This window comes from Muntiacus reevesi, chromosome 5, assembly GCF_963930625.1.
Source record: "Muntiacus reevesi chromosome 5, mMunRee1.1, whole genome shotgun sequence".
Classification (NCBI taxonomy): Eukaryota; Metazoa; Chordata; class Mammalia; order Artiodactyla; family Cervidae; genus Muntiacus; species Muntiacus reevesi.
The window spans coordinates 115,177,694-115,728,824 of record NC_089253.1 but is presented as its reverse complement, the minus strand read 5'-3'; the positions used below and the strand labels follow the sequence as shown (position 1 = coordinate 115,728,824).

The 551,131-nt window shown below is 41.8% G+C and overlaps 5 protein-coding genes, 3 non-coding genes and 4 pseudogenes across 21 annotated transcripts; 7 read left to right on the top strand and 5 right to left on the bottom strand.

Moving 5' to 3' along the window:
• Positions 1-13,969: 13,969 nt before the first annotated feature.
• SPATA45 (spermatogenesis associated 45) lies at positions 13,970-16,472 on the bottom strand. Its single transcript, XM_065936387.1, has 2 exons — positions 16,199-16,472; positions 13,970-13,989 (listed from the first exon to the last, which is right to left on the bottom strand). Exons 1-2 carry the CDS (start codon positions 16,470-16,472, stop codon positions 13,970-13,972), a joined length of 294 nt encoding a protein of 97 aa, XP_065792459.1.
• Positions 16,473-48,372: 31,900 nt separating this feature from the next.
• Positions 48,373-79,101, top strand: FLVCR1 (FLVCR choline and heme transporter 1). The gene is made up of 10 exons (XM_065936240.1): positions 48,373-49,156; positions 57,251-57,395; positions 63,160-63,300; positions 68,448-68,515; positions 69,188-69,291; positions 70,907-71,017; positions 71,673-71,778; positions 72,001-72,112; positions 76,109-76,176; positions 76,351-79,101. The coding sequence occupies exons 1-10, from the start codon at positions 48,416-48,418 to the stop codon at positions 76,423-76,425; spliced, it is 1,671 nt and encodes a 556-aa protein (XP_065792312.1). The 5' UTR covers positions 48,373-48,415; the 3' UTR covers positions 76,426-79,101.
• Positions 79,102-88,798: 9,697 nt separating this feature from the next.
• Positions 88,799-91,940, top strand: LOC136169419 (large ribosomal subunit protein eL29 pseudogene; annotated as a pseudogene).
• A 19,402-nt stretch (positions 91,941-111,342) lies between these two features.
• VASH2 (vasohibin 2) lies at positions 111,343-151,361 on the top strand. Of its 3 annotated transcripts, none has more exons than XM_065936237.1 (8): positions 111,343-111,472; positions 112,114-112,552; positions 120,762-120,850; positions 124,062-124,118; positions 124,857-124,931; positions 132,345-132,726; positions 135,465-135,580; positions 148,322-151,361. In XM_065936237.1, the coding sequence occupies exons 2-8, from the start codon at positions 112,277-112,279 to the stop codon at positions 148,389-148,391; spliced, it is 1,065 nt and encodes a 354-aa protein (XP_065792309.1). In that variant the 5' UTR covers positions 111,343-111,472; positions 112,114-112,276; the 3' UTR covers positions 148,392-151,361. The 3 variants fall into 3 exon arrangements, with proteins under 3 accessions (XP_065792309.1, XP_065792311.1, XP_065792310.1); XM_065936238.1 differs by lacking the exon at positions 111,343-111,472 and adding an exon at positions 111,706-111,930; XM_065936239.1 differs by lacking the exons at positions 124,062-124,118; positions 124,857-124,931.
• A 256-nt stretch (positions 151,362-151,617) lies between these two features.
• On the bottom strand, positions 151,618-170,045 carry ANGEL2 (angel homolog 2). Of its 10 annotated transcripts, none has more exons than XM_065936226.1 (9): positions 169,855-170,045; positions 167,326-167,651; positions 162,014-162,270; positions 161,158-161,227; positions 159,348-159,769; positions 158,340-158,466; positions 157,893-157,950; positions 155,642-155,805; positions 151,618-154,015 (listed from the first exon to the last, which is right to left on the bottom strand). In XM_065936226.1, the coding sequence occupies exons 1-9, from the start codon at positions 170,040-170,042 to the stop codon at positions 153,864-153,866; spliced, it is 1,764 nt and encodes a 587-aa protein (XP_065792298.1). In that variant the 5' UTR covers positions 170,043-170,045; the 3' UTR covers positions 151,618-153,863. The 10 variants fall into 10 exon arrangements, with proteins under 10 accessions (XP_065792298.1, XP_065792299.1, XP_065792301.1 ...); XM_065936227.1 differs by having other exon boundaries at positions 169,814-169,989; XM_065936229.1 differs by lacking the exon at positions 169,855-170,045 and adding an exon at positions 169,642-169,717.
• A 6,036-nt stretch (positions 170,046-176,081) lies between these two features.
• Positions 176,082-176,190, top strand: LOC136170060 (U6 spliceosomal RNA). The gene has a single exon (XR_010663518.1). It is a non-coding gene; the product is annotated as a U6 spliceosomal RNA (small nuclear RNA).
• A 9,983-nt stretch (positions 176,191-186,173) lies between these two features.
• Positions 186,174-186,290, top strand: LOC136170188 (U4 spliceosomal RNA; annotated as a pseudogene).
• An 8,054-nt stretch (positions 186,291-194,344) lies between these two features.
• Positions 194,345-389,733, top strand: RPS6KC1 (ribosomal protein S6 kinase C1). 3 transcript variants are annotated; one of them, XM_065936223.1, is made up of 15 exons: positions 194,345-194,564; positions 211,372-211,407; positions 217,586-217,706; positions 244,594-244,709; positions 255,655-255,748; positions 268,234-268,596; positions 304,645-304,760; positions 317,942-318,034; positions 343,883-343,930; positions 345,144-345,276; positions 357,778-359,358; positions 359,630-359,719; positions 377,282-377,364; positions 378,432-378,527; positions 388,811-389,733. In XM_065936223.1, the coding sequence occupies exons 1-15, from the start codon at positions 194,460-194,462 to the stop codon at positions 388,919-388,921; spliced, it is 3,186 nt and encodes a 1,061-aa protein (XP_065792295.1). In that variant the 5' UTR covers positions 194,345-194,459; the 3' UTR covers positions 388,922-389,733. The 3 variants fall into 3 exon arrangements, with proteins under 3 accessions (XP_065792295.1, XP_065792297.1, XP_065792296.1); XM_065936225.1 differs by lacking the exon at positions 268,234-268,596; XM_065936224.1 differs by lacking the exon at positions 317,942-318,034.
• On the bottom strand, positions 217,933-219,006 carry LOC136168713 (NADH dehydrogenase [ubiquinone] flavoprotein 2, mitochondrial-like; annotated as a pseudogene).
• LOC136168712 (CDGSH iron-sulfur domain-containing protein 1 pseudogene) lies at positions 250,399-251,141 on the bottom strand (annotated as a pseudogene).
• On the bottom strand, positions 328,836-328,908 carry TRNAG-CCC (transfer RNA glycine (anticodon CCC)). Its single transcript has one exon. It is a non-coding gene; the product is annotated as a tRNA-Gly (tRNA).
• A 28,229-nt stretch (positions 389,734-417,962) lies between the features above and the next one.
• On the top strand, positions 417,963-418,069 carry LOC136170025 (U6 spliceosomal RNA). Its single transcript, XR_010663485.1, has one exon. It is a non-coding gene; the product is annotated as a U6 spliceosomal RNA (small nuclear RNA).
• The last annotated feature ends 133,062 nt before the right edge of the window (positions 418,070-551,131 follow it).

The following is a 551,131-nucleotide window of genomic DNA, read 5'->3' as shown; positions in this document are numbered from 1 at the left end:
ACCAGAAGACTAGTAGAAAAGATAGTCTACAACTAAAGATATAAAGAAGGAGCACAATGAGACAGGTAGGAAGCGCGGAGACAGTATAGTCAAGAGCCATACACCGAGGTGGGCAATTCACAAACGAGATGATTACAACTGCAGAGGTTCTTCTCAAGGGATAAGGGGTCAGAGCCCTACATCAAGCCCCCCAGGCCCGGGGTTCCTCCACCAAGAAGACGAGCTCCCAAAGTGTTTGGTTTTGAAGGCCAGGGTGGCTTCCTTTCTGGAAACCCAAGGGTCTGTGGATAATAGAGACTTCACTTTTATTTTTTTATTTTTTTTGAGACTTCACTTTTAAAGGGTGCACACACAATCTCACACACCAGGACCCAGGGCAGAAGCAGTGGCTTGAAGGGAGCCTGGGTCAGACCTCTGCTGACCTTGAAGAGCCTCCCAGAGAGGCAGGAGGCAACTGGAGCCCACTCTGGGGACATGGGAACTGGCAGCAGCAGGTTTTAGAGAGCTGCTTCTACCTGGTGGACAGTGGTACCGGCGAGTGCCAGTTTGGAATCCTCCTTCAAGTTCATTAACACCAGAACCTGGTCCTGCCAACCAGTCCGTCCGCCCCAGTACCAGGACACCTCAGCCCTGAGAACCAGCTCGGGGGAGACACAGCCCCACCCGTCAGAAGGCCTGCTGTCTTAAGACCCCTTGAACCCACAGTGACCCTGGGACCCAGCCCTGCCCACCAAGACACCAACGCCAGCCTCATCCACCGGTGGACAAGCACCAGTCTCACGATCACCTGGGCTGAAGCCCAGCCCCGTCCATCAGCAAGCCATCTTAGCAACCTTGAGGCCCCCAGGGCCCTGAAGCCAGAGGTCCCGGGACACAGCTCCTCTCAGCAGTGGGCCAGCACTAGACCCAGGACCTGGCTTCACTCACCAGCAGGCAGACACCAGGCCCAGGACCCCCGCAGCCCCATAACCTGCCATGTCAGGACCCAGCCCACACCGGCAGGCCGACACCAGCTCAGAGACACCTTGGGACCCCTCAGTCAGCCGCTCCAAGATTTAGTCCTACTCACCAGCGGGTCAGCACCAGCTTTGGGACACCCTGGAACCCACATGCAGCCATGTGGGTGGGTGGAAGCAGCCCCACCCACCAGCAGGCTGACACTAGATCAGGGAACCCCAGCCCCACCACCAGCAATCCCAGAACCTGGCTCCACTGACCAGTGATCCTGAGACCCCCCAGGACTCTGCAGCGAGCCCCTCACAGCCTGGTCCTGCTCACTAACACCTAGCAGCCTCTACACAAGGCAGGCTGGCAGCCGACCAGACCTGGGGCCAGCCACACCTTACCGTAGCTTCCACAGTACTCAACTTCCCACAACAGAAGGACCCACACAGTCCACAGAGGGGGCACCCCTAAAGCACACAGCTCTGGTGACCAGAAGGGATTGAGCAGCAGCTATGAAAGGCGAATTTTCCAAAGTTAGGAAATGTAACCAATATACTGAATACACAGGAGGGGAAAAAAAAAAAAAACACAGCAAATTAGGCAAAAGGAGGTAACAGAGGAATATGTTCCAAAAGAGCAAGATGAAACCCCAAGAGAGCCAAGTGAATTGGAGACGGGTCATCTACCTGATGAAAAGTTCAAGGTAATGATCATAAGGATGTTCAAAGAACTCAGGAGAGGATTGTAGGAACAGAAAGAGAGATTCTAGGTTTTTAACAAAGAGTTAGAAAATGTAACAAAGAATCAAACAGAGATGAAGAATACAATAACTGAGATGAAAATGCATTAGAAGGAATCAAAAGTAGATTAAACGATATGGAGGAATGAATCCATGAGCTAGAAGACAGAATGGAAATCACTGACACTGACCAGAAAAACAAATAAAAAGAAATGAGGACAGTTTAAGAGACCACTGGGACAACATTCACATTCCAGGGGTCCCAGAATGAAAAGAGAGAGAGTAAAGATCATATTTGAAGACATAATAGTGAAAATCTTCCCTAACTTCAGAAAGGAAACATACAGCCAGGTCCAGGAAGCACAGAGGCTCAAACAAGATCAACCCAAATAGGACCACACGAAGACACACTGTAAATAAAACGACAAAAATTAAAAATAAAATATTAAAAGCAGCAAGGAAAAATCTACAAGCTACATACTACAGGAGAATTCCCATAAAGATATCAGCTGACTTTTTACCAGAAACTTTTGACCCCTGGTTTGGGACGATCCCCTGGAGAAGGGAATGGCTACCCACTCCAGTATTCTCGCCTGGAGAATGCCATGGACAGAGGAGCCTGGTGGGCTGCAGTCCATGGGGTTGCGAAGAATCAGACATGACTGAGTAACTAACACGTCTGGAGGCCAGAAGGGAGTGGCATGATATATTCAAAAGAATGAAAGGAAAAATCCTATAACCAAAAAGACTCTACCTGGCAAGTGTTTCATTCAGATTTGATAGATCAAAAGTTTTACAGACAAGTGAAAGCTGAAAAAGAGTTCAGAAACAGCAAACCAGCTTTACAAGAAACGCTAAAGGGACTTCTCTAAGCGAAAAAGAAAAGGCCACAACTAGGAACATGATAGTTACAAGAGGAAAAAGCTCATTGGTAAAGGCAAGCATGCAGTAACAGTGGTATATCAACCACGTATAAAGGAAGATTAGAAGACAGAAATACTAAAATTATCTATATACACAACAGTTAAGGGATACGCAAAACAAAAAGATATAAAATATGATGTCAAAAACAGTAAACACTGGGGGAGTGGTGTTACAATTCTGGATTGTTAAAATGAACTTGAACTTAAGAAATCCACAAATTACAACAATCACATTGAAAGATTGCTATATATAAACCTCATCATCACCACAAACCAAAAATCTATAATAGACACACACCAAAAAAGAGAAAGACAGGCATATAATAAAAAAAGAAGAAGATATTAAGGAAAGAGAAAGGAATCCAAACATAACAATAAAGGTAGTCATCAAGTCACAAGGGAAGAAAGACTGCATAATTTCACTCTTATGTGGAATCTTAAAAAAAAGAAAAAATCAACAGACATAGTAAAACAGAAATAGTTCTAGATACAGAGAACAAACAGGTGGTTGCCAGAAGGGGGTTGAGGGAAGAAGAAAAACAAATTTGAGAGATTAAGAGGTACAACTTCCAATTGCAAAATAAGTGAGTCACGGGTATGAGATGTACAGTGTGGGGAATATAGTCAGTAACTGCAATATCTTTGTATTGTGGCGTATCATAACTAGGCATCATGGTGATCATTTTGAAATGTATAGATGTCACTGTGTGTAATAGGAAACAAAATACTGTTGGAGGTCAATTATACTTTAAAAACAAACAAACTCATAAAAAGAAATTGTATTTGTGCCTGAAGGTTGGTGTGGGGGAAGGCCGAAGTGAAGGTACAAAGTTCCAGTTGTAAGACAGCTAAGTACTAGGGATGTAATGTATAACATGATAAATTTAATTAACACTATTGTGTGTTATACATATGTTAGTCTTTTAGTAAATCCTAAAAGTTCTCATCACAAGAAAAAATATTTTTCTATTTAATTTGTGTCTATGAAATGATGGATGTTCACTGAACTTACTGTGATAATCTTTTCACGATGTACGTAGCTCATTATGCTGTAAGCTTCAACTTAGTGCTATATGTCAGTGGTATCTCAATAAAGCTGGAAGAAATAAATAAACAAGAGGAATGGAGGCAGTAAGTCCAACTGATGGCAGTTGAGAAGTCAATATTTTATCTTTCAATCTACTCTTTGAAATGGATATTGAATATTAAATACCTCTTCATTGGTTTGATTTTTTTAAATATGCTTATTCTCCTCCTAACCTATAAATGCATTAACTGCTACGCAAATATTTTTTAATGTTAAATCTTTTGAAAAATAGGAGTGAACTCTCTTGGTCTGGAAAGGCAAGTCTTTGCTTTATCCAGGAGCTGTTCCCCAGCTGAAAGGTAAAGAGAGCTTTTGCCCTCTATGTATATGGTGACCTGCCATACTGGAGGAAGCATTTCTTATTCCAGCTGTCATCTTTTTTTATTCTAGTAAGAAACAGATGGAATAGTATCATTCTTTAAATAAGAAAAACATCAATCCTTTTCTTTCATTCTGATGCAGCCAAGAGTTCCCATTATCACTCTGGAGTTCAGTCTCCCTCCTGCTCACTACTTGTCTGTCTTAGTCCTCCTCCTTATTGTTGCTATTGCATGTTTTCTTCCCCTCTCTCAGATCCCTCTTCTAAACTAAACATAAAGAAGAATCCTGTTTTTGCATGGTTGAGCTACAGTCATACTTCAAAGTTTAATTCCTGCTTTGCCCTTTCTTGTCCTTTCCATGCTTTTGATTGAAGACTTCAAAGCAGCTTATTGTGAACTGACATTTCATTTACAAGATCTGAGTAACTTAAAAAGGGTTTCCAGAGACTGGTTCTATGCTTTTTAGAGTCTAGCTTTTCATGAATATGCAAATCTCACTGTCTTTTTTATTTTATTTATTTATTTAAATTTTTGACCACGCCGTATGTCTTGCAGGATCTCAGGTCGCCATCAGGGACTGAACCCGAGCCAAGGCAGTGAAAGCCCAGAATCCTAACCACGAGCCACCAGGGAACTCTCTCACTGTCCTTTTAAAATTATGAGCAAGTTTGTGCTAAGAAAGTCAGTCAAAAATATAGTATGGGAAAAGACTAGATAATCAGGGATTATCAACAAGTTTAAACATGGAATGACTTCCACTCCAGCTCTTTTTTTCATACATCACAAGAAAAACATCCTAATACTTCTTATCCCCCTTCCTGTTTAGTCTCTAAGCTGCCTCCAACTCTTCTGTGACCCGATGGACTGTAGCCTGCCAGGCTCCTCTGTCCATGGGATTTCCCAGGCAAGAATACTGGAGTGGGCTGCCATTTCCTTCTCCAGGGGATTTTCCCTGCTGAGAGGTCTAACCCATGTCTCCTGCATTGACAGGTGGATTCTTTACCACTGAGCCAGCTGAGAAGTCCCCTTATCCCCCTTATCTTTGCCTAATTCCAAAACAAGCATATCTTTAAAAAAAAAAAAAGATGACTTCTTTGGTGAGCATCTCAATTCAAGTAATCAATGAATAACCTGAGTGGTATTTATGCCTTGGGTGTTAAAAACGGTGTAAATTACTTCTCATTTCCCAGTTCAGTTACTTAATGTATTAGAGAATCATGCATAGCATATGAGGACAGTAAGTGTTAGAAGTCCAGTATCTTCAGTACAGGAATTTTCTGTGGATTACTTCTAAAGTCCAAGTAATTTAAATAAACTGTGTAAATCCTTGCAGCTAATGTGACACTTGTAGAATTACAATCCCCTGACTTCCATTTTAGCACTTTCTTTCAAGTATCGCAAAGCCTCTCAATCTGATGATCTCTGTTGCCTTGCACATGCGTGCGTGCTCAGTCACTTCAGTCGTGTCCAACTCTTGGCGACCCCATGGACTGTGGTCCACCAGGCTCCTCTGAACATGGGATTCTCCAGGCAAGAGTACTGGAGTGGGTTGCCATTCCCTTCTCCAGGGGTTCTTCTCGACCCAGGGATCAAGCCCACGTCTGCTGCATCTCCTGCATTGGCAGGTAGGGGTTCTTGAGTTTAGCCGTTATTATATATATATTTTTTGTATCCACCTTCTAATTTGCTTTTTTCATAGACACTAGTAAAATAGTTGTTTATAATGAGAGTTCTGTAAAAACTTACCAATTTAGAAGTTTCTCCAGTTTCAAGGATCCACTGTCTAGCCACTGATGAGTCGCATGTTAGCAACTCAAAGCATAAAATTCAAGATGTGTCCCCACAAGAGAGTACAAAGGATGCAGCCTTCACAAGAGCCAGAAAGTTTACTCGTCAAAATAGTTTAAGTAAAGACCTTCATTGTATTTGTCCAGTCACTCAGTCATTTCTGACTCTTTGTGACCCCATTACGTAGACAGGCACAACAAAGGTTGAGATGACAAAGCCCCTTATGGTCAGGGGCCATTTGTGACAAATTTGCTGGCACAGCCAAATGAAACAGCTGCTCAGAATCCCAGGCTATTTGACTGGCTGCCAAATGTATATCATATGTATATATTCTGAATGGCAGAGATCAAACTCTCAAAACACAATAAAAATGCCTAAAATCAGGTAGAAAAATTTACATTTCAAAGGACCAGGGAGAGAAACGCAAGTTTCTCCTGGAAGGCCTTTTGTTTCTTTAAGGTCAAAATTCTGAAAATGTGTTTTATCCAATTGGCTTTCTCTAACCAGCTTTGGACAGAGTCCATTTTCAGGGTGAGATTTCCTTTAATTCTCAATTAAGCAATAACTTGTAAGTATAAATTCTGTATGTATATAAATCACAGTAGTAGTAGTAGTGTTAGTCGTTCAGTCATATCCGACTCTACGACCCCATGGACTGTAGCCTGCCAGGCCCCTTTGTCCACAGGATTCTCCAGGCAAGAAAACTGGAGTGGCCTGCCATTCCCTTCTACAGAGGATCTTCCTGACCCAGGGATTGAACCCAGGTCTCCTGCACTTGCAGGCAGATTCTGGGAAGACCCTATATTAACCGGCAGTTCAGTTCAGTCGCTCAGTCTGTCCAACTCTTTGCGACCCCACGGACTGCAGCACTCCAGGCCTCCCTGTCCATTGCCAGCTCCCGGATTTTACTTAAACTCATGTCCATTGAGTCAGTGACGCCATCCAACCATCTTATCCTCTGTTGTCCCCTTCTCCTCCTGCCTTCAATCTTTCCCAGCATCAGGGTCTTTTCAAATGAGTCAGTTCTTTGCATCAGGTGGCCAAAGTATTGGAGTTTCAGCTTCAGCATCAGTCCTTCCAATGAATAGTCAGGACTGATCTCCTTTAGGATTGACTGGTTTGATCTCCCTGCAGCCCAAGGGACTCTCAAGAGTCTTCTCCAACACCACAGTTTAAAAGCATCAATTCTTCGGTGGTCAGCTTTCTTTATAGTCCAGCTCTCACATCCATATGACTACTGGAAAAACCATAGCTTTGACTAGACGGACCTTGGTTGACAAACCGTACTGGGGTATTATTAACAGTTTGGAGGTTGGCAATCTGTCGCTCCTTTTTCTGTTATTTTGAAAGTTGTTTCCTATTCAGATATCAGTTTGCCAAGCTAAAACTGCTAATGACAATTTTATAGTGAACCAATGTGCTGTTGCGAGGTTAACGTCTCTAGGTGTCACTCTAGAGTCATCTCCGCTCTCTTGTTTCTCAGTTCCTCGCTCTGGCAGTCTAAAACCACTGTGGTTGCTTGGATCACTGAGTGACCAGCTCTCATATGTAATCCCTGGATGAGGAAGTTTCCCCACTCCCTTTTTTTTTTCCCACACCGCTCGGCTTGTGGTATCTTAGTTCTCCGATGGGGGATTGAACCCACGCCTTTGGCAGTAAAAGGGCCAAGTCCTAACCAGCGAATGATCGGGGAATTCCCACATTTTTTAAGTTAAGTGAGTAAGCTTCCTATGGGATCACTACATAGTATATGAGGATTTACCTCCACCAGTCTTGCAAGTTTCTCAGTTGCCTGAGGAAGCCATTGCTGGCTGCAAGGAGATGTGTCCTTCTTTGGAGCTGAAAGCTCTCATGTGATATTTTCACTTTTATTCTGACAAATTCTATTAAAGGAGCCAATTCAAGGAAGAATGACAGGCCAGTTTCTTACCAAATCACTCAGCCAAATGAGTTTTGGCTTTTACTCAATGAGTAAAATTGCCCCAGTATTTTTCAACAGAAGTAACTAAGGTATCTTTTTGAAACTAAGTTCAAGGAAATCATGTGGATTTTGTCTTTTCATGTTTTTTTTTTCTTCTTTTATTGATGTGGTGTGTCATATGTTAAAACATTCTTGTGACCCTGGAATTAATCCAACTTTATCATGGTATGTGGTCTTCTCTATTTATTGTTGGACTCAGTTTATTAGTATTTTGTTTAGGATTTTTACATCTCTATCAAAGATATTGCCTGTAATTTTCTTCTACTGTAGTGTCTTTGTTTGGTTTTCCCTCAGGGTTGACCTAAGGGCAGATGTAATGTGACAAATTGATGGCTGCAACATTCTTTGTTTACTGTTATGGCAGGAAACATCTTTTCATTAACAAAGGAAGGAGGGTGAGGAAGGGAAGACTTCCAGAAGATGGTATTTATTAATTGATGGGCTGCGTGGCATGCGAGAACTTAGTTCCTTGATCAAGCATCAAGCCCGTGCCCACTGCAGTGGAGGTGCAGAGTCTTACCCGCTGGACCATCAGGGAAGTCACGGGAGGAGGGAGCATTTAAACTACAGCAGTTCCCCCGTATCTACAGGGACAATTTCCCAGGCCCCAGTGGATACTGAAGCTGAGGATAGCATAGAACCTCATGTATACAATCTTCCCTGTACATATCAGGGGAGCAAAATTTGTCACCCCAAAATGTCTCTTTGGCACACAAGTTAGGGGAAACACACTAACTGAAACCGCCCACCCTGGCCAGGCACCGTATAACCATTTGTGTGAGTGATTTCTACAACAGGAGGCCCTGGGAAGGAACATGGAACCACAAGGCGCCACCAACCAGAAGAGTTCGGGAAAGGTCAAAAGGAGATGCCACGTGACCTTCCACCTCCCAGAATCCTCCTCGCTGGCCTCCATCTTGGCTGAGCAATGCATGCGCCGCCAGGAAGGACCCCGAGTCAGAAGGACTGGCCAGAGACAACCTGGAAGCTAACCCCATCACCATAAACCCTGAGACTGCGAGCCACGTGGCAGAGCGGTTCTCCTGGGCTCCCTCACCCTCCTGCTCTCCGCCCAGGGGGCCCTTCCCAAAAAAGTCTCTTGCTTTGTCAGCACGTGTCTCCTCGGACAATTCATTTCTGAGTGTTAGACAAGAGCCCCTTTTCCAGCCCTGAAAGGGGTCCCCCCTTCCTGCAACACATGGATTAATTCAAACTGAAAATAATGAATTTCCAGAGGACTCAACAAGACCATGTGTCCTACCTGCCTAGAAGAATTTAGATAGAGGACTTTTTCTCTTCATGTGAATTGCCTTCCTCCCAGTTGAAGTCCCAAACCACTACCCCCAATATCCTCCTCAGTCTTTAGCTGGAGATGGTTTTCAACGTAAGGGCTTCAGCCATTCTGGAAAGTTACTGAAGTTTCCTGGGTCTCTCTGATGTATACACGTTATTAAACTTTATTTGATTTTCTCCTGCTAATCTATCTCATGTCAGTTCTTAGGCCAGCCAGAAAAGCCTAGAAGGGCTTTTAAAGTTTAATGCCTAGAAGGGCTTTTAAGGTTTAAAGCCTAGAAGGGCTGAAAAAGTTTAATTTATAAATTAGGCACAGTAAGAGATTAACAATAGCTAATAATAAAATAGAACAATTATAACAGTATATTATAATAAAAGTTATGTGAATGTGGACTCTCTCAAAATGTCTTATTGAACAAATTTAATACGTTTTCAACTTATCATGTACTGTGGCTGTAACTTTTGCAGTTCAAGGTGCGACAGCAAAGGCAGCACAAATTTTTTTTCCTTTTTCACAATTTCACACATAGAAGTTTCAATCTTACTGTAGATCTTAGCAACCCCAGCAAAGGATTTTTTTCTTTTCCTTATTAAGTCTAGAACTTTTACCTTTTCATTTAACGGAAGCACTTCTTGTGCTCTGGGGCCATTATCAAATAAGGGTTACTTAAACACTGTGATACTGAGATAGTTGGTCTGTTAATCAAGTCAGCTACCAGGAGACTACTGGGCAGCATACGCTGGACAAAGGGACGATGATTCACGTCCCAGGCAGGATGGAGCAAGACAGCGTGAGGGAGAAGGAAATGGCAACCCACTCCAGCGTTCTTGCCTGGAGAATCCCAGGGACGGCGGAGCCTGGTGGGCTACCGTCTATGGAGTCGCAAAGAGAAAAAGAAAAAAAAAAAAAAAGACAGCGTGAGATGTCATCATGCTATTCAGAGCAGTGCAAAATTTTAAATTTATTATTAATTGCTTATTTCTGGAATTTTCTTTTTTTTTTCATTTATTTTTTTTTAGTTGGAGGCTAATTACTTCAGAACATTGCAGTGGGTTTTGTCATACATTGACATGAATCAGCCATGGAGTTACATGTATTCCCCATCCCGATCCTCCCTCCCACCTCCCTCTCCACCCGATTCCTCTGGGTCTTCCCAGTGCACCAGGCCCGAGCACTTGTCTCACGCATCCCACCTGATGGGATCTTGGAATTTTCTATTTAATATTTTCAGGCTATGGTTGATCACAAGTAACTGAAACTATGAATAGTGAAACTGTGGGTTGGGGTGGGGGGACTACTGTAAAGTTAAAGCTGGCCAAGTGAACAGAATAAGGTGGAAGGTGGGTGGTGACAGAATAAGGCAGAAAACCACAAGTAGTTGGGGAGGAAGTAGTGGGGACTGAAATGAGGTTAGAAAAGTCAAGTATATTGTACACAACCAGACATCATTTACTATTTGTTTATCTCCTATGATTCATCTTCAGTTCAGTTCAGTTCAGTCGCTCAGTCGTGTCCGACTCTTTGCGACCCCATGGACTGCAGCACACCAGATTTCCTTGTCCATCACCAACTCCCGGAGCTTGCTCAAACTCATGTCCATCAAGTCGGTGATGTCATCCAACCATCTCATCCTCTGTCATCCCCCTTCAATCTTTCACAGCATCAGGGTCTTTTAAAATGAGTCAGTTCTTCGCATCGGATGGCCAAAGTATTGGAGTTTCAGCTTCAGCATCAGTCCTCCCAATGAATATTCAGGACTGATTTCATTTAGGATTTACTGGTTTGATCCTCCTTGCAGTCCAAGGGACTCTCAAGAGTCTTCTCCAGCACCACAGTTCAAAAGCATCAATTCTTCAGTTCTCAGTTTTATGGTCCAACTCTCACATCTACACATGACTACTGGAAAAATCTTAGGTTGAACCAAGAAAAGATTGGCGCTGTATCTGTAGCCTTTACTTGGGCTGCCAGGTGTTGGGAGATCATTCTCCATACACAGGTCTCTCACATTTCTGCAGTTCTGTGCCAGAGGGACCAAAAGCTTTTGTTCCAGGCTATCTCTTCAAGGGTATTTATATTATCACGGGTCTTGGTAGATAGAGATAATGTCCCCACCGAATCAAAGCGGGGGTTTATTTCCTGTCCAGTATAATAAAGAGAATGTCTTCCAGCAGGCAAAGACTGGCTCTCTTGACCTTAGTGGTCTTTAGCCGTGAGGCAGAATCTCTGTGTGTGTGACATCTATCTAAACAGCTCCATAGTGTCCTGCGGATTTTAGAAAAGGGAAGATGGAGGGGAGGGCAAGAGGAATCAGCAGGTATGTGAGGTTTGTGCTACTTGCTGAGCTCCAAATAACAAGTCCTTTGCCTCAGAACTAGGAGTCTTACGTGATCTGTCAATGCCCATGAAACTGGCAGGCTAACCCTTCACAGCTCCTGACACTACTAGGTGTTTGCCTTCTTAAAAAGCAAAAGCTTAGGTTTGGGTCTGTTTTTTTTTTTTTTTTACATGCCCTCAGATCTGATGGATCTTATTCATACTATGCCCTGGTGCAGTGTTAGCTGAGGTAGGGTTGTAGGCCAGTTGCCTGGTTCATCCCCCTTCAATATTAAAATCCTTTGGCTTATGAATCTGAGCTTTCTATGGAGGCAAAGAGCAGCCAAATAAAAGGTGAATATTTCATTGATATAAAGATAAATGCCAAGAAACAGCTGTGGTCCAGGCCAGGCAGTGCTCAGCTTGCCATATGAAATAGGCTCTTAATAGAAATTGAATAGCAATTAACTCAAACTACTATACGGAGCATAAGCCAGGATAAAATTTGAAAATTAGTCTGCTATCCAATCATCAGTGAAAGATAGACCACCCTAGCCAAATAGGATTTGACCATGAGATGATTTAAGCAATGCCCACTTGGGGTGGGCAATGATACACAGACCACCTGTCTCCTGAGAAACATGTATGCAGTTAAATCCAGACAAGGAACAACTGACTGGTTCAAAATTAGGAAAGGAGTACCACAAGGCTGTATATTGTTGCCCTCCTTATTTAACCTATGTGCAGAGTGCATCATGCGAAATGCTAGGTTGGATGAATCAAAAAACGAAATGAAGATTGCTGAGAGAAATATCAAGAACCTCAGATATATACCACTCTAATGGCAGAAAGTGAAAAGAAACTAAAGAGCCTCTTGATGAGGGCCAAAGAAGAGAACGAAAAAGCTGGCTTAAATCTCAACATTCAAAAAACTAAGATCATGGCATCTGGTCCCCTCACTTCATGGAAAAATAGAAGGGGAAAAAGCAGAAGCAGTGACAAATTTTATTTTCTTGGGCTCCAAAATCACTGCAGACAGTGACTTGCAGCCATGAAATTAAGAGACACTTGCTCCTTAGGGGGAAAGCTATGATAAACCTAGGCAGCATATTAAAAAGCAGAGGCATCACTTTGCTGACAAAAATCTGTATAGGTCAAGCTATGGTTTTCCAGGAGTCATGTACAGATGTGAGAGTTGGACCATAAAGAAAGCTGAGTGCCAAAGAATTGATGCTTTTTAACTGTGGTGCTGGAGGAGACTCTTGTGAGTCCCTTGGAGTCAAACCTAAAGGAAATTAACACTGAATATTCATTGGAAGGACTGATGCTAAAGCTGAAGCTCCAATACTTTGGCCATCTGATGAGAAGAGATGACTCACTGGAAAAGATCCTGATGATGGGAAAGATTAAGGGCAGGAGGAGAAGGGGTTGACAGAGACTGAGATGGTTGGATAACATCACCAACTCAGTGGACCTGAATCTGAGAAAACTCCAGGAGATAGTAAAGGACAGGGAAGCCTGGAGTGCTACAGTCCATGGGGTTGAAGAGTCAGACATGACCTAGCAGCAACTGAACAACAACAGCAATGATATACAACAGAAGCCTCTATATGAATCTTCTATTACCTTCTCAAGTATGTACTTATTCAAATTATCAAAATCATTGCTCTAACAGAGCAAGGTAATATAAGTAACCAATAGAAGCAAATGTTAACTTCGGGAAACTTTAGCCTTCAACTTGATTGGTGTGGTTGGTCAACACATTCCACTGATTTGCAGAAACAATATAAACTTTGGGTGTGGGAAGAAGGATAAATTAGGGGCTGGAATTAATATATATATACTACTATTTATACTATGTATAAATATAAATAGATAACCAACAAGGGCCTTCTGTATAACACAGGGAACTATACTCAATATTACATAATAACCTGTAAAGGTAAAGAATCTTAGAAAAGTATATATATATATATATATATATATATATACACATATATATATATGTATGTTTTATGCATATGTTTGAATTGCTATGCAGTACGTCTGAAACTTACATAATATTATAAATTAACCATGTTGTTTGTTGTTTAGTCACTAAGTCATGTCCCACATTTTCTCGGTCCCATGGACTGTAACGTGCCAGACCCTCCTCTGTCCAGGGGATTTCCCAGACAAGAATATTGGAGTGAGTTGCCATTTCCTTCTAAATTAAAAAATACAAAACAAAACCTTTTTTTAAAAAGAATAAAAGTAAAATACTTGTAACTCTAAAAAAAATAATATAAACTATTTGAACATTTTAAATTAGTAAAGAGAAGATCACTGTGAAATGAACATTTAGGTCATCCATCTCTGAAAGTATATTTAATAACTCAAATCCTCTCTTCAAAACATTTAAGTCTAAATGATGGAAGGCAGTGAAGATGTAATACATTTTGTGTGGCTCAATGGTTTCTTGATGATCTAATGAATAGTTTTCTTTGGCTTCTCTTATAATTAATATTTGTAAATAATTTAGATGGATATTGAAGAAGGATCAAAGAGATTGTGTTTCTATGTGTCTTCGTAGATGGACTTTATCCAAATATGGCATTATCTGAAAAATAAAAGAATAAGTATCTATTACATGTCTTATAATACATTTCATAGTTCCAAAATAACCCTGAAGGCAGAGGAGAAGTACTGTTTCATGCTGCTGCTGCTGCTAAGTCACTTCAATCGTGTCTGACTCTGTGTGACCCCATAGACGTCAGCCCACCAGGCTCCCCCGTTTCTGGGATTCTCCAGGCAAGAACACTGGAGTGGGCTGCCATTTCCTTCTCTGATGAGTGAAAGTGAAAAGTGAAAGTAAGTCGCTTAGTCAGGTCCGACTCTTAGCGACCCCATGGACTGCAGCCCAGCAGGCTCCTCCATCCACAGGATTTTCCAGGCAAGAGTACTGGAGTGGGGTGCCGTTGCCACTGTTTCATAGATGCAAGGAATAAGGCTTAGAGACACTAAAGGACTAAAAGCATGAGACCACTCAATCACAGAAGCAGAACTTGGACCCAAGTGCAATGGGCTGAATGTTTGTGCTTCTCCAAATTCTTATGCTGAAACTCTAATCCCAGTGGGATGGTATTTGGAGGTGGGGCCTTTGGGAGGTAATTAAGTCATGAGAGTGGAGTCCTCATGAAAGGGATTCTTGCCCTTACAGGAAGAGCCCAAAAAATTAGCCAGCTGTTTCTATTGTGTAACAAAACAGCAAGAAAACAGCTCTCTGAAAACTAGGAAAAGGGAACTCCAAGAACCCAATCATGCTGGCACCCTGACTCAGACTTCCAGTCACCAGAACTATGAGAAATAAAGTTAGTTTTTTTAAGCCACTCAGTCTATAGTAACTTGTTAGAGCAGGCCAAACTGAGTAAGACACCAAGTCTTCCATTTTTAAGGCATGGTTAAGTAAGACTCTCCCTCTTTTGACTGACATATCTCCAAATAGAAAATTAAAGGGAGAGCTTCAAAATATCTGTGAGTCTGTTTCTGTTCATTTGAGTTTTATTTTAGATTCCACGTATAAATGATATTGTATGGTATCTGTCTTTCTTTTTCTGACTTACTTCACTTAGTGTAGTAATCTCTATGTCCACCCATGTTGCTGCAAATGGCATTATTTCTTCTTTTTTGTGATTGAGACTGTGCGGGTTCTCTTAGAATTGTGGTGGTTCAGTCACTAAGTCGTGTCTGACTCTTGAGATGCCATGGACTGTAGCTCGCAAACTGCCTCTGTTAATGGGATTTCCCTGGCAAGAATACAAGAGTGGGTTGCCATTTCCTTCTCCAACGGATCTTCCTGACGCGGGGGAAAGAACCCTGGTCTCCTGCATTGCAGGCGGATTCTTTACCAACTGAGCTACCAGGGAAGTGGAATACTTCCTCCTTGTAAAAGAGTTATTTTTTGAGCAAAATTAACATATGACTGTTACAGATCAACTTTAAAACACAATGGAGAATCAATCTCAGGTTTCCAGGCCACACTGCATCACCCTCTCTGCCCTGTTTATGAACCGCAGTCAGTCAGGTGTATAGTCACAGCCTTGACATCAAAGAAGTTAAATTTCCAATATGACAATTATTTTGTTTGTGATCTAACTTAATCATTTGTTGGTTATGTTTAACATAATTAGACTCTTTTTATTTTTTTCAAAATAAATGGAAAAAATAACATCAGTTGCTTGTCTTGACTTAGAAACAAGTATTTAAAAGTATTTACCAGCAGTTCTTCTTCCTCCCCCACTGCAAAATAATACCACCAACACCACACGCCACCTCACCCCAAACTTCCTCCACATTTTATTATTGTGTCTCAGGTTTTTTTGTTTGATGTTTGTCATCAAAATAATTTCCACTGTATCTCAATTTTGCATATGACATTTTTGCAGACGTAACAGAAAGTGATGAACAAAGAGGCCTCTAGACCCTTCTCAAAATGTGGTTCTTAGGCAATCAGGCTCAGTATCACCTCTGCCTGCCTGAAAATGCATACTCCAGTACCCAAACTAGAGCCTATTGAATGAGCCAGTGTGGAGATGATCCCTCAAATCCCGTAAACACGAGGAAACGAGGATCTCTGGTCTATAGTAGATCTTACTAGCCTAGTTTACGTCAACTAGCCTAGTATACTGATGCTTTTAACTTCAAACAGATTGACTTTTAACTATCCCAGAGCAATATGTATGAACCCCTTTCAATCCTAGAAATAATTCCTAAGTTTACTTAGAGATCCCTCCTGTCAACTGGGTAGGAATCCTACTGCAGCGTCTTACTTTTTGGTGGAAAGTGCCTTTTCTCCTTGTGAACGAAGAGATTCAGTTTGACCCAAGAGCTCCTGTCACTGTCGGGAACAGTTTCTTTGACCTGGTCATGAGTAAGGGACTTGTAGGCACCGTGGAAATGCCTCTTTTGAACTCTCAATAAGCTGACTTGATTGCTTCTTTCCACCAGGCAGTTGGATTCTCGCCTTTCGTTTATGTCTTCCAGGAGACGTTTGTCTATTTTAAGTTTTTTAATTATTTCACTCTTTCTGTTTACAGATGCCATTATGCTGACAAACTAATCATCAAGTGATTCTTGCTGTCCTGCAAACAAATGCAGAAAAAAAAAAAAAAAAACTATCAATTGCTTGCTTGACCTCAAACCCAGTATTTACAATCAGGTATTCACCAGCACCTCCAGTTACTTTATCAAGTGATTACCTCATGTTAGGTATTTCCCCTCCTGCAGATACCACCACCACTGTGCCCCTCCCGCAACCTCCCTGCATCTCTTACTATTGCTTTCTAAGGTCTTGATATTTCCTGAGGAGAAAGAAAAGACCAAAGAGGATACAGTGAGAGAATATATTTTGGTTTTTAAAGCGATACTATGCATTGATTTTTGCTTTTAGGAACTTTCATTGCTTATTCTGATTATAAAGATAATATGAATTTATTACAGGAGATGAAGAAAACACAGCAAAGTAAAAGGTAGAAAAGCTAAAATCACTTGTAATCCAGAAACAGGCAAATTCACATTTTGGATGTTTCTTTACTAATAAATATCCAAAGATATTTCATTATAAAAAGTACAAGGGGTTCCCTGGCTGTCTAGTGGTCAGAACTCTGAGAGTCCACTGGCGAGGCTGCGTTGGATCCCTACTCAGGGAACTAAGATCCCTCAGGCTTAGCGCTACAGCCAAAAATTAAAAAAACAAATACAGAAGAAGACATCAAACTGATTATACTAAAACACAAATTTTAAACATATGTTTTTAACTATTTAGGAAGATTTTGCTTGTTAGGCCTGTAAATTTGTCTTTTCAAGAATTTGAAGTACTTAAAAATCAGATATGCTAAATTTACAAAGGAAATTTAAAATATTTAAAGGATTTGTATTAACTAAGTTTGTAAATATACTACTCGAGGTGTTTAGTCTTTTCAACTTGGGTTAACTGAATATTAATTTCAGAAAAAAAATAAGAATGATCATTCACACAAAAATAAACTCAATTTAGGGAATTTTCTGGCAATCCAGAGGTTAGCACTTCATGTTTTTACAGCCAGGGGCAGTGGTCTTTCAGTCTCTTGTTGGAGGACTAAGATGTCACAAGCCATGTGGCATAGCCAAATTAAAAAAAAAATCTACAATTTATAAATAGAATACAACTCATGTTGAAATTAACACTTTCATTTTAGAAAATCAATATTATCAGCCCCAAAGTCCTACCAACCCAAATGTCCATCAACAGCTGAGTGGATAAATAAATCATGGTATATCCACACAATGGATACTATGCAGTTATTAAGGAAAAAAAAAGATAGTCCTATTGATACACATAATAACATGGCTGACCCTCAGAATAATTGCGTTGAGTGAAGAAAAGTCAGACAGACCCAAAAAAGTGGTATTATATGATTCTACTCATAAAATTCTATGAAATGTGAACTATTCTATAGTGACCGAAAGCAGAGAAGTCGTTGTCTGGAAGCGAGGAGGGTTAAGAACAATGGCGGCAGGCAAGATTGTAAAGTAATAGAAAGTATGAGTAAGCTTTTAGTGGTGATGAATATGTTTGTTATCTGGATTGTGGTGATGGTTTCATGTTTTTGCATATATCAAAGCTAATCAAATTGTATATAGATCATCCTTGATTTAGGGTGGGGTTTCAATCTGATAAACCCATTGTTCATTGAAAATATATTAAGTTGAAGATGCATTTCACACACCTAACCTACTAAACATGACAGCTCACCCTCCCCCACTTTAATGTGGTAAGAACATGTACATTGGCTTTCAGTTGGGCAAAATCATCTAGCACTTATTACAAAACTTATTTTATAATAAAGTGCTGATTATCAACTGTAGTTAGTTGAACATTATACTGAAAGTGAAAAACAGAATGGTTGTAATCGTAGCAGTCATTTTCACTTTTGATCACATGGCTGGCCGGGAGCTGGGAGTATTGTCCCACGAGTCACTAGCCTGGGAAAAGATCAAAGTTCAAAATCTGAAGTATTTGAAATATGGTTTCTACTGAATACATATTGCTTTTGCACCATCATAAAGTTGAAAAATTGCACATCAAATCATTGTAAGTTAGGGACCGTCTGCACTTTACACATACAGTTTATTGTATGTCAATTATTACACAATAAAGCTGTGGAATAAAATTGGGATCAACACTGAGAACATTGCATAAAGCAAGTGGTTAATAAATACTTGTTGAATGAATAAAAAGTATATTATTTATCAGATAATTTCTATTCACTTAACATTGTGAAAATTTTTCATGTTACTATATGTGTCTTTCGTAATAAAAAAGGTACTCTCTGATGACAGTAGTCTATCATATGTATGTATAATAATTGATTAGTCCCTTTACTGTTAGACTTTTAGATCATTTACCCTTTAACCCTTTCAAGTGCCAAAAATTTTGCAAACATACACTGTTTTAGGAAACCCACAAGACATCAGTTTTCCATTCCTAAATACACAAGAGAATAAGAGGTATAACTTCAGAGTTCTCTGGGCTAACAAATAAATCTTACAAGAAAAAAGTCACTTGAAGAAAATAGTTGCTCAGAATAAAAGGAAATGCTTTAATGGAGAATAAAATCCCTGACTTTTTTTCCTCCCTCTGTCCAGAGCCTTGAGGAAGACACAGATATTCTGAACAATCGTAAAGAATTGTCTCAGGAAGTTATTGCCACGATAATGATGCAAAACTCAGAGGCATGCAACAATCAACATTTATTCTCCTGCTCAGTAGTGGGTTGTTTCGATTCAGGCGAATTTGGTTGGGACTGTCTCCCAGCTGAGGGCTGAGCTCCCACGATTTTAGGACTAAGAGAATCAAGTAAAGCTATTTTTCTCTAATCCAATATCTCAGATGGGATCTAACTCTCCTATACTCATTTCATTTCTGGGAATTTTAAGAACATAAACTCTTTTTCAAGAATATGAGAAGAAAAGCTTTTTCACCAAACAGCAATTGTATTGCATCACCTCTGGCATGTACAGCCTTTCTACTTTCTCTTTCTCTTTCCTGTCTCCCTTGGAAAATCCTTCATTTCAGGCATCATATTATTTACAATTATACAGAGTTGGAGCTCAGTATAATGTAGAAGCTCAATAAAAAGCAGTTGACTTTCCTAAAAGTATAAATCCAGTAATGTTAGCTCACAAATATAAAAGATGTACAACCCACCAAGAAATGATCCCTTGATTTTCAAGTAAGCAATTCTTTAGGCAAGATGTCAGTTGCAGAAGTGAACAGAGAAGAGAGAAGATACATTTTCAACAATGGATCTAGCAAGTTTAAACTGAAGGAAGATAAAACATTTTATGCACTCAATTAACACTAAATAATTAAATTGCCCTCAATCTTGCTAACTGTTTCGATCACCCATTAATTATCCAAAGTAGTAAAAACAAGATGTGAATGAAATAAATCTACAAATAGCTCCCATATCTCATTTTTATCATTAATTTCAAGTTACTTTTACTAGAGATACTAATTTGATGGAAATTAAACTCCTTGAATTCTGTCTCCTTTACCACTTTTACTGTTTATCATCCTCTCTGCAGGATGTTAAAATGAAAAACAAGTGGGGACATGACTAAAGGAAGTAGAAAACAAGGTCATTGTCTCATGTACTTTTGAGCTAATTTATATTTTGTTAAAAGTTCATTATATAAATTTGCTGCAAATGAAATGTAGATGTCTTAGTCACAAATTCACTAAGAAGATCACAGAATTCAAACTTTTTTACTAACAGACTAATTTATTTGATATCACTGTGCATCTTCACCCTAGTGCGTTTTATTTTATTATTTTTAAACTAATTTTTATTGGAGTACAGTTTCTTTATAGCGTGTTAGTTTCTACTGTCCGGCAAAATGAACCAGCCACACACATACATCTCTCCCCTCCCCTTTGGACTTCCTTGCCATCCAGGTCACTACAGTGCATTAGGAAACAGTCAATCAAGTCCAGGAAGCACTAGTCCCATACAGGCTAAACCCAAGGAGAAGCACGCCGAGACACATATTAATCAAACTAACAAAAATTAAATACAAAGAAAAATGATGAAAAGCAGCCTGGGAAAATAAAACTCATTACAGATCACACGAACACAGGAGCCAGCTAAAATTAGACATAGCAAGAGTCTAATGGTAAGAGCATAGAATCTGAAGTCAAAAAGATTTGACTCCTGTTCAAGCTATGCTAATTGTGTGGCCTCAGTTAACTTACCTTCTCTGGGCTTCAGTTACCTTATATGTTTAATGGAAATAATATCCAAATCACAGAGAACTATAAGGATTAAATGAGCTAATACATTATCAAGAACTTAATAAAACCAAAACTCAATAAATGGTAACTTTAAAATATTTATTAGTCACTGTGAAAACATTTTTGTTCAATTGGATAAATAAATAGTATTTTTGTCCCCTCAGTTATTAATCCGTTTAGTTGCTATGTGATCAGGTTCAGCTACATAAGTTGTGGTGGCCATAGCAAAACGAAAAGGCAGGGGCCCTTGTTGAAAAACCCCTGAGAATTTTAAGATGGTGGCAGAAGAGAATTCAACCAAGTGGGCTCCTTCTTAGGGGTGGGGGCTTGCGTGACAGTAGAGAGGTGTCATATGTCTATGAAACTGGCTACATGAGTGACGTAGGAAAAGTCAATTTCTATGCTTCAATCACCTAGTTTTAGTATCTTAAATGGAGATGAGCAATGTGCCTAACCTACGACTTTTTAAAGGCATGTAATTTTAAGCATGCATACACAGTCAGTCACTTCAGTCGCTCAGTCGTGTTGACTCTTTGTGACTCCATGAACTGCAGCATGCCAGGCTTCCCTGTCCATCACCAACTCCCGGGGCTTATTCACACTCACGTCCATCGAGTCGGTGATGCTATCCAACCATCTCATCCTCTGTTGTCCCCTTCTCCTCCTGTCTTAATCTTTCCCAGCATCAGGGTCTTTTCAAATGAGTCACTTCGTCATATCAGGTGGCCAAGTATTGGAGTTTCAGCTTCAACATCAGTCCTTCCAATGAATAGTCAGGACTGATCTCCTTTAGGATGGACTGGTTGGATCTCCTTGCAGTTCAAGGCACTCTCAAGAGTCTTCTCCAACACCACACTTCAAAAGCATCAATTCTTTGGCGCTCAGCTTTCTTTATGGTCCAACTCTCACATCCATACATGACTACTGGAAAAACCATAGCTTTGACTAGATGGACCTTTGTTGGCAAAGTAATGTCTCTGCTTTTTAATATGCTGTCTGTTTGGTTTGTCAAGCTATGGTTTGTCATAGTTTTTCTTCCAAGGAAAAAGCATCATTTAATTTCATGTCTGCAGTCACCATCTGCAGTGATTTTGGAGCCCAAGAAAATAAAGTCTCTCACTGTTTCCATTGTTTCCCCATCTATTTGCCATGAAGTGGTGAGACCAGATGCCGTGATCTTAGTTTTCTGAATGTTGAGTTTTAAGCCAACTTTTTCACGCTCCTCTTTCATTTTCATCAATCTTTAGTTCTTCTTCACTTTCTGTCATAAGGGTGGTATCATCAGCATATCTGAGGTTATTGATATTTCTCCCAGCAATCTTGATTCCAGTTTATGCTTCATCCAGCCCAGCATTTCACATGATGTACTCTGCATATAAGTTAAATAAGCACGGTGACAGTATACAGCCTTGACGTACTCCTTTCCCAATTTGGAACCAGTCTGTTGTTCCATGTTCAGTTCTAACTATTGCTTCTTGATCTGCATACAGATTTCTCAGGAGGCAGGTCAGGTGGTCTGGTATATCCATCTCCTTAAGAATTTTCCACAGTTTGTTGTGATCCACACAGTCAAAGGCTTTGGCATATTCAATAAAGCAGAAGTAGATGTTTTTCTGGAACTCTTGCTTTTTTGATGATCCAGCGGATGTTGGGAATTTGATCTCTGGTTCCTCTGCCTTTTCTGGATCCATCTTGAACATCTGGAAGTTCACAGTTCATGAACTGTTGAAGCCTGGCTTGGAGAATTTTGATCATTACTTTGCCAGCATGTGAGATAAGTGCAACTGTACAGTAGTTTGAATGTTCTTTGGCTTTGCCTTTCTTTGGGATTGGAATGAAAACTGACCTTTTCCAGTCCTGTGGCCACTGCTGAGTTTTCCAAATTTGCTGGCATATTGAGTGCAGCACTTTCACAGTGTCATCTTTTAGAATTTGATATAGCTCAACTGGAATTCTATCACCTCCACTAGCTTTGTTTGTAGTGATGCTTCCTAAGGCCCACATGACTTCATATTTCAGGATGTCTGGCTCTAGGTGAGTGATCACACCATCGTGATTTTATGCATCATGAAGATCTTTTTTGTATAGTTCTTCTGTGTATTCTTGCCACCTCTTCTTAGTATCTTCTGCTTCTGTTAGGTCCATACCATTTCTGTCCTTTATTTTGCCCATCTTTGCATGAAATGTTCCCTTGGTATCTCTAATTTTCTCGAAGAAATCTCTAGTCTTTCCCATTCTACTGTTTTCCTCTGTTTCTTTGCATTGATCACCAAGGAAGGCTTCCTTATCTCTCCTTGCTATTCTTTGGAACTCTGCATTCAAAAGGGTATCTCTTTCCTTTTCTCCTTTGCCTTTAGGTTCTTTTTCTCAGCTATTTGTAAGGCCTCCTCAGACAACCATTTTACCTTTTTCTTGGGGATGGTCTTGATCACTGCTTCCTGTACAATGTCACAAACCTCTGTCCATAATTCTTCAGGCTCTCTATCAGCTCTAATCCCTTGAATCTGTTTGTCACTTTCACTGTATAATATTACACTTTCACTGTAAAAGGTTTACAGTGGGTTTAGGTCATACCCAAATCATGCATATACAGTGGATCCTCTGTAGGTCCCACTCTAGGAACCCTCCAGGTCCCACTCATGGACTCCGTATTTGAAAATCTACCTACTCACTAAAATTTGCTATCCGATAATCAATACTGTAGCGCTTTCACAGTCACCCCCAAACATGCACATAGCAGTGAAAAACCTGGGTCTCCTTGTGTGCACACCACCAGCTAAGGTAGAGCAAGGCTCTCTCTCTGCCTTCTTGTTTCAGCTCTCATATCACAAGGGTGTCGTTGTCCTCATCTTTTTAGGGTCAAATGTGGTGTTTCTCGCATTTTTGTGCTTGGCATTGGTTTCACTGTTTAAAATGCTCATCAGGTTTCATGCTAATGTACCGTCTGGTGTTCCTAGATGGCAAGAAGGCTGTGATGTGCCTTAAGTGTGTTAGATCAACCTTGTTTAAGAATGAGTTATAGTGCTGTCAACTGTGAGATCAACATGAATCAACAACATATTTTGTGTCTCTAAATTGAAACACTCTTTAAAAAAACTGTACATTAATTGGTTGACAAAATTGCTGTGACCAGAGGCTCTGGTCACAAAGCCACTGTATTTCCTCTAAGAGTCATGGCTCAGTATTTGCTAATTCAATGTTCAGGGCACTTTATAGAATATAATTACCAAAATACCAAGAATCAAATATGTATATATTGAAAGCATATTACTATTTCTACAGGTATATTGGGCTTTCCAGGTGGCTCAGTGGTAAAGAATCTGCCTGCCTATACAGAAGATGTGGGTTCAATCCCTGAGTCAGGAAGATCCCCTAGAGAAGGAAATGGTAACCCACTCCAGTATTCTTGCCTGGAAAATCCCATGGACAGAGGAGCCACGGGGTTGCATGGGGTCATGTGTGATTTAGCGACTAAACAACAACAGGCATATTATTATAAATTACCTTCAACATACAGCAACTCAGAGCCTATTGGAAGTCCACTGGTGTGGCTCAGTCCACTGATATGTTACCCTGGCAATGGAATATTATGATTTGTGCCATTCTGGCTTTGTTCAGGTCATAGAATCCTGGTTAAGAGAAGTTTTAAAGTCAGAGAGACCATTTAGTTATCAGCCCTATGTCCCTGAATAAATTACTTAATCTCTCTTAATATCAGTTTCTCCACCTGTAAAATAAGATAAAGATATCTATGTCATGAAGCTGTGTTTATGTGTATGTGGTCGAAAGAGAGAAGAGTTGTAATTGTTAAAAAAAAAAAAAAAAAACACAAAATACAGACCTTACACGACATCACTTGTGCTAAAGCCCATGATGCCAAACCTAGATTTAATCTCTAATGTAATTGCAGTTTCTACCCCTATCAGAAATGCAATTAAAAATCAACTCGTCTGGAATTTTCAATAAAGTGAACTGCCATGGGGGTGCTGTCCATCCCCCAGAGGAGGAAAAGATAACCCTTGCTTTTCTCTCCCCTCATTCTCCTGATCTAAAGCAATCTTTTTTTTTTTCCTTTTGCTAATAGCTCCCTTTCCCACCTTCCTTCCTATGAAAGCCTTCTATTTTATACAGCCCCCCTAGTGCCCTTCTAGTTGCTAGATGGACTGCTTCTCAGTTTGTGAATTGCCTAATAAAGCCAATTTCATCTTCAAATTTGCTTGGCTAAGTTTTGTTTTTTAACAGAGTTAAATGAGATATGCATATGAAGCTCTTTTCAATGTGCTCAGCATCAACTTACTACATGCACTGACATTTCTTGAGCACCTTCTCTGGGTCTCCTGCTGATCTGTGCAGAGGGCAAGTAGGTACCTGCCCCCAAGGAGCTTATAGTCCAACGGTTTGTGGTAAGTACTTAGTAAATTGTTGCTATTTTTTTTATTGATTTTATTAAAACTTCATGTTTCACTTGGGTAATTATTTTATTTGTATGCTTTTTCTCAGAAGAGGACGTCTCCAGCTTCTAAAAAAAAAAACAAAAAAAAAAAAAGAAAACTTCAGAAATACAAAAAAAATTTTTTTTTGTTTTTTTTAATTGACGTATAGTTGATTCTCAATATTGTGCCAATCTCTGCTGTAAGCAAAGTGACTCAGTTATATGCACACATTCTTTTTTGTATTCTTTTCCATTACAGGGTATTGAATATAATTCCTGTGCTACACATTAAGACCTTGTTGTTTACCCATTTGAAAGATAGTAGTATCTACCAACTCCACACTCCCAGTCCATCCCTGTCCCCCAACCCAATCCCTTTGGCAACCACAAGTCTGATCTCTATGAGTCTGTTGCTGTTTTGTAAATAGGTTCATTTGTGCCATGCTGTAGAGTCCACATATAAGTGATATCATATGGTATTTATCTTTCTCTTTCTGACTTTCTTCACTTAGTATGATAATCTCTAGTTGCATTCATGTTGCTGCAAATGGCATCATTTGTTCTTTTTTATGGCCCAGTATATTCCCTTGTACATATGTACCACAACTTCTTTATCCATTCATCTGTCAGTGGACATTTAAGATCGCTCCATGTTTTGGTTATTATGAGTAGAGCCACTAAGAACATCTTTTTGAATTAGTTTTGTCCAGGTATATTCCTAGGAGTGGGGATTGCTGGATCACATGGTAACTCTATTTTTAGTCTTCTGAGGAAGCTCCACACTGTTTTCCACAGCGGCAGCACCAAGCGTGTAGGAGGGTTCCCCTTCCTCCACAACCTTTCCAACATTTGTTATTTGCAGGTCAAAAGCCATTATTTCTTCACCTGTTCACAGAAATTAGTGATAGAAGAAAGATGGGTGTTGAAGAAACCAGTTCACAATGCCAGAGAAGTTAATTCCTTAAAGAATTATATCAAGGGTCAGCAAAAGAAACTAAATCACCTAACTCTAAAGAGACTAGAGTACAAAAATCATTAAGATCAACACAGGACATTTGCTAAAGATAAGAAAGTGTTTTTGTTTTTTTCATTTTTTTAAAACAAAGCTCCCAGATATGCACAAGACTTGTCAAGAGATCTCACCAGTTGGGCACAATCCTGGTACCTGAGGACAGGGGCTATATTCAAATCCTCCCTTCTCAGAGTGCAACCTGGAGGAAGATTTCTACGTCTTTGAACTTCAGCTTCCTCAGCTGTTAAGTGGGGTGGATGTCAGTATTATGAGGATTAAACAACAGATGAAAGGACTTACAAACTATAAAGTACAATCCAAACATTTTGAGTCCTTCTAAAATGTAAAATAGATTAGATTTTTAATTCATAAAGTTATGTATGCTGTGTCCAAGAGTAACATTCTATCTACAACACGGTTATTTGTAACATAGGAAACCCAACTGGGGACTTCCTTAATGGTAGAGTGGATAGGAATCCCCCCGCCAATGCAGGGGACATGGGTTCCATCCCAGGTCTGGGAAGATTACACATGCCCCAGGGCATCTAAAGCCCGTATGGGTAACTTCTGAAGCCCACATGCCCTAGAGTCTGTGCTCCCGCAACATGAGAAGCCACCACAATGAGAAGCCCGTGCACCACAGCAAAAAATAGCAACCCCCCACCCCTCCTCCCTGGCTCATCTCAACTAGAGAAACCCTGCGCATATCGACGAGGACCCAGCACAACCAAAAAGTTAAAAAAAAAAAACCAGAAAGAAACCCAACTGAAATAATTTTTTTTCTGTCTGTACCACATGACATGTGGATTCTTAGTTCCCCAGCCAGGGATCGAACTTGCATCCCCTGCATTGGAAGGCAGTCCCTTAACCACTGGATCACCAGGGAAGTCCCTGGAATAATTCTTAAGCCAACACATTTTCCTTGCTCAAAGATTACTCTTCCAGCATGTTTCAGGCTATATTCTAGAGTATCCCATTTTTATTTTCTTAGACTTGCTAGGGTTGGCTGCCCTCTTTAAACGGTCAAACTAAATAAACTTGGAAGGAAATAATCAAGAAAAACAGTGTTTATTTGAGATCAAAGAATTGCAATTTGGGACACACAGTTTCAGGTAGCAACCTAAACAGTATCCCATGGGGAGTAAGAGTCAATGACTTTTAAAGGTAAAGGGGGGAGGTTTGTATTAGTGATTTTTCCCTCTAATTATTTCCTGAGGCTATTGCCAGAGGGAGGTAAAAGTCCTTTACCGTGATGTTTCTGGTCCTCTTGCAGAGTCCTTTGAGTATGTGTGGTTTGACTCAGTTCATGGTGTGACTGGGTAAGAATGTACATAAGATCCACCTCCTTAATGGCCTCTTGGCTCCATTTAAAAACCCCTTGAAACTCTGTTACACTGTTGGTGGGAATGCAAACTAGCACAGCCACTCTAGAGAACAGTGTGGAGATTCCTTAAAAAAACTGGAAATAGAACTGCCATATGACCCAGCAATCCCACTCCTGGGCATATACACACTGAGGAAACCACATCTGAAAGAGACATGTGTACCCCAATGTTCATCGCAGCACTGTTTATAATAGCCAGGACATGGAAGCAACCTAGATGCCCATCAGCAGACAAATGGTTAAGAAAGCTGTGGTACATATACACAATGGAATATTATTCAGCCATTAAAAAGAATACATTTGAATCAGTCCTAATGAGTTGGATGAAACTGGAGCCTATTATACAGAGTGAAGTAAGCCAGAAAGAAAAACACCAATACAGGATACTAACACATATATATGGAATTTAAAAAGATGGTAATGATAACCCTATATGCAAGACAGAAAAAGAGACACAGATGTATATAACAGACTTTTGGAGTCTGTGGGAGAAGGTGAGGGTGGGATGATCTGAGAGAATAGCATTGAAACATGTATATTATTAATTCTGAAACAGATCACCAGTCCAGGTTGGATGCATGAGACAAGTGCTCGGGGTTGGTGCACTGGGAAGACCCAGAGGGATGGGGTGGGGAGGGAGGTGGGAGGGGGGTTCAGGATGGGGAGCACATGTAAATCCATGGCTGATTCATGTCAATGCATGGCAAAAACCACTACAATATTGTAATTAGCCTCCAACTAATATAAATAAATGAAAAAAAAAAAAAAAAAAACCCTTGACATAAGTAAATGCATTTTATTTCACATTTCATATTTTCCCCTTTTGATCCAGATTTGCCTCTGAAAGCATCACTGACTTCTAGACCTGCTTTGCCTCACATTCTGGGATGGACCTCTCCCAAAAATTAGATCCCATCCGAGGGGGAATTTTTAATTTCTGCTGGCTATTTCAGGGAATCAGTGTCATAAGGGTTAGGCCACATCTGACCAACAGGGAAGCATTCAGGAAAAGGCTTGGGCAGTTTCAGCATCCAGAAATTTCACTGTTACCTGAATGTTCAAGTGAATAAGCCTTCAGTTCAGTTCAGAAGCTCAGTTGTGTCCGACTCTTTGCAACACCATGGACTGCAGCATGCCAGGCCTCCCTGTCCATCACCAACTCCCCGAGATTGCTCAAACGCATGACCACTGAGTCAGTGATGCCATCCAACCATCTCATCCTCTATCATCCCCTTCTCCTCCTCCCTCAATATTTCCCAGCATCAGGGTCTTTTCCAATGAGTCAGTTCTTCACATCAGGTGGCCAAAATATTGGAACTTCAGCGTCAGTTCTTCCAATGGTTGATTTCCTTTAGGATGGACTGGTTGGATCTCCTTGCAGTCCAAGGGACTCTCCAGAGTCTTCTTCAACACCACACTTCAAAAGCATCAATTCTTTGGTTCTCAGCTTTCTTTATGGTCCAACTCTTACATCTATACATGACTACTGGAAAAACTATAGCTTTGACTAGATGGACCTTTGTCGGCAAAGTAATGTCTCTGCTTTTTAATATGCTGTCTAGGTTGGTCATAACTTTTCTTCCAAGGAGCAAGTGTCTTTTAATTTCAGGGCTGCAGTCACCATCTGCAGTGACTTTGGAGCCCAAGAATAAATAAATAAATAAAGTCTGTCACTGATTTCATTGTTTCCCCATCTATTTGCCATGAAGTGATGGGACCAGATGCCATAAACCTTACTATCACTTCAATCCACTGAGAGACCACAGTCTTTGTGTTTATAGAAGCTTTGGAGCAGGTCTGAGTAAGGAGCAGCATAAGTCTAACTACAAACACACATAGCAAAATTCTAATAATCATAAATAATATTTGAAGTCCTGATCTTATCTCAGTGTCCAGAGCTGAAGACAGCCAGCTGAAAATGTGGATAGGGAGCAGAGAAGCTTTGTGTTATTTTTCTAAAGTTTCTGGTGAATCTGAAGTAGAACTTGAAAGTTTCTGCGTGTTTGTGTATGTGTTAAATAGTTATTTATTTGGCTGCACCAGGTCTTAGGGGTGGCCCTTGGGATCTTTACTTGAGGCATGCGAACTCTTAGTTGCAGCTGTGGGACCTAATTCCCTGACCAGGGATAGAACCTGGGCCTCCTAGGTTCTATCATGCTCCTTGGGAGCATGGAGTCTTAGTCACTAGACCACTAGGGAAGCCCCGAAATTCACTGCAAGTGTTAATCTAGGCGCAGCAGGAGGTGTTGGCTAGGGCATTCTATCAACGGCTGCCACATGCTGCAAGGAGATAATGAAGCCCTATTTGATTATCTAATACAACCCTCACTGGGGAATCCAGGGATTCCCATTGTTGTTAAGCTAAGCCTCAAGTGGTAGATTTTGTTAATTTAGCCATGGTGCAACAGGTCAGTATGGACTGCACCAGTTCAAGGAACAAATCCTTTCACATGGTAATCAATGGACAGTATGTGAGGGTGTAAAAAGCGGGCAGCCGAGTCTCATCTCGACCAATGAGATTTTGGCTGGATTTCTTTCTCTAACACGAACTTGAAGTTAAGTGAAATGCTATGGTATAAAAAAAAGCATTATCCTGTCACATACCAGCTGTGTAAACATTCATAAGCCCAGGGTTCTCCTTTGTAATCACATACAAAGGTGGACCCCGAAGGAGTAACATAGTCTCCGGTCAGGAGTGTGATTATTCACGTTTCCATTGACAGGTTATGAACTTAGGGATACGTTCTAGCCATGGATCATGTAGCCATTACAGCCAACAACCATCTGGCCCTAGTGCAGCAAAATGTTTAACACAGACTTGAGAGGTTACATTTCTTACAAATTTTGGTCAGCCATTTGCTTCTCGACAGAGGTAAAAGAGAAAAGAAGATCCAAGCAGGTGAAATGTTAGAGGAATAGGACTTGGAGAAATGTTTTGTAACAGTGTCAAACAGAAACAGTAGAGACCATGATCTTATCGTTTTACCCTGTAGACAACTTTAAGGGCTAAGTACTTAAAATCTAGCAGACCATTGGGAACTAAGGAGAAATTGGTGATCAGGTGTAACCAGGCTTCCCTGGTGGCTCGGACGGTGAAAATCTACCTGCAAAGCAAGAGACCCGAGTTCAACTCCTGTGTTGGGAAGATCCCCTGGAGAAGAGAATGGCAACCCACTCCAGCATTCTTGCCTGGAGAATTCCATGGACAGAGGAGCCTGGTGGGAAGCAGTCCATTGTGTTGGAAAGGGTTGGACATGACTAAGTGACTAACACACATAAGTAGACTGTCCTTAAATCTGGAAGACTGAGGTCATGGAAATATATCCCACCCTCAGAGAGAAGTCCTCCAGCCTCTATAGTTTGAGAATAGATCACTAGAAGAATATCTCCCCATTTGCCAGAAAAATGCCCTCAAGGAAGGTAAAAAATTCAGCTAACATTAAACAAATTCCAACAAAATGCTGACTGGTCACCATCTTGGACATAATAAAGTCACTAAGTGATATTCTGACACCATCAGCCAATTGAACAGGCCTTCTTTAGCAAGGATATTGAAGTAGTGTCATTAAACTCAGTAAATTTATCAGTAGAGTAGAGCAACCCCATTAAGAAAAGGGTCAGTAATGAGGTTAGAGTAGTGTGTATGTCCCTGGAGAAGGAAATGGCAACCCACTCCAGTATTCTTGCCTGGAGAATTCCATGAACAGTGGAGCCTGGTGGACTGTATATAGCCCATGGCATCACAGAGTCAGACACGACTGAGGGACTAACTTTTCACTTTAGTGTGAATATATATACCAGCCTGGTTCTGAATATTGGGAAAGCTGTGAGCATCAGACGTTATCTGCTTCGCTTTCTAGTTAGTTTTCATTTTATTTCTCCAGTCACTTCACAAGTCCAGTTGGGCATTGGACCTTTTTAAGTTGAGAAACATGGGAATTCCCAGTGGTTAGGACTCCATGCTTCCAATTCCAGGGCCCAGGTTCAATACCTGGTTGGTGAACTGAGATTCCCACAAGGTGTGTGGTGTAGCCAGAAAAAAATAGAAACATGAATCCAAAAATTAACACCTTCCAGCGTTGTAGGACAAGAATTAGTTAACAGTGCCTGTTATGGTTCTTTTCATCTGAGATGTAAAGAATCTTTTTGAAAAAAAAATTGTTTTTAATTAAAAAAAAGAAAAAAAACCTTTTTGAAGATTTTCCAGTAGACAAAACCACCTGCTTATAGAATGTGCATGTGACGTGTGTTGACTCATCTCCCAGGAGCACCCTGTGGAAAGATTGTGCTACGAGGCTATGTTTCTTTTAATCTAAGGCTCTGATTAGTCCATTGCAGTAATGAAGCATGTCTCCTTTAATTAGTTTAATATATCGAGAGCAGAAAGAGACAAACGCCTAGGTCTGCTGGTAATGACTTCGAGTGGTGACAGACTGCTTCCCAAAGGAAGTGTAGATTAGACCAAACCCCACAGACTTGCTTCATAATATGGCCAGTGGAATGTATTCCCTGGTCACCATGCAGTTCTGAGGAAACACCCCATGTGGGTGTAACCTTTTCTCTTTTTTAAAAAAATGTTTATTTATTCATTTATTTTTGGTTGCCCTGGGTCTTTGTTGCTACACTTGGGCTTTCTGCAGTTTCAGAAAGCAAAGCAGGGGCTAGCTGTGAATGGGCTTCTCATGGCGGCGGCTTCTCTTGTGGAGCACGGGCTCTGGGTGTGCGGACTTCGGTCGTTATGGTGCACCAGGTTCATTGCTCCGAGGCAGCGGAATCTTCCCAGACCAGGGATCGAACCCATGTTCTCTACATAGACAGGTGGATTCTTATCCACTGTACCACTGGAGAAGTGCCTAACCTTTTCTTACAATATTTCTACAATATTGAAAAAACAATATTTCTTCAATCCAATGAGGAAACATACATATCATGACAAGCACAAATTTATAGACTTGGGAAGAAGACAATGGAATTAAATCCATGTGCCATATCTTAAAAGACCCTTTGTGGTGGTGTGGTGTAGTTGCTAAGTAGTGTTCGACTCTTGCCACCCCACGGACCACCAGGCTCCTCTGTCCATGGGATTTTCCCAGGCAAGAATATTGGAGTGGTTGCCATTTCCTACTCCAGAGGATCTTCCAGACCCAGGATCAAAACCCATGAACCTACATCTCCTGAATCTGCATTCAGGCAGATTCTTTACCCCTGAGCCACTGGGGAAGAAATCAAAACATCCAGGGACAGTTTGGACAGTTTTCCCTGTTTTTGTTTTTAAAGGGTGTACAGCACAAGCTAATTTTGCCTCCTTGAAGGCCTTAAAAATATTTCCTGGGATTTCCCTGGTGATGCAGTAGATAAGAATCTGCCTGCCAATGCTGCAGGGGACACAATTTCAATCTTTTGGTCCGGAAAGATCCCATATGCCGCAGAGCAATTAAGCCTGGGTATCACAACTAAAGAGCCTGTACTCTAGAGCCCGAGAGCTGCAACTACTGAAGCCCACGTGCCTAGAAGCCTGTGCTCTGCAACAAGAGAAGCCACTGCAGTGAGAAGCCCTGCCACTGCAACAAAGAGTAGCCCCTGCTTGCCAAAATTAGAGAAAGTCCACGCAGAAAGCACCAAAGACATGGCGCAACCAACAGTAAATAAATAAAATAAGTAATTAATCAAAAAAACTTTCCCAACAGCATTGTCTCATTTATCATAGCCCAGTGAGTCATCTGATGACTCACTGCCATCAGGACCTGGACTCTGCCAAGACAGGTCTTCTTCCGGGGCCATACCAGAGATTAGTCAACGGGCTAAAAATACAGCTATCATCAGCCCAATAAAACCTTTGTGCACTGTCTTCAGCTGGCCTTCTTTGAATCACTTCCATTAGATCCTCTTTGAGAATGTAGACAAAACTTAATAAAACCTTTCAGGTTGGATGGCTCATAAGGTGGCTGTTCTTGCAGCCTGATCAACCAGATTATTTCCTTTGGTTTCATCTGAGTTTAATTTGAATGTCCAGGCACCTTCATGATGAGCAGGACAGATGGAAGTTGGGTTGATTTCAACAATTCATTCACCCAATTTTCATTATTAATCTGGTTTCCTGGAATCTTTGTTTCCAAAGTGCCAAGGTTAGAAACTACCACAAAGTGACTGTCTGTACAGATATTCACAGTTTTACCTTCTTTTTGGGTGTGCAAGCTCAGTTAGAGCTTGGAGCCCTGCTTGCTGGGCTGAAGTAGCAGTGGTCAGTGGAGTTTCTTCAGTTACTTCAAAGGAGGAAGTGATTGCATGCAATGTTTTCCCTTTGCCATTGTTCATATAAGAAACATCAGTAAACTTAAACTTAAGTAAACTTAAATTTCAGCCTTAGCTAGGTATTTCTTGTAAGTCAGCTCCAGGGCCAGATAGTGATGAGGAGTCTGGTCAGTAGGTAAAAGGGAAAGGTTTGTAGGGTTAAGGTTGTTGCCCTGGGTAAGGGTTTTGTGAGAAGTTAGTAACAGCATTTCATGTGAGGTAATATGGCTTACAGAAAGGCATTGAGTGTGATAAGAACTGAGCAAAGTTTCTATTGCTCGGGGAACATAGGCGATGAGTGGACAGCCCATAACCTTTTCCTGAGTTGATTTTGTAGAGCTGCTTTTGGAAATAGCTCTTAGGCACGGGGGAAGACCTCTGGCTATAGGGTCTAATTATTGACAGCAATGACCAAGGACTCAGTGTTGACCTCTGTGCCTTTTTGTAAACACTCCTAAGGCATTCTCCTCCCTTCCCTACACAAAGGAGGGGAAAGGGAAGCTGGTAACTAGGAAGGCCTAGAACAGATACTCTGAAGACTTCCCTGGTGGTACAGTGATTAGAATCTGCCTGCCAATTCAGGGGACATGGGTTCGATCCCTGGTACGGGAAGATTCCACATATGTCAGAGCAATTAAGCCCATGCACTACAACTACTGAACCTGCTCTCTAGAGCCCGAGAGCCGCAACTACTAGAGCCCGCATGCTCTAGGGCCCTCGAGCCACAGCTAATGAGCCCCTGTAACCCAACTACTGAGCCCAAAGGCTGCAACCACTGAAGCCTTTGAGCCTAAAATCTGTGCCCTGCAACAAGAAAAGCCACCGAAAAGGGAAGCCTGTGCACCGCAAAGAAGAGTGGCCCCTGCTTACTGCAACTGGAGAAAGTCCAGAACAACCAAAAATAAAGTAAATAAATAAATAAATTTTAAATATAAAGCAGGTGGTTTGAGAAGTCTGATTTTCAGGATCTGAAGAGTCATACAGGTGTTTTCTTCCCAATTTAAAGGATCTAGTCCTTCAGCTTTGAGCAACATATAAAGAGAGTGGGCTATTAAGAAGAATCAGGTATCCAGTTCCCATCGTATCCAGCCAGACTCCAGAATCCTTGATGTTGTCTTTTGGTCTGTGGCTACTGGAAATTTAAGACACTGAATCCTATTAGGGTCTAAAAGGAGTCCTTAATCTGAGATCAGGTATCCTAGGTATTTGACCGGCATTTGAACAACTTGTAATTTCTCTTTAGAAACCTAATGAATATAGTTGCTAATGGCTTGAGGAGACTGACGTCGTTTTGCTTACTTGTTTCCTTAGAAAAGGAACAGAGAAGATGCTTATCAACATGTTGTAACATCGAGATAGACCCTTGTGGAAAAAATAACATCTACTAAATCTCTGTCCAGGATCTGTGAAAAGTAGGAAGGCTTTCAGTCTAGCTAGGTGTATTGTTGTTCTTCCCTCATGAAAGCAAATAAAAATTGACTTTCAGAATCCACAGAGATGCTGCAAAAGCCACCACAGAGGTCTGGTGCAGGGACTGTGGGGCCTTGTGTCTCATATTCCTTTGTGATTGGTTTGAAGTGAAAGTTGCTCAGTCATGTACAACTCTTTGCAACCCCATGGACTATACAGTCCATGGAACTCTCCAGGCCAGAATACTGGAGGGGGAAGCCTTTCCCTTCTCCAGGTGATCTTCCCAACCCAGGGATCAAACCCAGGCCTCCTGCATTGCAGGTGGGTTCTTTACCAGCTGAGCCACGAGGGAAATTCCTGCCCAGGCTGCATGGATACTGATTAATGCTTGGAAGAAGTTTACCAGGATCAATTTGAATTTGAATTGGGGGAACTGGATGAATCCACGCAATGTCCGTTGTGAATTTTGCCCAGCATTTCTCAGGGACTTCTTTGAGGAGTGTTAACTTTCTGTTCTTTCAAGCTCGTCCTAAGGGCAGAAACTGCTAATAATAGAACTGAGGAGCTGGAATGCGAGGAGTTGTCCAGGGAACTGAATCAATCTTTAGAATAATTTCCCATTTTAAGAAAAAGAGATGACAGTGTGATATTGTTGCAGCAAAAAGGAATAAAAAAAAAAGAGAAATGAGGCTTTTTTCTTTCCCTTTCCTGAGAACAAAGAAGATAAAGAGAATAGTGAGCAGGCCTGAACCCTCCTATTTTTTTTTTTTTTTACTTTAACTGCTCCTAACTCTGCATGTCTATAACTAAATTTGCTTTTCTGCCCTCTAACTCTGCAGGATCTACACTTTGCACCTACTTCCTTTTGACTCTAGGCTAACTACATCCTGTATCTGTGTTTACCCTTACAACACCCTTTGCTTTGTAGTTACATATCAAAAAGGCCACAGAACTACTGAACTGCCAGACTCATCACTGGATTACTGATGCCAGTCTGTGACTGTCTTTGTAAAGGGCAAGAGGAAGAAATCAAGATCTGAACACTTTTGTTACTCATCATCAACTCCTGACTGCGAGCCCTCGTCTTATATAAGCCCCCAGACTCCTTGTGGAGGCAGGAGAGGGGGAGGAATAGTTCTTAAGGCACGAGCCTACTGTGTTTCCCCTCTCCGCCAACTGAGAAATAAAGCCACCTTTCTATTTCCTCCAAACTCTGTTTCTGCACTTTTTATTCAGCTTCACTGAGCAGAAAAAGCCAAGATTTTGGCCAGCAACAAAGAAAAAAGTTTTCTTTCTGGGAAGCTGACAGGAGCAGAACTGACCAGAGGTAAGGAATGATTGTCCTGAAGGGAGCCCAGTTGGAAAAGGGAGGGAGGGGACTTGTAAACTATGGAGGGTTTTCGGGATATTCTCACTGTTTGAATTATCTCAGTGCAGGGAGGAAACGGTTGTTTGAGTGGTGGTGTTGAGCACAGAAAGTGTGGCTCCAGTGTCAGTGAAGACAAGGAGGAGCTCACTTCCAATCGTTAAGTGAATTGTCACTCTGTTCTTAGAGCAAGCACAGTTGATAAGAAGAACTAAAGGTTTAACTTGGGAGGATTGTTTAAAGTGTTTTAGTTTAAGGCAATCCTTTTTCCAATGGCCAGGCTTCTTATTCAAATGGCAGACATTTTTAGAGTTTGAAGGCTTTGATTTAGTTTGTTGAAGCCTCTGGGAGGAGTCTGATAGCTGTTGAACCAGTAAATTTATGATTTTAGTGGTCTTTAGCTTATTTGAATTGTGAACGAAAAAAGTGAAAATGTTAGTTGCTTAGTCATGTCCTACTCTTTGAGACCCCATGGAGCCCACCAGGCTCCTCTGTCTATGGAATTCTCCAGGCAAGAATACTGGAGTGTGTAGCCATTTCCTTCTCCAGGGGCTCTTCCTGACCCAAGAATACAATTTTAGTCTCCTGCATTGCAGGCAGAGTCCAATAGGTTTGCCAAATTAACCAAATCAGGAGTTGCCATGGTTTTTCAATTAAGTTAGGCTTATTTTGCCCAAATTGAGATCTTCACCTGGGCCATTTAGGAACATGGAGTTAAAAGACTCCATTATCTAAAAGGAGTCCAGGGTTTTCCTTAGAAACAATTTCAAGTCTGTTGTAATATCATGCACAGGTTTGTTAGTCCTTGAGTGCATGCTGTGATTTTATTCCAATCAACAGGTTTTAGGAAGGCCTGAGAAATAGCTTCATATAAAATTCTGCTATTTCTTGGGCTTTAGGGCTATCGAGTGGCAGGATACATTGCAGATCCTCTAAAAGAGGATTCCAGCCAGCTTTAGCCATGACCCCCCAACAAAACTGATAAAGATCAGGAAACAAAGGCTCATAGATTTGAATGACAATGTTAAATTCCTTTGTAAAATGGTGAGGGCCCACAGTTACCTCGGAAAGCTCTTTGACTATAGCTAGCAAACTCTTAGTCCAAAGTATATAACGTACATTTTAAAAGGTGCCCTCATTACTGGGTTTCAATTTAAATGTAAGGGGTTTTCTATTTATTTTTCAGCCGCGCTACACAGCTTGTGGGATCTTAGTTCTCTGCCCAGGGATGCAACCCATGCCCCCTGCAGTGGAAGTGGGGAGTCCTAACCACTGGACTGCCAGGGAATTCCCTAAAGGTTGAGTTTGAATTGGTTGAATGAAGGAGATTGGGGGTGGAGCCTGAAGAAGGGGGCCTCGAGGTTTGGGGGTAAAATGGGAGTTCAGCAGGAGAAGAAGAAAAGGAGGGAGATGGGGGTAGATGTGGAGGACAGACTTGAGGAGCAGGAACGAGTGACAGAATTATAACTCTTTTGTAATTGAGAAACCTTTTCAGAAAGTTTAGAATTTGTATCTTGGAAGGAAGTTGTTTCGCTGTATCCCACTGTTCACTGAACCCAGGGTAGGCAAGGCACGAGCGGGGAAGCTGGAAGAAAACTCAAGGAGCTGCAGACATTTATTCTCTTCTGACTGGTAGATCAGTCATAGCGGCAGAACGCTGTATTCTCGCCGCTTGTGGTTGACCCAGCAGACGCAGCCATAATGCACCCTCAAGGGCGTCTCAGGTGGAGCTTATATAAGCACGCAGAACAGACGCGGCCCCGGGCCAAGCGGGGTCACCGTGGCACGCATGCGCAGTGCTACAATGCGCTCAGCCATTACATAATCATTACTTACCAAACGTGTGGCGAGAGCGAGAGGCTGTGGGGTGAGAGCCTGACCGCCGCCATCTTGGCTAGCTTGGTCTTTCCCTACAGATTGGATTTCCCTACAGATTGGGATTTCCCTGGTAGCTCAGTTGGTAGAGAAATCGCCTGCAGTGCAGGAGACCCCGGTTTGATTCCTGGGTCGGGAAGACCCCGTGGAGAAGGGATAGGCGACCCACTCCAGTATTCTGGCCTGAAGAACTCCATGGACTCTATAGCCCACAGGGCCGCAAAGAGTCAGACTCGACTGAGGGACTCTCACTTCACAGAATTGATTGGGGAATCAGAGAATTGCAGTTAAGGTCGCATAGATTCTGGTAGCAACCCAAACAGTGTCCTGCTGGGAAGTAAAAGTCAGGAGCTCTTAAAGGCAAAGAAAGAAGGTTCGTATTACCAAGAATTTTAAGTGGAATTGGAGGCAGAAGCTAGGCTAAACAGGTTTGGGTGCAAAGGCTAACACTAGCGGGAGGGGAAAGCTCATCCCGTGTCTGTGACAGGTTTCAGGTGTTCTTGCAGTGGTTTGGCCCAGTTCAAAAGGTCATAGTTCCATCCTTGTGTAAGGTTCACCTTGTTAATGGCCTCCAGGCTCCATTTTAAAACACCTTGCTATCAGTGAATTCATTTGCTTTCCCATTAGAAATGGAACATTTCCTGCCGTATCAGTAAACAAGGATGTCACAGTCCTCAGCAACTGCAGTCCTCCACAGTGAGCTAGTCATCCCCAAAGGAACTCAGGAAGGAGAGTAATACCTGCCATCTAGCAGCCATTAGGCTGCAGCCATTCCCTACAGTGAGCCCCGAGGAACTCAGAATGTGAAAAACACTAGATACTGGCCCCAAATAGCTGAGGTGCATGTCAAAGGAATGGTTTCAATGAGCCCAGACTCTTGCATTCCCATACGCAGAAATGCGCTAAATTCCTTAACCTGGGTTATCTGGTTTTCTTTAATTTACAAAAAAACTTCTGATTTCAGACCACCTGTCCTTTGTTGCAAAACATCTATATAACCTGGCTCTCCCGCAACACACACACACCTCCCTCCCCCATCTTCCTGCCTACCCCCCCTTCCCCACCACTGCCTTCTCAGAGTCACTCTCTCAGGATCACTGAAGATGCTACCTCTAAAAATTTCCGCCAAATAAAACATAACTTTCAGGTTGTGGTATTTTTTCAGTTGACACACATTTCACAAAACCTTACCAAGGTTATTGCCACTCTAAGGTTATAGGATACAATACTAGGGATGTGGCCAACTATGTAAAATTAAACTGTTTTAGTTACATTTCAGAAGGGGAGAGGACATGATTTTTCTTTTAGGACATGATTTATCATGTAATACTGATCAAATTTTAAAATTGAGGTTCATATGACCCCCTTCTTGGTTTTGATTAACTTGCAGGAGCAGCTCACAGAACTCAGGCACACAGTCTACTTACTATCTACTGGTTTATTGCAAAAAAATAAGCTAAAGGATACAGATGAACATCAAGATGTAATAGATGCATAGGGCAGGGTATGTGGGGAAGGATGTGGATTTTCCATGCTTTCTCAGGAGCACCACTCTTCCACACCTTCAGGTGTTTGCCTGGTGTTAAAGAAACTCTCCTAATCCAGTACTTTTGGGATTTTGTATGGAGGCTCCAAAATCACTGCAGATGGTGATTGCAGTCATGAAATTAAAAGATGCTTACTCCTTGGAAGGAAAGTTATGATCAACCTAGATAGCATATTAAAAAGCAGAGACATTACTTTGTCAGCAAAGGCTAAGGTTTTCCAGTGGTCATGTATGGATGTGAGAGTTGGACTATAAAGAAGGCTGAGCATTGAAGAATGGATGCTTTTGAACTGTGGTGTTGGAGAAGACTCTTGAGAGTCCCTTGGACTGCAAGGAGATCCAACCAGTCCATCCTAAAGGAGATAAGTCCTGGGTGTTCATTGGAAGGACTGAAACTCCAATACTTTGGCCACCTGATGCGAAGAACTAACTCATTGGAAAAGACCCTGATGCTGGGAAAGATTGAGGGCAGGAGAAGGGGACGACAGATGATAACATGGTTGAATGGCATCACCGACTCAATGGACATGGGTTTGGGTGGATTCCGGGAGCTGGTGATGGACAGGGAGGCCTGGCATGCTGCGGTTCATGGGGTGGCAAAGAGTCGGACACGACTGAGTGACTGAACTGAACTGAACTGATGGAGGCTTTCTCATATAGGCATGATTGATCATTCATTTCATTTCTATCCCCTCTCTCCTGTCTGGAGAATAGGAGGTGAGGCTGAAAATTCCAAGCTTCTTATCATGGCTTGGTCTTTCTGGTGACCAGTCCTGCGAGGGGCCCACCAAGAGTTGCCTCATTAGAAGCGACTAGTGACACTGCTGTTACCCAGGAAATTCCAAGGGATTTATCAACTCTGTGTTAGGAACCAGGGACAAGGACCAAATATTAAAACAAAGATGCTCCTAGTGCTCTTACCACTTAGGAAATTATAAGAATTTTAGGAGATCTGTTTCAAGAACAGTGTGTGCAGCAGGGTGGTGACAGAGACTGATATGTATTTTATGATCCCACAGCTATAAAACAGTTTCTTTGCAAGCAGTATTTTACTGTTTAAGGAAATTTGTTTTAACCAAAAGTTTCGGACTTACTAAGTTTGTAAGTCGTGTTTAAAATGCTTAAATGATCTGTCTTGTTAGACTTTTAGCATTGGTGCATGGGTAGATGTAGCATTTGCTACTTTCATTGTGTGAGTACTCCCATTATGGTCAATTTCAAGCTACCTACATGATGTTACTGAAGCTGAGGTAGAAATCTGATATTAGCCGGAGAAGGCAATGGCATCCCACTCCAGTACTCTTGCCTGGAAAATCCCATGGATGGAAGAGCCTAGTAGGCTGCAGTCCATGGGGTCGCTAAGAGTTGGACACGACTGAGTGACTTCATTTTCACTTTTCACTTTCATGCATTGGAGAAGGAAATGGCAACCCACTCCAGTGTTCTTGCCTGGAGAATCCCAGGGACGGGGGAGCCTGGAGCTGTCTATGGGGTCACACAGAGTCAGACACGACTGAAGTGACTTAGCAGCAGCAGCAACCACTTTTTGTTTTTCTGAGCACAAAATCCTCCCTCACCATTAAAAAAACAAACAAAATAAATTCAAATGAATACAGCTGGAGTAGGGGAGCAGTCAGAGATAAATGTGTGAACGGAAAACTTTAAATTTGTTGTTCTGAATCTCACCATCTTTAAAACCAACATGCCAACTAGAAATCTGATAAATTCATTTAGGTAAACGAAATAGGAACAAGAGTGTAACATGGACAATTTACTGTGATTTGACATTGGTTATACTTAAATCACTCAATAGCCAAATTTTAAGCGAGATAGGAAAGGCAGGACCAAATTTAGCAAATCTGTGGGAGGTTTTAGGGCAGGATGTTCTTCCCACTGCAGCACTGAATTCCTAGCACACCTACACAAAAAGGTACACGTAGTTTCCATCATCTTCCAATGCCACTACAATGGTATGCATTAATTACTTGGCTGATGCTCTCAAGAGCATCAGCAATGTCAAGGAGACCCAAATGCTAAATTCTTATCAGGCACTGCTTCAAAGTCATTGCCTGGTTTTTAACTGATGCTGAAGTGTGGTTACATTGATCAATTTTAAGTCATTAATGATCACAGAGCTGGGAAAATTGTGAACCTTATGGGTGGTTAAACAAATGTGGAATGATCAGTCCTAGATTTGGTGTGCAACTCGAAGATCTAGAAATATGGCAGAATAATCTGCTCTATCCTGTCTGTTTGGTATCATTGTACACTAAGTCCCCTACATACAAACAAGTTCCATTTCTAGAGCACGTTCATAGGTCTGATTGGTTTATAAGTCAAACAAATTAGCCTAAGTACCCAGCTAACACAGTCAGCTATATAGCACTGTACTGTAACAGATTTATAATACTTTTCATACCAATAATGCATAAAAACAAACACAAAAAATAAAGAAAACATTTTTAATCTTATGGGACAGTACTTGAAAAACACAGTAGTACAGTTAGCATTCAGGGGCTGGCACTGAGCAAGAAGAGTTTCTGACTGGAGGAGGGAGTGGAGATAGGAGATGGTAAAATTGCAGGATTATCAGCAGTAGGAGGTGGAGGGCAAGCTGCAATTTCATTCATGGCTGATGCCTCTTTGAAAGTTCACAGCTTGATGTTTCATATGTAGGGGACCTCCAGTACTGATGGACTCAACTGGTACCATGGATGAAGAAAAAAGATGAAAACACACAGAAGGGAAAACCCTAGGATTCTTTTTCTAGGAAGGTAGCGTATACATACAGATAAATCACTTCAATGGGGCAGGGCGGGGTACATTTCAATGCTGGAAAGTACATCTGGGAGGATTCTAACTTCCAGCTTTCTCCACCTCTCTATTCCCAACTTAACCTTTCCACAGAGTAGAACAGCGTTGCCTTGGCTGCTCAGGGAAACACGTGGTAACAGTGGTTCCAACGAAAACAATGCTGCTGATATCTACCCCCACTCCATGACACGTGGATTTGACATCTAGTGACTTTGTTCTGGTTTGTAACATACCCTCTTAGTCTTCAGGAAACCTTTGCTCAGGAACAGCCACATCACCCTTAATAGTATCTTGGACCTTGGCTCCTGGGTATCATTCAGATCTCACATCGCTGAACTATTATGTATTCAGATCTGTCTCAGACTTGGCATTCCACATCCATAAAGTGGCTTAATCTCCTCTTGACTCCCAACTGAGTGATGGTCTCAGTACTGTCCTCTCTGGCAGAGATGAAGGTTCATGTCATGTTATATATCCAAACATGTGATACTGTATAAAGTATGATTCATACCTAAACTGGTTAATAAGTACCTACCACTGAAGCCTCAAGAGAGAGGAGGCAAGGGTTAAGAGATTAGAATGATAATACAGAGAGATACACTACTAAGTTTTCTCCTTTTTGTACTTCGTTTGTTACTTTCTGGAACTTTGTTGAAAGAACATATGAATTTTGTCAAATCCTTTCATAGGAAATATCTTACTTTTCATAAATCAAAGAAATTTAAAGTCAGAAGAAATCTTAAATCTCACATAGCTCACTTTTCCCTGGAGTTTGGAAATTCTATCCACGACATACCTAGTCCAACACAGATTGCCCCTAACTCTTGTCTAGATATGTCACATGTTGTCTAGATATGTCAACTCTTGACTAGGCATGTCAACTGTTGACTCCCTCCTATGAGGTAAGTGTAATTAGTATATGCCACTGCGTGCTACCCTTTAGGGACATCCTCAGATCATCTTCCAGGGAGGAGGTCTACCACTATAAATTCGGTCTAAAGATCCTGTTATACAGAGTGAAGTAGGTCAGAAAGAGAAAACAAATATTGTATATTAACACATATATATGGAATCTAGAAAAATGGTACTGATGAACCAGTACCAATGATAACTGATGAATATTTGCAGGCAGACATAGAGAACGGACTTGTGGACACAGAAGGGGAAGGAGAGGGTGGGACTAATTGAAAGAATAGCGCTGAAACATATGTATTACCATATGTAAAATAGCTAGCCAGTGGGAAGTTGCTGTCTAACATAAGGAGCTCAAAACAGTGCTCTGTAACAACCTAGAGGGGTAAGATGGCATGGGGCGGGAGGGCAGGTGGGAGGTTCAAGAAGGAGGGCAGATTCACAGCCATAAGTGTGAGTTGTGGCAAAAATTGTTGTGTGGCAGAAACCAATACAACATTGTAAAGCAATTATCCTCCAAGTATAAAAACAATAATAATTTCAAAAAAAGAATTCACCTTCTAATACAAGGGGTATGGGTTTGACCCCTGATTGGGGCGCTAAGATCCCACATGCCTCACCACCAAAAAACAAAATGTAATATTGTAACTAATTCAATAAAGACTTTAAAAATGGCCCACGTTAAAAAAAAAAAAAAAGACAAGATGGGATCAAATCTAAGAACACATCAGAATGAGCTATGACTTTGAGGAGACATGAGTTGATAATAATGGCTCTGGACAACATTTTACTGAGTATTACTATATATCAGGGGTCAAGACAAATTTAAGTTCTTTATATTTATTAGCCATTTATTTCTCACAACAATCTTATGAAGAATATTGTCCCCCCTTTCCCTGTGGAAACTGAGGCACAGAGTAACTAATCCAGTCATGCAACTAGTAAGTCAAACAGCTAGGGTTTGAGTCCAGTTCGTTTGGCTCTGGAGCCTGGGCCCTCAAGTGTGTGCCCGTGTTAAGTCGCTTCAGTCGTGTCCCATTCTTTGCGATTCTATGGGCTGTAGCCCACAAGGCTCCTCTGTCCATGGGATTCTCCAGGCAAGAATACTGGAGTAGGTTGCCATGCCCTCCTCCAGGGGATCCTCCTAACCCAGGGATCAAACCCACGTCTCTCACATCTCCTGCATTGGCAGGCAGGTTCTTTACCCCTAGCACCACCTGGAAAACCTATAGTAGACTATCTCAATAACTGTAACTAAGAATACCTAAATCATGTGCCAGGTGTTCTTTCCTCACTTAATGCTCATATTAACAGTCTTATAAGGCATGTACTATTATAGATCAGCTCAGTAACTTGCCCAAGTTCACACAGTGATGTGAATACTGAAGTTGGAATTCAACTCCAAGTAGCCAGGCTTGAGGTCTGATACTCTTCTTTACTATTCTAAATCCTCTTGCTGCTATGCTCCATGATGATGACAGGGTCAGATACAGAACTTCGTTAAGTGCAGGGAAGGCAAAAGATAAGGTGGCCAAGAATAAGACAGGCTCGAGCTGGTGATAGTGTGGAAGGCAATTTTTTATTTTGCTGGCCAGGCTGCATGGCACAGAGAATCTTAGTTCCCCAGCCAGGGATCAAACCTGTTCTCCCTGCAGTGGAACCGTGGTGTCTTAACCACTGGATTGCCAGGGAATTCCACCATGGAGGGAAAATAGGTACCATGCTAACTGGTGTCCAGGACACCCAGAGGACTCCCAATCCCATTCCTTCTTGCTAAGGACCATAGAAAATACAAGTTATTTTAAAACAGATGGAGCCTCAACAATCAGAGAGAAGCGCCTCCCTGCAGGGCATTCTGGAAGCTGCCTCTGTGCTGAAAGGAGAGTTATCTTTCCAATCTGGCAGAAGACAATCTCCAACCTTCACTGGATAATGGGGAAATAGAGCCTTCACTGGATAATGGAGAAATGGGGCCCTAATGTACTTTGCTACTTTTTTATTTCAAGAAGGGGGTGAGAAGTTTGTAGATACCTGACTGTTTACCGTGAACATGTGGATTGGAGATAGTAATGGGGCAAGTAAAGAAAGGTGCATTTAAAATTCTACCCATTGGTTGAGATCATTTTGAAATGTATAGAAATATGGGAAAAGGAAAACACTATATTGTGCACCTGGAATTAACATGTTGTAGGTCATTACACTTCAAAAAAAAAGATCTAAAATTAAATTCTATACACCAGATTCACTTTCTGAACAATTGTTTTTTTGTTTTTTTGGTGAACTATGTAGAAGGTTTCCTAGTACATGAAGGTATGTAAAAAGCCTCAGAATAATGAATAGTAAGTTGTGCTGAATATTATGCAAAGCAATTAGTTCGTTTCTCAAAAATCAATAAAATAGACTTTTTAACAGAATGAAGTCCTTTGGATTTAGTTATTCCTTTGTTCACTCAGGGACATCACTAAGTTAACTAAAATAGTATCTAAATCAAAGTTTAGAAAATCATATTTGTAGAAGAAATTTGCAAGTTTTTTTTAAAAAAGAAATAGATTCAAAAAAAAAAAAAGAAATAGATTCACTTACAAAGTAAGTAATTATTTAAAATATACAAAGCTTGTTAGTTGCAGTCGTTCAGTACATATTTATTGAAAACCTACTGGTAGGTACTGGTCCAAGTTCTCAGTAAGCAGCAACAGCATCAATGTAACAAACTTTCAGCCCTGCCTTCAAGGAACTTACATTTTAGTGGGGAAGGAGGAAATAACCAAAAAAAGAAAAGAAATGTAAAATAAAGGACATTTTAGAGTGTGCTAAGCATTAAGGAGAAAAATAAAGCAGGGGAGGCAGTTAGGGTGGAGTGTGCAATTTACGTAGGATGACTAAGGAAGACATTAAAATTCCTTAAGGTTTAGGATTATGTAGTTTTCACCTTCACTGAGAAGTATCTGAGAATAGATTTATATGCTACCAAAATAATGATGTTAAGAAGCAATAAAAAGAAAGTGTGTCAGGTTTTAGCATTCTTGGTAGTAACACTTTTTAATATTAAATCCATTGTGAAATACCCCTAGTTTCAATTTCACTTTAATAATGAATACATATCTAGAAAAATGGTCCATAGACAGCTAGTGGGAAGCTGGTGTATCCACAGGGAGCTCAGCTAGGTGCTCTGTGATGACCTAGAGGCCTGTGATGGGGAGCTGCCCTTAGGCTCAAAACAGAGGGGATATATACATACATATTGCTGCAGTCCATGGGGTCCCAAAGGGTCAGACACAACTGAGTGACTGAACAACAACAAACAGGTGATTCACATTGTTGTATGGCATAAATAAACAAAACATTGTAAAGCAATCACACTCCAATTAAAACAAATAAATAAACAATGTGAAAGTGAAAGTCGTTCAGTCCACTCCGACTCTTTCTGATCCCATGGACTGTAGCGGGCTAAGCTCCTCTGTCCATGGAATTCTCCAGGCAAGAATACTGGAGTTGATAGCCATTCCCTTTTTCAGGGTCTCTTCCTGACCCAAGGATCAACTCCAGCTCTCCCTCATCCCAGGCAGATTCTTTACCAGGGAAGCCACTTGGAGTCTTTTCTTTTTTTCTTCAAATTTAGTTTCCCAAAAAGTAGCAGGGCTGAGATTTTCTGTTGTCCAAAAAGACTTACAAGGACACGTGCGCTCTTTAGAGCAGGGAATATGTCTTTCTATTTTTTTATTCCCCAGAGCCCATGATGGTGTGGGGAACATTCCTTTCAAAGCAAGTTTGGTGCCTGGAAGCCAAAGAATGAGTTCAGTTAACTACTAACTCCAAGTGTTGGTGCAAGGGAGACCGTTAAGCAACTGGGCCTGCTCAGACACAACACATCCCCAGGAAATTCCAATTTCACAAGGGCAGATTTCTGAAGAAATCTCTTTACTCGGAACAGAATGCTTTCTTGCGTTTTTCCAATGCCGAGATACTACGAATTCGTGAAGCCTGGCCCAGTCTGCCCTCCAGGCAGGGTCTGATATCGACAGACAGCTGCGCTGGGCTAAGGAGGCCAAGTTCGTCCTCTGCCAGTATCAGACTTGGCGCTAGGGGAGTCCCTCTAAGCGGAGAGACTGATGGCCGCCTCTTTGTCTCTGCCCTGTCTCCTACCCCCTCGCTCCCCTCCCAAGTTACTCGATCCAAGGGTCGCCTCTCGCCCGTCCGTCTGCCCATTCCCGAGTCTGAGAACTTCTGCCCACGGCATCCTTCACGGGAGCGATCACCCAGCCGCGCGACCTCCAGCGTGGCCTTCCTCCTCCGCCACCCGGCAAAATCTGCCCCGCCCTGCCCCTCCGGACGCGTCCCGATTGGCTCTCGCGGGCGAGGGCGCCCGCTGATTGGCCCGCGAGCCGTCACCTCGCGGTGACGCTACGTTCGCCTACCCGGCCTGGCACCCGGGGGGACGCACGCCCGGGCCGCGAGTGGGGACCGGGACCTCACCTGCGGACTCAGGCGGCGCGGCTTTCGGTTCACACCCAGGCTCCCCGGGCTGGGGAGACCGTCGCAGGAGCGCCGGGCCGAGGGGTAGGAGTTTTGGGGGGTGGGGTGCAAGGAGGGCCTCGGGGCGCCGTCTGGGGGAGGGGTGCAGGGCTGGGAGGAGAGCGGGGACGCCCGGCGGCTCCGGGGAGCCCAGGGACATGGCGCGGCCGGACGATGAGGAGGGGACCGCGGTGGCGAACGGACACCCGCCCGCGAACGGATACCTCCCGGTCCCGGGGGACACGCCGGCCGGAAAGGTGAGCGCGGAGACGCAGAACGGGCCCACGGCCGGCTGCCTGGCCTTGAGCGGGGTTTCTCGGGACAGCCCCAAGACCGCCGCCTCGGGAACCCCGGACGGGCCGAAGACTCCGCTGGCCCCGGAGGAGGAGACCCAGGCCCGGCTGCTGCCCAAGGACCCGGGCGAGGAGACCCCGGGGGGCGAGGGCACCCTGGTGCCCCGGATCGCGCTCTCCCCGAGGCGCTTTGTGGTGCTCCTGATTTTCAGCGCCTACTCCCTGGTGAACGCCTTCCAGTGGATCCAGTACAGCATCATCAGCAACGTCTTCGAGGGCTTCTACAACGTCTCCTCGCTGCACATCGACTGGCTGTCCATGGTGTACATGCTGGCCTACGTGCCCCTCATCTTCCCGGCCACCTGGCTGCTGGATACCAGAGGCCTGCGGCTCACCGCCCTGCTGGGCTCCGGCCTCAACTGCCTGGGCGCCTGGATCAAGTGCGGCAGCGTGCAGCAGCATCTCTTCTGGGTCTCCATGCTGGGCCAGTGCCTGTGCTCCGTGGCCCAGGTGTTCATCCTCGGCTTGCCCTCCCACATCGCTTCAGTGTGGTTTGGGCCCAAGGAAGTGTCCACAGCTTGCGCCACCGCCGTGCTAGGGAATCAGGTAAGGACTGGGTGGGTGATAGGTGAAAATCGAATCCTTAAGGACCAGATAAAACAGTTTAGGCCGCGGGGTCTAGGTATATGGATGAACCTTTAGGAGGCATTCTATAAAGGAAGGAGAGGAGATAAGTAGTCATAAAATAGAAAGCAGTCTTGGATGAAAGAGGGGGTTTGGTTTATTTGTGGAAACAGAGCTTTCAAAACCAGTTTAAAATGACTACCTTGTTATCTCTGAGAATTACCTATAAAGTAATTAATGGTATATGCCCATAAATGCGTAACACTTATGAGTGCAGCAGTGAATGAGACTAAGGTAGGTATTATTTTTGTCACCAGTGTGTTCTTTGCAAAAGGAAGGTGTTGGAGGTAAGAATTTTGTTCTTAGTTTGAGTGGTCAGTGTGAACAACTTCTGTTTAATTTTATGTATTAGCAGTCGGTGGAGCGCCTGGTACATAGCAGACATTTATAAATGATTGCCAAATATTCTAATGATAAAGACCTCACAGCATTACTGTGTCCAGTTACCAACTTTTGATGGTGAGAAAATGCAAGATAAATCACAGATCATGGAATTCATTGTAAAAAGGTGGCTTATTTTGCCAAGTCTCCATTAAGGTATTTCGTAGACTTTACCAACACCATAGGTTCAAATTCCATTAGCATTTCAGTAGCATTATTAGGTAAAATATGTGTATGTGTGTTTGTGTGCCCACGCGCATGTGTGTTATTTGCAAAATGGTCCTTTTAATGTAACTTAAATTTTGCATATGGAGTCCTATGATGGTTTATGTAAATTATATTGAGTGTTCATTCAGCTTGAGAAGAATCAAGTTAAAAAGCTATAACAAAAACGCCACCTCTCTCTATGCATATATCACTACATGTAGCTATGTAACCCACTCCAGTACTCTTGCCTGGAGCATTCCAGAGGAGCCTGGTGGGCTACAGTCCAATGGTTGCACAGAGTCCCACATGACTCAAGTGACTAAGCAGTAGCAGTAGCAGCTGTGTAACAAAGGAATGTTACTCTCTTGCTTCTGGTCTAACACTTGTTTCAAGATCACAGTAAAATCTATTTAAAATCGTGTAAAGAGGAACCTCCACATGTGGGCCTACTGCTTTTGTTTATTTCCTTTAAAAGTACAGAAGAAGGGATAGTTTGAAATGTAGTTGTATATTGAAAATAACTTGTGACATATTTTAGTTGGTTGCTTCTGCATGTTTGGATAGGAACTGTTTCTTTAAAATATTTCTCATTTACAAAATTATACTCAAGATTAATGCTTCATTGAGCATGATAGAAATATCAACTCCTTGCCTCTGGATTATCTATTCCATGAATAGTAAATAGAAACGTTTTCTATTTACTATTATAGGTTGATTTCCCTCTGACACTTAGCGTCATTCTGGTCCTTCCTCCTACATTCTCCCTAAGCGTTCTCATCCTTTCTTGTCTCTAGTAGCTGTGGAGTTGCTCACGACCCCCCGCTATGCATCTTTAGCCGACCAGAGATTGCCCCAGCAGTGAAAGCATGGAGTCATAACACTGGACCATCAGGGAATTCCCAAGAGAACCTTATTTATTTATTTGGCTAGTCTTAGCTCTGACGTGTGGGATCTAGTTCCCTGACCAGGGATGGAACCTGCACCCTGTGTGTTGGAAGCTTGGAATCAACCACTGGGCCACCAGGGACTTTGTAAAACATAGATCAGATCATGTCATAACTGTGCTTTGAACTCTCGAGTGATTTTTCATAGTAATTAAAATAAAATCTAAATTCTTTACTCTGACAAAACTTTACTAATATGTTTTTGGTTGCTTAAACAACACTAAGCTTGCATTTTGCATAAGGGCCTTTGCAAAAACATTCTTTCTGCCTGGAAGGTTCTTCGCCATAGGATCACATTGTTACAACTTTATTATCACTCCGCTCTCAGTTTAAATTCATTTTAAATATCATTCAGTGGCATTTCATGAGGATCCCATTTAAAGTTGCCCAGTCAATCTGTTATTACACCATTGTTCTTTAATCCTGTGTGTAGTGCTTATCACTGTCTGATATATTCATAAAAGTGTTAGTCACTAAGTCATGTCCGACTCTTTGTGACCCCATGAACTGTAGCCCACCAGGCTCCTCTGTCCATGGAATTCTCCAGGCGAGAATACTGAAGTGAGTTGCCATTTCCTTCTCCATGGTATCTTCCTGACCCAGGGATCAAACCCAGATCTCCCACATTGCAGGCAGATTCTTTACCATCTGTGCCATAGTAATTGTTAATAATTATTAATCTCCCATCCCCACCATTAGATGCTCGATTTCATTAAGTAGGCACATAGTCTGAATGTACAGCATTTACTATAGTGCCTGGCACATTGTAGTTTCTCCCAAAGAATGTATTCAATAAATTAATGAGCTTCAGACTCATATAGATACTGGTCAGCCAGATATTAACACTTGACTCTCCCACATGACCCCACCAATCAAAATTTGCCTTGTCTTCTAGCTCATTGCTCTCCATTTCTACGGCCGCATCTTAGCCTTGGCCACCTGCAGCTGTCACCTAGAGCTTTGATAACTGATTTGCCTATCTGCAGCTCTTGCTTTCTTCCCTCTAATTCTCCACATTCATCCAGTGTGGTCTTGCTAATGTGCAAATCTGTCCTGGGCACTTGCTTGCCCCACCTGCATTGTCTTCCATTGCCCTTAGGGGAAAAAAGTCAAACTCTCTTAGGGTGACAAAGTCAGACTTCCTGTTCTGCCTTCTGCCTGTTGCTCAGCATCACCTGTCTGCAGCCCCTGTTCCTCACATACAAATGCTTCCTCTGCTCTGAGGGAAATTGTGCACTACTTTGAGTTTCTCAGGGCTTCCCTGGTGGCTGAGACAGTAAAGAATTTGCCTGCAGTGCAGGAGACCTGGGTTTGATCAGTTTCACATAAGGTCATGCTCTCTGTTTTCTGTGAACATGATGTCCTTGACTGGGAACATTTCTTGTTCACTTGGCTAACTCTTAACTTCTTATCTGGATCTTTGCCCCTTCAGAAATTTTTCCGGAACCCCAAGTCTATATAAGATGCTCCTCCAAAGTACTGTCTTGACTAAGGTGCCCATATGTTCCAGCTGGCCTGGAATAGTTCAGGTGCATACCTGTTGTCCAGCACAACTGCTCATGGAGTCCCCTTCACTCCGACTAGTATTCTTGCTTGGATGATCAATTACACGATCCTGACAGTCTTGACAGCCTCTCCTTCTCATCACAGTTCTGCACTTACCACACTCGTAATTACACATTTAATTGTCTCTACCCAGCTTTTTATAGGGAGAAAGTGAAATATTTGGTAAATGTTACTGTCTCTGCCTCAGCCTCCTTTTTAAAACCTATCTTGGCCTTTCTCACCTTCAAAGAATAGGATCTCTTGCTCCGTTGAAGCTCCTTTAATATTTTGGTTTTATTTCTCTTGCTGTGATTATCATAGTCAGACCAATTTTATTTTACTGAGGTGAAATTCACATGAAATTAATCATTTTTAAGTGTACATCTGTGTGGCATTTAATCCATTCACAGTGTTGTACAGCCATCACCTCTAGTTCCCAAACATTTTCATCTGCCCTCAAAGAAGACCCAATTCCACTAAGCAATCACTCCTCATTTTCCCCCTCTCTCTAGCCCCTCACAACCACTCATCTGCTTTTTCTCTATGGATTTCCGTAGTCTAATACTGCATATAAATAAAATCATACAGTATGTGACCTTTTGTGTCTGGCTTCTTTTAGCATGTTTTCAAAGTTCACCCATACTACAGCATCTCTCGGTATTTCACTCTCTAAATAATATTTCATTGGATAATATACCATGTTTTGTTTATTCATTGATGGATAGTTTGATTGTTTCCACCTTTTGGCTATTGCAAATAGGACTGCTTTGGATATTCATGTGCAATATTCAATACCTGTTTTCAGTTTGGGGGGTATATACCTAAGAGAGGAATTACTGGGTTATATAGTAATTCTATGTTTAACTTTTTAAGGAACTGCCAAGTTGTTTTCCTTGGTAACCGTGCTGTCTGCAATCTTATTAACATTGTACAAGAGTTCCAGTTTCTTCACATCATAACAACATTCATTATTTTCTGGGTTTTTAAAAAAATTATAGCCATTCTTGAGATTAATCCTTTGTCTGTTGCTTCATTTGCTATTATTTTCTCCCATTCTGAAGGCTGTCTTTTCACCTTGCTTATAGTTTCCTTCGTTGTGCAAAAGCTTTTAAGTTTAATTAGGTCCCATTTGTTTATTTTTGCTTTTATTTCCAATATTCTGGGAGGTGGGTCATAGAGGATCCTGCTGTGATTTATGTCAGAGAGTGTTTTGCCTATGTTCTCCTCTAGGAGTTTTATAGTTTCTGGTCTCACATTTAGATTTTTAATCCATTTTGAGTTTATTTTTGTATATGGTGTTAGAAAGTGTTCTAGTTTCATTCTTTTACAAGTGGTTGACCAGTTTTCCCAGCACCACTTGTTAAAGAGGTTGTCTTTTTTCCATTGTATATCCTTGCCTCCTTTGTTGAAGATACGGTGTCCATAGGTACGTGGATTTATCTCTGGACTTTCTATTTTGTTCCATTGATCTATATTTCTGTCTTTGTGCCAGTACCATACTGTCTTGATGACTGTGGCTTTGTAGTAGAGCATGAAGTCAGGCAGGTTGATTCCTCCAGTCCCACTCTTCTTTCTCAAGATTGCTTTGGCTATTTGAGGTTTTTTTGTATTTCCATACAAACTATGAAATTATTTGTTCTAGTTCTGTGAAAAATACCGTTGGTAGCTTGATAGGGATTGCATTGAATCTATAGATTGCTTTGGGTAGAATAGCCATTTTGACAATATTGATTCTTCCAATCCATGAACACGGTATGTTTCTCCATTTATTTGTGTCCTCTTTGAACACGCTTCTGAATAACCAACAAATCATAGAAGAAATCAAAAAAGAAATCAAAATATGCCTAGAAATGAATGAAAATGAAAACACAACAACCTAAAACCTATGGGACACTGTAAAAGCAGTGCTAAGGGGAAGGTTCATAGCAATACCAACTTACTTCAAGAAACAAGAAAAAAGTCAAATAAATAACCTAACTCTACACCTAAAGCAACTAGAGAAGGAAGAAATGAAGAACCCGAGGGTTAGTAGAAGGAAAGAAATCTTAAAAATTAGGGCAGAAATAGATGCAAAAGAGACCATAGCAAAAATCAACAAAGCTAAAATCTGGTGTTTTGAAAAGGTAAATAAAATTGACAAACCATTAGCCAGATTCATCAAGAAACAAAGAGAAAAGAACCAGATCAACAAAATTAGAAATGAAAATGGAGAGATCACAACAGACAACACTGAAATACAAAGGATCTTAAGAGACTACTACCAGCAGCTATATGCCAATAAAATGAACAACTTGGAAGAAATGGACAAATTCTTAGAAAAGTATAACTTTCTAAAACTGAACCAGGAAGAAATAGATCTTAACAGACCCATCACAAGCATGGAAATCGAAACTGTAATCAGAAATCTTCCAGCAAACAAAAGCCCAGAACCAGATGGCTTCACAGCTGAATTCTACCAAAAATTTAGAGAAGAGCTAACACCTATCTTACTCAAACTCTTCCAGAAAATTGCAGAAGAAGACAAACTTCCAAACTCATTCTATGAGGCCACCATCACCCTAATACCAAAACCAGACAAAGATGCCACAAAAAAAAGAAAACTACAGGCCAATGTCACTGATGAACATAGATGCAAAAATCCTTAACAAAATTCTAGCAAACAGAATCCAACAACATATTAAAAAGATCATACATCATGACCAAGTGGGCTTTATCCCAGGAATACAAGGATTCTTTAATATCCACAAATCAATCAATGTAATATACCATGTTAACAAATTGAAAGATAAAAACCATATGATTATCTCAATAGATGCAGAAAAAGCCTTTGACAAAATTCAACATCCATTTATGATAAAAACTCTCCAGAAAGCAGGAATAGAAGGAACATACCTCAACATAATAAAAGCTATATATGACAAACCCACAGCAAACATTATCCTCAATGGTGAAAAATTGAAAGCATTGCCCTTAAAGTCAGGAACAAAACAAGGGTGCCCACTCTCACCACTGCTATTCAACATAGTTTTGGAAGTGTTGGCCACAGCAATCAGAGCAGAAAAAGAAATAAAAGGAATCCAGATAGGAAAAGAAGAAGTAAAACTCTCACTGTTTGCAGACAACATGATCCTCTACATAGAAAACCCTAAAGGCTCTACCAGAAAATTACTAGAGCTAATCAGTGAATACAGTAATGTTGCAGGATATAAAATTAACACACAGAAATCCCTTGCATTCCTATACACTAACAATGAGAAAACAGAAAGAGAAATTAAGGAAACAATATCATTCACCATTGCAACAAAAAGAATAAAATACTTAGGAGTATATCTACCTAAAGAAACGAAAGAAACAACCAAAAATATACAAGCAACTCCTGCAGCTCAATTCAAGAAAAATCAATGACCCAATCAAAAAATGGGCCAAAGAACTGAACAGACATTTCTCCAAAGAAGACATACACTTGGCTAACAAACACATGAAAAGATGCTCAACATCACTCATTATCAGAGAAATGCAAATCAAAACCACAATGAGGTACCATTACACACCAGTCAGGATGGCCGCTATCCAGAAGTCTACAAGCAATAAATGATGGAGAGGGTGTAGAGAAAAGGGAACCCTCTTTCACTGTTGGTGGGAATGCAAACTAGTACAGCCACTATGGAGAACAGAACTGGAAACAGAATGCCATATGACCCAGCAATCCCACTCCTGGGCATACACACCAAGGAAACCAGATCTGAAAGAGACATGTGTACCCCAATGTTCATCACAGCACTGTTTATAATAGCCAGGACATGGAAGCAACCTAGATGCCCATCAGCAGATAAATGGATAAGGAAGTTATGGTACATATACACAATGGAATATTACTCAGCCATTAAAAAGAATTCATTTGAATCAGTTCTAATGAGATGGATGAAACAGGAGCCCATTATACAGAGTGAAGTAAGACAGAAAGATAAAGACCAATACAGTATACTAACGCACATATATGGAATTTTTAAAAAATGGTAATGATAACCCTATATGCAAAACAGAAAAAGAGACACAGATGTACAGAACAGACTTTGGGACTCTGTGGGAAAAGGCGAGGGTGGGATGTTCTGAGAGAATAGCATTGAAACAAGTATACTATCAAGGGTGAAACAGATCACCAGTCCAGGTTGGATGCATGAGACAAGTGCTCAGGCCTGGTGCGCTGGGAAGACCCAGAGGGATGGGATGGGGAAGGAGGTAGGAGGGGGGATCGGGATGGGGAACACATGGAAATCCATGGCTGATTCATGTCAATGTATGGCAAAACCACTACAATATTGTAATTAGCCTCCAACTAATAAAAATAAATGAAAAAAATAAATTATAGCCATTCTAGTGGATATAGTTTTGATTTGCATTTCCCCAATAACTAATAATATTGAGCATTTTTTCCTGTGCTTGTTGGGCATGTGTATATCTTCTTTGGAGAAAAGTCTGTTCAGGTCCTTTGCCCATTTTTGAATTGGGATGTTTGTCTTTTTTGTTGTTGAGTTGTAAGAGTTCTCTATATGTTCTGCATAGTAGAGAATTATCAAATATATGCTTTACAGATATTTTTTCCCGTTCTGTAGCTTGTCTTTTCTCAGCATTTTGTGTGTGTGTGCATGTGTATTTTTATTCTCTTTTCTGATTTAAGTAGCCAAAGGGTAAGGAGTGTATCTTACACAACTTTATAGCAGCTTCATTTGAGTGATTGCAGCTTAGTAAATGTTTATTGAATAGGGAAGACATTTGTCAGCAATTTTCCTTTAATAGTAGAATGGTAAAAACACATAAGAACATGGTTCTTTAGAGCTTATGAAAGCACCTTACACACACTTGGGGGGTTTTTTTATGTTGTATTAATTACCTTTTTCTCTTATAATAAGAAGAATTAACAGAACTGTTCCTTTTACAGCTTGGAACTGCAGTTGGCTTTTTGCTGCCACCAGTTTTAGTGCCCAACACACAGAATGACACGCAACTGCTATCTTGTAATATCAGCACCATGTTTTATGGAACATCAGCTGTCGCCACACTTTTATTTATTTTAACAGTAATTGGTAAGTGAGTTACTTTCCCTAAATCTTAACTAGATAAGTGCATGACAAACATAGGAAAATAAAAATAACCAACCCTGAAAACTTGTCCTGATAATATCTCAAGTGCTATTTGCCTCTTTCATTCTTGCTGTTCACTTTCTTGATTAGATCATGAATGCTGCAGCCCTAGGGATATGCTGTGGTCCATTACATCTGTCTTAATATTGTACAGGGTTGGAAGACTAATTCATCTCATTTATCTCCCTACTAATTTTTCTCTCCTGATAACTGTTGGTTTCAAGCATCTTACCTGCCTCCTCTTTGCATATCCGTCTACACATTCTGCATCTTAGACGCTAACCTCGCCAGGAATAAGTTCTTGTCATGCTTTGCAATGATGCAAATAGGCTGTCACCTTCCTTTGAATGATAAATCCTTCCAGGAATCCCCAATTTAACAATTAACTGGATCTGACAATGTTGGCCAGAGAATGATCGTGGGCAGCAGCAAGCCGCTCAGCAGAATTTCAAACTGTGGCAACTGTCTGCTTGTTAGGCCGCTCCAGCAGAGCTCTGCTGTTACCACTCGTCCCCGAGTCCTCCCGTCCGGGCCTGTCTCTTGAAGCAGTCAGTCAGGATCAGCTGCAAGCAGCCATCATCAGTTTGGAAGACGGTTTGGGAAGGTCTGCTATTTAAAGTTTGTTTTTCATGGGAAATAGTTTTGATTTCAGGGGAAAGAGTAGGTGAGGCTTACTTAAAGTAATGCAGCTGCTAGCGTGACTTTTGGGCACTCAGTATATCTTAAATGGATTTGAAGAAGAGAGGAACCATAAAGATGAATGGCTATCTTTTAATCATTAAAATTTATAGTTAAATTTCATTACAGCTGGAGTTTTAAATTTTATGTATTAATTTTTACCATGGTTATTATAGTAATGAAAAATATAAATTTTATGATCACCAGTTTAAAAAATCCTCAGTTTTCAGAGAAAATTTATGTTTTGATAGAGATCGCCTTTAGAGATGAACTGCTGGACCCAGGGAGAGGGAACTCAGGCCACATATTTAATTTCCCTTAAAATAATGAAGAAAATATTCTCTTGGTAGCATTTAAAGTATTCTGACGTGTCCAGGCCACCTATGGTTGGTTTTTATGTTCCAGTTAGGAAGTAGCATGTTTGCTGTGTGCTGACTACTGAAAAAGGACAAATTATGCCTTGTAGTCTTTTGGCAGTGTAACAAAATTTTAAAAGAAATCTTTATTTTTTAAAAAACAAACAAACAAACAAAAAAAACAACAAATACCTCTATCTACTTTTCTGGTATCCATATTTGATTTGCTGGATGAAGTATGAAATATAGTTTATATACATTTTGCATAAATGGATCTTCCATTAGCAATAGGAATTATTAAAATATAAAATCCTCTTTCCTTTGATTGCTGTGTATCTTTGCATAAATTCTGGTTTTCCTTTTTTATTGCCTCAATTGCTTATCTCTTTGGAAGAAGTGAGAGTAATAGATTGTATATAAGATATCTCTAGATATAAAATCATATATATGACACATATGTATTTAAACATATATATATATGAGATGCTTCAAAAGCAAGATTTTTATTTGTCAAAGGAGTAGGACAAAAAATAATAATAGGTGTGACCATTGGCATATCACCCTGTGTTATTTAAGAAATTGAAAGAGAGCTATTCATGTATATAATTACTTATTTATATACTTATGGCTTATGAATAGACAGTGGAAGTGGAAATGGGAGGGAAGAATGAAAAAAAATGGAATGGAAATGAAATAGGAATAAAAAGCTTGTTGTCAAGTTTTGTTTGGTGACCTGTAATCTTAAGATACTAAGCATAGTATATAAAAGCAAGATAATATACAGTTGTGTTATGCAAGTCTAGTTTAAAATTGTGACATTTAAATGTAAAATGTACCTGTTTTCCTTATAACTAAATAATTCCTCTTGAGGAGAATCTGGTTTACTTTAAAAACCCACTTTCAAAAATAAATAAATAAATAAATAAAAATAAAAACCCACTTTCTTAAAATTCCTCAATTATTGTGGCAATCCTACTTCCTTCTAAGTTCTACCCATAAATACTTTGGAAACCCAACCAAATCTTATAAAATAATTTAATTTTGCTGATACTTTTCAGCAATGTGACATATACCAAATTGGTATTGAGCATTCTTGCTAAAATACTAACTTGAGGATTCATGCCATGTAATCCTATTACCTTCTGTAAGTGTAATCCATCTAGCATTTCTAAGAATTAACCCCAACCTTCCACTGAATTTCATACTAATATTCCATTTTTATTGGGAGAACACTATTATAGTCTCTAACATTTGATTTATATGCCCTAAATATGTTTAAAAGCATACTACATGGTATATTTCATTTAATCTTCACAACCCTATAAGGGCAGTACTGTATTATCATTTCTATTTTATAGATGAGGAAACTGGGACACAGAATTTAAGTAAATTTAACTTACCCATGGTCACAGTTAATAAATGCTAAAGACAAAAATTTGCGCCTAGGCAGTCTAATTCCATTAATAAAATGTTACTTATACAAACATATCATTTTAATTTTTACTTAGTCTGATTTTTTGTTTCAATTCAGATTCCTTTTGGGTAAGTGGTAATGCTATTGTATTTGAAAGTTGTTCTTATGCAGATCAGTAAACTGTATCACTTAAGTATGTCAGTTAAAATCCTTATCATCCTGATTCACTGAAATGAGTAGATGACAGAAATCAAAAGTTAACGGCAGTAAAAAAATTTAATATTAAAATTTTAAAATATATGAGTATATAGCATATATACATAATTTTACTTTTTGATTCTTATATTCAAAATATTTATATATTGGTTGCTATTATAAACTTCTAATAGAAATACATTTTATGTAGTCTGTAAGAATTTAAAGTCCTGAGAAAAGTCTCTGATTTTATTTTATTTTAAAAAATTATTTATTTATTTATGGCCACACTGCATGGCATGTGGTATCTTAGTTCCCTGACTAGGGATAGAACCATTGCTCCCTGCGGTGGATGTGCCGATTCCTAACCACTGGACTGCCAGGGAGTTCGCTGAAAATTCTGATTTTTAAAAATAAATATTCCTCAAAAGGACAATGCTCAATAATTACAAAATTCTTTTACATCATTTATATCATATAATCCTCATACCAGCTTGTTGTTATTATCTCCGTTTTGTGGATGAGAAAGCTATATAGCTGAGAAGCAGGAATTGATTTCTTCAGAGTCATATAGTAAGTTGAGGCAGAGCCAGGATTAAAACCTGTGTTTGTCTTATAATAAGTTAATATGTGTAGTGTCTGCTTGAATCACACAGGTACAAATAATGAAATCAAAAGATAATATTATAATCTGATTTTAAAAAATAGAAGTGGTCCTAAATACAGTAGGTTTGTTACTTATTCATCACAGGAGAAAACGTTTGAATGTGTTGCCCAAAAACCCTTTGGCTACTTTCCATGCCTATTGCCAAGGGTGGAGAGTATCAGTTTTATTAGTTAATTATTTTATTTGCACAACTTTTTGGTGGGGAGAAGGTAGAAGTCTGTTTTTCAAAGGAGAAAGAAAAAGGCATATTTTATCTTTTGAAAGGAATAATGCAGCATAAAAAGGGTGATAGATCAATGGTTTTTTGATTCTCCTTTTTCTTCATAGACTGAAGCCTGACTTTACTATATTGCGTAGCTTGTAGATAAAGGCTTGATTTTGTCCCGGAGAGCAGCTAACTTCCTGAAACTAAGAGATAATCCTTGTGTTGAGAAAACAAGTCTAATGGAATTATAGACTACCAGAACTTGTTTTCATCTTGCATTTGAGGTCAAATCTGAGCCATTTAGACTTATTTTACCATAGTAAATAAAAAATCTTAAGAGACTTAAGACTCACTGAACACCCATGACTACATCTTAAGCATGGTTTTTACATTCTGCAATGTTGTTTTAAACCGTGTGAGTTCTGTTTTACCAATATTAATAAAAAGAGATATCTCCTCTGCATCTTAACTAGGATGCAGAGTCTTCCAGGAGAGGACAACAGACGTCCTCAGCAGTGCAAGGAGCAGATAGGGTGAGAGGAAGAGGAGGCTTTGCAGCTACTTCAACGTTTTATGTCTACCAGCCCTCCAGTGTAAGGGTGTTAAAAAGTAAATACGTATGAGTTATGTCTCCTCTTGAATTAGTTGTAAGACCTATAATAATAGAAGTCTTTTAGCTTGGTATTTTCTTTGTATCATAATTAACCCATGGTTAGATGAGCAAAGAACTGTGATTTTTCAGTTTTTTAGCAGCAAGTAGAATTAGAGAATTAAAATACTGTGTACAAGTTTAAGAATAGTTTCTTTCTCTTGCAGTAATTTTCAGACCTGGCTGGGTGTTGAGTTTTGCATTTAATACAGATGCTAAGGTTCTGTTCTAGACATTCTGATTGATTGAGCCTTCGGTAGACTCTCAAAATCTGTATTTTTTAAAAATTTCTATGTGATTACAATCGACACTCAGGTCCATCAGATCTAGCCCACTGTCAAACTACAAAGCAGGCCTTCTTTGTTGGAAGAAAGAAATAGCCACTGTTTAAAGAGAAAGAGGAAGTTCTAATATTTTAGAAAATATTACTTTATTATTAATCCATCAGTGACATCTAAGATGAAAAAGTTCTAGAGGTCTGTTGTATAACATTATGCCTATAGTTAACAATATTTATTATACACTTAAAAGTTTGCTAAGAGGACAGATTTCAAGTTAAATTTTCTTGTATCAGTAAAAAAATAGCAGTGGCAAGTAACGTTGGTTGAAATCGAGACATGATTATGTGAAAACTATGTAACCATGTTGATGCCTGCCAACATCATTGAGTGCCAACATCAGACCATTTTAGATTCAGTGAAATACAACATTTCCCATCTATTTTAATTTAAAACTTTGAGTCAATACCAAAACTAGATTTTAATTCCTGGAGTACCAGTCTTAGCAGATCAGCTCTTCTAGCAAAAAGTCTTGATTCCCAGCTAGCAAAACCCTACAGAAATCTCTCCTTTGCCATCTGTTGCAGGAAGTTGGTAGATCCTCCCTTGCTCAGCAAAAGGGCAGTCTCTAAATGTCTGGCTGAGAAGGTTGTGTGATCAAACTGCATAGAAATGAGCAGTACTAGAACTTAAGATCTCAGAAACCATGTATCATACTTTTATTTCTCTCAGCTCTACCCCTGGATTTTCCATATGCAGCCAACGTGGGTCAGCAAGCAAGACCTAGCTCTGCTCCATTGAATCCTCTTGGACCCTTTCAGTTCTATAAATAGTAAACTTTATATCAGGTTTCAGAAGAAAAGAGGTACTAACTCAAGCCAGTCATCTAAAAGCTCAGTAAGATATTGGCTTACTCATACCTAACCTTATCTCTAATTACAAATTGAACCAAATTTAGAAATAGAATACTTAACATAATAAAAATTAATCTTGCTTAACTAAAACTGGAATAATCCCTGGGCAAAGTTTAACATAGTATTATGGATGGTTTTGTAGTTCAGTTTTGTGAATTGGCCAAATCTGAGTTTTAGTCAGTCTCAGAGGGTTGAGATGATAATACCAAACTATTCTTCACTTAGAAATTAGTGAAAATGAACAGCCTTACCACAAAAGATTTTTTAGTACCTCTTTAAACTTAAACTAAATTTAGTCTGCTCACTAAGGAAGACACGTATATTGAATTATCTTTTCATGTATGTTTCCAGCATTCAAAGAAAAACCGCAATATCCTCCAAGCCAGGCTCAAGCAGTTCTCCAAGACAGTCCACCTGGAGAGTACTCTTATGTGAAATCAATAAGGAACCTATTTAAAAACATTCCTTTTGTCCTTTTATTGATCAGTTATGGTAAGTGGTTTTCTTTTATTTTTGTTCATGTCTGTGTAAACCTTTGAGCATTGCAGATTCTTTTCCTTTAGTGGTTTGAGTTTTAATTAATGAGATAATGAAATAGGTTTATTAACTCTATAATTATAGCATAGTCATAAACTTAAATTTTGAACTAAAAGCAAAAACTTCAGAATGGGCTTTTTTACATGTTTTTAAAACAATAAAAACAAGTTATAGCTATTAAAGACAGAAGCACTTTCTTCTTTAATGAGTTCTCCCAGGGTATTTTTAGGTCCTTTATGAATTACAGTTCTGACCGCCATAAGGAAAATGTCATCAATAATTCCTTTCTTTGACCTTATGCAAACTGTCATCTAACTGGAGTATTCTATCAAAATTTCATCCTTCTAGATCTTTCAGCATAGCAGGCAGATATTCCTCCTAACACTGTAGCTTTGACTGTAGGCACCAACACATTTGTTCTAACTGTTTATTCTTTATTTCTTATATTAACACTGTTTGTAACCAGTACCCCCTATTTCTGTCTTACTTGCCTTCAGATGTCACTGTGTTTGTCTTTATATTTTCAGGTGTGGGGAGGGGGTGCACTAGAGGAAAATTCACCCCATAGCCGAGGAAGAAGCATTTGATAGAATACAGTACCCATTGGTTAAAGACTCTTAGCCATCTGTGAGAAAAATAAACTTTCTGAGCCTGACAGAGTTTATCTGCAAAAACCCTGTAGCAAACATCTTTCCAAAGACAGAAGCTCAGAAGCATTACCCTTGAGAATCAATAAGAAGTATCCCTTAGAACAAGGGTGCTTATTGTCACCACTTCTGCTCAGCAACCAACTGAAATTCCTGACTGGCCCACTAATACAGGAAAAATTAAAAGTACATGAATTGGAAAGAAAAAAGATGCTTTATTCACAGATAACATGACTATATATATCAGAGGTCAGCAAACTGTCTTATGAGCCAAATCTGGCCACTGCCTGTTTTTATAAATAACATTTTATTTACTCACATATTTTCTACTATGGCTGCTTTCGAACTACAAGAGCAGCACCAAGTAGGCACATCAGAGACCATGCAGCCTGCAAAGCTGAAAGTATTTACTGTCTCCTGTTACAGAAAATGCTTGCTAACCCCATGGTCTACAAAATAATGCAAGAGAACCTACATTCTCTGTTAGAACTAATAATATTAAATACATAACAATGTGAAAATATCAACTGCATTCCTATAGAAAGATACTTCTTATAATAGCAGCCAGAAGTGTAAGGTGCCTGGGAACAAATCTACTAAAAAGAACTTCATGTAGATCAACTATGCAAGTACTATGCTTAGTTGCTCGGTCATGTCCGACTCTTCGCGACCCCGTGGACTGCAGTCCACCAGGCTCCTCCATCCATGGGATTCTGTAGGCAAGAATACTGGAGTGGGTTGCCATGCCCTCCTCCAGAGGGTCTTCCCAGCCCAGGGATGGAGCCTGAGTTTTCTACGTCTCCTGCATTGGCAGGGGGGTTCTTTACCAGGGAGCCCCCAGATCAGCTATGCTTAAACTTAAAAGAAGAACTTTATACATTATAAAACACTGAAAGATGTAAGAGAAGACCTAAATTAAGTGGAGGGATATACCATGTTTATGGAGGACTCAGCATTGTAATAATGCCAGTTAACCTTACAGGACCACTGTATTAACAAATGCCAGTTGTAGATTTGGGTTGATGGAAAGGTCAGACACATACAGAGGCTCTGGAAACTGAGCAGAATTTACTTGTAGAAGGAATTAGAAAGGATGAGTTGAGAAACACTGTAGAGAGTTCAACAATATTCCCTAGAACAGCTGGAGAAGCTTGTTGACTTGATGTTCATCGCCAAAGGGGTCTTAATGTCTAAATGAGTAAGGGTCATATCCCGCCTTTTAGAAGTGTACTTGTCTGCTCCATCCATGCCTAGTATTATTATGTAGAAAAGATTGGGGCAGACTTGCACATAGGATAGTTTGGCTAGGTACCACACTCCTAGGACAGGTTTTCAGTGTCCAAAACTCAAGAAACCAGAAAGACTGAGAAGCCGTTTTTTGTTTTGTTTTTTTTGGCATTAGGGCTATTTGGAGAAACTTGTCATCACTTATATCCCAACTGTAGCTACTTGCTATCTGAAACTCAGACAAGTATCTCACTTTAGATTCAGGTAGCAATGCTCATTGCTACTGTAATTCTTTGTCCAGACTCTGGCTGTCCTCACTGAGTCTGGAGTAGGAGTGAGACCACCACAGGGTACCTTCATGTAGAGGACGCTCAAGCCTCAGCACAGGCCTCTCTTGTTTTCCTTGGCCTCCTCAGCCTAAGCTGACCGGGTCTCTGCATTCCTGAACCCAATGGGAAGTGAGTGACAAAGGCTCGCTACCCAGGGGGTTTTGATAAGATCTCTGGCCATAGGCCTCATCTAGCAATCTCCAACTTAAAACAGGGTTTATAATGGAACTTGGCTAATTGTAAGATTCCTGTGAAAGAAGTAAGGGCCAAGAGCAACAAAGATAGTTTTGATAAAGAACAAGGTGAGGAATTAATTCTCAGATATCAAGGTTTCTAGAGCAGTGGTAATGAGATGCCATGCATTAGTAAGGGATAGACAGTTAGACAGTCACAAAGAGTTGGACACGACTGAGCGCCTGAACTGAACTGAGACAGTTAGATCACTGGAACACAATAAAGAACCCAGGGCCCTACCCCTGTGTATCAGTCAGCAAAAGCTAGGTTAGCAATGAAACCCCACCAAAAAAAAAAAATGGCCTAACACAGCAAATGGCACAGCATGCCAGTGCTGCAGTCCACTGTGAACAGACCGCAAGTCACTCGGAGATCCAGGCTGATATCTCAAAACATGCTTCCGTGATTACTAAGAAAAGGAGAACTAGCACTTGGGCTCACTTTTGTAGTCATATGGCCTTGCCACTAAGTGCCTACGTAGAGAAAAACTAGAATATTTGCAAACAGCAGAAGATCCCCTGGAGAAGGAAAGGGCAACCCACTCCAGCATTCTTGCCTGGGAAATCCCACGGACAGAGGAGCCTGGCAGGCTATACGGGGTCACAAAAGGGTCAGACACAGCCTAGCGACTGAACAACAACAAGGTGATGACTAGAACATTATGCATATATGAAAACTTGGTGTTTGTAGAAGAGAAACTACATGGTAACTTATCTTGGGAGAATCGATTATCCATAAAGGAGAAGTAATGTGAAGTTAGAACATGAATTGTGGATTAGAGACCAAAGGGTAAAAATCAGAACTTGAATGTTTTTTTGGTTTTTGGTTTTTGGCCGTGAAGCCTGGCAGGTGGGATCTAAGTTTCCTGACCAGGGAGCAAACGCACTCCTGCAGTCAAAGTGCAGAGTCTTAAACCCAGGGAAGTCACCCGAACTTTAACGTTTTAGAAGCAAATATAGGAAACCGTCTTTAGTATTCTTAAAAGAATTTTCTAAGACAAAAGAAAAAAAGCCCCTAAATTTAAAAATTGATAAATATGATTAAAGTAATGATATTTTCTAGAAAGACATGACATAAACCATGAGAAAATGTCTGCAATGCATGTAACCAACAAAGGCTTTGCACCTACAATATAAAAGTGACTCCTGCTAATCACTAAGAAAAGAGCAAACCATCCAGGGAAATCAGAGGCATTTATATGTTTGTGTTTGTGTGTTGCTCATGTATGATGCTCAACCTTACTAGGAATTGAGGAAATGCAAATCAAAACCAGAGTGAGATACAATATCGCACACATTTAAATTGGCAAAAAAAATTTTTTTTAAATCTGATGAAGACAAATTTATCAAGAATGTAGAAAGGAACTCTGTTGGTAGTATAAACTGGTACAACCATTTTGAAGAGCGATTTGACTATATCCAGAAAGTAGAAGCTTTACTTCTAGATTTTTGCGTGGAGAAACCCTTATATATATAAGAACAAATGCAACATTTATTGCAATATTGTTTTAAATAGTGAAAAACTGGGACTTCCCTGGTGGTCCAGTGGTTAAGATGCTGTGCTTTGAATGCAGGGGTCATGGGTTCAAACCCTGGTCAAGGAACTGAAATCCCACATGCCACATGGCCAAATAAATAAAAATTTTTTTTAAAAAAGTGAAAAACTGGAAAAAGCCTTAAAGTATCTATTGACTTAGGACAAGAGATAGTTAAATTGAAGTATATTTGCACAGTGGACTATTATACACCACAGAAAACTGATGAGATAGAACTAAAAGTATCAACATGGATAAATCTCAAAACCACGATATTGAGTGATATGAGCAAATTGCAGATGGAGACAGTGCCATATTATTCATATAAAATTTAAATACAGGCAGACTAATTCTGTTGTTTATTGATACACATATGTTGTAATATCTGCAGTGATAAATATGAAGGTCAGGTTAGGGATTACCTCTGAGGAAGAATAGGATTCAGGAAGATCTGAAAAAATGAATCTGAAGCAAAGATAGCAAAATGTTAATGTTTGTCAAAGAGTGATGAGTAAGGGTGTTTGTTAAATTATTCTCTCTACTATTTTGTATGCTTGAACTATTTAATAATAGAAAAATAATCAGCTTAAATTTCAGCTCAGTTAAGAGACTTAGACCTAAAGTGATACAACATATGTGAAGAAACTCCATGATTCAAACCTAGTCACATGCTTCCTGTAGCCTGCTGTTTTTAACTTTCCCTTTTAAAGCATACTTTAATTGACGTTGTCTTCCTAATTCCTTGTACGTCTTTGATGCAGGGGCGAGATGGCTGCAACACGGGTTCTGTCTTAACGCTTTAGCGTTCAACTAGCCTAGGTGCTCAGGAAGCAATCAGTTGCTTGATTGCTCTTATACAGTGTCATGCATGGGACTGTGATTTCTGGCCTGTATGTCTGAATCTAAATAATAGTAAATGATGTAATGACAGAATTCTACAATCGTAATCTCTGCTAAGTTTGGATGTTAACATTGATCAGTCTGCCTCTTGAAAGGGAATAGCGAGAGGTCTCAATTTTCTCTGTCAACTGTCTAAGAAGACATTGTATTTTCACAAGTGTCACAGAGCGCTCCATATCACTTTGTAAACTGGTACATGGCACATTGATAGTTTTCTCTTTATTATTGTAGGTATCATGACTGGAGCATTTTATTCAGTCTCAACATTATTAAATCAAATGATACTGACACATTATGAGGTAAGCTTCTGCCAATATTGTGTTTGCATGCCTGGCCAAGAACTTTTCTTCAGCAATATAATTCCTATGAGCATGATCATAAGACTAAAGATGTATGACCTTGTTGCTATAAAAGATTTATACTTGTTTCGATTGAAATTATGTTTAATCCAATTTATAAAACAACATAGAAAGCAGAAGTCATTATTGTTTTGACAATACCTCTGTCTTTTTCTTTATTCTTTTTTAAAGGAATAGTGTGACTGGTTATATGAGACAAGACCAAAAATATGTAAAAGAAACCAACACAAATATAAAAAAGTAAATATCAAGCCCTGATCTCTCTTTCCTTTTGAAAAGAGAAAGCAGTTATATGTTAAAGCTATCAGATTAACTTTCTTTTCAGACACCTATGAATTGCTTAAGAATTCTAACAAAAATCATTATCCTTCTAACCATGGAGGATCAAGAAAAATTACCTTTTTGATTTCTCCCATATGTCAGGTTTTGTTTCATTTTTTTTGCTTTAATGTAGAATGTCCATTCACCCTAATACACGTACTGAATTCTTCATGTTATATTGTATGCTTAATTGTATCTGCTTATTTCCATTGACATGAGAAGGTATGGGAATGTGAAGGATCTTTTTGAATTTGAGGAGTTTAATCAACTTCTTTTGAAAAAAATTTTAAGGGTGAAGAGGTGAATGCTGGAAGGATTGGGCTAACACTAGTATTAGCTGGAATGGTGGGATCTATTCTTTGTGGCTTATGGCTGGATTATACCAAAACATACAAGTAAGTGAAAGCAGGCAAATGTATGGTGTACAACCTAAGGTATTTTGGTTTTAAAGGAACCTTTACTTTTCATTCTAAGAAATTTAAAAAGTATTATTATCATTGAAAGACTTGCATTCTAGACACTCTTAGGTTCCCTTCACTTCTGAATGTTTCAGTGGTCTCTGTATGATCTTACTGGTCATATTTATTTCAACTTTGAGAACTTGGATACCTTATGAACTCTCCTCTCCTCTAATAGTACTCATGTATACCACTCCAGAATAGTTCAGTTCTATTCTAAAAGGAGCCCTTTCTGAGAAACATTTGACTTTTGATAGAGACTTTATATTGCTATTTTCCATGTTGTGAGCTTAAAAAGTTTTTTCCTATCAAAAAATTATTAGTGAGCATAAGGCATTTTGATAAGAAGTTTTTGGCTAAAATGCCCTAAAACTGTAGTAACACTTGACTATAATACTGTAATAGGTAATATGAAGATTCTATATTAATTGTGTACTATATGGAACCAGAAAAATGCTAATACAAAAGAAAAAGTGAGTAATACCAACTGGGAGACTGAGAAATGCGCTTTCCGAGACAGCATCTTTTGCACTGGGCCTTAAAAGAACAGCTATATCTAAAAAAAAAAGTAGAAGAATAGCTGCATTTCTTAACAGACAGAAATTTCTCATATGTTTGGGAGAAATGAATGAGTGGAACTGTGAATGAATGAAGTAATGGAACTGTGTCCTCTACACCTTTCAAGGCCTAAGATATATTTGATATCATTATCTAAGCCCTTTCAAAGTACCTCTGATCTTAAAATTCTCCAAATAGTTCTCACATGATTTAAAACAGCACTTACTCGGGCTTCATTGTAATGTAATGGTAGCTTAGAATGAAACCCATTAAATTTGTAGATGAAGAGAGTATGTGTAAAGGATTTATATTTATCAATAGTCTTTGGTCCATTTTATAATTAGGAAACGGATTGGCATACAGATGTTCTTTCTTGCCCTGACTTTCTTCTCAGGATAACTGCCGTTCATTCACCAAGCTCTTGTTACATGCATCACTCTTAGCTAAGAATCGTGGGAAGCAATATTTGATCCCTGTCTTTAGGACCTTTGCAGTCTAATTGGGAAAAATTAAGGTGTTCATGCATGTAAAGTTCAATAATCATAAAACAGACTAAAATAGAAGTCAAGTGTCAATCATGTACATAGACAATGATTAGGGAGTTTGGAAAATAGGAAAATCTTGTAAGCTACAGTGGTTAGGAAAAGTATTGTGGAAGAGGCAGAATTGGATCTGAATCTTGAAATACAGATAGGGAACCATCCGTATCCCATTTGTTGCCATAAAAATGACTTTTATCCTTATGGCTATTCCTTTGTCTGAGCTTTGGGTATGAGGTGACTTTTGTTGTCGGCTGCAAACTGAAACTTTTGAAACTTCAATTTAATCTTTCAAGTCCGTGCCTGGTGGAACCATTTTCCATAGATAAGACGGGGTGAGTCTTGAAATCTGAAGAATTTATTACCATATGGACAGAACAGAATTAGCCACATGGTTTTTAATGTGCCTAAGAAAATCAGACAGAACATTAACAATTCTGTTGTTTTTGTTTTAGACACACTACTCTGACCGTTTACATTCTGTCTTTTGTTGGAATGGTTATCTTTACTTTCACACTGAACCTTGGACACATTATCATCGTGTTTGTCACTGGAGGGTTGCTTGGGTAAGCACTGGACGTGTTAAAAGGAATGGTAGCGTGTTGTTAGCATTCTGAAGTATTACTGCTGTGGCTTTTCATTTTTTAAAGTTTATCCAGAAGCCCTTTAATTTTTTAAACTTTAAAAAAGATCTGTCTTGTGCACATAAATGTATAATTCTTTGTGTGTTAGCCGCTCAGTCATGTCTGACTCTTTGAGACCCCATGGACTATAGTCTGCCAGGCTCCCCTGTCCTTGGGATTCTCCAGGCAAGAATACTGGAGTGGGTTGCCATTTCCTTCTCCATAATTTTTTAGAACTATAAAAAATAATTCAAGATTGTTTTTTGCTATGCTGTAGGTGAAAAATGGATAAGCCTTACTTAATCCAAAGTCTCTTTACTTGGCTAGAAAGATAACTGACATAGAAAACTAGGAGTATATTTTTCTCTGGAAAAAAAATTAGAAATTGTTTTGCTTCCTAGTACATGGTTTTGCTTCACAGTTCTCCTGTCCTCAGGTTAATTGGTGAATCATAATAGTGCCTTCCTTTCACACACCAACCTCAAAACTTTCACTTATTTGATAATTTTAACAAGTCTGAGAAGTAAAGCAGTTGCATCAACAGGTGATATTGTTCTTCCAATGATTTCTTCTGTGATTTTGAATTTATTTTCTATAGTTTCTTCATGACTGGTTACCTCCCCTTGGGTTTCGAATTTGCTGTTGAAATCACTTACCCTGAGTCTGAAGGGACTTCATCCGGTCTTCTCAATGCTGCCGCACAGGTAAACCTCTGATTTCTCTTAAATCTGAGACCATTAGTTTACCAAATATTCTAATGGATAATGAATTTGACTGTAGCTTTTGTTTTTAAAAATTCCACCTTTCAATGCATGTTTCTAGAAGCCAAATCATATGAATAAAATAGTTAAGAAAAGTTCTGGGGGAAATACGGTATTTGTTTTTAAAATCCATCTTAATAAAATATTTCTCTTATTTTATTTTAGATATTTGGAATCTTATTCACATTGGCTCAAGGAAAGCTTACATCAGCGTATGGTCCTAGAACAGGGAACATTTTCCTCTGTGTTTGGATGTTTGTAGGCATCATTTTAACAGGTAAATCAGGGTGTATGCCTGCCCGAAGCACTGTGTCACATTGTCTTTGTAGATTTAATTTTCGTTTCTGTGGCTTCTGAAGACTTGGCAGAACTCAAGGGAAGAAAAATGAAATAAAAGGCAGGATGTTGTTTCCCTTCAGGAATGCGAATCTATGGATTCATTTTTGAGGTTTCAAATTCAATACAATTACCATGCCTGGAAAACAAAACCGTTGTACAAGTGTTAGTAAAGACCTGGAATGGACAGGACTGGCCTCAGGCTCCGATTCTGCTGCCCGTTGGCTGTGTGACCTGAGACAAGTTACCCAGCCTCTCTCGTTGTCCTTTTCTTGCTTATATTAATAGGATGTTAAAAGCTTGCCTTTAGGGCTCGCTGTGAGGACTAACTGCGATGGTTGATGAAAAGCTCCCGACAGGGTCTGGCTCCTAGGACCTGTCTGAGCATGCAGGCTGTTCCTGTAGCCCAGCCTCCCTGGGCTCAGCCCCACCTGCCCACACGTGCTTCCCTGGGTTCCACCCCTGGCTGGGGAACTAAGATTTGACAAGCCAAGGGGCATGGCCAGAAGAAACAGAAGCAAGACTTATATCCAGTAGCGCTTCCAGGCCCGTGTTAGCTTCTAGTGTGATTTTACTTTGTTCGTTTCTTTCTGCATTGCTTGTCTACGTGAGAGACAGAAGCCATGGAGACTCTGAGAGGGATTGTTTTTTCTTTTTTTAATCTGCTATAACTTAATTCAAGGATGGAATCTTAACAGGAAGGTGTGAATCAAGGCTTCTTTCTATTATTTGTTGAACACCTGGGCATCCTTTTTGAAACCCCCAGTATGAGCTCTTAGCAGTGATAAGCACTTACTTTGGAAATATATAGCCACTTAATGTCACTTTCATTTATTCATTGCACTCAAAGGGACTGAGTGCACTGTTTCCTCAAGGAAAAAATCCTTACCAAGGAAGCGTTTCCCCCCATTCTCTTCAGTTAGTAAAAGGAAACATGTAAAACAATGTTTTGTAACTGAAAGTATGTAACGTAGTAAACAAACTACCTTGACTGCTGATCTGTCATAAGTGATTCCTTATTGATTCTCAGTTTCTGGGAAAGTAACACATAGGTATCAAATAGAGTGTTATTGTTGCACCAAAAAAGGGAACAGTTTTGTGTTCTCTATTCACTTTATCTTATAGTAAGATTCATAAATGTTAATTCAAACAGGTCAAGTACAGAAAATTAAGTGTAAAAAAAAATCTTTAAAATCAGCTTTACATTGACAGTTTTACCATTTAAAAATGCTAATTAATGGCTCTCATGTGTTGAGTGTTTTACTGGAGAGAGTACGATGGATTTGTATCCAATAGTCATTTGTATAGACAAAGGAAAGTGGACTGAGAGATTCCTGAGGTGTGCTGAAGGTGATACCTTTTCTTTTTTACATTTTTTTCTGGGAATTGTTGGCAGGTCTTATTTTGACAGAGGAATTACCATTTAAATGCAGTGCATTCTGTTTTCCAGTGTTGACTATTCTCTGTGAAAGCAGTACGCTTCACATACATAATATATATCCACTCCTTAGCCCATTTATGCACATTGAAAAAAAATGTTTCTAAACATGTCCTAGTGTTCCTCGGTTCTTTGATTAATATTAATGGTAGAAAGATACGCAATTTCCCCCTGTAAAAAAAAAATGAGTAGCATCTTTGATTTAGTGGACTTCTAGAACAGTGTCAGGCAGACCAATCGATGTCAGTCACTGGTGCAGTTTAGAGAGTGATTGATTGATTGATTGATTTTTGGCTGTGCCAATTCTTCATTGCCATGCACAGGCTTTCTCTAGTTGGAGCAAACCGGGGGCAGCTCTCTGTTGGTGTGCTAGTTTCTCGTTGTGGTGGCTTCTCTCATTGCAGAGCATGGGCTTGAGGGCACGCGGGCTTCAGTAGTTGCAGCACGTGGCTCAGTGGTTGCATCTCACGGGCTCAGAGCACAAGCTCGGTAGTTGTGGTGTGTGGGCTTAGTTGCTCTCCCACATGTGAGATCTTCCCAAATCAGGGGCGGAATCCATGTTTCCTGCACTGACAGGCGGATTCTTACCCACTGGACCACCAGGGAAACCCGAGTGATGTTTTAATATCAAGCTGCTTGTAATTGGGAGCTTGTTACATCACCAGTTTCTTTAAAATCATTTAAATGCAGTCAGAAAGACCATTTTACATATATCCAAGTATCTTTGCATAAATATCTGAATTTCTAAAATGTTGCTATCAGTAACAGAATTCTAAGGGGTAGTGTGAATTTCTAAAGAAGCAGTAGTCTAACTTTTAAGACTGATTTTACTTTTACCTTTCAACTTTGCTTTATGACCAATTAGATTATTTAACTACCCTCCAATCTGTACCTTTTCTTATTTTACACTCTCTGTGTAGTCTGTGGCTTTAACTATCACATTAACACTAGTAATTTTCAAATCTGTACCTCCAGATCCTGATCTCTTTTATATTTCAGACCAATATGTCTAATCATATATTTATCCTTGAACTTGAATGTCCCACAAGATTTTATGCTCAGCCTGTCCAGAACAGAACTTAACTATCTTCCCACCACACCTGTCCTTTTTGTATTTTCGGTTTCAGTAACTAGGACCAAAGACAGTGAAAGTGTGGGTCACTCTGTCACGTCTGATTCTTTGTGACCCCATGGACTGTAGCCGATACCAGGCTCCTCTGTCCATGGAATTCTCCAGACAAGAATACTAGAGCGGGTTGCCATCCCCTTCTCCAGGGGATCTTTCTGACCCAAGGATCGAACCTGGGTTTCTAGCCTTTGCAGACAGTTTCTTTACAGTCTGAGCTACCAGGAAGCCACCATCCATTCAATTGCCCAAGCAAGTCTCCCACTTCCCCCTCCCCAACCCCCATTTTTCATATCCTTTCAAACCACAGAGTCTTACTGGTTCGATTCTAAAGTATCTCTGAATTCTGTCACTGTATCACCATTTCTCCCATATTTAGGCCTTACCATCTCCAGCAGGATGAAGGGCTCTTGACCGGCTTTGCCGCCTCTAGCCTTGCTGCAGATCACACCCCGCACACCCAGCTGCCAGAGTGAGCTCCCTCACACACGGCCCGAGCGTGTTCTCCCCACTCACTCCCAGCGTCCTGCCCCCCCAGCCTCCTCTCTGGCCGTCTCCGTCTCCCTCTAGTACTTGATGCTCCACCCATCGCAGACCACCACGGGCTCCGAGAATACACTCTACTCTTCCTGTCCTGATCTCTCGGCATGTACTGGTTTCCGCCTGCCTGGAATGCCTTCCCCTCCCCTCTCCTCTGCTTGACAAATTCCCACTCATTTTCTCAAGTTTCAGTTCAAACACGCCTCCTCTTTAGGTAAGCTTTGCCTTATTTCCTTCGGCTGACACAGACATTTTTCCCCATGCTTCCACGATATCCTGTCCGTGCCTACGTTACTGGAGTTGCTATACAATGTTAAAATTGTTTGCACGTCAGTGTTTCCCATAGATTGTGGTTGTTTAGTCACTCCGTTGTGTCTGACTCATTTGCAACCCCATGGATTGTCGCCCACCAGCCTCCTCTGTCCATGGGATTTCCCAGGCAAGAACACTGGAATGGGTGCCATTCCCTTCTCCAGGGGATCTTCCCGACCCAGGGATCAAACCCATGTCTCCTGACTACAAACAGACTCTTTACCATCTGAGCCCCCAGAGAAGCCCTTCCCTAGATTAGAGGGTCCTTTAGGGAAAGAATTGCTCTTTTCATCTTTGTGTCTTGGTTCTTGGCATCCTGTATTTGTTCACTAATGAATGACTTGCTAATTAAGTTAATGACTTAGGTAGTGTTCTTTTTTCAGGCTACAAGAATGTTATGGAATATTATGGTATTATAGTGTGCTGCATTTGACAATATAAAAAAAGATTTTGCACTGCTTAGAAGAAAGTATGTTTATACATACTCTGTGGTAACTTCATTGATCCCTCTCTGTTTGCAGCATTAATCAAGTCCGATCTGAAAAGACACAATATAAACAAAGGAATTACAAATGGTGATGTTAAAGCTGTAAGTAGTGAATATTTTTATGATAATACTATTGAGAAATGTGTGCATAGAATAAGTGTAAACCCATCTATGTAGTCAGCTTGTTTTTTAATTCCTGAGTCAACTGTGGATCTGTCATAATGACATATGCCAGATATATAATGTAAATTTTTTATCTTCTTATTCTTTCTACAGGTACCAGTTGATAGCCCCACAGATCAAGAATCAAAAACTATCCTGATGTCCAAACAGTCAGAGTCAGCAATTTGACGTGAAGGAAAAGTTAACATCATGTGATAACTGAGTAGTAAAGCCTGGTTTATAGGTTATGGAGAATGGACACTTACTTGAAAATTATTATGTGACTCCTAAATGCAGTTACTGTTTTTATTTAATTGTTAATTTAAAGTACTTTTGCTGACATCATTTTAACATAGAAAATAGAAGCTTAGGAGGCTTTCTAAAATGATAATATGGAGGTCCACACCCTTCAAATTGCATAGGAGTACATGGAATTTGTTTATATAAATATGCTATCTAAAAAAAAAAATATGCTATCTAGTGGAACCAAGTGAACAGTATATTCCTGATTATCTCCCTTTCCATCCTTGATAGCTCATTTGGTAAAGAATCCGCCTGCAATGCGGGAGACCTGGGCTTGGTCCCTGGGTTGGGGAGATCCCCTGGAGAAGGGATAGGCTACCCACTCCAGTATCCTTGGGCTTCCCTATGGCCCAGCTGGTAAAGAATCCGCCTGCAATGCGGGAGACCTGGGTTTGATCCCTGGGTTGGGAAGATCCCCTGGAGAAGGGAAAGGCTACCCACTCCAGTACTCTGGCCTGGAGAATTCCATGGACCATCCATGGAGTCGCCAAGAGTCAGACACGACTGAGCGACTTTCACTTCACTTCACTTGGCGTTGTTCATACCAACTGTCTAAGCCCCTCAGTGTGAAAACAGTATACCAGTACGATCCTTTTAACCCACCAAATGACAGTGTTGGGATGAGACTCTCAGATGACCTCTGTGATTTTCCCCATTTCTTGCCATTCTCATTAGAAACTGCTTTGTAACAGGTACTGTCTGTGGTCAACTGTCAGTGTGTAGACGGAACTCATAACTTTGGTCTTAGGCTTATGTTCTCATTAAGCAAAGAAGCCCAGACACAGACTCATCGCCCTAAGTTCGTCTCTGTGCTGCCTTCCCAGTCATTGTAAGAAAGCTAACACTATATTTATTATATTTTTTCACTCCAACTTGAAATTGAGTAGTTTTGTATGCATCATCTTTTTTACTCCCCCGCCCCTTCAGTATATAACTTTCTTGTAAAAACATTTCACCCTGTGTTTCCCGGACTTTCTCATGGTTTCTTGTATCACACCTTATACTTTGGCCTTGACGATTCCTGAGATAAGGAAATCTCTAATAACTTCAGGGAGACCGGGTGTTCCCAGTTAGGGAGACCTCTTGAAACGCTGTCTGTGGTGATTCTGCAACATCGTTTCTGCAGACCACTCTCCTCCTCCGAGCCCTGTGCCCACGTGTGGCGCCCTCAATGCGCTGGGCCCGGGGACTCCTTTCTTCACCACGGAATGCGCACAGGCTCCGTCCGACCTGCTGGAACAGCCTGCTGTTTTCTGTGCTCAGGGTAAGGAAAACAGGACCAAATGTGTTTCCACAGTGCCTACCACCGCGCCTCATTTACAGTGAGAATCTCAGCGTTGTTCACATCCTGGCTCTCTAAGCTGATAGGGAACATCTTTAGAGTAATGACATTGAAACAGCCATAATGTTTATGTTATGTCCACATAAACACAAAAAGCCAATCAGGTATTCCCTTGAATACCCTTGAAGTGAATTAGCAGTTCTGATTTGGGCGCACTATGTGCATTGCTTAATATTAAAATTATAGCAGTCTCCATAACCAAACGACTGTGAATTATGTGGAATTTTACCCTGGAGAACGTGTTACCAGAAGAACTTAGCTGGGAATCAGGAACTTCAGGTCTGTGTCCTGGTGGATCTGTTTCTAGCTTCCCTGTAAATCTCCAGGCAGCATTTTCCTCATCTCTATATAATGAATGTAAAATCTGATCTCAAAGATCATTTTTTGATTCTTAAATGCACTCATCAGGGGATAGACCAAATCATTGTACCACAGGAACTTAAATCTAGCTGGAGGAAAATTCCCTGGACAATTGAATAAACAACTGTGGTTGGTACCTTGTAGATACGGGGAATTTAAAGTCTGTTTTCAGCCTTTTTGTTCAGTTGGTGTTAGCTCAGGCAGATGATGCTGTATCATTAACTTACTTAGTCACATCACAGATTTTATGGCCAAAAATATATTTTAAGGTCCCTCCTTTAAATGATTGTTTTTATTTTTAAACTTTCAATGTTGTTTGAAATAATCATGTCCTTGTCAAGTTCCTGAGGTTTTGAACAAATTACAGATAAAAGTTGGAATATTTTATCCCTGAAAAGCATATATACATATATGTCATGTGTATTTGTCCTAGTTGATTAGAAAAAGAATGAAATATTATGTGGCAGAACACAAAATGAATTGATAAGTTTTTTGTATTTTTAGTTAAATTTGTAATGTGTCAAACAAGAATATCATATAATTCTATGTTGGATCTTTGAAAAATGGAGTTGGGTAACTCACTTGTGTACATTTTAGTTGAGTGATTTGAGAAAGAAACTGGATGTTTTCAAAGTATTTTGAAATGTTGCAAATATAGCTTTTGCCTTTTGTGAATGTTGGAGAAATATCTTTAAAAATGTGTTTTAAAAATATGTGTAAACTTCTGGAGTATTGCCAGAAGAATCCCTGTCTGTCTTAAGTCATTTTTTATGTTCTAATTTCTGCTCTTTGTACTATTTAGCTATATGCTTGTTCTTCAGTATTTCAGACCTCAGATAAATTTATTTTTTTAATGTTAATTTTGTATGGCTTTTTTTTTTTTTAAGTTCTGATACTTCAGTACACTTGGGGAATAGAAAAACGGTTATAAGATTTCAGAATGGGCCAAGAGAGAAGTGGTTTGTGGATTACCAGGTAACAAATCTCACCAGGGCCAGGGTCAGGGTCAGGGCCGGGGCCAGGTCAGGGTCAGGGCCAGGGCCAGGTCAGGGTCAGGGTCAGGGCCAGGTCAGGGCCAGGGCCAGGGTCAGGGTCAGGGCCGGGGCCAGGGGTCAGGGCCAGGGCCGGGTCAGGGCCAGGTCAGGGTCAGGGTCAGGGCCAGGTCAGGGTCAGGGCCAGGGCCGGGTCAGGGCCAGGGTCAGGGTCAGGGTCAGGGCCAGGGCCGGATCAGGGTCAGGGTCAGGGTCAGGGCCGGGGCTAGGGCCAGGTCAGGGCCAGGGCCAGGGTCAGGGCCGGGGCCAGGGTCAGGGCCAGGTCAGGGCCAGGGTTAGGGCCAGGTCAGGGCCAGGTCAGGGTCAGGGCCAGGGCCAGGGGTCAGGGCCAGGGCCGGGTCAGGGCCAGGGCCAGGGTCAGGGCCAGGTCAGGGCCAGGGTTAGGGCCAGGTCAGGGCCAGCTCAGAGTCAGGGCCAGGTCAGGGTCAGGGCCAGGGTCAGGGCCAGGGTCAGGGCCAGGTCAGGGCCGGGGACCGGGGTCGGGGCCGGGGCCGGGTCAGGGTCAGGGCCAGGGGTCAGGGCCAGGGCCAGGGCCAGGGTCAGGGCTGGGGCTAGGGGTCAGGACCGGGGCTAGGGGTCAGGGCCAGGTCAGGGCCAGGGCCAGCTCAGGGTCAGGGCCAGGTCAGGGTCAGGGCCAGGGTCAGGGCCAGGTCAGGCCTAGGGCCAGGGCCAGGGTCAGAGCTGAGCCACAAAGGAGCCAGGGCTCAGTCTCTCCCCTTGCTTCGGTGTCTGCCTCTCACTGGCCAGCCTGGCGGCCCCGCCGTGAACCATCATGAACACTCCACCTAAGCTCCAGACTGTTCTCTGCCTTTTTTTCTCCTGCTAGCATGTGCCTGTGTGAGACCTTATAGCCTAGAATATGTGTCACTGTTCTTAAAGGCCTTGTTGCTTAATAAAAACAATTTACAGGTTTCTTCATTGAAAATACATGTTCATGCTTCATAACATTAAATGAGATCATAGATGAAAAGCATTTAGAATTAAGGTTGATACAGTCAACACTCAAAAAGTTGGGTATTATTTTAATCCATTAATGACTGGTAACTAGCAGCAATTGCTACTTACTTGTATTTAGATTTGAAGAGAGGCATTCAGGTGACTTATATCAAAAGAATACCAGTGAGGGAAATATGAGGTCCTGTGGAGGACCTACAGAGAAGATAGTTGGGGAGCAGGGCAGCGGAGGCTGTTCTATTGAAATCAGACCAGGCCCGGGGGCTGCCCACTCCAAATCCTCCCAAAGCTAGTCTTGTGTCCTAATAAATAGGTTACTATCTGTTAAGGAAATTGTAATGAAAACTAGAAGCCAGGTAAAAGATTAGTCTACAGCAGAGACTCCCAAAGTTTTTTTTTTTTTTTTTTTTAAATTGTTTGGCTGTGATGGGTCTTAGATGAGGCATGTGGGATCTAGTTCCCTGACCAGGGCTCGAACCTGAGTCCCCTGCGTTGGGAGTGTAGCGACTTGGCTGCTGGACCACCGGGGAAGTCCCTCCCTAAGGTTTTGATCTCAGGATTCTTACACACTTAAAAATCCTTGAGGATCCCAAAGAACTTCTCTTTTATGAGTTATATGTCAATATGAATTATATTAGAAACAAAACCAAAACTGTTCATTTAAAAATAACTATATCTTGACATAAATTTCATTATTATGAAAAATAACCTTTCTAAAACAAAGGTAGTGAGACAAGTGACCCTTTAATGTTTAAAGAGTACAAAACTCTCCAATGTCTAGTGTCATAGAAGATAGCTGGATTCTTAGATTCTTCATTCAAACTAAAGATTCCCTATTTTGACATGTTTGAAGAAAAGTCTTGCACATATATGGACGGGGAAAAGTATTTCACTAGTCTTTTCAGATAATTGTGGCTATTCCTAGCATTTTACTAGCTTTTTCAGATAATTGTGGGTATTCCTAGCATTTTACTAGCCTTTTCAGATAATTGTGGATACTGCTTAATACTATACCAAAATCTGAATTGGTAGTGTCTTAAAGGTTAGCTACTGTGAAATCTGAAACCAGAGTTCCTACTTTGTTATGTTAAAACCTAATGTTCTCTCTTGTTCTATAAAAATATTTCATAGTATTATGCACTTGGAAAATAGGATTTCACTGAAGTATGCAGCTTTTGCAAATATTGGTATATTTCATCATATGATGCCAGACAAATCACTTCTGATCTCATTAGAAATAGCCTTTCAAGTACCGGGAAGCAGTCAGGCCCATATGCATATTCTAAGTCTTGTTGTGGCAGACGCAGGATTTCAAAAACGCTGATTTTATTTTGAAAACTTGGTTCTCGTCACTGGGTAAAAAATTCCGCCAGTTGTTTCTTGAAGCGACTCACTTTGTGGTCCCTTGAGAAAATACCCACCAGTGCCCACGCCTGGGTAACTGTGATTCATGTCAGTCATTATCTCAAGCGAAAACGATGGTCTACGAAAAGCAGGCTGTAGATCAGCTTGTGACTCAAAGAATTGTACGTGGGCTTTTCCTCCAAACAACCCTCATACTTTGGTGCGTGGCAGAGTGTGTTATGCATACATGCCACGTCATCACAAAATATTAAAAAGTCACATGCCCGAGGACTGGGATACAATAGCTGTTATTCCTTCATCGAGGACATTCTTAGGTAAAATGAACTTTTTTAGAAACTGCAAAGGCCTGGTAGTGAAAAATCTAGTGGCCACCAGTGGTATAGTTTGATGTCACAGCCCTTTTTGGGCTAAGATGCCAGCAGTTATTTACATCACCACATTTGCAAATGTCACCCAGTAAAAAAATGTAAACAACTTCTTTGTATTATTGTAAGAGTTTTGACATGGATTCCCTGTAAAGAGGCTTGGGGACTCTCAAGTCTCTTTCTGCCAATCACACTTGGAGAATCACTGTTCTAGACAAGAGACTGGCTTTCGATCAATGATTGACAGAAAAAAAAAGAAGAGTGGACATGTGGATATGGGGGGAGTGTGGGATGAACCGGGAGGTTGGAACTGACATATATACACTACCATGTGTAAAACAGATAGTGGGGAGCTGCTGCATAATGCCGGCAGCTCATTCTGGTGCTGTGTGATGACCTGGAAGGGTGGGATGGGGGCGGGGGGAGGTCCCAGGGGGAGGGCATGTATGTATACATGTTGCTGATCCACTCTGTTTGACAGCAGGAGCTAACACAACATTGTAAAGCAGTTATTTGTTGTTGTTTAATTGCTCGGTCCTATCCAACTCGTTTGAGACCCCATGGACTGTGGCCCACCAGGCTCCTCTGTCCATGGGATTCTCCAGGCAAGAATACTGGAGTGGGTTGTCATTTCCTTCTGCAGGGGATCTTCCTGACCCAGGGATCAAACCCACAGCTCCTGCATTGGCAGCTGGATTCTTTACCACTGAGTGACCAGGGAAGCCCAAAGCAATTATACTTCCCAACAACAACAACAAAAAAAAACAGGGCAGAAAGTAAGAGGGGGTCAAGGATCAAAGGTCTCTAATGAGTAGACAGGAGAAAAACCCGTGAGAAAGAAAAGGCAGAACTGGGGATTTATATCAGTCGTCCTATAGTAAGTAGACTTCAGCATCTCAGTCCTTTTCCTCGCTATCTATTTGGCTTCATCGAGTCTGCGTTTTGGCATGCTGGTCCTCCGCTGCAGCATCCGGCCTCTCTAGTTGTGAACTCAGTAATTGTGACATGCAGGCTTAGTTTCCCCACAGCACGTGGGATCTTAGTTCCCAGACCAGGAATCAGATCCGTGTCACCTGCATTGCCCAGCAGATTCTTAACTACCAGGGAAATTGTTAGGCCCTTTCTTAGATCCTGTTGAGAAACACCAAAGTTACATTTAGATTTTCAGTAAAACGAAAGACTTCCATTCAGAAAAAAGTACCATTCTCATTTTCCACTGCAGGCAAAGGTACACAGGTAAGGGGCACATTTCTGAAATCAGATCTCCTATAACCTGCCTGCCCAACCTCAGCTTCTGGGACCAAGATGCCTGTCCCCACCCACTCTTTGCAGGTGGAACCAGTCATTCATTCTTGAGGGTGACCATCACCCTGAAGTAACTCGGAGTGGCCTTGACACCGTCCTGAGCGTGGAAGACGCTTCTATGACTTCTCACAGGAGATACAATACCTTTGGGTCCGTAAAGAGAGATAAAGTTTCAAGGTGCACTGACCTTGTCTTAAATCTGTACTGAGGTCTATGGATGTCCTGTGAGCAGGTTTGAATCAGAAGAAAGAGGACATGGGTCTAGAGACCCTAAAGCCTTGAGAAAAGAAGGGAATGGGGTTCAGGAGAGAGGGGGAAATGACTCATAAGGTAAAGCATATGAACTTCACGTCCCATTGAGACAAATGACAGGTCGAGCCTCTGTCTAGTCCTGTCCCATGTATTTATTTGCACTTTTCCCTTCATTGCTATTGTTTTAAGTCCATGATGAAACTGTCACTGGAAAGAGAACTGCCCCAAACCAGGAGACACTTGATTTCCGGTCGCAGCCTCGAGGTTTTGGTTGACACATGCTGCTTGAGCAGACGTCTCTTCGTCAGGAAAACATCTAATTCCTCCAGGGACTGAAATGGCCCCAACCCCATGAGATTAGTGGACAGAGTACATTTTCATAAAGCTTCATAACACGTAAGAGTAAAACTGACATGAGTGACAATGATCTCTTTTTCAGTCAAAAGCCCAATCCTTCAAAACATTAGTTCAGTCGCTCAGTTGTGTCCGACTCTGCGACGCCATGGGCTGCAGCATGCCAGGCTTCCCTGTCCATCACCAAACATATTTGACCCTTCAAACATATTTTGACCCAAAACCAAGAGAGGTGACCTCCAGATCGTCAGCTGGAGTGGGATTTATGGATGGACAAAGCTTCCCCATTACATAACCAGCAGCTCAGTATTAGAGGAGTCCCTGAGGACAGTACACCTGGGCATAGATTCATCACCTCCATACCTAGGCAGTGCTTGCTGCTATTATGCATGACACTTTTTTTGTATAGTTAGATCATATTTTAAAATCTTTATCTTTTTGGCTGCAATGGGTCCTCATTGCTGCACTAGCTTTCTCTGGTTGCATAGAGTAGGGGCTACTCTTCATTGTGGTGCGCAGGCTTCTCATTGAAGTAACTTCTCTTGTTACTTCACGGGCTCCAGGTTCCTGGGCTTGAGTAGTTGGAGCATACAGACTTAGCTGCTCCGAGGCCTGTGGGATCTCCCCAGACAGGGATCGAATCTGTGTTCCCTGCATTGGCAGGTAGATTCTTAACCACTGCACTACCAGGGATGTCTAGACTGTATTACCAATGTGCATTATTTTATTGCCTCTGCAGTACTGTGAGTCCTTTGAAAGCACCCATCATGGTACGTTGGGTTAAAAGACGAGCAGCCTTTGGGAGCCTAAAGTCAGGTATGATGAAACCCAACTGCCGATAGTCTTAAGGCAGTAATAGAAACCCTCTGAATTTCTGTTTCTTCCTTTACAAGATGGGATAATATTTCCTTGTTTGTAGGTTTGTGGTGAGGATTAAATTTATGTAGAAAGTCGCTTCTAAACAAATGAGACCCATTATTATTCTCATTGACAGTATAAATAGGGACTTATTATAGATAACACTTGAGAAGCAATTGACTGGGAGAACTGAAGTTTAATTGTTTGAATTTCATGTTATTCATAGCAGCTGCCAGTAAAATTATTAATATCCAGAGGATTTAGATATTAATACTTCTGTGTGCAAGTGGGTGCAGTCCTGGACACTGTGACTGCAACATGAAACTGATGAATTCCAGAGAGATATAGAGCTGAGCAAACACGATAGAAGTCAACGTACTTTGGCGCCAAAGAACAAAACTGAGACGCTCTTGTGGGCAGGAAAAAAAATGGTTTCTATGTGTATTGCACAACCCACAACAAAGGAAATTAAATCACAAACTAGGAAGGAAGCTACTGACAAGTCCACTGCCCGTCCACAACTCTTCATTTCTCCTTGTTCCCTTTCAACTCACATGCATGAGTAATCGTCCATAGACATAAGGCAATTTGTATACTCAACATAATATCATAAGCACTTCGCATATTACTACATGGCCTTTGTAACCATTTTATTTTTTTCCCAGTTTTATTGAGAGATAATTGACATATAACATCATATTTAAGGTGAACAACATGATTTGATTTCTATATTGTTAAATGATTACCACAATAAGTTTAGTTAACATATATCACCTCACACAGTTACATTTTTTTTCTTGTGATGAGACCTTATAAGATCTACTCTCTTAGCAACTTTCAAATAACCATTATTTTAAATCATTGTGTAATATTCCAATGAGGCTGATACACTATAATTTACCGAATAGTTCCTTACTCGTGGCCATTCATTTGTTCACTTAGTCAGCATTTACAGAGCATTTACAGTTGTGTCAGAGTTTACACCAGGAACTGGAAATGTAAAGCAGTGTCCCGCCCTCAAAATGCTCAAAGACAGGAAAAATCATCAGGGTCCACAACACTTGATCTAGACCATCCATGTACAATTGACAACAGACCCCCAAGGAGGCGGCATCCCTCCGTGGTGCTCTCAGCTCTTACCATGGGAGGCACACAAGGGTTCCCCTCCTTTGGAATGGAGGAGGATTGTCATACTTGCCTTTGAGGCCCCGATTTCATTGTTTTAGGCCCCAGGGCCTCTGCGCCCAGCCCAGCACTCCCTCACCCTCACCTTCTGGATTGTCAAAACCCTCTCCACTCCCTCCATCTCAGTTAGACAGGAAGCCCTGAAGTGTAATCCTGGGTTATATTTGCATTTTAAATGCATAAGGCTCAAACAGTCTCCGTTGTCTGAGAAGACAGACTAGGCGAGGCTTTGCTCCCTGTGTCCCTGAAGTCACTTTGCTTTAGGCTCGTGTCTCTTTTACCTCCGAGTAAATCTATCTTTTCCTTAACGCTGAGAGCCTGGCTGCCAGACCCGCACCCGGCACAGGGCAAGGAGAGCCAGTTCTACCCCAGACTGGGGAGAGCACGCCCTCTACTGGTCATCTCATAAACTGCCTCAGTTCAGTTCCGCTCAGTCGCTCAGTATCCGACTCTGGGATTTCATGGACTGCAGTATGCCAGGCCTCCCTGTCCATCACGCACTCCCAGAGTTTACTGAAACTCCTGTCCATTGAGTCGGTGATGCCATTCAACCATCTCATCCTCTGTCGTCCCCTTCTCCTCCCGCCTTCAATCTTTCCCAGCATCAGGGTCTTTTCAAATGAGTCCGGTTTTTGCATCAGGTGGCCCAAGTATTGGAGTTTCAGTTTCAGCATCAGTTCTTCTAAGGAATATTCAGGACTGGTTTCCTGTAGGATGGACAGAGTGGATCTCCTTGCAGTCAAGGGACTCTCAAGAGTCTCCTCCAACAGCACCGTTCAGAAGCATCAATTCTTTGGCGCTCAGCTTTCTTTATAGTTCAACTCTCACATCCATACATGACCACGGGAAAAACCATAGCCTTGACTAGACGGACCTTTGTTGGCAAAGTAATATCTTTGCTTTTTAAGATGCTGTCTAGGTTGTACTGTTTCAGACTCACTGCCAAAATTTCACTGGGCAAGGCAGTGTGTGTTTGTGGGGTGGGACATAGGATGTGCTGGTTTATTTCAGCCATATCCAAGCCAGCAAGAGCTACTTAACCCAAACACACACACACACACACGCACACGCACACGCACACACATGAGTGTCTGTCCCGCCACGCAGGGCAACAGCAGTCTCTCACCTGTCTAGTGATGCTTCCAAGCCAAACAATGGGAGTGGTAGTGAATGTCCTGACTCCTCTTAACCGCCCGGGACAACTTCTGTAAAATGGAGCCCAGCTCAGCGATTCTGCCCTGGAGGCTGCTCCCGTGCCCCTGGGGGTCCTCGGGCCACGCTGTCCCAGACTCAGCCCGCTGTCCCAACAGTGGGCTTCCCTCCGCTGACCGCTCACAGCTGGGCAGTGGACTCTCCACTCCTGCTGACCAAATATCAAGAAGCAGTGGCCTGTGCGGAACGAAACTCTTTTTTTATGTTGGGCAAAAGGATTTGCACGCACCTAGTCTCTAAACCGGGTTACCAGAGGACTCGTGAAAACACGCTCTCCACGTTGGGATAAACGCTTGTCTGCACCTGGAAGACGAGCCTCCTTCAACAGGGGACTTTCCTCGGCGTTTCTCCTGGTCAGGTGCTTCTCAGGTAGGCTCCCAAACCCTTTTCCCCTGCCGGCATACCCAGAAAAGGGTCCTCTTTGTACAACACCCTGGGGCAGAGGGTGGGGCTGCTCTGAAGGCCCCAGGAACTGCCCCCCACACCAGGGCTCACTCTCCTGGCAGGCCCCATCCAGACGCTCAGCATCCCGGCCTGCCTCAGAATCCCCTGGAGTGGGGGGCCTTGTTAACCCCAGCGTGCTGTGCCCCACCCCCGAGGTTCTGATTCTGCAGGTGGGAGGTGGGGCCTGAGGACTGGTGTCCCGCACAAGCGCCCAGGTGGCGCACAGCAGCAGGTCTGCGGCCCACACTTCCAGAGATCCCGCCCTACAGAAGCTGCCTCTCATCTTGCTTCCCTAGGTGGCCTGAGCACACTGTGCCTCTTTAGGGGGTCTCCCCAGGCTCAGCCTCCCCCACAACAACCCTGTACCGGCTCCCCTAGCTTGCCCCAGAAACCCTTCCTCGAGCCTCACTGGAAACAGTACCTGGTTGTTTCTTTCATGATCCAGAGGGGAGGCTTCTGTCTTTTCCCTGTGAAGAGGAACAAGGTAGAGATTGGGTTTCTTAACCGTCTGGACGGCTCTGAGCCGGGCAGGTGCATTTGTGGCTATGGAGAGGAGGCACGCAGATGGCACCACTGGCCCGTCTCCAGCCTGCGAGGGACACACGGCATCGGGCACCTGTGCAGAAACAGCCCGAGCACCCATGGGAGACACGGGGCAGCCCAGGCTGGTCCCTGGAGAGAGTCAGCTGTCGCTCTTCCCTATCAGATGTTTATCTTCCTCCCTTCCCCTTGCTTTTGGACCACTTCAGAGAACAGGGTGGCTCTGAGATGGGGGCAGCAGACTTTGCTTCTAGGAAAGGAGGGTTGGAAAAACCAGTCTCTAGGAAAGCAGCTTTCTCCTCGGTGAAGATGGCATTAACATACATCTGGTTCGCGCAGTATCCTGATCACCATGAATCGAGGACGGCAAACAACACGCTTACATGTTTTGGAGAAAAGGTAGCAAAGGAGAGAAGAGACTGTCCCAGAGACTGGGCCCAAAATCCAGCACTTTCAACAGGCCAAACTCCTGGGCTTGATGCTAAGGCCTCCTGAGCAAGTAAAGGAGGGAAAAAGGGACTTCCCTGGCGGTCCAGGGGTTAAGACTCCATGCTTCCACAGCAGGCAAGCACGATGCGACCATAAAATTAAAAAAAAAAAAAATTAAAGGAGGGAAAGAGATGTTCGTGGTCTCACTTCTTACGTTCTGGGAGTCACCTAGTGATCCCGGCATGGCCACGCTGGGTCAGACTCACACAAGACAACCACTTCCCAGAATTACGTATTCACTTCTCGAACTATCAAATATGGGCTCACCAACCCTTCCTCTGCCTGTTTATGTTTTCTCTGTTTTATTCATAAGGACAATGAATTGTATGATTAGGACTTTCATTTTTTTCTTCTTCTTTAAATGACCTCTTAAGATCTTCTCTGGGATTCTGTCTCACAGGTTAATTATGGGGTTTATTCATTTATTCATTCAACAAACATTAAACAGTAATTTCGGGCCAGGGTTGCAGAGCCACGTGAGACCTGCTGCCAGGTCTGGCAGTCTGGTGAGGACAGACATATGGAGGATTTAAATGGTGAGAAAGTGCTGAGGAGGGGATCTGAGCCGAGTGCTGAGCACACGAGCGAGGATGAACTCTGTGGGTGGGGCTGGGGAAGGCTCTGAGCGGAGCTGCGTCTGGCAGGAGCATCTCCAGGCCCCTGCGGGACCTCCCCCGAGTTTTCTGTCTTCTCCAAACAAGAGCTTAGCAAAAGCTGCTCTGGGCAAAAGCTCTGCCCTTAGCACACGCATTTGAAACCCTACCTCCCCAGTGCTGTTTTTATTCTCTAGTTTCCTTCCGCACTAGCTCAGCTGACTTTCCCAAAAGGAATATGTGGCTGGTATATTTGGTGTGTTCCTGTCACTTCATCGCCTCCTAGGAACAAGTGAGCACTTTAAAATTGAGAAAGATTCTCCTGAATTTGAAGGGTTTATAGGAACTCTAGCTGGGCAGGGGACCGGATCCCATGAAACACCCTTTCCAAAACTCAAATTCAGTTTGTACAACAATAACCAGGGATGCTTGCAATGAAAAACAAAACAAAACCGAATGAAAAAAACCTCATGGGTTGTTCCAGCCCACTCCCAGAAATTGATTCTTTAGACCCAGGATGCTGCCATGGAATTTTTCACAAGCAACTGGCCATCTTTGCCTCTGTAGGTTCTTACCACTTATTTGGAGGACTACTTGGGCTGCTGCTAAATGAAGAGATTCCTCCAGAAAACAAGGTTCGAGGGGGTGGGGAGGGGGGCTTGGAGGATCCAGTGAAGCCTCTGGCTTAAGAAGGAGCCAGAGAACCACTTGGGGCATCGTCCACAGCTGGGAAAAAGCTCACTGAAGGCCTCACTGCAGAAGGGTCCACAGGAACATCACTGATCCATCAGCAAGCATGCCGGTCAGGCTCCCGACTGAAGGGCTAAGGTCCTTCTAGAGGAGGAGACAATAACATACCCCATCTGCTGAGAGCATTACAGTTCCCAAAGGGCTTCATTGCATGATCTCATCTGACCATCATAGTCGCCACATGTGAGAGGCAAGTTTTGATTCCTGTAACCCTGGCAGCAACACAAAATGCTGGGAGAGACTTCAGCATCACCCTGGCCGGCTCCCCGTTCCCCAGTCCACCCCCAACAAGCCTACCATCTAAGCAAAATGGTGTATGCGTGCTTGTTGACAATATCCCAGCATCTCCTTTTAGGGCCCCAAGTGCCTCCTATAATAAACTCTGAAGCCTCACTGATCACAGCCATTTTGCAGAGGGGTAAACTCAGGCTCAGCCTTGCCAAAAGTTGCGTAGCTAGAAAAAAATGGAGCTGGGACTAGGACAGATTCGCAAGGCAGGCCTCTCCCTTGCCTCATATGAACTGCCTCCTTGGGGAAAGGAGGGTCAGAAAACCCAAGCAGGGAGAAGCAGGCACAACCCCAGCCTCAGGCTCTGACCTGAGGGATGACCCAGAGGGAGGCACATCCCTAAGGTGTCGGCGTGGATGGCCAGCCTGGCGGGCATCATGGGCTGGCTTTCGTAGCCCCGGCACCAATCTGCTGCAGGCACTCCTGCCTCTAACACCCACGGTCTCGGGCATCGGGCCCCCTGCAAACTCTCACTAGTGTGCTTAAGGCAGCCCCCTTTCTATGTAGACTCCACCCTCTGAGACTTGTAGCAAGGATCTGGGTCAGTGACGGAAGTCAGACATAGAGAGGTGGACACTCTGGGCTGCTAATTATGACAATGATCGTAAGCTAAACTTCTTGTTCTGTTCAGTCGCTCAATCGTGTCTGACTTTTTGCAACCGCATGGACTGCAGCACGTGAAGTTCCTCTGTCCTTCACCATCTCCCAGAGCTTGCTCAAACTCACGTCCATTGAGTAGGTGATGCTGTTTAACCATCTCATCCTCCGCTGTCCTCTTCTCCTTTGGCCTTCGGTCTTTTCCAGTATCAGGGTCTTTTCCATTAAATCAACTCTGCATCAGGTGGCCAAAGTATTGGAGCATCAGCTTCAGCAACAGTCCTTCCAATGATTAGTCAGGGTTGACTTCCTCAAGGAGAAAATCAATCACATTGGTGATTCCCAAACCTGGAGATCTGGGGATCTTTTGGCATAAAGTTGAATAAGTCATGCCTACTTGCTCCTGTGTCAGATACCTGGAGGGAGCTGAAAGTTCATATATGTTAGGCTCTTTGATAACACCTATATGTTGAATAAAGTTTGAAGTTTAAACCCACCCATGCTTCTCCTGTGTTTATCTTAGTGATGGTTGTGTAGTTTAGGGTCTGCAGCAGAAAATGTATCTTAAAAAGCTACCTTGGCCTTTTCTCATCTGGTCCCAGGCGCTTCAGGATCTGCAGGCCCCAATGCAAACGTGGCCAAGTCCAAGAACCACACCACGTACAAACAGTCCCCCAAATGGCACAGAAACAGCATCAAGAAATCAAGGATATGAGTCTCTTAAGGTGGTGGACCCCAAGTTCCTGAGGATCATGCACTTTGCCAAGAGATACAACAAGAAGGGCCGGAAGAAGACGCCAACAATGCCAAGGCCACAAGTGCAGGTGCTGAGGCTATCAAGGCCCTCGCGAAGCCCAAGGAAGTCAAGCCCAAGGAAGTCAAGCCCAAGATCCCAATGGGCGGCAGCCACAAGCTCAGCCAACTTGCCTACACTGCTCACCCCAAGCTCAGGAAACGTGCCTGTGCGCGCATCATCAAGGGTCTCAGGCTCCGCTGGCCAAAGTCCCAGGCCAAGTCTTCAACCAAGGCCAAGGCACGTGCAGCTGCGGCTCTGGCTCCCAAGGGTGCTGAGGCCCACACCAAAGCTCTGGAGTAGAGACCTTCATCTGCCAGTGTGAAGACAGAAGGACCGATGTGACCCCTGGGCTGCAGTCTGCATAGGGCTGGTGTCCTCCTGTGCTATCTGAGCAAACAAATCTGCAACAGGATCTGTCAAAAACAAAACACTTACCTTGCTTTCCAGTGACCTGCAGCGTGAGGTGTCTGTGGTCCACCCGATGGACCCAGGAGACAGCGGGGCATCTGGGCACAACATCAACCATCCCAGGCTCGGCTCAGGTCCACTTGGCTGGCCACCTGCACGTGGGGCTCGAGGGGCCCCATCCGTCCCTTCCCTGGCAGAGTTGAGCTACTGCTCTTCCTTCTGTTTCACACCCCCCCCCCCCACCTCGGACTCTGCTCTGCAAACCATTGCTGGGGTTGGGTGGGGTTGATGGCAGCCCTGGGAGGGTGGAGACGGGCACCTTCTGGATGTAGCTTTGCCCTGGGATGGAGAGGCTCTCCCTCTGACCTGGGAACACAGGCCCGTGTCCCTGGTTTTGGAGTTGGCTGGAGCAGCCTCCCTTGTCAGCGCTGCTGTTGAGCCCCCAAAGAAGATGCTGGGGGCTGAGAGCAGGGCAGCTAGGCCAGGATGCTCGCTTGCTGTGGGATTCCCATGGGTTTCTGGGTTTGAGAACTGCCTGGCATGATAGGCAGCCCAGAAGGGCTCTGCAGTGGGGAGGTGGGCAGCAGGCAGAGACGGACAGAGCGCACAGCCTTCGGTGTCAGCTCTCACTAGCTGACTGCCTGGAGGCAGGTTACTCAGCTCTCTGAGCCGTCATGCTGGGAATTCAGTGTCGGTGGGTTAAATGAGGCGGAGATGGCGGGCTCCCCATACAGCTCAGGACGCCCAGCCGAAGCTGGTTCCCATGCCCTTCCCCTTCTCTTAGAGTCTGCGTCTCCAGCGCACAGTCAGGGCAAGCCGGATGTCAGGACCAAAGGGACAGCCTTCCTGGCAAGCTGGCCTCCTCCCCAGGACCCCCCGCAGCTGCCAGCTCCTTCCTTAAAAAACAGAACCAGTGCCCTGGAGCACGGGCAGGGGCAAAGGAAACAGCGAGAGGTCTTTGTCTCTGGACATTCGCTCCTGGCTGAGCTCAGGCGGCAGCCCCATCTCTGCAGTGCTGGTCACACAGGCTGCAGGAGGCTGAGGGGTTATCTCTTGTCTTCTCTCCCCAAGCTCCTGGCTGAGGTCCAGGGAGGGCCAAACCAGGTGAGCAGCCTTGCTCAGAAGGTCTGGATAGAGCTGTGTGCTCGCCCAGGGACGAGGCGGCTCTGCTTCTCCTGGAACCCCCTAAACATGACAGCAGCTTTTGGACCCTGGCCCCTGATGGGTCATCGTCTGAACACTGAGGCCTCTTCCAGCCCACTCTGCCAGGTCCCCATGAAATGTAAACACAGGTGGGCTTGCCCTTCTGGAAACAGACTTTGGGTTTGGCTCTGGGCTGGACTCTAGGTCTTTAAAACTGTCCATGAAGCAGCCTTGGGTGAACAGCCTGCGTGGCCTGTGGACTCCCCAGTGTTTTCCATTACTGTTTCCTCACTGATGGATTATATGAGCTGTCCTGAGAGCTTCCCTGGAGGCTCAGATGGTAAGGCGTCTGCCTACAATGCGGCAGACCCGGGTTCAATTCCTGGGTTGGGAAGATCTCCTGGAGAAGGAAATGGCAACCACTCTAGTACTCTTGCCTGGAAAATCCCTTGGATGGAGGAGCCTGGTAGGCTATAGTCCATGGGGTCGCAAAGACACGACTTCACTTTCACTTTCACTGCCTCCTCAGTCCAGTCTGTCCCCCTTGTTGTTCACTCTGTGGCCACTGGGTGGCAGAGTGAGGCACCGTCCTATTGGCGCCCTCCAGCTGGGGCTCCATCACTTCATGGCAAACAGATGATGGGGAAACAATGGAAACAGTGACAGACTTTATTTCCTTGGGCTCCAAAATCACTGTAGATGGTGACTGCAGCCAGGAAATTAAAAGACACTTGCTCCTTGGAAGAAAAGCTATGACCAACCCAGACAGCATATTAAAAAGCAGAGACGTTACTTTACCAACAAAGGTCTGTATAGTCTAAGCTATCATTTTTCCAGTAGTCATGTATGGATGTGAGAGTTGGACCACAAAGAAAGCTGAGCACTGAAGAATTCATAACTTTTGAACTGTGGTGTTTAAGAAGAGTCTTGAGTGTCCCTTGGACTGCAAGATCAAACCAGTCAATCCTAAAGGAAATCAGTCCTGAATAATCATTGGAAGGACTGATGCTGAAGCTGAAGCTCCAATACTTTGGCCACCTGATGTGAAGAACTGACTCATTTGAAAAGACCCTGATGCTGGGAGGGATTGAGAGCAGGAGGAGAAGGGGATGACAGAGGATGAGATGGTTGGATGGCATCACCGACTCAATGGACATGAGTTTGAGTAAACTCCAGGAGTTGGTGATAGACAGGGGGGCCTGATGTGCTGCGGTCCATGGGGTTGCAAAGAGTCGGACACTACTGAGCAACTGAACTGAACTGATCGGGGGCTCCATGGATACAGCCCAGATTCTCAGGCTTGAAGTATCACTCAAGGACTTGTTCAACTACTTTTGTCCTGCCTCTTACTGTGTGAATCTGGCAGGTTACTAAGCTCTCTGAGCCAATTTTCTGATTCAGCAGTCCGAGGTGGGGCTGAGAGTTTGTATTTCTATCAAGTTTCCAGGTGATATGGCAGCTGCTGTTCAGGGGACAGTGTCAGGGGCTAAAAGTCCCTCCCTTGCTCCTGGGAGTCCAGTGGCCTGGGATCAAACGCTCTGATCTCGTAAAAAGTGGGTAGAGGTGACCATGCACAGCCCTCTTTCAGGAAGGCTCTGGTGCTGGCATTTCCCGCCCCATCCCCGTCCCAACATCCTTTATCACCATCCCTAGAGCGTATCTCCACTGAAGCACTCAATGGTCAAACAGTCAACCTGTCTGTAACCACAGAAGCCCAACACCGAGTGGACGCCATTGAAGAGAGAACAGAGATTGGAGAAGATGACAGAGGACAGAAACAGCCGCGCACATGCGCACTGGCCCCAGGGCGACGCCAGACGGGACAACGCCCACCTGTACTGGGGTTTGAGCCGGGAGGCAATCCAAGAGGGCCCCTCCTGCCCTTCTTCACTGCACCTTTCCCAGGCTCCTTGTGGCATGTGACAGGGTTCTGGCTCAAGGCACCCCAGGGCTTTGACAACCCCATGGCACACAAGCTGAGACAGACAGAGAGAGAAATGGACAGAGGAACACAGAGCAAGGGAGAGAGAATATAACTTGGGAGCTTTGGATCAGGGCGGGAATGGCATCACTTCCACCGACATTCCACTGGTAAGAACCCAGTCGCATGCCACAAGGAGCATGCAGAAGGTGCTGTGAACAAGGGCAGAAAGCGGCTCTAGGATTTTCTCCCATCTCAAAAGTGCAAGTGTTAGTCGCTCAGTCATGTCCCATGGACTCTTTGAGACCCCCCATGAACTGTAGCCCACCAGGCTCCCCTGTCCATGGAATTCTCCAGGCAGGAATACTGGAGTGGGTTGCCATTTCCTTCTCCAGGGAAACTTCCTGATCCAGGGATTTAACCCAGGTCTCCTGCATTGCAAGCAGATTCTTTACCATCTGAGCCACCAAGGAAGCCCCAGTCCTTCATGGCTGCATGGAGCAGAGCAGCCCCTTCCCCACACCCATTAGGACTTTATGAGAGAACAATGAACTCCCACTGAATTAATCTGCTGAAATCTCAGACTCGATCTATCTACCTGCAATAGAATGCAGCATTCCCCAACCAATGTATCAGACACAAATGGGAAGGAAGAAAGACAGTAGACGCCTCTACAACATACAGCCCTGCCGGTCACTCCATTAGTCTGATCAGAACAAGCTCATTTAACATCTCGGGCTCTAGCACGGTAACAATTACCACCTGTGGAGTGTGCACATGGGCCACAATGCTTTCCCTTCAGGAATTCATTTTATTCCCTATAAGAATGTGAGCGGTGGTACAACTGTAATCCCTGTTTTGAAGATGCAGATCTGAGGTGGGCGGCCAGCACGCCATTAAGTACTGTACCCAAGGTCATGCAGTGATCACCTCTGGTAAGAGGCAGCGGCAAGATCTGACTCCAGGCTCCCTGTCTGTAGCCCACATGCTCTAAACTGCACCAAACCCTCCCGAAAGACTCAAGGCCCAGTCCTTGGCTGTGGGGAGCTTAAACTGAGCTGGGAAGACATCATGGTGTATACTTGAGAGTGTGGATTTCAGGTGAAGGAAAAGAATTTGTCTAACCCTAAAATGGCTTGCTAAATGCAAATGTGATGACCCCACAGTTGAAGGAGCAGGTTGGGAGTAAGGGAAGATGGGATTAACGCAACAGGAACAGATCCCTGGTAACCTTTGGAGTTTGACGAAACAGTGTATCAGTTTGGAGAACCCCGTATGAATCTACAAATTCCCCAACTTCCCTTCCCCTCCTGCTCTCCACACCATCCCGAATCCTCCTCTTCAGCTTCTCGATTTCAGGTCTTTCCCAAGAGCTTAACCCAGAAGTGGGTCTGTCTCCTTCACTGTTGTATCCCTAGCCCCTAGAACGGGGCTAGGCCTACAGTAGGTGCTCAGTATTTGTGGGATAAATTGATGGGGAGAAATATAGCTGGCAGGGGCTTGGCAGCAAGAGTTTCTTCACTTGGAGCCTCAAATCTTTGAAAGCTATGGGCCGTGGAATCTCAAGAGGCCATCTGGTCCATGCCTTGCTCCGCTGGGGACTGTCTGCCAATCATCCCGTCTCTTCTTTCCTTAAAGACCTAATACATGACAGCAGGGCTGACAGAGGCTTTGAGAGACCACATAGTCCAGGTGATCTCCGCTGGGATCTGTACAGTATTCCAGTTTATGGTATACCAGTGCCTGGACCTGCTCTTGGAAAGATTCTCATTTGATTGGTCTGGGCTGTTGCCCAGGTATCAGAATTTTTAGTAGCTCCCTAGGTGCTCCTCATGTGCTGCTGAAGCTTAGAACTAGACAACTAACACAATCCCTTTGTTTTATAGACCAAGTCTCAGAGAAGAGAAGGGGCATGCCCAGGATTACTCAGCCAATTCTTGAAGGGATGAGCCCCAAGTCCAGTGAGCATGCTTCTCTACTCCAAAGGCCTCCCCATCATCTCTTCTGAAAATGCATTTTTTGATCTCCTGGTTTTTGTGGCTGAAAGTGATTCCTAAGGTTAGAACCTTTGAACCTTTCCTTGATCTTCCGAGTGGATTCAGCTTTAACCCAGAGTTTCAATCCACTCCAAAAGCAGTATCACCCAGGTCCTCCTTCTTGCTCTGGATGGTCCTCCCTTTATGACCACATGCAAGTTCTTCAGCGTCTTGGGGAGGTCTCCCCGCACGCCTGGGGAGCGTCTCTGCTCCACAAGCCTTCCCTGCTCAGTTCCGTTCTGGGTTTCTTTCCTCCACTCAGTTGCCTTTAATGCACTTATTCTTCTCCAGGCTAAAGTCCTCCCCGAGCACCCCCTGCACACTGTGCTGTCCCGGGCAGGAAAGATCTGACAGACAGTGGGCTTTGCCTCCTATTGCATTTCTCCTCCTTGATGACTCCCCTCTGGCTCTGCAAAGGGAAAGCTGGCCCCAGAAAACTGCCTCTGTCCTCCTCCCAGCTGGCACACAGCTAACTTGATTCATGCCCTTGGAACACACATAATCGGATCTCATTTGTTAAAAAAAATAAAACAAAACCAAAAAAAAAAAAAAAAACCCCAGCAGTGCAAAACACACACTGATAAAGACTTTGGCGAAAGATGATACAAAGTAGATCGACTGTTCCTTAACCAGGAGCTCAGTAAACACCCTCTTCCTGGGAGAGCCTCCCAGAAGGTATTTTGGGCAGCCCAGAGAGTTTTTAACCCTCATTAGCTCCAACTAAAAATGGACCCACTGGAATTTCTACAGGCAGCTATTAAGCAGGAGTAGAACTCGCAGGGCATTATTACCAACACGGTTACTAATTATGCCTCCCAAGCCAGGGGGGTGGGGGCGGGGGACAGAGGATGCTGTTGGGTTCCTGCCTTCCAGGGGGTGAAATCACTGCTCTCTCATCCTTGACAATTTCTCCATCTCCCAACCAGGCCTCTGGGCTGTCTAGGTCACCCTCTGGTGAACTTGGCTGATAATTTCTCTTTCAAGAATGTTACAGCCAACCTGGGAAGACCCAGAGGGATGGGATGGGGAGGGTGGTGGGAGGGGGGATTAGGAAGGGGAACACATGTGAATCCATGGCTGATTCATGTCAATGTATGGCAAAAACCACTACAATACTGTAAAGCAATTAGCCTCCAACTAATAAAAATAAATGAAAAAAAAAAAAAAGAATGTTACAGCCAACCAATCCATCCGTGCCCCGCAGGTAAGGAGCTCACACACTCATCATTGAGATGTCTGATGATGTTCAGCAAGTGCTAAGCTCAGCAGGGGCTCCACACACAGCTAACTCCTCCTCTGCCAGTTGCTTCCTCCTGCCTGGTCTTATTTAATCCTTCCACAACTCCTGCGAGGTGGCTGTCGTTGGATCAATTTTCAGAAGAGCAAACGAGTTCAAGGTTACGTGGCTCGGCTGAGTCTGCACAGTATTCTTTGCACGGACTGTACTTGGAAACCCTTCTTGATCATGATATGGTGATCGTTTTCCTGAAGGCAGGGGACTTAGAGACGCCACAGGAACATCTCAAAAGGCAGAGAACCATGTCCAAGGAGAGAGGAAGGAAGAGAAGAGAGGGTTAAAAAAAAATCACCTACTCCAGAGGGGACACTATATATCAGACATGGCCCGTAGACATGTTTTAATTGGCCTACACACTCTTTTATGATGAAATTTGTTGCCAATGTTTGAAAAGCCAGAACACTTCCCCCAAAGATCCAGACTTCCAAGTTTGTCTCTTTTACTTTTTTTGGCGTGTCAGGCCTTAGTTGCAGCATGCTGGATCTAGTTTCCTGATCAGGGATTGAACCCAGGACCCCTGTGTGGGCAGGCAGATTCTTAACCACTGGACTAACAGGGAAGTCCCCCAGGCTTGTCCTGAAAAACTGTAATCACTTGGCCAACCATTGGTGGAGGCAGACTAGGGCTTCCTTCCTCTTTACACAGGACAGCACTCTCCAGCGTGCCACCGTGCCCACTCGGCCAGTATCACCCATTTCTGTTCCTTGCCTGACACGTTGACAATTGCGTTTATGGCCCCTGATCTATTTCCATCGACCCCCTCCCTGTAAGAAAAACAGGACCTGGTGAGGTGACAAGATCAAAGGCACACGGGGTGACCTAAGACCACTTAGCTTCCCTATGCTGCAGTTTCCTCACCTGTAAGATGGACATATTGATGGTGTTTGCCTTAACTTGGGCTGATAGAACAACATACCACAGTCTGGATGGCTGAAGCAAAAGACATTTATTTGCTCAGAGCTCTGGAGGGCAGGAAGTCCATGATCCAGGTGCCAGTAAATTTAGTCTTCCTGGCTTAAGGCGGTCACCTTTTTGCGATGTCCTCACATGGCCTTTCCTCAGTACGTACACTGCAGGGAAGGACAAGCTATATGGTGCCTCTTCTTGTGAGGATACTGACCCTATCAGGTCAGGGCCCCACACTACGATCTCACTTAACCTTAATCCTTTCTGTAGGGACTCCATCTCCAAATATGGCCACATAGTTAGGGCTTCAGCGTACAAATTTGAGGGGGGACACAAATCAGTCCTCAACATTCAAAACACTAAGATCATGGCTCAGCGACAGATTTTATTTTCTCAGGCTCCAAAATCACTGCAGACAGTGATTGCAGCTACGAAATTAAAAGATGCTTGCTCCTTGGAAGGAAAGCTATGACAAACCTAGACAGTAGGTTAAAAAGCAGAGACATCATTTTGCTGACCAAAGCCCCTATAGTCAAAGCTATGGTTTTTCCAGTAGTCATGTATGGATGTGAGAGTTGGACTATAAAGAAAGCTGAGCGCCGAAGAACTGATGTTTTTCAACTGTGGTGTTGGAGAAGACTTTTGAGAGTCCCTTGAACTGCAATAAGATCAAACCAATCAATCCTAAAAGAAATCAATCCTCAATATATGTTGGAAGGACTGATGCTGAAGCTGAAGCTCCAATACACTGGGCAACTGATTCAAAGAGCCAACTCACTGGAAAAGATCCTGATGCTGGGAAAAACCGAAGGCAAAAGGAGAAGGGGATGACAGAGGATGAGATGGTTGGATGGCATCATTGATTCAATGGACATGAATTTGAGCAAACTCCGGGAGAGAGTGAAGCACAGGGAGGCCTGGCATGCTGCAGTCCACGGGGTGGCAAAGAGTCGGACGTGATTGAGCGGCTGAACAACAACAACAGTTCAGTCCACATTGGTGCCCGTTTCCTAGGGCTGCTGTGTGAAGCTGGACTGAGTCCATGAGGGAAAAGCACTCAGCGTCTGGCGCATCATATGTTCTCAGTAAATGTCAGCAATAACATGTGACAATAACAGTGAGGGCGTAGGCTTCCTCTCTAGCTTTTTGTAGCACTTCCTCTGCCAAGAGAGATGCTTGTCACGGTCTCTCAACTGCTCCCCAGACAACGCTTGTCTTTCATAAGGTCGAAGAAGGTATTAGCATTGAGGAAGGAAGACGTGTTGGCACGTGTCTGATGCTGACTTTCCTTAGGTTGGACATTCAGGGAGCCTCCAGGAGGCTCCTCCGTCATCTCCTCTGGGAAAGCTGAACCCCCCCGCGGTGTAACTGGGCTCACACTCCCTCTTCAGTACCCCTGGGCAGACAGTCAGCTTCTGAATGTGCTTAGCTCGTGGCCCAGATACACAAATGCCTGGTTTTCCTTCTTGTGTTAAGTCCTTGTCCCATCTTTCCTGTCTTTCCTTTTCATCTCTGGGTGTGGCAGATTCCCTGGAAGGCACTGGGCCTGCGTCCGGGCCCTGGAGATCCAGGTGTACTAGTCAACTCGGTTTGCTCCACAGTCCACTCTCTGCTCTGCGCTGTGCCGGAGGCTATCCTCGTGGACTGGGCTCCCGTCTCCTGCCCTCACCTGCTCATTCAGGCCTCAGGCTGGTAACAGCTTCTGGGTTCTGCACCATCCTTGATGGTCCCCTTCATCTCCCCTCTGCGTCTTTCAACAGGCCCTTCAAAAAATATCTTTCACTTAAACCTGTTCGAGAGCCCACCTGTCTTCTGCTTGATCCCTGACTCATATAGAAGGAACCTTATCTGTACAAAGATTTTCAGGGCACAGTAGAGAGGTCTGAACCCAGAAAAACTGCTCAGTGGTGGGGTGGTGGGTCAGGCACTCATTCTGCTCAGGGATGATTGTCCCGCTCCAATTTCCGTGACTATTCTACATACACACCCTGTGGCATTCACCAAACACCTGAGCTGGCTACCTGCCTCAGACGGGAATGCTGCAGGCAGCGAAGATTGGCAGATGGAGTACCCTTTGTATCACCTGGGTTCCTGGACCTTCAGAAACACCCCAGGGTAGGTCCTGTGCGACCAGGTCATGCGTCTCCATAGCAACTGCCTTAGGTCTCATTCATCAGCCGGGGCAGGCCTGGGTCACCGCACTTCCATATTCATTTGGGAAACAGGTGCTATCTTGTTAAATTGCTTCTTTCTGTCTTCCGATAGTGCCCGAGAGCCAAAAGGGGAGCTTCCTGACATAACCCCAGCTGTCCCAAGGCATCTGAGCAGTGACTCCTCTCTGCCTGAATCTCAGGCAACGCCCAAAAGCCAAATTCAAGTATTTGCAAGATGGCTGCTGCTAGAGACTGAATTTTATTTACCTATCTATTTATATACTTACTTATGGCTGTACTGGGTCTTCATTGCAGTACACAGGCTTCTCATTGTGGTGGCTTCTTGTTGTGGCTCCAAGTTCTAGAACACGGGCTTAGTAGTTGTGGCATGCAGGCTTAGCTGCTGCGTGGCATGTGGTATCTTCCCGGACTAGGGATCGAGCCCATGCTGCCTTCACTTGCAAGCGGATTCCTCACCACTGAACCACCAAAGAAGTCCCGAGAGACTCAATTTTTGTGTCCGTCCAAAATTCATATGTCAAATCCTTAATTCCCAGTGCAATGGTATTAGGAGAGGAGATGGGACCCTGGGCAGTGATTAGGTCATAAGGGTGGAGTCCTCACGAATGGGATTAGTGTCCTTGTAAAAGAGGCCCTGCAGAGCTCGCGTGTCCCCTCCACCGGCGAGGACACGCTGAGAAGCTGGCTGTGCAGGCACCAGGAAGTGGGTCCTCACCAGTGTCTAGAATCTGCCAGCACCTTGAACTTGCACTTCCCAGCCTCTGGGACTGTGAGAAATCAATGTGTGCTGTTTATGAGTCATGCAGTCCATGGTCTTTTTGTGTAGGGGTGGGCACAGAGTCTGACTGCACCGTCAGGAGTGACAAGAGGTTTCTTCTCTGAAGGCTGCCATTGTCATTTCACAGCAGGTGATCCTCTTCCTCTCCGGGAAAAATAGTAGCTGAGCTCCAAGAAAGTCTTAAATTTCTGCTCCCTCTAGCCAAATGTCCTCAGAGCACCCCAGCACCCCAAACCTGGCAGGAAGAGCCGTTGTCCAGGGCCCGCAGCTGCCAGAGGATCAGTCAGGCCGCAGTGCGGTCGCTCCCTGGTGCCTCCCTGGGCTGAGTCACTTTGCTCTCATTTCTCCTCTGTGCTCCCCCTTCTCTGGTGATCCTTCTCCAGGGCATTGGTTAGAAAAACTAATGACCCTGAAATTCAAGGGACTTCTCTAGGAGGCAAAGGTTTGAAACATCACGACAGTAAAACATTTTGATCATAAGAACATCTGGGTCTTGACTGTGATGACCATTTAAATCCACATTCTTCTTGCTATTAAAAAAAAAAAGAATAGAAGAGTTGAATTAAGAGAATCTAGGTATAATTTCTAGTTCTAACACTTATTAACTGTATCATCTTATGCAAGTTACCTAACCTTCTAAACCTCCGTTACTTCCTTTGAAAGATGGGAATAATAATACCTGCCTTACAGACTTAGTGTAATAGATGGTTATTATGTTTTCAGGAGTTAGTCAGTCTCCCTGCTCACCTTTCAAAAACTTTTTACTCGGAAATAATTTTGAACTCACAGAAAAGTGGCAGGAAGAAGAATAGTGCAAAAATTGTCCACATACTCTTTACCATTAACATTTCACTTTAAATCTTTTATTATTTTCTCCTACACATGCACCCAGAGTGAGGTTTCTTGAACCACCTGAGAGCAAGTTACACATTTAATAGCCCTTTCCCCTGTATACCTCAATGTATATTTTCTTTTTAAAATAAATTATTTATTTCTTTGCTTATTTATTTTTATTTAAACATTTTTTGCTCGCACTCGGCCTTCGTTGCTGCTCTCAGGCTTCCTCCAGCTGCCGTGAGCAGGGTCGACTCCCCGTCACTGAGCCTGGGCTTCTCACTGTGGTGGCCTCTCCCCTTGTGGAGCACAGGCTTTAGGCACACAGGCTTCAGTAGTTTCGGCTCACAGGGTTACTTGCTCTGTGGCACGTGGAATCTTCCTGGACCAGGGATCGAACCCACGTCCCCTGCACTGGCAGGTGGATTTTTATCCACTGTACCACCAGGGAAGTCTCCTAAGTACATTTTCTAAGAAAATAAACCAGGATATTCTCTCACATCACTATAGTACAATTACTAACTTCCATAAAGCTGACAAAGACACAAGACTTTTATCTAATTGAACATCTAGATTCCAGCTTTGTCAACTGACCAGCTAACGTCATCTACACCGTTTTTTCCCTCTTAGGTCAGGATCTAGTTTATGATCAGATATCACATTTAGCCATCATGATTTTTTAGTTTAACTTTTGGTTTTTTTTTTTGGCCTTGCCACGGGGCTTGTGGGATGACCACCAGAGAAGACTTTCCTCAATCTGGAACATTTCCACAGATTTTCTTTGTCTTTTATTATATTGACAGTTTAAAAATACAGCTTTTTTAATGGAATTTTCCTTATTTTGGATTGGTATGATGTTTGATGTTTCTTCATAATTAGATTCATGTTAAGGATGCTAGTCAGACTGTTGTATAGGGGATGTTGTGTTCTCTGAATATCACATTTGGAGACATGTGATATACATCTGCCCATAATTGGTGATAATAACTTTGACCACCTGGTTGAGGTGCTGCGTTACTCCACTGAATAGTTACCACTTTCCCTTGAAACTTATGAGCAATCTGAAGTAAGACACTTAAGATGATGCAGATATCCTGCTTCTCACTGAAATGTCCCCCCAGCATGCATTTATGACTCTGGCCTGAAAAAAATCTACCATGAGGATTGCAAAGTGATGATTTTCTAACTCTGGTATTCCGTTCACATTTACATTCTACTGTAAACAAGATTCTTCCCTTCTACACCACTTATTTGTGTATTTATTTATAATCAATATAGACTTGTGGATTTCTACTTTTCCACCAGCTGTCTATCTGGTCATCCTGGGGAGGGCTGCGGTCCTGCAGGCTCAGCATCGGTCTTTGCTGTTGGCCGGCTGAGCTTCCTCAACAATGGCAATAGCCGTGCACCAGATCTGGTTTCAATTTAGAAATGAGATAAGGGTCTATGATTTTTCACTATGGGACTGAAGTTGGCCTCTGCTCATAGCTTTCTGTTCTTTCTAATTATACAAATGAAGTAATACTTTAATCGGCTGCTCACCTAGCACCCCTGGTAGGGTGACCATGGGTATCAGTTTGACTGGGATGGTTCTAGTGTACACTTATTTCCCCCATGTAATCATTACTAGCACCCTTTTCACTCTTGAAAGTGGCTCAATTTAGACAATATGTGTGTGTGTACATGCTAAGTCACTTCAGTCGCGTCCAACTCTCTGCGACCCCATGGACTGTAGCCCGTTAGGGTCCTCTGTCCATGGGATTCTCCAGGCAAGAATATTGGAGTGGGCTGCCATGCTTTCCTCCAGGGGATCTTCCCAACCCAGGAATGGAACCATGTCTCTTATGTCTCCTGCATTGGTAGGTGGGTTCTTTACCACTAGTGCCATCTGGAAAGCCCAATTTAGACAAAAAATTCCATGAATATCCTCCCTTTAGGAACACCATGACTTATTATCCAAACACCAGGGGTTCCTGCAGATAAAGTCACCCTGGTCTTCCCTCCTCCTTGCTGTCCATCATGGGAAGTATTCCACCTTGTCCTTTATGATCATGTACTCCTATCTGGGCTTTGCAGCTCTGTGATTTTTATCATCTCCACTAAAATCATGAAGCTCAGTTCCACAACAGCTTCCCCCATACATCAACCTTAAACTACAAGGACAGTCATTGTGTCACGCTAAAAAAAAAAATCTTCCTTACTAGTACACTCTTTATTGCTTTAGTGAAGAGTGTGTCCTCTGGGCTGGCCCAGGGAACTAGTCAGGTGGCGGATTCTTGAGCCATAAATAATAAACGCTTCTAATTGTCCCTCCTTCCTGAATCTTCAGAACCCTTCCTCAACACTGCACATGGAAGTCTGGCTTCTCCACTTTGCTTACTGTAGGCCATTTTTGAGACGAGGCTTCAAAGAGCCATCCCAGAAAACTCTCCAGACAAGCTCCAAGCATCCTTGCTAAAATATTAAATCTCGAGTTCTGTGTGAATATCCCCAAATTAGTGAATTCTCCCAATTGAGCTTCCTGCTTCACCCCCACCCCCAAATAGAACATCTTCAAGATCCACTCCCACACACATTTCTACAGTTCCTGCCAGTACACGTTAGCCAAGTCCCACAAGATCTTTGGCAGGTATGCTCTTTCTCCCTGGAACAGGACTTCTTCTTCCAAGTGTGGGCTGTGTGACAGCCTGACTCTGGGTTTTGGCAGAGGCAGTAAGTGGCGGGGCCAGGTCTTGAGAAGAAGCCATGAAGAAAGGAACCTTCTTTGGGCAGGAACATTCAGGAGATTTGAAGGGTCAAGAAACTTATCCACCCCTATCCCAGGTCTCAGGGTCCCAGTCTTTCCCTATCAGGGCTCTGCTTTGATGTGGATGCCTATCAAGGCCATGCATTTAGTCTTTTTTGCAGTTCTGCTACCCTTGTGATCAAACTGGTCCATCCTAAAGGAAATCTACCCTGAATATTCATTGGAAGGGCTCATGCTGAAACTGAAGCTCCAATACTTTGGCCACCTGATGCCAAGAGCTGACTCATTGGAAAAGACCCTGGATGCTGGGAAAGATTGAAGGCAATAGGAGGAGAGGGTGACACAGGATGAGATGGTTAGAGAGCATCACCTACTCAATAGACATGTGTTTGAGCAATCTCCGAGAGATAGTGAAGGACAGAGGGGCCTGGTGTGTTGCAGTCCATGGAGCTGCAAAGAGTTGGACATGACTCAGTGACTAAACAGCCACAGCTACTTGCACTCCCAATGTTTCTCTCTCCATCCAATTCACCTCAATTAAATAAGTGAAAGCTGTGATGCTATTGCATATCAAAGCTACTGCTACCTCTCTTGTCACCAAAAAGACTCTACTGATTTCATAGAGCTAGGAAACACAACCCCAAAATCCATCCTGAGGACTTGCTTTCTAGAACCAGTTGTAAAACCAGTTGTGTTAGCTCTATTTCTCTAGAAAACAGGATCTGAAGGCAGAGATGAAATCTGATTGAGAAGGCAGCAAGAGTGAGTGAAAAGGGAAATGAAGAGGGCTAGGAAGAGAAGCAGTGCAAGATGGTATGTTATCTTGCAGGTAACTGCTTCACCACCCTTTGCAGAGTCCCGGCAGGTGCTTCAGGAAGTATGTCTGCTCAGCCATGTGGGATGTCTCCAGACAGACTGTGTTAGAAAATCATGACTCAGAACAGTCCATAGGAGGCAGGAAGGAAAGATAATTTATTTGCCCAGCTCCCTCTCATCTCCTCTTTCTACTGGTCAAATGTCCCTCGTGCGGGCGGCATGCTCGGTCGCTTCGGTTCTTTCCGACTCTTTGCGACTCCATGTACTATAGCCCCAGGCTACTCTGTCCATGGGGATCCTGCAGGTAAGAACACTGGAGTGGGTTGCAATTTCCTTCTCCAGGGGAATCTTCCCAACCAAGGGATCGAACTGTGTCTCTTATGTCTCCTGCATTGGCAGGCAGGTTCTTTACCACTAGCGCCATCTGGGAAGCCCCAAAATGTTCCCTAGAGGGAATTAATTCCCCTAGATTCCCCATGGAGGGCTATTTAAAAGCCACATCCTGCAGTGTGACATTTCATCTGATGCAGAAGTAGTAGAAGGGTCAGAGACGCCAGACACGCGGTCAGTCAGCCTGGCTGTAAGGCAGCAGCCAAGAAGGACCTGACTGGGCAAGCGACTGTCGGTCCCAGATGGCTGGACTGCACAGACTCGGCTGGCTGTGAAGGGAGCTGTGGAGGCAGGAAGAAAGGCAACATCTAGCAGTGTGATTAGGCTCATAAGATGCATCTCAAACATCCATCAAGAGGCTACTAATATCAACAGATGGTGGAGCTAGACATATCATCCTCAGGTTAGGAATTTGTCTTATTTATCTTTGAGACGATAGCAACTGGCACTTGAATAAGAAGATACCATTTGAACTCAGTTTGTATGGCTCCAAACCTTCCTACTATACGTCTCTGCTATGCCCGTTGTTATGCTGGTGAACAAATGTGACCATGCTCTCAGAGGTTGAGCAGCTGGTCATCAGGTGTCCCTGTTCAAGTTGCAAGTTGGCCTTGCCTCACTGTGTGCATATGTGGCTATGTCACTCTTGCTAACCACCTGAGCCCTGGCTGCCAAAAGGGAAAAGGAGGTGATAAATTAGGCATTTGGGATTAACATATATATAGTACTATATAAGGGCTTCCCTGGTAGCTCAGCTAGTAAAGAATCCGCCTGCAATGCAGGAGACCCTGGTTTGATTCCTGGGTCAGAAAGATCCCCTGGAGCAGGGATAAGCTACCCACTCCAGTATTCTTAGGTTTCCTTGATGGCTCAGACAGTAAAGAATCCCCCTGCAATCGATCCCTAGGTTGGGAAGATCCCCTGGAGGAGGGCATAGCAACCCACTCCAATATTCTTACCTGTAAAATTCCATGGGCAGAGGAGGCTGGTGGGCTACAGTCCACAGGGTTGCAAAGAGTCAGACACGACTGAGTGACTAAACATAGCGCAGTACTATATATAAAAAAGATAACCAACAAGGACCTACTGTATAGCATAAGGAACTATATTCAATGTTTTGTAACAATCTAAAAGGCAAAAGAATCTGAGAAAGAATACATATATTATAAATACGAGAATATATATTATATATAAAAGAATATGTATATATAGCTGAATCACTTTTATGTACACCTGAAACTAACACAATATTGTAAATCAACTATACTTCAATTAAAAAATTAAAAACAAACAAAAAAACACCCCTAAAACCCATAATCTGTCTGGCCTGGGTTCACTTGAGTGTTATGTAACACAAAATACACAAAGAAATGGAGAACAGAGTTGACTGGTTCACACAATGAGTACAATTCTTAGACACAGAAGGATTCTGAACAAAAGGGCCCTTCTGACTTCCAGTCCTTTCAGTGGGACAGCGCAGCTCACATCAGAAGCTGTCTTACCACCTCTTTGGAAAATTAACCAAATCTTAGAGCTGTCTTCTTAGACCGTTTCACTTGACTCCCCACTGCACCCCATCCCCTGGGATGGAGGATGGATAGTTGGAATACTGGAGATGAAAAACAAAAGCGTTTCCTTCACCTGTGAGGGAGTCCTGAGGCGCCTAGGCCAGGAAGATGAGCGGTGACCCTTCTCTGGTCCCCAGGATCTTGAGCCGGGTGAAGCAGGATCCAGGCCCCGGGTTGGCTTGGATTTGGCCTGAGTGGGGACACTGGAAATTGATGCCAAGGACGCTGACACTTGCCAGACACTCTGTGATGTTCACTGACGGGTCTGATCACTTGAGCTTAGGGAGCTCCCTTTTCTCCTGAGGGCTTGTGAGGCCATATTCTCTGCTCTACATACAGATCTACATCCTGAAACCCGAGTCTCCTGGACTTGAAACCCCGGGGGAAGCGAGGAGAAAGAGACGGATCTGAGACACGAGTGATAAAAGGGAGGAAGGCTGTTTGAGGTGAGAATACAGCTCATTCCTCTGAGGCATGCTTTCTCCTAATCAGGAAGTGAAAACCGAGGCAATTATGTATTGAGAGGATAACTCTCTTTCCAGTCCCTATTTTTTCCAGGTGTGCTTGTAGTTGAATTACTCAGATAATTTCCTGAATGTTGTTAACAGGTCCATTTCCTCTGTCTATCGGGACCTAAGCTAGTCTCACTGTGGAATGTGTGACGTTCTGGGCCTGGGCTCTGTCGGTGAAGCTGCAGGACTGGTCAGGAATCCAGGTCTCTACCTCAGCTTTCTTCTGAGCCTGGAGCTACACTCCAGCACCCACCCCTCACCACACCCTCCTCTGAAAGGGAAGTTCCAGTTCTCCATGAGCAACTAACCCACAGCATCCAGAAACAGATCGGTCATCAGTGGTCTTTGATGATTGCATTTTTTTCCTCTTCATTACAAAAAAAAATTATCTATTTTAATTGAAGGATAATTGCTTTACAGTACTGTGTTGGATTCTGCCTTATGTCAACATGAATCAGCTGTAAGTATACATATCCCCTTCCCCTTGAACCTCCTTTCCACCTCCCACCCCATCCCACCCCTCTAGGTTGTCACAGAGACCCGGTTTGAGTTCCCCGAGTCATACAGTAAATTCACACTGTCTATCTATTTTACATAAGGTAGTGTATATGTTTCCATGCTACTCTCTCCATTTCCCTCCCCACCCATAAGTCTATTCTTTATGCTTGCGGATGACTCAGACGGTAAAGCATCTGCTTGCAATATGACCTGGGTTCAATCCCTGGGTCAGGAAGATGCCCTGGAGAAGGAAATGGCAACCCACTCCGGTACTCTTGCCTGGAGAATCCCATGGACACGGGAGCCTGGTGTGCTGCAGTCCATAGAGTCGGACTGAGCGACTTCACTCACTTTAACCTAGCATTGCTGTCACAGCTGCTTTAACCCCTCAAAGCTGGCAGGCTGGAGTTTAAAGAGAAAGGCTATTACAGCCAGGCTCCTAAGTCTCCATAAGAGAGAAGTTAGAGGATCACAGAATCCTAGAGCCAGAACAGACCTTGGAGAGTGAGCAATCTGCTCTTCTCTTTCCAGAAAGAGGCCAAGGCGCAGAACAGGTGAATGACTTGTCCTGGGTCACACAGCTCAGCCAAGTGATAAACCTGGTCTTAGGGCTAGCCCTCAGGTCAGGACTTTGGTGCTCTTCCCCTCTCACCTCACTCTTCTCTTGAAAAAGATGTCTTTAAGACAAAGGTCTTTCCCTGAAGAGTGTGGGAGCATCTCCACTTCACCCTGGCTCTGAAGCATCTCTCCCGCCTCTCCTAACTCAGTAGCTGTGACAACAGTACCAACCTTGATGACCTCTCTGTTGCACATCAACTTGGGTGTAAAAGGACTTTATTAGTCTCACTGGACTCGTGTCTCACAAGGACTGATGCTGAAGCTGAAGCTCCAGTACTCTGACCACCTGATGTGAAGAGCTGACTCATTGGAAAAGGCCCTGATGCTGGGAAAGATTGAGGGAGGAGGAGAAGGGGACGACGGAGGATGAGATGGTTGGATGGCATCACCCCCTCAATGGACATGGAGTTTGAGTAGACTCCTGGAGTTGGTGATGGACATGAGGCCTGGCGTGCTGCCGTCCATGGGGTCACAGAGAGTCGGACACGACTGAGCGACTGAACAACAATAATGTCAGAGGGTCTCTGGCTGTGTCACCTAGTGAGTTTTGGGGAACTTGTAACATATATATATAAGCATTGTTCCATCATGCTAACAGCCCTGCCTGAACCACCCATCACTGCTTAGTAGCGGCAGGTGAGTGTGTCCGGTGTTTCTCAGGGAATGTCTTACCACAAGCCCTCGTCTATCTTGGGGTCACTCCTTGGGGGGCTTTACTCTCAGGGTCACTCCTTGGGTGACTTGACCTCTCCTCTGCTTCCCACAGTGGCAACCCCCGCACGAGTTTCCTTGGGGAAACTCGGGCCCTAAGTCCCAGGGACCTGCGCTTCCGCCCCCGCGGGGGTCCCAGGACACGGCCGCGATCGCATTTCGCGCGGCCGCCGGGGCCCCCTCCTCCCCTTCGCTCCCGCCCAGGAACCTGGGCAGCCAATCAGAGCGCGCCGGAGCCCCGGGTTGTGAGAGTCCCGCGCTCGGGCCCCGCCCCTCTTTGTTGCGGCGGCCAATGGACGCAGTCAGAACATCGGCGGCTGCCCGGGTGACTCGGTTATCTGTCACAGAATAACATTCGAGAATGGGACATGGAATGAGACGACGGCCGCAGCAGCCCCAAGCCCAGGCCCAGAAGCAGCCCCCGCCTTCCCCGCCGCCCGGGGCGGCTCCGCAGCCACGAGGCCGACGGGCCGGAGGTAAGGTTCCGGAGCTGCGGGGCGCCCCTTCCCGCGCCCCGCCTGCAGCCAGTCCACACCCCGCCCCCCCGCCCGGGGTGCCCGGCGCTGGAACTCGGGGAAGGAGGCGGGTGGGGCCACTGCCCCTGGAGCCGGGGGCCGGCGGCCGCCCCTCGCGCGCCCGGCTTCGGGAGGCTTCCTGGAAGAAACGCGGCGGTCTTTGCAAGCTGAGGCTACCGCTTGCGCCCTCGCGGCAGCCCCGGGCGCTCACGTGCCGGCACGTTCTGGCTCGGCTCTCGGCCACATCTGGCGACCCAGGAACGTGCGGAGCCTTGCGGGGACCCCCGGTTCCTTCCCGCGGCGTGTCTTTATTCTTCTCCCTTCCCCATCCACTCCGCAGCCTCCACGCTTCTTGTATTTCCCTCCCGTGGTTTAGGTGGGTGTGAAGCTTTGTGGCAATATCCAAGTCGCCTTGCTAGGTAATTGCAGGGCTGGAAGCTGGTGTGCAATTCCCTGGTTGGGGGTGGACTCTGACCGCGCGCAGTGCGGAGCGCACAGTGAAGTGGGGACCCAGCAAAGCCACACTGCCTTGGCCACGGCCCTCTCCGTGGTCCCTCTGGATATCCACTTACCCGTGGTGTGTGCTGTCTCACTGATTTCAGGTACTGCCCGTAAGCAGAGCTCCGGCCGCCGCTCCCCCTTGGTGCGTCCTGCCGCAGCGAGAGGCATGGAGAAGGCCGCCCCCGCCGGACGCTGATACCCGCGCTGCGCCCGCGAGCACACGCCCCCTGCGCAGCCCTCCGCGTCCCCTGCCCCGGCCCCATCATGACCGGCTCCGCGGCCGACACTCACCGCCGCCCCCACCCCAAAGGCGCCAAAGGCACCCGGTCCCGGAGCAGCCACGCGCGGCCCGTGAGCCTCGCTACCAGCGGGGGCTCGGAGGAGGAGGACAAAGACGGCGGGGTGCTGTTTCACGTTAACAAGAGCGGCTTCCCCATTGACAGCCACACCTGGGAGCGCATGTGGCTGCACGTGGCCAAAGTGCACCCCAAGGGGGGAGAGATGGTGGGCGCCATCAGGAACGCCACCTTCTTGGCAAAGGTTAGTAGATCCGAAGGAGGGGGTGGGCTGGGCAGAGATGGGACCATTTTACCTGCACGTAGCGAATAGAGGCAATTTCCATTTTCCTGGTCCTGCTGCAAACTCCCTTCTCCGCCTAATTCTTCCTGCCAGCTCCCACCCCCTTTGCTTAATGGAGATGTTTGTCTTGGATGTCTTAGCAATGGGAGAGAGAAAGGAAGAGGGCTTACTGTCCTGGGACTGTGTGGTCGACTTGTGCCAAGGTTTCTTTGAATCTGGAGCCAAATTCTGTTATTTATTTACCCTGTGTACATCCTTCTTCAGCGAAAACTGAAGCCCCCAGTTAGCATCAGTGATGCCAAGAATGCATAGACTCCCTCTTCACCCTCTTTGGAGCCTCTTGGTCCTCCTCTGTGGTCCCCTCGAAAATGATTTATTAGACTGGGAATGAATTTACAACCAACCGGTCAGACTTCTCATCGTGAATCATTCTTAGACTTTTTGCCAATTTTTTTTTTAAATGACAATGACTTTCACCTCTGAAACTCGCAAAAGGGTCACCCGTCTCTTTCCCCAGCTCATCTGGGCTCTGAGAAAAGAGAAAAAAAGTTTTAACCATGACTTAAAAGGGACTTTCCAGTACACAGGATGAATGAATCTCACAGGATAGAGAAAGAGACTCAGGAGTGAAACTCCTTCTACCTTGGAGAGAAGCCAGTGAGCCAACTGAGTTTGGTGGCCAAGGATAATGTTGTTAAAATGGAGGGACATGTGCAGGGGTCTCTATGTGAAACAGAATGCAAACTGGAGGAGGAATGCTCCAGAGCCTGGGGGCTGTAGCATGGCAGATGGTTTCCCGTGCACCCTGGGGATTCTGGTATGGCTGAGAAGATTCCTGGGCAGGTCTAGGAATGCCAGACCCGAGACCTGGAAAGCCATCTGGTCAAGTCCCCAACCTGGAGCATCTGGTGACCTGAGCCTCTGAGCCTGCAGGCCAGAAAGCTGTGTGTGCCCTTGGGGAACGTGGCAGAGCCTGTAAGCTTCCTGTGGCAGTTGGTTACAGTGTTTTATTATCCTGCTGGTCAAGGAGATCTTTCATTTTGCCCAAAGAGAATCTTGCCTGCTTTCGTGTCAGCTGTAATTACCCTTGCTGAGTCCTTCTGGAGGACTCAGAGCCTGAAAACAACTCTGGTACCGATGTACAGTTCTGACTTCAGAGTTGGTCCTTACTTAAGTGAGGCTTTCTCATTTAGCACCCTCAGCACCCACCCTGCTTCTAACTGTGACTTCATCCTTCTCCCGACATTGTGGATGGGGACCCCCTTTCTCTCTAGGAATCAGAGAATGTCAGCCTTGGTAGAGATTCATCCCTGCCTCTCAGCAAAAACCCTCCCTTTTTTTTGAAGGCCTCCTGGGAATGGAGGGCTCGCTACCACACAAGGCAGTTTCCAGGCCTGGCCAGATTTTGCTTACTGGGGAGCTCTTCTTAAACTGAACACAAGTCCGTCCCCACCCCCGCCCCCACCCTCGGGTCTGTGTCATCGACAGTTCTTCTGCTCAAGTAGCCAAGGGCAGCACACACGGACTTCTGTGCTGCTCACAGCTCCCTCGAGCATTGTGAGATGGTTCTCTTAAAGTGAGGGAAGGACTTAGGTGTAAAAAATCAAGCTACTGAATCCTAGTCCTGGTTGTGCTACCTCTAGCTTCGTGACCTAGATCACTCATTTAAAAATCTCCCGCCTTCATTTTCTCATCTATAAAATGGGAGTCGATCAGGTAGGTTGTAAAGTTCTTTGCAACTCTCAAATCCTGTGGGGTTATGACCCGTTAGTTTTCAGGTTCCCTGAAAAACAGGTGACCTGTGCGACACCAGAGGGGCGCTGGACTATTCTGAATCTTCCTTTAATCTTCTTTGTCCACAGGTCGTTCTTCATCTTTTTTTTAATGTATCATAGTTCCCAGATCAACTCACTCTGCTTGTCCTCTTTCTAGGACAGCTGCTACTTTGTCATCAGTCCGTCCTGGAAAGCAGGCACAATATGAAACAAAATATTCTGAATGTTGTTTGAGCAGCTTAGAACATACACCACTACTTCCGGAGACCTGTACTTTGATACTTCCATTATTGTGGCTGAATTTTGGGTTCTTAAAAAAGAGTGTTCTTTCTTTTCTTTCTTTCTTTTTTTTTTTTTTAATATAGTGGCCATATCATATTGTACTTTCACAGTAACGCTAAGGTCACATGAGAGCTTCTGCCAAGCCAAGACAACCCTAGCCTGAACATGGGCGTCGGCTTTCTGAGCCTAAATAACAAACTTCACTTTTGCCTCCTATGTTGTATCATGATGCTTGCTTCTCCATCCTCAGCCCCACTGCAGCATCCCTTCTTTCCTGGTTCTGACATCCCCCAAACTCTGACCCTGCACAGGCCCTGGGATGGGAACAGCTCTTTTCTTTTCAAAAAATTTCTATTGGCATAGAGTTGCTTGACAGTGTTGTGTTGTAAATCAGCTACATGTATACATATATCCCCTTTTCAGATTTCCTTCCAATTTAGGTCACCACAGAGCATTGAGCTGAGGGAATAGCTTCGAAAACTCCCGCTTCCAGGAACCTCTGATTCAAAGGCTGTACCTGCTCTCAGCTCAGCAGAGTTTTTCCTCTGGGGCCAAGTCCTTTCCTCTTTTAATCAAATTAGTGTCTTGCTGAGGAATTTGTACAGAAGCAGGGGGTAGGGGGAGTGGTGGTAGAAAAGTTGGAGAGTTTCAGAGAGATTAACCTTTTGGTGGGCTTCCCAGTTGGCTCAGCAGTAAATAACCCGCCTGCCAATGCAGGAGATGTGGGTTTGATCCCTGAGTTGGGAAGATCCCCTGGGGAAGGAAATGGCAACTTACTCCAGTATTCTTGCCTGGGAAATCCCTTGACAGAGGAGCCTGGCAGGCTACAGTCCACGGGGTTGCAAAAGAGTCAGACACGACTTAGTGACTAAACAACAACAACAAACCATTTTTTTGGACAATTGAATATGGATTAAGAAACAAAAGAAGTGACCAGGGTAAAGTATCAAAGACCTAAAAGGACTGAATGACACTTCCTTTGACACAGGCATTCTGTTAGTAAATTCTGTCCAGAGATCCAGCTGCCCCCACTGGGGAAGGGGGACAGATGTCACCTGCTCTGCGATCCTCCTTCTAAATGTGTGACCTCAGGCCTCTGCCCTGCTGGTTACCGGGTCTGAAGTTCCCACTGACTAGGTGAAAGCCAGGGTTTTTTAGGGATAGTGCAAGAAAGAAGCGCGAGTTAGTTGGCTGATAATCAAGGTTGGGAAGGAGAGGCAGAGAAGATGGCTGGCTCAGAAAAAACAGCTGAGCCAACTAGGAGACAGCACCTCCTGCTTCTTGACTGCCTGGGGCTCGACTCTCCTGGGGCAGACAAGCAGATGGATTCAGCGGGAAGCATCAAGCCGTTTCTTGCAGACGCCACGTTTTTGTAACTCATCCTCACATTGATCCCAAATTGGGACATAATTCACATTTAGTGGACTCTGCTTGGCCTGAGTGAAGAAGTGTGAGGGCTGTGGAGCCAGGCTTTATTGCAGTCAGGGCTCCACTCCTGCCGCCTGCTGGCACACACGGGCAGCTCACTTTCTCCCCTGTCCGTTCCAAAGCATCAGTCCCCCCTTCCTGCTCAGCCTGAGGATGTGACCCCTGACCTTCGTACCAGGTTACCATCAGCAGATTTCTGGGACCCAGCCTGGGCTCAGCAGTGAAGTTCTGTGCTCCCCTCCAGCTTGCCAGAGAAGATTCTTCTGCCTGGAACCTGCACAGTGTATGGTACATTTCCAGGGCAGGATGGCAAAAGGCTGTGCTTTCTTGTCAAAGACTCCTGGTGCCCGGGGCTCTCGCTGCCTCCCTGGCCCCTTTCCTGGCTGCCTGTTCTCTCCACATGGTGATGTATGGGGATGACACGCACAGTGGTGTCTGTCCACATCCTTGCTCCTTGCCTGCTTATGACGGGTCATTGCGTTTGGCAAGGATGGAGTGAGAGAGAGCCTGTCCGCCAAAGCTGGCCTGTGGTCTGTTTCCCTTTTCTTCTTGAACAACCGTCTTCCTGTCCACTCCCCTTCCCCCACCCCCTGACCATAGGCAGGCACAGTGCCTGTGGTGGTTAGGAGCTCGTGGAAGGGGTAGTTTAGATTTGTACCATCTAGATTCAGCCTTCAGCTGGGATGTGGCTTGAGAAAGTTGGATGCAATTGGCAGGAGGGACTTGATGAGGACAGGAGAAATCTAGATTGAAGTCTCGGGTGAATCGGGGCAGGAAAATGACAGGCGAGACTCTGAGGACCCCAGTCAGGGAGGAGGAGAAAAAGGAGTGTTCCCTGGGCTTTCCATGAAAAGGCTGTACCAGTTAATTTTCCCATCATGCCATAGGAGAACATCCTACCAGGACTGGGTATCCACACTTCAGGATCTCTATTGGAGAGGCAACAAATGATACTCTGCAGTGGCTTTAATTTGCAGTTCTTAAGTTGTACATTGGAAAAAAATATTTATTCACTCTTTGCATTCCTCCTTTTGTGAACTGTCTTTTCATGGTCATTTAAAAAATTGTGGGAAAACATATAATTTACCATTTTAAATGTATAGTTCATGTTGTACTTATAATTAAGTACATGAATTACATGTACTTACATGTAAATTCACATGTACTTACAATTAACTTCATGAATGAAGGATATTAACTCATGTTATTCACATTGTAAGTAGGTTCACACTGTCGTGCAACCGTTACCACGTTCCATCTACAGAAGTTTTTCTTCTTCCTCAACTAAAACTTTGTACCCATTAAACACTGAGTTCTCCTTTTTCCCTCCCTCAGCCCCTGGCAACCACACTTCTATTACTGTTTGTCTCTATGAATTTGACAGCTACAGGAACCTCACATAAGAGAGATCATCCAGTGTTTGTCCTTTTGTGGCTGGGTTATTTCACTTAGCATCGTGTCTGTAAGGTTCTGGCTTATCTAGCAAGTGTCAGAAGGCCCCTTCTTCTTAAGGCTGGATAGTAATGCATGACCAGTGTACTACATTTTGTTCATCCATTATCTGTTTGATGGACACTTGGGTGTCCATCTGGGTCATTTTCTTTTTTTGAAAATACAAACGTGCCTGTTTTTATTGTAAGCTTTCCTATATTACCTTCATGACTGTATCCTTTAGAGAGACTATTTTTAAAAATTTTTTTTATTGAAGGGTAATTGTTTACAGAATCTCTTTCTTTTTAAAAACATTCATTTATTTATTTAGGCTGCGCCAGGCATTAACTCTGGCGTGTGGGATCTTCAGTCTTCTGTTGGGGCATGCTGGCTCTAGCTGTGGCATGTGAAATCTAGTTCCCTGACCAGGGATGGAACCTGGGCCCCCTGCCTTGGGAGCACAGACTCTTAGCCACTGGACCCCCAGGGAAGTCCCTGGGGCCATTTTCTTTTTATGAAAGCCTAGAGAGTTTTCTTAACCTCTTCGTGTGAACTCTTCATGAATTAAGGACGTAACGCATGGCCACCATGTATCCACAGGGGGATGTGGACGTTTTCATTCTCTTCCTTCAGGCTGAGAAGGCATCCCTGTGATGCTCCTGAGTTAAGCCTCCAGGGGCTCAAACTCTGCTGATTCTGTTTTCCAGTTCCTGAAAAGTGGACACCATTCAGACTCCTCACCCTGGCCCCCCCCCCCCGACCCCGTCTAGACCCCTGAAAACACACCGTTGATGAATAATGATAGCACAGCTAACACTTAAAGAGCCCCGTGCGCCGAGCCCCAAGTTGCCTGCTTTATACATTAGGTCATATAATCCTCACCGCCAGCCTGGAAGGTCTGAAGTAAGTGGTATTCTTTCTTATTTTATCAAGAAGGACCTGGAGGCTTAGAGAGGTGGGGGCAGCTTGCCCAGGGTCCACGGCACTTAGGTGAGAAAGCAGGGGCTCGTAATTACCCCGCACGGAGCCTGCCTGGTTTGCAGCCGTCGGCCTGTGGGGCGTGGGCAGCCGGAGGCTGACCCAGCCCGAGCCCCCCGCCAGCTGTCCCAGACGGCAGGGTGGGCTGGAGCCAGATGACCTCATCCCCTCGGCGGGCCCCAGCTGGGGTTTGGGGAATGTGGCCGCGGCTCCTGCACTCGCTCTCAGCCGGGGCTGAGGTAAGCGGGCAGCTGTTTTGAAAAGCCCTTGGGCGCCACTGGGCTTGCTATTCTGAGGACCAGCTGCCCCCCGACTCCCACCCCCGGCATCCGGCCCTTGCGGGCTCCGTCGGGTTGGGGGAGTTGAAATGGCTTGGTGGTCGGCCCCGAAAGCTGAGTCAGAACCAAGTGGCTCTGGCTTCCTCAGGGCTTTGGCCAAGGGACGTCCCTCTGGGGATCCCTCAGGTGGTTGGCCGCAGTCTTTTCTGCTAACTAGGTACCAGCCCCGCTCTTCCGTGTCGACGGGTGCCCGTGGCTTCGTGAGCGGTGCCTGACCCACCTCCCGCCTTGTACCCGGCCCAGAGCTCGGCACACGGGAGGCGCAAAAGAAATGGCTGTCTGCTGCTTCCTCACTTCTGTGTGAAAGCTCTGGCACTTTCTTACACAGAATTACGGGTGTGGGTAGATCCGTGGATGTTAGTGCGAAAGAAAAACAGGGACACGCTTCCCCGTGTTTGCTAGGGCAGAAACACAAGGACACGCTCCGTATTTTGACCCCCGGGGCTTGTGGGGAGGGCCATGTAAACAAATGTTCAGATGGGAACATTTTGCTCCCAAAATGACGCTCCGTGACGGGAATGTGATTTGAGTCGATGTGTCGTAAGCAAATGTTTGCAGGACAGCTGTGTGAGCGTGTGCACTCCAGTCTCACATTTTCTTTTTCTCTCAAACACACACACACACACACACACACTGCACCTTGGCTGTGAAATAGGATGTGTGGCTAGCTCCTTCTTAAATAAAAGCAGCAGAAGGTGCAGAAGTTTGCAGAACCTCCCGCTTCAGGCCCAGAGGCCCTGCGCCCTCCAGCTTGGCTGTAGACCCGAGCCTGCAGAGCCGGGGGCAGAACCGGGGCCCTTGATGGCCCGAGTTTGGCTCCGCTGCCCACAGGCTGTCCAGCTCTGCCCCCGAGTCTCTTCACCAGTGCCTTGCCCTTCTATCAGCTGAGCGCTCCGTCCCCAGGGTCTCCCTTTCCCTCTTTTCTTCGAGAGTGGGACTAGCCTGACCTGCGGCCCCTTCTGCTCCTCCCTAAGTGATGCGGGCCTCCTCTCCCTCCTGCCCGAGCCGCCAGCCCACAGGGTCTGGGGGGCCCTGTCCCAGCATCCCCCCACCAGAGAGGCCGAGGTTAGAAGGGAAGTAAAGCAGAAACCGCCGCCTTCCTTCCCAGGAGTGACTGGATTAGAAGCACTTCCTCATTTTCGCTCTCGGCCTGGTCAGGGGTGGCTCAGAGCTGAGTGCCGTCTCGGCTCTAAATTCCTAAGAGGCACTTGCCTCCCCCTTCCCCGTCCTGGGAGCTAGTGTTGACCTAGCGGCAGATTAGGAAGTGCAGGGGAGACTGGCCGCCGGGAGAGGTCCAAAGGTAAGACGGCTCCTGAGTTGGAAGAGGTGCCCTTCCCTGGGAAGAGTGGAGACAAGAGGGGAGTCTTCACGAATCCGCTCGGGGCTGGACTCGGGGAAGGGGTGCCTCGGGCATTGCAGGGGCTGGTGTCGAGGAGAAATGCTAGGCGTAGTGCCGCGTTGCCTTCCTTTGGGGCACCGTTCATCTTGTATTCAGAGGTGCCCTGGAGAAGAACACAGGTTACCCCAGCCTCGCAGCCAGGGTGTAGTCGTGCAGTAAAAGTGAGGATTAATGGAGCAGCTTGGAACATCCCGGCCTGGGAGGGGAGGGTGGGACACTATAGGATGTGGTCCTTGGCCTCAAGAAGCGTGGAGGCTCCCGTGGGGAGGAAGGCTGTGTTCACACAACACGCAGAGAACCGTAGGGAGTCACTGCGACCCAGGGTGGGGTGTGTGCCAAGGGAACACAGGATGTCGGCAGGGGGCTGACTGGTCTAGGGAGACCCTATCCTGGAGGCACCAGGTGAATGGGTGCCCAGGGCGGGGTGGCCAGCTGCGCTTGGGAACAGCTCTGCGGTGGTCCTGACCCTTGGTCCACCCCGAGGCACTGGGCCCCACAGCATCTCCTTGATACGACCATCTCTCTTTACTTCTCTGCAGCCTTCGATACCCCAGGTTCCAAACTACAGGCTGTCGATGACGATCCCGGACTGGCTCCAGGCGATCCAGAACTACATGAAGACACTACAGTATCCTTCCGACCGGGGTCAGAGGAGGAGACCCAGCCAAGGGGATGGGCGTGGTGATCGCAAGTCTGATGGCCTGTCTGTTCGCAGATGGTCAGCAAATGCGGGGTGAAGTCGATGAGGCCGGGGACGGAGGAACGCCGTGATGTGAGAGTCTCTGAGTGACCCTGGGGGGCCATCGTTGCAGTGATCAGACCCCCTCCCTTTAAGCAGCCGGCAAAGGGGCGGCCAGGCAGTGGCGGGCAGGGCACGCCCCTGCTCCTCCTGTCTCTTCCTCCCTCTCAGTCATCCTTGGCTCCTTCCAGCTCTCTTCCTCTGCCAGCTTCCTCTTCTCTCTTCCCTTCTAGTCTTCTGTTTCCTTGTCTTGGCTCTCACTTTTTGGCCTGATCCTGACCATGCCTCACCTACCAGAAGCCCGTCCGGTGCCTCCTTTCACACCTGGTGCTCTTGGTCCACTTTGCATGAGTGAGTGTGGCTCTGGCTGGGGACCCTCTCCACTTTGCGTGAGTTTGAAGAAGAGCCAAGGAACCTTGTGGTTCCCGGCTGGGTGCGGACCAGCCAGCCGTGGCTCTCTTTTCTCCTCTGATCTAAGGAGTTGTCTGCAGTCGGGATTAGATCAGTTCTGAGCACCCGCATGAGCTATGTTGTAAGAATCCAGGGGGCAGGGTCAGATGGTCCCCCCGCCACGGCTGGTGCTTTATCTGGGATAGGATCAGGCAGGAGCCGGGCTGTGAGCGATGTAAGTGAGCAGGAGGGGCTGTCTGCCCAAGTGAGTCAGGGAGCATCTTGGCTCAGCCAGCGTCTGGCTCCCTGCCGCCATCCTGGCCCCCAGCACGTGGTCCATGAGGTCAGGCCTCTGCTGACCTCTGTCCTTCCTCCCTAAAGACAGAGAGCTTAGCAGAGAGGATTTCACGGGGCACTGCACACGTGTCCTATCTGCCCCGGAAGAGGCCTCCCCTCTCTGCTACGGGGAGGAAGATTCCCTGTGGACTTGTGTGTTTTCCCTGAAGAGAAGGGTGCTGGCAGATGAGAACTGCCTCTTGTTTGGGTGATCTCTCTCAGTTCCTTCACAGACGATGAATTCCCTGCGTGGCATTTTCCCAGTAAAAGTAATTCGTAAAGTATTCATAAAGTAATATTAGGGATAGAAGGTAGCACCAGCCTCCAAGGGTCAGGCTGACAGCCCTAGCCTAGGGAAGGCCGTCTGATTCGGTGCTGATCGCCGAAGTGGGAACTCGCGTGTGGAGCTCCCGGTGACCCAGAAACATAAACTCTTGCCAGAGTCAACCTGGACCCCCAAGAGCTGAGCCTTTCTGGATGTGACTGACTCCTCACAGAACATTCCAGAAGGTGATGGAAATTAGAACTTAAAATTGCCCGCCCCACTTCTACTTGGGACTTCCCTGACAGGTAAAGAATCTGCCTGCAATGCAGGAGACACAGGACACACGGATTTTATCCCTGAGTCAGAAAGGTCCCTCAGAGGAGGAAATGGCAACCCACTCCAGTATTCTTGCCTGGGAAATCCCATGGACAGAGGAGTCTGGCAGGCTGCAGTCCATGGGGTCGCAAAGAGTCGGACACGACTGAGCGACTAACACTAAATATACCAGGAATCTCACTGCTTGAATGAAATCTTTGGTAAAGTGAAAAACCACTTCACAATGAGACTGTGGAGTCCTTTATTTTCCTCTTACCTCCAGGGTTTAGTACGTTGTATTTTTAAAAGCTGAGCAGGCCTGTGTTTTTACGGGTTAGTCTTAAGGCTCATGCTGGTAATTTCCCAACGGTTGAGCCTCTTAAAATCATCCCCTGGCCACCCCCCAAGAACCTCCAAGCCATCAGTCCCAGATGGGGTGACTCTAAATAACATCTGGGGTCAACACCTGGCCTGAAGTCAGAATCGCCAGGGTGGAGCCCAGAATCTGCTTATCACAGACTCCCCAGGTGGTTGTTAAACACGCTCATGTCCTCGGGGCCAAACGTGTCTTTGCCAAGACAGGAATCCCAGCTCTTCTTGGGAGGGTGTGCAATGCCCTGAGGTGGTCATTGCCTCCCTCTGCAGCTGCCTGTACATTGTAGGGGCACGCGTCCAACCTCATACTCCTCTCCTGGGCTACAGGCTCAGGCTTCATTAGCACCTCCCCAATACACACTTTTTCGTAGGATTTTGTTTGAGGCAGAAAAGAGAAACAGAAAGCAACTTTTCTTTAGGTTCAGAAAAAATCAAGATCCAGCGTCAAGAGAGCCTGCTATCAGAGAATCTCCGGTCCCCTTCGGAATGAGCTGACGTGGACTTGCGGGTCTCTGAAACCTTGTGGGCCACCAGCTCAACCCCAGGTTGTGGGTCATGGGGTCAGCCTCCTCAGATTTAATAATCAATGTCAAGTGTCAGTCAGACATGACATGGAAGGGATGTCTCCCCAGTAAACTCTGCGGCAGTCCGTATGCTCTCGAGAAACTGCTGCCGTCCACCTGCCCTCCATCCCTCCATCTCTCTGTCCATCAACCTACCCTTCTGTCTGCAGCCAGCCAGCCAACCTTTCATTCATCCATCCACCTGTCCTCTCTTATTTTTTTTAATGTTTATTTTATGGTTTATTTGGCCGTACCTGGTCTTAGTTTTGGCGTATGGGATCTTTAGTTGTGGCATGTGGGATCTAGTTCCCTATCGAGGGATAGAATCCAGGCTCCCTGAATTGGGAGCATGGAGTCTGAGCCACTGAATCGCCAGGGAAGTCCCATATAACCACTGTTCTGTCAACCCCATTCTCCCTCCCTTTCTTGCATCCACCCTCTTATCCATCCATCCGTCCACCCAGCCATTCACTTATCCCTCATATTTAGTAATATTTGCTAACCGGAATATGTTGGACTTGTGCCAAGCTTTAGGGTGATACAAAGATGATAGATAAACAGTCCCAGCTCTCAAAGAAATTATAGTTTAGTAGGTGAATTAAGACATGTAGTCAACAAAATACAGAGCATATTGAAATGAGCTATTCTGAAGGTCTGGGGTGCTTTGGGGCCTAAGTTAAAAGATTTCCAGGGCAGGTCAGTGAGGAGGAAGACGCTGTTGGTGATATTCCGGCTACCGGACACCTGGACAGCCCCGACTCCCTCATCCCTTCGAGAAATGAAACATAGCTTCCTCTGCTGGATTACTGGGGCCTTTGGAGTTTTCTGTCACTTTCTCTTTACATACTTCACACAGATACAATCATACAGGGACCCAGTTCTTTGAAATTAGGAAGATGAGACCGCTGAGTGGGTAAGTGGTGCATGGTCTATGGACCAGGAGACTGCTTCTGTCTGAGAGCAGTCATCTTTCTCTCCCACTCTTGGTCCTTTATCCCAGTGCTGTGGTCCCTAAGGGGTGAGGGTGGGGCTGCTCCAGGACCAGGGTGGCGGTGAGACTGCGGTCTGGGCCACTCTGAACAGCCAAGCTCAGCGGTGGAGACTAACTCAGGGATGGAGGGGGAGTATGAAATTTGTTTTATGTGGCCTTTTTCACTTGCTCCCTTGTAACATCCCTTGTCCTGGGTTAGTGGGAGGGTACTGTGGATTAGGGATGCTAACCTCACAAAGGGTTTCCCAGGTGGCGCTGGTGGTAAAGAACCCGCCTACCAATGCAGGAGACCCGGGTTCGATCCCTGGTTTGGGAAGATCCCCTGAAAGAGGGCTTGGCAGCCCACTCCAGTATTCTCGCCATGGACAGAGAGAGGAGCCTGGTGGGTTATAGTCTATGGGATCGCAAAGAGTCGGACATGACTGCAGCGACATAGCGTGCATGCGTGCAACCTCCCAAAGCTACCTTCTTGGAGAGAGGAGTGGAGAATTAGGGATTTTAGTTCTGCCAAGTGCTTTGCCAGCCTCCTGCAAGGCAAGTTCTCCCCTTTTCCTCTGTACTCCTGCATGCTGGGCCTAGCGTGGAGACTTGTGGGTTGACGCACAGACCGACTGCATAATTAAAGGAGCCTGAGATCCTTCCTTGTGCTCTACCCTACAGGTTAATGGAAACAGCGAAAGAAATGACTCGGGAGTCCCTGCCTATCAAATGCCTTGAAGCTGTCATCCTGGGCATGTATCCTTTAAGGGATATGAGTTTAAATGTGCTCTGCAGATGGTAGCATCACTCTGGAGCTGGTTGTGCCTGTCGTATCCTAGGTCCTCAGAGATGACGCTCGTCATCTGCGTGGAGGAAATTGTCAAGCTCCCCTGGTGCTTCTCGTGAACTTTCACCATCTGGACTTGAACCAAATCAGAGCTCGGCTGCTCGGCCATCTTCAGTGTAACCCGTGAGCTGAAACCTGCTTTGAGGCCAGCTCCCAGGCCAGACGCGTTAGTCGCGAGGAGGTCTAGCTTCGGGGGGACTAGCGAGAGCGTGTGTGTCATTATTTTTTGCATTAACCTGGCATTGCAACAGTAAGGACACTCCCATGGGATTATTCAAACCCATCTGCAGGAAGAATTCTCAAAGTGGACTGTGGAGAGGCAGTCCACCGTGTGGCGTAGTGTCTGGACCCTACAGGATGTAAGGCTGAAAGCAGGGTCTGGACTCTTCACACTTTGCATTCCATTTTCCACTAGGCGCCTGGATCCTCAGCCTGAGGGGAAATACGGTCCAGGATAACCGTGATGACCCTTGACTTCTTAGTGGTGGCGGCAGTAGAATGTGATCTGGTAGAAAAGCAGAGAAACTCCCCGTCCCGGGACGGACGGCTCGAGTAAACCAGCCAAGGGAACACAGCCAGACATGAGCTCAAGAGGTGGTCCCAGGTTAGGACAGGTAGGTCCTTGAGTGCCGTGCTGAGAAGGGTGACTTTTTCCAAAGACAGCAAGCAGCCTTGCCGAAACCTCTGGACCAGAGACGGGACATGATGAGCGTGCACTCCAGGGCGGACAGAAGGGCAGCCGGGGACGGTGAGACTGCATCTTTGAAGCCAGTGAGGAGCCGTTCCCTGAGGGGGGTGGCGGTGCTTGAACCATGGTCTTGGCCATGGGGATGGCTTTGAGGGGACAGTTTCAGAAGATCTCAGGGACCGAGGATTAGCTGGCACTGATGCAGAAGGAGGTCCATGAGTACTACAGGTTTCTGGATCAGTCAACCATCTGTGGAAGATGGGCTGAAGGAAGGCGAGAGACTCAGGTGCAGACCTGAACTCAAGACAGTAGCCATGAAGGTCGAGGAGGGGAGGTGGACATGTCTTCAGCCCCACGCGGGGACTCATGCGGAGCTGGAGGAGAGAGGCCATGCCTCTGCATTTCTGGTGTGGCAAATTGAGTGATTGGGTAGTAATGCCACTGTCCACGGGGAGGACTTATGAGGAAGGTCAGAGTTACGGGGAGGAGAGTTCAGATTTGGACGTGTCGAATTTGAGGTGCCTGTGGGGTGTCGAGTCGTGTATTAGACTGCGGAGCTCAGGAGGAGGGTCCTCGCTGGAAATAGAAACTTGCGGGTGGTGGGCGTTTTAGGGGTGGTCGTGGTTTCAGGGATGACATCCCAGGGTCTTCTGCTCTAGTTGGACACAAGGAACCTGTGACAGAGATTGAGGAGGGCAGTTAAGACAAGTGGAAGGAAAACCAGGAGAGAGAGGAGACAGACGTCAGCGGGAGGCTTCAGACTAGGGACGCTGGGCTGGGCCTGGGCCATTTTCCTGGCCCTCTGGACATCTTCACGGGGAAGGGAACTTTGCCCCTCTCGTCTGCTGACTGCTGTATGGCCGGATCTGAAACACGATTGTCCACAGGTGCCCAGGCTCGTGCCTGAAGAATGGGAACTTGAACCTCGTGGAGGCCCTTGCCCACCCTTCAAAGGCATACCTCCCCGCTGCTCCCCACCCGGGAGATGGACACGTCTGGGAGCCCAGCAGGAAGGCAGGGGTATGTGTGGGGGACAGCAGATGGCTCCAGGCCCCACCCTTTGGAGGCAGGAGTCCACACAGCTGTTGGGCAGAGCCTCCTGTAAGTTTAATGGGTGAACAGTTGTCAGGGATTTGCTGGCGGTGGGTGAAGGAGCCCCTCGCCGTGGGCACCAGCTGCCTCCAGACCCTGTGCTGGTGGGGGTCGCGGGGCCCCTGGACGGAGGTCGTCTGGCGTCACACGGCAGTCCTGTACGAAGTAGTCTTGTTGCCATGCAATTGCATCAGTCCAAGTGGAAATTAGCTTAGGTTCCTGGAGTTGCTTAAAACCCTTGGGGTTGGGGTGCTGGACCGGTTCGGAGGCCAGCCTGCTCTGGCTCTCTTTTGTTCTTACCATTGTGTCATTTCGGGGAAGTGGAGGGAGGGTGGAGAAATACTGCCGAACTCAGGGAAATTTGACTCCTGCGTAGACAAGACACAGAGCTGGATTCTAAAAGTGACGGCCTCTTTGTCTTTGCTCTGTCAGCATCCCTGTGACCTGCTTTCCTCCCAGGCACAGCCAAGGGTGAACTCAGGTCGTCCGTCTGCCTCCTACGGGTCCTTCCGCAGGTCCTGGGGGACAAGGGGTGCGCTGGTGACTCTCAAACAGGTTGACTCAGCTGCTTCTTGCAGCCCTGTGTCCATCAGCTTGTCTTTGTTTCTCGTGTTTGATGTGAGCACGGAGTTCAGGATTCATTCGTGAAGGGCCACTTCTTTTGATCTTGGTTTTGTGATCGTGCTGGAGAGAGAGAGACTTGGGGGTCATGGCACTTCTTTGTGGGAGCCCCATTGGCCCTACTAGGGTTTAATCCTGGAGCTTAAGTGCTAGGATTTCTCCAGTAACAGCTGTATTATCAGAGGCAGGGTGGGCATCGCCCCAGCAGGCTGGGTGCTGGGCCGAACCTCCCTGGACTGCGGGCACTGCTGCTTTCTTTTCCCAAGAAAAGCTCCGGCTGCTTCTCGGTCCTCATCCACACTTCCCAGCCCCCTCCCTCTGGGTTCACAGAGAATCCAGGTCCCACTGATTGCCGGAATGATGGAGCCAATCTGAGTGATTGGTGACTTGTCACAGGATGGGCTAGTGGTCCCTCCGGTCACTCCCCACCTTCTCTTCTCCCCTTGACTGACTCTTCTTGTCCTGTAGGACTCCTGGTGTGGTCACACCGAGGCCCCTTTTCTGCTCTCCCTGAGGTTGCTGGATTCCTCTCTCTCAGCACGGATCACAGTGGGGTGGGTTTTTTTAGTTTTACTGAGATAAAATTGACTTACAGCACTGTGTAAGTTTAAGATGTACACTGTAATGACTTGACATATATATTGCAAATGCAGGGTTTCTAAGAATTGTGGTGATGCATTCATAACTTGTTCAGTTCATTCGCTCAGTCATGTCCGACTCTTTGCAACCTCGTGGACTGCAGCAGGCCAGGCTTCCCTGTCCATCACCAACACCTGGAGCTTGCTCAAGCTCATGTTAATTGAGTCGATGATGCCATCCAACCATCTCATCCTCTCAACCATGTTATCCCCTTCTCCTCCTGCCCTCAGTCTTCCCCAGCATCCTCTAATGTGTCAACGCTTCTCATCAGGTGGCCACAGTATTGGAGCTTCAGCTTCAGCATCAGTCCTTCCAGTGAATATTCAGGACTGATTTCCTTTAGGATGGACTGGCTTACATTTACCATTTTTAACTGTACAGTGCAGTAGCATGGAGGACATTCACGCTGTTGTACGGCCATCACCACTGTCTGTCTCCAGTGCCTCCTCTTCCCAACTGAAATGCTAAGCTCATTAAACAGGGTCCCCAGCCCTGGACAACCACCATCCTACTTTATGTCTCTGTTACGAGTTCAACTCCTCCAGATACCTCTTGAAGTTGAATCATACAGTGTTTGTCCTTTTCTGACTGGCTTATTTCACATACATTAATTTCCTCAAGTTTCTTTCCTATTGTAGCATATATATGCTAGAATTTCCTTCCTTTTTAAGGCTGAACTATTCCATTGTATGTGTATACCGCACATTGTTTATCCATTCATCGCTTGAATAGACCCTTTGATTTTCTCCACTTTTTGGCTCTCGTGAAGAATGCTGCTATGACATTGGTGTGCACGTATCTGTAGAGTCCTTGCTTTTGGTTCTCTTGGGTGTGTACCCAAAGTACGGTTGCGGTGTCATATGGTAATTCTGTGTTTAATTTGCTTGAGGAACTGCCATTCTGATGGGATTGTGTCCTTCCCTCCCCCCTCCTCTGGCCACACCCTGTAGCATGGGGATCTTCCCCAGCTGGGAATCAAACCCTTGCCCCTGGAAGGAGAAGCATGGAGTCTTAGCCACTTCACCAGCAGGGAAGCCCACTGTTGTGTCCATGTTGAGTCTGTCTCTCTATCACACTTTCAGGGAAGAGCTGTGTACTTCATCTTTGACTCCACAGCCCTGCCTCGCAGTCTGTCTGGCGTAGGAAGTCGTGTTTGTTACGCTGACTTAACTGAGGAGTGCCCTTGTTCCAGCCCCAGAGAACTCGCCCCAGAAAGCAGGGAAGAATTTATGTAAGAGGACCCAGAAGGATGTGATATCGCTCCCTTACTGCCAGCTAACCTCACATGATAAAGTGAAGAGAAAGCAGGGAACCATTTTTATAGAGAGGAGCCATCTGTGATTAAATTGAGGTCAGACGACAAGACTTCTTCCTTTTAAGGGTACCTGGATTAGCCTTATACCCTGTGCAGTCCTTTTTTAAAAAAAATTATTTTTATTTGAAAAATTTTAATGTAATTTTAAAGGTTGCTTTTCATCTACAGTTATTGCAAAATACTGGCTCCATTCCCGGTGTTGTACAATACATTCTTGAGCCGGTCTTACACCCAACAGTTTGTTCCTCCCCGCTTCACATCCCTATGTTGCCCCTTCCCCGTACTGGTACCTACTAATTTCTTCTCTATATCCGTGAGTCTTGCTTCTTTTTTGTTGTGTTTACTAATATGTTGTGGTTTTTGGATTCCCCAGCTAAGCGATATCCAGTGTTTGTCTTTCTCTGTTGAGTGCAGTCCTTTTAAGCATAAGGAGATGTATCCTCACAACGTAAGGGTCATCCTTTCAGCAAGCATTAACCAGACACTTCTGTGTGCTGGGCCTGTGGGATGCCCAGGATGCAGAGTACAACTCCTGCCCTTGTAAGATACAAACACATCCACCAATGCTGGGCGAATAAACATCAAGTGCTCGGGGAGCTCTTGCAGGGGATGCGGAGACTTCACCCACCCTGAGGAAGGTCAGGGACAGTGTCAGCCGGGAGGTGAGGCTCCTCCAGTCAGGGTTTGGCCTGTGTGAAAACGAAAAAGTCCATAGCATCCTTACCACTCATGATTCTTAGGAGACTCCAAAGAATCTCTGCCAGGTTTAAATCCCTTGTGCTATAAGGCTGACCTGCAAGAAGCCATTATATTATGGCTTAGTTATAAAGTTATAACGTTATAATTTTATAACTAATAAAAGTTATAACCCCTATAATGAAAAGTTATACTAAAATAGGGACATGCAGTCTTACACAGTGGGTTTAGTAGTTTATTTTTGAAAGTTTCGTGGGTCACTTTGGTCTCATAGCTTTGTAACGTGTTTGTTGTTGTTCAGTCACTAAGTCGTGTCTGACTCTGCGACTCCATGGACTGTAGCCCACCAGGCTCTTCTGTCCTCCACTGTCTCCCAGAGTTTGCTCAAGTTCATGTCCGTTGAGCCGGTGCTACTATAATCATCTCATCCTCTGCTCCCGCCTTCTCCTTTTGCCTTTAATCTTTCCCAGCATCAGAGTCTTCTCCAGTGAGTCAGATGTAATCTAAAGGTCATTTAAATTTTTCAGTTATATTTGACTTCATTTTCTGGGGGAATACATGTGCTGAGGGCAGTGGGCATAGACCTGTGGCTTCGTTATGGTCTCAGGGTGTATCCTGCAAAAATGTCATAGGTTGGGAATTCCCTGGCGGTCCAGGGGTTAGGACTCTGTGCTTTTGCTGCCAAGCATGCAGGTTCAGTTCCTGGTTGGGGAACTAAGATCCTGCAAGCTGTGCAGCCACAAGAATAAATCATCACGGATCAGCTGTAGGTCAGTGTGTGGGGGAGATGAGACAGTACAGGGGATGGTGAGCAGGGGCTGAATCATGGCAGACTTTGTGGAGGGATTTGGACTAAGTCCTGGAGAAGGTGAGAGACACTGAGAACTTCAGCAGAAGAATGATATGTGCCTCATTTTGGCTTCAATAGATCTTCCTGGCCACCGTGTAGAAAGTGAATTGGAGCAGAGATAAGAAATGGTGAAGACAAGTTCCCAGAAAGTAGAGAACCATACCCCCTTACCAACTATTATTACTTACCATGCACAAGCCAGCTTCCTAAGTGGCACCAGTGTAAAGAACCTGCCTGCCAATGCAGGTAGATGTAACAGACACGGGTTTGATCCCTCGGTTGGGAAGACACCCTGGAGGAGGGCATGGCAACCCACTCCAGTTTTCTTGTCTGGAGAATCCCATGGATGGGGAGCCAGGCAGGCTACAGTCCGTGGGGTGGCAAAGAGTCAGACATGATTGAAGCGACTTAGCGTGCACTCATACACCAAGCCACCATGTTAAGAGCCTGGCTTGTTACTTATTTTAGCAAAAGCCTGGTAACACCAGCAGTTTTCAACAGAGTGTATCTGAATTTCTAGTGTCTCTCTTCAGAAGGGCTGGATCGGTGAGTCACCGTAGCCACACCAGGACTGTCTAGAGACTTGGAGATAAACTTGAGGATGTGGTGCCTCTTGTCCATCGTTGCAGTGTTTGGAGTCTGTGGGGCAGTTACTTGAAGCTGTAGGCTGTGGAGTTGCTGAGCCCAAACTGAGTTAATAGAGATTGGATGGCTCGATCCCAGTAGCCAGTCCGGGGAGAGAGCTGAGCTGTGTCACCTGGTGATTTGGGGACTGAGGGGAGCCCGGGGTTCGGATGCTGCAGGCAGCTCTCTTGACAGTGGGTACTGCAGCTGGTACCCAAGGCTGCTGGCACGGGTGGGCCAGGGCCAGTGAGAGGAGCAGACAATGTCCAGGTGTGACGAATCCTAATACCGTCCCGGCGCTTCCTTTTCCATCAGTTGGTCTGTGTCTTTTCCATCGCCACTGCCTTACTTTGATTCTGGTCATCATTTCTCTCCGCACCTTGCAGAGGCCTTCAATTTCTGGTCTGCTCCACATACCCAAGTCAGAATTAATGACTGAGAACATCATGCCAGTGACATAAACCAACTTTTAATAGCTCGTCATCCCCTGTAGAGCACCAGGTAAAGAAAAAGTACCTTGTGATTGTTGTGTTTGTATTTATTTAATTACTAAAGAAGAAAGGAAATCTCCGCTCTTTGTCCCATATAAATTTGGTTTGGTGTGCACCAGATGCAGGTATCTCAAAGATAGCGAGTGAATTCCTATAAGAGGATTGATCTGGAAAGATGAGCTCTGGGTCTGCTCAGAGGCAGAGGAGTGGATCCCCTGACCGTGTGATCCACGTCCCTTTCCTGGGAGTCCAAGTTCTGGTATCTTCAAGGCCTCCTTTCTCTTCCTTGACTCAGATTGTCTTAAGATACTTAACAAATGGACAGCCTTCCATCGAGCGATTCCCCATCAGCTTTAAAACCTACTTCTCAGGAAACTACTTTCACCACGTTGTGCTGGGGATTTACTGCAATGGCCACTATGGCTCGCTGGGCATGAGCCGAAGGGCTGAGCTGATGGACAAGCCGTTGACCTTTCGGACTCTGAGTGACCTCATCTTTGACTTTGAAGACTCCTACAAGAAGTATCTTCACACAGTCAAGAAGGTCAAGATTGGACTCTATGTCCCCCACGAGCCTCACAGCTTCCAGCCCATCGAGTGGAAGCAGCTGGTCCTCAATGTCTCAAAAATGTTGAGGGCTGACATAAGGAAGGAGCTGGAGAAATACGCCAGGGACATGAGGATGAAGGTAGGTGCAAGGGAGGCAGATGAGGGATGCAAGACCGTTCTTTCATTTCCCTCTCTCTCTCTCTCTCTAGACACGTGCCCCGTGTTTCTGAGATGGTCAAAAGTTTCTCAAGGTTATCTTGCTTAATAGCCACCCTTTTAAATAATTTTGGGGACTTCCATGACAGTCCAGTGGTTAAGACTCCAAGCTTCCACTGCAGAGAGCACGAGTTCAGTTCCTGGTCAGGGAACTAAAATTCCACATGCCACATGGTGTGGCCAAAATAGAATAATAATTAAAAATTCATAAAGGATTTTGTAAGGTGAGTGCAGAGAAAAAGAGAGTGAGTCAGGCAAGAAAAGGAAATTTATTAGAGGGAAAAGAGAGGGTGACTGACTCTTAAGGAGAACCAGCATTCTCCCTTTCTGATGGAGCCCTTCTTATACCCCATTCTCTGAAAAATTCTCTGAAGGGATGGTCACATAGCCGGAGGTCTGGAATCTGGTGGTCTTGCAGCTTTGAGAAGATAGGCACCCGTGAGATAACAGGATGCCATTTCGGCAATTTAGTCAGTCTCACAGATCGCTGTGATTTATCCTTTGTTTGCGAGGTCAACATAAAGAGCTATCTTATCAATGAGACCCCATGTGGACCCTATCAGATTTGATTTTTGACATGGACAATTTAAGTTTCTTTGCATTTACTACTTTAAAAACCAGAGCTAAAGTCCATGTGGGTTTTGTAGCTGAATCAAAGTCTTGGCCTGTAGTTCCTTGAGTTCTGTGAGTTAATCTAAACTGTTAATCACTGTGTACTAAGGCTCCAGTTTTTGTTCTGTTTTGTCCTAGTAATAAGAGTGGGCAATCATCTCAGTTTCTGTGAGACCTAGGGCTTTCCAAAGACATGAAACTTTCAGCATTTAAAACCAAGACAAGGACTTCCCTAGTGGTCCAGCGGCTAAGAATCTGCCTGCCAGTGCAAGAGACATGGGTTCGATCCCTGGTCTGGGAAGATTCCACCTGCCACGGGGCAGCTAAGTCTGCCCCACAGCTACTGAGCCCGAGTTCTAGAGCCCGGGAGCCCCCGCTGCTGAAACCTGGGTGCCCCAGAGCCGGCGCTCTGCAACAAGAGAAGCCACCCCACGGAGTGGGCCGTGCACCGCAGCTCAGGGATCGGACCCGGGTCTCCTGCTTTGGAGGCAGACGCTTTAACCTCTGAGCCACCAGGGAAGCCCGCACTGCAGTCAGAGGGTAGCAGCGTCCCTGCTTGCTGCAACTCGAGAAAGCTGGAACGCAGCAAAAATAAATAAATAATGAAATTTTTTTTTTTTTTTAAGTTAAAAAAGAAAAAGCCAAGAAAGTCTGAGGCAAACCAGGATGAGTGGGTCACCCTGCTGTATAATTTATCAGATTATACCGAGTCATGTTTTATCTCTGGCTGGCTTTGTGAGTTGCAAAGCCCTTGGGCATAAAATTCTGACCTGGTGTCACAGTAACAAACAGAGGAGCACACGTCCTGCTGTAGGTTTTATAAACGACACTCGTCAGCCCTTCTTCCATCCACCGCGTCACTGGCGAGGGGACAGGATACCTGCTTGTCCTTGCGCCTCCAGGGCTCGTGGAGTCACTGAGGGCTGTGTCTACACCGAGGCCCCTGGGAGAAAGGGATTATGCAGAATTCATGCTTGGTTGTGTTTAGCATCTGGAGACTCGTCATCTTCACTTGGTAGCACTTGGAATGGAGATTTATTTTTTCTAGCCGCACCATGAGCATGTGGGATCTTAGTTCCCTGACCAGGGATCGAACCTGGGCCCCCTGCAGTGGAAGTGTGGGGTCCTAACCACTGGAGACCGCCTGGGAATTCCCTGGGGATTCCTGATCCTTTGAACCCACTGTGTGCAGGCGTGTGGGCTTCCCGGGTGGTACTAGCGACTAAGAACCTGCCTGCCAATGCATTAGATGTCAGAGATGCAGAGAAGAGGGTTCCATCCCTGAAGGAGGGCATGGCAACCCACTCCAGTATTCTTGCCTGGAGAATCCCATGGACAGAGGAGCCTGGTGGGCTACAGTCCATAGGGTTGCAAAGAGTCAGACATGACTGAAGCTACTTAGCACACATGCATATGTGCGTGTATGTGGGCTGGAAGGATCCAGGGAAGAACAAACTGGCTTCTGGGGCAACATGGATGGGACTTTGTCTTCACAAGAGGGGGATTTACTGAGCAACCAAACAGCCCCAGGATGCTGAGGCATTGGGCTGTCTGTGATGGGGAACGGGCACAGGATCATCCTGTCATCCTCTGGGCAGTGGCCCGTCTGCTTCTTGTGGTGACCTTCTGACACCAGGTCAGAATTTTATGCCCAAGGGCTTTGCAACTCACAAAGCAAACCAGAGATAAAACGTGACTCCGTATAATCTGATAAATTGTACAGCAAGGTGACCCACTCATCCTGGTTTGCCTGAGACTTTCTTGGCTTTTCTTTTTCTTTTTTTTTTTACATTTTTTATAGTTTCATTATTTATTTCTTTATTTTTGGTCATGCTGGGTCTTTGTTGCTGCCCTCCAGCTTTCTCTAGTTGCAGCAAGGTGCCTCATGAGAGAGGCCCCTGGGTGGTGCAGACCTCCTCCAGGAAGTCTTCCAGCCCAGGGCCTTGGGCAGCTGGGATGACGAGTGGGCGGGGCTGGGATGCTGGGCTTTAGGAAGGCACAGAGGGTCCCTGGGGGAGCCAGCGTGGTGACTCCTCCTATCTCCTCCAGATCCTGAAGCCTGCAAGTGCCCACTCTCCAACCCAAGTGAGAAGCCGGGGGAAATCCCTGTCACCCCGCAGGAGGCAGGCAAGCCCCCCGCGACGGCTCGGCAGGCGAGACAAGTCGTGAGTAGTATCCCTCCCCCCCCCCGCCACGCCCCAGCTCAAGGCCCAGAGCATACACTCGTGGGGTTGTCCTGGCTTGGCATTCGAACTAAACGGTGATCTCCAAGAGATGGGCCTCTCGCACGGGGGACATCTCTGATGGAAAGGGGTCCCCCATGCATGTCACCCCCAGTGCTGTCACCCTCCTGACGGTCAGATGGAGACACGGCTGGAGGGATAAGCCCCAGACGCTGCGAGATGGAGAAGAGCCTGGAAGGAGCCCTGGCCTTAGGAAGCCGGGGTCTGGAGCCAGCTCGGCTGCTTACGGAGCTGTGGGGCCTTAGACATGTCATGCAGCCTTTCTGGACTCACATTCTCTCACCCCAAAAATGAGACCGTTACAAGGGATGAACTTGCCTGTTAATAGAACCTTAGCCCTCCGTGCCCAGTAGAAAGTGCGATCGCCCTCCGTGGATGGTGGCGTCAGAAACAGCGCTCGGCCTCCCCTCTTTCCTTGGCTGGCTGTACCCTCCTCTGTTTTATCCTCGAAGCTGGTGACTCCTCGCCTGCTTCTTAGATCAAAGTGATCCACTTAAGAAATGATAGACTGGAGGTGCTGAGGCTGCCCAAAGTAGCCAGTGATATTCCCCTGGCAAATACGTGGGCCTTAAGTACGCTGGGGCAGAAATACTGCCTTGATGAATACCAGCAGCCTGCTGTGTCTGTCACATGGGTTCTCACCATGGGGGGCCCCAGGGGTGCCGGGCATAGAGGGGCCCCAGCGTGTCTGCCCGTTCGCCTTGCAGCCCGGGCAAATGCTTGGGGGCGTCTTAGTTTCCTTATGCGTCAAAGGGGATCAGAATGCTTTTCCTGCCCATCTCACAAGGTACTGTAAGCTCAGGTTGGAAGGTGTGATAAGAGCGATTTGTGGATGGTGAACTGTGTTACACCGCATGTTGTTACTGTCACGGCATTCGTGTAGCGGGAGGAGAGTTTTAGTTTTCCTTTTCAGGGGAAGGAACCATGGCCCAAAAGATCTTGTGCTGTGTCAGTGACAGAACTGGGGCTGGAACCCAGGCCTCTTCACCCTGGGGAAGGGGGTGGGGGAGGAGAGCGTTGCTTCGGTCTGGGGAAGAACAGGACAGGATGGAGTATTGTCATTTCCAGGGCAGTTTTCCTGTTCATCTCTGTGCCGCCTCCCACTGCCAGTCCCAGGCTTCTGCACCAACAGCCAGGAAGGTCTTGGGACTGGAGCCCAGGATTTGAAAGGAGAGGGCTGAGTGCTCCTATAACTGAAGGTCAGAGTGGTTTTTTTTTTTTTTTTTTAATTTTAATTGGAGGATAATTGCTTTACAGTATCGTGTTGGCTACTGCCATACAACAACGTGAATCAGCCATAAGTATGTATGTCCCCTTCTTCTTGCGCCTTCCCCCTCCCACCCCACCCCACCCCTCTGGGTCATCGCAGAGTAGGACATGTTGAAGTCCCTGTATTATACAGTAACTCCGATGGTTTCAACATAGGCTTGTCCTTTTAGAGAGCAGGATGGCTTTAGACCTGTCATACACGGCCTCTGACCCTATTCCTGCCCCTCATGCTGGGCAGCACCCTTGATCCTGACCCTCCCCCTGTCTGTCCTCTCTGATTCAAACATCCATTCATTACTGTCACTGAACAAAGCAGCCGTTGTCTCAGAGGACTATAGACCTGGAAGCCCTTCCCAGAGGGTCACAGGACAGAGTGTAAGGGGCCCTACCCAAAATGGGAATCTATCTGGTGGCCCCTGGAGTGGGGGAAGGGTAGCCTTTAATCTGCATGGTTATCCTGACTGCCCGTGGAGGCCTGGAGGCCTGAGTCCTCTCCTGAGGAGCTCTCAACTCTTCAGCATAAAGTCTTGCTCTCCCCTCAAGACTCTGGCATCCAGAGCCCAGGAAAGCCTAGGCATTCTATCTGATTGGATTTGTGCACAGGATGGCAGTCGTTGGGTTTTAAGGCAATTCCTGTTAGGGTCATTTTACTTGGATCCACGGGAGCTTTGCAGTCCAAGGCAGATTACGTTTTTAACTGCAAAGAGTTACCGTGATTGCCCAGGGATGGTAAAGCCCATACGATCTTAGAAGCTGGTTGTAGAGACAAAAGTTGGAATGACAAGTGGCTGGTGATGGTCGTGGTGTTGGTGCTGGTTTGAGTGGAGAAAGAAGGGAATTTGAATTTGGACCATGGGATTTGAGATGCTTCTTAGGCATGGAGGAGGGGAGTGGGGGGAATGTCATAGAAGTTGCTGAAATGGCAGATGTGCAGTTCAAAGCTGTTGGGGAATAGAGATCCTGCCTCTAGAGCCATCTACTTGGAAGGGACAGTTGAAACAACAGCTGGATCAGTTTGCCAGGAAAGAAAGGAGAAAGAGGAAAAGAAGTGATGTCAGAGTCCTGAGTGTGTGAGCAGAAGACCCAGCATAGGAGATGGGGAAGAAATAGAGAGTGGGAGAAAGGGTCAGCGTGAAGGCATCCACCTGTGCGCACCGAGGACAGCGCGGAAGGACTTAGGGGCGATGTGGAGGTGGAAGTTGACACTGTATATCACGTGGCTCTGATGCTGCTGGGAGGGAGGCCGAGGCATCTGGTGGGAGTGGGGAAGCGGCTTATCAGTACAGGGTAAAAAATGAGCACACGGGGCCCGGCTGAGGAGAGATGGAAGGATTGTATAACCCTGTTCGCAAGGGCTTCCCTGGTGGCTCAGGTGATAAAGAATCTGCTTGCAATGCAGGAGAGCCGGGTTCTATCCTTGGGTCGGGAAGATCCCCTGGAGAAGGGAATGACTACCTCACTCCCAGGATCCTTGCCTGGAGAATTCCATGGACAGGCTCCTCTGTCCATGGGATCACAAAGACTCGGACATGAGTGAGCGGTTTTCACTTTAACGCTTGAGCTCTAGGAGGCGGGCTTGTTAACACAGATTGCTGGGCCCCTCCCCCAGCGGTTCTGATGCAGCAGATCTGGGCGGGGGCCTGAGAAGGTGCCCTTCTAACAAGTCCAGGGTGATGCTGGTGCTGCTGGTCTAGGGATGCCACCTGGAGAGCCAGCGTCTGGTCAATCATTGTGGGAGAACCAGGTTAGGGCTTGACCTTAAAAAAATAACAGAACGTCAAGTCTCGAAGGTCCTGGGTCTGCTGAGAGGGGCAGATGAGGCCATCGAGCGTGGATCAGGGGCTCAGCCCTGCCTAGTCCTGCCTGGGCCCCTGGGTAATGAGGTTGCTGTTGTGAAGTCAGAGGGTGTGGCCCTGGCGTGGCCCTGTGATTGGGCCCCACTGAAGTCACCCTGGGAGGAACCCGACGGGTCCTTCTCCCGGGGGCCAGATAGAGAAGTCCTGACCTCAGTCATCGCCCAGGCCATGCCCCTGCCCTAATCTCCGACTACTTTGTCACGCAGCCAAGGCAAGCGAGCACGCTGGCGCCTGAAGCGGACAGCTGTTAGATTGCCACGGATGCGAGCACACAGCCACCCTCCAGCGTCAGGACTCCCTGCCCTCCCGGGGCGTGGGAGTGGGCCTGGGGACGGGGAGGAAGACTGGGGAGAGGGCAGTAGTCACCGAGAGGTCAGGAGGGAAGACCTTCGGGGAGGCGCGGTTCAAGGCCATCACCCCTCTTCATTCCCTGAACTGGTCCCGGCTCCAGCCGGGCAGGCCCGAGGACCACAGAGGGTGACAGCTCTTGGTTCAGTGGAAATGCAGACTTTTCCAAAATGATGAAGAGGGGCTGCAACAAGCCCCCGAATCCCATGAGACGCATGACCCGATCCTTCTCCTTGGCTGAGCCCTGACTCCCAGGGGTCTTCATAGACTCCTCCCAAGGGTCAGAATTCGGGGAGAGGGGTTTCCGGCCCACAGCTAGGACCAGGCGGCCTGGGCTGCTTGACCAGCCAGGGAGCCCAGGTGGCTTGTGGGTTTCTGTAGACACTCTGATGTGAGCAAGTCCAGTAAGATCATGGTTATTCTTGGTGGAAGCTCCCGCTGCTGCTTTTCTCTGCTCGCAGCGATTGGAGGCCAGGAGAGGAATCTGGGGGGCAAGTATCTTGGCTAGAGCTTCACAGTGGATGGAGGCATTACAAGGGCTTCCCAGGTAGCGCTAGTGGTAAAGAGCCTGCTTGCCAACACAGGAGATTTAAGAGAGGGACGCAGGTTCGATCTTTATGTTGGGAAGATCTCCTGGAGGAGGGCATGGCAGCCCTCTCCAGTATTCTTGCCAGGAGAATCCTACGGACAGAGGAACCTGGTGGGCTACCACCATCCATGGAGCCTCAAAGAGTCAGACACAACTGAAGCGACTTAGCACGCATCCACGGAGATGTTACAAGGATGACAGCGTCTCTTCCACGGTTCCTCCTTAACCCTGACTTCCGGATTGCAGGGCAGGATGAGGGATGACAGGGGCCCCCATGCAAGAAGAGAGGGAAGAGGGATGCAGGAGATGAGAGTAACATGAAGGCTGCGGGAGGTGGGGACCACGAGACGCGCCAAGCACCAAGCTCCTCCCTCCCTCTCCAGATCCCAGCTTCCACCACTGCAACAGACTGGGACCCAGGACGGCCTGGTTCCTAGAGGTGTGTCTGGAGAAAAGCAGCTTCCCAGGCTCTACCCATGGCCTTCCCCAAGCAGGCTTTTCTCCAGGTATTCTGGCTTTTGGGCGAGGAAACGAGAAAGTAACAAATATGGTTATGATCCAGTAACTCGATCAAACTCCGGGCCTCTTCGTGTGCAGCATGATCAGGACCAGGAAGGGTTTGGTGACTGTTACTGAGTTGTTATTTCAGCACCACTTAATGCCAAGTCATTTCTAAATGTGGCGGGTGCTGCTGTGAAGCTGGGGAGTGGCCCCAAGAGGGGAGAGTTACCATAACAGGCAAGAGGCTCTTCAGCTGTGGGGTCCCAGCCCTGTCTGTGCGTGTGGATAATTTTAGTGGTTTTGTGTCCCCCGCCCCCTCCTCCTTGCAGCTGGGGCTCCTTCCAGCCCTGCATTCCTCGCCATTTTTGCACTTGTCTGAATAATCCTTCTCGAAAGGAGCATCAGTGTCACTGGGTTGACAGGACAGTCAGCTGAGAGGGAGGGCAAATGGCGGTGACTCCGTTAGTGTCAGCTGAGACAGCATTCCTTCCAAGAGAGAAACAGGGACTCCCACTCCCACCCCTCCGCCCCCCAGTCCTTCCGCCTCCTCTCTGCTCCTCTGGGAGTGTCTAAAGAACCTTTGGAGAAGACTCTTGAGAGTGCCTTGGACTGCAAGGAGATCCAACCAGTCCATCCTCAAGGAGATCAGTCCTGGGTGTTCATTGGAAGGACTGATGCTGAAGCTGAAACTCCAATACTTTAGCCACGTCATGTGAAGAGTTGACTTATTGGAAAAGACCCTGATGCTGGGAGGGATTGGGGGCAGGAGGAGAAGGGGATGACAGAGGATGAGATGGCTGGATGGCATCACCAACTCGATGGGCATGAGTTTGAGTAAACTCCGGGAGTTGGTGATGGACAGGGGGGCCTGGTGTGCTGCGATTCATGGGGTTGCAAAGAGTCGGACACGACTGAGCGACTGAACTGAACTAAACTGAACTAAAAGAACCTTCCACACAGAACAGTCAGGTTGTTTGCTGTGGTTCTTAAACAGAGAGAGAGCGCTTGCTATGTAGGTGAAAAAGGCCTCCGGTGAACTTAAAACCAGCTCCTTGAGGACAGTGGGCCTCAGTCTCACTGAGATTCTCAACAGGGGCCAGGGCGCCCCCTGGGGGAGAAAGGTTAGAAGTGCAGCGGAAAGGGAGAGTTTTTTAATGATGCTGCCCAAAAGTGCCTGGGGGCCCGGAGGGTGAATGTCATGCCAAGCTCAGGACCATTCCCGCCCCCCAGTAAAGAACCAGTCCACCTAAAATGCCCCCACTGAGAACCCCGAATGCTCCCTGGAGTCCTTTCCATCTCTGACAGTCCCCAGGTCTTGGTTTCCTTGTCCATGGGCTGAACCCGAGAGAGTGGTGGTGAGTGGACAGTGGTTTTCTGGCTGGGCTGCCTGTGTTCCCATGAAGGCAGCTCCTGCCAATCTGAGTGACCCCGAGAACATTCTTCTGAACTGGAGCAAGCTCCCTTAGGGCCCATGGGAACATCTTTATCTTCTCTCCCCGTCAGGCTTCTTTCCTCCCTCTGTCTGGTGCCCTCTCTTCTTTGCTGCTCATGCCTTTTTCTTCCTTTCGTCCTCCTCTTTGATTTCCCTTCTTTGTCATCCATCTCGAGGGTGGTCCGCGGCTCTGCTGGGCTCTGCTTGCCCCATGGAGACCCTCAGGGTCACAGAGGTTACTCAGCCCAGTGAGAGCTCTCCTTTCACTGCTGGGCCACAGCCGGATGAAGGAATTCCTGCCTCGTTCTGTCACCAGGCTCATGAAGGTGCCTCCAGGCAACGGGGCTGAGCGAGGCCCTAAGTCATTTCTAAGTGAAGTCATAATGAAGTCAGAAGTGGTTTGGGTCCTTGGTCTGATCACATTGAAGCTATTTTGAATGGGCCCCAAGAAGTCATTCTCTTTAGATTCCAAGTGAGGAAATCTCCCCGGGCAGGGGTGGGTGGGTGGGGTGGTGGTTGGAAAGGGGAAAATTCCCTTCACATGAATGTAGAGGAGACACAGGAAGCGAGAACTTGAAGGTTATGGAGGGAGAAGTCAAACCTCTCGGATGAAGTGGGGTTTCTTCAACCCAGGCGCCCAGAGAAGGCAGTTTCCAACTCAGAGGCCCGCCCTGCTTCATCCCCTGGGGGATTTCATGTGGTCCAGGGTGTCCAGAGATGCTTCAAGAAACCAAGATGAAGTGATGGGCCTTATTGAGAAAGACTGCCTCTGGCAGAGTGAGCCAGGAGCCTCCAGAGCTGACGATTTACGATAGTCACGCAGGGCTGGGGTTCCTCAGGGACTCTCTGCCCCAGAAAGGAGAGGTGACGTCAGAGCCGGGAAGCCATGCCTGGGAATCTCAGTGGCCTTGGCTCCTGGTCTCCGGCCAGAGCCTCCTGCCTGGGGAGGGCTTGAAAGAAAGGCCAGGGGGCTGGAGCTCTCTCCAGAGCCGTATCCCTCGTGGCTCGGGCCTGTCTGGTCACAAGCAGCCTCAGCTGTCTGCCCGCTCAGCTGCCAGCAGTGATGCCTGTGGTCCTGGGAAGGGAGGAATGTCAGAAGTGGGGGGGCTTTGAATGAGGGTGGCAGGTGGGAGGGAGCCCCCTCAGTGTTCCTCCCCGAGGCGTATCGAGTCTGGCCTGGCCTGACTCCTGCCCAACTAGACAGGAGAGGAGGGCCTTGGGTCTCCCTGAACTTGTGAATGCTGGGCTGATGCCACCCCTGATTTAATCTCTTCCACCCTCTTAATGTGGAGGAGAAAATGGCAGCCCAGTCCAGTCCTCTTGCCTGGAAAATGGTGTGGACAGAGAAAGCTGGCCGGCTGCAGTCCACGGGGTCACAGAAGAGCTGGACACAACTGAGCACACAGAGACACACGCACCCTTAACACCGAGGACTGAAAGGTTTAACGTTGCACCGTCGCGATACATCGCTTTCTAGAATCCAGAGACCACGGAGAGTCCAGCTAAGCTGGTCCTTGTGGGTGTGCAGTGTGTGAGGGTGTCACCTGTGAACACGGGCGTGTGCGCGCGTGTGAGGGGTGTGACCTCAAGGGAGGCAGGAGCAAAAAGCCTGGGCAGCCTGCCTGGTGGCCCGCGCATCCCTGTCAGGCAGCCAGCCCTGAACCCAGCTTAGCTGGGCCGCGTCCCTGAAGTATCTCACACTCGCCCGGGAGAAGGAAGGGATACATTTCCATTAGAAGAAGGGGAATGGCTTTTTGCTTCACTGACCGGCCGTTTGTCTTGGTGACCCCACGATCTGCAAGGTGCTTGGCACAAAGTCTAAGTGTGTTGATTTCTCAGTGTCCGGCTCTGCCACCCCATGGACTGTAGCCTGCCAGGCTCCTCTGTCCGTGGGATTCTCCAGGCAAGAATATGGAGCGGAATGGGTTGCCATTCCCTGCTCCAGGGATCTTCCTGACCCAGGGATCGAACCTGGGTCTCCTGCATTGCAGGCAGATTCTTTACCGTCTGAGCCACCAGGGAAACCCAAGGGTGGCTTAGTAAATTCTCGTGAATGAGGAAGTGGTACCCAAGTTCCAGGAGCCCTGCTGGCTGACTGCCCTTCAGGCCCTCTGACCCATCCTGTCGAGTGACGGCTTGGGGGCTAGGGGTGTGAGGAGAGGAGATGCCCCAGACACAGCCCTTGTCCCAGGGAGAGGGAGGGACCTGGGTGGTTTAGGCGGGACCCTCTAGGCTTTTCCTCCACTTACGGCCTCTCTCCTGAAGCCCAGTCTCACACAGACACACCAGCTCTTTCAGCCCCAGGTTGGGCTGTCACCCCGCTCACATCCCCAACATGCTCCATCACTTTGTGATTCCGAGGCTGCTTGTGGCTTCCCTGATGCCGCCGTCCAGTGTAGCCAAGCGCTTTTTGGCCCTGAGGCTGCCCCAGGTGGGGCACATAGGAGATGGTTCACTGTCCCCGAACCGTCTAGATGCAGTTAGCCCATACTAGGGTATGTGGTGAATATCAGTGGCACGTCCCACAAAATGCTTTCTCTATGGAACCACAGAGAGGAGGTCCTCTCCCGACCCCCTCCCGCTCTGCAGAGAGCCGCTGCGCTGGCTCCCGGGATGCAGGCCTGAGGGTGGACCTGGGACCAGGCCGTCAGGCAGTCAGCCTGGTTCACGCTTAGATACAGTGACATTGACATGACGCTGGGACAGTCCATTTCTGTGCGGAGAGAAGTGCCCCCTCCTTCCTTCCACAAAGTGCACCCAAGGAAAGCTGAAGCCCCCACCCCACGTCCCCTAAAATAGAAGGCGTCTGAGAGCCTTTCAGAGGGAAAGGCCTCCTTGTTTGGACTAGGGAAGGATTTGGAGAAATACATTGTTCTAAAATAATAACCCTGGATCTGATGTGCAAGGTTCTGGGCAAGTGCAGACCCAGCTGAATCATCATCCTGGGGCTTGTGTTTCTTAAAAATAACCCCCCTTGCAATATTCTAATTATAGCTGGGGGAGCACTCGGAAGGGCCTCGCCACAATAGCTCCCCCAGCCCTGGCCCTGAGACGAGCTGGCGAGGACTGAGCCGTTGTTTCTGGCTGGGCTCCCAGGCGGGTGGCATGCTGCGATAACCCACTTCTGCCCTTCGCCAGGCCAGGAAATCCAGCCAGTGTTGCCATGAGAGAGAAGGGTTTCACCTTGCAGACAGTTCGCCAGGAATCTCAGTTTAACTCATTTTCTGCCAGTGTTGTCGTTCAGTCAGTCGTGTCCGACTCTTTGGGACCCCATGGACTGCGGCACGCCAGGCTTCCCTGTCCTTCACTGTTTCCCAGAGCTTGCTCAAAGTCATGTCCATTGAGCGGGTGATGCCATCCATCCATCTCATCCTCTGTCGTCCCCTTCTCCTCCCGCCTTCAGTCTTTCCCAGCATCAGGGTCTTTTTCCAATGAGTCAGTTCTTCGCATCAGGTGGCCAAAGTATTGGAGCTTCAGCTTCAGCATCAGCCCTTCCAATGAATATTCAGGGTTGATTTCCTTTAGGATGGACTGGTTTGATCTCCTTAGAATCCAAGAGTCTTCTCCAGCACCACAGTTATGCCAATGGTAGCCTTTTTTCCTCCTCCCCTGTGTTCAGGGCCGTCGTGGGAGGCAGGAGGGTGGGATACAGAGGAAGGAGACGACTTAGTCCCTTTCTGTTGGAAGGCCCCACGCTGTCTGTTGTCGCAGAACCAAATTCAGCTGTACAAGTAGGCATGTTCCCCAAGTGACCTTCAAAGATAAGGTAAACCTCTCCTATATACAGAAAAAAAAATCTTCCAGTTAATTCTTAGAATGTTTGTTCATGATGGCTTGCATTCTGGCTTAGGACTTAGTTAAAATAAAAATATCCCATCACAAACCTATCATAATGAAATCCTATCAGCCGTTTAGTAGGAACTAGACCAGCTTCCCTGGTGGCTCAGTACTAAAAAATCTTCCTGCAATGTAGGAAATGAGAGTTCGATCCCTGGGTGGGGAAGCTCCCCTGGAGAAGGAAACTGCAGCCCACTCCAGTGTTCTTGCCTGGAGAATCCCTGGGACAGAGGAGCCCGGCAGACTACAGCCCATGGGGTCGTAAAGAGTAGGCCATGACTTAGCGATTAAAAACAGCAAAGGAACTAGACCAGAGTTTATTGAGAGGTACAGAATATTCAGCAGTGGGGATCTGCAGATGAATTTACTTGATCTGTGCTCTAAAGTTGTTTGCAGACTCTGAGGCAGACTCAAGAATTATGAACCTTTGGGATTCTTTAACCTAGTGGACCCCAACCTTTTTGGCACCAGGGAAACTTCATGGAAGACAGCTTTTCCGTGGACCAGCGTGAGGTGGGGATGGTTCAGGCAGTAATGCTAGTGGCGGGGAGCAGCCGCTGGCTCCCTGCTGTGTGGCCTGGTGCCTAACAGGAGTTGGGGACCCCCTCCAACGATGAGATGGCAGAGGATGTGGAGCAAGGAGCGGTGCATTGTGGGGAGATTTCGTCAGAAAATCCTTCACGGGGAAGTGGCATCGGGGTTGGTCCTTGAAGGGATGAGAAGAGACATGCGGGAGGCAATCCAGAAGCCAAGATGCAGAGACAAGAGTGGCCTGACGTCTTCCTCAGATGCTTGGGAGGATGCTCTGTGTGGGGAGCAGGAGACCGAGGGTCAATGTCATTGCATCTTGATCAAGGTCATCCACTTTTGATTCTGGAGGAAAATTCTTGTCTTGCTAACCACGTGACTTTGAGCACGTTTCCAAACTTTCAGGGCCTCTCTTTCTTCCTCTGTCAAATGGATGGTAACAGTATCAGCGCCGGAAGGCCATGGTGGGAATGAATTCGTGTAAGCCCCTTAGAACAATGCTTGGCACAGAGTAAGCTATTTATAGTGGTGGTTTCTCAGCAACTGGGGGCTTGGAGGAACTGGCGGAATAGTTAAGGAAAGGTTTAGAAAAAAAGAGGCCAAAGGGCCCCAAGGCAAAGTGCATCTGTTTTCAAGGATGCTGAGAGCAGAACGTGGTAAAGATAAAGGGAGAAGTTTCAGGAACATAGAAACTTGAATAAAAGGTGAAAATGCTCTTCCTTGCGGCTGAGAGGCTTCAAGAGGAAGCCAGGAGAGTGGCCAAGAAGTGGCAGAGCAGGTGGCGTCCGAGTGGCTCGTGCTTGTGGCCCGTCGCTGCAGGGACCCCAGGGGAGCCCTTGTTAGGGGTCAGCGGGAGGGGCTTGTTCGTTCCTTGACCTTCCTTGTCACCTGTCGTGCCATGGACTTTCCAGCAGGCGCTGTTGGTCGCAGAAACGGGGGAGAGAGAAGAGGCGAGTGTGGGTTTATCCCAGCCCCTGAGAAACATTAGGGAGCTGGGGTCTTACTGGCCTTCGTCTCACATATGAAGGGCAGCACCTTCAGAGTTTCAGGAGGAGGAGAGGTGTGACTTGGTATTGAGGAAAATGCCAGGACAGGAAGAAAGCTTGTGCAAGAAAGGCTCGGAAAAGTGAGGCGAGCTGATTGATAAATGCTGCGAGGACCGTGGAGCAAGGGTTCTTGTTAAAGCACGAGGAACTGCTTAACCTTTGGAGGCAGTGGGAGATCTCAGAGCCGCCATGGCTCAGGGCCCACGTAGTGTGCGAGATCCCAGGGGAGAAGACAGACTCTCAGAGATGGTTTTCTGGACTTCATTTTAGATGTGGCTGCTTCTCTGAAAGGATTCTGGAGCACTTGCTCGAACTTGTTCTTAGTCCGTATACTAATTACTCAATACCGTTACTAGTATCATGTCTGAATTAGCTGCTAACTAGTGAGTTAATGGCTTCCCTGATGACTCAGATGGTAAAAAATCTGCCTGCAATGCAGGAGACCCAGGTTCAATCCCTGAGTTGAGAAGATCCCCTGGAGCAGGGAATGGCTACCCACTCATTTTAAAAATGGGAAAAAAAAATTGTGAGATAAATCCTGAGAATGCTTAGGCATGATCTTATGTCGGGAAGTCTCCTAGGAAGTAGTTTTAATGAAGACAGGTGATGAGCTGCTAAAGGAATTCTTTCCCCAGCTTGAAGTACTTTCTTGTATGACTCCCGTGAATGCTTGAGTGTAGTGTCATATTGCAAAGTACATGAGAAAATGTATTACATTTAGGGAAGAGAGGCGATTTGCCTTGGAATGATTTTCCACATGGACATGCTTTTTCAGATGAATTCTGAAAGTTTCATCCTAAGTTTATACCTTCAAGCCTGAAATAGAGACGGACAATGTCTAGGAGAACCTGAGTCACCCCAGACATCTGGGAGGCGCTGAGGATGCCAAGGTTTCTAGGAGCATTTGGTCCAGGTGCTTAGTTCTGTTGTAGTCGAACTTTAGACCCTTGCAAGGGTTACAGATACGTGTCAGAGGTTACAGTGTGACCAAATTCAGGCTTGAAGTTAAACAAACTCATGCAGCAACCTGTACCTTTCATTTTGAACTCTACATTGAAAACCTGTTAAAAGGCTCCTTAAAACCTATACAGCTGGACTTCAGAACAAGAAGTAGAGTTGGGAGCCAAGGCTGGTGGGTGGTGGGGTGCGCGGTGGGGTGTGCTGTGGAAATACCCAAAGGGTCGAGGGCCCTGACAACAACGCTAAATGATCTTTCTGTATCCCCTCCCCTCTCCCCCCACCATCTTTCACCCGCAGGCCTGCGCTGCCTGAGAAGGTGGCTGACGTCAGCACTCTGAACGAAGTGGGCTATCAGATCCGGATTTAGGCCGGCCCTGCCGCAGCAGCAGGGCTTCCATGGTGCTTTTCTCTGCCTTTACCCAGCATCTTCAGGAGGAACTGCAGCTATTTATTGAGAACTGCTGAATTTTATTCTTATGGATTCACTTGGAGGTAGACTCTGAGTGGCTGGTAACGACAAAAAAATTCATGAAGGGACAACCATGAAAAGGCTGTGATAGACCCCACTGGGGTTGGACTGTCCCCCTCACTCCAGATAGAAAGGGTAAGACCATAACTGTAGTTTTTTATATTTTCCCATTTACCTACTTTCTTTTACTTGCTTTGAACATTATGCCTCACTAGTAGTCCATGTTCATAAAGCCCTCCCCCCCTCCCACTTTTGATACAGTAAGGTAACTCAATCAGTATTAATGTCTTTTTCAGCAATAACAGAGGCAAAGATTGGTGGGTTTTTTTTTTAAGCAGTCAATATTACCTCAGCATCTTGACATCAGATATGCAAACATAATGGTGGGTTGTTTTTTTTTAATTCTATTTGTATTATTTCCCCAGTATTTCCCATGGGGATCTCCACGAGGTTTGGAATTTTTTTCCTGGTGCACACGTGATGAGATTTTAGGTATTATATGCAAGTGTTTTACTTAAAGAGCACTGAAATTCTTCTGGCAATACGGGAAATCATTTTCAGGATCTTGGAGTTACTACTTTCTTAATCTTTCTTACAGCATTCACTGACAGCAGCTTTTGTTCTTTCAAAACAAAACAGAAAAGCAAGTTCAGAAGCTAGCCTGTGTTCTGTCACTAACATTTAAACTTTGCAGACTCCAGTGAAAAGCACATGAGGTCATGTACTGTTACACACATTTAGCAGTATTGCGATTACCTCTGACAATACCACACTCAGACAGAGACCAAGAGAGAATCAGTAGGTCTTGAGAACTAGGTAACCTTTCTGTTCACATTTCACCTGAGTTTTAAGCTCTGAGTCAGGCCTTTGTTCTGCAGGACTCACTGTTGTTAGGTATGTGTTCCGATGTCTTATATTAAGACCAAATATGGCATGATGTGATTATTTCCCAGTACCATTTTTAGGTACCACTTCATGATATTTAGGAACTGGTATTGGAAAATGCAGTGATTTGGAGAAGCAGAATCTTTGTTTTTTAAATGGAAAAGACTTCGGGTACAGTGTTATTACACCTTACAGCGTGATGTTCTCCTGATGTTCTCTGAGGAGCACGGTATGAGTATCTGGCCTGCATATGGCAGTTACAGTGTAACTTCTGCTGCAGATCACACAGAGTAACTCACACACCAAGTCTGTGTGTTATCAAGAGTACAGCTTCTCCTTCACTTGTTTGATCTTAGCAACCATGCCAACTCAGGAGACCAAAAAGCATATTTAAGTGAAGTCTGCTAGTCAACAAAAATGTTATTTCAGTCTTGGGGCCTCCCCCTCTGGCTTTCTTTACCTGAAGGTGGAATTTTTGGGAGGGGAGTAAAAAAATCTGCTCATTCAGATTCTTTACCCCTGAGGCAACAAGGGAAGGAAAAAGACCATCCTTCAGCCATGTGCAACTGGGCTCACTATACCGTAAGAATCAGTGTTATTAATGGAAAGTACTTTCCTTGAAAAAAGAAGTCGAATGCCCTTTACGTGAAAAAGGACCAAGTAAGTCCAATCTACATCTCAGTTAGATTGAACCAGTTAAACACATTCAGGACTTAACCACTTTTAAGAATAGTACTATCAGTAGAATTGAAAATGAGTCATTTTAATCTTCTCGAGACAAACCCATTTGCAGCCTCCTGGCCACATGTATTTAGATGTTTGGAGTAGTCCGTGAATCATTTCATTTTCATTCTGAAATACGGACTTGACTCTAGATGCATGTTTACCAATCTGAAAGTTTATTATATCCAATAAGTAGACTACATATAATACTGCAGTCATCCTAAGGGCTTGGAATAGGATTTTCCAAGTATTAAGTACAGTCCAATCTAAAATATGGAATGTCAACAATTGCATATCCTTGTCCCCCACAGAAGGGGAAAGGAATTAGGAATACCACCACTTTCTAATATGCTGATATCTAAGCCTTAAAACTGCCAACTGGCTTCAAGATTCAATCAGTAACCTGATTTCTTCCACACCCACTTCTTGATTTTAAGACTTATTTCCCCAAAGCAAGAGTTAGTCACAGAAACATGAAAATAAGTTAAAATGTTCTTAGTTGTTACTCTATTTTTACTGCCTATGGAATACGTTAATTTCTAAAGGACACAAGAAAAGTACCAAACTTACATTCTAGTGAATTGATAATACGGTAAAGGAAAAAAAAAATGACATGATTTATCTTTTACCCCACAGAATTGATTTTAAATCTGGTTATAATTCAAAAGATAAAATCCATGAAATGATTTGAAATCTAGTTTTTAAAAAAAGTTAATGCAAGAGAAATTTTATGCTTAAGCCATTGTGATAATACTTGCAAAGTTTAAATGAATGACAGGACTCTTGATTCTAGACTACATGTTGTGCTGTTTTGAGTACTTTTATTTCAGAAAGTGCTATTTAGTATTTTCTATACACTCTGAAATCATGAGCATTTCACTTTTTCTAAGTCAATTATTTCATAAGGATTTTATTAATAGATATTGGTAAATAGAACTTTGGAGATCTTAATTACGTATTCTTACTATACCCGAAGCTTTTGTAAGCTCTAGTTTTATGTACAACCTTGTACAGTTTTTTTGACATACAATTCAGAATCTTGTTTATTCTCTTGGACTTTGTTCTGGCCAATACATTTTTTTTAGATCTCTTAAGAAAAACTGTGATTGTTTTAGTGGGTATTTTTCTAAGTAAATGAAAACTTTTAATGGTATTTTAGAGAATGCCAGATAAGTGCATGTTTCAATTTAATGTTTTTCTCATCACTTGTATGTTTATACACAGCATGGGACTTTCAATAAAATCATCCTGGAAACTCAAGGATTGTTTTCCTTCTAAAAATATAAATGGTGTGATTTTTTTTTTATTCCTCTTATTATATACTTGTTCTAGTAAATTAATTTATCACTCTCACCCTTGTCTTCTTCCACAATTTTCAGATTCTGTATTAAATTTATCACTCTATTTTGGTGTATCTTAATTCACTTATTGGCTTCCTTATATTTTGGCATCACCCAAGGCAACAAGTGAATTACACAGCTTATTTCATCTACCACAAAACCTTCAGGCACAAATGTACTAGCACAATAATTTATTAGGTAACTTACATGGACAAAGTGCAAATGACTTGACAAAGTGAATGTTTTTCCAACCCTTTGAACTCTGGATCTCTTAGTGTTTTTAGGAAAGCAAAGGGTTAAGAGCAGACAAGTCGCTAAATTCCAGAAAAGACAATTTCAAACACACCTACTGATATCAAAAGCTATAGTAAAACCAAAATTTCATTATTGCAATTCTGCAATATATCCCTTTCCATTTAAAACCTGGATAGCACAGCAGGTGAGATGGGGAGATTTGGTTTCAGCAATTAACCAAATTTAATTGCTTTTGGCAGGTAAATACAAGGCTCCAACAGTTATTAACTCTTCTGATCAAACAAAGTAAAGACACGTGGACAGTTAATTTTAGTGGAGCTTTAAAAGCCTGTGAGAAAGTTACAAAGGATTCCTTGGCCTACAGTACACATACTACTACTTCATTCTATAAGCTAAAGTTGAAAGCAATTTTATGGGATTAACTCAAAGTGAAGTACGTGAAAAGGGCCTAAAATCACAATATATTAATCAGGATACAAAAAAATAAGTTTTCAGAGGTTTTCAGGGATGTTTGTTTATCAAGAATACCTATATATAAAGTTAGTTGTTAACAAATTCATACAACACAACATACTTATCCATGAATCTTCATTTTTCTTTCCCTAATACTAAAAGGGATAAAAATACTATCTGCTGTTATCATTTGCTGATGACAATATCTGCTAATCAGAACATGTAATACTTTGAAAACTGTTACTACAAAATGTGGAAAATCCTAGAACTATACGGTTAATACTGTTAAGTTAAAAAAAAAAGTGATACAATAAACAGAAGTATTTCTATAACACTATAACTTTTACTAGACAAATCCTTATAACCCACATACTTTTTGGGGGTATTTATCTGGTTTATTTATTTTTTAATAATTGTAAATACTTCAGTAGAAAAAGTCCGAGCCTACAAAGTAACTACTGCTGCTAATTTAAAATGAAGCATTCTATTCAGAAAACCCACTGTAAAAAACTTTTATAATTCAGAATAATTCAATATAAAATTACTTAGTAAAAATGTACATAGTTCTTTGATCCCAATTCTAGAAAAGAGTAAATTTTCACTTAGGTTTTAAAATGTGTGATTCAAACACTCATTAAGAGCCAACTGCAGGATTTTTCAGACCCACTCTTAACCACTTTATAAAAAAGACCAGCACCATCTCACACTGCTGAATCATGATAACAAAAGAGACAGAAACCTAAAACATTATAGAAACGACAACAGTTGAACCACAACAAAACAGTTAATATCAACTATTAAAGAGTCTTAGGTCTCCAAGTTAATATCTCCCCTCTAGAGTTCTGCTGGCTTCCTCTTATTTCTGAGGCAAATAAAAAGAATCTTATAGCTGCCACTTTGTTCCAAATACAAGTTTCCTAATAAATTTCTACAGGATTGGTTTAGTAAAGTAAAACCTTTCCTTCAATCCAGAATCTTTTCTTGAAACTAAATTAAAAAAAAAAAAATTACTAGGGAAACCCAAGGCATGACCCCAGAATGACTCTTAGGCGTCCATACAGTCCACTACAGGATGGAGGGTGGGCTTGTCCAAAACACCTCATCACACGAGTTACGGTGACCTACATTTTCCCAATAAAATGCAGGCACATTACATGGCTCAGGATGGTAATAAAATGGATTAAGCAATTTGTACAGTTCTAGAAAGTACTATCAAGCCCCATCAAAGACAAACTAAAATGGTTAGACACTTGTGAACAACCCAATGATTTCTGAGATGAATGAGTTAGGACTCAACAGACATGATCCTTGTGATGAAATCAGGCCTTCTGCAAGAGAATGAGTTGCGGTTTGCAAGAACTCAAAGATATTTTGGATCCACTTTAAAGCTTGCTAAAAACACGAAATTCTTTCCTAAGAGACTAAAGAAGTTGCGCCGTATTTAAAAATCACTGTCAATTTTACTGGGATTTAGAATAAATATTTACAACTTTTTTTGCAATCAACAGCATTTAGATCTCACTTGTCAGGAAAATATTTTTTCATTATTAAAAAAAAAGTGTAAACTTGTTTCTTCTGTTACCTGTTTCAAACATTTAACATAAACCTCTTCAGAAATTTCATAGCGTAAAAATAAATAAACATGCAAACTCTTAAGAACTCTTTGGGGGAAAAAAAACCAAACGGGAACGCAAAGTATATATGTAATCAAAAGTCAGAGCTCAAGTCTGAATTTAGCCAATAAAGGCAGATGATCCGAAGAGTTATTTTCATTTGGAAGTCCATTAACAGTCCATAAGTCTTCTTCTGTAAGAAGTGACAGTCTGGCTAGAAGTTTCAAGCCACCAACCAAAGTAACTTCAGCTCCTACATTAAAAAAGCACATACACATTTAGTGAAACAACAGGTTGTAAATTGACCAAGGAAGTCTTTAAAAGAAAAAAATGATATGTAACTTGACACTGCCCTGGAAGTCTAACATGAAACAGTTTAAAATAAAATATGGTTAGTTTTTTATTGAGTTATAACCTAATTATAACTCTCAAACAAACAGCAGTCTCAGATACTTGTTTTCCTACTTCAAATTTTTTTTTTTCAATTTCAAGTTCTACAAATCATCTTTAGAAGAAAATATCAATGTAACACATAAGAATGTTAAGAGTAATTTGAGATTGACAACTACCTAAGAAATTCACCCATCAACTTTTCTGTAATTGTATAAAACTGAAAGACTAAGCCACATCTAAGTAGAACATTTATTAAGTGACTGTAGAATAAATTAGTATAACTTGGTCCCAGAGACTCAGTACCCACAGAAGTGGAGTAAAAGACAGGCTCTTAATGTTAACATGGGAGATGCTGGTCCATGGCACCCTGCCGCCGCCTAGTGGATATATGTAGTATGACAACTACCAGAACTAGCCTACAGCTGCAAAGCAGCAAGGTGAGGAGTTGGCCATCTCCTGAGTGTTACTAGTAAGGTTACTTTTGGAAAGAGAGAAAAAAACAGAAGGGAAAATTGGGAAAGAAAAGTAGCACTGAAAAAAAGGAAAAGGAAGAGAAAAAAGAGGAAAATCAGAAAAGACAAAATAGCTGCCCACATTTAGGATTTTCAGTTTTCTGAATACTTTTCTGACTCCCAGTTCCCTGCTGTAAAGAATCTCTAAAGAATCTGCCTGCAATGCAGGAGACCCGGGTTCAATCCCTGGGTTAGGAAGATCCCCTGGAAAAGGGAACAACAACCGACTCCAGTATTCTTGCCTGGAGATTCCCATGGACAGAAAAGCCTGATGGACTAATTCATGGGGTTGTTAAAAAGTCAGACATGACTAAGCAACTCATCACTTTCACTACTTTAAACCTCTCTTCTCCATGTTAAATCCTCTAACCAATATTAATACCTTGTTTTCAATAAATCATACAAGGAAAAGTGTTTATCACCTTTGCTTTTTAAAAACACACTTTTCAGACTTAGCTCTTTCCAGAAAGAACCAATATTCCAGGGTCAGCATGACAAAACTGTCAGCTTTGGTAGTTCAAGCAAGGCCCTACAATGAAGGCAGCATACCTTAGTAAAATTTAAGTACAAAACTGTATGATACTGCTGTCGCAAGAAAAACAATAAACTTGTGGTGAGTAAAAACCGAAAGGCAATATAAAAGATCTAAAAAGCAACTCAGAAGCTGACTGGGATTGGAGGCTAGAGCTGAGGATGTAATTCACGGGGAATAATTTGCTTTGAGGTATTTCACTGCCTCCACCTTTTGCAGGTGATAGACTGATTTACTCAGATACATTACCAATCTGCCAAATACATTACCAATTTTAAAATATTTTTAATTTCTAAATCGAGAACTTAAAAAAATAAATAAATAAATAAATAAATAAATAAATCGAGAACTTTATCCAGATGTTTGGCTTTCTCAGCTTCAGCCCTGAAGTTTTTAGTTACTGTGTTCTCAAGCAGAATTTAAGATTACACGCATTCTTTACCTGGCTGCTCTGCAACACGTTCCTTTTCAGCAGAATAGAAAATATAATCCACAGTTATGGCACTTCGGGAATGACAGGTGGTCACTTCTGGGATTCCAGTGTCAGGAAAATAATGTGAATAAACAGATGACAAGCTGAAATGGTGCTGTAAATTTGAAGATAACCTAAATTGAAGGAAAAAAAAAAGTATTTAGCATCCATCAAGTTTTTCATGATTTTTAGAATTCCTCCTACTTAAAGCACTTTTTCACTTAAATTTCCAGACAAAACCAGACATTAGGACAATATTTATTTAAACAAACCATAGCACAATTTCACATTTCTTTATTCATGCAGTGATATCCAAAAGTCATTAATAGGGCTATACTAAGTGGGGTGGGGGAGCTCAATAATTAACATACCAATGTGATTATTAAAATTAATTATAACACATTTGAGAGCCTCCACTTACTAATGAACACATATTCCAAAATAATTTGTAAGTTTGCTGCTTCTAAAATAGAAAACTAAAGTGGCCTTTAGGAATATTATTTAGAACTGACAGACTTTTGATGTCAGAGAGGCCATATCTTTCCATGGTTATCCTTGCTATGGTATGTGAGATAATTTTGTACTGCATTTTAAAACAGCTTCTATATAATGGCTTACAATTACCCCATTTTTTAAATACACATGATGTTACAGGCAAAAGGTTTAAAAATCATCTCCCATTAATACATCATGAATTTTAAGGATATTTTATTTCATGAAACAAAACAAAATTTAAAAGACATTATTTTGTTCATCTAACACACATTTATCAAACATCTCGTAAGTTCCAGGCACTATCTCTTAAGTGCTAAGGATATACAGAGAAAGGTGTCGCCCTTCGTTTAAAGAGCTCATAGGTCAATAAGCACAGGTAATTGCTTCAAATCATTCTACTGCCAAGTTTTAGAAACTTTTTATATCTAAGGACTTATAGTTACAATATTACTAAATGTAAATAGGTCTACTGCAAACTGTTCTTACTACTAACATTTTAGTTTACAGATACAAGTATGCATATAAAGACACTCACTGTATTTTAAAGATATAAGTACTTTTTCTTATACTCTATTGTGTTATAAAAAGATTTCAGAATTACTCAAAACTAAGTATTTGCTAGCAAGAGTAGCCTTTTTAATAATCTCACTCAAGGAAGTTTCTATTGTGAAAGGTTTAAAATTTTTAATTAAATTTTTTTAATTAAAAAAAATTGCTCCTTTCTTACTAGTTCTTATATATGAGATATTTTCCCCAAACGAGATATACAAAATATAATAAGACTAAGAAGGCAGATAAAAAGAATGAGAGGTGATTCTGAAATTTAAGTGTTAAAACAAAAGTCAAAGCTATAGAAGAATCATACTATGAAATAAACAAGACTCCTAAGACACAAATGATAGTTTCCATCCTGTTGTATTAAATATATGTTTTTCAACCACAGCCCTAAGCATCCATGATTCTTTAATAAAAACAAACCCAGGCATCTTTACCTGGCTACCTATGATGACCTTTCCCTGTAGTTTAAGAGATGAGTTTAGGTAATTATCTTTTCTACAGCCATATTCTTTTTTTGGGGATCAATTCTCCTATAATTTTTTTTTTTTTTTAAGATTTATTTTTGAGATCCAGTAAGCAGTTAAAGGAGGCTAAGGATCGTCTTGAAATCTCAAAGATATTTTTCTGTGTTCTTCACCTTTGTTTTTGTTTTAAATACTTATTTATTTATTAGTTGCAACTCATAGGATCTTTAGTTGTGGCATGTGGGATCTAGCTCCCTGACAGGGATTGAACCTGGGCCCCTTGGCTTTGGGAGCATGGAGTCCCAGCCACTGACCCACCAGGGAAGTCCCGTCACCTTTGTTTTAAGTAATAGCAATGTCAGCGGGTTCAGGTCAACGGACAAATTGTTTCTATAAACAACAATGCTTAAGTGCTTACTGTATGTTAAACCCTGAGTTTTACATGCTTTGTCTCATCTAGTTCTCATAACAACCCAATTTATAAAGAAACAATCTTTTAAAAATGTTCAATTTCTTGCTTAAAATCACACAGCTAACGAGCAGCAAAGTCAGGGTTAGAACTCAGGTCTCTTTGTCTAAGAGCCAGCGTTCTTCACCAGCACAAAGTATCATCAGCTTTATTTTTTAACCAAGTGATTTTTGGGAAATGATTTCTTTACTCAACTAGAGTCAGCACATATCTACTGCTGCTTTCCAGAACTCACTTTTCCGCTGTCACCAGGACCTCTGTCTTGTCTGGCTCTGTCTGTGTCAGATCACCGTCTGGAAGAACAAAGAGAAGCTTGGTAATACTATCAGTGTATTGTTTTGTTCTACTTTGCCTTAGAGTACTTTTACTCTAGGAACAAAGTTAAGGCATATCTTGTTTAGACAGATGCCTAGTTAAATGGTTCATCCCAGAATCTGTATTATGACGTTCTCCAGAATTAGCAAAAATAAAACACAAACATGTCCAAAGCAACATGCAAAAGTAATTTTGGAAGTTGATTTTCAAAAGGTAATCAGAGTTCTTAAAAAAAAAAAGTGAACAACTATGCTTTTATATATGAATATTCATCTCTGAGATGTTCTCTCTTTAAAATTTTAGTTGCATGCCTTCAAAGGGAACACTATTATCAAGAAGACTGCCGAAATGGATTGCAAACACTTACCTGGCTTTTCTACTTTTGGTAACTGCTGTACCTCATACACACAGTTCTGTGAGATACCTAGGTTTGGGGGCCAAATTGGAATAGATAAAATTCTTTGTCCCCGTGAAGACTGTTCCTGGCCAGATACCTAAACAAAATTTCAACAGGTATCTTAGGTGGATAGATTTTAAATTATGTACTGAAAAGTTTATTTCTTAAATGAAAGGAAATCCAAGAATGGTAAATATTATCCTTTATTCATTATATCATTTGTGCTTGTGAAATTTTGCTCAAATACAGTTCAGAAAACATTATTACTTACATAAAAATGGTAATTTTTCCTATGCATGTTTTTCTTGAATTTGGAAATCTAAATCATCTATAGCTTTGGACTAATACTTCTCCTATTTTTACTACCTGCATTATAGTTCCTGGTATATAAAACACTAAGAAAGATCAACTCATAAAATTTTAAGCTGTCATCCAAAACTCGGTGGTAAGGGCTTACTCTGGGTAAATGTACTGAAGAGGAAAGGATCTGAACTAAGCAGAGAACAAGAACAATAAAAATAAAAACATGGGATAAATTATACTCAGCTAAACAACTGAAATATTTATCCTTATGTAAAGGAAAATTTATATAATAAGCAAATATTAAATTACTGTTTTTCTAACTCTTTTGCCCACATCTGGCATTCAAAACACTATTCTGCAACTGTGAGTAGTTCCTTATTTATGAAGTACTCCTGTCTGTCAATCCTTTTATTTTCCTTCTTCACCCCCATTCTGAATTTTCTGTTGGCTCCTACTTCCTCCAAGCAGAATGCTGTCACAAATAGATGGAAAAGTGAATTCAATCCAGTGAATATAATTACTTATGAGTAGCTACGGATCATCACTGCAGCTTGGTAAACTGACTCATCTGAGGTTTTCAAACAGCTCTGGGATGACCTTACAAGGTAAAGCTCTGTCCTCACTTTACGATGAAGAGACTTACACCCACCTCCTAATAAGGAGGAGTGCACTTACCTTTCCTATGGCAAGTCCTTCGTAATTCAATTTTCCTTCCTTAATAAAACTATAGAGTGGAGAACCGGGAACAGAATTGAAGTCCCCACACATAACAATGGGGCAGAGGCTGCCATCTTTCTGACGGGCAACACTGGAAATCTCTGCCAGCAGCATTGCCAGCTGGGTCAGTTTAATGTCACCTCGCCTGGGGTTGTACAACAGATGCGTGTTAGCCACACAGATGGCGGGGGAGGCGGCGCCCGGGATCTTGGGCTGCAAGAGCAGCACCAATCCAATGTTGTCTCTGTCCAGGAGAGGAACGTCGCGCCGGTAGAACTCCACGGGGTTCACTGACAAGAGTGAGAACTTGGAATGTTTGAAGCAGATGGCGCAGCCGTCAGGCTTCCTTCCTGTCCGCATCTTGTATTCACAGTGATAACCTGTAAGAAAGAAAACAAGTTTGAACACAGATGACTGTTTTTTCATATATATATGAAAGTAACAGTACTATGTTTTGCCACACTTGCAAAAAATAATATATATGGTAAAACAAAATTCTAATTTTTGGACAATGTTTGTGAGTGAAGTCACTCAGCCGTGTCTGACTCTTTGCAACCCCATGGACTGTAGCCTGCCAGGCTCCTCTGTCCATGGGATTTTCCAGGCAAGAATGCCGGAGTGGGTTGCCATTTCCGTCTCCAGGAGATCTTCCCAACTCAGGGATCAAATCTGGGTATGCCACACGGCAGGCAGACGCTTTACCCTCTGAGCACCAGGGAAGCCGGGACAAGGTTTACAGAAGTGTATTTTTAAAAAAATTAGTAATGTAGGATGTTAAAAAGTGTTGGAATAAAAAAAGTCTACGATTGAGTCAAACATTTTTTTACCAGCAGACTGCAGTGTGACATGCGTGTATGTTATCACAGTCCCATTTCCATCCTGACAGAAATCAGAGTCAAGGCAAAGACAGTGACCTTATAGTCATCGCTGCCCTCTCGCCGACCCCAGATCTCTCACCTTTTTGCCTCTAACTCTTCCCTGCGTTTTCCACTCCACACACAGCAGCTTCTCTTGCCTCAAGGCACTCCAACCTTCTCGGAGCCTTCTCCACTACCTGGAGTACTCCAGGCACCACTGTTCCTTCACCTCCTTTAAGTCTTTACCCAAAAGTTGCTTCCTCGGATCGTTTTGTAAAACTGAAAGCTGACCCATTTCCCCTTTCCTGTGCTTTCCCCAGAAAACTCTCATTACCTGAGGTACTGTTTACTTGTCTGTTCAGTTTATTCTTGGCCTTTCTCCACTAGGACGTATGCTCCACGAGGATAGAAACCTGTTACCTGTTTTGCTCACTGCTCTATCCCCACTGCCTTCAACAGTGCATGGTATACAGAAGACACTCAAAAAAATACATGCTGAATGAATGAACGCAACGTAGGCAGCATTTCTCAAAGAGATGACCTGTTTCTAAGGTATTCATTCAATTAGGCACTGTGGACACGGGTGTCATAAAATGATGAACTAGATACAGTGCTCCCTGATCTCATGGAACTCAGAATCAATCTTAGGAGTCTGGTAGAAGGCAAAGAGACTCCTGGAAAGGCAGCTATGAAGAGATTCTTGCACATCCTTCCATTTGAATTAAAATACGTATCAACACAAAAGTTCCCATTTGAAATACTTCAATCTTTTCTTGACCTCTTGAAATGGGTATTAAGCGGTTTTTCAAAGTTAAAATTTTTAGTCCAAATATACCTCACACCTTTGTTATCAAGCTATGCTTTAACAACCCATTAAGTAAATCTGGCTAAAATAAAAGTTACATTTGTACCCAATGATTCCAAACTTGGCCTGATCTCGGTTCCATAATGATCTTCTTGAACTTCTTGCAAACAAAGTACCTTAGAAGAAAAAATGGCTTGAATTAAAACAAAAAAAATACAAATATGAACTTTCTGGTGCTTTTGTTTTTAAAATTCTAAAAACCTGATGAAAGCTGAAATAGTTTTTTCTTGTATAAATCTATCAAATTAATGTCTCCAAATTTGATCAGTCCCCAAAACCGTGACCTTTACTCACAAGAATCCCTCTTATTATCCAAAGCTGATATTTCCCAAAGGAAATATTTATAATTTATATGCTGGAATATTTTTCCTGAATTTACAAGTTCATTCATATTAGATCCTTCTAGTCGTTTCTTAAGAGGTAATTTTTTGAATGCCATCATCTAAATTAATTTCTGCATGAATTATTAAAATTTTCAATCAAAGGAAGTATTTACTGAACACTTAATCTGGTAGCAGCTCTTCTCAAAATTGATACTTAAAAAAATTTTTGGATCTTTTCTGAAAAGTTATATAATCATTTATATCAACAACCATTAGCAAGTTATTCCTCCAAAGTTATAATACCCTACTCAAAGCTGTTCCATCATCTTATCTATTAAAAAAACATTTTTTTTTTGGCCATACTGTGGCTTGTGGGATCGTAGTTCCCCGACCGGAAACGGAACTCGAGCCTCGGGCAGTGTTAAGCACAGAGTCCTAGCCACTGGACTGCTAGGGAATTCACCTATAACTATACAGGCCTTCCCTCTGACTTCAGAAACAAAAGGGGTAAAAAACCATTTAGTTCAGAAATGAATCCAACTTTTCCTTAGGTGAATAATTCTGATATTTTACACTTACATCTGCATCAAAGTGTTTAATTTCTTTCAGAATATTGGGAAACCTAAAACTCCAGTGTAACACTGGCCGCCGGCAGTGTTTATAAAGGTGTGAATTGTCTTCCAGCAAATCTTGTGACAGTATATTATAAGACATCACTGAAAAGTCAAACTTGCTCTCACTGTCTTCACATATGGGGTCAACATTTTCGTCTCCTAGGATCTTCGTGTTTTCTTTATTATGGTTACATATATATTCCCAATGCCGCTGTATTGTGCCTGTTAAAATATATTAGACAAAATACAAAGAATAAAAAAAAGATCATATCTTTTCCTGCACATTAAGTATTTTTTGCCTTTTAAAAATTCTTATAAGCAATGAACAGAATGTTTTCCCCTAGGAAATGGTACTGTAGCACCTCATGACTAGAAAAGGTCATCAAATTATTTACGAAGACCACAAAATGATACACTGCCTGATCCGAGAGGCACAAGACATGTTTAAGAGGGCTCAGCAAGTCATTCTGGAGGCTCTGAGTGTGGGTTAACAAAGCAAAGACTATACAGGGGTCATGATTTCTCACCTTCCCATGGTCATGACATGGACTTGCCACAGACATGCTCGGCAACTTCAGAGCCAGGACAATATCCTTGTATGGCACAGCTGGTCTTTCAACAAGATAATTTCATATTGTATTTTATCACCTACTAGTATGACGGGATCATCAAATGCTTAACTATGTTCCTGAGACAATTCATCTGAGAAATCTGGTTTAGACGTGAATGAAGGGTATATAATGACAGTAAATGGAAGCAGTATTTACTGGAAGAATGCTAACGAAATAAACAAAAGAAATATTTTTAATGCACGCCAAAGCAAAAGTTAAATGTAACATAGCTATACAATGCTAGTAAATGATAACTCCTGATTGACAAACCTAGCATGCAACAATCAGGAATGTGTGACAGTTTATATTCCGCAAAGACACCATGTACACTGAAAAAGTATTGAGAACAAGATGAAATGGCAAGAGATTCTGAAATTATAAGCAGTCTTTGATTTAGACAAGACTACTTAAAAAAAATACATATATACACACATATATATGTATCTATAGATATATAAACACAGTACCATATATATGTATAAATACTCATACACAACACACATACTCCTTCAATCTTCCTCTCCCCACCAATAAAGAGGATACTCTTACTCTCATGAAAGCTATGAAGACAAATGTGGAACTTCTTAGAGAATCTATAAGCTCAGAAGGGAAAAACAAGAAATGGGATGAACTTGGGAAACAAAAGTATTTGAAGATGGACTTTCAAGCACAATTAGATGATATGAGAAAATCTCAGCCCTAGTATATCTCCCTTTTCCTGCAAGGCTTTCATTTCACTGATTTAGAATTCCTAAGTTTCTCCAATTAAAAATTAAATAAAAAATAAATTGAGGAAGAGTATTCTAAACATAGTAGGAAAAGACTACAAGGAAATATACCACTATTTTTAAGAGTAATTATCTCTGCTAGGAAGGACTGTGAAAGATTTTTCCAAATCTTCTGCAATTATGATATATTTACAGAATATCGACATACTCTAGTGGGGAGGGGGAACTAGCTGCAGGCAGTCAAAAGGTACAAACTTTCAGTTATAAGATAAATAAGTACTAGGGATGTGATGTACAACATGGTAAATTTAATCAACACTGTAGTATGTTCTATATGATGGTTGTTAGAGTAAATTCTAAAAGCTCACATTACATACAAAATATTTCTTTCCCTTTTCTGTTATATCTCTTTGGGATGATGGAGGTTCACAAAACTTATTGTGGTAATCCTTCCATGATGTATGTAAAGGTAAATCATTATGCTGTTCACCTTAAACTTAGACCATGCTAGTAATGTCAGTTATATCTCAAAAAAGGTGAGAGGAAAAAAAGTATCAGTACACTCTAGAAATGTCAATGAAGTAAAAATTTTAAGTGACTTTAATCAGATTTCTTCACTCAAAATCTAAAAGCTGCTATCTGCTGCACTGAAGGAATAGAATTCTGATCAGAGGCCAGAAGAGTAAGGTAATTTTTATGAATAGCGAGGTCTGAGTGGAACAGGGGAGTTGGAATTATGATACCATAAAGGTACTAGAAGCCTGAGGAGAAAGGTAAAAAATGATGAAGGAAAGAAAACCAAATTAATAAAAGCATTCAACTATCATATAATTTAGCCCAGTGCTTGTCTTATGCCCAGGAAAGAGAAGGAAACTATCCTTTATCCTTCACTGAATATGGAGAATCCTGCTCCTAAAGGCCTTTCTTTTTTTGGGCTCCAAAATCACTGCAGATGGTGATTGCAACCATGAAATTAAAAGACGCTTACTCCTTGGAAAGAAAGTTATGACCAACCTAGACAGCATATTATAAAGCAGAGACATTACTGTGTCAACAAAGGTTTGTCTAGTCAAAGCTATGGTTTTTCCAGTAGTCATGTATGGATGTGAGAGTTGGACTATAAAGAAAGCTGAGCACAGAAGAATTGATGCTTTTGAACTATGGTGTTGGAGAAGACTCTTGAGAGTCCCTTGGACTCTAAGGAGATCCAACCAGTCCATCCTAAAGGAGATCAGTCCTGGGTGTTCATTGGAAGGACTGATGTTGAAGCTAAAACTCTAATACTTTGGCCTCCTGATGCAAAGAGCTGACTCATTTGAAAAGACCCTGATGCTGGGAAAGATTGAGGGCAGGAGGAGAAGGGGATGACAGAGGATGAGATGGTTGGATGGCATCACCGACTCAATGCACATGAGTTTGGGTGAACTCTGGGAGTTGGCGATGGACAGGGAAGCCTAGTGTGCTGCGGTTCATGGGGTCTCAAAGAGTCGGACACGACCGAGTGGCTGAAATGAACTGAACCGAACCCCTAAAGGCCAGAACTAAAGCTACTTATATTGACTCTGCACAGCTACTCTGAGATTTATAACATAGTTGCTATGAGAAAAACAGAATTGATTCTTAAGAACTGATTATTGAGAACACAATTCCCTCGTAAATTGGGGACTGTCTACGGTTCTAGCCACAAATCATTAAATCTTCTGTAGAGGAGATGGAGAGGGTTCCAGTCATCCAACAAAATGTTAGCTATCACTGCAAACTTACAGCACTACGCTGGGGGCAGTGCCGCATTAAATTCATTCATGCTTTCTTATAAAATATGTATATGTAAAGGCATATAAAAGCATAAGATTTGTATAGTCCTGGCAATTAAGAGTTTAAACCAACTCTTTTGGCAATTCCATTTTTTTAAATAACCAAGACCACAAGACGATCAAATCAATACAGTAGCTTTCAGACTTCTACAGTCTGTATAACCCTTTGACATTATTTTTCATGTCCTGACCACCAACCCCTGGTAGGCTGGGACTGGGGCTGGGATGATGGGGTGAACACATTTTATTCTGACCACATTTGCTTTGAATAAACATACAGAAATTTGTTTGAATGCTAGGGTTCCATGGAAGACAACTTGAAAACTACTGAGAGTGGACAGTCTTTGGCTTTCACAGACTTCACAACATAAATTCACACTACAAAAGTTTATATACCTTCCATGTCAGGAGGAACAAGGTGGTCACAGCAGAGAAGACAGATGAGTCAAAAAAAGCAAGCAATTAGGCCTGATTGGGTTTCTAGGGTGCCTAATTAAAAGGTCATAATTGGGTCACACAAATCCTTCAAATACCACTTTAAAGTGACAGGCAAGTTAGCAATGCTGTTCTCTTGATTGAAAAGTAGTATTAGTGAAATATCAGAAGTCACAAATATGGCTTAACGAAGAGCATTTTCCTTATTCACAAAACCTAGGAAGAACGGACATATAGAGAGTCAGGTTGCAATCAAAGTTTATCGGTCTGTAAATGTAATTCCCCATCCATTAAAGGGAAAACAACACCACCAGGATTTTCTGAGTACCTACTATGAAGCCAACAATGTGTTAGGCACTTTGAATATGTCTCACTTCATCCTCCACAGGCTTTCAAAGCAGGTATTATTTTACACTAGGAAACCAAGGAGAAGAGAGGTTCAGTAACCTGTCCAAACTCACACTGTTAGTGGTGGAGTAGAGTGAGAGCAGGAGCGTTTCCTAAGCCCATGTCTGGGGTCACTACGCCACCTCTCCACCTGAGAGCCCACCAGATTTACAAAAGGCTAAACAGAAGAGAAGCACGTTAACCTGACGAACAATGACTACGTGAACGAGCAGCCATCTCATGTCCTCACACAGCCTTAGATGATGGGTTGTTCTTAGGAACCTAATTTTAATGATTCAAATATACCTTTTAATCATTCAAACAAATACCTGTTTGCAAACACATTGGTGGTTAAGCGCTATACAAACAGATTTCCACTTCTTCTGAGTAATTAGACTTTCTACTTAAATGTGTAGAAGTCTACTTAGAAGAGCTCTAACTAATCTAGATCTGACTCCCAGGTAAGACTAGCTCTCAACGCCTTCCCTTGGCAAACTTATGTCTGCTCCCTGCAAATTCACACCCACACAGCCTATTTTCAAGTATCTTCAGAGGAATGATCTTCATTGACAACTGCAGCTCAATAAGTATGACAATTCCAATACTATGACTACTCATGTATACTTTTGGAGGGGGGCAGGGCTGGCAGCTCAGAGTCTGGTGAATTGTTGAGAGTAAAAAGAACAGGAGAAAAACAGAAATAACCAAGATAGCTAGAAAAAACTGTCTCAAAGTTGAATAAGATGTGCTTAAAAGATAAACTTCCCAAAGACTCTTGATTATGTCTAAAGATCCAACATGAGAAATATAAATTTAATAAGCTAAAATGTGATTCTGTAAGAAAATATTTTTCACTTATGATTGTTTCTATTTAAGGAAATTCTTTTGTCTTATATAATGCTAACATTAAAAATGAAAACATGATGTTTTTTAATAGATCTGTGGAATCCCAAGAATACATGTATCAATTTCTAAGAAATCTAAGAACCTTTGTTTCAAAAACAGTGAATTTTAAAATTATTCTTAATGTTTCCATCTGGTTCTCCATTGTTTTCCAACTTTATATGAAGAGTGACTTTTATTTTTACTGCCAGAAATACACAATTAGTTGAAGATTTTTTTTTTTTAAAGACTTAATTAAAAAAAATAATTTCCGTCTCCCTAACAGAAAAGTACTGGTTAAAAATAAACATCAAACACTTCTAAAACCTGCAGGAGGTTTTCTTAAGAATTAAATATGAAAAGTTTCAATTACTCTATGGCTTATGTCTATTTCTGCACCAAGATAAATGTCACCTTTACCTTGGTGTTTTCTTCGTTTTGATGAAGGCTCATCTCCCTCAGAGTTCATGATGTAACTAGAGAGATGAATCAAAGAAGTCTGGCTCAGGCTGTCAGGTCTCCAGTTCCAGTACTGAAACGGAGCTCTAGACTCAAACAAACAAGGTGGTCGCCAATTTAGGGAGAAATGCCTACTACTGAAGTATGGGTAAGGAGCACGAGAATAATGTCCAGGCCACCTCATACAACTAGAAATATGTCTGTTCCAGCAACACTTTTGCAGATTCTCCCACGGTGTAGTCCAGTCTCTGCCCAGACTCTTCTGGTGGTGGGGTAACATGGGGTATCTAAAAGAAATAAATACACTCCTTGAGGTACCACTTTTTGTTCAGCTATATACCACACAGAATCTAAATCTGCTTCCTCAAGGGAAGGTAATGTCTAATATTTAAAATCTGACTTCTCAATCTGAAGGATTTCACTGCTAGTGGCAATACCTCAAAACACTCCCTAAACAACTATGAATGGTATTCTAAATACTTAACAGAGAATCCACCAGCCTCCCCAAATACCAGATAAACTTCCAAAAGTCCACACAATTCAACTGAGAGATAAGCCAATCACCAAACCGTATTGAGTAGCTTTCTAGCATCTAATGAAACCTAATGGACAAATAAAACCCACAGCACACATAATACTTAAATATAGAACACATAAGCTGACTATAATAAAAGTGAATCTCTCTAACCTGAGTTTGGAGTAAAAATATGTTTCTGAACAACTTTTTTATACCAAGGTTTTATTTTCCAAACATCTTTATAGCTAAGAAAACAAAAGCCTATCACTACTTCATGAAACTACCTACCTCTCCTGCTAATCAGTACATAATTTATTTTTCCATGCTACTTTTTTCTCTTTAAAGCTTGCTCCTCCTTGAGGGAAATGAAAAAGAATTACTTACTAGAAATTCACCAACACTCCAAACCCTACAGCACCAATTATCTGATACCAATTATATGATAGGCTCTCTAGTGAAAAATGTCTCCAAAATAGTGTTATCATTATTTTGAATAGATACATTGCTCTCAGGCTCTCTTATGAAACAATGCAACTTAAGCACTAAAACACTATCTGGCAAATAGCTACAATCCTGAGAAACATGCCTCCTGTCCTCCAGAATTCATTAAAGCTATATTTCCAAGTCAATGTCAATAATCTCCACTTTCATCACCGAAGGAATTTTGTTTAAATTGTATATACTGTTATTTGACTTTTATATGTCATATTTGTTTCAACAGCATTTACATTTGTATTACTATGTAAATTTATTGAGCAGTTTACCCTTTCTCAAACTGCTCTCTAACGTCAACATAATTGTAAACTTTTAAAGGCATGACATGGGTAAGTCTATCCTGTTTTGTGACAAGTCTGAAAGCCATAGAGATTTGGAGAAAAGCCATACACCTTCTATCCCAATAAGCTACCGTATTCTAACATAATACTTGTACTACAAAACTTATTCACTGTATTTGTAGTTACTTATGCAGACTTATTTTCTCTTAAGTTGATGGGCTCCTGTGGGGCCAGAGCACCCTAATTCGTTTTAATCTGGGTCTCTTCCCAAGTGCCTAGCACAGTGCGTGGCACACAGCTGGTACTCAGGAAACGCTGCCTACGGAACAGGAAAGTCCCCAAACTACAGGAGTCAAAACCTGATCCCCGTAACTTACGTATAAACTAAGAGGGTGCAGTGTTTCCCACGTGTGATAATACACCACTCAGTTTCATATGGTACACAATTAAGTAATATCTAAGCATTTATTTTAAAGTGTATTAGAAAAAAAATCAGTATATCAAAGCCAGCAACTCGTGGATACTACTTAGAAAGGTGCTAATGTAGGCAGCACCTCTTGAAGTGCTTTTTATTCAAAGATAAGTCAATTCCACAAGTAAATTATCCGGTAATATCGATGTGGAACCAGAATTTGGCAATCACCGTAAAAGGTTGGGATCCCAGGGTCGGGGAGGGGAAAAGTTTGCCGGGCATCCACACACCAAGAGAGCATCCCCTGGGCGTGTGCACACGGCGCGCCTCCCTCGGGGTCAGGCCGCCCCCGACCCACGGCGGACGGTGGCCTCGCTAACTGACCCGCGGCTCCCCGCCCGGGGCTCTGCGGGGCTGGGGGAGGAGGCCGGAGACCCGGAGGCTCGGGCTGGGTTACGGGAAGTGGGCCGGGGCTCCGAGGCCAGCCCGGCCCGGGGAAGCACGAGCCCGGCCCTCGGCCGACGCGTTCGGCGCCTCGGGCCCGCTCTGCGCGGGCCGCGCGCCGGGATTACCTATCCCTCAGGGTCTCCAGAGGTCTGTCCCGGCGGCACCGCGGCCCGGACCCTCTTCCTCTTCCAACCCCGACACCCCAGCCCGCCCCGCCCCGGTTCCCCCGGGTCGCCCGCTCCCGCCCCCGGGCCGCCCGCCCCTCCCTCTTCCCTCCCGCCACCCAGCCCTACTGACCGGCCTCTCCCCACCACACAGCGGCCGTAGCCCCTCCTCACACAGCGCCACGCTTCCATCTTTCCACTCCGCGGCCTTCCAGTTCCCGGCTCCCGGTCACAACGTCCACCTCTACGGCCGATTTGGCGGCGTCAAGCACCAGGGGCTCCCCATCACTAGACGCGGGGCCTCGCGGCCCGACTGCAAAGCATGCCGGGAAGTTCGATCTTGCCCGCCGCCAAGTCCCCATCTTGCGCTGCAAAAGTCACTGAATTGTCTCGGCGCCAAATTGTGTTCAAGAAGCATGCGCAGAGCGCGTGAAGCCGGCGCAGCCATTTCTGAGTGGGGCGAAACAGCCGACTTGGGTCTTAAAGAGACAGGAAATTAACTAAGAGCTGAACAGCTTGATTAAAGATCAAGGGAGTGTTCACTGCAGTTGGGTTTCCCAGGTGGCGCTAATGGTAAAGAAACACAGCCCACCCCTGCCAAGGCCGGAGACTGAAGAGACGTCGGTTAGATCCCTGGGTGGGGAGGATCCCCTGGAGGAGGGCATGGCAACCCACTCCAGTATTCTTGCCTGGAGAATCCCAGGGACAGAGGAGCCTGGCGGGCTGCAGTCAATAGGGTCTCACAGAGTCGGACACGACTGAAGAGGCTTAGCAAGCAAGCACTGCAGTTACTGTTAAAAAGGGAAGGAAAAAAAGTGCATTTGTATCCGCTCAAGGTAGGGAAAAACTAATCTGGGTTCCCACAGAATTGTGGTACCACAGACTTTTTCAGTTAATTTTTAGGGACCACGTCTGCAGAGCTCACTTTTAAATGCCCAGCTCTGTTCAGTGCAGATTGCAAGTGCAGTGCCCTGCTTTTGCTCCTGGCTCTTCAGGACTGGCAGTTGGGTTTTTTGTGGTCTCTGTTTTGTTTTTTATAATTAGCCCCAACTGTGCTGTGCTTAGTCGCTTAGTGGTGTGGGACTCTGCGACCCCATGGCCTGCAGCCCGCCAGGTTCCTCCGTCAATGGGATTCTCCAGGCAAGAATACTGGAGTGGGTTGCTGTGCCCTCCGCAAGGGAATCTTCGCCACCCAGGGATTGAACCCAGGTCTCCCGCATTGCGGGCGGGTTCTTTACCAGCTGAGCCACCAGGGAAGCCCGTGAATACTGGAGTGGGTAGCCCATCCCTTCTCCAGGGGATCTTTCCAACCCAGTAATGGAACCGGGGTCTCCTGCATTGCAGGCGGATTCTTCATCAGCCCAACTTTGCATGCACACAACTGTTTTTAGTCCTTTATAGTTTGTTTGTATTTTGTTGTTCAAAGAGATGTTTACCAGGTGCAAGCATTGCAGCCAAGGGTCTCAGGTCTCAGGTTCCAGACTGTGTCAAAGTTACTGCCAACACTGAATTAAGGACTACTGAACCCTTGTTCCTAAGGGAAATACAGAGTTAGATTCCCCGGAACCACTGATCACAACGTTAGTCACTAAAGCAATATATAACCTTGTTTTATATATTGATTTATATTTGTTTAAAGACACTTTATTTACTATATATTTTTGATTCAGTAACATTGAATTCATGACCAATAGCACTGTAATTCATACCAAAGTGAAGCATAAAAACAAACGTGTTTTCTCCATAAGGCACATTACAGACTCTAGGAACAACAGACAGCGTTTCAGCACTACCTTTGGAGGTCATTTTAAACAGCAAAATAAAAAAAAAAAAAGAAAAGCACAAGAGTTATTTTTGGAACTTGGCACTAACTAGGCTGTGAAGAGGACACTTGTTTATGGTGTGAAAGCTGAAAAAGAAGGCAGCACTTTGCTTTTTTAGACCTCACCTGGGGACATTCATGATGGGAAACCAGATTTTTCACCCCTCTGTACATGTCCATGAATGAGGACAAAAGCACTGCATATATTGATTTTGGAGGTACAGAGCTATTTTAGCCAGTAGGAAAATTCACAAATACATAATCCATGAATAATGATGATCAAATACATTTCCATTTTATACTGTCCTACTTTTAACTGTAGTCTCAATTTGGCAGCTGATTAACTTTACTGACTGATAGTTTCTTGTATGTGTTATCTCCATAATGAGGTTGTAAGTGCCTTGTGAGCAAGGGCCATGACTCATTATTTTCAAAATATACCCTACCTGGTGCTATGATAATTACACAATAGGTTGTGGATAGAATTTTTTTGAATGAATGGTTAATAGTGGACCAGAAATAAAGGTTTACAAATTAACAGAACCTTTTCTCTCGAATATACTCTGTAACCTCTGGTTTGTGATTTGTAAGGAGGAATGTAGCACTTTAAAATAAGCAACATCCCCAGGGACTCCTCTGGAGATATTCTTCCACAGGAAAATAAATCAGCCAGTGTTGTTGTTTAGTCTCACAATCGCATCCTACTCTTTGGGACCCCAAGTTCCTCGGTCCATGGGATTTCCCAGGCAAGACTACGGGAGTAGGTTGCCATTTCCTCCTCCAGGGGATCCTTCCAATCCAGGGATCAAACCCGAGCCTCCTGCATTGGCAAGTGAACCAGTAGGTCTCACAAGAAAAGAAAAGAAGCAACAGAGATTAATGAATATCCTTTCAATGGGGCTGAAATTTGGAGGATTATCTGATCCTAAAAGATAGTCATGTTTACCTTGGATTAAACTATTTTAGAATTTTGTAGATATTAACTTGTAGAGAACTGATGGTAATGCAAATAATTGTTGCCTGTGAAGATGTGAACAAATTCTATCCAATGGAGGGAAAACTCTCCTCTGTAGATAAACCAGTTTTGCATCCATTTGTAAATTCAATATTTACATTGTAAATTGTAATTGTAATATTCCTGTTCTGTAAAATGTTTACTTTTTGGATTCTTCTTGAACAAATTGTAACATATCTTTGGTTCCCTTATTAATAAGTTAAATAAAATCATTTTATATTGGGACCTGGGACCTTTTGCTGCAGTGCTTGTATGTGGGCAAACAAAAGATAAAGAAACTCTAAGGGACTAAAAATAACTGCGTGCATGGCTACTTGGGACAAATTATGAACAAAAGACACAAAAAGACCAAAACCCCCAGCAAAATAAGGGTGCTGGGAGCGAACGCAGGGTACTGTGCATACACTCTGCATAGAGAACTACCAAGGGGGTGGACAGACCAACTAAGCCACTCCCCTGACCCAACCCCTGGACCCATCCCTGTTCTGTGCTTAGTTGCCCAGTCCTGTCCAACTCTTTGCAAGCCCATGGACTGCAGCCCAGCAGGCTTCTCTGTCCTTGGGGATTCTCCAAGCAGGAATACTGGAGTGGGTTGCCATGCCCTCTGCCAGGGTATCTTCCCAATCCAAGGATCGAACCCAGGTCTCCCGCATTGGAGGCAAATTCTTTACCATTTGAGCCACCAGGGAAGCCCATCCCTACTCTTACCCCATAGAAGGAACCAACTAACCCCGCCTCAAGGAGTGAGCAAGGGAAACAGTTGCTTGTTCTTGCTCCCTCCTGCTGCAGCAAGATTCCCAGTAAACCCTTGCTTGAATTTCTTGTGTGACTTTTTATCAATTTCTATTGATTAGGGAGGCCAAGAACCCTGACAGGTAACAATATGATTTTATATTTTGTGTGTATGTGTGTGAATTATCCTTTCAAGAGTCTGCTGTTCCCACTGAGATGCCCAATGAATTCATCTGATGAGCAGATGAACTTCACCATCAGAGAAGTACACCTCATAGATAGCTAAATCCAGGTATTTCTTTTCTTCTTCCCTGAGGTGAATCTGAAACACAATAGAATTCTTCAGGTCCTCTGTTTTCCTCACAGAAATATTCTCCATCAGTTTTTTACAGTTTTTATGTGATCAGTAAATTATTCCCCTCTTGTGGCAGCAAGGATCAAGAATTTGGTTGTATGGTGGGCTCTGTAAAAAGATTAATGATTTATAGAGATCTATTATCTGTTGTGGAGAAGGCAATGGCAACCCACTCCAGTACTCTTGCCTGGAAAATCCCATGGATGGAGGAGCCTGGTGGGCTGCAGTCCATGGAGTGGCAAAGAGTTGGACACAACTGAGCGACTTCACTTTCACTTTCCACTTTCATGCATTGGAGAAGGAAGTGGCAACCCACTCCAGTGTTCTTGCCTGGAGAATCCCAGGTACGGGAGCCTGGTGGGCTGCCGTCTATGGCGTTGCACAGAGTCGGACACGACTGAAGCGACTTAGCAGCAGCAGCAGCCTTATCTGTTGAGTGACAGAGAGAAAATGTGGTTTCTTAGTTATGTTTTTCTTTTTGTCTATTTTGAGCTCAAGGATTCTGCATCTGGGCTTCCTTGGTGGCCCAGTGGTTGAGAATCCACCTGCCAATGCAGGGACACAGGACAAAGATTCGATCCCTGATCTAGAAAGTTCTCACGTGCTGAGGGCCAACTGCATCCGTGCACCACAACCACTGGGCCCACGCTCTAAAGCCTGAGAGCCACGGCTGCCGGGGCCCGAGTGCCTGGGGCCTGCGCTCCCGCACAAGAGAAGCCACTGCAGTGAGAAGCTAGTGCATCACAGCCACGGCGTAGCCCCCATTCTCTGCAACTGGAGAAAGGCCAAGTGCAGCAAAGAAGACCCAGCACACCCAGAAGTAAATAAATATATCTTTTTAAAAAAAATTCTCTCTCTGCTGGGTAGAATAGCTCTTTAATATCTAAACTTAGTGAGGTTCTACATTTCACACTTCTGTGTTTACTCTTCACCCGTAGCTGAAACTGTAGAATTTAAGTCATAAACTCTCCATATGCCTATATGTCTATGTGTCTGTTATTTCTAAAGACCTTTATCTCGCGTTATGTGAGTGTGAGATGTTTTGCATCTGGATAGGACTAATAAATTAAATTATAAAGTTTATTAAAGGAACTCTGTTCTGAATTGTTTATAAAGATAAAGAGGTACATAAATTTTCACTTCCCCAAATTATCTGAAAACAAAGAAATAGACATATGTGGGTTGTTTTTTTTTTCCGCTGCATTGAGAGGCTTGCAGGATCTTAGTTCCCCCAACTGGGACCTGGGACCCTTTGCTGCGATGCTGTGAAACTTGCACTTGGCCACATGCCTCCCAGAGTAACAAAATACAAGCTATGTGGGACTACAAATAACTGTGTGCATGCCTAGTTGGGGCAAATTCTAGACCAAAAGATACAAAGACAAACAAACAAAAAAACCCAACTGCCATTTCTCAAGAGCCAAGAGCAAAAAACCGGGTGTTAGGAAAAAAAGCAGGGTACTGGGCATGCCCCCTACACAAACACCACAAATCCATGGGCAAACTACCTGAACCACCCTTCAGTCCAACCCCTGGACACACACACCCCAGGCCTCCCTCCCTGGGGAGCAAGCAAAGAAAACTGTAACTTATTTTCCCTCCCTCCTGCAGCCCCAGTAAAGCCTTGCCTGGCCTCTAGGCAATTTCTATTGTCTGGGGAAGGCCAAGATCATTAGCTGAGACCTGACCAGTGATCCAACCCTTGCCTCCTGCAGTGGAAGCTTGAAGTCCTAACCACCAGACTGCTAGGAACTTCCCAACATAGTTTAAATGTGATATACTTAAGAGAAATATATATTTTTCTTGAAAAAATTAACTCAGAAATGTTTTAAGAATCCAAGTTCAAATAATTAAGATCAGTCTCTAAGTGAAGAAGTCATTGCATTTTTGAAGTAGTTTAATGGTAATAAGAAATGGGTGGGGTGAGACACTGATTGATATCTCAAAATGCATCTCATCATAATTGTATAGATAGCCAGGGGCTGAGGCAGTGAAGAAAGGTCAGGGACACCTCAACATTCAAGTTAAGAACCGCCTGCCAATGAAGGAGACATGAGTGACACAGGTTCAATCCCTGAGCTGGGGAGATCCCCTAAAAGAGGGCAACCCACTCAGTATTCTTGTCTGGAGAATCCCATGGACAGAGGAGCCTGGCAGGCTACAGTCCACAGGGTCTAAAAGAGTCAGACAGGACTGAAGCAACTTAGCACGTGGCCCATGACACTAAAGGGAAACCAAATATTTCAGACAAGTGCATATGGAGATTCATCTGCTACTAAGGGGACTGCTTAAAAGATCAGGAACTTGAATCAACTGGGCCAAGGTGTGGAGAGGTAATATGGCAATAAGTGTGTTAAACGTCTCCCAGAGGCTCTGATATTTGAAAGAAAAGTGCTTCAGAGCCCACATTTCTACAATACGAGGGCTCTCAAGAATTCTGTGCCCCCTGGAAAGAACTATTCTTTAAAGACAGGTGGGTGTTCTCGCTTCGGCAGCACATATACTAAAATTGGAATGATACATGGAAGATTAGCATGGCCCCTGTGCAAGGATGACACGCAAATTCATGAAGCATTCCATATTTTTATGGAAGCAACCTAGATGCCCATCAGCAGACAAATGGATAAGGAAGCTGTGGTACATATACACCATGAAATATTACTCAGCCATTAAAAAGAATGCATTTGAATCAGTTCTAATGAGATGGATGAAACTGGAGACCATTATACAGAGGGAAGTAAGCCAGAAAGATAAACAGCAATACAGTATACTAACACATATATATGGAATTTAAAAGATGGTAACGATAACCCTATATGCAAAACAGAAAAAGAGACACAGAGGTACAGAACAGACTTTTAGACTCTGTGAGAGAAGGCTAGGGTGGGATGTTCTGAGAGAACAGCATTGAAACAAGTATACTACCAACGGTGAAACAGATCACCAGCCCAGGTTGGATGCATGAGACAAGTGCTCAGGGCTGATGCACTGGGAAGACCCAGAGGGATGGGATGGGGAGGGAGGTGGGAGGGGGGGATCGGGATGGGGAGCACATGTAAATCCATGGCTGATTCATGTCAATGTATGGCAAAAACCACTACAATACTGTAAGGTAATTAGCCTCCAACTAATAAAAATAAATGGAAAAAAAAATTCACAATTGGCTACAAAAAATAAAATAAAGACGGATGGGTGAGGTTTTGCTTGTTTATTTATTTGTTTTTCTTGTATGGAGTTTATTTATTGATTTATTTTTGTCCATGCAGCACCACTTGTGGGATCTTAGTTCCCTGACCTAGGATTGAACCTGCATCCCTCCACAGTGAAAGCACAGAATCCATTTGGCCAGGGAATTCCCTGGATGGGTGAGTTTTTGAGTTTCTGTGTTTACTCTTGATCCATGGAAGTTGTTCCTGCTGCCAAAGGCTAAAGGAGGTAAGACTGCCTCTCTCTTCCACGGAACTGGCAGGGCTGATAATGGAGCAGGAAGGAGGGTGGAGAGGTACAGTGGCATGAAGGCAGAGACTGACTCTCCTGAAAAAGTCACTAGTGGAGGTGCTTAGCTGTGTGACACAGGTACAGAGAAATTCGCTGGGGAGTTTAGGGTTCTCCAGCTAGACACAGAGATGACTAGAGCTTTGGAAATGTGGTCAGAGATAAAATAACGCTCAAAATATGAATTTTGTAATGCTATTTGCAGCAACATGAATCAAACTAGAGACTGTCATACTCAGTGAAGTAGGTCAGACGGAGGAAGAAATACCATGTGATATTGCTTATATGTGAAATCTTAAAAACCGGTACAAATGAACTTGTTTACAAAACAGAAATGGAGTCACAGAAGTAAAGTAAGTTCATAGTTACCAGGAGGGAAGAGGGAAGAGGGATAAACTGGAAGATTGGGATTGATATATGCACGTTTCTATATATAAACTAGACAACTAAAAAGGACCTACTCTATAGCATAGGAAACTCCACTCAGTACTCCATAATGACCTGTATGGGAAAAGAATATGAAAAAGAGTGGACATATATATGTATAACTGATTCGCTTTGTATGTAGCAGAAACTAACACATTGTAAATCAACTATACTCCGATGAAAATTTTTTTAAAAAATATTTATTTTGAACAATAGCAAAAGACTTAGAAAGGTCTGAAAATTGTTTTCCAATACCTGAACAGAGGCTGACCATTTCAGCTGTCTAGTCTGAAATGTCCATACTGGATTAGCATACAAGTAGGGCTAGGATTATGATAGAAGAAAAATCTAGAATAGACTGGAAGAGAAACATTACATGTCTGGAAAAGGTCTTCAAGAATTTCCAGAGGACAGGAGGAATCTGAAATTAATACCATATTGGTCAAGGGGTGCAAACTTTCAATTATAAAATGAAAAAGTTCTGAGACCTAAAGTACACAGCATAGTGACTATAGTTAATGAAAATGATTACCTGAAATTTGCTAAGATAAGTAGATAAGTATTCTTACCATATGCACACAAAATGGTAATTAAGTGAAGAGATGGATAGGATATGTTAATTACCTAGTGATAGTCATTTCAAAATGTTTATATACATCAAAACATGTTTTATACCTTAATATATGTCAGGAAGCATTTAACAGGAGGCTTCCTGTGTGCTGTTTTGGATCTGGTATGAATCCTCTGTTCCTTATTAATTCCTGAATATTCAGGAATTAAGAGGAGAGGCAAGTCTCTCCTGGGACTGAGGAATCCAGACATTTCCTTCGTTGGTTTTTCAACATGGTGATAAGCACCCTCTTCCTTCTTATGAACCATATGGTAAAAGTGATTGTTTACAACTCTCTCTCTTTAATATGGATCGACTTATGTTTTATAAGTCTGGAATTTTAATCTTTATCTTTGCTGAAAATAACTACCTTGTAAGACAGTATATATGCCCACACCATGTTGATTAAAACACCTTTGTTCCATCAGAGCTTGGGTCCCTGTGTCTGTCTTTCTTTCTTTCTCTATTTCTCTCTTTCTCTCTCTCTCTCTCTTTCTCTCTATCTCTATTTCTGGCTGATTCCCTGGAACACGAAAGCTGGCTGCGTAACCCAAGGAATATTAGCCTCTTTCTTTCTTTCACTTTCTCATCGTCGACTCTGGACCACCAGGGTCTGGTCCATTCAAGGACCAACAAATATATCCAGTTTTTATTTGTCAATTATACCTCAGTAATAGGTGGCGTCAAGGAAGAAGTTAACGACATAACAAGAGCAGAGTATTTGGTAAGTTCCAATTTAAATAATTTTCCAGATATTATTATTGTTATATCTCTACACCAGTTGGACTCCAGTGACATTTGCAGTTAAGATTCATTCACTCTTTCATTTATTCATTTATTCCAATACCCAGCTTAAGAAATAATGTATTAAAAATGTAGTTGAAACCTCTTGGCACTTCATCCACAACTCCTTCATCTCCCCAGATGTAACTCCTGTCCTGATTTTCATGCTTTTCATTCCCATATATGCTGTTATAGTTTTCTATGTATGTAAATATTCCAAACATTATGTAATGTTTTATAAAACATATTAAAACTATATATAAATGGCATACTCTGTATCATTATGCAACTTGCTTTTTAATCTCAACATAATATTTTAGAATTTACCCATATTTATACCTCTATTTCTGATTCATTTATTTTTCAATACTGTACAGTATTCCAAATACAAGTCACAGTTTATTATTCTTTTATTCTACCGGTACACATTTATGTTGTTTACCATTTTTGCTATCATGACTAATGCCACAATTACTAATAAATGTTCTTGTATGTCTCCCTGTTTGCATCTATGATGTTTCTTTATGTGTTCCTGGGGTAGAATTGTTCTGATGATAGGAAACATAAAATAGTTCCATCTTTACTACATATTGCCAAATTGCTCTCCAGAGTGGTTGAACTTTCCTTTGGGGTGTGTAAAAATTTCATTGCTCCAAACACTAATCTCATTTGAATTCCTCACAAAATTTCTAATAAGAACTTTGTTATCTCTATCATTTTCATGATTAAGACAAGAACTTTAGCAAACTTTAATTTTTCATTAAACATTGCTGCCCATATTTCTTGAAGAAGGAAATGACAACTCACTCCAGTATTCTTGCCTGAAAAATCCCATGGATGGAAGAGCCTGGCAGGCTACATACCATGGGGTTGCAAAGAGTCGGACATGACTGAGTGACTTCACTTAACTTCATACTTCTTGAATTTTTGTGCCCTCAACATTAACTTTTTAATAGTACATTCACTAACATATTGATAACAACTGCTTTACTCTTTGTCGTTGTTGAAAACAAAACTCAACTGAGGAAATTTGAAGATATGATTGGCTTTGTTCAATGATTCATGAATCCGGCAGCACCCTATCAAACAGAGAGAAGCCCCAAAGAACTGTGCAAAATCGAAGGCTTTTGAGGCAGAAAGGGGTGAGATAAAGTAGTTTCTAGAAAATAATGGGTTGTTTCAGGGAAGGTCACCTTCCTTTGGTGGACATAAGCATCCTATTGAGTAGACTACCTTGCCAGTGCTGACCAGGTAATTTCAGACTGACTGGTTTAAAATTGCACTCCTGGAAGAGGCTGAAACTGCAATTAGGTTAGGAATTCAGTCTTGATTTGGTGCTACAGGGCTTAGCAAAATGAGTCCATCTGGGGTTTGTTGTTTGTTTTTTAAAACATTGTTTCTCCTTTTTGCAAATGTCTGTAGGTGATACAATCTTTTCTTTTTAGTGTCACTGATAATATCTTCATTCTGGTTTCTCTGTGAGTGATACTTTAGGGTTTGGTATAGTTATCAGTACTAAGATGTGTCTTATTTGCCTCTATTTCCCTCCAAGGAATCCCAGACCATAATTAGATCTTGTATTGCTGGCTTTAGGCTTGTCTAGTTATGCTGTTAAGAAACACTGCACACCCATGGCTGATTCATGTCAATGTATGGCAAAAACCACTACAATGTTGTAAAGTAATTAGCTTCCAATTAAAATAAATAAATAAATTAAAAATAATAAGAAAGAAACACTGCAGGTCCAGCCTGTGAGCTAGTGGACTAGGTCCTGGGTATGAAACTGTCACCTTTCTCCACTTGGGTCATGGCTCTGGAAGCAGTCGTTGCTGTACTTTTCAACCATTTTTTTCATAGGTGAAGAAGCCTGCAGTTTCTGCAGTGAGACTGAATTCATTTCTTTCCTTTCATGGAAGGACTTTAGGTCCATGTGAATGAGCAGGAGCAAAATTCTGAGATGGAGGATCCAGCAGGCCTCAACTTTGGTATTTTTGAGCCTCAGAGAGGTTTAAATTGGTTCCGAGCATGGTAGTTTATTTGTTTGCTTTTTGGTTTTGCTTTGTGTTTTAATTTCTCTTTTTATATTTTATCTCTCATTGCTATGTATTGGAGCAGAGAATATTTCAATGTAAGAACTTACAAGGTGTCTTAGCTGGAAGTCCAAATATGTTGTACCATGTAATATCCAGAAGCAATTTCTTTTTAAGTTCAAAGTATATGTCTCAAGAATCATGAGGACATTGAGATTCAGTGTAGACAGGAAATGGGAAGACTTGTGAGCGTCAAATAGACCTGCAATTTAACAGACATGACACTTCCAGATGTGGTATGTGGCAAATGTATCTCCTCTTTGGTTATAGTTAGCTCATCTCTAAAAGGCAATAAAGATACTTATGAAATATTGTGATGATTAAATAAAGTGATAGCTGTGAAGTATCTGTTATGAGACATAGACAGAAATGTTGATTTTGCATCAACTTTGTGTGCAAAAAAACTTGAACATAACCTTGATTAAATAAACTACATACACTAAGTAGATAATACACATATAACAGAGCTTTATGCAGACATTTTGGGAAACAGTACAAAATAATTAAACACAGAAAATTAAAATGTTATATAATCAAATGTTAAGTAATATAGTATAGATTCAATACATGAGGTATCCACCTAATAATCTCAGGTTTCTTAGCCAAGGATAGATATGCTAATATATGTAATAACCTATTTGAATTGTTGATTGATATAAATGTCTGTTCTTCAAGAAACTTTGTATCTTTTGTTAACAAAACCCTCCAATTCCTGAAGTTGCATAGTCATATACATATGTACAAAACATTTGTATATGAGTATGGGGTATAAATGGAGAAGGCAATGGCACCCCACTCCAGTACTCTTGCCTGGAAAATCCCATGGACGGAGGAGCCTGGTGGGCTGCAGTCCATGGGGTTGCTAAGAGTCAGACACAACTGAAGCGACTTAGCAGCAGCAGTAGCATGGGGTATAAAAATTGTTTTTGCCCTTTTGCACTTATAAAGCAGGATTTGGCAATATGTAGATTGCAAGAAAAAGCTAAAAAAATAAAGATGAAAATTCAAATTTGAAATGTCTCTCGACTCCCACACATGTACTTATACTTCACTCTCAAGTCCAATTTTTGGAAAATGTTTCTGTACAGCCTACCAACTCTCCCAATAAAAATATCTCAGGTTGTCATGGTGACATAATTCTCTCCCCTGCAGAATTTTATTGTCTGGTGCAGTGGTTTCCTAACTCTTTATGGTCATGAAGTCTTACCTTTACTTTTTTCATGCTCTTTCTTATTTTTCCAGCATAAATTGCATCTGAGCCTGCTAGAGTGGTGGCAAATTAAAGGTTTGATTTGGAGCAGGACAGATTTGATGAATGGTCTCACAATAGTGGGACTTCCTTGATAGCTCAGCTGGTAAAGAATCTGCCTGCAATGCAGGAGACCCTGGTTTGATTGCCTTGGTCAGGAAGATCCGCTGGAGCAGAGATAGGCTAACCACTCCAGTGTTCTTGGGCTTCCTTTGTGTTTCAGCTGGTAAAGAATCCGCCTGCAATGCAGGAGATCTGGGTTTGATCCCTGGGTTGGGAAGATCCCCCGAAGAAGGGAAAGGCTACCCACTCCAGTATTCTGGCCTAGAATTCCATGTCCCTGGGGTCACAAAGAGTCGGACACAACTGAGTGACTTTCACTTCACTTCATTTCACTTCACTCACAGTAGCCAATAGTCACTAAATTGGTCTGGAAAGCTGATGGAAGTCTTCATGAGTATATGTTCTGCAGTCTTCCTTGATGAACACTTTATAGCATTCAGCCCTTGCTAGAATCTCTCATTTCTTTCCTCACCTGTAAATGGACTGATCAAATTAAGAACTCTCTGAAACAAAGCAGTTACAGAAGACAGATGATTACCCCTCTGTTTCCCATAAGGCTATGGTAGTAAAATGTCTGAGGTGGGAATGAAATAGGAGGGAAGGGAGCAGGGCCACAATCTTTAAAAGAATGACACGGTCATAGGATTTGACAGAAACTGATTAGAACCAACTAGGTCCAAAATGGCAAGAGATTTGACTTCCAGTAGACCGTGAGCCTCATTAGTTGTAGTACATTAGCATATTAAGTGATACGCCCATGAGCTCCAGGACAGTTCTGAGGCCAACCATAAAAGGTCATAAAGTGAACAGTGGCCAAATTCCTGGAAATCTCTGTTCTTTCCCCAAAATAGTTGGAATAATCCTCCCATTCATTAGCCTATGAAACTACCCAGCCCATAAAAACTAACCCTGCCAGATTTGGGGGCCTCTCACCTTCTGAGATGGCCCACACTCTGTGGAGTATGTTCCTCTCTAAATAAAACCACTTTTTCCTATCACTTTGTCCCTAAATCCTTTTGCCATGAAGCAAGAACCTTAATTCACTGGGAACATTTTAATGTTCAGGCTTTTAAAGCAGAGGTACAACGATAGAGATTTGGCAGTCAGGATATAAAATTTAGTTTAGCTCTTCTCTGCTCTCTACCCCCAAAGTCTTTCTTATTCCCATCTCTCAGTCCTAGGATGGGGACTTTGCAGATTTGTGGGTCTCAACCATGTAGACACTTGTGGATGTCACAGAATAGAGCTCAACTGTGACAAGTGGTCTTGCTGCCTGGGTTGGTCTATCTTCAGGCTCCTGTGGTTATCTTTCTGGGGAGCTAGGAAAGAGTAAGGGCGGATCTCAGCAGAGGTTCTTTAGATACAGAGGAGAATGATGGAACAGCAGAGGAGAGCATGAGGAAGCTGACTGCAAGAAAGAGCAGAAATGCTCTTCATGGTTGTCTAATTCCCATTCGAGGACAGAAACTGTGTCTTTTGTTTGTCTAAATAATGTGGTATTTTATAGTATTTTACCAAGTATTTTGACTTTGTCATGCCAAAACTAAACATTTAGTTGAAAGCTGTATGTGTCTTTCATGAAGGCTAACGTCAAGGTGTAAGGTAATATATCACTTTATTCTCTTTAATTAATCTTTAGTTCATAAATAGTTATCTAAACCTGGGAAGTTTAGGATCCTGGAGGTCAAAAAATTTTAAGGGAATCTTTGGATTATTACAATATTTTAAAATATTGAATAGAAATTGAAGTGAAGTCTGTAACAAGGTAGCAAAGCTTTGCCAAAACCAGTTTCTTGCTTTTGACTGGTACTATGTGAGTTTAATTTGAGTATATATATTTTTTATTTCATTCTGGTCAGAAGCTCAGAATAGTCAGTTATTTTGGGCAAAAAGATAAATAGTTATAACAGTATATTTAATTGGATTGGCAGGAAAAAAGTCTTTAGAACCTTGGGGTTAATGTAGTTAGCAAACAACTCTTCCCCTCTAGCCACTGCAACACTTACCTGGGGTACAAATACAAAGCAAGAACAGCCCCTGCTTTTAAGGTGATCACAGCATAATGGGATGAAAACATCTCAGCCCTAAATTAGCCCACACAATATATCACTGCCCTGTGACAGGAGCATAGTACAGATGAAGAATAGAGAGGTGATAGCAAAGAAGAAGAAATACCTACTATTCCTTGAAAGAGAAGGTTGGGCTGTGAAAGATGACTTCAGAGAGACATTAGTTCTTGAGTGAGCTGATTTCTGAAGGCTGGTTGGAGGTGGTGGGAATTTCTAAAGAAACAGATGGTCTGAAGATCTGGAGGTGTAATATTGCAAATGATTTGACTGAAACCCAGAAAAATGAAATGAGGTGAGCAAGGACCAGACGTAATGGGTCCCAAAAATCTCTGACAGAGAAATCATGATAATAAGACCCACTGAAGAATTTACAGAAGAGTGACCTAATGCCACAACTTTTAAAATGATTTTAATAGGAATATGAAAGGTGGATTGGAAGTGTCTACGGAGACCAGGGGACTTTTATTTGCCTAAAAATTTAAAAAGCTTACTGATTGGGGGAGTTCCCTGGAGGTCCATTGGTTAAGACTTCGCCTTCTACTGCAGGAGGCGCAGGTTCAGTCCCTGTGGGAACTAAGATCCCACATGATGCCCAGCACAGCCAAAAAGAAATAAGTGTATTGACTGGGGTATAAAGTATACACAGTAAAGTAAATAATCATAAATGTTTAGTTTGATAAATGTTTTCATATATATACACTTGTGTATGCATGCTCATTTGTATCCAACTCCTTGTGACCCAAATGGACTGTAGCCCACCAGGCTCCTCTGTCCATGGGATTTTCCTGGCGAGAATACTAGAGTATTCCTCCAGGGGATCTTCCTGACCCAGGGATCGAACTTGCAGGTTGAACTTCCGTCTCCTGCATCTCCTGCATTGGCAGGTGGATTCTTTACCACTGGACCACCTGGGGAGCCCTTATGTAACTATTAACAAGATCATGGCCCTTCCCAGCAGCCCAGAGGAGCTTATAGTGTTCTCCTCATGTGCCCGCCACCCCCATCCTCCATGGAGAGCCACCATTTGACTTCTATCACTACAGATTGGCTGTAATTGTTTTTGAACTTTATATAAATGGAGTCATAGAGTATTTACTCATTTCTGGCAACTAGGCTGAACATTATGTGCATTAACATCAGAATCACTTCTTTTGATCCATGAGCAGGAGTTAATTAAAAAAAAAAAATTTAGTATACGGTGTTAGGTAGGGATCCAAATTCATTCTCTTGCATGTGGATATCTAGTTTTTCCAGCACCTCTTGTTGAAAAGACTGTCTGTTACCTCTCCCCACCCTCTTCCACCCTCCTCAGCCATTGAATGATCTTAAGATCCTTGCTGAAAATCACTTGACTATAAATAAAATATAAATAAAAAATTCAGATTTATTTCTGAATTCTCAATCCATGCCATTTATTTACATGTTTATCCTTATACCACTACCACATTGCCTTGATTACTGTAGCTTTGTGGTAAAATTTGAAATCAGGAAGTGAATCTTTTTTTTTTTTTCAAGATTATATTGGCCATTCAGAGTCCCTTGCATTTCCAAATGAATTTTAGGATCAGCTTGACCATTTCTGAAAAAGAAAAAAAAAAAAGTTGGAATTTTAATAAGGATTCATTGGATCAGTAGATAAATTTGGGGAGTATTGCCATCTTAACCATATTTGAAGCCATGAATGGGGATGACTTTCTATTTATTAATGTATACTTTAATTTCTCTCAACAATGTTTTTAGAGTTTTCAGTGTACAATTCATATTTCTTTTATAAATTTATTCCCAGCTTTGCGCAGTGGCAGTATCATAGCCAATGAGGTTTATCCGAGGCGCGATTATTGCTAATTGAAAAAAAAATTTATTCCCAAATATTTTATTATTTTTGATGGTATGGTATTATAAATGGAATTATTTTCTTAATTTATTTCAGACTGTTCATTGCTAATGTACATAAATAAAATTGATTTTTGTGTCCTGATCTTATTTCCTCCCGTTTAATGGAGATTGTTTATTAGTTCTAATAGTTTTATTGCATGTATGTGTGTTTAGAACTTTTTATATGTGAGGTCATGTCACCCGCAAATGAAGAGTTTTATTCCTGCCTTTCTCTTCTGTGCTTTTTATTTTTTTCTTGTTTAGTTGCCTTGGCTCGAGCTTCTGCACAATGCTGAATAGATGTGGAAAGAGTGTACACTTTTGTCTTGTTGCTAATCTTAGGGAAAAAACTTTTAGTCTTTCACCATGAGTATGATGTTAATTGTGAGTTTTTCCTCAGTGCTCTTTATCAGGCTGAGGAAACTCCCTTTTATTCTTTCTTTGCTTTGTGTTTAGCATGAAAGGGTGTTCAATATTGTCAAATGCTTTTTTTTTTGTGTGTGTGTGTTTAGTGATACTGTCCAGTGTTTTCCCCCTTTATTTCATTAATATGGTATATTACACTGATTTATTTTCATATGTTGAACCAACCTTGTATTTTTGGGATAAAACCTATGTGGTCATGTTATTTAATTTTTAAATATACTCTGGGATTCTATTTGCTAATATTTAGTTGAGGACTTGTTGGTTGTTTTTATTTTTGGCTGCAGTGGGTCTTTGCTGCTGTGAGTAGCCTTGCCCTGGCTGCAGCAATCCGGGGCTACTCTTCCTTGCAACGTGAGTGTGTCTGATTTCAGCGGCTTCTCTTGTTACAGAGCATGGGCTCTAGGCGCTCAGGCCTCAGTAGTTGTGGCGCTTGGGCTTAGTTGCTCCGTGGCATGTGGGATCTTCCCAGACCAGGAATTGAACCCATTTCCCCCACATTGGCAGGTAGATTCTTAACTGCTGGACCCCCAGTTGAATATGTTTACATATATTCATAAGGGATATTTGCAATTTTCTTCTTTGGGGACGGCTCCATCTGCCTTTAGCATGCAGGTAATACTGGCTTCATAAGATGAGTTACTGTTTTCTCATTTACTATTTTTTGGGAAGCGTTTCAAAAAGATTCATGTTAATTTTTCTTTAAATGTTTGGTAGAATTCACCAGTGAAGGCATCTGATCCCAGACTTTTTATTTGTTCAAGTTTTAAAATTACTGATTCAGTTTTTTTTACTCATTATGGGTCTATTAAGATTTCCTCTTTCTTCTTGAACCAGTTTTGGTTAAGCAGTTTGGACATTTTTTGTTTGTTGTGTGTTTTTTTCTTAGCTCTTTGAACATAGCTTCCTCATGAACTTGGTTTTCATTGCCCTTGGTTTTCATGCCCTTTCCTCTACCCTCTCTTGATACTGCTCAATATCAGGAGAAAAAATCAGGAGAGATGAGAACATGAATGATTTCCTTTACTCTCTTCTCTTCCTGGCTATTTCCTGTCTCTCTTTCAAAATTCACCATAGTTTCCCCAGTATCAGAAAACCTTAGCTAATCTTCCAAACAGAATTAGTTGTGCTCTGTAGCACTCCATATATGCACCTGTGATAGTATTTATTTTAATAACAATATACTTTAAATGTTCTTTGCTTTTTCTTCCTAGATGGTTCTTGAGATCAGGGACTTTGTAACTGCAGTGCCTAGTTAGCATGATGACTGTCATATACTAGGTGGTGATTTCAAGTTGAATAAACAAATGATGGATTTAGGCATGCATAATGTTAGTTGCTCAGTCATGTCTGACTCTTTGCGATCCCATGGACTGTATCCCACCAGGCTCCTCTGTCCATGGGATTCTCCAGGCAAGAATACTGAAGTGGACTGCCATTCCCTTCTCCAGAGGATCTTCCTGACCCAGGGATCGAACCCGGGTCTCCTGTGTTGCAGGCAGATTCTTTACCGCTTGAGCTACAGGGAAGACCTTGCATACATAGACTGAGAAGAAGGAGCCAGTGACAAGGAAGAGATTAAAAGTACAGAAAGTAGAGTTGGGATGTCACTGATGGAACAAGGTCTTTAGGTCTGCCAATGAGGATGGATATCAGTACACAGGAAGAGTGATTAGTCCTGGAAAATGAGGTAGGGATATGTCTAGGTCTCAGATTGAAACAGAAATGTGTGAAGATGAAGGGATTGGTACTAAGTACTTTTACCCTCTCTGTAAAGAAGGAGGGGCCAACAGATAAAAAGGCAAGGTGAAGAGGAATAGAGTGTTGAGGAGAACTGCAGCCATTTGGTATGAATGTTGTGGGGAATGAGAAAATCTTGATGAAGGAAGGTAGAGGAATTATCAAGCTGTGGATAGTGACGAATTTAAATAGGAACTCTATCTTCGTAGTAGACACAGGCTCCAGCTTTAGAGTATGAATGGATGAATTTTAAAATTGAAATAGGTTGTGTCAAATAAAAAACATGCACCGTGTGAGAACAATGAATTTCAGTTTTATTCAGGGGCCGCTTTGAGAACAACCGCCCAAGAGATAGGCTCTCAGATAGCTGAGAAACTGCTTCAAAGAGGAAAGGCAGGAGACAGGTTTTATATGATTCTTTTTTTTTTTTTTTTTTTGCTGGGAAAAACATGAAGTAGTGAAACATTACTGCTAGTCACAGAAAAGCCATCACAGTTAATGATTTTAATGCTTTTCCATTTATGGAAGATATAAGAATCTATTGTGGTGATCCAAGGGTGAAAGAGCAGATAAAACCAAGGAGGGTCTTGGAATGCAGGAACAGAAAAACCAGACCTTTATTGTCCTTCCATCCCCCATGCTGTAACTATTAATGGAACAATATAAACTGTCCCCCCCTCCTATCCCATAGGGAGATGGTATTTGCCCTACTCTTTCCCCACCCAGTATACATGCCTCATCCAATCAGCAAATGACCGCAAGACCCCCATCCCACTGCTTGTACCCTGGGTATAAAAGTGGACTAAGGACCCCCATTCAATGTCGGTTCTTCCTTGAGCTGGCTCGCTGTTCTAACAGCGTCTCCCACTCTAATTTAAACTTTACTTTCCCTCTCATTCGGCCCCCTGTCTGGAAATTCTTTTCCACCACACACCTGGACTACGACATTATTGGTGACCCATACGGGAACCTTGGGGTCTCTTCCCCACCTCCTCGCCTCTCTTTTTCATAGGGACCCTCTGCGAACAGGCAAGTGCTGTGGAAGCAACTGAGGAACTCCGGCCAGGGCTCCCCTCTGGTGTGTTCCAAAGGCCCCACTGCACACTGCGCCCCAGTAGCTGCTGCCCGAATGAGTGAGAGTTTCTCCTTTGTCTTCTTTCCAGCTGAGGACTAGGCCAACGCGATATTGTGTGGGCATGGGTCAGGCACGTGAAAACCATTAGGGCGCCTGCCACATTGATAAGGGGGACACAGAACAGATCAGGCCACAAGGGCCTCCGCCCCCAGCAAGACAGCTTCCATGCACCGAGTCAGGCACATCGTGGTTGAGGCAAAACAGAGACCATTGTCCCCGGCCACCGCCTCCCTGATAGGATTGTAAGGCGGATTCCTCAGCGTTCTTCCCTGTCACCCTCACTTCTTTCCCTTTTGGTCCGGATTGACTTACAGGAGCCTAGATGTTGCTTTCATGGCCCTCAGTCAGAATCCCGACTTGAGGGGCTCAGGCTGCATGTGTCTTTCTGTTGCCTCCCTATCTCCTGCCCCCTCTGTCTCTCTCCATCAGATTTCCTAGACAACCGCTACTCGACCTTTCATATCCACACGATCTCTAGGAAAGGATTCTGAGGTTCCCTTTTGTCCAGATCTTTCTCCTATATTCAAAAGCCTGAAGAATCAAAAACTCTCCCAACATTCTAAAGAACCCCCTTCTAACTACGCTTATCTCTCAGGCGGCTGCTGCTGAGTCGCTTCAGTCGTGTCCGACTCTGCGATCCCATAGACGGCAGCCCACCAGGCTCCCCCGTCCCTGGGATTCTCCAGGCAAGGACACTGCAGTGGGTTGCCATTGCCTTCTCCTCTCTCAGGTGGAAAGGGAACCAGATTTCCCCCACTCCAGAACATCCTAAAGAATTCCCTTCTAACTACTCCTGTTTCTCAGGGTGGAGAAGGACCACGCTTCCCCACTCCTGCAAATTCCCTTAGCCCTTCAGATTCTTCTGATGGGACAAAGACCTCACTTCTCACCAAAGGGACAATCCAAGATTTTCGTCAGCTGATCTGCCCCTGATATCAGAGTCAATTTGAGCACTAGTTGGTCTATATTTTAGCTATAAAACTATGACCCCAGAAAGGAAAGATGACTTTTTGACAAAGGATGGCCATGATTTTCTTTAGACTCTGGAGAAAACTGGTTAAAATGATTTTTTTTTCCTTGGAAACTGCAAAACCAGTTCTTTTTGCATATGCAGTTAAAAACAACTAGCTTGTTAAAAGTCTTGCCTAGGGAAAAGCTTGAGGTTAATCCTTTCATGTCCTTGAAATACATAGCCCATTTGCCTGAGACCTCAGCCTTGGGCAAATTGGAACTTCAAGCAAAAAAAAAAAAAAGGGGGGGAAGGGTCGAAGAGACATTTTAAATCTCAAGAAGCAAACTATTAGATCTCTGACTGTCTGTCTGTCTGGATTTATGTATGTCCCAGTGTGTGTCTTTTTTTTTGTTTGTTTCTTTTTTTAATATTGCTGAAGCTGTAAATGAGTTCTAATTTAATTGGCCTAAAGAAAAGTAAGCGCTTACAAATCAGACAATTTCTAAATACAAGAGAAATTAACCTAAATGAATTTCAGATTCATGTGAACTGGGAAATGATATTAAATATCTAATATTAATGTTTGTTTGCTAATCTAACATAGACATGTCTAAGAATCATTAACATTAGGCATATTTTCATTGTGCCTAGGTTTATTATAAGTTAAATATTGTTATATATATATTTTTTTGTTATAGTGTTATATCTGTTACAAGTTTGTCAGCAAGGAAAGTACCTCAAGTGAAGAAACTTCAAAAAAAAAAGTAATGAGATAGGAGCTTTTAGATAAACTATTAAGAATCATTATACTTTAGAAATGTCTCTCTAAAACAGTCCCTCTAGATTTTTGTAACCTGAATTTCTAGGGCTATGCTAAACTAAGTGACTGATTTATTGAATAGCTAGATCATTTCCAAATAAAATGAGATTCTGAAACATTCATTACTGAACACTAATTTCCTCTTATAGAGAAACTAGAGATTTTGGACTATTAATGAATAATGTTTGATGCCATCCTGAGATGTTCTCTAGAATTTTTTTAGAAATTGTCACTGGTATTTACGTTCACCAATGTAGAATGCTGATGTAAAGGTCAGTTCTTGGTTGCTTAAGGAAAGTACGATGTGTGTTTTCAGTAAAGAAGGTATGAGGAATGAAATTACATTTTATGAAGGGAAAAGGAAGTAAGTCTGACTTACAGGTGGCTGTTTCAGGATGGGAACAAAATAATGGGTACAGAAAGTGTTAAGAAGTTTTGATGGAAAGTGCACTCCAAGGGAAGAGTTTTGTGCATAAATACAAGTTTTCTTGAGATGTTGAACTGCCTTTGATAACCGATTGTAAGTTTCTTTACCTCTGAAGTGATCTATGTTTACCTTTGAAATCTTTGTTACTTTGGCTAAGTGAATATACAATTTCACAGTGACTTATATGATCCTATCTGACTGACATATGACCTTACTAATAACTGCTAGCTATAGGTATATTATTTTCTATGTCACTTGTTTCAGACGATTGTTTCTTATGTTACCAAATGTGGGACTGAGCCTGTGATAAAATGCTGATATGCAGTTCCATGTGAGATCAATGATTGTAATAATGTAACTCTAGATATGGGAAGAAGCAACAAGAGGGAAATTCCTCCTGAACCAAGAGGCTAGTAAGACAGACATGGTCCAGAGACTTTTGCTACTCGCAAGGCCTGGTCCATTAACAGCACACTGAGGGGCCTGTCAATGGAATCTTCATTAGACCTGGGAATGAGCCTTCCCAGCACCACGGGACACAATGGCCATGAAATGCCCCCAAAGCGTGGTCAAATATGTGGCTATGAAGGGACCCTGCTGACTGGAAGTTGGCACTTGCCAGCTGCCTCTACAAGGATTACATCATGACCACTGCAAGCTGCTGACCTTCAACATCCCCTGAAAGGAGTTCAGGGTGGAGATCAGAAATAAGGCACTCTGTGCTTGGGAAAAACCCAGAAGAACTGGCCTTCAGACGGTCTGATGTTTTCAGGTGAAGATTTTATGAGCCCAAATTCTTGCATCTTCTCATACCTAGAGAAGCACTAATGTCACGAACCAGTGTCTAGTCCTGATTGTCCTGGCTAGCTCTTCAGCAGCTTTTCTACTTCTAGTACTCTCTGGGTCACGTACCTTTAACTTTCTCATTAAGTTTGTTTCTTCTAGAATACAATAAATCTCCAAGTGGTAGTATGATAAGAATGTTCCCTGGCCAATACCCAGACAGTGCTGAAACAAGCTGCCTTATCACTTCATGGACTTTCCTCTCCCTCCGTAAATGCACCCTGACAGAGAGCAGGCGAAGGGAACCCAGAGCCCCACTACACCTCTGTACAGTCTGGAGAAGCCAGAGCGATCATCGCCCCTTTTCCTTTGAGACTGGGTTCCCAAGTGCCTGAGAAGTGAAATAGGTAGATAGTTAGACATGAGCAGGGTATCAAAAGAGGCCAAAGAATCGGCCCTAAAAATAGTGGGAGGACTGTGGTGACCCAAGGACGAAAGACCAGATAAAACCAAGGAGGGTCTTGAAATGCAGGAACAGAAAAACCAGACCCTTATCATCCTTCCCTCCCCCATGGAACAGTATATATTATATACTATATACTGTGTACATTATATGCATACTATTTATTAATGGAACAGTATAACCTATCTCCCCTCCTATCCCATAGAGAGAAGGTATTTGTCCTACTCTTTCCCCATCCAGTATACGTGCCTCATCCAATCAGCAAATGACTGGAAGACCCCTATCCCACTGCTTGTACCCTGGGTATAAAAGTGGACTAAGGACCCCCATTCAACCTCGGTTTTCCCTTGAGTAGGCCCGCTATTCTAACAGCATCTCCCACTCTAATAAACTTTACTTTCCCTCTCACTCTGTCTCATGCCTGGAAACTCCTTTCCAACCCATGCCCAGACATCTATGAAATTTTCCCTTAGATATGCAACTTAACTATCTAAGGGTTAGTATACTCAAAGCAGGGAATGCATATTAACTTCCCCTAGTTTGAATTCCCCTCAGGCTGTACTCTCAGTGAGCACACTGCAGTGGGTTGAAGTTTAATCCTTATAAAACTCTTAAGACAGGCAACTTTTTTTTTTTTTTTTTTTTTTTAATTTTGGGGGGCTTGCTGTGGCTCAGCTAGTTAAGAATCTGCCTGCAAAGTAGGAGACCTGGGTTCGATCCCTGGGTTGGGAAGGGAAAGCCTACCCACTCCAGTATTCTGGCCTGGAGAATTCCATGGACTGTACAGTTCTTGAGGTCACAAAGTCAGGACACTGAGTGACTTTCACTTTGTGGTTCCCCTGGTGATTCAGATGGTAAAGCGTCTTCCTGCATTGCGGGAGAGCTGGGTTCAATCCCTGGGTTGGGAAGATCACCTGGAGAAGGAAATGGCTACCCACTTCAGTGGTCTTGCCTGGAAAATCCCATGGACAGAGGAACCTGGTAGGTTACAGTCCATGGGGTCGCGAAGAGTCGGACACGAGTGAGCGACTTCACTTTCGCTTTGTGGTGGTATAAACACAGGTGCACAGATGAACTGAGTTTGTCTTGAAAGAAGAGTTCAGGGGTTGTGGGTATTTAAACCAATGGGCCGCCAATAAGAAAGGAAAGAAGATACTAGGCTGGGGTATCCCTCCATCTCGTCGCTGGCGGTGCCATTGCCTGATCCTCGCTCACTTGCCAGGCTCAGGCCGGGATGGCGGTCTGGGTCTAACGTGGAGTCTCCCTCCAAGGACTGGAGCCCGGGTCTGACCCGGAAGCTTTTCCGCGACCCCGGAAGCAGAGCCCAGGGGCGGAGGCGCCGCCGATGAGCCACCGCCTCCTCGCCGCCTGGCCGCTACTTCAGAGAACCGCGGCGGCGCCGGGTTGCACTGATGATCCCCGGCAGGCGGCGGCGACAGAGGCGGCGGGAGGATGACCTCTCCCCGCGAGCGGGGTGCCGATCTGGCCCGATTCTACACTGTCACGGAGCCCCAGCGACACCCGAGGGGCTACACGGTGTATAAGGTCACCGCCCGGGTGAGTGCAGTTGCCGGGCGGGGGTCGGAGTCTGATCAGGGACGAGAGACAGGCGTGGACCCTGGTGTGGGGATGCCGGATGCCAGGTTGCGCCTAGTGCCGGGACAGGCGCCCGAGGTGGGGACTTGAAGAAGGATGCGGTAGGGGCAGAGCGTGGCGAGTCCCGGACCGCGCTGGAAATGGTCTCAATGGTGTCCCCATTCCAGGGTGGGGCAGACGTTGATGATTTTTAATAGATGACTCAGCCCCATCCCACTTGGACTTTCTCATCCGAGGCTGAAATATGCAGAAGCTGTTTTGCTTGTCTCCTAGGGATAATGCAGGTTTAAAAAAAAAAAGTATTAAATTGATGTACTATTTGACTTACGTAATAGAGGGTATTTCTTCCCTTCCTTCTGGGTTGCACAGAGGCAGATAAACGCTTGGGAAGTATGTCAGTGGCAGGGCCACCATCCTAGGACCTCTGTAACTGCTTGTGTCTTTTCGCCTCTGAATTTTTCGTGGTTTTTCGTAGGAGACATGAGAAATTCTGCTAAGGGTGTCTTGTGTGAGTTGTCTTGAGAGCACATTTGAAAGTTGTGAGGCTCCTTTACATCGACTGATTGATACAGTTTTTAGTACCCACTTTGTTCATGTTTCATTGCTCTTTCGTTGAGTTTTAGAGTTTGCGTCTTCCTCCTTGAAATAAGAGTAATAAAATTAAATATGAATATTAAATACAAATTAGTATTAAAATTACATATATGTATGTAATGCATTATATGTAGTATGAATGTATGTGTGTATTAGGCATATGTACACATCACCCAGTTAAATCCTAATTTTAATGAAGGGGAAACTATGGTTAAAGAATGTTGTAGCTGGCCCAACTTCACATTGCAAGGAAGTAGCACATCTGGGGTATGAGGTCAATTCTGTTTAACTCCAAGTTGTAAAAAAAAATGTTTAAGAATTAACTTCATCATTGATTGTTAAAAAAGAGAGGTACAGAGAGTAGTAATATTACAGTATACGTTTGGGGGATATAGTACTCTTGGGTGATAGATCAGGAAGTGGGCCTTGAAAAGAACCTTAAAGGTTAAATAGATTTAGATCTGCAGAGTTTGGAGCATGGGAATGGGATGTGCTTTTTGGAATTGGTGCACAATTCAGACAAGTGTAAAAGGATAGGATGGGCAAATTTGTGCAAATGTAGTAAGACCAGGCCTGGTTATTGCAGAGGGTTTTACCAAGAATACAGAGAAAATTGTTACTCTCTGTTTGCAAGTAAAGTTGTTATATAGGTGGAGTGTTAGTTTCAGCTTAAGAAAAAATTTCAAGATTAAGGGTGTTCTTACTATAGCCCCCTTGAAAGCTTCTTTTGGCCCTTCAGAAACCTAGACTTGGTTTCCTGAGATAGTTTGTGAAATTAGAACAATTTTCAACATACTTAATGCCCTAACTCTAATGTTCCCCCTCAGAGCACCCTGTTCCTCTCCTATTATAACACTTATCACGGTTATAATATATTGTATTAATCTGTTTGCTTGTCTGTGTCTCTCAGATTTAGAGCAGGTCACTATCATTGGCATTTGTTTCCTTTTGTATCTCCCAAGGCTTTGTGGGGCACAGAGTGCCTAAAAATTATTGTTTTCCTCTGTGTTTTAGGTAGCACATTTACTAAATGTTTAGTTTCAGGTACTATGATCTCTGAGGGTTACAAGGCAGAATAAAGTGTGGACCTTCTTTTCAAGGATACTTATAGTTTACTGTACTTGAAGTAGAGTGCAAGGTAGAAGGTGTTAAATGCCATAAAAGACTACAGAAAAGAGCCGTGGGGTTTCAGAATACAGAGTTTCTAGCTCAAGGGATCAGGGAACATGTACCAATTAAGATAGGTGGTGAGAGATGGGAAGAATCTAAATGGGTGGGATAAGTGGAAAGGGCATTGCAGGTAGAAGGGGTGTGTGAATGTGTGTAGAACTTGAAAGAAACTGAATGTGATTATTACTTGTAGTCTTACTTTACAAAAGGAATGGTTAATCTAATTGAGATCTTAAATATCTTTTTTAAAGCTGTAAACTAACATATGACAACATCAATTAGAAGATAACGTAGCACATTGCCTGTTCTAACCAGATCTGTGTAATATGTGTATTAGTTATCTCTGTGGTTATTTAACTAGAAATTGCTTACACTGTCTTTTTTTTTCTCCTTGTAAATATTTATGTCCTCATTTATTGCTTATGGTACAGATTTTATTTTCTGATTTTAAAGATTGAGGATTAATAAAGAGATATACCTAAAAAATAACTGCTTAATAGTATAAAATATAAGTAAAATATTTGTTATTTTTTGAAAGTTAAAGAGAAAGACATCTTACCTCAGGAGAATTTATCAGGTAAGTAGTGCTCCCCTGAGAGAACTTTGTGATATAAAAGTGTCCTGTTTATGTTCCCTATTACTGACTGACTTATATCATTAAGGAACAATCTCTATATTCTTGATTCTTGCAAGGTTCTTTATTTAAGAATAGAATTAGAATCATGGGAATTACCGTTGCTAAGTTTTGGGTAGCATAAGAGCTGTTTCATATTCTTAAATCTCCTTTATACTTTTTTTCCCCCCCCAGTTCTCTGGAAGCTGGCAGGCTTAGATAACCTTATGGCCAGTTACAAGCTTGCTAACGGATTTCCTAGTTAAATCCTGTGTTGCTTATTAATTTTCATCTTGAATAAGTACTTCTGTTCAGCATTAGAAAATTCTTTTGTAGATTTCCATTGATTCTTTAGTTAAAGGAGATGCAGATGTAAAAGAACCATTCACATAGTGTTTTTGGTTGTTTCATCATGCTAAGTTTACAAAATTTGGATAAGGTAATATAGATTTCTTAACAGTATTAAGTAAATAGTAATTCTTGCCTGTATTCTTTCATGAATATGCAAAGAAAATCTTACGTTTCTATTTTTGAAAGACAGTGCTGCCTTATGACTTTGTTTCTATTGAGGCGTAGTTTGTATGCAGTCAGATTCACGACTTTAAGTGTGCAGTTGGACGAGTTTTGACACGTGTCTGTATTGTGTAACCACCGCCACCACAGCCGTCACTGCAGGAGTTCCCTCATGCTCCTTTGCAGTCAGCCCCCCTCCCCACCCCTGTCCCTCGGCAGCCGCGGGTCAGCTTTCTGTGGTTGTCCTGCGCTTTTGTGTGGAGGAGGGATCTGACTCCTTTAACTCAGCATGGGTATTTGAGATTCATCTTTACTGTGTATTTTTATTCTCCTTTGTTGCTGACCAGTATCCCCCCGTGGGCTTCCCTGGTTGCTCAGTGGTGAAGAATCCACCTGCAGTGCAGGAGAGCAGGAGACGTGGATTTGATCCCTGGGTCGGGAAGATCCTTTAGAGGAGGGCATGACACCCCACTCCAGTATTCTTGCCTGGAGAATCCCATGGGCAGAGAAGCCGGACAGGCTATAGTCCGCAGGGTCGCAAAGAGTTGGACATGACTGAAGTGAGTGAGCACGCACGCACCGTGTATGATTATACTAGGTTCATCCATCCACATTTGGCTTGATGGATATTTCAGTTGTTTCCAGTTTTTGGCTATTATTAGTACAGCTACTATGAAAATTTATATACAAGTGTCAATGAATATGGGCTTTTATTTCTCTTGATAGCACACAGCCTTTTTATACCTTTATACTAAGATGACATCTGATAGTCCTCTTTCTTTCTCAAAATTATGTTGGTTATTCTAGATTGTTTGCATTTTTAGAAAAACTTTCGAATCAGCTTGTTAAACTGCAAACATGCCTACTCAGATTTTGATTGGAATTACATGAAAAATATGGGGCTTTCCTGGTGGCTGGTGGCTCAGTTGTAAAGAATTCATTTGCAGTGCAAGAGCCAAAGGATGTGCAGGTTTGATCCCTGAGTCAGGAAGAGGAGGGCTTAGCAACCCACTCCAGTATTCTTGCTTGGAGAATCCCGTGGACACAGGAGCCTGGAGGACTACAGTCCATAAGGTTCCAAAGAGTTGGACATAACTGAAGCGACTGAGCACGCATGCAGGCACGTTGAGAATGTACATCAGTTTAAATAATATTAAATCTTCTAATCCATGAACACAAATCTTCCATTTATTTAGCTCTTTAATTAGAGTGATATTTTCCAGTTTTTGGTGTGCAGGTCTTGCACATAATTTGGGTTTGTTTTCAAACTATCAGAACACATAAGTATTTTACATAGTTAGCATTTGCTGAGTTTTAATAGCGCACATTTCTGTGGTGCTCAGAGTAAGTCAAGCGCTATTCTAAGCACATTATATAAATTAGCACATTTTTCATGGCAGTGCATTGAGTAGGTGCAGCTATTCTCACGTGAGGAAATTGAAGCATCTCCATGGTAAATAACTTGCCTGGGGTCACACGACAAATGGTAGAGTTTAGATTTGAACCCTGGTAGTCTACCAGTCAAAGTGCTTATTAATCCCAGTGCTGTGCTGAGTTCCTAAACACACTTTAATATTAGAGGCTGTGGGTATACTGTAGTTTACAAAAGTGATAGATGCAAATATACTACAGTGATTAGGATGTTGTGAACAAAGGGGAACAGAAAATGAATAGAAGTACTCGACTTGAATCTGAAAATTGCCTCTTCCAAAGCTTCAAATTCAAGCACTGTTTGTATTGCTTGGAGGGAACCTGCTCTCAATTCCTGACCACATTGTTGTATGGGATGCTTGTGCTTGGAAAGATAATTACCTGTAGTTTCCTAAGTATGCTGGTACACTCAGTTTTTCGTGTGTGTGTGCCACGGGCATGCGTGTGTGCTCTGCCGTATCTGACTCTGCGATCCTGTGGGCTGTAACCAACCAGGCTCCTCTGTCCATGGGATTTTCCAGGCAAGAATATTGGAGTGGGTTGCCATTTCCTCCTCCAGGTCTTCCCAACCCAGAGATCGAACACGCATCTGCGTCTCCTGCCTCTCCTGCATTGGCAGGCAAATTCTTTATCACTGGGAAGCATGCTTCCTTGCCTCTCTGTTAGATGTGGTTTTCTCAGTCTGGAATGTGCTTCCATTTTGTCTTGGCAATCGCTGCTGTCTCAAGTGACCTCTCCTGCCCTGTGTTCTACAGGAAGCCTTTCTTAAATGGAGAACTCTGTATTGTATTAGGTTGGTGCAAAAGTAATTATGGTTTGCATTGTTGAACTTTGCTGTTTGATATTGGAATACATTCTTAAATAAATGTGGTTATGTGATACATCATTTTAATGCCCTTTTCTTGCTTTATGTTTTCTTGTTAATGACTTAGTGAAAGTGAAGTTAGTCGCTCAGTCGTGTTCAGCTCTTTGTGAACAGACCACCAGGCTCCTCTGCCCATGAGATTTTCCAGGCAAGTTTACTGGAGTGGATTGCCATTCCTTTCTCCAGGGGATCTTTCTGACCCAGGGATCGAACCCAGGTCTTCTGCATTGCAGGCAGATTCTTTACTGTCTGAGCTTTCTGTTTATTTTATATTGATTTTAGACTAGGGAAATGATGTTAGACAAAAAGCACATTCTAATGATTTTCTCATTTGAGTTCAAAATGGGTTGTAAAGCAGCAGAGACAACTCACAAGATCAACAACACATTTGGCCCAGGAATTGCTAATGAACATACAGTGCAGTGGTGGTTCAAGAAATTTTGCAAAGGAGATGAGAGCTTGGAAGACAAGGAGCATAGTGCCTGACCATCGGAAGTTGACAATGACCAATTGAGAGCAATCCTCAAAGCTGATCCTCTTACGACTACACAAGAAGTTGCTGAACAACTCAGCGTTGACCATTCTGTGGTGGTTTGGCGTTTTAAGCAAATTGCAAAGGTGAAAAACTCAATAAGTGGGTGCCTCATGAGCTGACCAAAAATTTAAAAATATAGTCATTTTGAAGTGTTGTCTTTGCTTAGTCTATGAAATAACAATTAACGATTTCTCAATCGGATTGTGACGTGCATTGAAAAGTGGATTTTATATGACAGCTGGTGATGACCATCTCAGGGGTTGGACCGAGGAGAAGCTCCAAAACACTTCCCAAAGCCAAACTTGCACCAGAAAAAGGGTCATGGTCATTGATTGGTGGTCTGCTGCCATTCTGATCCACTACAGCTTTCTGAATCCTGGCCAAACCATTACATCTGAGAAGTATGCTCAGCAAATCAATGAGATGTACCAAAAACTGCAGCGCCTGCTACTGGCATTAGTCAACAGGATGGGCCCAGTTCGATGACCAACTGCATGTTGCACAATCAGCATTTCAAAAGTTGAATGATTTGAGCTACAAAGGTTTGCCTCATCCTCCGTGTTCACCTGACTGCTCGCCAAATGACTACGACTTCTTCAAACATCTTGACAACTTTTTTTTTTCCATTTATTTTTATTAGTTGGAGGCTAATTACTTTACAGTATTGTAGTGGTTTTTGCCATACATTGACATGAATCAGCCATGGATTTACACGTGTTCCCCATCCTGAACCCCCCTCCTACCTCCTTCCCCATCCCATCCCTCTGGGTCTTCCCAGTGCACCAGCCCTGAGCACTTGTCTCATGCATCCAGCCTGGGCTGGTGATCTGTTTCACCCTTGATAATATACATGTTTCAATGCTGTTCTCTCAGAACATCCCACTCTCGCCTTCTCCCACAGAGTCCAAAAGTCTGTTCTGTACATCTGTGTCTCTTTTTCTGTTTTGCATATAGGGTTATCATTACCATCTTTTTAAATTCCATATATATGCGTTAATATACTGTATTGGTGTTTATCTTTCTGGCTTACTTCACTCTGTATAATGGGCTCCAGTTTCATCCATCTCATTAGAACTGATTCAAATGAATTCTTTTTAATGGCTGAGTAATATTCCATTGTGTATATGTACCATAGCTTCCTTATCCATTCGTCTTGACAACTTTTCACAGGGAAAATGCTTTTGCAACCAGCAGGAGGCAGAAAATGCTTTCCAAGAGTTCATAGAATCTCAAAGCACAGATTTTTATGCTAAGGGAATAAACTTATTTCTCATTGGCAGAAATGTGTTGATTATAATGGTTCCTATTTTGATTAACAAAGATGTGTTTGAGCCTAGTTATAATGATTTAAGATTCACTGTCAGAAACTGCAGTTACTTTTTCACCAATCTAATATATCCCTCCATTAAAGCCTTTACGTTATTGTACTTGTTTGCTTCTTCTGAGGGCAAACTGTCTTTTTAACGTATTTTTGGTGCCTAACACAGAGCCTGGATATAGTAGGGACTTGAGAGTAGGCTGGAAAGAGGCAGTGTTTTCCTCTCTGTTATCTTTTAAATTAGCATACAGTATAATTGATATTTTGTTGTGTGATTTTATGAATCTTTACACATGAATGGATTCACATATCCTCTGTCATAGTCAGGAAGCAGAACAGTTCCCATCAGCCTCAAAAACTCCCTCTGCTTTGGCTGTTTTACACTCTTCTCCCACCTCTTAGTCCCTGGCAGCTGCTGTTCTGCTCATTGCCTCTCTGCTTCTGTCCTTTTGAGGGCCTTTTATGAAGAGGATCATAGAGTATTTAACCTGTTGAGATCATCTGTTGCCCAGCTTTTTCAGTGGATTTGCTTTCTTACTGTTGAGTTTTGATAGTTCTTTTTGAATGTAAGTTTTTTGTTGGATATGTAGTTTGGAAGTGTTTCCTCCCAGTATGTAGCTTATCTTTTCATTCTCTTAACAGTGTCATTCACAAAGTAAAAAATTTTAATTCTGGTGAAGTCTAGGTTATCATGTTTTTCTTTTATGGAGGAAAAATGGGCTTTTAGTGCTGTATCTAATAAAATCTCTCTGTTGACACCAGGTTTTAAAAAATGTAAACCATTCCTGTTTTCATCTTGTTTATTGACAACTTATATGCTCAAATATTAACATTTTAATGTTAAAGATTTTTACATTAACTTTTTTTGGGTTTCACCTCAGGGTTTGCAGATATCAGTTCCCTGACCAGGGATTGAACCTGCACCCCCCTGCATTCAAAATGTGGAGTCCTAGCCACTAGACCTCCAGGAAATCAGTACATTAACTTTAACATTAAGAATTTTTATTTTCTTTGAATTTTGATTGGAAAATAGTTGTTTCCCTGGTGTCTCAGTGGTAAAAAATTCACCTGCCAATGCAGGAGATTGAACCCAGGTTCTATCCCTGGATTGGGAAGATCCCCTGTAGAAGATAATGGCAACTCACTCCAGTATTCTTGTCTGGGAAATCCCATGGACAGAGGAGCCTGGTGGACTACAGTCCATGGGGTAGCAAAAGAGTTGGATACAACTTCACAACTAAAAAGCAGCAATAGTATTGTAATAATTGGTAGAATTTGAAGTGAGAAAGGCAACTTTAGCAAAACATTTATTGAGTATACCAAGGTAACTTGCTGCTATAATTTTTTTTTAAGATTTTTTTTTGGGATGTGGACCAGTTTTTAGTCTTTATTGAGTTTGTTATATTTTTGCTTCTGTTTTATGTTTTGGTCTTTTGTCTGTGAAGCATTCGGTGTCTTAGCTCCCGGGCCCAGGGATCGCACTTGCATCCCCTGTGTTGGAAGGCAAAGTCTTAACCGCTAGACTGCCTAGGAAGTCCCTATGTTAACTAATGTTACGGATTTTTATTTTCCTTGAACTTTGATTGGAAAATAGTTCACCTTAGAGTAGTGCTATAATAATTGGAAGAATTTGAAGTGAGAAAAGTAACTTTAGCAAGCATTTATTGAGTATACGAAAGTAACTTGCTGTTAGTTTCTTTATTCTCCTATAGATTTGGGGATTTTAATAATGTAGAAAATATTTCTTACTTTCAACATATTACTGTCATAAGCAATTACTAGAAAGCTGAATGTCTAAAATTTTCCCCACTGACTTATATATCTTAATGGGAGTTCTCTCTTTTCAGAGTACTAAAAAAAATATTATAAAATATCCAATTATAGTTTGTGCAGGTGCTGTCTCTTGGGTCCTGACTACCTGGCTGGCAAGTGATTAACCAACCCAGGTATCCTTGCCAATCGGTGGCACCTGCAGCTCTGCAGGGAAATAGGGAGAGGAGCTGAGATGAAGGTGATGGAGGGGGAGGGGGCTTGAGATCGGTAAGGGGATGCTTGTCTGTGTGAGCTGGGCGCTTTGAGGTCGCTGTTCTTCTTGCCAGAGGGGCTGTGTGTGTGTGTGTGTGTATAAAATGCAGTTTAAAGATGTCAGTATGTTTATATGAATGTGGATTTTATGAACGTCAAATGTCTGAAAGTTAGGATTGCATGCATTACACTGATGGATGTTCCATTTGGTTTGCCTAATCACCACAATGGGAAATGTTCAGTATAGTGTAGTCTTACATTTTTATATACCTTATTTTTTTCTCTTCTACATTTGGAAAGTCGTATCTTTGAGAAATAAAATGCGTGGGGCATGTCTCTGTTTGTCATTGAGTTTGATTATTTGTGTCGTGACGGTTTTTTAAAAAACATGTTACTTTTGTTAATATTTTATCCTCTTACCTCTGCTTCTGCCCTGAACTAGCAGCTGAATACTGATAGTGAAGTGGCCATCAGAAGGCCCCTGGTTATTATAAATTGCTCATAAAAGTAGCTTTTTAAAATTTATGTTTAAATTTGTGATATAAATCATGATTATATGATTATAAATCATGATTATATGATTATAAATCATATTATGGTTTCTGCTTGTTTCCAAAAGGACTTATTTTTTGATAATTTTTGGTAGGAACTATAATGGTTAGATTGAATAAATTTTGTAGTTTTGTTTTCCAGTTCAGTTCAGTTGCTCAGTCGTGTCTGACTCTTTGCGACCCCATGAATCGCAGCACGCCAGGCCTCCCTGTCCATCACAAACTCCTGGAGTTTACTCAAACTCATGCCCATCGAGTCGGTGATGCCATCCAGCCATCTCATCCTCTGTCATCCCCTTCTCCTCCTGCCCCCAATCCCTCCCAGCATCAGGGTGTTTTCCAATGAGTCAACTCTTCGCACGAGGTGACCAAAGTATTGGAGTTTCAGCATCAGCATCAGTCCTTCCAGTGAACACCCAGGACTGATCTCCTTCAGGATGGACTGGTTGGATCTCCTTGCAGTCCAAGGGGCTCTCAAGAGTCTTCTCCCACACCATAGTTCAGAAGCATCAATTTTTCGGCACTCAGCTTTCTTCACAGTCCAACTCTCACATCCATACATGACCACTGGAAAAACCATAGCCTTGACTAGATGGACCTTTGTTGGCAAAGTAATGTCTCTGCTTTTTAATATGCTATCTAGGTTGGTCATAACTTTCCTTCCAAGGAGTAAGCGTCTTTTAATTTCATGACTGCGGTCACCATCTGCCCAGTAGCTATCTCTTAATCTTATGAAGAAGACAATTCTTTTGTGTATTTGAGTTAAGAGATTGATTTCAAATCATTATTATGATAATTTGATAAGAATGGTTTTGACTTTGTCTATTAAGGAAACTATTCACTAAGTCGTGTCCAACTCTTGTGACCCATGGACTGTAGCCCAAAAGGCTCCTCTGCCCCTAGGAGTTTCCAGGCAAGAATACTGGAGTGGGTTGCCATTTCCTTCTCTGGGGATATCTTCCCAACCCAGGGATTGAACTGGAGTCTTCTTCACTTTAGGCAGATTCTTTACCAGCTGAGCTAACAGGAAAGCTCCCTAAGGAAACTAGGTAATAACTTGGTAAGAAGTAGATAAAAGAAGTTATCACTGGGAAGAATTTAGAGGACCTAAGGACAGTATGATTTGTTGTTTATTATAGGCCTTATCTAAGCCAAGTGGCAGCATTCCTTCTTTTTTTTTTTTTTTCAAAGATAGGCAAGAGAGCTCATTTTAAGTTTGCTTTTCGTAGGTTTATCACAGAACTGGCAAGAAAGCTGTTTACAGCTGCTGATAGAGCCAGTATTCAAACTCTCTTCTTCGTTCCTTCTGATCTGCTAAAGTGCTTCTGTTTTTTTGGTTTACTCGCATTTGTTTGTAAAGGACAAAATTGGTTTGCCTAACTGGCATTAGGATTGTTACTTGGATACATTGGAAAAGACCCTGATGCTGGGAAAGATTGAAGGCGGGAGGAGAAGGGGACGACAGAGGATGAGGTGGTTGGATAGCATCATGGCTTCGATGGACATGAGTTTGAGTTAGCTCTGGGCGTTGATGATGGACAGGGAAGCCTGGCATGTTGCAGTCCACGGGGTCGCAAAGAGTCAGACACGACCGAATGACTGAACTAAACTGGCATTAGGGCTATTATTTGGAATTTCAATCTCTAGGAGGGTCAATTTAGTTAGGTTCTGGCAAGAGCACTTTGTTTAGAACCAGAGAGTTGTGAGACTTGGACCTGTGTGTTACTGATGAATACGATTAATACTAAACGCTAATATGTTCTTCTGGGTCTTGGTTATCTCATCTTACCAGGCAAGATTGTTGTGTTGATTGAATGTAATGAAATGTTTAATATCTTAGCATAGTAAGAGATGGTTAACCTTTACTGTGAACCCTTGTTTCCCTAAATTCAGAACTTGCTGTTGGCATTAACTGAGGCAAATGGACTAAAAATGTTGCAGTAGCATTTCCCAGTTGTGTTCCAAATTTTATCAGTAGTAGGTGTTGCATAAATAGTTGGGTGGATAAATGACTTTGGGAAATACTATTTGTTTTCCTTTCAGAAATTTACTACGCTATAATAATGCTGAGAAGCCTTGAGAGGCCTTGAGGCCTTGAGAAATTCTGCTGTAAGAAAAAAAGAATTTTTTTTAAACTAAACTGAATTGATCATTAAGCCCTTTAAAATTGGTGATTTTAAAGAATATCTGTGTTCCATGCAACACAGTTTATCAAGCACTGCTTTAGATAATAATTTTCAAGATGACTTGGTGATAGAATTCTCTATAGCAAAAGGCTCTTCATGATATGTATAGTACTTACTGAGCTGGCGATTGTCTATGCTTGCCATGGAAATTTATGAACTTTAAATGAAAAGAATCACTGCTTTGAATTCCAACTTTTGTGGAATTTTATAACAAAATATTGAAATTCACCTAGAAAAAAATTACTTGAATGCTAGCAATCTACATCAGGGTGAATTTACAGTATTTTTAAAAATATTATTTAGTTGCTTATTTTTTGTCGCACTGGGTCTTTGTTGTTGTAAGCGGGCTTTCTCCAGCTGTGGTGAGCGGGGGCTCCTCTGTTGCAGTGCACAGGTTTCTCGTTGCGATAGCTTCTCTTTTTTTGGAGCACAAGCTCTAGGCGTGCGGGCTTTAGTAGCTGCAGCATGCTCGCTCAGCAGTTGAGGCTGTTGGGCTCTAGAGCACTCGGCTAGTACTGTGGTGCATGGGCTTAGTTGCTCCATGGTATGTGGAATCTTCTGGGACAAGGGATCGAACCCATGTTCCTGGCATTGGCAGGCAGATTCTTATCACTGTACCACCAGGTAAGTCCCTGAATTTATAGTACTTTTGTTTTGGAATTGACTACTTATTAAGATAATTGCTAACATAATGTTAAAAGTTATAGAAATCTGGATCTGAGGTTTCAATTTTGTTCATTTTCAGTATGATCATATTTTTTTCACTCAGATTTCTTATATTTTTATTTATTTTTTTGGTCAGTTTTGTAGTCCTGCTGAAGAGAATTACGTAGTTAGAAAGAGTTACTATTAAAGGACCTGTGGGCTCAACTCATGTTATTCTATAAGGGGGCTTCCCTCATAACTAAGTGAGTAAAGAATCTGCCTGCAATGCAGGAGACCTGGGTTTGATTTCTGGGACAGGAAGATTCTCTGGAGAAGGGAATGGTAACCCACTCGAGTATTCTCGCTTGGAGAATCCCATGAACAGCGAAGACTGGCAGACTATATAGTACATGGGATCTTAAGCAACTAAACCACCACCACTTATCTTATTCCAACTCATTGTGTTGTTTGGTTTTCACTTCAGAAGACACGTTATTAACTCATTTAATAGAGTTTGCACACATGGGAATACTGAATCCTTATAGTGGGGTACCAAGTGGTTGAACTCGGTAATGTATTTAGCAAGTGATTATATTTTTATAATGTTATGTAGGAATCAGACCCAGTGTATTCACTGCTATGCTACTCTGCTTATCAACAGAGTAGACACTGATATTTGTTGAATGAGTAAGAATAAATAAAACCTAATGGTGAAGGGTGTTGTGGAGTTAAGTAAAGTTAATTCCTGAAAATACTGCAGGTAAATTGAGGGATGCAGTAGAGCAGGATCTAATACCTGATGATTGAAGGGTGGAGCTGATGTAATAATAATAGAAATAAAGTGCACAGTAAGTGTAATGCTTTTAAGTCATCCCCAGACCCCACCCCCTTCTGTAGAAAAATTGTCTTTAACAAAACCAGTCCTTGGTGCCAAAAAGGTTGGGGACCTTTGCAGTAGACTACAGTGGAAAGACAACTGAATCAAGAATCAGAAAATCCGAGTTCTAATTCCAAATGTGAAGGTAAATAGCCATGTGACATTATACAAGTGTCTGGACCTTGTTTTCTTGTGGGATAAAAGGGGGATGCATAATAACCACTTCCTCATATTTCATAGGTTGTTGAGGAAATAAAATGAAAGATTGATATAAAGTGCTGTGCAAATGTAACTGTACGAAGTCAAGGTTGTTTTTCCCTCCCAGTTGCCTAGTACAGTGCCTTGAGCAGTATTAACACAGATACAGACTTTCTTAATACTAAAAAGTAGGCTGAGAAGCAGAGTTAGGATTGATTCTTGGAGTGCTTACAGAGTGTTGAGGGTAGAAGGAGGAAGAAAAACCTACAAAAGAGAAGCAAAAGAACCAACGAGAAAAAAGAATCAGGCAAGTATAGCTCTCTCCTTACTGGACATGCTATTCACTAAGCTTTTTTTATGCTGTTTGGGAAAAGGATGGTTAATGCTCAGGAAGTAACTTTTGACCTGATTTTCTCAACTCTGCCTGAGTGTGGGAAGTATGTGGGGATGAGGAGAAGTTCTATTTGAGAGCTTAAAATTAAAGATCTCCAGTTAGGTAGTTTGAGTACTTGTTTTGCTTTTCTATAATAACTATGAGTGACTTACCATGAAAACATTGAAGGTGAAGCCATTCTTAACCTGTTGCTTAGCAACTACAGTCTGCCCCCAGACTGTAAGCTCTGGGAGGTGTGAAGGCAGGGATATTCTTTTGCTTGCCATCATAGCCACATAGCAGAAATCTGTGAGCCAACGAAGAGTGTGGATGAGGAGTCATAATCAGATTGGTTCTTTCTTTTTTTAAAATTTTTATTTATTTATTTGGCTGCCCCAGGCCTTAGTTGAGACATGTGGGTCTTTTAGTTGCGGCATGTGGGATCTCGTTCCCTTGACCAGGGATCCGACTTGGGCCCCTTGCACTGGGTGTGAGGAGTCTTAGCCACTGGGCCACAAGGGAAGTCCCGGATCGGTCATTTCTTTCCTTTTCGGCTGTGCTGGGTCTTCGCTGCTGCGTGGGCTTTTCTCTAGTTTAGAGAGCAGGGTCTGCTCTCTAGTTGCGGTGCACAGGCTTCTCGTGGCGGCGGCTTCTGTTGTGGAGCATGGGCTCCAGAGTGTGGGCTCCGTGGTTGGGGCGCGTGGGCTTATTTGCTCTGTGGCACGTGGACCTTCTCGGATCAGCGACTGAACCCGTGTCTCCTGCGTTGGCAGGTGGATTCTTCACCACTGAGCCACCAGGGAAGCCCCAGATTGGCTATTTCTGATGAAATTGCTTTTAAATTGTGGTTGTTGTTAGGGAATGGCTAATATATTTTTGGTGATGCAGTACACATATATTTGGTTTCCAGGAACAGCTTACCTGAGGAAAATCTAAAATGTGATACTTCTACTACATACACCAAGCAGGAAAATAATTTCTTTTGTCCCAAAAAGATGATCTGCATGTATTAAAGTGTTATTTAAAATAGTAAGGTACATAAATCTTATTGCCAGTGATCATATGTTGATTTATTTTTGGTGGGTGGATATTAATGGGTTGATTATCTAACTTCTCTTCTGCACACTTTATAAAAATATGTTCTTATATTTTTAGGAGGCAAATTTATATTTATAGGAGGCAAAATTAAATCATTTAATTATGTGAAACATCATGCTTTTGGAAAGGTGGATGTTTTTTAGGGGGTGGAGTTTGAAAGTAATAGTTAAAATCCAGTTTTTGAACAATACATTGTTGTTAGATACCTGTTCTAACCTTACTGTAAATCTCTGTTGTTTAATATGGTAGCCATTAGCCATATGTGGCTCCTTTTAGCGTGCTGTGGTTCATGGGATTGCAAAGAGTCGAACATGGCTGAGCAACTGAACTGAACTGAGCTGAACCGAAATGAAATAAAATTAAAAATTTAGTTCTTCAGTTGCCGTAGCCATATTTCCATCGCTCAGGAGCCACGTGTGCGTGTGGCCAGGGGCTACGGTGTTAAACAGTGGCAATAGGGGATATTTCCTTCCATCGTCAGAGAAAGTACTGTTGGCCAGCATTCTTCTCAATGAAAATGGCTAAGAGATTTCAGCAAATTTTATATACTGAAAGTTGGGAGTAGAGTGGCAAGAAATTGGAAACCTTTTCTTTTGGAATTGTCGTGTGGGATCTTTCAAGGTACTTAAATTCTCTAGTAAGAGAAAGATAACTTAAATCATGGAGTTCTGGTGTCTCCATATTCGCTGTCTACTACAGCCAGGCCGGACAGAGAGTCTTATCCTCATCTATAGAGGCCATCACGCCTGTGAGGGAGGAGCTGTGGTTTGAACCCAGATTTGTGTGACTGCAGTATCGTTTGGTTTTGCTTTGGGCCTTGGGAGTAGTGTTGATCATAATCTCCAGTTATAGTATTGTTACCTGTCATCAAAGACTTTTCTTCCTCTCATCCGCAGGCACCATTTTAATATGTTTAATGTTTTTTTTGTTTGTTTCTGCAGAATCCATATTGTAGCGTCAGCTTTATGACTTTTATATTTGCATAGAGGGGATTATGTATCTAATATGAGATTTTCCCCACTCTGCAATGCGTTTGATGATTTGAGCACACAGCCTGCTTTTTGTACACTTTGTGAGGAATTCTTTGTAAATGGTGTTAGACTTTTTGGCTTTTGTCATTAGAGAAGTCTGAAAGAATCCAACCCCCACCCTCCCTGCTCAGGCAATAATGATAGGATTATTTGTCAGTGAGGGATGTGTATACTTTTTTTATAATAGGTTACTTTTGTTTCACCATTAGGAGGCCAGAGATTACTTCTAACAGATATTGGTGTATCTGAGCATTGTGGCTGTTTTTTTTTTTTTTTTTTTTTTAATATGAAATCTTTATTGAGCTAATTGCAGATTTATATATGGGTGTAAGAAATAATACAGAAAAAATGAAAAATAAAAAAGAAGAAATAATACAGAACTATCCCTTTGTATACTTTGCTGAGGTGCAGCTGCCTTTTTATGCTTCTGAGTTATATGTAGACTGGAAAGGGAGATAGATAAGCTGTTAGAGTTATGTCGAGTAAGAGTAAAAGGATGAAGCATCCTTTTGTGAATGTAATAGTACATGAATATTAGCATGTGGACTTTATTTTAGTTGCCCTTTTGTTTCAATTTTTTAGTATGTGTTTCAAATAGTGAAGTTATTTAACTGAGTTCTGTGAAAATGATATGATATTTCTTTAAGCAAATTGAATTTTTCATACAAATGCTGTTGAAAGTAATCATGCAAGTGTAAAATAGTTTTGATAATAATTAGATATTTCTGTGTTTTCTTTGTTTTAGGTTGTTTCACGAAGAAATCCAGAGGATGTCCAGGAGGTAACATGTTTATCCATATGAAAATTTCATTTTATGCATTTTGACAAAAATTTAATTAAATGCTTCATTGAGGAAGCAGTTATTTGTATGTCAGTCATTGTATGTTTGGAAATTGTCTTCAGTTCACTGAACAGTAACTGAAATATCTTATTTCAGGCCTATTGAGTACATGTTAAGTTTCAGTAGGTGTTAAGTTATATAAAGGAAATTATAGTTCCATTTAATAACATGATAACTTTTCTGATAATTGCCACTCATAAGATTTCAGTACTAGTTAAGGGCCCCTATTGATTTGAAAATTATGATGCCTGTATGGTAAAGAAAAAAAATAAAAAAGAGAGTATTTGGTAACCTGTATTAATTTTAAAGAGCATAATAAATTATGGGTTTCTCTGTACTTCCATTTTTTTATCGGCATATAGTTGTTTTAGTGTTGTGTTAGTCTCTGCTGTACAGCATGAATCAGCCATGCAGATGCATATATCCCTTCCCTCTTGAACCTCCTTCTCTACTTCCATTTTTATATTGAGTTGGCATGTTGACATCTTGGGAAATTGCTCCTTTTTAGAATTTTGTAGTTAGTTCTTTTGCAGACTAATTCCCTTTTTAAAAAATGATACCAGCTTGTTATAGTTTTGCTTAGAACTGTAGAATTCTCTGTTTGTAATTACTTTGTCCTTGTTGTATACCTTTAGGAATCCTAACTGAGGAGTTTACTTGTTTTAACATTTTAAAGTTTACTTTCATTTTGGTCCTTGCTTATTTACAGTAGGACTAGAAGGATATATATAGTCTCTCTCTATATTTTTTTCTTTCTACTAAAGTGTTTAAAACAGATGTTGTAATTTGTTAAGTCTTTATTCTGCAAGGTTTTTTTTTTTCTAATTGCATTTTAATGTCTTCAGGTGGGCTTTATATCTATTTAACCACAAGCCCCTCTTCCTTCTTACTAAACATACCTGACTTGATTCATAAATTTAAATTGATTGGTTCTGGTTGGTTTGAACATGTTTTGATGATATTTTAACTTTTATGTATTACTGTTTCTTGCTATATCTAATCTGATACTTGTTTTTGTCCTGTTGTTAAAAAGAGTTTAAAAAAATTTGATAAAAGACACATTTTAAAACGATTCCATACTGTTTTCCTTAGGGGTTTTAAGATACCTCACTTCCTGCCCCTCTGATAGCCAGGAAGAAAATATTGTTATTTTGGAAGAAAAGGCTAAGTCTATATTTATATATATCTATATCATTTCAAAATGGCATTGAAAATAACTTGTACCTTAGATAATAAGAAAGTACTCTTTCTATTTAAGTGTCAGTTCATTAGTATGAACTATTCCTTAGAATTCTGTTAATTCTGTTGAATTAATAGTCAGTACAAAAAAAAAAGTAGTCTATACCAGGCTATTCTGCTTCTGAAAACTTAAATCTCTGTTAGAATTGAAAATGGGTTGTTTCCTTTGAATACATTGTCTGATTTCTGTGCTGTAGTTTGTAGCTTGATGTTCCCCTTTTCCAGGGAGAATCCTGAGCCAACCTATCCATGAACATACTCTCTGCCATTTCCTTAATCCTTTTTTGGGGAAAACTCTTTTATAATAACAACTGTTGGTGAACCATTCATCAGAAACTCTTGTAAGTGTGCTTTAGTTAGATGATTGCATGGTCCTTTGTTAAAAATGGTATAAAATCTTAAAAAGAATGTCTTCTGTCTAGCTGACTTCTTGAAGGATAGAATAACCTTAAAGTTATAACAACATTTTTTAGCTTTCCATGTATTGTTTCATTTAAACATTGAAATTCTTACTTAGGAAAGGAATTTACTACATACAATTTGTTTCCATTTCCTTTCTTTTCACTTTCTTTCTCTGTTAACTGATTCACTTAGAATTTACTTATGCTTCACCAGGGCTATTGAAGATCAGTAGATATACTGTTTATCTAATCAAATATAGGACTAATAATATGCTATCCTTAGAAGATTGGGGAGATTTAGCTCTTTTTCTCACTCATATGCAGACACCTTGGCACATGCTACCAGATAGTTATGTTTTCTTCCTAAGTAGGCCAAAATACTTGCATAGTGTAAATAATTTAAAATTATCCAGGATGGTTTTTCTTTTTATCTTTTAAAAATTTCCTCTAAATTTTCATTTATGAAGAGCAGCATGGGTCACTCTGAAGGGGGGACAGCAACAGTTAATGTGACCTCTTGTTCAGTAGGTTCTCTAGAGCGCGCACACTTGTAGAACGTAAAGAATGAGATAGAGATGTGCCCTCCCCTCCCCACCTTTAAAAAAAGAAGTAACCTATAGCTCTGTGTCTCTATATTTCACTGGGGAAATCTGGGAAAGGAGAACCAAAACTTTCTGTGTATCGTTATCAGAAGTCTCTCACTATTAAGTCATTTCATAAATAACACAGTTTTAGAAAAACTATTTGAGCACATTCGGAAATGTGTCAAGGGAAAGAAAAGTCTCTTCAAAAGGGGAGGAAAGAAAATTCATAAGCAGATAGTATGGTGGTGACATTGTAGGAAAATTTGATCCAGCAAGTTTTAAATATTATATGAGAGTAAAAAGGAGAAAGTTACTTGAGTGGTTTTGTAAAAGGCCTAAAGTTTTTTTGGTATTAAGAGAAATTATCTATATAGAAAGCATTCATTTTATGTAAAAAATATCTAAGGAAATATTTTTAATGAAAATTAAGGGAGGTGGGAGGGGGGATCGGGATGGGGAATATGTGTAACTCTATGACTGATTCATATCAATGTATGACAAAACCCACTGAAATGTTGTGAAGTAATTAATAATAAATAAATAATAAAATAAATAATAAAAAAAATACATTTGAAGATGCAAAAATAAATAAATAAATAAATAAAAAGAAAATTAAGCTTTTCTTTGCAGTCTGTTATGATTGTCACTGAATTTTTAATTGAGGAATATTTAATTAAGAAATTTTATGGAGAGGTAGCTTTAATGAAAAGGATATTTCTACAGAGTTGATTCAATAGAGTAATAAGTGTTATTATAACTTTTTTTTCCTAATAGGAAATAATTGATTATTAGAGAAAATATTATTTTTGCATGTATCTTTTGGCACTTTGTATAGTCCAGTTATAGACATCGATACTTGCTGATATAGTGGAGGTGTGCTTTTGTTCACTTTTCCATTTTGAAGATTTTTAGAAATGTCCAAGCTTAACAGGAGTAAGAAGAAAAGGAGGCAGTGACCTGTGACATTTTGGAGATGCTTTGGTTTCCTGCATTTTTTGAGGGTTTTTATTTGCTCTGGGGTATTTTACTTCTATAGTTAGAATATGTGAGTGAATATGTGAATGAATAAATTAGGACATAATGAAGAAACACAGATTTCCTAATTTTTGCTCTGAAAGACTATCTGCTGGTTTATATGCCATGGTATTATCATTATTGTGATTAAGTTATTAACTTTTGCCCCTTAAGTTACCCTGACTTTATTTGACAATGACCCTAACTGGAATACAAATTTTATCTACAGATTTAATTGTTTCCATGAACTGTGGTCTTTTGAATAGCTCTCATGTCTAATTTATAATAGCTTTAAGGATTGTGCTTCCTTTATGTAAGATTTTTGTCAGAAGTCCACTACCCGTTTCGCCCTTAAGCCCTTGGCAGATGTGGTACCACCATAATTTGATGTATTTTAAAAATATGAAATAGCATTATGTTCCCAGGACCAGAATTATGTTAATGCATCAAGATTAGAAAATGCAGGGAAGCAAAATATGAAAATTAAAAAATCACTTGTAACCTCAGTGTCCTGAGGCCTTTTACTTTTCAAGTGTTGGTCTGACTCTCTCAGTTCCTCTGACTCTGTCTTCTGCTGGAACCGTCGATACTCTACTGTCTGCATTTGTCTTGTTCATTTCCATTTCACATGAAACCTCTTCTTCCAGATGTCTTGTCTCATGGCACAGCTGAGCTTCTTCAGTACTGACTTTGTCCTTGGTTCCCTCTTTACTTCTGGCTGACCCCCATCTTTCAGCCGTCTAGACTTCTCATCTTGTAGCAAATACTGAGAAATCTTTTCTGAGTTATTTCCGCGACTCTTCTGATGACTCCCCAGCTACTACATCTTGTTGAGTAGTTCTTGCTCTTGAACTCCTGACCTGTCTATTGGATATCTTCAATTAGACTTAGCTTCACATGCTCCTAGATAAAATATATCTAAAATTGAGCTTCATTCTTATCTCATCACAGCTTTTTCTCCTTGGCTCTTCACCTTCGGGAATATAGCACGACCATTTATCCAGTTGTAAAAGCCAAAATTTTAGTAATTATATTTGGCCTTTCACTCTCCTTTTAAAATACTTCATTCCTGATGATTTCTCTCTCCCTCTCTTTTTGTTTTTTTCTGGGCATTCCTTCCCTTCATTGTGCCCACCTAAGTCAACACTGTGTGGGTGCTCCTTCCATAATACCCTTGGGCTGCCCTTTTCAGCATTTATTATGCATAATAAATATATCTATCTTGTGATATAGTTACTGTGTTGACTTATTCTTCTTAATTTGACAGAGAACTCTTTAAAGGAGGGACTGTGTTTCTTATTTCTTCGTCCTTTGTGCCAGCACTGTGCCTAGCATAAAGTATGCTCATGAAAATGTTTGCTTTGTTGACTATTTTCGTTGTTGAGTAAATGAATAAAAAGGGCTTCCCAGGTGGCTCAGTGGTAAAGAATCTGCCTGCCAGTGCAGGAGACGCAGGAGATGTGGGTTTGATCCCTGGGTTGGGAAGATCCCCTGGAGGAGGAAATGGTAACTTACTCCAGTATTCTTGCCTGAAAAACTCCATGGGCTGAGGAGCCTGGCAGGCTACAGTCCAGGGGGTCACAGAGGGCTGGACACAACTGAGTGACTGAGCACACACACGTGCAAATGAATAAAAGGAAAGATCAGGAGCAAGCAGTTTGTTTAAATTAATTCATATTGTCTGACTAGTCTCCTAGGGTTAAAAGCAAGTCTCTTATTTTAAAAGCAGCACATTTAGTGATCATAATAGAGTTTTTGATAGCCTGACAATTTTGTAAATAATTTCTTATATGACATTTAGTAATCATAATGGAATTTTTCATAGCATGACAGAATTTTGCAAAGAATTTCTTATGTGACGTTTAGTAATCATAATAGAATTTTTCATAGCATGACAGAATTTTGCAAAGAATTTCTTATATGCAGTAAGTGGAGTTTTTGACAGGTCTCTTAAATCATACTTGGTTACCTATTTGGCCTAATGTTTGCTTATTAGTATTACACTATTGAGTTTGTTAGAAGTTAGATAATTAGATTTTTCAGAAGTAAAGGCCCCAGTATACTAGGTAATGGAATTTAAAACTCAGTTTTACCCTATAGAGACTGAGGTCTGGATCAGTGTTAAGACCATGTGTTAAATTCTTTTTCTTTATTAAGTGTTTTTTTTTCTTTTAATTTAAATAAATTTAGACAATAATTTAAACGAATGAAGGTAACTTACTTTTATGTGTTATATAATCTAAATGATTGTTATTTTGTTTTTTGAAATATCCTAATTTTAGTGGTATTCTGATCAGGATTTACCTTGCCTCCAGAAATCTTATTACTGTCTTAACTGAGATTTTATGAAATGCAAAAGTTTAGGTTAATTACTTGCTACAAAGCTATTTCTTCTTTAGTATTTTTCAGATTATTTATCCTTTAAAGCAAGTGCTGAGTATGTTCTTTATGTTTAAATTTGTTTAAATTATTTTGTGTTTGTAAACATGCTGTTTTTGAGATGAATATATATTTTGACATCTAACTCATTTCCAGGGCAACTGTAACTAATGTTTGAAGAGGTTAAGTGACATCTTGTGTAGTGTAGACCTTTTTTGTACTAGCTTGACTATTTTTCTAATATGAAGAAAAGAGTGCTTTCTTAAAATGAAATTTAGAAACCAAAACAGTTGGGAGGAGAATTGCTGCTTTATATTTTTAAAGCAAATATTATTAGTTGATTTCAGACAGGACTGTATTGGTTAGAACATTTTTGTTTGCCTTTGCATGACAGTTTTGAGCACTTTAATGAAAATTTTTTTTCTTGTTCCAATATATGAACCTAAATGGTTTGACTATGAGATACACATTTAATTTTCTTCTCTCTTTTCTTCTCTCTAGATAATCGTATGGAAAAGATATAGTGACTTTAAGAAACTGCACAAAGAACTATGGCAAATTCACAAAAACTTATTTCGACATTCAGAATTGTTTCCTCCATTTGCTAAAGGAATAGTGTTTGGTAAGTGATTATTTTGAAATTGTGATTTTGAAAAGTGATGACTAGCTAATTATGTATATACATTGAACACTAAAACACTGCATCATGAAGTCAGAAGATAATTCTGACTTATTAAGATAATTCCTATTATGCTGTAAGCTCTTGAAGTTGTTTTCTCATGTTTTTTTTTTAAGCTAGGAGATTCATATTTTATTTCTTCAGTGACATATTTACAGTTGAACATAAATTAAAGGCCTGCTTGCACACCAAAACCAAGTGTCTTAGGTGGTTCAGTCAAAGAGGTGAGACCTCTGACTGACTCACAGGAGAAGCATCCACTCCTTGACCCAGGTTTTGGGATTTTGCCAGCGTTGAGTTCCTCAATAATTTCTTCAGTATTCTTAGGTGTCAGATTCTTGTAGTAGCTGTCATTTATTTGAACCATTGGTGCATTTACACATTCCACTTCTAAGCATTCCACTTCTGTAAGAGTAAAAAGTTGTTCAGGTGTAGCCTCTCCAACCTTTATTCCAGGTGTTTTTCTGAATGGCTTCAGTTGTGCTGTCCAAGTTTCAAAGCATGCAAGGCATAGTAGTGCAGGCTTGAATATGATACTTAACAACTGGCTTTGTACTGTACATTGTATAAAAAGTTGCGGCTTCATGTGCTTTCATTGAAGATAATTGCAGAACTTCCTGTAACTTTTTTCCTGTAGAGATGGGCAGCCATTCATTCTGTCTGGGCTAAATCAAGGGGTGGAAGCACAGCTACTGCCTTATGTTCTGCTGGGTAGTTTTTTTTTTTTTACAGTTGCTTCTGTCCTCCTAGAGTTTTCCAGTATGAAATTAAATGGAGTATCTGGGTTATTCTCAAGAGTATCTCTGTGCACAAATAAGGCTCCCCCAGCTCCATTTTGCACAGCTGTCTTATGCAGATTCCGTCTACATCTTCCCCTCTGGGTGGGGAGGCTCACCTTGCAGGCTCAAATGCCACAGAGAGGAACATGGCAGGCCAGACTTCAGTCCTTTTGGGTCACTTGTTTTTTCATGTTCTTGCTGTGGTTATGTTAACTCAGAGTGCATTTGCTCTTCCCTTTCATGAAAAAAACAGCACCAGAACAACAGCTCAAACTCTAACCAATGAAACAAATGGAAAAACCCTGTAGGGACGTAAGGTGACATTGAATTATTCCTGCACAGCTGTCCCTCAGTGTCTCTGGGGGACTAGTTCCAGTACCCCCTTTGGGTAGCAGAGTCTGTGGATGCTCAAGTCCCTTGTCTGGTGTAGTGCAGTCGACCTTCGGTATCTGCAGGTTCCTCATCTATGGATTCAACCAACTGTGGATCAGCACCTCATATAAGTAAAAGCATATAGTCTTTGTCCTTTTGTGGCTGGCTTATTTCACTTGCATCATTTCTCAAGATTTATCCACGTGGTAGCATGTATCAGAATTTCCTTCTTATGTCTGAATATAGTCCATCAGGTGTATGTACACCATTTTGTTTGTTTTTTTCATCCTTTAGAAGGGGATGACAGAGGATGAGATGGTTGGATGGCATCACCAACTCAGTGGACATGGATTTGGGTGGACACTGGGAGTTGGTGATGGACAGGGAGGCTTGGTGTGCTGCGGTTCATGGGGTCGCAAAGAGTCGGACACGACTGAACAACTGAACTGAACTGAAGTGAACACTTGGGTTGCTTTTACCTTTTGGCTGTTAAAAATAATGCTGCTGTACTGGACTTCACTGGTGGTCCAGGTTTAAGACTGCCTTCCAGTGCAGGTTACAGATTTGATCCCTGGTCGGGATGCCTTGCAGCCAAAAGACCAAAACATAGAACAAAAATAGTATGGTAAAGTCTAGAACAGAAACATGAAACATAATAAAGAGGAAACTGAGAAAAACATCACAAAACCCAGCAAACTGGGGCTTCTTTGGTGGCTCAGTGGTAAAGAATCTGCCTGACAATGCAGGACACTCAAGTTCGATCCCTTACCCAGGAAGATCCCACATGCCAGAGAAACTTAGCTGGATTTTTCCACAGCTAAACAAAGCTCACCTGTGACCTGAACACTACACGTCTAGCACTTAGAAAACAGCTTTGAAAAAGTGTCCAGACAAAACCTATCTCACAGTTATACACAGCAGCTTTACTTGTAACAGCTAAAAAAAAAAAAAAAAAAGAAGAAAAAACGGTAGAAACACAAAAAAATATGGAGCAACCAGAAAATGATAAACAAATGGCAATACTAAGTCTTTGAATGTCAGTAATCACCCCAGAAGTAAATAGATTGAATACACTCAAAAGAAACAGAATGACCAGATGGATTAAAAACTATTTGTTGCTTCTAGGATACTCAGCTAAACTCTAAAGACAAATAAAAGCTCATTGTGAAGGGATGAAAGGTGATACTCCAGGCAGTTGTCAGCCAGAAGAAAGCATGTGTAGTCATACTTATATTAGACAAAAATAGGCTTAAAGCCAAAAACATTACAGGAGGCAAAAATGGATGTTATATAGTGGTAAAGGGGACAGTCCATTAAGAAGACTTGACTCATTAATACACATATATACATCTGACATAGTACCAAAATATATAAAACAATTATTAGCAGTCCTAAAGGGAGAGATTGACAGCAACCCAATAATAGTAGGGGACTTGAACATCCCACTTACATCAATGGATAGATCTAGACAGAAAGTCAACAAGGAAACATTGACTTTAAATGAAACATTAGACCATTCTTACAGGTGTATGCAGAATATTCTATTCAAAAGCAACAGAATACACATTTTTCTCAAGTGTGCATGAATTGTTTTCAAGGATAGAGTCTATGTTGTTGGGATCCAAGTTAAGTCTCTTTAAGAAAATTGGCCAGGAGCTTCCCTGGTAGTCTAGTGGTTAAGAATCCGTCTTCTAATGCAGGGGATGTGAGTTCAGTTTCTGGTTGGTGAACTAAGAGGCCACGTGCCGTGGGACAGTTAACCCCGGCACCACAAGCAGAGAGCCTGCATGTTGCAACTGCTGCACTGCAGTGAAAAGATCCCACAGGCTGCACTAAGACCTGACACAGGCAAACAATTTTTTTTTTTTAAAGATCAAACTATAGGAAGAAAGCTGGAAAGTTAAGTATGTGGAGACTGAACAACTATTGGTCAATGAAGAAATCAAAAGAGAAAAAATGCATGAAGACAAATGAAAATGGAAATACAACATACCAAAATCCATGGAATGCGGCAAAAGCACAGAAGTATGTAGCAGTATAGGCCTTCTTTAAGTGACTAGAAAATCTCTAGTAATCTAACCTTAAACTAAAGGAACTAGAAAAAGGAACAAATGAAGTATATAGTCAGTTGAAGGAAGGGCATAAAAGTCAGAGTGGAAGTAAATGAAATAAAGATTTAAAAGACAGTAGAAAAGATCAGTGAAACTAAGAGCTGGTTCTTTGAAAAGGAAAACAAAATTGACAGACCTTACGCTAGACTCACTAAGAAAAAAGAGAAGGCTCAAATAAAATCAGAAATGAAAGAGGTGAAGTTACAATGAATACTACAGAAATACAAAGGATTAGAAGAGACTACTATGAATGAATATACCACCAATTTGGGCTGTCTATAAGAACTGAATAAATTCTAAGAATCATTCAACCTTTCAAGTCTGAAACATGAAGAAGTATAAAATCTGAATAGATTGATCACTGGTAAAGAGATTGAGACTAATGAAAAAAAGCAGCCTCCCCAAAACATAAGTCCAGGACCCCATGACTTCAGCAGTGAATTCTGTGAAACTTTCAAAGAAGATTTAATACCTGTTCTTCTGAAGCCCTTCCAAACAATTGAGATGGGAGTGCTTCTTAACACGTTTTACAAGGCCATCATTACCTTGATACGAAAACCAGGTGAAGATAACATGCAGAAAATAAAATTACAGGCCAATATCTCTGATGAGCATAGATGCAAAAGTCTTCAACAAAATATTAAGCAAATTGAATACAATACACTAAAAGGATCATAACGATGAAGTGGCATTCATTCCAGGGATACAAGGATGATTCAGTATCTGCAAATCTATTAATGTTCTACACCACATTAATAAAATGGAAGATAAAAATCATATGATTATTTCAATAGATGCAGAAGAAACATTTGACAGATTTTACACTGTTTATAATAGCCAGGACATGGAAGCAACCTAGATGCCCATCAGCAGATGAATGGATAAGGAAGCTGTGGTACATATACACCATGGAATATTACTCAGCCGTTAAAAAGAATTCATTTGAATCAGTTCTAATGAGATGGATGAAACTGGAGCCCATTATACAGAGTAAAGTAAGCCAGAAAGATAAAGAACATTACAGTATACTAACACATATATATGGAATTTAGAAAGATGGTAACGATAACCCTATATGCAGCAAAACAGAAAAAGAGACACAGAAGTACAGAACAGAATTTTGAACTCTGTGGGAGAAGGTGAGGGTGGGATGTTTCGAAAGAACAGCATGTATATTATCTATGGCGAAACAGATCACCAGCCCAGGTGGGATGCATGAGTCAAGTGCTCGGGCCTGGTGGGCTGGGAAGACCCAGAGGAATCGGGTGGAGAGGGAGGTGGGAGGGGGGATCAGGATGGGGAATACGTGTAACTCTATGGCTGATTCATATCAATGTATGACAAAACCCACTGGGGGAAAAAAAAAAAAAAAGTCTAAAAAAAAACAAAAACAAAATCAGTATCATACTGTAAAAAAAAAAAAAAAACAAAAACCAGCATCTATTTGTGATAAACTTTGAATAAAATAAAATTATTATAGAAGGAACATACCTAAACATGATAAGGCCATATATGACAAACTGATAGCTAACATCATACTGACCGGTGAAAAACTGAAAGCTGTGCTTTTATCAGTGAGATCAGGATGCCCACTCTTATTCAACATGGTATTGGAAGTCCTAGCCAGACCTCTCAGGCAAGAAAAAGAAAAGACGTCTAAATTGGAGAGGAAGAAGTAAAACTGTCACTATTTGCAGATGATGTGATTTTATATATAGAAAGCTCTATAAACATTTCACCAAAAATCTATTAGAAATAATAAATGAATATAGTGAAGTTACAGGATATGAAATCAAAATACAAAACTGTTGCATTTGTATACCCTAATAAGAACTAGCAGAAAGAGAAATTAAAACAATCCCATTTACAATCACAGCAAAAAGAATAAGGTACTCTGGAATAAACTTAACCATGGAGGTGGAGACTTGTACTCTGAAAACTGTAAAGCATTGTTGAAGGAAATTGAAGAAAACACAAAGCAATGGAAAGATATCCCATGTTCATGGATTGGAAGAATTAACATTGTTAAAATACCTATATTACCTAAAGCTATCTACAGATTCAATCCCTGTCAAAATCCCAACAACAGATTTCATAGAAATTGAACAAAAATCATAAAATTTGTATGGAATCACAAAAGATCTGGAATACCTGAAGTAATCCTGAGGAAAATGAACAAACCTGGAGGTATCACACTCCCTAATTTCAAATTATACTGAAAAGCTCCCTGGAGGAGGAAATGGCAACCCACTCCAGTATTCTTACTTGGAGAATCCCATGGACAGAGGAGCCTGGTGGGCTACAGTCCATTGGGTCACAAAGAGTCAGATACAACTGAAGTGACTTAGCATGCATGCACAAAGCTGTACTCATCAAAATAGCATGTTATTGGCAGAAAACAGACATAGAGATCAATGGAGCAGAATTGAGAGCCCAGAAATAAACCCACACATATATATGGATAGCTAAGAATATACCATGGAGAAAGAAAGTCTCTCCATTAGTGTCGGGAAAACTGAACAACTGTGTGCAAAAGAATAAACTGGAACGCTGTCTTACGCCATGCACAAAAATTAACTCAAAATGTATAAAGGATATGACTATGAGATCTGAAAGCATAAAGTCCCTAGAAGAAAACAGGCTGTACACTCTTTGATATTAGTCTTAGCAGTAATGTTTTTGGGTATGTCTCCTCAGGCAAAGGAAATAAAAGCCGAGGCAAGTGGGATGACATCAAACTAAACGCATCAGCACAGCAAATGAAACCACTCACAAAGTGAAGACGGCTTACTGAGTGGGAGAGGCACTTGCAAATTATACCTGTTAAGGGCTAATGTTTGGAATATATGAAGAACTCCTGTAATTCAACACCAAAAAACCAAACAGCCTGATTGAAAAATGGGCAGAGAGTCTGAATAAATCTTAAAGAGTACATACAGATGTTCAACAGGCACATGAAAGACATTCAACATCACTCTTAGGGAAATGCAAATCAGAGTCACAGTTAGATATTCCCTCATGCTTTTGAACTGTGGTGTTGGAGAAGACTCTTGGGAGTCCCTTGGACTGCAAAGAGATCCAACCAGTCCATCCTAGGGGAGATCAGTCCTGGGTGTTCATTGGAAGGACTGATGCTGAAGCTGAAACTCCAATACTTTGGCCACCTCATGCGAAGAGTTGACTCATTGGAAAACACCCTGATGCTGGGAGGGATTGGGGGCAGGAGGAGAAGGGGACGACAGAGGATGAGATGGTTGGATGGCATCACCAACCCGATGGACATGAGTTTGAGTAAACTCCGGGAGTTGGTGATGGACAGGGAGGCCTGGTGTGCTGCGATTCATGGGGTCGCAAAGAATTGAACACGACTGAGCGACTGAACTGAACTGAACATGCTCCTTAGAATGCTGATTATCAGAAGTGTTGGACAGGACGTGAAGAGAAAGGAACCCTCATACACTGGGAGTGGGAATGTAAATTAGTGCAGCCACTATGGAAAACAGTATGGAGATTCCTCAGAAAATGAATAGAAATACCATGTGATCCCTTTATTTCACTTCTGGGTATTCTGAAGAATGTGAAAACAGTAATTTGAAAAGATGTATGCCTTATGGCAGAAAGTGAAGATGAACTAAAAAGCCTCTTGATGAAAGTGAAAGAGGAGAGTGAAAATGTTGGCTTAAAGCTTAACATTCAGAAAACTAAGATCATGGCATCTGGTCCCATCACCTCATGGTAAATAGATGGGGAGACAGTGGAAACAGTGTCAGACTTTAATTTTTTGGGCTCCAAAATCAGTGCAGATGGTGATTGCAGCCATGAAATTAAAAGACGCTTACTCCTTGGAAGGAAAGTTATTACCAACCTAGATAGCATATTAAAAAGCAGAGACATTACTTTGCCAACAAAAGTCCATTTGGTCAAGGCTATGGTTTTTCCAGTGGTGATGTGTGGATGTGAGAGTTGAACTGTGAAGAAAGCTGAGCATCGAAAAATTGATGGCTTTTGAACTGTGGTGTTGGAGAAGACTCTTGAGAGTCCCTTGGACTGCAAGGAGATCCAACCAGTCCGTCCTAAAGGAGATCAGTCCTGGGTGTTGATTGGAAGGACTGATGCTGAAGCTGAAACTCCAATACTTTGGCCACCTCATGCGAAGAGCTGACTCATTGGAAAAAACCCTAATACTGGGACGGATTTGGGGCAGGAGGAGAAGGGGATGACAGAGGATGAGATGGTTGGGTGGCATCACCGACCCTATGGACATGGGTTTGAGTGAACTCCAGGAGTTGGTGATGGGCAGGGAGGCCTTGCGTGCTGCGATTCATGGGGTCGCAAAGAGTCGGACACGACTGAGTGACTGAACTGACTGACTGACTGATGCAGATCTATGTTTATTGCAACATTATTTATAATATGTAACCTAAGGAAGCAGTCTAAATACCACTGATGGATGGATAAAGATGTTTATATATATATATATGTGTGTGTGTATATATATATATGCAATGAAATACTACTAAGTCGTAAGAAACAGTGAAATCTTGCCGTCTACAACAACATGAATGGACCTAGAGGGTATTATGTTAAGTGAAATAAGTCAAATGGACAAAGACAAATACCGTATGATTTCACTGATGTGAAATCTAAGCGAAATGAAACAGAACAAAAACAGACACGTAGATACAGATCGGTAGTTATCAGGGGGAAGAGTAGTGGGGATAGGGCAAAATGGTTAAAGGGGGTCAAATGCATGGTGATGGATGAAAACTAGACTTTGATTGTGAGGATGCTGTGGTGTATACAAAAATAGAATTATAATGTTATACATGAGAAACTTGTTATAAACCAATGTTCAAATGGTTATATCCCTCCAAAAAAAAAAAAAAAGCACTATAATTTTCTGCTCTGTGCATCTTCTTCCCAATTTTGCTTCCTGAGAAAACTGGCTTTTATCTTTTTTACTTTTTATTTCTTGAGCATGTATTCTGTATCTATAATAGTAAATTTATACAGTTTTTTCCCTTTGGTATAACAGTTTATGACGTGTCTATTTACTTTTTACTCTGGTAGGTAAGAATTGGACTTACCCGTCCCCCTGTATTATTGCATAATATTTTTGGTTCTTCTGTTGACCACGTCTCTATTTCTTTGTTCCATAACTGTGGACAATACCATTTGTCTCTGTAAGATGAATCTAAGAGTGTATTTGTCCTCTCTTACCTCAATAGCTCCTTTTACCACTTAGCTTTTGAAACTTTTATGCTTATTTTAACTTTCTCAAAGGTGGTAATATTTACATTTTGTTCAGTAATCATAATTAAGATTCCATGCTTAATCTGTAGAATGATTTTCAAATCTGAACTTTTTAATCAACTTCATCTGTAATATTAGTATCATTATGACTGTAAATATTGTTCATTAAACAGGTAACAATTATATTTTGTTAAGTTTAATTGTGATGACTACTGTGACAGTGTAGGTTTTTTAAAACTTTTTATTTTGTATTGCAGTTTAATTGATTAGCAACGTTGTGATAGTTTCAGGTAAACAGCAGTGGGGCTCAGCTTACATATACATGTTATGACAGTATAGTTTTAATGGAATCCTTTTTCCTTATACTACATCAGTAAATCAAATTCACACTCTGCGCTAGTTTGCTAAATATTTGGACCATGCCTTTTGTGATAGACCATCTCCAAGATGGCCATATGTAATCCTTCTCTCCTGCTGGTTACACATTTGTGTATTCTATTCCCAGGGATTCGTCTGTGTGACCATCAGTGTAAAGAAAAGTGGCAATGTGTCATTTCTGAGGTTAGGTTATAAAAGCTGTATCTTCTCTCTTGGGGGTATTCTCTCTCTCTTTCTCTCTCTCATTACTTGCTCTGAAGATTACCAGCTTTCATACTGTAAGGACACACACAGCCTACGATGAGGCCCACACTGAAAGAAACAGAGGCCACGATCAACACCCAGCAGCCATCTGAAACCTGGTGCGATCATGTGGATGAATTTAGGTGCAGATTTCTCCTGTCCCAGTAGACCTTTGAGATGACTGCAGCGCTGGCTGACAGCTTGGCTGCAGCCTCATGAGAGACACAGAGCTGGAACCATCCTGCCTAGCCTCTTTGGATTCCTGAGCATCAGAGGCTGTGTGAGATAGTAATGTTTGTTATTGTAAGCTACTAAGTTTTGGGATAATTTTTTACACTGCAATAAGTACTTAATTTTTTTTTTTGTTTTTTTAACCTGGAAGTTGGAGTGCTGTTATCACAAAACCCAAACATGTGGACAGTGGCTTTGGAATGAGCCATGGGCTTTGAGGCGACTGTGAGGGCCTACAGTGTCTTGAGGAAGCTGTGTATAGAAGCCGCATGGTCTTTGATAAGACTGCAGGTGAAGGTTTGCAGGAAAATGAGGTAAATGTTACTGGAAGTTAGAGGAAGGGAGTGGGTCCTTCTTACGTAGTTGTAGGATGTTTAGCAACTTGGTTGCGGACGGTGGTGTGGAAAGTAGGAAAGGTACCAAAGGAAGAGGGTAGTGCTGCTAGGGAGATTTCCAGCCGGAGTGTTTAATAAGTTTGGTGTGGTTTCTTCTTGCTTCTTTGAGTAAAACGTGAGAGAGAAATTAGAGGAAGGATTGTTTTTGTGACGGCTTAAAACAATAGAGCTTTATTATTTTTTTTATAGTTTGGAGGCCTGAAGTCTGAAATAAATATCGTTGGGCAGAAAGCAAGGTGTTAGCAGAGCCTAGAGCTTCTAGGGAAGAATACATTCCTTGCCTCTTTCCGTTTTTGGTGACTGGGTGTATTCCTTGACTTGTGCCAGCATCACTTCAGTCTTCAAGGCCCTCATCTTCAAACCTCTGTCTACTTCAACACCCTACTGCCTTCTCTGTGTGAAATCTCTCTCTGCCCCTCTCTTATAAGACGTCTGTGATGGCAATAGTGCCCATCCTGATAATCCAGGGTAATCTCTGCCTCTCAAGGTCCTTAATCACATCTGCACACACTCTTCGAATAAAGTATCATTTACAAGTTCCAGGAATTAGGACCTGGTATCTTTGGGGCCATTTATGAGACTATTACTTATATTTGAGTTCCTCCTTTCCTCTATCTCTCCATCCCTGTCTTCCTTTCTTTCTTTCAAAACTTTTAAGATCGTGAATATATTCAGCTCTTTTACAAAATTGCCCTTAGATTTAACATCCATAGATTCTTGCACAAACCAGTGTTTACATCATGGCTTCGTAATAATGATTCTTCAGTTCCAGCACTGCTTCCACCTTAGTGATTATCCTCCCTTATCTCTTTGTTTGTGTGTCTTTGTAACTGTTCTTTTTACCTGAATCTGCGTTCTCTATCTGTATATCTGCATGTTTGTGTATTGTGTCTATTTGTGTATTTACCCACCTATCCATTATTTATTTGGACTCATATACCTAATTTTTACTCCCTAATAGTTTAGAATTCAGAATTCATTAAGCCTCCCTGGTAGCTCAGATGATTAAGAGTCTGTCTGCAATGCAGGAGATCTGGGTTCTATCCCTGGGTCGGGAAGATCCCCTGGAGAAGCGCTCCAGTGTTCTTGCCTGGAAAATCCCGTGGACAGAGGAACCTGGAAGGCTACAGTCCATGGGGTCACAGAGAGTTGGACACAGCTGAGCGACTTTTACTTCTGCACTTTCTTTCAGGGAACTAGATGCCCAAATTGTCCTAGCTTTGACCGGTAGGGCCCCTTTTACTTTGGCTTCTCTGTCCTTGAAACTTTTCCCCATCAAATGTTTTAGTTGTTGTTTTTTTAAAGCACTTATTACTTTTAAGCATAGCAAGACATTCAGTGCTCATCTGTGAGTTTATATGCTGCAGCCTTGGAATCAGCCATCTCTTCACAGAGCCCTGGTTGCCTTTTGTGGGGAGTGTTTTTAGAAACTATGTTAGTTATCAATTTTTTGCATAAAATAAGCTCCAAATCCACCTTTTTTTTTCTGTCATTGGACCTACTTTTCCAGCTGGCATGTATAAACTTAGTCCGTGGAGGTGTTGGAGGGCCGCTGTGGGAGATGTCCTTCTGTTCCTGCGTGTTCTGTGTTGCCCCTGCGTGGACGTGTGTGGGCTTCCCAGTGCTCCTCACCCTCTAGCAGGCTTTGTTGCTGGTTCCGGTCTGGGGCTCCCCTCCTTCCACGTGTGGCCTGCTGACACCACAGCAGCGTTTCCTGTTTGGCAGTCCCAGCCTGCAGTTCCTTGCCCAGTGCCTTTGGCCCTCCTACTCTGGAGCAAGTGGCTGGGGCAGCCCAGCTTACTCTGTCGCCCAGTCTGCTGCGGCCACACTGTCTCCAGGAGCCCCGAATCCAGCCTTGGGGAGCAGGCCCCCGAACTAGGACTGCCTTCGGTTCTTTCCTTCCATCCTAGGATATCCCTTACACGTCTCTTTTCTCTCTTATTCCTTCTTAGTAGTTAATCCTGTGTAAATAGTTAATGATTCTTTATAAGACTCTCCCTCTTCAAACTGCTTTGTGGATTCCGCTTTTTGGCTGGACTCTGGCTGCCGCAGGATCCTCTATCTGGCCAGTAGATAAGCTCACCATCTGGGCGGTAGACAGGCTCCTGCAGCCTGTTTCAAGGCTCTTTCAGCTGCTGTAGTTGGGAAACGGTGCGTTTATGTACATACATATTACAGTGCATACATTGTACACACTTCCATTCATATACAAATCTGCACATATACATATACACACACCTACATGTGCTTATTTCAGAGTTGTTTATGATAGCTTTTGCCAAACAAATTTTTATATGTTCAGTTTTATTCCTGAATGCTCCTCCACTAACCTCCGTGCCAAGATTTTATGGTTTTGGTCCTGATGAGAAAGGTCGTCCCATACCTACATTTGCTTGTAAGATGATTTTTATAGCTTAAAAAATTCTTTTTAATATTGGTGTGGAATTTACATTTGAATGGATATCAGATGATACTCCATTTTACCTTTCTTTCAGATGGTTAGATATCTGTTGTCAGATCACTTGTTAAATAATTTGTGTTTTTCCTAATGAAATCTTTGTTATACTTTTTTAAACATTTCCATTAATTAAGGGTTTTTTCTTTTGTGGCATTTATTTGTCTATTCTTAGGTTAATTCTTGTTTCTATACCATATTGATTTTTGTATAATGGCTGTATAGAGTATGTTCTGATGCTACCTGTATTTCTCATCAGCATTGGGGAGATGCTGCCTTGCAAGGTCATCTTGGAATTCCAGGGGCTCTTACATTGGTTCTTCTTGGTTCTAGGAAGCCATGCCAATTATCCATTATCCATTTATTGCCTCTTAGCTTCAGGTCCATTTCTTTTTTTTTTTTTTAATTGGCCTCACTGTGCGGCTTGTGGGATTTAGTTCCCCCATTTTAGTTCCACTGGACCTCCAGGCAATTCCCTTCAGGTCCTTCTTTCATATCCCGTTCCACATTAATAGGCTGGACTCCTTAAGTGTTTCCCTTTACAGTGAGTATTGCAGTTAAGCCTCACTTAACTGCATGCTCAACTGGAGGGGACACTGGAGGGGCGCTCTGGGAGGGTCGGGTCTTTTCCCCCCCTTTGCAGTCTGCTGTGGATTGTGTTTGCTGCGCTGTTGCCAGAAGCACCTGCCTCAGTCATACACCTGGAGCCCAGGCTCCTGATGAGCTTGTGGCCGCAGTTAGCCAGCCGATGGCCGTCTAGCTAGGCACTCCCTGGTCCCTCAGGCCTGCTGGAGAGTGGGCTTCACGCTGTCTCACTGTGTGTACCTGCCCCTCAGCTGCAGCCCGCTAGCACCCTGTACCCCTCCGACAGGACACTAGACCTCAGGCCTCGTTGCCCTGCAGGCGAGCAGATTCTTGATGCTCCCCCCTTCTGCATGCCAGTCTGACAGCCACGGCCTGCCTTTCTTACCTCAGAAGGTCATTTCTTGCGGCCTTCCTGACCCTGACACTGTGTTCCCCAGGCCTTGCACGACCTTGCTTTATTCGTGGGCTCCCAGCACTGTGACTCTCTTGTTGCCCACCTGCCAGCCCTGTCCCTTCTGAAGTCTGGAGGGGGTCTCTCCTGGCGACTGTGGACCAGTCCGGGGAGCCCAGCAAATGTCTCCCAATCCAGTGTCTATAAGCATACCTTTTCCAAGAGGATCTGAGATCGAGCCGTTGGGAGGGCTTCCCCCTTCCGAGTTTTTTCTTTCTTGGTTTCCCCGGGGCATTCGTTAAGATTCTCTTTTCACTTTAGAGTTTCTGTTTTTTCATTGTCATGGTTAATAATTCTTTATATTAAATTTTTCCTGTTCCAGTCACTTTGTGATTTTGATCTGTTGACTGAACCCTGCTGTCTGTCTTTGATTTTAGAAGAATTCTGGGTAATCTGATGTTAGCCTGTCTCCGTGGGCTCAGAGTTCTCGTGGCACAGGGATTTCTTCATTCTGATTTGATTGCAGGATCACGGTACTCCTGAGCTTGACACCTGCTTCCTCAGGATGTTCAGCAGGTTTTCACAACTCCTTGAGATTTGGGCGCAAGATGCAGAGAATCTTATATAGTATAGCAGCATCAGTGACATTTATGCCAGAATAAAGAGGTCATTGAAAGCTTCTTGCTACAATTCTTTAATTTTAATAAATGCTAAATATTAACAACTTATGATATATGCTGACATTTCAAAATATAAGTAGTAGCAAGAAGTATCTTGGATGCATAATTAGAAAGATAAAAAAACAATTGAGGGAAGTAGGCAACTGGTCAGTAGCCGTAGAACCATTAATTCTGATGGTTCCATTTATTCATTACGTTCTTGTACTCAGCGTTCGGGGATCCACGAACTCTGGTTATCGTAGGCTGTTAACCTCTGAGTTCTTGCTTTTGGTCTTTGAGTCTATACTTCCACATTTCTCTTGCTTTCTGTTCATAGTTACTATCCAAACTCTATGGTTCCTTCCCTTTTTTCATGACACCTGTCCTGTTTAAGGTTGTCAAGTTGTACCTGGTTACATGCGGTGAATGTTAAGACTCTATTACTAGAGTCTTCTCTGATTAATTTCAGCTTAACCCTTAATTATCTGGGGTTTTATGAGCACATTTAATTCAAGAAACATTTTAGAAATGGGTACTGTGTATACAGTGATTCAACCTCTGCCTTCTCAGAAATTTAGAGTCTCATAGTTGAAGCAAGCATCCTGATCCAGAAGTGCTTTCGGATGTGGCTTTCATCTGGTCAAGTTTTTAAGTCTTGTGCTTCTCTACTTTTATTATGAAGGTGCAAGTAATGTAAAAAATCGAATAATCTGAGGAGTTTTGAGAATCACACTTTTAGAGCCACACCAACAAATTTTTGTTTTTGTATTCTAAAAGAAAAGAAACTTCTCTCGTATTGTACCTGTCTTTTCCTCCGCCTTTCCTGAGCTGTGTTATTTAGAGACTGCTTTGTTCTTATTTACAGATGTATCTTCAGCATGTAGCACCTTGCCTAACCATATATATACTTGAAAAATACAGAAAGAATTAATGAGTTAAGGTTTAAGAGCTGGACTAGTTACAGACAATGTTACCATTAAAAGTCAGTCTCATGGTAGAAATTTAAAAGTTTGATTATAATATGGGGAAATAGATACAGGAAGAGTAGAAATTTGCATAGTTTGGGGAGGACAATTTGGAATATACCTTTTCCTGTTTTTTGGTAAATTTTACTACACATCTATTCTCTTGTCTACAGGGAGATAATTATTGATTATTAGATGTTTTGGCTTCAGAATTCTCCTTTACACTCTTAAAAATTAATGAAGCTTGAAAAACTATTGTTTATGTGGTTGTAGCTATTAATATTTATCACACTAGAAATTTAAAAATATTTTTGTACTTAGTTAAAAATAAAAATGTAACGTGAGTTTTTATGAAAAATGATTTTTCCAAAAAAATTAGAGTAGTATTAGTTTGCTTATATGAATCTTCAATACCTGGATTAAAAGAAAAATACCTAATTCTCATATCTACTTCTGGATCCAATCTGTGGTGAAATGTGATGAAGTATATGCTGGAATCAAGATTGCTGGGAGAAATATCAATAACCTCAGATATGCAGAAGACACCACCATTATGGCAGAAAGTGAAGAAGAACTAAAGAGCATCTTGATGCAAGTGAAAGAGGAGAGTGAAAAAGTTCACTTAAAGCTCAACATTTAGAAAACTCAGATCATGGCATCTGGTCCCATCACTTCATGGCAGATAGATGGGGAAACAGTGGCTGACTTTATTTTTTTTGGGCTCCAGAATCACTGCAGATGGTGATTGCAGCAGTAAAATTAAGACACTTACTCCTTGGAAGGAAAGTTATGACCAACCTAGACAGCATATTAAAAAGCAGAGACATTCCTTTGCCAACAAAGGTCCGTCTAGTGAAGGCTACCTCATGCGAAGAGTTGACCCTAATGCTGGGAAGGATTGGGGGCAGGAGGAGAAGGGGACAACAGGATGAGACGGCTGGATGGCATCATCGACTCAATGGACATGGGTTTGGGTAGACTCTGGGAGTTGGTGATGGACAGGGAGGCCTGGCGTGCTGCAATTCATGGGGTTGCAAAGGTCGGACATGACTGAGCGACTGAATTGAACTGAACTGGTCTGAGTCAAGGCTCTGGATTTTCCAGTGGTCATGTATGGATGTGAGAGTTGGATTATAAAGAGAGCTGAGCACAGAAGAATTGATGCTTTTGAACTGTTGTGTTGGAGAAGCTCTTGAGAGTACCTTGGACTGCAAGGAGATCTAACCAGTCCATCCTAAAGGAGATCAGTCCTGGGTGTTCATTGGAAGGACTGATGTTGAAGCTGAAGCTCCCATACTTTGGCCACCTGATGCGAAGAACTGACTCATTGGAAAAGACCCTGATACTGGGAAAGATTGAGGGCAAGAGGAGAAGGGGACGACAGAGGATGAGATGGTTGGATGGCATCACCGACTCTATGGACATGGGTTTGGGTGGACTCCGGGAGTTGGTGATGGACAGGGAGTCCTGGTGTGCTGTGGTTCATGGGGTCAGAAAGAGTCAGACACGACTGAGTGACTGAACTGAACTGACTGATAGGAAGAAAATTTAGGGTCACACAGATGATGTTGAAAAAGGGAGGAGTATTTTAACAGCTTTTCAGTTGGTTGAAGATACTCTTCTTTTATCGAAGCTTGATAGTGGTAAATTCCTTCTTTTTTGTTATTGAAGTATAGCTGATTTACAATATTATGTTAGTTTAGGTGTACAACATGGTGATTTGATATTTTTATAGATTATACTGTATTTGAAGTTATTATAAAATGTTGGCTGTATTTTTTTTCATTTATTTTTATTAGTTGGAGGCTAGTTACTTTACAGTATTGTAGTGGTTTTTGTCATACATTGACATGAATCAGCCATGAATTTACACGTATTCCCCATCCCGATCCCCCCTCCCACCTTCTTCTCCACCCGATTCCTCTGGGTCTTCCCAGTGCACCAGGCCCGAGCACTTGTCTCATGCATCCAGCCTGGCCTGGTGATCTGTTTCACCCTAGATAGTGTACATGTTTCGATGCTGTTCTCTCAGATCATCCCACCCTCGCCTTCTCCCACAGAGTCCAAAATTCTGTTCTGTACATCTGTGTCTCTTTTTCTGTTTTGCATATAGGGTTATCGTTACCATCTTTCTAAATTCCATATATATGTGTTAGTGGCTGTATTTTTTGTGCTGTGCATTGCATCCTGGTGTCATATTTATTTCATGCCTTGTAGTTGGTACCTCTTAATCCTCTACCACTATATTGTCCCTCCCCTCGCCCTTTTCTCTGTTGGTAACCACTAGTTTGTTCTTTATATCTGTGAATCTGTTTCTGTTTTGTTATACTCATTTGTTTATTTTTTAGATTCTACAAATAAGTGAAAATATACAATATTTGTCTTCCTCTGTCTGACTAATTTCAGTAAGCATGATACCTTTCAGGTCCATCTGTGTTGTTACATATGGGAAAATTTTATTCTTTTCTATGGCTGGGTAGACAGCAGTAATTTCTTTTTTTTTTTTTTTTTTTTATTTATTTATTTATTTTTTATTTTTTTTTTTATTTATTTTTTTTTTTTAGCAGTAATTTCTTAAAGGCTTAGTTACATTATGGAATCTGACAATCAATGAACCTTTGGTCCTTTGTTATATTAAGATCCATTCGTCTGTCTTAGATTTGAATGTATGTTTTACTTATGTGTGAGCTTGTGACATGCATTGATCATTTGACAAGTATTGGTTCCCAGAGTTATGCAGATTTTGCAGATGTTGTCCATTTTCATCATATAGTATCCAAAAATGTTAACTATCATCACAGATGTCTAAAGGAAATTTTTAAAAGTATTAGGAAGCTGTCAAGCTTATAGTGAATTGACAGCTTGTATTTCTTCACTGAAAATGATGCCATTGGTTGTTTTCTTTGAAGTGTTAGGCTCACTTTGTTTACTTTTGAGAAAATATCTGTTAGATACCTAAATTGTAGTAGTTATATATTTTTTTTACCCACAGACTTAAAAAAAAAATGGTCTCAAGGATTGAGTTTTAATAAAGTTAATTTTTTTTCCATTTATTTTTATTAGTTGGAGACTTATTACTTTACAATACTGTAGTGGTTTTTGCCATACATTGATATGAATCAGCCATGGATTTACATGTGTTCCCCATCCTGAACCCCCCTCCCACCTCCCTCCCCATCCCATCCCTCTGGCTCGTCCCAGTGCACCAGCCCTGAGCACTTGTCTCATGCATCCAAACTGGACTGGCGATCTGTTTCACACTTGATAATATACATGTTTTGATGCTGTTCTCTCAGGTCATCTCACCCTTATCTTCTCTCATAGAGTCCAAAAGTCTGTTCTATACATCTGTGTCTCTTTTTCTGTCTTGCATATAGGGTTATTGTTACTATCTTTCTAAATTCCATATATATGCGTTAGTATACTGTATTGGTCTTTATCTTTCTAGCTTACTTCACTCTGTATAATGGGCTCCAGTTTTATCCATCTCATTAGAACTGATTCAAATGTATTCTTTTTAATGACTGAGTAATATTCCATTGTGTATATGTACCACAGCTTTCTTATCCATTCATCTGCTGATGGGCATCTAGGTTGCTTCCATGTCCTGGCTATTATGAACAGTTCTGTGATGAACATTGGGGTATACGTGTTTCTTTCCTCGGTGTGTATGCCCAGGAGTGGGATTGCTGGGTCATATGGCAGTTCTATTTCCAGTTTTTTAAGGAATCTCCACAGTGTTCTCCATAGTGGCTGTACTAGTTTGTATTCCCACCAACAGTATAAGAGGGTTCCCTTTTCTCCACACCCTCTCCAGCATTTATTGCTTGTAGACTTTTGGATAGCAGCCATCCTGACTGGTGTGTAATGGTACCTCATTGTGGTTTTGATTTGCATTTCTCTGATAATGAGTGATGTTGAGCATCATTTCATGTGTTTGTTAGCCATCTGTATGTCTTCTTTGGAGAAATGTCTGTTTAGATCTTTGGCCCATTTTTTGATTGGGTCATTGATTTTTCTGATATTGAGCTGCAGGAGTTGCTTGTATATTTTTGAGATTAATCCTTTGTCTGTTTCTTCATTTGCTATTATTTTCTCCCATTCTGAGGGCTGTCCTTTCACCTTGCTTATAGTTTCCTTTGTTGTGCAAAATCTTTTAAGTTTCATTAGGTCCCATTTGTTTATTTTTGCTTTTATTTCCAATATTCTGGGAGGTGGGTCATAGAGGATCCTGCTGTGGTTTATGTCGGAGAGTGTTTTGCTTATGTTCTCCTCTAGGAGATTTATAGTTTCTGGTCTAACGTTTAGATTTTTAATCCATTTTGAGTTTATTTTTGGTATGGTGTTAGAAAGTGTTCTGGTTTCATTCTTTTACAAGTGGTTGACCAGTTTTCCCAGCACCACTTGTTAAAGAGGTTGTCTTTTTTCCATTGTATATCCTTGCCTCCTTTGTCGAAGATAAGGTGTCCATAGGTATGTGGATTTATCTCTGGGCTTTCTATTTTGTTCCATTGATCTATATTTCTGTCTTTGTGCCAATGACTGGAATTATTTCAATTTTTTTGAATTTACTAAGGCTAGATTTATGGCTCAGGGTGTGATCTATTCTGGAGAAGGTTCCGTGTGCACTTGAGAAAAAGGTGAAATTGATTGTTTTGGGGTGAAGTGTCCTATAGATATCAATTAGGTCTAGCTGGTCCATTGTGTCATTTAAAGTTTGTGTTTCCTTGTTACTTTTCTGTGTAGTTGATCTATCCGTAGGTGTGAGTGGGGTGTTAAAGTCTCCCACTATTATTGTGTTATTGTTAATTTCCCCTATCATACTCGTTAGCATAATAAAGTTAATTTTTTTGCTTCATCATGGACATTCTTATGGAAAACTGGCATTAAAAAAATTTAATGTGAGTGGTGTAAGGAATATGATTATTACTAATAAGTAAAGTTTGGTGCCATTGTCTTGGTTCATGCCAAGAGGTCAGCAGTTTTACTGCCATTGCTTTTAGATTATTAGTGCAGATGTCCACATGGTAAAAAACGCAGCTGCTGTCTTGGTATTATTATGAAAATGGTTTTGACGTTATTGATTCTTTGAAGGCCCTTGGGGGACCCCCAGCAGTCTGTGGACTACACTTTGGGAATACATAACACATATCTGAACACATACATCTATATACAGATGAGTGTCCTTGCAGCATTTTTTCCCCTTTATTTATTGGAGTATGATTGCTTTAGGTAGCTTCTACTGTTCAGCGATGTGAGGCAGCCATTTGTATACACATGCCCCCTCCTTGGTCTCCCTCCTCCCCACCCCCGGCCCCCCTCTAGGTCATCACAGGGTGCTGAGCTGACCCCTGTACTGTACATGAGCTTCCCACTAGCTCTCTGGCTTACCATGGCTGAGTGTATGTGTCAGTGCTACTCTCAGTTCGTCCCTCCCTGTTCTTCAATAGAGAAAACTGAGTGTTCTCACTATATGATTGTATGGATGTGCCATAATTTAGCCAATTATAGGACTCTGCAGCTATTTGTGATACACTGGTATGAAAAGATGTCCAAGATTTATTTTTAAGATACAGAAAACAAATGTTGCATAGCAGTATGTTTAGTCAGATCCCATCTGTATTTAAATAGACATACATATTTGTGTGAAGATGTACCTAATCTATGCAACCTGTGGTGTTGTGGGTAGAGGGATATTTTTGCTCTCTACCTTACACCTTCTGGACTGTGGAATCAATTGCGCCCAAGAAGCTTGTGATCTTGTGCAAATTAAATGATAAGCTTGTCACTGGGTACAAGGGAATGGCTTCTGGATTGGTTGAGATGCTTAGCTATTATTGTCTGTTGCTTGTGGGTTATTTTCAACTTTTCTCCACATCCTTATATTATTAAAGTGAGAAAGTTTCTTATTAATTTTAGTAAGTAAGCAATTTATCTCTTTCAGTAACTGGTGCAGCCCATTTGTAATACTTATAGTTGCAGTGAACCCTGCAGGCAGCAGCTGTGGCTGTGTAGAGGGAAGTTTTGGTTAATCATCTATCTTTTTAGCTATTCTCACATTTTTAGCACATGAGCCTCAGCTGCAGAAGAGTCCTGTTTGTGATTTACAGAACCATCAGATCTGTAGTTACTATTCGAGTGTTTCAGTGAAAAGAACATGCCTTTTGGAATCAGATTTAGGCCCAAATCTTCTCCCCGCTGTTTACTAGTGGTGTGATCTTGTACAGAGTAGTATCTGAGCCTGTGTTGTTACTGAGGAGTTAGGGATTATATGAGGATCATACTGGTAGTCTGAGTAGCTCAGTGCTTGACGCACGTCAGCTCTCTTAGCTCTCATCTGTCGCTGGTCTGCCGTTCCCCTAACGCACCTCACTCTCCTTGTCGCCTTCGTCAGTGTTGCCTGGCTCCACCGAGAAGCTTCTTCTGGTTAGCCTTTCAGGGCTCTCGTTGTCTCTTCTTCTAGGAAGTTCTCTGTTTTCTTTGGGGATAGTTGTTTTCCCCTCCTGGCTCTACATCTCACCACTCTGACACTTAACTGATTTTATTTTTCTCCAGTTTTTCTAACTTGCAAAATTTACGGAAAAGTCTAAAGGATAATATAGTGAACAGTTATATATCTTTGGCTCAAGTTCACTGATGAACATTTTGCCACATTTTCCTGTGTCTGTGTGTATCATTTTTTTCCTGAACCACTTGAGAATACATTGCAGATTTTGTGACATTTCATCCCTCCTTCCATATTTCCCCTATTACTCAAGAAATTTAACACTGATATAATACCATTGTCAAATATTGAAGTTAATATTCAGATTTCTCTAATTATTTAATTTTTTTTTTTTTTTTTGCATCCAGGATCATGTCTATAGGTTCGTTTCTTTAGACTATTCCTTATGCATTTTTTTTGTCTTTTCATGACTTTGACATTTAAAAAATTATTATTTTGCTTTTGTTTTAAAAAATAACTTTATTTATTGGCTGTGCTGGATCTTTGTTCTGACATTTTTAAAGAGTATTAGTTTGTAGATTTCACAATCTTGATCTTGAGAAAACAATCACAGAGATCATACAAAGCTGTTTTTTGTTTGTCTTGTTACATCTCTCCTCACATTGTGATTTCCTGTGAGAATGGGAAAGGCAGCTCCTGACAGATGTAAGAACTGGCCGACACTCCATATCTGTTCGACCTCGGTGTTTCTTATTAGAGTTGGCCTGGCGTTCACAGCTAGGCTGTGTTGTTCCCCTGTTGAATATAAGCAGTTTCACAGAATAGGAACATTAGACAAGGGCACTCTGTGTCTTTGGATCAAGACCACTCTGTAATCATGTCTGAACACAGACTAAAACATGAACATTGTCAAGTCACAAAAATGATCAAGGTTCACTTCATCCTGGCTACCATGATGACGACAGATTTTTTTTTTTTTTATAAATCACAGCCTTAGCCTCTCTTCATTCTTCTTGGCTCATAATAAGATTTATTAAAACCATAGAATCATAGAAGTATATAGAATTAACAGAATCTTAGAATTGCTCCCACTTCCTGATAGGGCAAACAAAGCCCCACTTCTTTGAATCTTTCCCCAGCACCCAACACAAACTCTAATTCTGTAAGTCCTTTCTAACACCCTCTGAGTGAAATGCCCCAGGATTCCCCAGAGTATATATTCTTCTTAGTTGTAAGGAGTCTTAAATCTAACTTCTTTAACTAGAGGTATGTTCTTGGTGCTGTTGACTAGAGGGAATTCACACCTAAGAACTTGGCCTCTCTCTTCTTTTTTGTCTGGTGAATGAGTTTTTAATACAGTTAGGAATTAGCACCAAGATTCTCTGGCTAGTTTCTTACTGGTCAAGGATAACCTTTAGGTTTGTTTAACTGGTTTTTGGTTACTGACAGTTGCATTTTAAAAAAGCTGTAAATACTGCGTTCATGAGTTGTTCTTCATAATTTAAAAAAAAATAGAGAAGATTTCAAAGACAGCTTAGAAATCAAAGAGAGAGACTATTTTCAGTGCTTTACCAGCTTTGTGAGAAGGTTTTGGTTTAATTTTCCTTCTGCCACTTTTAATAGCAAACCATTGTGGAGTAATTTGGAGGTGGTAGAGTGACTTAAAGATAATATATACACATCCACACACAAATAATATAGTACATAATACTGAATAATAAACCTCAGGAAAAATTTGTTTTACATTTTCTATCATAAATTACCTATAATTTTTCTACTTTTCACAAGAAAATAAAATTTCCATTCCTGTTAATGGAAGTTTAAAGGCTGTAAGAGAAGCACCTGTTTATAATTTCTCATTGTTGTTGACTTTCAAGGGAGGTTTTGATGATATTAAAAGATTAACAGTTTGAGAGTAGCCCCTAGGGTGTTGTCCCCCATTAGAATTACTGTTGAATCTTGCTACTTTTAAATTTAATTGTCAAATTAGGTGGCTTTGTTACATGTATTAGAGCCAGTAGTCATTGCATTAAAATTTATCTGCTTCTCTTTGTCTTTGCTACCAATACTGTTTTTTATTTTTGTTTTTCTGAAATATCTTAGGAACAAAGAAGTGAACGTGTTCTTTCATCATTTGTTCTGATGATAGGGTTCAGTGTAATTGAACCTTTTAATGCATTAGCCTTTAATTTTGGTTGTACTCTGAAAAATGTTCTAATTCATCTCTGCTTGTCCAAGTTTAGTGGAATAGAAATGCATAGATCAATAGAAATAGAACAAAAACACACCTTTGACATGTTTATTCTACTTAGAAGTTGATATACTCACAACTTAAGCATTTAAATCTAGTTTAATAGGGAGGTGAGGTGAGTCATTGATCACACTAGGATTAAAGCTGCCAAATTTTTATGTATTTGTTTCAACTAGTAAACTAGCATTTTTTAGGATGTCATCAAATATGAGGAAGTTTTTCATTTATATTTCTCAACAAATTGTTAGTTCATTTAAAGGTAGTATCAGGTGGTCTTGTAGGTTGAAACATAATATAATGTGTGCCTTTTCTGGATTTCTGTTCTAAGATTACAGATGCTCACACAATTACTATTACTAAATTTATAAGTACTACAGTTTGCTTTTTTGTTTAAAGGATAAATATGCTGGACAATAATCATAAGCACCGATGAATACTCAAATTCTTATTTAGGCAAAAGAAGGGATAATGGACATTTTTAGCTGTCATTTTAACCTGTTTGGCCAATGTTTTTTTTCCCCCACGATTGAATTAGGTTGTTTTCAGGCCAGAGAATTTGTGCTACATGTTATAGCTCTCAGAAGTTTGTTTCCAGATAATATTATTGATAGGTAAGGTAGCAGTGTCACTTTAGACATCTTTTTGTCATTGGAAGAATTTAATGTAGTTGTTGAGTGTGACCTGGAAACTAGTAGATTTAGCATAATGAATAATATTAGTTTTGGTCTCTCGTGGCATATGCTCTGGATGTCGCCTCAGGCAAGGTGGCCCCAGACTGATCAGGAATCCAAGCTCCTTCCTGCCTTGTTCTGTCTTGTTTTTAACCTCCCACATCCTGGTCCTTCCTGGAAGGGGAAAAGGAAATAGAAGAAAGAGGAGAATGGGGAGAAGGAGGATGTATAGTAGTTATTTCTTAAGGAGATTTCTGGTAAGCTGCAAAATGAAATTTCATTTATATATTATTGGCCAGAATTTAGTCCACATGTAACCTCAAGGCAAGCTGGAAATTATAGTCTATTTCCCCCCCCCCCCCGGCTTCTCAGGTAGCTCAGTGGTCAAGAATGGGCTTACCAGTGCCGGAGACATAGGAGACGTGGGTTTAATCCCTGTGTTGGGAGGATCCCCTGGAGAAGGAAATGGCAACGCACTCTAGTATTCTTGTCTGGAAAATTCCGTGGACAGAGTTTCTAAGTTTTTATTATTTACTCATACAGTCAACAAAAGTATATTAGCCTGTTCTATATACTGGACATTATGATACTACTTGAAGATTTAAGGAAACCATGATTGGTTTATTAAGAGCTTACTATGTGCTTGATGAGGAGGGCGTGGAAACCCACTTCAGTGTTCTTGCCTAGAGAAACCCATGCACAGAGGAACCTGGTGGGCTACAGTCCACGGGGTCACAAAGAGTTGGACACGACTGAGTGACTGCGCAGGCATGCATGTGCTTGATATGGAACTATTCATTTTGAGTGCATTGTTCATTTTCTCCATTTTGTAAATTAGGACGTCATCAGCCTAAATTTTGTAACTACCAAATGAGAGCACAAGTAGTTTGAACCCAGGTCTATCTCTCAAACCATTTCTTTCAGTTGTTATGAAGTAGACGTTTCATTAGACTTGAGACACATTGAGCTGAGGCATTTAATTGTTCAGTTTCAAATTCTTGCCTTGGGTAGTATAACTAGGAGTCTTTCTCTTTTTTTTAAGGTTGACTAGCGTTTTTGTGATCATACTACCTTGCTTATTTATACTTCATAGATTTGTAAAAACCTGTTCATCTTCTATGTAACTATTTCTATTGTTACATATATATATAATCATTTCTATTGTTATATATACACCCATTGTTGTTGTTATATATATATACATTTCTATTCTATTTCTGTTTAAAAACCTGTTCACTTTCTGTTAACCATTTTAAGGTGATGTCATGATTAAAATCAACAAGCTTGAACCTCAGTTATTTTCCACAAAGCCTAGTTATTATCTTAAGCTTGTCAGCTGGGATACAGTGTGATCCTACATGTAAGTGCTGGTTTTAAAGTATGTGGGATTAGGAGTGTGTGATGTTTCTTATCTTATAGCATCTTTTTTTTCTTTTTGTAATTCTGTGCTCTCACAATAGAGTTGAGCATTTTGAAACAAATTTCCCTATAAACAAGGGAGAGTGGAGATTTGGCACAAATTTAGTTAGCATACCAAAATTTAATCATTAATTGTGTTTCTGAGTGAGTGGAAAACAGATGTGATATTTTAAAAGTTGCTAAAAAACAAATTTCCTTACTTTATCGTTATATTAAGTGCTTAGTAAGCTGCTGGAAGAAGTGTGGCAGTGTAAAAGTGACCTCTTTTCTCTCTGTACTCTCAGATGTACAGTATTTAATGCTTTGACTAAAGCAACTGTGGGCTCTGTTTTAATCCTCCCTTTTGCGGCTCTGTGATAACTGCAAAGAAGTTGATTTATTTCCAGTAAGTTGTGGATCTCTTTATGCCTCTGTTTTCATTAACATTTTGCAAAGCCACTCAAGTATGGGATGTGTTACTCTTTTGATTTTGTAGTTTTTTAAACCTAAACTGCAATCAGTATGATACATGGTGTGTGACAAATGCCAACCGGTAATCTTATCTGAGAGTAGTACAAAATGCTCATATTTGAAAATGTCTTATCAGCATTCAAATTGTATATATCATTAAAACAACTTCTATGAAAACCACCTTTCGATCACCTTGTAAACCAGAGCTCACTGCGCCGCGCGGGTTCTCTGTTTTCTCACAAGCATGCTTTATGTACGCTGACAGCATCGCACATGGAAATTGGCTCGAAAGCTTTTTGCTTCAAGCTGAGGTGTTTGACCCCACTGCCATACAGATGTTCTCATAATTTCCTCTCTTCGACTCCCTTTATAAATCAAAAAAGACTGGGAAAGGGAAAATTATATGAGTAATTGCAGTATTAAATTACTGTAGAAAACTATTTGAGTTCTTTATAATTCTCTTTTCAACTTTAGTTTCAAATTGCCAGCTTCTTAAATGGTAAGTTTTTTGTATTGACAGTCTTTAGATTATGACAGTGCTGTTTATTGACTAGTTGACACCTCGGCCTCCTGTTTTATCAGAAACGTTACTTTCTTCCCTGGTGGGAGCACGAGTGATTGCAGTTATGGAGACTAAATTTGACTTCAGAAGACTGCATGATGAGCACAGCAGATAGGCAGTGTGGGCCTGCTGCTGCTTTCTCATTGTGACCCTCAACTGTTGTAAACCAGCTTTGATCTCTCTTTCCTTCAGTGTTGACTCTTATTTAATTCCAGGACGATTCGATGAAACTGTTATTGAAGAGAGGAGACAGTGTGCTGAAGATCTGCTGCAGTTCTCTGCCAACATCCCTGCTCTTTATAACAGTAAACAGCTTGAAGATTTTTTCAAGGTTTGGTGTTCTTTCTGGAATATTTTGTGTCTTATTAAATGTCTTTATTTTCTAGTTTGTAGTAAAGCAAGATTTAAGGTTTTTTTTTCTTCCCCGAACAAAATGTCATTTACTTTTGAATTTCATTATTCAGTAAAATAACTAGAAGTTAATAGTAAATAACAGCGTCTGGCATGTCTTCTGTTTCTCTTGTGGAGATGTGTACAGTTTATGATTCACAGATTTAAGAAAATTGTTGCAGAGGGCTTAGAGATTATCTAATTCATCATAATTGAAATACATTAAAACATTTAAATATCATGAAGCTCTCGTAGTTATCTTCACTTTTTGAGGTGACTTTCAGTAATAGACTTCTTTGGGGGACAGAAACCACTGTAAGTCCATATTAAATTTAATAAGACTAATTTGTGTAAAGATAGAACAAAAATAGTCCATGTACAACTTAAAGAGGTAGTCTAGTACAAATTGTATTACCAGAGATCTTTGGATATTAGTGTTTTAAGTTTCTTGACATGAGATGCCGTCATTCTGAGTTCATTATCATTTTTACTAATAATATTCTAGTTTATTATGTATTGAATTTGTGCTAGTTGTTGGTTAATATCAATGTCTTTATTCGGTATTAATGTCTTAATTTTTCTATTATATTTAGCTTTCGAGACTAAAGCTAGATGATTGTGCCATAATTATTTTTTCCCTCCTTTAACTAAAAATCTATTCAATTGTATAAATGTAATTTCTTAGAACATGTAGCCAACAAGGTATATGAGGATCTTACAAAAGAATATTATCTACAAAAGGAATTTATTTTTTATGGCCTATTTTAGTTTGCTGAAGGAAGTTGATCTTTTGAAAGACATTACAAACCTGTGGTTTAGAAATAATAGTAGAAAAGTTTGTGGTAATAAGATTCTTCCTGATTGACTTTGTTGCCTTATTTTTCATTACTCTGCAAACTGGGCTGAGATGATGAATTGGCTTCTGCTTATGACCTAATGCAGATATTTAGGATAAAAGACCAAATCAAATTGATACAGTATTATCTGTTTGCTAAATACAACTGTTTCTGTATGGCAGGGAATCTATGCTTATAGAAAAAGACTGCATTATTAAGTAAGAAGAATATTGCTTTATAGAAGTTATGAAAGTCAGTCTTGCAAATTAACACATACCAGGGGCTAAAAAAAGAATATAGAGATCAGATTGTAGATTTTGAATAACTTAAATAAAAGCTGTTCATTCTGTTTCTTTTGGATCTGGGAATTCCTCATTGTAACCGTTGCTGAAAGACACTTATTTTTGGTTTATGTGAAATGAGAAACAAAAGAAGAGGAAGAAAAAATTGGGCAGTTTAAGAAAAGTCAAGCTAGTCTTGGAAAATATCTTGGAAATAGCCTAAGCAGTGTGTTTGGTGGGAGAGGTTTAATATGATTTATATTGATTTAAATATATTTAAATATGATTTAATATGATTTAATATCATAGCAGCGATGCTTAGTTTCTTAATGTAGAGATAAGTAAATATGGTCTTTGAAGGTTATTTAACTCCCAAGTAAGCAGCAAAGCAAAACTCACCATGTTATCCTGTTTATCTCACACAACAGTTTTTTTTTCATATATGTACATATTTTTAAATTATAGCTGATTTATAAGATTATATAAGTTTCAGGTGTACAGTATAGTGATTCACAGTTTTAAAGGTTGTACCTATTAATAGTTCCTGTAAAATATTGGCTGTATTCCCTGCGCTGTACTGTATATCCCGGTAGCTCTTAATCCCCTACTCCTATTTTGCTCTTCACCTTTTCCCTCTTCCCAAATATAACCACTAATTTCTCTGTGAGTCTGTTTCCTTTTTTTGTTTTATTCATTAGTTTGTTTTTTAGATTCCACATACAAGTGTTATCAAATAGCATTTGTCTTTCTCTGACTTCTTTCACTAAACATGACACCCTCTGAGTCCATGCATTGTTGTTGCAGATGGCAAAATTTCATTATTGGAGAATGTAAAATGGTAAAAATCACTTTGGAAAACAGTTTGGCAGTTTCTTAAAAACATAAGCTTCTGTTGATCTGTGTGCCTGTTCTTTTACTAATACCATACTATCTTGATTACTGTAGCTTTATAATAAGTTCTGAAATGAAAAATTGTAAGTTATCCCACTTTATTTGTATTTTTTATGAGTTATTACAGCAGTTTTGATTCTTTTGAATTTTCATAAAATGTTTAACATCAGTTTGTCCATGTGAGCACAGAATTCTGATGAAATTTTGATTGGAATTGTATTAGGTATACAATTCAATGTGGGGAGAATTGTTATCTTACTGTTATAATCTGTGAACATGAAATAACTCACCATTTATTTAGGTATTCTTTATCTCAGCACTGTTTGTGATTTTCCTGTATAAGGTACTTCTTTTGCCAAATTTAATACAAAATATTTTATTCTTTTGATGCTATTATGAATGGAATTTTTCTTTCATTTAGCATTGTGCTTTAAAGGTTATATATATTTATATTTATATAGCCATGTTATAGCTGGTATCCATTAATTCCTTAATTTATTTTTAAATACTAATTATAATTTTCCTTTGTGTGGATCCATAGATATACCACATTTTGTTTATCTGTTCATCAAGTTGATGCACATATGGGTTGTTGTCTCCTTTGACTACTATGAATGATGCTGTTATGAATATTGGCATATAAGTTTTTGCGTGGACATTTTTTGTTTCTCTTAGGTATATACTTAGGAGTGGAATTGATGTGGGAAGATTTTAAATTCTAATTCAGTTTATTTTCTTATATAGGTTTATTCTAATTTTCTTTTTGCTTGACACTTGATAACTTGACAGCTTGTTAACTTGTCTTTTACTAGGAGTTTTCATCTGAATTCTGTAATTTGTTCATACTGTTTACTTACAATGTTTCTAACTCCTATAGGAATGGTAGTGATATCCCCTCTTTCATCCATGATTTTGGTAATTTGTGTCTATTTTTTCTTGACCCATCTACCTAACAGTTTGGTATTTTTGTTGATCTTTTCAAAGGATTGACTTGGTTTCATTGAGTTTTTTTTTCCCCCTGTATTTTTCTATTTCGTTTCACTGATTTCTGTTCTAAACTATATTTCCTTCCTTTTGCATGCTTTAAATTTACTTTTTTTTTTATCTGATTCCTTAATTCCTTAAATTGGAAGCTTTAGTTATTGATTTGAGATGGTTTTTCTTGTTTAACATAGGCATTTACAGCCATAAATTTCCCTCAGCACTGTTTGAGCCTCATCTCATAAGTTTTTGTTTTATTTTCACTTTTATTCAGTCTAAAGTATTTTGTGATTCCTTTTATGATTTTTCTGTTGACCCATTGGTTATTTGGAGAAATGTTCTTTAATTTCCAAACATTTGTGGATATCTTAAAGTTTTGTCTGTTACTGATTTCTAATTTTGTTTTCTTGTGGTTATGACCAGAAGATATGCATTGTATGATTTCAGTCCTTTTAAATTTATTGAGACAAGATTTATTTCCTAGCTTGTGCTCTACGCTGGAGAATGTTACATGTTGACATGTTCTTTTGTCAGGTGGAGTTATATTTATTAATTCAGGTGGAGTAAATATTAATTCAAGTTAGTTGATAGTATTGTCTTCAATGTCCTTGCTGATTTTCTGTCTAGTTGTTCTAGCAATTATTGAGATTGAGGTATTGAAGCCTCTAATTATTATTGTTGAATTTTCTATTTTTCTCTTCAGTTATGTTGATTTTTACTTCATTTCGGGTTTTTTTTGGCGTGTGCATGTATGTTTAGAATTGTTCTATCTACCTGATGAAATGATTTACTTAATCTTATGAAATGTCCCTCTTTCTAGTAATGTTTATTGTCTTAAAGTCTGTTTTGTGTGATTTTAATATAGGCAGTCTAGGTTTCTTACAATCTGCTCGTACTTTTCTTTTAATTTTGCTTTCAAGCTGTTTGTACAATTGAATCTAAGGAGTATTCTTACACACACTATATATAGTTTGATCCTATTTTTTTTAATCTAGTCTGAAAACTGCTGTTGTTGGTGTGGTATTTAGTCTTTTTGTATTCAGTTATTGAGAAGACTGATTTTTTGTCTGTCATTTGCTATTTTTTATATGTCATACATATTTTTTGGTTTTTCATTTCTACTTTATGCCCCCTTTTGTATTAGATAGGTATTGTTTATTGTGCCACTTAAATTCTTTTTTTTTAATGTGTCTGCTCATATTAAAAAAAATTATTTATTTGGTTGCACCAAGTCTTAGTTGTGGTACACAGGCTCAGTACTTACGAGGCATGGGCTTAGTTGCTCTGCCACCTGTGGGATCTTAGGTCCCCCCTCCAGGTTTTGAACCCAGGTCCCCTGCGTTGCAGAGCAGGTTCTTAACCACTGGCTACCAGTGAAGTCCCTTATGTATGTGCTTTTAAAAGTTGTTTCTTACTGTTTGCTCTAGGGATTAATGTATGCATTTTAATTTATGACAATTTACTTGAGAAGAATACCAAATTCTAGTAAAATAGAGCTTTATGGTACAAACTTGGTCTATCTACTCCTTTTTTATTATTATCATCGTAGACAGCGTATTAAAAAAACGGAGACATTGCTTTGCCGACAAAGGTCCATCTAGTCAAAGCTCTGGTTTTTCCAGTAGTCACGTATGGATGTGAGAGTTGAACTATAAAGGAAGTTGAGCGCTGAAGAATTGATGCTTTTGAACTGTGGTGTTGGAGAAGACTCTTGAGAGTCCCTTGGACTGCAAGGAGATCCAACCAGTCCTTCCTAAAGGAAATCAGTCCTGAATATTCATTGGAAGGACTGATGCTGAAGCTGAAACTCCCAATACTTTGGCCACCTGATGCAAAGAACTGACTCATTGGAAAAGACTCCAATGCTGGGAAAGATTGAAGGCGGGAGGAGAAGGGGACGACAGTGGATAAGACGGTTGAATGGCATCACCAACTCAATGCACATGAGTTTGAGCAAGCTCTGGGAGTTGGTGATGGACAGACAGGGCAGCCTGGCATGCTGCAGCCCATGGGGTGGCAAAGAGTCGGACTGAGTGACTGAACTAAACTGTTACCTCATATATAAACAGAACAATACAGTGTTACCAGTGTCTTTTTAAAAAGTTAAGGGAGGAAAAATAAGACCACATGTATATGTAGTCTTTTTATTTGCCCTGTTTCTTTCTTTCATTTTTTTTGATGTTCTTTATTTGTTTAGGTGAATTGGAATTACCATATGTTATTCTTTTCTTTCAGCTTGGAGGACTGTAGTTTTCTTTTGTGTGTGTAAGGCAGATTTGCTAGTAATAGAGTCTCTAGTCCTTATCTGGAAATGTTTTTATTTGCCCATCTTTTTTTTTTAAGAATAATTCAATATGTTAGCTTTGACAAACAACTACATAATAATGTCAGTTTTAGATGTAAAGAAATGGATCCTTGCAGGACCAAAATAACCCCCAGGCCGTGAGGTTGGTTTTTACTTTTTCCTTTTTTTTTTGGTTTCAACAATTGTGCACCACAGTGGTTCAGCATACAAGGCGGATGTGGTGAATATGAGAGCTGTATTTTGCAGTATACCACATCTAGAACTCAGAGGAGCTGAATTAGACAGAGGTGGTAGTCATTCTAGTTAAAGAGTCAGGAAACATCTGGACAAGTTGGTCTACAGCATCAAAAGTATCCATATAGTTGTTTTTTTCTTAATGATCAGAGGCCCCATATTGTCTGCAGTTTCTTCATTGTGTTTTGTGTCAGATCCATGACAGAGTGGGAACTATTTTGGACCTTCAGCAACGTCGTCAGTACACAGCTTTATCTGCCAAATCTTCCATGTCCAAAGCATATACTACCTTGGGGTTGTCTTTCCGGATGAGAGGGTTTGCCCTAGATTTGTTGCGATGACTTTAAAATTTTCTGTAAGCTAGGTAACAGGTGCAGCTGTCCCAGCATCAGTGGGCGCTGCTGTAGCCCATTCGACTTGTATGCTGGACGTCGTGCTGCTGGCACCGTCCCTTGCAAGGGTGTGCCTTTACCCATCATTTTTAAAGAGCAGTCTGGCAGGCTGCAGTTCATGGGCTCGCAAGAGCCGGACACGATGGAACGCTATCTTTCTTTTTTGTTGAACATAGAGAATTATCAATTGACATGTTTCTTTTTTAAAAAATTCATTTATTTTACTTTGACTATGCTGGGTCCTCGCTGCTTCGCGCGGGCTTCCTCTGCTTGCCGTGAGCAGAGGCCTGTCTTCCCTGTGGTGTGTGGGCTTCTCACCGCGGTGGCTTCCCTTGCTGCGGGCCACAGGCCTGGGTGTGCACAGGCTTCAGTGGCTGCAGTCCGCGGGCTCAGTGGTTGCGGCTCGAGGGCTCTGGCGTGGTGTGGTGCACAGGCGTAGTTGCTCCGCGGCATGTGGAATCTTCGAACCCATGTGGCCGGGTTTTGTGAGATTTTTATGTGGGATTTAAGTCACATAACGTAAAATTCACCATCGGCAGGTGGATTCTTATCTACTCTGCCACCAGGAAGTCCCACGGTGTTTCTTTTAGCACTTTGAACGTATCATTCCTCTGCCTTTTGTCCTTTATTGTTTTTTTATGTGAAGTCAGCTGTTAATTATACTATGGCGCCACTCTATACGTCTTTTCCTAGTCTTTCAGAATTTAGCTTTTGTCTTTCAGTTGTGTGCCTAGGTGTTGATCTCTTTCTGTTAATTTTATTTTGGGTTTATCTTCTTATATTTGTAGACTAGTTTTTTAAAATCAAATTTGGGAAGTTTTCTGCCCTCATCTTCTCAAATATTTTTTAGCCCTTTTCCCCCTCTCCTGTCTGGTATTACCATTATATATAAATTGGTATGTTTGATATTGTCCTGCAGCTCTCCCTGATTCTCTTTATTATAATGTTCATTTTTTCCCATGATCTTCATATTGGATAGTTTATATTGATCTTCAAGCTCATTGATTATTTGTCTTTCTCAGATCTATTGTTGAACTTCTCTAGTAAATTTAAAATTTTGTTATTAAACTTTTCAGCTCCAGGATTTTCATCTGGTACTTTTTAAAAAAATTGAGATCAAGTCACATAATGTAAAATTCACCATTTAAGGTATACAGTTCAGTGTTTTTTTTAGTATATTCGCATGGTTAGGCAACCAATATTACTACCTAATTCCAGAACATTTTTATCACCCCATAAAGAAACCTTTGAGGCTTCCCAGGGGACTCAGTGGTAAAGAGTCTGCCTGCTTATGCAGGAGATGCAGGAAATGCAGGTTCGATCCCTGTGTCAGGAAGATCCCCTGGAGGAGGAAATGGCAGCCCACTCCTGTATTCTTGCCTGGAAATTCCTATGGATAGAGAGAGGAGCCTGGTGGGCTACAGCCCATGGGGAAGCAGAGTCAGACGTTCCTGAGCGACTGAACACACGAAGAAACTTTATACCCATTAGCATTCACCCTTCCTACACCATTTGCCCCAACCTGTAGAAAACACTAATCTGCTTTCTGTCTTGATGGATTTACCTATTCTGGACATGAATGGAATCATCCAATATATGGTCTTTTGCATCTGACTTGTTTCACATAGCTTAATGCTTTCAAGGTTCATTTGTATTGTATGTAGCATGTATCAGTACTTAAATCCATTTTATGGTTGAATAATATTCTATTAAGTGGATATAAATATATCACATTTTGTGTATTCACTCTTCATCACACTTTTCTGTTTCATTGAATGTCTTGTAATTTTGTTGTTGAAAACTGAAAAGTTTGGATAATATAGCAAATCTGTGTTCTGATTTGTTTCCCCTGAGGGTTCTTGCTGTAGTTTTATCAGTGTGTTTAGTAACATGTCTGTACTAAACCTGTGGAGTCTGTTTGATGTACAGTGTGTGACTGCTAATATTTCTGCTCAACATAATATCTTTATGTATTTTTGTACCTGGCTTGGTATTGGTTAGCCCTGTGTAAGCACAGCTTGGGTCAGCCAGTGGTTGTTCTTTGCTTGTACACTTTGTTTCATTCTATTTCTCCCTTAATGGTGGTGATTCTTTGTGTGTTTTAAAGGTTCAGGCAGGTTTTAAGTTTGCTCTGGCTTTTGTTTTCCTCTGGGATCTCCTGCATTTCCTCTGTGCATGTGTACCCTCTCATGGTTTGCCAGGGATTTGCAGATAGCGTGATCCCTCTCTGGTTTTTCCTTCATGTTTAGGTGGAGAGTTTATTAAGAACCCTTATAGCTCGGCCATTTTCTGGATCTTCCTGCTAAATGTCCGGCCAGTGTGCTGGTCTTTTGCTAACTGCGACTTTGTGCTGCTACTGAGTCACTGTTCTTGCATGTTTGGCACTGAGATTACTGCTATTGCTGATCACAATGTTTGGAGTGGACCTCTTTCTCTGCTTAAGTCTCAATCATGCTGGCCTCTTCTGCAAGTGAATCTGCTAGTTTTTAAAGTTTGTCTTCCCTTGTATGATTACCATGGAAACCCAGATGGGATGGAAGATGGAAACAACCCCAGGCAAGAATGCCCCAAATTCCCACAGTTCTTACCTGTGGTTCTGTAGTTTTCCATGAGTAGCCACTTATTCATTTGTTCTGTGTTTTTTGGTCACTTTCCAGAGCTCTGGAATGGTTGTTTTGACCGTTTTCTCTAGTTTTGTCATTGCCTTCTGGGGGGAGAGCATTTGCTAACTTCCCACCATATTTGGATATTCCAGCACATCTGAACTCCCCTCCCCCTGCCTCCAAATTGACTCTTCATTAATCAAAACCTTTGAGATGCTGTATAATAAGAGTTTCTTTTTATTGCATATTCAGAAACACTAAAAGGTTAATATTTTTGAACTGAAGATTTAAAATAGAATTGTGGCATATTTTCCTACTCCTTGAGTTCCTCTAGAACAGTGTTTATTATTGTTTCATTAAAGATTTATTCTTTATTATCTTTTTTTTATTAAATTGTTTATTAAATTAGGTAAGTAAAATTTCCCTAGGATTTTGAGCTAAAACATTTTTTGTATTCTTTAGTATTTTTTTATAAGAAGATTTTATATCAGCTAGTAATACTAACAAATAATAATTTATTGAGTACTTACATTATTTTAAACACTTTATATGCATGAAATCTTTTAGTCCTGAGAAATCCTTGAGTTAGTTATATACACCTTATTTCCATTTTATAGGTAGGTAACTTAAAGTCACCTACCTGGTAGTAGAAGAGGTAGTTAATAGTTGAAAAGCACTTTCTATTATGTGAGATTATAGGTAAAATTAACATTGTCTATTAAAATGCTCAAAAATACTTTTAGATTTCCATAGGATTTAGTTTGGATGTTGTTTAAAGGATGGCTTAGTGTAGATTAGATACTCTACTTTTTGGAGAAAAAGTCAATTGTAGTCTGTTATTTGAATACATATAATAAAGTGATAGAAATTAAAACATTTTCAGTGTTTCAGTTCACTTAAAACTCAAGGAAGTGAAATTTGATAATTTGAGAGGGACCATTTCACATTTCTCTTCCTTTAGCTGGCAGGGAGACTTGATGAGGTAAAGATGTGGTTGAGAGTGGGGGGAGGGATACCTGTGCCGACAGAGAGAGGCTTGTATTTCTCTGGGGCTTTGCTATCCTGGTAATAGCGTTTGGGGGTGTAGAACTGTTGGTGGAAGGTAGGGGGAAGGTGTTAAAGCGCTGAAGAGTTGCTATTTCAGTTGTTGGTTGGTGAGTTGCTCAGTTGTGTCCGACTGACTCTTGTGCGACCCCGTGGACTGTAGCCCTCCAGGCTCTCTGTCCGTGGTGTTTCCCGGGCAAGAGCACTGGAGAGGGTTGCCATTTCCTCCTCCAGGGCATCTTCCCCGTCCAGGGATCACACCCGGGTCTCCTGTATTGCAGGCGGATTCTTACCACTGAGCCACTAGGGAAGCCCGTTATTTTAGTTCTTTAAGGGTTATAAGCCTTTAGAGTGTCCAGTCCATAAAGCCACGGCACAGAATCACACCACACCACTTGCCTCACAGAGCAGTCTCTAGTTGCACCAAAGTAAGAGAAAATAATCTTTTTAGGCATGAATTTGGAAACGTCAATGTAGAATCAAAATGATGGTCACACGGATAAATCAGTTTTATGTTTACTAAAAATGTTTCCTTAGGGAGTTCCCCAATGGTCCAGTGGCTAAGACTCTAAGCTCCTAATGCACGGAGCCTGGGTTCAATCCCTGGTCGGGAACTAGATCCCGCATGTCACATCTAAGACCTGATGCAGCCAAATGAATGAATAAATATTAAAAGAAAATGTTTCCTTAATAAGCATCTTAAATTAATTTCATTTTGTGCATTGTATTCAAATGATTCTCAAATATACTTTTTGGATCATTTGAGGTACTGTGTGGTATGTTGTATTTTTTAACTTGGTAAAATTAAATGACTTCCTAATGGAGTCCATCATTTATCACTAAGAAAGACTAGTGACTCTAAAGATACTGAATAATGTTCCCCACTTTAGTTGGTGGACTTTTTCTTTTTCTGCATTTTAAAAAGATGAGCACTTTTGATTGATTTCAGATAACATGCTTTTGTAAAAAGTCCACATTATTATAAACATTATAAAATTCCTGTTGAATTAAAAAAGTTTTAGAGCAGCATAGGTTTACAGAAAAATTAGGCAGAAAGTATAGAGTTTTCCCATATATTCACCTTTCTCCCTCACAGTTTCCCTGTTGTTAGCATCTTGCCTTGGTGTGGTACATTTGTTACATTTGATAAACCAATATGGCTATTCCTTTTGATTTTTTAAAAGCAGTTGTCATCTAGTTTAATAGATGAACATTTTTGTAATTCTTATAAATACTTGCGGTAACTATCATTCATTCATTGCTGATTTTTAAAAAATAGTCATATTGACCATGAAACACAGTTACTCTGATCTTTTTAGGGTGGGATAATCAATGATGGCTCTGAATTGATCGGTCCCGTTGAAGCTTATCCAGATTCCCTCACTGATAGCTTTCCTGAGTGCAGCACAGAAGGTAAGAGATTTTTATATTTAATTTTTTTTCATTTCAGTGGTTTTGGTTGCTGCAGACTGTAAATCATATCTACATAGCCCAAATCAGATGGATATAGGAGTTTAAGAGTATTGTACTAATTCTAAGGTACTTTTTTCTTCACATCTTAACATCATTGATATTGAGTACATGCTATTGGGTTGATGATATATTAATTGACAGCTTTTTTCTTCCTTTTTTTTTTTTTTTTTTGTTTTGCTTTTTTCTTTCTTAGTGATATATAAAATAATGATTTGTCCTACAATTAATGGCTTCTTAGATTTGTTGAAATGTGGTATAGTAAGTGTTCAGAATTTGTATTGTTTAGTATGAGAATGCCTTCCTAAAATTTATTTAGCTGGATCTGACTTTCAGACAGTTAATTTCAAAAAGGGCTTTAAAAATTTAATCATGTACCAGGAAAAATAAATCTAAGTCAGTTTTAGTATTTTTGATATTCTTTATAATAACATGAGTCTAAACCAAAGCAATTTTTGTACTTTTAATCACTTTAATTCAAGAATGCTTTATCTCTTGCTTTTATTCCTCTATTAAGCCATTCTTGAATTTTTAATGAAGATTTAAAAAATTTCCTTAGCTACTTTTCTTCCAGAAAATATTTTAGAGTTAAAAGAGAGGGGACAGGGCTGGGAAGAGTCTTTAAAAATAGATAAATTAGATTAGCTTGAAGTCGCTTAGGTTTGGTTTATATTAAAGAAAAATCATACACTAGAGAATATTTATTGATCTGTTTCATGAGTAAGAATTTATGGTAGAGGAGGGTGGTTTACGATTGACATGAGAGGTGGTCATGATCTCACTGTAGTGATGTTTTTGTTGGAATGTGTACTGATGTCATACATTGACATGCTAACATAGATCTGTTGCAGTAAATTCTCATCATGTTTTGGTAGGAGCATCAATGGGATTTTGTGGGTTGATGCACTTAAAATTTATTTTTCTTTTGGTGAAGAAAATCTATACTAAGAAGTAATTAAAATTTCTTATTTTTCATGGTATCTCCCATTGACTTAAAAGCACAGTCCATTAACTTATACCCAATGTTCTGTGTAATGTATGGACGATCATAGGCTGGGGTCTCCTTTGGGTCCTCAGTATCTTCAACACCATCCTGAATCAGCTAAGATCATAGAAAAACGATATTGATAGTCATTTTACTTTACAGTCCATCAGGTGTTTCGGGGGAAAAATACATCTATTTTCCATGGCTTGTTTTGATCTGAGATCCTTGCTAGACTTTGGGAAAATCTAACCACTTCTTGGGATCCCAAGGTGACTATTTTTAGAACAAGTTTCCTTGGAGGATTACTTTTCTGGGATAACCTGATCTGGCCGCTGCCTCAGAGATACCCTCCCTCTTTTGAGAAAGAGGGAGGAAACATTTTCTGCTTGTAAAATTTGCAGATTTGGTGATGTACAAGAGAGGACAAGTAGGAGACTTAGGAAGATTTGTGGGAGAGTATTCAGTGAGGAGTACAGTTCTGAAAATTATGGAATCTTTTTTTCTCTTTGATTTTTGATTTAGGAATTGAAGGGTATGTGACTTGAGGATGACTCTATTCTTTGATATGCTTGATGAGTCTTTATTACCTAGGTAGGAGTCCAGCCATGGTGGGAGAAGGGTGTCTCAGGAGCCTATTTTAGTAGAAGGTAATCAAGAATAGGAGTGGTGCAGAGGTCTTCTGTCCTTTGCTTAAGTTTAGGAGAGAAGGGGAAGAGTTACTATTAGAATGACTTTTCTTGGGATGGTGTTCTAAAATGTGGACGACTGTTCAGAATAGAAAGGTATTCATGTTAAAGGAGGTATAACCTAAGGTGGGTTATAACCTTAAACTTATAGGATAGGGTGAGTTTGTAATTTATTGTCCCAACTGAGACACTTCTGAGAATTAAAGAAGACGCTGTTGTACTTATTGTTCTCTCAGACCAGGACTGCTTTCTGGGTGAATGGGCTACCCTACCTACAGTAGAGGGAGGGTGTATTTGTTTCAAAGTTTATCTTTTAACATTTCAAAATGATGAGTTTTCCTTGGAAGCAATTATCATTTTAGGAATATGCTTTTATGGGAGAAACTGGGGGCAACATTTCTGTTAAAAACACAGAAAAAGACTTAATGATACTTAAAAGTAATACTGAAATTTTATTCTTTCAGGGCATAATTTAGTTTTCTAACTACATTATGACCTCTGAAACACCCTGGGATCCATGAAGAATGAAAAACAGGGAACTGGGAAAGCTGTTAATGTTTATGTTTTTCACCCCCTCCCTTTAAAAACCTCTATGCCTGCCTCATTGATCCTGCCCAAAGATAGCTTGTTGACACATACAGGTTCGAGGATCAGACATCTTGCAAGTTCGCTGGTATTTGAGAGGAAAAGTGACTTTTGGATATCATGAGATTGCCTGGCATCCTGGGCAAGCGCCAGATTTACTTTCACACCAAGAGGTCTGCCAGTCGCAGAGACAACCAAGAGAGAGGGCCTCTCGCAGGAAAGGGGCAGGAAGCTCGCAGCCAGCCGAGCCCCGCAGGCCTGCGGGCAAGCGGAGGTTGTCGAGGGACTGGAGGCACGTGCTGGCGAGGCGGACTTAGAGCCCGAACGCGAGGAGGTGGTACACTGCATAACAGCTCCTCCGAGTGGAGTGTTTTAAGTGGTGTTTTGAAGGTGGATTCATTTTTCATACTTGTCATTTAATTTGCCAGTGGAATGAGCCAGCGGGGCGAATCTTAATATGAGTAGTCTGCTGTGCCAAGGCCCTTCAGTTAGAGTTAGAATGACACATGGCAAGTACATCACCTCTCAGAGAACAGATGCAGAGGCTAAGTGATCATTATTTTTATTAGTAACACAAAATGGAATCAAGAAGTCTTTACCTTGAAAGAAAGTTTTCTAAGGAAGCATAAGGAGTTGGATTAGAGGATTTTTTAAAAAACTTTCAGTATTTTATATAGTATAGTGTGATAAAGGAAACCCGTTTAAGGTTTTAGAAAACCCAACAATTTGGTTATTAACTGCTTGGTGTATTTTTATCTAATATGAAATTAAAAATTATAAAATTTTTCAGTAGGTTTTTAGCTGAAATGTTCACATTGTTTTATATTTTTAAAATGAAGTGCTGGTTTGCTCTTTATCTCTTTTGTTCAGTGAAATTAAATTATATATTTTCTCAAATATGAAAGAAGATTTAATTGATTGTTACCGTCTTACTTCCTTTTTTAAATTCCATCTTTTTGTTGAATTAAACAGCCATAAAGTTCCTGTGACGTTTGAGGGGACCTGGTCAAAGTGGTGCATGGGAATTGGACTTCTTGGCATGTTTCTGTCATCTGTTGGCCTTTTGGAAGGATATAGGTTGCTTTACTGCCATGCTGGCCTTAATATTGGAGCCTTTGATGTTTGTGTAAGCTCATCTGGTAAACTGTGTCATTTCCTCTTCGCAGTACATTACTTGACTTCTTTTGCAGTTTTGGGAGGGACATATTCCAGGTGTATGCAGCAAGTAAGAAAAAGTAATTAGATGATCATAACCACAGATACAAATTGAGAGATCAGCTTCTTATATGTAGCATATCTTAAGAGTAAATATTCTTAAATGTTTGCTAAAGTAGTCAAATTTACCTTTTTTTTTTTCTTTTTGCCTGTAAATTGTGGAGTGAGAGCTCTCTTAAGTGCTTATTGTAGCAATTGTAGACACAGGAAAGGATCTATTGAGTAAGCTGTCTTGAATTAGCTATTTTAAAGTAAATGAGATGTACATTTTAAGAATAGAATCTACTGCTGATCCATGTAAGGGACCTTTTCAAAATCACGTTCAAGTCAAAATTTGTGTATTTATTTGGTGTCAGGGTAATAATTCTTTTCATTATATAGAAAAACACAAAGATGACAAAATGAAGATTTTAAAATCAAAGTAGAATTTATAGCAAATGGCCACCAGGTGGCACCACAGGAACGCCCTATCTGGCTCCTGGGCTGATCCTGGGTGCTCCTGTATCACTTCCGAGCGTGCATATTCAGTTTGAAGTTCCTTTTCTCTCGAGTGCTTATCTGCTTAACTTTTATCCACTGTCCATTATTAGTTGAATTTTCTTTGTGGGGAAGTTTAAAATAGATAGAAAAAGAATAAGTTGTTATTATTAAGATAAGCAGAAATGAGAATGTGTCATTGTGTGCATATAAAACAGTTGACACAAATTACAAAAATTGACCCTTAACAATTCTGCGACTATTGAGGATAACATTGTATATTAAGAGTTTAGGAGTCTGATGGGGCAAATAAAAATTTCACGATATGTTGTGGGAATAGATTTTAGGGTAGAAGGAATACTGGAAATGATATAGATAAATACCTTACTTTATAGTTAAAAATTGGGATTTCAGAAGAGTTAAGCCAGGTGCCTAAGGCAGTCAGAGCACTCCAGATATTAAACAGCAATCTCAGACCTGTATTCTGAAATGAGATTTAATTTGGTATAGAAAGCTCGATATCAACTGCTTGTGTGCTGGTCACAGATTTGATTTGCAGAGTAGATTATGGAGCAGCATAAAAAGTTCATTAAGTAAAAATGGAAGCCAACTCATAGATCTTTGTTGTTCATGATAAGTTAACAGTACTAGGGTTGTAATTGTGATTGATGTGTTGTTTCCTGTGCTTATTCTTTTTTTTTTTTTAACCAAATATGCAGTAGATATTCTGATGTTCTTTTTATAAAATTTCAAGGGTGAAGCAAGACATGTATCAAGAACGTTATAAAAATATGAAATGTCAGAGGAATGGCTCTTTATAGTAACAAATAGCTATTATTGAGTGACGAGTTGGTAATCAAATAGAGGAATCTTAACTAACATCAACTTTTGGGTTTAGGTAGTCACTTAAAATCATATTTATAAAGGCTTGTTTCTTAATGGAGATTGATACGTATGTCTTCTCCCTTAGGGTGACTTTTGTTCTGCTAGCTAGATATCTTGCTTTGTGTGTGAAGCTTGAGTCATCGCTACTAGTAAAAGTAGAAATTCCCTTTCATTGACTATGGCAATATTTGAACCTCAGGGCTCAGTGAAAGCTATCAGCTAATAATAATGAGGCCATGTATTTTAGGCATAGTCAGCCATGAGAGACCACCTGTTGTTCTAAAGGAAACTGATCTCTTTTTGCAGAAGGTCTTCAAATACAGATTTCTGATAGCTTATAGTATAAAGATTTATTCTGTGGCAACTCAACCTTTTCCCCTGGTGTCTGTCTTTCAGAGATGGTGTCCTAGACAGATTACACTATACTGCCCTACTCTGAGCAGTTCAAAGCACAGAAGGTGAGGGTAGGTAGGTGAACTGGGACGCTGCACAAACCCCTCACGTCTGTAGCTGCTTTTAAGCAGTCACCTGGGGTCCTCTAATAGCCCTGAGACTTGAATCTCTGTGATATGAACCTGGAGGCTGAACACTTTCACAGAACCTTTGACTCCCCCCCATCCCCATTCTTTCCAAAAAAGGCTTAGGTTTTTGACTTGATGGTGTTGGTAAAGGATGCACCTTTTACTCCTCTGATGGCCCAGAGGGCCCCTTTAAACATGGATTGACTTCAGGTTGGTTTAACTTTTGACAAATAGCCTCTGTATTGTCAGCTATTGCCCTGCATTATCCACAATGTTCTTCTTACTCACTTTAACTGAGAACCTCTTTCTTGCTTGTAGCTCTTTTTATCTTACTTGTTAACTTTCTGGGTTTCAGGGAGCTAGTGTCCATTATGTGTAGCTTTATAAAAAACAGACTGAATGACAAGACTGTGGTTTCAAGGAGTTGAGCAAGCACTGTATTAAGTAGATATGTTAAAGATACAAAGTGAATAAAATAGGTGGTGAGTATTTGCATTTTCCTCTCTGTATCTTTGTACCCGTTGTTGAGGTAGTGATGGGGAATGTTCTTCTTGAGCTGGTTTGGGAATTCTTCAATGAAAAGAAGGGGAGTTAGCAATTGCTTCAGTATGGAAGAGAAGCATCAGATAATACTAGGTTAGTTGCAGTGTATAGTTGAGGAAATATGATAGTGCTAGGCTTTTCAGGTATATTAGGGTATATCTTAAGAGGAGAATGAAAGGAAGAAAATCAGTAAGGAAGACGTGTCAGGGATTAGTCTGCTTTGTACAGATCTGTTTTTATAGTCATCTCTGTCTTCTCTCAAGTTAGAAATTTCTTGGCACTGGCTGCTGGATGATTCACATAGGTCTACGTTTTATAAATGATGTCTATAACATGTCTTGATTTGCAAACAAATCCCCAGCCTTAGCTCTTGCTGCATCTTCTTTGATGTCCTTCACATGCCTAGCCTTAAGGACTTGTCATTCACATACAGCAAACATGATGCGTCACCTGTACTTCCAGCGTACAGAGAAAAGCACTGTTAATGTTTCCTGTCGTTTTCTCACCTTTTCCCTGTTTGTGTTTTTGAGTTTTATTTTTTATGTATTTTTAGTTGGAGGATAATTGCTTTACAGTGTTGTGTTGGTTTCTGCTGTAGAGCGGCGAGAATCAGCTCGAAGTGTGCATATCCCCCCCGCCGAGCCTCCCTCCCACCCCTCCAGGTCAGCGCCGAGCGCCGCGCTGAGCGCCCTGGCTAGACACCTGCTTCCACCAGGCTGTCTGCTTTACAGACTGCAGTGTACGTGTATGTCCACGCCGTTCTCTCCGTTTGTCCCCTCTTCTCTTTACCCCGTGTGTCTACAGGTCCATTCTGTACATCTGCAAATAGCTTCATCAGTACTATTTTTCTAGATTCCATATATACGCATTAATATATGATATTTGTTTTTCTCCTTCTCACTTACTTCACAATGTACGACAGGCTCTAGGTTCATACACCTCACTGCAACTGACTCAAATTCGTTCCTTTTTATGGCTAATTAATACTCCATTGTATATATGTGCCGCAGCTTCTTTATTCATTCATCTTTCAGTGAACAGCTAGGTTTCTTCAATGTCCTAGCTACTGTAAATAGAGCTGCTATGAACATTGGTGTTTGTTTGTGTTTTTAAACTAGTATTATAGTATATATATTACTTTGCAGTTTGTTGTTTTTGATTAATAAAGCATGAATGCTTTAGCATTAAATATTCTCCTATAACAATTTTTGTGCTTCATCCAGCCTGGCATTTCGCATGATATACTCTGCATATAAGTTAAATAAGCAGAGTGACAATGTGCAACCTTAATGTATTCCTTTCCCTGTTTGGAATCAGTCTGTGAAATGTCCATGCAAAATGCCAGACTGGACGAAGCACAAGCTGGCATCAAGATTGCTGGGAGAAATATCAGTAACCTCAGATACGCAGATGACACCCGCCTTATGGCAGAAAACAAAGAAGAACTAAAGACCCTCTTGATGAAAGTGAAAGAGGAGAGTGAGAAAGTTGGCTTAAAACTCAGCATTCAGAAAACTAAGATCATGGCACCCGGTTCCATCACTTCATGGCAAATAGATGGGGAAACAGTGGAAACAGTGACAAACTTTATTTTTGGGGACTCCAGAATCACTGCAGATGGTGACTGCAACCATGAAATTAACAGACTCTTTATTCCTTGGAAGAAAAAGTATGACCAACCTAGACAGCATTTTAAAAAGCAGAGACATTACTTTGCCAACAAAGGTCCATCTAGGCGAAGCTATGGTTTTTCCAGTGGTCATGTATGGATGTGAGAGTTGGGCTGTAAAGAAAGCTGAGCGCCGAAGAATTGATGCACTTGAACTCTGGTGTTGAAGACTCTTGAGAGTCCCTTGGACTGCAAGGAGATCCAACTAGTCCATCCTAAAGGAAATCAGTCCTGAATATTCACTGGAAAGACTGATACTGAAGCTGAAACGCCAGTACTTTGGCCACCTGATGCAAAGAGCTGACTCATTTAGAAAGACGCTGATGCTGGGAAAGATCGAAGGTGGGAGGAGACGGGGATGACAGAGGATGAGATGGTTGGATGGCATCACCGACTCGATGGACATGAGTTTGAGTAAACTCCGGGAGTTGGTGATGGACAGGGAGGCCTGCGTGCTGCAGTCCTTGGGGTTGCAAAAAGTCAGATATGACTGAGCGACTGGACTGAACTGATAAAAGTTTTTAATAGCTCCATAATGTTTTATCATAGGATATACCATATTCTCCTATTGTTAGGAATTTGTTATTTCAATTGCACTACTTTTTGTGATGAATATTCTTACATGTAGTTCTTTTATTTCCTTCATCTCTGATTGTTTCTGGTATATATTGCTAAATTTCTGGGCTAAAGATATAAGCATTTTTTCATCTGACATATATTTTAAAATTGTCCTCCATAAACCAGAAGAAGTAATTTTGTTTCCTTTTACTTCTGTTGCTTAGGCTAAAAAATTTTCTCTTCCTAACCTGCTAGTTCTTATTTGTTTGCTTATTTTGAAACATTTCTCATTTAGAATTAGGTAGAATTTGAAAAGGGAACAATTTGTATAGAACATTTATATATTACTTTATTTTACTATCTGACTTTTCCCTAGGTGTTTTTATGATGTTCCTTTTCTAATCTAGTTTCATGTAATCATGATTTGTTTGCTAATAAGGTTGGAAGAGTAAGAGGAAATATGACTATGTGACTAGGTTTTTATGGTCAAAAGCCAAGAAACTGAGTACACATAACTTTACCCTCTTGCCCTTTGGTATTATTGTTCTTGTTAGAAAGGAAAATCAAGCAAAGCATGAAACAGTATGATGTGATAGATGATATAGAGGTTATAGTGACAAGACATCAGAGAGCAGACAAAAGATCTGTAACAACATTTCCTTTCGTTTGTGATTAGCTGTATAAACCACAGCATTTTTTTCTTTGTCTGTTTATTAATTTCGGAGGACCAGTTTATACAATGATAACCATTTAAGGAAGTAAATTTGTATTGAATATAGAAAATATTTAAAATTATTTTAAAAAATCTTGGAAAGTTTATATATTTCTCAGAGCAATGTGTAAACAATTTTCTAGGTGGCTATAAAGAGATTTTGATTCTAAGTGCTGTCTATACAGTTGAAATGTGGCAAATTGAAGAGATTTCTACTAGGTCCAATGAATTTCATCTGGTATTGTGGCTTTAATGCAGTCTCTTGCTTTCAGGTAACGAAATTAGTATTTTATGGGCATTGCAAGGATTTGTGGGGGGAAAAAAAAGCCAAACCCTGAAAACAGGATATATTGACAGAGTGCCAAAATAGTGTCTAAAGTTGATTTGAAATTAGAGCTTAGCTGCCAGTAAATGTTTTTATCCCAACTTAACTTTATTCGGTATGAAGTAAGCAATTTGATAAGATGGTTGGATGGCATCACCGACTCAATGGACATGAGTCTGAGTAAACTCTGGGAGTTGGTGATGGACAGGGAGGCCTGGTGTGCTGCAGTCCATGGGGTCGCAAAGAGTCGGACACGACTGAGCGACTGAACTGAACTGAAGCAATTTGAGTCTATGATAGGGGTTGACAAACTGTGGCCCATGGGCCAAGTCTGGCCAGCCACCTGTTTTTATATGACCTGCCCTATAAGCTAAGAATGGTCTTTGCATTTTTAGATGGTTGACAGAATTCCAAAGTATATTATTTTGTGGCATGTGCACATTGTACGGCGTTCAGAGTTCAGCCTCCACGTGAGAAGCTTCGCTGGAGCACAGGCGGGCTTGCACGTGTGGGTGTTGTCTGTGGCTGCTTTCCTGCTACAGCAGCAGTGTTGATCAGTTGTGACTGAGATTGTAAGGCCCACAAAGCCTGAAATATTCACCCTGTGGCCCTCAGAAAAAAAGTTTCTTGACCCTTGATCTGGAATTGTACACTCAAATCCACCTTTAATTTTGACTTAGTGTATGATGCTGAGGCGATCATTTTCTTCTTTACGTTGGGCAAAAAGTTTGAGTTATAGAAAAACTGGGATGAACTCTTTGGTCAACGCAATATTTTCCTTCCTGAGAAACCTGGCAGTCAGTATGTATTCAGTGAAGATGCAGATCTCATATGGAAAGGAAAGGAAAGTGAAGTCGCTCAGTCGTGTCCGACTCTGTGCAACCCCATGGACTGTAGCCCACCGGGCTCCTCCGTCCATGGGATTCTCCAGGCAAGAGTACTGGAGTGGGGTGCCATTTCCTTCTCCAGAGGATCTTACCAACCCAGGGATTGAGCCTAGGTCTCCCGTATTGCAGGCGGACGCTTTACCATCTGAGCCACCAGGGAAGCCTATATGCAGATCTCATAGTTGTTCCCAAACCTAAGTTTTGCGTAATCCTGTTGTGAATCTTATTTAATGATACAAGTCAGTGGCTTTTAAAGTATAGTTTTCAGATCTCTGGGTGTTCATTCCTGAGATCTTTTCAGGGGCTCTCCAAGGCAGAAACTATTTTTTGTAGTAATCTAGGAAGTAATTTGCTGTTTCCACTCTGCTGACGGTTGTACTGATGATCCAGAAGCAGTGGTGGGTAAAACTGCTCTACTTGAGCGTGAATCAAGACACTGGTATGAGACTGGAACGGTATTTGTTGCACATACTTGCAGTAATACCAACGCTTATTGTACCTAGGAGGTCCTTGATAAAGCCGTAAAAACTGTTAATTTTACTGCATCTCAACCCATGGATGTATGTCTTTTATATGCTATTATGTGCGATGAAATGAAAGTGAAAAAACACTTTCCATACTGAACTGCCCTGGTTGTCCTGACGGAAAGCGCCTTTGCAGCTATTTGAACCATAAACTAGCTACTTTTTTCCTGGGACCCCGTTTTTGCTTGAAAGAATGACTGACAGACAACTCATTGTTCAGACTTGAGTATTTAACAATTATTTTTTTAAATGAATAAAGGAAGCTTGCACTTCAAGGAAAGCAGTTAACAGTATTTGTTGCCAAATAGTGATGATATTCTCGTTCTCAACACCAAAATAGAATTTTGGAGAACCTGTTTCAGCCACTTTGAGCCTAACAGTTTCACAATATGTAAACAATTTTCTGATGAGGTCAGTGGTGATGAATAGCAAATGTGATTTTCTTGGAGATATTGTAATGATGAAATTTATCACCATTTGGAGGCTTTGTATAACTCAGGAAACTAACATTTTCAAATGACCAGAGTGTGATGTTACAGACTCAAACAGGATAAAAGATCTGTATGAGTTTGTAAACTCAGTATTAAACTAACCTTTAAGAAACTACTACTTGTTAAGTTTTGTTGTAGTATCAAAAAAACAATAGCTATAGTTATTTGAAAAGGCTGTAAAAAAAAAAAAAAAAAAAGAAAAGGCTGTTAAAATACTCACCCCATTTTCAGTTACTTACCAGTGTGACATTTTCTTCAACTCTTTTAACCAGAATGACATCTAACAGATTGAGTGCAGAATTAGACATGAGAATCTGGCCATCTTCTGTTAACAAGATTTGCAAATATGTAAAACAATGGTACTTCTTAATTATTTTATAAAAGTTATGTTAACATCTAATGGGCTTTAAGTGTTTAAAAATTCAGTCTATTTTTAAAATACCAAGATCGGTAAATATTTACAGATGTAATCCATATAAACAAAAGCTCTTTGAGGTCCTTAATAATTTTTAAGAATGTAAAAGTAGAGCAGGTTTAGTAACTGTTATTGTAGTTCAAGCTCATGTATCATGAAGTCAGTTATATGAAATGGAAGAAGTAATTTTCATTGAGTAAATGTTCAATAGCATCCACTATTCATTTTCTGTCAGAAAACTAAGATGTAAATACTGACCAAAGCTTTCTCCAAAAGTTTGTGGAAGAGGCTGAAACATAAATTTCAAAATACCAATATTAAAAAAAAAGCTCCATGGCATACATTTTCCAGATATGGATGGTTACTTAAAAGCACATCTGTGAGGATACATTATATTATGTGTAGTCAAATTATTATTATGTAATTGCTATAAAATTTATAATTTAATCTTAGCCTGTTATATGCGTTAGCTCTTTTTCTCATTTATAGCCCCACATAATAAGTTTATTATTAAGTAACTTGTGGTTGGTCACACAGTACGTTTTAAGAGCTGGGATTCAGGCATTTCTCTTTTCTATTCTAAAGCTCTTATTCTTTTGCTTTTATCATAATTCTGTTGTTCACAGAAGCTGTGTATATAAGCATCAACTTTCTGTAAATACAAGATCCTGTGGTAAAGGCTCCTTGTAACAACAGGGCTAAATAAAGACTTGTCTTCAGTTTCAGTTTGATGGTTAAGGCAAGGAGATTGTCTTCCAGAACTGTAGGGAGATAGTGCAAAAATGAATGAAATAAGCTGAAACAAATTGCTAGACACTGACTTCCATCAGTAAATTTCAATCTTCCTGGTTGACATGGGTAGTATGAAAAAATGTTTAGTCAGTATGATTTGTATTCTTTTGGCTGATTCTCAATTTAATATCTGTTCACTATTGTGATCATATTTCTAGGTTTCTCCAGTGACAGTGATCTGGTATCTCTTACTGTTGATGTGGATTCTCTTGCTGAGTTGGATGATGGAATGGCTTCCAATCAAAATTCTCCCATCAGGACTTTTGGTCCCAATCTTTCTTCAGATTCTTCAGCACTAGGAGCTGTTTTTTCTGACAGTGAACAGAACAAAACAGAAGAAGAACGGGAAAGTCGTAGCCTTTTTCCTGGCAGTTTAAAATCCAAGCTTGGCAAGAGAGATTATTTGGAGAAAGCAGGAGAATTAATAAAGCTGGCTTTAAAAAAGGAAGAAGAAGATGACTATGAAGCTGCCTCTGATTTTTATAGGAAGGGAGTTGATTTGCTCCTGGAAGGTGTTCAAGGTACAATTTTATCTGTATTATTATATTTTGGCATGTTCTTATGTTGGTATTTGGGAGAAAATACACACACATACACAGACCTACATACATACATATATTGCAATTTCTTATGTATAATCCTGTGTAAAAACAAGACTGAAAAAAAGAAATTACTGGAAGTTAAATTACCTAAATATGGTAATTTAACTTTTAATTACATGGTGGAAGACAATATACTTAAGTCTCTGCTTTGATCAATTAATCGACACAAACAGAATTTTAAAAAAGCAAGCTTCTAGGTCCCTTGTTTGAATAATAATATATATTTTTTTCCTGCCATGTTCACCTGATTCTGTCAGGAGTATTCCCAGAGATTCTTTAGTACATTTGCTCTTGATGGCCTGAAGAGGCAAGATGAAATGGGCTTTTAAACTGAGAATGTAAAGGGTTCTTGGACTTGCTTACTATTCTATTTTTGTTAGTTGTGATAAATTCAATTAACGGGGATGATATGGGACATGGAGAGCTGAATGCTGCTAAATGTCTGTAAGTAGAACTTAGCCTGTTATTTATCTTTAAGCATCAGTTTTTCATCACTTGCCTTTCCCTTAGGGAAGCAGATTGAAGCATACTGCAATTCATAATCTGACATCCTGGATACAATAGTCAAAGGTTAATAGGACCTTCTTCCAGTGGTTTTCTTTCAGGAAAATCATCGTCGTTGTTGTTGTTCTGTGGTCTTCGACTTGTCAGTACTGTTTAGATTATCACAGTCTCTTGGATTACTAACAGTTTTTTTTTTTTTAACTGTAGCGCTTCCACCCTCACTATGCTCGGTGTCCTGTAGTCAGAAGCCTCGAGTATAAACTTTCCGTCTTCCAGTATGAGTGGTGTAAAAATGGATACTTGGCCATAAGGGGTGGAAGAAGGAGTGTGTGCAGTGGCATCCTAACAGCTTCTTAACTAGGACTTTGGTGAATTTTCTTGGTTTTAGCTTTCACACTCACTTCCACAGCTATCTAAAACAACCAGTCCCTGAAATTTTGGAGAGTTTTACGTTGCTCTGTAAGTAAGGCAGCTTCCTTGAGTTGACCAAACAGTGACCACTCATTCATCTACGCTTTTAGCTTCTAAAATTTTGTTGCTGCTGTTTTCTTTCTTTTTGTTCTTGAAGGGTTTTGCCTTAAAAATAATTTCTTTTACTGCCACATTAATGGAACTTCAGGAGGGAACATCTCTTATGATTTGATTGATATATCATTTTGATATGAATTTTTCTTTTCAGGTAGTTTCATTGTCTTTTGGGTTTTTTTGTCTGCTAGTGGAACATTCCAATCTTGATGACTTACTCATTTTCCTTCTTTGTCTTAATTCTTATCTGGTGTTAGGAGTTTAAAATGGGAATGAGTTGCAAACGATTAGATCTAATGTTACTCCCTTTTCTTTCTATGTAATTTTGTGCTAAAACACAACATTGACATATATAAAACATATCAGTGAGTTACTTCTCTGTCTAAAAGTTATTAGTATTTAACCTTAGAACACTTCATAATGTTACCACTTGATGGCACCAGAAAAATAAAAATCTTTTCTTCAAAATGAAAATTATGGATGCATATCAGCAAATAACAAAAAATAATATTGTTTCATTAGTTATTTGTGATTATGGTGGTAAGTTATTTCTCCACTGCAACTTGATACCAAACCTATTAGACCTCTGTCTTAAGGAATGTTACAGTTTAAACATACTTTTCCTATTTAGCTTAACACATTTCTGAAACCGTAATCTCTATTTCTGCCTGGATTAGTTTTTGAGGATAATATTCTATCAAGTCTAAAAAGTTGTAATCAACTAATTGCTTTTAGCCTTCTATTGTTTATCCATAATGTGATCAATTTTATTCATACAAACCATGGTGACTATAGTCACAATTCTAACTTTTAACCAAAATGTATAATAATGTCTGTTTCAGGCACATGGTTATACATTTAACCATGTTTAAATGTAATGTTAGGGCAGTGTTTCTAGTCTGTGGATTCTGTTTAGAAATATACCAGTCACCACACATGGACATTATTTTTGAAAAATGTTTTCCCCAGTTTTACTGAGGTATAATTGACATATGACATCATAATGATTTGATATATGTATATATTGTGAAATGATTACTGCAGTAAGTTTAGTTAACATACATCACTTCACATAGTTATAATTTTTTTGTCTGGTAATAAAAACTTTAAAGATATTACTGCAGTAAGTTTAGTTAACATACATCACTTCACATAGTTATAATTTTTTTATCTGGTAATAAAAACTTTAAAGATTATTCTCTTAGCAGCTTTCAAACATACAATATAGTATTGTTAACTGTAGTCACCATATTGTATGTTGTTATTGTTCAGTCGCTAAGTCGTGTCTGAATTTTTGTGATCCCATGGGCTGTAGTCCTCTAGGCTCCTCCGTCCATGGGACTTCCCAGGCAAGAATACTGGAGTGGGTTGCCATTCTCTTCTTCAGGGGATCTTCCTGACCCAGGGATTGAACCGGAGTCTCTGACATTGGCAGGCAGGTTTTTTTTTTTTAACCACTGACCCACCTGGGAAGCCCATATTGTATGTTTCATCCCCTGAATTTATTAATCTTATAAATGAAAGCTTGTATTTTTTGACCACCTTCACCCCTTGCCTCTGGGAACCACCAGTCTGTTCTCTGTTTCTTTGAGTTCAGTTCTGTTTAGATTCCACATACAAGTGAGATCATATGGTACTTGCCTTTCTCTGACTTAATTTCACTTAGCATAGTGCCCTGAAGAATTTATTTTTTATGGTTGAATAATATTCCACTGTATATTATTCTACTGCATTTATTCACTATATATCATAAAATACATTTTTATGGTTGTATAATATTCCACCACACTTTATCACTTCATCTGTTGATGGACTCTTGGGTTGATTTGTATCTTTGCTGTTGTGAATAATTCTGCAGTGAACATGGACATGTAAATATATCTTTGAGATAATGATTTGTTTCCTTTGGATATATACCTGAAAATGGAATTGCTCAATCATATGGTAGTTCTATTTTTAATTTTTCCTCCATACCACTTTCCGTAGGGGCTGCACCAATTTACGTTCCTCCCAACAGTGTATGAGGGTTCCCTTTTTTTTCACATGCCTGTCAGCATTTGTTGTTTATTGTCTTTCTGATGATAGGATAGCCATTCTGACAGCTGTGAGGTGATACCTTATTGTGGTTTTGATTTGGGTTTCCCTTGTGATGAGTGATGTTAAGTACCTTTTCATATACCTTTTAAACATTTATGTGTCCAGTTTGGGAAAATGTCTGTTCACTTCTTCTGCCCATTTTTTAATCTGGTTGATTTTTTCCTTTTGAGTTATGACAGTTCTGTATGTATTTTGGATATTGACTTTTAAAAAATTTTATAGCTACACTGCATGCTGCCACTTCATTGCTGTGCCTGGGCTTTCTGTGGTTGGGGCGAGTGGTGACTACTCTCTCCTTGTGGTGCATGAGCTTCTCATTGCAGTGGCTTCTTTAGTGGCAGAGCATGGGCTTCAGTAGTTGCCGCTTACAGGCTCTAGAGCATGGGCTCAGTAGTTGTGGTTCATGGGCTTTGTTGACCTGTGGCATGTGGGATCTTTCTAAACAGGGTCCAAACCTGTGTGCCCTGCATTGTCAGGCAGATTCTTAACCACTGGACCACCAGGGAAGCCCCTGGATATTATCTTCTTATCAGGTATATAATTTGCAAGTATTTCTACCATTGGTATATTGCCTTTTGATTTTTTTAAATTTATTTTTTTAATTGAAAGATAATTGCTTTACAGAATTTTGTTGTTTTCTGTCAAACCTCAACACGAATCAGCCACAGGTGTACATATAGAGCCTCCCTCCCATCTTCCTCCCCATCCCACCTCTCTAGGTTGATACACAGCCCCTGTTTGAGTTTCCTGAGACATACAGCAAATTCCTGTTGGCTATCTATTTTACATACAGTAATGTAAGTTTCCATGTTACTCTCAAGATACATCTCACCCTCTCTTCCCCTCTCCCCATGTCCATAAGTCTATTCTCTTTGTCTGTTTCTCCATTGCTGCCTACAAATAAATTCTTCAGTACCATTTTTCTAGGTTCTGTGTACATGCGTTAGTATATGCTATTTATCTTTCTGACTTACTTCACTCTGTATAACAGGTTTTAGGTTCATCTACCTCATTAGCACGGACTCAAATGCATTCATTTTTATGACTGAGTGGTATTCCATTGTGTATATGTGCCGCAGCCTCTTTATCCAGTCATCTGTTGATGAACATCTAGGTTGCTTCCATGTTCTAGCTATTGTAAATAGTGCTGCAAAGAACAGTGGGATACATGTGTCTTTTTCAGTTTTGGTTTCTTCAGGGTAGATGCCTAGGAGTAGGATTGCTGGGTCATATGGTAGTTTTATTCCTAGTTTTTTAAGGAATCTCCATACCGTCTTCCGTAGTGGCTGTATAAACTTACATTCCCACCAACAGTGCAAGAGCATTCCCTTTTCTCCACACCCTCTCCAGCATTTATTGTTTGTAGACTTTTTGATGATGCCCATTCTGACCGGTGTGAGGTGATATCTCATTGTATTTTTGATTTGCATTTCTCTAATAATGAGAGATGTTGAGCATCTTTTCATGTGTTTGTTAGCCATCTGTATGTCTTCTTTGGATAAATGTGTGTTTAGGTCTTTCCCCCACTTTTGGATTGGGTTGTTTGTTTTTCTGGTATTGAGTTGTATGAGCTGCTTGTATATTTTGGAAATTAATCCTTTGTCCATTGTTTCATTTGCTATTATTTTCTCCCATTCTGAAGGTTGTCTTTGCACCTTGCTTAGAGTTTCCTTTGCTGTGCAAAAGCTTTTAAGTTTAATCAGGTCCTACTTGTTTATTTTTTTTTTAATTTCCATTACTCTAGGAGGTGGGTCATAGAAGATCTTGCTTTGATTTATGTCATCGAGTGTTCTGCCTATGTTTTCCTCTAAGAGTTTTATAGTTCCTGGTCTTACATTTAGGTCTTTAATCCATTTTGAGTTTATCTTTGTGTGTGGTGTTAGGAAGTGTTCTAATTTCATTCTTTTGCATGTAGCTGTCCAGTTTTCCCAGCACCATGTATTAAAGAGGCTGTCTTTACCCCATTGAATATTCTTGCCTCCTTTGTCAAAAATAAGGTACCCATAGGTGCATGGGTTTATTTCTAGGCTTTTCTATCTTGTTCCGTTGGTCTGTATTTCTGTTTTTGTGCCGGTACCATACTGTCTTGATGACTGTAGCTTTGTGGTATAATCTGAAGTCAGGAAGGTTGATTCCTGTAGCTCCATTCTTCTTTTTCAAGAGTGCTGTGGCTGTTTGGGGTCTTCTGTGTTTCCATATGATTTGTGAAGTTTTTTGTCCTAGTTCTGTGAAAAATGCCATTGGTAATTTGATAGGGATTGCATTGAATCTGTAGATTGCATTTGGTAGTATACTCATTTTCACAAAATTGATTCTTCCTATCCAGGAACATGGAATATCTCCCCATCTGTTTATATCATCTTTGATTTCTTTCATCAATGTCTTATAATTTTCTGTGTACAGTTCTTTTGTCTCCTCAGGTAAGTTTATTCCTAGATATTTTATTCTTTTTGTTGCAACAGTGAATGGGATTGATTCCTTAATTTCTCTTTCTGATTTTTCACTGTTAGTATATAGAAATGCAAGTGATTTCTGTGTATTGATTTTGTATCCTGTGACTTTACTATATTCACTGATGAGCTCTAGTAATTTTCTGTTAATATCTTTAGGGTTTTCTATGTACAGGATCATGTCATCTGCAAACACTAAGAGCTTTACTTCTTCTTTTCCTATCTGGATTCCTTTTACTTCTTTTTCTTCTCTAATTGCTGTAACTAGGACTGCCAAAACTATGTTGAATAATCATGGTAAAAGTGGTGACCCTTGTCTTGTTCCTGATTTTAGGGGGAATGCTTTCAGTTTTTCACCATTGAGAATAATGTTTGCTGTAGGCTTATCATATATGGCCTTTACTATGTTGAGATAGGTTCCCTCTGACCATTTTTTGTAGAGTTTTAATCATATATGGGTCCTGAACTTCGTCAAAGGCTTTTTTTGCATCTATTGAGACTATCATATGGTTTTATCTTTCAATTTGTTGATATGGTGTATCACATTGATTGATTTGCATATATTGAAGAATCTTTGCATCCCTGGAAAAAACGCAACTTGATCATGGTGTATGAGCTTTTGATGTGTTGCTGAATGCTGTTTGCTAAAATTTTGTTGAAGATTTTTGCATCTGTGTTCATCAGTGATATTGGCCTATAGTTTTCTGTTTTTGTGTTGTCTTTGTCTGGTTTTGGTATCAGGGTGGTGGTAGCCTTGTAGAATGAGTTTGGAAGTGTTCTTCTCTGTGCAGTTTTTTGGAAGAGTTTTAGAAGGATAGACATTAGCTCTTCTCTAAATGTTTGATAGAGTTCTCCTGTGAAGCCATCTGGTCCTGGGCTTGCCTTTTGATTTTTTAAAAAAATTCTTAGAACTTTTTATTTTGTATTGGGTATAGCTGATTAACAATGTTGCGATAGTTTCGGGGTGGTTAGCGGAAGGACTCAGCCCTTCATATTTATGTAGCCCTTCTCCCCCAAACTCATCTCCCATTCAGGCTGCTACATAAATAACACTGAGCAGAGTTCCATGTGCTACACAATAGGTCCTTGTTAGTTATCCATTTTAAGTAAAGCAGTGTATACATGTCAATCCCGAACCCAATTGTCCTTTCCCCTCTTGGTTTCCCTTTTGATTTTGTTGATGGTTTCCTTTGCTCTGCAGAAGAAGCTTTTTAGTTTGAGGTAGTCCCATTTATTTATTTTTGCTTTTGTTGCCTTTTCTTTCAGTTTCAAGTCCAAAAATTTATTACCAAGACTTATGACGTGGAACTTAACCTCTATGTTTTCCTCTAGGAATTTCACGGTCTCAAGTCTTACATTCAAGTTTGTAATCCATTTGAGTTGATTTTTGTGCATGGTGTAAGATAGGGGTCCAGTTTTAGTCTTTTGCAAGTGACTGCCCAGTTTTCCCAGCACCACTTATTGTGCATATTCTTTTCCTATTGAATATTCTTAGCACCTTTGTTGAAAATTAGTTAACCATGCATGCATGGTTTTATTTCTGGTCTGTTTGGTTCCATTGATGTTTGTATCTTTTTAGTGCAAATACTGTACTATTTTGATTACTATATAGCTTTATAATATAGTTTGAAATTAAGAAATGTGAGACCTCCAGCTTTTTTCTTCTTTCTTAAGATTACTTTGCCTATTTGGTCTTCTGAGGTTCTGTATAAATTTTAGAATTGTTTTTTCTGCTTTTTGAAATTTTGATAGAGAGTGCTTTGAATCATGGATCACTTTGAGGGATATGGACATTTTAACAATATTAATTCTCCCACTTCATGAGTATGGAATATCTTTCGTCATTCTCTGCAGTTTCTTTTGTCAGTTATTTGTCAGTTTTGGTATACTTATGTTTCACCTCCACAGTTAAATTTATTCCTAGGTATTTTATTTTTTAATGCAGTTTTAAGTGGGGTTGCTCTCTTAATTTCTCTTTCTAGTACTTTGTTGCTAGTGTGTAGAAACACACTGATTTTTGTGTATTGGTTTTATATCTTGCACTTTTACTGAATTTGTTTATTAGCTTAACAGTTTTGCGGGGGGAATCTAGGATTTTCTATATCTAGCATCATGTCATTTTAAAAAGAGACAGTTTTACGTCTTCATTTTGATTTGGATGCTCCCCCCCCCCCCCCACTTTTTTTCTTGCCTGATTACTCTGGCTAGGACTTCCAGTACTGTGTTGAATAAAGTGGCAAAAGTAGGCATCCTTGTTTTGTTCCTGATCTTAGAGGAAAAGCTTTCAGCTTATTACTGTTGGTTGAAGTTGAGTATAAAGACTTTGTTCTTTTATTTGTGGGGAAACTGGAGGTGCTAGCTTGTGAACTAACTTAACATTTAGAAGAAGAGATGTTTTCTTGGAGAAAAACTGTTATTGAGACATCATTATAACTAATTATACCTATGAGTCATTTTAGTTTAACTCCTGCTCTGGGAATTGTTACCTGTGACTTTAGATTGGATTGGCATGCTTTAAAATAAAATAACTATTTCTGGATATCTGATAATCCAGAGAAATAATCTTTCAGAGCTAAATAAGAGTGCTTTATACAGGGGTTGTTATGAGTTGACAAATTTTGTTATTTTGCATATAAACTATTCAGCTTAACTGACTAAGCTTTCTAAAGGAATTTGTCTAGGTTGTTTGTAGATGTTATAAAGATGGCTTGATGTTTTTCTTACTTAACTGGTGTTTGCACAGCTGAGACTAGATGCAAAACACAGTAGCAGCAGTTCTTTGCCCATCCAGCAGAGAAAAAGCATACACTGAGTGGTAACTTTGAACTCTCCTTTTGAATCCAGCAGTTATTTCCTTAGTCTGGAAATGGCTCTTGAAATTAGGGTCCCTCTACTCTTCTAAGTCCTCAGGTTTTTCTGGATTTAAGAGAGAAAATCCAAAAAGTCAAGATGGAATCAAATCGACTCTTTGAAGAGAATGTTTCAGAGTTTCTCATTTCTGTCTATTACCTTTCATTTCTGCCTTATTTATGTTTTTCTGCAAGTGACTGATTTGATTAATCTGTATTCTAAGTGTGGGTCTATTGGAATAATTGTGATAATGTGGAGTGGCAAATGGATGACATAAAGGTATTCATGAAATATTTAAATAATAATAATTTGTTATTGATTACATATCTATCACTGTACAATGGGTTTTTCTTAATGTTATTTTTAATCCTCACAGCAAACCTATATACTGAGCTATGGCTGGTCATACTGGGCTTTTTCTAAGGACACCAAAATTTAGAGGGTGCAAACATTCAATATAATGATTCTAAAAGCTTGGCACCTAGTTAGCAAGAATAATTATTTAAAAGAGGAAGCTACCAGATGGTGAGCATTGTTAGTAACACCCATCTGTGGGCTACATTATGAATTACAGAATTGATTTGAGAGCTGGTTTTGTTCAGTTTGTTCTAGGTGCCAACATTGCTGGTTTATTGTGTTTGTAAGGTGGTTACTGGAATCCCCATTTTACAGATGGAGAAAACTAGTTCAGTCGCCAAGTCGCGTCCGACTCTTCTTGACCCCACGGACAGCAGCACGCCAGGCTTCCCTGTCGCTTGCCATCTCCCTGAGCTTGTCCAATTTCATGTCCGTTGAATCAGTGATGCCATCCAGCCGTCTCATCCTCTGTCGTCCTCTTCTTCTGCCTTCAATCTTCGCCAGCATCAGAGTCTTTTTCAGTGAGTCAGCTTTTTTGCATTGGGTGGCCAAAGAATTGGAGCTTCAGCTTCAGCATCAGTCCTTCTGAAAAGTATTCTGGGTTGATTTCCTTCAAGATTGACTAGTTTGATCTCCCTGTTTTCCAAGGGACTCTCAAGAGTCTTCTCTAGTACCGCGATTTGAAAGCATCAGTTGTTTGGCACTCTGCCTTCTTTACTATCTAACTCTCACATCCATACATGACTACTGGGAAAACCATAGCTTTGACCATACGGACCTTTATCGGCAAAGTGATGTCTTTGCTTTTTAGCACACTGTCGAGGTTTGTTACAGCTTTCTTGCCAAGAAGCAGTCAGTCGTCTTCTAACTTCATGGCTGCAGTCACCACCTGCAGTGATTTTAGAGACCAAGCGGAGTTCTGTTACTGCGTCCACCTTTCCCCTTCTATTTGCCATGAAGTGATGGAACTGTCTACCATGATCTTATTAATTTTTTCAATATTGAGTTTTAAGTCGGCTTTTTCACTCTCCTCCTTCACCCTCATCAAGAGTCTCTTTAGTTCCTCTTCTCTTTCAGCCATTAGAATGGTATCATCTGCATATCTGAGGTTGTTGATGTTTCTCCTGGCAGTCTTGATTCCAGCCAGCATTTCGCATGATATGCTCTGCGTATAAGTTAAATAAACAGGGTGACAATATACAGCCCTGTTGTACTCATTTCTCAATCCTGAACCAGTCAAAACTAAGGCTTATATAAAATATTAGCAACACAGACCAGTAAGTTTCATCCAGGATTTAAATCTAGGTCCTTTTGAGTTCAAATCTTGCCTTTTTTTCCACTCTGCCGTGCTACTTCTCACATATGTCTCTCCTAATAGATTAACTTTTTAAAATGGAGACATATATCTTCCTCACAATCAAATATTTTTAAACTTTGAGTAATTTTTCTTTTTCATTCTACCCATTTATTTCTTTGCTCATTCAGCCATCTAGTCATTCAGTTGACCGTTAAACAAGCTTTTACTACTTGTATGTACCAGGTATTGTGATAGTGACTATATCGTGGTTTCTTATAAAAATATAAAATTGAATGATAGCCTTTCAAAATGATATCTCCTCTACTTTCTCCCCATTCCTTTTTTTCCTTCCTCTTCCCCTCTTCTTCTCTCCCCTCTCTTTCCAATTTCTTTTTAAGTCTCCTGTATGCATTATGAATATCAGTATGAAAAGAGTCCTTGGAAGAAAAGTTATGACCAACCTAGACAGCATATTAAAAAGCAGAGACATTACTTTGCCAACAAAGGTCCATCTAGTCAAGGCTGTGGTTTTTCCAGTAGTCATGTATGGATGTGAGAGTTGGACTATAAAAAAAGCTGAGCACCGAAGAATGGATGCTTTTGAAGTGTGGTGTTGGAGAAGACTCTTGAGAGTCCCTTGAACTGCAAGGAGATCCAACCAGTCCATCCTAAAGGAAATCAGTCCTGAATATTCATTGGAAGGACTGATGCTGAAGCTGAAACTCCCAATACTTTGGCCACCTGATGCGAAGAGCTGACTCATTTGAAAAGACCCTGATGCTGGGAAAGATTGAAGGCAGGAGGAGAACGGGACAACAGAGGATGAGATGGTTGGATGACATCACTGACTCAATGGACATGAGTTTGAGTAAACTCTGGGATTTGGTGATAGTCAGGGAGGCCTGGTGTGCTGTAGTCCATGGGGTGGCAAAGAGTCGGACATGACTGAATGAATGAACTGATAAAGAGAGTTTCTTGATGTTGTTGGTGTTTTTTTTTTTTTTGTCAAACTTGCTGATATTTTTGACCTGTGAGACTACTTCTGATGCTATTACTCAGCTGAAAGATGCAAACAGTCTTCTGCAGTTTTCCTCCTGGTAAATGGTATAATAAGCAGTACCAAACCATTTTTCATGGTTTACCCGTCCCCTGGGTTTATGTGTGCTAGACTCTCAGGGATGTCCAGACATATTTCAAAAGCTGAACTAGTGTAGAGGTACTACATCATTTTGGGTCTCTTACTGGGTCTTGATTGTTTTTCTTCCCCTTCCTACAGTGAGGAATGGAAATTCTGGAGAAATCATAAATCTACATATATGTCTAGGTTTCCTTTCAGTCACTTGGACTAGCTCAGAATTACAGGGTCGGTTCTAGAACATGTGTAGGCTCTGTGAATGTGGCTAGTCTCTCTGCAGTCATAATTATTTGTATTCTCATGCTTTATAAAACAGTTTTGACCATTGATTTATTTCTTTGAATGAGTTACTCAAATATGAGGAAGCTCAAAGGATAACTTTGTTTGCTTTAGAATGGATGAGTATATGAGAAAGGTAGCAGTAAGTCTATGTTTGATGAAAGGAAGCAAGTCACATGATTTCTTATTGCTGAATTCCAGAAGTGAAAATATGTAGCTTTAAACTTTGTTTGACTGTTTATGGTGTTAACTCTGATGATCTTACGAAAATATTATTTGGCCCACTTTTTCTCTAAGGGATTGCCCAGTTCAGTACAAAGCATATTTATAAGACTAACAAGACAAAAACCTGTATTTTAAGAAAAATGTTTTTTTTTATTTGGCCTCATCAAGTCTTAGTTGAGGCATGTGGGAATTTTCCTTGCAGTGCATAACCTCTCTAGTTGCAACGCGCAGGCTCCAGAATGTGGGGGTGTCAGTAGTTGTGACACGCAGGTTTAGTTGCTCTGCAGCATGTGGGAATTTTAGTTCCTTGACCAGGGATTGAGCCTGCGTCCCCTGCATTGCAAGGTGGATTCTTTGATACTGGACCACCAAGGAAATCCCCAAACTTTTATTTTTATACATAATAGTGGCATGATTGTCTAGCTATCTAATACATTGGCTCCTAGCTTTTTTGATTTATGATCTTCTTTGAGAATTTTGTCCATTGTCAGTGTTGTTTCTACTGTGGGGTCTCCTTATAACTGTATGAATTTGAAAATCACCTTAAAAAACTGAAGTATAATTGACATATTTTATTTTCAAAGTTTATTTTTATTATTTTAGAAATCATGTTTTCTATTTCCACAAAAAAAAAAGCTGTTGAAGTTTTACTAGGCATTGAATTAAATCTAAATAAATTTGGGCAATATTGCCATCTTAGCAACATTAAGTCTTTCAATCTGTGAACATAGATGTCAAATTTATTTGTATCTTCTTTCTTTCAGTAATATTTTGTGATTTGCATCAAATGAGTCTTTTGCCTCCTTGGTTAAATAGGTTCCTAGATATTTATACTTTTCAATGCTATCATAAATAGAATTGTTTCATTAATTTTCTTGGCAGATTGTTGATTTCTGGTGTATTAAGACACAACTGACTTTTCTGTGTTTATCTTGTATCTGACAACTTGCCAAATTCATCTGTTAGCTCTAGGTAGGTGTTTGTGGATTCCTTGGGATTTCTATATATAGTGTTATTTTATCTGTGAATAGATGTAGTTTTATGTATTCTTTTGCAGTTTGGTTGCCTTTTATTTCTTATCTAATGCTTTGGCTAGAACTTCCTGTATAGGGTTCAGTAGCATTGGGAAAGGAGGCATCCTTGTCCTGTTCCAAATCATAGGGGGAGAGCTTTGTCATTTACTGTTGACTATGATGTTAGTTATTAGTTTTTCATAGGTGTCTTTTATAATGTTGAAGAAGTTCCCATTTGTTTCTAGTTTTCTGGGTGGTTTTGTCAAGAAAGAGAGTTAGATTCTGTTATGCTGAATTACTACAAATTTACAACACAAATTTATTATTTTGTGGTTCTGTAGGTTAGAAATCTGCCATGAATCTTACTGGCTAAAATCAACATTTGAGCAGGACTGTATTCCCTTCCAGAGACTCTAGTGTTTCCTTGCCTTTTCCAGCTTCTAGAGGCCACCGGCATGTCTTCTACCTGAAAAGCCAGCAGTATCTGCAAGTTGTTTAGTCAAGTAAAGTAATATATTCACAGGTTTCTTTGTTAGGGTGCAGACTTCTGTTTTTTTTCCATTTATTTTTATTTGTTGGAAGCTAATTACTTTACAATATTGTAGTGGTTTTTGCCATACACTGACATGAATCAGCCATGGAATTACATGTGTTCCCCATCCCGATCCCCCCTCCCGCCTCCTTCTCCATCCCATCCCTCTGGGTCTTCCCAGTGCACCAGCCCTGAGCACCCATCTCATGCATCCAACCTGGGCTGGTGATCTGTTTCACCCTTGATAGTATACTTGTTTCACTGCTGTTCTCTCTGAACATCCCACTCTCGCCTTCTCCCACAGAGTCTAAAAGTCTGTTCTGTATATCTGTGTCTCTTTTTCTGTTTTGCATATAGGGTTATCGTTACCATCTTTTTAAATTCCATATATATATGTTAGTATACTGTAATGTTCTTTATCTTTCTGGCTTACTTCACTCTGTATGATGGGCTCCAGTTTCATCCATCTCATTAGAACTGATTAAATAAATTCTTTTTAATGGATGAGTAATATTCCATTGTGTATATGTACCACAGCTTTCTTATCCATTTGTCTGCTGATGGGCATCTAGGTTGCTTCCATGTCCTGGCTATTATAAACAGTGCTGCGATGAACATTGGGGTGCACATGTCTCTTTCAGTTCTGGTTTCCTTGGTGTGTATGCCTAGGAGTGGTATTGCTGGGTCATATGGCAGTTCTCTTTCCAGTTTTTTAAGAAATCTCCACACTGTTCTCCATAGTGGCTATACTAGTTTGCATTCCCACCAACAGTGTAAGAGGGTTCCCTTTTCTCCACACCCTCTCCAGCATTTATTGCTTGTAGACTTTTGGATAGCAGCCATTCTGACTGGTGTGTAATGGTACCTCATTGAGGTTTTGATTTGCATTTCTCTGATAATGAGTGATGTTGAGCATCTTTTCATGTGTTTGTTAGCCATCTGTATATCTTCTTTGGAGAAATGTCTGTTTAGATCTTTGGCCCATTTTTTTATTGGGTCATTGATTTTTCTTGAATTGAGTTGCAGGAGTTGCTTGTATATTTTTGAGATTAATCCTTTGTCTGTTTCCTCATTTGCTGTTATTTTCTCCCATTCTGAAGGCTGTCTTTTCACCTTGCTTATAGTTTCCTTTGTTGTGCAAAAGCTTTTAAGTTTCATTAGGTCCCATTTGTTTATTTTTGCTTTTATTTCCAATATTCTGGGAGGTGGGTCATAGAGGATCCTGCTGTGATTTATGTCAGAGAGTGTTTTGCCTATGTTCTCCTCTAGGAGATTTATAGTTTCTGGTCTAACGTTTAGATTTTTAATCCATTTTGAGTTTATTTTTGTGTATGGTGTTAGAAAGTGTTCTAGTTTCATTCTTTTACAAGTGGTTGACCAGTTTTCCCAGCACCACTTGTTAAAGAGGTTGTCTTTTTTCCATTGTATATTCTTGCCTCCTTTGTCGAAGATAAGGTGTCCGTAGGTACGTGATTTATCTCTGGGCTTTCTATTTTGTTCCATTGATCTATATTTCTGTCTTTGTGCCAGTACCATACTGTCTTGATGACTGTGGCTTTGTAGTAGAGCCTGAAGTCAGGCAGGTTGATTCCTCCAGTTCCATTCTTCTTTCTCAAGATTGCTTTGACTATTCGAGGTTTTTTGTATTTCCACACAAATTGTGAAATTATTTGTTCTAGTTCTGTGAAGAAATTATTTGTTCTAGTTCTGTGGTAGCTTGATAGGGATTGCATGGGTGCAAACTTCTTAGGGGTCTATTAGTCTACCTGCTGCACTTGTGAATTACTTCTAAGTAATATATTTCTACGGCTTCCATGGTGGCTCAGATGGTAAAGAATCTGCCTGCAATGCAGGAGACCTGGTTGAATCCCTTGGTTGGGAAGATCAGGTGTACTATTTAATATCCTAGCAATTGAGATTTTTTTCTGATTATATTTTTGCTTCTGATTTCTAGCCTAATTCCATGGTGTCCAGGCAACTTTGAATGATTTTAACTTTCTGAAAATTATTGAGACTTTCTTTATGGCCAGGTCACCCTGTTTAATCATTTTAACACAGGGACTTGAAATGGGGATGCTTGATACATTAGGTTATTTGAAGGTTTCATGACACTTGCTTTAACATGGCTATATTTATGTTTGTAGGATATTTTCCACATTTTAGTAGTCTCTGTGTAATTTTTGATAATCAGTCATTATGGACTAGTCATAGGAACTTATAATTGAATTTTGAACTATATGAGGTATTGTTAAGTTATTCTCTGATTAATGAAAGCATACCTACTTTATTGGCTGTGGGTGAAAAGTTCACAAATAAAGTAAAATCTTGATATAAAATAGTTATCATGAATACACCTAGATTAATTTAACATTTTCTGGTTTTGTCTCTAGTAAATTTTTCTTCTTGAAATCTATTTCAGTAGATGTTAGTATAGTTATCTACCTCTCTTATGATTACTTTTTGTATGATACATTTTTCCATTCTTTTTCTTTCGACCTATATTTGTCTGAATCAAAGTGTGTCTCCTGTAGACAGGATGTAGTTAGATCTTTTTAAAAAAAAAATAGGTCTTAGGATCTCTCCTTTTTGATTGGCATGTTTAATCCATATTCATTTAATGTATTTAATAATATAATTAGATTTATGTCTGCTATCTTACTATTTGTTTTCTATATGTCTCATTTCTTTTTGTTTTTACTGCCTTCTCTGTGGCAAGTAGATATATTTGTAGACTATCTTTATTATCTTTTTTTTTCTCCTAGACTATATCATTTTGACTTTGATTTGACTGATTTTCCATAATGGTTTTTAAAATTATTTATTTAATTGAAGGATAATTGCTTTACAGAATTTTGTTGGTTTCTGCCAAACATCAGCATGAATCAGTTATAGGTGTACATATGTGTCCCCTCATTCTTGAACCTCCCTCCCATCTCCCTCCGCATCCTACCCCTCTAGGTTGTTGTCTAGCCCTTGTTTGATTTCCCTGAGTCATATAGCAGATTCCCATTGGCTATCTATTTTACATATGGTAATGTTAGTTTCCATGTTACTCTCTCCATACATCCCACCCTCTCCTTCCTCCCCCCATAATGGTTTTTCTGAAGATTAAAGTAAAAGCCTTTTAACTTAAAACATTTCTACTTCAGAGTAAAACTACCTTAATTCTAGTGATATAGAGAAAGTTTGCTTCAGTATAGCTTCCTTCCCTTCCTTTTGCTGGTTTTCTCATATGTATTATCTTTATATAAACCCTACAATGCAGTTTTACAGTTATTGATTAAATTTGCTTGTCTTTGAAACCAGTTTGGAGAAGAAATGAGAAGGAATATACTTATGCTATCTTTTTAAAATTTTTCCCAAGGCAAGTCTATTAGCAACAGGTTCTCTCAATGTTTATGTTGGAATGTTTATTTTGTCTTTATTTTTGTTTTTTAATTTTGGCTGCGCTGGGTCGTCATGGCACACACAGCTTGTCCAGTTGCGGCACGCAGGGGATTTTCTAGTTGCAGGATGTGGGCCTCTCTGCTGGGGCGCAGGGCTCCAGAGCACTTGGATTCAGTAGTTGCAGGGTGCAGACTTCTCTAGCCACGGTGTGTGGGCTCAGCTGCCCCATGGCTCATGGGATCCTCATTCCCTGCCCGGGCATTGAATGCACATGTCCCACCCTGGAAGGTGGACTCCCAGCCACCAGACCACCAGGGAGGTCTCTGTTTTCTCTTTGTTGTTGAAAGATGGTTCCCCTAGATATTGGATTCTTGTTTGACAGGCTTTTATTCCCTTTTTCAGCATGTTGAATATGCTATATCACTGCCTTTTGGTTTTTCTTTTTCTGATAATATATCACTTAAATTTTGTTGAGATCCCCTAGTATGTGATAAGCAATGTTTATCTTTTGCTACTTTTAAGATTTTCTGTTTTGGCTTTTGACAGTTTGACTTTTATATATTTGAGTGTGAGACTGTAAAGTTTATCCTTGTTGGTATTTGTTGTATCCATAATATTTGTTGGTCTTGTTAGATATGAGTCCCTTCAGAGACGGGCTTCCCAACAGGCGCTAGTGGTAAAGAATTCGCCTGCCAGTGCAGGTTAGACATAAGAGACGTTGGTTCGATCCCTGGGTCAGGAAGATCCCCTGGAGAAGGGCATGGCAACCCACTCCGGTATTCTTGCCTGGAGAATAGCATGACCCGGGGAGCCTGGCAGGCTGCAGTCCATAGAGTCACAAGGAGTCGGACACGACTGAAGTGATTTAGCATATACGCGTGCCCTTCAGAGAGAGTTTTTACTGACTGCTTTCTATTCTGGTTATGGGCCATACCTTTCTTGTTTCTTTGCATGTCTCGTGTTTTTTTTGTTGAAAAGTTGGCATTTTAGATAACAGAGCAACTCTTAAGATTCTACCTCCTCCCTTCCATTTACCTAGGGTTGTTTGTTGTTTGTGGTCAGTCGGTGATTTTGTAGAGATTATGCTTAAACCGCTTCTGCCATTCGCTGAGACGGTGTGTGGGCTGGGGCTTTAAATTGCAGGTGGTTTGTAAGTCTTCCCTGGGTTTACTTTCTGTTTTTGCAGGTCTCCTGTTCACCAAGAGTGAGTGGGTAGTTGTGACCCTCTGCGACCTCTTCTGTGCATGTGTATAACTTTCAAGATCCCTGGGACTATGTGGGAGTTTATCAAAGCACGCTATGACTTACCTGGTTTCTCAGATTTCTCTGTTAAATTTTTGTCCTGCCCATTGTCACTGTTTGCTGTTGATTGTAATAGCCTGGAGCTTTCTCCAGTGAATGTCAGACTAGCCCCTCCAGCATCAGGAAGACTGTTGATCCCCACATCCCTTATCAACATTTGGTTAGGGACGGGTAGGAGTAGCTGCGTGTTAAAACACCCTTGCTTCTCTGTCGCAGTTCAGTACTTTTTCTTACATACGTATTTCTTAATTTTCTGTTTGTCTGTGGTCAGTTTCCAGAGTTGTGATTTTTTTTGATAATTTTGACCAGTTTTGTCTGGGAAGATGTTTTCTCCAGTTCCTCTCTCTCATAATCTGGAAGTCCTACTTTCCATCGTTACTTTTCTAACAATTTTGTATTTTTTTTTCCCCTGCTCTGCTCTTGCTTGATTCTAATTTATTCTTTCTCTACCAATAGCCTGAGTGAGCTTTTAAAAATAGTCTAAGCATGTCACTTTCTTGCATGAAACTCATTGCTTTGAGGATGAAATCCAAAGATATCATGGCCTCCAAGGCTGTGAATGATGTGGCTTCTGCCTGCCTCTCCAGGCTCATCTTGAACCACTCCTCTTCACTTCCTCTTCTTCAGCCACAGGGCCTTCCTTCACCTCCTGACAGGCACCAAGGTCTTTTCTGTGTTAATGCCTTCCTGTCAGCTGTGCTGTGTTTGAGTGTCTTCCTCATTCGATACCTCCTTGTTCATCAGGTCTGTTTCAATGACAGTTCTTCAAGGAAGCCTTTCCTTACCTCTGTTTAGACCAGAATAGATTCCTTGAACCTTGTGGTCATTGTACACTGCTTTGTTTCAAGTGCTTATATTTAGAATGAAATAATTCTTTATCTAATTATTTATTGAATTAATGTCTCTTTGTTTACTTATAAATGTCCTTGAATGCAAGGAATTTTCTTATTCATTATTGTATCTTCTAGCATAGTGGCTTTTCCGTAGAAAATTCCCTATAAATATTTTTAAATAAGAGTGCTTCTGTAGATACATATAAGTGGGCACTTGACCAAGGGGAAGGAGAAGGCTTATAGGAAAGGCTTCTGGAAGAGGTGATACTTAAGTGAAATCTTAAAGTATATATAGTAAATAGCCAGTATGCATTAAGGTAGCTTGTGAAAGTGTCAGGTAGGTTTAAAATGACCCCTGCCTGTCCTATTAGTACTCCACACAGATATCAGTGTATTTCCTGAAAGGTTGACAATGTGTAGAATTCAGCCATTTGAAATAACATTAATTATATGCATTATTACATTTATGTTTGTTGCTACATAAATAGAACTCAGTATTGAGAATCTCTGCTAATCTGACCCTAAGTTTGATTTCTAGCTTCAACAAATATACTTCTGTCTTGGTACCTTTCCAGGTCTTGGTCATATGTTTCCTATCCCACGCGTCCCTGGAACTAGGACTCTGTTCTGTTTTGATTAGACTCAACTCTAAATTGTTGGTTAAGAATCTGTCTGCCATGCAGGAGACCCCAGTTTGATTCCTGGGCCGGAAAGATCCTCTGGAGAAGGGATAGGTTACCTGCTCCAGTATTCTTGGGCTTACCTTGTGGCTCAGCTGGTAAAGAATCCACCTGCAGTGTGGGAGAGCTGAGTTCGATCCCTGGGTTGGGGAGATCCCCTGGAGAAAGGAAAGGCTACCCGCTCCAATATTCTGGCCTGGGGAATTCCACGGACTACAGTCCAGGGGGTCACAAAGAGTTAGACATGACTGCGTGACTTTCACTTTCACTAATCTGTCCAGAATTAGTGTTTGACCTAAAATGCATGCTTGGCATCAGGCACACTGTCATTTGATTTACTCTAATATTTTCCTCATGTTCTTTTTGAGAACAAGGTAAGGGTAGACAAACACTTTTACCGTGTTCCAGAAGACACCTATAGCATATCACGGTAGCTGATAGTCAGGGGAAGAATGGAATAACTCTGTTTAAATATATTTGTGTTAAAATTAAGAGTTATGTAAGTTTGGACCCAGAAGGGCTAATTCTTACATTATCTCTCAAAATTTTGGTTGTGAAAATAAGTAGAAAAACCTTGTGTACTAGGCGTTCTTTATTACCACAGTTTTTTTTTTTTTTTAATACTGTGGTTTTAGTCATAGATGTTTTAAAAATTACCTTTCTTACTTTAAAAGAAAGCGTATGTATTTATTTACGGCTGTGCTGGGTCTCGATCGCCGTGTGCTGGCTTTCTCTCGTTGCGGCAAGCAGGAGCTGCTCTTTCGTCGCAGCGCACCTCATTGAGGTGGCTTCTCGTTGCAGAGTGTGGGCTTCAGGAGTTGCAGGTTCAGTAGTTAGGGTGTACGGGCTTAGTTATTTTGTGGCATGTGGGATCTTCCTGGACCAGGAATTGAACCCCCGTTCCCTGCATCGTCAGGTGGATTCCCAGACACTGGATCACCAGGGAAATCCCCAAAACTACCTTTTTTAAGAAGAGAAGGAACCCCAGAAAAATCTTATATTATTGTGCTTCTTCCTTATTTTAGATTTTGTTTCCTCTGGAAACAGAATTTCACAGATCACATACCTTGGGCCTAGAAGAATGTCCATTTAAGGATTATTGTTAACAATATTGTTAATGTAAAATAATAGTAATGATAATTAAGATGATCTTTCACATAGTTAGAACTCAAGCAGGATAAGTTGATTCTGAAGCAGTATATTTTGGGCAGGATTTGATTCTTCATTTGTTGGTCTCATGTCGAAGATATGTGTATTTGGTGGTCTAGATGGAATGAATATTATCCATTCAGAAAACAATGCACCTTCTAAATCTCTGATGTTCAGAAGGCTTAGCATGCTGTAGTCGGTTGGCAAAAAGTGCTGCATTCTCCTGTGGTTACAACTGAAGGAAGAAAGTCCTGTTGAATCATCTGTGGGCATATTATTTCTTGAATCGTTGGCTGTTTTGGTAATGACTTTCATGTTTAGAATTTCATGTCTTAATGACAAAAATGTTTACTGGAAATTATAGCTTGGAAAAGAGAGCCACTTTACTGCTTCTGCAAAAAGCTAGGTAAAGCATCGATGTAGGGTAAAGTAGCTGAGGAGTTTTATATTCAGATTGTATGAAGAGTAAACAGAGCATCTAAAATAACCACTTGCACATTGCAACAAACACATCATCATTTGCTTAAAAAAGAGTTATAATTACAGTTGACGAAGCATGGACACCATAAAAAATGCATTAGTTTGGCTTGACACATTAATTACCTGTTTTTGCAGATGTTTTTATGTATTGTTGTGTGAACAGTTTACAAAATAATTGCAGGAAAGTCACATGGAAAATAAACTAAGTGGGTGGTTTCTCGTCTAAATATTTTCATTCATGTGAAGCTGTGAGGCACAGCTGCTCTACAGCAGAAGCAGTGAGATAGATGAGGATTCTCGAAGGGGTGTTTTATTTTACTAGATGGTCTCTGTCATCAGTATCACCACATTTTTATATCTTTAGCAACACAATTTAAAAACATTAAAATGAGAGGGTTTAAAAACATTAAAATGAGAGGGTTGGTTTAATCCCCGCGATTATTGGGAGAAAAAAAAGGAAAAAAACCTTGATTCTGATCAACAGAATTGTAGATATCTATGAGTATTTTGAAATAAACCAAACAAAACTAAAATACTCCAGGTGAAAAACTCCTGCTACTATTTTAATTCTGGCAGGTTGTTAGGCACTTGGGCAAAGGAGTTAATTATCATTTTGTTATTATTTGAATTACATTCTTTTATATAACTTAGAGCTTCAGCTGTATCTTAAACATTGAGCTGTTAATTAATTTCATGAAAGTTCAGCTTATTTATTCCCTTTTAGGGAGTATTAAAAATGTAACTCTACTTTTTCTCAGAAGATTATATTGTGTTTCTATTTGTGGTCTCAAAGTGTGTTTATTTGAAAAATAACCAGATCACTGTGCAGACATATCGTACTTCTATAAACTGTTAAATACATTTTCCAAAATTGTCAAACTATAGAGAGTTCATAGACTTCACAGTGATTTATTATTACTTAGAATATCTGTGTTGTATTTTCCTCACTGATAGTTATAATGTAAAATTAGACTGAATACAGATTCTCTCTGTAGTTCAGTCATACCCCTTCTATGCTATATTCCTTTATATTCTTTTTATATACACAGATGATAAAGACAATTATTATACACATTTCTGAAATGCATTTTATGTGACTATTATGAAAGGCAGTAAGTTATAATTGGATCATCTCTAGGCGGGAAGGTATTGTTATCAGACCGTGTACTATTGGTGTAAAATCTTTCACTTACTTTTGCATTCATTTGTTTAACAAAATTTTGTTGATAGTCTTCTCTACGTAATGTTCAGTGATAACACTGAAATGACTATAAACACTGAGGTGACTTTCTGGAACGTAATATATGGTTAGTAACTGGTAGACGTATTTCCTGCTGAAAGGGGTAGGAGGGGCAGGAATAGGTGATATGGAGAACTTTTTCACTTTGATGGCTTACTTGAAGAAAGCCAGTTGCTAGGAGGATTTTCATTGTTATCTTGAAATGGGCTTCACATGTGATATATTCTGAGAGTATTGCTTGACACATACTTTGAACTGTTTAAATGTGGCGATATGTATATCCTTACCATAGATCAGTCTGAAGAAAGATGGGATGGCGTCTGTTCTGATTCTAGTATGCACTAAGTAAATTTAATTTTTAAGGTGAAAGTGAAAGTGTGTCATGTCCAACTCTGCAATAGCAAGGACTGCAGCCCTCCAGGTACCTCTGTCCATGGGATTCTCCAGGCAAGAATACTGGAGTGGGTTGCCATTCCTTTCTCCAGGAGATCTTCCTGACTCAGGGATAGAACCTGGGCCTCCTGCATTACATGCAGATTCTTTACCGCCTGAGCCACCAATGGGATGCATTAAAAGAGTCTGTGAAGCTTCTAGAATTGAGAAGAATTTACAGATTATAGTTAATATTTCTGTTTATCATTTTATATCATCTAAGGAAAAAAATGTGATTCCATATCATGACATCAAGAAAACAGTTGTTGAGCTGAGTTTCCATAGATTTGCTACTTCTTTTAAGATGTTTCCTGTAGGCAGTCAAGAAATGAATAAAAGCTTTTGTATGACTTGGGGGACTTTCCATATCTGTGTGGCAGATAAAAAAACTCTTAAGTTTATGTGGAGTTTGATTTCCAAATTTTTTCCTATCTTATTTTTATTCCATCTTTTAAGAGAAAGTTTTAATTCCTTGGTTTTAATTCTTTATTCCCTTTTCCTTCAATATATCTATAGCTCCTTTTAATCTTTTTATCTTAACCTTTTAGAAGTCTTTTAATTAGAACATAATCGGTAGGAGATTATCATCATCCAGAACATTTAGGGGGTTGTTTATTTACTTATTTTCTTACTTAGAAGAGTTTATTGTCAGAAAGAGAATGTCCAGGTAGTTTTCTTTTGAAGGAATTGAGTGGTTGGTCTTTTGGATTCTCACCTTTAAAATAAAAATAAGGATTATTTTGAGCAAGGTCTCTTTTCTTTGGGGTCAAAAGTTTTTTTTTTTTTTTTTTCTTTTATATTTTGACTCTGCCAGTTCTTTGTTGTGGTACATGGGCTTAGTTGCCCCATGGCATGTGGGGATCTTAGTTCCCTGACCAGGGATTGAACTCATGTTCCCTGCATGGGAAGGCACATTCTTAGCCACTGGACCACTAGGGAAGTCCCAAAAGGGTTTATTATACATGTTATCTCACTGGTCCTAACTGGGAAATTCCACATCTATTGGTTAAGATTCCAGTCCTTGGAAAGGTTGAAATTACAGTTAGATTTGGTATTAAGTCTTGGTTTGGTGACATGGGTTTAGCACAAGTGACTCCATTCTGGACCTGTTGTTTCTTTTTCTTTTTTTTTAAACAATTCTTCCCTTTTGATCAAACCCTTAGCTAAACTGAGATATGTGATCAAAGTTTAAGGTTCAATATAATGTACCAGGGAGATTATTATGATTATAATAATCAAAAGCAAGATAATTCCCAGTATTTGGAGTGACTGTTGGAGTCGTGGTCCCCAGGATCCAAATTAATCAAGACCAAATAAATCAAAGAACAACCCTCCTGAAGGAGCCCCCTTTTTAACCAAGTGGCTTGCTCAGTGATCTTATGTAATTGTTTCAGCTTCCACTGAAGTGTTAATCTAGGTCCAGCAGGTTGTGTTGGCCACAGCACCTCCCCCGCTCAGCTAAAAGATAATTAAGGGCTATTCTATTTTGAGAAACAATTCTGGGTGAAGAGTCGGAGGATTTTTGGGGGACAGCTGTTGTTTTGTTTTGGTAGCAGATTCTTGAATATCTTTAAGAACTGAGGAGAATTTTAAAATCACATTCTCACTTACATTTACTCCTCACCAGGGAGGCATGGTGTTGCCAAAGGAGGTGAATTCTGAGTCATGAACACCTCCTGGGAGGTCTTTTCTAACTTTCCGATGTAAATCCATGGGAGTCAGCCAGTGAGGTGACTAGTTCATTTGTGGAAAGTTAGGGGTACTGTTAGATAACCAAGGAGGCATCGCATAGTTGTATGCCAGCCATCTAGGCATTCGTGGGCCCAAGGGGAATTATAGCCAAACACAGACAGACCCTATCGGGGCACAGACCGTTGCTGAAAGTGATGCTGCTAACGGGTCATTCACAGGGATCGCTGTTTTTAGTGTTCAGGCCAGGGGTCAACTAGGATTTTAGTGCATACAGAAAGAAAATCTTTTCATATGAAATAAAGATGCACACACCTCACAAAGATGGGTGCTGCCGGTGAGATCTCCTAGTGAGTGGGGGCAGATTCATCTAGATAATCATGGGAATGTTGGGGTGCAAATGACCTAAAATTCTGCAGGTGATCGTGTCTAGCTGTAAGTATTGTAATTGGAGAAAGATAAAAACAGAACTTGATGTTCTGACCACAAGAGTTGAAGTTGGTGAGAAACCTCTAGGTTGAGGGAGTGGTGCTGATCATAGTTTCCATTGGCATCGGGAATGGAAGAGGAATTGGTCACAGGGAGGACCAGGAGACCTCTAGCGTTGGTAGAGTAGAATCTCTGGTGACAAACCCAGCAGGCTGACGTGTCACCCTACTTAGGACTGGACTGAGAGATACAGAAATGTCTTTCCAATTGCAGAGTAAGGGAAAGAAAGAGAAGAATAAAGGGTTTCATGTTTTGTCTTGATCGACATCATGGGCAGAAGCGATCTACCCTGATGTCAGCTACTGCTCTCCCTTGGCAGGTTGAGTCAGAGGTCCCTCGTGCATCTCCAGGACCAGATGTCAGGGGGAGCCATCTTCAGCTGTGCGACACATATCCATGGCTCAAGTGCCTGAAGTCTGACTGCTATCTGGGCAGGGAAGAGGACCTGGTTATTACAGTCCCTTCCAAGAAGATTCAAGCAGTCTTTGTTTTTGGCAATTTTTAATTAGAAGGGTCAGAGAAAATTAGAAATGTTCATTTGGAGAGTTGTAGCCAGATATTTGAGGAAACTAGAAGAATTTAGGATCAGTTCCTAGGTGTATCACAAAACCTCAAAAACAGTTGATAGGGTTAAACTCTAAAATAGACAAAAGGCCAGGCGTAATTTTTCTCCGTACAGTTATCTCCACTTCTCTTTTTTAAGGATAATTAGAGTAAAACTAATTAGTGTGCATTAGACTGGCCTGATTATTTACACAAATGCAGCAAGAATAATGATTGATTGTGTAAGTTCTTTTTAAGACTGCTTTGGTGGAAATTTTCATAAGGGATCTCAGATTGAACTCTTAAAATCCTTTGAGACTAGGAAGCCAATCTAAGAATCATCACTAGATTTTCCTTGCAGTACCTACAGTCTGAGTGAACTCCTTTCTTCAAGGTTGCTGGGCCTGCCAGGAAGTGTAACCTTCCATACTCATCTGCTAAGGCTGATGGTAACCGTATAAAATAAGGCACTAGGCCAGTTTTTCCAGGCTGTCTGGTCATATCTGGGTCTGTACACATTACTCTCAAATATGACATTCTATTTAAAGCCTTTGTGATATAGCCAGTGTTTCCAGTTGTGTTCTGGTATAATGAGAACAGATTCTTATTGAACTTATGCAAATAGTGAAATTTATTACAAAGAAAAGAATACCAAGAGTTTCTGAATTTTGGTGAGATCAAGTAAGGAGAAAAAGTAAATGTTTCACTTTAGTTCACAAATGTTTATTACCAAATTGCTGAAAGTTTTTAAGAGAAAAGAGAATTTCCTTAAACCTGGAAGACAAAACACAAAAGAATCAGCAATGTTTTAAACAAAAAAACTCGTAAAAAATTATACTCTTCTTTATCAGTTCATTCAATCCTATGCAGTTTTTGATCTTCATCTTTTGTTAGCAGTTTTATGAATCTAGTTTTTCCTTAGAGTTTTATAAATTCTTACCTAGTTGGTATTATGATCTGAAAGTTACCATAAACTTGTATCCTAGAGTATCTGTCAGTGCTTTTTAGAAATTTATCTGATGAAAGAACACTTTTTAGGAACGCTTTAGGAAAAACCTCAGAGTAAAGCCATAACTGTCTGTAAATGTCAAAAGACTTAAAATGCCATGGTTAAAGATCTTATTAGAATTCATTACAGCGTAGTTGACAAGGAAATTTGGTTATTTCTATGATACATAGCACTCTAAGACAATAACTAGAATTATGACTGATAACATTATCAGTTATTATTGTTGCTATTATAAATAAAATATCACTATGTGTATTATAATGTTTTCTCACATTACCAGATAGTAACATATATCAGATTTCTAGAAACTTCATATAATTTAAAAAGCACCTATATACCTATATAAATACAGCATAAAGAAAGTTTAGTATTTTTATTTCTCAATGCTTCTTCATATGTAATTTAACATATCAAATAAGTTTAATTAGTTTAACATCTATCTTTTTATGATAAGAGAGAACGAATCTTTTGCAGTATGCTCGGGGCCCTCTAAAATAAAATCTCAAAGTTAGTTTGAGGTCAAAAAGACTTCTTTTAGAATTTGATTTTTGGGAAGTTTGTCAAAAATATTAAAAGGTTTAAAAACACTTGGTCACATAGGGTCATAGGACACTGAGAAACAATACTTATGTAATTAACCAAAGTGGCAAAGACTTTATAGGCAAATATAGATTACATAGTTCTAAATGATAATTAGCTCTTTTAATATTGAGAGGACTAGGTTTAAGAAGTCAAAAATCTGATATAGACAACAGGTACATAGGTGCTTATTTTGACAAAGCCTAAGATCTTTGTGTCCCCACCTCCTCCCTGGCAGATTGTTGAAAAGGTAAAGAAAAACCTTTTATAATCTCTGATTGTCAAAAGCAGACCAATAGTCTAAGAAAGCTTTGTCCCTTTCAACAGGGAGAAAGTCAAATTATAATTTTATACCAGCTTACTTTTGATATTAAAACTTAATCATACTCATTCCAATCTTAGCCAGTCCTGATAACACATACAATTCCTTTTCCTTATTATTTCTAGTAGTTTTAATTATCAGTGTTAGAATTTTTAACCCTTAGAAACCTTGTTTTTAAACTTGTTTCTAGTGAAAACTGGGAAGTAAGCAATTATGAACTATCTTTCACATTAGCATTCTGTGGATTGGCAGATAAATAGTTTTAAAATTTTCAAAATGTGCTTTCTTATAGTTTCTCAGTGTGACAAAAACATGCTTATTAAGAGGACAAAATGCCTTTAATTTCTCTATAAAAAACCCCCAAATTAAATAAACTTGTGTTCGGTAATTAATATTTCGGTGCTCTACCTTGTTTGGAAATGATCTAGATATTTAATGATTATCATTTAACTTAATGGAATTTCAGGTTACCTTAAAGATTTGGAAACACGATTAGAAAGTTCACCTAAAAACTTTATCCTCCTTACATCTATTTCATTTACTTGTTTTTAACAATTATGCTTAGACTGCTCACAAAAGCTTCATGAGACATTAGACAATGTCAATGTTCATTCTAAGCCATTTTTCTTGCTGACAAAATTTGTATTAGATAACATGAACTTATTTGATCTTTAGTGAACCTGGGTTGAATGAAAGGTGTATACTTTGATTATTTTTAATATCAATAACTTTAAAGACATGTCTGTTTTAATTAAATCAACAAACTTAAAACAATCTTATTTACTAAATGTTATCTCAGATCATGTGAATCTCAAAAGCATTGTGGTTGATTTTTCTTATTTTTTAAAGAATTTTATGGATACATGATTTATGTAAGTATTTAATTTTTTGTAGGCCAATTAAATAGAGCTCTTCTATAAATTCATTTTGGCTGAATTTCTATCCAGAAGTAGAAAATATATAACACAAGTATAGGCACATGTGAACGTATAGACAGGCACGAACGGGACTGCATAGCTTCTCTACACTTAAGATTTCTCAATTGCTCAAGGTCCAAATGACCTACCCCCAGGTCCCCCCTCCTGTGTTTTTTTTTTTACTGATAAGAATTACCTCTCTGATGTACATTAATATTTACATCCCAAAGGCATAAGAAAAAAAATGCAAGTTATAAGACTTTTAAGGTAAATAAGGGAGGTTATGGGACTGGAAAAAGGAATAGGTGAATTTTGGACTGCCTTGAGCTGCATTTCTAGTCTTGCAGTGATTTGTAGGATAAGGACAGTGAATTGAAGTGGCTCAGTCGTGTCTGACGCTTTGTGACCCCATGGACTGTAGCCCACTAGGCTCCTCTGTCCATGGGATTTTCCAGGCAAGAATACTGAAGTAGGTTGCCATTTCCTTCTCCAGGGGATCTTCCCAGCCCAAGGATCGAACCCGAGTCTTCCGCATTGCAGGCAGATGCTTTAACCATCTGACTCTCAATTACTCAAGGAATTGGGTGGTTACTTAAATGGCATCATTGGTTGATCCACCCATAAGTCCTTTTAAGGGCTTTAGAAGGTTTTTCTTTGCTGCTGGGTACATCATTTTAGTTTAGGGGTGAAGGCCTTTAAAAGTTCTTAACAGGTTCTGTGTATCAGCTTCCAGTTTGGCCAACTTTTGACCACAGAACTGCTTAAAATTTTTTAAATAAAATCTTACCAGTTTTCAGCTTGAATAAACAGTAGATATTTCTGATAGTATTGAACAGCCCTTTGGACTTAAGAGGCATCCCCTAATGGGGTGAAAACATATTTTTCTCTTTATTGGGTACTACAGACAGAGATCCAGGAGAATTATAGTAATTCTTACCCTAGCTAACTTCTGCCAGTTTTTTCCCAAGATCCTGTCTGCAGGTTCTAAGTGGGGTTTAAGTGGAAAGAATGTATCTCTGATGTTTACCAGAATTTGTCAAGGTTTTTAAATTAATTTTTGATTTTAGCTTCCCTTTGGTTGTTTAAGGGAATGATGTAGTAGTTTAGCAGAAAATCCTCAGGGGTCTTTACAGGGTCCTTCGTTCAGAGCTATATGGGGGTACCTTTAAGGCCATTAACCTGATAGACTTTTGCTTATGGTGCTGTAGTCTCTTCAGAGTAGAAAGGCAATTTAAACGAGGACTGCTAGAATGAGTACTAGATAAAGGGAGATAGAAGGGGCAGTAGGAGTTGTGTCTGTCTTATAATCCTTTGTTTTAGGTAACTCTTGTGTTTTTAATTTTTTATTAGTTTTTTGTAGTGAAACTTTAAAGTTCTTTTTGGCATTTTGAAGCCTTTGGAAGCGTCTGCATACCAATTAAAATATGTATCTCCTTCTGTTTGTAATTTAATTGAGTTGCTCTTAAGTGTGCATCTCAAGTGAATGATCTTGTCTAAATGCAAAGTTCCCCATAATGGCCATCATAATTCTAGGTGGTTTTTAGTAAGATTTTTGCCACTTTTGTAGATTTCCAGGATTATGGTTGTTAGACATAAAATCAGCAGGTATGTCAGAAGGGTTTGCTTAACCCTGGATTTTAAAGATTCCATTATTATTTTTATTATTTTAGCTAAGCCTTTGGATCTCTTGGAGCCAAACAGATACCTAAGAGGGGTATGTCATAGCATTGGGGATTTTGTAGTGTTTCACAGTCTGCCTCTGTGCATGGAAATTTTCTTAAGGTTAGCAGGTGACTGAGTGTCAGTATCCCATTCTGTGACCAGCTTATCCTAATTCGGGAGAGGTGTTCTAACAGATCTTAAATTCTTGATCCTTAACCATCAGTGTTGAGGCTGTTTTGAATTCTGGGATATTACTAGCATTTAGCCTTTATCTATATAAAATATGACCAAAAAAAAAAAAAATGTAGCTTAAGGTAATTAAGTTCCAGCCAAGAAGAGGTCCTTTGTGTACCACACCAATGCCCCAATATGGAACCTTGGACTGGGGAAAGGATCAACCTAGCAGATCTCAATAAATGAGGGCGGTGGACTGGGGGTCCCACATAAATAGGGAACTGCACATTACCATGAACAGTTCCTAAGTGAATCTTGGGACAGAGTTAAGGGTTGAGAGTTCTGCTCAAAAACCTGGAAATTACAATCCATTATAAAGTGAGGGATTTGAGTTCCAGGCAAAAGTGTCCATCAGCTCAAGCTGTCTTGCTCTGTAAAGGAAAGTCAATCAGATGTGGAGCTTGATGCAGAGAGAAAGGGGCAAGAAAGACAGCAACCGCAAAAAGCGCTCCACAGGTACCGAACCTGTCTGTCTTGTCCTGGAATGCCATCAGAAGTTTGTTCACTTTGGATCCCAACACTGACTCCCTATCTATTAAAAGAATCCAGCTGAGTAAGTTTGAAGATCCAGTTGGCGTTATTAGTAGATTCACGGACCAGGCAGCCTCCCGTCCAGCAAGCAGAAAAGAGCTCCAGGGAACAGGAAAGGAAAGGTTGTTAAAGCCAGAGAGGGGATGGGACAAGGAAGTCGTAAACAGAAAAGAACTGTTTGAGCAAGGCACCTTCCTTTGGGAGACAAAAATATTTATTGGCCAGTTACCCCCTGGTGCTGCCCGGGAAATTCCAGACTGACTGGTTAAGATTCCAGTCCTGGGGAAGTTTGAAACTAGTTAGGTTAGGTATTAAGTCTTGGTTTGGTGACATGGGCTTAGCTCAGGTGGTTCCATTTTGGGCTGCTTGTTTCTTTTTTTGAGGACAGAGACACTGCGAAACAACATTGAAAGCAATTATAATCTAGGCAGTGCCTGGGCATGCAGGTTGCTGTGACTGTTGCTTTTACTCTTCTCTGTTGACTCTGAACTTCTAGGGTTCACATAACGTTGAGTTTAGAAAAAACATTAACAGAAGGTTGGTTAAATGCAAATGGGGAGCAGATTCCCTTTCTTGACCAGGTTTGTGTTATTCATGGAAAGGCTGATGGCTCCATATTTGTGAATCGTGTGTAGAACCATAAATTACAGTTCTTCTCAAGGTTGCCTTTTGTTGTCAGAACACTTAGCATAAGTCAGAAATGGTAGGCTTTCCCTGAAAAGAACAAAAAAACCCATTAAATATAATAAATCAGCACTTAAAAAAAAAACAACTCTCACCACCAAGGCCATCTCAAATAGGCATATTCTTTTACATGACTGAAGTTGTTTTAAAAAAAAGAATCACTAACAAACAAAAACTTATTGCAGCAAACCCAGGTTGATTTGGATGTTCTTTCTTATCTGATAAATTTGAATGAAAACCAGGCACCCTTGACCAAGAGTAATGTGGCATAGAGCCTGTTGGGTAGTGTGGAGTAGAGGAGTAGAGATCAGAATATAAGACGTGATTAAGTACAGTCTTATATGGGAATTAAATTCTGTGCATGTGAAGACGATCAAGTATGATCACAATGCTCTTGAGAATCCCCTAAAATTTCCCATAAAGTACAAATGTAGACACACTGACTTTCCAGAAGTCTAACGTGGGGCTTCCCGGGTGGCTCGGTGGTGGGGAATCCGCCTGCCAGCGGGAGACACATGTTTGATCCCACATGCGGCGGAGCTGCCAAGCCTGTCACATCTGCTGAGCCTGTGCACGAGCGCCTGTGCTCCTCAACGGGAGAAGCCACCCAAAGAGAAGCCCATGCGGTACAGCTGGAGGGTGGCCCCTGCTCCCTGCGGCAGTGAGGACCCAGCACAGCCAACAATAAACACATAAAATTATTTTTTAAAAAAGTTCAACATGGTCAGTTCTTCCTTTAGCATTGCTTTTCTTTTGTTGAATCACTGATGAGGCATTAGCTATATTCTTTATAACAGAACTGGAAGAATCAACTTTTCTAGTTCTTGAAACTGATTTTCATTATTTCTGTGAATAAAAATGCCCTTTAAAAAAAAAAAACAGATAAAAGAGTGGCCTTTGTTTTCCAAAGAAATCTTTGGGTAAGAAGGATGTTTGAGAGCCCAGTTTTTCTCCTAGAGGCCCATTCTCTTTTACATAGTGTGAAATATAGATACCTCTTCATAGCTGTGATTTTACCGTGTGCTGTCTGATTTCTTCAGGCTCTTTCCTTCTCTCTGATTCAGGCTCCTACCTCAACTCCTTACGTTTATTTTCTCATCTTTGTTCCCATACTTGCTTGTATTGTACTTGCCCCGTGCTCTGTATTTTTCTTGTTCTACTCAGTAATAGTAGAATAATCTAATTCAAATTCGATAATGTGAAGTGTGGTAGCCTAAGACCTGGTTTAGGTTTAGGTTAAGTTAACTTTGTGACCGAAAAAGGCATTTCACATCTCCAAGCCTCCATTTCCTTCGTTATGAATAGAAGGTAATACAGTAAAGGAATTTGTTGTGTTCAAGGAGTGGCCAGATGGTGATGGCCTCTTGGGTAAATAAGAATTTCACAATTCTATTATCTGTAGTTGGTGCCTTCTGGAAAAACTTCTCTGAGGAACCTGAGAGTTGGTGCACTGAGAAATGCAGGATAGGCAGGCCAGTGCTTCTGAAATCATCAGTGACAACTTAAAAAAATACTTATTTGGCTGAACAGGGTCTTGGTTGCAGCCCGCAGGGGCTTTGATCTGAATTCACTGTGGCATGTGGGATCTTTTTTGTTGCAACCTGCAAATTATTTGTTGTGGCATTTGGGATCTAGTTCCCCAACCAGAGATCGATCTTGTGCCCCCTGTAATGGGAGCTTGGAGTCTTATCCACTGAACCACCAGGGAAGTCCCTCAATAACAACTTTGAAATTTCTCCTCATTTCTATTCAGCTACACTCTCTTTTTTTACAAGTTCTATAATCACCCTGATTCTATCCTCTCTCTTGATTTGAGGTAAAGAAATATGAGTTTACTCAATATATACAAAACATCTTTTATTGGACACCAGAACTTTTTGACCTAACGGTTGTTAAAGAAATAGTGGAAGCAGCTTTTCTGTTTTGGCTGCAAAAACACAGTAGAAATTCTTGTTCTGAATGATCAACAGAAATGTAGAGAACTTACTGAAGGTATTGGTTTATTTCTAGGTGGCATGTTAACTATGTTTCCATTTTTTAAAGCTATTCATAGATATATTACTGAAGAAATAATAGTCACATGACCTAGTATGGGGTTAGTAGTAAAATTCCAGGTAGCCTGGTCTCCCCGAAAAATAATCATAAGTTTTGTGTGTGTCTTAAAAGGAAGATTAAGAAATTAAGAAGGTAAAAGTCAAAAGTTTTGATTAAGTAAAATCTGTTTAAAGTCACATTTATAAATAATGTGATTAGTTGGACTTACTCTGGAAATCGATAGATTGATCTTTTCTTCCTGGGACTCACAAACCTCAGCACGTATCCTGCAGCAGCGATCTGCAAGAGGTGGTTTTCATCCTTGGCTGCTGCTGTTGATCATCAGTGCTTGTGACCTACTTTTAAGGGGCTGATAAGGAAGGAGTCCTAGTATGTATATTTAAAGTTACATTTAAAAAGCCTTCCAATATTTCCATCACTTCATTGTTGTTTCCATGGAAGCGGAACCACTATCAGCAGCAGGAGTCCATTTCAACTGCTAGTTTCCGGTTCTTTTTTCTCTGTTACTATGGTGACTGCCTAGAAAGCGACAGAAATACCAAAAGTTTAAAAAGCAGCAATTTGATTACAAAATAGGGTTTTACCTCTGGCTTTAAATAGGTGTTTTATAGTCTTGACATTTTTGAATTTCAGATTACTTTGTGAGACAAATTAATTTTTTTTTCTTTTGAAAAAGTAATATTTTGAAGTTTTATTAGAGGTTAATTACACTGAAGGTTTCCTAGGTGGCACAGTGGTAAAGAATCCTCCTGCCCATGCAGGAGACACAAGAGGTTCAATCCCCAGGTCGGGAAGATCCCCCTGGAGGAGGAAATGGCAAACCACTCCAGTATTCTTGCCTGGGAAATCCCATGGACAGAGGAGCCTGGTGGGCCAAAGTCCATGGGGTCACGAAGAGTTGGACATGATTGAGAAACCATAAAGGAGAGAAGAGGAATTGTAAGGTAAAGGCTGTGAAAGGAAAGATATTTAAACAAAATTGCAATCCCAGCTTTATTGCAGTTTTTCTTTGAGGTCTGTGTTCATTCAGGGTTCTTTGGTTTACATGTGATACAATCCACTACCTTAGGATTGGAGGTCCAACTCAAATCAGAGGCCCCAGTCACAGTAGAGTTTCTTTTTTTGTCTCTCATATTTACGTCTGTCAAGTTCCTTCTTGTCGTTTTTTTTTTCCCCTTTGACAGAAACCATGGCTGTTGGCAGTCCCACTCATCTTATTTCCAGCACCAGTTACGCAGAAGACTGGCCCAGTTTGTGTTGGGTCAGCTTCTCCCTTCTCCAGCTGTGGCCAGGAGGGTGGGGTTCTGATTGACTCCGCTGTAACAGGAAGGCTCACCCTTGGCTAGCAAGTAGTGATTGGAGGGGCTGAGATCTGAAATAAGGTAGAAGCTCTCATTCAAACCATGTTAAGGGCTGGAGAACACAAGCTGGAATCAATCTGAGGAAGAGGTTCAGAGTTGAAATGACTTATCGGACACATGACTAATGAGAAGCAGGGCCAGAATTCAGATAACCAGGGTTTCTGGGATGTAATCTGGAGTACTTTCCACTGTGTGATATTACATTTTGGTTAACAGCTTCATTCAGAAGGTGCATAAGGTGAATTATAAAAACAGTACTGTGTATTATTAAGTGCTTTGTTAAAAATGTCATGCACAGTATTGAATAGTATTTATGAAAGGAACCTTAGACATCATATAGTACAGTGGTGTCAAACTTTTTAACTTTGAGCCCTAGAATCCTTTCTTCAGATGAAATGTTATAGTCGGGTATATAAAATGGATAAAAGTGTTGGATCATCCTGCTCTGGAGAGGAGATCCAGGAGTGGACCGCCTTCTCTTTGAGATCCTGAGTTCATTAGAAGCCGCTTTGAATACCCTTCCCTTAGGGAAACTAAGAGCCAGACAGGGTAGTGACCCTATTTCAATTTCAGATAATTATATGTTATAAGAAATGAAGTTACATTCTTGTGTTCAGTTGTAAGGTGGGTGACAATTTGTTATTAATGAATTAACCATGACACTTGCAAATATTCGAGTTGCCCTGAATGCTTTTATTCTCCAGTTTGGTGGTACTTCCACAGCATCTCACATCCATGTCACAGCTCTTACTAAACATCTCTTCCATTTGGTGCTATTTGTTGGGCTGGACAACTGTGTACTGTCTGGACTAGCCTAATCTTTTGTCCACAGAGTTTTTTATATCACATTCTTTATATATTGATTCCTCTTATACAATACATCAAGTTCTCTGTGTATATTTAAGTATGGGATTTTCAGAATGTAGATAAATGCAACTCATCTGGGTAATATTTAGACCTTTGCTGATATTAGTAACTTTGATGTCTGTTCCAATTTTGATCTCTCTCGTCTTTTCAATTAGAAATGTGAACAGGTGGTAAATTGGGTAAAAGGAAGTTAATCTTCAGTTTGCGTGAAAGAAAGGTTGCTTTTCACATGTCCTGGCTTCTGTTTTCTCCTTTTAGGAGAGTCAAGTCCCACCCGGCGGGAAGCTGTGAAGAGAAGAACTGCAGAGTACCTCATGCGGGCAGAGACTCTCTCTAGCCTTTGTGCGAAACCTCAGCTTGATGATGTATCTCAGGTATGTCTGATGTTTCATTGTGCATTTCCTTTTAGCCAATTTTGCTGTTTTTTGTTTTTGTTTTTTTTTCCCTTCTTAGTTTCCTTTCTAACTAGGATGTTTGAGAATTTTGGTCTTTGGAATTTTATCAATGATTTTCTTTCTTTTTTTTGTTTTTTGTTTTTTTGTTTTTTAACAAATTTTATTGGAAGAATTTTGATACAGTCATTTATTATTTTTTTAAAATACATCTGAGGTTAAAGTACACATATGAATGTCTTCAGTTAGAAAAAAGCAAAATATACATTATGAGCTTGTTGTGTTGTTCTTAGGCAAATCATAATTGCTCACTCTGGTACATTCAAACCAAATTGCAACGTAGTCTTTGACATTTCAACCTAGCCTTGTATTCAGACGTTTATTTAGAATTGTTTTGATGGCATCCTCTTCACCAAAGAATCAAACCCAGATCAAACTTGGCCATTGTTTAGAAACCATTCAAGACAGGGAGATAAAGTGTTGTAGGGGTGTTTAAAATATACAAGAAAGGATTTGACAATTTTTCATTCACAGTATTTCTGACACAGAAGACCCATTTTATTTATTGATGAGACACACACATGTTGGGGCAAAATATCCCTTGGGCAAATATATCACTGAATTCACTGCTCTTACAGGAAGAAATGAGACTACTTGGCAAGCTTTTGACAGGATACCTCTAGTCCAAAATGGCACCTTTATTGAGCCTAATTGATGTGTGATATATGATACATAAAATTCAAATAATAAAATTCAAAATAAAGCTTTTTTTTCCACCAGCAAAAGAGAAGTTTTACGTTGGCAGCAGCAATGAAAAGAGATGGAAAATAAGTAAAACCCAAAGAAACAAAGAGAGGCTCTATGAAAATTTAGTATTTAGAGGGGAAAAAGAGAAGATAAAAATTATTTTAGGAATATTAGATCACTTAATGAATACATGTAGTGCTGCTTTTATAGAAGTACCTTCAAGATATACCTTTGAAACAGTTTTGGATGAAAATATACCTGGGATAAATGAAATAGAATGTTATACACCGGCCCTTAAAGTACTAGATAATAGGAATATGGTGATTTCCTATATTAAAAATTGGGCTATACGAGATATAAAAATTCAAGTGACCCACATTTCACAGTCCAAATTCTACCAAGTTCCTGTCCAACCCAGCATGCAAAATGGAAAACGTCTCTATATTCCCACTATTCCTATATTAAAACGAAGGAGCAGCTTACAAGGTTACTGGAGAAAAGAAAGTCCAAAGTGAATATAAAGTCACTTATTTGTACAAAAATGCCACAGAAAAGCTGAGATGTCTTCTGTAATAACAGTAAATTACTGGTTTTACCTTACTTGTATATCCACTGCTGTCTACAACGTTTACTCACTGGCTCATTTACTGAGCATAGAAGTATAAATTTGTGCTAAATTTAGTGACAGGAGGATACATGAGACATTCTTTTTTCCACCATGATCAAAATTACACATTAAATTCTCAAAGCCATGGGAAAAGTTCAAAGTAAGATATTAAGTTTAAGCATGCTGCTAAGTCACTTCAGTCGTGTCCAACTCTGTGCGACCCCGTAGACGGCAGCCCATCAGTCTTCCCCGTCCCTGGGATTCACCAGGCAAGAACACTGGAGTGGGTTAAGTTTAAGCATAAACTAATACTAATTAGGAAATCTGTTTCTTACTTTTGAAGAGGTGTGTATAAAATGTTCAGTTCAGTTCAGTTCAGTTCAGTCGCTCAGTTGTGTATTTGCGACCCCATGGACTACAGCACACCAGGCCTCCCTGTTCATCACCAACTCTTACTCAAACTCAGGTCCATTGAGTCAGTGATGCCATCCAACCATCTCATCCTCTGTCGTCCCCTTCTCCTCCCGCCTTCAGTCTTTCCCAGCATCAGGGTCTTTTCAAGTGAGTCAGTTCTTTCTATCAGGTGGCCAAAGTATTGGAGTTTCAGCTTCAACATCAGTCCTTCCAATGGACACTCAGGACTGATTTCCTTTAGGATGGACTGGTTGGATCTCCTTGCAGTCCAAGGGACTCTCAAGAGTCTTCTCCAACACCACAGTTCAAAAGCATCCATTCTTTGGTGCTCAACTTTCTTTATAGTCCAACTCTCACATCCATACATGACTACTGGAAAAACCATAGCCTTGACTAGATGGACCTTTGTTGGCAAAGTAATGTCTTTGCTTTTTAATATGCTGTCTAGGTTGGTCTAGGGGCTTCCCTGGTGGCTCAGAGGTTAAAGCGTCCACCTGCAATGTGGGAGACCTGGGTTCAATCCCTGGGTCGGGAAGATCGCCTGGAGGAGGAAATGGCAACCCACTCCAGTATTCTTGCCTAGAGAATCCATGGACGGAGGAGTCTGGTGGGCTACAGTCTACAGGGTCGCAAAGAGTCGGACATGACTGAGCGATTTCACTTTCTTCACTTTCTAGGTTGGTCATAACTTTGCTTCCAAGGAGTAAGCGTCTTTTAATTTCATAGCTGCAGTCACCATCTGCAGTGATTTTGGAGCCCCCCCCCCCCCCCAAAATAAAGTCTATAACTGTTTCCACTGTTTCACCATCTATTTGCCATGAAGTGATGGGACCAGATGCCGTGATCTGAATGTTGAGCTTTAAGCCAATCTTTTCACTCTTCTCTTTCACTTTCATCAAGAGGCTCTTTAGTTCTTCTTCACTTTCTGCCATAAGGGTGATATAACCTGCATATCCGAGGTTATTGATTTTTCTCCTGGCAATCTATAAAATGTAAATCAAGTCATATATATCTCTCTCATGCAGTGCAAAATTATTTGTACATCTTAGAAGACAACTTCCTACCATCTACGTTAACATCTCTTGGCCAAGAGTTTAGTTTCTCTTCACTCACGCTGGTACTGACAATGTTGAGTCAGTCCCTTTTAAAAAGCAGCTTATTACAGAACAGACTTTTGAACTCTGGGGGAGAACGTGAGGGTGGGATGTTTTGAAAGAACAGCATGTATATTATCTATGGTGAAACAGACCACCAGCCCAGGTGGGATGCATGAGTCAAGTGCTCGGGCCTGGTGCACTGGGAGGACCCTGAGGAGTCGGGTGGAGAGGGAGGTGGGAGGGGGGATCGGGATGGGGAATACGTGTAACTATATGGCTGATTCATGTCAATGTATGACAAAACCCACTGAAATGTTGTGAAGTGATTGGCCTCCAACTAATTAAATAATATTAAAAAATAAATAAATAAATAAAAATAAAAAGCAGCTTATTCTGTGAGTGTCAGGAAAACTTTTTTACTTTTTTTTTTTAAACAAAAAGTCCTTAAAAGTGCTAAAGGAACTCTGATTGCTCATTTTGGCCTGCACATTGTTAGAAGGTGATAAGCATAGGAGTGGGATACAAAGAAGGAAATGAGTGTAAACAAGGTACATATAGCAACTATTCCTCTTTATCAATTTTGTCATTTTGATTGTTCATGATTTTGTTTTGCTGTTTTTGTTTACTCACTAAGTCGTATCCGAATCTTGTGACCCCAGTGGAGCCTGCTAGTCTCCTCAGTCCATAGGATTTCCCCAACAAGAATACCGGAATGGGTTGCCATTTCCTTTTCTATCAATGATTTTTTCTAAAGTTATTGATGGGAAGAAAAGCATTAAAGCAAACCATCAAAGGTGAAATAAGATGAGACTCACCTTCTCCTTTTTCTTGGCCCTTTGTTCTTCGTTCTGTGCTTTGCTTAGTTGCTCAGTCGTGTCTGACTCTCTGTGACCACATGGGCTGTAGCCCGCCAGGCTCCTCTGTCTATGGGGATTTTCCTGGCGGGAATTCCATCCCTAATATCGCTGTGTGTAGAATGACAGTAATTTACACTTTATATTTTATTTGAAATTTTAAATTATGATTCTTATAGCATTCACATACAGTTTTATTGATTCATGCTAAAACTAATAATTTAAGCATAAGTCCTACAAGTGGCAGCTATAGATCGCCTGGAATTATAAAGGCATAATTCTAACAGGGATACTTGGGTTATTTGGGGCTACCCCTAGTCTTATTAAGAAAGCAGGTGAATGCTTAAAATGTTAGAAGCATTGTGGTTTATCATTATTGTTTTTATGTTACATCTATCTGGATTTGGCATATTTCTAGAAGAAATTTTTTTTTAAATTAAACTAAGGTTTTATTTTTTATGATACAATTTAAGAGTTATATCTTCTAGAGTGAAAGCGTTTCTTAATGTTTCTAAGGCAGGCTTGTCTGCGTCTCAGATCTGTCCCCTGAAGCCATGGAAGATTGGACAAGATACTTAACTCCATCTCTTCGCTTCAGTTTCTACATGTGAATAATGGGGATAATAGTAATTCCCTGCTAGGTTGTTGTTACGATTAAATGGGTTAAAAAAGAAATCACTCATGTATGTGGATAAATGCACACACTCACATATAAACAATCAAGTGCCTACCTTGTAAAAAGACTGGCTGATAGGCCAAGCTTTTAAGACTAGCTTAATAAGCATTAACCTATTTTTCATTTCCCCTCATATATTTGCTTTATATACCTTTTTGCACATTTATAAATGCTTTTTATACTTTTTGAAAATTATAAAAGGTTTCAGTTTCTAGTTTAGAAACAGATGGTAATCTTGATTCATCAGACCACTAGAAATTTTTCCACTGCTTTTCTGAGTCCTTTTCATTTTCTTTATGACCTTTTAAAACGTACAATTATCAGAACTATACTTCTTAGTGTAAAAATTTCTGTTGTTAAGCAGTTGACCATTCTTTTTAGGACAACTTATATTACAGTTTGGAAATAATACACTTTTGTTACTTCTTCTAACATAATAAATGTGTTTAAATAATTTATCTGCTGGATCATTTTCAGATTGTTAATGGTTATAACTGTTCTGTTTGCTAATCTTTTTCTGTTTTCTGTCATTGTTGTTTCAGTTATATTATTTCTTTTACTATTATTATTTCTTTACTGTTGAATTATTCTTTCTAATTTTAAAATTAAAAAGTATTTTTATTTAATGAGGTATAATTGACTTAATGATAGTATATTTGTTTTAGGTATATAGCATAGTGATTCAGTATATTTATATATTACAAAACATGCATCATAGTAAGTCTAGTTATCATCTATTACCATATAAAGTTACTACAGAACTATTAGTATTCCTTGTGCTGACTTATTTACTTTAAACTGAAAGTTTTTAGCTCTTAATCTCCCTTACCTATTTCACTCAACTCTCCCCACCTCCCTTCTGGAAACCACCAGTTTGTATCTCTGTGTCTGTTTCTGTTTTGTTATGTTTATATATTTGTTTTTTAGATTTTGTATATAAATGAAATCATATGCTATTTGTCTTTCTTGTCTGATATAGTTTACTTAGCCTAATATCCTCTAAGTCCATGCATGTTGTTGCCAATGACAGGATTGCATTTAAAAATTTTTAAATGGAGTATTTCTCTGAAGGTTACTTTGAGTTCAGTTCTTATTTTCTGTGGAGTTGGCACCTGGCCCTGTGTGCGGTCCAGTGTGCAGTCCAGTGTGTATATTCTCCATCTATTTTGGGGGGACATTGATAAACATATTAAATAGGATGGGCCTCTGAACTCTTTTTTTTTTTTTTTTAAACTAAATCCATCTTGTATATAAATACAGTTGATCTTGAACAACATGGGCTTGGACAGTGTGGGTCTACTTACACGTGAACTTTTTTCAACAGTAGTACTTTAGGATCTGTTGTTGTTCAGTTGCTGAGTTGTGTCTGACTCTGTGACCCCATGGACCATCGCTTACCAGGCTCTTCTGTCCTGCACTGTGTCCTAGAGTTTGCTCCAATTCATGTCCATTGAATTGGTGATGCTATCCAACCATCTCATCCTCTGCCATCCTCTTCAATCTTTACCAGCATCAGAATCTTTTCCAGTGCCTCATCACTTTGCATCTGGTAGCAAAGTGTTGGAGCTTCAGCATCAGTTCTTCCAATGACTATTCAGGGTTGATTTCTTTTAGGATTGACTAAAGTCTAAGGGTCTCTCAAGAGTCTTCTCCAGCACCACTATTTAAAGCATTAAATCTCCGGTGCTAGGCCTTCTTTATGGTCCAATTCTCACAGCCATACATGACTACTGAAAAAAACATAGCTTTGACTGTATGGACCTTTGTCGGCAAAGTGATGTCTTTACTTTTTAATATGCTCTCTAGGTTGGTCGTAGCTTTTCTTCCAAGGAGCAAGTGTCTGTTAATTTTGTGGCTGCAGTCACCATCCACAGTGACTTTAGAGCCCAAGAAAATAAAGTCTTTCACTGTTTCCCTTTTATTCCCTAGCTACTTGCCATTAAGTGATGGGGCTGGATGCTGTGATCTTAGTTTTTTTAATGTTGAGTTTCAGGCCAGCTTTTTCACTCTCCTCTTTCGCCTTCATCAAGAGGCTCATTAATTCCTTTTCATTTTCTGTCATTAGAGTGGTATCATCTGCATATCTGAGGTTGTTGGTATTTCTCCCGGCAATCTTGAGTCCAGCTTGTGAATCATCCAGCCTGGCATTTCTACTCATCCTTACTCATTCAGACTCCCTATTTATACATTCTCTGTTACAGTTCCCCAATAATCACTTCTATAAGGCAATAACTTATTAAGCAAATAAATATATGAAGCCTGCTGTGTAACTTTTGACTTTGAGAAAGGAACCATGATGTTTTATCAGTCAGAATTTTCTTTCAGGCATAGTTTTAAATGAAAATAAATCAAAAGAGATTTAGTATAGGGAAGCTGATTGTATTAGATTATATGAATTCAGTAGCATCTAAGACTCTGTGTGTATACAGTATCAAACTAGGTATGCATTGGAGTTACATCAACACAGTCTCTGCTCTTGCACACCCAAGCAGGAGTTCCCAACCTCTGGGATCTAATGCATGATGATATGAGATGGAGCCGATGTAATAATAATAGAAATAAAGTGCACAATAAATGTAATGTGCTTGAATCGTCCCCAGAACATCCCCCTTCCACCCCGGTCAATGGAAAAATTGTCTTCCACGAAGCCAGTCCCTAGTGCCAAAAAGGTTTGAGACCACTGCCCTAAAGCATAATTGAGGACCCAATATATGTGCATAATTGAGGTAACAAACGTTAGAATTGTAAGAGTGGTGTAGAATAATAAAAACTTGTATCGGCAGGGGTTAAAAAGGGGTACCTAGTGAAGTAGATTTGATGTGCTAGGATTTTTTTCCCCAGTTCTTGGGCAATTAAGAGCAAGGTGTTTTTCTTTTTAGAGTAAGCATTTACTTTTTATTTTCACTTTTGTATTTTACTATATTAATGTGTGTGTGTGTGTGTGTGCATGCACACACGCATGTGTGCTCAATCATGCCTGAAACTCTTTGTGGCCCCATGGACCTTCAGGTTCCTCCATTCGTGGAATTTTCCAGGCAACAGTACTGACATGGGTTGCAGTTTCCTTCCCAGGGGAATCTTCCGAACCCGAGGGTTGAACCCACATCTCCTACATGGTTCTATCACTGTGCCACCTGGGAAGCCCTTACTCTTTTAAACCTGGCCCTTATTTAGGTTAGAGACTTGCTTGATTATTTTTTGCCTGAAATTTAATGGAAATGTCTTTTGGAGGTTCTTGATTAGCTGGATGAATTTATTTCTCTTCTTTAACCATATTTGGACCATAGTGTCAAACACTACAGCGAGTGAATTGATATAAATCATTTTTGGCAAATCTTTAATTTTCTGCAAAGCAGATATTTTTCTTTCTTGAACACACAAACAAACATTTGTTTCTCGCCTGGTTGTTAAGAAAATAAAAGAATCTTCCTTTTCGGTTTTGAATTTTTTTGTTGATCACTGTTTTTCCTTTGGGGCAGTCTAGGTCATGACTTACTTTACCTGAGTTTTCTGTGATGGTTCAAGCTTATGCTTTATTGAATTTACTTGAGACTCTTATGTAGTAAATAAAAAAGTTCCAAATTTTTCCAGTTGTTGTTGATAATATCTTTTTCAAAAAAAGGACAGAAAGGAGCAAAAGCACTATCCTACTCTTTCTTTTCTTCATTACTGGAAAGCCCCGAGGAAATTTAAAGACCAAATCTCAAAAAAAAAAAAAGAGAAGTGAACTTTGCGTAAACTAAAGATACCATGGCTCAGATGATAAAGAATTCACCTGCAGTGCAGGAGACCAGGGTTCGATCCCTGGGTCAGGAAGATCCCCTGGAGAAGGAAATGGCAAACCACTCTAGTATTCTTGTCCTGAGAATTCCATGGACAGAGGAGCCTGGTGCGCTACAGTCCATGGAGTTGCACAGAGTTGGACACGACTGAATGACTACAACTTTCACTTAAAGTTGCAGTTTTAACAAAAGGAGATGAATTTCTTTTTCCTTTTTTTGAACTGTAGATGACTTTGAATGATTTAGGAATTAGTAGTTTTAAAGGAGATTTCCCTGTAAAAGACATGGAATAGCTTATTTGCTATTTTTAGCTCTAGGAATTTAAAACTCAAGATCAATGAAATTTAGAAAAAGTAAATGGTCTAACTGTAGGACATGAAAGATTGTGTAGTTTCTAAAGTATGAATACATTTTTTACTTGCAGTTATAAGGTATGAATGGAAACACATGGGCTCCACATTTGTGGAGTAAACCAACTACACACTGAAGATAGTTGGGGAGAAGAAATGCTAGAAAGTTCTAAAAACAAAACTTGAATTTGCTGCGTGCCAGCAACTACTGACATAACATTTGAATTGGGTTAGGTGTTATAAGTAGTTAAAGATGATTTAAAGTATATGGGTGGATATGCGTAGATTATACGCCATTTTATATAAGGGACTTGAGCATCTGTGCATTTTAGTATTCATGGGGATCCTGTAATCAGTCCCCTGTGTATTGGTTCCAGGGACAACTGTGTATAGAATGTATGCATTTCCTGAGTATTTCATAGATTCTGAGTATAGTTGCTATAATATTGAAAGTATTTCACCATTGTGCATTTTGTTTACTAGTATTACTGGTATGTCTCAATTCTTCTTCAGCAAATACTTTAGAACGAATGTCGTGTCACCCTTAGTGAGACCATGGGCAAAGCAAAGATGGCAGTCAGGTGCATTCCAGGTCAGTAACAGGATTGCAGTTAGGAGTCATGCTTGAAATGTGATTTAAGAGAGACTTGTTTAGGAGTTTGAGTATTGAGGGTTAATAGGTTGCCAGTGAAAGTCTTGGCAAAGCCAAAAGTCTACAGGTGAAGCCAAGTTCAGAAACTAGTGCAGTTAGCTCTCATGGTTCAGAGTGTGGATATGTTCTTTGTAGAACTTTCCTTCTGCCTTTGACTGCGTATTCCCGCCCAGATAATGCTGGCTTAACTCTCAGGTTATTTAAGGACAAGTAACTAACCCTATTCCACATACAGTTGGTGGACCAGCAGCCCAGCATCACCTGGTAGCTTCTTGGAAATGCAGATTCGTGGGCTCCACCATGGACTGACTGAGTCTGAATCTCCATTTTCATCAAGTCCTCAGGTGGTGTGCATGCACGTTAAAAGTTTGAAAAGTACCTCACTAACAGATTGTTAAGAATTGAGATAGATCTCATTGAGAAAAGGGAATAATATCAAGTAAAAAAGACTCTGGGCTGGATAAGCAACAACTTAAAAAAAAAAAGAACCCAAATGAAAACAAAGGCAAGCTTCACTTAGCCACGTAAACAGTGTCAACCAGTGATAGTAAACAGGTCTCACTAGTGTGCTGATAACTCGTTCACTGGTGGTGGCCGCCAAGAGCCTTGTGTTACAAAACAGAGTGTGGGCCAACAGTCTGCCATAGGCTGGAGCAGTTGAGTGGTACATACTTGCCATCTTTGCTTCTGAAAGTTGGTGGATTATCACATATTCTTGTGTCGTGTCCCCCCCACCCCCAATTCCATACCTTCTGTATTTAGCATTGAACTTTTTGCTTCTCTAGGCATCTTCTGATGTTGTAACCGATACAAAGAAGTAATATTTTTACTTTCTTCCTTAAGGAAATAAGCCATATTACCTAGAAATATTTCCATTTACCCTGCCCCAATAGTATCTGTTCAGTTTCTTTAAACAGTGTTATGTAGTTATATAAATAAAATCTAATCCCCTCTTATCTATTACTTAGTTTTGTCGTCTTAGCCAGATTGCTAAACCTTGCTGCTTTTCAGTTTTCTCATCTGAAAAAAAAAAAAGAATGTTGGACTTGATCTCTGCCTCTTCTGTTCTTAAAATTCTGTGGATTTATGTTTCCTTTTGCCATCTAAAAAAAGGAATAGATCTATAGGGATTCTACCCAATTTAAACACTGCATATCAGAAATACAGGATTTTTTATTGATGATTTTATTTCATGATCTTTCTTTGTTCGTTTCTCTGATCTTAGACTTTTATAGATGGTTAAAGTAGAAAGAGAACTTGAATGATCACTTTGCCTTTGGTCTTTCCCCATTACAATTTCACCATTCCTGTCTTTGCAAAAGTAACCTTACTAAATACTGTTTCGTTGAGTTGTTTCTCATACAAAAACTTGTTTTCTAGATTCTGGAGAACATAGTCCAGACTTTTCTTCTTGGCTTTCAAGGCCTGTTAAAGGCAGTAAAACCAACCAACCTTAAATGTGTAATTTTATTTTCCTCTGTTCTACAATTTCAACATTTTTTTCCCCTACCAAGCCAGTTTTTTCCCCCAATCCTATGTATAACATCCTTTCCTAATTTCTACGTAACATTTAAAGTCCCCTTTGATTACACTTTTTTCTGAGACCACAGTTTATCATACATTAACTAATGATTTATCTCTATTGTCTTATATTTTTAAAAAATGTTTTACTGTTATTTAACTTTTTGTGTGTTTAGCTTATCTCTTCAAGTAATTGTAAATGTCTTGAAACTAGAGACTGTGTCTTTTGATAATTTTTATCCCTTTAAATTGTCGTGCACATAATGGGCATGGTAATTTATTGAAAGACACAGTAGAGAGCTTGTGTTTTTCTCTCTTTGTTATTGAGATTGCTGAAGTGAACTGATAACTTTCCTTGGAAACTGAAAGATCCTATGACATCAGTGAATAAGAGGGATGAGTAGGAGATAGGGATGTTGGACGTGTTTGGCCATATTATTCTTTTTCCTCTTAGAATGTTTTCTAGCCATTCCTTTTACAAAAATCACAAGCAATTCTTACTCTTCCTTGATAATAGAGTAGGGAGAGCTGAATTTTTAATCATCAGAATGTGTTGTGTAGCAGAAGGACTGCAAGCAGTCAAGTAAGGAGTTGGGATCTAGTCTGGGATCTTTCACTGCTCTTTCTGACTGTAAACTCCCAACCATTCTGAACTTCCTTTTATTTATCTGTAAAGTGGGATTATAATGATGACTTCTTATAAGTATTACACTCAGGCCAGGGTGAGGTATGAGGATGAAATAATACAATATAGATTAAGAGAGAAGAGTTTGTATTTCTGTTTTATTTCTATTAAAATGCCCTACTAAGTGTTTTTCTAGCCTTAAAAATTCCCCTTGGATTTTAAGCTTTAGGGAGACAGAGATGTATTTGTGTTTTATGTCATCTAGCTGAGTGCTTAATATAAGTGAGATATTAAAAATATAATTTTTTGAAACATATGCTAGAAGTAAAAATTACATAGATTTAAAAAGATTTTTATTACCCTGTTGAGTTGCCGTTATCACCAAGATTCTCAAGTTTCTTTAAAAAGTAAAGATTTATCTTTTTAAAAATATCACCTCTTTAGGCATGTTAGTATTTGCTTGCTAAACCTAAGAACAAACAAACAAAAAATTTTGAAAGCAATTAGAATTGCTGCTTTTAGAAAATTTCTCAAAGTGATAGTTTTCCTAGCTATTAAAGGTAACCTAATTTGTCTGTGTGACCTCCCTCACTTGTCACTCTCCTTCCTCCTTCCTTTCTTTTCTGCTCTTCCTCTTTGCTTCCAACCAGCATGCTAGGCCCTGTGAATATACAGGTGAATAAGGCATACTTCCTGTTCTCAAGGCGCTTCTTGTCTAGTGATGTTGGGCTGCACTAGGACTTGAAGTATCGAAAATGGTAACTCAGTAGCTCCAGGAGTCACGGCATTTGGTTAACCAGGTTATTTATCAGTAGCTACTCAGTGGGGTGATAAATGTTTCCTCTGTATTTTAACAGATTGTTGACAACAGAAAGGTCTGTTTTGAAGATATAATAAGGCTTTGAATGTCCTGTCATCGCATCACCATTTTAATATAAAGGTTAATAAAGGATTGCTTTCTGATTGTAAATGCCAAATGGAAAGGTCTTTGGAATTTATCTAGTCTAATGTTTTACATGACTGGTAGTGAGAAACTAAGACGAATGGATGGGAAGTTAGGATTATTCTTTTATTGTAAGTGGTACTGAAATATCCCTTCTGTATTCATTGATCTTTTTTGCACTTTTTATTATGGTGAACAGATGAAGTTTTCCACGTCACAGATGTTCAGATAGTTAAAAGACATTTTCTTCTATAAATCATCTCTTTTCTAGGCTTATTCAGTTCTAATAATTATTGGTTATGATAGAATTTCTTAATTCTTCACCATTATTAGCAATTCTGGTTGACCTTAAATTTGCCAATCCCTTTTAACATACATAGCATATATTTAAAAAGTAGCTTTAAAGAACTGTAGTTTTATGATGAGAGAAAATGACTTATGTTCCCTCTTTCCCCAAGTTTATCTATTGTTTTTTAGTCTTTTTCTTCTAAATTACTCTTGAGCCTTCTGGGGTAAATATAAGGCTGTGATTGATTGTTGGTTCACTTACCCATTTGTTACAAAGTTTCGTTATAGCTGTACAGTTCTGAATTGAATTGTTGCTCTGGAAACTGTATCAGCTCATTAATTTTTCTTTTTAAAATCTTGTTTCCAGTGTTATCATGATTTATTTACTTGCAGCTTTTTTCTTGCTTTTTCTTTTTGATTTCCTTCATTTTTGATTTTATTATTTTTTTTACTTTCTATTACAGACAAACAGAAACTTCCTCCTTTCATCTTTCCATTCTCTGATTTATGATAAATTTAGTTCCTTTGGCCTGGCATTTGCTTCAGCAGGCAGTCTTCCTTCAAGTACCTCCCTGATTGATGTGTAATCTTTGATATCTTCCATTAGCCTCCAGGATCACTAAGTTCAAGGCCCCCTTGGAACCTAAGGAGCCCTGCCGAGGAGCTGAAGGCCTTCAGAGTCCTTGGGGTGATTGACAAGGTAATTCTTCAGTGTCTCTTCAAGAGTTCAGTAATAAATCGACTGCATGCTGACATTATGTCTTTGAAGCTTTGGATCTTAAGGATATGAAACAAAAGGAGAAAATGACTCAAATGCATCTGCACTTTAAAATAACAAAAGCAGAAAAGAAAAAGCTTTTATCTAAGCAATTCATGTAAGGTCATGCAAAATATGTTATGTTAAAGGAGAAGGTGCTTATTTATTGGCATTCAGTCTAGTAAGGAGTTTGATTTTATAAACCTGTTATAGCAGGTAAAGATACACCGTGTGTTAGTTACAAAAACTAGTGAGTTAGTAGTTGTTCAGCATTAACTGGTGTAGTCAGTCTAGTGGTCAAAAAGAATGGTGCTCTCCTAATAAATACTGTTTCTTGAGTACCTACTATGTATCAGACCATGTATTAGGCATTTTATGTAATATAAACAACATAATACAATGTTTTATGTATGTTTACAATGTAAACAACGTAATCCTTTGTCAACCCTGTTATTTGCATCTTGGTGGAAAAGTGGTTTAGAACAGTTGAAGTAACTTGCCCCAGAAGTCACATAAAACTATTTAAGGTAGTACTGGAATTCAAACCACCAAGAGCTGTGACTTCTTCCTGTACACTAAATCCCCTTTTACACACACACATTTTTATATTTGAAATACAAGTACTGCGATAGCAGATGTCTCTGCCATCCAGTTTCCGCACATTTGGTGACATCTCAGATATGCCGAACAACAGTACTGGGGAGTCAGAAAGTTTACAAATGTGATTGAAAAATCATACCCAGTAAGCCAGTTTTAAATATTTTTGGTCAACCACCACTGTTTTAATACCTTTCAAAGTGAAAGAAAATGCCTTAATATTAGATATAAGTTAATTTAATCTTAACGTCAGTCATCCTTTATGAAGCCCCTTAGTGTGTGTTTATAACTTCACATTCATTCACTGCTTCTTGTGTTCTAAAGTGTGTGTGTGATTCTAAGCCAAAATTGAACAATGTGGAATATATTTCAAGTAATTTGAATAGTAACTAAGAGTTTGAGGTATTTCAAAAGGAATATTAGGTTAGATATTACATGAAGCTGTTGTGGTCTTTTTAAATTCTTATCAGCATCACTTTGTCTCAGAGAAATTTATTTGACTGAATTTTGAAGTTAAAGAATTCTAAGCAATAGAACCTTTGATACTGAAATATTTCCTTAACCATATTTTTTCTAGCCTTCCCAGATTAGAGAACATTCTGTTTGAGAATTCAGAGAAGTAAAATAGCAGTTAAATAGTTCTTGGATTAATTAAAAGTTCTTGGATTTCTGTGCAGGCAAATATGCTTTTTTGAGGTACCGGGTCTGCTCCCTCTCTTAGATCTGTTTATTTTGACAAAATATGACCTTTCATTGCTCGACTCTAATCATGGGTCACCTGTAAGTCCTGGTAATAGCTATGGGTCTCACATGTTTATCCAAATAAGGATGTTGGCAGTGGAGGAATCCCTACAGTCTAGGCTGAGAATGATAATTCACTTTTATCTTTGTTCTGTTAACTGGGGGAGTATGTTGGTGTTTAGAAGGGGGTGTTTTAACTTTTCTAAGTAGAAATAAAGATATCTGTACTTTGGAATTAATAAACTTTGCAAATAATCTTTAAAAATTTGTAATAGTCTCTATTGTAAAAACATGAATAGATTTTTTTAAACTTTGAATTTTTTTTAAGATTAATTCTTCTCCATTGTAATGAAGGATACCTAAAATTTGGGTTTTAGAAACTTAAAAGTTTGGAAGAGAAGTGTTGTGTCAATTCTAGGAAATATACTGGATACATTCATCTCACCTGTTGTTGTTTAGTTGCGAAGTTGTGTCCAACTCTTTTGCTACCCCGTGGACTGTAGCCCATAGGCTCCTCTGTCCATGGGATTTCCCAGGCAAGAATACTGGAATGGGTTACCATTTCCTCCTCCCAGGGATCTTCCTGACCCCAGGCTTGAACCCATGTCTTCTGCACTGGCGGGTGGATTTTTTTTTTTTCTACCACTGAGCCACTCACCTGTACTAAACACAGATTCTCTAATTCTGTTTCATTATGATATGTTCTGTAAGAGCTATTTTAAGTGTTATTCTCTAATAACTTAGGAAAATAAAATTTCCTTTGGAATAGAATCTGACAGACTTTTATAATGAAAACAAGTAAAGTAGATTTGTTCCTTAATATCTAGACTGTAAGCTTCATGAAAATAAGATCATGTCTTTCTTGTTCACCTTTATAATCTCAGCACCCAGAATCATGCCTGGCACATAATGGACACTTAGTCAATATTTGTTGAAGGGATGAAATTGAGACTTTAATGACTTTTAATATATCATATATAGAGTGACACCTACTGGTATAATGTGAGACTGCTATCTAGTATATGGTTCAAGACACTCAGATGTCCTTACCCAGAGGGACAGTAATTACATAGCTGTGTCTTGGTCTAGAAGTCAAAGGGGAATAAGTGACTTTCTGTTCTTTAGTTGGGATCGGGAAATCTTTCATTTTAAAGTGGTGCAAGGAAAGCAGCCCTGTACTTGTTGAGGAGAAGCAGTTCAAACGGCAGTGGATTTCTGAGCAGAAGTCATCGAGGCTGTGGGACATGGCACACACGAGTGCTGAAGAACTGTCAACCCAGTCCCTCTGTCCTGTGAAAACGCCGCTAAAGAGTGAGGGGGGATCGGCCCTTCGGAAGACTGAAGACAAGGACGAAGCAGCACTAAGGGAATTTGTCACCTGCTAACCTACTGTCAGAGAATAGCTTCAGTAAGTTCTCTAAGCAGAAAGGAAATACTAAAAGCAGGAATTCTAAAGTATTAAGAAGGAAGAAAGAACAAAAGAGTGAAACACGAGTGGATGTTTTCCTTTCCCTTGAGTATTCTAAGCTGTTTTATGGTTGAACAAAAACTATACTGTCTGATGTAGTTCTTTTTTTTTTTTTTAAATCATTTGTTTATTTTAATTGGAGGATAATTACAGTATTGTGATGGCTTTTGCCATACATCAACATGAATAGGCCACAGGTATACATGTGTCTCCCCATCCTCCCGCTCCTCCCTGCCCCGTCCCTTCTTGTTACAGAGCACCAGCCCTGGCTGCCCTGCTTCATGCGTATCTGATGTAGTTCTAAGTGTAAAGAGAAAATATTTACGATAATTATAAATGAAGGAGTATAAAGGAATGTAAGATTTTGGCACTTGGTTTGAAATGGTAAAGTGATGACACCAGTAGGCAGTGATGTTATTTGTATCTGATGGCTGGAGTAAGCAGGAAAAAAGGTAGACGTAGAGAGAGATACACCAAAAAAACTCTAGATAAACCAAATGTAATTCTGAAAAGCATTCAAGTAACCCGCAAGAAGGCAAGAAAAAACAGAAACAAAAAAGAGAACAAACAGAAAATGTAAAAATTGGCTTCAGAGTAAAGAAAATTAACCGGAGACAGGAAAATTATATAATGATAAAAGAGTTAATCAAGAACATGTAGCAGTCCTAGACATGTATTCACCAAATATAAGTTTGGTATATTATTAGTAGTATACTGATACGCACATACAAAAAACTGATAAAACTGAAAGGAGAAATAAACAATTTTACATTTGTGAGATCTAGTGAAAGTGGTGCTTAGAAGGAAATTGACAGCACTGAATGCATATATTAAAATTGAAGAAAGATCTAAAATCAATTATCTAAGTTTCCATCCTAGGAAATGAGCAAAAGAAGAGCAAAATAAATATAGAGTTGCCCAATCGTGTCCGACTCTTTGCGACCCCATAAACTGTAGTCCACCAGGCGTGGATTCAGGAATCCACATGCAGTGCAAGAGACCCAGGTTCGATCCTTGGGTTGGGAAGATCCCCTGGAGAAGGGAATAGCTACCTGCTCCATTATTCTTGCTTGGAGAATTCTGTGGACAGAGCAGCTTGGCGGGTTACAGTCCGTGGGGTCGCAAAGTGTTGGACACGACTGAGTGACTAGCACTGGCTCTTCCCAGATGACACTAGTGGTAAAGAACCCTCCTGCCAGTGCAGGAGATGTGTGAGACATGAGTTCGAACCCCAGGTCAGAAAGATTCCCTGGAGGAGGGCATGGCAACCCACTCCAGTATTCTTGCCTGGAGAATCCCACGGGCAGAGCAGCCTGGCGAGCTACAGTCAACGGGGTTGCAAACAGTCAGATGTGACTGAAGTGACTTAGTGGGCATGCACAAGCAGAAGAAAAGAAATAATAAAAATTAAGGCAGAAATCATAAGAATTGAAAACAGGAAATCAAAAAAGAAAATGAACAAAACCCAAACCTCGTTCTGTTAAAATGTTAGTAAGCTTTTATCTAGGTTAACTAATAAAAAAAGAGAAAAGACACATTTCTAAGATCAGAGGTGTAAGAGAGAACATGACTTTAGGCATAAACCTTAAAAGGGTAAAAGGGAATACAGTGAACAGTGCTGTCTACATAAAATTGAACATCTAGATGAAATGGACCAATTCCTTGAAAGACATAGTCTGCTGAAACTCACACAAGAAATATTCAATCTGAGTAGGTCTATATCTATTTAAAAAGTGAACCAATGTTTAATAAGCTTGTAAAATAGAAAGCATCAGGCCTAGATGGATTCACTGGTGAATCCCACCAAACATTTAGGGAAGAGATTGAACCAATTCTATAATTTCTTCCAGAAGATAGAAGCAGTGGTAATACTTTCTAACTCAATCTCTGAGACCAGTGTTAGCTTAACAGAAATAAAGATATTACTAGAAATGAAAGCTATAGACCAGTATCTCTCATAAACATAGATATAAAAAGCCTAACAAAAACATTAGGAATTTGAATCTAATAATGTATAGAAAGAGCTATGTACTATGACCAAGTGGTCTTTATCCCATTGTGTGCAAGTCTGGTTTGACAGTTCAAAGTCAATTAATGTTATCCAGCATATCTACAGGCTAAAGAAGAAAAATCACATCATCCTCTCAATTGACTATGGAAATGCATGTGGCATAATCTAATACCCATTTATGATAAAAACTCTCAGCAAATTAGGAATCGAGAGAAAATACCTCAGCTTGATAAAGAACTTTTATAGAACTCCTATAGTTTGCATCATCCTTCATGCTGAGAATCTTGACGTTTTCCTCTCGGATCATGATCAAGGCAAGGTTGTCCTCTCTCATCCCTCCTTTTTAGCATCCTACTGAAAGTTCTCACCATTGCAGTAAGGTAAGGAAAGGAAACAAAGACACGAAAATTGGAAATGAAGAAAGAAAACTTCATTTGAAGGTGACATGGTTGTCTCTATGAAAAATGCACCAAACAAATCTCCTGAAAGTATTAAACTATTATAGGACGGCTGCGAGATACATGGTTAATGTATAAAGTCAGTCATTTCTTATATACCAGCAGTGAACAAGGGGAATTTAAAAACTCAATATCACTTATATCAGCGCTTCGAAAAAAATGAAATACTTAGATATAAATCTAACAGAATGTATGCAACCTTATATGAGGAAAACTATAAACCTCTGATGAAAAAATTAAAGAAGAGCTAAATAAACGGCGGGATATTCCATGTTCATATGTAGGATGATTCGTTATTGTCAAGATGTCAGTTCTTCCCTGCTTGATTTATACATTTAGTACAATCTCAGTCAGAATCACAGCAAGTTATTTTGTGGATATTGAGAAAGTGATTCTAAAGTTTTTATAGAGGAACAGAAGTTCCAGAAAATCTAACACAATATTGAAGGAAAAGAACAAATTCAGAGAAGTAATTCTACCTGAATTTAAGACTTTCTGTGAAGCTATAGAAATCAAGACAGTGGTGTGGGATTGGTGAAAGAATAGACAGATAAATGGAACAGAATGGAGTTGAGAAATAGATTTACATGAGTGTAGTCTAGTGGTCTTTGATAAAGGAGCAAAGGCAGTACCATGGAGGAAAGATAGTTGCATCAAGAGATGGTACTGAAACACCAAATCCAGTGGACATTCACATGAAGAAAGGGGCCCTAGACGCAGACCTTAAAGGGGCCCTAGACACAGACACATCATTGAAAAAAAATAAACTCAAAGTGGATCATAGACCTAAAGAAAAACACAAAGGTATAAAAATCTTATAGCATAGAAGAAAATCTAAACAACCTTGGGTATGGCAGTGACTTTTTAGATATAACACCAAAGATATGATCCATGAAAAAAATATTCAATAAGCTGGACATCATCAAAATTAAAAACTTCTCCTCTGTGAAAAACACTGTCAAGATAATGAAGACAAGTTATAGACTGGGAAAAAATATTTGTAAAAGCTTATATCATAAGGAATGTTATCCAGAATATACAAAGCGCTCTTAAAACCTAGCAATAAGAAAATGAACAACCCAATTAAAAAATGGGCTGAAGACTTAATAGGAACCTCACCAAATGAAATATACATATGGCAAGTCAGTATATGAAAAGATACTGCACATCATGCATCATCAGGGAAATGTAAACTAAAACAGCAGTGAAATACCACTAGGTACTTCTTCTTGTTGAGTTGCCCAGTCATGTGGGACTCTTGGTGACCCTGTGGACTGTAGCTTGCCAGGTTACTCTGTCCATGGGATTTCCAAGGCAAGAATACTGGAGTGGGCTGCCATTTTCTTCTCTAGGGGATCTTGCGGACCCGACCCAGTGACCAAAGCTGCGTCTCCTGAATTACAGGCGGATTCTTTACTGCTGAGTCACCAGAGAAGCCATTGGAATGGCCAAAATCTGAAACACAACAACAAATGCTGGCAAGGATGTGAAACAATAGGGACTTTCATTCATTGCTGGCTGGGAGTGCAAAACGGTGCAGCCACTTTGGAAGACATTTGACAGATTCTTACCAAACTAAACATATGTTTACTATATAATCCAGCAATTGTGCTTATTAGTTATTTACTCAAATGAGTTGAAAACCTAATATCCACACAAAAGTCTACATGTGTATGTTTATTCATGTTTATGTGTATGTTTATAACAGCTTTATTTATAATTGTCAAAAGTTGGAAACAACCAGATGCCCTTCATGGGATGGATAAACTGTGGTACACTACATCTAGACAATGGAAAATTATTCAGTGCTTAAAAGAAATGAGCTGTCAAACCATGAAGACATGGAGGAACTTTAAATGCCTATCTCTGAGTGAAAGATGTGCATGCTGCCTGTGTGTGTGCGACGTCGCTTCAGTCGTGTCTGACTCTTTGCAACCCTGTGGACTGTAGCCCTCTAGGTTCTCTGTCCTTGGGACGCCAGGCAAAGATAACTGGAGTGGGTTGCCATTTCCTCCTCCAGAGGATCTTCCTGACCCAGGGACTGAACCTGCGTCTCTTCTCCTGCATTGGCAGGTGGGTTGTTCACCGCTAGTGCCACCTGGGAAGCCCAAACAAGTAAAAGATACAAATCTGAAAAGAGTACATGTTGTACGATTGTAACTATATGACATTCTGGAAAAGGCAAAAAATCAGGGAGATAGTAAAATGATTAGTGATTACAAGGGATTAGGAGGAGGAAGAAAGGATGAATAGGTAGAGACAGAATTTTGGGGGGCAGGGAAACTATTCTGCTTGGTACAGTGGTGGGTACATGTTGCACGTTTGTCAAAAACCATTGAAATATCAAGAGTGAACTCTTAAATTGTGATCTTTGGGTGATAATAATGTGTCATTGTAGGTTCATCAGTTTCAACAAATGTACCACTCTGCTGCAAGATGTTCATGATGGTGGAGCTTGTAGGGTGTTTGGGGGCAGGAGGAATGTATGGAAACTTTGTACTTTCTGTTCAATTTTGTTGTGAACCTAAAACTGCTTCAAGAAGCTAAGGAATGGTTAACAGTAGAGTTGGATTGTGCTGATAACATTAATAAGCACAAGCTAATTTATGCATGTTGTTGAAGGGCATGTAGTTTAGTCACAGTTTTTATACATGAAATCAAAATAGACTTTGATTATAACTAGGAATATCATCTTGCAGGAACGGTGTCTAATATACCTGTTTTTTAAAACAAGGGACAGCCACATGTTTGATAAACACACACACATGCCTTTTGGTTGTTTCATTATGTTCAATACTTTAATATCTTATTCTGTTTCTGGGAATATACGTCTTAACTATAATTGAATATATAAAAATGAAGTCTATACTTGCAAAGCCCTTTATCTGTGATATTAATGTTAATATATTAGATTAATAGAGTATTTTTTGTTCTAAAGGACTCATGCTTTCTGTATTTAAAGTATGCTTATCTAATATATTTTTAGGGATAGATTTGTATGGGCAGTTTTATAATATGATAACCTAAATAATTCTGGAATAAAGGAGCTAGTTTCATTTTACCTCCTAATGGCTTGGCACATACAAGCTCGGGATTAGAAAGGACTTTAAGGTCATCTGACCCAGTGAGTTACAGATCTGGTGGCCCATCTCCAGCGCCCCACTGAAGGGCTGTTCCGGTTTAGGGTGTTTTATTTGTTAACTTAACAAACTTCTTTTGAATGCCACCATGTGACAGGCACTGTGTTGGGTGCTGTATTGACTTGTTTCTTCTTTTTAGTCTAGCAGGAGAGACGCAGGTCAGTATGTAAATTCTAAAACAACATGGAAGGGACTATAAAGAAGGGTGAATAAAGACTGAGCTACTTAATGTCTCAATCACTCATTCCATTTTACACAATTGAAACTCTTAGAAAGTCTTTTTTTTTTCTCTTGAGCCAAGTACTTCTGCTTTGGTCCTTAGTACTGCCCTCTCCAATAACCAGTTTTTAGTTATTTCAAGACAGTGTGTTGTCTTTCCAGTTGGTATTGTTTTTTTGTTTGTTTCTTCTAGTTTTATTTTGCTTAAATTTGGCCAAAATTTCAATCTGTTGAAATATCTTCAGACTTTCCTTGTATGCATTTGCTTTTTTTCCTTAGGGTTAATCAATGGCCTCCTTCTCGCCCCATCACCCTCCTCTTATTTTTTCCTATGTCCCTGTCCTTCTTGTTTTTTACATTTTTTACTAAACCATTTGATAAAACTTTAAAACGTCTCAGTACCGCCAGGTGCCTCTGACAAGACTTTGGATCAGTGGTTTTCTCGAAGTCTTCTCTCTTGGTTTCCGTCTTTGCTCTTCTCAAGTCTGGATTGGTTTGTTCTCTTGGTCTTCTGCATAGCTCCCCTCATCACACTTTCGCTTGTTTCCTGGGAATTCCTTTCATCAGTCTTCTATGTTGAATTCCAGTTCCTGACCTCCCCCACCCCCGCACCTTCTTTCCGCTTGCTGGAGGCCTATAGGCGCTTTTCTCAGACCCTCTGACTGTTCCAGAATTTCACAGTGATTTGTTTGGGTGGGATTTTATTTTATTTTATTTTTCATTTGTTGAGTTGGGCATTTGGTGACCTTCAATTTGGGTAATGATACAGATGTTTTATTAGGAGACCTGATAATGTCAGTGTCTATCTGCCTTATCTTTTAGGCTACTTGGTTTTCTTAGAAAAGAACTTTACAGTCTCTTACTGAGGGATATAGTATTAGGCCAACCAGGATTCTGGGAGCCTCGCGGTTGAAGGAGGATCACTGTCCTCATCAATCTGGTATGTAGGTTTTCACATAAAGCCCTGTTTTCAGTGCCACTCTTCAATCCCTGCTTTAGCTCTCTGTAGTATCTGATTCATTCTGTTTTCTGTCTTCCATCTTTTCTCATCTCTTCTCTTGTCTTCTTTGTAGCCATTATTATATAGCTTTAAAAATTTCTTTCAGTTCAGTTCAGCCGCTCAGTCATGTCTGACTCTTTGCGACCCCATGGACTGCAGCACGCCAGGCTTCCTTGTGCATCACCAGTTTCTATAGGGGATAGTGATCTATATTTCAGAGAATGTTAAATTTAACACATTGTGTGGACCTCTTAGCTTTGTGGTGTCCATGATTTTGATCAACATGTCTTTGTTGACATTTTTCAAGTTAACAATTTTTTTTTTCACCAAAATAGGACAAAGACTCCTGTAGATGACATATAGCTAGAATAATTATTTCAAGTTGACCCAGTACCTTCTGGGCACTGCTAATTACAACTAACCTTCAACTGTTTCAAATAAAAACTTAGGCATCCCAAGTTACCTGTAAGTTTAAAGGCATACACTATTCTCTTTATCCCCTTTTTAATACATATTATACTTGCCTCTAATCTGATTTTCCTCCAGTTCATTGTTGACACTGCTGTCAGAATAATTCATTAAATGGGTACTTTAGAGAAGTGATTTTTCTAAAGCTAATAACTCTCTTGCTTATAAGTCTTTAATACCATCCCATAGATTTTTAGGATAATGTTTGCACTTTTTATCTAAGCCTGCAAAGATCGTTCCCAGCACCTCAGCATGCTTCCTTGGGTGCAGCCCTGTGAACTCGTAAGATACACAAGGTGTCATGTTCTACACAGGATGTACCCCTCTACCTGGAGTGACGTTTTTTTCCATTCCTCGCTTAATTTTGACTCATTCTGAGTTATTATCTTCTCTTGGAAGGCTCCCTTGCTTACCTCTACTGTGTGATATTTTTAAATATCTTTTGCTGTGTCTTTTAAATGCCTTGAACCTTTCTGCCATAGCATTCATCCATATTATATGGTAGGTTTATTTTTTTTAATGTTTATTTATTTGCCTGCTCTGGGTCTTAACTGCAGCATGCAGGATCCTCTATCTTTGCTGTGGAGTGTGGGCTCTTTAGCTGTGGCATGCGAGCTCTTAGCTGTGGCATGTGGTATCTAGTTCCCTGACCAGGGATTGAACCCAGGCCCTCTGCATTGGGAGTGCAGAGTCTTAGCCACTAAACCACCAGGGAAATCCCTGTGTGGCAGTTTTTGATACTATTTCTATGCCTCCTCCAACAAGCTTTCACATGCCTCAAATACCAAGTATTTTTCTTCTTTTTTTCCTAAATATTAACATTTTTGTGTATTTTGATACGGTAGCATAGACATCTCTCAATTTTAGATAGGAAAGATAGTCTAAATCTTGGGCAGAAGATAATGTGTCTTTGAAAAGGAAGCCTCTATAATATGTCAAATACCAGCTTGGTGACTATATCTTATTTAATTTTGTATTTTTGACATTTATCATAGTGACTTTAGAGACAGCAGATACTCAATAAATATGTGTTGAAAAAAATGAATAAATGAATGAATGGTACCTCTCTACTCACATTATCTTAAAAACAGGTAGGGACCATTTATTCTAATTGACCTACCTCCTCACCATTTCTCTCCAGGTCTTTTCTATTTCTATTTTTTCATTCATTCATTAATTCAGAAAATATTTGTTGAGCTCCTCAGTTCAGTTCAGTTCAGTCGCTCAGTCGTCCAACTCTTTGTGACCCTATGGACCACAGCACACCAGGCCTCCCTGTCCATCACTAACTCCCGGAATTTACCCAAACTCATGTCCATTGAGTTGGTGATGCCATCCAACCGTCTTATCCTCTGTTGTCCCCTTCTCCTGCCCTCAATCTTTCCCAGCATCAGGGTCTTTTCAAATGAGTCAGCTCTTCGCATCAGGTGGCCAAAGTAAAGGAGTTTCAGCTTCAACATCAGTCTTTCCAGTGAACACCCAGGACTGATTTCCTTTAGGATGGATTGGTTGGATCTCCTTGCAGTCCAAGGGACTCTCAAGAGTCTTCTCCAACACCCAGTTCAAAAGCATCAATTCTTCTGTGCTCAGCTTTCTTTATAGTCCAACTTTCACATCCATACATAGCTACTGGAAAAACCATAGCCTTGACTAGATGACACTTGTTGGCAAAGTAATGTCTCTGCTTTTTCATAGGCTTCCTTCCAAGGAGTAAGCATCTTTTAATTTCATGGCTGCAGTCACCATCTGCAGTGATTTTGTTGAGTTCCTGCTATATGTCAAATGTGATGATAACCACTGGAGATATAATGGTGAATAAAACACTTCATCTCTACCCTCTCAGAGTTTATAATTTAGTGGGAAATAGCAGTTACAATACAATGTGAAACTGTTTTCAGTGAGGGAAGTACACTAGAGTATTATGAGAACATGTAAGAGGGGTACCTAACTTGGGGCTCTCCAGAGGCTTTTTAAAGAAAGTAAAGCAAAGACATGAGAAATGAGTAGGGTTACTCACAGAAGGCTAAAGGAATGCCAATATACAGAGGCGTGCAAGACTCAGAGCATGCTTTCTTTCTAGCTTCTTCAACTGTGAATTTTTTCTTCTTTTTTCTTCCTGCCTACCTATATATAGTCCAGTCTTCACGATGTTAGTTGAAAGCTATGTCCTCAACTGTAATACTCATCTTTCCTTTCTTTGACTTAAACTTAGCATTCGATTGTGTCTTATTTTCACTTTAGTTGCCTAAAATATATTGTTAACCTGTCCTAGAGGGCAGAAAGTATACCTTATTTACCTCTCTTTCTTTCTTTGATAATGCCTAACTAAATATATTGCTGTCTATCCAGTAAGGATTTAATAAATACTTGCTGAATAGTTATAAAGGGGACAAAAAGAAATAATACATGTATTTTAAGATTTCACATACTCTGTGAGGCTGCACCTCAAACTATACCGCATGTTCAGGATCAGAGCAAGAGAGTGGTTTTGAAAACTGTCCAAGCATTCATCCTCCTCCCTTTTTCACCATCTTTCACGGAATACATGTATAGATTGTTGGCAGGGAAATTGTTGCAGTCAATGAAATTGTCAGTTTGAGAATGAGTGTTGTCTCTTTGTATTTCATATGTGCTTTGAAATATTTTGGAATGTTTATAAGAACATCAGCACTTGGATTTTTAAACTATGTAAATGTTCTAGGTCATATTAAAACACTGTTAAATTTTAATCAGTGCCAACATTTCAACTCCATCTGCTACAAAAGCGCAAAACTCATTTAAAACACTTAGAAATAATAGCATCTAAAGCTTTCTTGCCCTTGAAGCATGTTCTTCTGCATTGGAATCAGGCTGTCTCTGACATTGGCAACATAGTTGGATACGTATGATTGACTTGAAGGTGTAGGCTCTGTGTCAACCTATTACCTTTGTAAGATAGCATTTACTGAGTACACACTACTCTGATTTGAACACTATATACAAATTATGTGCGTATATTTGCTATTTTTTAGGAACTTATTTCAGTTTGCAGGGCCTATATTTATTTGAGTGTGTTGACAGCACATTTAGCAGCCAAATGAAAATATTAAGTCAGAGTGTGAATCAGTCTCAGCCTCAGTTCGGTCGCTCAGCGTGTCCGACTCTTTGCTCCTTGCTTTCAATTGCTATACTATACTGCCTCTCTGAATATAGACACCTATATGAGGCACTGATAAGGAAAGATGATGAAAGTACACCATTAGGACGGGGGGAAAAGCAAGCTAACAATATGTGAAATCCATTTGTTTTTAAAACAGACAGATGAAGACGGAGTTCAGTTGAATTCAGTTCAGTCACTCAGTCGTGTCCGACTCTGCGACCCCATGGACTGCAGCACGCCAGGCTTCCCTGTCCATCACCAACTCCTGGAGTTTACTCAAGTTCATGTCCTTTGAGTCGGTGATGCCATCCAACCATCTCTGTCGTCCCCTTCTCCTCCCACCTTCAATCTTTCCCAGCATCAGGGTCTTTTCAAATGAGTCAGTTCTTCGCATCAGGTAGCCAAAGTATTGGAGTTTCAGCTTTAGCATCAGTCCTTCCAGTGAACACCCAGGACTGATTTCCTTTAGAATGGACTGGTTGGATCTCCTTGCAGTCCAAGGGACTCTCAAGAGTCTGCTCCAACACCACAGTTCAAAAGCATCAATTCTTTGGCGCTCAGCTTTCTTTATAGTCCAACTCTCATATCCATACATGACTACCGGAAAAACCATAGCTTTGACTAGATGGACCTTTGTTGCAAAGTAATGTCTCTGCTTTTTAATATGCTATCTAGGTTGGTCATAACTTTTCTTCCAAGGAGTAAATGTCTTTTAATTTCATGGATATTTTTATCAGCACTAGAGTATTAGGTGTTTCTGGCAAATGCAAAAAAGAAAAATGTATTTAAAGCTAAATATAACAGATCATACTTTTGAGTTAATTTTCATCTAAAGTTAACAGTGTCAAATCATTATCCCAAGTGAACTTCAGAATTCAAACCAAAAAAATAAAATAAATGGTTTCATTATGGAATTGAATGACATAAGCTGAACTTGGGCCTATAAACCCAGAACTTCAGAGTTTTAACCTCTCTTTAGCATAATCTCTTTGTAGCCTTGGGCAAATTGCTTTGCAAAAACAGAAAACAGACAATCAAAATGAGAATGACAGAGGTGTAGAGATCTAGCTTTTAAAGCATTTGGATCTGAGAAGAGCCTCCTAAGTGGATGTTTTTCCTGGCTCTTCAGCCTTTCTGTTTTAAACCTGATTTCTCTGTCTTTTATATTCTGCCTTCTGCTATATTTATACCTGTTTTCTTACAAAGACACACCATGTCCTTTGGAAGCATGTTTTATGAAGTAATAGATATATAGGCCGAGGATTTTAAAAATTATACAAAGTAAAACTTTTTTCATGTTTTTATGTTTGTGTGTGTATAAATATATAAGACCTTTCTGTATAGGTTATTGTTCACTAAATCATTCACTTCACATCCTAAGATGAGATATGACTGAGGAATGGTTCACATTCATTGACATTCAACTAATAGGAATATAAGAGATTTAAAATTCATTTTTGTGGTTGAAATAATTACTCCCTGGGTTATTTTCTAGAGAATCACATGTGTTTTGTATTGCTGTAGGGCAGGACTAGATTTAGCTATTTGCCTAAGGATGAATAATCCAGGTGTTGGCCAAATGACTTTTAGAAGGGAAGTAGAGAAACATCCTTAAAATCCTTTTTATCTTTTCTGATCCTGATATTAGTCTGTCAAAGAAAACAAACTTTGCCAGCCATATTTCAGAGCCCTTTGGAGCAATGAAATAGTATGAGAATGAGTGGTTTTTGAATTTTGAGTATATTACTTGTATTTGCATATTCTTTTAGCACCACCAAAATATGCTTGCTTGCTTTTTTTTTTAATGTTATGATTCATAATATATTCATAACATTTCTTGGAAGATAAAGTTATTTTGATAATATTTACTCTATTTTTAGCTCTCAAAGTGACAAACTATGACCCTTTAAGAAATCATCATGATTATTATTGAAATTACTAAGTATACAGAGGTATGAATTATATTCACCTGGAACACACACACACACACACACACACACACACACACACACACACACACACACTACTCTATTATACCACACACACACACACACACACACACACACACACACACACACTACTCTATTATAACACACACACACACACACACACACACACACACACACACACACACACACACACACACTACTCTATTATACCACACACACACACACACACACACACACACACACACACACACTACTCTATTATAACACACACACACACACACACACACACACACACACTACTCTATTATAACACACACACACACACACACACACACACACACACACACTACTCTATTATACCGGGTTGTAGAAACTATAGATAGTTGTGCTCAACAGGTTGTGTTCAATTTAAATAGAGGGCAGGACAAATGGGCTTCATTATGACAGTTCTTATGGTATATGAATGCTTAATAATGCCCTAGTTTTAAATTAACTTATAACTAATTTGCTGTGGAAGTTTGGAAGAATTTTTAAAAATCTGGATTAAGATTAGAATGAATTCTAACTAAATGTATCTGTTGCCATTTTCAAATTAAGAATTGAAAGATGCTTTATATACTCTAAAAGATATTTTCTATATGCTTTTTTTTCTAACTACATTTAAGCAACCAAAATAACCAACCTAGAAATCAAAGATGATGTATAAGAAAATTTCATATTAGTTAATTTCTTTTAAAGTGAATATGTCAATTATTCAGTATTATAATTGAATATAGCCAGGTTTTTGAGTTTCTTTCTTATTAGTATTTTAAAAGACGTCACAACATTATGTTTCTATATGCAGTATTGTGGTGAATATGATCATTACCTTAAATAAATGACATTTTTCAGTAGCAGAAATCAGGGTTTTTAATTGCTATTTTGTGAATTTTATAAAATCTCATCTCAAGGTACTTTGGTAATATTTGAATGGTGGGTATGATGGTACACAGAAGATAAATCTTTCAAAGAAAAGTACCTTATTTTATGACTGCCTAAAATATATACTTATACCTTTATTATTATTCATAGATTAATATAACTTCAATTTTATATTTCATTTTATTTATCATATGCTTGCTTTGAGTAAAATTATAGGAGGTTTAAAAAAATAACTGTCCCCTCTCCTTTAAGGAAAAAATCATCATCCTTATTTACTTAAGTAAATTGCATTAGTGGTAGTATTTCTCTTGGCTGTTTGTTCAGCCGCTAGAGTCCCTTGTGACCTTGGGTATGTATTCGAAGAGGTGACTGATGGTTCGTGGTGTTCTAAATTTTCTGGTAGTTTGCCTGATGCCTGCCTCTGGGTTTGTCATCGCCCTTATGCTGACTTGGGCAGTATTCCTTCAGTCTCTTATCTCCAGGCTTTGATGCGTATGTTCTGAAGGTGGCCACAGTGACTTTGGGTAGCAGCAGATGGTGAACCTTCAGGCTGCCACCGGCTATACTGGTGTTAAGTTGGAAAGTTAACGTTTGATGAAGAATCAGTAGTGCATATGAAAGAGCTTTCACTGCTGAAATATCTTTTAATTAAAAAATTAGCATACTCAAACCTTTGCAAATGTGTGGGCATTTAAAGAAGTCTAAGATCAGTTGTTTTCTTATAGAGAAATTAGTTATTTACCAGCTTAGTTTTGTGTTGCTTGCTTGTCCTAATGTCATTCTTTCCCCCTTGTTCTTGCCCCAATTGTTTTTAGTAAAGGCAGATAAGAGATTTAGGTAAACTGAAATGGGATGTTTTGGGGAATTAAATGTATTGGGATAAACATTTAAACTATATTTCGATTTGTGATAATTTGGAATTTAATAACTGGAAAGCAGTGTGGATCTTGCATACTACTTCCATACAATCCTAGTAGATCAGTTCTGTTGTTTCCTGCATTTGAAGATATTTCTAGGTTATAGACGCCTAGAGAACTCAGCCCACTTCAAAATGATATTTCACCTTGCTGTAAGTTGGTTGGTGATGTTTTTGGCTTTGCCATCAATCCACAAAGCAATATCCTTTTGGACTGTTTGTTCACTTACTTCATGATGTTGTCTTATGTTGGAAATTCTAGCACCAATAAAACACTGATAAGACATCAAAGAATTTTTTTTCTGTTCCCCTTCAGTCACAAGGGTACTTTTTATGCTTTGCTGAAAACAGATCCTTGAACTCTCTATCCTTTAGGATAGAGTTGCAAGTATCCATGTCAAATGTTACTCTTCATACTTCAGTTCTTATCAGTGAAGCAACTTTTGTGAACGCAGGACCATCAAAAACAGGTTGGTTTCATGGCGTGAGGGCAAGAAGTGCCTCTCCACTGTCTGTTCATGCTGACGCTCCTGGTGCTGCAGTTTCTCACGGACAAAAGTGGTAGGCTGAGTATCCTTTACTTTTGGAGTTGCCGGGTGGTAGTACAGGGAACACTGCTAGCTTCTGATGTCCAAAAAAGAGAAAGTTAGACCCCGGTGGGAAGAACTGGAAGAATTGTTGGTATTAAAGTTCACCGAGTACTCTTTGTTTTCTGCTGTTGAATTTTTATAAGATATATCTCATGAGAATAAGGTATGGAATTAACATTTAACAGTCAAAATACATTTTGAGTAACATCTGATTATCACCATGTGGTGTTGACAGGGAAAGCAAAGGTTTAAAATGCGCTTTAGGTTTGTGACTGTTTCTACAGAAGAATAACGTTACCAGTACCTGTAACACTGCCGAGATGAGTTTAGTGAATCTAATAATGGTCAAGTGTGGGCTGTTCAAGAGAGTATAGTAAGTATAACCTTATTTATCTGGAACTATGTTGAGAAAAACTAGCTAACTTGTCTGATTGGGCTTCTCTGTTTTCTCTGGACTCTTTCTTATGTTGATCCCCTGGTTCTCTGGTGTGTTTATGTGTGAGTTCTAAGTGGTGTAACTTGCACAACTGAAGTCCATTTAGATGACGTCCAGTCAACAGGAATCGTGCTGTGACAGCCATTAAAGGGAAGGCTGTTTGTCCCAGTATGGCTGTCTCTGTAGGCTTTTCTTAAACATTAAAAGCAAAAAAACAAAAAAACCCCAACTTTTATTCATTGTTTTGGAGTTCTTTGAAATAAGTGGCACCAAAGTAGTGAGAGGTGTTCCCTTGGATTACCCAGGTAATCTTTCTTCTTAAAGGAATTGCAGCTGAAGTTACTTCTAGAGGCTTACAGACTTTGAATGTCAACATTTAAATTAAATATCTAAAAAAATTCAAAAATAGGTGGCATAATCTTCACTGAAGGAAACGTTCTGTACTTCCTCACCATAGTCATTGTGTCTATATTGCTGTTTTTCTCTTTTCTTTTCTCCAAATTTATTTTTCATGTGCCTAAAAAATAATCGTCATTTGATACTTTTGATATGCTGTCCTACCTCCCCTATCTTTCCAGAGGTAGTACCTAGTTAAACATACTTAGATGTCAAGCCTTCCCCATTCTAGTTAACAAAATTTACTGATAGTCAACTGGAGCTTTTCCTGCTACTGTTGTGAAAGGAAAGTAAGCAAGTCTCATTGTGCTGGTGGAATTGAGGAACAGATGAGGCTAATCCTGGAGGGATAAGTTGTTTGCTTTTTTCTTTTTTTTTTTTTTTTCCAGTTAGGAGCAGTGATTCTATATATTATCATGGGCAAAGATGGAGTAATCTCTCCTGTTAGACCATATGCTAATATAGTGCTGATAAGTAAGTGTGAAAAATGAAAGGGAAAAATACATTAATTGTATTCTCTCAATAAGGTATGCCATCCAAGATAATTATTTCATGACAGTTTGAGTTATAGAACTTGTTTTATCATGAAATAAAAGCTGGTTTTAGGAGCCTTTCATTGGAAAGACAATTGTATCAAATTAGTACTAGATTAGATTTTTGTCTTTATAAAGGTGAGCAAACCCATGAGCAGTTTTTAAATTGATGTGTTCTAGTCCACAAATGAACAAATTCTGTTTGAGGGTTAAAGAAGCTATTATTTTGTCCTTTATGCTGACAGCTTCATTACAGATTGGCCTACTGTTGGCATTAAAAAAATGTTTGGCTCCTTATGATCTTTGTGCATGCAACTATAATATTAATGCAGTGCCATAGCACTGTTCATTAAGAAATGACTCTAAATGAGGTTGAAGCGTGTAAATTTGGAAAGATACAGATGTTAAATGCAGTCGTTTCTCTTTGTATACAGCCGTATGGCTAATAATTTCCAAGTGGCTAAAGCTCTTGTTAGCAGGAGTGCTGGTGTGTTAAGAATGGCTCTATAAATAACTTTAAGAACTGAAGTTGAAGGTGCTTCTTTTAAAGACTATTGTTAACTAAACATTATTGCCAAACAGATGGAAAGCATTCACCAGCCTGATGTTTTTAGGTCTAATTATATTATCACCAGCCCTGTACGGCTCAGTTGAAGAGGTGTATCCAGAGGCCAATTTATAATCATTTAGCCAACACCTGTTTGGGAGAAATTGACAGTCAAAGGGCACATTTAAAAAAAATCACATATGTTCTTGTGTTTATTGCCTCAATGTGAACATTGTCTAGTCACAAACAAACTTGGTAGGAGAAGAAAGTAAATGTAAACAAAGTAGCCCTTCTCAGCCGTGTTTATCGATCTTAATTTGGCCTTTTTATCTGATCTACTTCATACTTCATGACTAAGTGAGACCAGCAAAGAGATACCGCTACTGATTTACACAGGGATACATCGTCCAGTCGATTAAGAAGCTTCTGATAGAAAAAAGTTCTTTCCTTTCTACAGCTTCCATACTTTTTACCTGGTGGAGCGTTTTCTGTATCATATTGATGTATGTTATTTAGATAGGATTGGAATCTGGTGAGTGACTTAAAAGGAGTTACAAACTGATGTGAAAACAAATGAGATTTAAGGAACACTGAGTGTCTCTACCGGAGAAGGCAATGGCACCCCGCTCCAGTACTCTTGCCTGGAGAATCCCATGGACAGAGGAGCCTGGTGGGCTGCAGTCCATGCGGTCGCAAAGAGTTGGACACAACTGAGCGACTTCACTTTCACTTTTCACTTTTATGCATTGGAGAAGGAAATGGCAACCCACTCCAGTGTTCTTGCCTGGAGAATCCCAGGGATGGGGTCGCACAGAGTCGGACACGACTGAAGTGACTTAGCAGCAGAGTGTCTCTACAGACTCAGTAGATGTTTATTTAGCTCACCTTTACAGAGATGTGCCTCCTTTTGCACTCATGATGTGTTAGTTTAGCAGTTTAACAGTTAAAGAGGAAGAACCCTGGAGCCAGATTGGTAGGGTTTAAATTTCACCTCTCAGTTCAGTTCTGACTCTTTGCGACCCCATGAACTGTAGCACACCAGGCCTTCCTGTCCATCACCAACTCCCGGAGTTTACTCAAACTCATGTCCATTGAGTCGGTGATGCCATCTAACCATCTCATCCTCTGTCGTTCCCCTCTCCTCCCACCTTCAATCTTTCCCAGCATCAGGGTCTTTTCAAATGAGTCAATTCTTCACATCAGGTGGCCAAAGTATTGGAGTTTCAGCTTCAGCATCAGTTTTTCCAGTGAATATTCAGGACTGATTTCCTTTAGGATGGACTGGTTGGATCTCCTTGCAGTCCAAGGGACTCTCAAGAGTCTTCTCTCCAACACCAGAGTTCAAAAGCATCAATTCTTTGGCGCTCAGCTTTCTTTATGGTCCAACTCTCACATCCATACATGACTACTGGAAAAACCATAGCCTTGACTAGACGACCTTTGTTGGCAAAGTAATGTCTCTGCTTTTTCATATGCTAAGTTGGTCATAACTTTTCTTCCAAGGAGTAGCATCTTAATTTCATGGCTGCAATCACCATCTGCAGTAATTTTGGAGCCCCCGCAAATAAAATCTGTCACTGTTTCCCCATCTATTTGTCATGAAGTGTTGGGACCAGATGCCATGATCTTAGTTTTCTGAATGTTGAATTTTAAACCAACTTTTTCACTCTCCTCTTTCACTTTCATCTTGAGGCTCTTTAATTCTTCTTCACTTTCTGTCATAAGGGTGGTGTCATCTGCATATCTGAGGTTATTGATATTTCTCCCAGCAATCTTGATTCCAGCTTGTGCTTTATCCAGCCTAGTGTTTCTCATGATGTACTCTGCATAGAAGTTAAATAAGCAGGGTGAGAATATACAGCCTTGATGTACTCCTTTCCTGATTTGGAACCAGTCTGTTGTTCCATGTCCAGTTCTAACTGTTGCTTCCAGACCTGCATACAGATTTCTCAAGAGGCAGGTCAGGTGGTGTGGGATTCCTGTCTCTTTAAGAATTTTCCACAGTTTGTTGTGAACCACACAGTCAAAGACTTTGGCATAGTCAGTAAAGCAGAAATAGATGTTTTTCTGAAACTCTCTTGCTTTTTTGATGATCCAGCGGATGTTGGGAATTTGATCTCTGGTTCCTCTGCCTTTTCTAAATCCAGCTTAAACATCTGAAAGTTCATGGTTCATGTACTATTGAAGCCTGGCTTGGAGAATTTTGAGCATTACTTTGCTAGCATGTGAAATGAGTGCAACTGTGCGGTAGTTTGAGCATTCTCAGGCATTGCCTTTCTTTGGGATTGGAATGAAAACTGACCTTTTCCAGTCTTGTGGCCACTGCTGAGTTTTCCAAATTTGCTGGCATATTGCGTGCAGCCCTTTCACAGCATCATCTTTTAGGATTTGAAATAGCTCAACTGGAATTCCATCACCTCCACTAGCTTTGTTTGTAGTGATGTTTCCTAAGGCCCACTTGACTTCGCATTCCAGGATGTCTGACTGTAGGTGACTGGTCACACCATCTTGATTATCTGGGCTGTGAAGATCTTTTTTGTGTAGTTCTTCTGTGTATTCTTGCCACCTCTTCTTAGTATCTTCTGCTTCTGTTAGGTCCATACCATTTCTGTCCTTTATTTTGCCCATCTGTGCATGAAATGTTCCCTTGGTATCTCTAATTTTCTTGAAGAGATCTTTAGTCTTTCCCATTCTATTGTTTTCCTCTATTTCTTTTTGTGAGCTTGAGCACATTAGCAATTTTATGTTTGTTTTCTCATCTATGAAAGTGAGAGTCACTCAGTCGTGTCCAACTCTTTGTGACCCCATGGACTGTAACCTGCCAGGCTCCTCTGTCCATGGACTTCTCCAGGCCAGGATACTGGAGTGGGTAGCTGTTCCCTTGTCCAGGGGATCTTCCCAGCCCAGGGATTGAACCCAGGTCTCCTCCATTGCAGGTGGATTCTTTACTGCCTGAGCCACCAGGAAAGGCCTTCTCATCTATAAACGTGATTAATTAAAGTATACTTACCTCAGGATTTCCCTGGCAGTCCTGTGGCTAAGACTCCACACTTCACTGCAAGGTGCATGGGTTTGATCCCCAGCTGGGGAACGAAGATCCCACATGCTGCATGATGTGATCAAAAAGAAAAAGAAATAGTATACCTACCTTATTAGATTGTTGAATGTATTATGTGATTTGATTCTTTAAACCCCATCACAGTGGCTGCTCGAAAGTAAGCATTCTAGTAGGATACTCCCTCCTGTCTTTAGCTATTGTTTTTAGTGGAGAATTCTTAGCAATTTATATACATCTCTAGTCCTGACTTATTTTCTAAACTCCATTCCCATATTGCTATCTACCTTCCAAACTTTATGCCTAAATTCATTCACATATGTTTAGTGAACAGTTACTTTGGGAGGTGGATAGGTTATGTGTTGAAAGAAATACAGTTTCTGCCTTGTATTAATTTTCTGTTGCTGCATTACAAATTACCACAAACGTAGCTGCTTAAAACAACTCACTTTATGATGTCAGAGTTCTCTGGGCCAGAGGTCTGAGAGGAGTTGCGTTGGGCTGAATTCAAGGTGCTGGCAGAGCTGCTTTCTTTCCCGGAGACTCTGGGGGAAAATCCAATTTCAAGCTCACTCGGGTTGTTGGCTGTAGTCCTTTCTTTGGGGTTGTAGGACTGTGGTTGCTAGCTCTCAACCAAGGGTTGGCCTTTGTGCCTGAAAGTTGCCTGTTCCTTCTTATGCTTACTGTGAGCTCCTAGAGGTCTATGTCCAGTGTTTACATGTGGACCTCTGTATCTTGGAGCCAGCAGCAACATCTCTTTCATACTATGAATCCCTCTGATTTCCCCTTCTGCCATATCAGTTTTGTGCATCATTACAGTTCTGGACTGAGACAGTTCTCTAAGGGTTCATGTGATTTGATTGAGCCCACTCAGATAATCCAAGGTAATCTGTTGTAAGGTCTGTATCCTAATTACATCTGCAGAGTCCTTTTGGCCAATAACATAACATATTCACAAGTTATGGAGATTAAGGTATGAGCAACATTGGCAACTGTTATTCTGCTTACAACATGCTGATGAAAAGCTTGAAATCTGGTTGGGATATGGGCCAAAGTGACCAAATAAAACCATATTGAAGAGGCTGGTATCCTATATAGTAGGAAAACAAAGGAAGAAGAGCATCAGTGACATTTGAGCTGAATATGGAAGTATGAGTGCTTGTTTGGTAAGGGGCTGGGTGAACATTTCAGGGAGAAGAAGCTATTATAGTAACAGCAGTAATAGTAACAATTGGCTGTACCAAGCACTTTTAAAGATTATCTCACTGAAATTCTCACAAATGGTAGATACTATTATCATCTACCATTATGGGCTTCCCTGGTGGCTCAGCTGGTAAAGAATCCACCTGCAATGCGAGAGGCCTGGGTTCGATCCCTGGGTTGGGAAGATCCCCCAGAGAAGGGAAAGGCTCCCCACTCCAGTATTCTGGCCTGGAGAATTCCATGGACAGTCCATGGGGTCGCAAAGAGTCAGACACAACTAAGTGACTTTCACTTCACCATTATATCTTCTACAGATGAAGCTATAATATCTTCACATATGGAGTAGGAATGGTAAAATTATCTTATTGGGTAATTGAAAGAATTAACAGTGATTACACATGACTAAAGCATAGCACATAGTAAACACTGAAATCATGGAAGGCCAAAGAGAGTGGAGGGTGGAGAGGAGAAATACTTAGGGCGTAGAATTGACTAGACTTGGTCACTGGTCACAAAGGTGGGGACGGGGGAGAACTCACAGGACTTAGGGAACTTTTTGATTTAGGGGGTTTCATGGGTGATAATATTTAATACTGTTAAGAGGTAAAATTGGGTTTTGTTTTTAGTGAAGAGAGGGCTTTGAGAAGGTATCTGTGGGAATATTTGTTTGAAATTAGATAGAGTAGAATAGGATAGATCAAGCACTCAGAAGAGGGGTCAAAGATGAAGTTGTCACTATGACTTCAAATTCATCAGGTCTTAAACAGGTTCCTCATTTTAACTTGCCTGTTTCTTCTCAGCATTCTTTTATTTTCCTAAGTTTGATAGCTTCTTTTACCCTTGACTCCCAACTCACTGAGGAGGGCAGGAAAAAAGACCTTTGTACCGTGCTTACAGACTGCTGCGTGCTTACAGATTTCTGAGGTCCAAGTTCTCCCGCCACAGCCCGTTTCAGACTGCTGCCTTCGTGCTACAGCAGTGGAGTTCACTAGCTACACCAGAGACCATGTGGGGTGCAAAGCCTAGGATATTTACTGCCTGTATCTCTCCAGGAATAGTTTGCCAACATCTGCTGTAATGTCTCTAAAAAGATCAACATGATATAAAATATATAAATATTGAATATACTTATAAACTATAAATATAAATATGGGAAGGTGATTCCCTAGCTCTATTCACTCTTTCTTTTCATTAAGATGGGTAGGGGGAGTAGGTGGTTTGAGGGGGTGGTATGTGAAATTATGAGGGGTCTTGAGGTCATTTTTTGGATGTATGCTTTTTCTCTGAATAAGAAAAGTGATACATGATATAACATAATTTTTTAAAAAGAAAACCTGCCTTAACTATTTTGAGACTAGAACATAGGGCAGCAAAGATAGAAGCAGAGAAATCTGTTGGGAGGCCACTGTTATAATCTGGTAAATCTTTGTTTCATTCAGGGTAGTATCTGTGGAAGGGGTGAGGTGAGTTCAGATTCTGGATACAGTTTGAAGATAGAGCTGGCAGGATTTGCTGATGGGAAAGGAGGAGTTAAGGATAAGTCCAAGATGGAGAAGTAGCACCAGAAGGGTGCCTTGGGTTGGGGCCTGAGTTATTGAGATCACATTGCAGCAAGTGGCTACGTTTGAGGTTTTGGGAAGAAAGTTGAGACTTCAATTTCTGTAAAACAATTTTTTTTTTTTTTTACTTAGCCACTTAATGTTTCATAAGGAAAAGTTATTTTTCTAAAGTAATATTTCCTTTTAAGAATTATATTTTAAAATAAATCTAGGAAAACATGGTAGTGTTTCTAAAATATGGCATTTTTAGAAAGGAAATACCCTTTGGATAGGATTTTTCACAGTGTGATTTGGTGACTTAAAAAAAAGCCTATTCAGAAATTAATGGTTTTGGCTGAGTCAGTTTCAGCACTTTCCCCCCAAACCTTTAGTGTGGTTTCAAAAAGTTATGAGTTTGTATTTCATTGTATTGTAAATAATTTATTACTCATGTCTTTTTTTGTAGGTTTTACTTGTAATGGACACAAGGACAGAACAGACATTTATTTTAAAGGTAAGTAGAATTTTTCTGTTTAATGAGTTTAGAAATGTATTTTCAAATTATGCTTCTGAAAGAAAGTATTTAATTTTTTTCTGTGTGTTTGAATGGCTTTTTTTGTGTTTGCAGTCATCTGGATTCACTTTACTTTGTGTCCTTCCATCACAGTTGATAAATACTCTGTAGCATACATTTAAAAAGAGTGTGGAGGAAATAATTTGGATAAGTTGAAGACTCATTTTATGCTGTTTAAATGTATAGTGTATAATTTAAATACATCTCTAATATATTTTACATAATTTATGAAGACTACATACAATCATACTTTTGATTACGACTACAGTTCTTAAGAGCTGAAATTTTACCTTAAAGCCTTTGTTAAAGGTATTTGGAAAAGTGTTATCTACATCCCTATCCATGTCTTTTGCCTAAATTCAATTTTGATTCTCTGTATTACTCAATTTGTAATTAAGTGAATAAGGGAAGAAACCCCCCTCAATTTTGTAATTTCAAAATCGTATTTGAAGTGGATTTTCATAGTGCAATATTCTAAAAGTATCCTAATTTTAAGCATTTCCTCAGCATCCAGAATTTAATGAATTTCAAATCAGTGTTATGTTTTTCTGATATTTTTTCTTTTACTTATCAGCATGGCAGTAGGTCACAGTGACATACACGGAAATAAATTTTTCTCTCTGAGTATACTTTATTGCTGATATTTCCTCAGGTTTTTAAACCATGGTATGACACGAGAAACTCCACATACCTTGTTCCTTTGGAGAAAACTTAAAATGATCTTCGTATTTTTTTTGGAATAGCATTTCAAAACTGCCCGTTTAATCTCGGAATACCTTTTGTGTCTCAGGAATTTGAATTGATCTCACGATGTCTACTGCTTTGAAGATACACATAAGTAAAATAAAACTTAAGGAAAGGTCATAGAGAAATAACTGTGTGTCATCCTGATGACTTAGTTTGAGAGCATCTCTAATAAAAACACTGACCCACGTAATTGATTTTAATGGCAGCTTTGTGGCATCTTCAGTGCTCTGGACTCACGCCAGATGCCATCAGCAGAGCCTCCAGGGACCGAGGGGCATAGAGCAGCAGATGAGTGGTTTCTCTGAAGCCCAGAGTAACTCGGATAGATTAGTTTGGTTGATAAACACAGAGCGCAGCAGGCTCCAAAGGCAGCTGAGGGCACAGCTGACCTTTTTGTTCTCTGTAGGGTCTAAGGAAGAGCAGCGAATGCAGCAGGAGCAGAAAGACCGTCGTGCCCCGCTGTGTGCCCCACATGGTGTGCCTGCACAAGTTCATCGTTTCCGAGGAGTCGGTGTTCCTCGTGCTGCAGCACGCCGAAGGTTGGTGTGTAGCCTAGGTTGCGTGCGCCCTGAGAGCTCAGCGCCCTTGGCTCTTTAGTTTCTGTAATGCCCTTCCTCCTTCTGCCATTACGTGAGCGGATAAAACATATGAAACACATGTAAGAAACGGTTTCCTTATGCCTCTGCTCGCCCCCCACCCCACTTTGAGTTGCGAGGGACAGCGAAAGCCCAGGCGAGCAGCAGGTTTCATCTGAACTGTAGGGACATTCTTAGATACGCCTAGCTGCTTCCTCGCTCCGAGGATGGGTCCAGTATGATGAGGACTTTAATGCGGCCGTGTGCGAAGAGGACTAGGTTTTATCTTAGGGATTTCTCTTGTTCTCTGCTGAAAAGATACATTAATGTTAGATGACAAAATGAAAAGCATCCCCTGAAGAATTAATTAATTACCTCCTTTGTTAGAAAGCATAGGTATTTGCTTAACGTTTGACATTAACTAGTTATTCTGATCTGGGTTTTTATGAATACAGCCATTGGCATCACATATGGGTACAAAGCAGGGGCGCCGTGCTCTGCCTTCAGACTCTTTATGAGATTTCAGCTCTTAGTAAAGGGAACAGGTGGCAAAAAAAAAAATACTCAATTTTGGTTTGTTTTTGCCCTTTAACACCTGAATTTAAATAATTAGTCTTTTATTAAAATGAACACAGCATGTAAATATAAATGCACAAGATAAACATTGCCTTTTGGATTTTGAGAGATATTTTTAAAATGGTAAAGAAAATTAAATTATTTTCCATATTTCAAGAAGGTTTTGTTATTATTTTTACGTCACTGAGCATAAAGAACTGTTGTGCTCTAGTAATAGGCGTAACACTTGAATTGAATGCATTTTGCTAGGAAAATGAGTCATTGCTTTGTGGGATGAGGTCTCTTATGATAACTAATGTAAGATTTTTGACGGGGGCAATAAACTATTAATATTGTTTATTATGAAGTACAGCACAAGATAACTACAGATGGAGGGAAGACCTCCATATGTAGTATTTAATAGGAAATTCAGAAGGGGCTCCATGGTCTCTCAGGTATTAAGAGAGTTAATTGCGTGTGTGAATTGGATAACTAATTCACCTTTGTTCAGACATTATAGACAGCTTTTATCTGAGGATACCAGTGCATTACAGACATTATTGAATTAGAGGTCATGTCATCTGATAGCGAAATACAGCCACCTCTGGTGTGGAACAAAATAACTTGCTTAGTAATAATCCATAATAATTTAGAACAAGGTCAGTAGGATGAATGTAATTATAGTCAATATTCTATTACCCAGTGTGGATTATTCATGTTGGAGATAATCTGGTAAATTTTCAATCCTAGTTTACCTCTGCTATTTGAAGCTTCCTCTTCCTGTTTTTCCTTTTCCTTCTCCAAATATTTTTTCTTATGCCATCTTCTTATCATTTCTTATACTTCCTAAAGCTCATATTTAAATGATTTTACCTTATTACTGTAGAAGATGTTTATAATCTGCTTTAAAGCCATAGTCATGTGGCTTTCAAATCTTTCGATTTTAGAACTGTTTGTTATCTTCACCAAATTTCTTTTTCTTTGCTGTTGACCATGCCTGCCTTTGAATGATCACATGGCCATGGAATTTGTCCTGGATTATTTAAATTGGGGGGGAGGTGGGGGGATGGGGGTGGGGAGAGGAGAGGAATTGCTTTTGACAGTTCATTTTGGGTGTTTATTGTTTAATTTTAAAAAGATTTTATAATACAAATAGATAGTAGTAGAAATAGGGACTCTGGATTCATTTAATATTCAGCAAATTTGTTGAGTATGTGCTATCTATTAGACTTTCTTTTTGATGAACAAGACAGGAAGATAAACTTACTTCTTGTGGAGAGTCAAACAGAAAACAAGAGTGATACTATCAGCTAATAATGGGGACTATGCTCATTTCTGGGGCTTCCCAGGTGGTGCTAGTGGTAAAGAACTGGCCTGCCAATGCTGGAGATGCCAGAGACAAGGGTTTGATCCCTGGATCGGGGAGATTCCTTGGAGGAGGGAATGGCAACCCACTCCAGTATTCCTGCCTGGAGAATACCATGGACAGAGTAGCCTGGCTGGCTATGGTCCATAGAGTCACACAATATTGTACACAACTAAAGCGACTTAGCCCGCACTCATGCTCATTTTTAACATAGAGTGATCTAATCGAGAGTAACTGGGTGACAACTTTAGTTATTCAAGGAAGCCTACTCTAAAAGAGTGACATTTTAGAGGAGTTCTGAATGACAAAAGAAATAACCCTTTGAATATAAGGTGGAAGCCTATTCTAGGTATAGGCTGTGAAAAATTGTGAAAAATCAGTGTGAAAAATTGAAAGCAGAAGCAAACTTGGTTTGTTTGATGAACAAGGATGGAGACCATTCAGTTGGATCTAGCAAGCAATCGACAGCTTTGGTGGTATATGAAGCTACAGAAGAAGTAGGCAGGAGCAAGGTAGAGACTTTGGCTTTCATTCAAGGGCATTGGGAAATGATTGGACATTTTAAGCAGTGACAAGGTCTGATTCACATTCAAGAAAATCCCTCTGACTGTTGTATGTGGAATGGATTATAGAAAGTCAAGAGGAGACCAGTGAGCAGGCTAGTAAAGTAGCCTGGGCAAGAGATGATGGTGGCATGGTCTTCTGGGATTCTAGTGGAGTGGCTTTGGGGGTAATCAATGGGACCTATGTGGGCTTCCCTGATAGCTCAGTTGGTAAAGAATCCACCTGCAATGCAGAAGACCCTGGTTCAGTTCCCCAGTCGGGAAGATCCTCTGGAGAAGGGAAAGGCTACCCACTCCAGTATTCTGGCCTAGAGAATTCCATGGACTGTATAGTCCATGGGATCGCAAAGAGTCGGACACAACTGAGCAACTTTCACTTTCACTTTTCACTTTCAGTGGGACCTATGATGGATTTAAGGTTAGGGAGAAAAGGCTTTAGGATAATTTCCTGAATTTGGCATGAGCAGTAAAGTGAACTGGATGGCAGACAGTGTGTTATATTTTACGTGTCGCTGGTACTTTGTCACCTCTGTGAAATAGGAGTTTGTGCTTTTATCATAAAAATACCACTTTCCTATGCGTGAGTAGCTATTACTGAAAAAGTAAACATCGAAGAACTGTTTTCTCCATAATATGAATGCTTGAATATTTATGATTTAGGCTTTAACTTCCCTTTGCTTATAGAACTATTCGTTTTTCACATGAGTCTCTTGGACTAATTTTCTTAACATTTTAATTCATTCAGTTAGAAATATTTTGGGCACTCTCTGGTCTCTTAGTTTTAACATGTGTCCATGCATGGTAAGTCACTTCAGTTGTGTCTGACTCTTTTGTGACCTTATGAACTGTAGCCCACCAGGCTCTTCTGTCCGTGGGATTCTCCAGGCAAGGACACTGGGGTGGGTTGTCATGCCCTGGGATCTTCCCAACCCAGAGATTGAACCCATGTCTCTTACGTCTCTTGTGTTGGCAGGCAGTTTCTTTACCACTAGCACCACCTGGGAAGCCCTAGTTCTAACATGTTCTGTGCTCACTTGCTCAGTTGTGTCCGACTCTTTGCAGCTTCATGGACTGCAGGGTGCCAGGCTCTTCTGTCCATGGGATTCTCCAGGCAAGAATACTGGAGTGGCTTATCATGCATGCCCTCCTCCAGGGGATCTTCCCAACCCAGGGATCGAAGCCAGGTCTCCCGCATTGCAGGCAGATTCTTTACCGTCTGAGCCACCAGAGAAGCCCCAGATCTAACGTGGTAATGAGAAAACGAAGAATATGCCCTCATGGAGTTAACAGTATAGAGGCAGAGCAGACAGTAAGCAAATACATCAGTAAATATATGAGGGAATGCCAGAAGGGTGAGTTGAGGGTTTCTATTTTACATAGAGTGGTCGATCTTATTAAGAAGGGAACATTTGGCAAATGACCTGAGGGAAGTGAGAGAGGGAGCAGATGTGGGCATGGGAGGGAAGAGTGTCTCTGCGAGAGAGAACAAGTGCACAGGCCTGGAGGCAGGAGTGTGTTTGCTCTACAGGAAGCAGCAAGGTCAGCTGTGGCTGGAGCGGAGGGGAGCGTGATAGGAAGCGGTCTCATGGGAGTGGGGACACACGTGGGCAGGTCTGGCGTGGTCTCCTGAGACGCTTTAAGAACATAGTTTTATTCTGAGTGGATAGGAAGTTACTGGGGGATATTGAGCGGAGCAGTGACAAGGTAGGGATCAGTCTGGTTGCTTGGTGAAAGACAGAATTTAGGTGGTAAAATAGAAGTTAGGAGGGAGACCATTTTGGAGGTTGTTGAAGTAATCCAGGAGAAGTCGACGCTGGCGTGGACATAGTGGTGGAGGTGGTGAGAAATGGTTATTAGATTGTGATTGCATTTTGAAGACAGAACTGGCAGGGTTCTGCCTTGTATGACTCCATGGTTTGGGGCTCAAATAACTGAAAGAACGGTTTCCATCTACTAAGATGAAGAAAGCTCTGGGAAGAGTAGATTTAGAGAGGAAAACTGGAGATTCAGTGTTGGACATTTGAGTTTGAAAGTGAACGTGTTAGTCGCTCAGTGCTGTCTGACTCTTGGCAACCCTTGGACTGTAGCCCACCAGGCTCCTCTGTCCATGGAATTCTCCTTGCAAGGATAGTGGAGTGGGCTGCCATTTCCTTCTCCAGGAGATCTTCCCAACCCAGGGATTGAACCCAGGTCTCCCACATTGAAGGCAGATCCTTTACCATTGGAGCTAACCGGGAAGCCCCTTTTGAGTTTGAGTTGCTTATTAAATTAAATTTCTAGGTGGCGTTGAGTAGGCAGTTGGAAATGGCAGACAGGATTTTAGGAGAGAGGGTTAAAACAGGTATTGTTCCTATGAATGGATCTCTTATTTTAATTCTGTTTGAAGAAGAAAAGGTGGGAGAAACAAATATATTCAGTCAAGGCCATGTGTGTATCGTTAAAAACTTCAGGTTCCTAAGGTTAGGGATTATGATTCATTGTGTATACAGACATCTGCACTTACAGGAATGCTTGATACACAGAAGGAGCTCAGTGTATAACTATTCAATACTGAGTAAGAAAAGATGAATGATTAGATTACAGGAAAGTGATTGGAAAAGCATCTGAGCATGAGCATACCAATTAGGTGGGGAGAGGAAAGAGTTTCTCCTCAAGATGCCTGAGGACCCAAGGGATGAAGTGATTCTTACTAGCTAGTTTCTAAAAATTATAAAACGAATATTGAAAGAAATTCACACTAGATGGAAGTCTATAAAATAGAAGTGAAAATTATTCCTTATTCACTTTGATGCCCAAGAAATAGGGGGAATATTTTCAGAAACTTCCTCTGTATATAAACACACACTACGCCCTCTTCTTGCCTTTTCTAAATCCAGCTTAAATATCTGAAAGTTCACGGTTCATGTACTGTTGAAGCCTGGCTTGGAGAATTCTGAGCATTACTTTGCTGGCATGTGAAATGAGTGCAATTATGCGGTAGTTTGAGCATTCTTTGGCATTGCCTTTCTTTGGGATTGGAATGAAAACTGACCTTTTCTAGTCCTGTGGCCACTGCTGAGTTCCAAATTTGCGGCATATTGCGTGCAGCCCTTTCACAGCATCATCTTTTAGGATTTGAAATAGCTCAACTGGAATTCCATCACTTCCACTAGCTTTGTTTGTAGTGGTGCTTCCTAAGGCCCACTTGACTTCATATTCCAGGATGTCTGGCTCTAGGTGGGTGATCACACCACCATGATTATCTGGGACATGAAGATCTTTTTTGTATAGTTCTTCTGTGTATTCTTGCCACCTCTTCTTAATATCTTCTGCTTCTGTTAGGTCCATATCGTTTCTGTCCTTTATTTTGCCCATCTTTGCATGAAATGTTCCTTTGGTATCTCTAATTTTCTTGAAGTGATCTCTAGTCTTTCCCATTCTACTGTTTTCCTGTATTTCTTTGCACTGATCACTGAGGAAGGCTTTCTTATCTCTCCTTGCTGTTCTTTGAAACTCTGCATTCAAATGAGTATATCTTGCATTTTCTCCCTTGCTTTTCACTTCTTTTCACAGCTATTTGTAAGGCCTCCTCAGACAGCCATTTTGCTTTTTTTGCATTTCTTTTCCGTGGGGATGGTCTTGATCCTTGTCTCCTGTACAGTGTCACAAACCTCTGTCCATAGTTCTTCAGATGTTCAAGCTGGTTTTAGAAAAGGCAGAGGAACCAGAGATCAAATTCCCAACATCCGTTGGATCATCAAAAAAGCAAGAGTTCCAGAAAAACATCTATCTCTGCTTTATTGACTATGCCAAAGCCTTTGACTGTGTGGATCACCACAAACTGGAAAATTCTTTAAGAGACAGGAATACCATACCACCTGACCTGCCTCTTGAGAAATCTGTATGCAGGTCAGGAAGCAACAGTTAGAACTGGACATGGAACAACAGACTGGTTCCAAATCGGGAAAGGAGTATGTCAAGGCTGTATATTGTCACTGTGCTTATTTAACTTATATGCATCATGAGAAATGCTGGACTGGTGGAGCACAAGCTGGAATCAAGATAGCCAGGAGAAATATCAATAACCTCAGATATGCAGATGACACCACCCTTATGGCAGAAAGTGAAGAAGAACTAAAGAGGCTCTTGATGAAAATAAAAGAGGAGAGTGAAAAAGTTGGCTTAAAATTCAACATTCCGGTACTAAGATCATGGCATCCAGTCTCATCACTTCATGGCAACAGTGGAAAGAAACAGTGATAGACTTTATTTTTGGGGGGCTCCAAAATCACTGCAGATGGTGACTGCAGCCATGAAATTAAAAGATGCTTACTCCTTAGAAGGAAAGTTATGACCAACCTAGACAGCATATTAAAAAGCAGAGACATTACTTTGCCAGCAAAGGTCCATCTAGTCAAGGCTATGGTTTTTCCAGTAGTCATGTATGGATGTGAGAGTTGGACTATAAAGAAAGCTGAGCACCAAAGAATTGATGCTTTTGAACTGTGGTGTTGGAGAAGACTCTTGAGAGTCCCTTGGACTGCAAGGAGATCCAACCAGTCCATCGTCAAGGAATTCAGTCCTGAATATTCACTGGAAGAACTGATGCTAAAGCTGAAACTCCAGTACTTTAGCCACCTGATGCGAAGAACTGACTCATTTGAAAAGACCCTGATGCTGGGAAAGATTGAAGGTGGGAGGAGAAGGGGACGACAGAGGATGAGATGATTGGATGGCATCACCGACTCAATGGACATGAGTTTGAGTAAACTCTGGGAGTTGGTGATAGACAGGGAGGCCTGGCATGCTGTAGTCCACAGGGTTGCAAAAAGTCAGAAATAACTGAACTGAACTGAACTCGCTCTTCATCTTTCTGATTTTTAAAAACAAACAGATTTCACATATTGTTCTATAGCTTGCTTTTTCTGTCCTAATGGTGTACTTTGATCATCTTTCCTTGCCAGTGCCTCATATAGGTGTCTATATTCAGAGAGGCAGTATAGTATAGTGATTGAAAGCAAGGATCTTAGAGGCAGACCACATTAGCTTGAAGGTTGGCTCATAATTTACTAGTGGTGATCTTTGCACAAATTATTTAGCCTTTCTATGCCTCTGTTTCCTTATGTGTAAAATAGGGATAATAAGAATTATGTAATAGTTATGTAATTAACTATAATGATTACATAGGGTTGATGTAAGGATTAAGAATAAGTAAAATACTTAAAATAGTGCCTAGTACATGTTTGCAGTATTGTTGTTTATTTATTTTTGAATAGATACAGGGTGTTTATTTGGTTGTGCTGAATTACCAGAATTGATTAAGTAGTCCTCTGTCAATTGTTGTTTAAATTGTTTCCAGTACTTGTCCCTATACATCTTTGTGCATTTTTGTTTTGAGAGTTATTTAAATAATAGTTTATTCTAATAAATGATTGATTTTTGACTAGAATAAATTATTTAAATAACCAATAATTTATTAGAATTGAATTAAATAACCTACATGTATAAATATTTATTTAAAATTGAATTAATTAAGTTAAATTATTGTTTATTTATGTAACAAATTTTGTGAAGTAGAATTGCTGGGTCAAAAGATTATTTTTGATCATTTGTTCAGAAATATTTTATCATATGTATTAAAACAATTTCTATTCTGATCAAGTAAGTTGAACAGATTTTCTTTGCAATCTTGTAGAAAACCAATAGATGAAAATCTTAATGAGAGAGAATTTTTATTAAACTTTATGGATTGGTATTTGTGTAGCTTAATATAGCGAATATCTATAATTTTATATGCTTCAACAGGGCTTAGAAAAGTGTCATTTATATTCTTAGGGTATTAAAAATTATAAATATTTTAGATATATTTTCTATTTATATTTGTGACTTAGTAGTAATATAATTTTCTAGGTTAATGTCATTAATGTTACAATAATAATGTTGATGTTTGTGTAAGCTTGTGTATTAGGCCTGATCTTAACCCTGTAGAAAGTAAAACCCATTCAGCTTCTGTAGACAAGAACTTCGTGGAATAATATGTTTTTTGTAAGTTATGTAGCTTTCATGATTTTGTAATTGAAAAAAAGTATGTCATAGGACCAAATTTTTGTTTCTGTAGCTCTATATTGAGCATTAAATCTAACTGGGGCCCCCAAATAGAATGGAGATGAGCTGAAACAGTTTTTCTCTCTCTTGAAAATGCACAGTTTTTGTATTTTGTGTTAGGGTACTTATTTAGGTTAAGTTTGCGGGTGAATTATATATTCTGAAGTTTTTGCTGTTCTTCTTGTCCTTTTCTGTATTTAAATTTTTTTTTCATAGTAAAACTATTATATGTGTCTGTTTTAGAATAAGAAGAAAGTATGACCAAAAAAATGACATTTTTAGTGTGCATAAGGTTTTCCTTGAAAGATTTTCAAAAATTTGTAAAAATATCATTGTTTTAAAACTCTATTTAATAAATATTTTAAATTCCTATTATTTTACTTAGTACACAGAATCCTTTCTTTATAGTTATGAAGACCCTGAAGTCTGGTAAAGGAGCTGATGAAAGCATAAAAGTAATATTAGTAGGAAATAGGATGTTATTACATTATGTAATAAGAGGGATGAAGTGATCAGAGATTCTGAGAAGTTAGGAATTGTATCCAGTGAGGACATATAAAAAAATTGATTAAAGAAAACAAATTCTGAAAGACCTTTAAGAATGGATAGGATTTTGACAAGTAGATATTGGGGAAACTAACAGGGAAGAAAATTGTAAGTGGTGTAATTATCAGTTCAGTTCAGTCGCTCAGTCATGTCTGACTCTTTGTAACCCCATGGACTGCAGCACACCAGGCCTCCCTGTCTATCACCAACTCCCAGAGTTTACTCAAACTCATGTCCATTGAGTCGGTGATGCCATCTAACCATCTCATCCTTTGTCGTCCCCTTCTCCCACCTTCAATCTTTCGCAGCATCAGGGTATTTTCAAATGAGTCAGTACTTCACATCAGGTGGCCAAAGTATTGGAGTCTCAGCTTCAGCATCAGTCCTTCCAGTGAATATTCGGGACTGATTTCCGTGATGATGGACTGATTGGATCTCCTTATAGTCTAAGGGACTCTCAAGAGTCTTCTCCAACACGACAGTTCAAAAGCATCAATTCTTTGGCACTCAGCTTTCGTTTGAGCAAAAACCCAGCATGGGTTATATGTGGAGAAATTCTGTTTGGGTAAAATGCCATAGTGATTTGAGGGAGAGAACCAAATCATGGATTGATACTGCATTAGTAGGGGTTTAAATGCCCATATGGGGTTGGTACATCATTCAGTGGGGCTTCCCAGGTGGCGCAGTGGTAAAGAATCCACCTGCCAATGCAGGAGATGCGGGTTCGACACCTGGGTCAGGAGGATCCCCTGGAGGAAGAAATGGCAACCTAATCCAGTATTCTTGCCTGGAGAATCCCATGGACAGAGGAGCCTGGCGGGCTACAGTCCAGGGGGTCACAGAAAGTCAGACACAACTGAAATGACTGAGGATGTGCATCATTCAGGAGGTGGGCAGCAGGGGGATTTAGGTTCTTGGAGAAATGACATGATAAGATCTGTGCTAAAGTGAAAAGATTACTTGGGTAGCAATTAGTATGGCAGGGCGCCTCAAGAAGGACTGACAGTAGGGGTCTAGTTGTAGCTGTAACATTATTCGAGGAAACAGAGTGATCGGAGGAATTAAAAGAAGAGGAGCACTGTGGGAAGCATGTGTAGATCTTATAGGACTTTGAAACTTGTCAGATGTAGGAAGAACAAGGGAGAGAAAATAGTCCAAGTTTGGTCCAAAGCTTTTGTGCCTCAGTAGCTCTGAAGTCAGAGAGAGGAAGTGATCTGGGGAGCAAAAATAAAGAAGTTAAGCACATTCACTTTTACATTTGAGCAGCTCATCCAGGTTGTGTGTGTGTGTGTGTGTTTGTGTGTGTGAGTTGTTCAGTCGTGTCCGACTCTTTGCGACCCCATGGACTTTGTCTGGGACCCCAGGCTCCTCTGTCCATGGGATTCTCCAGGCAAGAGTACTGAAGTAGGTTGCCATTTCCTTCTCCAGGAGATGTTCCAGACGCAGGGATCAAACCTGGGTCTTCTGGGTCTTCTGCATTGCAGGTGGAGGCTTTTTTTTTTTTTTTTTTTAACACTGTGTGAGCTACTGTCTGAGTCCCTGTGCTGCAACCACCGAAGCCTGAGGGCCCAGAGCCCATGCTCCGCAACAAGAGAAGCCCCTGCAATGAGAAGGCTGTGCGCCACAATGAATGAATGCGTGCCCCTCACTCGCCAAAACTAGAGACAGCTGGGGGACAGCAACGGAGACACAGTGCAGCCAAACATATAAACAATCAATGCCTGCCCTGGAGCTGGGACTCTTGTGTGAGATCCAAAAATAATGCTGTACATGGTTTTCAGTGCTCTTAGACGATAACTACTCTAAGACGATGACCAAGTCTTACTGCCTATACCGTGTGCAGGAAGTGACAGGCATCACTCAGTGCTTGTTAACTCAAATGGTTACTCATTCGTGATGAGATACGCCATCACAAAGTGGACACTATCCATAGCTGTAACGTTCCAGTAATCAGCAAGGGACAGTACCTAATAAAGTTCTAAGAAAAACTGCATTTCTTTTTACGCTTCGGTGGTTGCAGCACAGGGACTCAGTAGTCGCGACTCGGGCTTAGTCGCTCTGTGGCATGTGGGATCTCCCCAGACCAGGAGTCAAAGCCACGTCCCTTGCATGGGCAGGTGGACTCGTAACCACTGGACCACGAGGAGAGTGCCACGGCAGGTGTTATTACTGGTGTGCCAGTGAAGGTATTTGTGATAAGAGGAATGTCATCATTGTTGTCGAAGAAATCAAAAAAGATGGAGTCGATGCATAGCTTATTTTGTGTGTCAGTGAGTGAATTTCAAAGCCATATATGAATCCTTAAACTAGTTTGAATATGAGGAAATGAGACTCTGGAGTATAATCTAGTGATGACAGAAGGTTACCTAAGAAAAAGCCACAGGAAAAAGTTAAAAACCACAATGTTCTGAGTTATAAAAATGGGGCAAGACTGTAAACTAGATTATTGGTAGAAGATGTCTGAGTATCCTAGGATTAATATTATGATAACTACCCTTTATAGCATTTACTCTCTGCTGGGCACCATGTTGGATATTTATGTTATTTACTGAGTTCCTTTAAATGAAATGAAATGCCAAGGAGAGAAAGAGTTTTTGGATGCTTCCGTTGACTTTTTACACATATAATTGACTGTCAATGATTATTTTCCCTAAGATTTAGTTGTTACATGATATTTAATAATGACATTTAAAAATGTGCTGAAAAAACTGCCTTAACCTTATTAGTATACAGAGTTTCATTTTTAGTGCATTATTTCCTATTTTTGGAAGAAGTTGTTTTATCTTCACAAAGTATGTTCCCACAATTCCTGCTTTTAAGATTCATGATCAGGCTTAGCTATTCTTTCTTTTTTGTAATGCTGTTTTCTTGTCAGTAGAGCTTCAGTGGCCGTGCTTGAAAAAATTATTAACAGAGCAGAACATAGATATTTCTAGAGTAAATTATATTTAAGTAGAATTTTAGCTGTGAAATTTCATGTTAGTGTTTGTTATAACCAGTTGCTCTTCAAAGGAAGAAATAGGTTGATATTTTTCAAAATAATTAGTATTAGGTGATATGCTTGAAACTGTACTCACCAGTAATAAAATATTTTATTTTATTTAGTTTCTTTTTTCATTGCAAAAATTCTATTTAAACTCTTTGTTGTCATGAATCCCAAATCCATGCTTGACTGTTCTTCAAGAAGGTATTTTTATTAAAATGCTTCTTACAGCATACTTGACATTAATGGGTATCATTGACTTGTTTTTGATTATTAGAATACTTTTTTGTTTTTCTAGTGGCTTCAATATATAACCATTAATTTGGGGTTCTTAAATTTTTTTTTTTTTTGGTTGTACTTGTTCACAGGTGGCAAACTCTGGTCATATATCAGTAAGTTTCTCAACAGAAGTCCTGAAGAAAGCTTTGACATTGAAGAAATGAAAAAGTCTTCAGTTGCTAAAGTTCACCTGCAACAGCCGACTTGTACTCCCCAGGACAGCACCAGCTTTGAATCCAGAGGAAGTGATGGTGGAGCCACTCTCCAAGTTCTGCCTTTGAAGACTAGTCTTACTCCAAGCTCTCAGGATGATAGCAACCAAGATGACGGTGCGCAAGACAGCTCTCCAAAATGGCCAGACTCTGGCTCAAGTTCCGAAGAAGAATGTACTACTAGTTATTTAACATTATGCAATGAGTACGGGCAAGAGAAGATTGATCCAGGGTCTTTGAGTGAGGAACCTTTCATGAAGACTGAAAGGAACGATGTTGATGCCAAAGCTATAGAAAACTTCCCAGGACAGCTTGCTACTGACAGTGACAGCCCCAGCAGACAGCTGAAGTTCTTCCCTGGAGATGTTGGCCTTGAAGCAGCTAGTTCTCCAAGAACATCAGATTCCCTCAGTAGATCTAAAAACATCCCCATGGAATTCTTTAGGATAGATAGTAAGGACAGCACTAGTGAACTCCTAGGACTTGATTTTGGAGAAAAATTGTATAGTCTAAAGTCAGAACCTTTGAAACCGTTCTTCACTCTGTCGGATGGAGAGAGCACTCCCAGGAGTGTTAGTACTAGTGAAAGCAAGGTAGAGTGTATAGCGCAGGACACTATTAGCAGGGGCTCAGATGACTCAGTCCCCGTTATTTCTTTTAAAGATGCTGCTTTTGATGATGTCAGTGGTACTGATGAAGGAAGGCCTGATCTTCTTGTAAATCTACCTGGTGAACCGGAGCCAATGAAAGATGGCGTGGCAATGGGACCTACTAAGTTCACACAGACTAATATAGGCATGATAGAAAGTAAACTGTTGGAAACCCCTGATGTTTTATGCCTCAGGCTTAGTACCGAACAGTGCCAAGCGCATGAAGAGAAAGGCACAGAGGAGCTGAGTGATCCCTGTGGGCCTCAAGCCCATGGTATAACAGAGAAACACTACATACAGGGGGATCTTGGGATGTTATTTTTACCGGCTGTTGATCATAGTGATACGGGAGGCGTGTCTTTGTTACACAGTTCAGAGTCTAAGTTCCAAGGACTTAGCGTGGTTGAGTCACCAGGAAGTGCAAACAACACAGAAGAAAGCTTATTCCACATTTCTGACCCACTCTCAGGTGCTAATGAATATAACGCAAATACAGACACTTTAAAAACTGAAGAAGTCTTGCTGTTTACAGATCAAACTGATGATTTGGCTAAAGAGGAACCCGCTATATTTCAGAGAGACTTGGAGCCTAAGGGAGAGAGTGGGCTAGCACAAGAAGGAGACAAGGAAATACATCAGATTTTTGAGGACCTTGATAAAAAATTAGCACTCAACTCCAGGTTTTACATCCCAGAGGGCTGCATTCAAAGATGGGCAGCTGAAATGGTGGTAGCCCTTGATGCTTTACATAGAGAGGGGATTGTGTGCCGCGATTTGAACCCAAACAACATCTTATTGAATGATAGAGGTCAGGAACTTTTGCAAATGCATTTCTTTTTATTCGCTGTTGCTTCCAATTAACTGAGTAGGCGTTTTATCTTGTAATTAGTATCTTCATTTCCTGTCTAGAGCTTCATTATCAGTGCAGCAAATTCACCCCCAGTAATAGCTTCTAGTACTTAATGATGCCATTATTCTTAATGATACTGTTTTTAGCTACAAAAGGAGTAATTACAGTTCACTTCTGCAGAAAATGGAAGAGAAAAATGTTTTGATTTCTCCTGTCGTTTTGTTTTTAGGACACATTCAGCTAACGTATTTTAGCAGGTGGAGTGAGGTTGAAGATTCCTGTGACAGCGATGCCATAGAGAGAATGTACTGTGCCCCAGGTTAGAGCCATCTCCTAAATGTCTCACTTGCAAAAGTAGTTCAGCAGCTCTCATTTCTTTATCAAAGTTGTATTTTCACTAGCCATTGACACTATATTGGATCTGGTTATCTCTTTAATCCTTTAAAAAAGATTATTTGGGGGATAAAATCATTATATGGTCCATAGCATATGTGTATATTTGTTAGTATATGCTCTTAAATGGGTTTATACTTCTTTTAGAACTGGCAATGAATTTGTAGAAATGTCTTAACTTCTTAGTGTTTAAAAAGACCTTTACGTATCCTGAATCTCTTTAAAAAGAAAATTATTTATTTGACTGTATTGGGTCTTAGCTGTTGCAGGCAGGCTTAGCTTTTTCCATGGCCTATGGAATCTTAGTTCCCCTACCAGGGGTTGAACCTCTGTCCCCTGCATTGCAAGGCAGATTCTTAACCACTGGACCACCAGGGAAGTCCTCCTGAACCTCTTCAAATGGATCATTGTTATGATGTGAGAAGTACATGACTAAAACAATAAAATCCCTAAGGCTAAAAATGGATAAAATTTGAAATTAAAAAAAAAAAAAAAAACAATCTTGTGACTTGAGTGATGAGCCATCCTGACATTTTAGAACAGATTTTAAGGAATTCTTTCCATATTTGAGAAATTTTAGGAAGCATATTCTTCTTGTTTTGAAATAACCAAATATCTGACCTAACAGTTTTCTCTTACTGTATTATCTTTGTTTTCTAAAATTAAGAGACTTATTTCTGGGGGTCTTAGGTCCTTTGCTTATAATTACAGGTCTCTTAAGCATATGAATTGTGTTTGAGCTACTTTCTCTGTCATCAGTGCAGATGGGGCTGTGTTTGAATCCAAAGTTTGTTCACCTTTTGCCTAGTATGGGCTTCCCTCATAGCTCAGTTGGTAAAGAATCCGCCGGCAGTGCAGGAGACCCCGGTTTGATTCCTGGTTGGGAAGATCTGCTGGGGAAGGGATAGGCTACCCACTCCAGTATTCTTGGGCTTCTCTTGTGGCTTAGCTGGTAAAGAATCTGCCTGCAGTGGGGGAGACCTGGGTTCGATTCCTGGATTGTGATGATCCCCTGGAGAAGGGAAAGGCTCCCCACTCCAGTATTCTGGCCTGGAGAATTCCAAGGACTGTGTAGTCCATGGGGTTGCAAAGAGTGGAACACAGCTGAACGACTTTCACTTTCCTTTTCATCCCCTTTGAGTGGCCTAAGTTGCTTTACTCATCACTGCTCTGGCTTTCAAAGGAGGTTCAAGCTGATTGTACTGACATGATCTGCTTAGTTGTTGATTAATACGATACTTAATGCTTACTAGCAAACCAGCGTTTTGTTGATGCTAACATTGTTTCCCTGCATAATGGGAAATGATTATAATTAGGATTGAAAGAGCTATATTGTTTTTAGTTATAATTTTCATTGCTAAGAATTATTTCTTTATTGGGAAATAGAAAAGTGTTTCAATATGCCAAGCAGATATCCTCAAACTATTTCCTGAAAACAATGATTTAGATTGTCTTCTTACTGTTATACTCTTTTCTTTTCTCTTTCGTCCCCCAAATTAGGATTGTTTAATTTTGTTTCTTCCTAAGGGCAATAGAGCATGCCTACATTTTTTTGTTTCTCACAAATAGATAGTATTATGCTGACTTTTGATCTTATTAGTATGATTTAGTTAATGGGGTAACAAAATTTCATAGAAATCACTTTATTATGGTTATCTGGTTTATTTTTGACAGACTTTCCCCCTTTCTAATTTGATAATAAGTAGTATTTTAGGTACCAATGTATATAAGTATATATGTTAATATAATGAATTTCAAGGTTTTATTGTTCAGTAGCTAAGTTGTGTCTGACTGTTTGCGACCCCATGGACTGCAGCATGCCAGGCTTCTCTGTCCTTCACTATCTCCTGGAGTTTGCTCAGATTCACGGATTTAGGGTCAACATTAAATCTGGGAGTTTTTTTTTTTTTTTCCAGTAAAACCTGTTAAATCCTTAAGTGTAGTATAAACCTCACATCAAAACCAGATGTTTGTGGAGTAGTTTAATGTTTATAACTGACTCTTTTCTTCCTATTTTTCTTCTCACATTCTTGTTGAAAACTATCTGTAGGGTTGTACTTCGGTTTTCTAGCAGATTATTTTTCTTCAAAGCACAGACATGCTTAACATCCATAGCATGTTGAGCCCCTGAGAATTCTAATATATGTGGAACAAAACCATATGACGTTCCTCAGCAGGTACATACTTTCGGCTTTGTATTTGGCTGAATACAGTTTTGTGTACTGAGTTTAATACAGATCAGTTTCCAAGTTCTAATTTTTAAACCTTTTCCCAGAAATCACAATTCCCAAAGTTTACCAGCAGGTGGCAGTCTACCATTAATGGATTTTTGCTGTCATCATCTAGGTTGTCCTTCACTAACATTTGAAAAAAGCTGTCGTCTGAAGAAGGGCTTTGTTTTAATTATTTACGTAAAAGAATTGCACTTTAAAGCCTTGTGAGTTACAAAAGTTTTATAGTATTGTAGCATATATTGGACAATGTGACAAGTCTCTTCATTCCTTGGACCTATTAATTTGTTTTACCAATAGGATAAAACTCAGATCAGTAATGGCCTTAATTGGAAAGTAACGCTGGTATTCTAGTTTAGATGATTTGAAACCTAGAGTTGCAGAACTCAAAGTTAAGTTTGTGTACTCCTGCCCTTTGCTTATAATGAAGGGGAATTGCACTCATAAGGAGCAAAAATTTGTGATTTACCTTTTCTTTCAAAACCGAATAGCAGTGCTGCTGATAAAAATACAAGTAGACTTTGCTCCTCTTCTCAGAGGGGTGAAGCAGTGATAAGAAGCTGTTTCAGTGGTTAAAATCACGAATCAGTGAACACACGGGGACATAAGGTACTAAGTTATCTTTTGATCTACCCCTTGTAGTACTAAGGGTTGAAGTACTTCTCCCATGTCCCCCTTTCCCTCCTGTTTCCCAGCTCTGACCTTAGTATTATTGTCCAAGTAACTCTGAAGCACGTTAAGCAGCTGATGTTTGGTTAGAAAGTAAAGTGATCAGAAGATTGTGATGAGGACAACTCACTTCTGTTTAAACAGCACGCAGCCTCTCCCTCACCACTCCTCCCTCCTGGGAATCCTTATCACCATTTGTCCTAAAAACATTGTCCACCTGCCCTGTACTCTGTAATATCAGCAGTGTATCTTTTTATCTTGTGGATGATGTGCCTTTATATTTTGAGAAAATTTTCCAGTAACAGATTCGACAGAAACTTGAGCAAATGCCAAACTAGCAGGGGGGCCATTATTCTGCTCTATAAATAAGTTTAAAAAAGAAAACACACACAGAGAAACCTGTGAATCAACATGTTTTGGTCTAATTGAGGGGAAAAGCAAGATAGATAAATTTTGAAATGCAAATGATCACCTTCTGTTATTTAAGTATAGTTTCTGCCAACTTTGAGATCTTAGATTTTAAAAAGTCATAGTTTAACACTTCAACGATGTATATACCACCAAGGATGTCCGATGTTCACAAGTTTCTACAGTGAAACGAAGAACTTAAAAAAGTTGTCACTTTTTTATGTTAAAGAAAATAAATCCAACAACAAAAAGACAAAAACCATGGCGCTTTCTCTGTCTACATCTGTGAAAAAGCCAGCAAATAAATGGGTGCAGCTGCAGGCCCATCAAGAGGGTCTTGAGAATACGAATTCACTGATCAAACCCAACCCTGTTTTCAGAGTAGAAGCCATTCCTTTTATATTCACTTTGTATCCTTAGATTATCCAGGATGATTCTCTAGAAAGGTTTTATTTTAAATAAACATCATTCATGGCAAATGGGTTCCTTTCACGCCGTAGAAACACAGAGCAGAGTTCAGGAAAAGAAAGAGTGAAGAAATAGTCCCCAAAGTGGGGATAGATTTTACAGCATGACAATATAAATATAACACTATCTAGTTTACATCTGAGGAGAGTTTCAGATATTTATTAAGAGACGTCTAGACAGAGTCTCTTATTTTTTTAAAACTTATTTATTTTTAATTGAAGGATGATTGCATTACAGTATTGTGTTGGTTTCTGCCATACATCAATCTCCTGTTTTTTGTTACGAGAGATTTTAGGATAATCTGGAGTATTGTAGAAAAACTGGAGTTAATTGGTTATTCTTCTCCAGAGGGCTTCCTTATAGTTACTCTGATTTTATTTCTGTTTGTATATACTACCTACAAACACAGATCTATGTAAAAGATTTTATGGGCTTTATCACTGGAGCTATTAGCTTATCATAATATAGACTAAAATTTTTGTTACAGTATTTTAAATATAGAGGAAAAATAAAATGTCAAAAAAGTATTTTTTTTCTTTTAGCAGTATTTTTCTCTTAGCGGTCTCTTCTTTCATCATAAAAAAGCAGCTAGAACATAGCCCTAATAATAGTAAGCACATAAAAACACAAAAGACTGGATTTGAAAGTTTAATCTAGTTTAATAAAGACAAGTGAGTAAAATCTGTTTATATGTTAGATTTTATGCTAACATAATCACTGAAGTTTCCCATTCTAGTCCTAGTCTTAACAAGTTGATATGGTATCCTATCAGCGTGTCCTTCACCTTTATTTTCCACCCTATTATGAGCCTTTATAAATGCTTGAGATTTGCATTGATATTTCTCATTGAATTCTTTCCACACTTGAGAATTTATAGGTCAGTGTGTGTGTAAATTGAAGTCCAAAGTGCTTTTTGCCACAATCCAATCTCCACGCTCCCCGATGTCAACTGACAGCTTTGCTTCCTCTCTCAGGCGATTTCACACTTGGAAACCGCTCACAGCTGATGGTGAAAAGTGAAACATAGAAAAACCATGCTGAAGACTATCTGCAAAATTCAGTTTTCGAGCATGACACTTATTTACTACCTCTCTTTGCTCTTGCCTGATTATTGTCAGATAATCCATGAATATATTTGGGGACATAGTCTCTCCTGCCTTTCTCCATAAGCACGCTTTACACACGATTAGTTGCCTTTTAAGCATGGTGTTCTGTGTGACAGTTATGTATTTGATAATCAGATCTAAGACTCAGACCATGAATGCTTTAAAATACCATGAGGGCATCATAGGTTTAAGATTTAGAATATTACAATGGAATTGAGAATTATCAAAACTCAGTATTCTGAAATCAGCCATTAACTCATTGCGTGACCTTAGGCAAGGTATTTAAGACTTTGTAGGCCTTAATTTATCAGTAGTGAAATAGATTTTTAAAAACTTCTTTCTTAACATTATATTTTGAAAAAATTTCAAACATACAGAAAAGTTGGAAGAATTGTACATCCATATTTATCTGTCACCTAGATTCTGCATTTAATATCCTATAATATTAATATTTGCTTTATCATATATCTACCCGAAGTAGATTTATTGAATATTGAGAAGATGCCAGATGTCAGATGATCTAATAGCCTTCTTATACAAAATTTAGTCAAAATTGGAGTCCAGCTTACTAAGGCAAGAACTTTTCCCCTAAGGAATAAATACTGATTTCTTGTCTAACATCAGTAAGTTAAAAAATTATTTCACTTGGAGGACTTTCTAAGTATTCTGTTTTTACTCATGTATCATTTGTACGTAAATGATATGCAATATGGAAATGAGGAGTTTATGGAAAATATTTTCACTTGGAGGAAAAAAGCCAAGACAGCTCTTGAGTAGTGTGAAATATAAATGCCAAGATTTTTAACAAAGTTGTCTAAAAGAAGAATCATTTAGATCACAGAATTTCTGGGTCCTAGGTAACTTCACCATGGGTGAGGAATCTAATTTTAAGCCTGCGAAGTTGATAGAGAAAGCAGACGAATATAGATGTATATTTTGAAATAATAATGTTATAACCAGTAAGTATGGCTGTATTTCTGGTGTAGTCTTCCACCCCTTAGGAAAAGGAAGAAAAAGGCAAGAGGGAGCTATAGAAGTTATTTTAAAAGAGTGAAATATCTGTGGTTAATATTTAAACGTCATGTTTCAAACAGAAGCTCTTTTGTTTGATTTACCCTTAAGCAAAACTTCAGTGGTAGCTCTCTTGTACATAGTAAATGTTTTAATGTTTTCCTCGAATGATTAGCAAGGACTTTTAATCTTTTGCCTTTAGTTCCTAATGTTATAAAACTAAATCTATATCGTCTTTGAGAGAAGCAGTATCTTTTCAAGCTTGCCATAGAACAGTGGATATTTTACATGAGGAAAATTCTCTCCATCAGCACATTCCACCCCCGTCAATGCCCCTGTGTACTGATGAAGCTTGTGCCCTGAGTATGTTAGGTTAAGCAAAAAGAGGCTCAAGTCAACCTAAGTCTTAATTAACCGTGTCCAGGAGGGTAAGAGCTTTCTGATGGAAAGAAGATTAAAGGGTTGCTTTATGTATGTTGGGCTTCCCAGAGAACTGAGTTGGTAAAGAATCTGCCTGCAATGCAGGAGACCTTGGTACGATTGCTGGGTCGGGAAGGTCTGCTGGAAAAGGGATAAGCTACGCACTCTAGTATTCTTGGGCTTCCCTTGTGGCTCCGCTGGTAAAGAATCCGCCTGCAATGCAGGAGAACTGGGTTCGATCCCTGGATTGGGAAGATCCCTTGGAGAAAGGAATGGCTATCCACTCCAGTATTCTGGCATAGAGAATTCCATGGACTGTATAGTCCATGGGGGTCACAAAGAGTCAGAAATGACTGAGCAACTTTCACTTTCACTTTTGTACGTTTGAGGGTCTGGAACCATGGGATCGATCCCTAGGCAGGGTGTATCCTGAAGCCCTCATGAATCCCTTAATAATGGGCCAGTCACCTTCACCTCTAAATAGACTCATTCTGAAACCATACTTCTCATCAGATCAGAATGTGATTTGGATCTAGTGGTAAAAATGAGACAGAGTAATAGAGTGTTTAGTCCTTGTTATTTGGCACTTGAGTAAATAATTTATTAGTCCCTCTCAAGAGAAGAAAGTCTTTAGCTATTAGAACTAGAGAATTGATAAGGGTAAATGAATTGATACTGTATTTCACCTCTTCTGTGTAAAAACAATGTCTCTGTCCATTTCCTAGTACTACCTGATATTGGGGAATAAGTGGTTTACTTCAAGCTTTAGATTATTAAAAGAAAGTCAGTTTTCATCTCTTATTTCCTCCTAATCTTTCTCTTTATGATCTTAGACAAATTTCTTTTTTAGAAGAGGAACATGAGATTAGATACTTAAATGGTTTTAAATAATAGCTGCGTTGTAATGCTTCTTAATTTTAAGACCAAATGTGTTTTCGGCAATTGTTCAGTTAATTGGCCTCACCACCACATTATTCTGAAGAAGACGGTTCCCGGTAGAAAGTAAAATATCTTTTACTCCTGATATTTAACACAAAGATGAAAGCTGAGTTCAACATTACATACCAGAACTCCTGGCAAGCTACTTTGACCAAATCCTCAATTTTTATACGATAAAATCTTGTCAGTTTGAATCGCCAGGAAGTAACCAGGTCTGATGCCTTCTAAACAGTTATTCATAAATACTTCCTTCAAATAAATGTTTTAAAATCCTAAGGTTTTAAAAAATTGATGATAAAACAAATAGAATTCCTGAGGCTCCCTTCATAGCAGTGCATGTAGCTCTGCCTGCCTAAGAGCAGCAGAGCAGCAGGGAGACGGAAGACCGTGCCTGTCATATTCACGGTTTCCAGTTAGCCTTTTCTCATCAATCAACTGTAATGGCTTTGGTTGGGTAACACGGTGACACCTGATGGCTCTTCAGAACGGAGTTGTTGTGATATGATCAATGGAAAGTGGAAAGTGGATTTTTTCCTCCCAGAAATGCAGCGTGAGAGTTCAGTAAGCAGGACTGTACAGAGCTCAGAATAGAATCAGTCAGTCAACCAGAAGTCATCTGGTAGTTACCTGTTTCTTATTTTATCTCACAGAAAACAATGTAGTAACGGTACCTATAAACTTCCTTGAACAAGTAATTTTTGGCTCTGGAATGCTGCATCTAGTTAAATCAAGGAGTCCTGACCCAAGTTGTGCAGATAATTGTGTCAAAGCTCAGACCATGGTTGCCAGGTTACCTCGACAAGGAATTAAAATGTGGGCAGTGAGAGAAGCAGAATTCTGTCAAACCTCACCTGAATTGTCTTAGTGTGGTGTGTTACTTATGTTCAGGTCTCCACAGTAAAACCCAGGGCCCAGGGTTTCATATCATTAGATTACGTGGAAACCACCCGAATTAGTCTGCTGCTGGTAGGAGGCAAGGCTAGAGACTGGGATGAGCCAAGAGAGGGCAGGAGCCCCGCCTTCCTCGCATCACCAGAGGCGTGAGGAGAAGCACAGGGCTCGGCCGCTGCAAACTGTCCCCTCCGGAAAGTGCCAGCCCCTGGCATCGGTCTTCTCTGGTGACATTCTAACGAGTCCGAGTGATGCAACAGCAGCGACTTTTAAGCGGTTCATACACTCTGCTTGACAGTAAGGTATTTGAATAATCAGTTAAGTACAACGTTGAAGGACTTTTATGGAGTATGGAGCCAGATAACTGGGCAGCTTACATTTTCTGAAATACAGATAGAACTTTATTAAATAAAAAAGGAGCAAGATGCCCATTTGAAAGGGTGGGCTAGGAAATGCAGATTTCTAGTTAGGGTTTCCAGGCTGTAGTTAGGGATTATCTCCAGCTTACCCATTTGCAGCACATTTCATGTCATTGTATCTAGATTCCTTCCATTGAACGGGGGCAGAGGAAAGCTCAGTTTACTTGCCAGTTCTGTCTTCTTCCTACTCCCAGGGCTTTCAGTTCCTTTTCCTTACCACATGCCATCCATGCCAGGACAGACTGTAGCAGTCACACTCTGCAGAGGGGAGCCCTGGAAGGTGTACACTTGACCGCCCCTCTTTAAGCCACCATCATCTCTTCCCGGGACTATTGCAGTCCTTAGCTCACTGACCTCCATTTCTACCTTGTTCTAATCTGGGTTTCATCCAGCAGCCAGAGTGATGCTTTAGATAATGTTTAAAACTTTCTGGCCTACCACATGAAAGATGCAGAAAGACTTGCTGTAGATCTCTGTGCTCAATGAGACTTAAAGAAAATGCATGCAATGCATTCTTTGCTGGTGTTTTGAATGCATCGTGCTACAAAACACAAGGTGGAGATAGTTGTTCAACACACATTTATTAACGTGCTGTCTTTGTGCCAGGTACTGTGCCTCGGAGCTAGAAATAAGACATATTTGGTTTGATATTGACAGTTACTGTTGAAGATTTGTGTGAAGAGACAGCCCAAACAGTAGACATACACAGTTAGTTAACTAGGACGCTAACAGACTTTATAGGTGAATAGTTACGTTTACAGAATTGTAATTTACCAAACTAACAAAAGATATGCGTAGCTGTCCCTCTTCTCACAGTTTAGTTCCATGTATTGTTGGATATATAAAGAAAAAAGAAATGTTTTCTTCCATGTTTCTTTTAGCTGTATAGTCACTATCTGTAGTGGAAGACTAATGCTCAGCCCCTGCATAGAAAATCTTTATACACAGCAAGAGCTGGTGAGAGAAATTGACTAGAATTTTGTAATTCTAGTTCCTTTCAATTAGCAACAGATGCTGCAGGGAAAGACTGTCGGTGTAGAAACACAGGACTAATGTTTCCATGCTCTAGCTGACATGGAATGCTCATTGCAGAAGAAAGATATTCTTTTCCTTGGTTCACATATATCACTGATGATAGATCACATTAAAATAAAAATTTCTGTCTAAGGCCATTAAGGAAGTCTGACTCCTTTGGAAGAAAGTTAACAAACTATTTGTTTTAAATTTTACTGAACACTTACAGAAATTATGGAAAATCTAAACACCACAGTTTTTCTTTTTTTGTGATTCTGTAAAAGTGTATGTGGTACTTAATTTTAAGTTTTGTAAGAATGTGGCTTAATTTTTATATTGTCTTATTCACCAAAGATCTCTTTTATTCTAAAAGCTTCTATATTTTTCTTACTTTTTTCCCCTAAAAGAGAGACTTGGAATCCTCCAGTCGTAATTAGTGTCAAAATTTAAAGAATTGTTTTGGGAAGAAAATCCTGTGACATTAGAGAACTGCATTTTACCCCCTGCCCCCGCCACCTCCCCTCAAAGTATACTTACTACTGATTATCATTTTAATATGTTCTATAGATGTATGTCTTTAAAACTGTTCCATCATTTTGATATTTGGATCAAGTGCTCCATCATTTATGTAACTAATTCTTTTAGAATCTAAATATTGGCCTAACTTTACTGTTATATAAATACTTTATTTGCAACAATAGTTGCTTTTTCATTGAGTTTTATATGACCTCTTAATAACAGTTCCTCAATTACTGTAACTTCGAGAGTGAAGAGAAATGAAGCGTCTAAGATTGTTTTTATTAAAAAGAAGTGTAGTTAAGGGAAAGAGTTTGGGAGAGATATTTAAATACTCTAAATAGAATTTCTCTATATGTGAACTTACTGTATTTCCTATCATATTCTGAATGGAAGAGAGCAGCAACAGAATATACTGCCAGAGGGAAGTCAAGGAATTGTCTCTTAGTATTTTTGGAATGCGGGTGAGTAGCTGTTTGTTGTTATCAGTAGAGGTAAGGAGAAGGATGCGATGATGGGTGGATCTCCCTTAGTGGAAAAACCAGGGAACAGAATCAAGTGACGTCACCAGTCTGAAAATGTGCCTTAAATTCATCAAAGCCTAAATGCGGGATACCAGATTGCCTTCTTTACCAAGCACCATAGCAGTAATGTCTCCTAAAGAAAGTAAATTCTAAATCTGGGAATTCACAGTTACTTTAAATGCAAGGCAGTTCCCTCATCATAAACCTTTATGGGAAGGTTGGTGTTCATTTTTAAAGCTTGGGTTTGAGACACGTTTTCTAGCTTTTAAAGTTTTCTGTACAATTTCTCGCTTAGTTTTAGTATTATCTACAGTTCTTTTTGAGTCATGTCTTTGACAGATCCACGTGGCTACAACTGTGTAGCCCTAGAAGGCAGGGCCTGGGTCGGTAGATAGTACATGTTGTGATTTCAGTAATGTTGGGATCACCTGGTCTCTCCAGTGTCTCAGACTTCTTGTAGTCTAAGAGCGTATACTTTGCGTCTTTCCCTTCACTTCTCATACACATAGAGATTTTTTTTGTCTCCTGAGTCCACGGTTTCTGTTTTTTTACTTTTCTGGAGTGAGGCTGCTTGTAACAGTTTTGTGATCAGGTTAGCATTATTATTTTTGATTGTAAGAAGGAGACAGTAAACTCTATCATAAGGACTATAAAACTCTTATGTTTTAGCAAGCCTTTTGACAATATGGGTTACTAAAGTAGCATTATTTTTCTGAAAAATATCCTAGCTTGTTGAAGTGTTCTGTGAGTTAAACGTGAGTGAAACAGAGGTAAACAAGGCATGTTTTTATGTTGTGGTATCTTTATTGTTTTATTTAAATTTGCTGTTTTACTTGTGATATCTTTATTGCTTTATTTAAACTTGTTATTTCACCTGTGAATTTTGGTAGTTTGAAACATTAGTGTGAATCGATGAGATTTTATATTGTTAGGCTATGAGGATTGATAGGGCTAAAATGGGAGTTCTAGAATTTTACTAAAGAGTTCTTAGATATTTGCTGTCCTCCAAAAAATTTGGATGAGTTGAAATCTCTAATCTGGAGCTGAGCTTGTGTCTCCATTACGTTAAATGATGATGGCGGTTAGATTTAGTCACACTGATTCATTTCGCTCGCCATCAGGTCTCGGGAAAGGAAGAGTCACTGTGGAGAGAAAGGAGAAGAAAGACTGCGGAACGCTGGCTCATTTTAACAGAATCCCGCTCTTTGGGCGTCTTAGGTTAGTGGAGAGAGAAGTTATGAGAAAAGCTCATGAGTGCTTTTGAAAACACTTTCAGGATCATAAAATTACAGGTAGAAAGAATGTTAGAAGTCTGGCTGTCATCATTTTCCGAGAAGCTGAAATACCCAGCCAGGCTCAAACAGTAGCAGAACTAGAACCCCATCGGTACATTTCTTTGACTGGAAGACAGAAATCCGGCATCCTTTCATATCACTATCTCTTTTTGAGTTTTTGTGGGAATAACCTGAGGATTTGTTTTTTTCTGTAGGAAATAGTTTACTTCCTCCACCCTCCCAACTCCCCATCACTTTGCTCAATGCCTGTGGCCCTGCCATACTTATGGAGACTAGGGAGACTGCTCAGCCGCCCTGAAATCTGCAAATACAGGATGTAGTGTCGGAGGAAGGGTCCGCATGGAAACTGAACACATTGGGTTTTATAGAGAAGATATTTTGAAAATTGACAAAGCAGTGGTAGAATTTATCCTTTAAATTTTTTCTGCTCCCCCCCTCCCCCCCACCGAGATTTTAAACATTCAAGGTGGGAGTTAAAGGAATTTCTCAGCTTTACTATGTTATACTTTAAAAGAATATACGAATAGAAGAGCTTTTAATAGAAGCCTCACAGATTTATTTGATATTTCTTTATATTCTCTGTGTTTGACGTTAGCTATGCATACCTACTTACCTTGTGTTTGTAGTAGCTATCATGTAGTTTTATATATGAATTGGTACTCTTGTTTAATGCTTGAAATTTTGTATAGACTTTAGAAATGAGCAGTCTTAGAATATCAGTTTTGACAATTGCACAACTTCAGTCTTCTTTTTGGCAATGAGATTTCAGAGTGTATTAAATTTTTAATCTAAGAATTATTGATCTATAAGGAATGTTAAAAAGACAACCAAAATCTTTTATTCTGTTTATTAAAAGAACATGAAATTCTATTTTAAAACCCTAAAGGGGAAACTATGACTCTCTGCTTCCAGTTGTTCCAACATTTACATTTTCTTAGCCTTTGGACTCCTTTGGTGGCTCAGACGGTAAAGCGTCTGTCTACAATGAGGGAGAGCCGGGTTCGATCCCTGGGTCGGGAAGAGTCCCCTGGAGAAGGAAATGGCAACCCACTCCAGTATTCTTGCCTGGAGAATCCCATGGACGGAGGAGCCTAGTAGGCTGCAGTCCATGGGGTCGCTATGAGTCAGACACGACTGAGGGACTTCACTTTCACTTTCTAGCCATTGGAAAGTTCTTTGTATCTTATCTAAATACAAAGCTCTTTGTTGTAGTTCAGAGTTATCTATTAAAATCAAGGACAGTTGGTTATGATGTCAATTTCACATTCATTAATGAATCCCTGCTTAATATAAACTCATTTTGAAGTGGTTCAAGCTGCATTGTTAAGGGGATGGATTTAAAATTGTTTAGTGTGTTTTTTCATATTTCCATGAGAAAAAAATTAACTTTTCAAAGTTGCTATCTTTATTTATTAGTCCAGTCAGATTAAAGATGATATTCAGCTTAGCTGCCTCCAGATTTTCAGGTGCAGTTTTTCTTAGATTGGGGTTTCAGTAGTTTCTTTAGGCTCAAGTGCTTTAGAAATTCTGCTTAACCAATGGTGGCCAAGGGGTGAGGGGAGGAAAGAGAGAATTAGAGGAGGGGAAAAGAAGCAGGCCATTTGTGGAAGAAAGAAGAGGGGAAGATCACGGGAAGATAGGAAAAGAAATGGGGAGTTGATGAAGGAGACTAAGGTTGATGGTGCTAGAGCCAGTGGTCATATGAGGTGCCGTGTAGCACATCCTGGACCGGACAGTGAGCCCATTGAAGATGGGAAGTAAATTGGCTTTAGGCCTATCTGGGTCTCTTGCTACTGTCTGTGCTGTCTCACACTCAGACTGAGGCTCGTTTTGAAGCGGTATGTTGGTTGTTACCTACCTGTTAAGGACTCGGGCAGAAAATTGTGAGAGATTTCAAAGCAGCATAAAAACCAATGAACCTTGTTCTTAGACGCCTTAGTTGAGCGAGATTGCAGAAAACCAATAGAGGCATGGCACCTTGTCTGTCTCCTGAAGTGCCTCTCAGACTTTTCTGTCCAAGTATTTCTGACTGTAGAGGTGGTATGAAATGGTGACCTCTGAGACTAGTCATATGATCCTGACGTTGCTTTGAAGTCTTTTTATCTTGCAAATCCATGCAAGGTTTACTTTCTGTTCCATGATGGGTCTGTGTTTCTTTTAATAATAAAACAACGTCCTGCCCCCTCCCAGGCGTAACAATCTTTGATGCTCAGGATGCACTGCGCTTATGGCAGCGTCAAGGAGCGCCCCCACCCCCGCCCCGCCGCACACGTGGTGACATGTCTCACCCCCAGCCGCCTTCCTAGCCGTGATCTGGGAAGCAGGCAAACACATGGCGTTTGGTCGTCTAGGCTGCACTGGTGATGGCACTCTGGACCTTAGCTGAATTTGAAAGGTCCCTTTGTAAATTGTATTAGCCATTGGTTACCTTGCGAAGACTGACCCCGGTGACCCTTTGCTCAGCTGTGACAGGACACCTTTGTGAGCAGAGGCTCGGGGTCTGATTCTGGTGTAGAGCTCCTCAGGGCCTGTTGTTAGACCCTCCAACCCTCTGATTTTTCACAACCTGATCTGAGCTGATGGGGTCAGGTGCTCCCCCTGCCCTTGAACACACAAACGTAGTATTCTTTCTCCTCCAAAGTCATTCTACCAAGTAAGTTCTCCATAAGGATGCTTGGAAATTTTAAATAATTCGTGTAAAATGTTAAACACAGTTCCTTACATATAGTAAACAGTCAACAGATGTTAGCTACTGTTTTATTGTTGCAACTATCATTATTGCAATACATGCCTACTAGCAACAATCATACACAGAAAGTTAGACTTGGAGGTGCCACATTCAAAACAGATGGCTGGTCATTAATTTGGGATCCTGAGTTGTGAACGTGTAACACCTTTGTAAAAGTAAGGAATATATAGTACTTGCTGTATGATTAAAGAAAATGACATAACATATTCTTGAGCAAGATATTTAAGAAGAAAGCCATTAACGCTGCTAGGGGGAAACTGACTTTAACTTCACATTCTTTAGCAACACAGTAAGTCACAGAGTTCTGCAGAGCAACAGTGCCTAGCAGGGACCTAGTTTGGACTGCTCATATGTGTTGGTTTGAATGAATCAAATATGTTGAGACCTCCTTATGGAGACCTGAATGTATACATGCCTGGTTAAGCAAGACATTTGAATGTTACTGAATGTTTAGCAAGAAGCCATTTCAGAATTTTGAATAGGTAAGTGATATAATCTATTGCCTGCCTTAGGCTAGAGGGAAATGTGCAAAAGGTTATATATGATGACAGGGCTGTGGTAAATTTCTTCTACTTTCCAAATGTTTCCAAAGTTTCTAGAGCACTCTTCTGAAGGTGATGGTGTCTCTCTGTGTGGGTTCAGGAATGGGGGTGCGGGTAGTGTATTTGAATCTGGGAGGGGTAGTGTAAGTACTTTGAATGAGAGCCCCCAAGGAATGGTCCCTCAAGAAAATCTCCTTCCAGGAAATCCGTAAGTGTCAGAATTGTAGATTATAGAGCTCAATTTAACCTAGAGGCCCTCAGATCTAATCCTCGTGTTAGGATGAGATCAAGTGAATTCCCCAAGGTTCTTAGGCCAGGACTCTCGATTCGTAGTCCTCTACTGTCTCACATATATTATAGACACGTTAAAGTAGAGATCGCTTCTCAGCCTTTCGGCTAAGTTCAAGTGTAAAGTTGTAGAGCAAACTGTAGGCAGACAGATTCTTAGGGAGGACTGACCTGTAGTAGCTTCATCTTTCCTGCCTCCAACAAGCCTGAATGAAGTTTTCATGTCATTTCACTGTATGTTTAAAACTATACCACTTAGATATTCGTGTAGGTTAGTAAGTATAGAATGAAAATAAAGATCTCACCATCCCAGAGGCAAAAACTAAAATATTTTGTTGTATTTTCTCACCAGTCTCTTAGAAAAAAATACATATTTTAAAAATTAAGATTCTATTGTTTTATAGCTTGTTTTTTAAAATTTGCTATATCCAAACATTTACTTACATACTTCAACCTTGTGTGAATACATCATTTAAAATGCTTATGTAGTAATATTTCATCAATGTGCCAATATATGTTTAACTGAACCTCTGTTGTCAGATAGTAAGGTAGTTCTCAGTTTTTCAAACAAATTGGCTATTTTATGACTGCAAATGGCTCTCAGAGGATTAGGAGACTTCTGATCATTCACACAATAACTTGTGTTAGTGAAGTATCTGTGTTTTCTTCTTACCACCTTGCTGAGAGCAGCTGCGTGAGAGAAGAGAGGTTGCCATTTGGTGGAGAGCAAAACCGGGGGAGGAAGGACTGGGTGGGAGCTAGTGTGGAGGGTGTCGTTGAATGTAGGCCGTTGGCAACCCAGGATGGGGTAGGGATAAGGAAGAAGGTTGCTGCAGTGGAGTAATTTCAGCATTCTGCATAGAAATGACTTTTTCTGATGCATGTGACCTTTACTTTAAGACTTAAAACTCAAGCTGTATTACAAGTCTTTTTGATTTTCCAACATAGTAGATTCGCTAAGTATCCGTTAAAAGACTGGGCACCTGAGCACATCTTCAGTATGTTATTATTGTCCAAGTTCCAACCTAACTACTTACAAAGCCTTTTCAGCATGATTGTGAGTTGTGGGCTACCTCCAGACAAATAGCAAGCATGTTTTGTCAGTCTAATGGAAATGAAAGGGCAGATATATTCAGGCTTAGTGACTAGTTGGATCTTATTAGGAAAGGACAAGAAGACATCAAAACAGGAGTTAGCTAAAAACCTCAAAAATGGTGAAATGAGGAGTTATTGCTGATTTGTGGAGAAACCTGAAAGATGACACCTGAAAACTATATTACATTTCAAGAACTTGTGCTGGTGAGAGATAGGGATAACACAGATAAAATTGTAATTTGGAGATATTCTAAAAGCCCTTATCTTAGCCAGTAGTTTCAGTTGTGGCTTAAAACATCGTATCTGTCTGTACTTCTGAATATCAAAATGAGTAAATTTGCATTTCACATGCTCCGTCTTTAGTTGAAAACAATTGATTAAATAGAAGAGGGGTGATGCTATAAACTGGGTCTTAGTTCTGCTGCTGATTTTCTGTATGACATTGGACAAGACATTTCACCTTTCTGGTTTCTGGTCTGTAACTCAAAGGATAATTAATACTGGTTTAGATAATTTTTCAAGTTCCTTCTGAAACCTAGAGTCTTTATTTCAAAAACAAAAAATGACCTCTGAGATAGAGTTGACTGTATATTCTCAAATTTGAAAAATTAAGCAAAATGCTGATCTAGTAGATTCATGTAACTTTTAAGTATAGCATCTTGAAGGTGTCCGTCTATCAGCTAAAGAACAAATGTCTCAGTTCAATATATGACTGCATAGAAAAAAAAATGCAACCACAGTAGGTGACCAAAGGGATAAGTAACTTTCAGGAATTTTGAAAGCCCAGTAGTATTTAGTATGTGCTCTCTCAGCATTAAAAAGGTCACCTTGCTAATACATGTTAATTTTGAGAGTTTAATTGACCTTTAGAATTTTAATATCCACCTTTTTTGGTGTGTTTAGAGGTTGGAGCGATCACAGAAGAAACTGCAGCCTGTGATTGGTGGAGTTTGGGTGCTGTCCTCTTTGAACTTCTCACTGGCAAGGTAAGCAGTGACCTGGAGGTTTAATAAGTTTATCCAGATGCTGCCTTGATTTCAAATTGAGAATATTTAGCCTTTGCCTTTAGTTTTTAGGTTGGGGACTAAGTAAGAAAACCTTGATATCAAAAGGAATGGGACACCAGAAAAATGCAAATTTATCAAGATTCCAGATTTTTTAAAAAGTAGAATTGTATTACATTGAATAAATTGATAGTAAAATTCTCTTATGTCACAGTGTTAGTACATAGCAAGTTATAAGACTAGACATTCTTTCTCTTCTTTCTCTGTGATTCAGTTTTAACAGAGTTAAACCTGTAAGGGTTGTGTAAGGATTTGTTAGAATTCTCTGTTTTAAACACCTGTCTGAAATCAGGCGGGAATTATCATTTTAGAAAATTAATGTAGATATTAAAGGTAGCATAATTTTTTTTCTCAATACTGTAAATTTTTCCTCTCTGTTCTGGCTTAAGTACAGAATTCATACTTTCTCTGATCAATATCTTTTAAGTAAGATATCTGAAGTTAATAGATCCTAATAGAGTATTGTGCAGATTGCCTCCTGGGACTAAAATAGAGGAAATGAATAATCATACCTTTGTAAACTGTCATCTACCTTAAATATGTAGTTAATACTGAGCTCCTAACATTGTTGTGAAATATACAAATCACCTATAGATATTAATACATTTGAGCCATAAGGTGCTATACATATATAAAGCATTATTATTAACAAATTCTTGACTTTGGACGTTTTTAAGAACATTAAAAAATTTCCGAGATACTGAATCCTGTTTTAGGTTTTGGCTGTAATGGAATCTTTCTATTATGGGCCGTTTTCTTTATATCTAAGGGAAAAGGGCAAGTGGCATAAGCTTATGATGTGATTTTGATGACTGCCTTTTTTCCAGTTAGAAGTTCTTTAGGCTCATAGCCTTTGTCCTAGACTGCTTAGAGGGCACTGCGGCGAAGGTGGTTGTTGAGCTGTCTGTATTTTGCTGTCTATAAACCCTATGATGGAACAGAATATGATGTTATTTCGGATAAGAAGTGTATGTGATTGATTGTTTCAGACTCTGGTTGAGTGCCATCCAGCAGGAATAAATACTCACACCACTTTGAACATGCCAGAATGTGTCTCTGAAGAGGCTCGCTCACTCATTCAACAGGTAATTTAATTGACCTATTGGCCAAGTATATCAACCATGCAAATTGGCAGAGCCCACAGCTCTAAAACCTTAAAGAAATTCGTTTTGGGCAAGAAGGACCCATTAGTAATTACATTCAGAACTAGTACTGTGTATCTTTTGGCTTCTGTTATTATCTAAGTATTGGTGATTTCAGAGAGAACAGTTCAAAGTTGTATTACGTTTTTTTTATTTCTGAAATCCAGGCTAATGTTTAGTCAGTTCCATATATCTGTGTAGGCGTGAGATTTAAGTATTGCTTTTAAGCCTATCTGTAGCTGCTTTATATTTTGTAACCATGTATGAATGGCTCTTTTTTTTCCTTTTTTTAAAAAGTTATTGAAGCGTTTATTCCTTAGAGCTAGTCTCGACATTTCATAAATGGCTATTTTAAAACTTTAATTCATATTGATTAGCTTAGGAACTGGCTGGTTGGGAGAGAAGTGGTAGAAAATCTTGCCAAGTTAAATTACTTTAGATCTGTTCATGGAACTTGAATATTGTTGTCAGTTACTGTATTTCTGGTGGCTTTGAAAAAAGAGACTATTGATAATTAAAGTTTGGTATCCCAGAGGCAGGCTTACTCTAGTGAGCTCCTTAAATTGATTCCCTACATTTAAAATGCTTGTCTAGCTTTATGGCAGACTCACCACAGATCAGCAAGAATTGTCAGAACTGCGATCCCTTACGCTTTTGGGAAAATATCAAGGGAAAATTTATTTGAAAAAGATGAAGAACCAAAGTTTTTGTTTAATGAAAGATAAATTATTTTTTAAATCAGGGAAAACAAAATTTGTTAAAAAAAAAAAAAAAGAGAGAGGAAAAAGAGGAGGGGATAATATATTAAGAAAAGATTTACCTAGTATTTTCTTGGGCAGTGATTTTAGTTCCATTCAGCAAATATAGATAAAGGCATGGTATCACAAGCTGCAAACCTGAGACTCACAAATAGCTATATCACAGATGGATTTGATAAAGGCTATCAGAGAGGTTTAAAAAGTACTTTGGCAAGTCAGGATAAAGAGGTGTTATAACTGATGCAGTGGTGGTGTTAGGGAAGTTTTTGTGTAGTGAGTGTTATTTTTGTGGAGCCTTAGCCAGAATTTTGGCATTGCAGGGTTAGATGTGGGGGAATAACTGGGCGGAATGAAAAGTCTGAACGAAGGCAAGGACTGAGTCAGGAAGACTCAATTTGGGAAATCAAAAGTTTGGTTTATCCAGAGTACAGGGTGAATATAAGGATGAGTCATAGTAGTAAATGAGCATGGAAAGAGAAGCTGGGATTCTCTTATCATGAATACCAGTGGAGGATGATAGTATTTAATTCAGTAAAAAAGTTGAAATTTGAAGTTTTTGTGCACACAGAGTGAAAGGATCAGAGTTGTGCTTCAGGAGGATTCATTTGTCCAGAGTATGTAAAATAAAAAGAAACATAATTAGGTTGAAAATAGTGAGATGAGAGTACCCTGAACACTTTGTCCAAGGATTAAGAGGTAATGTAAGGATTCATAAAACATTTCATTCTAATGGAGAGAAAGGACAGCTCCTCCTCTATTTTCCTCTTATTTGTTGTGGAACAGCAAACTAAATTCAAAATATTTTTTTTGTCTATTAATTTAAGGAAGGCTAGCAACTGCTGTTGTTTGTTTCTCTTTCTTAAAGATGTAGTCATCATGACAAATATTGAGAATAGAATTCCCTGCATTAATTAATAAAAGTCTGCTGCTCCTGTCTATCAGAATTTATATTGTAAGGAGTCTGAGCTTAAGGTATGTTAAGTTCCCTATACAGTTGTGTATATATCTTACATAGTATACTTATATAGTGTATATGTACACTTATACAGTGAAGCAGCATTCTGTCCCTGGCCTGCCTAAGGAAACTAGCACTCACGTTAAGGAAACATCATCAGGAAAGGGAAAAGAGGTCTCTTGGCATGATTAGCAATCTGTCATTTTGACTTTCCTCTTCCACTACCTCACAGTTCATAGAGGTTATTTTAAAAAATCATCAAATGATTTATATGGAAAGAATTATTCCGCTTTGAGGAGATTTTCCTCTCTTTGGTCTTTTTAGCTGCCTGCTTTCTTCCTAGAGTTCATAATTCCCTGTACTCATGGTTTAGTCATCTCAGTCCAAGTGAATGGTGCTAAAGTAAGCACAGTTACATTTTGAATGCAATTAAAAAATATATATATTTACAATTTACAGAGCCTCAGAGCATGCATGTTGTACTTCACAGTGTACATTTAGTTCTTTATGACACAATTGCTTTGTCAGTTGAAAGATACTCTATGAGAAAAAGACCATCAAAACAAATTTCTATGCTTCCATGGCTCAGCTTTGTTGTCTATTCTTTAAGAGAAAAGAAGTTGGCAGTGATTGTCTTGGTTTTGCCACTGGTCAACACATTTTCTTAGCAGAAAAATCTCTGTGAAATCTCTCAGAAGATCTGAAATAGTATTAATATTTTAAATGGCAGAATAAGCAAGATGGTCGTGGGTAAAACAGTTATATTTTTGCCTGTGGATTTATACTTACAAGTTTATAGACGAGGAATTTCATAATGAGGTCATGTTTTGGAGAGAATGGGGGTGGTAAAACCAATTGTAACAAGAAAGAGAATTTACATGTTTACATATTTGCTGAAATGTTAAAAAACATGCTATAGTTATAGTTAATTCTTACCAATGTGTGGTATTTTAGTTTTATATTCAAATGTTTGATGCCTTCCACATCTCAATCAGTAGATATGAATTGTCTGATTTTGAAAATGGATTTGTTATGTTAGAATATTCTTAGATGTTTGTTTTATAATAGCAGCTTTTCTCTTAACACACTTTAGCAACTTCTAATATAAAAATTCTTTGTACTCAATACACTTTAATAAAATGTCATTTTGAATGCTGGATACAATAATTTCAAGTGAAAAGACTGAGAGTACAGTCTTTTGAAGTATATACTTCACTGCCTTTGTGGATTTGGTAATATCAAAGTGAAGTAATAGATTCTTGGCATTTGCAGATCACACACTCATAAGGCAGCGTAATGTTGTGGTTAACAGCATGAATTCTGGAGACTTAGTACCTGAATTCAGATCATATCCTTGCTGTCTACTACCTAATATGACCTTAAACAAGTTTCTATCTTCTCGTCTATAAAACAGAGATAGTAACTATTCATAGAGTTGTTGTGAGTTCAATGAACTAATTTATACAAGGCAATTAGAACAGTGCCTAGTACACAGTAAGTATCACGTAAATATTTTATATTATTATTATTGATAGAACACTGAGAGCTCATGACATAGTAATTTATAATTTGACGAAGCATATAGTTGAATTATAGTATAGGGTTGCCAGTGTAAGAGTGAGGCAGCTGCTGGTGATATATGTTGAAAAGGTCTAGAAAAGTAGTGGATTGGCACCCAATAGGAAATCAACTGATATTTTTATATAAATAATTGAATTAATTATAAGTGAATGAAAGAAAAAATAGAAATAAAGGAAAAAGAAGAAACAAATGTGTAGGTTTAATTTGAGTAGTGGGATTTCCTACAGTTATGGAACCATTAATGTAATCATCCAAATATTTTATTGAGGTTGACTAAATTCTGAAGAAAAAAATTACATGCTTTTGGGATATTCTCAGATACGAATGACTAGCCATATATGAGAAGGTTGGAAAGTTCTCTTCTCAAAAAAGGAATTTATAAAGTTGGACAGACTTGGCAGCCCTTTTCAATCACTGATTGACCCCTAAGCTATGCAGGTACAGGGGTGACCCTTAGAAAACCAAGCTTAAAAATGAAAACTTAAAACTTGTTTTCTTAAGAAAGAAAAAAAAATGAGCAGGGCTATCAACCTCTGCTTATTATAGTTGAGAGTGGAGGTGGGGGGAAAGCAGATTTACAAATCTAGCTGAAAAAAGTTACCAAACAAAGAATAAACCAACAAATAGCAATGATAACCATCTTCATGGAAAAAATAATACTCTAGAGTCACTAAAATATATTGTCTAAGGTGTCTCATTTTCAGCAAAATATTGTGAGATATTAGAAAAAAGCAGTCGATAGAAATTGCTCTTGGGTGTCCGCAGATTTTGGGTATAATGAAGACTTCAAAGCAGTTGTTATAGTTATATTCAAAGAATTAAAGGAATCTGAGTATAAATAACTTAAAGGAGGACTTCCCTGGTGTTACAGTGGATAGGAATCGCCTACCAATGCAGGGGACACAGGTTCGATTCCTGGTCCAGAAAGATTCCACATGCCCTGGAGCAGCTAAGCTGGTGTACCACAGCTAGCAAGCCTGCAGTCTAGAGCCTGCGTGCTGCAGCCACTGAAGCCCGTGCACCCAGAAATTGTGCCTCACAACAAGGTCATCACCACAGTGAGAAGCTTGTGTACCATGACGAAGAGAGCAGCCCCTGCTCACTGCAGCTGGAGAAAGCCCGCATGCGGCAGCAAAGACCCAGAGCAAATAAAAATAATTAACTAATTAAACAAGAGTCAAAGGAAAGTAAGACAATAATGAATCACTAAATAAAGATTCTCAATGAGATAGAGATATATTAAAAAAAAAAAAAAAAAGGAACCAAATAGAAATTCTTAAGTTGAAAAGTACAATAACTGAAATGAAGAATTAAATAGGTGAAAAAATTCCCTGGAGCAGCTCAATAGCAAATTTGAGATAGATGAAGGAAAAGTAAAAGAACTTGAAGACCAGGATGATAGTAATTATCCAATCTGAAAAACAGATTAAAAATGTTTGAAGAAAAATGAACAGGGATATGGAGACCTGTAAGATGATATTAAATACACCAAAATACATATAATGGGAGTTCCAGAAAGAGAGGACATAGAGAATAGGGCAGCAAAAATGTTTAAGACATAATAGCTAAAAGTATCACAAATTTGATGAAGAACATTGAAATGCATTCAAGAAACTTAGTGGTCATTAAGTTGGAAAATACAGAGAGATCCACATAGGGATATTTCATCTTTCAATTGTTGAAAGACAAAAACAAAGATGAAAATTTTGAAAGCAGCCACAGAACAACTCGTATTCAAGGGAACATTGATGTCTGACTTCTTATCAGAAACAATGGAAGACAAGTTAGTGGAAAGGCATATTTAAAGTGTCAAAAGGAAGTAACTATCAGCCAAGAATTCCTTATCCAGCAAAATTATCCTTCAAAAAATAAAAATGAAATAAAGAAATTTCCAAGTAAAGACAGAGCATTCATTCCTAGCAGACTTGTCTTATGAGGAATAATACAGGAAGTCCTTAGGCTGAAAGTTATCATATAGTTATGTGAATTCATAGAAATAAAGAGTGTTAGAAAGATAAATATGAGTTAACAGAGAAGACTAAATATGTTTTTTTTTCATTTCTGTGCTCAATTTCTTTTAAAAAACATAGGGTTGAACAAAGCAATATTTACAACACTATGCTAGTAGGTTTATAACATATGTAATATGTAGTACTTAATGACTATAGATGTAGTATTTAATGACATATAGATATAATATACAGTATTTAGGGCTTTTCTGGTGGCTCAGTGGTGAAGAATCTGCCTACCAATGCAGGAGACTTGGGTTCAGTACTGGGGTTGGGAAGATCCCCTGGAGAAGGAAATGGCAACCCACTTCAATATTCTTGCCTGGAAAATCCCATGGACAGGGGAGCCTGTGTACTACACTCCATGGGGTCACCAAAGAGTCACACACAACTTAGCAACTAAACAGCAGCCACAGTACTATTTAAGACAAAGGAAGGCAGAAGGAATAGAACCACAGTAGAGCGAAATTTCTTCATTTCACTGGAAGAAGTAAGTTAGTATTAATCTGAAGTAGACTGTGATAAATTAAGAAGCACATTATAATCTTGATAGCAACCACTCAAAAAATAGTAAGTTAATAGAGGAACTGAAACAGTACAGTGAAAAGTATTGGGCACAAAACAAGACGGTAAAGAGGAATAAAAGAGGCAGTAACTGTGGAAAGCATAGCAAAACGGCAAATGTGAATCACCGTGTTAGTAGTAACATTCAGTGTGACTCTCTAAGCATGTGAAACAAAAGACAAAGATTGTTCACTGGTTAAAGAAGATCCAATTATCAGTGTATGAGAGGCATACTTAAGTTAATAAACACAAATAGGTTGAAAGAAAAAGAGTGGGAAAAGATAAACGATGCAAACAGTGACCACAAGAGAGAGGAAGTGGTTTTGTTAAATATCAGATTAAATAGATGTGAAGATGAGACTTACCAGGGACTAAGATGTTTTATAATGATGAGAGGATCAATACAAAGATATAACAATTATAAATGTATATGCTCTAGTAACAGCTTCAAAACATATGAAGCAGAGTCCAACTGAATTGAAGGAAAAATAGATATTCCAGTAATAAATGGAGGCTTCGATACCCTATTCATGATAATTGATAGAAAATCAGCAAGGATATGGAGACGACTTGAACAACACTATCAAACAACTCTGACATGTATAGAACAATGATTGTAGAGTACATTCTTATCACACGCACACGAATATTCTCTGTGATAGATCATTTGCTATGCCATAAAACAAATTACAGTATCTGAAAGGATTGAAATCACATAGCATACACTGACCGTAACAATTTTTTGTTAGAAATCATCAGCAGAAAGAGATCCGGTGAGTCCATAACAGATGTTTGGAAATTAAACAACACACTTCTAAATAGCCAGAGTCAAAGAAGAAATCCAAGAGAAGCCATGAAATGTTTTTAATGGCGTGAAAACAAACCCACAACATATAAAAATTTACAGGATGCAGGTATATTAATTCTTGAGAAAAATGTATGGCTTTAGAAATCTATATAGGAAAAGAATAGTCTCAAATGAAAATCTCACCTTGTAACTGAGGAAACTAGAAAGAGAAACTGTAAAAAGAAAATAAATCCAAAACAAGAAGAAGAAAGAAAGCAGAAATCAGTGAAGAGAAAATCTTCATTGGCTAGAAAAAAATAAGAGAGAAATTAAATCTCAAGTTGGTTCTTTGAAAAGATCAGCAAAATGGGGAAATGTTTAGCTGACTTCAGAAATGAGTACTTTAAAAAGGCAAGGGAGGGGCTGCCATATGACCCGGCAATCCCACTGCTGGGCATACACACCGAGGAAAGCAGAGTGGAAAGAGACATGTGTACCCCAGTGTTCATCACAGCACTGTTAACAATAGCTAGGACGTAGAAGCAACCTAGATGTCCATTGGCAGACAAATGAATAAGAAAGTTGTGGTACATATACACAATGGAATATTACTCAGCTATTAAAAAGAATGCATTTGAATCAGTTCGAATGAGGTGGATGAACTGGAGTCTGTTATACAGAGTGAAGTAAGTCAGAAAGAAAAACACCAATACAGGATATTAACGCATATGTATGGAATTTATAAAGATGGTAATGATGACCCTATATGCGAGACAACAAAAGAGACACAGAGATAACGAACAGACTTTTGGACTCTGTGGGACAAGGTGAGGGTGGGATGATTTGAGAGAATAGCACTGAAGCATGTATATTACCATATGTGAAATAGATTGCCAGTCCACGTTCGATGCATAAATCAGGGTGCTCAGGGCTGGTGCACTGGGATGACCCTGAGGGATGGAATGGGGAGGGAGGTGGGAGGGGGTTCAGGATGGGGGACACGTGTACACTCATGGCTGTGTACATCCTCTCTTGTCCCTTTGCATCCCATGATTTTTCAATAAAAATGCCAAGATAATTTGGTGAAAAATAGTCTTTTCAACAAATGGTGTTGGGAAAATAAAATATTCACATGCTAAAACCAAAATGAACTAAGACTCTTAATTCATATCATATGCAAAATTAACTTAAAAGTAGCTCATAGACCTATATGTGGAGCTGAAACTATAAAATCATAGGGAAAAAATAGGAGAAAATCTTCATGACCTTGGGTTAAGAAAAGAATTATTAGATGTGACACCAAAATATGATCCATAAAAGAAAAAAAAGATAAAGTGGGCTTCATTAAAATTAAAAACATTTACACTTCAAAAGATAGCAGTAAAAAATTGAAAAGACAGGCCACAGACCGGGAGAAAATACATTCACATCAAGTAATTGGTATGTTTTCAGAATATATAAAGAAACCCTTTAACTCAGTAAGCAGACAGCTCAGTATAAAAACAGGCAAAAATTCACAGGGAGGCTATGTAAATGGCTAATAAGGATATGAAAAGATGCTCAGCATTATTAGTCATTAGGGAATATAAATTAAAACCAGAGTAAGATATCTTACTACACTAGAAGGACTGTAGTAAAGAAGATAGTATCAAGTGTTGATGAGGATATAGACAAACTGAAACTCTCATACATTGCTGACAGGAATGCAAAATGGTGCAGATACTTTAGAAAAGTTTGGTAGTTTCTTAGAAAGCTAAGCATAAACTTAACACACAACTGACTGTTCCCACTCATAGGAAAGTCCTTAGAAGAAATGAAAATACGTGTCTGCAGGAAGTCATATGTGTAAATGTTAAAAACAATACAATTAATTGTAGCCACAACCTGGGAAGTCCATAGGTCCATTAACTGGTGAACAGATTCACAAAATATGTTATTTCCAAATAGTAGTAGTAGTAGTGTTAGTCGCTCAGTCGTGTCCACCTCTTTGCAACCCCATGGACTGTAGCCCACCAGGCTCTTTGGTCCATGGGATTCTCCAGGCAAGAATACTGGAGTGGGTTGCCATTCCTTTACTCCAGGGGATCTTCCTGACCCAGGGATCAAACCTGGGTCTCCTGCATTGCAGGCAGGTTCTTTATCATCTGAGTTACAGGGAAGCCCAAGTAGTTCTATCCAAATTGTGGAATGCTATTCAGAAGCCAAAAGGAACAGACTGTTGACCCCTTCTACACACCTTTCTACAACATGGATGGACCTCAGAAACATTATGCTTAGTGCAAGAAGGCAGCTGCAAAAGACAGCATGTTTTATGATTTCATTTATATGACATATCCAGAAGGGGCAAGTTTATAGAGATAAAAAGCAAATCAGTGGTTGCCTGGGGGTGGGGATGGAAATGTAGATTGACTGCGAATAACATGAAGAAATTTTTTAGGGTGATCAAAGTGATCTCAAACTAGATTGGGGTGGTATTCGCACAGCTCTTCAGATTTGCTGAGACTCATTAGGTTGTACGCTTGCAATAGATAACTTTTGTGCTATGTAAATTGTCTCTCAGTAAAGTTGTTAAAACAAAAATTTGAGGATACATGAGTGTCTTAAGTAACACATTCTTTCAGTATGACCAGCGTCATCTGTTATTGTGTATGACTACTTTTATTTTCCCACTCTTAACAAATCCTATTGCAAATAATATTAACTTATTTTAGACCTGATTCCTATTAGTGAAGAAGTTGAAGCACATTTCACTCATTGGATCAAATTGTTCCATGCGAGTCAGCTCTTTCAAAGAAAGCAATTTTGGAATATGAATTTGCTTATTCAGACCTTCGGCTTCCCAGGTGGGCACTAGTGCTAAAGAACTCGCCTACCAGTGCAGGAGACATAAGAGACGCAGGTTCGATCCCTGGGTTGGGAAGATCCCCTGGAGGAGGGCATTCTTGCCTGGGAAATTCCATGGACAGAGGAGCCTGATGGGCCCCAGTCCATAGGGTCACAAAGAGTTGGATATGACTGAAGTGACTAACACACACATTCAGACCTTAGGTAAGGTTTAGTCCCAGGGCGTATATAATTCACTAGAGGTTGAAAGACCTAGTGTGCTTTTCAGACTTTCTAATCATGAAAGGAGTAGCTGGATCTCTCAGAATTTGGTGCAATATGTAATTAATGTCATGATCATACTTTTGGAGTAGGAAATTGATAGGTGTAACTATCCTATAGTATATAGATATATAGTGTATGTGTATATATATAGAGAGAGATTGTGTAGATATATTAGATATATACTAGATATACTATAGATATATAGTATATAGTAACAAAGTGAGTTACTCAAGGTGATATCATTTGAAAAGCCATAAACTCATTTATATTCCCCAGCGCCCAATAGCTCGAGTGGTGTTACAGACACAGTCCTCTTTTTTTCAAAGATGTATAGTCAGTTGGCTGTCATCAAGTCCGTTTGTTACTGAGGTTGAATTTAGAAGTAGTTTCCTTTCGTTATGTTTTTATTTTCCTTTGATTCTTTAGTTGGATTCCCACTACTCACTTAAATCCTTCCTTTTTAGCTCTTACAGTTCAACCCCGTGGAGCGGCTTGGTGCTGGAGTTGCTGGTGTTGAAGATATCAAATCTCATCCATTTTTTACCCCTGTGGATTGGGCAGAACTGATGAGATGAACAGAGTGCAGGGTTCTCGGCACACATTCTGGCCTTCTCTGCGACAGGCATCTCTAGCACGGAGGCAGCTTGCCTCACACTCACTCACGGGACACCAAGCATTGGGATTAAGAGCTTTAGAGGAAATGGAGAGAAAAGGCCTGAGAGAGAACAACTCCTCTGTAGATACTGTCTGGACAAGATGCCTTTGCATCTTGCTGTTATATATAAACCAAGGTGTGATCTTTATTTTATCTGCATTTAGTGGTGCAGGTCAGTTGTAAACCCAACTAAAAGAGGAATGCCCTTCGAGAACTTCCTCTGAGATGAAACTCCAAGTGTAGAATGAAGTGTTACTTGAAAGGATGACCTTTATATGGCAGCTGACTGTGCTTTTCGCTAACCAAGATATATATACTAAAAGTGCTTCACAAGTAATGGCATCTATGAAGCTTAAAAAATGAGAAAGAATATACACATCATGTCTGATAGGAAACCTCAACCACAATGCTATATAATTAATGTATATCAAATGTGGTCCCATATTCATTCTTTATGAAGTCCACATAGGGAAAAAACACTTCCTATTGTCAACTCTATACTTTCTTGGTTAGTATTGCTAACAGTAGGGTTCCTATGAGCTCTCAGCTCTCTCTCTCTCTCTTTTATCTTTCCACTTGCTACACCCTTTGCCTATTGTCATATTCTGTTCTTCCTACCCCTACTAATACATAGGCAGCCAAAAAGGGAAGGGAGTATTTATTTCCCCAAATTGTATCAACTTAATAAGAACTAAAGAATCATGATGTAAAATAAATGTGCTAAAAACTGAAGTCTCTCTTTCTTTTAATTGCTTACAATTTTTTTTTTTTCTATTCAAAGACCTCTTCCTTTCATTTTGAAAGGTTAGCAATTTCTGCTTCTTACTGCGTTTGACTTCGTTTTAGTTCTTTGGCTGAGTATCCTAAGAACCAAAGGATCTCATCTCAGTGGGATTGAATGGCAATCCTATTTTGTTACGTATTGACAGGATTTCTAGATTTGACCTCCTCCTCTACTTGACATTGTGTCCAAAGAACATGAGTGTTTATACGTTTGTGTTTGTTGTTTCTTTCTGTTGCTAAGACAGCTCCTATAGTCATACTGTGTTTACAACAGAATACAAACTTTTTAAGTTAATGCCTGTTTTTTTAAACTTTATCCAAAGATGAATAAGTCATCATTTCCAAATGGTGCCACAAACACAATGAAAGTTTTCTGTATGTTTTAATTCTTTGTATTTTCAAGATCTGTGACAGAGCCTATCCCCACCCCAAGAGCCTCTGTGCAGCTTCCAGCTGCCATTGGCCAGGTCTGCCCATCACATTAAATGGACGCAGAAAATGCTTTAGTGGAACGAAGGAAATGTGCAAGCATTTTTCCTTGTTCTGTTATCCTACTCCCCCATTTTCCTTTCTGGTCCCCTTATAACCTGAACCCCAGCTGACGGGCTGCAGCAACACCAGGATGGGGGCCAGGTCACCAGGATCATAGCTCAGTTGCGATGACATCACTCGCTGGAACTGGATTTCAACTCACCAGCCCCCAGGCCTCAAAACAGGAACTCATGCAGGTGAGACGCAAGAGTGACTTCCTGTGTAGGACTAGTAGGAAATCTGCAACTAGTTAGAGTTGGTCATTGCAGAGCTTCCTTCCAGAAGTGCCCTGTGACATGAAAGAGGACTTCACAGCTGAGGTGAAGCTCCCAGCCCTACCGTGTGACTTTCGTCCCTGGGTTCAAAGGACTCTGTTAACAGATGGAATTGTGTTGACATAAATCCATTGCTTCAGTTTCTCTATTTCTCTCTGTTTGGAACTTGTACTTAATGTAAATACATCTTTCATAATCATGGTGGACATGTATTATAGAGTAATAAACACACAGGGCAAATGGCTTTGAGGTGGTGGACCCAAGTCTGTTTTTACTTGTTGACATGTATTAGAAATATCAAAATCAAAGAACTTACCACTTACTATTTCTCATTTGATTTTTTTTAATTTATCTTTTCTCAATTAGTTTTTTATTGTATCAAAATTTACATAACAAAATTTACCATTTTAACTGCTTTTAAGTATACAATTCAGTGCCATTAAGTATATTCACTTTTCCCAACCATTACCACTACATTTCAGAACTTTTAAATCTTTAAAACTGACACTCTTTACCCATTAAACAAGAACTTTCCATTTCTCCTCCCTCCACCCTCTAGTAACCACTGTTCTACTTTCTGTATGAATCTTATTTTCTAGGTCTCTCACAGAAGTGGAATCATAATATCTGTTCTTTTTTGTCTGACTTATTTTGCTTGATATAGTGTTTTCAAGGTTCATCCATGCTGTATCATACATCAGAGTTCCATTCCTTTTTAAGGCTGAATAATATTCCTTTGTGTGTATGTATCACATTTTGTTATCCATTCGTCAGTGGACATTTGGATATTTCTACCTTCTGGCTGTTGTAAGCAGTGTCCTTAAGAACACTGATGTACAGACATCCATTTGAGTCCTTACTTTCATTTGATTTTATATTTTTGTATGAAATTACTGATGCCATTGACTGTTACTTTACTACGTTCTTTATAAAGAGCTTTTCCAGCAGGTTGCCAATAATTTGGCATAATGCCACCTATCTTCAGACATGATATGAAAATCTACCATTTCTGTTTGACAGAAGGGGTAAGTTAAGGTCCCTAAGAGTGAGAAAGAATGCTGTGATTTTAACGGTGTGTTTTAACAATGGTATGAGTTAAGACTTTTGGGAAACATGTATGTCTTCAATTTACTTGTAATTAGTGACTTCTTGTTAACGTGTTTAAACCTGTATTTTAAGCCTTTCTAAATAGCTATAATTCCTCCTGTGTTTTGACCCTCAGGCTTTTCCTACCCTGTCTTATTTCAGAATTGTTGTGAACCAAGATTGAGTTTAACTTTCGTGTAATACGTGTAATGAAAAAGATAAAACCTATAAATAATATTCATGCTATGAGCAGTAACACTATATTAGGACCCTGCACATAATGTATGCCTTAGTTGAATTCCACTTGCCCATAATTTATGACTCTAAATAGAAAAATACCTGATTGTAGCACTGAAAATTTCTTGGCCTCACAGGGAGCCTTTTTGGCATCTTTATTGGACTCACTTAGGGATTACTCCCCAGGTGGCGCTAGTGGAAAAGAACCCGCCTGCCAAAGCAGAAGACGTAAGAGACTTGGGTTCAGTCCCTGGGTCGGGAAGATCCCCTGGAGGAGGGTATGGCAACCCACTCCAGTATTCTTGCCTGGAGAAGCCTGTAGACAGAGGAATTTGGTGGGCTACAGTCCATGGGGTCAGAAAGAGTCAGACACGACTGAAGCAGCTTAGCACAGAAAGGGATCGCTTCATAGCGGAGGCCAAGGCCTAAGGTGGATCATCTTTCTTCTTAGAGTAGTGGATTTAACCTCTGGTATATATAAATGCTCTGGGTAGATGAAACTTGGTATTTCAAGTTCTTTCTCTGAGGGTTGTGAAATAGAAAGTCTTAGGGTGGTATCTGGTCCCATTTCTGTGACTAAGTAGACTTTTCTTTTAACTTTAATAGCAATATTCTAGATCTGTTCTCTTACCTATAGAATAAAAAGGTAGCTGAGTTCTAAGCGTCACAAGTATATGGTGGACTATTTCACAGTAAACCAACATTGTAAAAATACAAAGGTAATGAAAATCTTAAACTGGTACTTAACTGTTTTCTTGTAATTATTTTTTAGTAATCCCAGCTACTTGGGTTACTGCCATGTATTTGCTTAATAGCACAGTGCTTAGTGGTTATGTGGCTATAAAAATTAAAAATAGATTGAAATATTAAAGGGCTGTTTCTCTGTCAGCTCTGCGCTGGAAAAGGAAAGTTGAAGGTCTAGACAGAAGTGCAAGGAGGTGAAAGGAATAGGACACACCTACATTTGCTCACTTCTTAGACCTTTCTCCACAACTCTGGTGGTTTTCCTACCTCTGTTGCCCTCATTTATCATATTTCATATGCTTATTTGACTCACTTCTTGGGTAGGCACAATCAGAGTACAAAATTGATACCTTCTGTTCCTATTTAATGCAGAACATTAACCTCTACCAGTCTAGGTAATTTGGACTTTTGAGTATTTGCTGTCTACTCAGCTCATTTTAAGGATTTCATATTAAGTCCATGTTTAAGGGTTACTAAATGGCAAAAGCTGTGAAGTCAGTCATTTCTCAGTAAGATTGTAAACATAGCAGGGAAACGGGAAGCAAAGTACTACAGGTTTTTATGATTCAGCAGCACTCTCTCTAAAGAGCAGTAAATAGGAAACCGGAGGACAAGCTTCCTTTTTAAGGAAGATTTATAACAGTGGTGATGTGTAGTCAGATGGCAGAGCCCTGCCTTTGTCCCTGCAACGTGACTTCTTCCCTCCATCCAGGGATCTGGCACATAGCGACTGAAAATGTGAGGAGGTGTAGGAGAGAAAGTGACCTGAGTGTTACTCTGTGAAGGTGAAGCAGGGCGCTTGTGAGGTGTGTTGGCCCAGGTTTCTGGAACAATAGAGTATGCTTTTTTGAGCTGAAGTGCTATTCTTTGTTCTTCCCCCAGTGAGAGTTAGGCAGAAACAGAAGCTATTCCTCTTCCTCCAGGAAAAGAGATGCTAAACTACCCTTTGGAAAGAATTAAGTGACTCACGTACCCAGAGTTGGTTCTAGCTCTGCTTTCTGGCAGAGGACAGCTGGTATGTCTGCAGCAAAGGAAGAGGCCAGGAGTGTCTCCAAAGAGCTGCTTTGATTTCTTTGGGCAAGAAAACCTCTCACTCAGTAAGAAAGAAGGGCCAGCAAACCAACTTCTGGTCACACTTAGAGATGTTGGCATCCTGCTTTTGTAAATCTCAAAAAGTGTTCATATCAAAAAGGTAACTCTTCTGGGCATGTTGATGAGATTCCTTCTAAAGCTAACCCACAAGGTAGGAGTTTGACCAGCCCCACCCAAAGAGGCAAATGTCAAAGGGGATTTAACACATGTAAAAACACTTGAACCTGCTTCGTTATTCCAACCAAAATAACAACTGCAGTGGGATGTTGCCCTTATCCCATGGGAGACAGACATAAAATAGTGACATCGAATAGACAGACTCAATAGTGACATAGAAAGTAAGAAAAATTAAAAAAAAGATGTGAAGTGTTGGCAAAACAAAAATCCGTACAACTTCATAGTCTTGGTTGTTCTGGAAGGAAAATGTATTAGATATTTGACAGCTCTGTCTTCAGCAAGACATTCTAAAAGCCTAAGAAAACTAAAGCTGAGCACGTCCCCTCCCTGTGCTCTCCTTTCCTCATTCTTCTCCGTCTTCCTCCCTTCATCTTTTCTTCATCTACCCACCATGCCTCCTGTGGGCTTCTCTGGTCACTGAACAAAAGACATGGTACTTGTCTTCAAGGACCTTATAAAACTCAGGGGGAGGAAAGCATAAATAATAAGTAGGGCAGGACGTGTTAGTGTTAGAAGGTACAAATAGAGTGTGGTGAGCCTACAAAGGAGATCAGAGCAACTGCAGGAAGGCTGCCTATATTGGAATGGAACCTTGACCTTTGAATCGTATTTTTAAACATAAGGACTTGTCTTTTTTCAAGATTTTGTTTGGGAAGAAGGAAAATCTCCAGAGGAACAGAAAACAGTTGTGTACAAAGGCCTGGAGCCAGGAAAGGGGGAAACTGTGCCTATTCTATTTGGGTTGGTGTGTAGACATATGCTTTTGAAAGGTAGGTTGGGGCCAGGTTAAATGCCCCTAGGGGGCATTTGGACTTCCTTCTCTAAGTGGTAGGGGGCTTCAGAGAGATGACATTATTGCAGCCTGCTGTTAAAAAGGTAACTTCAGGATTAGAATGGAGGATAAGTTGGAGAGAGGGTGATAAGAGGTCAAAAGATCAGTTAGGAGTTAACTGCAGAATTCCAGGCAAGAGAGAAAGTCCTGAGTTCAGGCAGTAGAATACAGAAGAGGGGTACGTGACTGCTCGTCCCTGTCTCTCAGGTGCAGTTTCCCTATCAAATAATTGCTTTCCTTTTTTTTTTTTTTTTTCCTTGAAGCCAGTTTATCCTAGGAGATAACGGATTTATAGTTTGTAAAATCACCCCTAAGGACTCCCCAGAGAAACAGACCAGGAATTTCTATACTTCGGCCCCTTGGTTGACAACGCGGTTTACTGTTCTGAGCTTAAAACCCCCGGGGCCCCCTCTCGGTTTCTCTCATCATTTTGTGACACTTCGTCCCACCTTCTAAGCAGTTGGTTTGCTTTCTATGTGGATAGGGTTCCGCTCCTGTTCTTAGAAGGTGGTGTGTCCTACCAGGGGACTGTTCACTCCTCAGACGTAGCTTAGCTTAGTGGTCCTCAATAAGGGACCCCAATCTGAGTCAAGGGAATAGAGGGATTTTTACTCTTCTTGAGAGTTTAAGTTTGAAATTACTCCCAAATAAGAGTGTTTTAGGGAAATGAAAAAAAAAAAAAAAAAAAAAAAGAGGCCCCCAGATCGTCACCTGGGGTGATGTTAGCATCACCTGGGAACTTGTTAGAAATGCACAGTCTCAAACCTTATCCCAAATCTCAGCAACCGCTTTTATTTAACAAGCCCTTCAAGGTGATTCTCATGCACAATGAAGTTTGAGAACCGCTGGCTTCGTTCATTGTCAGTTTATCGCCTGTGCTTTGCATCAACACCAACATCCTTCCCTGTGGTGTGTGTTTTGAGTTTGATGACACTTCCCAGCACTTAGCTTATTTCCCAGGAGGCTGGTCCAAGGAGTTTTTGCATCAATGGGAGCAGATGAGAGCAGAAGATAGATAATGAAGAGAACAAGGGGGAAGGGAAAAGGCAAGGGGAATAGCCAACTGGGTGAAGAAAACATCAGAGGAGGGGGCAGAAGGAGGCGTACGTGTTGGGCAGTGATCTGGTATCCCACAGAGACTCAGCCCCTTCTGTCGCAGTTCTTTGGATTGAAATAACTCATCCACTTAACAATAAACATTATCATTGCAATTCTTTTGATTACTTGCTGTATGTTGTTGGACTATTTGCTTATTCTTGAGCAGAGCCACAGTGGAAATGTAGTATTTAGACCTTGCATTGTTCAAAATCTCAATGTAAAGAATCTAAACCAAGATTGAGGAAGACACCAAAAGTTCCAGGCAAATTTGGGAGGGTCGCAGAGCCGCTCACTGTTCTCTTCAGAACCGAGGGACTCAGCTGAGGACACTCTCTCTGTAGACTTGGTTTTGCCTTTTGAAAAGGGGCACCACGCTTCACAGGAGTAGAGAAATACATTAGCTGTTTCCTGAAGGCTGTGTGTGTGTGTGTGTGTGTGTGTGTGTAGAGGTGGAGGGGGGCGTGAAGGGGATGGGGGTGACCCACTATTTTCCTGTTTTTCACTTGAAGGCTCTTTTTGTTTATAAGGTATAAAGGTTATTAGGTGAGATAATAAAGTATATCTTGACCAAATATATATTGACTATGTGTATGCATCTGCCCGAGTTTATATAATTTCGTGTTTTCAGGCGGTGGGATTTCAGTGTCGGCAGTTGCTTCGTGTTTCTCTACGTTCTTGCTAAGGCCGGACTCAGTCTCAGTGGTAAGGTCCTTTTTCAGAAGTGACCTTGCTGCTTAGGCCACCATTGATAGAACAGGCTTTGAAGAATTTTTTCCACTGGTAGATAGAAAAGCATTAGTCACTCAGTCATGCCCGACTCTTTGCAACCCCATGGGCTGTAGCCCACCAGGCTCCTCTGTCCATGGGCTTCTCCAGGCAAGAACACTGGAGTGGGTTGCCATTCCCTTCTCCAGGGAATCATCTGATCCAGGGGGCGAACCTGAATTACAGGCAGATTCTTTACCATTTGAGCCACTAAGGAAGCTCTGGCAGACAGGGTTTCCCCAACACCTCCTCCTCACCACTAAATTGTGAGCAGAGGCACCATCACGTGATTCTACTTCGTGAATACAGTATCTGATGAACAGAAAAGACCCAGTGTGCCCCTAAGAGAAGCAGCCCTCCCGCTGGCAGATGTCCTATGGGGCTGTCTCCCAGTCTTCTGACAGTAGAAGCTGGGCTCTTTCCACCACGTCGACTCTCATTCTCTTGCTCTTCCAACCTGTATTTCAAGCCTAAGGCCCTGAACACCTCTTGAGGGACATGATGCGGGAAAACGGGGTGCTGGGTACAATTGGGGATTTTTAAGAAAGAAGAACCACTGCCTCCTTTTTCTTCTCACCTCTCATTTTGGACCCTAGCCTTTCCTCATGCAGCCCAGCCCTCCTGGGCCATACCTCCACCTCCCAGGACTCCAGCAGGATCCGAAGCTTCTTTCGGGCTGATGTCACCTTAGCATCAAAAGTCACTTGAAGGCAAAGGGCTGTTTTTTGTCTGCACCCCGTTCCTGTGCTCAAACTGCCCCCGCCCCCCCGCCAGCCCTGATCACACCTTTCTGGATCGAAAGGATCCCCTGAAGACGGCCGGTCTGAATCTCGCCCTTGCCATTTCTTTGGCCTTGCCGGCGCGGGTCAGGCTTGGCACCCAGAAAGAGGAAAGCGATAGCCATCCTGGTGCTGCCACCAGTCCCCCAGCTGCAGATCGAAGCCCCATCCGGGGGCTGGTCTCCGCTGTGGGCTCTCACAGTGCCCAGAGCCCGGAGAACGTGGCTGCCTGCTGCAGCTGTCTCCTTTCGAATCAGCCACCCCCACTCCCCAGGTGCCAAAGCAGCTCGCTGGGTTTAGAATGCTCCCCATCTCTACCTCTCCCGCCCGTGGCAGCGTTGGTAGCAGCTTTCCAAGGAGCCTTTTGTTGTGGAGGCTCTAAATCCATGGTAGGGAAATTACCAAGAGACTCTTCCACAGCCTGCTCGCCCTCCCTGCGCCCCACCTCTTTCTTTCCTTCCTTTGTCTCCTTCCGTAGCTGAGGTCAGAATCCCTAGCCAGACTGAGAACATGGTTGCGATTCCAGGACCCAGATGCCAATATGTGGCAGCATCTGGCTTATTGGCAAGCGTCGCCGGCAGTTGTGCTGGCTGCTTCGAGGCCTGTCATGTGGCTGAGCCTGCTAATGGGGGCCCTGTCACAAAACGGAGTTTCTTTGAGAACATGGTGTGGACCAAGGAGCCCCCCAGAAAACAATGAGCTGCGCTGCGAGGGCGGGGATTACTGATGCCGATCCTAGACCTGTTCTGCAGAAATCCCTGTTTCGTGTTGTTGGAGTCTGCTCCTCCTGTAACCTCCCCTTCTTGTGCTCTTAGTGTTTCAGGTGCCTTAAGGCATGGAGCTCCTTGAAAGAGAAACACAAATCACTAAAAATGTTGAGATAAAATCCTGCTCCTCAGAGGCGCCTGTTTGGCACGGTGAGTGCATGATAACAGCTTGCTTTAGAAAGGTGACATTTCTGCTGAAGGCTGAATAATAAAGCATGCATTTTAAAAACTCAGCTCTTCCCTGTCTTCTGACGCTTGACTTTTGGAGTGAAGGCCATTTCTTCCATGTGAAGGGTCCTTCTGGAGGCTATCCTCTCGAGTCCCAAACATGGGCTGATTAACTTCTGTTATCGCTGATGCGGCCAAGGAACTCTTTAAATTAATAATCCCATAATAGGGCTGTTAGTACTTTTTTTCAAGATGCAAGTACTGAGTACTCAGAATGTGTCAAGCATTATGTGAGGCTCTGAAGGACAGAGACAAGGATGAAGAACAGCGCAGAGTCCCACCCCCCCGCCCCAGGATGCAGGCCGTTGATGACCAGATCATATATGCGTCTGTTATTTCATTTCTTCCCCCACCACCTACAGAACTGAACAGGGTGGTGATACACCCTGTGTTTTACAAAAGGAGGAACTAAAGTCCCTAGGAGTTGCCTTCCCCGTTTGGCGTGGCCAGCTATTAACAGCTGTGATTGAAAACCAGGTAGCTATACTTCTGCTTCACTAATAAGTGTGTGTTGGTTTCTTAGGTTATAAACACCTAAGGGCAGGGACTGTGTCTTTAACTTTTTGCAATTGTGCCCCCAATTAGCGGCAGCCTCAACTCATTCATGACCCTGTCTTCATACATCTCAGCTCAACACACACACACGCACGCACGCACGCACGCACGCACACACAGACACTCTAATACAGGGACAAGCTGAAGCCAAGTTCTTCCTGTGACAGGCTGAAGGAAGGAATCAAGAGGAAGTACAAAGCAAAAATTAGCTGCAATTAAAAGATGGTGATAAGCCTGGCAAGTTGGTGGCGATGATGGCAGTAGCATACTGCTCTCATAATCCCACGTAGAACCGTAACAGAGCAATTAGACTGGCGAAGTCAAAAATTCATGGATGACATTTACAACAAAACTAGGTAACAAGATAGCTGGTACCCCAGAATGCAAGCAGTTGGGGACAAGATACCAAGAACCAGGAGACTCTCATGATAAGTAAATTCCTGTGGGAAACAAAAGGAAGCAACCGTGTAGCTTCTGACTGGACCAGAGAACAGGAGATTCCTAGCTAGCCAGCAGGTACTCACTGGGAGACTTAGTGGACCGCACCGAGAACAGCAGCAGAAGGTGAAGGCCTGCTTCAACACCTGGTAAACGCAGAGAGCTTGCAGTACAGAGATTAAAGGGGCGGGTTCCTTGAACTTTCAAAATCGACCTGCCAGAGCCGCCTTCTAGTCCAGGACCCTGCAATGAGGAGAAATTGCTGGGAATGGAATAAAAACTGAGCAGAGTAGGGACAAGAGAAAGATCCAGTTCAAGGTAAGGAAGAACAGCGGGAAAATTGCAGAAAGCAAGATGACATACTTAAAAAAAACAAACCTTAACAAAAACAACAGAAGGAGCTCTGTGAAGTTAGAGCCTTTGAAAGTTTAACCTGCTTCCTTCTCATAGCTTAGGAAAGCTAATTTCACATAAAAATACACAACAGAAAATAATCATGTCCCATACGAAGTTATAAGAAAAAGAATTAGGGCTAGAATAAAGTCCTTAGAGACAATGAAAGCATTCCAGAAAGACATTCTCACAAGAGACGAAAATTTACAATTTCAAAATGAACTGAAAGACGATTATAATTAAGACAATTATATGACATAAAAGAATGACAGAAATCATAAGTAGAAAACTCAGAAATGAGGTGACAACTCAGGAAAGACTTAGAGGTAAAAGAAAAAATTATTTCAGATATGAAGACTAAAGTAGGAGGACCAAAGGAGCGCATAAACATGACAGATAATACCTTAAGAGAAATGTAAAATGAAATGAAAAACTGTAATTAAAAAAAAATTAAAACATTTTAGTGCAGTTTCAGGTTCATAGCAAAATTGAGGGGAAGTTGCAAATTCCCTAATGCCCCTTGCCCCACACATATGTAGCCTCCACCAATGTGAACATCCCCCACCAGACTGACTGACAGATTCATTACAACTGATGAGCGTGGTTTGGCACATCATTACCACTCAAAGTCCAAATTAACATTATGGTTCATGTTTGGTGCTGCACTTTCTATGGGTTTTGACAAATGTATAATGATGTGTATCCATCATTATGGCATAAACAGTACTTTCATTGCCCCCCAAATGCTCTGTGCAACTGCCTATTTATCCCTCCTTACCTCCTCCGACTCCCGACATCTGATAACCACTGAAGGTTTTACTGTCTCCATAGTTTTGCTTTTTCTAGAATGTCATAGACGGAATCATACATGATGCCAACTTTCAGGTTGGCATCTTTCACTTAGTGATATGCTTTTAAGTTTCCTCTGTGTCTTCAGGGTTTGATAGCTGATTTCTTTTTAATCCCTGGAGAAGGAAATGATAACCCACTCCAGTGTTCTTGCCTGGAGAATGCCATGGCCAGAGGAGCCTGGTGGGCTACAGTCCATACAGCCCATGGGGTTGCAAAGAGTCGGACATGACTAACACTTAATACTACACTTCTTTTTAATGCTAAATAATTTCCCATTATCTGGATATACTATAATTTATTTATATATTCATCTGATGAAGGGCATCTTGGTTGCCTCTAAGATGGTTGGGCCATCATGAATAAAGTTGCTATCAATATCCATATGTAGATTTTTGTGTGGAAGTAAGTTTTCAACTCATTTAAATAAATACTAATGAGAATGATTGCTGGATTGTATGGTAAAAGTATATTTCATTTGGTTAAAAAACAGTCAGATGGCCTCCCAAAGTGGCTGTACCATTTTGTGTTGCCACCAGCAATGGATGAGAGTTTCTGTTGCTTTATATCCTCGACATCATTTGATATTGTCAGTGTTGCAGATTTTGGCCATTCTAATATGTGTGTGGTAGTATCTTATTGTTTTAATTTGCATGTCCCCAATGACACATGATGTGGGGCATCTTTTCATATGCTTATTTGCCATCTGTATATTTTCTCTAGTGAGGTGCCTGTTAAGGTTTTTGGCCCATTTTTAAACTTGGATTTCTCATTTTCTTATTGTTGAGTTTAAGAGTTTTTTGAATATTTTGGAGAACAGTCCTTTATCAGATATGTATTTTGCAAATATTTTCTCCTAATCTGTGACTTGTCTTCTTATTCTCTTGACATTGTCTTTTGCAGAGCAGAAATTTGAAATTTTAAGAGAGTCATAGGCTTATTAATTACTTCTTTGATGGAACGTGCTTTTGGTCTAGAATCTAAAAAGTCATTGCTGTACCTAAATTCATCTAGGTTTTTATTCTGTGTTATAGTCAAGAATTTTATTTTATTTATTTTTTGTTTTATCTTTAGGCCTCTTATTCCATTTTGAGTTAATTTTTGTGAAGGATGTAAGGTCTGGGTTTAGATTCATTTTTTTGCATGTTCAGTTCTAGCACCATTTGTTGAAAATATTTTTTTGTATTGCTTTGTCCGTGTTTCTACTTCTGGGGTCTCTACTTTGTTCAATAATCTATTTGTCCATTCTTTCACTAATACCACACTTTCTGTTTCTTCCCCCACACTTTCTTCATTACCTTAGTTTTACAGTAAATCTTTGAATTGGGTAGTGTCAGTATCTAACTTTGTCCTTCAATATTGTGTTGGCTGTTTTGAGTCTTTTGCCTTTCCATGTAAACTTGAGAATGAATTTGTTGATATACACAAAATAACTTGCTGAGATTCTGATTGGGATTGCACTGATCCTATAGATCAAAGTGGAAAGAACTGACATCTTGATGATATTTAGTCTTCCTATCCATGAAACATCATAAACTATCTCTCCATTTATTTAGTTCTTTGATTTTGTTCATAAGAATTTTATAGTTTTCCTTGTACAAAGATCTTGTCTTTTTATTTTTGTTCAATGTATGCTAAAGTATCTCATTTTTGGAGGGTGCTAATGTAAATGGTATTGTGTTTTTTAATTTAAAATTTCAGATTTTCACTGCTGGAAATTGTACCCTGCCACATTGCTATAATTGCTTATTAGTTCCAGGAAATTTTTTGTTTTGGGGGGGGCATCAATTCTTTCAGATTTTCTGCATAGACAGTCATGTCATCTGTGAACAAATACAGTTTTATTTCTCCTTTCCAATCTGCATGCCTATTCTTTCCTTTTCTTATATTATTGCATAAGCTTAGAACTTCCAGAAGGACTTTGAAAAGGAGGAGTGAGAAGGGATATTCTTGTCTTTTCCCTAATCTTAATGTGAAAGTTTTGAGTTTCTTACCATTAAGTATGTTAGCTGTAGATATTTTTTTAATAAGGAATACTTTATTTGCTTTCATCTCTTTTTTTTTGTACTTTTAAATAATGGAAGTATAGTTGATTTATGGTGTTGTGTTAGTTTCAGGTATATACCATGGTGATTCAGTTACATATATATGATATAGTATATAAAAAATATCTATATTCTTGTTCAGATCCTTTTCCCTTATAGATTATTTAAAAATACTAAGTATAGTTCCCTGTGCTATACAGTAGGTCTGTGTTGGCTATCATTTTATATACTGTAGAGTGTATATATTAATCCCAATCTCCTAGTTTACCCCTTGCTATAGACTTTGTTGTAAATATGCTTTTTCAAGCTGAGGAAGCTTCTTTGTATTCCTCCTTCTCTGAGAGTCTGTATGAATGTGGGGTAGATTTTGTCAAGTGGTTTTGCTTTTTTTTTAAAGATGCACTTTTATTCATTTACCTTTAAGATTTTTGAAATGATTCGTTTATTTATTTCTGACTGCGCTGGGTCTTTGTTGCTGTGCGCTGACTTTCTCTAGTTGTAGCGAGCTGGGCTTCTCTCTAGTTGCAGTGCATGGGCTTCTTATTGCGGTGGCTTCTCTTGTCACGGCTTAGGTGCTCCACGGCACGTGGCATCCTCCCAGATCAGGGATCGAACCCGTGTGTCCCGCATTGGCAGGCAGATTCTTTACCACTGAGCCATCAGGGAAGCCCCTCAAACGTTTTTTCTTTATCCACTGATACGATCATGTGATTTTTCTTTTTTAGCCTGTTGCTATGATGGGTTCATTTATCGATTTCTTTTAAAAATATTTATTTTTTATTTTTGGCTGCGCTGGGTCTTTGTTGCTGCGCAGGCTTTTCTCTAGTTGCAGAGAGTGGGGGCTACTCTCTAGCTGCAGTGCAAGGCCTTCTTCCTGCGGTGACATCTCTCGTTGCGAAGTGCGGGCTCCAGGCACGTGGGCTTCAGTTATTTGTGGCTCCCCGGCTCTCGAGTGTGGGCTCAGCAGTGTGGCATGTGGGCTTAGTCGCTCCTCAACATGTGGGATCTTCCTGGATCAGGGATTGATCCTGTGTCTCCTGAACTGGCAGTTGGGTTCTTAATCACTGGACAACCAGGGAAGTCCCCGTTAATTTTTTTCCCTCAATTTTTGTTTGAGGGTCTTTTTTAATCTTTCACTTGTGAATGTTAGTGTCTCAGGATGCAAATTTCTAGTCCGATTGTTTTTCCTCTCTACACGTTAAATATTTCACTCTGCTCTCTTTTTGTTTGCGTGGTTTCTAAGGAGAAGTCAGATGTGAATTGTATCTCTGTTCCTCTAGATGTAACTTCCTGGATCTGTGGTTTGATGTCTGACATTAATTTGGGAAAAATTCTGTTATTAGTGTTTTAAATATTTCTTCTGTTCCTTTCCTTCTTCTCCTTCTGGTATTAACATGACATGTACGTTATACCTTTTGTAGTTACCCCACAGTCCTTGATATTCTATTGTTACCCACCTCCCCCCCGCCACCCTGATCTTTGTTCTCTTTGCTTTTCTGTTTTCAAGGATTCTCTTGATGATTATCCTTCAGCTCAGAGATTCGTTTGTCAGCTGTGTCTATTCTACTAAGAAGCCCATCAAAGATATTCTTCATTTCTTTTAGTGTTTTTGTTTTTATTGCTGACATTCCTTTTTGGTTCTTTCTTAGGATTTCCATGTGCCTGCTTACATTGCCTATCTGTTCTTGTATGTTGTCTTACCCATTACCATCCTTACTATATTAATCATGCTTGTTTTAAATTCACAATATGATAATGTCAACGTTTCTGTTCTATTGCTTGCTCTGTGACTTCAGATGGTGTTTTGATTTTTTTTCCTTTTGGCATGCCTTGTAACTTTTTCTTAATAGCCAGACCTGATATAGTGTGTAAAGTGGCCTGCTGTAAATAGGTCTTAGTAATGTCGTTGTGAGGTATGGAGAGAAAGGAAGCGCTCTATAGTCTTGTGATTAGGGCTCACTCTATTAGTGAAACTGTGCCTCTGGATTGTGAACTTCATGGAGTTTCTTAGTTTTTCTCAACCCCCTTAGGTAGGACAGGGTGGTTAGACTGGAGTTAGTATTTCCATTCTCCCACATGGAAGACTAGAGGAGACTGAAGTTGGTTATTTTCCTTCCCCAGATCAGTTGGGCTCTGATAATATCCCAGCAGATTATGCTGGGGTTAACTAGTTTCCCCCCAGGAAAGGTCTTGTTAAGAAGAACAGAATGCCCTGGCATATTGCAAAATGGTTCCTTTTTTGCTCCTTGCTGGGAGCATGAAAACACAAGGGACTTTTTCTCTGGTGTGTGCTGTGGAAACCTGGTTGAGTTTCTGGAGGTACATCTCATGGTGTTGTGGGACCCCGATAACTGAGTTCCCTAGAGACTTTAAATCTCAAGCTTGTCCACACTGAGCCTCTATCACTTTGTCAATTACAATTCAGATTTTCTTACCACAGCCTTGATTCCCACCTGTGAGTCTTCCGTACGTGAGTTTCTGCTCTGATAAGCCATGACTCCCTTTATTCACTTGTCTGTCTCTCCAGTCTTATGGAGAGCAGTTTCCCTGTGTCTTTGCCCGTCTCTTACAAATCTAGGAAGAGTTGTTGGTTTCTCACTCTGTTAGAATTTTACATGCTCTTAGGCTAGAGTGGTGACTTCTAAACTCCTTATTTGTTGGACTGGAAACTGAATGCCAGAAAATTTTTAAAAATAAAAAATTTCAGAGAGAAAGTGATAAAAAGGGTACGAGAAAAAGTCCCAAATATTGAAGTGAGCAAAGGAAATAGAATATATGGTTGGTAGAAGATCACAAAGAAAATCAAAGCAAGGCAACTGAAGTGTAAAAGCTAATTCAAGAAAACTTTCTTGAAAGTTAAAAAAAAAAATTGAAGCTAAATACAGAAATAGCACACTGCATACCTGAGAATGGCAAAAGTATGACTAACACCAAGAAAAGGAAAAAATGTTTCTAGAAGAAAAAGTGCACTTGACTTACAAAGGAGACAAGTTTATCATTAATCACTTCTCATCAACAGTGTTTTATTGAGGGGGAGAAATGAATCAACATAGAGTTGACCCTTGAACAAGGTGGATTTGAACTCTGTGGGTCCACTTATATGTGTTTTTCAATACTAAATACTCCAGTACTACACCATCCGTGGTTCTTTGAATCAGCAGGTGTGACACCATGGACATGAAGGAACTGTGGATATGGAGTACCAAATATAAGTTATACCTGAATCTTCTACTGTGTGGAGGGTCAGGTCCTCAACCTTTGTGTTGTTCAACCTTTGTATTTAAAATTAGGGAAAAAAGAATGAGCCAAAGATTTTACACCCAACAAAGCTAATATTTAAGTATAAAGGGCACAATAGTTATCAACATGTGAGTGTTCACAGAGTATTGTTTGCGTGAGCTTTTCCTGAAAAATCTACTAGAGAATGTATTGTAGATGACTGAGGTGATGAAAAAGACACCAACATAAAACTTAAGCATTAAATAAACAGATGCTTGTAGAATTAGGACTAAGGGGGAAAGTGTACAGTGTATAATGACAGTATTTTCTGACAGTGTAGATGTAACAGATCTGTTTTTTACTGGGGAAATAGAGCATATACAAAAATTTTAAAATATTTTTGATAATCATATTGGTGGTAATATTAATGGCTGTCATTCTGAGATTGTTGCTGTGTAACATGGGATAAAACAAATCATTTTGAGATGTTCTAAGTCTATTGTGCTTTTTGCTTTTAAGAACCAGAATTCTCAGAATGGATGAAAGAAGATTCCAATGTTTAGAGAAGTGGTTGAATTTGTAGTGTTGAATTTGAATAGAAGGTGTCAATATGCATTTCTGAGATTTTTTTTCTTTGAATTGATAGTATTTCCTAGTTTATTCCACCGAAAAGTCCAAGAAAATATGTCTAATTTAGCAAACAACAACTCTAGCACTCAGACTCTGGTTCTGAAATACCATTTTTCTATAAAATAAATTATTCTTAGAGAAATAAGTCTGAGGTAGAAAATTTGTGAAATGAAACTGGAACATCTTTTATAACAAGGAAACTATAAAAGACTTCTAGGATCATGTCAAAAAGACACAGAGCGTCCCACTGGCCAAAGATGGAACAATTTGACCTTCAATGTTGAGAAAAATTGAAGCCCATCATGTATGTTTAATCCTTGATTTGATAATGATATTAAAAAGAATTATCTTCAGAGAATTATAGAGAACTAATTCATTATCTTGTAAACTAGGAAACAAAGGAAAAGAATCAAGCATTTACACTGATTTTTATATGAATGATATCTCTGGGTATATCCACATATTAAATGAGGGACAGAGTTTCTTACAGAGTTGTTCTAGCTACAGAATGAAAAAGAAGCAATAGAATTAGATTATCACCCTTTTGTAACCCTCAATGGATGGATACAAGAATTAAACATCAATGGCTGCTAAGATTATGAAAAGAAAGACAACCAGACATTTTGTGACTATGTTGCTAAACACCACCTGGCGTCTTCATGAAGGGGTCCAAAACTGGTCTGATACTTAGCTGGACTGAGCTCGCCATTTGCTGGGAACACAGAAGTCATAGGAGTGTGAACTTTCCATAAGTGTGTAGTCAGCAGGGACTTCCCCGTTGGTTTAGCGGGTGAAGAATCTGCCTGCAGTGCAGGAGAGGCAGTTTGATCCCTTTGTCGGGAAGATCCCCAGAAGGAGGGCACGGCAACCCACTCCAGTATTCTTGTCTGGCCAATTACATGGACAGAGGAGCCTGGCAGGCTACAGCCCATGGGGTCACTAAGAGCTGGACATGACTGAAGCGACTGAACACGCACATGCATGTAGTCAGCAACGTCAAGACATTGGGAACCTATATGTCAAATTTTCTGGTCTTCAACAGATAATTTATAAAGATATGAAAATGATGGAGATGAATGGAGATATGAAAATGCTAGGTGAAAAGAAACATACTGAAGTTTTTAAGGGCACATCTAAACAACAGTATCTAGAGATACACATTTAGGTGATAAAATGATTCTTTTAAATGCAAAGAAGTTAAAATTATAACACGATAACTGTTCCTTTGGGGGAAAGGGGGGATTATGATTGGGTGGAGTGCATGGAGGGACTTCTTGGGGATATTTCATATATTATATATATGTGTGTGTGTGTGTGTGTGTGTGTGTGCATTCTGTGCTTAGTAGCTCAGCTGTGTCCGACTCTTTGCAACCCCATGGACTATAGCCCGCTAGGCTCCTCTCTTCATGTTCAAGATTCTCCAGGCAGGAGAATACTGAAGTGGGTAGCCTATCCCTTCTTCATGGATAATATGTATATACACACAAATATACTGCATAAATAAAAATAAAGTTGCTATTTCTATTTATGTATTTTTCTATAAATGTATAAATAGAAATAGAGGATACTGGCTACCTTGTCCTTTTACTAGATGTAAGTTTCTACAGAGCTTCTGCTAGTTTTCATCACATTAGAAAAAGGCAGTGCTTCCTTGGGCATTTACTGCTATTGGCCAGTAAATACAAAAATATATAATAATGACTGTGAATGAAAAGTGCCTCTTTGATGGTGCTTTTGTATAGTGTACAACCTGTGCAACATTATGAAATGGCCTCGAATCTCTGTTTCAGTTTCATCTCTGTTCAGTATTGTTACGGAAAGGGATTTTTTTTTTTTTTTCCAAACATCCTTTTGGTTTTTGAGGGATTTTACTTCAGTGTAATTTAGCAATCTGGTGGGATAGACAAAGTGCTATTCTAGCTAATATTCCAGTGTTAGAAAGGTTTAAGAGGGCTGAGTGGCTGTGGAGGCAGGAAATTTGATGGTATGGTACCCCTGCTCTGGTTAGCACAAAGGGAGCTCTAGACCCCATCTTGGCCAGGTCCAGAACTTGATTCATCCTAATTCATCAGGTTCAGGGGGGTAGGTCCACATTAGCAAAGGTTCAAAAGATTGTGATATAAATCAGAATGTCAACTGATTAATTTCCTATAATAATAGTAACTGCTAAATGAATGAGGGTACTCACATTATCTCTATTTTCTCCCTACTAGGTAAGTACGGTTGAAGCCAGGAAGTTATGTGGTTTGCAAAGTGAAGTGGATGATCCTAATGGTTGGTGACATACTCATCCCATTCTGGTCCACCCCCGTCTACTCCAGGGAGATACGTGCCAGCTGGACCAAAACACTTGTGTCAACCGTGTCAGCATCATGCAGTATACACGCTTACAAATTCTTGCTTTCTAGTTTATCTTTTCCTCGGCTCCACATAGAGGGAGAAAGGAAACACCTTCACAGTCAGAACATCTGGGTCAACCCTAGTGACGCGTGACAACAGCTGGAGCAGCCTGCTTGCTTCACGTTTAAAGAATTTCAGGTAAATGCATCTAACAGACTTGGACACAAAGGGGAACCAGCAGTGGTTCCTGGTCTTAAGTAGCTTACAGCCTGGTAGGACCAGATTCAAAGATTTTTTGCCCACTTCTACTTGGCATATCTCTATCTGTCTACTATCTGTCTATAGTATGTGTGTATGAGAGAGAGATGGAAATCAGAGAAAGCATCAAAATAAACCTTAGTTTGGCCTGTGTCTGAGCAATGCGAGATTCAGATTACTGGGTCTCTGTCTAAATAAAGTTTTATTGGATTTCTTTTCTTGGGCTTCTGTGTAACAGGACTGAACTATGCCTGAACTCAATCTATAGATTTTCCTAGATGGGATTCTGATTTACTGGGTCCTTTTGGAGGCAGGCCTGTCAGGTAGAAACTTGCTGTCTGGTCATGTATTTAAAGAAATCACAGTAATTTCCTCTGAGGGGGACAGGCACTGAGGAAGGGTCTACACCTCTCCACGCTTCCTTTCATAGTGTGGGTCTGTGTGGTTGAGTTTGGCTGCTCTTGTTTGTTGGTGGTTTTTTTTGTTTTTTTTTTTGTTTTTTTTTTTTTTTAATCCAGCCTGGGACAAGGAACTATTGGTGCTGCTCTAGGTTTCTGGGCTTATCCGGCTCTGAGCCCAGGTGACCATGACGTGCAGCCCTCTCCTGTTCTTCGAACCCATCAGCCGCGTGGTCACTATAGTATCTTCTCACATGCCTGCCACCTGGTCTGCAAACAGAGGGTTTAAAATTAAGTGTGCTTTCTGTCTTGGAATTTTGAACTAATCTTTAGAACTCAAATGAGGAGTTGGCTATGACAGTGAAAGAATTAATTTGAAGAGTTGGATGCTTAAAAAAAAAAATAAAGACTTAAAAGCCCCATCCGTTAAATATATTGGACCTGAAATGGAGATGATTGTGTGTATTTTGGATTTAAAAGAGTTTTGTAAAGAAATTTCTTTTCCATGAGTTTTTTGTTTAATTGCCTGGCAGGGTGGGAAATCCCAACACAACAGCATGGAACTGGGGCATGAAAAGCAGCAAGTGAAACGGATTTATGAAGCCCATAAATAAAAATGAAACTCAGTTCATTGTCCAAATTGAGTGGAAAGGCACAATCTATCCCAAGTCTGATAAGTAGAAGAATGGGACACACATAGGGGAAGTTCTTTCCATTTTAATAAGGCCAGATAAAGGTAACATTACTGAGGAGCTTCAGAAAAAGAGACATTTCCTTTTGCCAAACTTGACCAAGGAGGCATGTTACCCTTCTCTATGCTATGGGGGGAAATTGCACACTTTTCCAAAAAAAAGTATAATTGACTGCATGTTTAAACAGTGCCCCCAAATAAGCATTTTCCTATAAAGGCAAGAACAGTGAAAAGAATGAGAAAAAGCAAAGACCAAAGTGGCGGTCAAGGTAGGAGATTTTCATACTTCTGGAATTTGAGGCATTGCCAGCCCATTACTGTCCTCTTCTAAGAAGCACATTGGTACTTCACTGTTCTTCAAAGACTGTTTATTCCTGTAGAAATGGATCAGATAAGACAGAGGTGAACATCAGCTGTGAACAGCTATAGTTTAAAAAAAAAAGTATGATGGAGAGTGCTTGTAACTTGAATGGCAGGATATCTGTGCTCTGTGGCTCATCAGTGAGGCATGGGCCACAATCTGCTTCCTACTCCTCTTTGATTACCAGCCCCTCCTTATCTTGTATGTCAATTCAGCCTGTTCTCTTTCCAACTAAATTTCTGGGTTTCTTAGATTTTTTTTCTTTGTAGCTTTTTGCTGGTCCATTATCAGCCTCTTCCTGGGCCTGGTTGTGACAAGGGCAGGTATACCAGTTGGTTGGTATAAGTTAAGAACCCAATCACTAGTCATAAAACTAGAGGGAAGCCAGTGGGCTTATAAAGGCATCAAACCCAGGCATGAAATTACCATCTTTAACATGGAACTAAAAACTCACTCATCAATCATTTAATAAACATTTTGAACACTTGTACTACTCATCCTGCTAGGCATTTACATGATTCAAAGATAAATTAGACCTGGCTCCCGCCCTTGGTAATCCCATAGCAACGGGCAGAGTCCTCATTTCCTCCCTCAGTGTTCATCAACACCCCCAGGCCACTCCAAGAAACATTCAATCTAGGTAAAAATGGCATGTTTGCTTTGAAAATGTGGCTTCCAGACAAGTTCTCTAAGCCCCTTCCAACTGGATTGCTCCCTAAACCTGTCTTATAAATAGAAATTCTGAAGCTACACTGGGTGTGCATTGAAAATACACTCTGGCAACTAAAGGGCTGCATAATCAAACCATCTCTTCATCCATCTCTTTATTCATGCACAATTCAAGGCTGAAGAAGACCAGTAGATTCCCTCCCACTTTTCTGTGCAAACTTTTGGAAACATGGTGTTAACTTTTGCACACTGGGGAGAAACCACCCCTCTCTGGAAGATGATGAAATTTCTTCCACTGTTTCCTCTTGCCCTTTAGCTTCAAGAATTGACTCTTCAGCAACTTAACCCACTGGATTGAAAACATGTCCAATGCAGACTCCTGGATTTGACCTTTCTTGTTTGGTGTTCTATCCTTGGATCACTAAAGACTGGCTGGGAGGAGCTTCTCACATGGTGAGAATGTGACTACTTAAATTACTGCAAAGAGAAGAACTTTACTGGTAGATAAAGCAAGATATGTACCAATGAAATAGAGGAAGAATCTTCACTGAAAATTGGAGTCCAGAGAGACCAAAGTCACCCTGTTTACACTGAATAAGTGAGAGGCACTTCTTTGCAAAGGATCAGAGTATTTTGACTACAAGAAAGAGGTTCCCTGTTATGTGAAGGGGAAATTCCACTGGGCAGAACGCTCCCACACCATTCTGCTTTTGTGATCTGATTTTGAGTTCACCAAGTAGCCTTCTGATTAATAACTCAGCTTTCTTTCCTAAATACATTGATATTGGGAAGGGAGAGGAAACATGAGAATTCCAAGCTCTAAAAGAGACTTTCTTAACTCCTCTGTTAAAGATTAGAAAATTAATACACTGATTTATAGGCTAATTATATGTGAATTTGGTACGAATATGTTCATCTGTAAGAAAACCTGGTTGGTGAGGTGGGGATGCATCTCTGGAACATGTTGCCCGAGGTGCTTGAGAACCCCTTTCCTGCGACCTCCCTATGGCGTCTTCCTAGGTGCTGCCCAGAATCCGGTATGCTCCCCATTACTTTTCACTCAAGGAGGAGACTGTCCATCAGACTGTGTGCTAGTTAGGTTGTGGGGTTTACAGGTTTTATGTCTTTCTCCTCCTTACCACCTTAAGATAGACGATAATTTCCTAAAAGGAAGTGGAGTCGTCAGTAGTATTATGCAAATTAACATAATCATGAAGAAACAAAGGAAGAACTGCAGGCCCTCTTAAATCATGATGGGGTAATTGTTTGGATTTGCTGGTGTAGACTTGACCAATGAGTACTCCTTATATAGTGTTCTTTGCAAAAGAGGGAAAAAGAGAGAAACCTCACCATTAAAATCAGGCCAATCTCCTCTTTGAATAACTTTGACACAGATGAGGGAAAAACCCAGAAGGAAAAATTTTAAAGTTTACTTCAGGTTGAAAATTTCTAATTCTACCACTTTTGTGTGTGTGTTGTTGTTTGATAGACATGACAGCATCTCCTCATTATTATGGAAAATATAGGGTTGGTGGTAATTACTATCTGAATATGAATGGGAGCAGAAGTGGGCATAGCCTGCACTGGCCTTTCTTTGACAAGGTATAACTTTCTTCTGAATTTCTGTGTTAATTAATGCTTATTTAAAAACCACTTTAATTGGTAGTAAACACCTCAACTTTTTGTACTCATTAAAATGCAGCCATTGATGTGTGATGGATTTTTTTTTTTAAAGCTTAATTAACTTTCCTTCTGTATATATAACCTATAATAATGACAAACATATTGGGAAAAAAATTACCCCTGCTTTTTCCCCCCACTCTCCCTACCCCCATTATAAAGACATTTTTAGCTATGGATGCCTTACTTTGTTAGGATCAGATGCCATTAACTTGGCATTTTGGAGAAGAGTAGGTGGCAGGAAATCAAAGCTTGTTGAGACATTGGTCATTTCTAAACCAAATACTCATGTTTCCACTGGAGAAACAGGCAATTTTTTTTTTAAGTAAAGAAAAAGTTAAAAAAAAAAAAAGTCAATGTTCTAGATGACTCAAGACTTACCTTGAGTACCTTTGGGGAAAACATAGAATTCTAACGATGTTCTTGGAAATCTTTTCTTAGAGTGGTTATAATTGTGTGTGTGTTAGTCTCTTAGTCATGTCTGACTCTTGGTGACCCCATGGACTGTAACCCACCAGGCTCCTCTGTCCATGGAACTCCCCAGGCAAGAATACTGGAGTGGGTAGCCATTCCCTTCTCCGGGGAATCTTCCTGACCCAGGGATTGAACCTGGGACTCCCACATTGCAGATAGATTCTTTACAGTCTGAGCCACCAGGGAAGTAGGAACTAGTACATGCCTACCCTTTTTCATTAGGAGATGTGATTACTGCTAAGATAATATAATTGTGTTAGAGAAAAAGCCTTAATAGTCTCACTACCCTAACACAACAATGATTTTCAATTGTTCATTATCCCCTCGCGTTCTTTGTCCACAAGAGTACAAAGTGGTCAAACAGTAAAACCACAGTCAGCAGGTATAGAAGGAAGTTGACCAGAGCATCAGTAAGATGGGAAGAAGTAGAGGAATGAAGAGGAATAGATCTGTGGTTTAACAAGCATTGGATGGGAAATTTGGGTTTTATCAAGAATTGGGGACCAACAGCTACAGGGCCATGACATATGAGGACCACTGAAGGAAATTTTTAGTTACTTAGAGTCTCTTAGAATTCTTCTTTGTCAACAGGGAGAGTAAGTCTTAATCATTTGATCAGATTGATTTGCTCCCTCAAATTATCTAACTCCTGTCAAATTGCAGTCTCAGACCCATTAGTGAGGAGTGCTATCAGAATTCTAATATTTAATTTAATATATACAAAATATTGTAATATGTAAATAATATAAAACTGCTAATGATATATTTTACAGTCTTTCTTCTCACACTGTCTTCAAAATTCTGTTTAGATTTTATGTATTTTTTAAAAACGTATTCATTTATTTATCTTCGGCTGTTTTGAGCCTTCATTGCCGCGTGCTGGCTTTCTCTAGTTGTGGCGAGTGGGGGCTCCTCTTTGCTGTGGTGCACAGGCTTCTTGTTATGGTGGCTTTTTCGTTGTTTCAGAGCATGGGCTCTAGGCAGGCAGGCTTCAGTAGTTGTGGCGCACAAGCTTAGTTGCTCTGTGGCATGTGGAATCTTCCTGGACCAGAGATGGAACCCATGTCCCCTGCATTGGCAGGCAGATTCCCAACCTCTGAACCACCAGGGAAGTCCCCAGTTTAGATTTTAGATTTGTAACACATTTCAATCCAAGTACTAATTTTTTTTTCAGATGCAGAATTTTCAATAGTTAATGGGAAGCACAATCGTATCCAAACAATCAAGTTATTGGTAAAATATTTTCTATGGCTTCAGGTTTTTAATTTAAATGATTTAGAATTGAATAAAATGATTATTTCAGTTCTTCGGTTGCAATAGCCACATTTCAAGAGCTCGATAGCCACATGTGCCTTGTGGCCATTGGCTCGAAGGTGGCTCTGTTGGGTGGAGTCCCACCCAGATTCAAGGAAAGAAAATATAAATCCCACCTCTCAATGAAAGAAGGAGCAAAATTTTTTTTTAATGTGAGAACAGAAATATGGTGATAATCTGCTCCAAGTTCCCTTGGTTTATTCTCCATGTTTCATAGTGAAGACTTTCCTCTAACACCTGTTTACTAAAACCAAAGCCCTTAGAGTTTGGTTGCAAGGTCTGTGTGTGGGGCCAGACTTATCTGTTGGTAGACGTCACTGAAGGGTGATTGATGGGAGCAGGTCATCTTACTGGGGATGCATCCCAGATCAGCATCTTTGATTGTCCTTCTTAGTTCGGGTTCTTCAGAGAAGAATCAGTTTCCTTAGTGTGTATGAGCCTAGCTATCAGTGTTCACCTAATGCCATTGTGTCAGTAAAGCATCTCACCTCTTCCTTCTGTAGCACCTGGTGTCTTCATGAGAGCCACTCTGATCTAATAATGCAAAAATTAAATCTCCCAAATTCACGGAGTTGGGGAGGAGTGATCTCTGGGTTGCCAAGGTAGGACTGGGGAGCAGCCAACTCTCCCCTCCTAACCCCACCCCTCACCCTGCCTCCTGAGGAAGGCCCCCGAGCCTCCCTGGACCTCTACTGTGAAGCAACCCCATTTTGGGGCCTCCTCTCTACAGGCTCTTAGGTGTCATATTTTTCCACTGCACTGAACCAGTTATCACTCATGCATCTAACCTTCCATCCCCAAAATGTTTGGAAAGAGTTGTAAACTGTCTTCTCCTCTCCTGTTTTCTTTGTCTTTTGTTCCTTTGCTCATTATTTTAGCAGGGTATAGGAGGAAAGCAGAGATAGATTTAAGGAAGCAAAGCTCCCATGTCCTGCTAATACATATGGCAATGGCACCAGAAAGATTGTCAGGCCATTTGGTTCCCCAGAACTCCTAGATGTTGGGGTCAACAGTTGTGCTACTTTTGAAACAGACTCAAAGACTTAGAGAACAAACTGATGGCTGCCGGGGGAGATGAATGGAGGGAAGGGATAGTGAGTGAGTTTGGGATGGACGTGTACACACTGCTATGTTTAAAATGGATAACCAACATGGGCTTGCTGTATAGCACATGGAACTCTGCTGAACGGTATGTGGCAGCCTGAATGAGAGGGGAGTCTGCGGGTAGAACGGACACATGTTTATGTTATGACTTAGTCCCTTTGCTGCTCACCTGAAACTATCATAACATGTTTGTTAATTGGCTCTAACCCCAAAACAAAATAAAAATTTAAAAAGAAAACAATTTTGCTGCTTCTAAAATTAAAATTTAGCATGAGATTTCACTATAAATTACAGTCCATATAATGGCCAGTCAAGAAGTATTCACTGGGCAGCTAGTAGACGCTAAACATTGTCATGGCCCTTGGAGTGCAGGAGCAAGCAGGGCAGAAAAGGCATGTAGTTCAGTGCTTCTCAAATTTTTGTGTATGCACATCACCTGGGGGTTTGTTGAAAATGCAAATTCTGTTTCAGTAGATCTACAGTAGGGCCTGAGATTTTCCCAATAGATAAGCCTGTCCACCCACACAGAACTTCCAGTCAGCTTCTGAGCACTTCATTCTCAATGTGAACGGACATTAGAAGAAAGTTCCTAGAATGCAAGATGTTTCCTTTCATTACAAGCTGTGTTCAGGAGTAATATGCTCTGCTCATCTATGCTTTTACAATGTCTCTGCTTGGCCAGAAGTTGGCTAATGGCCTTTTATGGGTTTCTACGTCTGTTTGCCAACAAAGGTCCGTCTGTTCAAGGCTATGGTTTTTCCAGTGGTCATATATAGATGTGAGAGTTGGACTGTGGAGAAAGCTGAGTGCCGAAGAATCGATGCTTTTGAACTGTGGTGTTGGAGAAGGCTCTTGAGAGTCCCTTGGACTGCAAGGAGATCCACCCAGTCCATCCTAAAGGAGATCAGTGCTGTGTGTTCATTGGAAGGACTGATGCTGAAGCTGAAACTCCAGTACTTTGGTCACCTCATGTGAAGAGTTGACTCATTGGAAAAGACCCTGATGCTGGGAGGGATTGGGGGCAGGAGGAGAAGGGGACGACAGAGGATGAGATGGCTGGACGGCGTCACCGACTTGATGGACATGAGTTTGAGTAAACTCCGGGAATTTGTGATGGACAGGGAGGCCTGGCATGCTGCAATTCATGGGGTCACAAAGAGTTGGACACGACTGAGCAACTGAACTGAACTGAACTGAACTGAACGTGTGTTGTATTCACCAGGTCCTAGGGCTGGAAAGGACTTAAGAAGTGATCTTAAGACCCATTTGTAGTGCTTATATTCCTGTTGTGGTTTCCTTATGAGTTAAGCCTCAGCTGCTGAGATTGTTGGATCATGTCTTCATAGTGAGCACCCAACGGAAGGGTTGAGGTGTGCTAGGAGATTAACACGCCAACTGCTCACACTGTGGCTCCTCTGCACAGGGCAGAGGTTTGACCATAGGCGCCCCCTCTCTGTCCCAGGGGTGTTAGAGTCCCTCCAGACGCCTGTGACTGAGATTCAGGCCATCGGGATAGGGAACATGTGTAAATCCATGTCTGATTCATGTCAATGTATGGCAAAAACCACTACAACATTGTAAAGTAATTAGCCTCCAACGAATTAAAAAAAAAAAAAGTTTCAGGCTGGGAGAAACCCAGGATCAGAGTTACTGTAGGTATTCAATTGAAAGTGGTCAAGCAGGAGATGGCAAGAGTGAACAACATTTTAGGAATCAGCAAACTAAAATGGACTGGAATGGGTGAATTTAAATCAGATGACCATTATATCTACTACTTCGGGCTAGAATTCCTTAGATGAAATGGAGTGCCCATCATAGTCAACAAAAGAGTCCAAAAGCAGTACTTGGATGCAATCTCAGACATGACAGAATGATCTCTATTCATTTCCAAGGCAAACCATTCAATGTCACGGTAATCCAAGTCTGTGCCCTGACCAGTGATGCTGAAGAAGCTGAAGTTGACTGGTTCTATGAAGACCTACAAGAACTTCTATAACACCCAAAAAAGATGTCCTTTTCATTATAGGGGACTGGAATGCAAAAGTAGGAAGTCAAGAAATACCTGGAGTAACAGACAAATTTGGCCTTGGAATACAGAATGAAGCAGGGCAAAGGCTAATAGAGTTTTGCCAATAGAATGCACTGGTCAGTGCTCGCTTCGGCAGCACATATACTAAAATTGGAACAATACAGAGAAGATTAGCATGGCCCCTGCGCAAGGATGACACGCAAATTCATGAAGCGTTGCATGTTTTTAAACAAATGGGACCTAATGAAACTTAAAAGCTTTTGCACAACAAAGGAAACTATAAGTAAGGTGAAAAGACAGCCCTCAGATTGGGAGAAAATAATAGCAAATGAAGAAACAAAGGATTAATCTCAAAAATATACAAGCAACTCCTGAAGTTCAATTCCAGAAAAATAAATGACCCAATCAAAAAATGGGCCAAAGATCTAAACAGACATTTCTCCAAAGAAGACATACACTTGGCTAACAAACACATGAAAAGATGCTCAACATCTCTCATTATCAGAGAAATGCAAATCAAAACCACAATGAGGTACCATTACACGCCAGTCAGGATGGCTGCTATCCAAAAGTCTACAAGCAATAAATGCTGGAGAGGGTGTGGAGAAAAGGGAACCCTCTTACACTGTTGGTGGGAATGCAAACTAGTACAGCCACTATGGAGAACAGTGTGGAGATTTCTTAAAAAACTGGAAATAGAACTGCCATATGACCCAGCAATACCACTTCTGGGCATACACACGAAGGAAACCAGATCTGAAAGAGACACATGCACCCCAATGTTCATCGCAGCACTGTTTATAATAGCCAGGACATGGAAGCAACCTAGATGCCCATCAGCAGACGAATGGATAAGGAAGCTGTGGTACATATACACCATGGAATATTACTCAGCCGTTAAAAAGAATTCATTTGAATCAGTTCTAATGAGATGGATGAAACTGGATCCCATTATACAGAGTGAAGTAAGCCAGAAAGATAAAGAACATTACAGTATACTAACACATATATATGGAATTTAGAAAGATGGTAACGATAACCCTGTATGCAAAACAGAAAAAGAGACACAGAAGTACAGAACAGACTTTTGAACTCTGTGGGAGAAGGTGAAGGTGGGATGTTTTGAAAGAACAGCATGTATATTATCTATGGTGAAACAGATCACCAGCCCAGGATGGATGCATGAGACAAGTGCTCGGGCCTGGTGCACTGGGAAGACCCAGAGGAATTGGGTGGAGAGGGAGGTGGGAGGGGGGATCAGGATGGGGAATATGTGTAACTCCATGGCTGATTCATGTCAATGTATGACAAAACCCACTGAAATGTTGTGAACTAATTAGCCTCCGACTAATAATAATAATAAAAAAAAGAATGCACTGGTCATAGCAAACACCCTGTTCCAACAACACAAGAGAAGACTCTACACATGGACGTCACCTGATGGTCAATACTGAAATCAGATTGATTATATTCTTTGCAGCCAAAGATGGAAAAGTTCCATACAGTCAGCAAAACAAGACTGAGAGCTTACTGTGGCTCAGATCATGAACTCCTCATTGCCAAATTCAGACTTAAATTGAGGAAAGTAGGGAAAACCACTGGACCACTCAGGTATGACCTAAATCAAATCCCTTACAATTATACAGGAAGTGACAAATAGATTCAAGAGATTAGATCTGATGTGCAGAGTGCCTGATGAATTATGGACGGAGGTTCATGACATTGTACAGGAGACAGGAATCAAGACCATCCCCAAGAAAAAGAAATGCAAAAAGGCAAAATGGCTGTCTGAGGAGGCCTTACAAATAGCTGTGAAAAGAACAGAAGCAAAAGGCAAAGGAGAAAAGGAAAGATATACCCATTTGAATGCAGAATTCCAAAGAATAGCAAGGAGAGATAAGAAAGCCTTCCTCAGTGATCAGTGCAAAGAAATACAGGAAAACAACAGAATGGGAAAGACTAGAGATCTCTTCCAGAAAATTACAGATACCAAGGGAACGTTTCATGCAAAGATGGGCACAATAAAGGACAGAAATGGTATGGACCTAACAGAAGCAGAAGATATTAAGAAGAGGTGGCAAGAATACACAGAAGAACTATACAAAAAAGATCACGATGGTATGATCACTCACCTAGAGCCAATTATCCTGGAATATGAAGTCAAATGGGCCTTAGGAAGTATCACTATGAACAAAGCTAGTGGAGGTGACGGAATTCCAGTTGAGCTATTTCAAATCCTGAAAGATGATGCTGTGAAAGTGCTGCACTCAATATGCCAGCAAATTTGGAAAACTCAGCAGTGGCCACAGGACTGGCAAAGGTCAGTTTTCATTCCAATCCCAAAGAAAGGCAATACCAAAGAATGCTCAAACTACTGCACAGTTGCAGTCATCTCACACGCTAAGAGAGTAATGCTCAAAATTCTCCAACAGGCTTCAACAGTACATGAACTGTGAAATTCCAGATGTTCAAGCTGGTTTTAGAAAAGGCAGAGGAACCAGAGATCAAATTCCCAACATCCGCTGGATCATCAATAAAGCGAGAGAGTTTCAGAAAAATATCTACTTCTGTTTTACTGACTATGCCAAAGCCTTTGACTGTGTGATCACAACAAACTGTGGAAAATTCTGAAAGAGATGGGAATACCAGACCACCTGACCTGCCTCCTGAGAAATCTGTATGCAGGTCAGGAAGCAACAGTTAGAACTGGACGTGGAACAACAGACTGGTTCCAAATTGGAAAAGGAGTACGTCAAGGCTGTATATTGTCACCCTGCTTATTTAACTTATATGCAGAGTACATCATGAGAAACACTGGACTGGATGAAGCACAAGCTGGAATCAAGACTGCTGGGAGAAATATCAATAACCTCAGATATGCAGATGACACCACCCATATGGCAGAAAACGAAGAAGAATTAAAGAACCTCTTGATGAAAGTGAAAGAGGAGAGTGAAAATTTGGCTTAAAATTCAACATTCAGAAAGCTAAGATCATGGTGTCTAGTCCCATCACTTCATGGCAAATAGATGGGGAAACAATGGAAACAGTGGAAGACTTTATTTTGGGGGGCTCCAAAATCACTGCAGATGGTGACTGAAACCATGAAATTAAAAGACGCTTACTCCTTGAAAGAAAAGTTATGACCAACCTAGACAGCATATTTTTCCAGTAGTCATGTATGGAGGTGAGAGTTGGACTATAAAGAAAGCTGAGTGCAGAAGAACTGATGCTTTTGAACTGTGGTTTGGAGAAGACTCTTGAGAGTCCTTTGGACTGCAAGGAGATCCAACCAGTCCATCCTAAAGGAGATCAGTCCTGAGTGTTCATTGGAGGGACTGATGCTGAAGCTGAAACTCCCAATACTTTGGCCACCTGATGTGAAGAACTGAGTCCTTGGCTAAGACCCTGATGCTGGGAAAGATTGAAGGTGGGAGGAGAAGGGGACAGCAGAGGATGAGATGGTTAGATGGCATCACCAACTCCATGGACATGAATTTGAGCAAGCTCCAGGAGTTGGTGATGGACAGGGAGGCCTGGCGTGCTGCGGTCCATGACTGAGTGACTGAACTGGACTGAACCGACTGAACTGAGAAATTTAATATTGGTAGCTTGTTTCTTTTTGTATCTATGTCCAAATCAGTGGACATGAATTTGAGTAAACCCCAAGAGACAGTGGAGGAACCTGGTGTGCTGTCGTCCACGGGGCCACAAAGAGTTGGACACGACTCAGCAACTGAATGACAACAACCGTGTATGTTTTTTTGCATGTTTCCCCTCCCACTAGATCTTTTGCATGTTTGTATTTTAAATATATATTTATATATGTGTATTTCTGTATATATTTTTCCCCTCCTGCTAGATCTTGGACGCTTAAAAAATTGCCCAAGTTCTAGAAACAGCAATGTCACCCGGAAGCTTGTGAGAATCCCAGGCCCTACCCTGGGACAGAATTTGTAGTTTTCATAAGATCCCCTGGTGATGTGCAGGCATATTTAGGAAGTTGGAGAAACACTGCATGATGTGGCTTTTCTGCTCTGTTTCCCTCAAATGTTGGCAGTGATGGCGCATGTTGGCTGTCCAGGAAGCACTAGTCGGCTGGTCCTCAGCAGGTCAGGCGGCAGTGTGAGCAGAGGGGTCTCCATGCCATGAGCTCCTGGTGAACTCGAAGACGGGCGGGAAAGGAGAAGGTAAGGAAAAGTCTGCTTGGTGCCTGGGAACTCAAACCTATTTGCAAGCCCCAGGAACAACATCTGGTGTTCCTTACACGATTCATCTCAAAAGTTTCCAGACTGATACTGACCTTTGAGATTCCTCGCGTTCCTAAAGCACTTCTGGAAACTCAGTGCCGTCCCAGACTCCTTCCAGCCCTGAGGGGTCTGGGACATTAGGGCGGATTTCATACCTGCTTGGCTGCCTGAGCCCCGGCCTGTGGTGCAGCCCTAGGGCGGGGCGGCCCCTTCACCAGACAGGGCTGGGTGTCTCCTGACAAAGGTCAGTGTAGGATGGGCCAGAGGCCTGGAGAATCCAGCACGTTCCTCCCAGCCATGCTGAACTATTTTATGAACCCCTGGGTTTCAGAAGAGCTAACTTGAGGATAGTCTTATTTTACCAAAAGGTTTTGTAAATAATTTAACAACAAGGCTCTGAATAATGTTTTGTATTTAATTGGTATATCAACTGAAAAAAAAATAAAAATAAAACACCCCTTTGACAGAGCTATCATGTTGCTCAATAAAGACAATTGTTTAGGATTGTATTTAGGCAGTATAGAAGGTTGAGCCAAAGCTTTCCTCACCCTAGAACATACCCTGGAATAATTAAAATCACTGAAGTCCTGATACAAATTCGGTTTGTTTAAAAAAGTTTTCCTCTAATTTAAAATCATATATTCATTAATAAGAACGTGAAGGGCGCCGCGTCCCTCCCACCTGCCCGCCAGCCGGGTTTGCAGCGCCCAAAAAAAAAAAAAAAGAACGTGAAAATGTAGACACTTTCAAAGAAGAAATAAAAAGAACTCATCACTCAGAGATAGTCAGTGGTAACCTTTTAAATATATTTTCTTCTAGTCTTTTTATGCATATAATGTGTTGTTATATAAAATTGAGATGATTCTGTTTAGAAGGTTTTGCATCTTTTTGTTTATCTAACATATTATAAGCTATTTTCACATCCTTTGAGACATTCTTTGAAAATATCATTTTGTTTTACCCTTGATATTCTCTTACATGTTTATTCTGTTTTTGTTGTTGTTGCTGTTTTCTTAATGACTCTTCTTTTGCTGATTACTTAGACTATTTCCAATTTTTGCTGCTACTAGTAATGCTATAGTCTTCTTTCCTGGAGCCTGTCTTTGGGAAACAGTCTGAAATCATGCAAACTCTTTACTACTAGATCAAGTCAGGATTTAAGATATACTTTGCAATATACTTGTCAAACCAATTTCTAGAGTAAGGTTCCAGAAACTTACTCCTGGAGAAAGTTGCTCTGGCTTTATGGAACTAGTTGCTTAAAAAGTGCAGAGTCAAAAACCCCAGCTTCAATCAGTTGAGAGTTCTGCTTAGCTCAGTTTGACTCAGCAAACGGGAGGCTGTGCCCATAGCTGAGCTTGAGGGAGGCATCGAAACAGAGAGTAGAAGTTAGGAGTGGCAGCTGGGGGTTCAGTTAGATGGCATCAGTGTTTCTGATGTCTTGGGTAAGGACAAATCCCATTGCCAAGTGCATTACCACGGATTTCCTGGTAATGGATTCTTCTGGCTATCTTTCTTTGTCCCTACCAGCTCCCCTCTTCAGAGTCTCCTTCTGAAGAGGCCCTTTCTACCTTCACCTCTGTTCTGCTTTGCTCTTCCATCAACTATTTTTTTAAAAAAATATTTATATACTTGTTTGGCTGCTCCAGGTCTTAACTACAGCACATGGAATCTTCAATTTTCTTTGTGGCATGTGGGACCTAGTTCCCTGACCAGGGATCGAACCCAAGCCCCCTTGATCAGGAGCACAGTTTTAGTCACTAAACTTCCCAGGGAGGCCTCTCATCAGCTGTTTTGACCTGTAACTTTTGAGAATCAGGTTGCTGCTCTTAAATTGCACCGGAGTGAGATTAGGGGACAGGTATTCCATCACAACTGACAGACCTCATCATTACTGTTTTAGGATAAGCTGCTGCTGCTGCTGCTGCTGCTGCTAAGTCGCCTAAGTCATGTCCAACTCTGTGCGACCCCATAGACAGCAGCCCACCAGGCTCATCTATCCCTGGGATTCTCCAGGCAAGAACACTGCACTGGGTTGCCATTTCCTTCTCCAATGCACACATGCATGCTAAGTCGCTTCAGTCGTGTCCAACTCTGTGCAACCCCATGGACAGCAGCCCACCAGGCTCCTCTGTCCCTGGGATTCTCTAGGCAAGAATACTGCAGTGGGTTGCCATTTCCTTCTCCATAGGATAAGCTAGGTAATGCTATAGTAACCAGTAGCAGCAAAAGCTTAGTGCCTTTACATAATCAGGTTTCTTTCTCACTCAGGTGGCTGTCATTCAATGGAGTATGACCCAACAGTCCAGCCTGCTTGGATTTTATGGCACCTTGATATTAAAACATGATTTCAGGATGACCAAGGCAAGTGATGAGTACACAGAAAATTGAGTATCATCTAAGTGCTTCAACCTGGATGTGACACAGAGTGATAGTTTTTGGATCAAAACCAAGCACATGACCTCACCTGATTACCTGGGGTTAGGAAAATGTGATTGTCTGTATGTTCAGAGGGGAAAGAGAACTGGAAATATGGGTGAGCATCATGATGTCTATCTGAATTACCACAAGAGAGAGAGGGAGAGAGAGATCTTAAAATACAGTCCAAACACAGTAATTAGAGAAAAACATCATTATTAAATATGTGTAAGCAGCACCGATAAATAGTGACTTATGAGAGCATCTATTATATAGCCTTTATATTTCAAATAGAATTTGTTGTTTACAAATATGTGAAGCTGTATGCCCCACAGTGAGAACAACATAAAATTAACTTGGATGTCATTATGGAGCTCAAAGTAACCCAAGAATCTACTTATATTTTCTATACAAATTGCAACATTTAAAGGGAGAGCATTATGATTTAGCTAATTGTGAGGGGACCACAGACATGTTTTAATCTGTGTGCCATGCTGTTTCACTGGTAAACTTCTTAGAACTCAACCGCTGCGTTGAGTAGGACTCTAAGTCAGCCTCTAGGCTCAGGGAAGAAGAGGGCAGGAATCCATGCCTTCAACAGACATTTACAAAGCACTGCTGAGCGAGCTCTCCTCCGAGTGCCGATGCCCGCAGCTCACGTGGAGCTATCAGCATTCTTTAGTGGTGTCTGTCATGGGATGCCTGCGTGCACACACGTGTGTGTGTGTTTATGTGTGTGTGTGTGTCTTGTGGGTCAGGGAAGTGGAGGCACGTTATTGTCTACATACTTCCGTCTCTGAGCTAATGTGACTATCGTTAGTGCCACATTAATTCAAGCAGTAGAAGTAACTCTAATCGGCTCGCTCTCACATGCACTCCCATAAGAAGGATGTAAGTTTTGAAGTGCTTTCTCCTGATCATGACGAGTCCCACAGAACTAACCACATGCTTCCTCCCTGTGACATGTGTTTTCAGGGAAAATAAAGGTGTTAATGGAGCACCATCTCCTTTTATGTTTCTCTTTCCCTAACTTACTCTTCTGGATGCTAAGTAAAACTTTATTCTTATTAGGTCCCAGATTCCATTGCCTTACACAGAGTTTTCTCTTGTCTTAAATACTTAAACTAGCAAATGGGCATGATACAAACGTCCCTCCTCTGCTTCCTCTAAGTTTTTTTTTTTTTTTTTAAATTCACCCAGGATGGATGCCACCTTACCTCATCAATTGCTTTAGGGGAAGTAGTGTTAAGACCTGCAGGATCTCCAAAGGGACTCATTTTTGGCCAGGACTCTGGGATGGGTTCCCCATAGAATCTGTACTATGTAACTCAAGTGAAATGGTAAATGGGACAAGAGAGCCCCAGCAGGACCTCCATGGTCAGTTCACCAGTTCTCTCTGCTCCCATCAGTATGCCTCTGCTGGCTCCCCCAGCCTCTTAAATTCCAGAGAGCATGGGACTTGCTCGGGACCTTCTCATGGTGCTATGGGCAGCAAGTCAATACTGTGCCAGCTCTGAGTAGTAAAGGGCTGTATAATGACTGTGGGCTAGTGCCAAAACTTATAAAGAAAAAAGAATTTATTTACAAGGGAAAATAGTAAGTACATTGTTCCACATTTTTCTTCATCCTTATTATCTATGTCTATATAATAAATATGATAAGTCTAGGGACAGATTTTCCAAAATATTTTCTCAATTGGGGGTCATGGAATATTTTGGGTCTTAGTTGTGAAATATAGGCTTAGTTGCCCCAGAGCATGTGGAATCTTAGTTGCCTAACCAGGGATCGAACCCGTGTCTCCTGCATTACAAGGCAGATTCTTAACCACTGGACCACCAGGGAAGTCCTTGCATGGAATATTTAATACTCATAATTATAATACACACACATAAAATTTGCAGTGTTAGTCACTCAGTCGAATCCGACTCTTTGAGACCCCTGGATTGTAGCCTGCCAGGATCCTCTGCCAATGGGTTTCTCCAGGCAAGAAAACTGGAGTGGGTTGCCACTGCCTTTTCCAGGCGATCTTCCCAAGCCAGGAGTCGAACCATGCCCCTATTGCAGGCATATTCTTTACTGTCTGAGCCACCAGGAAGCTAGGTATTAAAATGCAATGCCTATCTATTAAATAACATTTCAGACCCATTATGGGAAACTTTTTAAAGCTGTCTTATTGGGGTAAGGATCCTTTTGTTCTCTGAGTATTCATTATCCGAGTCCGCAGTTGCATCTGGAAGGAAAAGCCAATCTAACAAAGAAATTCTTGGTAATAATGTGACCACTTACAAAGTCAGTCTTCACTCAAACAACCCTCCCTGTTTAACACTGGAGTTTTAACCCTGCCCATGGGGTCAATATCTTTAACATTTTTGGCTCTCAGTTCATCTCAGCTAATTTCAGGGTCTTGGAAACATTTGACAACCCTAATGCAAACAAAAAATAAATAGACTGCAGAGTGAAGTTGCAAATCTTGCAGGGAATCCAACTTTTCACCAAGTTGCTGTTAGCCACATGGAGCAAAGCCTTTGCCGATGGAGACCTGGCAGAGCGGGATTAATTGAAAATGGAAGAAGAGACAATTGAAAGGGATGATGACAGTATTGGTATTTGAAAAGAGAATTATTTGTGCCATAAGAACACAGACGTCGTACCTGAGTATTTAAAAAGGATCTGCTTTATATTCTTACTTCATGGCAAAAACGAAGTGAAAAATGTCAGAGTCCCCAGGAAATTCAGACATTTTTAGTCTAGCCATCTCACTTTTGAGATGAAGACCCTGAGAGGGTGTCCAAGGTCATGCCCGTGGTGATGGAGCAGGACTGGACCGCGGGGCCCGCTGACCTTGCCGGTGCTTCCGTCACTCCAGCCAGCCAGTCTGCCTCCTTCTCAGCCCCCACCTCCCACTCACAAGCAGTTCCTGTTGGCCTCTCGTTCAAAACACTCCTGGAGTCTGACCACGTCCCACCCCCCGAGTCTCTCCCTAGATGGCTGCAGGGGCTTCCTCACTGGCCTCCCACTGCCTTCCTTGTTCCTGTGATGTCTCCTCTCCACACAGCAGGCGTCGTGATCCTTTTAAAGCGGGTAATAACCTACACGAGAAAGGAGTCTAAAAAAAGAAGGAATACATGTATATGTATAACTGGATCACTGTGCTGTTTCACCTGAAACTAACACATTATCAATCAACTAGACTCCAATAAGCATTTTTTTTAAAACAAAAAAGGTAAAAAGAAGAAAACAATAGGTCAGACCTTATCTCTCTTGAGCTCTGACCTTCCAGTCGCTTCTGATCTCCCTCAGAATAAAATACCAGGTCCTCCCGACACTATGAAGCCCAGTCCCGGCTTGCTCTCTGATGTCCCCCATCTCACTCTCCTCCTGGACTGTGTTCCACGCCCCCGGGGTTTTTGTCCTTCCTCAACTCCCCAGGCTGCCTCCCTGCTCGAGACCTTTCCACTCCTCTTCCCCTCCCCAGAAGGATGGCTGTTCCCCTAGAGATCTCACTTCTTTTCAGTTCTTTTTGCTTGTCCTGAGCACCCGGTTCATTTTTTGATGGGGGAGAGGGCTGTTTACTTTTTAACTTTTATTTTATATTTAGAGCATAGATTTTAGGAGTATAGTTAGGAGTCTAATTGAGTAACAATGTTGTGTTAGTTTCAGGTGTACCCCAGAGTGGTTCGCTTATACATACACATATATCTCAGACTTCCCTGGTAGCTCAGATAGTAAAGAATCTGCCTGCAATGCGGGAGGCCCGGGTTCGATCCCTGGGTAGGGAAGATCCACTGGGGAAGGGAATGGCTGCATATGCATATATGTACATATGCATATATCTATTTTTTCAACTTATTTTTCCCATTTAGGTTATTATAGAATATTGAGTAGAGTTCCTGTGTGATACAGTAGGTCCTTGTTGGTTATCTGTTTCAAATACAGCAGCGTGCACATGTCCACCCCAAACCCCCAAACTCAAACCCCCCAGACTTATGGTTTATTCCTACAGAGAAAACTTGTGGTTACTAGGGCAGTGGGGGAGAAGGGCGGGGGAGGGATAGATTGGGAGTCTGAGCACCCGTTATCAAAGAGCACTTCAGGGCTTCCCTGGTGGCTCAGTAAAGAATCCACCTGTCAGTGCTGGAGACACGGGCTTGATCCCTGATCTGGGAAGATCCCACATGATGTGGAGCAACCGAGCCCATGTGCCACAGCTGCTGAGCTGGAGCTCCACGGAAAGGGACGCTGCTGCCCTGAGGAGCCTGAGCGCCGCAGCCAGGAGTAGGCGGGCGGTGGCTGCGTCTAGAGAAAAGCCTGTGCGCAGCAACGAAGACCCAGCAAGCCAAAGATAAAGAAATTCATACGACGATTTATAAATAAATAAGTAAAAGAGCACTTCACATTGTCATCCTCTTCTACGGAATGTTTCTTCATTGGGAAGATGATCGAGGCCTCATATACATCCTGATACGTCTATTACCTGCCTTACCACATCAGAGCTGAAGTTCTGTGTTCACTGCAGGCTTTTAATCTATGCACCAGGTACCTGCGTCCCCTTTGTTTGCAGACACTGTTAGAACACGGAAGCTGCTGGGAGATGCTAAATAAGTACTCCTTGGGTAAACAAAGAAATAAGCTGAATGATGAAGTAAGTTATATTATCTATTCTGAGGTTACCTACAGGAAAACTGTTTTAAAGGTCAGACTGTTTGCCAGATTTCTTCCCCCAAGAGCATTTCATCTTGCAGTGCATTTATCTGTCCCTGTGCTGCTTGACAGGGTGACGCCTCACCTTGGGAATTGGAAGATCATCAGGTACCTGCTTTTCAATCTTTTGGTGAAGAAATAGGGGCAAAATCACTCATTTGGAGCTTCAGGATCACAGACTTGCAAGGGCACTGGGGGTCCTGCTCACCTAGAGCCGTTGGGGCTGGGAAGAAATCACTGTACTCACGTGGCTGAGGACTTTTTAAAAAATTAAAGTGTAGTTAGTTTACCATGTTGTGTTAGTTTCAAATGTACAGCAAAGTGGTTCAGTTGTATATATACATATGCATACATACATCTATATATACAATTACTTCTTCAGATTCTTTTCCATGATAGGTTTCATTACAAGATAAATAGTATAGTTCCCTGTGTGCTGCAGCAGGTTCTTGTTGTTTATTTTATATATAGTAGTGTGTATATGTTAATCCCAAAATAGGATTAAAAATTTTTTTTTTAATTTAGAATATCAGCAGCTGTTTAGGTCAGAGATTACCTATGTAGTTTCTAGGCATTTGACCCTTTTTGTTCTCCTGTATTTTGTCAGAAGGAAGAAGGGCTCTTCCCCCTAAGTTGTCAGACTTCTAGTGAGAAGAGAGGTTGAAATTCCTGTTCAAAATCAGCTTCCTTGGATTTCTTTTCTTACTTTTTTGTTGGTGGGCATGGGGTTGGTGGTGGATTGGAGAGTTGGGCAGAGGAGGGAAGCTTGCAAGTTCAGATGAGTGTACTGTTTGGGGCCATTCATTTTGAAAGTTTGGAAAACATTTAAGGACTGAGAATTTTCTTTCTTTAATTATCAAATTAGTGTGGGATAAAGGAGGGAATGGGTGAGGTGAGGAGATGGGGAACTCAGCTCAGCTGAAAGAGGTTAGGCCAGATGTCAGGAAAAAACCCCAAGAGAGGCGGGTGTCCGCGGGGATGGGGGAAGCGGGGGTGTCACCCTCACTTGGAACAGTTGGGTCACTCTCTTCTCAGGGGTGAGGGTGTCTGGGAGCAGAAGGTGACTCAAGGTGACCATTTAGCTTTTATAACCCTGGATCCTGGGTTATTCCATGAAATTTCAGGGTCAGCAATACCTAATTCACTTTGGTGGCAATTGATCTGACAAATTGGCACATGGAAGATTTTCAGCAAAGAAACACCTATGGTATTCCCCAAGCACAGACTCAGCTTGGGCGAGTTTGGAGAACGGAGCTGAGACTCCATCTCCTGCCCTTGGCTTTGCCCCGTAAACCCTTGCCTACAGTGCTCTGCAGCGGGGAATTTCCTTGTGCTACCGAATGAAAGCGAGCTGGCCCTCTCTTCAGTCCTCCATCCTGATGGAAAGACGAGGGAGCCTACTAACTGCCATCTCGAGCAGCTTCCCCAGCCCCACAACGTGAGGACAGGGTAATGATGTCCAATTTTGCACACTTCAGATCCATTAGTAGCAATTACCTTTCTCGAGGTGTTTTGAGTTAGTTTTAACATAGCATTCTTACAGTTGGTGGATAATGACAGTAATAATGTACACAACATTTTCAAGTCGCTGTTTTTAGCTACAATAACACCATTAGTAGGTCTATTTAACAGATGCATTTCATGCTAAAAGTTAAGGTTCTGATGATTTCTTTCCCTTCCCCCAGGCAAATCTCCACTGCTATTTTATTCAGTGGAGATTTTTTGCTCCAAATTTTCAGCAATATTTTATTCTAGGTCTTCCTATTGAAACGAGATGGTTGTGTAACTGGTTTGATCTAGAATGATTAATTGTTTTAGCTCTTCTTTTCATCATATGCAAGCAAAACCCGAAAACTCACAAAAATGGGAAATGTGTGTGTGTTTCCTGAAACTCCTTTGGTAAATCTATGAGAGAGGAATCATGGCTCAGCGGGTAAAGAATCCGCCTACTATGCAGGAGACACAGGAGACGCAGGTTCGATCCCTGGGTCAGGAAGATCCCCTGGAGGAGGAAATGGCAACCCACTCCAGTATTCTTGCCTGAAAAATCCCACGGACAGAGAAGCCTGGCGAACTGTAATCTGAAGGGCTGCAAAGACTTGAATACAACTGAGCAACTAAGAACATAACAGAACACACGAGAGAGATGACTAGGTTTTACATGGTGCCTTCAAGGCAGAGGGATGACCAGTGAGCTGCCCAAAGAAGTCTGTCAGAAGGCCAGGAAGTCAGTCTATTCTCGTGACTCCATCAAGGAGTGTGTGTGTGTGTGTGTGTGTGTGTGTGTGTGTGTGTGTGTGGTGTGTATGTGTGTGTGCTAGCTCCTCTGATAATCCAGATTGTGTTTACTCCTCCCTTCCTCTCCCACCTCCTGGAAGCCATCTCTGATCACCCCAGTCACCAGAGAACTCCTTTCCTCTCAAGCCCTGCATCTTTGTCATCTGTAATCCAATTTGGACACCCGTCTACACCGCCTCCTTCCATCCTCTCCTCTTACTGCGTTACTTGGTCTTCATTTTGTAGTTGGTATTCGTGTGTCTCATCTTCCTGCATTAGATCCCTTGGCTACCATAACAAAGTGACACCAACCAAGTGGCTTAAGACAACAGAGATTTATTCTGGAGGCTAGAAATCTGGATCTAGGGAGTCGGCAGGGCCGTGATCCCTCTGAGTCTCGGGAAGAGGACCCTACGTGCCGCTTCCAGGTTTCCCGGGCTTTTGGTGGCACAATTCCAATCTCTGCCTCTGTCTTCGTGTGTGTGCTGTCTGCTTGTCTTTGCCTTTTTACATGACCTTCTTTTTCATAAGGACACTAGTCATATTGAATTAGGAGCCCACCCTAATAACCTCATCTGAACTTGATTCCATTTGTAAAGATCTTGTTTCTAAATAAAGTCTCTTCCACAGATAGCAGGGGTTTGGATTTAAACATTTCTTTTGGGGGGACATGATTCAACTTGTAGCACCCCTCAAGTAAACTGTAACCTTCTTAAAGCTTAGAGTATTTGATGTACTCCCTGAAGCAGTGTTTCCTAAAACCTTGGCTATGGAACAGGAATCCTTAGGTTCTTGTTTAAAGAATGTCCTATTGTCAAACATGTTAGAGGTACATGATAGCAAGAGACGCTGACCTGGGGGCTCAGATGCCTGTGAGCTTATTAAAGGAGCTGAGAAATCTTGCTAGAGAGACACTTGCTCAAGTAAAACTTATTTACACTAGCTTTTTGACCACAGGGACTTTTTTTTCCCCTCCAGGTTTCTTCCATTAACAGCAATGGAAACTACTTTGGGGGAATAAAGCTCCTTTGAATCTTTTTTCTACCGTATGAATTGCCCCAAATGACGTTAAGTAGAATATTATGGCATTCAGTTGAGTAATGTTTTATATAATATCAAATGGGCACTAAAGAATGGGAGCAATTTTAAAAGACTCAATTCTGAGTGATACTCAAATTCAGTCAAAAGTTGGACAGGAAGTCTGTGAATCCCCCTGCTTAGGGCTCAGTCCACTCACCTGACCCCTGCATAGTGCGTTTCTACATTTGAAATGGGGACAAGCATAGACCTTAAAAAAAATGTACAGTGCATAATTACTATTTGAGCCCAGTAATTCAGCCAGGAAAATCAATGAAATCAGTGAGTCCCTATGCTATTCTATGCTTTCAATCACAATGATTTTAAATGATGTGATGGAATGGTGAGGTGCCTGAGGATAACTTGATTTTCTGCTTATATTTAAAGGAACATAATGATGATCATTTCCCAACAACAATTTTAAAAAAGTTCTCTTTTGACACTTTCAATACCATGTGAGTTCTTCCACTCATCTTTTTTGAAGAAGTAATCAGGTGGGCTTTTGAGCAAACTTTTGATGGTTGTATCTTTTCCCTCTCTGCCAAATGGTGTGTTGTGTGGGGGTGGAGTAAAAATCCATTTTGATACTAGCCTGGGCAAAATCTAATTAGGAAGTTCAGTCTCCTGGTGGAAATGTCACACGTTGTATTGCAGAGCCAAATGACAATTACTTTGGAATCATGAATGTGTCCCGGATTAAGATAAAACTGGCATATTTATCAAAAATAAATACATGAGAGGTCTCTTTCAAAAGAAGTATTGTTTGTTTTTTAAAATATACAGCTTGGAATTGATTACAAGTTCCCATTAAATAGTAAACACTCCTGGTGTACTTCAGTTAAGATTTTACAGGTATTTGAGTTCCACACCACTTTTTGGATTGTATCAGATTCATAGAGTGTTTAAGAGCATAGACTTTGGAGTCAGACAGACTTCTGTTTAAATCCTAACTGAATTCACTCCTTACTACTTTTGCGAGTTTGTGTAGATAACTCACTCTGAGCGCTTCAGTTTTTTTTTTTAATCTATAAAACAGGAATAACAGCACCTATGTCAGATGGTTGTGGTAGGGACTAATTTAGGTGATGTACTTAAAGCTGTGTTCCTGGTATGTAAACAGTTCAGTTTAATGCCAGCTGTATACATGTATGATGTATGTACAAAGCTTAGCTCATTTCTCAATACATGTAGCTGCTCTGTTATCTGCTATCTTATAATAATTTATAATTTTCATCATTTAAGAAATGTTTATGAGTCTCTATTATGTGCCAGGCACTGTTGAAATTGCTGGGGATATAAAAAAGGACAAATAATTTCCTGTCCCCTTGTCTTTCTTTTTTTCCCTAACTCTAGTCTTCAGCATCCTGCTATGCATTATCCTCTTATACAAAGATGCCCATTTCCCAGATGGTGGTGTCTTAGCTTAGGCTGTCGTAACAAAATACCATGGTATTAGGTGACTTTAAGGGACATACATTTTTGTTTCTCACAGTTTTTTCTAGAGGTTGACAGTCCAAGATGAAGGTGCATTCTGAGGCCTCCTCTCTTAGCTTGTAGATTTTTGCCAAGTCCTCACTTGTAGGGAGACAGAAGTTTTTTTTTTTCCAATAAGGACACAAATCCTATCAGATCAGGGCCCCACCCTTACAGTCTCATATAATCTTAATGGCCTCCAAGACAGCTCTGTCTCCAAATACCATCACACGGAGGGTGGGGCTTTAAAATGTGAATTTGGGGGGAACCCAAAGATTCAGTCCATAACAGGAAGGAAGTGACATATTAAGAGTTCAGTTTTTTGGGTTTTTTTGTTTAAAAAAAAACAAAACAAAACAGAATGGAGAGTATGCTTATTTAACTAAAATAAAATCTATCACCCCTCTCTTTGCAGAAACCAAGCAGTTGCCATCATTTTCCATACTGAGGTGTAACTTAGCAGAGTTGCTCTGGATGTGGTGGTAACATCTACTGGGGGACCAGGACCCCACCCCAGGGGCCTCCGGGGCATGCTTTTTACCAGGCCGCACTATGACATGAGATGCTTTCAGAGGAGACAGTTCCCGCAGGTCCTCATCAGGGCCGCCCCAGGCACTGTGTGTTCTGTGCTCGGGCTCCCGCCGAAGCGGGGGAACAAGGGCTAAGATGCAGCAGATTCCTCTCGTCAAGCCCTGTGCCCTCGTGGCCACGCTGGCCTGGAGACGTGTCCCTTTGCTCATTCATACAGAAGCACCCGTGGGCTGACAGCAGTCTCCTTACTGCGTGGGTGTGACTGGACATTGGACAGCATCTTCTCTGTCCTCAGGAGAAATTTCCCTCCAGGGAGAGGATCAGAAATGGTTGTGCTTCCCTCGGGCTCCTGGTTGGCTTTGCATTATAGGCACTGACCACTATACTTTCCCTCTCCCATGAGAAAGATCAGAATCGGGCTGCAGGCTCCCCTCTAGTGGGTAGGTGGGATTTCACAGAACGCCTCCTATGTGCCATGGGCCCTTCTCCCACGGGATTCCTGGTCTCTCTGGGAGCTACGGGTGGGGTGGGACACCTTATAAAGTTGTTAATTTGAGACTGTTTTATGCACTACTCTGTCTGAGTCATACAATGAGTTTTGGTCTGCTTGCTTCAGGAGATTATTATAAGTTTTCCTTCTTTCCACATATATTTGTTAAGTATCCTACTGTGCGCTGGTCACATAATAGGGGTAAAGAAGACAGGCTAGGGCTCTTACCTTCAGAAGCTTGTATGCTAACTAGGAGGAGGCAGTAAAGGAGTCAGATGATGACAGACTGGAACAGTGCCCTCCGGGCAGCAAGCAAGGTGCTGTCTTGAAAAGTTACTGTGTGTGGGGAGGGGTCAGGTAGGCACAAGGAGGTTCTTTAGCCAGAGAAAGCAGACTTTCTAAAAGAAGCCCACCCCACACACAGTTGGAGGAGCAAAAGGCAACCCACTCCAGCATTCTTGCCTGGAGAATTCCATTGACCGAAGAGCCTGCTGGGCTGCAAGTCTGCAAGGTCCCAAAAGGTCAGACATGACTGAGTAACTAACACAGAACACACAATAACTTTTCAAGACAGCACCTTGTCTTCTTCCTGGAGGTTACTTCTAGAATGGGGGTGAGTGCTTCCCTAGTGGCTCAGATGGTAAAGAATCCAACTGCAATGCATGAGACAGACCCAGATTTGATTCCTGGGTCAGAAAGATCCCCTGTAGAAGAGAATAGGAGCCCACTCCAGTGTCCTTGCCTGGAAAATTACATGGACAGAAGAACCGGGCGGGCTATAGTTCATGGGATCACAGTGTCGGACACCAATGAGCGACTAACCCTTTCTTTTCACTTCAGAATGGGGAGAAGGGATAGTTACGGAGTTTGGAATGGACAGGTACACTCTGCTCTATTTAAAACGGATAACCAACAAGGTCCTACTGCATGGCACAGGGAACACTGCTCAATGTTATGTGGCAGCCTGGTTGGGAAGGGAGTTTGGAGGAGATTGGATACATGTTTATATACGGCTGAGCTCCTTCACAGTTCACCTGAAACTATCACACTATTAATCAGCTATCCCTCAATATAAAATAAAGAGTTAAAAAAATTTAGAAGGTTTCTGAAAGAGTATTAATTTAGATAATGTAAGTCATGTCCTTAGCTTGTGGCCTGACACCTGGTAAGCCCTCAATTCATGGTAACTGCTATTGTTAACTGTCTCCTCGCCCCCATTATATGCTGCTCCGTGCACAAAGGCAAGAGGAAACCCTCACCAAGTTCGAAGAAGTGGTGATGGCTTTGCAGGAGCACCAGCACCGGAAGGTCGGGGAGCTCTGGTTTCTCATCACTGAGCATGTCTTTTCCATTTTTCCATCTTGAAAGGCAGGCCTGCCTCGTTGGCCTGTCCTGAGTAGCTTTGCTGGACATCTCAGCTTGGGTTTGTCATTGGAGCCCTCTCTCCAAACCATCACCCTCAAGCATCAGTCTACTGCAACTGCCCAGTGTCTTTCGATCTGTATTTTCCTAGTTGTTAATTTGGTGGGCCAAAAAGTTCATTTGGAGTTTTCCTTAACAGTTTATGGCAAAACCTGAGCAAACGTCTTTGGCCAACCCAGTGGCACAAGTTTCAATTCTTGTCTATTTTTAACTGAATGCAATTAAATCCTGAATTAGTATGGAGGCAATGAATTAATTGCCCCAGAAGGCCCTTCCTTGACAGATAATACTCAGTGTTCAGAAGAGTCGTTCAGTAGATTGAAATATATCTCCTCTAACTCATATGTCTGAGCACTCTCTAGAATAGTTGGTCTGCCTGGTGGAAGAAGAGGGAAGGATTAGGGCCTGAGGGGCCCGAGGCTGGGAGTTCTGGTGAGTCTAACAAGTGGGTTTCGCTGTACTTGGAGGAATGGTGAAAGCAGTGAAGTACTGGAGCTAAGCTTGGGGAAGTACCTGGAAAAGTGGAGGGCCTCATCTTGCCCACAACTCGACACCTTCCCTGGGTTACCTAAGGGAATCCACTTACGACTCTATTACCCGGTAAATTAGGAGAGCGATTCAGTCAGGTGTATTTATCATGAAGAGAACTGAAGATAATTAATACACTGCATTGAATGCAAATTGCACCCACAGCACTTATCTCATTTTCAATTAGCACAAATGTTACAGCACTGCAGGCTTGTTATGGTTTTACCATGGGCTGGGTAATTAATTTCTGTGAGCCACATAGCAGGCACCTGGTAATGCCGTTTATTAATAAATGTCACCCCAGGTATCGGTTTGTTAGAAGAGGTAAATAAATGGAATGCGCAGTTGTCTGCCCTGTGCAAATCTATTTTTACACCTCGCTGAGTCTTTTCACTTGTTTGTTTATTGACTAGAGTGACTACTGGGATTACAATTGCAAACAAAGGAAAATCCCCACCCTTAATGTGGCCTCAAGGGGGGATTCCTTTTTCTTCTCCCTCAGGGATGCTGAGGCTTGTGAGCCAAGTGGTCTGGGTTGTAGATGAGTTTCTGTTGCTTCAGAAACATGTTCCCAGAGGAGACCCACGGTGGGAAATGGGGGAGGGAAGAATCAGAAAGAAGACACACCTCCTAGGCATCCTATCCACCCTCCCTCCCTCATCTGACCACAGACTCATTCACACGGCAGCGCTGGTCACACTTCCCCATTTGAATCCTTGGGGAATAAGAGCTCTTACAGGCTTCCCCAGTGACTCAGAGGGTAAACAATTTGCCTGCAATGCAGGACACTCAGGAGATGCAGGTTCAATCCCTGGGTCAGGAAGATCCTCTGGAGAAGGAAATGGCAACCCACTCCAGTATTCTTGCCTGGGAAACCCATGGACAAAGGAGCCTGGTGGGCTACAGTCCATGGGGTTGCAGAGGCGGACATTACTGAATGACTAAACACGCACAGGCTCCTTATGGAGCCCCCGTCTCATCTCATCGCTGTTCCCTTTCTCTGGTCTACTTTTCATCTATACTCTTCGCTACCAACCCCCTGCTGTGTGGGCCTCTGACGTGAGAAGTTGGATGGAATTTGGAGACTTTTGAGAAGTGTGGCTTGTTGAACCAAAATCTCCTATTTCCCTGAACTTTTCTGTATATCTCAACTCTGTTGAGATAAAAGCCTTCTCTTTCCATATTGGCAGGTGACATTAGGTTTTTTGGTTAAAAAAAACCGAACACTCAATGTAGCAGATTCTGACGGTATATCTGACAACGGTTCAGACACTATCCAGAGCTGGACGGTGATTGACTCAGACTGTTTTTTCGAGTCTTTTGTGATGACATCAGTTTTGTCTAGTGAACAGTTTCCTCTTTTTGTCCTTAACCAGTTGCAACCTTAGTGGGAAGTTAGCTATTTGCACCCTACATTTTGAATCTCATGGCTCCTTGAGTTCTCTGGAGAGGCCCTACTGTGAAGACCCACTGTGATTTGCTTAACTGAGTTAACAAGTGTAAAGCGCTGGCCACAATGCCTGGCTTGGTAAATACCCGAGAACTTGGCTTCAATTAGCAAGATTGTTGGTATCAGCACTGGTTATGTTGTTTCATTCACTCCAGCCACCTCAGAGGATTTAACTGCCTTTAGAGCAAGGGTCCTGTGAAGAAAGCTGAGCACCGAAAAATTGATGCTTTTGAAGTGTGGTGTTGGAGAAGACTCTTGAGAGTCCCTTGGACTGCAAGGAGATCCAACCAGTCCATCCTAAAGGAGATCAGTCCTGGGTGTTCATTGGAAGGACTGAAGCTGAAGCTGAAACTCCAATACTTTGGCCACCTGATGCGAAGAACTGACTCATTGGAAAAGACCCTGATACTGGGAGGGATTGGGGGCAGGAGGAGAAGGGGACAACAGAGGATGAGATGGCTGGATGACATCACTGACTTGATGGGCATGAGTTTGAATAAACTCTGAGAGTTGGTAGTGGACAGGGAGGCCTGGCATGCTGCGATTCATGGGGTCGCAGAGTCGGACACGACTGAGCAACTGAACTGAACTGAACTGAACTGAGAGCAAGGGTCCAACTCTTTGGGACCCCTTGGACTGTAGCCTACCAGGCTCCTTCATCCATGGAATTTTCCAGGCAAGAATACTGGGGTGGGTTGCCATTTCCTTCTCCAGAGCAAGGATCCCCAACCCCCGGGCCAGGGACTGATTTTGGTCTGTGACCTGTTAGAAACCAGGCCACTCGCTGGAGACAAGTGACTGGGGGGTGAGTGAAGCTTCATCTATGTTTACAGCTGCTCCCTGTCACTGATGTTACTGCCCGAGCTCTGCCTCCTATGAGATCAGGAGTGTCATTAGTTTCTCATAGACGCGTAACACACTTCCCATCACCCCCAGATGGGACTGTCTAGTTGCAGGAAAACAAGCTCAGGGCTCCCACTGATTCTGCATTATGGTGAGTTGTATAATTATTTCATTATATATCACAATGTAAGTGAAGTCGCTTAGTCAAGTCTGATTCTTTGCAACCCCGTGGATTGTATAGCCTGCCAGGCTCCTCTGTCCATGGGATTCTCCAGACAAGAATACTGGAGTGGGTTGCCATTTCCTTCTCCAGGGGATCTTCCTGACCCAGGGGTCGAACCTTGGTCTCTGTCACTACAGGCAGACCTTTTACTGCCTGAGTCACCAGGGAAGCCCATTAATAGTGATGGAAATAAAGTGCACAGTAAATGTAATGCACTTGAATCATCCTGAAACCACCTCCCACCCCCCACCCCCACCACCCCTTCCAGGGAGAAATTGTCTTCCTTGAAATCCGTCCCTGGTGCCAAAAAGGTTGGACCACTTCCTTTGTTTCCTTAGAAACTGGAGGGAGGCCTGGGAGTCGAAGGGAGCTTTAGTTTTGAGGTTTCATCTTTAAATTGGGCCCTCAAGGAAGGCCTCTCTGAGAAGGTGCCGCTTGAGCAAAGATGTGAGGGAAGTTGAATCTAGTTCTTGATGTCTGGGAAGGAGATTTCTAAACAGCAGGTAAAGCAAATGTGAAGACTCTGAGATGGGGGTGGGGGGGGCGGAGGGGGTGCTGGGAGCCCCAAGGAGACCAGTAAGGCTGCAGTGGAATGAGAGTGAGGCTATGGCAGGGGAGGGAGCCTCTGAAGGTGGTGTGGCTGGGTCGGGCAGGACTGTGCGGGCTTCTGAGAACTTTGTGTTTTACTCTGGGATAGGGCACCACGGGGAGATACTGAGCAGATGAATGACTGAGGTTTTGAAGGAATTGCTCTTGCTTTTGTGTTTAGAAATAGACTGTAGAAGGACAAGGGCAGAAACAGAAAGGCCAGAAAGGAGGGCGTATTCATTTCTTACCGCTGTTGTAACACATTATCACCAATTCAGTGGCTTAAAACAACATACGTATATTATTTTACCGTGACGGAGGTCAGAGCCCTAAAATCAAGGTATGAGCAGGACTGCGTTCCTACTGACGGCGCCAGAGGGAAATTTACTTCCTGGACCTTTCCAGCTTCTGAAAACCACCTGCATCTCTTGGCTCGTGGCTTCTTCCTGCATCTTTTTTTTTTTTTTTTTTTCTTCCTGCATCTTTAAAGTCTCCCAGTGTCTGGTCTCTCACAACATCTACCAGTCTCTCTCCCTCTGACATCTGCTTCCACTGTCACATTTCCTTCTCTGACTCTGACCCTCCTCTTTCCCGTATAAGGCCCGCTACACAATCCAGGATAATCTCCCTGCCTCAACATCTGTAAAGTCTTTTTTGCCATGTAAGGTTGCATATTCACAAGTTTTGGGGATTAGGACGTGTTCATCTTTTGGAAGGCCAGTATTCTAATGACCTTAGAAGTGAATGCATTAGAGTGAAGGATGAAGATGGTTTGGACAAAGGTAGTGAGAAGCACTTGGACTGTGGTGATGTATCAAGCTGCCTTATAATTTGGGTCAGTTTCAGCATGGAAATGTCCATAATTCTCTGGGCCTATGGCATGGGTACCCCGTTTCTCATTATCATTTCAACTTACTTGGTGTGTATTCCTCATCCCAATAGTTTGCCCAGAGACAGGAACCATAGATGATTGTGGGGGGAAGGGACTTAAGAAGCTATCAAATCCCATTATCAATTTATAAATTAGTGCTTTGTCCTGGACCCAGTGAAGACAACTTGGACTTTTTTTTTTTTTTTTTTACCACTTTATCTGATTATTTTACCACTTTATCTGATTATTCTTTTATTCACTCATCAGCATTTTCTGGACATCTGTTGAGTGTATACCACTCTGCGCTCTGTAAAAGTAAAAATAGAAGATATAAGAGTCATGGTCCTTATCCTTGGGAGATAAGGATCTGTTTGCAGTCTATTTGGAAGGAATCAGGGAATGATTATATGTGCTTTCTTGATAGCTCAGTTGGTAAAGTATCCGCCTGCAATGCAGGAGACCCCCGTTTGATTCCTGGGTTGGGAAGATCCACTGAAGAAGGGATAGGCTATCCGCTCCAGTATTCTTGGGCTTCACTTGTGGCTCAGCTGGTAAAGAATCCACCCGCAAGGCTGGAGACCTGGGTTCGATCTCTGGGTTGGGAAGATCCCCTGGAGAAGGGAAAGGCTACCCGCTCCAGTATCCTGGCCTGGAGAATTCCATGAACTGTATAGTCCACTGGGTAGCAAAGAGTCAGACATTGCTGAGTGACTTTCACTTCACTTCACTAGGAAATAATTATAGAACTAAATATAAGTGAATAAAAAATGAAACACAAGATTTATGCATCAATGCCAAAGGAGTGGAGAGGCTTCTTGGAAAGAGTAACAGGTGATGGATTTTTATTTTTTAAGTGAGAACCAGTCAGAGAATTGCCAGATTTTAATTTGGCTAAAAATGGACACTGGAAAAAACTTACCCTTTTGTATTGCTATCATTTCATAGTAGGTAGGACATCCAAGATATAAAAAGGACATGCTCTCAGAATAAATGGAGAGTCCATTGAATTAAACATATTTAGTTTTACACAAATTCAATGCTTTGTCTTTATTTTTCTTCTTTCAGTGAGGGTCATTGTGGATTGGCACAGGACTCTAAACCTCAGTCTAGAGACAAAAGGCTGTTTGGTTGCTTGTGGTTTGGAGTTCTGACTTTACTGGGTACAATTATTCTCCTGTATTTCTTTGGGCTCTGACTTTAGAGAGTGGGTGACCAGATGTCCAGGATTCACTGTCTTGGTTGTGGGTCTTCTCAATCCTTGTCACTGCTCACTGGCTCCATCACCAGAGGGAGGCTTGGGAGGCAGAGGAAGGAAGAGAAATGCAAACTTGTTTGTGTTGTGGTCATCTTGTGGTGAGCAAGTGGTTGGCTCCAATGATAATCTAATTTTGCACTGAGATCTGAGGATCCTCTATGGCTTTCAGTCATCATACTTCTCTTAGTTCCCTGGGGCTACTGTAAAAAATGACCACAGACAAGGTGGCTTAAAGTAACACAGACTTACTCTCTTGCAGTTCTGGAGGCTGGATTCTGATATGAAGCTGTCAGCAGGTCCATGTTCCCCTTGAAGGCTCTACAGTAGCCTTCCTCGCCTCTTCCTAACTTTTGGTGGTTTGCTGACAATCCTTGGCTTCCAGCTGCATCCTTCCAGTTTCTGCCTCTGTTGTCACTTGCCGTTCTCCCTGTGGGTCTGTATTTGTATTCAGTTCAGTTCAGTTGCTCACTCATGTCCGATTCTTTGTGACTCCATGGACTGCAGCACGCCAGGCCTCCCTGTCCATCACCAACTCCCTCAGCTTACTCAAACTCATGTCCATTGAGTCGGTGATGCCATCCAGCCATCTCATCCTCTGTCGTCCCCTTCTCCTCCTGCCTTCAATCTTTCCCAACATCAGGGTATTTTCCAGCGAGTCAGTTTTTCACATCACGTGGCCAAAGTATTGGAGTTTCGGCTTCAGCATCAGTCCTTCCAATGAACACCCAGGACTGATCTCCTTTAGGATGGACTGGTTGGATCTCCTTGCAGTCCAAGGGACTCTCAAGAGTCTTCTCCAACACCACAGTTCAAAAGCATCAATTCTTTGGCACTCAGCTTTCTTTGTAGTCCAACTCTCACATCCATATATGACTACTGGAAAAAACATAGCTTTGGCTAGATGGACCTTTGTTGGCAAAGTAATGTCTCTGCTTTTTAATATGCTGTCTAGGTTTGTCATGGCTTTTCTTCCAAGGATCAAGCATCCTTGCCCAAAAAGTTTGTTTAGGTTTTCCATATCTTACAGAAAACACAAACGAACTTTTTGGCCAACACAGCATTTGTCCCCTCTTCTTTTAAGGACATCAGTAATTGAGTTAAAGATTCACTCTAATCCAGTAACATCTCACCTTAACTAATTACATCTGCAAAGACTCTATTTCCAGTTGAGGTCACATTCTGAGGTTCCCGTGGACATGAATTTTGGGGACACACTGTTATAAGCTGAATTGCATTCCATCAAAACTCACCTGTTGAAACCTTAACCCCCAGTATCTCTGAATATGACTTTGGAGATAAAGCCTTTAAAGGTAAAGTTAAAATGAAGTCTGTGGGTGGACCCCAATGTAATATGATGGGTGTCCTTATAAGAAGAGGAGATTAGAGATGGTAGGAGTGTGTACACAGAGAGGAGAGACCATGTGAACACAACAGGAGGGGGCTTTTTACAAACCAATGGAAAAGGCCTAGATCTTGGATCTTCAGAACTATGAGAAAATAAATTTTTGTTGTTTAGGTCACTTGGTCTGTGGTATTTTGTTATGGCAGCCCAAGCTGAGTTACATAGACAATTCAGCCCAGCGCAAGGCCTGATATCCTTTAGTTTTAGCTTAGATAACCCACTGTATGATGGAGGGATCCCAAAATAGATTTCAAGATGCCGGTGCCATATGTGTACATTTTGTTGTCATTGGCTCTGTGTCTGTTCCTACCTATGCAATAGATATGTGGCACTGAGAGGGTGGGTTGGCGGGAGAGGATGTAAGGACTTTTCTACAAGATGTTGTGAGATGCAGGCATCCAGATGGGCTAGGAGGCCACTGTCCCTGGAGAAATTTTGCTTAGGGAAATTATGGATTTGCCACATTGGAGTTCTTCTTAGTCTCAAGTTCAGCCAATATGTGTACATTTTGGAGGGGGGAGGCAGAAATGTGAGGGGAGTGTCGGGGTGAGACAGGGCCTCTAACGACACCAGTTTCCCGGCTTCCAGCCTCATTATCCCTCTCCGGGGACCTCAGTCTCACCCAGGCCAGCTCTGCCCCTTTTCTGCACCCAGTAAACATTGCTGGTTTGCTTTCTCATGAATATGGATTTCCATCATCCCTCACTAGGGATAGATGTTGGGGGCAGAGCTGTTGATTACATTTCCAGCCAATCATTGCCCATTAGCAGGAAAGAGCGGTGGGCATTATGCCTCTTCAGTGAGGAGCCATTTGCATTTGGTTGGGCCCTGCTTTCTTTCTGAGCATCCACGGACCCTCAGCGCACTCAATTACTCCTGCATCCGGCTCTTCCTCTGTGATGCACTTTTGCTTTCTAAGTGTCTTGATTGGATTCGCCAAATAGCGTGGTGCTAACTACAGCTGTTTAGCATATCCCTGGGTGGAGGATGACAAGGACCTCAGGGCTTGGGGTGGCTGGAAGCAGCAGGAAACAAATACCTTTTCCTTTCCCTTTTTACCCATACTCCTCCCTGTTCAGAGGGACTAAGTCGAGCCAGCGGCGGGGTGTGGCGCTCGTACATGCGGCCTCTCTTTAGGAGAAGGCTGGGGCCCTCCAGTGCACGCTTCTCGGCCTGGTGCCCTGGCCCTTGGGGATTTGGTTTTCTGGCTGCGTTCTGTGGGGTGTGGCTCAGATAGACGTTGAATTTCCCTCACTACTTTCACTTCCGAGAAAGAGGGCATGAGTTGGCCTAAGGAGTGGCCACTGGGAATAGAGTTTTCCCTCCTTTTCTAGATATCCATCAAAGTCATTGGCCAGATGGGGAAAATGGAGGCTTGACCCCTGGGACAGGCATTTTCACAGTCTCTTCACAAATCCTCACAGTCAGTAACATGTGAGGACAACTGGGAATGACAGAGGGTCTCCTTCTTTCGCAGGATCGTGTTATTTCTAACCTCCTTCTGCTGCCCACGGTCCTCTGGAAAACCCTTCTTGGGAGTCAGGAACGCTTCTCCGCTCCTCCTAAGACTAGAGCTGTGTTCCCTCCGTCCTCTGGGCGTCGCCTGTGACCCCTGCCCTCGGCTCCTCCCTCTGCCGTGTTACCAGAGATGCTGTTTTGTTTTCTTTTCCTCCTTTGTTTTGCCTCTTCGAGAAAATGAAAGTGAGCACCTTAGAAAGAGAGAGAGGGAGCCAGAGAGGGAAGAGACAGTGGGCACCAGATGATCTGAGAATGATAAAGGAAGGTTACCTGTGTGTTTGTCAACAAGATGAAATAAATAAGAGCAAAAAAAAAAAAAAAAAAGACAGCAGTCAAAGGCAATCAAATATGTATTTAATTAAAGCAAACATAAAAATAAAAGTTACATGTTGAATCAATAAACAGCACTTTTTTCTACATGCATTTTGAACAAGACAGATCAGAATCTTGCCTGATGAAGACATAATGTGTCATAATAATTAGGAACACAGACAAAAGAACAGCTAATCAGCATGCAAATGTATGCAGTTCTGGTGATTCAGATGAGGCAGGTTTCTACCTCTTTTTTGCTTGATTCATCTTCATTGCTAATCATCTGAAGGCTGCCAAATGTTCACTGACACTAATGTATTATAGGTCAAGAGAGGCAGGTCTTCACCTATTACCCCCCCAAACAATATGCTTCCCTTCCCTGTTTCCTCTTCAGGATTTTCAGCAATCACTGCCAGATGCAATCAGACTCCTTGAATAGGAGCAACTGAGGCTTGTTTGTGGCTCGGATTCATTAGAATCAGGAGGCTGAAGAAAGGAATAAATTACTTAATTGCACAAAAAAGTTGCAGCCAAAGTGATGGTGAGAGAAACTGATTGTGTAGCTACGCATTAGGCCACTCTTGGAATGGGGCGTCTTAGAATAGCTGGTAGTTTGGCCTCACAGATTCAGACAGATTTGGGTGTCCTCCAAAACAGATGGCTCCACATACCATCTATTCTTCTCTTTGTCAGGTTTTACCATTTATTTGATCTTGGTCCCTCTCTGATGCTGGTTGTATGAGTTGTAACACAAATATGCATTCAGATCATATCCACGTAGTCTGGCCTCTCCCAACTTTTGTTCTTCATCTTTTTTTCCCTTTCTTTCTTTTTTTTTTTTTTTGAGGAGATGATCAAGTTGAATAAAACCCTTGTTGTCGGTCTCCTGAATGCTCCTTCGCACGAAAATGCAGGAAATGGGAAGATTGCAGAGACCTGGGGTGCAGGGACGGGAGGCCAAGGAGGAGGGAGGCATTGCTCAAATGGGGCAAAGAAAGAAGTCATTCTGTTTTGCAGCCACTTTCTCGCTTCAGACCAGCTCTTAATCTGCTAAAAACAAAAACAAAAATAAAAAAAACCACAACGCTATTAATCAGTGTTGTTGATAGAAGCCAAGGGAGATGAAATAAAACCCTGTGAGAAGTCTCATTGATGCTTCCTTGCTTCTCTCTGACACCCTGGCCTGTGCCTCCAGCCCTGGGGGCCTCTTCTCAGGAATTCCACTCAGGTTCCTGGTCATGTGAACAACTTGTGGGTGGTCTTCTGGTTTTGAAGAAGGAACTTCATTTTCTCTGGGCAGCTCCTGCATTGCTAGTAGTTGTGTATTTCTGTGTGTACATGTGTGTCTGTGGCAAGGAGGGTGTTGGAGGAAGGGGCTGATGCAAGCTAAGAGGCCCTGGCAGCTCAGAAATTGGGGGAAAAAATAATTATAATTGATTTCTATTGGGAGGAAAAAGCATGCATTAAGTGAGGGGACTTTTCTGGTATTGCTGAAAAATTAATTGGCGAGACTGATTTACCCAGGTTGGTTCTGACACTTCTTCCCTAATCTCCCTTTGCTCTTGCTGTTTCCCTCTGCTTGACAATCCCTTCTTCTGATCTTTCCAAGCCTGAGTCATCTCCTCGTGTAGGTCTCGGCACCAGTCTTGTTCTCAAAGAGACTGGCTTTGTCCTCCAAAGGCCTGTTAGCAGTCACCCGTCCACCCACGTGTCTGTCTCATTACCATGTTTGTATTTGCTTTATACTGATAGTTTTACTGTGGTGTTTAGTTGCTCAGTCATGTCTGACTCTTGCAACCCCATGGACTGTAGCTGGCCAGGCTCCTCTGTCCATGGGATTTCCCAAGCAAGAACACTGGAGTGGGTTGCCATTTCCTTCTCCAGGCATATTCCTGACCCAAGGATCGAATCCAGATCTCCTGAATTGCAGGCAGATTCTTTACTGACTGAGCTATGAGGGAAGCCAGATAGTTTTACTACTCTCTGAAATTTATTGGTATAAAAGTTGTTTACTTATTTATTGAACTTCACTTGCATGTCTATTATCTGTTGTCTCTACTAGAGAGTGGGTTTTCTGAGGGCAATATTATTTGTTTTAATACTGTTTCCCCAATGTCCACACCTTCAGAGGTTGTTTGAGACATATTTGTTCTGTAAACAAATGATCTCTGAAAGTGTATGTGGTCTAGAGGTCAGATCGTATTAACCATCAACTCTCAGAGGTTGAAAAGTGAAAGTTAGTCACTCAGTCGTGTCTGCATCTTTGTGACATCATGGAATGTAGCTGTCCAGTCTCCTCTGTCCATGGAATTCTCCAGGGAAGAATACTGGAGTGGGTAGCCATTCCCTTCTCCAAGGGATCTTTGCAACCCAAGGATCGAACCTAGGCCTCCTGCATTGCAGGCAGATTCTTTACCATCTGAACCATCAGAGGTTACTCATATTATTTTCTGGAACTGTGACACATCATAGAGTTTGCTGGAGGCAAAAATGTGGACCACTGAGCTCTTTTAGTTATAAAAGGCATTTTGCCAAATCCCCTTTTTTAAGCCTGGTGCTTATTTGATGGGTAAGCAAAATAGTGACTTCTTGGAAAACAAAGACATTTCTTTTCCTGAATTCATGGTCTGTGTTATATCCACTCAATGTGAGCTGGGAGTCAGCCATCTTTGCAGTTCTGCTTGGGTCTCTGGGTGTGGGAGTACCACTGAGAGGAGGTGAGGATGGAGTCGGGGAGGGGAGAGAAGGAGAGATGAGAAGGGAAAGATCCGAGACAAGGAGGGAGGAAGCCCCTCTGGTCTTGACATTGCAAGTTTAGAGACACTGTGAATGGACCCACATGGCTGAAAGGCTGGGTGAAACTCTTAAGTTGGTTGATCTCTGCTAGTGCGTGGACACAGGCTAACAGCTTTTTTCCAGGAGCTGAATAAGCTAAGAGTCACGAGAGAAGGCATTTCCTCCTCTGATTTGATCACACCCTTAAAAAATTCCTATTACACAGACCAAGATTCCAGTCACTAAGAGTTCCCTCTCCCAATCCTGAGCCCCTTATCAGGGCTGGTTAGGTGTTAGTTGGAGCTATGTGAAAGAGAAGTTCTCCCCACCTTTTTTTTTTTTTTCCCAGTTTTACAGTACCATTACAAACAAAATAAAAGTGAAGCAAGTTCTTTTTCTGGAACTTGCCAGGACTGATAGGAATGGAGGTGAAATTCATCTTGGGACGTGTTTTCCTTTTTCTGTCTTACAGATGGAATGATTCCTTCCCAGGAGCCTCAGTGAGGCATCTCTCAATAGCCTTGATCTGGTCTCCATCTTCAGGGAACGTATGGGGTCACAGAGTCAGTGGGAGTGGTGGGTGGAGTGGGAGGTATGTCCTGAGGAAGTATTTTAAATTTTATGTGGGATTGGCAGGGAGAAGGCCAGAGCGAGCCCCCCAGACCTTTTAATCCCTTATCGCAAGGGCCCCAACTCCATGCCAAGAACTCCACTTTGGGAGAATGGCAGTCTTCTTGGAGGGAAGCTCTTGTCTCTGTAGGAAGCCAGCAGGCAGAATGGACACCACCAGATACAGCCTTCTGTAGCCAGTCCAGAGGCATCTGATTATTCAGTGGATTTTTTTTTTTTTTCTTGTCCAAATAAGCCTCATATCCCTTCATCAGAACAAAGCTGAATTTTCCCACTCTCCGGCTGGCGGAGATAGCTGTCTTAGGCTCCTTGGAAAAAGCTCCATGGTTACCTTTCTTTCCCTTTTCCTTAGATCTTTTTGTTTGTTTGTTTGTTTTCTTTCTCTGAAAGTGAGAAAGACATTCTTCTGTGCCTTGGCAGACAGCTGTCTGAAGTCCTTCCTCTATTGGGGTCTCACCGTTGGACCCCCTGGCCCCTCCCGTCATGCAGGCGACAAAAGCTCCTCCTGCCTCCCTTTCACACACCGTGTCTGAGGGAAGAAGCTGGTCTCCGTGCCAGCGAGTGAAACCTTGGCACCCTCTCAAAGGGACCTGAAGTGAGAAGGGTTCAAGAGGGAGGTCGCTTTGTATGGAAAAGCTCCCGGCACGGACCTCTCCACCAGTCTGTCTGAGCGCCTCCCGTGGGGGCACCGGAGAGATGGAAACCCATTCATTGGGCATTGTGTCCACCCTGGCTCCTTCTGCCACTGCTTTAACTTTAAACAGGCCAAAGAAAAAGATTCCCATGGGACATAGGAGAAACCTAACCCCTCCTCCCCGCCGCTCCCCACAATGTATCTGCTCTTGATTTGGGAATTCGGTCTCAAAATGCCTCATTTCCTGTAAAGACCAAGTTAGTTCACTGACCCTCTCTCTGGGAATGCCATACCCAGCTGGCCTCTCTCTTCACATCTCAGGTTAATAAACATTTATAGCCGGACACTGGCAACCAGATTATTAAATCACCTTCCTCTTGGAGTCCAGTAGGCAAGAGAGAAGGAAGTGGCAACTCACTCTACTATTCTTGCCTGGAGAATCCCATGGACAGAGGAGCTTGGCGGGCTGCAGTCCACGGGGTCTCAAAGAGTTGGACATGACTGAGTGACTGAACCACAGCAAGAGAGGAGAGACATGTAGCGATGAAGCTCCAGGCAGCGTGACAAGGGCCGGAAGTTCCCAGAGAGCAGCTCCTGGACCTGGTCTGTGCGCAGCTGGGGTCATTATAGGCTCATTGATTCTGATGACTGATGGCCTCACCTTCCTTGGTCTCAGGGGTAGGGAACTTGATGGTAAGACCCAGGTGGCATGACTGTTGGGAGACCATAGAACCAGCCTGAACCTCTTCTCATTCCACTCATACAGGGTGGTGACCAGTTTGGAGAGTAAAGAAATTGTCAAGAGATCAGGCAACAGGGTATTATCTACTTTCCTCTCCACTGTCTCGCTTTGTCTTGAGAAGGTGAACAGTGAGCACTCTGTGGTTTGAGTATCCAGCTGTTGGGTTGCAATGTTTTCTTTTTCTCCTGGGAGAAGAACTTTTCAAGGCATCAGCAGCCACCTTGAGAAGAGCTAATTGCTAAAGCAAGACATCAGATCTCTCCTAAGAGTTCACAAAGAAAACTACTGGAAAAGAAGAATCAGAAGGTGACATTTTTTTTTTTTCTTGGCACGTGGAAGAAGGAAGAGAGAAGGAGGTGGTGGTGATTTTTTTTTTTTTTTTGTCATTTAAAGAAAAAATAAAGAGAAATGAGTGTTTAGCCATTTCTTTGTTCATAGTAGGAAGTGGACAATTGTCCCTCACTGGGTACTGATGTCCTGACACAGGAGACTCATGAACTTGTGTGTCTGCTTTAATGACGGATTGAGGATTCAGGCCTGAGCAGAAGGTTGGGCTTGATGAATTCTCGGTCTACCTGGTAGCTCAGCTGGTAAAAAATCCACCTGCAATGTGGGAGACCCTGGTTTGATTCCTGGGTTGGGAAGATACTCTGGAGAAGGGAAAGGATACCCACTCCAGTATTCTTGGGCTTCCCTTGTGGTTCAGCTGGTAAAGAATCCACCTGCAATATGGGAGACCTGGGTTTGATCCCTGGGTTGGGAAGATCCCCTGGAGAGGGGAATGGCTACTCACTCCAGTATTCTGGTCTGGAGAATTCCATGCACTATATAGTCCAGGGGGTCACAAATAGTCGGACACGACTAAGTGACTTACACTCATATTCAACTCGTAAAGTTGGACTTGTCCCTTGCATGCCCACTCTGGGCAAAGGGGGCTGCTTCTCTCAGCTGTGGGAGGAATTTGCTCTAGTTGGAGCTGAAAATACAGACCAGGAGATGGGAGCGATGTGGTAAGCATGTTGGGTGGTGTGTTCCAAGCCACTTCCAGTACCCTCTGGTCAAGTATTAACTGAGCAACTATTAATATCTATTATGGGCCAGGCCCAGTGCCCGTGCAGAAATAGTGGGGAGAAGGAGACAAGTGAGGGCAGATAGAAGGCCTGAGTGATGAGGCTGGCAATGCTGGAACAAGGCCCTTACCCCCCTGCCCTCCGGGCCCTAGGGCATTGCTGCCGCTCCACCTCTGTTAACCTCTGTGGGGTGGGAGGCTAGGACAGGCGTGGTTGTGTCCCTGGGCAGGGAGATTGGTGGCGCTGCTATTATTTGGCTTTGAAGGAGGCCATGTCTTTTGTGTAAAACAGAGGTGAAAGGCTGCAGTCCTCTTGTGTGGCAAGGCTGGTCACCCTGCGATTCTCTGCAGGCTCCCGAGGAACTTGCATGGGCCAATGACCTCCCAGCCTCTCTCTTGGCCTCCTCCCTCACTGCCAGCCCAGCCTGCCTTTGTTTTGACATCTTTTGACTCTCCTCTCCATGTTTCCTGTTTTCATGTCTTCCCCCTCTGCCGTATTTTTCCTGTGTCTGTTTGGTCTCCCAGATGTTGCAGGCACTGGTTATTTTGGTAGCTATCAGGGCATCACAAGATGTAAAAAAAAAAAAAAAAAAAAAAGACAGTGGAAAAATCCTATATTGGAAAAATTTTTTTTCCATACATGTATCCCAGGTTGCATAATAGACCATTCCAATGTTTCAAATGCACTGCTTAGGTGTTGTTGTCATGGCAGAGTCAATCAACTGAAATGTAGTACATTCAGTTAAAATGTCCACAATGCTTTCATAATATGCCACTTTCACGGAGCAGCCAGCAGCACCCCACACATAGTTGGCTCTCACTGAACATTGGCTGAATTAAATTTATTAAGCACTGGGCCCTTCCTGGAGATATCTTAAGTGTCATAGTTCATGGTCCTTTTTCGTGGTTGTTTTTCCACAATAGTAAAAGATGTTTATAGTTTTCACAATCAATACATAGTCCTTTTTAAATAGTAAAAAAAAAGATCCATCAATTCAGCACTCCAGTCAGATGGCAGCGGAGACCACACTTGCCTGTATATGCAAAATAGAAGAAATGCCACAGAAGACATATGCTGCTCCAATGGGGACTCTAATAGATCTCTGGCACCAGGACGGCCAGCCGTCCCTGGGAATTTGGCCTGAGAAAGGCCTATAGGAAGAGCCTCATTAGTTGATTCTGTGTGGGCCAGATCCTGGAGGCAGGTAAACTGTTTCCTTAGATGCCATTTAGTCGGCTTCTCTGTGGGTGGCTGTGGGCGGCCCAGCGGAGCTGCGAGTTCCTCTCAGTGTAGAGGAGGTATCTTCTCTCTGTCCTGACCAGGCCACACTCCTGTCCAGAGGGCTGACCTCAGAGGGGGTGGCAGGACCATGTGCTCCTTAGACACCATGTGTTCATGCCACTGTGGAATGGATCCAGTGTCATACCTGACATAATGTGTTAGTCACTCAGTCGTGTCCGACTCTGCAACCCCATGGATTATAGTCTACCAGGCTCCTCTGTCCGTGGAATTCGCCAGGCAAGAATACTGGAGTGGGTTGCCATTCTTTCCTCCAGGAGATCTACCTGACCCAGGGAATGAACCTAGGTCTCCTGCATCGCAGGCAGATTCTTTACTGAGCCACCAGGGAAGTGACAAAAGCAAGTAACAAGCGACAAAAAAAGACACTGGATTTTGCACCACTCCATGGATTAGGTAGAAGTGGCATTTCTTGGTTGGAAAGGAGTTCAGGCCTCCAAGCAGACAAGAGGCAGAGCTGAAAGTGCAGGGGCTGGAAGTCAGGGCCTAACAGTTCTACCTGGATTTCTTCCTGACTTTAAGCCATCACCCATACCCAATCAGTGGGAAAGTCTTAGTGATTCTACCTCCCAAACTGTGTTTCTTTCTTTCCATTTCACAGTCAGAGGTGGAATGTAGGCCTACTCTTAGGCCTGTAGTTATTTAGAAAGAAATAGCCGTTACAGCATTTCTCCCTATGAATGTGTGTAGACCCTTGAGGCTGTACAAGAAACTTGGGACAAGGGTCTACCAACTGATTCTGCACATTTCCAACTTGTTGTATTTGTGATCACGGTTCCTGGTGTTTCTTTCATTACATGGAGAGCTATATTTTCTAATATTGAAACACTGAATTAAGTGGAGTGGATGTTATAAATTAAGGGAAAAGCCTGATGTGTTGTCTGTTCAGAGTATAAGACTTGCTTACCCATGTAGTGATTGTCTCATGTTCAGCAAAAGTATTCCTGCCTGTTATCTCCATATACACAGGGGACTTAAACTGATCTGTCTTGAATAGCTGTGTTGAATTGTCTTGTGAGATGCTTGGGGTGAGATTTGGGGGGAGTGTATGTATTTATTTTGGGTGCTTGATTTTCTGCAGCTTCATGAAAGGTAAAGCTGTAGGAATGTTTCTGAACTCTTTTCCGATATTTCTGTGATGTTTCATGTTTCATTTTTGCAGCAAGGACTGGGTTTTTTGTTTGTTTTTTGTTACCTAATTTTTAGATTTTTAATTGGAGGATAATTTCCTTACGATATTGTGTTGGTTTTTGCCATACAACAATGCAAATCAGCCGTAAATAGACATATGTCCCCTCCCTCCTGAGCCTCCCTCCAGCCTCTACCCCATCCCCCACCCCCAGCTTGTCACAGAACTCCGGATTGAGCTCCCTGTGCCATACAATGCAGCAACTTCCCACTAGCTGTCTAATTTACATATGGTAATATGTATGTTTCAACATTACTCTCTCAATTCATCCCACCCTCTCCTTCCCCGGCTGTGTCCGCAAGTCTGTTCCCTATGTCTGGGAAGGACTGGCTTTTTAATGGTGATACACTGGGAAACTTCAACATCAGGCTTGGGACCTCCTGGGCTCCAAAGGGGAAGCAGGCTGAAGACTCCTCCGCTTTTTAGGACCATCTTAAAAATAGCATTTACTGAGGTCAGGCCCCTGTTTAAAGTGCTTCATGTGAGTTAATTCCTTTAATCTGTACAACCACCCCATGAGGTAGATGCTTTAGTTCTCATTTTATGGATGAGGAAACTGAGACACAGAGAGTTTGATTAACGTGCCCAAGGTCACACAGATGGCTTCAAATGTCATCAAATTTGGAATCACCTCTATTAAGTTTTTCTTATATACTGTTCTAAAATACTCTATGAATTGATGCTTTTAGGAGTGTCCTGGGAGACATTCCTACCTTAGGACCACTAGCAGTAAATATACAAGGGATTGCAAACCACACGAACTTATCCCACAAAACCCAAACTTAAATGTATCACCAACTCAGCTTTCCCTGCACTGAATCCCAGAGATTCCTGCACCCATCCTTTACCACCGGAGGGGAAGTTAGAACCGGGGTGACTGAAATGAGGGAGAACTCTCAATGCTCTGGCTAAAATATGCTACTTTTGGAAAATTTATAAAAACATGTGATGACGTCAACCTCCTTGCAAGGAGCTCTCCTATGGTCTTTGAGAGTGATCTGTGTGAGGGTGGGGCCTGGAACCTTATGCTCACTAACTCTACAATAAATTTGCTCCTGGTCAAAATATATATACAGGGTACACACATACACACAGATGGTGACAGGATGATTGTCCAAAGGTGTTCGATGGCTGTCTCCTGCCAATCCTATAGTGTGTTGCCATGATGAAAGTGATAGCTCACCTGGAGATGATATGAAAAGCTATGCTTGAAACCCTTTGTGAAGTTGAGTCTTAGATCAAATGACTTCCCCACCACACCTCTCCCTGTGACCACAGTGTTAGGAATTAATGTCCCCATTTTGCACATGCAGGAGCTGAGGCTCAGAGAAGCACAGAATGAAGAACCAGCTCTGATAGTCACTTTTACTCACATGAACTAATGATGGCTTCTATAAAAAGCAAAGATAAGGATCACATTTCATGGCCTCAAGAAGATGGTATAGCAGAGAGCTTATTGCTCCTTAGGGGAAATTAAGTACATAATGATAGGTTGTTGTATTAGGATTAGTTTTGACTGTGAGTGGCAGAAATCCCCTAAATAACAGTAGTTGAAATCAGATGGATGTTTATTTCTCACCCATGTGAAAGTACAGGTAGGTGGTCCATCATGGTCGGGGGTCAAGTTCCTTCTATTTTATTGTTCAGCTATCCTCCACATGTGACTTCTGACTCATGGCCCAAAATGGCTGCTATAACTCCAACCATGAAGTCTGTAGTCTAGCCAGCAGAAGAAAAGATCAGAAGGAAGACAGACTTCTTTTCAAGTACATGTGCTGAGAATTTTGTGTTATATACAAGGATACAGTTTCCACCCCTTTCTAGGACTTGGTCCTATGACCACATCAAGATGCAAAGAAGACTTAGAAGTGTCGGTTTTAGTCTGGGCAAGCGTGTATACAGATAACACTGTGGGAAAAGGATAGAAAGAGGGCAACTGTTTTATGTACAACTGTTTTATGCTGTATTTTGTCATATTTTGCTTTTTATCTTCTCAAGAAGTTTGCATTCTTTTTAAAGACAGGAATTCTGTTCTATATGCAGCCACAGATTCAAAGAGATATTTCAGCATGTGTAAGGCCATTGAGATCAGTGATTCTCAAACTTCTTTTTATCAGTATATTTCCTTTTTCAGAAAAAAGTTTTTATGGGACCCCAAAATGTAAGACATAAAAGCAATAAATTATTTAAATAAATTTCTTAAGTTCAAAGTTATAACATTTTCATGTTTTAAAGTCAACAAGATCTTGAGTTAAAGCATCAAAGGTATCTAATGTGCTAATTTTCGGTATGTGATATATTTGAGTGTGTGTGTTTTCCACTGGTTTATAAAGTTTACTTTTAATAACGAAATGCAATACAATATTTTCAGAACCTCTTTAAACTTGAGCTTGAAAACGACAAATCTAGCTCCAATTCTCATTGTATAGCAAATGTTGTAAGGTAAAAATCAAGTTTATGAGTCAGCAAGTATGAGCTAGGGTTCCAGCACTGTGCCAGGTACCAAATGCTTCTCATTAAATCCCTCTACGTCAGGTAGGAGACAGTTGGGCACAGAGAAGCTATGTGATATGTATTTGTTGTTAGAGAAAGCTCTATTTAAAAAGATTAATTAATGTGATTTTTGGTTGCACTGGATCTTCGTTGCTGCCTGCAGGCTCTCTCTAGCTGCAGGCCAGGGCTACTCTTCGCTGCAGTTCTCAGGCTTCTCACTGCAGCAGCTTCTCTTGCTGAGGAGCACGGGCTCTGGGGCATCGGGCTCAGTAGTTGCCACATGTGGGCCCAGGAGTTGGGGCACACGGGCTTAGTTGTTCCCCAAGTAGAATCTTCCCACACCAGGTATCGAACCCATGTCCCCTGCATTGGCCAGTGGATTCTTATCCACTGTACCACTAGGGAAGTCCAAGAAAGATCTTAATGATGGAGCATGTTCAATTAAGGAGGGTCACAGAGTCATCATTTGATATGGAGGGAATGACAACGCCTAAGATTTTTGATGCTTTACATATTTACAAAACACTTTTATGTCCCTTCATTTTATCCTCTCAAAAACTTTCCAACAATTAAGGTAGATATGATTCCTGTTTCAAGGATGAGGAGCCTGAGGCTGAAGAGGAAACACAAGGCAAGTGAGTGATGGAGCCAAAAGTTATCAACTCCAAATGCAGATCTCTTGTTCTGGCTGTCACCCTGCTTATTGAATTTTTCCGACACTTACTGCCTTTTCCTGGGTGGCACACCTCTGGGGGATACCATGGGCTTCCATAGACTATACTGCGAATGGTGTCTTTACAATGACAGGGGTAAACCCTGCCTCCCCTTCCCGTGTAAGTCCCGCCCTCCTCATTCTTCCTGGCTTAATATAGGGTGGGGTTCAGAGTTCCCTTGCAGCCGGCCCATGTATGAAAGCAGCAAGTGCAGTAGTGGATTAAGATCTGATCTGAAGCCCAAAGACTTGGGTTTGAGTCTCACCTTCATCATTAATGCTGTGTGGCCTTGGAGAAGTCCCTTTGTCTCTCTGAGACTTAGATGTCTTCTCTGTAAAACTGGAGATGCTCTATCACCGTTTAGATTTTTGTTGATAATTCTACGTACCCAGCTCTGAGTCTCCACACAGCGCCAGCACTGACTACCTGCTGTGTCCTCATTACCCCCATCAGCTTCTGGAAGACACAGGCGGCAGGAGCAGGAAGCAGAGTGGAACACAAGCTGGCTGATTTGCCCTCCACGGGATGCTCTTAGGGAGTGATCATTAACCCCCACACCATTTCTTCCAGCATCTCCTGATCACTACGGTTTTTGATTTTGATGCTGTTCTTGGTGAAGACTGGAGCCAGCTGATTGGTTCCTGGAATATAGTGTATATTCATTCCACAGATATTTGTTAAGAGTCTGCTACATGCCAGGTGTATTCAGATGGGTGGAGATGATAGAACTCCATACAAAATGGATCAAGTTCTTGCCCTCATGCAGCTTACAGTCTTGTGGGGGAAAGGAAAACAGACAGACAAAAAGCAAAGAATCACAGAAATATGTAATTACTGTGTAAGGCAGTGACATTTTTCTGAAGGCAAAAGAGCAGAGTAAGGGGTTAGTGAGGGGTGAGGCTCACACATGGTGTGTGTGTGTGTCTGAGAATGTGTGTGCACGATGGTTGGGAAGCCTTCCCTGGGAAGGTGACCTGAATTAAGGGGAGTGAACAATGTGGTTATCTGGGGGAAGAGCTGAGTTCCTAGATTCTTGGGAACCGTTCGCTTAATGTTAAAGAAATAATTATTCATTGATCTTGGGCTTACTCTTGCTTTCTCATACTCTAATACTTTGGCCACTTGATGCGAAGAACTAACTCATTGGAAAAGACCATGATGGTGGGAAAGATTGAAGGCAGGAGGAGAGGGAGATGACAGAGGATGAGATGGTTGGATGGCATCACCGACTCGATGGACATGAGCTTGAGTAAGCTCCGGGAGTTGGTGATGGACAGAGAAGCCTGGCGTGCTGCAGCCTGTGGGGTTGCAAAGAGTCAGGCATGACTGAGTGACTGAACTGAACTGAACTGCTTTCCCATGAACTGTCAAAGTCCAGATGCTTCCAAAGTTCTTTCCAACAGGAACCTGACTCTCCTCTGCATTTGACTGTCTCCTGGCTTCCCATATGAAATCCCTTCTCACCACCTGGCCTAAGAGGCTTGAACTGAAGAGGCTCCGTGAAGTCTTGGGTGTTATTATTGTGCTTTTATTGTAGCCTGCACCTCATAGTTTCACATACTTTGTTTCCCTTTCATTCATGTTTGTTCACTTTGCCTCTTCAACTGCATCTCAGTGGTTTGGAAGGGAGCTGTGTTGGACTGCACCCTGCAGGTCTACCAGGCCTGGACCAGCCCAGGTTCAAACCGGAAGAAAGATGAGGAGTCAGCAACAGAGACAGCAATGGTTTAATGGATGGGGGAACCTAATGCTTGAAGCAAGGTCCTGGAGCGACACCCCACTGTGTATGGTGGATGACTGGCAGGACATGGCAGCAGTCTTTGCTCCCAGGGCCTGGCGGAGGTCATCAGTTATAGGGTCAAAACTGACATCAGGTTGGCTCATCGGTTACTAGGGAAACCAGCAGAAGGGCATGCCCCTCACTAGTCCTTTGATCAACATAGAGGAGAGTTCTGATTTAAAGTTAGAATAATCACTAGCTGCAGCCTGGGGCAAGGATGTAAGAAGGTCTGTCACATGAGTAGGGTACAGGTGAAACAGGCATTGGTCAAGCAGGGGATGTCCAGAGATCAAGACAACAGCCATCTTGAGTGGTCTGACCATCTTGCTGTCTTTACTTCTTCTGGACCCCCTGTGGAATCTCCCACAGTGCAAAGTCCACAGCAGGTGCTCAACAAACCCTTGGCTATTGATCAGTTGAAGGGTTATTTTCCTCTTGGAAAGGACAGGTTGAAGGTAAGCCAGGTGTGATCGATGGCAACCAGTGGCACAAGCTCCTCCCATCAGGATGTGGGGTCTCTTTCCTCAGTCCTTGACTCTGGGCTGATCCTGTAAAATGCTCTGTTGAACAGAATGTGGGCAAATACATTGTGCAAGCTCTGGGAAGGAAGCCTTGTAGATTTTGATCTTGGGCTGGAAATGCTTCCAACACCGAACATGAGAAGGCGAGCTGGGAAGAGGGCAAGAGGCCACAAGGAGAGAGGTCTTGGCCACGCCTGCTGTGGCCCCAGTCATGCGCATGAGTCTGTCCAAGAACAGCTGAGCCAGGTTCAGACAGAAAGATCACCCTGCAGAGACTGAGCCAACAGCCCAGCTACACAATCATGAACTAAAAAACTTACCTGTGGTTTTAAGCCACTGGATTCGGGGTAGTTTGTTATGCAGCACTGAGTAACCGATACATTCTGTGGGAACACCTTGGTGGCAAGGCAAAGTGGTGTTAGAAGCAATCCCTTGTAGTCATACACTGCTTCGTGATATCCTTCAGAGTTTTTTTCATGTCCATCACCTCATTTAATTCTTGCAGAGCTTTCTAAGGAGACAGGTAGCTGTCCCTGCACCTATTTTACAGATTAGAAAATCAAGACCTAGTGAGGTTGCATCAGACATGTGAGCTCAAAGGGGATGTAGAATTAGTGTTCAGCACCCCTGTCATGCAGAAGTCCCAGGACAACTGGTAACCTTCCCTGTTGAGGGCAGGTTAACCCGAGGATAGCAGCCTGAAGTGGATGAGGAAAGTTTAGACCGTGGGGCCTCACTTGGAGGCTGCTTGTTCTAATGAGCCCTGCTACCCCGGGCTCCTCTCACCTCCAAGCAGGAAGGTTGTATAACGAGAAACTCATAATGAGGCTTAGCAAGTCCTTGTTTTTTCCAGTAGCTCTGAGCCTCTGCTTTGCTGCTAGATTGGGCTGCTTGTGAAGGTTTCTAATTCGGGGTCTTAATTTTTGTAAAGCGTGAATTACAAGAAGTCAGAAGAATGATGCAAAGAGCATTAATAATGCACATTCACAAAAGAAGTGGTGTAACTACATTAATTAGGCAAGTCTTGCGTAAAGATGCAATGTAATTATATATTTGAGACAGTTAATTAGGGAGCTACTTGGAAATTTCAGTGAATATTAAGGTAATTATACATAAATACTATAACCATTAAGACTGCACCCATAATGAAAGCAATAACTAATTACATAAATAACAGCATACTTATGTTTTTACATTACCAACACCTAACAATGCTTCCTCTCTCCCGCCTCCCTTCACCATGCAAATGACAAATCTTCCATTTTAAACTCAGATATTCTTGCAAATGGTGGAGAACAATGACCTTTCCTCTTCTTTCCTCTGCTTTGATAAAGCTAGGCCTGCTGCAGGAGCTTCCAGTGAATGGACAGAACTGTGGGTCATCAAGGCTGATTGGCCCTGACTGACTCCATCTGAGTGACTGTGGGCAGAAATAAATCACAGCCAAACCATGCAGTGTCTGGAGAGGGGTGGAGGCAGGACCATGGACAGAGTCAAGGTGTGTGCTGGAAACACTTGGACTCCCATTATCGGCGGGGGTGTGGGGGGTGGGGTGGGGTTGGGACCCTTTGTCAGTTGGCTCACCTCAGAGAAGTCACACAGTGTCTCTGAGCCTCAGTTTCCTTGCTATATCAAGTGGGGATGATAGTAATCCCTGCCTTTCAGGACAACAATGGAGAGAAAATATGAAACTGACAATTGCTATCCTATGTGACTGGTGAGAGTTTGCCTTTGAAGCTTCTAATCTTTGATCTCTGTGATTTTGCTCCTTCAGCATGTCCCCTTTATTGTTGGGGTGCTTAGATACTTAACTGCCTACCCTACCCTCCCAATTAAGAAATGCTTTCATGAAAGATGGAGGAGGAAATGGTAACCCACTCCAGTGTTCTTGCCTGGAGAATCCCATGGGCAGAGGAACCTGATGGGCTATGATCCATGCAGTCATGAAAGAGTCAGGCATGACTTTGCAACTGAACAGCAATAACATGAGAGAAGTATTCATACTCAAGCACAACTGACTGATGAATTGAAGTTTAAGGAGAGTCAGAGAGTGAGGGAATGGGTTTATATTTCAACAGGAAGCAGTCTTCAGCTGCCTGTAGAATGCCCTGTCATTCCGTCGAATGCCCAGTCAATAGGTCACTAGTGAAATGTTTGGGTAGGAGCATTTCTGGGTATCCTGGTATCTTGCCATGTAGGCATTTGCTATATGCCATGTGAGAGGGGTCACATGGAGTGATGGGTAAGAATGTGGATCAAGGGGTCTGAGGTATCTGGGGTTAATGTCTTGGCTTGACAGCTAGCAGATTATTTAGCCCCTCAATAATAATAAAAACTTTAGTTTTTATTGACCAGTGACTATGTTGTGGGCCTTCCCTGGTGGCTTAGTGGTAAAGAATCTACCTGCTAATGCAGATGATGTGAGTTTGATTCCCTGGGTTAGGAAGATCCACTGGAGGAGAAAATAGCAACCCACTCCAGTATTCTTGCCTGGGAAATCCCATGGACAGAGGAGCCTGGCGGACTGCAGTCCATGGGATCACAAAAGAGTCAGACACAACCTAGCAACTAAACAACAATGACTGTGTTGCAGGCACTGTTTAAAGGTACTATTTTATGGACATTAATTAAATTATTTTCATAACCATCCTACAAGGTGTATGCTATAATTGTCCTCATCTTATGAGTGAGAAAAGTGAGGCGCAGAGATGATAAGTAACTTGTTCTGGGTCCCTGGCTCTGAAGTAGAGGAACCTGGATTTGATTCTCAATAGTTGGCTCAATAGGCTGAATTCTTTGCTTCTATGATATAATTTTTTCTTTTCAAATGCAAAAGATGGCGGCAATCACTGTACTTCCTCAGTGAGGCTGTTGTAAGTATTACATGATATAGCATGGGTAGCCCATACACTGTAAATATTCTATCCTTTTAAAGTTTGTCTCTTACTCCAAAGTCAGTAAATGTTCATTTCTCTGTTCAGCTCTTTTGACAAGTCAGAGTCTCTCCCATGCTCCCCACTTCCCACTACTTTTCATTATTTGTAGCTCAGTTGATTTCTCACCAGGTGGTCTGCCCTCACGTAAGGTGTGGATGTGAGGGGTGAGTCTGATTCCACCTGGTCCATCAGATGAGTATTATCCATTTGAAGGCTTCGGAAGGAAGTCACACCCTTGGTCCAGCATCACTCCCATGACCCAAGGTCTGACTGGTACCTCCTTTTCCTGTCACAATCCGTTGATTCCTTGGAACTCACACATCATTTTTTTACTGGGAAAGTTTCATCATCTCACTTATTGACCAGATTTAGATATTAATTCTTTTTTTAACTTTTAAAAGAAAAGCAAATCTTCTCTATTGGAGTGATAAGCAGCAATAGTGTTTGGTCCACACAGGCTTGTTCTTTAAGGAAACATGACTGTCATATCTGGAATGGGAAAGGTTTTTTGTACAGCTCTTGGTGCCTCAGCTCTTTCTTAATTTGGTGAGGATTGGAAACCAGCCTGTTTTCATGCTTCCACCCATGTCCCTAACATAGTCAGTTAATTACCAGCCTTCCCATATATTTACAGCTTGGAATCAGTCTTTTCATTCAGAGGAGAGGCATCCTGGGAAAGACACATACAATATCAGAGGAAAGTTGTACTATCTACCTATATTAGTCAAACTTCATTCATAGTATAAATAAGACCTTTATTTAGTGTAATATAGACTAGGTGGTCTCTAGACATTAAAGGGGGGAAATATAAAACACAAAAGAGAAGAACCAACAAATCCCAGAGGAAACAGAGATAAGTTAGAGAACAAAACAGGACTTAAGTGATGTTTAGTTGGTAAGAAAGAGAGACGTTCAAGAACAAGAAAGAATCTTTGGAATTAAAAAATGTGAATACTGAAGGATTTCAGCAAAAGTCCTGGAAGATATTAATAACACTGGGGAAAAAAGATCTCTGTTTACAGAGAAAAAAGATGTAAGATGCAAATGAAAAGTGAAGAGACAGAAAAGGTCAAACCAAGAGATATAATCCTGTGCAATTAAAGGTCCAGAAAGAGATAAAAGAGACATGAAGAAAAGGAGCTAATCAAATTCCCAAAGTTCAAGGAAGAGAACCTATTTTTAAAGAATTAAATTAAAAGAGCCTATTAGCTATCGGGGTTTCCCTGATAGCTCAGTTGGTAAAGAATCCACCTGCAATACAGGAGACCCTGGTTCAATTCCTGGGTGGGGAGGATCCCCTGGAGAAGGGATGGGCTACCCACTCCAGTATTCTTGGGCTTCCCTGGTGGCTCAGCTGGTAAAGAATCCGCCTGCAATGCGGGAGACCTGGGTTTGATCCTCTGGATCAAACCTGGGAAGATCCTCTGGAGAAGGGAATGGCAACCCACTCCGGTATTCTGGCCTGGAGAATTCCATGGACTATATATTCTGTGGGGTCATGAAGAGTTGGACATGACTGAGGGCATTTCACTTTCATTAGCTATCAAACAAATAAATAAAATATATCACATCTAACAATTTATCATCAGATTTCAGGACATTAGGAAAAAGAGAAGATTCTAAAAGCATCTAGAGGGGAAAAATAGGGTGAAAGTGAAAGTCGCTCAATCGTGTCCGACTCTTTGTGACCCCATGGACTATAGAGTCCATGGAACTCTCCAGGCCAGAATACTGGAGTGGGAAGCCTTTCCCTTCCCCAGGGGATCTTCCCAACCCAGGGATCGAACTCAGGTCTCCACACTGCAGGCGGATTCTTTACCAGCTGAGCCACAAGGGAAGCCCAGGAATACTAGAGTGGGTAGCCTTTCCCTTCTCCAGTGGATCTTCCCGACCTAGGAATCAAACTGGGGTCTCCTGCATCGCAGGCAGATTCTTTACCAACTGAGCTATGAGGGAAGATTAAATAGCTTACCACCTAAAAAAAAAAATCAGATTTCATATGATTCTCATTTGCAGCCCTGTTTGCTAGAAAAGAATTGAGCAATACCTTTTAAGGGAAAGTAATCTCGAACCTAGATTTCTAGTACCTTGACAAAGTATCATTTAAGTGTGAGGTGTAAGGACACTTTTCAGAGATGAAAAAATTCAAAACTTTACCTCCCACAGAAACAAAACAAAAACGCAAGGCAAACAAAACAAGGCAAAACTAAAACAAACAAAAAACCCTGAGCATGCAGTCTAGCAAAATAAGAAAAGAACTGAAGAAGGGGGTAAACACAGGAGCCAATATGCAGAGAGTATTAAAAAGAAATCCCAGTTTGACAGCTGTCTAGCAGGCACTCCCCCAAAAATAAGCAATCAGATCAAGTTAGAACTGGATGTCAGATAACTCCAAGAAGAATGCTTTTAAGAAGAAAAGTGGATTATGTTCAATAAGTAGTATGATTATCTTATGAATATGTTTTTTAAAAATGTATACTTCTTTTCATTACAGGAAAACTAAGAATTCAGAAGTTTCAGGAAAACCAAAAGCTATACCAGAAATCATGGCCCAAATATAGAGTCAACTAAAATGAAGCATGATTTTGAATTATTTTACAGATAGCTTTTTCTTATAGCACTTAGCATCTTTTAATACTCCTTAAAATTGAATTATATCTTATAAATCTATTATTTGTTTTCTGTTTTGTGTCTGTTTTTTGTACCCACAATAGAATGTGAGCTCCATGAGGGCAGAAAATTTTGTCTATCAGAATCACTGATGTATTTCTTGCACCTAGAAAACTGCATAGCACACAGTAAGCATTAATTATTTGTGAAATAATTGAATGGAATAAGAAAATGCCAGCCCTTTTGATCCTGACTTTTAGTTTATTTTTTTCAAATTACATAGGTTTAGTGACAGAAGGTAATTTTCCTTTGATTTCAGTCACATTCTTTGGTTCTGCAGTGAATAATAATTATATAAACTTAATACTATAAATACTGCTTATTTTCAATAGTAAATTATTTTATTGAAATATAATCTATATTCACAAATCAAAGGGTACAGCTTGATGAATATTATTGCCCAGGTCAAGAAACAAAATACTACCAGCATCCTAAAAGTGTCCCAATTACTCTCTGTTTGATGAAATTATCAATCTTCTGTTTTCTTGAGCATAATAATCAGAGTTGCTTCAAAGCTCTCATCTGATAATTGCAATATTTGGATTTCCCTTGGGTATGTTTATTTTATTTTTTAATAGATTTTATTTTTTAGAGTAGTTTTAGGTTCACAGAAAAATTGAGTGGAAAGTACAGAGGGTTGCATATACCCTTTCCCCCTCAAATACCCACAGACTCCCCACCGTCAATATCTGGCACTAGAGTGGTGCATTTTTACTTTTAGTGAACTGGTATTGACATGTCATCATCACCCAAAGTGCATAGCTTACATTAGGGTTTGTATTCTTGGCGCTGCTCATTTTATGAGTTTTGACAAATGGATAAGAAACATGTGTCAGCCACGGTAGTTTCATGTGGAAGAGGTTCACTGCCCAGCTGTTCATCCCTCCCTCTCCCTGGCAATCTTAATTTTACCCTTTCTAGAATATCATATAGCCGGAATCATACAGTAAGTAGCCTTTTCAGACTGGCTTTTTTTACTTAGTAGTATTCAAGTCTCCTCCATGTCTTTTCACGGCTTGATAGCTCGGCTTGTTTAAGCACTGACTAATATCCCATTGTCTGATGTACCACAGTCAGTACTACGGGGTAAATCCATCCACCTACTGAAGGACACCCCAGTTTCTTTTAAGTTTTGGTGAGTATGAATAAAGCTGCTATTAACATCTGTGTGTAGGCTATTCTGTGGACCTAAGTTTTCAGCTCCTTTGGGTAAACACTTGAGGAGTGTGGTCACCAGATGGCAAAAAGTATGGTAAAAGTATCGATATGTTTAGTTGTCTAAGAAACCATCAAACTTGTCTTCCAAAGCGGCTGTGCATTCAGCTTGCGTTCCCATGGGCAATGAATGAGTCGTTGCCTTCCATCTTTGTCAGCATTTGGTCTTGTCAGTGTTTTGGATTTTACCCATTCTAATAGGTGTGTGGAGGTATCGCACTGATTTAAAATGCAGTTCTCTGATGACATAGGACACAGAGCATCTTTTTATTTGTTTATTTGCCATCTGTACCCCTTCTTTGGTGAGGTATCTGTTAAGGTCTTTGGCCTATCTTTTAATAGGGCTGTTTTTTATTTTCTTGTTGAGTTTTAAGAGCTCTTTGTGTATTTTAGATAATAATTATCTATCAGAAATGCCTTTTGCAAATATTTTCTCCCAGTCTGTGACTTGTTTTCTCATTCTCTTGTTGGATCTGTTTTTATTGTTTATTTTTTCCTTTTTTGATCATTTAATTTTGCCTGTTACTATACCAACTACTTTTGCTTGAATAATGGATGTTGTGAAATAAAAGTTGTACATCTGATCTGTGGATGATGTTTTTAGAGACGGTAGGCATTGCATCTGAATCTGGAATTTAGTTTGTTCAAAATTGGACTTCAGTCTTGGGAAAGACTGGTCTCTTTTGGTTTGCTTTTATTTCTAGGGAATTTCCCATCTAGGACATGACTGGAATGTTCTCCTGGGATCCTCTATCTTGATGGGCCCTAAATTCCATTTTTTATTCTTCCAGCCACTTGAGGATGCCTAGAATTCTGTCTAGCCTCTCAGCTTTGTGGCTGTCACTTTCTCTTGTGCTTTTTCCACTCTGCTTCTTGGTCTCGTATCTGCAGCGTTAAGCACTGGCAAATGCCTTGAGGCCGAAACCTACATGGAGAGCTGACTTTCTTCTGTGCTTACTTCTTTTTGACATATTGGCCCTCTGAAATCTTCCTGTCTTGGCAGTTTTCCAATGCCTTCAAATGTCATTTTCTTTTAATAAATGTTTTATTGTGAAATAATTTTATACTTGCAGTAAAGTTGCAAAAATAGTAATTTTCATATATCTCTAATCCAACCTACCCTAATGTAACATGTAATATCTTATATCGTTATGGTATACTTGTTTAAACTAAGAAGTCAACATGGGTACATTACTATTAACAAAATTTTAGACTTTATTTTTATTTCATCAATTTCTCTAATAATATCCTTTGAAAATGACTGGGTTCAATATAGTATATCACATTGCATTTAGCAAATAACACAGCTCTCAGTTATTCCTGGCAGGAGGGCTGATCTGTTATTAGCTAATATGCTATAGTCATCAGTAAAACTCCCATTTACTGGTGTTTAGTTTTTTTTTTTTTATAATTAACCTGTAGATAATGCATGTGCTGTGTGCGTTGTGTCCCACTCTTTGCAACCCCATGGACTGTAGCCCACCAGGCTTCTCTGTCCATGGAATGTTCCAGGCAAGAATACTGGAGCTAGTTGACATTTCCTTCTCCAGGGGATCTTCCTGACCCGGGTATCAAACCCAAGTCTTTTGTGTCTCCTGCATTGGCAAGCAGATTCTTTACCACTGTGCCACATCGGAAGCCCCATAGATAATGCACAGATGACTTAATATTGGAGATTCATCATTATAAAGGTAACCAGCAGAACAATGAACAATACAACCAATAGAATTATGGGAATAGTGGTGAGGTAAGAGGTAGTATTAGAGAGTTAAATTTTGTCATTTTTGATAGAGGAGAGTCAGTTGATACCATCAAGTTCATAAGTCATGACACAGAAGTGTAAGAATTATGATGGAAGTGATTAGAAAAACAGAAAATAGAACTGGTTATCTCCGAGGAGCGAAGCAGAATATTGTGAGGATGTAAGAATTCTGCTTTTATTTAAGCTCATTTGCTTATATGATTTTTAAACCATATAAAGTAGAATCTACATGTGCTGACATAGTGTAATGCCCATAACACAGTTCAAGTGGAAAAAAGTTGGGCGATATAGCATGTATGGTATGATACTCTACATGAAAGCTCCGTGTGCAGAGGGAAGTGCAGAGTATGACTTTACAAACACATGTGCTCTTGCGCTGCTTTCATTTCCATGGAAAGGACATCTCTAGGTTAGTTTGCTGGTCCCAGGAGGATGAGTGATACATAAGGCAGAGCTAACCTAGAAACTTCTTACAGGAAATTTGGTCTGAATATGAATCATCTAGAGTCCTTTGTTATCAGTAGCAGAGGTCAAGAATGACAAATACAGTCATTACAAATTTCTTACAACTAACAATATAGACAAAGGAATAATATTTTCAAGTGTTGAGTAATAAAAGGCACTAACACAGATTTCACAGTCAAAAACCCCACTAATATTTAAGGTTCATGATGATACACAGACCTCTTTACTATTACAAAAACCAAAAGAATTAACCCTCCAAGACATTTCCAGAATAGATTAATAAAGGGTATATGTAAGGAGAAGAAAAGTGATCCCAGAGGAAAGAGTTGGATGCCAAAAAGCTGGTGAAAAATGAAATTATTATCTGTTGGTAATAAGATTAATTATTGTAAAAACCTTTTTTTCCTATTTAACAAAAGGTGCAACAAGAGAATTAAAGTTACCTGTTTTCAATAGATAGTTAAACAGTTTTTATTTTGTTTTGGAAGGAGATGAGAGACATGGAACAGCTTTAGAATTAGGAAAATATATAGTATGTATGTATATTAAAATGTACAGATAATTGGGATAAAAAAATAAAAATTTAGCTTTCACATCAGAAGAAGGAAAATAAAGGAGTAAAGAAAACTCAATCAGTTCTGTAGTGGGTAGGAAATGGGAAAGAAACAAAGGCAAAGGGAACTTAACCACAGCTGCCAAGTTGTTTAACACAATCCCAGGTTATGGGGACAGTTTATGGACATCTTTGGGGTGGCGGTTATCCAACCTGCCCAAGAACGTAAAGTCAAAGGTGAGAGGTTAATAGGAGACGGGCATGTTCTGGGAGGTCAGTGTAGCTGGAGTGAGGTGGGGGGTGGTGCTGGAGCAGCTCTGAAAGGGCTAGTAGACCACACTAAAGACCCGCATCATCTCTTACAGGGTCTGAGGATGTATTTTAATATTCTCAAAGTCACTGAATGCAGAATCAGTTGGGGAGCTTACTAAAGCACACATTTCTGTGCAAATCAAAACTATCACCTCACATGGGTCAGGATGGCCATCATGAAAAAGTCTATAAGTAGCAAATACTGGGGAGGATGTGGAGAAAAGGGAACTCTCCTACACTGTTTGTGGACATGTAAATTATAGTTAGAACTGGACATGGAACAACAGACGGGTTCCAAATTGGGAAAGGAGTACACTGAAGCTGTATACTTTCACCCTGCTTACTTAACTTATATGCAGAGTACTTCATGTGAAATGCCAGGCTGGATGAAGTACAAGCTGGAATCAAGATTGACGGGAGAAGTATCAAACCTCAGATATTCAGATGACACCACCCTTATGGCAGAAACCGAAGAGGAACTAAAGAGCCTCTTGATGAAAGTGAAAGAGGAGAGTGAAAAAGCTGGCTTAAAACTCAACATTCAAAAAACTAACCTCATGGCATCTGGTCCCATCACTTCACGTCAAATAGATGGGAAACAATGGAAACAGTTACAGATTTAATTTTCTTGGACTCCAAAATCACTGCAGATGGTGACTGCAGCCATGAAATTAAAAGATGCTTGCTCCTTGGAAGAAAAGCTATGACCAACCTAGACATCATATTAAAAAACAGAGACATTACTTTGTCAACAAAGGTCTGTCTAGTCAAAGTTATGGTTTTTTGCAGTAGTCGTGTATGGATGTGAGAGTTGGACCATAAAGAGAGCTGAGCACTGAAGAATTGATGCTTTTGAATGGTGGCATTGGAGAAAACTCTTGAGAGTCTCTTTGACTGCAAGGAGATCCAACTAGTCCATCCTAAAGGAAATCAGTCCTGAATATTCATTGGAAGGACTGATGCTGAAGCTGAAACTCCAATACTCTGGCCACCTGATGCGAAGAACTGACTCATTGGAAAAGACCCTAATGCTGGTAATGATTAAAGGCGGGAGGAGAAGGGGACAACAGAGGATGGGATGATTGGATGGCATCACCGACTCGAGGGAGGTGAGTTTGAGCAGAGTTGGTGATGGCCAGTGAAGCCTGGCGAGCTGCAGTCCATGGGGTCACAAGGAGTCAGACGTGACTGAGCGACTGAACTGAACAGAAATTGGTACAGCAGCCACCACGGAAAGAAGTATGGAGTTTGCTCAAAAAAGTAAAAACTGAATGCCATATGATCCAGCACTCCCATTCCTGGGCATTTATCTGGACAAAACTATAATTCAAAAAGATACATGCATGCCTATCTTTATAGTAACACTATTTACAATAGCCAAGATGTGGAAGCAGCCTAACTGTCCAACAACAGATGAATGAATAAAGATGTGGTATCTACATACAACAGATTCCTACTCAGCTGTAAAAGAGCCATTTGGAATAACGTGGATGAAACCAGAGATTATCATCTTAAATGAAGTCAGAAAGAGAAAGACAAATACCATATGATATCACTATATGTGGAGTTGAAAATATGACACTAACAAACTTATTCACAAAATAGACTCTGACATAGAGAACAGACTTTATTGTAGCCAAGGAAGAGAGGGTCACGGGAGGGAAGGATTGGGATATTGGCTTTAGCAGATGCAAACTATTATATAGAGTGTATAAACAATAATGTTCTATGGTGTAGGACAGGGAACTGCTTTAAATATCTTGTGATAAATCAGAATGGAAAAGAATGTGAGAAAGGATGTATATATGTGTAAGCTGAATCACTTTGCTACACAGTAGAAATTAACACAACATTGTAAATCAACTGAACTTGAATAAAATAAAAATACATACATTTCTGGATCCCAGAGATTCTGATTCAGTGGTTCGGAGGAAAAGCTCCAGAGACTGATGTTTTCTAAAGCATCCCAAATGACGTCACGGATGTTCCCAGCGATCTACCTGTAGCTCATAACTACTTGCACCAGATGAAAAGAGCACCAAGAGGTGTGACAACACACACCCCCCATCTATTTCTTCTCCTTCTTCTTCATCTTCATGTTTGTTTGCCTTCCAGGCGATGGGTTTTGGAAAGGGCGTGTGACCTGATTCTGGCCTAGGAGACACGAAAGAAGTCTTCCAAAAGTGCTTCTACAGATATTGTCCTTGCTCTTAAAAGAAAAACTATTTGAATATGACAGCTGGTATTCTGTCATCTTGAGGATGAGGCCGGCATGGAGAATGGCAGGAAGGAGGGGTAAAGGACCTGGAGCCTGGCACTAGTTAAGGTGCTGAACCCACCCATCCTGAGCTCACCCTGTCTTTGGATGTTCTGTTGTGAAAATTATAAATTTCCATACTGTTTAAGGCATTTGGAGCGGGAATGTCTGCAGGCAGAACTCAGCCTGAGGTCAATGCTAAGGGTCATCAGACTCTTAGGGGGAATCTTAGATTGGCAAGTAGGTCCCAAAGGACAGAGGGGGACTCTCCCAAGGAATTTACAGTCATTTTTATTTTATTTTTTTTATTAAAGTTTTCTTTTAAAATTTTAGTATTCCTAACTGATATATCAGGAACTGACTGCAGATCTTCTAAGTGGCTCCATAGTTCTCCTGGGAAGAAAGAAAAGTTGAATCTCCTGGCTTCTCCCCCTCCTCTGTATAACGGTAAGCCCTACTGGGCAGGTTTATGAAAGGATAAGGAGCCTGGTGGGCTGCTGTCCTTAGGGTCGCACAGGGTCAGACGTGACTGAAGCGACTTAGCATGCATTGGAGAAGGAAATGGCAACCCCCTCCCGTGTTCTTACCTGGACAATCTCAGGGACAGAGGAGCCTGGGGGGCTGCCGTCTATGGCTGCTGTCTTTGGGGTCGCATAGAGTGGAGCACGACTGAAGTGACTTAGCAGCAGCAGCAGGAAAAGATGAAATGAGACAATGCATGCAGAGCCCTCAGCAGTGTGTGGTACAGAGAAGTGCTCAAAAGTGCTCCTTGAATTGAACAAATGAGTGAATAGGTGATTGAATTTTTTGAAGGGCTGTGAGAAAATGGAAATAACACCACCACACCCTAGTCTTCATGCTTAGGGTGTCTTTCTCAACTCAAGTTGAAGATGACTTTGGCTTTCTTTGGCCAAATTTGTTAGAATTTTGTTAGTAATTTTTTTTGTAAAAAAAGTTTTTTTTTTTTTTTTTAAAGTTTGTAAAGATTTTCTATTAGCTTAGGAAAGTACTTCTTTTTTGTTTATACATTTTTATTACCCATACGCAGGTCTTGTGGATGTTTTTCCCCTAACCCTCTGCCCGTACCCTGTGCCCGTGGTCACCACCAGCATTGACCTGGAGGAGGGCAACATACCAGCACTGGGAGGATCCAGGGTAACCAGGGGAGGTAGGATGGATTTAGGCCATCTGATACTTGGGTTTATTGTCAAGGTGCTTATGTGATAAGCCTGCTTTCTCTGCCCCAGGGAAAAGGTCCCCTAGGTTTCTACATTTTGCTGGCTTCCAATAATTTCAGCAGGCAGAACTCAGCCTGAGATCAATGCTGAGGTTCATCAGATTCTAAGGGGGACTCATAGATTGGCAAATAGGTCCCAAAGAGCAGAAGGGGACTCTCCCAGGGAATTTACAGTTGCTCTTTTTTTCTTTTTTTTTTTGACTGTGCTGTGGGAATCTTAGTTCTCAGACCAGGATTGAACCTGGGCTCTTGGCAGTGAAAGCGCAGCATCCTAACCCCTGGACCTCCAGGGAAATTCCCCTACAAACACTTCTTATTTGAACTCAAATTTGTAAAACCTGAAAACCTCAAATACAAAACCACCACAGACCACATGGGAAACAAAACAGTACTGTATTTCAGTATTTAAAAAATAAAATTGGAGAACAGGACTTTTATCCTTTTTAGTAAAGTTGCTTAGAGTTAGCTGTGTCCCTGGACCTGGCAGTAATGACCAAACTAGCCAGGGTCATGAGTGTGTGATAAAACATGGCATTATTAACGTTTCTCTCCCCAGAGACAGAGGATCTCATCATGAGAAATATAAACATTTAGTTTGGTTGTTAGATTGTTTTCAGATTGAGGGCTGTGGCTATTTACCCATCCTTTCTCGAATCCTCACCCAACTCTTGCTGACCTCTGGGGGAGCGCCTGTTCCCAAGGGTTTGAGAACGGGGCAGCTTGGGAGGTGTGGACTTAGACCTTTAGCAAAAGTTATGGGATGGCACGTTGATCCATTCTGCCTGGCTGAAGCCTTAATCCTGGGTTTTGTTCCCTCACCGTAGGCTTGGGGATGGTTATGACTCAAAGTTTCTCTTCTTCGTGTTCTTTTTTCCACCCTCCTGAATTAAAGTCCTGCATCTCCAGGATCACCTGTGGGTGGAAAAGCAATCAGAGATGAGTTTTACAGCTTAGCAATCAGAACTGACCTTGTTCTCGCTTTTCATCATATGCACGTGCAGTTAGATGGTAGGTAGTGTGATATTTTAATCTGCGTGCAAATAAAAGAGCATTCTCTCTTATCAACAAAAGAGCAAGTAGAGGTCCTGGTGGATAGGATGGGCACTTCTGTGGCAGATGTGGCTGAGTGTGTGTGTGTGTGCGTGCATGTGTGTGTGTGAAAGAGAGAGCTGCCTCTGAGAGTTAGAAATCAGATTTCCCGAAAGTGGACACCTGGAAAATCCTGTGCCATATTGTCTATTGCTTCTTAAGAATGACATAATGGAGCTGGAGAAGACCCAGGAAAAGACAGCTGAATTAATTAAAGACTTGGAATGGTTTTTAAAAACACTTTCAGTTTCAGATTATAAAAATAATATGTATTCATCATGGAAAACTTGGAAAATATTCAAGGCAAAATAAAATAAAATTATATATTATCCTACCACCCAGAGGTAACAGTGTTTAAAGTTGTGTTGTATTTCCTTTCTTTTTCTGTATACACAAATATACAATAACAAAAGTTATATCTGTACACATATGTATTTTTTGGGCTTCCCAGTTTCTGCTAATGGTAAAGGACACTCCGGCTAATGCAGGTAGATGTAAGAGATGTGGGTTCTATCCCTGGGTTGGGAAGATCCCCTGGAGGAGGCTATGCAACCCATTCCAGTATTCTTGTCTGGAGAATCCCATGGACAGAGAAGCCTTATGGGCAACAGTCTATAGGGTTGCAAAGAGTCAGACGTGACTGAAGTGACTTAGCACACATACATTTTTTTTTAAGTATCCTATTTAATACACATTTTTAATCATATTTGATGTGTTTGTCATTAAATAATTTTGAAATATTTTCATGACTGTTACATAGCAGTTGATGGTTTTACAAAATCGTATTTGACTTGTTGTTTAGTTGCTAAGTCGTGTCTGACTCTTTTGTAGCCCTGTGGACTGTAGCCCACCAGGCTCCTCTGTCCATGAGATCTCCCAGGCAAGAATACCGGAGTGGGTTGTCATTTCCTTCTCCAGAGGATCTTCCTGATCCAGGAGTCAAACTTGTGTCTCCTACTTGGCAGGTGGATTCTTTACCACTGAGCTACCTGGGAAACCCTTTACTTGACTATTCTTGCATTACTTAGATTTTGTGTGTTTGTGTGTGTGTATAATTAATATATATTAATATACATAATTAATTAAGAATATACATATATTAATATACATAATTAATTGGGGGGGCTATGCTGGTTCTTTGTTGCTGCACGCAGCCTCTCTAGTTGCAGAGTACAGGCTCCAGGGCATGCAGGGTTAGTTGTCTCACTACACGTAGGATCCTAGTTTTCCGACCAGGGCTTGAACCTGCAGCCTTCACACTGGAAGGCAGATTCTTAACCGCTGGACCACCAGGGAAGTCCCCTTTAGATTTAGTATATTTTTAGGTTATATTTTAATTACATATTTATTTTTATAATTAAAACTATGATAACATATTTTCTCCCCACACTTTCATGGGATTTCTGATTATTTCCTTAGAATGAATACTTAGAATTATGGTTTTACATATTTTGCAAAAGGTTTACATATTTTAAGTTTTTTTGTGTGTGTGCCAGATTTCAGTAGAGACATATGGAAAAAGAATTTAGAAGTTGAGGACTTGTCAGTATGAAAACTTAAACACCAAATGGAGTGGATGAAGTTCATAAGAGAACAAAGGGTTTCTTTTAATCCGTCAAGAAGAGATTTGCTAAAGACTGAAATTTTGTAATTACTCAGTGATTTTGGGCTTTCAATGAGTGTAGATTAGGGGCCAATGCAAAGAAGGCACAATTTTCTGTGAGAGGAGTAAATGGAGGAGTAAATGTGACAGGAGTAAAAGGAAGGAAGTTCTGTTTTCTAAAGAAATTAGACAAAATAGTTGCAAAAACTAAAGGAAACTCACCATCCTACCAACATAGGCTCTTTGAAGCTGCTCTGTTGAGAGGTGGCTTCTCCAGTTCCTGGCTCAGAATGGGCAGGAAAACACATCCAGAAGGTGACTGTTGCTCTGAGTTTAGTCTAACTGGGTTCGACTCATGTCTCCCCGTGAGTGATACTTAGTCCCCCTGTGAGTAATACCAAGTGATGCTTAAAGCCTCCCTAGCCTAATTATTATTATTATTGGTGGTGGTGCTGCGTGGCATGCGGGATCTTAGTTCCCTGAACAGGGATTAAATTAAAGTTCCCCCTGCACTGGGAACTTGGAGTCCCAACCACTGGACTGCCAGGGAAGTCTAAGCCTCCCTGACCTTATAGCTTATCCTCACCTCTGTTAGTGACAAAAACCCACTCTGGTGTTTTGAAGAGACTTGAAGGCCTACCTTGGTAGTCCCGTGGTTTAGACTTAGAGCTTCCAGTATGGGGGATGTGGGTTTGATTCCTGTTTGGGGGACTAAGAACCCATATGCTGTGTGGTATGGCAAAATTAAAAAAAAGGAGAGAGAGAGAAACTTGAATAGCAACAAGAAAAATAACAACAACAAGCTACCCTGAGCTGGTCCCAGTAGGCGAATGGGCACGGGCAAATACATCTCTGGATCTCTGACCAGGTCAGCACTTGTGGCACTGACAAGGTGTGCAAAGTATGGACTGTTGGGTACTTATGCTATCTGTTTAAAAATCAGTCAATTAAATTTACTGCACATGCTTCAGGTTCAGGACCCCATAAATGACTGCACTGGGGGAATTATAAGAACAATGTAGAGGCAGAAATGGATGCCAGGGGTCAAGAAGTCCAAACATCCAATTATAAAATAAATAAGTCCTGAGGGTGTATGGTACAGTGTGGTGACCATAGTGAATATAACTGTATGGTAATATTTGAAATTTGCTAAGAGAGTAGATCTTAAGAGTTCTCATCACAAGAAAAAAATTGTGAATATGTGTGGAAATGGATGCTAACTAGATTTATTGTGACCATTTAAAAAAGAAGTCAGTGTGATGTGAGAGGGCTGTCCTCAGGCACTTATAAGATGACACCACTGGGACTCCTAAAATGACAAGCATGCTCTGTCATGCTGTAGACTTTACTCATTATGTTTCCTGTCTGTCACCACCTGCTAGAATGTAGGTTTATCAGGATACAGACATTAATTTCATTACTCCCAGTGTCTTGAACAATACTTGCCACAGAGTTAACTATCTTTTGAATAAGCGAATGCTTTGGTATGCTTCTCTAATAGTGCTCACTGATTTATGCTTGTAAAAATACGCTTACGTATCACTTAAAATGTGTCTGGCACTGTTTCAGCCCTAAACATATATTAAGTTGTTTGATCAATCCTCTGATGGAGGTACTAGTATTCTCATCCTAATTTTACAGATGGGGAAACTGAGGCAAAGAGGAGGAAGCAACTTGCCTAAGATCACCCAGCCAGTTAACTGTTGAAACAGCGAATCTAATCCAGGCATCTGCTTCCTGCCTTCACCTCTTCACACTCACCTTCTCAGGGCCTTGGGTCTAAGGTGCCCCCTCAGCATTACAGGTGCAGTTCTGTGGCTGTGAAATGAAGTTCAGAGAACTGATCAAGTCCTTTCTGATTCTTCCTACCAGGAGGTTGCCCTTAAAGCTTACTTCAGCCCAACTAAATTATTAGATCTCTCAGTGTTGAGCTTTTATTATGAACCTGACATAATATTAGCTTCATCTTGTAGATTAAAATGATAAGAAAAAAATGAAGCAACTTTCTGTAACTTTCAGAAAGTGGATTCACATGTGAAAAGGGCAGAAAAAGGTTATAGAAATTCAGAGGATGGTGCTGTTGTTGCTATATGTTGAGTGGAGGGACAAGGGAAAATCAGGTGGAAAGGCATTCTGGGCAGGGGGAACAGCATAAGCAAAAATGAGGAGGGCCATCTAAGAAGACCTCTTTTGGTTGCTCCTCGGGATCCTCCATAGCCAGAACTCTTTCTCTAGTGGGCCAGCAGCTCGCCCCCGAGTCCCCTGTGTCTGTGCATTGAGCAACCTCAGGATGAAACTCAGCACCTCGACTGAGAGACCGTTAGCTGTTGCCTCCACTTCTATCTCCGGCCTGCTGAGGAACTACTCTGAGCCTCGGTTTCTTCATCTGTAAAATAGAAACTAAGAGGTCCTACCTCAATTGCTGGTGGGAAGAATCAAGAGTGGTCACATGTATGAAGTTTTTAGCTTCACCTGACACCATGACTGCCCACTAAACTTTTAAAAGTTTTTTTTTAATTGGAAGATAATTGCTTTACAACCAACACAAGTTGGTTTCTGCTGTACAAAAATGTGAATCAGCTGTAAATATATGTATGTATATCTCTCCTATCTCTTGAGCCTCCTCTCCCCATCCCATCTGTCTGGGTCATCACAGAGAGCTGGGCTCGGCTCCTTGTGCTATATAGTTCTTCCCTGGTAGCTCATGTGATATGGAATCTGCCTGCAATGCAGGAGACCTGGGTTTGATCCCTGGGTTGGGAAGATGCCCTGGAGAAAGAAATGGCTACCCACTCCAGTATTCTTGCCTGGAGAATTCCATGGACAGAGGAGCCTGGTGGGCTATAGTCCATGGGGTCACACAGAGTTGGACACGACTGAGTGCCTAGCAAACACACACACGTCTTGAGTCTCCTCGCCCCACCCCATGTGTCGAGGTTGTCACAGAGCACTGGGCTGGGCTCCCTGTGTTATCCGGCAGCTTCCCACTACCTGTGTATTTTACACATGGTAGTGTATATATGTCAATGCCACCTCTCAGGTCATCCTGCGCTTTTCTCTCCCCCGTGGACTGTGTCCATGAGTCCATTCTCTACATAGGTCTCTCTATTCTAGTCCTGCAAATACGTTCATCTGTATCATTTTTCTAGGTTTCGTATATATGTGTTAATATATGATATTTTTTCTCTTTTTTCTTTCTGACTTATTTTACTCCGTTTAAAAGGTTTTAGGTTCAAGCAGGAATAGAAGGAACATACCTCAACATAATAAAAGCTATATATGACAAACCCACAGCAAGCATCACCCTCAATGGTGAAAAATTGAAAGCATTTCCTCTGAAATCAGGAACAAGACAAGGATGCCCACTCTCACCACTACTATTCAACATAGTGTTAGAAGTTTTGGCCACAGCAATCAGAGCAGAAAAAGACGTAAAAGAAATCCAGATAGGAAAAGAAGAAGTGAAACTCTCGCTGTTTGCAGATGACATGATCCTCTACATAGAAAACCCTAAAGACTCTTCCAGAAAATTACTAGAGCTAATCAATGAATATAGTAAAGTTGCAGGATATAAAATTAACACACAGAAATCCCTTGCATTCCTGTATACTAACAATGAAAAAACAGAAAGAGAAATTAAGGAAACAATACCATTCGCCATTGCAACAAAAAGAATAAAATACTTAGCAGTATATCTACCTAAAGAAACAAAAGACCTATACATAGAAAACTATAAAACACTGATGAAAGAAGTCAAAGAGGACACAAACAGATGGAGAAACATACTGTGTTCATGGATTGGAAGAATCAATATTGTCAAAATGGCTATTCTACCCAAAGCAATCTATACATTCAATGCAATCCCTATCAAGCTACCAATGGTATTTTTCACAGAACTAGAACAAATAATTTGACAATTTGTATGGAAATACAAAAAACCTCGAATAGCCAAAGTAATCTTGAGAAAGAAGAATGGAACTGGAGGAATCAACCTGCCTGACTTCAGACTCTACTACAAAGCCACAGTCATCAAGACAGTATGGTACTGGCACAAAGACAGAAATATAGATCAATGGAACAGAATAGAAAGCCCAGAGATAAATCCACGAACCTATGGACACCTTATCTTTGACAAAGGAGGCAAGGATAAATAATGGAAAAAAGACAACCTCTTTAACAAGTGGTGCTGGGAAAACTGGTCAACCACTTGTAAAAGAATGAAACTAGAACACTTTCTAACATCATACACAAAAATAAACTCAAAATGGATTAAAGATCTAAATGTAAGACCAGAAACTATAAAACTCCTAGAGGAGAACATAGGCAAAACACTCTCTGACATAAATCACAGCAAGATCTTCTATGACCCACCTCCCAGAATATTGGAAATAAAAGCAAAAATAAACAAATGGGACCTAATGAAACTTAAAAGCTTTTGCACAACAAAGGAAACTATAAGTAAGGTGAAAAGACAGCCCTCAGATTGGGAGAAAATAATAGCAAATGAGGAAACAGACAAAGGATTAATCTCAAAAATATACAAGCAACTCCTGAAGCTCAATTCCAGAAAAATAAATGACCCAATCAAAAAATGGGCCAAAGAACTAAACAGACATTTCTCCAAAGAAGACATACAGATGGCTAACAAACACATGAAAAGATGCTCAACATCACTCATTATCAGAGAAATGCAAATCAAAACCACAATGAGGTTCCATTACACGCCAATCAGGATGGCTGCTATCCAAAAGTCTACAAGCAATAAATGCTGGAGAGGGTGTGGAGAAAAGGGAACCCTCTTACACTGTTGGTGGGAATGCAAACTAGTACAGCCACTATGGAAAACAGTGTGGAGATTTCCTAAAAAACTGGAAATAGAACTGCCATATGACCCAGCAATACCACTTCTGGGCATACACACTGAGGAATCCAGATCTGAAAGAGACACGTGCACCCCAATGTTCATCGCAGCACTGTTTATAATAGCCAGGACATGGAAGCAACCTAGATGCCCATCAGCAGATGAATGGATAAGGAAGCTGTGGTACATATACACCATGGAATATTACTCAGCCGTTAAAAAGAATTCATTTGAATCAGTTCTAATGAGATGGATGAAACTGGAGCCCATTATACAGAGTGAAGTAAGCCAGAAAGATAAAGAACATTACAGTATACTAACACATATATATGGAATTTAGAAAGATGGTAACAATAACCCTATATGCAAAACAGAAAAAGAGACACAGATGTACACAACAGACTTTTGAAGTCTGTGGGAGAAGGTGAAGGTGGGATGTTTCGAAAGAACAGCATGTATATTATCTATGGTGAAACAGATCACCAGCCCAGGTGGGATGTATGAGTCAAGTGCTCGGGCCTGGTGGGCTGGGAAGACCCAGAGGAATCGGGTGGAGAGGGAGGTGGGAGGGGGGATCGGGATGGGGAATACGTGTAACTCTATGTCTCATCCACCTCAGTTCAATTGACTCACATTCGAGTCAACTGTTCCTTTTTATGGCTGAGTAATATTCCATTGTATGAGTGTACCACAACTGCTGTTGTCCACGCTTGCTGTCTGACTACTGATAGGTGATAATAGTTGGTGTTCAGTTGCCCAGTCGTGTTTGACTCTTTGCAATGGTATAGACTGCAGAACACCAGGCTTCCCTGTCCCTCACCATCTCCTGAAGTTTGCCCAAGGTCAACAATCCCCTATAATTTTCCAAGTTCTTTTAGTTAAATTTTTAATCCCAATTTACAGCTGAGGCAACTGAAGCTTCAGGAGGATAAGTGATTTGTTGTATGGTTCTACTTGTTTAAGTGTCAAAGAAAAGGAGGAACCAATTGAGAGGGTTAGAACAGAAGTATGGGTAACCTTTGGGATGAAGGAGTTGGGAATGACTGGGAGGAAGCACTGGGATAAACTACTTGCTGGTAATAATCAACTTCTTGACTGTGTTCACTTTGTGATAATTCATCTAGCTCTACTCTTATGATTCATGTTTATTTTCTCTTTGTTATACAGATATAAATATTGTTAAAATACCTCAAAAAAATCCCCTGCACTTCTGTGGGTCTCAGGAATTCAAATCCTTCCATGTACATGAATGCCTTGAAACCTCACAACTGCCCTCCCGAACTGGCCTGGAAAAAATTGTCTTGTCCTTGCCTTTCCCAACAGATACTTTAATTCTGATGAGTTTCCTCCAGCTGTAATGAACAGTTAGGACAATCTCAGAGAGAGAAGCAAGTCTGGAAGTCGTGGCCGAGGGCACCAGTAGGAGAAGGCTGGGTAGGATGTACAGGTGAGTGTCATTTCCAGGATCAGCTGGAAGGACCCCTTCTTGCCACACCTACCCCTCCCCAAGGCACAGCCCTTCTATCGCAGTCCTGGGGCTGGGGTGACTGTTTGGAACCACTGGCTCTAGAATAGGGGGCTACAGACTAACACAGACACGGGCGACAGAAGACTGGAATGCCCAAATCGGAGGCAATCACTTCTCAGGGAGATTCTGAAATAATTTTCTCTGAGAAGCAAGTTACAAAGTAATTTTCAAAATCATACTCTGGAGTATATTTGCATAAATGAATGTGTTGTATTTTTTTTTTATAAACCATGAAAGCTTTAATTACCTAAACTCTAATTAAGCTTGTCTCTTGCAGAAAACACAGGATATTAGCTTATTTTGTACTTGACTAGACTTTTTTTTTGTTTTCATATGTTGGGTGATCTTGTATGTAAGTCTCTGTTAAACTCAGTGGAAACACTTCAGGAGTGTTTTCAAGCCAATTAATATTTTATTGAGCACCTGGTAAGTGCCAGCATGGTTTAGTAGTTAAAAGCAGAGATCCTGAGAGTAGGGCTACCTGGGTCCATTCCAGAGTTAAGCTCTGACTGTTACTAGCTGTGTGACCCTGGGCAAGTTATTCAATAGTCTCTGGCCTCACTTTCCTCAACTGTAAAAGAGGAATTATAATGGTGCCAATCTCATCAGGCTGTAAGGAGAATTAATGAGACAGTGTAGGTAAAGAGCTTAGAATGGGGCCTGCACACGGTAAATAGTTTATACTGTGTGCATGCACGTGCTTAGTCATTCAGTCGTGGACGACTCTTGGGACCCCATGGACTGGAGCCTACCCGGCTCCTCTGTCCATGAGATTTTCCAGGTAAGAATATTGGAGTGGGTTGCCATTTTCTCCTCAGGACATCTTCCTGACCCAGGGATCAAACCCAGGTCTCCTGTGTCTCCTGCATTGCAGACAGATTCTTTACCCGCTGAGCCATCGGGGAAGCCCACTATATAATACCCAGCTCTTATTATGTAGGGGACACTGGCCAGGAAGCTTGGAGAGCTGCACTAGCCAGTGTCCCTGAATTCTTAGAGCTGGAGGTCAGTGGAGAAGCCAGACAGCTCGCAATTAATCAGCAATCAGGGTGATGCCTGGTATAAAAGGACGGGCAAGGTGTTCTGGGAGTTTGCATAGGCTGTTATAACTCTACACGCTGTATCAGAGTTCCTGTAGCTCTGTAGATACTTTGGATGTTTTCATTTTCCTGTTTTATAAAAGACTGATTTGTTTAGCATCATAGGTCCTCAGAGATTAAAGGAGCTTTCAAAGGTCATGCGTCCCTTTCAGTGACTCAGAAGAATCCTTCCTTCACGTGGCAGCGTGACTGCATCTGCTTCCTTCTCCCGCTCCATTACCGTGCCAGGGGCTGCTGTCTCCACGTTCATGGACTCAGCCTGGCTGGCCTGCTCTCAGGGCCTCCCTCCACATGGACTCAGAGCCTGTCTGGGCAGGTGTGCTCAGCACATGTCTTCAGGAATGGAGGTACTCTCTGTCCGCTCATGGCCCACTACACCTTGATTCTCGGACTCAGGTACGGCTCCTTGGCAGTTTTCTGTGCCTGTGATGGTTGGCAGCGCTGCCCGCGGTCACCAGGGCTGCTGTGAGCAGCAGGACGAGGGCGGACAGACAGCAGGGCCAGGACCGGGGGTTCCCTCCGGTGCTTCTCAGCTGTGGACCTCCTGCTGCAGGCTCACCCAGGGTAACTGTTTAAAATGAAGACTCCGCAGTGGACTCTTTCTCAGCTGTAAAAAAGAAAGAAACGATGAAACATGGGTGGGCCTAGAGATGATCATACCCAGTAAGTCAGGCGAAGACAGATAGTCAGACAAAGACAGATGTCATATGATATCACTAACATGTGGAATCTTAAAAAAAAAATGATACCAATGAACTTATTTACAAAACAGAAACAGACTCACAGACATAGAAAACTTGTACTTCCCAAAGAGAGAGTAAGTGAAAATGTTAGCTACTCAGTTGTGTACGATTCTTTGTAACCCCATGGACTATAGCCCGCCAGGCAACTCTGTCCACAAAATTCTCCAGGCAAGAATACTGGAGTGAGTAGCCATTCCCTTCTCCAGGGGATCTTCCTGACCCCGGGGTTGAACCCGGGTCACCCACACTGCAGGCAGATTCTTTACCATCTGAGCCACCAGGGAAGCCCCAAAGGGGAAAGAAGGAGAGGGATAAATTAGGAGTTTGTGATTAACGTATACACGCTACTATATATAAAATAGATAAACAACACAGGGAACTGTAGTCAGTATTCTGTAAAAATCTGTGCTTCAGTACAGCTTCATTTCCAAAATAGGCAGTGGCTGGATTTGGCCCATAGGCCATAGTTGCCAATACCTGATTTTTGTAGTGATTTTCCTGCAATAATCTGCCGTTGAACCCATTGTTTTAGCCAAGACATGGCTCTCATCAGCTGGGGTGCAGACATTCCTGAAAGATGAAGGGTGGAGAGTGGATCTCACAGGATGATTTGGTGACCCCAGGGTTGACGCTCATGGCTGATAGCCTAGTGGAGTGGCCCATCCATTCTGCATCACTCCCTGTGAGTCCCTCTCTAAATCACAGGTCAAAGAGATGACCAAGGGACACCCAACTGGGGGAGAGAGAATCGTAGCTGCTACAACTAAAACCTGAGGGTAAATGGGCACATCGGATTCACTGAGCACCATAAATATCTGTGGCCATATTCTTGAACTCTTTGATACCCAGCGAATAAATTATTAACAGATATTTGGGGTAGGGTTTAGAGAAAGCCGCTCTGATTTCCTTAGCCTCCCCAAATTTTACATTTGTATCTGGCTTCACCTTTGCTAGAGTAGAATCAGTATTGAGATGGTACACATGACATAATCTCACATCAAACCTTTGTGTTTATCATAAAAAATATGGCAACATCATTGTGGTTATAAACAGAGTTACCAAGGAAACCAGTTTATCACAATTAGCTATTTATTCCCTCTTTTTTTTTTTTCACACTCTCTCTTCCTTCCACCTGAGCTTTCTTTCCGCTGAAAGGTATGATAAGCTGTTATCAGCCTGGGCTCAGTGGCTAATTAGGTTCTAATACTGATTCATAGAATTACATTGCTTTTTCCCATAACTATGCTGTAGTGCATTGTCTGCGCTTTTTACAAATTGACACAATGATGGAACAATTGGTTTATTATATGTGTTTTAAATAGTCATAATAGCTGTCTCCAGGGCAGTGGTATATCAAAACCCAACAGATAGAAGGTAAAAACTTCTCATCTATAGAAGATTTGTGGCTCTTTCTTCTGCATTAGGAAGTGGTTATGAAAGGAATTGCTTCCTGGATGGAGTTCCCAGTCCTGCAGGGTTTTTCTTATTTTTATTGCCCATTACAATGGAGAACATTAGCTAGTATTCATGCTCCACGCTGATGATCTAGAGCTGGGGTCGGGCAACTTTTTCTGTAAAGAACCACACAATAAATGTCTTAGGTTTTGCAGGTCATGTGGCTTCTGTTGCAACTGTAGAACTATCCCTTTGTAGCAGGAAAATAGCCTTAAATGATATATAATGAGAGAAACCTCTCTAGAAATATTACTTACATCTCATTGGAGAGAGAAGTTTCACATTGCCTGCTTTACCCAGTCATGGAGGAGGGAAAAAGGCAAGGTTGCATTCCAATAAAACTTTATTTAGGGACTTTCCTGACAGTCCAGTGGCTAAGAGCCTTCTAATGCAGTAACTGTGGGTTCAATCACTGGTTGGGGAGCTAAGTTCCCCTATGCCTTGGGGCCATAAAACAGAATCAATATTGTGACAATGTCAATAAATATTTTAAAAATGGTCCACACTAAAAAAATCTTTAAACAAAACAGCAAAAAATTTTATTTACATCAACAGGTGGCAGGGGTCATAGTTTGCCAGCATCTGTCTAAAGCCTCATCCAAATGTACGCAAGGGGATGACCTTGCGTTTGGGCCTCTTAGAATGGGGACAACACCTGGAGAAGGCTGGACGACCCACAGGGGGACTGATGAGCTCCTATGCAGTTGTTCTGTGTGTGGCAGGGGTGTTCCCGCTGGTCAGCCTCTCATCCAGAGTGGAGGTTTCTTAAGGTGATTCCCCCACGGAGGGCTGGACTAGGGATCTAGTGACTTGGGATTGATCTTGGCTTGGATGCTTAAGTGGTTAACAGTGTTTCATCTGTAATTCACTCTGCCTACTCCAAAGAGCTTGAGAGTCAATGGAGATAATGAATGGCAGAGGACTTTGTGAACCGTAAATTAGGAAACCATATAAGACGTAAGGTGTGGCTGTTAAGATATTGCTGTAGAGCAAACGTCACAGAGTTGCAAGATGGAAATGTCTCCTCCTTTAGGACTTAGTCTGACTGTCATCTGGGCCTTGAGCCCACCCCACGCTAACCTTCCTGGAAGCTGTCCAGTCTGAGTTTTAATCCCTCCCCTCCAGTGGTCAAGTTCATGATCTTCCAAGATAGCCTGCTTCATCTGGAGACTCTTCTGATTGTCAGATATTTCTTGCTGATACTGAGCACAAATCTGTCTTTTCTAAACCTTTCACGCATTGATCCTGCTTCTATGACTTAGTATTTTCTATAACAAGATAAATCTGTCTCTTCGCTTGATGGCTGTTTGGATATTTGAAGATAGAGGTCATGGTCTCCAAGTCTTATCCTCACAAGGTTCTCATCAGCAGTTCCTTTGACTATTTCTATATGACGTGATTTTGAATCTTTTCACTGTCCAGGTTGCTCCCTGCACAAATTTCAGTTCTTCAACATCCCTCCTCAGTGGTATATTCACACTTGGACACAGAGTTCCATGCATGTTCTGACTACTGCAGAGCAGAATCACCATCTCCTTTGTTCTAGATGTAATGCTTCTATTGATGCAGCCTAAAGTCACATGTGACCACATTACAGGGTTGGATTTTCTTGAGTTGAAATTGGCTAAGGCCTTTAAGCTTTTTGTCAATATTCCTAAGTCATGGCTACCTCATCCTGAATAGTGTCAAGTAATGTTTTTCTTACGGGATTTCCCCCTGCCAAATTTTTTTGGCTCATTTTTACCCAAAGTCCTTTTAAATAGTAATTAGATTTTTTTTTTTTTTCAATTTGGATAGTTTCTTTCAATGAGAATGTTGATTGTGATGTAAAATCGATGTTTTCACATAGCCTACCATGAGTTCTGTTATAGTCAAAAGTACAGTCTCTAGGTGATACTCAGTTCTTGTTGTTGTTCAGTTGCTAAGTCACATCCGACTCTTTGCAACTCTGTGGACTATAGCCTACCAGGCTCCTCTGTCCATGGTGTTTTCCAGGCAAGAATACTGGAGTGGGTTGCCATTTCCTTCTCCAAGGGATCTTCCTGACCCAGGGATTGAACATGCATCTCCCATGTCTCCTGCATTAGCAGGCTAATTCTTTACCACTGAGCCACCAGGGAAGCCCCAGTTCTGACTGGTCTGCAAAATAGATGAAAATAAAAGCATTGCATTGAGGAGGTCTATGCTGAACTAAACACAGGATAGTTGATTCGTGGTTTGCAGACAGGCAGCAATCCTTAGACCTCACTTTGACTGGTGTGGCTCTATATGACACTTTAAGGTCTTGACTGGAATCCTAGAAACTGATTTAAGGAGAGTAGATGAGAAGAACAAAATCCTCAGAAAGACTAAAAAAGATCATGGTGATTAGATGAAAATTAGCCTTGAGATTCAGTCTAAGTTAGGGACCTAATGAAAAATCTCTTCAATCTGTATTTCCATGATTATTCAACACACATTTGTTGATTTCTTAGTCTGTAAGAGGTGCTCTGCCAGGCACTGGGGCGGGGGGTACAAACTTAAATAAGATATGTTCTGAGTCACTGTTGCAGAGCCTTAACTACAAACAAGTAACTAACAGTGACTGCTAGGGGCCTCCTCCAACAACATTCTCCTTCCACCTTAGTAACAGGGTCCTGATTTTACTCTTGGCAGCAATATGCTCAGTCACTAGGTCGTGTCCGACTCTTTGCGACCCCTTGGACTATAGACCGTTATGTTCCTCTCTCCCTGGGATTTCCCAGGTAAGAATACTGGAGTGGGTTGCCATTTCCTCTGCAGAAAAATCTTCACCCAGGGAGCAAACCTGCGTCTCCCACCTGCATCTCCTGCATTGGCAGGTGGATTCTTTAAGACTTGAGCCACCTGGGGAGCTTGGCGGCAATGGCCTTCAGTAAAAGATCACATGTCCCAGCATCCCTTGCAATTAGACTTGATCATGTGGATTTCAGCAATCTTCTGCTCTCTTCAGGGAACGTTAATGATGGAAATTTTATGCTACAGGGACGGAGCAGAATAATAGAAGGAGCCTGGCTCTCTGATGATTCTGTGAAGCCTCAGCCCTGCCTAACTGTGGAATCCTTTTCAAGAGAATAAATCCTTGTGTTCTAGCTTCTGTTCTATGCAGCTGAACTGCATCCAAAGTGATGGAGAATTTGATACTTGGTGTTTGCTCCGAGAAACAGAATTGAAAATGTGATATTGACTGAGTGGAGGAGGTGGGAAGCCAAATATTTAGGACTCAGATGTTGCAAAGTGGAAAGCTGGGGACCCTAGTTATGCATTGGTGGAGCATTTGATTGAGTTGTTGCCATTGGTAACTGGGAAAGAAAATCGCAAGTTGACTGAAGCTCTTGCTTTAGGGGAAATGGCAGGAGAAAGTCAGCGTTAGTTTTCTATCTTTTTCTTTCCACTTCTAAGAAAGTCCTGCAAAGGCGAGCTTGCCAGCCTGAGCACAGATACATACAGAAATACTGCTCTCGGTTTGCAATCTAAGTTTACTGAGAATCTTATAACATGAAACTTTTCTGGCTTTTTATAGTGGCTTCAAAACCAATGCGTTAGCAGGAAATAAGGCTGGTACTCACCACAGCAGGGACAGAATTAAAAGAGTCATCCTCCCTAGTGCGGACTGCCTGCCTCTGAACTAATTTAGGTGGGGGAGTAAGCCCTTGTCTTTAAGCTTCCGAGAATTTGGCTTAAATGGACTTGATCCTAATTGATACCCTAGTCTAGGGGCTGATTGTAACAGTCTTATTCTGTCGTGCTGCTGAGGACTTGGTACATTATCCTCTGGGCAGTGGGGGTGGCCTGATAAGACCCAATAAGCATGGGTTTCAGGAGGAAAGGAGTGAGTATCCTCTAAAATGGAATAGATCATAAAGGTATGAGCAAGTTTTCCTATTTTGTATCTTTCTGCAGCTCAGCTTGTTTGACTCCAGACCGTTCTACCATTACACTGTATTCCTTTAATTTTTTGAATGCATTTCAAATGTTGGAAATCTCTTAATGAATTTTAAATACTGAGTTGGGGATGGAGGTAAGAATGCTCCAGCCCTTGACAGCTGCCCAAGATCCCGGCCCTAGGGGGCCGAGCTGCCTGTGAGTGGGAAGGGCACTGAAAGGGCGTGGAAGGGGAGTCGCAGAGAAATAGAGCCAAGCTCACAGTTTCCCCTCAAGGCTGGTGCCGCCTGGGAGGCCAGGACCCTGGGACAGTTTTTCAGTCCAAGCCATTCTCTAAGGCTGAACCTGCGCGGTGTCAATGAAGTGGAATTTGATCCATGCAGACAGCTGATCCGGACGTTTTTTGGCCCAGATTATTTGTTTGGCTGTCTCCACTGATCAAATTAACTGGATAATTGCCAAATCTCCTCTCTGCTGTGCTCCCCTAGGCAGCTGGTACGGCCAGCAGGATGGGGTGGGCCTCCAAGGAGAAGCCAGATTAGAGAATTAGCACATGCTTGCTACCTGGTCGACCCAGGGAAAGGGCCATTTAATCAGGGTGAGACGTGAGGGCCTGGGTGGGAGGAAGTGGGTGGAAGATGGGCCTCTGCTCTCCTGCTTCACACGCAGGAGACTGACAGCGATACAGCCTGGCTTTCCCCAAGTAGCCTCCAGACCAGCAGACAAGACGGTGCCTAATGAGACTTAGGGAGCTGCCCGCAACTCTGCGCCCACTCACGTGGTGTGTTCGTCGAGGATATCACAGGGGCTCCTCTCTAGGCAGTTTTTGTGTGGGAAGATGAGTTTCTTAAACTTGAACGCCAAGAAAAGCTTAAAAGAGGCTGTGAAAAAGCCAGGGAGAGAGGGCTTTTCCCCCTTACTCCTTTCTCCAGGTGGCTGGGACCCAGGCCGCCGGGAGCACACTTCGCACCTTGACTGGCAGTCCCACTGTTTGGCATGTGTCTTGCCTCCCCGGGTGGAGCACCTCGTCTCTAAGAGCATGCGTCTTTCTTGGTTGCTTGAGCACCTACTGGAGGGTCTGGCACATAGTCAGTGCTTGCTGAGCTGGTTGGCCTATCAATTCAGTAAGATTTATGTACTTATTTAAAGAAAGTAGCCACTTATTACTATTATTTTTATTTATTTGGATGCTCTGGATCTTAGTCGTGGCTTACAGGATCTTCAAGGACACATGCAGGCCATTTTTCACTCGTGGCAGGTGGAAATCTAGTTACCTGACCAGGGATCGAACCTGGGCCCCCTGCTTTGGGAGAGTGGAGTCTTAGCCACTGGGCCACCAGGGAAGTCATTCAATTCTGTAAGATTTATTGAGCACTGGTTATGTCCTAGGGCTTCCCTGGTACCTCAGTTGGTAAAGAATCCGTCTGCAATGCAGAAGACCCTGGTTTGATCCCTGGGTCATTCCACTGGAGAAGGGATAGGCTACCTGCTCCAGTATTCTTGAGCTTCCCTGGTGGCTAGCTGGTAAAGAATTTGCCGGCAATGCGGGAGACCTGGGTTTGATCCCTGGGTCATTCCACTGGAGAAGGGATAGGCTACTTGCTCCAGTATTCTTGGGCTTCCCTGGTGGCTAGCTGGTAAAGAATTTGCCGGCAATGCGGGAGACCTGGGTTGGGAAGATCCCCTGGGGAAGGGAAAGGCTACCCACGCCAGTATTCTGGCCTGAAGAATTCCATGGACCATATATTTCACAGGGTCACAAAGAGTTGGACACGACTGAGTGACTTTTGCTTTCTTTCTATTATGTCCTTGTATGCTCAGGGGAGAACAAAGGTGGTCAAACCACCCCCACCCCCCACCACTGGTTTCATGAAGTGGCAAGTGATCATAGGGCAGGATGGCAGGAGAGATGATAGCTTTGAATGGGAGCTGTATCGGGGGCACGGGTGGTGTAGGATGGTGTGGGAGGCCTACACACTCACTGAACCACAGCCCTACAAGGGCTGAAGAAACAAGGGAGGTGTTATTAGCCCCATTCAACAGAGGAGAAAATTGAGGTTCAGAGAGACTTGCTTCAGTGACTTGCTTAATGTCGTGCCACTAGCAAGAGTCAGGGCCAGGATGGAGACTCAGGTTTGCCGACTCCCTCTGTGTCTCTAGACTGGCCCTCTTTTAATGGATTACATCCTGGCCTTCAGTGAGGGAGCGGGTGCTTTGGGTACTGGGATCAGGCAGGGATCTCAAACTTGTCCTCTGCAGCCCGAAGCCCGCTGCAGATGGATTTATTAGGTTCAGATGGCGGTGGTGTTGTTTTCAACCAAACCGGTAGCTAGAAATCAGGACGTTTCACATCAAGAGATGGCTTCACTTTGAGAAAGAAGAAGACCCTGTTCTCAAATCACAACAGTTTGCTGGTGCCCAGGGATGACGGGCTTTCTGGTTAGTGCATGATCTGGGGTGAGGAAGTGAGTCTGTGGGCCTGGGGTTGAGGGACCAGAACGCTGACCCCTCCCCTGACTCTTATCCCTGCGTGGTCTTTGTGAGCATGTCCTAGTAGACAGAGCAGTAGACCAAGAGTCCCACCCGACCCTGTGGGTCCTGCTCTGTGATTTTGGGTGGATCATGCGACCTCTTCCTCACTGCAGAGTGAGGTCCTGCTATCACCTCTGTGTGGCTCCGGGAGTTTCCATGTAATGCAAGGAGACAGCAGAGGAGAAAGCTCTTCATAAATTGTGGACAGAGGCAAAAGGACAGGCAGGTGGTTGTGATGAATGAATGGGGGGGTGGTGGTGCAGAGAGGGGGAGTGTCTTCTGGCATCACCAACTCCCCAAACCTGCTCCCAAGCCAGAGCCTCCAGCCTGCCTTCAAACAGGGTACCGGCAAGTGGATGGAAGTGTGCCCAGCTTCCGGTCAAGTGACCCAAATGTTTGCCTTCAGATCCACCGAGAAGCCACCGACCAGCTAGGGGGGAGGGGCAGGAGGGTCCCAGAGGCCTCGGTGTCAGCAGACTCCTCGGCCCCTGCACGTGGTCCGGCCCTGAGGCAGGGGCAGTGGGCTGGGGGTCTGCCCTTCATTTCCAGCTCTGTTCCGTGTGAGTTCCACAGAGATCGCCTTCAAACCATTCCTGCTGAACTCCTCTGGGGAACTTCTGCTTTGTCATTTAAAATAGCTTGGGAACTTCAGATTTAGCTGAGTGTCAGAGCAGTTTATTTGGTCTGTAGGCGTTTTTGTTTTTAAAATTCATGACAAGTTCCTTGCAACATGTTTTATTATATTTCCACCACCTGTTCTACCTTGGGGGTGGTTTTAAAATCTGGGACTATCTATCTCTCTCGTTTTTTTTTTTTTTTTTTCAAAGTTTCCTTATTTGCCATTTATATGTGTCTTGCAAACATACACATGTGCACATGCACAATGTGAATTTAAATATGGGTATGGGTATGGAGATATATATATTTATATATATATCGCTATCCCTCTGTGCCTTGATTGACTTTAAACTGTGGTTGCAATGTTGAAGGTTTTGCCAGGCTAATTATGGAGATTTAAATGATAAATTTGTAAAACAAATAAATACTTGGAAAACCCTTTGCCAGTGTAAATGCTATCTCCCTGAACACTAATAGCAAATATATATATATATGTATATCACAGCATTTAATCCTTTAAGGTAAATAACCTGTTTAAAGCTTTACTACTTACCTAAGCTTCCACTGAAGTGAAAAAAGAGTAGTGTGTCCATTTTTACAGATCGAAAAGTCAAGTCTCAACAAGAGTAGCTGAAGGGTCACTGGTGGAGGCAAGAGTCCATCCCCAAACTCTTAACATCCATGTAATTATTTACAGCATCTCTCTATGTCAGCCAGAACAAGGGACCAAGATAGATTTATAGCACTATATTCTATTTATTTTCCCTAAAAATACAAGTACCATCCATTCAGGTTTAATGATGGTTTTCTTTGAGCCCCTGGATCCCACCTGTGCCTGACGCTATTATTTTAAGTTACATGAGCCAATAAACTATTTTCGGATTTCTTCTACTTGAAAAACATTAAAAAAAAGTCCAAAAAACAACCTATGTTTTTTTATCATATTATGTACTTAAATTTGACATAAAAATGCAAGGTGGGTATTATAATCTCCATATTTTAATAGATGTAAAACTCCCCAGATATTCTTGTGGAATATCCTAATGCTTATAAACCCAGATTAGTAGTAGTAGCAGCAGTAATAGTGTTAGTCACTCGGCCGTGTCTCACCCTTTGCAACCCCATGGACGATACCCTGCCAAGCTCCTCTGTCCGTGGAATTCTCCAGGCAAGAATTTTGGGTGGGTTGCCATTCCCTTCTCCAGGGGAATAAACCCAGGTTAACAGATATATACAACTCAAAATAAGTCAAGCTTAGTAGTCTACTGTATTTTTCATAATTATCAGTGGAAAGTTATGTATTAGGTTCCCTGATGTGGTGTCCCATCATGGCCCCTTTGCTGAGATTTTCAAGAAGGATTTTGTTTGTGGCGTTGAAATACTGATGCTCTCTCTATTGTCATGGAAACAGAAGGCTCCCAAGGGCGGTAAGAGAGCTCTCTGTATCCTCTGTAGGTTCCTGTTCTTCCTGTTCCATGGAGAGATGATCTGTAGGACTGCATGGCTGGTACTATGGGAAACAGGTAGAGTGATGTGCATTAATTGCGTAGTTTATGCAAGTGGATGGCATAACCCACTCCAGTGGGTTATGGAAGAGGGAACGGCAACCCACTCCAGTATTTTTGCCAGGGAAATCCCATGGACAGAGGAGCCTGGAGGGCTACAGTCCATGGGGCTGCAAAAGGGTCAGACATGACTGAGCACACATTGACTGACTGATGCAAGTGGAATTTACAGAGCAGTGTCCTGGAACAAACATAAAGCCAGGATCTTACAAAGTTAAGAACATGGAGCTTGGTGTCATATAAACTTAAGTTATTTGACCTCTTTAAGCATCAATTTCTCCATCTATAAAGGACAATACTATAATTGATGTATGTGGTTAGTAAATGGCAGGTATTCCTATTATTTCCCATAAGTATGATCAGGTAAATCTGAGAGTCACTGTATGCTAAAATCTTATCTTGAAGATCCATAATATTCATCAACATAGTAAAGAGTTAGAGGGGTCCTTCGATAAAGTGAACTGATTGCTTTCATTTATTCCAGTGTTTGCAAATCTAACTTAAGCATAAAATGCTTGTCCTCTCTGCTATTTTCCTGCAGAGCTGGGAGTCCCACGGAACAAACTTTGAGAACCTCCAGGAGGAGTTCGTAACCTGTAATAATTGAGGGGTATTCATTAGGCCACCACTAGGGGGTGCGCCCGTCAAGTTTTCTGATTCTCTGTCAGAAAAGAGGGTTTGCTCTAGGCTTCCAAAGCATAGAGCTTTTGAAGGCTTCCTTGGGGAATAAGGAGAGCCCAAAATGGCAACAGTTTAGAGGAGCAAGGAAAGTAGAAAGAAGTGGGCATGCCATGTGCAAAAATGGACATTTTCCTGCCCTTCCTTTTTGTTAAGACATGCATATGATTGACCTTTGGATAGTGGATCAGTAGAGCCCAGAGTGGCTGAAAGGAGAGATGTGACTTGGAGGCCAGGCCAAGGCAGGGGTGGGGACCCAGCAGGCAGGGACACAGTGGAACACCACCAGAGGCCTCGGACAGCGAGCCCCAAAGAGACCAACACTTTCCATGAGATTAGTTCTTACGTCTAATGTGAAGATTATATATAATATATATTAATATATAAAATGAATATATATTTTCTCTTAATTAAAGGTTTTCTCCTAACCTTGGGCACATAGTGTTGGACTAGAAGGTGGACACTAAATATTAAATGATAAAAATGTTCAGAGCAGAAATTTTGGACAGTTCAGAAAAGCAAAAAAAAAAAAAAAAAAAAAATCACTTGCCATCAGCAGTAACCTTCCCCCAAAACAGATTGAAGTATGTAGGGAGATCTATAAATAATTGGGTGTTTGAGGGAGCCTGTTTGGTTAGGATTCTTTCTGTTACAAGTGAAAGAAATTCAAAGCAAACGGGTTTATTATGAGGATCTTGGATGGTCTGTCTCATTGATGCTGAGGGCAGGGAATTGGGCCAGGCCTTAGGTACAAGGATGAAAGCAGGACATGCTGTCAGGACACTCTGTTTCTCTGACTCTTGTTTTTTCCTCTGCGTTTATACCTTCCTGCGTCTTCTCTCTGTGGATCAGTTGCTGGGTCTCTGGCTCACAGTTTAGGACACGTGGGCCCACACGTGCAACTCCTGGGTGCTCCGTACTATCATTTCTGCTGCTGCAAAGAGACAGATTCTCTTCATTCCAAATCCAGGATTACTGGGGAGGAAGACGATTGTCCTAGCTGGGGTCAGATGTCCACCCTGGACATATCAGCTGTGGTCAGGGGCCAGCCATACTGTACATAATGACTCCTCTATGGCAACTGTGTGTGTGTGTGTGTGTGTGTGTGTGTGTGTGTGTGTGGTGTGTGGTGTGTGTGTGGTGTGCAGTATGTGTGTAGTATGTGTGCGTGTGGTGTGTGTGTGTGTGTGTGTGTGGTGTGTAACATGTGCGTGCATGTGTAGTTTGAGTGTGGCATGTGTGTGTGTGGTGTGTGTAGTATGTGTGGTGTGTGCACGGGAGTGTGTAGTGTGTGCATGTGCGTGTGCGTGGTGTGTAGTTTGCATGTGTTCAGTTCAGTTCAGTCGCTCAGTCGTGTCCGACTCTGGAGCAACGGGCTACTGGCAGACAAAACATTACCTAGTACTATGTATATTTTCTACATTTACAAAACTGAGATTAAACTGTATGTAAATGTATCCTGTTTTTAATCAAACCTTATGTCATCAGCATTCCCCAGTCCTCAAAATCTTTGTGAACAGTTTTTAAATTATTGCATTGATTTCAATTATTTGGATGTACTTAGAGAATTTCCAATTGTTAGATATTTAGATTTCTTTCATTAACATTTTTTGGGGATGTATATTAGTAATGTTATGATGGAAGGGAATTTTCCTGACTTCATGCAAGGATTAGGTACATTATTGTGAATAAAAACAACTAGGAGTTGGTCTCACAGTCTCACCCCCTACTCTGCTTCACTTTTCTCTTCCAACTTTTTCCAGGGTAAAAATGGCGGTGGGAGTTGAGTATTGGGAGCATGAAGGAGAGAGGCCAGGAAGACAGGTAAGTTGGCTCCTCACGTCTGCACCGTCCTGCTTGTTTTCTTTCCAAATGGAGGTAAAGTGAATAATCTGTGAATAAATCCTTCCACCTAGTAACCACTCTTGCTTGTTAGAGCATAGAGGTCAGAATCCCTGAAGAGGTCAGTATCCCCAAAGTCAGATGTCTCAGGACTGAGGCTCTGCTTAGATCGGGCTGGGCGCGTTAATACACGAGCATTCAGGAAGGAGACCCCCAGGGGACCCGAGTGAAGGCCAGCTCCTCGTTCTGTGCAGAGTTCACCACCACCCTCTCTGGGAAGCAAGCAAGAATGGCTCAGCCACTAATGTGCATTGTCTCCCCCTGGGAAAGGCAGTCTCGGAATGTTGGTGGTTTTCAACATCCCGTGATTTGTTTCCAAACTGGAGTTAAACATTTGCTCAGGTTGAAATGTGCTTTTAAAGGCCCTTTGTGGAATCATGAGAGTTCCTGGAAGCTGGGTCGTTGGATGTTTTCTTGTGGAGAACAAAGAATTCCTAAATGTGATAACCTTATCTGGAGGGTTTAGACTATTTGAAGGAAGCTCTGTCAAATGCCACTGTGAAGGGAAGGGAGCTAAAAATGATGTCCTACTGTGCACTAGGCACTGTGTTGGGTTCTTTCTGTTTTATCCTTCCGAGGTTTGGAATGGCCCTAGGCAGTATTCTCTGTGTCGATGTGACTGGATATTTAGAGTTGCTATATTATTTCAGGTGATCTTTGTTTGGGGGGAAGGTTCTACATGTCCTCTGCCATTGTTTTTCTGCATTTTCTAACACTTTCTATTTGTGGAATACTATGGTTTTTATTAGATATTCCAGTTCCTTCTGTCCTGGAGTGGCTCCAACTGATGGTTTATCATTCTTATTTGTTTTGAATGATAATAAGTGAATAATAATACCAAATGCCATGACTTTAGGAGGTGGAACATTTCTCAAGCTAGGACTGTATTTAATTTTGTTTTGGAAACTGCTGTGCAGGCGGGCCAAGAGGCACTCCATTTGTGACTGGAGATAGGGACATAGGAATAAAATACTCTTGCTTCATTTAGAAGGATGGGAGTCTGATTCCTGAATATGGTGTTTTCTTTCATGGTGAGGTCATAATGCTAAGCTTGAGAGCAAATCTTGAAGGTAGAGGAAAATCCCATTCATTTTGACTTTCTATTAAGGAATTTGGGGAGTAAGAGCTGGAATTTGGGAACATCGATCTATACTTTTATACTTTCTAGGGAAGCAGTGTTTGGTAAGCAAAGAATGAATGGGGTAGTAGAAACAATGTTTGACTCCCCATAAAATAGCTCTCTTTAGGGCAGCTCTCTCAGGCCCTCTTTCCGATTAACTGAGGGATTGTCACCTCAGGTTAAATGAGGTATGCTGTCTCCAGCCATTAAAGCTATATTTTCTGCCTAGACACCCTAGACAACCATACTTTGACTTCCTTCTAATTCAGATCTCCCTCCGAGTAAGTAACTCTAGTTAGTAAAATAATGAGTTCTCTACATTATTTGGCTTTGCCTAAGAAATTATTTGAAATTTGAACTGTGTATTGGAGAAGACTCTTGAGAGTCCCTTGAACTGCAAGGAGATCCAACCAGTCCATCCTAAAGGAGGTCAGTCCTGGGTATTCATTGGAAGGATTGATGTTGAAGCTGAAATTCTAATACTTTGGCTACCTGATGCAAAGAACTGATTCACTGGAAAAGCTCCTGATGCTGGGAAAGATTGGAGGCAGAAGGAGAAGGGGATGACAGAGGATGAGTTGGCTGAATGGCATCACTGACTCAATGGACATGAGTTTGAGCAAGCTCTGGGAGTTGGTGATGGACAGGGAAGCTTGGTGTGCTGCAGTCCATGGGGTTGCAAAGAGTCGGACACGACTGAGTGACTGAACTGAACTGAAGAAATTATAGCAAGTCATATAACCTTTTTCTTCTCAGTCTCCTCATTGATAAAGTAGGAATAATAATGGGTCCCCCTTATGGGATTGTGAAGAGGATTAATTGAGCTAATTGATGTTAACTGGTTGAACAGTGCCTGTCATGAAGTAAATGATCAATAAATGCTATTTATTTATTTAAGGGATGGTCAGGTACACGGTGGCTGCCTGCTGAGTTGCACTGGTGTTTTGTCAAATCGATATAACAATGAGCTTGTGTTCCCTGAGCAGGCAACAGTGATAGTGGGGAGAAAAAGTTTGGAGGCGTGTTGAAACAGGAAATGGGAAACTGACATTTACTGAATCCAAACTATGCAGCACGTGCTGCCTCACCATCATTTTATTAACAAATAATAAACAAATACTGGAAAAGACCCTGATGCTGGGAAAGATTAAGAGCAAGAGGAGAAGGGAGCGACAGCGTATGATGGTTGGATGGCATCACTAACTCAATGGACATGAGTTTGAGCAAACCCAGGGAGATAAGTGAAGGACAGGGAAGCCTGGCGTGCTGCAGTTCATGGGGTCCCAAAGAGTCAGACACAACTTAGCGACTGAACAACAACCGCAGATACAGACCATGAAACGAATGCATGATGAAAGAACAGAGTATTAAGTCTCCTTTAGAGCCCAGGGGAAGCAAAGACTCTTCCCCAGCAGGACTGTGCGTGGATAAGGGAGCCTTACACACCCTAACTCCCATACTCGTCCAAGGCTTGGCGCCCACAGACCACCTGCCACACTCACTCTGGGGAAGACAGAGTGTCCTTAATGATTTATGTAGAATCTGATGGAATCAAGTGACCCTAGGCCAGGCTACTGTAGACCAGGTGGAGAAGGCTGAGAGGGAAGCAAAGACCTTCTTAGCAAAGGTCGGGCTCTTGCATTCCGGTGGCCCTGCTGCTGTTGAGTGGCTCGGTCATGTCCGACTCTTTGAGACCCCATGGACTGTATCCCGCCAGGCTCCTCTGTCAATGGGATTCCCCAGGCGAGAATACTTAAGTGAGTTGCCACTTCCTCCTCCAGGGATCTTCCCCACCCAGGGATCCAACCCACGTCTCCTGCTTGGCATGTGAATTCTTTACCACTGAGTCACGTGGCCCTACTGCTGTCTAACTTCCGGCAGAGTGTCCACCTCTCTTTCCTCTCCTGTCTCCCCACTCGTTTTTCTACTCCTCTGCCCACGTGTTCGCTTCCTGCCCATCTGTGCCATGGGGTCTCATAGAAGACTATTTCTCTAAGTCCCAGCAAGGATCCTGGATCTGCCTGGCTTGGTGGAGGGATCTCGGAGAATTGTCATGACAACTCCCTAGGTTTGGGAAGGGTTTCTGCAGAGCGCCTTCTTAGCTATTGGTCCTTGGAAGAATCACACAGGGCAGGCAGATACATGGAAGAAACGAGAGTCAGAAAGGTGGGTGGGTGGGTGGTGGAGTGGCCAAGCAGTGAAGAACCTTAAGGAGTGAAGAGCAGGAAGCAAGATGGGATTCTGATTATCTTAAAATGCAGTGAGCGGAGGCGTGGGCAAGCAGGAACTGAGTCTCTTGGTAAGGCATTAGGGTTCTGGAGCTCACCGAATCCATTTTTCTTTTCTCCTTCCCCCTTCCTTTCTTTGCTCCCTGTCTTCTGCGCACTGCTTTCCTTGCCTTCTTGCCTGGATGCTTATGGGTCCAACCTTATGTTGCACCCGCCGAATCCTCCCATTCACCTGATCAGCTTCCCAATGTGTGATTTAGTGGTGTGGTGTACCCTGAACGCAAGCAGTGGGGTGGCAGGAGGGGAGAAAAAGGAGCATGGGGGGAAGCGTTTGATGGGCTGAAACGCACCTTAAGAGCAAAACCCATCCACATTGCTGAAGGTATCAGCTGGGTCTTGCCTACAGTTATGTCAAACAAAGTGTGCTGCAAAGTGCCAACCCTCCCTTTGTGCTGTGACACCAAGAGCTGCCAAAAGATATTAAAAAGCTTGCATGAACTAGGTGATGGCAGCTGTAACTATCTAAGTTATTGCCTGGCAGCTGCAGCGCTGCCTCACTGCTGCTGGCCGCCTTTATGGTCGGTTCTCCATTTGTTTGCCCTTTCTCTCGCAACTGAGAGCACCAAGCCCGCAGTGGGCGAGTCGCTGCCCCAGCCCCCTCGCGCCTGCAGGAGAGGATGCTCGCAGAGTGCGGCTGCGGAGAGACACCCCCTGCAGCTTCTGGGAGAAGTTCTGTTTCTCTTGGCCCGGCCCCAAGCCCGGTTTTGCATCGGTCAGCTCGACTCCAAGGAACCTTGGACAAGCGGATGGCACAGCGGCGAGCACGCACACCCAGGCGCACACACCAAATGTGGCTTTTTCTGTCTGTGTGTGTGGATTTTCCCCCCCTTCCCTGTTGGCTCCGAATGAGCTAGAACAATATCGCCAGCTCCAAGCCCTGCCAGTCCTACATCTGCTCCCTAAAACCTCCAGCAAATAAGAATACGGTGGGGTTGTTTAACCAACACTTACAATATACACACTTTTCAGCTTTTCTCCCTCTGGGTTGCCCAGGCTTGGAGATCTGGATGCTGGTGGCAAAGGGTTGCGAGATAAGGGGCTAATGATCCCTGTGGGCATCTGTCTCGGAAGCCTCCTTCCCTGGCAGGTTGATCTGTGGCATAAAATACATTTCATTGTCATGGGCTTCAGGGAAGGTGTCTGTACCGAGCTGGTTTTTGTATTCTTCTGTTGAGTTTGGTCTTTTCAGCTGTCTGTTAAATAATTCATACAGCTCATGAAAGTAATATTTCTGGGATGTAGGGGGTTCCATTTTTCCAATTCCCTTTCACTTCATCTTTTTTTCTGAAGCAGTTGTGGGGAGAACTTGGCAGGCGTGGTCTGGGTGGTATAATAAAACCTTCTGTCTTTTCCTCTCACCTCTCCAGCTCAAGCTGGGATGGCAGGAGAGACTGCTGACCTTCAGCAGGATAAGTGAAGGTCAAGACCGGGGTTCGAGTATGGTTTTCATCTCAGAGTTGAGCCATCAGAGGATCCAAGGACATGGGCCTTTTTCATTGCGGTCAGAGCCATTTTGCTGTTGGAAGGAACTTTCTTTTCAATATTCTCCCATATGCTTGCCCAGTGCCTAGCATGGGGTTTTGCCGCTGGTAGACAGTCAATGAGTGTCTAACAAAATGGACTGTGTTGAGGCCATTCTGGAGGAAGGCAGGACTCAGCATTCTTAACCTCTGTTACGGTCAAGTCAATCACATACCCACACTGGCCATTTTATCTTTGCATGTTGAGCTGGTGTGTAGGCTCTGTCAATGCAAAAGCTAAGCCTTTTGTTCTTCAAAGAGTAAAGCCTCTTCATTCCAACCCTACAAAGCTCCCAAGCTGGGTTGCACGTCCCACCCAGTGTTGGCTGGACCTTTCGCACTGGATTGTGGTTGCCCATTTGTCTGTGACCCTCCACAGCCCTGAGCGTTCCTTGGGAGAAGAATTCAGGTCTATTTGTTCAGTACTGGATGTGTGTGTATACTCAGTTGCTCCATCGTGTCTGACTCTTTGTGGCCCCATGGACTGCCAGGCTCCTCTGCCCATGGAATTGTTCAGTCAAGAATACTGAAGTGGGGTGCTATTTCCTACCCAAGGGGATCTTCCTAGTTCAGGGACTGATCCTTGGTCTCCTGCATTTCAGGCAGATTCTTTACATCTGAGCCACGAGGAAAGGCCCAGTACTGGATATACAAGCATCCAAAACAGTACTGTACACATAGTGGGTGTTCTCTGTTTGTTGAATGAATATGTAAAAATATATTTTCTGTAAACAAACACATTTTATGGTATCATGTACAACTTTCCTGAAAACCTGAGGTGGGAGGGAGGTTTCCTAGAACCCTTCCATCCCACTAGAACCACCCCTTTATTCTGGATCTCCTTAATCCCTGAGGGGCTCTTGGAGAGCTCCATGTCCAGCTCCTGTGGTCTTCATGAGGCCCTTCTTTAAAATTCACATTCTATCTTTGGGAAAGCTAAGACTCAGGCTCTGGAGGTGTATGACTGCCTACATATTGACTGTGTGACCTGTGGTAAAGATCCCACATCATCATTGGTAAACTTTATACCCACCTCAAAGAAATACTGGCATGTATTATGGACTGCATGTTTGTTTCTCCCAAAATTCGTAAGTTGAAGTTTTAACTCCCCGCATGGCTGTATTTGAGATGGGGCCTCTAAGGAAGTATTAATAATAAAAGTTTAGATGAGGTTATAATGGTGGGGCCCTGGTCCAAAAAGATAAGTGTCCTTATGAGAAGAGACACCAGAGAGCTCACTCATTCTCTTTCTCCATGTGCTCAGAAGAAAGACCATGGGAAAGTAGCATGTTGGAAGTTTCCCCCTCCCTGTATTTGTGGTCAGAGAGGTCAAGGACACAAGGGTGGGTGAGGGAAAGTAGGCAGAAAGCCCAAGGAATGTCTCCCTGTCCACGCTGGGAAAGGACTGGGGATGTTTTTAGATGAATCTTGGAAGGCTTGTGGAGGAGGTGGGATTTTAGTGGGTGTGAGTGATGGTTGAGAACCATTGGTAGAGAGACTCAAAATGAAGCCTTCTGATCTGAGGTACAGACAGAGAGAGGCATGGGAAACAGAGGGACTGTCATTTGTCAAGGGCTGAACGTGTGTCCGGAGAAGGCAATGGCAACCCACTCCAGTACTCTTGCCTGGAGAATCCCATGGACGGAGGAGCCTGGTGGGCTGCAGTTCATGGGGTCTCGAAGAGTCAGACACGACTGAGCGACTTCACTTTCACTTTTCACTTTCATGCCTTGGAGAAGGAAATGGCAACCCACTCCAGTGTTCTTGCCTGGGGAATCCCAGGGATGGCGGAGGCTGGTGGGCTGCCGTCTATGGGGTCGCACAGAGTTGGACACGGCTAAAGCGACTTAGCAGCAGCAGCAGCAGCTGGATGTGTGTCAGGCCAGTGCTCTGCATGTCACACCTGTCACCTGGCTCAACCCTGCCCCCAGCCCTCAGCACTGCAGGTGCCACCACCCCCAGCTAGAGCCACAGGAAGTGAGGAGAGAGGTTAGCGGGTGTCCAGGCGCCTGTGTGTCCTCTCAGTCCTCACGGCAGTCCCGCCGGGCGCCTTGTGATGTCACCCCCGCTTCATGGAGGAGGCCACTGACGCAGGCCCTGCTGAGTAACTCATTCAGGCTACACGGGCAGTGGTGCTGTAGGGGGATTTAAACCCAGGCAGGCCGACTCTGAGCCTCTGCCCCGAACACATGCTTCACTGCCTGGGTCATGCTGGGGCTACATTATGCGTCCAGATTCCACACTGGCAGGACTGAGATGTGAACTGGGTTCTACTTTGAATCCAGACCTTTCCACTCTATTACATGGCCCTGGAGGTAGGAATAGGACCCTTAAATGGTGGGTGTCTGCTGCCACACCCACCCAACACTGAAAATAGACCAGGAAAGGGGACTTCCCTAGTGGTTCAGGGGTTAAGAATCTGCCTTGCAATGCAAGGGATGTGGGTTTGATTCCTGGTTGGTGAACTCAGATCCCACATACTGCGGAGCAACTAACCCTAGATGCTGCAACTACTGAAACCTGCATAGTCACAACTAGAGCGTCTACATGCTGCAACGAAAGATCCCGAGTGTTGCAACGAAGACCTGACAGCCAAATAAATAAATAAATATTAAAAAACAATAGACCAGGAGAGAGGCTGACAAGCGACTTGGAGAGAGTCAGTGTCTGGGCTTTGTGGGGTGGGGTGTTTGTAGGACAAGGCGGCTGCTGAATCATCACAATCACCCCCGGAGGTTGGTGCTTTTCTAATCCCCATTCTATAGATAAGGAAACTGAGGCACAGAAGGTTTAGAAATCTGTCTAGGACTACATGGCTGCTAAATGGCCAAGTTAAGGTTTCAGGTCAGGTCATCGGGCTCCTGAATCCCTCCTGCTAGCTGTCCAGCCACATGGCATTCAGTGGAGACTGGAAGGTATTATTTGATAACACTGGCCTGGTGGAGGACCTTATAGGCAAGACAGACAGAGGGACAGTACTGCATCTCTGCTCACTGGCTGAGGACTTGAGAGAGCGGGGATGTGAGGGATGCCTGTGTCCCCCGAGGCAGGGAGGCTAGTGGCATGATCAGCCTGGTACTGCCTTGTAAGTATTCACTTTGACTTGACTCAGTGCTGGACCAACAGATATGTGGTGATGAAAGTAGAGCTCGCCAGACAGGTCTGCCTTGGGGTGTTCTCATGAGGCCCCCATTGCACTGCTCACACCCTGCGGGGCTCTGTGCAGTGTGGGGACAAGCTCCTTTGCTACTGCCCTTCCCAGGGGCTGACCTCAGCTGGTGGCCTTCACAAACCACTGTGGTTCAGAGCACAGCTGAGGGCTTAAAGTCCAGCCAGCCCTTCACTGGCTGTGTAATGCTAGGCACGTTAATAAATCCTTCCGTGCCTCAGTTTCCTCATCTGTGCAGTGGGTACAGTCCTCACCCCGCCTCCCCCCCGCCCCCCCCCTCGCAGAGCCGTGGAGAGGCTGGAATGAACGAGGTGCTCAGAGCCTTGTTTCACACACAGCGCCTGCGGGGTCTCTTCTCAGCGCTATCAGATCCCCGGGGCGGTGGCCACCTGCGTGCTGGTGACCAGCTCACACTGTGGCTCGAGGGCTCCTCTGGACGTGTCCTCATCCGGCCTCTCCATCGCGTTGGTCAGGGATTGGTGGGAATTCCCAGTGCTGAGTCCCTGGAGGGCAGGCCGCCACAAGCAAGGGCTGAGGTCAGAGACCAAGCCTGACTTGGCTCTCGGTTCCACCCCTGGCTCTTAATGGCAGAGGAATTGCCTTGTTTCCTCTGGTGTCACTGTCTGTTTCCTCTCTTACCATCTCCTCAGACATCACAAGTGAGGTCCTCAAGGCCTTCAGACAAAACGAAGAGAAGGCATCTGAGTGAGGGCAGAGAGTCAGGTCTTCTTGTACCTTTTCCCCTCAAATCTCTCTTGACGGGAGCACCTTTTGTGCAGGGCTCTGGGGATCTAATGGACACAGTCTCAGCCCTCACAGGGCTTTCAGCCCAGGGGCGGGGACAGTTAAACAAGCGTTTAGAGGGCCTGGTAGGTGGTTAATCAAGGTGCCTCAGACAAAGCTCTGCTGAGGGGGTTTATGTGAATCGGGGTTGCTAGAGGGAATTGTACCCAATATGACAGACTGAGGTTTGAGGGACTCTTAGGGTATTTTTTTTTTGGCTTGGTATTAATAAATCCATTTTGAGGTTTAGTAAACCCCACAGATTTATGTTTATTTTTATTATAGTTGCCTGGCTTCCAATTAACTGCAGGTGAATAACCCGCTTTGTAATTGCCCAGGGCCAGTTTTCAGTCCCTGACTGACCTATTCTACCACTTCAGTTTTCTCAAGTCACCGATGCTGTCTTCCCAGGGACTCCATTTTGGACCTTAAATCTGTCCCATTTAATAAACAATGTGTGTAATGAGCCTACCGCATGTTGGCCTGGGAACTGACAGCTGAATTGGACACAGCAGCATCAAATCTGATTCAGTTCAAATAATTTATCATCTTTTCCTGAAAAGTTGAGCAGAAATTTATTTTTATAGGTCTGATATCAAATGAATTGAGAGTGTACATCTCAAAGGAAGCGTCATAATCAGTGTTTTAATTTATATACATTGAGTATGTTTAGACTGGGGCATACCTCAAGTCATATTAGCCAAAGTTCAAGAAAATTAGGAAGGCAATGACATAGACTTTTAGAGCTGAAGGGACCCAACTTCTGGATTTTTATGGGAGAGACCATTCAGACCCTGAAACGTAACACGGATGCCCGGTCCTGGGCTGATCGGTGTCAGAGCTCAGATCACTGTCAAAGGCCCCCCTTGTGCCCTGAAGCTATTTTATACTCCTGGGGAGGGTTATCTAGGCTTTCTGGGCTGTTTGCTGGTTTGCACTATCCGTCCCAGGTTTTCTCCTTCCCTGTAGGAACTGGTGGTGGAACATTTCCATGCACACCACGGGACGTTTTAGTCTTGGGCCAAATTGTCCCCCCGAAGCTCTGGACCTCAGGGACCCCGGTTCGTGCACTCTCCTTCTGCTTGGAGCTTATGTGCCGAATTTCAGCCCCGCAGCAACATTTGGCTCCTTGAATCCACTCCACTCCAAGAGTGTGTGTGTGAGGCTGACAGACCTCTCCCTCGTGTGCCCAGAAACCGCACTAAAGGAGCGGGGACAGATGCAGCCACCACTGCCCTTGGTGGGGGAGGCCATTGAACAGAAGGGCGCGCGCGGGGACATGGCACGTGACGCCTATTGTCCCGGCCTCGCAGCCCTGGGCTCGGAGGCGCCTGCGCTCCCGGGCGGCTCCCGCTGGAGGCGGGGAGCGTGGACGCGGGCCGGGCGCGTGGCCCTGGAGGTTGCCCCTGCCAGCCGCGGCCCCGGTGGGGCCGGGAGCCCGGACGGGCCTCGCCGGCTTTCGGAGCGACTCCTCATCTGCTTCGAGCCACCAAGTACTGGCTTTGGCAGTTTGACTCCTCTTGCAGATGGCGGCGGGTGGGCTTTGGTGAGGCGAGAGATGGGCCAAATGCAGAGGCTTTCTTCAGAGTGGCCCCCGTCTGTAGGGGGTGACGTGGATTTTGGCCGTGTGCGCGTCACCCCCAAATTGTGTCCCGGCTGGGATCTTACAAAAGGCGGCGTCCTCACCGCACGCATTCAGAGCGGAAAAAAGCGGGGATGGTGGGGGGCGGGAGGCGGTCTCTCTGGGAAAATCCCACGGGCTTTGGGAAGATGCTGATCTTCCACTGAGCGCCTGTAAAACGATAACCCGCCTGGGGAGAACGCAGGACAAAACAGATAAGAGAAAAGACCCAGACATAAAGCGTTCATTGGGCTCCTCTGTCTTCTTTCAGGGGAAGACTAACGCCGAGATTGTTGGGGACTTAAGAGTTGGGACTAAGGGGAATGGAATATTCTCCACTGATTCTCTTTCTTGTTCTTTTTCTGTGGAGGGTTGTGTGGAGAAATAGTGGGGTGAGGAGAAACTTGTTGAAGAGAGCCGTGCAAACAATGGCTGGTGGATGCCAAAGCTGGCAGTCGGCGCTTCTTAATGTTTGAATGGAAGTGGCTGGAACTAGCTTCTTTTTTTTTCCCCTTTTTTTTTCACAGTCAGTGTTGCCAAGAAAACAAGGAGTAGCTGTTTTAAGCATTTACAAATGGTAATGCACCAACAGCTGGTCTCAGTCCAACGGAGCTATTGTAGGGGTATTAAAAAGACAGGCCAGAGTTGGAGATGTACTGCCAACCTCCCTTGCAGAGTTGGGGAACATTTTCCTTGGAAAAAAAAGGTCTTATATTCCTGCAGAGATCGACAGGACGGTTCTCCCGTGGAGTCAGTGCCTTGCTTGGCAGAGGAGGCCGCGCGGGCATGCGAGCCAAATGCTCCGGCGACAGGGAAGCGTGGAGTCAGGGGGCTTGCGGTGGATTTATCCGCGCATCCCTGCAGCATCCCTTCCCAGTGCGCGTGTGCGCGTGCGCGCGGACACGGCTGTCCCACGTGACTGGGCGCTCACATCCTCCGACCACCCCCTTGGGCGCGTGAACTGTGGGGCTAGACCGGTGTACCCCTGCTGCCCTGAGTCTTGGCTTTCTCGTGTAAACCCATCACTGCTTCCTTTGCCTCTTTACCCCGGCCAGGACGAGGAAGGAGAAAAATCTCCTCAAAACCCAGGCTTCCCTCTTCTCCTTCCTCATCCTCTGCCCCTTGGATGGCGGTGGCTCGGAGAGGCACCCCGGGAGAGGGCAACTCACCGTTTCCCTCTTCTTTTCATTTCAAACCCCTTAGTCTGGGGGTGTTCTTCAGGGTTTTGTTCATTTCAGGAAATTGTAATACACAGAGCATGCTTCTTCGCTAAACGCAATTACCAGCGGCCCTGTGTTTATGGATGAGGCATGGTGGAAAGTAATAGAAAATGATTATTTTTCGTTCTGAAGGCCTTCTTTATTAGTGGTGCGGTAGGGACGTCAGCTGCCTTCTCTGAATGGCAATGCAGTGTTTTGCTTTCCCCAGCAAGATAAACGATCTTATTTGTTGATGTTTGGTGCTTGAGATGACATTTATGTGAAATAAAAGGGACCAAATTAATAATAAAAAAAAATGATTAGCCAGACACAAATGAAAAATGTACATCTCTCCCCACCCCAGTTAAGTTGTTTGTATTTACATGCTATTCACAAATAATGGCAAAATGCCCAATAGTTGGATGGCGAGGATTTTTTTTTTTCTTTTACAATCATATGGCTTGATTCCGTTTTCCAGATCTTGTCTGAGAGCTGCTATTTGAAATAAAAAATGTTTGCATCCATTTCCTCATTAATCCTTCCGTTGTAATACAACCTGCTGCAGAGAAATGGCAAAACAGATGCAACAATGAAAATTAAAAGGGATGGACACTTATCTTGGGCTATAAAAGCTGCTAACCATGGAGGAACTAGAGAGGGTTTTGGACAGAAAATATGGCAAATAATAGAAACAATCATAGGACTAAGAGTTTGCTATTTGGAAGACTCTGGTGGGACATTTCTCTGCTCGTAATGACTGGAGGATCACTCCTGAGTTTAGTGTGCACCAGAGAGAGTGTTTGTATGCTTTGCCTTGAGGCGTGTCTTCAGTATTTGGTGCGTCTACCCATCTGATTTCTCATTGGGCTGGAATTTTCTCAACACAAACAAACATTTTGCAAAGAATCTTTGAACGTCTTGTTTTAAGGGCTCTATATTTAGCTTGGAAATACTGTTTTCTGCCCTCCTGGGAATCAGAGATTCAGTTCGAAGCTGTGTTGACCTTGGTCTTTATTTTTGCAACCAAATGCATTGTATACTGGGGAGATGAAGACTTTATAGCATGTGTTGATATCATGATTCCCCATTGCTCAAACAACGTGGTAAACAGGAAAAAGAAGGTTCAAATGTACCTTTTTTGGCATAGGTGATCCCAATCTTTATTTCATTCTAGTTATTTTTTTTTCATTATAGTTGTTTGATGTTATCTTATGATTGTATTCAACTCCTGAATTCACTGGAATTGGGGGTCATAAGTAGATTCAGCCTTTTTGTATGTATTTATTGTGCATCACCTCTTTGCAGTCTTGGAATAATAAATAGAATAAGAGAAATATAAGCACATGGTCTTTGCCCCTGTACAGTTTATAAACCTCTTGACAGAGACTGGATTGGCACAATTAAATACACATGAAGACAAACAGCCAACCAGAGCCTTGTCCGTGGGAGGTGATGCGTGGGATGTGAAATGGGAACATGGCTGGGACAGAAGATTTATTTGGTGGGGTTCCCTGCAAATAGTGTTAAGAGCATGAGGCCATTACTATTTGTTGATGGGCTGATCAGACCCTAACAAGTGCACTAAACAAATGAAGGAGATGGGAGTCCACGCGTATGGAATATTTGTCCACATATATCAGACCTCCAGTGACTAGCCCCTAGCTTGAATGACACAGTGAAATTACATTTTGGTCAGAATGGAGGTGAATTTCAGACCTGTCTAGTAGGTCTAGTAGAAGAAGACTAGTGGTAAAGAGGTTCTGCATCTGGATCAAGCGTTGACTCTGCCACTAACTAGCCAAGCATCCTCAGCCTTAATCTTTTAGTGCCTCAGTTCCCAAATCTGTGAAATGGGTAGAAGCATAGTGCCTACTTTATAGTAACAATACGAGGGTTAAATGATAGAATGTAGCATAGAGCCTAGCATAAACAAAGGATTGTTCTTATCCTCTCTATATATTTGTCTTGTTTTCCTTTCTGTTCTTGTATAAAAGGTAAGACCAAATGTGTATTAATTGTTCTACTTAAGATCATCCATTGACAAAGAGAATTCTTATATTTTCACTTAAAAGGAGGCCTACTCCTCCTTTAATAAAGGAGTTGAAGGCAGAAAGTTGGGCTGAATAACCTCTCATAGTCAAAACTTCTAGGAATTTGATTGTTGAATCTCTTGAATTCTTCTGCTTCAAAAGCCTTAGCAGGACTTGGCCACAGGGAAGTATGCCTTTGGGGAGTAGGTAGGCAGGTAGAGGTTAATCTGCTACAGCCCCAAGTACAGAAAAAGTCCCACCCTGATGTAATGGGGAGCCTGGCTCTGTTGAGCCATCACATCTAGAAGCTGCTTCATCAGAGAACTTATTCACGGTGCTACTGAAACTTGCTACAGCTAGGCTGGCGTCCACACACATGCACAACTGCTGAGAGTGATGAACAGCAAAGGCAGTAATTCAGTAACTCAGTTCCTGGACCCAATCTCAAGTTGTGCAGTTCTGCCAACAGTGGCAGCAGAAGGACCGAGTTGTCACAGTGCAAGAAGAGACAGGTTAGTGGGTGGGAGGAAGAGGGTCAGGGCTGGGGAGATGGTCCTGATCAAGCTGAACTTCAGGGCAGCTCATAGGGGAGGGCCCTGAGTGATGTTCTCCTTTATCACGAGCTTGAACGAGAACATCAGTTGACTGTACCCAAATTACAGCCTCCCAGATGTTGAAGGCATTAACTAATGGACTCCTCAAGGGCAAAACCCACATGTTATGCATTTCTGTCTTTACTTCCGTGACACTTGCAGTCCCTGGCCCGGCATAGGCTCTTGGTATCTGAGTTGACCAACTGTGTGAATACTGCACATGTGTGGAGCCCAAACGAAAACTGCCTTCACAAACTAATATTTTCTTGCCAAGTTTGGCTTTAAGATCAATATATATAGTTTTCACAGCTAGAGAGAAAATTCAGGAATTCTGATTTCACAACTTTGGTCAAGTGAATCATTTCTGGAGCAATTTTCTGTGCCTTAAGTGTGGATGTCAGTGCATGAAAGGGCTAGCCAGATCTTTCTTTTCCTTTCTGGGATGGGAAAGATATGTGAAATTCAATGACATCTGCTGAAATTCAAACATATTTTTATTTATTCATGGCCATGATCAGGGCAGAACCTCTAATTTCAACCAATAATTAGACTTGACAATAGATGTAGAAATAAAACATTTTTGCTGAATTCACTTGTCATTCCTCCCTGCTGTAGCTGGTGTAACCCAGATGTCAGCTGTCCCCTTATTTTTCTCTTTGAGCTCCCCCTCCCACAGTCCATTCATGCCGATGCATTAGTGAGCCTTGTGGCATTTACTGAAGGTTTCATGGGGGAGGCAGAGACAGCCAACATTGCATACTTCATAATCACCCATTAAATATCTCCTGAGGTTCAAGAACAGTTTTCTAAAGGCATTTTCATTGCCATTCCACCAAGACGTCCTTCTTCTTTCTCCCTGAAATACCCAGAGCAGTAGGTTCAACCTTGCACCTTCTCTCCAACCTCCAATTCTTCCCCTTCCTATTATATACCCTTGTATTGTATTCTTGATTTAATGCCATTCTGCCTGCTGCTGTTCACAGCCAATTTAAAGAACTTCTGAGTCAAATGGCCCACCAGCCTTTGCAACTTGACTAGCATTTCTCCTGGAAGGACTTGGATAATTGCTATTTTCCACACGGATTGAGTAAAGCGTTTGATTTTTTTTTTGTCATTTGGTCCTAGGAGTGAAGATAAGAATTATGAGATGTCCATATCTGTGGAAAGTCCTTGCTGGCCTTTCCCTGAGCTTTCAGGGGAGTGATGAGGCAGGAGCCAAAAGGTTGGGACGTGGGGATTGAATGGGACATGAGGAAGGATGGGCAGTGACAGCAGACCACACTTTGGAGAAGTTTGCTTGTGAAGGAGAGGCAAGGGATGGGGCTGGGATGAAGGATCAGGAGAAGTTGGTTTAATAAAAGAGGACGATACTAGTACATGTTCAAACACTGATGGGAAGGAGAAAGTAGAGTGGGGGAGGTTGAGGATGGGGAGAAAGAGGGCATACTCAGGGACAGATGTCTCTGAGCAGGAGGGAGGGCTCAGGGCCCAGAGCACAGGAGGAGGGTTAGCCAGAGCAGAGGGCAGATGTGACGGGAGGAGAGTGGGCAGAGGGTACGGGCTATGGACAGCCTGGTAGTGTGGCTGAGGGTGAGGGGGTACAGATGAGGCTGGGTGGCTGGTCCCCTTGTGATAGGCTCTCTGAGTGCAGGGAGAGGCAATTCTGTTGGCTGTTGTTGCTATTTACCATTCGCGTTCCTGGAATCCCGGTCTGCAAGCTCCCTGTGGACCGGTGTCTTCTCAGTGGTCTGCTGAAGCCAGCTCACGAAGATGCGAACCAGTTGTGAAACCACGGGTAGCTTAAATCAGCCACGATGAGAGAGTGTGTCCGCTATAGAAATTGCCAAGGGCTAGACATCAGGGTCTTTCCTTCTCCCGGGGAATCTGTTCAACATTCAGAAGCACGCTATGCTTTGACCTCTCGCTCCCCACCTGTCCCCCCACCCAGCTCCTTTGGATGCGCTCTTTGTCCTTGTCTGCCCTGTTTGACACACGGCCTCCCCCTCCAGAGCACACTGGCCGGCGTTGCCCTGCTGTCCCTCAGCCTCCTCCTCTGTCCCCAGGTAGAGATGGGACGCATGTGGAGTGAAATGTGCTTTCTGAGCAGTGCGGTGCCCGTCACTGGGGCAGTGCCTGTGCTGGGGTGTTAGTGGCGCTCTGCACCTGGAGATGCTGCTCTTTGGAGATGCGGCTGCTCTCTCCTCCCCCAGCAAGGCTGGCAAACTTCAGCTTTAATTTATTTCTGAGCCTGCACGCTGGTGGAAGAGAGATTGGCCCTTCCCTCCCAGCCCCATAAAACCCACACACAGAAGCAGGCTCTGCAGCCGCCCCTCTCAGTGAGGACAGGGCGCCGGCAGAGTGGTGGCAGCTGGTAGCTCATGAGCAGTGTGCTGGCGGGGGCTTCCATGCCTGACTCTGCTCTTCCCAGCTCGCTAGCAGAGTGCTGTGCCTGTCTTCGTACCCCTCTTCCCCTGATGGCTTCTCCCAGCTGTTCCTTCCCTAGCTGCTGCTGGCTGATGGCAAAGGTTGGGGAGTCTGGAACTCAGGACCAGGAATGTCAAGAGTCTGACATCCATGGAATAGGATACGCTGGAGAGAAAGCTTTGGAGCTTGAAAGCCCTGGGGTTTGAGTTTGGGCTCTGATAGGTCTCCCAGTGTCCCTGGGCAGCCTCAGAGTACTCCTCCGGTAAAGACTTAACGTGATCATGTTTGTAAATGCTGAAGCTGAAGCTCCAGTACTTTGGGTACCTGATGTGAAGAGCTGACTCATTGGTAAAGAACCTGATGCTGGGAAAGATTGAGGGCAAGAAGAGAAGAGGGCAACAGAGGATGAGATGGTTGGATGGCATCATTGACTCAATGGACACGAGTCTGAGCAAGCTCTGGGAGATAGTGAAGGACTGGGAAGCTGGCATGCTACAGTTTATGGGGTCCCAAAGAGTCGGACAGACTGAGCAACTGAACAACAACAACATTGTTTGTAAAGAGTCTGGCAGGTGGTAGGATCTCAGAAAGTGTAGTTTGAAGGAACAATATGGGACTGAGGAAGAGTAATTATGGATTCAGTGTCTCCCTCCTCCAGGAAGCCTTCCTGGGCTGCTGCTCTCCTCCTCTGGTCATTAGTCACTGATGCTTATGATGAAGGTTCACTTTTATATGCTTCCATCACATGCTGACACTCAACATGAGAATGAATACATTTTATGGTGCAAGAACCTGGGCTGAGGGGCAAGGCAGGAAGCAAAAATTCAAAGCCTCCATGTGCTGTTGAATGTTCTAACAGCCAGCTTTCTTGGGGTTGGGAGAACCCTTGATTGTAGCCCTTGCCGATTTCTGTAGTGTATATACTTTCTCACCATGGTTGTTTCTAAGCTACTAATGGCTTAACAACCAGCTTTCAATCTTTTTGAAGACTTAATTATGGGCACCAGTGTGAGTTGAATCCAGCAGACCACTGAGAAGACACTGGTCCACAGGGAACTTGCAGACCAGGATCGTAGGCGGGTTCCAGGAATACACATGGTAAATAGCAACAACAACCAACAGTAAGACATTTAAGCATAGTTATAAATCATCAGTGCAAAGAAACCATTTGTATTTGAGGGTATTCCCTAAAAGGAAGGATCAGAGCCAAGTTAGGGCTAGCTTTTCAAATGAGAAAGACTTTGATGGAGGGAAGGTAGATCTCTCTTAGTAGGCAAATGGCAAAGGTAAAGGTGGATGAGATGGTTAGATGGCTTCACCAGCTCAATGGACATGAACTTGGGCCAACTCTGGGAGATAGTGAGGGACAGGGAGGCCTGGTGTGCTGCAGTCCATGGTGTCAAAAAGAATCAGACGTGACTTAGTGACAGAATACAACAACAACAAGAGGCTCAAAGGAGGAATCTAGAGAGTGAGACTCAGGGGTGAGACAAGAGGAGTCTGGAGAAAGACATATGGTGAATTGGTGGCTTAGACCAGGGGCTCTGTGGTCTGAGAAAGGCAGCTTTGAATCTTGGTTCCATCACTAACATAGGAGGTTTGATGACTCCCCCAAATAAATGGAGATAAAATGGAAATGCTGTCTACCTCTTAGTGACCCTGTGAGGATGAAATGAGACAACATGGGTAAAATGTTGGCACAGTGCCTGGTCTTGGCGAGGGCTCAATGGACGGTAGCCATTATTATTGCTATTTGTCTTCTTTCTGCATTGCCCAGTGTCCCAAGAACGGAAATCTTTTTCTCCTTGCCCAGCACAGGGTGTGGTACACAGTGTGGGAGCCTACCTCGAGTACTCTGACTGATGCCACGTCTCTGGGCCAAGGCTGGACAGCTGGGCACTTGTGGACTGCTTTCCCTCCCAGCCGGCCCTTCTTGGCTCTGAGGTCATGGAGCAGCTTTGAGAAGCTTCGGGGTCACCACTTTGTTCTGTGTGGTGGAGCCTGTGACCTGAAGGGTTCTAGAAGACGGCTGCTCCCCAGGCCCTTTCTTTTCTGCTCATTCTTCCCACCGCTGAGTGGTCCTGTCAGGGAAGGTGTGGCACGTGGGGACCCCGGGGCTTGTCCCGTACCTGTTTGTTGAGCACCTGGGTGGGCCTGGCATTGTGCTCATCACTGGGAAGTTAGATGAGTTTGACAGAGACCTGCCCTCATGGTCTCAGCAGATGGTGGGTGTGGGGACGCCCAGTGATAAGTGTTTTCTTGCCGTGATTAAGGAGTACGTCCACACCATGGTGACTTAGGTGGTGGTTCCACCTCAGCCTGGACAACAGGACTCTTTATGCCATTTGCTGGGGTCTCCAGAAACCCTAGAGGCTTCCACAGAGCCCTTTCTATATATTCTCAAAACCCGAGTCCTTTAAAGCCAATCAGGGTAAAATCTGTCCTCATCTTTTGGGGAAGGAGTACTCACAGTGTCCAGTATATCAAGTAAAGATGCGGGTGCTGTGAAATGGTGGAGACTTGCCTTGGGGCAGCAGGCCCACCTCCATGCTCAACCTCCTCTCCCCCATCTCCATGGAATAGTACATGTGCTACGCACGTGCCTCATGCTACGTGTGGGCACCTGGGCAGCCCGCTGCCCTGATGATCCAACTCTTCCATCAGCTAGCATTTGGCAGAAGAACATATCCCTACTCTTTCTTCTCCTTTCTTCCTCTTTTCACATTTCTTGGTGTTACTCCCCTTCTTTTTTTTAAAAAAAGTGTTCTCTCCTCAAACCTTCAAAGGGCTCATATAAGCACCCCTCAATCCCCAGGGGTTCTAGCGTTAAAGAAATGGCTCCTTCTCAAAGTTTTTGGCAGTGCTTTTCAGCCTGTAGAACAAAGTACTGTTTCCAACTGACCAGTCTTCCACCGAGAAGGATGGTCTGTCAACCAATTTCCCAAATTTGCTTCACAACTTTGCTGCCTCGGGGTTGCCTCCAGATCCAGGCTGTATATTGGGTCCCCTATAGCAATTTCAATCTTGTATATCACAGTAATTCACTCATCTGGGGGAGTCCACCACCCCTAGAGGGCAACCCAGAAACCTGGGTGGGGGTCCATTGATCCTGTCTGGCAGGACCTGGGTTATGGGTTCATCTCTGTAAAGAACAGAGGTTGGGGTGGGGTAGCACAGACTTCTCAGTTAGCACTAGTTGTAAAGAACCTGCTGGCCAGTGCAGGAGCTGCAGATTCAACCCCTGGGTCAGAAAGATCCCCTGGAGAAGAAAATGGCAACCCACTCCAATATTAATGCCTGGAGAATCCCATAGACAGAGGAGTTGGTGGGCTACAGTCTATAAGGTGGCAAAGAGTCAGATGTGACTGAAGCAACTTAGCATGCACGCACGGAGTAGGGGAAAGAATGTCCCTCCCCAAATGGTCTGATCAGGCCTTGTATTCTACTCTAGGGGTGACCTCCATTGTCAGAAGATCTTGAGCTGAACAGAGGCAAGGATTAATACCCCTCAATCCAGCCAAGCTTTCATTTGTCCCAAGAAGGGAGAGTGATGCTGAGAGGGAAATGTACCAAGTGTCCATCCTAGTCAGGTGTGTACACACATTCGGGCCCAAGTCTGTTACAATGAGGGAAATCTAGTCTCCTGATGATACAAGTTGGTGATCAAATCATTTATAAAAAAAAAAAAAAAAAAGAAAAGCAGTGCTGGAAAGATAGGGAGTCTGAGGTGTGAGGGGTGCTGAGGCCCACTCAGGAGCCAGGAACACACACTCATACTCACACCCCCCCACCCCCCCCCCACACACACACACTCACTCACACACCCACACCCACCCACCCAGCCACCCACACCCACACCCACACCCACACACAGAGTTAGAGCAGGTGGGGTGGGTCAGCAGAATTCTGAAGGTGAAGAATTCACCTGAAATTCTGGAGGTCAAGGCAAAGAGGCAGAGAAGAAACCAGAAAGACATTTAAGAACCACAAGGACTCAAGTTTCAAAGAGCCGAGCAGGGCGACCGCTGAAAGGCAGCGAGGAGCCAAAGATGCCGGGCCCGAGGAAGGAAGGACACAGCCCAGAAGACACGCTCTGGGGACGCTTTCATCCCAGTCCAGCTGCTTTCCCAGTGGCCATTCTTCTGTGCTTCCTGCTGCAGAGAAACTGCTCACGGCCACGGGGAAGAGGGACACAGACAGAGCTAGGATGGAGCGGGGGGCCTCAGGGCAAAGACTGGGTGCCGGGTGCTTTCCTCGGCTTCTCACTATTATTTCTGACTCATTTTTCTGGCCAGTGGGTGACTAGACATTTTCTGCAGGGACCCGCCTTGCTTTTCAATGGAAATATGTCACCACCTGTCACCTGCTGGCAAGGGTGTGTACTTTTTAAAAATTGATTTTTATTGGTGTATAGTCACTTACAGTGTCGTGTGAGTTTCTGCTGTACCGCAAAATGAATCAGTCACACATACATACATCCCTGCCCTCTTGAGCTCCCTCCCCATCCAGGTCACCATGGAGGATTAAGGAGAGTTCACTGTGCTGTATAGTATTTCTCCACTAGTTATCTATTTTATGCGACATATCAATAGTGTGCCAGCCCCAGTCTCCCAATTCCACCCACTCTCCTCCCCCTTGGTATCCATATATTTGTTCTTTAGCAATCCTACTACTGGGCATATATCCAGAGGGAACCATAATTCAAAAAGGTAACGTGGACCTCAGTGTTCACAACAGCACTGTTTACAACAGCCAGCCAAGACATGGAAACAGCCTAGGTGTCTGTCGACAGATGAATGGATAAAGGAGATGTGGTACGTACACACCATGGAATGCTTCTCAGCCATAAAAATGAAAGCAAGTGGGTCATTTGTAGAGAACTGGGTGGACCTGAAGAGTGTCGCACAGAGTGAAGTAAGTCAGAAAGAGAATAGCAAATGCTGTGTATTAACACATATATGTGGAATCTAGAAAGATGGTGCAGATGACCCTACTTACAGGGCAGAAATAGAGTATACTTTGACCTGTGTTTTCATTTCTGGGAATGGGTTTGCTGAACCATTCAACTTCCTCCTCAGCTGGATTGTGGCCTGAGATACCTGTTTGTGACATTGGATTCAAAGAACTTTATTTATTTATTGGGCTGTTGGACTTTGAAATTTTGGTAATTGCTCATGTTTTCTTTTTTTCCTTGGCAATTCAGAACTAATTTGCCATCCTATTAAGGCATCATTTTGCTTTTATTTCACCCTTGACTGCATGCTATTTTTTCCTCTTTTATTTCATCACCTAATATCCTCGCTTGTTTTTCTCAATTTCTTTTCATATACAAACTACCTCAATTCTTTTAAAAATGAGTTAATTAAGAGTGAACCCTATAATATTTTGCCTATACATTGAATAAATGTATATTGAAAGTCCATAGGATGGATTGGGAATCAATGCTTAAAATCTCAACAAACAATGTTGCATTCTTAAGGGGTATTAAAGAAACTACAAGTGCCTGCCTCTAAGAGACTCTAGTTTCAAGTCATAGACAAAACAGATAGATCTGAGTTAACAAAACTGTTTAGCTACAAAAGTATAGAGGCATTATGAATGGAAAGATTTCTCATGGTCCTTTATCCATCCAAGAAATGTGACCGAGTTCCTGAAATGCCGGAGACACTGGTTCCATCCAGTGGTAAAGCTGTTCCTCCTCGTAGACAGTGTACATCTGGGTCACAGTGAGGGTGAGGGCTGGGCTGGCTTGTCGGTAGAGAGAACTTGTGCGCGTGTTCCATCAGGATGAAGAGGATGAGTGGATCCTTGGCCTTTTCCTGGAAGATATGAGCCTTAGCAGTTGTGCTTTTAGTGAATCAGCATCTTCTTCCTCACCTACCATAGGTGACTTTTTTGTTATGTCATTTTATTGATTTTAAGGGCTTAAGAGTTTAGTCTTACAGTTGACCCTTTTGATAGCTTATCCTGGTTTCATCAGTTTCATTGTTTTCTTTTAAAAGTTATTATTAGGGTACAGTTGCTTTACAATGTCGTGTTGGCTTCTGCTGTATACCAGGATGAATCAGCTGTATGCATACGTCCTCTCCCTCTTAAGCCTCCCTCCTACCCCCACCCCCCACCCCATCTCACCCCTCTGGGTCATCACAGAGCGCCGAGCTGAGCTCCCTGTGCTATCAGCAGCTTCCTACTAGCGGTTTTACACGTGGCAGTGTGTATACCTCAATGCTACTTTCACAGATGGCTTTTTGTTTCCGTTAAGGAGGTGAATGTTTCCTTCTCAGGCTGCTTCAACTCCCAGACTTCTCTGCTCATTGGCAGGATGGCTTTCCCAGGCTCCCCTGAGAGCCTCGCCTTCCCTCTGCCACCTCTTCTTAAACGATGTCCGGACCTTGAGCCAGACAGCGTGAGGGCCAGTGGGTGCAAGAGGCAGCCAGCCCTCGCTTGCCCATTGCCATAGAAGCCCAGCTATGAATGGCGCGTGGATGCCCATCCCTGTTGGGAAGAGGGGACCCAGGGCGGGCCAAGATGGCAGATGGCTGAGAGTGGCATGCTGTTCTCAGGTCCTTCTACCTTTGTTACTGGTGACATTTGTAGCTGCTGGTTACTGTTTTTAGCTTGGTTGTCCGTGGGCTTGAAGAGACAGCGTTTGTAGTCACTCAGGAATGCAGGGTATTTTTAGCAAAGAGATCCTGCTTCGGGCTTGTGCACTGTGTCCTTTTACTTATAAGCGTGGCAGAGGAGGGCGAGGCTCTGAAAACTTGGGGGATCAGCTCGATGTATTCATAGAAAAAAGAGGTTGGGAGGGGATTATAACCAGCACCCTCTGTTGGGTCTCCTGTGGGATTAAAACAAAATCTTGCCTTCCCATTCTTCCTCAGAAGTTGCTGCCCAGGTGAAATGAAGGTAGACAGACTCCAGGAAGGAAGGGAGGGTGGGTCCAAGAACTATACCAAAGGAGCTGTGAAGTCATGGAACCATACTTAAGTAGGCTGGACCATAAGAGGACAGGTGCTGGTGAAATGAAAATTCATTGAAACCTTTCTCTTGTGCTTGAAATCAATTGTAGTTATTTTATTTTAACTAATTCACAAGAAAGAGTGAATGAACAATGTTTGCCCATCTATTTATTCATTCTTACTATAGCAACATATAATTTTTAGTCTGGAAAATGTATGAATTATCTAGCTCAATCCATTCTCTTCTCTTCCTTGCCTGACACCCTCCTCTCTGGTCCTTTTGTTTTTAAAATTTTTAAGTATTTTGGGATCTTAGCTGCCTGACCAGGGGTCAAACCCAGACTCCTGCATTGGAAGGTGAAGTCTTAACCACTGTACCACCAGGGAAGTCTTTCTGCTCCTTTTAGAGATAAAGAAGCTGAATTCCAGAGAGGTTAAGTGACTTGTCTAAGGTCACATGAATTAGTAGCAACTTTGGGACTGGAACCCAGGTGTTCTGACCCCAAATTCCCTATTCTGCACTATTTCTATACTGTCTATGTTTATTACTGACGATGGACAGGGAGGCCTGGTGTGCTGCAGCCCATGGGGTCACGCAGAGTCGGACATGACTAAGCAACCGAACTGATGTTTATTATATTGTTGGAAATACCTATGTTGCCTACCTTTTGTTCTTATTTTAATGAACAAGTTAAAATGAGAACTTAATAGATTGCCTGAAATAGGGATGGGCAGGGGCCATGCTTAGAGTCTTGGAACTGTGAGACTCTCCTTCCTTCTTGGCTGCCTTTTTTTGGCTTCTTGCTGCTAGATGTAGCTCCCGTTTTTTGAGCACCTACTACAGAGAAGGCACCATGCTGAGTCCAACCACATGGACCATTTTGCAAACTCAAGAGCCTTCGAGGAAAGCATCAGACCCTTCTTTACGAACCTGAAGACTGACATGCAGAGGGGTGAAATGGTTTGCTTAAGATTAGATACCAGCAAGTGCCAGAGCCAGAGTGAAAGCTAGGTTCAGTCTCCCGTAAAGACTGGGGCTCTTTCCACTGACCACCGGCTGTTTTCACCACACCTTAGGAGCTGTGTTGTTCTGTGTCTTGGGCACAGTAGCGGGCCCTCTGATCAGTGGCACTTGCTGTCTGTGTTCACTTGCAATGTGGATCTTCAGGGAAGAGGAGGAGGAGGTGTCATCTGTTTGCTCCTTTTCTTAAGTCACTAATGAACAAAACATCCAGAAGTCACTTCTGACAGACTGCCTCTTTCCTTGGACCCTCAGATTTGCTTTAGAGCTGCTACTTGTACACCTGGGCTCTTATCTTTGTTCCAGAACTCCCTGTGTATGTTTTGTCTCCCCAGTGGGTTTCTGTAAAATATAGGTTATTATAATTGGACTAGTATTTATTGAATGCCTCCCATTCATTATGGGAGCTGGGTCACAGAGGTGGGTCTAGGAGCTAGGAGCTAGGAGCTGGGTCACAGAGGTGGCTCTCTGTTTTGGAGCTCATGGCAGGACTGGGCCCTAAGCCACTCATGTATTCTTTTAACAAATACAGTGCCAGGCAGCCTTAAGGTGTGAGCAGTCTAGTAGAAGAGGAAGACAAGCACACAGGGTAGCCTGAATGTCGCAGACACCTCCGGTTCTGTGGGTCAAGGGCGCTCACCCTGACACTGGCTTCTCAGTGGAACCCCGCCTCCCCACCGCAATCCACGGGTATTGCCAAGTCTCCAGGAGAAATCTCACTATGGGGAGCAGGCTTCCCATTAAGCTGTGTCCCCCAATTCCCGGCTTATCATTGAACAAAGATTTCAATACCTCATTTGGAATACGGAGGATACCAAAGGTCCTAGCAGGAGATGAGGAATCATGAGAACTGAAGAGCTACTTTTTCTCAGGTAGTGAGGTTCCCGGTTGGGCAGCAGGAGGAAAACCATGCTCTCCCTGGATTAAGAGAACTGTCTTTGTACCCCCAGTTCCTATTGTGGTATGTGGCAAATACATGTGATATAGAATGAATAAGAGGATGCATGAGAATGGATTTATTAAATGCTTTCTTCCCTGTAAACTCATAGGGAGATCTTTAGTGGTCTGGAGTGTAGAAAATCGACATGTTAGAAAAGAATAGAATGGGGTGCACATATCTTCTTTAAAAACTTTTTATTTTGTATTGGGTTATAGCCAATTAACAATGTTGTGATAGTTTCAGGTAGACAACAAAGGGACTCAGCCATACATGTACATCTGCATACATCTTTTTGAATTTGTGGTTTTGGGTTTTTTTTGGATACATACCCAGGAGTATGCAATGATCATAGCAGCATTATTTAAAATAGCTAAGATATGAAAACAATCTAAGTGTCCATCAACAGGTGAATAAGAAGATGTAGCATATATATATATATATATATGCTACATCTTCTTATATATATATATATGTATTCATATATATATATATGTATTCATACATATATATATGTATTCATGCACACACACAGAGGAATATTACTCAGCCATAAAAAAGAATGAAATATTGCCATTTGCAGCAACATGGAGGGACCTAGAGATTATTGTACTTAGTGAAGTAAGTCAGAAATAGAAAGACATATACCATATATGTGCAATTTAAAAAATGTAGCAAACTAGCGAGTATAACAAAAAAGGAGCACACTCACAGATATAGAGAGAAACTGGTAGTTACCACTGGGAGGAGGGGGAAGGGCATCCCCGGGATGGGGAAAGAGGAGGTACAAACTGTTGGGTATAAATAGGCTCGAGGATGTGTTGTACAGCACTGGAATATAGCCAATATTTTGTAATAACTGTAAATAGAAAGTAACTTTAAAAAATTCTATAAAAAATAAAAGCTTACACATCTAAACAAAGAAAAGAATAGAATGGGCTTGGGGTCATTCTGTATTGAGAATAGATCATGGAATAATGAAAAAATACATCTTTTTAAAAAATTAAAAATATTTAAAATATATATATATATTTTTAAAGACATGCTGGATCGCCTTTGTTTCTTCAGTTCCACTGTCACCTTTTCCAACTTTGTTCTCTGCTTGGGGAGCCTGGCCTTTGGGCCTCTTCAGTAGCTCCCTGGCCTTCTGCCTTTTTGCTGGGGGTCCTGGTAGGAGGCAGAGGAGGAGAGAGGGTGAACAAGTTTTAGTCACTCAGTCCGACTCTCTGAGACCCCATGGACTGTAGCCCACCAGGCTCCTCTGTCCATGGGGTTCTCCAGGCAAGAATACTGGAATGGAAGTCTTTCCCTTCTCCAGGGGATCTTCCTAACCCAGGGATCAAACCCAGGTCTCCTGCATTGCAGGCAGATTCTTTACCATCTGAGCCACCAGGGAGAGAGGGTGAGGTCTGGGCATTTTGAGGGTTGCCCCTGGGATGTCTATGTCTATGACTCTTCTTTCTTTTTGTAATCCCTTTCTCCTGCTTCTTCAGACCCCGCTGTTAAAAACTCTGGGTGTCACCCCTTGTGATTTCCGTCTACGTTGCCTACATTTTACGAAAGTATTTATTTATTTGGCTCTGCTGGGTCTGAGTTGTGGCACACAGGATCTTTAGTTGCAGCCTGTGAAATCTTAGTTTCGGCCTGCAGGATCTAGCTCCCTGCTGCTGCTGCTGCTAAGTCTCTTCAGTCGTGTCCGACTCTGTGCGACCCCATAGACGGCAGCCCGCCAGGCTCCGCCGTCACCGGGATTCTCCAGGCAAGAACACTGGAGTGGGTCGCCATTTCCCTCTCCAATACATGGAAGTGAAAAGTGAAAGTGAAGTCACTCAGTCGTGTCCGACTCTTCGTGACCCCATGGTCTGCAGCCCACCAGGCTCCTCCGTCCATGGGATTTTCCAGGCAAGAGTACTGGAGTGGGGTGCCATTGCCTTCTCCACTAGTTCCCAGAGAAGGGATCAAACTTAGGCCCCCTGCATTAGAGAGCGTGGAGTCTTAACCACCAGACCACCAGGAAAGTCCCCTTGCCCATATTTTTGAAACGGTTCCTATATTAGACCTTCATCAGATTATCCTGATTCAAATGTGCCGTCTGTTTCTTGCTTGCCGCCGGATCAATAGGTGCTAGTTCTCATATCTTGAAAGCCTGCACAGAGTTGGTCCCACCTTGAGGCAGAGGTGCCGTCTTTGGGCCCCTGTGTCCATCTGTTATTGGCTGTGGACTGACTCTGGGGAAGGTCTGTCATCTGGGGCTGGGGTGGCTGATGTTTTGCTGAAGGCAGTTCTCTGGAGAAGTGGGGGAGCTGTGAGCCAATATTCACAGCAACTGGAGGACGGGGTGGAGGAAGAAGCACCAGCCCGGCAACGGGTGTCTGAGCAGGGCCCGAGTGTGGACTGCATCCTCCCGGCTTGGTTCAGTGTGCACAGAACTACCATTCTTTCACATCACTGATTAACATGTACTTTTATCCACTCCCTCGCTCTCTCCCTCCCTCCTTTTATTTTTTCTTTTTTTTGTAAATATAAGTTCCTGCTATGTAAGGACCAATGGGATATTTGAGAGAAATAAAAGACACGGTTCCTTCTTGAAGGCTCTTCCTTTCTCACTGGAATGACATGTCCTACCATAGAAGGCAAGGTGTGAAGGTACTTCTGCACGCATGCATGCCAAGTTGCTTCAGTCATGTCCGACTCTTTGTGACCTCGTGGCCTGTAGCCAGCCAGGCTCCTCTGTCCATGGAATTCTTCAGGCAAGAATACTGGAGTGAGTTGCCATTTCCTACTTTCCTACTCCAGGGGATCTTCCTGACTCAGGGATCAAGCCTGCCTCTCTTATAGCTCCTGCATTTGTAGGCAGGTTCTTCCGAGAAGGCAATGGCACCCCACTCCAGTACCCTTGCCTGGAAAATCCCGTGGACGGAGGAGCCTGGTGGGCTACAGTCCATGGGGTTGAGAAGAGTCGGACACGGCTGAGCGACTTCACTTCTTTACCACTAGCGCCACCTGGGAAACAAAGTGTGAAGGCACATTTAATTGAGTGTTAACTTTCGTGGCTGAGAGAAATGAACTCTGGGAGTTTAGAGAAACCATCAGTCCATAAGGGCTGAGATCACCATGGTGGATTTAAAGGTACCACTTGTGAGGTAACTGGTGCCAAAATTGGCGCCTGGAATCTCCCATTCCCCCTCCCTGGCCTCTTCCCTTCTCAGCGATACCGGTGGAAAACAAATGGTGTGTTCAGTTCACATGCCTATTTAATTCAGTTCCTTTTAGGCCACACGAAGTTTCTGCTCTAACAAAAGGCTCAGTAGGGTTGGCTCTGCAGACAGCCTCCTGTTCTGCCTTAAAACAATGGGGTGGGGACGGGTCATTGTAGAGCGAGGTGGAGGCGGTGGCCACCCTGCCCAGAAGGCACAAATGCGGCCTTTCAAGCCAGAGCTGTAACTCAATCCTGCTTTCAGGTCTATCTGTGGGATGAAACCAGGTGGAAAAGCGAGGGGGGAGGAGATTGTGGCAGTTTTGACCTATTCAGGGTATGTGGAAAAGGACTCTTTCTTCACCTGGGAAATAAATATGCATTAAAAAAAATTTAAAGTGTAGTTCTTGTATAATATTATATAAATTATAGGTATGAAATATAACAGCTTCCCTGATGGCTTAGCAGTAAAGAATCCACCTGCAGTGGAGGAGATGTGGCAGGAGCTGTGAGTTTGATCCCTGGGTTGGGAAGATCCCCTGGAGAAGGAAATGGCAACTCACTCCAGTATTCTTGCCTGGAAAATTCCATGGACAAAGGAGCCTCGGGGGTACAGTCCGTGGAGTCACAAAAGAGTCAGATACAACTTAGTGACTAAACAACAACAAATACAATATAGTGATTCACATTTCAAATATTACAGTCAATTTATAGTTAATATAAAATATTGGCTATATTTCCCATGTTGTGCAAAACATCCTTGTAGTTTATTTCATACCTAATCGTTTGTACCTCTTACTCTCTTCCCCCTGTTGTGCTCCCCCTTCCATATCTCCATTGGTAACTGCTAATTTGTTCTCTATATCTGTGAGCCTGCTTCTTTTTTGTTACATTCACTAGTTTGTAGTAGTTTTCAGATTCCACATATAAGTGATATCACACAATATTTAATAAATGAGCACTTATGACGCTACCTGTCTTTGTCTCTGTCCATCTCTCCCTTTAGGGCCCTCGTGTGGGCCCTAGACTTCAGGCCAGGTGGATCAGAGTTGGAATACAGAGACCAAATCCTTCGGCAAAGCAAGAAGACCTTTCTCCAGGTTCCCTGGCTCTATCCCACTGAATCTGTAAGCAGCATCTCCAAGTCACAAAATGTCGGTTTGAAGCTGCTGCCATTGGAAAGAAGGGAAATTGGCACATGGGTTTGTCCATGGCAGAGGTCCTTAAAGGTTTCCTATTTAATGTTTTATTTACATTAAAAAAAATAGGCAGCCTCTCTGAACTGGAGAGGATTCAGTGTGTGCACGTGTGCGGGTCGTGTGTTGAGGGCTGTGTAGTGGGAGCTTCCGTAGTACGCCTAAACCCACTCCTCCACAGTGGACATTTTCAACATGATCCTTGTGTTTGCTTGGCAAAATTCAGGATTGGAAAAACAAAAGGTTTTCCTGCCAGATTCCATTAATTTCAGCAGCAGCAGTAGCAGCAGCAATCTGGTTCTGTCAGATGAATGTTTGACATGAACGACCAGGAGTGAGGTTGGGGAGTCTTGTGGGATCTTTTCAGTGAAAGTCTAGGTTCTCTCTACCTATCTTTTCTCTTCCTAAGGAACATGTGGCTAAAATGACAGGATGATGTGCAAGTGAGCTGGCAGCATCCCATCAGTAGCTGGGAGGACAGGGGCGCTCTGGGAGGGAGCAGAGATGTGGAAGAAACAGACCCTGTAGGCTCGTGTTGGGAGTGTCCCCTCTGAACCAAACAAGAGAGATGTCAAGGGTCACTCCTCACCTGCTGGAGCTGGAGAGCGTCCAAGGGGGCCTGGTGCCGAACTGTGAGGTCACGGGATAAATCCCAAGGCGTCTGCTCTCTGGGGTTGCAGCACACTCCCTGGAAAACAGGAGCTGCCTGGTTATAAAGGGTGACCCAGAGTGGGCAGGAATGAAGCTGGGGAATTTCCACTGGTTTCGTGGTGAGGCTGCCTTGTGTGTGACCCGCTTGGAATTTTTTTGGGGTCCTGTAAGGAGGCTGGAGATGCCTCCTTAGGGGTAAGGTCTTAGAAGCTGGTCCTGCAGTTAGATGATGATACAGGACAAAGAGCTATTTGGTCAGTTTTTTTCTTTTTTTTTAGTTGTATTTTATTTCTTAGATTTTATGGTCTGGGGGAAAACTTTATGGAATTGGGAGGATCAGCAAGCACGTGGTCAACCTAATGAGCTCAGTGGATGGTCACCAGCCTTTGCTGGGAAGGTGCATGGAGCCGAGAGAGTCAGACCTGCTCACACTGAGGTGTAAATAGCTTCTCATAACTCTTTGGATTAGATCACTTTTCCTGAATTATCAAGCTCATCATGGCTCTTCCACGTGGTTGGTGAGGGTCCAAGCAGTTGTTTAAAAACAAATAGGCAGCAAAAACAACACCCCACCATCCATCTCCCCAAGCACCTCACAGCCGTCTGACAAAGAGCTAAGTCATCTTGATGCTGAGGGTGTCGATGAAGTAGCTTCACTTACCGAGTCCTTGCTGTGGTGCCTCACCCGGGCCAAGTCCTGGATTACATGTTTAGTCTTCTGTTGTTCCTGAGAAGGCATGGTTATCTTTTTAAAGAGATTGACATACAGATGATTTAAAATGTTGTGTTACTTTCATGTGTGTAGCAAAGTGATTCAGTAATATATGTGTGTGTGTACATATATACACACACACACATATATATAATTTTTTTATCTTCTTTTCTGTGATGGCTTGTCACAGGATGTTGACTATAGCTCCCTGTGCTATACAATAGGACCTTGCTGTTTATCTATTTTGTATATGGTCATTTGTATTAATATCTAGATGTTCAAGCTGGATTTAGAAAAGGCAGGGGAACCAGAGATCAAATTGCCAACATCCTCTGGATCATCAAAAAAGTAAAAGAGTTCCAGAAAAACATCTACTTCTGCTTTATTCACTATGCCAAAGCCTTTGACTGTGTGGATCACAACAAACTGTGGAAGATTCTTAAAGAGATGGGAATACCAGACCACCTGACCTGCCTCCTGAGAAATCTGTATGCAGGTCAAGAAGCAACTGTTAGAACTGGACATGGAACAAGGAATACGTCAAGGCTGTATATTGTCACTCTACTTATTTAACTTATACGTAGAGAATGCATCATGAGAAATGTCGGGCTGGATGAAGCACAAGCTGGAATCAAGATTGCTGGGAGAAATATCAATAACCTAAGATATGCAGATGATAACACCCTTATGGCAGAAAGTGAAGAGGAACTAAAAAGCCTCTTGATGAAAGTGAAAGAGGAGAGTGAAAAATCTGGCTTAAAACTCAACATTCAGAAAACTAAGATCATGGCATCTGGTCCCATCACTTCATGACAAATAGATGGGGAAACAGTGGAAACAGTGACAGACTTTATTTTTTTTGGCTCCAGAATCACTGCAGATGGTGACTGCAGCCATGGAATTAAAAGATGCTTGCTCTTGGGAAGAAATGTTATGAACTGAAATGTCAGTTCAGTTCAGTCGCTCAGTTGTGTCCGACTCTTTGCAACCCCATGAATCGCAGCACGCCAGGCCTCTCTGTCCATCACCAACTCCCAGAGTTTACTCAAACTCATGCCCATCGAGTCGGTGATGCCATCCAACCACCTCATCCTCTATCATCCTCTTCTCCTCCTGTCCCCAATCCCTCTCAGCATCAGGGTCTTTTCCAATGAATCAACTCTTCACAAGAGATGGCCAAAGTACTGGAGTTTCAGCTTCAGCATCAGTCCTTCCAATCAACACCCAGGACTGATCTCCTTTAGGATGGACTGTTGGATCTCCTTGCAGTCCAAGGGACTCTCAAGAGTCTTCTCCAACACCACAGTTCAAAAGCATCAATCCTTCGGTGCTCAGCTTTCTTCACCATCCAACTCTCAAATCCATACATGACCACTGGAAAAACCATAGCCTTGACCAGATGGACCTTTGTTGGCAAAGTGTCTCTGCTTTTTAATATGCTATCCAGGTTGGTCATAACTTTCCTTCCAAGGAGTAAGCGTCTTTTAATTTCATGGCTGCAGTCACCATCTGCAGTGATTTTGGAGCCCAAAAAAATAAAGTCTGACACTGCTTCCACTGTTTCCCCATCTATTTCCCATGAGGTGATAGGACCAGATGCCATGATCTTAGTTTTCTGAATGTTGAGCTTTAAGCCAACTTTTTCACTTTCATCAAGAGGCTTTTTAGTTCCTCTTCATTTTCTGCCATAAGGGTGGTGTCATCTGCATATCTGAGGTTATTGATATTTCTCCCAGCAATCTTTATTCCAGTCTGTGCTTCTTCTAGCCCAGTATTTCTCATGATGTAATCTGCATATAAGTTAAATAAGCAGGGTGACAATATACAGCCTTGACATACTCCTTTTCCTATTTGGAACCAGCCTGTTGTTCCATGTCCAGTTCTAAGTTGCTTCTTGACCTGCATACAGGTTTCTCAGGAGGCAGGTCAGGAGGTCTGGTATTCCCATCTCTTTCAGGCAGAATATTAAAAAGCAGAGACGTTACTTTGCCAACAAAGGTTTGTCTAGTCAAAGTTATGGTTTTTCCAGTAGTCGTGTATGGATGTGAGAGTTGGACTATAAAGAAAGCTGAGCACCGAAGAATTGATGCTTTTGAACTATGGTGTTGGAGAAGACTCTTGAGAGTCCCTTGGACTGCCAGGAGATCCAACCAGTCCATCCTAAAGGAAATCAGTCCTTTATTTATTTATCCATCCAAATACTCATTGGAAGGACTGATGCTGAAGCTGAAACTCCAATTCTTTGGTCACAAACTGTGAAGAACTGACTCATTGGAAAACACCCTGATGCTGGGAAAGATTGAAGGCAGGAGGATAAGGGGGTGACAAATGATGAGATGATTGGATGGCATCAGTGTCTCAATGGACATGAGTTTGAGTAAGTTCTGGGAGTTGGTGATGGACAGGGAAGTCTGGCGTGCTGCAGTTCATGGGATCACAAAGAGTCAGACATGACTGAGCAACTGAACTGAACTGAATTTATCTCCCCCTACCCACTGGCATGGATATCTTTGTTTTACAAGTGAGAAAACACTTAAAGAACTTAATCTACCCAGAGTCACATAGAGCGGGGACTTTAGCCCAGTTCTGTTTACCTGCCAGGCCTGACAGGAGCCCCTGATGATGGTCAGTTTTACATGTCATCTTGACTGGACTGTAGTACCCAATTATTTACTCAAATCCTGATCTAGGCGTTGCTGTAAAAATATGTCACAGATATGATCAACGTCTAAGACTGATTCACTCTAAGTAAAGGCATTTACTGTTAAAAATCTGCATGGGCTGCATCCAATCAGTTGAAGGCTTTCTGAGCCAAAACTGAGGTTTCCCAGGAAAGAAGGAATCCTGTCTCCAGACTCAGCATCAACCCCTGCTGAGTTTCCAGCCTGCTGGCCTGACCTACAAATTTCAGACTTGCTTGTCCTGTGGATTTGGGACTTACCAGCTCCCATAATTGCATGAGCAAATTCCTTGAGATAAATATCTTTATACACTCACATATACACAGAGTCTACTGGTTCTGCATAAAAGACCCATGGGTCTTTTATTTAGGTCCTATTAAATAATAAATTCCTAGTTCCATAGGAAGAGATTGTGTTATTATTGCTCAATAATTACATTCATTGAGCAAGGCAGCATGATAAGTTCTGCAATAAAGGGGAATCTGCCCTGGGCTCTACGCTTTAGAGCTGAAGGAGGAAAGAGCATGGCTTTTCCTCTCAAGGGAGTTTCATTACAGTTGAGAAATACTGCATTCCATTTTCTCTTATTCTTTGATATCTCCTCTCAGAGCCTTTATACTTTTACTGGGAGTGTTTCTGTCTGCTCAAGAGATGAGGACTTTGTCTTCCCTGGGATAAAAACCCGCTGGAGATGGTTGAGGAGGTGGAAGGTTGAGGGAGTGATGATGTAAGGGCATGTTCAAATGGAATGTTTTAACATTTGCCTTCTGCTTTCAGTTCAGTTCCATACATTTATTCCTTCCTCACTGAAGAGTCCCACTCTTGTCCTCTGGAAATTCACACAACTGACTAAAATGCAAAGTATGTTCTGAGACACCATGCCAGAGCACCAAGCAAGTGTTAAGGGATCTTGGGAAAGGAGATAGTTCTGATGGGGAGGTCAGGCAAGGTTCCTCAGAGGCATCATCATTTGGAGGATGACTCCTCTTTGGCCAGAGGGGCAAAGGTAAGGGTGCTCCCGAGAGGGGTAACATCTCCAGGAGAGGCACGGGGGCAAAACACCTGGGCACATTCACACAGCTTTGAAAGCATTTTTTAAAAATTTTTATTGGAGCATAGTTGGTTTACAATGTCCATGTTCCTTTCTGCTGTATAGCAAAGTGAATCAGCCATACGTATACATACATCCCCTCTTTTTTGGATTTCCTTTCCATTTAAGTCACCACAAAGCATTGAGTAGGTTCTCATTAGTTATCTATTTTATACATCAGTTCAGTTCAGTTCAGTCGCTCAGTCATGTCTGACTCTTTGCGACCCCATGGACTGCAGCATGCCAAGCTTCCCTGTCCTTCACCAACTCCCAAAGCTTGCTCTACTATTTTATACATAGTACTGTATATACGTCAATCCCAATCTCTCAATTCATCCCACCTCCCTTTCCCCCTTTGGTGTCCATATGTTTGTTCTCTATGTCTGTGTCTTTATTTCTTCTTTGCAAATAGCTTCATCTGTACTGTTTTTCTCAGAGTCGGACATGACTGAAGCGACTTAGCAGTAGCAGCAGCACTTTTTTTCCTAGATTCCACATCCAAGTATTAATATTCGATATTTGCTTTTCTCTTTCTGACTTACTTCACTCTGTATGACAACATCTAGGTCCGTTAATATTCAACTTAGTTGATGTACAGGTTGAAAGGACAGAAGGGATATGGAGTAGGATGTGGGCTAGGAAAAGAAGAACTGACAAGTTCAGACTTGGGATAATCTATAGAGTGAAATATTCAAACTTTAGGGAAGGGTGTTATTTTCCATTTTAGTTCAATTTATTGCATGGCTCTGACATGGTTAGCATATATACTCTGTAATACAGGGGTAGGATGGCGTGTCTAAGAAATGGAAGGATACAGCCACAGGCTTAAGGAGTTTAGAGTCATCCTGGGATGATACATTTATTAATAGCAGGCCTGGAGAATTCCATGAACTGTATAGTCTGTGGGGTTGCAAAAAGTCAGACACGACTGAACAACTTTCACTTTCACTTTCAACATTCATTTGAGAAATTTTCATTCAGTGTCTGCCATGCTTTATAGAAATTCCTGGAGCATATAAAATTAAATTTGGGTATGCCCTCAAGGAGCTTACAACTCAGTGATAGAAGACAGGAAGGTAAATTATATTTTATACCCTAGTGTTTAAATGATATGATGGGAATGTTCCTGGTGGTTCAGGGGCTAAGACTCTGCAGTCCCAATGCAGGGGGCCTGGGTTCGATCCTTGGTCAGGGAACTAGATTCCACATGCAATAACTTAAAGATCCCACATGCTTCAATTAAGACCCAGTGCAGCCAAATAAATAAATATTTAAAAAATTAAATAAAAATAAAAAACTGTTTAAAAAGCTATGATGGAGGAACCATACTGGTAATTTGGGAGTCCAGAGGGTTGACTTGAGGAGGTAGGAAAGAAAGGCTCTCTGGAGGAGTGTGTTTTTAAATCCTGAGACTTGAGCATGTTTAGGATACAAAGTGATGAAAAGGAGACAGCAGAGAAGGAGAGGCTCAAAATGAGGAAAGTGATGGGTGGTGAGGGTGGGACCCAGAGCCAGACGAAGGATCTACCTTGGACAGGATAAAGGATGCTTCAGAAGAAAGGTGGAGATGACAGGTGAAGGTATAGACAGGTTAGTGGTAAGGAGGAAGCCAAGGGAGCATGTGCCCTACATTCTCAGCATTTTTGTAAAGAAGTAGGCAAGGAGGAAATGGAGTGAGGAGGAAGGGGATAGAGGAGGATTTTGGGGTGAGAGAAGATACCCAGAAAGGTGGGTGAACCAATGTTCATTGCAGAATTATTTACAATAGCTAGGACATGGAAGCAACCTAAATGTTCATTGACAGATGAATGGATAAAAATCTGTGGTACATAAATACAATGGAATATTACTCAGCTACAAAAAGGAACACATTTTGGTCAGTGCTAATGAGGTGGATGAACCTAGTGCCTATAATGCAGAGTGAAGTAAGTCAGAAAGAGAAAAACAAATATCATATACTAATGCATATATACAGAATCTAGAAAGATGGCACTGATGAACCTATTTGCAGGCACCGATGGAGATGCAGACATAGAGAACAGACTTATGGACGCGAGTGGGGGAAGGAGAGGGCAGGATGAACGGAGGGAGTAGCATGGAAGCATATACACTACCATATGTAAAATAGACAGCCAGTGGGAATCTGCTGTGTGGTTCAGGGAGCACAAACCAAGGCTCTGTGACAACCTAGAGGGGTGGGATGGGGCGGGAGCTGGCAGGGAGGCTGAGGACGGAGGGGGCACGTGTATACCTATGTCTCATTCATGCGGATGTATGGCAGAAACCACACAATATTGAAAAGCAATTATCCTTCAATTAAAAATAAATAACTTAAAAAAAAGAAAGGTGGGTGAAGAGAAGAGAAGGAAGGCATGGTGGCAAGGTTGGGTTTGGAGACACATGGTGTCAGTGGTCGTATGACTTCCACTGGCTTCCCTCAACAAATTGGCTGCAGGAGCAAGGGCATTTGAGAGATACATGACCCTTAAGGATAATGGCAAGGAAGTGACTAAATGGATAGACGATTAGAAAGGGAAGAATGTGAAGCCAGTTGAGAGGTGATAGTTGGAGAGACATTTATTTTGTCATGGACAGAAAGTATCTATGAGATGCAAAAAATAAAAGTAAACAAAGGAAAAGAAAGATAACAGATTGTGCTCAGTGTAGGTGATTGGCTTTTCAGATGGAAGGTGTTGAAAGGCAGGGTATAGGTTAGGCAGCGTCAGAGTCCATGGAATAGAACAGGTCAAGGAGCATCATTGTGTAAGGGTTCCCTGCTATCCATGAAGGCTCTGTGGATGATGGCAGGACCAGGATATGGAGTAACACAGCTGGGTAAATGGGGGGAGTGACGGTGAGGATGGAGCAAATTACCTCCCTCCTCTCCTGAGTTCTGCCATCCACGGACGTCTTTTCCTGTCGCTTTCATTTATCCATTTACCCACAGTTTAATTTTCCAGCCCCATTTTCATAGAAAACACTTATATGGGGATGGTAAAGCTAGATTTAGAGAGCCCAGAAAGAAATAAAGATTGCTGGGAGAAATATCAATAACCTCAGATATGCAGATGACACCACCCTTATGGCAGAAAGTGAAGAAGAACTAAAGAGCCTCTTGATGAAAACTGAAAGAGGAGAGTGAAAAAGTTGGCTTAAAGCTCAACATTCAGAAAACTAAGATCATGGCATCCAGTCCCATCACTTCATGGGAAATAGATGGGGAAAGCAGTGTGGAAGCAGTGGAAGCAGTGGAAGCAGTGTCAGATTTTATTTTTCTGGGCTCCAAAAGCACTGCAGATGGTGAGTACGGTCATGAAATTAAAAGACGCTTACTCCTTGGAAGGAAAGTTATGACCAACCTAGACAGCATATTAAAAAGCAGAGACATTACTTTGCCAACAAAGGTCCATCTAGTCAAGGCTATGGTTTTTCCAGTAGTCATGTATGGATGTGAGAGTTGGACTATAAAGAAAGCTGAGTGCCAAAGAATTGATGCTTTTGAACTGTGGTGTTGGAGAAGACTCTTGAGAGTCCCTTGGACTGCAAGGAGGTCCAACCAGTCCATCCTAAAGGAGATCAGTCCTGGGTGTTCATTGGAAGGACTGATGTTGAAGCTGAAACGCCAATACTTTGGCCACCTGATGAGAAGAGCTGACTCATTGGAAGTGACCCTGATGCTGGGAATGATTGAGGGCAGGAGGAGAAGGGGACAACAAAGGATAAGATGGTTGGATGGCATTACCGACTCAATGGACATGAGTTTGGGTGGACTCTGGGAGTTGGCGATGGACAGGGAGGCCTGGCATGCTGTGGCTCATGGGGTTGCAAAGAGTTGGACCTGATTGAGTGGCTGAACTGAACTGAACTGAACTGAACAACCCCCTGAGAAGATGACACTTCTCATCTCTTGTTGGGACAGCAGACCCTTAGGCTTTTGCTTTAAGTTCCCAAGAGAACATCAGAAATATTACTTTGGGCCTTCGTAGAGCTCAGACTTGCCTGGGGGGGAGGGGTTCCTCTGGCCTGAAGCAGGATGGAAGACACTGGGGCTCTCAGTGCTCCCTGACTTTGGCCAAGGTCATCCCTGAGATAAGAAGAAAGAAAAGAGAAAGAGAAAGTGGAGTCGCTCAGTCGTGTCTGACTCTTTGCGACCCCATGAACTGTAGCCTACTAGGTTCCTCCGTCTATGGAGTTTTCCAGGCAAAAGTACTGGAGTGGGTTGCCATTTCCTTCTCTGGGGATCTTCCCAACTCAGGGATCAAACCCAGGTCTCCTGTATTGCAGGCAGACGCTTTATCATCTGAGCCACCAGGGAAGCCCCCCCCCCCCCCCCCACCCCGAGCCAAGAGGGAGAATGAAATTGGCTGGTGCCCTGATGAGAGAGGTGGCATCCGTGGGCATCCAGGCTGGGAGAGGTTGGCTCCAATATGTTGACTCAGCAAACCTTTATGGTGACATTTAATCAGTTGCTGAAGCTGATGGCGCAGATGGAGAGTGTGGTATGCTATCAGGGTGAAGTCATCAAAGAGGAGTCTCTGGAGGATTGGGGCTGTTAAAATGAGGGCCTTTTTATAGCCTGGGAATGGAGGCAGAAGTGGGCTAAGCTCCTCAAGGGGTAGTGCTTTAGAGATGTCAAAGACTGGGTCCTATGAAAAGATCCCTCTGTCCCCTATTTGGCTTCTGGCAGCTATACTAATGGGCATAGGGTGAGGGAGTGGGCCAGGGGATAGCAGTGGGCTTGGTGAGTTGGTTACTCAGCAGATAGGTAAAGTCTCTATTGCGTTGGTCTCCTTGCTGGTTTTGTGGGTGTTCAGAAGTCTTATTGCTCAGTCCCAATCTGCCCTTGGAACAGTCAGGGCCCTTGACTTGGAACTGTCAACCACCTTTGGAAGCCTTGGTAGGCAGAATGGTGGGCCTGGGCCACTCCCTGATTTTGTTTGCATCACTGGTTCCTGCTGAGACTAGTTAATTACTCTTTGTGTGTGCCTGGCAGACCATGATGGGGCATTCCTAGTTAACAGTGAAGTCCTCATTAGTTCTGCCTTCCAAAATGAATTCTATTCTAAGCTATCCATCCTGAGATCTGCAGAGCAAATGGCAGTGGGATGGGATTGGGGATGGGATAGGGGAGAGAGAGGACTTCATAGCTATGGCAAGAAAGCTGAAAAAGAGAGAGGGAGAGAGAAGACACTTTCATGCCATTTCTTTGATGAGGACACTGAGTCGGCGCAGGCTTAGCCCAGGGAGCGGAGGAATGAGCTGGAGCTCCTGGCCCTCATGTCCTGCTATTCCTCTGCCTCAGAGGGCCCCTTCCTTCTCTGCAGTGGTGTCTCAACATCCTAGTCTTGCTTGTTTCTTTATACATTTCCTACATTGTATAAAGGTCCTTGGTTCCCCTTTAGGAGCTGAAGTTGGAGAGGTGGGCCCTGTCCTGCTCCTTGGTATCTGGACACAGGCAGGTGATGTAGTCCTGGACAACTGGATGCTTCCACCTGCCTGGTAATGGGAGTAATGAGCAGAAACAGTTCAGTGACAGCAGAGTACCATAGGCCAGACAGCCTGTAAGTGGGGTGGCGGCCCCTATGCTGCCTGGTCTCCTTGCTCTCCCTATTGGCTGCTTCTTTTGTGTTTCCATCACCTCCGTAGGCTCTCAGTTTTCCTTCCAACAAATCTCTTTCCCATGGTAATTGGAGCTGCTTTCTCTTGTTGTCAACTGAGAATCCTGATTGAGAAGCATTCCCCAAGAACCCAGAGAGTCCCTTCTACCTTTTCTTATATACAAAAGTCCTTGGAACATGTTGCTCTTTGAGTTGGGCTTAGAAACCTTGTTTTCCTGTGTTATAACCTCCTTGAGAAGAGGAATCACATTAGATTTTTCTCTCCAGAGTATCTGTGACGATTTGCCCACCCTCTAACATTTACTGAATGATGAATATGTGAATAATGACATGGCAGAGCATGCGTTTTAACTACCTGTTGAGACACAGTAAATGCCCCAGAACTTAGTGGTTTAAAATTGCAATAACTATTATCTCACACCGCTACTAGGAGTTAGGAATTTGGAGTGGCTTAGCTGGGTGGTTTTCTCGTGAAGCTTCAGTTAAGATGTTGGCTGGGGCTTTTGCATACTGGACTAGATCTGGAGAACCTAACGTCAACACAGTTCACTCAAGTGACTGGCAAGTCAGTGCTGACGGTGGCAGGAACCCTCGGTTTCTATCCATGTGGAAGTCTTCACTGGGCTACTTGAACACTCTTCCAACATGACTGCTGGCCTCCCCCAAAGCAAATGAACCAAGACAGCAAAGCACATATTGCAATGCCTTTTATGATCTAGCTTCAAAAGTCACACTCTTTCATTTCTTCAATATCCTTTTGGTTACACAGGTCTGCTCTATTTGGTGTGGGAAAGATCTATACAAGGACACCATCTTGGGGATGTCTTTTGCCACCTGATTCACGAAGACATCAGGAATGGATTTCAGGGTCAGGGCCTACCTCAGTCAGATGCCTTGGAGGTCACAGGGAGAGCTAAAAATGATGTTGGCCAAATTGGCTCTGAAGGTTAAAGCCCGGGGGTCTGTCCTCTGTGTTTGCTTGGTCTTACTTGGGGGTCTCCACTTTCAGTTTCCTGACATGGTGGATGAACCCCACCCCCACCCCCATCCCCACCCCCACCTTAGTGTCCATTCTCTGATCCTCAGAAGCCTGGATGTATGGTATGGAGGTGAGGTGGGCAGAGTTGGGAGGCTTCAGTTAGAGGGACCTCACCCAAGGCCTCTGGAGGAGGAAATGGCAACCCACTCCAGTATTCTTGCCTGGAAAATTCCATGGCAGAGGAGCCTTGTGGGCTACAGTCCATGGAGTCACAAAGAATCAGACACGACTGAACTCGCAGGCATGTACCCAAGGCCTCTCAAACTTCCCACATCATTTATTCTTCCTGTGATCACTCTAAGTTCTACGTTCTCCTTTTGCTGTTTGATTCTAGGAAGGTGGAGTGGGTTGAACCCCCAAATTCATGTCCACCTGGGACCTCCGAATGTGATCTTCTTTGGACAGTCTTTGCAGATACAATTAAAGAACTGAGAACATACTGGATGAGAGTGGGCCCTAATTCCAGTGAAAGTGTCCTTCTAAGAGACAGAAAAGGGCGAGAACACAGGAAGGGAGGGATGTGACGGTGGAGGCCAAGGTGGGGGTGGGGTGGCTTTCTCATGCGGTCTCAGCTACGGGGTTGACTGTCTATGAGCCAAGGGAGGCTGAGGACTGCTGGCCTGGAGAGAGGCTGGGATGTTTCTCCTTCAGAGCCTCCAGAAGGGAGCCATCCTGCTGACACCTCGAGGTTGGACTTCCAGCCTCTGACTCTAAGAGAATACATTTCTGTTCTTTTAAGCCACCCAAGTTTATGGTGATCTGTTATAGCCACCCTGGGAAACCAGTACAGAAGGGGAGAGAGAATACAGTCCTTCAGGACCTTTCTAGACTGACTGTGTCTCAGAACCAGTAATTGAGGCAGGAGCAGGGTTGAAGCAGGTGCTCTGGGGGGTGGGAGGGGATATTCTTCATAACCTGGAGACCCTCAGGGCAGCCTGTTCACCTCCAGCCTCCCCACCCGCCATGGTGCTCTGCCTGGTAAGCTCCCAGGGATTGTTGGCACTTTGGCATGGGGTGGAGATGGGGCCAGGGGGCCTGCCATCTGAACAGGTGGAGTGAGAAATGAGACCTGTTCTATCTAACGGCCCATTCATTGACTTAATCAGCAATTCACTCATTGAGGAACTAGTTAACTAATTAATTGATTAGCGATTTAGCTGGAAACAAAGTTCTGTGGGTCTCTTCTTCCCTTTTCTCTAGTTTATTCCTATATTCCACCAGAATCAAATGCTTCTCCTAAAACTGAAGCCCTTTCAAGTGAGGTGGAAAGAAGCTCTTCCACTAATTCACGCTAGTGTCTCAGACTTTTTTCAGTGATGTTGTGGCTTTTTCATCAACAGGGTATTGAAATTTTAAAATCGAAACCTGGAAAACTCAGTCATCACTCACTAGCGCTGGTGATGGGATCAAGGGAGGGACTCCCTCTGACCTAAGCTCAGCCCACGGCAGTGATTTGGCCCGAATCTGTCGTGACAAGCTAAGGGAGTGGGCTTCCCTGTGCTGTCTGAGGTGGCATAGGACGAGTTTGGTTCGGGAGGAATCGAGGAAACCCCTTCCGCCCTTGGATAGCTTCACTCCCAGTTGTGCAGGAGAAGCCTGGAGATGGGATAGCTTAGCCCAGGGCTTCCTCTTTGGGTGGAATTGACCTTGCAATGATGGCATTCTCCCCAGTCCCTTCCTCTGGGGCTCTTTAATGCCAGTCTGAACAGTCTGGAAATGGAATCCCTGGGACCCTTCCCCATCATCATTATTATAATAAACTCCAGGATTGTAGCCGTGGAGCCTCAGGCTTCAGGAATGCAGACTCTAATTACCTCGCTTCTAAATGCTCCTGGTAATGGATGATGAGGGCTCGTACATCAGACCAGTTAAATTGTTGTGCAACTCGGCCGCAATTTAACTCGGCAGACAACACGCTCAGACTTGGCATATAGAGAGCTTGTGAACTACTTGGGAATTGTTAAGTTTTAGAACAAACTGGGAAGTGCCAGGCAAGCCTCTGGAAGGGAGAAGTTAAATCAGTGAGGTCTTGGACCTGAAATTATTATCCATGACCACCTCCTTTTACTGCCCACCTGGCTCCATATTCCAGGGAGCAGAGCCTGGAGGCTGTAGGGATGCTCAGCCTCTCTGCCAGGCGCAGGGGATGAGGAAGGCTGGAGATGGGACCACGCAGGGTCTCTGTCCTCTAGGAGTTTATGTCTGGTGAGAGGCGGACGCCCACACATCTGTTTCATGGACCACACTGGGATCCAGTCCACAGAGTTACCAACGGAGGATCTGGGGCTTAATGAAGACTGAGTAATCTTGCCATATGGCATGGGAAGATTATGAAAGGAGTTACAGGGAAAGAATATCTAGGGACTTCCCTGGCGGTCCAGGTTCAATCCCTGATCAGGGAACGAAGATCCCCCATTCCATGGAGCAACTAGGCCAGTGCTCCGCAACTACTGAGCTTGTGTGATACAATTACAGAGTCCATGCATCACAATGAAAGATCCCACATGATACAGCAGTGCTAAGACCTGATACAGCCAAATAAATAAACAAATAAATATGAAAACAAGACATTGACTTTAAAAAAGAAGAATACCTGAATTGCTCACTAAAGAACGCACAGGGTTTGGGCAGGCTAAAGGGAAAATTAGAGAGTGACCAAGATGCCTCCTTAGGAAGGAGGCTGTGAGTAACATAGCATGTCACTAGGTGAGTGGGCAGGTGAAAAGGGAGGGGGATAAGAAGAAGGTGGCACTGTTTCCAGGAAGCTGGGGCCAGGCTGTGAGGCCAGATTCCTTCCTTTTCTCAAGGCAGCATATATGAGCAGGGCTTGCCAGTAACACTGGCCGGAGGCATACCTGGTCCCTGGGGTTGTGCCTCTGAACATGGGCTGGTCAAGCTGGGGCCTGGCGTGCAGGGCAAGGGGTCCGAGTTAGCTCCACATGAAGTCAACAGAGCTCAAACCGGCTGGATGGCTTCAGAGCTCCCGGGCCCTCCCCCTTCACCCTCCCTGCTGCCAAGTCCTTGAAGTGGGACTCCGGCGTTTGTGTGGTCATCCCTACCCCTGGTGTGATCCTCTCCTCTCCTCCCCACTCCTCTTCCCGAGTTAGGATCGGAAAGGGTCAGCCCCGCTCCAGAGAATTTGACCTTGGGGTGAAAACCCAGCGGCAAGGAGGTTTGCAGGCGGACTGCAGCTGGCCACGTGCAGGTCAGGGACACTGCGCTCCCTGGGGCCTGTTTCGTCTGCACAAACGGATATGTGATGTGGCACGTCCTGCCACCTCAGGATGGATGCTGTTTAAGCTCCGAGGGACCACAGGGCTCTCGCCGGCCTCCCCTCGACCGACCGTCTTTTCCTCCTCCCTGCTGCCTTTCACTCACTCGCAGGCCCCGACGGTTTCCAGAGCTCCTTATACGTTTGCTGTGGATCCTTATTTCCAGATTAGCTACCATGTACACAACGTGGAGCGTCTCTGATTTGAGGAGCAAAAACAGTGATTACTAGATTGGTTCTCTCTCGCAGAATGCGGAGGAACAAACAATGCCACACAATTTCAGTTTGTATAGCGTCTTTCAAACCACGCAATGCCCTGGGCACAGCGCGGAGTTGCTGCAAATAATACAATCGCCGAGATGAACATTCTAAACATCTTTGCATTGAGCTTTACTTCATCCTGCCATACTGGAGGCTGGAATGAAAGAGAGGGGACCAGTATGGCCCCAGACCTGGAGGGGAGTCAAAGGGGGCGGGAGGCTGGAGGGGTGGTGGAAGGGAGATGGGGGATGGTGGCCTGGAACAGTTGCATTTAAATGAGGGCAGGAAATGGGCTACAGAGCAGGGAGAGGTGGAGGAGTTGGTCCTGGAGAGAGAGTGGAGGCCCGAAGGGCTGCTCGGGAAGGATGCACCGCCACCTTCCGAAGGATTAGGAGAGGCAGCTAGAAGGGGGGCAGGAGAGGTGGCTGCTTTTATGGAAGGCTTTAGGGAGACTTGAATGAACACGGGGTGGCTGGACTGGCTGTGTTACTTATATAACCTGCTGTGTGACTCAGTTTTGTCTCCCTGACCTTGGTTTTTTCATGAGGGAGGTCATAGCAGTTGGCCATTAAGTTCCATGGCAGATCTGATGGTCTCTGAGCCATTGATTCTGTGGCTCCCACAACCCTGTCCCCCGCCCCCCAATCATGTAAAACCATCAGGGGTTCTGACTGCTTGTCCTCTGCCTGGAGGTAAAGGGCAGAAACCCCCCGCCATTGCCCCCACTTTCTGCAGCAGGAACCCCCTCTCAGCTTCCAGTGGAGCAAACTCCCCACCTTCTGGACTGGCTCTGGAGAAGGGGAAGGTGAACTTGAGAGACTGCATGTCAAAAGAATAACCTGGCTGTGTCTGAATCCTCCTGTGGGACGTTGGGCAAAAGCCAACCTCTCTGACTCTCCATGTGCTCACTGCAAATGGGCAGAAAAAACCAGGCACAGCCAAACCAGTCACAGGATTCTGGTGAGGATTCACTGAAACAGCATGTCCAAGGTCCCTGGTATACAGTCTGGCACAAAGTGAGTGTACAATTTTTGGCTCAGACGGTAAAGAATCTGTCTGCAATGCATGAGACCTGGGTTCGTTCCCTGGGTGAGGAAGATCCCCTGGAGAAGGGAATGGCAACCTACTCTGGTATTCTTGCTTGGAGAATCCCATGGACAGAGGAGCCCGGTGGGCTACCGTCCACGGGGTTGCAAAGAGTCTGACACGACTGAGCGACTAACATATGGATGTTTCCGGGCTTCCCTGGTGGCTCAGCTGGTAAAGAATCTGTCTGCAATGCAGGAGACCTGGGTTCAATTCCTGGATTCGGAAGATCACCCGGAGGAGGGCATAGCAACTCACTCCAGTATTCTTGTCTGGAGAATCCCCATGGACAGAGGAGCCTGGCGGGCTACAGTCCATGGGATTGCCAAGAGTCAGACACCACCGAGAGACTCTCTCTCACACACACACATGCACACACAAACACACACACACTTTATGGTGATGATTCTAGTTACAGGTGAGGATGATTCATCCACCGAGAGGGCATACACAGCCGGGGGGGCGGGGGACTCGGGTGCGCTTGGGGATGGGGATAGGCGGCAGGGGTGCAGGGACCCCCTGCGCTGCGGGCCCGCCCGAGGCACCCGCTGTGGCTGCCTCTGGGATGGGCATCTGTAACTCGCTCACTCTCATTTTCAAGTTGCTGGAGTTTTGTTCATCAGTTCCTCCTAATTTGGGTGAAGTTCGCCATATGGAGAGCCGGGAACAGTGTTAAAAAAGCTTTCACACATAGATAGCGCAGCGCTTTCTCTGCTAAATGAGGACTCTCTTCTCCAGCGCAGATTTCACACGCCGATCTCCAGGGTGTTGAGTTCCCTCCGCAACAGGGGTGGAGTTGTGGAGGCTCCTGGAGCCATTGTCTCCAGCCGGCAGGGTCCTGTTCCGACCCCAGGAGAAATCCCATCTTCTCTTTCCTCCCCAGGGGTGAAGGTTTTCCAGCCCTCTCAGGTGAAACGACTGCGCTTCCAAGACTGGGCCAGCCTGCGGTCTCCCCACCCCGGCCCCCCGCGGCTCGGCTGCCGGCCGGCACACTGGGGTCTCCCGGGATCCCTCTGGATGCCGCTCTGGCTTCCCGTCTGGAAGGGAGCTGGGCTGTTCTGAATTGAGCCCAAGCCCCCTGTTCCCCAACCCTCGGCGCAGTCTCTAGAACTTTCTCTCCCAGCCAAGACATCTGCCACAGTGAGACTCCCTACTCCCCCCCACCCCCACCCCCACCCCACTCCTTCTTCCCGGCCTGATTGCACCAGAAAGCCTGCTTTCCTTGTTGAACACCAGCCTTCATTTGTCCACTGGAGGCTGAACCGGTGCTGCCCTTGCCCGACACTGGGGGCACCCTTCCTGCCGGGGCTTCTGAAGGCTCTCTCAGCCAATTGGACCACGTGCCTTCCCAGATGTCACTCTCTCCCGCTTTTGTCTGCCTAGGTGGGGCTGCAGTTAGCTAGGGTCAGCTGGCAACTTGTTTGGCCTCAGCTTCTTCCTTAGTGATCATGATATGTGTTGGTCCTATATATTACTTTCTCATTTCCTACTTTGCAAAAGCCAGACATGGTCTGTGTGAATATCCTGATTTCAAGGAAGAGGATCCAAAGACTCAGAGAGGTTAAGTGACTCGTGCAGAATTGCACAGCCAGTTAGCGGCAGGGAGGAGGTTCAAATCCAGGTCTCCGGACCCCAGATCCTGGGCAGTGTTCATCAAGCCTGATCTCTGATCATTGTCTTAGTGCTAACACCCCACTGCATTTAAAGATGTTTCACACTTGGTTTAGGGACCGAAACTGCGTAGAAATACACTTGAAGACTGAAACTGCAAAGGCTCTGGGAAGAGAGTCAGCGTTTTCCTAGGCTGGCTGGCCTTCTGGAAGGGCGTCCTGTGTTAGGAGAGAGAGGTGAGGTGGAACTCTGCCACCCACATGGGTTTGGCTCTCCTTGGGACCCCTGCACAGCACTGCAGGGCCTGACTTTGCCACCCCGAGGGAGGAAGAGGAGCTTGAAATTGTTTCTGAGATGTTTTCATTGATTTTCTTTAATGCACAAAAACATTTCCATTCCCACATGGGTTTAGTTGAGGGGGACAAAAGAAAAGATTTGACACAAACTTAGGGGGCTAGGTGGAACTCAGGGAGGGAGCCTGAGAGCCTTGTCGATTGCCCTTCAATTTATCAGTATTTTCCTGGAGTTCCTTTGCAAAGCTCTCTGCTTAATCTCGCTGCTGGGTGGGGATTGGATGAAGAGATGTGGCTCTCCGGGTTCCTTGGCTTCCAGACCAGTTTAAGCCGGCAGCTCTGCCCCTGCTCTGTGTTAAGTGTAGCCCCAGAACTGTTTGGTTTTTCTTTAAGAGCATCTGGCTTTCTGGCTAGAGTTCTAGGTCCCCAAAATGAACGGGGGGGTGGGGGACACGGTGCAGCCGGTGGCCCTGTGTGGGGCGCAGGACCCGACAGGAGGCCTCGCGGTGCCTAGAGCTCTGGCGCTCTTATACCTGTCATTTACAAGGGTAACAATTCTTCTCCATGAAACTGCTGTCTGGAGTACTGGTCAGGTTCCAACAATGCTTACAACTGACATGAAAATAAAAATATAAAAGGAAAGCATCATGATCAAATTATTTTTTTTCCCCATAATCAAGATCTTAAAGAAAGCTGCCCCAGATGGGTGAGCAGGAGCGAGGGATGGCAAGAGGGAGGAAAACTAGGATCGCACCTCTCTGCTCCCTGTTCCCCTTCTCCTGAGGGCTGCTGGGCATTCTGGGGGCCCTCAGGTGAATGTTCTCCAAAACCTCCAAGAAGCCTCCGTCTCAGTTTCCCTTGCTTGGCTCCTGGTTTAGGTTCTAGGACTGTTGTGACAAAGTGCCACCAACTGGGAGCTTAGTACAACAGAAATACATTTCAGCTCTGGAGGCTGGAAGTCCAAGATCAAGGTGTCAGCCGGGCTATATCCCCTCAAAGGCGCTAGGGAGGGGTCTTTTCCATCTGGGTCTCTCTCCCAGCTTCTGGCTCTGGGAGGACAGCCTCCATCTTCACTCTACTTTCTCCCTGTGAGCATGTCTGTCTCTGTGTCCGAATTTCCCTTTTTTGTAAGGACACCTGTCACATTGGATCAGGGCCCACCCTAATCATCTCATTTTAACTTGATTACCTCTGTAAAGACCCGACTTCCAAATAAGGTCATATTTTGAGGTATCAAGGGTTAGGATTCCAACATATCCTTTTTTTTTTGCAGGAACAGAATTAAACCCTACCAGGCTGTCTCTTCCCCAGATCTGTTTTTTTTTTTTTTTCCAGTAAGCTGTCCTTTAAATTTGAAAGGGACTTTACTGTCACAAACTGCTAGTGTAGTGAGAAAAACTGCTAGTGTAGTTGGGATTCCCAGGTGGCTCAGTGGTAAAGAATTTGCCTGCTAAGGCAGGAGACATAGGAGATACATTCGATCCCTGGGTTGGAAAGATCCTCTAGAGGAGGAAATGGCAAACCACTCCAGTATTCTTGCCTGGAGAATTCCATGGACAGAGGAGCCTGGTGGGCTACAGTCCATGGGGTTGCAAAGAGTCAGATATGACTCAGCATGCATGCATGCAGTGGGAAAAAAACATAGGCTAGAAATTTGTGTAGGTCTGTGTTCAAACTCTGGTGCTCTAATTTACTAGCTATGGGACTGGGGAACCCATTTCCTCATTGGAAATTGGTAGTAATATTTCCATTTTATTGGTCAAATTTGAGGTCTGATGAACTAAAGGACCTGGCATGGTGCTTGATACATGGTAGGTGCTCAAGAAATGGAGGCTGATTATTATTCTCCCTTTTTGTGGATGAGGAAAAATTGAGGCTCAGAGATCACCTAATCCAGGGCAATGTGGATGCCATCTCTGCAGACTGGACCTTAGACCTTGCTTCCTCTTGTGCCCCATGTGGTTATGGTACTACCCTCATGGTATTACACTCATTATATATATATTTTTAGCATATCTTCTTCCCTTGCTAGACTCCAAGTTATTTGAGAACTGTAATTAACCACTGTAATTCACTTCTTTTTGTATTTGATTTTTATTTCAGTAAGATATACCTAACATAAGACTGACCATTTTAACCATTTTAAAGTTCAGTGACATTAAGTACATTCATGGTATTATGAAACCATAACCATCATCTATTTCCAGAATTTTTTTGTCTTCAGAAATGAAAACTCTGTATTCATTAAATACTAACTTCCCCTAGCCTTTGTTTCTATGAATTTGACAACTCTAGGAACCTCCTATACATGGAATCATGCAGTATGTATCCTTTTGTGTCTGGCTTATTTCACTTAGCATCGTGTTTCCAAGATTCATTCATGTTGTAACACATGTCAGAATTGCCTTCCCTTTTAAGGCTGAATAATATTCCATTGTATGTGTACCCCACACTTTATCCATTCATCCATTTTTGGAAGTTCATGTTATTTTCACCTTTGCATGTATGAGCGCTCAGTCATGTCCAACTCTTTGTGACCCTCTAGACTGTAGCCTGCCAGGCTCTCCCATCCATGAGAATATCCCTGAAAGAATACTGGAGTGGGATGCCATTTCCTTCTCCAGGGGACCTTCCCAACCCAGGGCTCAAACCCACATCTCTTATGTCTCCTGCATTGGCAGGCAGATGCTTTACTCAGAGCCACCTGGGAAGCCCTTCTTTCACCTTTAGGCTATTGTGAATAATGCTGATATGAACATTAGTGTACAATTATCTATTTAAGTCACTGCTTTCAATTTTTTTTTTGCTTTCAATTCTTTGGGTAGATACCCAGGATTGGAATGTCCAAATCAAACCATATTCACCTTTGTATTCTCATGATTAATTGCAGTACCTTTAGAATCTTATTACTTAGCAAATGTTTGTTGAATGGATATAATAAGGAATGAATGATTGAATAAGGAATAATAAGGAATGAATGATTGAATGGGTAATTGAATAATGAATAAACAAGGAACAGAAAACTTACAAGGAAAGAGGAGGTCATCGTAACGTGGGAGGATAAGATGAAGCCCATGGGCCAGATTACCAGAAAGGAGAAGCGAATGGTCAGCTTTTATAAGAACTGTCTAACAAGCTTTTGTAGTGTCTCTGTGGTACACAGGCAAGGACTCAACCAAGACACTTGCCTCATGTTTTCCTCAGAGAATTCTTTCCCAACTAATGAAAGTACCAATAGGTTGATGCTCTTGATTAATTATCGTGCTTGAGAACACATTGGAAAGTGATTTGGAATTTTGGACTTCAGGCAGCAGCCCTCCTCATCCACAGACAGATCTGGGTCTCCCTGGCAAGGATTTCCCATGACTCCTTCAAGTACCTGCTCCTAGGAGCTCGAGTCACGTGTTTCTTCCGTGCCTCCCAGAAAACCCTCCATGTGCTGTCTGTCCTGCTCCTCTTGCATCCGACACCAAGGTCATACAGCTGAATGTGACTTTATTTGTTTTCCTTTTGTTTGGAGCTGAGGACAAGCTGCCCGTCTTCCTCCTAGCCCTGGATGCCGGGAGGCTGTGATTGGCAGGGGCCCAGGATGAAAGAGAAATGTGCCTTAGGTAGCAGATCTGCCAGAAAAATTCTGGCTGGTCTGAGCTCATCTCACCCCATTCTTGATGGCAGGAGTTTCGCATTTCTCTGGGCATCTCCCTCTTCTCATCCCTCAGCCAGCCCCTAAGAAACTCAAATTCCAGAGGCAGCAGCATTGGCTCTGAAGGTTTCTTCTCATTCTGTCGCTCAGATGCGGCCACCAGTTTGACAAGGAGAGTACCCGGGAGGGTGGCATGGGGGCAGCAGGCGTGGTGACCATGAACAGTTTAGCCAAGGCTTACTGCTGCAAACTGTATATGAAAATGGCAGGATCTCGCCCACCTTCTCTCTCTAGGAAGATAAATAAGAAGCCAGTGAGAGGAAGGACATCTTTTCTCCATCAGACCTTTGTCACATCCAAATGAAAGCAAATCCCTGTCTCGAGAGACCCAGAGTCTTCCTTATTTTATGTTAAAGCAGGAGAGTTGGTGGGGGAGCGGCAGGGGCTGGGGTTGGGGGGTGCAGGCCCAAAGGGGGGGCAGAAGGGAGGAGGGGGCACGGGCTGGGTGAGTAGGAACTCAAGAGCTCTTCTGCACAACGAGATTAGCGCGATGTGAGCATTTCCATGCCAAGGTGCTAACGCAATAATACACGCGAGTTTGCCAACTTTTCAAATTGAATGTATTTGATTATTTGCTTTTAATTAGTGTGAGTTTTGGAGTATGTACAGGATTGTCAGGGATACACGCAAAGCCTCCTACAGCCCATGAAGCCTCCCCTCGGTAAAGACGGGCCGGGATTGTTCTTTTTGAGCTGTGGAGAATGAGATTTAACAGCTCTGTTAAATGTTTTAGCCCATTTTCCATTGTGCCTCTGTTTCAACCTATTGGCAAGACCAATTGAAGTGAGAAAATAAATCTCTTATCTGATCTGAATGCTGAGCGCGGCTCCTAAGAAGAATTTTCCAGCTCAACTTCGGCTTTCCACGAACATCCCTGTTTTGTGCTGCGCTTTCTTTTTCTTTCTAGAGTTGGCTATTAAGCTGACTTTTTCTCTTCTCCCTTTCTTGTAAGGATGTTTTAGGAAACATCTATACACATGGGGGGAAAGAAAGTGGGCATGGAGAGGAAAAACGGAGAGAAGAAATGTGCTTGTATAACTTTGGAAGTGTTTTGAGGGCTCTATCTATCTGCTAGAGACTTGAGAGGATCCTGGGTTTGGTGCCTGTCCAGACAGCAGGCGAGGCTGGAGGCCCTGGGAGGCTGCAGAGAGGCTGGTCTCACCAGGCCAGGAGGGAGGGAGTTGGATTTGAGTCTCTGAGCCCTGTGCTGCCATCTGCACCTTGGGGGACGGTACTCTCCTGGCCAATGTACCACCTACGGCATCTTTCATTCTGGTGTTTATTTTACCCAAGATCTCAGCCGCCCCCCCCACAACTCCGACCCACTTCCCATGGGAGTTTTGCAGGCAATGGTCCTTTACAAAGGCCAAACAAATCCTTCTTTAGTCACCAACTTCAAGAAGCAGAATGAGGTGGAGAAGTCAGGGAAGCAGCTTTTTTCCATCTCTTTATATTTGCTAAAGAGGAGAAGAATGTAATATGAGGCTTGTTCTATCTGCAGTGCTTTTTTTTCTCCCAGCCTCCTCAGGCCAGACACATCAGTTAGCCTCTGCCCCAGGACACCAGGGACACAGACCGAGGCTGAAGCCCACCCTGACGTGGCTGGCCATTTTGTCCTTCCTGCCCCAAGCCCACGTCGCTGTCCCAGCGACTCGCTTGGGCCACGGAGGAGCCGCCATGGAGCAGGGCAGCAAGACCGCTCATACGGAATTCTGTGGACGGCCGCCCGCTCACCCATTACCTACACAATCTCTCAGTTACATTAAAAAAAAAATCTTTCCCCCCCTTAACAATAGAGAGGAACAAATGGTTGACAAATAACAACAGCAGCAGCTCTCCAACAAAAGCACGCAATTATTACAATTATACTATCCTTGATTAGGCTGCCATGCATTGCATTTCAATGTAATTGATGTTGTAGGTTGACACATCGGACACCAAATATTCTCGCCTGTCCCTTCTCTCTTTTGTTTCAGAAGCTGATTTGCATTTTCTATGCTTTTAGTAATGAAGACTTAGCACTTTTCCTCCATTAGAAAAAAAAAGAGAGATACAATAATCTGCAACTCGGCACTTGTTTAAGGATTCTGACCCTCGAAAATACCACTTTGCTTCACACATTAGCTGCTTACAAAGAAGGAAGCTAATGTATCATCTAATTGGGCAAACCACTGCATCTGATTTCTCTCAATCAGACTATTAGCTTCGTAATTACCCATCTGCCTCGTGTGGAAAAAACGGCAAGGCGCACACCCAGCTAATAACGTTCTCAAGAGCTCTCCACCGCAATGAGAGGAGGCGCCGTGGAGGGATGCGGGCTCTAACCATTTCGGTGCCAAGGTGGTCACACAATGCAGGGGGGCTTTGCCAACCTCCCCCCGCCTGAATGCGTTTCATTATTTGTCTTTAATTAGTTGGAGTTTGGGGTGGGGGGGCTCTGTTCAGGATTGCTGTCCCTGCTGCTCCGGTGGTGGGTGGTGGTGGCCGCCGCGGATGCTGAAGGAAGATGACCCGCTGGGAGGTGGGATACAGGCTGCCAGTGGCCTCTGCTGGAGATGTGGGGGTTGAAGGAAGGTGTTTGGGGGCTTGCCGGGGGTCCTCAAAAGGGAATGAAGATTCCACCAAGACCGAGCAGGGTCTTCTCTTGCCCTTCCTTTTCTTCTTCTGAGGTTGGATTCTTCCTTTGCCCATGTGGGTTGAAGAGACACCCTTTGAGCCCGTGCCAGGGCTGGCCAGCCAGAGGACGAGGACACCACGA

Excerpts from the sequence above, each read along its gene's own strand:
- RPS6KC1 (XM_065936223.1), top strand. The coding sequence starts at position 194,460 with ATGACCTCTCCCCGCGAGCGGGGTGCCGATCTGGCCCGATTCTACACT. Across the intron at positions 345,277-357,777 it reads CGTGCTGCAGCACGCCGAAG|GTGGCAAACTCTGGTCATAT; the intron begins GTTGGTGTGTAG and ends ACTTGTTCACAG. Across the intron at positions 378,528-388,810 it reads CTCGCTCACTCATTCAACAG|CTCTTACAGTTCAACCCCGT; the intron begins GTAATTTAATTG and ends CTTCCTTTTTAG.
- FLVCR1 (XM_065936240.1), top strand. The coding sequence starts at position 48,416 with ATGGCGCGGCCGGACGATGAGGAGGGGACCGCGGTGGCGAACGGACAC. Across the intron at positions 49,157-57,250 it reads CCGCCGTGCTAGGGAATCAG|CTTGGAACTGCAGTTGGCTT; the intron begins GTAAGGACTGGG and ends TTCCTTTTACAG. Across the intron at positions 76,177-76,350 it reads CAAATGGTGATGTTAAAGCT|GTACCAGTTGATAGCCCCAC; the intron begins GTAAGTAGTGAA and ends TTCTTTCTACAG.
- SPATA45 (XM_065936387.1), bottom strand. The coding sequence starts at position 16,472 with ATGGCATCTGTAAACAGAAAGAGTGAAATAATTAAAAAACTTAAAATA. Across the intron at positions 13,990-16,198 it reads AAGGCACTTTCCACCAAAAA|ATAATGCCATATTTGGATAA; the intron begins GTAAGACGCTGC and ends TTTATTTTTCAG.
- VASH2 (XM_065936237.1), top strand. The coding sequence starts at position 112,277 with ATGACCGGCTCCGCGGCCGACACTCACCGCCGCCCCCACCCCAAAGGC. Across the intron at positions 112,553-120,761 it reads ACGCCACCTTCTTGGCAAAG|CCTTCGATACCCCAGGTTCC; the intron begins GTTAGTAGATCC and ends ACTTCTCTGCAG. Across the intron at positions 135,581-148,321 it reads CTCGGCAGGCGAGACAAGTC|GCCTGCGCTGCCTGAGAAGG; the intron begins GTGAGTAGTATC and ends TTTCACCCGCAG.
- ANGEL2 (XM_065936226.1), bottom strand. The coding sequence starts at position 170,042 with ATGGGGACTTGGCGGCGGGCAAGATCGAACTTCCCGGCATGCTTTGCA. Across the intron at positions 167,652-169,854 it reads AGATGGAAGCGTGGCGCTGT|ATACCCCATGTTACCCCACC; the intron begins GTGAGGAGGGGC and ends TATTTCTTTTAG. Across the intron at positions 158,467-159,347 it reads AAGGACTTGCCATAGGAAAG|GTATCTGGCCAGGAACAGTC; the intron begins GTAAGTGCACTC and ends AATTTTGTTTAG.